General features: G+C 50.1%; 4 protein-coding genes and 1 long non-coding RNA gene across 18 annotated transcripts; 2 read left to right on the plus strand and 3 right to left on the minus strand.

Annotated features, from left to right (window-relative positions):
* Positions 1-70,419: 70,419 nt before the first annotated feature.
* LPIN1 (lipin 1) lies at positions 70,420-196,009 on the minus strand. Of its 5 annotated transcripts, none has more exons than XM_004745812.3 (22): positions 195,852-196,009; positions 164,232-164,288; positions 121,394-121,594; positions 120,459-120,554; positions 117,048-117,355; positions 114,928-115,053; positions 112,546-112,650; positions 109,186-109,315; positions 107,563-107,875; positions 106,554-106,647; positions 105,745-105,935; positions 103,660-103,753; positions 102,628-102,697; positions 100,046-100,138; positions 97,269-97,348; positions 91,985-92,111; positions 90,756-90,904; positions 90,186-90,272; positions 82,067-82,219; positions 76,083-76,197; positions 75,220-75,323; positions 70,420-72,136 (listed from the first exon to the last, which is right to left on the minus strand). In XM_004745812.3, the coding sequence occupies exons 1-22, from the start codon at positions 195,927-195,929 to the stop codon at positions 71,977-71,979; spliced, it is 2,931 nt and encodes a 976-aa protein (XP_004745869.2). In that variant the 5' UTR covers positions 195,930-196,009; the 3' UTR covers positions 70,420-71,976. The 5 variants fall into 5 exon arrangements, with proteins under 5 accessions (XP_004745869.2, XP_004745871.2, XP_004745870.2 ...); XM_004745814.3 differs by lacking the exons at positions 164,232-164,288; positions 195,852-196,009 and adding exons at positions 153,012-153,144; positions 153,563-153,848; XM_004745813.3 differs by lacking the exon at positions 112,546-112,650.
* An 8,064-nt stretch (positions 196,010-204,073) lies between these two features.
* NTSR2 (neurotensin receptor 2) lies at positions 204,074-212,634 on the plus strand. The gene is made up of 4 exons (XM_004745810.3): positions 204,074-204,709; positions 209,192-209,441; positions 211,007-211,097; positions 212,106-212,634. Exons 1-4 carry the CDS (start codon positions 204,086-204,088, stop codon positions 212,272-212,274), a joined length of 1,134 nt encoding a protein of 377 aa, XP_004745867.1. The 5' UTR covers positions 204,074-204,085; the 3' UTR covers positions 212,275-212,634.
* A 4,471-nt stretch (positions 212,635-217,105) lies between these two features.
* Positions 217,106-352,645, minus strand: GREB1 (growth regulating estrogen receptor binding 1). Of its 7 annotated transcripts, none has more exons than XM_004745806.3 (33): positions 352,299-352,645; positions 289,534-289,714; positions 284,682-284,801; positions 282,244-282,420; positions 274,574-274,756; positions 273,091-273,234; positions 271,941-272,069; positions 268,488-268,601; positions 267,909-268,052; positions 265,335-265,520; positions 261,546-261,896; positions 259,816-259,944; positions 259,068-259,196; positions 258,052-258,249; positions 257,179-257,359; positions 255,335-255,530; positions 253,469-253,605; positions 245,156-245,495; positions 244,018-244,133; positions 241,936-242,135; positions 240,514-240,615; positions 237,158-237,786; positions 234,353-234,455; positions 231,906-232,064; positions 230,829-230,971; positions 227,560-227,721; positions 225,630-225,834; positions 225,088-225,262; positions 222,888-223,106; positions 221,846-221,981; positions 220,693-220,893; positions 220,082-220,220; positions 217,106-218,924 (listed from the first exon to the last, which is right to left on the minus strand). In XM_004745806.3, the coding sequence occupies exons 2-33, from the start codon at positions 289,688-289,690 to the stop codon at positions 218,761-218,763; spliced, it is 5,868 nt and encodes a 1,955-aa protein (XP_004745863.1). In that variant the 5' UTR covers positions 289,691-289,714; positions 352,299-352,645; the 3' UTR covers positions 217,106-218,760. The 7 variants fall into 7 exon arrangements, with proteins under 7 accessions (XP_004745863.1, XP_044940801.1, XP_044940802.1 ...); XM_045084866.1 differs by lacking the exon at positions 352,299-352,645 and adding an exon at positions 351,146-352,063 and having other exon boundaries at positions 289,534-289,711; XM_045084867.1 differs by lacking the exon at positions 352,299-352,645 and adding an exon at positions 351,146-352,063 and having other exon boundaries at positions 261,546-261,893.
* Positions 352,646-364,781: 12,136 nt separating this feature from the next.
* On the plus strand, positions 364,782-384,439 carry E2F6 (E2F transcription factor 6). 3 transcript variants are annotated; one of them, XM_004745804.3, is made up of 7 exons: positions 364,782-365,190; positions 371,991-372,045; positions 375,746-375,962; positions 377,972-378,127; positions 379,602-379,716; positions 382,358-382,505; positions 383,208-384,439. In XM_004745804.3, exons 1-7 carry the CDS (start codon positions 365,083-365,085, stop codon positions 383,255-383,257), a joined length of 849 nt encoding a protein of 282 aa, XP_004745861.1. In that variant the 5' UTR covers positions 364,782-365,082; the 3' UTR covers positions 383,258-384,439. The 3 variants fall into 3 exon arrangements, with proteins under 3 accessions (XP_004745861.1, XP_012908378.1, XP_012908379.1); XM_013052924.2 differs by having other exon boundaries at positions 365,104-365,190; positions 375,822-375,962; XM_013052925.2 differs by lacking the exons at positions 371,991-372,045; positions 375,746-375,962 and having other exon boundaries at positions 365,115-365,190.
* A 96-nt stretch (positions 384,440-384,535) lies between these two features.
* LOC106005198 lies at positions 384,536-387,145 on the minus strand. 2 transcript variants are annotated; one of them, XR_006608061.1, is made up of 3 exons: positions 386,098-387,145; positions 385,676-385,907; positions 384,536-385,546 (listed from the first exon to the last, which is right to left on the minus strand). It is a non-coding gene; the product is annotated as an uncharacterized LOC106005198 (long non-coding RNA). The 2 variants fall into 2 exon arrangements; XR_006608062.1 differs by having other exon boundaries at positions 384,536-385,006; positions 385,317-385,907.
* Between the last annotated feature and the right edge of the window lie 67,829 nt (positions 387,146-454,974).

Genomic DNA, 454,974 nt, shown 5'->3' on the forward strand with positions numbered 1-454,974 from the left:
ACTAAGGAGAAGTAGATACGGGCCAAGAGCTTCAGATCCGAGAGCAGCAGAGACCCACCTTTCCCTTCCTCACCTGGGAAGGTGTACTCATCGGCACATCTGGCACTGAAGGATGGAACACTGCTTGCTCCGGAGAAGGAGCACAGAGACTCTCCAGTTCTCTTGCAGAGCCAGACAGCAGCAATAATGTGCTCCCTCTGGAGCATGGCAACTGGCCTTCAAGAGGGTCTTTCCTTCTATTCTAACCAGAGTTTGGGCAGCAGATCGATTTCAGTTTGGGATTTCAATTTTAAAACTCTTCCCTATATATTATCCATTTTTTTGTTGTTCTATCCAGGAATTGGAGGGCACTGGGGATTAAAAAAAAAAAATGATTAAAAGCAACCCAAATGTGATGATTATTTTTATGTGTCAACTTGGCTAGATTATTGTGTCCAGTTGTTTGGTCAAACATGAGTCTTGATGTTGTCGTAGAAAGTGTATTTTGGATGAGATTAACATTTAAGTCAGTAAACTTTGAGTAAAGCAGATCATCCTCCATAATGGGGGTGGGCCTTGTCCAAACAGTTGAAGACACTTAGAACAAACTGGGTACTCAAAGAAATTTGGCCTCCAAATAGCAACACAGAAATTCGGCTTGGTTTCCAGCCTCTAGACTTAAACCTGCAACATCACCTTGAGACTGAATCTCCAATCTGCTGGTTGACCTCCAGATTTGGGACTTGCCAGACCCCAAAACTGATACATGAATATCTCCTTAAAATCTTGACAGATCAGGGCACCTTGTTTGACAGGCTCAATCAGTTAAGTGTCTGCCTTCAGCTCAGGTCATGTTCCAAGGTCCTGGGATCAAGCCCAACATCAGGCTCCCTGCTCAATGGAAAGTGTGCTTCTCCCTCTCCCTCTGCCCCTCCCCACTGCTCATGCTCTCTCTCTCTCTCTCTCTCTCTCTTTCTAATAAATAAATAAAATCTTTTTTAAAAATCTTGACAAATAAGTGATAGATAATAGATAGATGTTAGAGAGATCGAAAGAATCTATATGCACCTATATCTCTAGATAGATTCTAATTGTTCTGTTCCCCTGGAGAAACCTAAGTAATGCACCTCTCTGTTGTCAAAAACCAAGCAGCTCAGTGGGGCAGAGGACTTGCCAGAAGCCCTAGAGGGTTCTCCATGCAGGTGCAAGCGGCAAGGGAGAATGGACATAGCCCCTGCAGGTGGGCTGTTCCTGTCTCTCCATGAGCTCCATGTCCATGATTACCTCATGCAATTACCTCATGTAAGGCCCCAGGTAGGTCTGAGGCCCAGCCCATGGGGCTAAAAAGCCCCCAGACTCCTCAACTCACCTCTGCAAGCAGTCAGGAAATGTTGGCTGGAACCTTTGCTCTCACAGTGAGTCTGGGTAGGAAAGACAGGGAGCCCACCCTGGGAGGAGAGAAGGTTCCAGACTGCTCCGGGAGATCTGACTTTGTGGGCTGTGCCCCAGGGTGTCGCAAAGCTGCTCAGAGGACCTGTGGCAGATTGAGTGAGGAGTGAGAGAGAAGATTCAGTGATAAGGCGTGCTCCAGGGCAAGGCTTCTCAAACATGAAGCATGCAAAGGTATGACTATCATACCTTGTTTTAAAAAAAAAAAAAAAAAAATGCAGACTCCAACGGTCCCATGGAAGGTTTTGCCCAGAAAGTGTAGGTTAGGGCCCAGAAAGGAACTTTCAACAACACACCCCAGGTGATTCTAGTACAGACACTGCATGGTTTACCAATGGGGACCATTTTGTTGGCAAGGCCGAAGTCTAGCTAACACACCCAGAAGGGATTGCCCATCCCCCTCCATCCCGGCCCGGCCCGTCCTATCCCACATTTCAGTCCAGGCAGCGGAAGGAGAGGGAGGCCCAGGCAGAGGGTGGTCCCAGGTCCTCCAGTCTCTGGCCCTCCCGCTTCCCCTCTCTTCCTGTCTCATGTGGGTAGGAGGAGCAGCCTACTGGACAGGGACAGAAGACCTCAACCCTGCTGCTCCTCTGGGGAAGGGAGGTGGCTTAACTTGAAACTCTGGGGAAGGAAAATCGAATTCCAGACACAGTAATAAGTCAAAGGTTAATCTGAGATAGAACCGCATTGAGCTGACATTCATTTCCACTTCTCAATTAGCAGAACTGTGATAAAGAAAATGTCATCAGTCAACCTGAGGGGCTGGGAAAAAGTGACTCTCAGGTTCAAGTTCCACCTTGTTCTTCAAGCACAGGGCTTGCAAATTACTCCCTCGATGCTGGAACCTTCTCAGAGGCAGCACCCATCCAGCTCTCTCCTTCCGCTCAAATTCCGGGCCTCACCCCTTCCTTCAAGCCTGTGTTAATGAGCGCCTCGCCTCGGAAGCACCTTTCTGGACCCTCCTGAGCCCCGCCCCTGCAGACTTGCTTACAGCCCACGGAGACTTCCTCTGCAAGAAGCATTACCCAGCCAGCTTAATTACTCCTTCCTTTCTCCTCAGTGACCTGACCGGAGGCGGAAACACCACCCCATATTTCTCCATCCGTCATTTTAACTACCCCGCAGTTGCTCGTAAGTGTCCTCTGTTCTGTTCATCACTGGAGTACCCGGGGCTTCCTGAATAGCACATAAACCCAACCGCACTTGGGAATGAAGGATGTTTAAGCATTCCACTTTATAACCTTTCTCTATAATAAGAATGCTAAAAATTACAAAGGGCAGAGCTGGAGGTTAGAACCAAAGAGGGAGAGAGCTTTGGGTGATTAGGGGATGGTTTTATGCACTGTAGCTTTAGAAAAGCTAATGAGAGCACAGGCCCGAGTGACAGGCATCAGGGAGGAGGGGAGACAGGAAAGACAGGGAGGGGAGAGGCAGCCAGGTCAGGGGTCCCCGAAACTCCGCCCTCGGGGGCAAGCAGGCACCACCAGGCCAGTGCTAAGGCTGACAAGTTGTGGTGTTTGGAACAGGAGGTGGAGATAGGTCGAGAGGAAATTAGTGTCTGGGGTTTCCTCCCATAGCTAAGCCAAGCTCAGTGAGTTAGTAAGTTATACATTCTTCCTTCCCTCGGTAGCCAAGTGACTCTGTGTCTGCGCAGTCACGAGGCAGGTGAGAGGTGGCCATGGCACAGCTGTCGGGAAGCAGGCCTGATGAGGTGGCTACTGGACCCCAATAATGTAGAGACACGCAGGCCTCTGCTAGGGTGCATGGCTGTCTCCCCATCCGAGCTGAGCCCCACCACCCCCAGGACGCACCCTCTGAAGTAGCCCTGCCCACACTGGCAGGAGTGCTGGCCATGTGACCTGCCCAATAGGGTACACAGTAAACATGCACGAGCTGAGAGACGTGAGGAGCTCCTGAGGGGTTGCTGCCTTGGAACACTGCAGCCGTGATGCGCACACCCGAGGCCGTCCTCCTGGAGAGGCCGCCCGGAGAGCAAAGGAGACGGCTTGGCTGCCAGCCCTCGCCAGCTGCCAGAAATGAGAGTGAGGTCACCTCGAATCATCTCTTACCGGTACAGCAGCCAATGACACGAGTGGCCCCAGACCAGACTAGCTCACCAAGGCCAAATTGCACATATGAGAAAATAAATTATTGTTATTCAAAGCTACTGGGTTTGTTATGCAGCAAGAGATAACTGTTACCTTTCCCTTCTCATTGGGAGGGCTTACAAGAGTTCAGAGAAATCATGCTTGATACAATCCAACAGTTATGCCTGATACAAAACTCATCATGAACCGCAATAAAGAACCTTCACAAGCTGAAGGGGTCTTCCAAACACTCATGACAAACGTAAAAATAATGATGAGATATTAGAGGCATTGCCATTAAAGTGGGAGCCAATACCTGCTCCCACGCAACATTGTAGAAGTCCTCCATAAAACATCAACATTGTAGTAGAAGTCCTCCATAATCCAACTGGGAAGAAAAAGCAAAGATGTAAGAATTGAAAAGGGGGGAAAAAAAAAAACCCTATTTACAGATAATGTGATTGTTTGCGGTTGGCTGAAAAATTCCTCCCCTAAGTTGCCCGTGTTCTAATCCCCAGAACCTGTGAATACAATCTTTTTTATGGTCAAAGGGACTCTATCAGTATCATTAATTAAAGTATTTTAAGAGGGGACGTTATCCTGAATTATCTAGGTGGACCCAGTGTATTCACAGGGCTCTTTCTAAGGGGAAAACATGTACAAAATAACAACTCTATGAAAGTGCTGAGAAAAATACGGCAAAAGATATATAAGACCCTTTATTAAGAAAATTATTTAAAAAATTAATGATATGAAAGAAGACCTTTATAAACAGAGAAACATGCCATGCTTATTATGAAGATCGTTATCATAAAGGAGGCATTTTTCCCCCAAATTGATCTATGCAATGAATGCATGAATCCCACTAAGATTTTTTATAGAACTCAATAAACTGATCTAAAATCCAAAAGATAGTGTGCAGGAAAAGGGTTAACTCAGCAGGCTTTCGTTGCTCAAATCCTTCACATTCCAAAGAAAGGCTTGTCTTCAGGTTAGCCAGCTCCTGGGAATTGTGCTCTATGTCCTTGGAATAGTCTGCCTTAGAAGATCGTATTTGCCTGCTTGAGGCCCTGGACCGTGCTCTATTACTCTGGCCAGAAAAGCTTGTCCTGACAGTCTGATTTATAGTGAATGCCTGTTTTTCTTCAGAGCAGGATGGGGGTGCTCAGAGAAGGGTCTGAAATCTCGGGCACTGAGGTGGGTCCTGCAGACTGCTGCATTGTCTAGGTAACTAACCTCCCCAAGGTTCAAATCCATTTCCCTGGTGGTGACAGCTCATGTGCATGGTTGCACCTTGATGCTGGGAGAACTAAAGTCTCCTTGCAACTCCACCGGGAGGAACACCTAGAAGCTTGTGCCTGATTTCTCTTTGGCTTTGCCCCAGGTAGCTTTCCCTTTGCTCCTTTTGATCGGAAGCCTTTTGCTGCAATAAATCGTGAGTCTACTATTCTGAGGATGGTAAAATGGCAAATTATCAAGTTTGAAGTCTTGGAGACCACTGACAGGAAGAGCAAAGCACTAGAATAGCTAAACCCATTGTGAAGAAAATCAAGGTAGGAGTAGTGCAAATCACCTTTACCAGCTTATGGCCAGTTACAAAAATCTGACAATTAAGGGAGGTAGCGTTGGAACAGGGGGACAAAGGGAACGGACAGGTCTGTGTCTAGGAACTTGACGGATGGAACACATATGGCAGGAAAGGCATGGACTATTCAACAAACAGTACTGATGATGATATAAAAGTAGGTCTGTAGCTCCCACCACACGGGCAAAGAAGGAGCAGGCATTCTAACGGGGGAGGGGAAGATGGTAAGCCATGAATGTGACAAACAAACGTAGAGTATGTTCAAAAGTGATCAAGTGTGTTATGGGGAATAAAGAACAAAAAAGCAGAGTAGAATTACAGGTGTCAGAAATGATTGCTATGGGCAGGTTGTGATTTTAATAGGGAGTCAGGACAGCCCTCCCTGAGGAAGTAATTGTCTTAGTCTGCTGGGCTGCCATCACAGAATACTATCTATCGACAGGGGGCAGGTGGGGGAGTGGGGGTGGGCTTCAACAACAGAAGTCCATTTTTCACAGTTCTGGAGTCCAGAAGTCTGAGATGAAGGCACCAACACGTTCACGTTCTCATGATGGCCCGCTGCCTGGTCTCTAGGCAGCACCTTGTATCCTCCTACGACGGAAGAGACCAGATCTCTCTGGAACCTCTTATCAATCCATTCATGAGGGCTCACCCTCATGACCTAAGCACATCCCAAAGGGTCCATCCCCTTGGAGGACCATCTTTGGGATGACTTTAACATATGAATTGGGGGGGCTGGAAAAAACATTCAGATGATAGCAGTAATATTTAAAGAGATGTAGGCATTGACCATGAGATCATGGGAAGAGAGCATTCTCCATAGAAGGATCAGCCACAGGTCACTCACGAGAACATCAAGGCTTGCAGAGGTGAGGCCACTAACATAATTGTGTTTAATCTAACAGCTCAGTACAGATTTGACCTCAGGTCTCTCTTACTCTAAAGTCTTCAGTCCTTTGGTTACACCATCTAAATAACGTATCCTTAAAATTAATGTCAGGCCTGGGGTGCCTGGGTGGCTCAGTCAGTTAAGCATCTGTCTTGGGCTCGGGTTGTGATCCCATGGTCCTGGGATTGAGCCCCATGTTGGGCTCGCTGCTCAGTGGGGAGCCTGCTTCTCCCTCTCCCTCTGCCCCTCCCCCACCTTCTCTCTCTTTTTCTTTTTTTTAAATGAATACATAAAATCTTTTTAAAAATATATTTTTTGAGATTAATATCAGGGTTTTCTTACCCAAAAGTCAAAATATTTTTCAAGGTATAATAGTAATCCTCAGACTTGACTCACAAACTCTCTCCCCCTTGTTTCCCACCAGCCATTCCTAACACGCTTGCACCAGCTTGTCAGACTCACCAGGGCCCCTCAGTCTTGTGCCACACACCATACATCGACCAACCTCCACATCGCTTCCATACCAGACCTTCAGTTACCAACGCACTATCCCTGCTGCTGAACTTCTACCCAGCCAAGGCCTTCTCAAGTAGCATGTTCTTTATGACACTTTTCCAGCTTCCCAGAGAAGGAATGGCTCCCTCCTCAATGCTCCCATAGAAATTCGGTAATATGGAAGCCACACCGTGTGGCTTGTGTTTATCTCTGTCCTCCAAACTCTAGACTCTGAAAGACCCAGTCAGTTTCTGACTCATCTTTCTTCCTAGCACTCACCATAGGATAAACGGTCTCAGTAGATGTTAAATCAATAAGTCCAAGTGGAAAATGAGTGAAATATTAATGACAGTGAAAACCAAAGCATCGTGATGTAAGTCAACTGTGATGTTCAACAGAAACGATGATTAAAGATAATAAAACCTAAGATGTACATTTGGTCATAAAATGATGTGCCACCCAATGAGTATATTCAAGATTTACTAAATACCACTACCACTAAAGGCAGACATCAAGAAGACCAGGCTAAAAATGACAGCCAGGCTGCATGCAAAGCTTACTAATTGGTTGTGTTTGTTGGAAGAATGTCTCCATGTAAATACATTTTTTTTTTTTTTTTCAGAAAGATACTTCACGGAACTGGTGAGCCACAAACATGCCTTGAAAGCTAAACTCTGGATTTTGGACGATTTCACTGAGTACAGATTTATATAAGCCTCCTACTCATGATGTCTTCATTCTTCTGCTTCTAGGAATGTGTATTTACCTAATAATTTTAAAGACTCTTCCTTCAAACCTAAACATTCTAAAACCACATTAATTCATGCACAGGAATTATGTACTTCATTACAGAAAAGAGAGGGAGAGAAATTAAAAGATAGTCCCCCCACTGCAGGGTTTGTAAATAAAATATTTGTTAATCAAATGAACAGGAGTAATGCTATTATAGGAAGAGCCAGAGAGCTTTCTGGAATCTTCCGTTTTCTTACTCAGCCCTTAGTGTACCCTATTTGTATTATGCATTATGGTAGCCATTAGCAACATGAGGCTAATGATCACTTATGCAACAAAGGAATTGGATTTTCAATTTTACTTGAATTTCCATTCCTTAAAAATCAAAATTTAAATAGGCATGTTTAAAGGGAGCCAGGTACTACCATGTTGGACACATAAATACAGAATTTTCCCATCACCTCAGAAAGTGCTACTGGATAGCATTATTTTTACTCTACTATAGATGGCCCAAATACAATAAATATGAGTCAGATTAACAATGACCTTTTATAATAATCAGGATATGGAAGCAGCCCAAGTGTCCATCGATTGATGAAGAGATAAAGATGTGGTGTATACACACACACACACACACACACACACACACACATGCAGAGGAATATTATTCAGCCTTTAAAAAGAATGAAATCTTGCCATTTGCAATGACATGTACGGAGCTACTTAAATACTCGATAAAATAAGTCAGTCAGAGGAAGACAAATACCATACGATTTACTATTCTGGAATTTAAGAAACAGAACAAAGGAGCAAAGAGGAGGAAGAGAGAGAGGCAAACCAAGGAACAGACTCTTAACTCTAGAGAACAACAAACTGGTGGTTCCCAGGGGGAGGTGGAGAGGATGGGTTAAATAGATGATGGGGACAACGGAACGCACTTTACGTGATGTATGGAAGTGTTGGATCACTACATCACTACATTGTACAGCTGAAACTAATACAATACTGATGTTAACTTGAATTAGGATAAAAACTTAAAAAAAAAAAAAAGAAGAAGAAGAAGAAGAAGAAGACCAGTTTATCCAAATACAAACTCTGACACTGGGGCACGTAAAGAGGTCCCTGCTTCCTAGGAGACAGATGTGTAAAGAGTAAAACAGAGAGGAGTCCCTAAGGCAGGTATGCACAAAATTATGTTAATGAGCAATTCACTATAATAGATCAAAAAAAAACTTCAGCAGTTTTTAGCACCCATTCATATAGTAAAGACAAATTTGAACAAAGGATGGAGAAAGAGCAGAGAATCATGGAACCGAAGGAACAGCCACTTGTGCAGACACAGAAAAGTGTCCCGAAAGGTCACGACATTGGGTGGACAGCTCACTGCTTGGGGAAGCTAGAATGTGCCAGCTTTGTGAGGAAAAGACAAGTGACTTCTCAGCGCGGAAGCACGAGCCCTTGGAGACCACGCGAGGGAGCTGGGAACAGTGTTTGGGGACAAGGGGGAATTAATTGTATACTGTTTCACGCAGAAAGGTGCCATGGCCGGATCTGTGTTCTGAAAAGGTCGTTCTGGCCGTGGAGAGGAAAATGCGCAGGAAGAAACTGGGTTAGAAATGTGGAGACCAAGGAGGAGACCAGGACATGGAGCAGAAGAAAGAGAACCAGGCTGAGCTGCGAGAGAGAGGAGGTGAGGCTGGAACGGAAGCGGGGAATGGAAGGGTTGTTTATTCAAAATGGATGAATATTTATTTTAAAAAGACTCTCTCTCTTTTTTTTTTTTTTTTGAAAATATAGCAAGTGTGAGACGTGTGATCATCCTGACATCCCGATAACATATGTTACAAGAGAAGGTGTTGCTGCAATTTTCATGATGGGCTCTCATGAAAGCTCGCAAAACCACGCCAAAGGCTGAGCGTGCAGCCATCCTGAGAAAACCCACCCCCACGGCTGAGATCGGGCCCCCCCCACAGGCCAACTGAGGTTTGGGTCCCTCAGGATGAGAGCAGGTACCAGCCATGGCCAGGGGAATGGGGCTTGGAACAAAGGCGGCTGGACAGGAAGAGGGAGGGACTGGCCCTCAGAGACCATGCACAAAGCCCTGGCCAGAGTCCAGCATGTGGAATCACGCAGACCAAACTCAAAGGCCCTTCTCAGCAGCTGACAAGCACTGGGCTTTGAGCAAGCCGCAGGACCATCTGCACCCTAATTTCCTCACCTGCAAAGTGGAAGCAAGACCACGGCCCTTGTAAATCTTCAGGAGTATGACTAGGGCTTAGTAAAGAGCTTGAATACATTAATTCCCTTGCCTTCTGCCAAACACACTCTCTCTAGGTAGCCAATCCCCCAAAGCCATAGCAGGAAGAGCTCAGATGTGGCATGCAGACTATAGTCTTTTCTACTTTTCTATTTCATTTTTCTTAATTTTTTAAAGATTTATTTATTTATTTTGCAGAGAGAGAGAGAGAGAGAGAGAGAGACTCTCCAGCAGGCTCCCTGCTGAGCGGAGAGCCGGCTGCAGGGCTTGATCCCAGGACCCTGAGATCATGACCTGAGCCAAAATCAAGAGGCGGTCACTCAAGCCACTGAGCCCCCCAGGTGCCCTAAACTCTGTCTCAGTTTCCTTTGCTTTCCCCCATCCTTGATAAAATCTAAGCACCCTCGTAGGCTTGGGAGGGGCTGCTGTGGGGACTGCAAAGCCTGGGCAAAGAAGGCTAATGGACCTGAGCTGTCCAGCACTGCAGGTGCCCCTGGGGATGACAAAGCCCCACTAAGGCCCTGAGCACAGGTGGTCCCGGGGAAGGGTGGGGGGGTGTGGCTGACCTAGAATGGGTGGCCCCAGGCATCCCAGGCTCAGGAGCCAAACTGGTCTCCCAGTCTCCCTTCCTCCTTAAGGCAGGGCAGAGAGCCAGGGAAAGAAACTGAGGCTGACGCTGATTCATCTCATAATACAGAGAAAACAGGCTGCAACATGGACCTTATGCTTGGCCAAAACCAAGAGGTCACATAAGAGAATAAACAGAAAATGGCATGAATTTTCTAGATCCATTGGTTTACATTATGGCTTTCTCATCTTTAGGAGGCAGCCCCTACCAGGGTCCCTCTCTCGTTACTATCTGGATAGTGACCATATGGAGAACAGTATCTCTAACAGCTTGTTGCCAAGAGCGAATTCTTAGATTTCTTCATTCCTCAAAGTACAAAGCAAGTCCTCGGGCCTGCATTTGCATTTCTGGTTTCCTGTCTGAAGACCCATTACTTCCTCAAGAAACTGACACTCTTCAGATGCCATCTGTCCCCTCCCAGTGGTGGAATACCCTTCTTTTACAGGTCCCTTCGGAATAGTCATGCCAGGATCTACTGTGACAACTCCAAGGGCAGTCAATACATAAGTAGCTAGAGTAACTGAGGGGCATCTTCTTGTTCTGGAAAAACTTGAAGAGCACAACTAAATGAAAGGGCATGTTGGAAGCCTCTCATACTTGTCATCTAAACCATCTCAACTGAACTTTTCTGAACTACATTCTCATCTTACGTGACTTACTAGGGTCCTGTGGGATTTTAACTAAGAAGAATAAAAATGCCTGTTGCTTTCCTTTTAAGAAATTTCTATGTGGGGGGTGCCTGGGTGGCTCAGTGGTTTAAAGCCTCTGCCTTCGCCTAGGGTCATGATCCCAGGGTCCTGGGATCGAGCCCCACATCGGGCTCTCTGCTCAGCGGGGAGCCTGCTTCCTCCTCTCTCTCTGCCTGCTTCTCTTCCTACTCTTTCTGTGTCAAATAAATAAAATCTTAAAAAAAAAAAAAAAGAAAGAAAGAAATTTCTACGTGGTACTTTTTCCTATAGCTAATTCTTACAAGGATCCTGTGTGATAGGTTGTTATGGAAATTGTATTGCCCCTAAAATTCCTATGTTGGGGCCCTAACCTCTAGTAATCAGAATGTGACAGCATTGGGAGGCAAGGTCTTTAAAGAGGGGATTAATTTAAAATGAAGCTTTTAGGGAGGGCCCTCTCCAATCTGACTGGTGTCTTTATAAGATTACCACACAGAGAGAGATAACAGGGATGAACGTGCATGGAGGGACAACTGTGTGAAGAGGCAGCAAGATGGCGGTCTTCTCAGGCCAAGGGGAGGCCTCAGACAAAACCAAACCTGCCAGCACCTTGATCTTGTCCCCTAGCTTCCGGAGTTGTGAGAAAAGAGATTTCTATTGTTTAAGCCATACAACAGCCCTAACAAACTAATACATAGGTAGATTATTAAAATCACAATTTTTCATCTGAGAAAATGGCCTGAGGTTACAGAGCTAATCTTAGCACTGGAATATGGATTTGCTATGGAAACTCATGCTTTAACACTACTATACATGGTTTCCCCTTTTGCAAAACACGTTTTGGGCATATTTCGTGAAATTACTATTTTTTTAGAGTGAGTTTGCATGAAGACATTATCTCTGAAGTGCATTCCAGTTTCATCTTCCATCTCCAAACAGTTACCTAACCCCCACTCAAAATCAGAGCTCTCTTCCAAACACAATAAACACCAACTACACCACAGACTCTACTGTGGCTCTAGCTATGGTTAACTAAATTTGTTTCCTATGACTAAAATAAAGAAACTGAGAAAGGAGAGAAGGCTCAATCTACTAAATGACGAATGATAACTTTTTCCACTTCATCCAGACAGAATCCAGGGGTCATTGTGTGGGAATGCATGGTAAGAGAAAGGGATTTTGGTAGAAAGAACATGAAGTTGGATCAGGTCAAATCAGGAGAGGGAACCTCTAAGCAGAGATTCTGGGTTTCATGTCGTAGCTTGGGGGTTCAAAGTTTGTTCAAAACATGGACCAGAGGTGACCCCCTCTAAGTAAGGTTGAAATACCAGAACTCCTTGTATCTTACAGAAGAAGACAGGCAAAAAGGCATAGGAAGATTGGAACGACTTTTCCACCCCAGGAAAAGTCCAGAGGACACATCTTCACCACAAGTGGGAGGGATTGTGAGGGGGCACCAGAAAGCTTGAAAATGCCTATGGTTGCTCTTCTCTGAAGGTCATGTACTGCAGTGGACAGTGCAGCCACTGAACTGGGACCATTAGATACAATGGGGATAATTGGATCCGAGGGTGGCAGGGGCCAAGTGGCAGAACTTCATTGCCAAAGGTAAGGCAGGTGTCATTATCTCCATGAACATCACAGTCAAAACAGTAATGGAAATAGTCTGCATTGCAGAACGCTACAATGTTAGCTAATCAATCATGACATTTTAAGAAGATGATTAGTTTGACCACCTACTAAATTCTTACTTGATCTGTAGACATGAGAGATTTCTGAACAGAAGACATGGGAGTTTGAGTGAACAGAAGACTCCCTTGAGTCATCAAAAAAGGATAATCCTAATCCTTTGATCTGTTCTCAGACTTGAGCCTGTTTATAGACCCCTTGACTGGAGAGGAGGCCAGTTCCCTTCAGGAAGGACCCTGCTACACTGACAAAAATGTAGACAGTCACTCTTCTACCCAGTCTTCCCGGAGTGATGATGTTGTTGCCATCAGTCCTGACCCAACCCCCAACATCTCTTGTGGGTCTGAGGCCAGAAATGCAAAATCCCCTGAGAACAGCCCATTATTACATGGTGACTTCATCTTACCCCTTCTCCACTCCAGGGTTGCCCATCGCTCTGTAGCAATCAGGGCCTGCTTGGAAACAAAGACCCACTGTTTGGGCCACACACACATCAGTCCTCATAGACCAGACCGAACCTATAGATGGCCTCTGAAGATGGGCCTATGGGGCATCGATTTGAAGTGTCATATAGCTGAAGCCAACAAGGACACGGAATGAGAGAGTCACACGTGAGATTTCCGGATTCACGGCTTTCATAGCTGCAGGCAGGTGTCAAGGTCTAAACACCATTCTGGTATGGAAGGTCACAGGGCACACCCTTAAATTCTACTTCTGTGATCCTCCTCCTAGGAAGGACCAGCCCTGCCGTGCCCTACCAGGACGGACCCCACAGGTTACCCCCAGTAGGTCCAAGTGATGGGGTGCCCAGTGGGGAGGCCCAGAGGTTCTGGTGGCAGAAGTAGGGTCCAGGTTGAGATGCTGGCATACCAGACAGCTTATGTAGGCAGACATTTGAACCCATGGGAGAAATGCAGAGACTCAGCCACTGGACATGAAGTACAAGAGGGCCTAAGTCCCAGACAATAAAGGCCAAGCTCTATCATTCACGTCTACTGGGCAAACATTTCCTGCGCGCTTCTCTACACCAGGGTCATCTGAGAACCCAGACAAACACTGGGTTGAGTCCTTGGTTCCCAGGGTCTCTCACCCTGTACGGGAGACAACTTACTAGAAAACAAAACTACTGAGTAAAACTTCACAAGGCCCCCTCAAACTTATCCCATCCCCAGTGTTGTGGGTTAGCAAATATTCTTTGAAAAAACATTAGGTGACCCAGCCAAGAAACAAAACAGAAACTACTAGAAGCCCACTTTGCAAGCGGCACAGCTGCATATCTGGAATCGTGGGCACAGCAGCCTTTCCCTGGGACCGGCAGGGATGAGGAGTGAGCCCGGAGGATGCAGCAGAGGGGGTTGCAGACTGTAGGGAAAGCCACGCCCCCAGCAGGTGGCCGGGAGCCTGACAAAGGGCCGGGTGGCTCGGGCCAACCATGCGGTTTCCTCTGTGCTCCCCCAGGTCTGCTTGGTGCCCTATAGGAGCAGGCCTCATCTGCAGGTGGACTCCGGGCCCCACGGAAGCCAGAAGATGGGACAGCAGCTTGGAGCCCCACAAACCCCAATTTGTATGCTGTGTTTGGAGTCCCAGGGCTGCCGGAAAGGCAATGAAGAAGGCCGCCGCCGTGCTCAGTAAAGCCCTTTCCTCCAGGGACAGACAGAAGTTTACACCACATGCCAGCACCTGCCCCCAGCACTCTTCTTTGGTGGCCTCCTAGAGAAGGGGACTGCCCGCCTGAGAGCAAGCAGCCTCCACGCAGGGCCTCTGGGTCCACGGTGCGTAGGCCAGACCCGCTGCCTTTCCCCAGCAGAGGGTGTGGAAGCCAGCTGGGACCAACCAGTGGCGGCGGCATTGACCTTGGCCTCTGAATTTGATTCTGCTTTACTCGTCCCCTCTTAGCCGGGTGGTCTAGAGTGGGGTGGTCTTGATTTCCTTTCCAAGACAATGGAGGTAAGCAGACTTTTCTCCAGGGTTTTCAGAGAATGAAGTGAGAGCACATGTCTAAAATGCTCAGTCCAGGGCTCATCAAATAGGAGCTCTCACGGTGACATACAGGAGCAGTGCGCATGGGGCGGGCTTTAAGCCCAGGTGTGTCCTGTCATTCAATCCTGCCACAGCTCCAGGAGATAGACGCGACCACTGTTCTTGTTTTGTATGTGTAGAAACTAAAGCCCAGAGAGGTTAAGTATAAGCTCTTGGATGCCCAAGGTCACTAGACTAGAAGGCAAGTCAAGCCAGAAACGGTACCCAGGCTACCCACTACCCAAGACTGGTCCTTGTGGCCACAGTCACTGGTGCCCACAGCTCACTGAGCAGCAGAAGTAGGGGTGGCCTTGCCATCTGGCTGAACTTGCAAGCTTGTTGTGAGAATCAGAAATAAAACGGGATGTTCCTAAAATAGTACCTGGCCTACTTTGTCGGTCTTCAATAAACAGTAATTAATGATTACCCATACTGTCACTATTCTTGCCAGTGTAAGGTGTATATATGTACTCCCTTGTACAGCTCCTGTGTCAGTGAGCTCTTGTCACAATGATGCTGGGTGACCAGTACCCACGAAACGTCAGCAACACGCAGCAACCAATGTTCAGTGTGTCGTCTGTGAGATGCGGCCTTTGGCTAAGCTCACATGTCCAGGGTTGACGGGCTCGCCGCTGATCCAGGATGGCCTCCGTGGGGACACCACTCTGCTCTGCTTGTCTTCCATCCCTTCGCTGACTCACGCAGGCCTGTTCGTGCGGCCAGGATGGAGCGCGAGAGCACCAAACCCAGCTGAGCAGGGACTTGTGAAGCCTCTGTTTCCATCCTGTTTACTAATTTCCCGTGGGCCAGCGCAGGTCATGTGGCTGAGCCAAAGCCAGTGGGAGGGTTCTCTTCAGTTACAGGAAAGGGATGTGGGTAGGGAAGGGTAAAACCATCTATCACCAGCCCCGGAGCTGCCCGCAGCGTCGTAGCCAGAACACTCCACCTTACTTTCCCAGTAAAACTCCCCCGGTGCCTTTCGTGTTGTGGTTCCTGAACTCCTGGTACGTGGTCTGCACCATTATGCTCCCTGAGGCCAGGTTGCTTTATCTCCAGATGCCAGACATCATGGTAGGCATTGAGAGCACACCTGTGAACAAGAAAACAAGGTCTCTGCTCTAATGGGATGAATGTCCCAAGGGAGGAAACATGCAATCAATCAATCAATCACCATATAAATAAACAAATAAATCATCATTTTCAGATAATGCAAAATTCCATGAAAAACAGGAACCAGAATTACTTGACAGAGAGAGCCTGAGAGTGGTCTCAGAGGACAGTGACCTTTGACATTCACGTCTGTATCCTCAGCCCAAAGCCCAAAGCCAAATACAGAACAGGCTTCAAAAAAGGTTAAAAGGAGGATGGACGAATGGACGGATGGATGATGGATGGACAGACAGAAGACACTGACACCTGCCTGGCACTTCTTGCCATTGCCTCTTCACCACCTTTACTCTCTGTAGCCCACTGGGTTCAGGAAAGATCCCAGAGAGGAGATCCCATTCACTCTCCACATCGGGAAAGCCAGATGGAAAGCCTGTGACTTTGATTGTCTTCTCCGCAGACACAGAGGCTGGAGCATCTCAGTTCTCCGTGGTTAGCAAAGGGACTGCCTTCCTTTTGAACTCCCGGCTCGATGTTGGAAAAGAGTCCACAGAGCTAATGCTGCCCGCTGACTCTTTGGAGAAGCCCAGAATCACTCCCCTCCCTTCTGTGTCTGCTCTGGTGTTGGGTTACACAAGGGACGTGGAAAAGCATTCACGTCCTCAGCCCTGCTCCCACCCCCACCAGATTGCCCCGAACCCCAGCAGCAGGTTCACCTGCCCTGATATCATGGCTTCTCACCCGAATTTACTGAATGATGGTGTATCTCTCGTGTGGGTGTGGGTGTGTGTGTGTGTGTGTGTGTGTATTCTTCCCAATAACTCACAGATGTTGGTTGCATTACTAACCTCACTGAGAAGTGACGGTAGAAAGGAAAGAGGACAGCTCTTCCGAGTCCAGCCAACGTGGATTTAAATCCACATCCCAACCACATCTTAGCCCTGTAACCAGGCACGCTGACAGAGTTGAGCGTGACAGGGACAATTTAAATCCTAGAAACCAGCAGACTCAGTGGCGTCTAAAGCGTTTGCAAACATGTTCCAGAAGAGTGCATCTATTGAAAGTTCAGATGTCAGTGGCTTATACTTTTCTTATTCAAAATACTTGCAGAATTGACTGACAAAGTCCACTGAAAATGGAACAAAGTAATAAAAATTACCTAATCACATCTGACCACAAATAAAAAATTATTTTAAGTGATAGCTTCTAGTATCACTTGAAATTATTTTAAGTGATACCACCTGACTAGGACGTGGTGGCTTATCAAATGAAGGCTCCCACCAGGCACTCAGCACGGTACAAGAGGAGGTGTCATCTGGAGGTCCTCTTGGCCCAGGTCTCTCTCCTACATGGTGAAATTCAAGGCAGACAAGAAGTCGGAGGGAGCAGGGGGAAGGTAGGGTCGTTGAGCCATTCTCTGGTACATTTGTACTATGGAAAGTTAGTTTTAATTTGTTCCATATGAATCATGAAAAGCATGAAACATGCAGGGGGTTATCATAATTCTTGATGAGATAAATACTGTGCTCATGCAATAAAAAAATGGAAAATATATATTTAGTCCAAAAACTTCATTTAAGGAAAAAAGTTAACATAAGGAAATGATTTCCTAAAGAGCCTTTCAGTCTGAGACGAAAGATGGACCCAGCCATCTTAAGGGTGCAGATCTGATTCATCAGCTGGGGGATGTCCCTTGACTAGGACAAGGGTTAAGCCCTGAGTCTTCCAAGCAGCAAGGGTAAATTTTGCAGAACCCAAACACAGGCTTGACTATGCTGTGCAACTTAAAGCTCGTACAAACCAAGTCCTGCTGTCCCAAATACCCTGCTTCAGAAGATCTGTACCACCGCGGGCAAGTCACTGAATATCTCTGAACTCCAGTTTCTCTATTACCTTACTCACTCCTCCCCATGGTAGGTGAGAAGAGCGAAGGGAACAATAGAGCAGGTTAGGTAAACCACCTAACTTATTTGCAGATGTTAGCCACAATTGCCTTTCTAGACTGAAAAGAAGTCACAGAATATTTCCAGGACCTATCATGAGCTCAGCCATGTGCTCGACGCTAAGAAAAGAAATGCAAGAGAAAGCAGAAGAGGTGGTCCCTGCCTCCAAGGAGCTCGTAAGCAAGTTTTCAGGCATGAAAAGGAAGCGAAGAGGGACTCCTGTAAGATACAAATAAGCAAACTAGTAGTTTATGGAAGAAGTTACGAATGGCGAGAAGATTCTGAGAGTCAGGCGTTTGTGTGCAGCTAGGGGAAAACACAGTGGGAGGGAAGGTAGGTACACCATGGGATAGGAGCAAGGCTAATGTGTCAGCTTGGCAAAGACACTGGGAGCTCATTTAAGGTTTGGTCATCCCCACATTGCTACATACTTCCCCAATGGGGCCATGGCCCAGCCAGGCCAAGAAGTCAGAAGGAAGACCTGGGGAAAGCCTGGCCTCCAGGCTGGCCATAAAGAGCCACCACTTGGGAGCCAGATGCCTCATCTGCCACCAATGGCCCTTGCCCACCATCACCTCCACGGGGGGAGCTTTGAGAGACGTCATGCAGAACTTGTAAGGAGTAAAGACCACCTCCAGAGAGGCCAGATGGCTTGACGTTGGAAACACAGACAAAATGGAGTAGGAAGGAGACAAGGAAGGTAAGTACAGAGTCCCTGACATGTGCCAGGCAGAGTGTCTTGCACCTGTCACATGTTAGCTCACTAAGTCTCTCACCCGGTGCTGAAATTAGTATTCCCATTTGACCAATAAGAAAACTGGCCCTTACAGCAGCTGAGAGTATTGCCTGAGATTCTGTACCTGATAAGTGGAGGAATGGTTTGAACCCAAGTTCTTCAGACACCAAAGCCCACAGTCTGCATCACCCAGCTGGAACAAAACCCGGCGTGGGGCAGACACAGCAGGCAGGGCCCCAGGGGCTTCCTGTTCTCTGTCTCCTCCCCTCGGCTGGAAGGGGGAGAGGCTCAGGCTGGAGACATCTGATGGGGTCATTGGAAAGGTCTTGGGGGCTAGGAGAAGGGGGGCCAGAGGGCAGGATTTTAAGGGTGACTCATAGCTCCCCCATGACAGGAAGGGCCAGAGCCTCAGTGGGGAAGGACAGGAACTAGGGACTCTGTCCAGGACCAAAGATGGGGCATCTGACAGAGTGTTGCCTGGAGGGCATGCCTGGACTTGCCTGGGCAGACAGAACACGTAAGGCAAGGGGCTGGTCTCAGGGGCCATCAAGGTGAAGCAAAGACAGGAGCCTGGGTCCAAAAGTTAGGGAAGGCATCACCTAGGAAGGTGTGCAGCCAAGAGCAGAAGTGGGGAGAGGACTGACGTCAGGAGCTGAAAAATGCAAGAACCGGCACACACAGACTCTCTTCCCAAACTTGGCCCATCATGGGTAGATCTGGGAGCGGCCAACACAGGCTAAACGGGTCCCATCTCCCTGCAAGATCGAAGTTAAGTCGTTCCCAACAGTATTTTTACATTGGCAAATAGAACGGAATTCAACAAACGCACGAATTTTTAGAATGTAACAAGGGATATCAAAGAAATGTTAACACTTGAGGTAACCACTGGAACTGTCCCCCCAAAACCTCCCAGCCATTAGGCTTTGCAAGTTTCTGAAAGGAAATCTAAGGAGGCAAAAAGATAAAGCCCTCAGGGGAGGGCTGAAGTTAGACACCGAAAGACCTAAAGGACGATGGGGGCGGGGGCGGGGCGCGAGCACAGGACAGGGACAGGAGGCCCAACAGGGGAGCCCTGGAACAGCCACTGAGGGACCGCTGACACAAAGGTGGAAAGGTACCAGCCAAGGTAAAAGAGGTCTCCTGCCCAAGACATTTCTAATGTCAAAAGAAATCAGCAAATCGAGGGTGTGTGTAAACTGCAAAAGACTCCAGGGCAGAAGGAATTATCATCTTTATTATGCAGCACCAACCGGGTCAACCCTGCCCATCTCCTGATTGGTCCTCGCCTCCCTAGCCACGCCTCCCTAGCCACGCCTCCCTCCTCTGTCCCTCCACCCGACTTCCCAGCCGACACCCCACCCCAAGCAGGGCCCCAGGTGCTCTATCCCTCATTTCCCTATCCGCAAGTTGCTGGTGTGAGCTTTGTCACCATTTGTTCTCTTTGGCCACTGGCGCTTGGACCCACAGTCCAGACGTGGGGTTCTTGCTGAATCACTTCTGTTGCTAGGCCACCCCTGGGGAAGATGGGTCCACAGCATAAGGGGACCAGCAGGGAAGGGAGCCCAGCAACACTCACAGGGTTACCCATTATGGGTTGAATTATGTCCTCCCCCAAAAAACAACTATTATATGTTGAAGTCCTAATCCCCATATTTTCCAAACATGATCATATTTGAAAGAGAGTCGTAATTAGTCAAGATGAGGTCACCCTGGAGTAGGGTGCCACTCCTGCAGTATGACTGGTGTCCTCAAAGAAAGGGGAAATGTGGAGCCTCAGCACACCAGAAGAAAATCACGTGAACATGAAAACAGAGCGGGGTGCTGCTTTCACAAGCCACGGAGGGCAAAGAATGCCAGCGAACCAGCAGAAGGGCCAGCACAGAACGGAAAGAACACAGCTGTTGACAGCCTAGTCTTGATTTCCAGCCTTCAGGGTGGTGAGGTGACAAGTTTCTGTCATTGAAACCCCCCAGTGTGTGGCCTTTGTCAGGGCCCAGCCTCTCACCCAGGACTAAAGAGGGCTTGTGAAAGCTGTGTGCCTGAGCTGAGTCTTAAGGAAAAAGAAGGTTCCGGATCGAGAAGGAGGAGCATGAATGTTGTCCTGGGTGAGGGGAAGAAGGTGAGCAGCGGCACGGAGACTTTTCCCAATTAACTGCCACTTGCTTCCCTAAGTACCTCGCTTCTCGACAGGAAGTGGGAGTTGGTGGTCTCCCACGGACCACAGATTGGCTTAGAGCTGGAAAGGGCCTCAGAGATGTAGACACATCTCTGGTTTTACAAATAGGAAAACCCAGGACAAGGAGGGCAGAAGCCTCTAGGGTTACCCAAGTCAGAGCCCAGCCAGAACTGGAAGCGGGCCTCCAGAAACCCGCTAGATACATTGATTTCTGCTTGGAACACTACTGATGGGACACGGGCTCTGTGCAAGAGCAGGCTTCTCCATAAAACAAGAAATACCATGGAAAACATTAGAAGGAAAAGAAAAATGAATTGGGGGAAATCAGAGGGGGAGACGAACTGGGAAACAAACTGAGAAACAAACTGAGGGTTTGGGAGGGGAGGAAGTGGGGGGGATGGGTGAGCCTGGTGGTGGGTACTGTGGAGGGCACGGATTGCATGGAGCACTGGGTGTGGTGCATAAACAGTGAATTTTGGAGCCCTGGAAAAACTAAAATTAAATTTAAAAAAAGAAAGAAAAAATAAATAATAGAATGATGATACAAAAAAATGTTTAAATAAATAAAACTCACTTAGCCATGGCTTTTGTTGGTATGATACAAAGTATCCTGTGCTCCAGGGTAAAGTTGGCCCACACAAGATGGGAACAGGAGAAACTATTACCCTGCATGGCTGGGGATTCTGTCACCTAAGGAAAGGAAACTGTCTGTGGGTGTTCTCACCTTCCTGAGGACCACTATGTCCTAGCCCGGACGAGGAGGAGACAGCCTTCGGAACTTCCAACGGCTCCCCTGGAGACTTGATTCCTCTCATTCCTCTGCTCAGATTCAGCCTCAGGGACCCACTCTTCCTTGAGATGGTTTGGACTCTTAACTGGATGTAAGGGGAAATTTGACTATAGAAATCTTTGACTATAGGTTGAGCAAGGAGGCTCTGAACCTTCCGTGGGTTCACCGGCCTCCCTCATCCGGAGGCAATGTTCTGGGCCAGGTGGGTCCGGCCATCTGGGGTGCCTCATCCAAACTGGAGGAGCTGGTTGGAAGCATTCCAAGTCCACCCGTGCTATTCTCACCCTACTGTCTCCTCTCATGGGCTGTGTGACCTCGGCCAAGCGCAGCCTCTCTGGGCCTCGGTTACACTGTGCAATGCAGCTTAGCTATGTCACCAGAAGGGAGGCAGAGTGCTGGCCCGAGGAACCTGACGTTTCTCCCCACTCTAAAATGCTAAGCTAATCTGTAAACGCAAACGTGAGCATAAAAATCAAAATGGGCTTGAGTTTGGGGCCCCCGCAGCTCCTCTGACTTCTCTCCTCTCCTCTTTGAGCTCCGCTTCTTCCTGTCCTTTACTTCAGAATTAACCCCTTCTCCATGAAGAGGGGAGGAGAAAACTAGTGTGGGTGTCCCTCCTGCTCTGTCCCCAACCTGGCTCTGGATTAACCCCCTATGCCCTGTACATCACCTCATTTAATTCTCAGAACCCTAGAAAGGACTGTAATTGAGCCATTTTATGTCCCTGAAAACGGAGGCTCATAGAGGTGAAGCAGCTTGAGACCAGGGTCCTGCTCTCCAAATATACCCATCCTCTCGCCATGTGACACTGCATCATAGTAGCAAGTTGTACTTTGGATTCTCAAATCTACCCCTTTCTGCCTCCCAAGGGCCAGGTTTCCAGGTCCCTCCCCTCTCTCCTGCACTGTATCAATCTTACCATCTCCCTACCTCTTGCCAGCCAGCCTCCCCCACTTCTGCAATGCCCCAGGTCCTCCCAGAAGTCCAATTCAATGGCTCTTCTTCCATCCAATGCATTCATACCATCAACAAGTGCCCTTGTCGGGACGCCTGGGGGGCTCAATGGGTTAAGCCTCTGCCTTTGGCTCAGGTTATGATCCCAGGGTCCTGGGATCAAGCCCTGCACTGGACTCTCTGCTCAGCAGGGAACCTGCTTCCCTCTCTCTCTCTGCCTACCTCTCTGCCTACTTGCAATCTCTCTCTCTGTCAAATAAATAAATAAAATCTTTAAAAAAAAAAAAAAAGTGTCCCTGTCTAGGCACACCAGAGGCATTCTTTCCTGACAATTTTTCCCTGTCCTGAGCACCCCTCCTGTGCTTCTTTTATTCTGTAGGATAAGGGGTTGGGGGAGAGGGTATGGACTTAGAGGTTCTGGGCCCATGCCCGATCAACTATTCCAAGTCTCACTGATTTTTTTTTTTCTCCTAAAGCTTTCTCTGATTCCTGTCTCTTCCCTTCCCTGAACCTTCCATATTTCCTCATAAACGACTGCCTTTTGGAAATACCACTGCCCAAGCTATCCACCAGACATGGGGGAAAAGTGTAATTATTCTGTGGACTCATCACAACATGCTTACAAGGGAAAATAAAAATCAGGTCATCTTGCTTTCTTAAGAATGCTGATCTGAATGCAAAATTCCAGTGCCACGAATCAAACTGTCTATTCAGATAGATGCTAGGAAAAAAAAGCTTAACCCTTCCCAATTCAGGATAAGTTCCCCTTGAGAAAAGAGGCCCCTCCCCAATGGTTGGGAACATTCACGATGTTTTACAGCAAAAAAGAAAACCAATATCTTTGAGTCAGAGAGGTATGGGGGAATGGGGGACACCAGAGCTCTAAATTTTGAATGTGATGTCGCACAATAGTGTCACATCTGGGCTAGAGAACATTCTCTATTCCGAAGTGCTAAGAATGAGATTCGGGTTCGGATTCTGACTGCTCCAGACTATAAGAATAACCTTTCTTCTCAAGTTCTCCTAAATGAAGTAAGATTAAAAACAACAACAGCAACACCTCAGCCAGGAATTTTATTTGAATGTGGAATTGGTCCTAGCCAGAATACGAAGAGTTAACAAAGAAGAGAGAGAGATGTAGCCGGAGGGTGCTAATCTTATATTGCCAGTAAAAGGACATCCAATGCACCATATACAGAAAAATCAAGTCCACATTCACAGAGGGAGCAACAGGTTCTAATGAAAACCCACAGGCATGACTATTATCTCTAATAATAGAGTTCTCACACAAGCAGAGGTCTGAGAGAGTTGTCTAAATCCTGAAAAGCCCAGATCATTTCTTCGGCCTCTGTTTTGTGATCTCTAAGATGCGGGTAATAATGACATCACGTGGCTGTTGGAAGAAGAAGTGCATCATTTTCCCATGCTTTTTCCAGGTGAGCTCAATAGGTCCTTCCAAATTTGTTCTTGTCGTGTACCTGATGGAGAACTGTTTATTGAGGGACCATCACACATTCATTGCTCTACAAGACAAAGGCAGTGGTGTGTGGGGTGCAACCCATGTGATATTTTGGCGTGCAACATTTCAAGAACAGCACCCCTCCTAACCTCTGACTAGAGCTGCCAGGACTTCTTTTTAATAGTGTGATCTAGAAAACGTCATGGTGTCTATGTTTCTACCTGACAGCAGAATCTGTTTGCAGCTGCTGCGCCAACAAGGAAATGAGTCTTGCTCCCAAAAGGCATTCACAACACCCCTACTTTCTCCACAGAGCAGTGGAGTTCAACACTGAGAGAGGAAGCTCCCCTGCCCCGAGACACAGTGGGAATGGTTGCCCTAAAGGAAAATGGAGCAGGTACATGCACGGAAGAGACAGACACGGGCTCCTGGGCGGGAAGATGGTCGCCAGGCCTCAGCAGCAGGTGTAGCATTCATGGACGATGGGCAGAGGGGTGGGTCCTCCCTCCCCTGGCCATACTGGTTACCGGTAATTCCTTATGGGAAAGTTCTCAGTCCTGGGGGCCCAAGCAATCATCAGTTTTGGGTACAGTCATCTGGGAAACATGCTTGAGTGCAGCCCAGCCCGACCTAGCAAGGATCTCTGGACGTAGTGCCCTGGCACTTCACAAACACTAAATGCCATTATCCAGTCTTCTGACTCCACCTCCAATTCCCCCATATCTTTCCGGCCTTCGTTCTCCCTACATTTGAACTTGAAGAGACCTCCAGGTCATGGACCCCTCCCTTTCCCCATACCCTCATGGTCTCTCTTCCTTCCCAGCACAGTCCAGGTTCGTCTAGGCTCTTCAGAGAAATAGAAGCAACAGGAGATACAGAGAAATTTATTATAAGGACATGTTTCCTGTGATTACAGATGTAGTTCCAAGATCTGCAGTCAGCAAACTGGAGACTCAGGAGAGCCAGTGGTGTAAGTTCAGCCCAAGGGCAGAAGAAGATCCCTGTCCCAGCTCAAGCCCTCAGGTAGGCAAAGCTCCCTCTTGCTCTCCTTTCTGTTCTATTCAGGTCTTTGACTGATTGGATGAGGCCCACCCACATCAGGGAGGGCCGTCTCCTTTATTCAGTCTTCCAATTCAAATGGCAATCTCATCCGGAGGCCCCCTGCAGACACATGCAGAAGAGGGTTTGACCAGATCTCTGGGCATCCCCTGGCTCAGTCAAGTTGACACATAAAATTAACCAGCACAGACTCCATGGTCAATCATTTGGACTTTAGTGAGGGCTTCTGTGATTCCTGCCCCATAAGATTCAACATCTTCTGCATTTCTGCACCCACGGAGCTCAGTGCTCTTGGGGGTTCCTGGACCTGGAACAACAGATGCTCCCCAGAGAGCATCCAGAAGGAACACAGCCTTTAGGACTTCTCATCTCCGTAACTTAAAGAGAATATATCTGTGTAGTTTTAAGCCCCTAAGGTTATAGTAATTTTATATAGCAGCCATAGGAAACAAACACACATCTTAAGAATAATCTCCCTCAATCTAAATGCCTCCTGAAGCCAGCAGCCAAAACTCTCCTTTCCTTCTTATCCAAAATCTTAAAATTAGTTGTCTGATCTCCTTAGGTTGACTTCTTCAACCTCCATCCAACCTACTGCTTCCCATGCCCTCCTTACTGACATGGATTTTATAACTAACTGGTTAGAATAACTTACTGCCAATGCCATGGGAACCCTCCAACCTGAGAATGTTCAGTGAGTTTACCTGAAGGATGGGTTTGACTGCTACCTCCATACTCACATCCTGAAATCAACAGCTCCATGCAAGACCTCTCCCCGTAGCTTCAAACCACATGTCCACAGGCAGCAGCACGTTTCCGCATAGGCACCCATTAAGAGCCTCAAACTCAAGTTGTTTGAAACAAAATTCATTGCCCCTGCCTACCCTCCCCCACCCTCTACACACACAAAAGCCTTGCACTACTCTATCTCAGATTGCACTGCAATATAGAACATATCACCAAGGTTAGAGACCCATGGTTCATCTCGATTACTTACCTCTCCTTTGGTCACATGTATCCCACCAATCTTGCTAGGCTCACACCCTAACTACCTCTTGAATCCACACGTTTTTTTCTCCATTCCAATGGCTGCAATTTTATTTGAGGTCTGCATTACTTCTCACCTGGAATCCTCTCTTCACCTACCACCTGCTTCTACGTGTACTGATCTGTTATTCCCACCGCAACCAGAGTAGGCAATCAGCAGTGGAAAATCGAATTTTATTCCCTGCTCACAACCTCTCAGCAGCTTCCTAGATGAGACAGAGCATGCTGCGTAGCTCGAGGCCTTCAATATTCTAATGTCTACCCCTCCTCTCCGACCCCGTTTAACTTCAGACGCTGCCTCAAGCTTCATGTGCCGTCCACACTGCGTGTACCTAGCTCTTCTCGCTCCCATGACTTTTGCTCCTGTTGATTCAGATCCTTCCAATCCTCTGCTTTGAGTTACTCGTCCTTTAAGATTCAATTCAAGCACCAACTCGTGAAGAAGTTTTCTAAACTCTCCCAGGTTGAACTAGGTTCCCCCTCCTCCTGGCTCCAAGAATGTGCCTGCCAGCCCTGGGCACTGTGCCCAGTGCATCAGTGTTTGCTGAGTGAATAAATGAATGCATAAGCAGGCCATTACAGTTAATAGGTATGCTAACAGAGGTGAGAAAGTTGCTTTAGGAGCACGGTGGAGGTGCCTCCCCCTCCTGGAGAGTCAGAGAAGACTCTGCGAGAAGGAAGTAACAGATACGAGTTGGGGAGCGAGGAAGAAGAAGGAGGGGAATTATGTGCTAGGCAGAAAATCAGAGCCAGGTGGTGGGTATTATGGAGGGCACGTATTGCATGGAGCACTGGGTGTGGTGCATAAACAATGAATTCTGTTACGTTGAAAATATATAAATAAGAAAAAATAGATCTTTATTTTTTTCCTGTTTTAAAAAAAAGAAAGTGAAATAAAGACCTTTCAAGATAATCAAAAAAAAAGCAAAGAAAAGCAGAGTCAGCTCCCTGGGCAGGTCACCTCTGTGGTCACACAGGGACCCCGCTTGCTTTAAGGCTCTCTACCAAATGAAATTCTTCACTTTTGAACATGGACACCTGTGTCTTCCCCTCACCCTGGGCCCACAACTTCAGTACCTCACCAAGCAGGTAAGACCGGCTTAACCAAAGGCATAGGAGCATGAGAGTTTGAAGGAGCTCCTCCGACACCTGCCCACAGTTCCAGTTCTGGCTGTGCCCCTCTAAGCTAAACACTTAACCACAGTGAGAGTGCATCTTGATCTATTTATAAATGTTTGGCATTTCGGCGGGAAACACCAAATCCACATTTTCAAGGCCTTTTCTGTTCAGCACTTCAACATGCATATCATGGGGAAAATCAAATCCATACGATTCAGATTCATTTACACTTTGCTCATCAGAATGGCCTCCTGCCCCTCTCCACAAGGGCTAGCTCATGCCCATGAAGCCATTTCAGCTCTCATGGAGTTTCTGGGTTTAAAAAAAAAGAGGATTTGAAAAATCTGAACCTGACTAAAGAAACGATTTAAACCTCAAAAGGCCCGATTACATTTTGCAACTCTACCTCTCCCAGATCAAGGGGGGGGGGGGAATCGGTTTAACTCAGTCCCCCAGGTCACCCTAATATCCCTGTGGCAGGCACAGCCCCCAAGGAGGGACACTTCCTACCAAGGAGGCAGCGCCTTGATGGTGCATTAAGAACTAGAAACTTGGAGGGAATTCTATCAATAACTGCTTGAGGAAAAATAAACCTCTTGCTCACACTGCTGCATTTAGAATCACAAATCTTTAGGACTGAAAGGGATAACTGAGATCATCCACAATAATAACAACCATCTGTGCAGCACTTTCCACTTGATAAATCACTCTCTTATCTAATCTCTGCAGCTATTTCATAAGAGAGGTACTATTATCATCACCCTCATCACTAGGAAATCGAGGCTCAGAAAGGTTGTGGATTCCCCAAGCTCACACAGCAAATACAATGGTGGGACTCAGACTCATTCCCTCTACACTCCCCCTGGGGCTTGTCGCCAACCCCACGGACCCCTTCTCAGGGTGAAACAAGGTCAGGATTGTCCACACTGGCCAGGCTGGCCAGCGCCCATCACATGCAGGGAGGGGGAACAGAGCCAGAACACCCACCTCCTGCCTGACATTCTTTCTGCTTCTCCGAGGGATGCTCCTCTCCCTTGATCGGAAGAAGTCAGGAAGGAAAGGAGCTTATCTCTTCTTGTGAGGTTCAAAGAAATGGCTTCATTGTTTCTGACACTGTAACACCCACCCTTTTGAAATAGTCACAAACAGAGCCACTCGCTTTAACATACGTTATCTTTCCCATTCTTGTAACAACCTGGTGAAGCAGATACTCTGTAACCCATCTTCCTCCAACAGGAAACGGAGAGTCAGGGAGAATAAATAATAGCATCCTATGACCTAAATGATGAAGAGCTAACAGTGCAGGAACTTAAATCCAAGTTTTCTGGCACCAACCGAAAGATCTTTCTGCAAAGCCGCACTGATGGCATTTGGCTCCCGCCCCACAAGGACAACCAGTGACAGAAGAAGGAGCTAATGGAGGGAAAAGGGAGGGAGGAAAGTTCTCTCCAAGGGCCTGCAAAGTGGAAAGATTACCATACAACCTGCCTGTTTGGCGAAGATCATTAAAAACTGTGGGAAAATTGTATGCGTAAAAAGCCAGACAGACAGAAAAGAAGAACACGGACTGGCTTAAGGTAAAGTGGAGTACATATGTTTATGTATGCAGAAGACATACTGTTTTACCTCTTCCAAATATATGCAAAGTAAGCTATAAATTAGTACTAATCAGTACCCGTGAGGTGAATTAATTAAAAAGTTATAATTCACAAGAGGCCTATGTTACTTGATAATGGATCACCAAAGCTTATGAATATGAGCATTAATTACTTGCACCAGATGTTGAAGGAATGCTTAATTTCTTGAGCTGTTGGTTGCAAGCATCCACTGATTTTATACAGCTTTGAAATGAAGCTAACATTATTGCGTTTACTAAATCATTATTTTAACAAACAGCCACCACTTACTAATGACTTAATATCCAATGTCTTGCTGTGCTAGGGATCTTATACTCATGATTTCACTGAACCCCCACGAAAACTATGTAAGATGAACATGATTATTATCATTTTATATGTGCTTAAAAAAAAAAAAAAAAAACAAACTCTGTGACCTAAGAAGACAAGGTCACACATTACATAAAGAGCCACACATATCCGCGCATATGAACTTGCATCTGCCAGATTCCACCCAGGCAATGGCATTTCCTTCAAATGAACCTCTGGCAATTCTGGTTTCCTAAACTCTAAATGAGAATTTATCCCATTTGTAAACCATTTGGTTTTGCCTGTTTTTCATCCGAAGCTTGGAAAGACTCTTGAATCTTAAATCTGCAGGTACATGAGTCCATTTGTTTCCATGCTATCTGTTCATTTCCTAATTTGTTTCTCAATTCCACTTTAACCAAAACCAAAATCAAATGCTTCTGCCTGGTGGGTTGCACACATACAGAGCCGAATTCCAGTCATCGCTATGAGGGCTGAGGAGCAGAATGAGCACAAATAAGTCACAGCCACAAAGTCCCAAAACCTCACTGTGTGTGTCTGCAGGAAAAAGGAAGCAGCAGAGAAATTAGAATTTAAAAAAAAAAAAAAATGGATTCCATGTGGTTTTAAATTTTTGAGATGTTTTACCTTTTAGTAGCATTTTTTTAATTTTCTACAAGAAACCATTTTTCCTGGGTAATAGGAAAATGCAGGATAATTACTAAAATTACCAATGACAGTTTGGCTGGGTATAGAATTTTTGAATCAGAGACTTCATAAATGTTGTTCCATTGACTGCCTTTACCCAACATTGTAGAAAGAAGTCGACAAGGGATCCTTGATTTTGTTTTCCACTGTACTTGGCCCTATCTGAAGTTTTTTAAAATTCTTTTGTTATCCATGAAATTCCATATTTTCACAGGCCATGTCAATATGTTTATCAGATTTACATAACTCTTCTTAATAAGATTCTCATGACAGGTTCACAAAAGACTCTACAAGTCTTTTGTGACTTTATTCCATATGATTCTGAATATTGTTTTCATCACCCTGTATCTCTATCATTTTTCTTTTCTCCATCAGAGTTTCACTCGTGATTTGGTGCCCCACCATTATTTCTGCTGGACTTGGAATTTCGACTCTGCTATTATGTGCATCCTGATGTTATTTTCTGGTGTCTGCTTTATCCCAATAATGGCAATGAAATTTTGGTCAAAATGCAATTAAATATCTTAGGAGACTCGATGTCCTAAAGTTTGTATGAACAAATCTATAAAACGAAGCGGGACATTATGGGGGAGGAAGTGAGGAACGGGAGAAATTAAAAGAGAGGAGAAAGTCAGCCAGTAAAAGATATTAAAATGAGTTTTTAAACTAAAATAATAAAAGCAGTGGTAGACCATTGTCGATCTAAGCAGGCAAATCAAGAGAACAGTATGATTTCATTTATTCAGAAGCATTTCAGCTAGGAGGGGAAAGGAATCTGGCAATGGTAGTGAAGCTCCCAGCTAAGCACTGAGGGGGAAAAAAAATACTATGCTACAACCTGGACCTACATTTCATAACTTCTGTTCTGGATGAATTAAAAATGTCAATTTTAAAAACAAAAATATTTAGATAAAATTAACAAATATTTATATAATCTTTATCTATAAGAAGGTCTTTTGAAGTATTTCACCAAATACATTTAAGATCATAATGTAAAATCTGACAAATCCTAGTCTATGAAACTCAATTAGAAAAATAAACACTGAAAGCATCAGAGAAAGATACCAATTGGAAATTCACCAAAAAACAAACAAACAAACAAACAAACAAAAAACAGAAATAGAAATATGTATGGCTAAAAACAAGAAAAACATTTAACCTCACTCTAATCAAAGCATTATAAATTGAAGGAAACTCTTCACATGTTCTCAGCTTTCATCTCTCGCTTCATAGTCTCTATTTGTATGCATTTGTGAGACATAAAGAGAAGATTTGATTAGGGGAGCCTGATGAGAACTCAAGGTGGCAGAACTTGCTGAAAATTGGTCAGAGAGAAGACAAACATGAGCTGGAATAACATAACTATCCTGCAATTTAAAAAAAGGCAACAGGTTGGACTAGGTTCACATGACAGAAAACTCACCATGGACCGGGGTAGTCAAAGAAGTCATTTAGGTAAACTGGACCCTTGAACCTGAGAAAAGACAACCAGTACGGTGGACTCAGATATACTCCAAACATGGCAACCTGCCTCAGGTGATCAAAATGGCTATGAATTCACAGAAGATAACCAACAGGAGGAAATTAATTCAGTCTAGATGGCAAGCAAATGTGCCTGTGAGTCATGCTTTAGAGTTCAAAAAAGCCAATTGATGTATTACTTTCACATAATCATCTCACCAGTCTTGGTATTAGGCAATGCAGAGACCATGCCCTCATTTTAAGAAGAGAAACCAAGGCTTAGGGAGATGTGCTCAGGTATGTGTAGCTGTACCACTAGATATTACCCAACAAGATACTTCAGCCCCTGCACAGAGGGTAGTGCTGCCTTCTTTATCAGCTTGGTTGCTACATGGAATAACAATGACCAGCTCTGTACTTCTACATCACATCTGTGTGGAGTTCAAGGAGTGGATCCTCATCCAAAGTTCTAGTGCTTGTACTAAGGAACACCAACTAGTGTTGGATATAAAACATTAGTAGACAAGAATGTTCTTAAAGAATCCAGATGCTCTTAAAGAATCCTTGTTGCTATACATCTGAATCCTTTTCTAGAAACATTACAAGGGAGTGTAAAAGTTGCTTGCCCGAGGGCATCATGGCTATAACCACATAAACTAGAATACAAACTAAACATCAGCTACTCTCTAAGTTCTTCTACCTCTGAATTTTATACCATAGACTGGGTAGGAGGTAGGCACACACTCAGAGAACAAAAAGGGCAAAAGGACTGGAAACCATTTGATGATTAGGAGTGGCCAAGGAAACCATGGACTAGAAATAAGAAGATACTGAGAGACAAGAGAAATGTCTGTGGTGTTGTCTTAGGAAAGAGTGACTCAGTTCCAATTGTGTGGCCACAAAGAGGAAAATTGAGACTGAAGATAGAAGGCCTGGAAGTTAGGGCTTTTTAAGGAGTAGAGCTGCCCAAAGATGAAACAAGCAGCGTCCATGAAGGGGAAAGAGAAGGAGAGGAGGAAAACAGCTCTTGAGCTCCTGTCTCGGTCCTTGACATGCGTGATCTCTAACCCCTACAACAATTGTAATACCCGGGCATTACCAACCCCCTCTTCCGGGATGGAAAACTGTTACTCAGAAAGAAGTCATCTGATCAATATCAGGGTCATGGAGTTACTGAATGCCCCATCAGGAGGATGTTAAAACAGAGGATGGAATACCAATTTAAATGGATTTATGCATCACATGTGACAGGTTGAAGAAAAAAAATCTTTATGATCCTTTCCAGCCAGGGAATCTCATGATTCTGTTGTGCTAATCACAATGAAGTACCATATACCTCAAAATACTGAATGGAAAGAAAAAGTCCCACTGATACTCATCTGCTGCCACCATCACCACCACCAAGACCACCACCATGATTACCACCACTATGATGACTACCAATAGGATCACAACCCCAAGATCACCACCACCACACCACCATGATGACCATTACTATTATCCTCATTATCAGTAGTGACATCTGTTGTGTGTGGAGGACTAGCATAAGCTATAATTACAGATGTTGCCATTAAACACAATGAGCACCAAGGTGAGGATTTTTGTCATCATTTCACAGATGAGAAAACTGAGCCAAATTGTTTACAAAAGGTCATCACGCAAGTAAATGACAGAACTCGGACTCAAGCCCAATTTTGTCTGGTTCCAAGGCTGGAGCCATCTTCAGAATGCCCCATTCTCTCCCTAATTCCTCTTGTGTGCCACATGCCGATATTGCACCTGAGCACAGAGCATACCAAGGAGAGGAGAAGGTGCTGGAGCAGTCCCTGCTCCTGTGGGGTTTGTTTGTTTTTTAATGTGTTCTCCTGCACAGAGCTACCACAAGCATCACTTCCGTGGTTACTGTCTCCTTGAGAACATAAAGACCTTCATGGCATGATAAGAAGCTGACAGGCTTCTAAGCTCACTGAGGCTCCAAAAGGCGGCTCCAGGATACAGTAACATGCCATCGGAAAGCCCTACCCACAGAACCTCAGGAGGCAAGATGCTACCTTGTGGAGTGTAGCTCATCTGAAAGATTCATCCCTCCCAATGCCACATTCCCCTCTCTGGGGATGCTGACTTGGCTTGCCTTCCTTGCAAGGTGCGAAGGCCATCCGTAACTTTCCCCACACTCAGCAATTTTTCCAACTCTCTGGCTCTTTCAGCTGAGGCTGCAATGTTAAATATGTAGTTTTGTAAATTAATTCTTTGAAGATTCACTCTTGTCAGCTAACTTTTCTCACTGCAATAAGCCAAGGAAGTCGCTTACCAGCAACTGAATTTTCCACTTTCATGTACTCCTGAGTCCTTTTAATTTAAGACAGTGTTCCAAAACCCCTATTCAGCAAAACTCACCAGTTATACACAGAAATCTCTAAAACATTCACTTAAAATTAATGGGAGAAGTTATCATCTCTTCGTGGCCTTAGATATTTTTAAAAAGTGTCTGGGTATATCATCAGGGGGAGAAAGGCAGCAGAAGATGAATAAGTCTTCAGTGAGCATTTGACTCAAAACAACCCCAACCTTTCAGTTTCATTCTCCTCTCCTCAGCTGTCATTTGCACCATGAATAGCCTGTGCCAAGCTCTAGAAAAGCTTCTAGAAAAGAAAACAGGTTGAGAATTCAGAAGAATTCGCAGGTGAATAGGGAAAAGACACATAATCCACTATAGGGAAGAGCAAGTTGTCCTCTGAGGTGCAATGTTATCCTGGGGCAGCTCTGGGCTAGGTTGAGCCTGAGCCCTGGGTTTTGGTTTTTCAGCATCCATAATTTACTCCATACATTTGGACAAGTTGCTCCCCCTCCAAACTTACTCATCTGTTAAAACAAAACAACAACAACAAAAAGTAGAACCAGATCCTACTAAGATTCCTTCTACCTCCAGCTTTCTAAGAGTTAAGAGCAAAGTGTTCCAGAAGAAAAACAAATGTTCTAGCAGAAATGAGGAGAGTGGTTCTCCCTGGCTTGATCTGGGAAAGTGCTGGAAAGGCTGCAGTCATGTGCTGGTCTGTGTGGAATGCCCAGGATGTGGGTGGATCTGGAGGTGAAGAATGTCTGAGAGACATTCTTGTCAACGGAAACAGATGATACCCCTACTGCTGCTGAAGACGGGTGGAGGGGGGAGTAGGGAGGGGGGAGAGATGAAGAAAAAAGAAGAGCAGAGCAAGATGACAACAATAATAATAATATCTGCGTAGCCCTTGGTACCTTGTAGACCAGTTCTATTTACACTGGCTCCCTTAGCTCTCAGAACTAAGCTAGGAGAGATTCAGAGATCAGCATTTTAGTCCACTTTTATGGACTCAGGGTTGACCCCATGTCTAGTGAGTGATAGAGGTGTGGTCAGCAGCTGACCTCACATCATACAACCATGATCACAAGCTCAGTATGCTGCCACCACGTGGTGTAGTATCCAAAGGTCCTCCACATACATGCATCCTGCAGTGTCCATAGCAAACAATCTCCAGACGCAATGAAGGTGAGCCCCACTGTGCTCTGTCTTGATCACCTCAGGATCACAGTGTGCAGTTCTGGGTCCCATAAGAAACTCATAAGAAAAATTGCCCAGTTGCAACATTTCAGAGGATGGTAAGAATTCTTAAAGCCAAGTAGTATTAGGGACAATTGAGATATCTTGGTTCACTCTCCTGGAAAAGGGAGGACCTAGCAGGAACCTAGCATTGTTTCAGAGTTTTCTTAAGGGCTATTTTTATCAACCAGACTCCCAACTAGAAACAGATGGCAGCATCAAATTAGGTTAATTAGAAGAAGGTTTGTTTATAGGGGAACAATTTGCAACAGTACAGATGTAGAGGAACCACAAGAATAAGGCTGGTCATGGAGGAGCTATCGTGCCTAGACACAGAGGGTATTGAGAGGAAGTAGTCATTGAAACCTGAAGTCATGCAGAGAGAAAGCATACCTAAAAGAAATGGTGATTGTCAGTTGGATAGCAAGACCAAAGCCAATCAAAAGTAACCTCACAAGTAGGAGTCTAGGGAATACAGACACTAAAATTCATTCTCTTCTCTCCTGCCAATTTCCTGCTAGACCACTATTATGGCCAAATCCAACCAGAAGTCTGAGCATACAGGACCCCATGGATGAAGTTCCAGGTCAGCCCCACAGGGTAAAGAGCAGAGTGGAGAAGGTGAAAGCAATGTCTGGAGGGACAAATGGAAGACATCAGACACAGCTGTCCCATGGAGGAATTAGACACGGTGTGAGACCTTTGGAGAATGGGTGGGGGACCAGGAAGAAGAATTAGGACCAAAGGTTTATTACAAGGAAATGAATTTTAGCTAAATTTTAACATAAGAAAGGAAGAAATTGACAGCCAAAGAGAGATGAACCAGGAAAGAGCATTTCCATAAAGACTATTGAGCTCCCAGCATTGAACTTCAAGTCAAGGTTAGAAGACCAGTGAGTCAGGAATGCTCTAGAGGACATTCAATGTTAGGTTGGATTCAATGACGTAAAGTTCCTTCTAACTACAATATTCCTACATTTTATGGGGGGAAAAAAAGGAATAAAAAGTAAAATAATAGAAGAGATTTTTTTTAATTAATCTAGGAATATTCCCCTCCTTTTCCTCCTCAATCTCCTCCCAAATTAAGTATCTGCATTCATCTCACCTGGCAGCTAATAGAAGATGCCTCTGAGTAAGTACGGTACCTAAGATCAAGTTCTGATTAGGCAAAATTCTGTAGACACTTGAGTTGTTGAGTTGTAGAAGTAGAACTAGAAGTAGACACTTCTACCTTGTTTATCATGGCACTAGGATGACCTTGACCAGGAAAGGGAACGTACTCTCTAGTCCAGACAACCTCAAACCACTTTCTTCATTTTCTCAAGGAATGTCACATTTGCTCACAAGAATCTGATCCATAATTCCCCACAGTGTCTCTAAAGTGGGGAGCAGATTATAATGAGGGACAGATAATTTGACAACTTTATTAACCTTTTTTTTTGTTTCTTGTTTTCCAAATAATAATATGCCCCCCCCTTAATTACCAAAAGAGTTTCGCTGTGATCACTATTGAGGTTATTAAAATGTAGATTTGCTGATGCTTCTACTTCCTGAATTTTGAAACCAATGCTTCAGAGAAGTTTAGCAATTGCATAATTACCCATAATGTACTCTGTATACCAGAGGCATCTTGTGGCTTTGTATTAAGTGAATAATAGCCATGTTGTTTTGAGTGAATAATAGTTTCGTTAACTCCACTGTTACTAACTAATTTACACTTAGTTAGAAAACCAAGAAGGTCACTTGGAAATGTACACATTGGAATCTGCCATATCTTGGTTACACAATATGCTTCTCATTATTTCACAATGTCTTGGAGAATGGAACTAATAAAGCTGATATTTCATGGTGTCGGGTGCAGACTCGCAGTTTGATATAATGTTTCAGCTCATGATTCCTTGTATGCAAAAAACAGATTAATCTATTCAACTGGAAAGAAAAACCACCCACGGTTCAGCCGCGCAGGTGAGGTGCGAAAGACTGGCTCACAACTATTTCCTCCTGGAATGACTGGAACCAATTGGCACAACTCCAAAACAAGCATGACAAAGCCATAGGTCGATAGATTCAATTCCTATTCTAAGAGAATAATGAATTAATTCAGTCATGTTCAGTAAGCCAAATGCTGCAGCCATTAGGGGAATCTCTCAGGAGCAATGTTTTTGATTTCTTTGTTCCTACACAGTCAATAGTAAGTGGAGGACTTGATCTTATGACGGGGTCGTGTCATAGCATGTTAGCGAGAAGCTGTTCACGCACGGGCATGCCCCATAAAGGAGGCAAAATGAACCCTGCATGCCTGGCAAAATCACCAAAAGGTGATTCTCAATGCCAGAACTTCAGCCAGTCACCAAGAAATCCTTGTCACCTCCAAAATCTCTCCTGCCCTCACCCCAATATGAGCTTGTTAAGTCCTCAGCTGAATGAGCAATGTCTACCTCTTCTCTGCATTTCTTGAGCAAAATCAGCCTTCACTCACACATTTATTCAGACATCATTCAGATACTCACGCTCTGCCTGACTGTGTGGGAGGCTTTCACAGACCAGAACTCATCTCATGCACATACTGACGCATGCTTCTCTGTCCATTCCCGGTCTTATCATATCTCTGCTCCCTTCCAGCAATGTTGGTCCACATGCTTGCTAACGCAGATGGGGAAAACAAACTCAGAGTGGATAATGTGTTTGCCCACATCACCTGCTGTCTTCGCCTGTTCGGGCTGCTATAACAAAAATACCAGAGGCTGGGTACCTTATAATCCACAAAAATGGACTTCTCACATTCCTGGAGGCTAGAAGTCCAAGGTCAAGTTGCCAGCAGATTCAAATTCTGACATGAATTCCCTTCTTGATTCTAAGACAATTGTCTTTTTGCTGTGTCCTCCCATGGAAGAGAGGAGGGAGCTTTCTGGAGGTCACTAATGCCATTCAGGAGGACTCCGCACTTATAACCTAACAATCTCCTTAAACCACCCCTCCATCTCCCAATACCATCACCTTGGGGATTAGGTTCCACCATATACATTTGGAGGTGGAGAGGGAGGATAACAACTCAGTCTATCACCCCTGGGAGGGAGTCACAGAACTGACTCACTAAGTTACAACGGATTCCAGGTCCATCAGAATGCAAATTTCATGGTTCTTCTACCGTACCACACTATGTCAGACACTGCCGTCTCCCCTAGACTGTAGCATTTTCCCTTTCCTCACAGGCTGTAACAGTATCGCAGGAAACATAACCTGGGCACCGTCCCTCACACCCACACATTCAAACAGCTCACTGAGAACTTACTGGGTGCCAGACACTGCTCAAAGTGCTTTACAGGTTGTTTCCACATCGTTCAATCTTTATGATCATAATGAGGAAAGTTACTAATATCATCCTCATTCAACAGATGAGCAAATGAGGCACCAAGGCGCTCACTAACTTTCCCAAGGTCATCCAGCTACAAAGTAGCAAAGCTGAAATTCAAATCCGAGTGTGTGGCTCCAGCCCATGCTTTTTAATCTCTACACTGCTCTGCTCTGAGAGTTCCTCCAAAAACACAGAAGCGTGTATTTATTGACAAAGCAACCATTTACTAAATGCCTCCTGTGTGCCAGCGCTGAGCAGGTCCTGGGCACCCAAGAGCTAATGAGACAGTGTAGTCCTCTCCGTGCTAGAATTTTAGCATAACGGGAGAGACAGATACGAAACAAGAGCTATGAAGGGAAACACTTACTACTGGCGATGCAGAGGTGGGAGACAAGATCCTTTTTAGACTGAGTTGTGAGAAAATGCTTCCTGGATCTAATGGGATGAGATTCAACACTGTGGAGAAATGAAAGTGATGCATGGGAATGAGACCCATTCTGCCTCCCCAGTTCACATTCTCAGGTCTGAGTTTGTGTCTCCACTTGGACGCTTATTAGCTTGTGGCTTTAATAAGTTACTTCTTTGAGTTACCATCTTCTCGTCTATAAAAAGGGAATAATAAGGACTTCATAGGTTGCCAGGATCGTTAGAAAGAATATAGAGAAAGCACCCAGTCGAGTTGTTACCACACTGTAGATACTGAATGAAGGTTTCTCCTTGCCTTTCCCTCTCATTAGCCTGGTTAGTCCAACCAGGGCTGGGGCCATGGTGCCCGTGGGAGCAGGTCACAGCTCAGTCACTCTCACGCCTGAATCTTCATGGCCAGGCGGACAAACTGTTCCCAAGAAGTGTCTGAAATAAAGCAAACCCGAGTGTCAGCAGGGACTACAGCCCTGGGCAGGCTGCGTGGGCAAAACGATGACATCTGCTTTTCAGTATGTGCCCTCAAGGGGTAGATCCATCAGACTAAGCTCAGCTCTGCCTCAATAACAGGAAGAAAGAGTCCCAAACGCTCAGAGACTTAAAACAATAAAGACTTTCGCAACTTGTCACCATGACCAGCTGAAAAAGTCCACTGTCCATCATCGTTGGTCAGGGACCCAGGCCGAGAGCAGCTCCAGCCCCGTTTCCAGCAGGGCTGAGACTGGCCAAAGCAAAATGGCCCTTGAGGCTTCTGCTCTAGACGTGACACACGTCACCTCTGCCCACCTTGTATCATCCAGGACCAGTCACATGGACACACCTAATTTCCAGCATCCAGGGAAGAGTGATGCTATGGAGTGCCCAGAAGAACAAGAGACAGTCCGTGGACCGCTCCAGTGACCCCCCACAATATGTCTGAAAAGACAGTGCTCATGCCAGGACAGAAGCGATGGTGGGGGTAGTGGGGGGGCTGTTCTTCCAGGACCAGAATCAGCACAGCTGACCAGCAGGTTCCGCTCCTCGCTGGGAAGCTTCTCAACATTCCCCAGAGCTTTCCAAGCACTTGCACTTAAGGAGCCCTACCGTCTGGGAAGACGGGGCTCACCCCCGGCACAGTTGAGACCACAGACCCCTCCCACTGAGATGCAGTTTCTTTCGCACCCGGGGTCTCATCTTATTAGTTCAGGTTGGGTTAGTTCAGGTTATTAGTTCAGGTTGCATCGCGCTCCAACACATAGTGTGGCACGTTTTCATGCAGAGTCGAGGCTTGGTGACCATGTGGGGCCCTTACCCTGTGTTTCTGCATCACCACTGACCTATCACCTGACCTCATCCTCCTGGAAAAGCTCAGTAACAGGTCCCTGACAACAGGGATATTGGAATATTTCACAAATTGCCCAAACCTCTAAATCATCATTATCCTACTTAGATCGTCTCTCTTTTTTTTTTTTAATAAAAATGCTGCCATTTCCTGAGAACCTGTTATGTGCCGGCCATTTTCTTATTACCTGATTCCATACATTATCTACATTATGTCATTCCCGCCTCAGAACTGTTCTCCGAGGAAGGCACAGCAGGACTGTGGTTTCCACTGGTAACAGGACATAGCCCCATTCTAAATGGCTCTGAATCTCCCATTTTTTCCCCTGCGACCACTCAGCTGCACTAAGAAATCCACCTTAGGTTTCCATAGACACAAAAGAGAAGCCACAACAGCACCTGCATTTCCTTCCATCCTTAGCGTGCGATCTTGGCTTGATCTCTTTCAGGGACAAACTGAAAATGGTGTCATTCGTCCAGAAACACTGCATGACCTCACAAGGTCGCTGTGACACTCCGGCTACAGGAGCCAAACAGGATGGCCCTGCTCATCAACCCGCTAAGCACTCCTGTGTCCCCTCACAGCCCCTGGATGACAATTCACACACGGGGAAGACAACCTCTTATGCAGTGCAGGTCGTTGGAGTTCCCAGGTGATGAGTCCCACTAGGATTATTTATAAAAGACCCTGCCTTCCGGTCAGAGGAGTGGGGGACTACGGTCAAGGGAGAGAAGCAAAGCAGTGGGCTGAAGCGCGGCGCCGTTTTCCTGATGGGCTTACAGGGCTTTTGCTGATCATCCTTGTGTCAGTTCAACAGGGACCCTGGGGGCAGTGCACAGGGGCTCAGCTGGAGGGGAAATCAGCACACAGATCAGCTCCACCTGTCAGGTCCAGTTCCATAGACAGACAGCCTTTCCGAACGCGGTGCTGCTAAGTGACAAAAGCCGCTGCATCTCACATTTTTTAAGAGATGGATGAGAAATGACATCGCAAACAGAGAAGCAAAGGCTGATGCAGAAAAAAGAAAGAAAAATAGATGGAACAATGAAAAATTGCAAACCCCTACATGTCAAGAAAAATTCCCCAAACAAAATTAAAAAGCAAATGACAGCCTAAAGGGGAACATATTCTTAACTTCGATGATACTGTGTCAATCACATTAATACAGGATGATTCACACTAATTGAGTTAAAAATGTACTTTTTTTTTTAAGGAAAAGGGCATTCACAGAACTCTAAATGGTCAGTGAGCATGTCTAAAGCATTTATCTGTAATGGGAATTAGGAATACAAATTAAAATAAGGTACCATTTTTCACCTAATTGATGTTTTTTCTCTTTTTAAGATAATACTGAGTGCTCTTCAGAGGGCCCTAATGCAGGGCTTTTCCCTGTGGAGTGTGCTATGTAAAATTCTAGGAAAGCAATTTAACAAAATGTATCAAAAGCCCTATGAACACGGTCGTCTTTGATCTAGTCATTCCCTTCTGGGAATCTGTCTTGGAAAAATCATCAAAAATGGGGATAAAGATTTATATTCCAGAATTTTCAATGTTATTTATAATAGCCAACACCAAAAACAAAAAATAAGAAAAAGAATTGGGAGCAAACCAAAGAGCAAAAAAAATAAAATAAAATAATAAGGCAGGGTAAGGTTAGATAAAACAGGACAAGGAGCAAAATAGAGTATTAAAAGAATTATATGATGACGTGGGGAAATATTCATAATACAGTGTCAGTTCAGAGGCAAGCTTTGTTACAACTCTCCTGAAGGAAAATATAAAAACATATCCATACACAGTCACATGCTTGCTCACTCATAAGCTCATAAGACAGGAGCAAATACACTAGAAAACGCTGACGATGATCTCTGAAAGGTGCATAATGGATTAATTTTTTTCTGTCTCTAGATTTTTCTGTATTTCTCCCATTTTCCCAACTAACATTATATAAAATATATATCATCATATATTATAGATTTATATGTAATCTGTTCATATATTTACTAATATATATTAATCATATATAATATATATTACATACATATGCATTTTTAAAATAAAAAAATAGTTTTTGAAAATAAAATATGACATCGCTTCTCGGCCTTTTGGCTAAGATCAAGTAAAAATAGAATATGACAGGTTGAAAATTTTGCCCCATGTTATTCCCTCCCTGCAGCCATGTGCTTGGTGGTATCTTAACAGTGATTCTGAGCTTAGCCACACAACTTGACCAGACGGATGTGAGCCGCTGTGTGGTGAAGAGAGCTTGTAAGGAGTTTAACCCTGAAACTTGTCTTAACTTACTGGTTTGGAATATGAGGATGACCATAGCATGAAAGAGCCGGAATTAGTCTGTTGTGTGATGAGAGAGACATGAACCAGGTGACCCCTCATCACCCGAGCCATGAGCCAGAAACAGAACTTTCCAGTCCACCAGTGGCTGATCACAGATGCATGAGCCCGACCAGACAGCATCCACAGAAAAACCACCTAGCTGAGCCCAGCCCAAATTGCCAACCTAGGGAATTATCAAATAAATAGTTGTCATTTTAAGCCACTAAGATTTGGGGTTGTTTATTACACAACAGAAAGTAAATGATAGAGGGGAAATGTACTCTAGTAGTAAAGTGGAAAAACCCTGGGCTGCTCCAAGGCGGGCATTATTTGTCCTCTCTGGAACTCTATTTTTTAAATCTATAACTTGGAAATAATACCACAGGCTTCACTGGGTAGTTGTACATGACATACAGTAAGGATAAATAAATATGCAATGAATCTGAATTACCATTAATTGTTAGGAACTGTTAGGAGGAAAGAAGGATTTAAAAACATGAAGAACAGGGCACCTGGGTGGCTCAGTTGGTTGAGCAACTGCCTTTGGCTCAGGTCATGATCCTAGAGTCCTGGGATCAAGTCCCGCATCGGGATCTCAGCTCAGGGGGAGTCTGCTTCTCCCTCTGACCCTCTCCCCTCTCATGCTCTCTCTCTCTCTTTCTCTTTCAAATAAATAATTTTTTTTAAATTTATTTTAAAAAAAAGAACAAGAACAAGAAGAACAGATGAATCAGGATATGTCCATCTCCACACCTTAGGAGTGGGTTAAAAATATTATTTTATTAATCAAAGGATTTCATTATGAGCAATGGATAAAGCCTTGGACTTGAATTTGGGAACACGAGTTTTAGATCCTACCTCTTGTGCTGACTTAGAGTACAGCATTGGATGTCTTTTATATTGATTAAGGCAATTAATTCCTAAGTGGTGGTCCCTCACATCCAAGCCCACTGCAGTGGAGCAAGGGAAGACCTGTGAACAGGGTTATTTCAGACGTAAACTTGGACTTTCCCAAACTGGTGTCCACCTGCTTCTCCTACCACCCACAGCCCACCCCAGCCCACATGCTTGGCATTCCAGCCAAATAAAATAGCTTAATATCCTCAAGAGAGACTACATGACTCTTGTACCTTGCTTGTGCTATTCTTCAGCTTAGACTAACTTTTCCTGTCATCAACTCCTGGTCAGCCTTTAAGACCTAACCCCAGAAAGACTCCTCTGAGCTCTTAGGCAAAAGAATCTCCTTTCCTTGTGTTCCTACAGCTGTTTCTCTTAGGCCAGGTTCTCTAGAAATAAGAACTAAGACGGGGATGTGATTTATTAAAGAGCTCTCAGGAGGACCCTTAAGGAAGCAAGGGAAGCAGGATAAGGCAATGGGAAAAGCTAAGTGAAGATGTGGGTTCCACAACTGAACCACAGAGTTGTCTGGTCTTCTGCACCCCATGGGAGTCAACCATTGGCTAGAAGGCATCCTCAGGGAGATAGCCTAACCTTCCAGACATTTCCAGGGCTGCACCCATGATCCAGGGCAATTCTCAAGAGGAAGGAGCAGCCGCAGCCAAGAACAATCAGCCGAAGAGATCTAGATGGGTACCTACCAGGTCTGCCTCAGTCCACTGGGCACCACTCAAAATGTCTTTGCTACTCACATTACGTCCCTTCCATTTAGGTACAGCTTCATCAGGATTCTGATGCGTTCTAATTCCTGGAGAAACTTACAAGAGAGAGACGGTTGCATTAGTGCCGAGGTCGTGGCCGAAGCTCATCCCTTGCCTCCCGCACCACCTACGCCGAGCTTCTCTGTCCGCTAGCACCTCTGCGCATCTGGGTGGATTTTCCTGAGGGAGGGGGCGACTCAGATCTTTGCCTGAGGGCGTCTGATGTCTGAGACCCTAATTACGACACCCTAATGGGAATAGGTAGCCATGGGACTTGCCCACTTAAGTATGGGAGTGCCTAGAACTGCCCAGAGGAACCCCTCAACGCCAAACGTATTTCTTCCCACTTTCATTATGAAGCAGCAGCCCCTTTTCTAGACTAGAGCCACTTGCCGTTACCAATATGACAACTCCTTTCCTTGCCTGAGGATTATGAGCATAAAGAGCCCAAATGACCAGCAGTGACTGTAGCTTTAAGTTTAGAGAGTTCTTACTGTGTTCCCTGGCGGTAACCTTTCCACGGTGGGAGCCAAGATCTCTAGACCCTCAGAGCCCAAAGTTGCAGAGCTGCTTAAATTCCTTAAGTGGGTCTCTAGGGGTGACAGTGAGCAGAACTACTCCTGCTTCCATCTCATGGCTCCTGGAACCACGTGCCCTATATATTCCACAGCTCAACTCGCTGCAGAGGCCACACTTCCCATGCCTCCTTGCCCAACGCCTCCCTGAGGGCAACGTCTGTGTTTATTGATCTCTGTACGTACAACAACTCACATTGCCCAATGAGCAGAAGAGAAAGCGAGCTTTCTCATACCATATACAGCATGCGTGTGAATGGTCTGACTCACGTTCCTCCAACAAAGCATCAGGAGTATGGTCCTAACTCCTAATACAGGGACAATGGGTCAGAATATTAAATTGGGACCATCCCAGGACACCCGAAAAGAAATTCGTTACCCAATTTGGAGGCAGTTCTGTAAAGAGCTAGCAAAGTTAAGAATATGGTTAGCAGTGTATGTGTGGTCTAGACGGAGGGAGATGCCAAAGGCCAGGGTTTCCAAGGGCCCTGACCTTGGAGAAAATCTGACTTGGAAGATGAGCTCCCTTTCCCTGCCAGCCAAGGCTCCCTGATGTGGGAATCGAGGCCGAAAGGGGTCACGGCAATGTCAGGTCTCTGTCCCCGGGCCACGTCTGTTCTGGCTCTGGGAGTGAGGGCAGGAAGGGTGGACAGACTAGTGACTATGGAAAGCTCCCTGGCCACAGCCAACCCTGAATATCCTGCCTTGGCCTTGGCCAAAAGGGGCCTGGAAAGGAAGCAGACTCAGAACAATTGGGAAAGGTCTAAAAACCACAGAAGCCTGATGAATAAAGCCAAGAGGCTGCCCAGTGATGCAATTCAACGGAGACAAAAAAAGAAAGAAAGGAAAATAAAAAAGAACGCTCCAATCCTACCCAGGAGCATTCATCATTCAGCGTGACCTTCCAGGAATCTGCTGACAGACACAAAGTGTTCTGTGTGACTTTCTGCCTGAGACCTGGAATGACTGAGGCTTGCAGAGGAGAGGGGAAGACAGGAAAGGGGGCGGGGGGCGCGGCGAGGCTGGCGGGGGAGGCCTCGGCGCCGGGACGGCGTGGTCGGGCGCCATCTGCTGGTAGTGTGGGGAACCACACCCTCCTCCCTAACAACATGAAACCGTGTTTCTGAGAGAAGATAGCAGAACTGGAGAGAAACAAAAAACATATTTCCACCTCTGATGAGCCAGATGCTTGCACATATCTTTCATCTCCTTTGAATTCTATGTTCCTTTTAGATGAGAATCGCTATGCTCGTTTTGCAGATGGCAAATTGAGGTTCAGGGGTTCGAGGACCTGTCGACGGTCCTTGAAAAACCATTCTTCCTTCTGAACCCAGGAGGGCTGCACAGTTCCTGCAGTGTCAATGCGCTGAGTGGATCACCAAGCAAGGCCTGAGTAACTCCTTTTTTTCATGTGTCTGTTAGGAACCCAACAGGCTAGGAAAAAAGGAGATGAAAAGCTGAGGAATGCACCTGGGTCTATAGATGTTGCTCGAGAAGGTGCCCAGGACCTTTCCTGTCTCCCTCACCATCCTCCAAGGTCACAATCCACCTCAAAGCCTGCGATGGGCTGCACTGTCTTCTCACCTCCTCCCCACACTGAGCTGTCCCAGAGAGGCCACAGAAGGAAGGATTGGGGAGATCGGGCTGTACAGGCAGGTGCCAGAATGCAGGGACTTGAACTGGCCCAAGGTGACAGGTGGCAGGCTAACTAGCAGGGTTCTGAAAACCCATTTGCTGTTGTGACAGCTTCGCTCCAGCCACCCCCTTGTTGCCTGTCCAGACTAGGACCCTTCTCCCTCTCAAATGTCTAGTGATATTCAAGTACGTCAAGTCTCTTCATGCTACTCACTCCTACCCCCCTCTCATCCAACCCCTTCTAATCACCATTACACACATTACACACACACACACACACACACACACAAACACTCACATACACACTTCCCCCAAGAAACAGAAACAGACCCACACATCCATACTCTCACACACAGACAAAAACTACACCAGTCATGGACTCCAGCACAGTAAACCTCAGTATCCCCAAACACACTGGGATCTGTCACAGCTTTGAAGCTCTGCAGTCCTCTAGTCCCCTGATTCTCTCTGGCTCGGATGAATGTCTTCCTCAGGCAAACTCCTGCCCAACCTTCAAAACCCGTCTCTGATATTGTTGCCTGGTGAAAACTTGCCCCAACCCCCTTCCCTATGTAGTCATTCCCTTCCCGGAATACTCAAAGATATGTTTTTCATATTTTACTACAACACATAAAACACTTTCTTCATCTGTGTCATGCCCTAGATAAAAGTAGTGTTTGTTGAATGAATAAATGAATGAATGAGCACACGCTTCTTATAAACCCTCTAAGAAAGACAAGAGGAGTCAAAGCTGACTTGAAAAGGAAACTGCATGCCATCAGCCACTACGATCCCAGACTTGGGCACAAGCACCTCTCAACATTTTGTTCTGGTCCAGAGCCTCTCAACAGGTATGACTGCATTTATGGGGGGAAGGGAAGTGGGATGCACCTAGCTTTGGGAGGAACAGCACATGGTTAACAAAGACAAAAATGACCCTCACAGGCAGCAGCAGGTCAGAAGGACAGAGACGCGGGAGCCCCAGCGTCCAGCACGGGTCCTGGACGAATCTGGTCCAACACCAGGCACTTCTTTCTTGCATTCAGGCTCTAATCTCTGTTGATATTTCCCTGGAAAAAGTGCCTTCCAGAGTGCCTAAGCTAGAGAAACAACATCTTACCTGTTTACTAAATGAATAGTTTAGAAATGATAAAAATGATCAAAACCAAAGGTAAATCCACGGCTTTGAGATCTTCATCCCTCTCCCAAGACCCAAAGTCCTACATTGCAATGATCCCTCCAGGAAAGAAGGACATCAACATTTAAGAGCATCTGCTGTGCCCTAGCCACTTGACCTGCACAGAAGCGGCTTCAAGGTAGAGTCACCAGGATCTTCTGGAGGACAGAGGTTCAGAGAAGCAGAGAAACTTCTCCAAGGGTGCCCAGCTTGTCGGTGGGGCAACAGGTCTCGGTTCCGAAGGGTTGATTTCGACACCCCCACCCGCCCCCACTGCACCAGACAGCCTCCTGCTGCACACTGGGAGCTGGAGATGAAGTCACAGAGACTGCTGCTTCCTTTTGGTGCTTGTCCTCTAATCGACTCCTCTGCAAGACTTTGCCCCACTTGGGAGTGATAGCAGCTGCACTAAGAGTTTGGGGAAAGCCTCCTGCTACCTGGATGGAAACTGCGGACAGGAAGCTTAAGCGCCTGATTTTCATTCGGCAAGCAGGTGTACAGCTTACCCATCGTGGGCCAGCTGTGGGCTGCTGATGGACGCAAGGCTTGCAGACCCAGAGCCGGAGCCCCAGCTGTCCCACCCACAGCACACGGTGGGACAGCCGAGCTCACCATGCCTAGTCTGGGGAGGTGGTTCCTCAGGCTTTGGGGATATAACACTAATTCTGGGTTACCAATCAGAACGCCACCACTTTTTACCAAGGCTTGGCAAAGGCAGAGAAGTGATACCCAGGATGTGAAATGAAGTTCCAGGCTAGCAAACCCCTGCTCGGCCTTCCTGCATTGTCACGGAGCACGACAGGAACACGGTCATGGAAGCCAAAACCTGCCTTCGTTTGGGAACACAGAGGCCAGGAAAAACGCTGAGGTCTGATTCCTCCAGCGAGAACAAAAGGGTGCATCAAAATGGCAGAGCCTTCCCTCTGGGAGAGCAAAATTCCCAGCAGGGGCAGAAATAATCACACCATTATTTCTCGTCTGTTCATTCTTAACAAAAATGCACTGTGCGATGACCAGGTCCCAGGCACTGTCGCAGGCCCCGGAGATGCTGTGGGGACAAAATGGACAAGATTGCGCCTCTGCTTGCAGCTTAGGTACCACAGGAGGAAGACAGGGACAAAGCCAGGGAGGGACTTCACAGGTGAGAGAAGATGACACGCGCATAGCAAAGAGACAACAGAGGGAGCAAGGGGACTGAGAAGGCCAGGCAGCGCCGTGTGAGGTCCCGGGACCCCTAGGGTGAACACTGTCCTTCCTGTCCCCTAAGGAGCTACTGAGAAAGGACAGAGGAAGGCAGGCTTCCCAGAGGGGGTGACCCGTGAGCCACGGAGCATGTGGCTCTGCCACTTCAACTCACACTCAAAGGCCCAGGGGCACCTGAGCCAACAGCTGTCCTTGGGGGTGTTGACAAGCCAAATGTCTTGGTCTGCTCAGCCTGCTGTAACAGAATACTGGAGACGGGGAGGTGTGAAATGACAGACAGTTATTTTCTCACAGTTCAGGAGGAGGCTCAAGTTCAGTATTAAGGGCCTCCCTCCTTGGCCTGGGAGGGCCACCTCTCTCCACCATAGGACTCTGGACCCGAAGGGGCAGACTTTCCACTTCCTCTCACACTCTGGGAAAAAAAAAAGTTTTCCAAAGCACATCCTTCCGGTCGCCCAAGCTGCAGGCCTCCCCTTGTATTGAAGAACGTTCCGTCTTTCTGCTGTGGGACCCGGGGTCTTCGTTGGCCATGGAGGCTGGCTTGGATCTGGAGATCACCAAGGATGAAAATAGTGTGGCTTCCCGTTAGGAAAATCTTATTCCCGCCGTAACAACAACAAGGGCTATCTCATGACCCCTTCTATGCACCAGGTAGAGTGCAAAGAACAGTCTCTTATCTTCTTTGAACTTCCAAGTAACTCTCACGAGCCCAGCTTTACGGATGAGGAGAGGTAAAATGACTTGCTTGAGATGACACATCTACTAAGTGGTAAGTGGCAGTGATTTGCACACTCGCGTGTGTCAGCAGCGTGGTGGGACCTCACGGCGCGGGGACCCGAAGTCAGACGGGGCAGCACAATCTCCTGGCCTGACTGCTCTCCTTCCCCGCTGAGATCACGAGGAATGCGGACAGCACGGCTCCCCGTCCTGGAAATCCCAGGCACCCAGGCCAGCCCTCTTCCCACCCGCGTTCTCGGGGTGCACACTTTACACGGATGGGGCACAGACGCTGTCCTCCAGCTGTATCATTCCGTCAGCAGCTTCTGAACTCCCCAGCCATTACCTTGTCCTTGTCCCCCTCTGCTGCTGCCCCAGCAGGTGACCGGTTGGTACCTCTCTGCCGGTGTCTGTCCCCACCGAGGACCATCTCTGCCTGCATCAACGTCAACCATCCAGCCGCGACTGCCTCCTGGGCCGTGGGCCTGACAAGGACCGCAGCATCTGAGAGCTCTCAACTTCCCTGTCCCCGAACGGTCTCCACTTCCTCACTCCCACGCCCGCTGCTCTAGCATTCTCAGTGCAGCACGTTTCTCGTGATAGTGAAGCCGCCAATCCTGCCTCTCCCCATTCCCACAGGCCACGTCCTCGGCCCTGTCCTTCTGCTCCACGCCACCCAGCTTTGCCTCCGTGGTCCTCAGTGTAGTGAGTCTGTGGCCCTCCTCATTGTTCTGTCCCAGATACGCCCCAACCCCTGGCACCTACAACCGATCATCTCCTTGAGGCCTACACCCAAGATCCTGAACGTGACTGCAGAAAATCCGTGCAACAACCCCCCGTCGTTATTCCAAGTTCATGACCACAAAACTCCAGTCATGTTCCCGCTGCTGCCCAGCAGTCCTTCCCGCTTCCTCTTCCCCCTCCCTGAGACACTGTGTGACTCCTTCTCTGCTCCCTCCCACTTCCCAGCAGAGGAAGTCTCCAGAAAGAAACCCTGCCATGGGCCCACTCCTCTCCCTGTTCCGTGAAGAAGGGCCCGGCTCGTACCCAAGGGGGATCTTTCATTTGTCGACTAAAAACTGGTGCATCTCAAGGACTTTGCTTCTCTGCAAGTTCCTCTCTCCTCCCCATCACGCCGTCCCCTTCTCCAGGGTCACTGCCTCCTGGGATCACGTGAGTCCGTCTGTGATCTGTGTTCAGCAAGGGCGAGGGGGAGCATCTGGACACGGGGCACACGGGTCTCAACTCTATCATTTTTGCAGCATTTCCGTTAACGTTGAATCCTTCAAAATAAAAAATAGAAATCACTGATGAAAACATGTAAAGACCTTGGTTGAGGGTTTCAGATGGGATCCCCTTTGCTTTTTGTTGTTTTTTTTTTTTAAGATTATTTATTTATTTATTTGACAGAGAGAGATCACAAGTAGGCAGAGAGGCAGGCAGAGAGAGAGAGAGAGGGAAGCAGGCTCCCTACTGAGCAGAGAGCCTGATGTGAGGCTCGATCCCAGGACCCTGGGATCATGACCTGAGCCCAAGGCAAAGGCTTTAACCCATTGAGCCACCCAGGCGCCCCGCTTTGCTATTTGTGAGAGACTCCAGTAAAGATTTAAACTGCTTTACAAAAAAAATCCTCCATGATGGCTGCCCGTCCATGGCCTCTTCCTGCCCCCTGAACGCCTTGAGAGGGTCTTCCGCACCCCTCGCTCCCACTGCGCCGCGTCCATTCCTCTGAAAATGCTTTGGCGGGGATTCTAGAGCCTCCCATGGACCAGGTCCAGTGGACCCACACACCCAGCCACCCACGAGGTCTCTTAAATTTAACATGTCCCAACCCGTGTTCCAGGGGCCCCAACCTTGGTCTTCCCTAACGGAGCTTACCTGCTACCCCCCTCTCGCTGGCGGAACCCCAACCACAGGGCACACCCTTCATTCCGCCCTGTCCTTTAAGACTCATGCAACTAAATAACCAAAAAGTCCCCCTGGATCTACCTCAAAAATATATCCTGCATCCACTTATTCTCACTGCCTTCACCTGCCGGCCCCACTCGGGCCGGCCGGCCTCCCTGTCGCGGACTTCAGCGACACCCGTCCTCCGGTCCCGCCGCCCGCCATCGCCTCCTTGTTACCTGTCCCTCCCCCACCATCTCCCGCTCCCGAAGGTGCCTGTGACAGCCCCTTCCTCCTCCTCACCACGGGAAGGCCCAGAGTGCTCTGCCGCCAGCCTTCTTGTCCCCGCTCCTGTCACACCCGCCGGCCTTCACTCCTCTGAACACACCGGCCCCTCCGGGCCCGGGTCTCTGCGCCTGCCCTTCCTTCCGTCTGGAAAGCCCCTTCCCCAGCTCAGGGCCCGGATGGATAGTTCTAGTCCTCAGTGCTCACCTGAAACACAGCCCCTCCCCGACTACCCAGCTGAAGCAGCCTCAGCCCCCACCGGCCCCTGTCGTAATCCCACCGCCACGGAGCTTCCCTCAGAGCCTCCTCTTGCTCCCGGGGCGACCGTCTCTCCTTGCAACTCTGCCGGCAACGTCAAGGGGCAGGGAATATGCTCCCAGCATGGCTGCAGCCTGGGCAGGGGAGGGAGCCGCAGGCCAGCAGAGACCTCGCGAGGACACATGAGTCAGGACCTACGCGCTCACACAGCCCCGCCCTCGACAGATAGACCTGCTCGACCCTGGAAAGGTTCCAGCCTCACAAGGCTCAGTCTGCTCAGAACAGGGTCTCAGGGGGACTGTGGTCCTGGCTACAGCTGCCGGGGCTCTGAGCGGCTCCAGAATCTATGCCCGGCCAGTCCCCGGCAAAGCATCCTCTTCCAGCATGTAGGGGAGACCCACCCAACCAAAGACCTGGGCCTGGACCATTGTCCCTGCTTCCTGGCCCCCAGCAAACAGGACGAGAATGTGCTTCACTGTTCAGGTTCCCTTTTCCCCCAGAATCCTGCAGATGCTCCTTATGACCTACAGGCATGGCACCCCCTGGCATCGAGCGCCACCTGCCCATTCGGGCCTCACGTCCCACCACCAGCCCGTAGCTCACCAGCCTCAGGACGCCCGGCAAGCCCTTTGCTCGCCCTTGTCCCCAACCTGGTTGCTCACTTTGCTTTTCCCCACGTCTCTAGAATTCAGCCCTTCTCCCGAGCTGGCCCTACACCTTTCAATCTATGTTTTCCTTGTGAGCCTCTTACATCAAGCGTCTTAGATCAATAGACATCAGTTTACCCCACTAGATGGTTGTAAGATCCTAACGCTAAGGCTAATGTGTGTTAATAGCGAATGGTTGGCTGTGTGTCAGCACATATAAAGGTCATGGCCCGGACGGGACAGCCGGGACAGATGCCACAGCAAGGAGCCACAGAATGGGGTGGAAGGTAGTTGGAGGGGTGGGGGGGAGGGGGCGGTGCACGGCGCAAAGAGAATAGATTTGGAGTCAGCTGGACCAGAGGTCAAAACCCACCTCTGACAGGGCGCCTGGGGGGCTCAGTCCTTAAGCATCTGCCTTTGGGTTAGGGCATGATCCCGGGGTCCTGGGATCGAGCCCCACATGGGGCTGGCTCCCTGCTCAGCACGAAGCCTGCTTCTCCCTCTCTCACTCCCCCTGCTTGTGCTCCCTCTCTCCCTGTGGCTCTCTCTGTCAAATAAATCAATAAAATCTTAAAAAAAAAAAAAAAAAGACACTTAATGAGGTGGGCTCAAGCCAGACTTCCTCCAGCTCTAAGCAAGATGCTGATCCTGTGTCCCAGGCTCATGGGACAGTGCACGAGGTCACACACGTAACAGACTTGGCACCCGCCAGGCATCGTTCACCCCTTCGCCTCCTCTGGCTGCCTCCCTAGGACTCTGCGGCAAGTGGACCGGCTCCCTCCTCTCCCTGAGACAACTCTTCTCCTTGCCCTTCCTCTAAAGACTCCTTGGGAAGCCACACACGGTTGTTCTAGAAGAGAAGATGCAGGTGGTGTCTCAGCCGCTACCTCCTGCTCCGGGCTCCGGTCTGCAGCTCTTGGGCTTCTGAGGGGCGCGGGCTGGAAAGATGCCCCCCCTTAGTCTGTTCGCCTCGTCTGCGTGTTGTTCGGAGGAGACAAGGCGTCTCACAGTTCCAGCTCTGCCCCTCACCCACCCTGAGGCTGAAGCCGCATGAGACTTCAAATCTCGGACACCAGGTGCAGCCCCAGCTCGGCCACACGGGCTGTGCAAGCCTAGCGTCGTAGGCACAACGTGACTTCCCAGGGTGGCATCCGTCCACTCACTAGCCGCGAACGGAGGGCTCGTGGCTCTGGTGTGAATGTGCTTTCTAACCCCCAGACCGCACCCTCATCATCACCATCCTGAAGTCAGGGATGACTGGATGTCAGGAATGGCAGGATTGGATGTTCTCCAATCATCTTGGGTCTGTGAAAATTAGAGTACTTGGCCAACGTTCCAGTCCTCGTCCTGTTGTATTACACCTTATGATGGTTTACTGATCCGCTGGGGTGTCTCTGCCACTTGACTGAGGGGTTCCTGTGGATGGAGACGGAGTCTTACCTCCGTCTTCCACTGTGGGAGCACAGCCCTTGGCACAGAGGAGATGCTCAAAATAAGTTTGTCGTTGGTCCATGACTCACTCACGAATGACTTCAGTTGAACTAAATCTCTCCCCCAAAATCTCTGGACCCATTTCTTCATGCAAGATGGAGACCATATTGCCTCCTGAGGCTAATGCAGTGAAGGTTCTGTCCATCAGCTTCTATCACATGTTCTGGAACTCTCCTTGGTTGGCTGCCCACCTCCTGCCCAAGGACCAGCGGATCTCATGCTCCTAGAGGGGCCTCTAGCCAAAACCCTCATTATGTGGGCTTGTAGAAATATCAGCGTCTCACTGAGGGTCTCATCATGTGACCTACCTAATGGTTCCCCTGCTCGGGAACATCCACGCTCTCAGAGAAAACTGATCACTTGGGTTCAGAGGCTGAGATAAGTAAAATCCTACAAATTGCTGATGGTGAAAACTCAGAGCCCACAAACCCTATAACGCCCACAGAACTAGGACTGAGAAGAGGCCGTGATGTTGTGCAACCACCCAGACACCGATGCGGTACCGTTCAAGCCCAGTTGCTTTCTAGCCCTGTGACTGAGGGTAAGTTAATTTACCTCCTTGGGCCTCGGTTTCTTCATCTACAAAATGGTGACAATGATACCTCTTTGAATCATTCCTGTGAGAAAGAGAATAATTAGGCAGATGAGCGTAGATAAGACACGTCGACAGAGTCAGTGGAGAAGCAGAATAATCAGAAACAGAATCCCAGCTTATCAGTGAGTATATTATTGGCTTCCCAGTGAGGACTCACCAAGTGAACCTAAATTTAGTATCTTGAGGAAGAAATAAAATAAATAAGCTTGGTATCTTGCCTCTAGCACTTACTGCTTGTGTGACTTGAGTCAGGCTATTTACCCCGTGGGCTCTGGATTTTTCATCTGGAGACTAGAAAGCGCGCCCACCCTGCGGTCCTGCAGTGAGCGTCGCACGGGGTCCCACACGGGACCCCATGGCATGGGCCATGTACAGAACGTCTCCTGTCCTTCGCTGCTCTGCCATCAGCCATCAGACGGGAGCTCGGGAGAGCAGGCGTCTGGTGGACTGTGCCTCTTGCTGCAGCTCCAGGGAGATAAGGAGCTGCCCACGATGGGTTCTGGGATCCCGCTGAGCCTCCAAGCTGTGTTTTAAAACAACCCACAAAGCTCCAGTTGCCTTCCGCTGCCGCCCGCCACACCTCCTGCCCGCTCGGCCCCGGGATAACCGCGTCCTGGCCGCGTCCCAGGTCGCCTCCCGAAAGCAGACCCTGCCTTGAGCGCACAGCAAGCCTGTGAGCGGGAGCGGGGAACGGCCCCCGCGGCCACAGATCGCCCCTCCTCGGGCTGCAGGCGCTCTTCCAGGGCGCGCTGGGCGCACAGCTGGGGCTGGACACGCGCCAGCCCAGGCCACACTCGCCCGATTGTGTCAGGAGCCCGCGCGGAAACAGTATCTGCTCTGAGCGGCACAAAGCGGCTGTGAGCCTCTCTCTCCAGGTGCTGCCCACGGGGAGTCTCGTCGGGGGCCTTTCGGGGACAACCGCGCACTGTGCTTCACGCACCCCCCCCCCCGCCGGGCTTCGGGACCTTCCCACGGCTCTCCTCTGGGCATCGGCTTCCAGACATTCGCTGATGGAATCCAAGTAACTGTGGTAATAGGCGATGTCTTGAAAGGAACGCGTATCAACACGTCTTTGAGCTCCAAGGCCAGTGCGTGCGCCCACTGTCCCGGCCATCGTCACCCTGGGCGTCACCTGTAACAGGTGCAATCTCTCCTTTCCACGGAGCCGAGACTCACAGACCAGGAGAGCCAGAAGGCCCTCGCGTGGCTGGTGCCGGGTCCTGCTCCCCACGGTCCCACACACGATCCCCCTTGACCTGTGGAGCAACCTACGGGTACCATCCCCATTTGAAAGCTGAAAGAGCAGAGGCTTGACAAGGAGCCTAGGAAACTTGCCCAAGAACACGGTTAATGAGCCAGGGAGCCTGGCCCCTGAGTGATTGCTTTCGACCACTGCTTATGTGCCCCGGGCCACACTCCCAGGATTCCAGCCATCTCCACCCATGTCCCAGGAAATCACCATCACCCGCGTCCCTGTTGGGCTGTCTCTTCAAGCTCCCCTGTGATCGGTCTACAAGTTCCTCAAAGCCGAGGATCTGCTCGTTGTGTGGTCACTGGCTGTGCGTGAAGGTAGCCCACGCCCGGGGTGACAAGCCTTCCAAATGTTGACTGGACAGAAGCGTGAAGAGATCTCTTGGGAACGAATCCACACGTCAGTTTGGAAAAAAACACAATGGAAGAAAATCTAATCTCTAATATGGACTGGACTATGGATCCAATCCATAGTCCGTGTCAGAAACTTCCCGTGTTACCGTGTTTTCATATACAAGACAGCCCAAGAAAGAAATATCACCCTTATTTTACAGATGGGGGAGCTGGGACTCCAAGAGGTAAACCACACACCCAATGCTGTTAACCTAGTATCCCCCCGGGTCACAGGAAAATGTTGAAAGTCTATAAAATGGGGGAAAAAAATGGATTGCTGAGTGTTCTTTCTAGAGCTTCTTGTCAGGGTATCTGCCCTCCTGAATAGCTTCACGTTATTCTACGGCTCTGTAATTTGTAGAAAACTGACAGTAATGCAACTAATTCTTGTCCACAGAAATGCAAATGGTTGTCGGTCCTTGGAGATACAGCTGATGACTGCCCTGCGGACACTGAACTGTTTTTGCATCTCCTTGAACACTCATTTCAGATTCCTGGCTGCCTATATGTCTGTGTTCTTCGAATTCCTCACCAAATCTGTTTCTACATTTTACTGGTTTCCTCATTAATTAATGAGCTAAATAAAATCCTTGGCATGTATTCATTATATATTTCCCTGAGAGTCATAATTTTACCTTATTTCAATTTTAGCACCAATTAAGATCCAAATCCAAGGCTGTTGGCTCTTTCCAATTAATTATACATAAATACACACACACACACACACACACCACTGCTGATCACAAGCTTTCATCATTAACTTCTCTGTCAAAGGCAAACTCAGCTCCATTAAAACATAAAAGTAACGCAAATTTAAATCAGTCTTTTTAAAATTGTATTTTTCAATATCGTCTAATGAGAACTGAGTCAGTGTGTCGGACTTGAATAACATGGCCAGCCATCCGTGACAGCCCTGGGTTCCAACTATAGCTTATCCTCTAGCCTTTTTTGTTTCAAATAGTTTCTGAGCTTGCCGGACCCCAGCTCCACCAGACCCAAGGGGCACGGGCCATGTGTTTTTTTTCCTAGACCACACTGTGGCCCAGAGCAATCCGGCACATACTCAGGGCTAAATAAGGCAGGGGGGATTGAGCTGCACTGACCTGAACTGGACCAGTCTTAGCTTCCTACATCTATCCACGAACGTTCGCAGATGGAATCCAAGTAACTGTGGTAATAGGCGATGTCTTGAAAGGAACACGTATCAACACGTCTTTGAGCTCCAAAGCCAGTGCGTGTGCCACTGTCCTGGCCATCGTCACCCTGGGGTGTCATTTCACTGGTTTCCTCATTTATTAATGCCTCCACACAACGCTGGGTCCGGGAGAACAGTGTTCCAGAGATACTATAGGGTTTTTTTTTCCCTATAGGGTGAAGGGAAGATTTTTAAGGCAGGAAGAGCAGTTGCGACAATCAGCAGACTCCCAGCTAATTGTCCCAGGGCACACCTCCCTCACACATACACACCCGTCATACACACACACATACACACACACATACACACATACACACACACACTAATGAGCTAGCTGGAACAAATTCTGGAGTCAGACAGCTCTCAACTCCAGTCCTAGCTACGCTCTTCAATCCTTCTCTGGGATTAAACATTATCATCTGTGATGGTTAATTTTATGCATCAATTTGGCTAGACGATGGTGCCCAGATGTTTGGTCAAAGACCAGTCCAGATGTGGCCATGAAGGTATTTTTAGATGGGATTAGCATCAAAATCAGTAGACTCTGAGCAAAGGGGTTGCCCCTCTTCATCTTGTGAGGGTCTGTACCTACTTAACTGACAACCTTAAAAGAAAGAGACTGAGGTCCCCTGAGGAAGAAAGTCTTCTGCGTGCAGACTGCCCTGGGACTGTAGCTTCGACACACAGCATCGACTCTGCCCTGGGTCTCCAGCCTTCCAGACCTGGATTCCCCTCAAGTGTAGTCCCCAATTCCTTTATCTCTCCTCCAGCCCCGAGCCCCCAGATAAAAGGTATTAAAGGATAATCCAGGGATGAATGGTGCAGAACTGGGCTTTCTGGGACACTGAGGGATAAGACATTGATTTTCATGGTCCCAGCAAGAGCCTATCTTACTTACCTGCGAGTGTCCCACAGACAAACACAGGGCCAAGGGAAACACTAAGGCATGGCCGTGCACCTTCTCTCTCTGCTCTGCAGCATCACCTCGCTTCCCAGATGTGTCCACTTCTTTGGCTGAACAAACAGATAGTTCAGTCAGACCCCAGAGTGCATATTTGCTGGGAATGAGAAGCTGTCAAGTCCATAATCCACCACAAGTGAGGTACAACTAAAAAAAATTAGAGATGACTTATTAATATTTGATACCTATGGGGGACATTTTGCCAGCCCTGGAAAGGTCTGTTCATGAGTATTGCTGCTGGAAAGCACTGGAATGTTTCAAGGCACCCACAACCCCACGCTCTTCCATGTGATCGGACGCAGACTAAAGCTAGTAGGGTGGCTGCTGTCACCAGACCCGGGATCTTTCAGTCACCGGACCCGACTCAGCCGCACGAGTACGTTCATGTGTGCTGCTGTCCTCCCAGTGGGACGTCACCCGCCTCGCGTTCTCCTGCTGCTCTGTGTACGTCACCAAAGGGTTTGAAATGAGAAAGATCAGGATATTCATTAAATTAATGCTGAGGTCACATTTCCCCTATTCTGAAATTCACCCCCCGTTCCATTCCACAGTGTAAATAAGTTGGGCCATATGGTCTCATACAGTCCCGGAAATATACAGTCAAATATATATTAAAATGTACACACACACACACACACACACACACACACCAGCACTTCAACTCATTTTTAAGCATTAACTTGCTTGGCTCTTATGCCTTCCTTGCTTGCGGACCTAAACCCCATAGTTTGTAGCAGGACTAACCTACTTCCCCTGAGATCCTGCAGACCGCTGGCCTTGAGGAACAAAGGACCAGAATTTCCAGAAGATAAGGTCCGACCACACTCGAAAACAGCCACCACTGACTGTGGAATCCTCAGTAAGAGAGAGCTGGGAGCCTTGATTCCTGGTACGGGGGAGGAGACTGGACGGTCTTGCCAGGATGCAGGGTGTTGGGCCACACGGGTATCCTTCACTGAGACATACCTGGTAGCCTTGATCATTGGCAGAGGGGAGGAATCTGGAAGCATCGCAAGACAAATGATATGCCACTGAGCACCGGCTTCTTGAGCACACAGCCTTCTCACCACTTCCTGGGCCTCCCCTTTAAAAGCCTCCTGCTGGGCGCCTGGGTGGCTCAGTGGATTAGGCCTCTGCCTTCGGCTCAGGTCATGATCTCAGGGCCCTGGGATCGAGTCCCACGTCAGGCTCTCTGCTCGGCAGGGAGCCTGCTTCCCTCTCTCTCTGCCTGCCTCTCTGCCTACTTGTGATCTCTGTCTGTCAAATAAATAAATAAAATCTTTAATAAAAATTTTTTTAAAAAAAGCCTCCTGCTTCACCCGGATGGGGACCTGGTCTTTGAGACATTAGTCTGCCCTCTTCTCAGTTTGCTGCCTTTCTGAATAAAGCAACCTTTCCTTTCCCACCCATGCTTGTCTGGCGTGTACTGGTTTTCGAGCAGCAAGCCGCTGAACCCGAGTTCAGAACCAATCATCTGTCTGGTAAAACACACACACACATGCACACACACACACACACGCACACACACACACACACACACTCTTCAGTATCCCAAACAGAGACAAGGTAAATTATCTCCCGTTTTAAAATTTCAACCTGGGAATTAAAGGCCAAAGAAATTGAAGTCAGAAATAATTCTTTCAAAGTTTTCATTTTTATTGTACACCTGAAATCAATAGAACACCAGAATTAGCCAGATGGGAGTTAAAATTTTTCAAAGTCTAAAAAATGTTTAAAACACACATTTCTCATTCTGCTCAGCGTTTGAGAGAGTTTCCTGATGACATTGATTTCAGATGGGTTCGTTCTGAAACCTGCATTACCGATCCCTTTCCGCGGAAGGCGTGTGACTCTTCGAGCACCTGCAGAGGGATGGAAATCCAATGGCTGTCTCTCATATGTCCTGTTTTCCCAAAGAGCCATTAAGAGCCTCCAGGTTATCTTAGCACCACCTCCACACCCACAAAAGTTAGAAAACCCTAGCAAATTCCAAGCCCTGGAGAATTACGATGGCGGCAACTGTCCCTCATAGAGGTCAGAGATCAGCCCAACAGTGTAACAGAGACTTTGAAAATTTCTGGGAGAAGGAAAATAAATGTTACATATCCTTGGTTCCAGACTATCTGACCAGTTGTTTGACATGTTTGTTTGTTTGTTTCTACAAACACAAACCCAGCAAGCCGACTTGACCTTCGAGGAGTTTCATGGTGATAGTTGCCAAGCGACTGCTCTTTTTTTTTTTTTTTTTTTTAAGATTTTATTTATTTATTTATTTGACAGAGAGAAATCACAAGTAGATGGAGAGGCAGGCAGAGAGAGAGAGAGGGAAGCAGGCTTCCGGCTGAGCAGAGAGCCCGATGCGGGACTCAATCCCAGGACCCTGAGATCATGACCTGAGCCGAAGGCAGCGGCTTAACCCACTGAGCCACCCAGGCGCCCCGCGACTGCTCTTTAGAAAGTGACATTGAAGACACCTCAGTCTTCCTGAAAACTTGAAAAATTTGATGTCTCCATATCTTATTAGAGGCTCTCTTCTGCCTCTTAAATTCTCTTCGTTTCTGTGTCCCCGGATGTTTCTAGCATCCTGATGCTGAACCAAGTATCAGGTCCACCTCCCCACCCTCCTGCCAGCAGAGCGCGGCGCGTTTATTTTTAGCTTCTCGTTTCCTGATAATTCCATTTGGGTTGTTGTTTTTTTTTTTTTTTCCCTCTGCATTACCCAAGAAGATGGAATGTCCCTTGTGAAACAACTCCTTCCCCTGGCTCACAGAGGTCTTTATCTTTTTATAGATAAAACCCACAGTCATGCTGCTGCGGTTGAGCCCACAGTCTGGGGCTTTCAGATCTATGATGATCAGAGTCCATGATGCAAGGACTTCCGAGCCAAGCTCTCGACCCCACCGGAGGGTGCGGGTTCAGAGACTCAAATTCAGCGGGGCTGGGGGACGGGGACTCAGGCCGTCAGCGATTTTAACCATCTCCCTCATGCTAACTGCAACGTACAACCGTGGTTGAGAAGCCCTGCTAGGGAGACCTAGAAGGTTCTCTGCTGCTCAGCCCCTCCCCAGCATTGACCACCGCCATATTCTGACAGGAGCGCACAGCTGCTGCCTCCCCCTCAGGGCCAGTGAGACTCGAGGCCCACAGACGGCGTCTGCTGGACTCTGTCTTCCCACCAAGAACGCCCTCTTCGTCTAAAAGTCACAGGGTTTATTCTCACAGACAGCCAGCAAAGTGAGCCAAAATGTATGCTTTACAGCCCCCTCCACTTCTCGGCTGTGGTGTGGACAAACATGGTGAACTGATGGGCAAGTGGGAGGTAGATGCTGGGAGTGAAACCACGGAAGAAGCTAGAAGAGGAAAGAAGGAGAGCCCAGCGAGGGAGAACATACATGGATCCGAGGCCACCTGAGGCTCCCCGCCGGCTTCTCCTCAGGGCTGAGAGGCCAAGCACAGGCTTGGGCCGAGAAGTGGGAGGGAAGAGAACAGAAGCCTGAGGGCCCCACACAGGCCTTCAGAGCTGGGCCGCTGGGGACCCGGAGAGGGTCCAACCCTTGCTCCAGCCAGAAATGAGACCTGTCCTGGGTCGGGGCCAGGGGGGCCCTCATGAAGCAGGTTCACCCTTCCTCTTCCTGTGAAAAAGGCAGCCAGGCCTCACAGTGGCGCAGGGCAAGGGCGGGAAGCCGCTGTGAGGAAGGAGCCATTCTGGAATTCTCTGGAATAGAGCTGCCCTGGCAGAACATGGGTCTGAATCTTCTCCTGTCCACCTCATTGGGGACAACGAAGCAGAACCAAGCCCCTCTCAGGACACATTTCTGTCATGGTACCTGCCCCACGTCCGCACACAGCTACTTGAGATGTCTGTCGGCTGCTGGCCACGAGCTCCTCAGATCCTCTAACACCTGCCATTTTATTGGTCACATAGTGGGTCTTCAAGGTGTTTTATCCCTTCAGACATGTTTTTCACTTTCAGGTACTAGTGCTCAGGAAGGTACGAGACCCCACTCGGGCGGCACAAGGCAGCGTGTGAGTACAGGGAGCAGTACTCCCGGAACCAGCTGGTGGATGGAAGGAAAGGGATTGTCCTTGGAGAGCGGGACTAGAGAAGACCACCCGTCCCTTGGAAAACTCTGCAGAGAGGAGAACGGGAGAAGCGAGCTCCCCTCTTAGCCACTGGCTAGGTCACGTCTCCTTCTCAGCTCCCTGACTGTCGTGCTTTGGTTCTTTTTCCAATATGTTTGTTGGCATCCTTTTGTAATTTTCATTCCACCTTTTTTGAGACAGAAATCGGGTATTCATAGAGCTCGAAAAGCTCACGAGTGTTTACAAGAAGTCACAGAACAAAATCCGGCCCCGCCCACAGCCCTCCTGCTCTCCAGGCCTGACCCTTTTGGCTCTTCATTTCTGGCATTGGCTTATATATTTCTAAGCGGTAAGAACGTGCCATCATATTTTTATTCATCAAATTTAGATACTATGTGCGACTTACAGTAGAAGACTTTACCATCCATGTGCCCTCTTTTCCCATCCCCCACACTCCTCGTCTGACTACATGATATTTTTCATTTCTGTAATTTTGACTTCTCCTGGGTCTCATAGTTGCTTTACTTTTTTTGTTTTGTTTTGTTTTGTTTTTTTAATCGCTCATGTTTGCCAAGTATTGCTAACTCCTCCCTCTCCCTAAAACCTGGTCTGGAAGAAGAAAGCTTCCCAGAAGCATCTTACATGTCGTCAAATACGTATCTCCCACTTTTCCTTCCTTTTCAAAACAGAAAAAAATAGCCCATAAAAGGTTCAAGTGCCACTTCTCCAGAAGCACACTGACCCTCACTGTCACGGGGGTCTGGGCGGCCGCCCCCACCCTGCGGCTGCCCTGCCGCCGCTGCCCTGCCCCCACATCCGTCTCCTGCGTGAATCTCTTCCTTCATCTGTTCTCTCGTCCTGTGTATCAGTTCGGCCTGCGAGCTGCTGCCACACATAAACCTCGGAATCTCAGAGGGGATCACCATGGAAACATATTTCTCACCCTACAACATCCATTTTCGTTTTTGGCAGGTTGGCTGCCACACAGTGATTCAGGGACCCAGGTGCCTTTGATCCTGTGGCTCTGCCCTAGAGACCTTCCCTTCCAGTTGATGGATAGAGAGGGGAATGGGAAAAAGGAACACCTATTTTTTTTTTTTAAACTGTTCCGGCTCAGAAGCAATCCTAGCCCCATGGCTGCTCAGACCCTGACTCCCAAGATGTAGTGGCCTGGCCCCACCCAGATGTGGGGCTGAGAAGCTGGGAAACTTAGCCCCTGGGGTCCCTAAGAGTCTCACTTTTCAGCAAAGGCTCCACATGAAAGCAGGACTCTGTGGAGGACAGTGGGCCACTTCTGCCACACTCCTAAGGCTCAGGGTCTCCAAACTCCCGGACCCAGCCCCATTTTCACAGGAAGCCCCAAACCAATTAACATTCCCACCAGGATGTTATACATCCAAAATCCAGCAAGCACACGAATGTCATTCCTTTGTATTGTTCTGCTGTTGTCATACATCAGTAGCAAACAAAGAACAGAATACAACTCCTCGAGTCCTGTGGCCGCCAAGCGCACTCCTCAGCCCACGCCGTGGTAGGACCAGTCGGAAGGTTTCGGGTGCCCCGGGAAATCTCGCTGCTCAGCTAGGAGAGGGTCCGCTTGGCAAGAGCTTTGTTACTTATGTTCCATCTCCCCCCACCTAAGCCTAGTGGGTCCTTGAAGGTATTTTTGAAAAGGTCAAGCTCTGCTTGGTGAGAGGAAAAGGGTCTGGTTTGCATTTGTTTCTGGTCAAAACAGGAAGTGTTTACCCCCATTTTATGAAACGTGTCAGCTTTTTTAAAAAGCAAATGCTCTGTGGTGCACACAGTGATTCAAGCCTAAGGAACACATGCAAGCGGCTTCAAGTCCCTGCACAGCCTGTTCCCTGTCCTTGTCCTCCTGTTGCCGTCGGCTCAGCCAGAGCAGCGGTCAGAACCTCCCTTGCATGTAGGGTCCCCGGAGCTGGCTCACGCGATGGGCACACAGCGTGATGACCACCCTGATCTTAGCCCGTCTCACCTCCATGGCTCCAGTGGCCGCTGTAGGACCGCCTGGTGGGGGCAGTGAGACCCCGCCTGTAACACTTGACATGACGCTGGTTGTGGGGACCGGCGTTCCAGCTCTGCCTTTTACTAGTCAGAGGTTGCGTGACAAATTACAGTCTCTCTGAACTTCTATTTTCTCCATAAAATGGAGTGATGGTTTAAAAAAAAAAAAGATCTGAAATAGCAAGGATCATGAAACTGAGAGTCGTACCCTAACTTATGCTTTCCAAAGCCCAGACACTCCACTATCATGTGCCATGACTTGCTGCGTGGCAACCCCAGAGAGCCAGCAGGAACGAGAACAATCTCCCACTCCACAGATGGAAAATGCGACACCCGGTAGGACCCCAGGAGAGACAGCAAACAGAATAGGGGACAGTCCAGATTGCTCCAGATCAACTTTGTGGGGATGTACAAGGCGCCAGACTCTGTGCCAGTTGCTTTGAAGAGAGATAGAAGAGTGTGTCCTAATATGGGGCGCAGGGTCGAAACGGGATGACACCGGGGCAAGTGGACGAACCCCATTCCCTGACCTGGCGGGGCCTGGCCTAACTCAGCAAGCTGAGATGAATCGAACAATACAACATTCGGCCACCATTGAGAGAGCTTCGCGTGAGTCAGCTTGAAAGAGAGTCTGGGGAGGGTGAGGCCAGGCCCAAGAGGTGCCTGAGACTTGCGGCGGAGACAGAAGACCGGCCAGCAGCTGGAGAATGGGCAGCACTCCGTCTGCCGGAATGACAAGCCTCAAAGGTGCATTTTGCCGGTGTAGCCCGCGGGCACGCCTGCCGAGAAGCTCTTACAGGACATGCTTCAAGGAGCATATGGACATGCATACCGACCCTTCATAAGGAACCCGCCCCCCGAAAGCCATGTCTCAGTCTCGAGCTTGGTCAAATGCTCCCGTGGACGTGGAGGACGTGCTCAGTTTCGACGTCTGCCCTTATCCTAGCTCATGTTTTCAGACAGTGGACGTTGACAGCCCTCATCTATTCCTTGTGTCTGAATTTCCGTTTTTATACATTAGCCACGGACTTGACGCTGTTGTAAGAAGATATCTACGGCCAGGTGCTGCCGCTGCCACCGAGGGAGAGAAAGCCAGGTCTCCTCTGAAGCCCAAGTCGAAGCCATTGTCCTCGCTTCCTCCTCCGTGGGGCTGGCAAGGGTACCTTGGAAGACCCCCGGTCTGGAGCCTTCTCAGGTTGGTGTTGCAAAGGTGAGGTGGTGGGAGTTCCAGTAGGATGGATGCAAACCAAGGTCGCACATGTCTCGAAGTATCAAGGTAAGATCCCTCGCCCCAACTTTTCTCCAGGTGCTGCGTGGATTGGACAGACCTCAGGGCATTGGAGGTGACTCAGCTGTCCTGCCACAGCTCCTGCGAGAGGAGGTACCTATTATGGGAGGAGAGGTGCCCCAGTCCCCAGAGAAAGCCACCTCCCAACCCAGGGTCCCCCCAACGCCATGCAAAGTCTCCCACCTGACCATCCCAACTCAGTCCCAAGGCAAACAAGACCAGAATTCCCAGTTTCAAAGCAGCTTTGTCTCCCTTGAAGCAGAGCTGCCCACTGGCCCCCAGAAGCAGACAGACGTGCGTTCAGACCACGGGACACTCTGCGTTATTAGAGCACGACCACACACATGGGGCTTTGCAAGCAGTCACCCAGAATCTCTGCTCAGCGGCCCCTCTCTCCTCCCCACGTAGGGGCAGCTCTAGTTGGGAGCCTCTGCCTCCGGGCCCAGAGTACAGGCCCGCCAGGCTCGAAAGCAGAGAGCAGGCTCTATTCCTTGCCGAGGTGCTCAGGCACAGCTGCTGTTCTAACACCAGGTAAAGACGGCTGGAGGATCCCCCCCCTCCTCCATGAGGCCGGAGAGGGGAGGTATTCTCCAGCTCTGGGGGTGGAAAGAGATATTTAAAACCCCTCTGGCTCCAGTCAACATCAGTAACTTCCATCGCTTTGGACAGCACAGCTGACCCCTGAGTGCCCCGTGACTCAGCTCACATTCCATCAGTCAGAACCTTGGACAGAAGGGTGACGAGCACCCCAAACTGCAACCCCCAAGGGTGCGGGTGCTTTAAGCACACAAGACGATGGCCGATAATGTCCACACGGAGGTCTCCTGGTGCTTCAGAGAGGGAAAATTAGGATGATGGAGTTGGGTAGTGTCGTGCCCAGCTCAACTCAAGAGTCCCCTTTCCAAGTCAGTGCCACGCATGTCCTATGAGACGGTTGACTGAGGGCCTCCCAACCCGGGTGCACAAATCAGCGACCGCTCATTCGCAGCCAGCGTCGATGGAAATATGTGGTCAGAACTTTCCTGTTGCTGCATTCTGCGGAAGGCAGCGCTAATGACGATTTGAAGGGTGACCTATCATGCCCAGAGATGGAAGAACCGAGTTGACAAATGCAATATAAAACACACATGCCTGTTGTAAACCCCAGTCCAACATCATTTCGCTAGCTCCCATTTCCCATCACGTCACGTCCATGTTCACTTGAGTTTTATTACTGTGAGAGTTTTAGCTACACTTAATTTGAAGCGCATTTTGGTTTTATTGCTGTATGAGGGCTATGGTTTTTCGTTGGTACATATTTACACAAGATTATATAAAAATAACTTAGTTCACTGCAACGTTTCGGAGACGACTATATTATTTGGAGGAAAAAAAAGGAATACTGAGTGGGGTTTGTCCACTTTGCTCCCCTTCTGGTCCTAAGAAACGCATCGGTTCACATACCATAAATGGACTTCTGTGCAAAGTCAGATGAGAATGATTTCACTGTAGAAACCGAGATCTCTGGTATCATCACCTTTTGTACCCGGCATGAAAGTGAGAACACAAACTTTTGTCCAGAACCAAGTTTCTCTCAATAAATCAGAGGTTAATAACCACATCGCTCAATCAGCAAGCACTGCTTATTTTTTAGGATATCTCTGAGTTATGAATCAAGACGACAAGGAACAAAAACAAAACCATCAAGCCACTCTGGAAGGAAAAAGATGAATTTCCCGAGTGAGTGTGTTGCTTGAAAACCGTATAAACCATTTCTTCTTAGCTTGGCTCTGTCATCCATCTCGGAAAAGGATGTTTTTACAATCAGAGCAGAAATATGACTGGCGCTCGGACATTTACATTTCTTTGTTGCAAAATGAATGTAACTTGTGCAGATTCCAGCAGCAGAGAAAGCAGCAGAAGTAGCGGTTACTTTCCAAAGTGAAACTTAAAACCACAATCTCCGGGCACACAAAAGGCAGAATGAGTCACCGGAAGAGGCCACTTGCTTGCAAAACTCATTAAAGGCAATGCAGGGCTGAATGGACTTCCTGCGCCAGTGAAAAGCTAGCTGGCATCAGGACAGCCCCTCCAGGCTCCCACAATTTGGGGGAGGAAGGGGGCCATCAGAAATCTGGGTACAGCCCAGGTCTGCCGTTCACACGCATCCAGCTGCCCGTCTCAGTGAGCGGGCGGAGTCCCCTCCTGGCCGCCGCCAGCCCACGAAGATGCCGATGCCAGGAAGGGGGCTGAGGCTGGCAGCCGTGCATCCAAGGGTTGCCACGGCACCGCCTGAGTCAATCAAGCTCCCATAGTGAGTTTCCAGAGGACTGCCTCCTGGAAAGGAGCAGCTCATTTTCTAGCCAGGCCAGGTTAGTCCAGGGCAGAAGCAGCCCCAAGGACCCGGGTGTGGGCCTCCACTGTGTCATCTGGAAACTGAGCGTGCACCAGAATCCTGGACCAGCCTAGGTAGTGGGACCCACGCTCCTGGTCTGGTTCAGTGGGGCTGGGGTCGCACCCAGGGACTTGCATTTCTAACGAGCTCCCAGTGCTGGACCTGCAGGCTCTGAGAATCACAGATCTAAGTGGTTCTTCAACCTGAACAACAATCACCCACAAACTGCTCCCTCCTCCGAGCTGGTGAGTGATGTCTGGCCTTGGGCTGTGCCAGTCGGAGGCACTCTGGCGCCCAAACAGTCCCCGTCGGGCACGCCTCCCCCTCCCCACCAGCCCTCCACACACCTGGCCAGTCTCCAAGACAAGCACAACAGGGAAGGGCCTTTGTCAAGCCCAGATGATGTTTTAAAGGCTGTGCCTCCAAACCAAAACTGATTGTGCCCCCAGGTGGCCACTTGAGGCCTGCTAGATTCCAGGGCCCACCTCAGTGGGGTCACATTCAGGGTTCCTGAGGGCATCAAGCATTCCCCACAGACCCACCCGTGCAGGGATGCTCCGCAGGTCTGGGATGCAGCACGAATGGGAAAAGTGGTCAGAAGCAGGAGGAAAGCAAGATGGGCGTTTTAAGCACTTCTGTTTGTTGCAGAGACGGATGCCTTCCCACCACCCCCAGGCCCGTGGAAGCAGGGCAGTCCTGCTCCCACCCACCCCCGCCCCATCCTCTGCCCCCTCTGAAGACAAAGTACAGACACACAAAGGGAGGGAGATGAGCGCTGGCTGATCGGACACAGCTCTCCTGAAGGGCTGGTTAGAACACTCCCGCTACAACCAGGAAATCCTGATTCCAAAGAAGTTCGGCTTTTCACTTGAACGAGGCCTGCCCAATTTCCTCCGCGACCGGGACTATGTTCCGGGGCTGCTCCAGGGCCGCACGGCCCTCCCTTTTCTAGGGATGGGCACTCTGAGGCCCGCTGTCCGTGTTCCCCAGGCTCCAACGAAGGGCTGCTGAGTCCGGCTAGCTGCGTCAGTTTCAAAGACCAAGACAGGAAGTATTTGAAATATTCAGGTGTTTACAGCTGAGACACTGGGGAAATCCAAGCTGCCGAACTGGTTTTCCTGCACGCGTGTGAGAGCCACTACAGCACCGGATGGAAACAGCATAGCCTCGTGCTGCCGCTGAGCCAAGGGTGGCCGAGAGCAGGAGCAGGTGAGGATCTCCAGGCCAGAGAGTCCGGCTCAGGCTGATTTTTACTTTACAGATAAGAGCGCCTGCAATCTGAAATCAGAGGAAATCTGCCATGGTCAGCGCCATAAGGGGAGCTTGTTTTGTTTTCAAGACACAGAAGCGTTAACTCTGAGACACCCCCTGTCCTGCCCCGCCTCTCCTTTGGAAACCCGGGAACGGCTCTGGCCTAGGCTCTCCCCTCCCTCTGGTGACTTCTGCCTTCCGACCACCCTAGAGCCTCCCCACCGGGCTCTGCATGGTGTGAAGTGCCTCCCGTGGCGTTACACTCAGGGATAAGGACCTTGGTTTCCTGAGCCTCTCCAGTGTCTCCTCCTGCAGCAGCACCTGAGCATCTCATTCAAGACCACGGACCAGAGCCTGCTGGGTGCCTCATGGGTCATGGGCCAAGCCCTGGGGGAACCTGCACGCACCACACTAGCTGAGCCCGCTCTGCTCTCGAGTCATTCCCACCGGGAGGAGGGGCCCCGGACACAGCCCCTTTGCCTACGGAGGAGCGACAGCACTGCACCAAAGGCATCAGGAAAAGACTGGCTCTTTCATTCCCGATATTGAACAGGTCCATAGCCTTAAGGATTTTTTTTTTTTTTTGAGTAGACAATAAAAAATGCTTGATTTCACACCCTAGAAAGCAACTTAGTAGCTCACCAAAACACTTTGAAATTCACACGCCTGATTTGCAGAGAAATCGCTCATCCGTCTCCTTTATTACAACAGCTTTGCCGCCGGCACGACACCGTGAGGCACCGCAGTGACTGGGGTCACCGTGCTGGCACATACAAACACAGATCAAGTATTGTAAATAAAATATATTTGAAGTGGTGATCTCAACCTAAAATGGAAAAGGGAGTTCCCCTCGAAAAGTCTAATCATCTGTCCACGTATCAGGTATGTAGTTCTCCCTAGTTACATGGGATGATCGTTGGATGATGTCCCGTGGAGGGGCTCGTCTCCACAGGGCAACTGGGAAATGTGGGGTCCAGACACAGCATGCCGGCGCACGACCACCCACGGGGCTACTGGGTAACAGGTGTGTAAAGGCGGATAAGCCAGCTGAAAGAGGCAGGAGTGCGGCCACGTACAAATCTCATTTTCGGAAGCCACAAGGCAGGTGTGAATGTTTCAGCCCCTCCAGGGGTCACGCTCTGGGGGTGACACACATCCGAGTGTGTCACCTCCTGGAAGGCAGGCTCTGTTTCTGAGTGCAGTGGCGTCGAGGCGTAAGGTACAGCAAAATTAGGAGGGCAGGGTTGCAAGCTCTCCCACGTCCACACAGAGAGTGACTGCAGCTGGTCGTCCTGATGGAGGGTATGCTAGGTGGCAGGACATGGGACACACGACCCCTCCTCAAAGCCGGAGCCTCCCCCATGCAGGGGACAAAGTACGCTGGCCCCTGCAGGCACGTGACCTCGTGCTCAGTTCACAACGCTTCAAGTTCACCCCGAAAATACCCTCAGGACAGAATTAACATAGCCTCTAAAGGTCACTAATGAACCAGGCCAGAGTAGTTAAGGCAGAACTATCTTTAATTACTTTTAATGCCTCCAAAAGGGAATCTGCACATGCACGTTCCAATTCTAGGCAAGTCTGTGGTCGACGACACAGGCGGACAGTTCTGTAAAGGCTCCCCTTGCTAACAGAGCCCACCAGCGACAATGAAGGCAACACCTCTGGATTTTCTTTCACAGAAAGAGTAAAATTTCATTCATCTGTTGCAGGTTCTGACTTTATGACAATGCAATTTAAATAGGAAAACATTTGCAATCACTGGGGTAAAACACTCTCTAAAAAAATAATACTTCACAAAGGAAAGCAAAATCTTTTACGAAAATAATTCTTTCACTTTTCAAACTGTTCTCTCCAGAGGCCAATTTTATAAACGAGGAAAGGAATCATCTTCCGCCAGCGTGAAGAATGCCACTCGAAGTATTACCCACTCGCCCTTAACTCAAGCGGGAAAAGCGAGGGAAAATAAAAAGTATTACCCATACACTCTGAAGGAAGGTCAGTGTTGCAAGATCTACAGAATAAGGCTCTTTGGATAGTCTAACGTCTCTATCCTTCTGATGTGTTCATGACAGCTACAATAACATACTATGGCTAAAATTCTCCTAACAATAACCCAATCAGAGTAAAATAATAAATAAGAGTATCTACAAAGCACATAACGTCTTGAAATGATTTTCGTAAAACCACCTCCTTTCTTTGGAGAGCTCCCAGCAGAGATCGACACCATCACCACAGGGCAGGAGCTCTGCTTGAATCCGCGTTTCCAGCTGCACCCGGCTGGAGAAGGGAGCCGGCGGAGTGTCGCGCTCCTTCCAAACACTGCCCTAGGAATGCTGACTATAATCTGAATTTAAGGCATTGCAAAGTTAGAGAGAGCCAGACAAAGCACATTCTAAATAAAATGCCTGCCACAGATGCATTAAGGCATAAATAGTCCAGCCTTGGCCACAAAAATGGGAGGGGAAGTATACCAACTGTCTAGGCTATCTCTCACCCAAGGAATTAAAGAACTTATGGGCTACCCATGAGACCTGCCGGCAGAGACTGCTGGGAGACACCCCCAGGCCGAGCCTGTACAGTGAGGGGGGGAGACCCCGCAGGGGCAGGTCTCGAGACCCGCAGCCTTCCCGCCACGCGGGCACAGGTGGCACACCCCGTGGGCAGGTGGAAACAGGCCCTCCTCGGCCATGTCCCGGGGGTGCCTCAGCAGAACGGTCATGGGCAGGGAACCCCCGGCAGCCACCTTGGCACAGGAACCCGGCAGGAACTGTGAGCGGGGACGCAGGGCAGCGCAGCGACTGGCTTGCAGCCGCCACCGAGGGATGCCTTCCCGCCCTCAACGCACCCGCGGCCTCTAAAGTGCACCACTCACACCCCACTTAGAAATGTCCACCCCGGGGCATGGAGCAGGGAGAGAAATGCCCCTCCGATTCCTTTGCTTTTAAGCAAATGACCGCACACCAGGCTACTGAGCTCCTGCTCCATGGCTCCCAAGGCCTATCCTTTAATCGGGGGCGCCGGTCTTCACATGACGTCACGAGGCTGCCGGCAACATCTTACGCTGAGGAGGAATGAATATCCTGGTTTTCAAAAGGGGGCGGTGGCTCTCTCCAGAAGGTAAAGTTACTGAAAGTGTCTGAGCAGGGGAAGTCCGAAGAGTGGCTTCTTTTCAGCAATGGGAAAACGTGGTCGACCACTTCGCAGAGTCTCACGTACCTGCAGGGAGAATGAACAGCATCAGGGCCTCAGAGGGACCCCCGTGCCCTGGCCACGCGGAACACCAGCCAGGTCCCCCTGTGCTGCGCCTGGAAGCTAGGAGAGACCCACAACCCTGGGAACAGACCACCCTGCTTAACCCGGTGGCAACTGTTCTGGAATAATTCCTCACTAATGAAGAGGAAGTCAGTGTGGGTGCCAAGTAGGACTCAGATAAGGCCCCCCGGGGCGAGGCGGGTGAAACCTGAGTTGGCATGGAAGACCAAAGAAGGGGGACAAGTGAGAAATGGGGGGCAGGAGGAAATCAGCGTGACAGTGGACAGCTGCCTGCCTCGGAGCTCATGCCCGAGCCTACAGGAAGAACCTCAGATAAAAGTGCGTGTTTGGTGCAATACAGACAGCTCTGCTGTGCAAGGAAATGACCCTGGGCCTTGGGTTAAGGAGACACAGACCTGACCTTCAGCTATGCCATTTACCAGCTGAGTGACCTTGGGCAAATGGCTTCATCCATTCTAAGCCACAGTCTCCTCAACTGTAAAGGAAAGGAAAACTGCCCCTGCGTCCACCAGAGTGAAATAAAATAACGTCTGCAACCATCAAATCACATATTCGGTGCTCAGTGAGTTTGTCGACGTCCATTATTAACATTAGCCCTCGCTAATTGTTAGCCTTTGGGAAGAAGCCTTAGCTCGCCTGAGGGACAAGAGACCGGGGATCCACTCCCACACTCAGGAGCTGTGTCACCCTGGGTGAGCATCTCGCCCTCTCGGGGCTTCGGGCCCTCCATCTTTATGGCATATGGAGTGGGACCAGAGGAGTGTTTCTCAACATTCTCTCCCTCCATTTTCTGTGTATTCCCAAGATGCTACGTCCTAGTCTCCTTGGCCTATACTACAAAAAGAAAGTTGCTGTATTGAACATGCATTTTCAGACCTCCGGGCGCCTCCAACCAGAAATTCTGACAAGCTCAGGCCTCTCCACATGTCCCCAGAGTCTCTGCTGACCGTCACAGGGTCCCTCTCCAGTTCCAATTTGCTAAAAACCAAAAAGGACTTTCGAAACAAACTCCAGGAATTAGCATGTTCTGAGGCATCAAATACCTTATTAACTAAGGATGAGAGTGTGTATTTAATAAAGGAGCCCCAAAGGGCTTATAAGGAACATCGTGCTTGCACAGAATGGGGAAAATCTCCCCTAACAAGTAAGAATTACGTCTTTCCTGAGGATTAAAACAAATTTTTAAAATGCCTCCTGGCTTGAAGACCTACTTGCTTGAGTTCTGTGGCTGTGGGAGGCAGCCCCTCCCCATGGGGAGCAGCTCATGGTGTGTCGTCAGGGTGTGTGACAGGCCCCCGATCCAAACTGCCCAGTGCTCTGGGAGCCAGCCGCGCCCCAGCCGCGCCCCAGCCGTGCCCCAGCCGTGCCCCTCTCGCACACAAGCCATGGCAAAGAGCACGGACAACCCCCCCGTCTGCCATGGGCCCCTACCCATCTGATGTCTCGGACACGGTGTCCCCGGATCCAAAAAGACAGTCCCAAGTTAGGTGCCAGAGACAGCATGTGCTCTCCAGGGGAGGGGTGCTCCCCCACCCCAGGAAGGGCCTCCTGTCCTTGGCCTGGCACGAGATCGCAAGGCGCCAAGTTCCTCCCACACAGAGATCGACCCAGGCCAAGGTGCCTGAACCTCAGAGTCTCAGAGAAGGGGATAACCCCACAGGCCTCCGGGGTAAACCTTCTTGGGGCTGCGACCCCGTCCTGCCACCTCTCTTGTGACAGACCTGTCACCGGGCTGTGGCCATTTCTGGGCAGTGCCTCATCAGTTCATGGGTTTTCTGACCCTGAAGAGTGATCTCTTGGACCTTCTCCAAATCAGGACACGCTTTCATGGGGGGGGGCGTTGGGCAACACTGGGGAATGCGGGAGAGAGGGCCCCCGATGCTGCTGGGGCCACTCCAGACGTGGCCGGGGGAAGGAATCTGTCCCTGCTCTTGTTCTGCCAGCCAGGAGGGAGCCCGGCACCGTCCCCTGTTCTGAAGGACGGGGGAGGCTCTTGGCTCCGTCCCCCTCTCTCTCCCGGTGTATCCTGAGAACTGCTTAGGAACAGGCATGACTGGGGGAAGGAGGCACGTGGGCAGGCCCCTGGCTCCCTCCAGCCTACAACTGGCCCCCATGGAGGCTAAAGTAAGCTTGAACGGGCGTAAGGATCACCCTGGGTGTGAAAATGTGCTCTAGAAGAAACCTAAATCTCTCCTCTACCTAAAACCACCGGAGGTGCCTGGAGAAGACTGTTCCCTGCGAAGCTGCTAGACCCAAACCCCTAGTTCAACTCCTGCCCACAAGGCGGGCTCCTGCAGTCCTCCCCGGGGTCACTCAGGGCCACGGGCTCTTTTCTAGGTCTGCGTAGACGGTGCAGCCCCTGAAGCAGGCACGGCAGGAGGACAGCCGTCTGCCCGGTGCCGCCCGCTGGGCAACACTCGCCCACACAAGGCCTGAGGAAATGCTCTCTCTACTCTCACGAGGGAGCACCCCGGAGCCAGCACACCCAAGTCAAGGAGAGTCTGCGCCGCCCAGGACGCGTCCTTTCAGACACGAGCCCACTCAGCCCACTGCCCCAGGGAGACTCCGGGGCTCCGACCGCAAGTATGAGAGGAATTCTGGCAATTTCTGGTGAGAGCAGTGTGGCAGGTCGGCGTGCGAAGACACAGAGTTTCCCGTCCGTAAATACAGCTTCACATGACACCTCGATTCGGTTCCATTTCCAATTCGCACGCTAGGCTTTCAACCCTCCCTTGGCCAATCGAAACCACTAGTTTTGAAATTCATGCGGTTCCCCTCAGTGGCAGAAGCTAACCACTCGTTTAAATTGTTGACCCAGAGGGGCTTCATTTAATGCAGATTGTCCAAAAATTAAGTTTTGGACAAACTGCCAGGAGTTGAACTGTATTTTCTTTGTAGGAATCCATGATGAAAATATAGGCAACAAAGGACAAAAAGGCAGAGTGTGAACTGTGAACATGCTTCCGAGATGGAGACTCTAACAACGTAAGGACACAGCGACCCCCCAGCACGCGCACGACACTCACGAGGAGATGTTGGTCTTTGCGTGTTCCTGTACGAGCTCTCCTTTGGGATTGACGGTAAATATTCTGTTCAAGGACACTCCTACTTGCTTATATGAATACACATCCTGTATGTGGAAAAGTAAAATTAGGGGGAAAAAAAGAGCATTATAAACACAAATACGGGATATTTCAAGTTTGATGCACTATTATAAAATTTTCATTAACCAGAACTCTACTTCCAAGTAGTGCAGAGAAAAAAGTGTCTCTGGATGTGAAATTATTAAATCAGTTTCCCCCTGGGGGCCTCCGCGCTCATCCTGCTAGAGCTGAGCTCATGAGTAAACAGGCTCCCAGGGCCCCCTGCGATCTGACAGCCCTGCAGGCTATGCTCTGACCCAGTTTCAAAAGGGGGATCTTCTTACTGGGAAGTTAGTACCAAACTATATTATCCAGAACGCTAAACTCTCCAGCAAGTCTGGGTGTACACCTAAAAATCTCCAAGCACTTCTATCACTAGACGCTACAACGCTCTGAAAACCTGCAATGCCCAGTTGCGCCATGGTGTGAAGGCCTGGCTTTGTGCTTCTCTGCCAGTAGCAATGGTCTAATCCTATTCTAGGTTCTTCTTGTTTGACTAAATTAGCAAGTGGTTTGGAATTTGAAGGTTCTAGCCCCACATTTCAAGCTTCAGACTGAAACCCACCAGCCAATCGTCAAAGAAAGCTAGAGACCAGACCGTGAGGTAACTGTGCATTTCCTCACGGCTAATTCCAGCAGGAGGAGAATCTGGCTCCCCATGGGGTCAAGACCCGCCCTGCAGATGGCTGCTGTCAGAAAGGGCGGTTATTTCCAGACCTCTTATATACCCCCAATTTACTACTTACAGCCGGTCGGTTTCCAAAAGCAGCATAAAAAGGTTCTGTATTTGGAAAAAACAGGTTTTTGATGTCTGTCAAACACTGGACTTTAAACTTCTCTGGCTTCTTCTCAATCACTTCTCTGTTCAAACAAACAAATAAATAATGGATCAGCTTGAGAGGAGAAACTTCCTTAACACCAAACTATTTTTAAATTCACGGAGGGTGAATCCGTACTTCCAAGTCCTCCCACAAAGAAAAACGCTAAAGACAACTGATTTTACTAAAGACCTCCACTGGTCATCCAAGGAAGAAAGAATTCCAGACACAGGAGAAGAGAGAACATCTCCAAACTCATTTTATGAGGCTGACATAGCCTCAGAAGCAAAACTGAAAGAAGAAAAGCATGAGCGGAGTGTGGGCCGATCTCACTCATGAATGTCAGTGCAAACTTCCTAAATAAATCAGCATGTGCAAACTGACTGCCGCAAAGCACCAAAATTTGATTCCAGGAATGCAAGAGCGATTCAATACTTTAAACCGACGAATGCAGTCCAACACATGAACAGATCAAAGGAGGAGAAAACATACCATATTAATAGACACAGACAGGTGGTTGATACCGTTCAACAACGAATCAAGGTGAAAAGTCTGAAACCCGGAATAGCAGGGCATACTCCGAACCCACAGCAAACGGCCTGGTAACAGTTAAGCAACAGCTGGCCATGACCACCATTTCAACCCAGCACCGTGTGGCAGGTCCTCGCTGGCTCGGGGACGGAAGGAAAGCATGGGTAATGAGGATTGGAAATGAAGGAAGGGAAACTGTCGCCAAAAAGGTAGATACAAAAAGGGAATTTACAGATGAATGTTCATCATTAAAAAGGAATCAATAAGACTGCTGGTTATAAAATCAGTGTACAAAAAAAAAAAAAAACTAGTGTACAAGAATCAGTTGCACTTTCATGCACCAGAAGCAACAAGCAGGCAAAAATGTAATTCTGTAAATAGTCATTTAAAATTTATAATGCCTAGGAATAAATCTATAGTGGAAGATGTGTCAGACTTTTATGGATAAAATCATAAACTTTGTTGAAATAGATTGGGGATGTCCTAAATGAAAGAAGACACCATATAAGTGAATTGGAAGACCCAATATTACGAGGAGATACTGACTCTCCCTAAACCGAACAATAGATCCATTATAATGTCAGGCAACCTCTTGGCAAGATCTTGTCTGTATGTTTTCAAAAAACTCAATCATCACAATTACACAGAAGAAAGAGCAAAGGCCAGAAACCAAATCACACCTTTACAGACACTTGATTTATGAGCACAATGACAGCTCAAAGCAGGAGGAAATAGGGCATTGTTTCAGTAATGATGCTGGGACACTGGAACATCCCTAGAAGAGAAACCCAAAAAAGGGAGACGATGGGCCTCTCCTCGATACGCAACAATCAGTTCCTGGTGGGTCACACACCTGCACCTGAATGTGGAAGGCAACACCATCAGATAAAATATAGGAGCCTCTCTCTCTGCTCACTGCCAGGGAAGCCCTTTTTAGTACCCAAACAGCACCAACTACAGGGGAAATGACACGTCCGAGCACATGAAATGACCAATTTATGTTCACCACAAGCCATAAACTGGGAAAGGCTCTTCGCGAAACTGGTGAGAAAGGCTACAGGTATATAATCCATCACACACACATAAATCACAAAGAAAACTGGGGAAACACTCGAGTAGGCACTTCACAGAAGATGAAGCCCAAACGGCCCGTAAACACAAGAGGAGAGACCGTTCACACCCACTGGACTGGCCCAGATGTAGATGGCTGGCAACGTGTTGACAAGAAAGCAGAGCACGGGGAGAGCCTGGACTCCGCTGTGGGGGCGGAAATGGGCTCAGCCACTTTGGAAAACAGTTCAGAATGAGCTAATAATGCTGAATCCAAACATCCTCCGTGGCCAGCAATTCCAATCCCAAGTGCGCACCTCGCAGCAACTCGTCCCGTGTCCCCCAGTGCAGACCCAGGAAGCGCTGCTTCGATGGTGAGATCCTGGAAATGACCCAAGTCTCCACCAGCAGCGGGTTGTCCTACACCAGGACACCACACACAAGTCAGAGCAGTGGGTGGCAGCTCCACTCGGCGTTCGTGGGGACATGACGCTGAGCGAGAACAGCAGGCTCCAGAAGAATGCGACGCGTCCCCACAGGCCACACGTGTGCGTGGTTGACGGTATCGGTTAGGCCCCCAAATACATGCACTAGAACTGTTCCAGAAAGCAGGGAACGATGAACACGAGATTTGGGGAGGGTGGCTACCGTCGCTGCTTGGTGGGGAGGGATGGGGCTACCAGGACTCCAGACGGATCCGCTGACCTTCGGCTTTAACCGGACGGTGGGCTCCGGGTGTGAGGGCCTATTCAGCCAGAGCGGCCCCACCCTGGTTGAACTGCCATTTTGTTGTAAAACGTAAATGGACTCTGCCCCACCCCCACCAAGGGGAACTTACTTAAAAACAAGTCCCGGAAACCAGTCCCACGTAACAAAGTCCAAGTACAAGGGTGGGTCGGGCCAGGTGGAGGTATCCAATCAGCGGGGGCGCATACTGTCTCCGAGCTACCAAGGAGTATGGGCCCCGTGCTTTGGGTCCATTTTGGGCGCCAATTCTGAACTAGGTGATAGGCTGGTTCAAATGTCTACTAGGGTAAATTGTAATTCAGTTGGTCACCCGTGTGTGACCTAGCAGGACTGTGCAGCTTTCTCTGTGTGTTACAATTTCATCGGCCACCTGTGTGTGGCCAGGCCCAACCACATGGCCTTTGCTCTATAAAAGTTAGTCTGGAAATCAGGGAGGGGTCGTCCTCTCTATAAGGGGCTGCTGCGGCCGGTCTGTTTGACGGTCAGTCTGATTCTTGATACTTGGTGCGAAATAAAGCTTTGCTTGACTTTCTCTTTGTATGAGTCTCGCTCCTTTAATCATGGACCCATTATTGGGGTACCCATTTTGGGGGGACGCAACAACTGGTGTTCACTACCTGATTCGCATTTACCCTTGCACGTAGCTAGAAATATTCTTCTGTACCTACTCAAAGTGTAATTTGGATGGTGGTGGTGGTGGTGGTGGTGGAGGCGGACGGCCAACCTGAGCATCATAAGACCCCAGGGCTGCTCCTGGCTCTGCACGGACTTCTGCGGACTGCAGAGCCTCCCCTAAACCAACACTGAAAGAGTCCTACATTCTGCATCTCGGGACCCCACTGCTGACGGGACGGTTATGATTTCAAACTTCAGTCCACTCAGGGGAAACCATCCAAATGCAGCTTCCGGCTCTGTCTCCCTCTCCCCCTTCTCTCTCACACACACTCTAGCACCTGCACCAGTGTGTGAGTGTGTGGCCAGCGGGGAGGAGGCTGTCACAGGCATCTATACCGGGTGAGCGGGCACAAGGCTGTCACAGGCATCTATACCGGGTGAGCAGGGCACAGTAAGAAGGCACCTGCGGCCCGGGCCACCGGCGCCCACCTCACGGGCAGGCGCGCCGGGAGGAAGCAGTGAGGACGGCCGACGGGCACTGAGGTGACCTGAATGTGCACACAGTCCCTGGTCCGAACTCACCCTTGAGGTAACTTTACTCCAGCAAACGACAGAGGGACATCTATGAGTCTCAGAGCGCCTCGGAAAACCCCAAAGGGGAAATGCGGTGACTTGTGAAACAGCTTCTTCCTTCCCAGAGCGAGAGGCCGGCCTCTGCTGCCGCCGAACCCCAGAACTTCACCTCTGCCCCGTAACCCAGTCTTGGGACGACATAGCAATGGCGAGTCCCCTGTCATCAGGGAGACGCCCCCACCTCACCATGAGACTGAGCCCCACGTGGCAGGAATGGGTGCCGCACCCGCGGAGGCCCGGTAACGAAAACTCAAAGCCAATGTCCACTTTAAAAGGGGAAGCTCCTGAAGCAACAGACGAGATTCTGTTCCCCAGAATCTGGGAAACAGATGCCCTCAACTTCTTTTCTCAGACATATTACCCAGAATCATGGCACCTCAGGGCTGAGATCATCTAATCCAGCCCCCGCATTCACCAGCTGAGGACAGCGACTCAGGAGAGGGAGGCACAGGCTCGTCACCCCACCAGCCTGTCGCCGAGCAGCATCAGAGCCGGGGGCTCCCCGCCCCCACCTGCCAACCGTGCTCTACACACCGGGTGTATGTGCCTCAGTCCAGCTGAGACCCAGGCGATCCTCAGAAGCGCACCCAGTTAAAGCACCTTGCTAGGGAAGGTCACTCTGGCTCGTGGCAGATGGGCCTATCAATTCTAGAAGCTCTGCAGGACGGCTGACCCACAGACGGCTCGGGCTAGAATGCGGGGCTAGAAGCCCCCGGCTGTTAGCCAAGGATGGTCAGGAGCCCCTCCAGCTCCCGAGAGGGGGCACACGCTGGGAGGTGTCCTTGTTTGGTTGAGTAAGTCCTCACAGTCCAAGGTCAGCCACTTTTGATCGATCATGGACAGTGGGACTTCGGTGAAAAAGATCACCTTAAATGTGTATTTAGTGCTAAATATCAAAGTACTAATGTCTGTGTTTTGCCTGACCTTGCAAATCGTCGGTCCTTAATATGTGATAATGAGTAGCTTCCTACAAACTGTCGACATAGGTCGGGGACCCCATTTCATTAACATCTGGATTCTACTGAGGCCTACGCTGGCAGGACGGTTCTCGGGACTTAAAATACACAAGGGATCCAGAGGTTTGCCTGGATTTCCTCTGCAGAATGTGCAAGTTTCAGTGTGAGAACTTTTACTACAAGGAAAAAAAACTACAAATCACACTAAGCAAAGCTGTGATGGAAAAGGTATCCGCAGAGCTCAAGAAAAAGACCCAAGAGGAACCAACATGGCACTCTGGGCCCATCTGGATTTTTCTGTTGTCGGCACAGTGAGCAGCAGGTCCTCAAACTGAGGAGAATCCCACCAGAGCATCTCACCGTGTCCTGAAGACAAAACTACCTGATACTTAGAACCAACCTTTGGCAGAACCAACTTCCTTTATGACCACAACAGATGATGTTTTGAGAGCAGCCTGGGAAGCTGCCCTGGGATCGAGGTACAGGGAAGCCCCCTGTTCTCCTCTCTCCCACCCCAGGAGGCCAGACTTAGTTTGGTGTGACTTCTCTGCCTGGGGCGGTGATAGGCGGAGAGAAGAGGTAATCAGACATTGGCTGGTGACTGTCAGGACCAGTAAACGAAACCGTGGCCAGCGCCTGGGCAGATCAGTTAACTGGTTCAGTTCATGAGCCAGTCAAAGGCTGCCTTTGGCTCAGGTCATGATCCCGGGGTCCTGGGATCGAGCCCCAGGTTGGGCTCCCTGCTCTGCGGGGAGTCTGCTTCTCCCTCTCCCTCTGCCCCTCCCCTCCACTCCCACTCTCACTCTCTCTCAAATAAATAAATAAAATCTTTAAAAACAACAACAAAATATGTGACCAGAACTCCCACTAAAAAGAACTCTTCTGGGAGACAAGGGCCGGGTAAGTGGTGGTGGCGGGTCGAGGGGCCACTTAAGTCAGCCCAGGTCCCCGATTACACGGAAGGCAAGTTGACTCTCAGAGTCGCTAGGACTCAGCCCGGCAGCCGCCCTCAGGGGGAGGACAGCAGGTGAACAGGCTTGAAGTGGAGAACACTGTTCCGGAAAAACGGGGACAGTTCAGCGTGACTGAGTTTTAAAAACCACAAAGGAGGGCAGGGGGCCGTCAGGAAGAGTCACGTGAGCCGAGCTAACGGATCTGGACCGGATCCCGAGCGCCGTGATGAGCTAATGGAGGGTGAGGCCGGGTGACTGAGCCAGAGCTGCATCTCGGGGGAACTTTGTGCACCCGCTGTGGGGCAGGCGTACGGGCTGCAGCAGAGCAGCTGGGAGGCTCTCCTCAGCAGCACTGCCGGGAAGAGGAGAGGGGCCTGGACTGGCCCGCAGCCCCGGGGCGCGAGGGGGCCCCCGCCGAGCGCCGTACCTGTGCAAGGCCGAAAAGAGACTGCTTGGGCTGAGCAGCAGGGGCCCCTGAGGCAGCACCGTGCCCCTCTCGTTGACCCAGTGCAGGTAGCCCCTCGTCATGTCCGCCATCCCGATGGCCCGCGCAGAACAGTAGAGAAACTTATAGCCGTTTCTGGAAAAGAGACAAAGCATTCATGGGTCATGGCATCGCCCCAGGGAACAGCTCTGCGTGCGCACAAACCCTAACCCGATGTGTCACAAAGAACGGCACTACCGCAAGCTTCCTTCCCCACCTGGAGGCCACATTCGAGAAAACACTCTTTTGCACTGAGAACAGAGCCTAAACGCATTTCACGGAGTGAAATGGAGCACTTTCAATTCCCTCACTTGGTTTAATCCTCACGGGAACTTCGTTCAGTAGGCATTTTCCCTTGTCTTTACTGCTAGGGAAACTGAGGCTATTCACCAACTGGCCGACTTACCCGTCCCGCTCCCTGCACAGGGCCCCACCGCCACCTGCCAGCACCGAGCCCCCGCCCTTACACACGCCGTCAGATTCTCCCCTCGGCTGCGTAGTTCCTACAAGCTCGTAAATACACACTCCACCCTCTCTCATCCGTCCTGAAAACAACCACTGCACCAAAGCCCCCCTTCTCAGGTTTTCCCTCTTTCCAGACCAAATCGCCCACTCCCTTCGCAGCAAACTCCTTCAAAGGGCTGTGTACCTGCACTGACTGTACGTCTCAGCCCATCCACCACCTCCAAGCAGACTTGTTCCCCTGCCCTGCTGGCCCTGCGGGTCCCTGCGATGCCACGGTTCTCATGTGGACAGACCTCCCGGTAGCACCTGGCATGGGGGACCAGTGTTCCTCTGGGACCCTCTGTCCTGGCTCCTGGGACCATCTCCTGGTCTGCTTCCCACACAAGCCCCCTGGCTCTGTCTCCACCCAGGCTCCATGGGCACAAGTCCCGGGGTTCTGGGGCCCTCTCCTCCTCAGCACCTAGCACCCCAGGGGATCGCACCCACTCCCCGAAGGCTCTCTACGCCCCATGCAGACTGAGGTGGTGTGTACGATATCCGTGATGCTGTGAAACAACACAGTAAATGTGGTCTTCATCCCCACATCCCAGCATGGAGCTTCTAAGCCCTTGGAATTTCCAGAGTAACCTGTCATTTACTGTTCGAAACAAGTCCCGCCCTCCAGCCCAAGTTTATGCTAATGAGGCAGTCCTTGGAAGGGGGGGGCTGGTTGCCATAGGAACCAATGAGCAACCGGAGGGTTGGAAGTTTCAGCCCCACCACCAGCCCCACCCACACAAATCTGGGGAGAGGGAGAGGGCTGGAGACCAAACTCAATCACCGATGGCCAAGGATTTGATCAGTCATGCCTACATAATGAACCTCCACAAAACCCCTAAATAATGAGATTCATGGTTTGAAGAAGTAGGTGAATGCGTCCACGTGCTGGGAGACACCCCAATCCCACGGAGGGGAGACCCTTCCAGGCCTTGCCTCGTGTATTGTACCTCTTCAACTGGCTGTTGCTTAGTACCCTCTAGAATAAACCGAAGAGTCTGCCTAAGTTCTTTGAGCCATTACAGCAAATTAATAAACCTAAGATAGGGGATTGTGGGGACTCCTGATTCAAAGCCAAGTAGGGGAAAAGTGGGGGTAAGCCAGGGACCCCCTACTTGCGGCTGGTGTCTGGGTTGGGAGCTGTCTTGTGGGCCTGAGCCCCTAACCTGGAGGATCCACCCCACTTCTGGGTAGTTGGGGTCAGACCTGAATTGAATTGTCAGACACCCAGTTGGTCTCTATAGGGAATTTCAGAATTGCTCCGTGTGACAGCCCCATGCATTGAGTGTCCACAGCATTGGGCATGAAAACCAGATCACAAGATGTTCTTCTATCAAACGCAACTTTACTACTTTATTAGGACTCCATTTCACTTCTCTAAACCACTGAAAGCTTAGTGTGCAACATGAGATGTGCTGTTAATATAAAATGCATACCACGTTTCAAAGGCTTCCTATAAAAACAGAAGATCTATCCCATTAAGAATTTCTATATTGATTACATGCTTAAATGCTAATAGCCTCCATATATTGGACTAAATAAAATACACTCAACATTTTTAAACTCTGTCTTCCACTCCAGGCCTCTCTCTTAAGCTCCAGGCCAACACGTGCAGCTGCAAACCCCCCATTACTCACAGGGCACACAACAGTACCTCCCACGTGACGCACCCACAGCCCAAACAAGCACAGGTGCTCCTGCCGCGACCTCCCCACTCAGCAGCGGCACTCTCTCGCCAGCCCAGGTGTGAGGCCAAACCTCAGGACTGCCCGGGTTTCTAATTCTCCTCACAACCACCACCCTCCCAGCCCCCCTACATCAGCGGGACCCCTCACCCCACCCCAACCAGGACCCCAAACCACCCCCCAAGTGCCCTGTCACCACCACAGCCCTCGTGCACACCTCTGGGGCAGGGCCTCCTGCCTCTATGCCCACAGCGACCCGGAACCCCAGACCAAGGCACTCAGGAAGGAAACTCAAAACCCACTCACATCATGCTCAAAACCCCTCTAGAATCTTATGTGCCTCAGATATAATCCAAATTCTTTGCCATGACCTATAAGGCCAGCGAGACCTGGTCCCTGCCCCTCTCTCCAACCCCATCTGCTCTGTCCCTCTGTCCCTCTGTCAGGTGCCCCATGCTCATTCCTGTGCTGGGCACCTGCGGGGGCTGTTCCTCCTGCCTGGAACACTGTTCCCCACACCTCAGGCCTGCTCCCTCCCTCCCCTCACATCCCCTCCCCAGAGGACCCTCCCCTTGCCCCTCCATTTAACCACCACCCTCTCGCGCCCGCACTCCGGGCACTGAAGACACCGAACCCTTGCTCTGCTTTATTTTTCCTAGTGGCACCCATCACTAATATTAGAGGACAATCCCTTGTTTGACAGTATTTCTCACGAATCCATAAGCCCCCTGAGGGCGGGGCTTATGTTTCATCCCTTGCTGTAACCCCAGAGCCAAATACAGTGCTCGGCAAGTCACAGACGCTTAGTAAATATTTGCTGCATGAACGAACACAGACTACCCACTTCCAACCCAGCACACGGCTCCACCAAGGACCGTCTTTGCTGGTCAAGGAACTCATCTCGACACTTGCTTAATGAATAATACACTCTCTAAAACCAGGAAACAGGAAAGGTTTAAGACGAAGAGAATCCAGAAATACCAGCTTGTTTGGAATACAGGGATGCATCTGAAAATCAAGCAACCTTTTTAATTAAACATCTTTGTATTTTAGCTGTCTAATTAATGCAATTTAAAAAAAAAACACTATTTCTGTATATAGCTCTTCACATCAAAGTTCCTAAAAGCTGCCACCTGCAGCGGCTTGAGATGATAATTTTATTCAAAACTTGATTTTCAAATACATTTCACGGTCTGATCAGGCCACTGCCTTGTTCTCACTGTACAAGTATCCTGCTTCAAAGGCCGTTACTAAACAGGGCTGGAAAATCAGCCTGAAGACATCCTCTGTGGGGGGCGGGGGGAGATGCCAGTTGGTGGCGGAGCCTTCGCCCCCATGACAGCCGTCTGTGATCCCACCAAATGCTCCAGTGGCACCAGTCACCAGAGCTTACTCTCCAGGGAGAAGCTTCGGGGTAAGACCCCACACTCAGAAGGGCAATGCACCCCCATCAACGCACCCCCAGGGGGCGCTCCCGCTGGCCTCGGGACAGGGCCCGCCCAGCCCTGCTCTTCAGGAACAGAAGAACACACGGGGAAACCTACCGGCGCTGGCGAAGGCAGAATACAACACGCACAGGGATCCCACTTACTCGCCTCAGATCTCAGCAACTGCAACAGGGCTTGGGGGAATACCAGAGCCAAAAGGAAAGAACATTCCACGTCCAGGCTTCGCACCAACGGTTTCTCCATCTGTCCCAGCCTCTGTATCTCCCTTAAAACACTTGGCCCAGGCCAATATTAAAATAGCTTGGAAAGATTATCTTTGAAGCTATCTGCCAAGATAAGCTTCTAGGCTGAAGTTTCCCCACTACTGACATCTTGGACTGGATACATAATTGTTGGGGGGCAGGACAGAAGCCCCAACAATGCCCACCGTGGGACATCTTAGCAGCACCCCCGGCCTCCCCCCAATAGGTGTCCGTGACACTCCCCAAGCGGGACAACCAGAAAGGTCTCCGAACATTGCCATGGGTCCCTGGGGGCCAAAATCGCCCTCAGTTGGGAGCACAGTCGTGGAGAAAAGGACCTCTGTAGCCGCACTTGCAGGCCTAGGGGAAGGGTAATTCCCCGCTCCCGGAAGGATGGAAGGCTCGGCGCCAGACTTAGACTTGTTGTGCTCAGCCTGACTCTGCGACCGAAGTCTGCTCAGACCTGGGACTCTTGCGGAGGCCCAGCTTGGAAAAGCTCGTCCCGCTAGAACGCACACCCCGGGGACCGCGAACCCGTGACCCGTGGCTCCGAGTTTTTGGCCTGGCAGAGGCCTTGGGGGTCAGCTGGCCTCATCTTCCCGTCTCGGAGGTGAGGAACCCCAAACCGGGAGTGGGGACAAGGACCGTGCATCCAGGGCAGGCCTTCTAAGGGCTGTCACTTTCAAGGCCCAGGCCCCCCAGGGCCCCCTCCAACATCGCATCCCTGCCGGCAGCAGTCGTGAGCGCCGTCACCTAAGAAGACCTCGAGGGGAGGAGAGCACAAGCACTGTGGGCAGGAGAGCGGAGACCCTACCGAGCCTGCTAATGAGGGGTCCGCCCTGGGCATCCTCTTCAGGCCATGGACCCCTCCACCTAGCACAGGTCGCTGAGTCATCGCACCGGCACAGATTTTTATTACACCGATACAAAAATATGCATCAGTTAAGGTGCCAAATCAGAGCAATTACTGTCCAGATTGAGCCCCAAAAATCCCATGGGTTCAATGATCTAGATATTTTGGGAAATAGTCCTTCACTTACCTTGTACTTATGGAACATATTGGAACCTGAAGGAGGGTTTTATATCTGCCACTGGTATGGGCTCTAGCTGTTTTGGTTTTTCTTTCTTTGAGAGAGTGCAGGTGAGGAGGTGGGGAGGGGCGGGGTGGGGGGAGAGAGACTCTGGAGCAGGCTCCACGCTCGGCCTGGAGCCGGACGTGGACTCGATCTCACAGCCCTGAGATCATGACCTGAGCTGAAACCAGGACTCAGACACCTAACCAACTGAGCCACCCGGACGCCCCCTCTCTTTTAATCAATAACCACGCAAGCTGTTTTCTACCCTCTGAACAAGGTAACAATCGGCCCTACAGATAATTTCTCACAGCTGACTGCGTTCAAAAAAGTAACTACATTTGGCAAAAAAAGTAAATAAATTTGCTCTGGTTCTCTGTTGTTTTCAGGCAAGAGACTATCTGCAAGACTGGGTTTTCCATCAGATAAATACAGCAGGGCCTAAAATTTAAGTACAGCCTAAATTCAGAAAAAGCAGCGTAAAGACAGAGTGATCAGTTGGCCAGTCCTGAAGTTAACAGCATCACGTCCCTAGTACTCGGGCATGCTAACCTCTCTCCACCTAGGCCTGCGGGCAATCAGTCCCAGGAGGACATAAGAATGACCTGGACTCATGAGAAGAGGGAGCCCACAGCGGGACCAGTCCTGAGTCCCTGCCCCTGACCCACAGCAGCGGCCCGGGGCCCTGGAGGAGGAAGCACGTGGGGCGCTGCCCGGATGGGGGGGTTCAGTCGAACCAACAGTCAGCCACAGGAGCGCCCCACCTGCACTGGCACCCCACGCCAGGCCAAGCCCCGGGTTTCCACAAAGAGCTCAATGAAGAGGGAACAGTGGCCTAGGGTTGCCAGTTCTGGCCTGGAAGGACGTGGTGAGGACTGTGACATCTTCACGGGGCCTCACAAGCTGAAAAATGTTAAGGCAAAAATCACCCTACGCCCGTTAATCAGAACCAAGGATGCTCAGCTGTTCTCTGGTAGGCTTCCCTACTTTACTTCCCAAAAAATCTCTTTTCTGGGGGGTGGGGGGAAATCAACTGTGCCTTTTTTCTTTTCTTTTCTTTTCTTTTTTAACGTACAGTAAGAGAAGGAGTAGATTTATGTTCCAAAGCCCAAAATGATTCAGGCTGTGAGCTTCTCAGTATCCTGACTCATGAGGGTTTCTTCCGACTAAAAATAGACGCAATGTTCAGTGTCGTGCCAGTCCAGAGCTCCCGGTGGATTAGTCCTCCTCCGCGAGGTCAGCCACGGTGAGGCTGTGGGAAGAGACCGGCACACGCGCCGTCCACGGGACCGCAGAGGGCAACCCGGCTCTACCGATCAGATCTTCGAAGGCCCTCGCCTTCAGTCCTACTTCTGGGAATCGGCCTTACAGAGGCCCCTCCCGACATGCGTGCGCCTTCTTATTTATTTATGGGCTCATCGTACATAATGAACCTCCATGTAAGTGCTTCACACATCAGTCTGGGAAACAGTGAAAAACACTGGAAACTCCCTCCTCCGGGCACCAACAGAGGACTAGTTAAAACAGCACAGCTCATCCACATTATACAACGGGGGCCGCACTGGAAAATGAGGTAAATCTTACACGGAAGGGACAGAAAGACGCATTACTAAAGAACGCAGGCGAGCATGTGTTGGGGGGCGTGGGGAGAGCAGAAATGGATTTTAAGGACACCGAGACAGAGCCAAACTGTGCACCGTGGCTCCACTCCGGGAAGTGGATTAGCTTGGCGGCAGGCTGGAGAGGAAGAAGAGAATGACCTTCCTACTCTCCCATTTCTCTCATTTTGCTTATTTCTCTTCATTTTTTAAAGAAGCATGTACTACTTTTGTAATTTTTTGAAGAAGAAATCTGAAAAAGTAAGGTCAAGCCAATGAGGGGGGCCCCCTAAGAGATCAGAGGCCCTCAGTCCCACCAGGATACGAGGCCCCATCCCAGCCACGCCATCCCCACTGCGGCGTAGGGCCCAGGTGGCCAGACGCGGTGGCTACTTCCCGACATCCTGAGCACCTGTCACTGGGCCGAGCACACAACAGGCGCTCAATAAATGCTGGGTGAGTGAATGAAGGAGGGGCAGGAAACTATGCTTCCTTCATCGGTGCTCGCAGAGTACGGGCAGCACTCTCAGTGCCCACTCCCAACCCCCACTGTCACCTCCATGGGCCGGGGGGTGAGCACATCAGCTTGGGAATCGTGGGCCCGGTTTTCCAGCCTGACACCCACTTAGTGTGTAATTCCTCACCTTCCTCAGCCAGGGAAAGGTGGGGTGTCCTGCATCGGCCTAGGGCACCTTCCAGCTCAAGCGGCTAGAGAAGAGAAAGCACTAGAGGGAGAGGTTTCACGGGTGAGGAGCCTTCAGTCCACAGAAAGATGGAGAAAGTGACAAGCCAGTGTGGGGAGGGAGGGTGCCGGACGGGCCCTACGCCAGAGCCAGACCAGAGTAAATGGAATGACTGTGGCACTGAGCAGACCAGGCCTGAAGGCACCCTGCCTCCCATTAGCCGCTGGGAATGCAGACCGACCACTTCTGAGGGAAAGAATGATATTAATTCTTATAGTAATGTGGAAAAGCTAGTAAGTGAAGTAACATGTGCCCAACAGAGGCCAGCAGTTTAAGATCCAGGCTCCCCCTGGGACATGCCAGGTATGGCCCCAGAGCGGCCGCTCTCCTACGCTTTGGCCACACAGCGGAGGACCCCCCCAGGCTCGTGGACAAGAGCAGCACCACAGCCAAAACCTGCCAGGAATCCACACTTTTTCAGCCCGAACAATGTGGCTGGGCCACTGTCAGCCATCTCACCTCACCTGAGGGGACAGTCCTCAGTATGGACTGAATCTCAAGACCTCCCCTAATGCCACCACCTTTCTTTGGCCAAGAACTTGGGAGCCTCCTATCACTTCCTTTCTTGTCTTCTGGCACCGAATTCATGCTTGGGAACTGGCAGGCTGAGCGCTCACTGTGTCCTCAGAATCCCCCCCACCCCCCCACTGACCCTGCTTGACAGAGGTGTTCCCCTCGTTGCAAGTCACGTTCAAGGTTGAGCTTCTGCGAGCAAGGTGTCGTGCGTGCACCAGCAGCGCGCGGGAGATGGGGACGGGCACTCGGTACTTACTGGCTCACTTTATGGTACAGCTTAGCGATGCCCTGGTGGGTCCAGTCCTTGCCCAGGGTGGGCAGAATGTGGCCAAGAGTATCAGATCTAAATGAAGACAGAAATGAGAAAAATACAATAAAAAAGGCAGGACAACAGAGAAGAAAGCCCATTCCAATTCACCAGACCAGAAACGCTTCATAAAATATGTCGGCAGGACTCACGACTTTCTCGCTGGAGAGAAAGCCAAAACCTGGAGTAACCAGAGGAGAACGCTCACAGAGGGGATATGTTAACCCCCAAAAGGGCACCTTCTCACTGACCATGCGTCAAGTCCACGACTTGCTAAATCAAAGAGAAAAGGCCATTTGCAAAGATGCTCTTGGGAATCACCCACACGAGCAACCTCGGGGGAGCGAGCGCCACACCCCAACTACAGCCGTTTAGGGCGAGGAGCGAAGTTTCCAAGGCTGCACCAGAAACGGAACTGCACGAGCCCCATGGCACCACAGAGAACAGAGATGCCAGCTCCGGGCCTGGGCTCCACAGGAAGGTGAACTCACCCACGGCCCCCAAGGCAGCCAGACCTACCTGGTGATGGTCCCGTCAATGTCCGAGATGATGACTTTGTCGTCCCAGTTCCACAGGTAGATGGTGCCCTCGCAGCGACACGTGCCTTGGTACTGGGTGGTCACGCTGAACACCACGTCATTGGGGCCATTCTTCAACTTCAAGCTTTTCTGAAAAACACGAGCCATGTGCCCACTTGAGGGAAGGCCCAGACTGAGGGCTATCTGGATTCCATCCCATGAGACACTAGATTAGGATTATTTCTTAAACTCACTACCCTAGGCCACTGTATAATTCTGCCTATAGGTAAGCATGGTTCTCGCCAGGATTTGGGCAGAACCCGGCTCTCCCCTTCAGCCCCCCCATAAGGCAAGCTCACCCGCTTCCTGCAGGGTTGACTGACAGGCTAGAAGGCTGACCACAGGAATTCACTTTAGAATGGGACACACTTCCTACTCTGTGAATAAATAAAAGGGCCGCAATGGGAGAGACAAAGCCAAGTGTGGAAATATGTTTCCCTGAATAACGCAGACCCAAGGAATTCGCAGCAGACACGGAAAGCAAAATTACCTTTCGGTGGTTTTGCATCTCACTGCTGGGACCCTCTCGTGCATGCCCGCTGGCTGCCAACTCAGGTCCCCCGGCATCGCTGGCCTGAGCACGTGCCACACAGCGGCACAGAGGCTGCCAGGCTGCAGGGGTGCACTGGTGGCATCAAGTGGGGGTCTGGGCCTGACCTTCTCCCATGAAACACCATCACAGCTGAGCCCCACCCCCCTTCTCAGGATTGAAACAAAAGAGGGAGGATATTTGCTCACTGACTGTCCAGGGAAAGAAGGGTCTGACACCCCCACAGAAGAGGACACTGTGACCATGACGGTCCCCTGCCACCTGAAATTCTCTAAACCCCAATGCAAGTGCTTGATTTCCCCCAATTTAGGAGATGCACCTGAGTTAACAAACATCTCTCCAAAAATGGGAAGAGCCTGGGAGCTTCGGGTCTATCAGTCCTTCAACATCTAAGGATAAACCAGCCTCCTTGGCCGCCCTCCTCTGACACCTGAGAACAGGAGGCTCCAGGGCTCCGACAGGGAAGCCAAAAGGGAAGCGAGACCATGGGGCCGGCCTGGCCAGGGGCTGAACTTGGGCCAGGGAGCGGGAGGGGCACCCAGACCACCAGGCCGCGGAGTCTGGGCGGCCCCGCCTCAGCCAGCGCCCGCGACGCGGCAAGGGGAGAACCAGACACGCACCAGCTGCTCGGAAGTGAGCCGGAGGGTCTTCCTGTAGCTGACGTTGGACAACAGAGGGAGGTGGCTTGCGCTTGATGGCTTGGCAGCTGCGTGCTCTTCATCACTGGAGGACGATTCGTGCTTTATTCTGGAACACACAGTGATGTAATCACCAATTAGGAAATGCATCTGGGTAGCCATTAAAAATGCATTAGGCCGGAATCAATGACGGAGGCAATCGGGTGTCTCCCGAGTACCGTCTCTCGGGTGGTCATTTACCATATGCCGCTACATTTATCAATGAAGGCTCACTAACCCCCATTCATCCGCCTCCTGCATTATTCATCTGGGGCTGCCGCTCCTCATTCACTTCCCTGTTCACCAGCCATCATCACCCTGTTTTAAACCAAGATGCTGCTTCTTGCTGAGAAACAGGGTTAGGCCCCCTCCTTCCCAGGAGGATGCTCGCAAACATTCTGTTCTATTCCAGGTCCAAAGCTGCAGGCCAAGAAAGGAGAAGTCCAGATTTCTACACACCCCGACTGATGGGCTCCATGCTTATACCTCTCCAAACGCACATCCCCGGACAACTAGGAAACTGCGGGACCCCCTGACAGGTGGAGACAAGGCAGGCAGGCATCAGTCCTCCTCCGGAAGCCCTGAACGGGCTGTCCCACCCGCAAGGGCTGCACACCTCATCCGCTCATGCAAACCCACGGGGCCAAGGCTCCAGACTCTTCTGGACTTCTCTGTTTGGTGCAAGACTGGGGATCGCAGGTGGGAAGCCGGCTCATTCTCTTTAAACGGCTCTTACAGGCCTACCAGTCATTAGTTGTCCCTCAGCCAAACCCAGCTTGAGCATAACCCCCAGCCGGCAGCGGTAGCCCTGCTTCCTGCGACTGTTACCGTCCCAACGTCTCAACACCATACGGAGTACTAACTGTTTGCTAAGGCTGCGTGGGAAGGGCCGAGTGGCCCCGAGCAGGCAGGTCCCATCCTCGGGCGCACACCTCCCCACGAGGCTTCCGGCTCCAGCACCCCTCCACGCAAGACTGACCCTCCTGGGAGCTGCACCTAATCTTTGTATCTGGACGAGCTCCGACTCTCAATGCTCAAGTCCTCTAGTCCTCCGACCTCCCGCTCACTCCCACCTCCCTGCCCCCTCCCGTGCAGCCCGTTGCTTACTCGCCCTGCGTGTTCATTCCGGAGCAGTCCCGGCAATCCAGGACCGTCCCAAACTAGGGAGACCTGAGGGAGGACACGAGGACACAGCACCCACGTCTCCGTTATTTCTGAGAGGAGACGGGCCTCTTTCCACACCCAGAATGAGCGGCCCTTCCCCAGGCGCCTGCTGCGCTGCCCCACAAGAGGGAGCCCGTGGGCTGCGGGCTGGAGGCCTGGAGCTCGGTCCCCGGATGCTCCTGGTGCTGTGCTGGCCGCGGTGGATACGGCAGACAGACCGGCCCCTGCTCTGCCCAGGCGCTTCGTCTAAACCATCACAACGCAGCAGGACATGAGCTCTAATGGGAAAGCAGACTTGGCTGTCACCAGATACGGTGACTGTGCTGAATGAGCCACAGGGACAGGTCGCTGACATGACGGCTGGCATCCTGCTCAGTCCGTGGCGGGGCCGGGCTGGGCTACGTGTGCATGGATCGAACCCGTGACACGACGTGGTTTCCAGATGCAGTGAAAACAGCACGGGGGCTGGGACCTGAGAAGCCCCGGCGGGCACCGCACAGGAACCAGCTTGGCGCCCACCCCAGCTGCTGCTCCTTGCGGCCCTGCTTTCCTCATCTCAAAACGGAGAGGAGCAAACCGCGTCACTCCCACCAGCACACTCAGGAAACAGCACCAGACAGGAAGGACAGGACTGGGAGACGGAGCCCCACTCACGGACAGCCTCACGACCAGAGGATTCCTCTCGGGGCCTCTCGCTCGTCTGTACAACGATGTGCTCCAAAGCCACAGTCCTTTCCAGTTCTGCCCCCGACCCCCCGGCTCCTGTGAACAACGCCGGCTCCTCTGAACCTGCAGCCCACAGATCCCCAGTCGCGGAGACACGGCCCTGGAGCTGACCTGGCCGGACCTGTGGGAAGCCAGGCGGGAAGCCAGAGACAGACCAGGCCGCAGGCCCCTCGCTGAACCGGGAGACAGCACAGCTCCACCCAAACGGCCTGGAGTGAGAGGAGAGGCCAATGGGAAGCAGAGCTCTGATGACACCAGACTGACGTGTGCCCCCGCTCGGAGGGTTCAGAAGCTGTTCATGTCCATCGGCTGCTTAAAAAAAAAATGTTTAAGAACCCACCAACTCTGTGCAGCACGCCAGGTTCGAGGGGAAACGGACGCGAACACTGCAACGGGAGTCGTACGCTGGCTGCTGGCAGAGCTGGCTCGGGGCGAGCTGGTGGCCTCTGGGGGCTCTGTCCCCCTCCTCCGCATGCAACAGCGCCCCCCAGCCCCGGCCCCCATGCTTGCAAGGGCTCCATGAGCTGGTGCCCACTTTCCGACACCGGCAAGAAGAAACCAACAGAACGAAAGGGCTCATCTCGCTCGAAAGTCTGTGTTCAGAGAGTAGCTGCGAACAACACCTCACTTCGCACTTGTCACAGTGCACATTCTTCAAACAGTATTTTAATGACTGTGTGGTGACAAGCATTTTGCTCAATTAGGAGACTGCGGAGACCACTCTGCCAATCACGTCTGTCAATCAGGAGAGCACTCCAACGCCTTCTCTCCGCCGGCTGCACGGATCAGACCGGGAGGCTCCGCGTCTGCGACACCAGCAAAAATTAAACGATTTCTATTTCTCCAAAGAACTCTGTGTTAATACCTTTCAAAATCTCAATTCCTTCTTGCAAAAGTCAATGCTTCATCTTCCAGGTTTAATCAAGAAGCGTAGTGACTAGCTCAGAACGGGGAACGGTCTTAGATGACTGCTAGCTAACAGGGAACAGCATCTGTGCCGATGTTCAGAGGAGTGGTAAGAAAATCGGCGCTGCTTCCATCGAACCTTGCCAGCCGATGCCACAGCTTGGGAGGGGCCGTCCCGGGGTCTTGCTGCTCGTTACCCGACCCCCCCAACCCCCAGCGACCTCCCTGGTCCTCCCCATGGCTGCTGGCAAAGGGAGAGGACCGACCAGTACCAGATGCCCTGGTGTGCCGCACTGTCACGTTCTGTGCCTTTTTTTTTTTTTTTAATTTATTTATTCTAGAAAGAGAGAGAGCGTGCACACACAGGGGGGCAAAAGGAAAGGGAGAGAGAGAATCTCCAGCAGACTTCCCGCTGAGCTCGGAGCCCGATGCAGGGCTCAATCCCAGGACTCTGAGATCCTGACCTGAGCCGAAATCAAGAGTCTTCTGCTTAACCAACTGAGCCACCCAGGCACCCCATGGTCTGTGCCTTTTCAACCTTGGACCAGGTCCACCGAGAGCCGCCTCCCGACGGCCCCCACCAGCCACCGCAGGCACACCTCCTGTGTGGCCCTGCTGGGTTTTGCATTCTGGTCTCTTTCTCGTGAAGCTGCCGTGAGAATTACAGCAGCTGCTCTCCACGGGGTGGGCATCTTTCTTAGCCCATTTCCCAGATGGAGGAGGAGTCACCGTGGGGCTTGTGGATTCACCAAAGGTCACACAGAAGGTAAGCCTCTGCTCTATGTCCTGCCCGTGCTGCCTCGCTCGTTTGGACATCGTGGCTAAGACAAAGATGGTTCTTGGAAAGAATTCCAGGAGAGCAGATGTTTCCAGTGCAGCTAAACTAAACCCCAGGGTTAAACGCTCAGGACGGTCGGGCTGAGGCCTCCGCCCGTGTCCCCTCTCACTGTGCTGTGTCTCTCCTGGGCTGCCTCCCCCGCTGCTCTGCACATGAGCGTCACACCTGCTCCTCCGTCGGATACAGAAACCAGTTCCCCAGAGCCAGGACTCTAAGCCAGATGTGTCTGACTCCCTGTCCCTGTGTCTGTGGCCTGCTGCTGTCCACTCGCGGGCGTGGACGACGACCGCACTGGCCGTCCGCTGGCCTCCAGCCGGGCTGCTGTGCACGTGCCCTCACAGGACAACACAGCCTGCACTCCTTCTAGAACACACCACTCTCTCCCTCCCGAGCACACGCGAAGTCACACTCAACATTCCAGGTCGGGAAGGTATCCAGAAAACCACACTTGATGGCCCCTTTCCAGAGAACAAGCAGGGGATGGAGGGCAAAAAACTGAAAAATCAACTCTGCTTCCCCCTCCAGGGCGGAAGGGCAGAGGGTCAGGTGGGAAGCGGCAGGGCGGGCCCGCCCCATGGGAAACAGCAAGGGTGTCCCCGCGGGGATTCTAGCCGAGAACTGGTGAGGCCTCTTAATCATCTTCAAAAGGTCCCGCACATTCTTCTATGCACAGAGCAATGAAGAAATCAGGTTTCTTCCTACTTCTACCTGTATGGGTTTCTAGTTCCACAAGGAACGATTGTGGATATAGAGCGATGGCCAGGAGGCTAAGGACGTGCCGCCTGAGCCTGCCTTCCCTACGGATCAATAATGTGCTGCGAAAACTTACCGATTCAGTCATAAACTCAACAATGCTTACGAAGTGCCCGCTGTGTGTGAGCCACTGGCTTAGCCTCTAGGATCCAAAAATGACTGAGATCTGCACTGTGCCTCCCCTTAGCTTGTTGGTATTTGCTGCTTGCTAAATAAGAAAGGCGATTCAGGCTTGCTGGAGTACAGGCGTAGTCCAGGGTGAGGCACTAGGTAAAAGGAGCCACATCGGCTCACTCAGCATCGACGTACAGTGTCAGCATCGGAACCAGTGTGTGATGGCTGTGCCCTCGGAGCAGCTACCCTCAAATCCCACACAAACAGACTGATCCGAAGACAAGACGTGATCAGTTATGAATCGTATCAATACTGAGAAAAGCCCTGATAAGCCCCAGTAAGTACTGAAACCATAGAGAAAGGCAATTTCCTCCAGAAAGGAACTTACTCCCATGCTGCTGTTAGCACTCATTTTGTCATTGCCACCGTCACTGTCATCATCACCACCGTGGCACTCTATGTCCAGGGCCATCACACACCAAGACCCTAGAAACGCTCTACTTTCATGACCTCCCAGAAGCCAGGCAGGTGTCGAAGGGAGCGACTGCATCCGTTCCATCACGGGAAACCATGTGAGGGAAAATGGCTCCAGGTCACTGGGTCAATACAGAGCCAGGGCCGCAAGCCAGGGCCGCCTGTCTCTGGAGAACCCTGTCAGCACCCGGTGGGCACATGCCCTGGGACACAGAAAGGAGCTGCCACAGCCCACGTGGACTGGCGCTGTACCTGGTGGCCATGCCGAGCGCCGACGCCTGCTCCCCGGTGCTGTGGCTCTTCCCAGCCAAGCCCTGCTCCGGCTTGCTCTCCTGGAGAAGAAGACAGGAGAGAGTCACAGGGTACCAAGGAGAGGGACCTGCATGACACCGCTGGGGTTTCAGGATGGGCTCTCCTAACGCCTGGGGCATGGCCCCAAATGCCGTCCCCAATGTTACACGCCCCAGGCACGGCAGGTCCCAGTTACTCCTTTGCTTGGAAGTGTTCAATTAAGCTGAGAAAATTTTTTTGACAGAAATGAGTCTGTTTTCCATAAGTGTTTGTGGCACCAAACCAAACTTCATAATCACTGGAGCTTATGCAAATGCTTTATCGAGGGCTGCCTGGATACCCGAATATTTTCAAAATATTTTCTTATAATTGCTGATAGAAATGCTCAAAAATATTTTCACACCATATTTTGCTTGGGAAAATGTAGATGCCTTCTCTCTTTTTCAACGCCACACACTCTTAATAGAAAATGCTCCTTCACTGTACTGGAAAGAGCTCTGGAAATCTACGAGATCTGGGCTCAGTTCTGCTTCTCCCACTTGGGAAGCTTGGGCATGCCCTGGAACCTTCCAGAGCCTTGTCTCCTCACCTGTAAAAGGCACAGGTGATAACATCCATCTCCTAACGCTGTTGGGAGGACCACAGAGAAGCTGCACCTGCACCTACACACAGAGCCTGGACCACAGCAGGCCAGGGAGGAGAAGACACCCACTGGCCCCACAGACTTCATGGGAAGTCATCAGACAGAATCAGCCAAGGACAAAGCGTGTACAGTTAAATCCCATTACTTGGGATCATTTGGTCAGGAGGTAGGTTAATGTTTTCAATGTTAATATAGAAAATGAGCAAAATAAATAATGTATCAGCATAACCATCTTAACCCAGGATAAGCACAAACTACCTACCTACTAACTACTAACTACCTACAATCTACTAACTACCGCTCTCAATAATTCTTTAATAGATGAGTTCAAATATATCTATCTATCTGAAATAAATGTATTTCAGTTTTTTTAAGAAATGTTTAATTTCATAACTGTTCCTTCATGCTGGTAATCCCCTTAATCCAGACTGGTGACAATGGGACTACTCTACAATACTGTAGCTGTCCTTGGGGTTTCTTTATACTCTATTCCAAAAGTAACAGCATTCCCTCAAATAGTCACCAAACCCCTCTTCTGTATCCAGTATGGGCCCCAGGGATATCCAGGGATCAGAGCCAGACATGGTCTCCATCTTCCTGGAGTTTAGGACGTGGAGGAGAAAGAGATGTTAATCAGTCACACTAATGTGTGTACAATTACAAACACTGACAAAAATGTATGAAGGCAAAGTTCACGGGCAGGACTATGAGAACAGAGAACAGCAGCCCAGACTAATCTGCTGAGAAAGAGTCTTTTGAGATGCTAGTTAATTAAGTGAAGGGGGTGGTGAAGGGGTCCTGGGAAGACCCCGCAGAGGAAAAGGCACATGCAAAAGTCCTGGGGTAGAGTGCATGTTTAGCCAGTGACGCTAAAACAGGGAGGGCAGGGGGACATGGACAAAAAGGGCTAAACACAAACATGGTGAAACGTGCTAAGGATACTGGTCTTAATTATGAGCGCCCTGGGAACCCAGAAGCTTTAAGGAAGGAATAACATAAATTGGACCCAGTATCCTAGTTGACCAATGTGACTACATCATAGTGGCTGAAGAAGAGAGGGCAAGAAGAGACAGTTGACCATGAAAAGCAATCCTGGGACAGACGGTACTAGCCGACATTTGGGGGAGTAGTACTGGACAGTGATGGGTACAACTGAGAGATATTTAAGATGGTAAACTGCTAGGATGTGGTGATGAACTGAATTCAGGAAATGAACAAAAAGGAAATGTCTAGCCTGTGGACATCCTTCCACATAGTCCTTCTGACTATGGTCCAACAAAGGAAGAATTCACAAGAAAACCATGAGTTCACTCTTGGAAATGACCCAGTTTCAGGTATCTTGAAGGATTCGCATGGAGACGACCCAGGGTTGGCTACTTGAGAAATGCATGTGAAGTACAAAAGAATGTCCGGTTTGGAAGTCAAACAGGGGTGTGAGTAGGGCTGCCTAGGGAAAGGCAGGCGGTCCAAGCAGAAGAAAAGACCCTAGGACAACCCTCAGTAACCCCGCTTGTGGGGGCAGAGCCAGGGTGAGGCCAGCCTCAGGAGCAAGAGTACCAGGAGGACACAGGGCCATGGAAGTCAAGCAAGAAAAGGGCTTCAAGAAGCGGATGGAGAGGCTGACAGGTCTGGCAAAGAGCACAGGCATCTACGGATGCCGACAGCAAAGTCCCACGTATTTAGAGACACCATCTAAGTGAAAGGACTGATGAGAATTAGTCTACCGCTCCAAGAATTACCTCATTACAGTTATACTTACAAGCAGCAAAAAGGCACTTGACTTAAAAAAGAAAATTAAACTATCAGATTGAATCCCTTCTTTTGACAGACGAAGAAATTCCAGAGGAGTGGCGACCTGGCCTCGGGCTCCCAGCCAGGTACCAGGGTCAGGAGGTGAAGCCACGCGTCCCCTCCCCCGTACCTTCCCTGCATTCTGGGAGGGCTGCCCCTGCCTCGTGGCAGAGCGGCCTATGAACACTCACTATGATGGTTTGTGTTTCCTTCTCTGATGTACAGGCATGAAAACACACTTCACTACACAAATGCCCAAATTGGCTGAGCCTAGTAGAAACGCCCTTTTGTCTTCCATGCTTACCTCTTTGATTGTGGTATTTCTTCCCCTCCATGAAAACCACCATCTTCCTCCCTTTCTGGGCATCTTATCCCTCATGATAGATTCCACAGTGGCCTGTTTTAAATGGATGGTAACATAAATAATGGAACCAAAAAAAGATAACTTAGCACATCCAAACCAAAAGACACACACATGCAAATTAAAGTAAGATTTTAAAAAAAAAAAAAAAATCAGAGAAAACACAACATACTATTTGTGGACTAAAAATTTTCGAGAAGCAAAACCTAATGGCGTCCAAAATTACATGAAGATAACTTAAGCATGAAGACTTAAGAAGATGTTAAAGGAATAAACAAACAACAAATAAAATACAACACGACAACAACAGAAAAAGAAAGCATTGACAATCATTAGTGATTAGTTAAGACCAAAGGTTTCCAAATTAAAGTGATTTACTGGTTAAGCTACTGTTATTCTCTCAGTATGATGATTATAAAATTAAAAAATGAAATGATTAATACAGAGTATAGGGTAAAACATTTTAAACAAAGAGTAAAATGCACAAGATCTCTTTAGTAAATGGAAAATGCCAAATTGAGACAAACTGAACCTTAGTAGATGCAATTTGGGTTAAAACCTCAAGTATTAAAAAGAAAACTCATACTCTCGCCCTAAAGAAATGAAAGTTTAATGAAGGAAGATTAAATATTAATTAATAATTTTCTAAGCACTGCCCAAGAAGAAAACCTCTATCTCGAGAATTCCAACACCAAGTGGACTCCCCGCCCACTCCCCCCCCCCACCGTCTCCTTCTAGTAACAAAAGCAATTTATGTCTTTCAACCAAACAGGATTCAGATAAAGTGAGAGATTAAAAAAAAAAAAAAAAATTCACATATTTCCCCCCATCGGTGTGCTTCTTTTTAGCATTTAAAAGTCTCTACTTGATACAAAAGAAACTGAATTCACGGAAAAGCAAACCATGAAAACACTATTCGCAAAGAGGATAACGCAGACAGGTGTGTATTACCCTATTCCTCCTAAACTCATCCATAAATGTAACAAAACCGCAATTAGAAAAAAAAAAAAAACTAGCAGGATTATTTCCATACCTAGACAAAGCGATTCTAAAGTTCATTTATAAAACAAAAACTGCCAAGAAAATTCAGACAGACGAATATTATCAAGTTGGTACAAGCCTTACTACATATTAAAATTGAAAAGCTATCATAATTAAAAGAATGCATTTTGGTACATGAGTAAACATATACATGGACAGAAGACAACATCCAGAAAGGAGACTAAATCCATAAAGAAATAATCATACACGCTGTAGCTCTAACTGCATATTGGGGCGGGGGGACGTTATCTAGCAAAAGGTACTGAGATAATGAGGAAGCTATGCCGGACCCGGTTACTTGCCTCCCTGGACACATCATCCCCTTCCTTTCTCGCCAGCACGTTGGAAACTGTTCAAGAATCGGGCGCCACAGGTTCTGACCTCGCTTGGTCTACCCCATTCCCGATCGATCGTCCACTGTTCTGCCAGCAAGTGGCTTGGAGGTGATCATGTGACCAAGTTGCGGCCAATGAAACGTGAGAAGCCAGTCCCTACCCTTCCTATAGGGGTAAGGCTGTTTGAGAGGAAGAAGTCGGGGACAGTGACCTTGAGATCATAAAGGGAAAGGCAAGACAGTCATGGAGAAGCTGACCCTGAAACTACCAACCTCAAAGATTCTTACGACGTCAGATGAAAAAGGCTGTTATTCAAGCTACTCATAGTCATTCTGTTTCCTACAGAGCTTCCTGATTCATAACCAGCTGGAAACAAACTGATTGAGCTCCTGATAGCTCACTCACTCACAAAATAAAATCGAGACAGATCAGACATTTAAGAAAGTGCTGGGGAGGGGTGCCTGGGTGATTCAGGGGGTTAAACATCCGACCCTTCATCTCCACTTAGGTCTTGATCTCAGGGCTGTGAGTTCAAGGCCCGCACTGGGCTCCACACTGGGCATGGAGCCTACATAAAAAAGGGAAAAAAGAAAGTACTAGGGGAAAAGCTGGCATATTTTCATAAGTTTCGGAAATGGGGAAGTAGGGCCATTCTAAGTATAATACGAGATCCAACAGCCTTAAAGGATGGACAAATTCTATACTTAAAACTAATTCTACATTAAAAACACCACAAACAGAGTCAAAGACCTACTGACAGCTTGTAAAAAGATTCAGAGTGAGTACCACAAAACCTCAGCTAAGGAGCCATGCGCCCATCTTCTGTGAGCTAAACCCCTGCAAGCTAAAGGGTATTTCTATTGCGTTGACGTCCTGAGCACAGCAGGTGTCAGGAAAGGAACCCGGAGGAGGCAGGATGCGATCCGGCGCTGCCCCAGTCGGGAAGTTTTGCCCTGATGAGCAGCAGGAAGGGGAAGGACATTCAGGGTGCAAGCGAGGCGGGTTCTAAACTCCTGACCTCAATGGTCATGAACATCAAAAGAAAACCATGTAATTAACTTTTGCTTCTAAAGTCGAAGTTAAATTCCAGCCGCCCAGCGTCGTCTACCCATGATAGTGCCACCTCTTCCAACTCGTGGTCAAGCTCACCTTTGGCAAAGGTTTCTGGAAGGCCTGCATTGCCAGGAGCAAAGGCGCTGCTGTCGTCCAGTTATAATATCTGACGTGGGAAAATGAAACAGATGTCAAAGACCGTGGCTCGGACTGAAAAATCTTCCTAGTGTCACCAGACACAGTCTAGGAAAGCTCTGGAACCCCAGCTGGGTCCGTAATGAGCCCAAGACTGTGGCCAACAGCCGGCCTTCCCCATTTGCCTCTCACCCTGCCAACGCCTCAGCAGCCACTCTTGGGGGCCAAGCGGAGACCAGTGGAGGCGGTGGGAGCCCGCGGCCAGCTGGAGGTGAGCCCGAGCTCCCCGGCTATCCAGCCACCGAGGTGCCGAGGGCATTTCCTGCCACACTTCGTGGAAATGGCATCTAGGTACCCCAAGTTGGGACCTAAACACCTGACTTCCTCTCGGGAAGAAAAGTTTGCTACAAAAACACCTGCACAGTCCCTGACCTCAGACACCAAAGCTTTCACGGGTAGCTAAGCAGTCTGTGCTACGAACGCCCGTGGACGATGTGGGCCTGAGGCTCAGAGGCCAAGGGCTGAGACTAGATACTTTCCGGTACAAAACCTAGTCCGGGGGCGCCAGGGTGGCATAGTCAGCTACACGCCCTACACGCTTGGTTTTGGCTCAACATGATCTAGGGTCATGAGCTCGAGCCCCACCTCGGGCTCTGCACTCAGCCACGAGTCTGCTTGTCTCTCCCCCTCCCTCTGTCCCCCTCTGCTCATGCTCGCTCTCTCGCTCTCTCTCTCTCTCTCTAAAATAAACAAATAAATCTTTTAAAAATCCAGTACGGGTGAGTATTAAAACCCACAAGATTGACACTTATACCAACCTACCAGCTATAGAACAACACAGTGCTTTGCCTACGGTGAAGAGGTAATAATAAATTTTAACAAAGACTTCACCTTACGTATTTCTAAGGTCTATTGTCTGGATCTTTGCTTTTGAAAAACTGAAATGCAAACCGTACTGTGAGACGGCCAAAATGACTTCCAAGAGGAACCTACTTATTCCCGATCTTCACCACGAGATTGGGGTCATCGATCAGAGACGGGTTGTCCACAAACTGTTGATACGACACGGCTTGCTCCAGAAATGCATCTGTGAAAGAGATCGCAGGAATAAGGAGAAAACAGAAGGAATATCTTGTTCAGAAAAACAGGCTTACGTTTCCCTTGCTAGTTCACAAGTGCCGTCTCGGAGCCGACACATTCCAGCTACGTAGACAATCCTTCAAATGCGTTTATAAAGGGGCCTGAGTTTGGGGGCAGCGTCTGTGCAGAAATGGGGGCGGCCAAGGGCGTCCGAGGCTGTGGGGCAAGTGTATGCCCCGGCAGCGAGGCGGGGAGCAGGCGTGTGGAAAATCCAGTTTCCCCACGCATCTCCAGAAGCAGGTGACTGGTAAGGAGGCTCGGAAACCAGGCCACCCAGTTTCAGTCACTTTTACCCGTGTAAGCCTATGCGGAGCAAGTACTTAATTCCCTCAAGCCTCAGCTTCCTCATCTGTAACATGCGGATCAAGAACCACGCCCGCTTCTTTGGCGGCTGTGAGGCTAGGAAGCCAATGTCCAGCCTAAAGCAAGAACTCGCTCGATGTCAGTGGGCGAGGTGCTGGTCACTGTCACATGGAGGAAGAGCGGAAGACAGCATGAGGCCTGACCTGCTGACCCAGCCCCACCACGTTCTGGGAGGAGGGAAGGCCTCAGCCCTGATTCTAGCTTCTGTGATGAGCTCTGGCCTCCACTCAATGTCCCCCACTCAGCTGGCCCTGGCTTGAGCCCTGATGTGGGCTCTGACCACCTCTCTGTCACTAATCTGTCCCCATTCCTTCCCCAGGGGGGAGGGGGGGTCCTATAGACCCTGAACAGAACCAACCCAGGAGATCCCAGACCTGTCCAGCAGGAAGAGACCCGTTGGTCAAGAGGCTGACCCAGCCTGGCCACGACAGGTACCTCTGGAACCCGAATTCATGCCGCTAGGTGCTCTCCTCAGGGGCTCCTGCTCACGGGCTTCTGGCCTCATCTGAGCAGACCCCTGGAAGGACACTCAGTGCGAGTGTACAGGAGAGCGGGTGCCATGGGACACCAGCCCCTCGCACCTCTTCAAGGTCCCACAGTGGCTGGTGCTAGAGATACGCACACGTGACGTGGCTATTACAGGGGAGGAGGTCTTCGAAAGACTTCTTGTGAGGGACTAAACCAGCTGGAGCACATTGAACTATGTATTTCAGTTCAGCTCCAGGGGGATGGATTAGCTAGTTCAGGTTCCAGAGCAAGGAGCCCCAGCCTTTGTGTGAGAACTTCACGGAGCCCTGCGGGACTCCGGGATAGAGGCAGGAGTCTAGGACGGCAGCTCGGGGCAGGAAGGGAAGGGGTGGTGAGGGGGTGAAGTGCACTGCCTCACCCCTTCCCCACTGGAAAAACAGACCATGGTGGGGGGAGGGGGCTGACGAAAAAGAGAGAACAGTGTGAGTGGAGGCAGTGGTAGAGGGGCAAGAGAGCGACACTCGGGGCCTCTGATGCCACTCGAAGGGTTCGTCAGTTGGTGACAGCTGATGCATCCGCTGGGGGTCTTAGGACCACCTCACCACCTAGCTGTCACGAGACACTGGGAAACCACGGTTCTGAATCTGATGGACACCATGAATTAATTCACCACGTACGCCAAGCCTATGAGCACCCCGGAGATCCAGCTGGCAAGCGCCCCTGAATGTGCTCAGATCCAGACGTCTCTCCCTCCCCAAGACCCCACAGCCTTTCTACACACTTCCAGTGCCCTGTGACTCCGTGACCCCGACATTGCCCCTGGGCTGCGGGCTCCCAGAGGGCACCACTGCAGGGCGGGCACAAGGCAGGGAGACATACACAGGTGCTCAGCAAACACGCCCGACGACAAGTGGCCCCGAAGCCGTGTGTGACCAACAGAAGCATAAGGCCCGTGAGCTACAGCGAATCATCTGTGCTCTGGGGAACCAGCCAAGTGAAAAGCCACTTTCAACAGAGAAGCCCGAGCTTCCAGACGATCTGGCCACTGGCCACGAGAGGGCGCTCGTGGCTCAAAGACCGGCGCCAGGGCCAGGCTCCGGGCAGTACCTTTGGTTATCTCCCGGTTGTCGCTGAGGCCCCCGCACAGGGAGATGGCGATGGACGGCAGGTCCCTCAGGCTGTCCGAGGTGCTCTCCACGCCGCTGTCGATGCCAGAGCTGCCCACGGACTGCGGGGACTGGTTGGCTGACCGGGCTCCGTTGTCGCTGGTGTGTTTGGCGAGCCCGGAAGGATCCCCGCTGGGAGGAGGAAGAGGAGAGGTGACATCGCGCTGGCCCGCGGAGTCACAAAGGAGGTCATCTCAGGACCGGGACAAAGACAGACAAGTGAAACCCACTACTTGGGGAGAGACAATTGTTTTAGCCTATTGTCCTCCCTGTGTCCCCTCCCGAGCCTACGTGAAAGGAACGGCAGAGAAAGCACACTGTCCTCAGAGGCCACAGATCTCTGCTACACCCTCCGAGGAGCCAGCCCTCCCTGCACATCACAAAACGGAACAGGGGTCTCAGAGGCCACGGGAGAATCTCTCCTCGGGACGGAGAGGGCTGTGCACCTGCCCCCTTTTAGCCACTGATTTGGGTGACGGGTCACCGCCTCGTGCCCCCTCACAACACGACCGCGGTGTCCCCACAGGAGCCAGCCTCGTGCCTTCATTCCTGTTCAGGAGGTGGGAAGCCAGCCACACAGAACTATCCACACGGGACTCCGGAGAAAGTCCGTTATTTACTGGTAGATTTTCACAGGAGAATCGGAGCTCCCTTTTCTTACTCACTTTCCAATCACATGTAAGGGTGGGGGGAACCAGACTCACACAGACAAACACAGAAAATGATACGAAGAATAAAAAGAAATTTTACTTTTTGGGAAAATACAGGGCAGCCACTTCAGGGTCCATATCTGTGAGGTCATCCAAGTAGACGCCGTCAGCCCCCAGATGCCTGCTTCGTTTGTCTGGAAGAGCAAAGGGGTCAGGTCAGAGCCCTGGTCCTCCACGGACTTCCGAGCAGCTCCAGAAAGCACTGAAGCATAATGCACGTTTGCTCCGAAGTGTGCGTGACCGAGTCACGCAACGCTGCTGAGCGACGCCCCCAGCTGTGAAGGGCCTGATGTGTCCTGAGCACTCGGTCTACTGAAGCCATCGCCACCATCATTCAGTGAGGAAGGCTTTCGTTAAACACGTCCTGGGATGCACAGTCCCAGGCCCGGGGGCCCACACGGTGCATCCACAGTCACTGCACACCACGACCGTGGACTTCCTGTTTCCTTCTGCCAGAGAATGACGTCACTGGTTGATAGAAATCTAGAAAAGCGCACCACGTGGTTAACCACGTGGTCAACAGGACAGGCTTGACGTCATCCCTCCTGCCGGGCGACGAGGCGTGTACTCAACCAGCAGTTCGGAGCAAGACTATTCTGAGCACAGAGGAAACAGGCAAAGCAGGCCAAATGGTTCTTGACCCCACAGAGCACGCACGTTCTAGTACGGGAGCTCCCAGCAAACACAGATATAAACAAGTGACCCTCGCAAACAGTGACCCGTGTCACGCAGAAATTAAAACCAGGCAAGGTGCTGACAGAAACTGAGGGGCAGGGGGTGAGGAGACCAGGACTAGCTCAACAATCGGCTTCCTCTGGAGCCCCAAGACTTCACCCCTCGGGATGCCAGCACCCCGATCTAGAGAGTGAAGGGGCTTGTGACACCACCCCAAGGGCTCCTTCTGTCTGACTGTATAACTAAATTCTGATAACATCTTCAGCGGAAAGCTGTCCCGGTCCAGCTTCCCCGTTGACATCCTCAGGCCTTCGGAGGGAAGGACTGGGAACGTGCAGAGCCCCCCATCTGCTGCGACCCGCCAGCCTTCCCACCTTTTTTCCTGGACGGAGAATCCATCTTGCTTGTTGTCGGGGCTACGCTGGCAGAGAGGGGTTTAGGTTCTTCGATCGTAGGCAGAGGCGGGGCTGCCGCCCCCAAGGCCTCAACGTCTTCTTCATTCGCAAACTGCATCTCCGTGGGAGGCTTGCCCAGCTCCGGAATGGGCAGCCCGGGAGGCCTGGCTATGGTTGGCGACTGGTCACTAAACGCATCCGAAGACTCACTCTGGATGGCCTGAAAGTGTATCTTATCACAGATTTTTCTACTGTTTAATGGGCTGCAGTCTTTCATCTTGTGCGGAGATGACTATGTCAAAGGGGCAGAGAGACAGACAGACAGAATGGTCAGGGCGTGGGCAAAGAGAAAAAAGGAGTTAACCGAAGAAAAACCATGAACCCATTAACATCTGCACAACCGTCTGCCCATTTGGCAGAGACAGTCAAGCCTCGGGCGTCACCTGGTGATTTCCCTTCCGCCAGAAGAATCTAAACAGCAGAACGCCAGTTCCAGAGCGAACAAACTTTCATATAAAACATGAACGGCCCTTGAGAAGGCTGTGGGATCGGGAAAGGGAAAGGGATCGGGAAAGGCCAAGAAACAAGAGAAGCTCAAGTCCTCAGTGTCCATGCACGGGACGGGCAGGACAGTCGCGGGACGGGCAGTTCGCAGCACAGCGACAATAAGGGAATTACAATTACACACAACAGCACGATGAATGTCGCCAAGCTAATCTCTGCTGTGAAAGGCAGGAGGGAGTTTGTCCTTCTGGGGGGGCAGGCTGAGCAGTAACTGCAAAAGTGGGGGCTTCCCAGTGGCTGAGTAAGCCCTGCTTCTCTCTGGACACATTCACGGCGTGAACATGTGCCAATCTGTGCACCTACGATGTGGGCTTTCCTCTGTGCACGGGCTCTATTTCAATAAAGTTTACCCCCAAAACTAAGTCAACAAGTGGGTGGTTCGCCTGAGTGAGAAATGAACATTTCTGATTCTACTTCTCCAAGGAGTGTCCTGTTACGGAAAAGATTTGTCCGGTCAAAAACAAGAATGCAATTTATGGGTTGGAGGGAAAGGGAAAGTGCCGGTTCCTGTACCCGAACTCACAGCTTCTCGCACAGCAAGAAAACGCTACAGCACCTCTGTGCTTGGAAGCCTTTTGCCAGAAGAAGTGATGCATTAGCACTTCCACGCCACTTCTCCAGTGACAAATGCCATGAGTTTGAAAAGATGGCTGCTTCAGTCGGCGCTACAGCACGCAGGCAGAGAAATCCGCGTTTTCCATGAAAGCTAAATATAACCCAGAAAAAGAAAGAACCCAAAGCTCTACCTGAACAGACATTCCCTCCAAAAAGTTGCCCATCTGGATTCTCCATAGGAATGCTTTCCATGTTTACTCATTCACTCATTCATATTACAACCCTCTACTGGGGATACAAGAAGTTGTAGCATCTTCTAGAAGCTTTACAATATTAAAAAAAAAAATTGTTATTGTAAAATATTCAAGATGCTTTTAATAGACTGGAATATGAAATGAAATTTCTTCAAAGAAAAGATCATGCGTTTCATGTTTTTGGAAACTATTTTCGATATTTGGCAGAAATGGGGGTGGGGGGGCTTACCTTTGCCGCTTGTGGTAATTCTCCCCAAAGCCAGAGCATTTCTAGGTTACTCTTCGGCATCGTCCTGTCGGTGGCCTTATTGACCAATTCTGAATCGCTTTTAGGTGTTGAAGGTCGAGAACCTGAAGGACTTAAGAAAAACACAAATCCATGATTAAACTGGGAAGGGAAACTTTTTTAGATGTTTTTGGTCCAGAATTCTATGGTTCAAACAGCCCAGAAAATGCACGCAAGCTTCATGACATTCCCCTCTGTGGCCACCAGGGGTCCACAGAACACAGAGCCAGGAGGAAGATGCTCCCCTTTTGGGGAACCTATCCCAACCTGCCCCCCAGTTCCAAGTAAAGATGAGAATAGACATTTAGAAAGGAAAAACTGAAGAAAAGAGAGAAAAGTGTGTTCTCCTCTCAAAACCATCTGTCTCTCTCCACCTCACCCTGAGCTCCCCACTCCTGTGGTCTCAACTTCCAAACTGCGTCTGTCGGCTCTCAGCTGCAAAGGGGGTCCTGCCCATCTCAGATACGTACCCATTATACTCAATTTTTAAAGGTTTATGAATCTGCACTGGCTTCGAAAACAGGGAAACTGTATCACGTGCTAATTTTGCCACAAATTCCAAATGCCAAGAATAAACTCAAACTTCCTAACACGCCAGGAGCCTCTGTGTTGAGATTTCATTAAATATCTTCCAGGAATAGTTCAAAATCCACCTGTTGGCTAAAGCTTGCTCTGTAACAACATATCATATGGCTTAATTCTCAGGCCAGTTTTTAAGTGGTTGTAACTTGTGTTCTTGTCTCTATAATGTTTCCTATTTCTCCTCTTGAGACCTGAACAAAGTTTTCCCTCTGTCCAGCCAGAGTGACCAGCCCAGAATCATCACCTTGTCTACAAACTTCTCACAGTATCCTAAACAACATCTGGATGAAAAAATATATCCATTTCACCTCTCCCTGCCTTCTCCTGCATCAATTCCCCCAGAGCAAGACAACGGTGTTACATGAAGCCGCCATGTTTTCCTTCTGCACCTTCTTCCACAGCCCTCACACTCTCCTGAGTCCCCTCCTGGCCTCACAAACCTGAGTTAGATGTCAACTCCCACAGAATACAGCTTCCTGTCAGGACAAGGAGCAGTCACAGATGGAACCTATCAAACCAACAGGGACCCTTAATGGCTAAACTGGTCCCATATCTCTTCAGTCTGACCATTTGAACCAAAGAGACTCACCGCTCTCTCTTTCTCTCTCTCTACCTTCCATTTCAAACCAAAAGGCTCAGAGGCTGGTTCATCACCCATGGTACCCACTGTCCACCAAACCACCCACGTGGTACGTGGCTATAGTGTGGCCCTCACGCTCTATTTCACCATGTGTGGAGGAGGACCCAGAGACAGGGTGTCGTGGGAGCGTATACGATGGGACATGTCTCCCAACACACGGGCACACCCCCCCTCTTCCGCCCCATAGGAAGTGGTCCCACAGGAGGAAGGCTGCGCACCCACACATCTAGGTGGTAAGGTGTCCATCACCTCCCAACCTCTCTTGCTCCTTCTAGTCCTGTAATTACACTTTTCTCCAAAGGGTCACTGCCTCCCTGGCACCAGCATGTCCATATTATATATTCGACATCAGCGCCAGGTCCGGAGGGGGCGTCATGGCCTCCAGTGTACCTACAACCGTGACCAGCATCCAGTCTGTCTCCAGAGTCATCACAGAAAAGGTCCACTGTGACTGGCTTCCTGTCCTCCGCAGCGCGGCATCCGAACCTCCAACCCCTCCAACAGCTCCTGCTGTTCTATTTCACCACATAAAACACGAGTGATGTTTTGTGGAACAAGGAATGGTTGTACCCCCTGCACTGAAGTCAGCAGAGCCCTTTAGACAGAGCTTGCTCTGGAGCCGGGGGGTCAGCGAACTTCGTCAAGTTTTGTGAGTCACGCAACCTTTGTCAGAGCGCACAATTCTGTCGCAGCTGCACAAAAGCGGCCCTTGACGATACGTGAGTAAGCCGCAGTCCCACAGAACCACAAGGACGGATGGGGGGCCACGGCTGGCCCACCGGCCGTCCTTAGCCAGCCCCTGCTCTAGAAGAAGGCAAATGCTGAACACGAGTGTCTTGTGGTGCCAACTCCAGAATTCCTGCTATTCCGACCCCTGGCCAACCCCACAAGCCCTAGGTCTCCACAGAGGTATTCAGGTTTGCAAACTCATCCACAGAGAAGCGAGCCCTGAGCTAGGAGCGCCACCTCCGGCGCCCGGCCGGCCACCACCATAAATGGCGGCAACACCAGCCTCCCTCAGAAGGATCCTGCACGCAAATACCCGCGCACGGTCTGTGGAATTCAGGCTGACAGAAGGGGAGTCGGGGAAAGGCTCCCAGTTCTGGGTGTGATTCACAAGGAAGATGGTGGGTCCAAGATTTCCCATTATCAAATCTTAGTCTTTTAAGGTCAAGGGTTGTTCAAAAAAATAAGCTTACAAGATCTGTGATTGGCTTTCGTAAATAATGCATTTATTAACCACGGAACAGTTTTGAGGATTTTGCCAGTCCCGCTTGGGCAAGTGAGTTCTAACTGTTCACAGCTTAGTTTTCCTCCTTTCAAAATGGCCTTTCCTCTGTACATGAAACTTTCCAAACGAAGCATATCCTGAGACTTGATTCTTTCATCAAAAAGGAAAACATTTCTCGTGTAGAAGTCAGTCAGAGCTTCATTTGTTAACATTTAGAAACCATATAACCATATAGGTCCACCACGCAGCTCGGAGTGTGGACACCATGGAAGGAATGGAGGCAAGAACCTCAGACCATGGCATCTGAGGAAAATACAAACCTATGATCCTAAACCTATGCTACTTTCCAAAATTCCATTCTAGAAATGCCTTGGAAATAGGATTCCATTATTCAGACAGTCTAATCAGCAACTTAAAGAGTTATAATAACTCCCCTTACACAAAAGATCTTATAAACTTGTATGTTGAACAACCCTTAGACACAAAGCAAAAATCATATTACCGATTTTTATTTCATTGTTCTGATTTGCAAAGCGGCAAATGGCGGCAACATAAAATTTGGAAGAACTATATGCTTAGCCATAATTTCCAGAGAATCCAATTTAGTCATGGAAAAAAATCTAATAATCTACAAATGCTTAATCAAAGGAAAAAAAAACCATCTCTATGTATTTTCTTCATAAGTAATTTGGTTAGTCAAGTAGATTTGTAAGAGTTAGATCAAAAGTTTCATTTACGCAGTCTATGCATTGTCTGCGTAAGTAATTTGGTCAATGGTAAACAGGCTTGTACGGGTTAGATCACAATTTTGATTATCGAAGACATCCAAGTGGGGAAAAAGCCCCTCTACCTTTCCGAAGCATGGAAGTGGGAAGACTGTGGAGGGCAAGAGCTAGAAAGGCCTCCCTCGGCTGCAACTGCCAGGCGGGGGGCAGTCCTTTGGCAATCTATCGGGCTACCGGACACCACGTGATACACATTAAGAGAAAGAAAAATCACAGGTCAATTCAATTAAACTTCATATAAATTATTTGACTCCTCTCCACAATAACATTTGCGAGAAAATGAACATACTTAGGCATCTGACAACAGCAGAAATGACTCTGTTGAAATCACTCAGAAATCAACATGAATTTTTTGAACACAAGAACAGGAAACTGCCAAAAGACTCATTTCACTTTCTATTTCATCCATATGGCCGTAAAAGATTGTTATTCTCTGGTCAGAATTTAGTGCTTAATCAAACTGCAGTCTCCAAAGAGTTGATCATTTCTGCTGCCAGTTGTCTCTTCAAAGAAAAGACGTACTTCCAAGTATGGAAATGTATCTATTTATCCTAATTTGTTGTTGCATATGACAGCAGTCAGACCTGCAGGATCTGACACGGCCGCTCTTCTGGATTCATAAGGCAAATCATGGAAGACGGGAGAACATACCCACGGTTGCTTTTTTAAACATTTATTTGAAACTCAAAATTAAGGTAGAGTGTCTGAACAGATTTTCCAACCTAACAGTGGTTTCTAACCATCCTACCTAATTTTCTTCCTAAAATGCCATCTTTTTCCCTCCTTAGGGTGCATTTCCACAGACCTCGGGAGATGATGAGAGAGGTTCCAGGAAGGTCTAATATCTGCACTGTCCATATGTCAGCCACCAGCTGCACGTGACTATCGAGCACATGAAGTGTGACACGTCCACACCAAGGTGGTCTTTCCATGTGAATTCACAATGATCTCAAAGACTTAGTATAAAAACGAGAATGTGAAAATCTCATTAAGAACTTCGTGGAAACGACTTGATGGTATTTTGGACATGCTGGGTCAAAGGAACTCAATCATCAAAGGTAACTTTCTCAGTTTCTTTTCACCCTCTAACGATGGCTGCTGGAAAAGTGTAAACATCCTGGGTAGCTAGCGTTCTGTTTCTACAGCACGGGCTAGGTCTGCAGACAGACCTCCACGAGGACACCCCACAGGCCTCTAGCCCCACTGGGGCAGACCGACACCGGCTGTCCTGGACCCAGGCTCGGGACTGATCTAGTTCTCTGGGACCCGGACTCCAGCACGTCCTGCTCACTGTGCTGTTCCACTGACGAGATCGCTCTGGTGGAACTGGAAAGAAGCAGGGCTGTTGGGAGGACTCTGGCTTTCAGCAGGGAGCCTTTGCAGCAGGGTTCCCACACTTCCACTACAAACCACAAGTACATCTACAACGTAAGGAATAAGAATGATCCAAGCCTGGGGCGCCTGGGCAGGCTCAGTGGGTTAAGCATCTGCCTTTGGCTCTGGTCATGATCCCAAGGTTCTGGGATCGAGCCCCACATCGGGCTCCAGCTCAGTGGGGAGTCTGCTTCCCCCTCTTGCTCTGCCCCTCCCTACTGCTCATTGTTCTTTCTCTCTCTCAAATAAATAAAATCTTAAAAAAAAAAAAAAAAAAAAAGAAGACGAAGAATCCAAGGATGTCCCTGTCACTAAGATCGGGGTTTCTCAAGTTCTTTCCATTGTTCGCTTACCCCCAGACAGCTGAGGCTTTTTCCCTGTCATGGTCCTCCGTCCACTGTGACCCTTTAATACCACAGATGGACTCCGTATTTGCTTACGTGTGAGGGCCCATGGGAGCCACAAGCCATTATAATACCTAAGAACTCTCTGCTGCCCAAGAGCCAATTTTTGCCCTAATGGGGGTGATACAGCCCCTGCTGAGGACACCCGGTTTAGATCTGCCCCCTCCCTGGTTCTTCTGAGAAGGGCTCACATATTCTCAGAGGTCTCACTGACTACCTGTCCCTGGGTCTTTGGGATGGCAATCCACAGCCTGAGCAGGTCTGATTCTCCAAGTTTCTACCCCAACTCTAGGGCATCGTCAGAGTTTTTTTCAGGGAAATATTCCTGGTTTCAGCAGAAGGGGTTAAGCACGGGGAGAAGGCGTCATTCTAACAGCTCAGAACCATCTTGGTGGCTCCAGAATCGTACTGGAGGGCTAAGTGTCAAGAAAGGCTCAACCACCTGTTTTCTCCTGCTGACAATCAGCACTAAGGAACTGGAGAGGCTTTTCTTTCAAGGTCACCTGCGGGGAGTGAAGAGCCAGATTTACAGCTTGATTATGACATCAGAAGTTTATGGTCTGCACGTGTCCTTTTTCAATCCGAATCTATACCTCTTACTCTAACCCGCATTTTTTCACTTTTTACTGATATTTCACTATTATTAGACACGTTCCCCCAGCAACTCACCTGGCGCTGGGTGACCACTCTCTATCAGAATTAGGGTACGATGCTGACTGAGGGTAAGTCATGATTGGGGAAGGGCTTTCCTTAGAAACATCTTCTTGGAATACAGGTATATCATTAGGAAGAGTTCTGGAGGGGAAAAAAAAAAAGAAGAAAAAGACTAAAGTCAAAGAATTATTAGTGATTATGTGCGACAGATTCATAATGAAGGCAAGTTTCCCTTTTACCTTGATTAGCTAAGTTCTTTGTCAATGAACACGATCTCTTTCTGACCCACCCAGGCATACTGGAGGCAGTAAGGAGGGAAAGCATGACACACAGGCACGCGTCAATGTGTTTGTGCTTTGGTTGGATTATAAAGCTCATTAAAACGACTGCATTCGGGGCGCCTGGGTGGCTCAGTGGGTTAAGCCTCTGCCTCGGCTCAAGTCATGATCTCAGGGTCCTGGGATCGAGCCCCACATCGGGCTCTCTGCTCAGCAGGGGGCCTGTTTCTCTCTGACTCTCTGCCTATTTGTAATCTCTATCAAATAAATAAATAAAATCTTTAAAAAAAAAAAAAAGACTCTATTCAAGTCTCTGGGCTGACAGACGTGTGTAAAGGTGACCCTGCTGGTCATGTTACACCGCGGCCCCGAAACGGACCCAGGAGGCTGAAAAGTCTTGCTGTCACAGGAGGCTGCCAAGTGAATGACCACACACAGACAATCCTTCACCTAGCAGAACAAATAAATGATATAAACCAAATGACTCTAATAATGACAAAACGACTGCAAAGCTACCTTGTTTCAGGTAGAGTGCACTAATAACAAAAATATAATTACCTCTTGCAGTCACACAGAGGCTGTCGGTCCGTACTTCTGATGTTCCCTGAAATATCCCTCACTAAGTTCTGGAACTAAAAGCCATGCAGGGACTACAACTATAATAAGCCCAACCACTAGTTTCTGAGCCTACAGCAGATTAGAGGCTATAGTGAGGAAACGTGTCACCGCCAGTTCGCCTGTATTTTTAGCCAGCGGGGAAAGAAGTCCTAACCTGAATAATGAAGCAGAACAGCAGTCCTGATGTTCCCGATCCCTTTCTCATGTTAACAAGATACAAAATGACTATCAAAAATTATACTGAATTTTAGGGGCGCCTGAGTGGCTCAGTCAGTGAAGTTTCCTACTCTTGATTTCGGCTCAAGTCGTGATCTCAGGGCCGTGAGATTGAGCCCTGCATCAGGCTCTGCGCTCAGCAGGAAGTCTGCCTGACAGTCTCTCTCTCCCTCAACAACACCCCCATTAAAAACAAAACAAAACAAAACAAAAAAAAACTGAATTACATAAAGATCTGAAATATCAAATATACTTTACAAATGAGTTTTGTCTTAAAATTGGCCATTTTCACTAAAATAGTAATACACAGAAACCGAATTTCACCACCCAGGTAAAAGCAAAGACGACCATGAAACCTCGAGCCTAGTCAGAACTGGAAAGGAAAAGTCTGCTTGGAGAGACAACTGGTCACGTTCTGCACATCCTTATAACCTGAAAGCTGTCACAGATTAGTCCCCAGCCACACATCATCCCAAAGGCCGGGACTTCAGTCAGGGCCCAAATAAGAGCAAGCAGGCTCTGAAACAGGGTTTCGTGCATGAAGTATTCGTTTGCTTGCTTCTCTGTCCCTCGGTTCCGTCCTAGATGCTGAGGCGGCCAGACGAGGACCGACCACCTTGTAGCTGTAAGCCAGCTCAGATGTTTCTGCCCCTTGAGGTTGGGGCCACAGAGTTCTAACACTCAGTCTAAGATGCATTCACATAAGAATAAGGAACACTGGGCACCTGGGGGGCTCAATCGGTAAGCCTTTACCTTCAGCTCAGGTCACATCCCAGGGTCCTGGGATCGACCCCCGGGGTCAGGCCCTGCTCAGCAGGGAGCCTGCTTCTCCCCCTCCCTCCCTTTCTGCCCCTCCCCCTGCTCACGCTTGCCCTCTCTCTCTCTCTCTAATAAATAAATAAAATCTTTTAAAAAGGGAAAAAAAGAATAAGGAATACTGGGGCGAAAAACAAGTTGTGAGAATCATCTCAGAGAACAAACGCGCCTGACCCCACACAGGCCCCAGCTTTCACGCACGTTTACCTGCTACTGTCCAGGGGGTCAGCCTGGTCATCCGAGCTCATCTCTATGGGAAACATGTCCTCGTCCTCAGACGTGTTCGTGTTGTCGTCTCTTTTCAGGGTGTCCAGCTGCGACTTTCTCCTCCGTTTCCTTCTCTTCTTCACTAAAGAGCTGCTCGAAGCGGCCTCACTGGGAGGCAAGGCCTGGGCGGACGTGCTGGGGTCCAGGCTTCTGATCCTGTCTACAGAGTTCCTCTTCAGCTGACTCTCCATGCGCGAGGCCCCCTCCGACAGGATGGGGGAGGTGGCCAGGTACGTGGGGATCACCTCCTGAAGGGCAGAAGAAAGACTTCAAAGAGCCTTATTAATTTGGGTTTAAGGGGCAAGGGGTGCCAAAGGCTGGCCAGTGTTCCTTCAGGAGAGCGAGCGCCCTCGGGGAGGGCTATGTGGGGCGGCGGGACCAGCGGTCATGGCCACCGCGGGCTGGAGGCAGCACCAGATCCGGATAGCCAACCACGAATCAGCAATGCACTCTACGGCATTTTGTATCGAGTCCCACATTTTTGTAATTATAGCAAAGCAAGGTAATGAGTGATTTCAGGGCACCCAAAGTGTTTGAAGTATCCACAGTAAAGAGAGAAAAATGAGCTTTGGATCATCACATTACCTGGGAACTGGGCTCAACTTTGCATTTCAGTGCAGGGGAAGGGGGTGAGTGTATATGGTGGCGTGTGTGGGTATGTGTATGTGCCTGCACATGTTTGCATGTAAAAGAGAGAATTGTATACATTTTTTAATATGCACTGAATTAAGATGATAGTAATTAAAAACAAAAATACAGCTGACACCCCCACCCCAAGTGCCTGCCTACACCAGAGCCATCCAGGTATTCGGCCGTTAGTCAATTCGATACCGACTCTCCTCTTAAAAACTAAAGGAAAAAATACATGGCAGGTCCATTTAAGTTGTTTAATAATGATTTACCATATAAGTTGTCTAATAAGGTATAATAATCATCTAAAAACTATAACAATCATTTTCTTATTATTATTACTATTTATATTAATAATTACAGCTCATAATTATAGGTAATAATTATTATTAATCATTTTTATTATTGGTTTATTTATTAGGAGACACTTGGTAACAAGAAGGAAAGAACATATACAAAGGAGAAGAGAGAAACAGAACCCCCCTGCTAACCCCTTACAGCAGGTTCGAGAACACTCGAGGTGCTACAGGTGTGCAGAGAACATCTGAGACCAAGCCTTGGGCTGGGAGGTGAGAGGTCATCTCGACCAGCTGCTCAATGGGCCAAACCCAGAAGAAAGGCCGACAGTGCCGACACGAGGTTAAAAGCAAAGAAAGGTCTCCACATGGGCAGGGAAGGGGCAAAGCTCCATAGGCAGAGGGGGCCTGGATCCTGGGGCACTCAGGTGATGAGGAACACAGGCTTCTCCAACTTGCAGCAGCCTTCCAGGGTAGCCAGGGCCATCCCTAAGGGGCAGAACATACCCAGCCCCGCCCCCCGAAGCCCCGCCGCGCCCCCAGGCACCCTTCAGGCCAGCAGAGCAGGCTCCAGCCCCTGCAGCTTCCATGGAAGCCTGGCCCAAAACGCTTCTTCAACTCCCACAGTGTAAAATCTGTCCAAGCTAAGGGACAACAGAAATTTGGAAGGCAAGCATCCATCTGAGATGGCAAGAATTAATAATTACAAATGAGTGACTCTCAGAGCCGGCCCTGCGGACAGGGACATAATTACAGAAGTCGGGGGCACAGGCCGAGGATGCTGGTCCTCCCGTTACATCACACCTTTGAGGAGACCAAAAAGAGGAGGAGCCTGGGACCATTTTATTCTGAAACTGAAACCATGTGCATTCTTTTGACCCTGTAGCTTTTTAGCTGTTCCTTTGGCATCACGCTATCTTCCTGTAAAAGAACTAGTCTAAGTGGATTTTCTTGAGGAATCCCAACACAGCATCCCTTCCACATTTTCTCGAAGAAGTTAAGAGTGAAAAAGCGATTTCTCTAAGAAGAAAACATCGGGATAAATCTTCATGACCTTGGATTTGGCAAAGGATTCTTCGGCAGAATGCCAAGGGCAGAAGCCACAAAAGGATTAAAAAAACTGGACTTCATCAAAATGTAAAAGTTTTATGTTTCAAGGAATATCATCAAGCAAGCAAAGACATCCATGACAAACTAATCATAAAAAGACAAAAACCCATCACAAAAAGATCTGAACAGATTTTTCTCCAAAGAACAAATACAAACGGCCAGCCAGCCTGTGAAGAGATGCTCGGCTCACCAGTCATCAGGGAGACGCACGGCAGCGCCCCGGTGAGACGTCCCTGCTCGCCCCGAGGACAGCTAGACCCGCGGTCCAGGGCAGGTGGCCATGAGAATGTGGACAAGCGCGAAGCCAATGCCCTGCTTGTGGGCACGTCAAATGGAGCGGCCGTTCCTCGAACATGGAACACACCGCTAGCATGTGACGGGGAGCTTCTGCTCCTGGGTGCGGACCCAAGAGAAACAAAGCCATTTGTCCACGCAAAAACTTGCGCAGGAACGCTCACAGCGGCATCCTTCCTGACAGCCAAAAGGTGGACACGACCCAGATGTCCACGAGCCCACAAAAGGGCAAACCAGTGTGGTGCGCGGACACCATGGGCGATGATGCAGCCCCACAGAGGGATGAAGCCCGGAGCCCGGCGACGGGACGGGCGAGCCCCGAAAGCTTCATGAGAAGGGAAGGGAGCCAGGCGCGATGACAACACACTTGGGACTGCGTTCGTGGGGAAGCTCGGAACAGGGAAACTGAGAGAAACAGAAAGTGAAGGAGAGGTTACTGAGGGCACAGGAAGGTGACGGGGCGGGGGCTTGGGGGATACAGGGAAGCGACAGCTATAGGGCACAGGGTTTCTTCTTGGGCCGATGAAAATGTCCTAAAATTGACCGTGCGACATCTCTTTGGAGAAACCTGAAAACCCCCAAACTGTACATTTGCAACAGAGAAAGCGTACAGTACACAAACTGTATCTTAGTAGAGCTGTTAAAATTGTTTTAAATTACAAAAAATGAAAGTGATGTGGTTACACACTACACAAAAATTAGAACGTTCAGCCCTCTGAGACCTGACATGCCAGAGTAACCTGGGTGTTTTGGACGACAGCTCGGCGTGATCCGGTTCCCGTCTCCTCGGAGACAGCAGGAGGAAGCAGGCCAGGACGGCGGGGTCTCGGACACGGCTCGCACCCACCCCGTGGGGCTCCCAGATCCCCGGTACAGGTCAGCAGCCACGCTTCTCTGCTGCGACGGTCTACAAGGCCCCGCAGCAGTGTCACTTCTCCACACAAACTTCCGCTGGGCCCTCTAGAGAAGCATCGCTCAAAACTCAAAACTAGGAAGTCCCAGTGGCCGCCGGTCTCCTTACCTGATCATTATCGGTCTCTTGAACAAAAAATGCTTCTCCGTTATCTCCCAATTTCATGTGCAAATCCACGGACTCCCCGTTGATTTCTATGTCAACCTGAAGGAAAAACACGCTTGACTCAAACAGGAAACCTCGAGGGGGTGCCCTGCCTTTGTACACATCTCCTTTACCCACAAACGCCCCAAACGATGGCACAGTTCCCCGTCTCAGTCAGGCAAGCCATCAGAAACGGCGTCTACCTGCCCCAGCGCCGACCCCGCGCAGAGGTGCCCCGTGCAGGACCGGCTCCTGGAACGTCTGCACCCAGGTCAGGACACGGGGGCCCCCGGCTCCTTTCCCCTGGAGAGGGTCACCCCGCATCCAGCAGCTATGTTGTGGAGCTACTCAGGCCACACGGACGTGCCATGTGTAGGCGTCATGGCCACGAGCCTCAGGTGACAGCCCAGCCAGGAGACCCCAGGCCAGCGAGGGACAGCATCTTTGGACAGGTCTTCTGGCCGAGGCTCCAGAGGGCAACGGGCAGAGACAAACAAGCCCTGCCGCCCTTGGTCTGAATGTCTGACTCACACAAATCACAAGCTTAATAACTAGCTGATTTTTGCCCCATGTCTTGGAATAATTTAACACAATTCGAGTTAGTACTTATCAATTCAGTGACCAGTCCTTCCCAGGGTGAAGCCACAGCTCCGGAGGCCTAAAGCTCTGTCCAAAGACAGAAACATGAGGGGCGTCTGAGGGGCTCAGTTAGCAAAGCATCTGACTTTGGCTCAGCGGGGAGCCTGCTTCCCCCTCTATCTCTGCCTGCTGCTCTGCCTACTGTGACCTCTCTCTCTGTGTCAGATAAATAAATAAAATCTTCAAAGGCAAAAACACGATGATTTTAGGTTTTAGAGAGAGAGCCTGGCCCCCCAGGCCACTGGGTCCTATGCTCTCACCACTTTCTCTCGGGAGCGCAGGACCCCCATCTTCCCAAAGCGCACGTGGAAGGGCGAGCACTGGAGGCTCCCGTTGGGCTGGCGGACGACGATGATATCGATGCATCCCGACAGGGTGGCAGGATTCAGCCCCTTGTAGAGTTCCTTCACGGTGACGAACACCTGGCCTGCCAGCTGCCCCACGTAATTCATGGTTTGAGTCTAGAAAGAGAGACAGACCCACCGTCGGTTAATTCCAGGAAGGCCGTCTGTCCGGAGCCAGTCCTGATGAACTTGCCGTCGTCACACTCGCTCGACGGCCACACCTCGTTCAGACCCTACTGTTCCATGGGATGGGCTCCACGACGTCCACCCCCACCACCCGTCTACTCCACCCCCGTCAGCCAGCCCACCAACCCCCACCCTGTCGACGCCAGGAAGCCTCATCCCGGAGGGCGCTGGGCTCTTCCCCTCCGCGGCCCCGGCCCCTGCTCAGCCGTGCCCTGCTCTGTCGTCGCGTGCAGGTTTTACAGCTAAATCTGAAGACTCATGAGAAAAGAGACACACTTTATACCTCTTGGGCTCTAGCCCCCACCATGCCAAATAGAGTCGGCATTCAAAAACAGTAACTGGAAAAAAAAATGGGTAGTTCCACTTGAGAAGGAGAAAAACTGAGTCTTATCTGGAACAATTTCCATCCTGGTCTCGGTCTGCCTAATCAGATTCTGCCCCACGGCGGCTCCAGGGGAAACACGGGCTCTGCTTCCATGTGTCTGTCCGGCTAACCGTGTGTCTGTCCGGCTGCGCAACCAAGGGCCAGTCAGCACACATCCGGCATCTACTCTCCACCCGGCCTGGTACTGGCCACGCCGAGATCAGTAAGACGGCATCCCTGGCCTCTGACGGGACTCGCAGGCTCGTGAAGGAGACAGAAGTAAAACACGGGGAAGTGAAGTCCACGTCCGTGGGGCTGCGTCTGTTCGAAGCCGTCAGGAGGGGCCACAGCCGAGGGAGGCGGACAGCACATGGAAGGGGCTGCAGCGGGCGAGGAGGGGGCAGACGCCCGCGGGGACGGTGCCCAGGAGCCCGGCTGGGGGCTGTGCCTGCCACGGACAAGCAGGGAAGGATGGAGTTCGCGCCACGTTGGGAGGCCCGGACGTTTCTAAGGAGCAACGTGAAGCCACTGCAGACTCGGGAACAACAAAATGATGATTTGACCCATGAGCTCAAAAATGCCTCGCGGCAAAAGCGTACAGACCGGCAAGAAGGGAAAGACAGCCGGAAGACTACGCGGTGCTGTTGGCGATGGTGCCGATGAGAGGACGCCAGCCCGCGAGGAGGCAGAAAGAGGGAGGTGGAGAGACAGCTGGAGAGATGCTTGGGGCCAGAGGACCCAGTGAGCTGGCGCCACGCTCTGGCCCCCACGACCGCCTCGGTGACCGTCCTTCCCTGCTCCACTGTCCACCCCGGAAGACCCCACTCTCTGGCTCCATGGTCTGGCCCTGTCACGTGCCGCAATGAGACTCGGACACCTCAGAGTGGCCCGCAGCCCAGAAGGGTCAACCCTGCAGGCTTCCTCTGCCACTCGCTCCTCCTTGCTCTGCCTCACTGGACCTCCTGCCCTGGGAGGAGCCTGTCCTCAGGGGACCTGTCTTCAAGGGACCAGTGCTCAGGCGACCTGCCTTGGGAGGTGCCTGTCCTCAGAAGTGTCTGCCCTCACTCGGGGTGACTGCCTCAGGGTGCGGCTCGCTTGGGGCTGCCTCCTCGCCAGCCCAGTTTAGCTGACCCCACAGGTTGGCCCAGGCAAAGCCGCTCCCCTCTCCTCTCGGTGCACTTAACACTTCGGTGGCCTCCTGAGGTCCACCGTCTGAGCATGAAAGGTCTGCACACTGTGACTTCCGGTCGCTGGATCCCAAGACCTCACCCTCTCTCCCAACCATCACGCCCTGATTCTTCAAGGTCACCAGCTACCCGACATGGGGACGCGAGGGACCCTGCTGACCCCACTCACCGCGGGTCCCTTACAACAATCCCAGCGGCCACCTCCTTGCTGTGCACACTGTCCCTGACCTATCGGCACAGTTTGGTTCTGTGCACTTTCTCGCTTGGATGTGTCTCTATTTCGCCGTGTGGTTTTCCTGTCACTTGGCGAAGCCAGGTTGTCCTTGAGGCCGACGATCAAGACTTGTCTTTGTCAGTTAAAAAACCGAAAACTACTTTTCATCAGCCTCACCTCAACCCCTGTGACATAAGCAGCAGTGAGTTAGCATCCCCACTTCACAAATAAGAAAACTGAGGCTTCCAGGTGGTTGGTCACGAGCCCTGCACACCATGCCCAAACATGAACCGCTGATTCAAGGCTAAATTAGAAGCGGCCAGAGCCCTAAAAGCAATGACAAAACCTACAAAGAACCCAAGAAAGCCCTCATGGCTCATTTTACAATCTTAAATGACCCTCCGTGGATTGGTGGACCCATCTCCCTGGGACGAGCGACAAGCAGACCCTCCGTGAACACCAGCACAGATGCGCCCGGGCCAGTCGCCCTTGGACAGACTTGCGCCCGGCGCTCTTTCTCCCACCACCAACGCAAGTCACAGGAAGGCAAGATCAGAAAATCACGCAACTTCCGCATCTGTGAGCAAGCTAACTAATTCAGGCAAACCGGGACAGGAGACAGTTCCGAAAAGAAGAACAACGCAAAAAAGGATTCCTATGACCCTGATATTCCTTTTTTGTGTTTGGGGTTTTTGTGATTTTTTTTTTTTTTGGAAAGCTTTATGCCCAATGTGGGGCTTGAACTCACGACCCCAACATCAAGCATGGTGTGTCCTACTGTCTGAGTCTGCCAGGCGCCAGGAACCCTGACACTTCTAACAGAGAATCATTTTACAAGAAAAAAAAAATTGTCACATCAATGTTCAACGTAGATCTTAACCTCCGGTGCTTACCGACAGGGGTCAGCCTCTAACCCTGCGGCAAAGCACGGCGGTAGGAACAATATTTTTGTAGATTCCTTCCTCGTGACCTTGTGCTCCTTGATTGTCACAACACTGTAGGTACGAGGCCTTTCACACCAGTGAACTAAAGGACAAGCAAAAGTGCAAGGGCACAGGCTGGGCCCGAAGCCACCTCTGTTTTGGTTCCACAGCCCCCCTCCTGCTTCGCGACCCTCAGCTGTGGGCCACACTGGTCCCTGAGTGACAGGTGACCGTCTCCTGCAGCGAGGCTCGAACCCGTGCCCACGCCCTTGCCGCTGCTCACGCAGCCCCGAGGACCCACTGGCCAGCATACTGTAGTCACAGCCAAAAGCAAGCTCGTGACTGGAGAGTGTGACCACGTGTCCGCGTCCCAGCCGCTCATCTGTAAGACGAGGACGTTAGCGTGATGACCCACAAGATCCAATTCCAGCTCCGACTGGCCCGAAATGAAGCCTGAAGGGGCATCTTTAATAATTCAAGCTAAATGGGGCTCTGCTCTCTTGTCCTCACAGCAAAGTGTCCCTCTCCCCATCAGTGATCAAATTCAAAGTTATTGCACAGAGTCAGAAGATTTCAAAGGGGCATGACTCTGGGTTGTTATTCTGAAAGCCTCGTTTGAAAGGAATAAGGCCAGAAATGGCAAGTGACAGGCAGCGCTCCCCCCCTTGCAGAGATGGACTCTGACTTCCCAGTTCCTGGTCCTGCGATCTTCCCTCCGTGCGTGCCACGGGGGCAGCCTGCCGTGGTTCTCCCACCACGAATAACTGAAAGTTGTTTTGATTATCTTTAGCTACTCCCTCTGTTGAGCAACTTAGAGGCAGGGCATCTGTTCCAAAATTCTTAACAAAGGATGACAGGGTCACAGCCCCACCTGGCACTATAGTCCCAGAAACTGTCCTCAGCACCAGCAGCGGCTGCTCTAACTGACCACCTGGACGGCACTCTCTCAAGCACAGGAAGAGGCAGGAAGGGTTGGCAGGGCTCGGAAGAAATTGGAACCCATATGCAGGGTTTTTAGCGGACTGTTGGTAGGAATGCAAAAATGGTGCGGCTCTATGTATGGAACAGTACAGAACACAGTTCTTCCGAAGATCAAAAATAGAATTACCATATGACCCAACCATTCCACTTCTAAATATATATCCAAGAAAAGCAAAAGCAGGGTCTCAAAAAGATATCTGCACACCCCTGATCACAGAAGCGTTCTCGCAACGGCCAAAAGGTAGAAACCACCCAAGTGCTCATCGATGGATGAACTGAGAAATAAAATGTAGTACAGACACACCACGGGCCAGGAGTCAGCCTTAAAGAGGAAGGAAATTCTGACATACATTACATATGCAACAGGGATAAACCCAGAGGATACCATGCTAAGACAAATAAGACAGTCACAAAAGAATTAATACCAGATGTAGGATTTTCCTATGTAAACCCCTAGAAACCAGGAGTGGATCTGAGATTACCAGGGACCGCGGGGAGGAAGGAAGGGGTTAATGGGTTAGAGCTTCACTGGGGAGAGGAAACAGAAGCTGGAGCCCGATGGTGGCAGGCCAGCAACAGCAGGAACTGCGCTCACACAAAGTGTACTGAAATGTGCACTTACAAATGAGTAAGACGGTAACCATTTATGTTACGTGTGTGTGACCACCGTTGGGGAGGGGGTGAGGGTGGACGCTGAACTAACCAGAACTGATTTCAGGAAGGCGACTACTGTTTGCTTGGGCCCAGGAGGCCTGAGACAGGCTTTCAGGGAAGGGGGCACCAGTTCAGCCCCGGCACCTGCTCTGCTGAGGGGTGCAGGCAAGTTGGGGGCAAGCATGGCTCGTCTTCATCTCCGCTCTTCAGGATGTTTTCTAAAGAAGCGCTGGGCAAAAGCTGGACGAATACAAGACGAGACCGGCTGGACACCAGCTCCCAGTTCACTGGCTCAGTTCCGTCGGGAGGAAAAGGCTCAAGGAAGAAGCTAATCGGATGTACCTAAAGAAGCCGGACAAGCCAGCCTCAGATGCACACTCCCTGCACCTGCCCCTTAATCCCACGACTGCCGTGTCTCCCGCGCTCACAGACACAGGATGCGCCGGGAGGGCAGCACTGGGAAGCAGAAAGCATCTTAACTGCCTGCAGAGTCACCAAAGTACGACCTGAAAAGAACGAAACAAAATGCTTCCACATCCAGGTGAACAGCTCTGAGGTCCCGCCTCTGCATTCACCCCGAACCAAATTACTTCCAGATTTGCTGATTTCAGTCTCCACATTGGGCAAGCAATGGCTGCTTCCCCGACAGGGCCTCATTTATCACATGAAACAGGATTCCTCTACTTATTCCAGCTTTTCAAGGACAGATGAGCCAAACCTCACAAACACCTCCTTCTGGCCAAACAAGGGTTCTCTAAAAGGTACTGTGGATTATCAGAGCAGTTCTGAAATTAGGAAACATGTAAACACATGTATCCGTATATACATATGTATATATATGTATACACACATATATACACACATATATATATACACAAACACATATATAATTAATATATTTATTTTAATTATTAATATGTTAGTATATCACTATTATAATTATATACCATATAATTATATACCATTATATATTATTATATTAATACTAATGTTAATATTAATATTAATTATCTATTGTATTATATTATAATTATTAGATATTATACATATATGTGAAATATTTATCAAATATTAAATATCATATAATTATTATGTATAATTTAATTGTATATTATATCATATGTACAACATATATAATGTATTGCTTGGGATGAATGTAATATATATATAATATATATAATGTATTTTATGATATATAATGTAATATATAGTGTGATATATAATTATAATTAATATATAACATAAATATAATGTATTTATATTATAATTGATATATGATTATATGCAGGGTTTTTAGTGTGGTATCTTCTGGCTTTCCAGAACACTCTTTGAGGCTAATTTTCTGAGGCTGTTCCATCTCACGGAAATACCCTCTTTTCAGAGAATCTTCCCTGAGTTGGAAACTCTACAGTTCTTATATTAGAAACAGGCAGATAAAACACTGAGGAACATAAAAATCCAAAACCATAGGTCCACCTGGGATTCTGCTCACAACATTAAAAATAAACAGTGTGTTCAACCTGAACTACATCGACTATTAAATTTGAAGATTTGAATTACTCCAGACGAAGGCTCTTAGCTGTCAGTTCAGAAACTGCTTCTTCTACTCATTTGATCCACAAGTGGATAAAAGTGATTCTAATTCCTCTGCAGTTCTCAGGAAATCCCAGGAAAGGGGCCACACAAACCTCCATGTTCCATTTGCACAGACTTCGTGAGGCACCAAAAACCTTCCCATGAGCAAGCTCGCGTGCTAAGATCTAAGCAACCCGTGCTGCACTCAAGTCCCCCGTTACTGCCCCCTCTCTGAGGAGGAACCGGGGTGCCAGGTCTGCATGACATTCAGAGTGGCGGGACCAGTAACAGGACGAGGGCAGGAGCCCAGGTGGAACCCCGAGACTCCCCCGTTCTCCACTGCATGGAGCCATCCCCCATCTCGGTGCATGACAAACTGGTAATGGGTGCCACCTCGTCAAAGAAAGTCAGCCTTTAGCACAACAGATGGCAATGACTTAGATCCGAATGTCAGAATGTTCAGCCCATGTGGACAGGGTGTCCAGTGCTACAGAGATGATCACAGACTGGAATTAGAGTCAGAATTGCAGACAGGACGTTCCAGAGCCAGTGGCCAAAGCACAGTCTAGGAGATCAAGCTTCCACGGGGAGTCGACTCATTAGAGGGAGTGAGCGCTCCATCGAGGGTGGTCTCATCGAGGAGTCTGAACCACCCTCCCGCCAAAAGGTTGTGGAGGGAATTCAAGAACCCGGTGGTGTTCTAAGTTCATGACCCTGTGACCTGGCCAGAGCAACATGAAATCAAGCCTTCATCCCAAGCAAGAAACCAAGGGTAGTGGGAGGAAGGGGTTTGTTTAGGGATTTTTGTCCCATCACAACAACAGTCCAGAGGTGGAGACCACAAGGTGTACCAGCCACCCTTCGAGCAGCCTGGCAATTCCGGGAATGAGGGAGGCAAGTGTTGCGATGTAAAATCTAGAAGAAATGAAGAACAGCATTTGTTCTCTCCCAGCCACGTCAAGTTCATGAGGGTAACACCCCAGATGAAATTCCCTACAGACACGGTTTAAGTAACAGGCTCGTCAGGCTTTTCTTGCCAAAAATCCAGGCCATGAAACACAAAGGGTAAGAGTCTGGAGCACAGCAACTGCACAAAACTTGGGGTCAGAAGGCCAGGATGAGACCGTCCTCCTCCCAACTTTGTGAGCGCTGTGCACGGGAGCAAGGAACGACGAACACTGTGCCTCTGATGGGACCTCACCAGCTGTCGGCGTGAGCGCGACACAAAACGATGCCCTAGGAAAGGTCTCTGTCCTTGGAACGCTGGGGGCAAACACTACCAGCGTCCTCACCTCCTCTAAGTGACTAGACCCGAGCAGACTCGGCCACTGGCTCTCGAGGCGGTATTTTCACAAGTACCTGGGGCGGGGGGCCAGGGCGGTTAATCAAAACTCAAGGATGAAAAGGTCAAAACGGCCTCCTTTGTGTCCGGAGACTCTTCTGGCTCTTTCATCCTCAGAATGACTCATCACTTCCTGGAACCAGCCCGCCTCCCGAGCACATGCATTCTGCCCCGCTCCCCGCTCTCACGGCAGGTGCTTAGGGAACACCTGGGGCATCTGGTTTTATGGTACATCTGGGGAGCTCCCAGCCCCATGTCAGCCTGGGGTGAGCACACCCCCAACTTTGTGTTCCTGTTATCAGCAGCAGGGACACACCCGGCTACACAGCAAGCTGCCCTCCAGGGCCAGCAGACTTTGACCAATTTCACCCTGGGGTCCCAGCCTTCCAGCTGCTTCGGTGAGAGGAGCGCATCTGAGAGGCTTCTAAACATGCAGACTTTTCCAGCAACACCAGGCAAAGATGATAGAGCAGCAAACCAGTGTGACACAAACCACTGCCTGTTCTCACCCACCACGGAAGGTGGGACAATGCCCTGGTGGGGACAGTAACAGAGTTTAAACTACTTAATTGTTTACCATAACGATGCAAAGGATAGAAGTTTCCCATCTTGCCGAGAAGGAAACCGAGCTCTAGACCTGACGTCACTTGCTCAGGGTCCCGGGGCAGGGAAGGGACAGAACAGCACCAGAATCCAGGTTTAGTCTGTATCCAGCATTGTGACGATCCTACAACCCTTCCGTATGACTGGACGGTCCAATCTATGTGCAGGGCGGCACATACAGGCTTCAAATTCCATATGCAGGAAAGTGTAATACCCAGGACATGCAAATATCTTTGCTGACGCCAACATCAGCCTCAAGAGGTACGTGTGAATAGCTTTCTTTCTTTTTCCTAAGCTAGTGTCTGGTTTGGAAATGGGTCTGCTTGCCCCGGAGATCCGCCTGTGCGTGCCAGTCGGTCCCAGAGTGACTGGCCAGCCTCGCCTCTGCCATCTCCAGATGGCACACAGGTAAAGAGGAGGCCTGAAAGGGGCTCATTCCTTCGCAGTTAAAGAAGAGAAAGGGCAGAGGCCCCTGGGGGGCTCAGGGGGTTGAGCATCTGCCTTCGGCTCAGGTCATGATCCCCCACACCTGGCTCCTTGCTAAGTGGGGAGCCTGATTCTCCCTCTCCCTGCTACGCCATCTGCTTGTACGCTCTGTCAAATATATAAAAATTCTTAAAAAAAAAAAAAAGAAGAAGAAGAAGAGGAGGAGAAAGGGCAGAGATTTTGCTAGTAAAGTCTGAATACTCGGGGATCAAATCACCCCGTCCTCTTTTTATCCCGATCTACAGTAAATACCGGAAGTTGTCTCTGAGGACAGGTGACAGACCACCGCGCCCCCCCCTTCCTGCCTCTGAGGACAGGTGACAGACCACCACCGCGCCCCCCCCCTCCTGCCTCTGAGGACAGGTGACAGACCACCACCACGCCCCCCCCTCCTGCCTCTGAGGACAGGTGACAGACCACCGCGCCCCCCTTCCTGCCTCTGAGGACAGGTGACAGACCACCACCGCGCCCCCCCCTCCTGCCTCTGAGGACAGGTGACAGACCACCGCGACCCCCTTCCTGCCTCTGAGGACAGGTGACAGACCACCGCGACCCCCTTCCTGCCTCTGAGGACAGGTGACAGACCACCGCCGCGCCCCCCCCCCCCCGCTTTCTGCCCCTATCATTCCCCCCTTCATGCAGCAAAGACTGCACAGACTCTCACCCTGCACCTGGCTGTGGGTATGGCCCCAGGGAGGGTGTGTTCCTGGCCTTGAGAAACAGGAAGTCTCCTATCTTAATTGGCTCAGTTATCAACAACTGAATATTGAGGTCCATTTATAACTTTCCCGAAAAGGGCAGAATTTGCCTTGGAGAGTGAGTACCCTGTCACTAGGAATATTTTAACCACTGGGCTTTTAGTCAGGACAGTTCTTCCTCAAAAATACAACAAAGGCTGCCTCCCCCGAAGTTCTCCCCACAGGTCCTTCAAGGCCCAGGAGGTCTCATCCTGCAGTCTCCGGTTGTCCTGAGGCCATCAGAGGACAGCTAAGTGATGGCCCCTGGTACCCTAACAGGCATGGAACACGCTGGGCTCAGAGAGATGAGGCGGGCCTCCACTCACCACCCCAACACTGTTCTCCCCAGATCACACTCTGTGTCTCCACGTCTAGGATGCACACCTGACCAAGTCTAAGTGAGAGCACAAACAGCACGCTGCTCCCAGGGCCGGCCAAGTTGCGTTCACCTGGGAGGTTATGAGGTAAGTGCTGGTATTCAGCCAAAGCATTGAAAAACAGAAACAACAAAAAGACAATTTCTAAGAAATCCCCTGAATGGCCTAATGACTAAGAAGACTTGCAAGAAAATTACACTGGTTTATAAAAAATGTGTCTTCCTTTTGTGATTCATATTAACAGCAAATAAGTCTTTCTTCAGAGCCTTGCAAACTGACTTATCCATTGGTAGAAGTGATCAGTTACACATAAATGACAAAAAAAAAAAGGAAGTATGACGCGGTTGCAGCAAGAGGCAGAGAGAAGAACACCCCCCCTGAGAATCAAGATACCTCGGTTTCCTCCCTGGCCTGCCACACCGGGGCGCGGGGGGAGCACACTTCCTTCCCTCTGGCTGGCTACCCCAACTAGCTCCCCAGTCCTCAACACGGTGCTAAGACAAGCTGCTTAAATGAAGGGTAGAGTCCTTGGGGAAAGCTTGAGATGCTTCTAGAAACTATGCAGGTCAGATTGATACTTCCTGCAGAAGTGATAGAGCAGAAAACCCAGCCGGCCCGAGCTTCCCCCAGCAAAGCCCTGGGTAAAGCAGGCGGAGAACACAGAATTTGCGCTCATCACGGCTCAGTTTCAGGACCGGGGAAAGGGCGAGCCAGCTCCCAGATGATGGTACAGGCGGAGGTGTGGAGAGTGTGTCCCTTGGGGAGGAAACTGTTACCTACCACTCAGGACAAAGAGCAAAGGCCTGGGAAGTTTCCTTCTCCTTCAAGCCCCCACCCCCACAATTAGGGGCAGGAACGCCCCATGCTGGAGCGAATCTGTATGATTCCTGGCACAAGGCAGATGCTCGAGCATCAGTTAGCGCAATCTTGAGTGGTTCCAGAAGCGAGGCACTGGAAGATGAGGGACTGGAGGTCTCATAACTTCTTGCCTAGTTATTACATCAGAAAAATCAGCTTTTCACCCAAAATCGACAGACACTCTGAACTTCACAAATTGCCAAGAAACTCTGCTTTCTTGGAAGTTCTGCCAAAATTCAAAACCCTGGCCACAGCACTCATGACCCGGCAGTGTCTGCTACCTCCACCCATCTCCACGCGATGGAAGTCCGTTTAAGACGGCCTCACACTGACCCAGTAGGAAAAAATGGGCAGAATACAGAGCGGGGTCGCAGAGAGAGAAGCCCATTCGGTCTGCGATACATGGGATACTCAACCCCATTCATCAGTTAAGATACACAAAGGAGGCCTCTCAGACAGTCTAAACTCAGAGCACCTTGTAAAAAACTGCAGGGCTGGTGACAGCAGGAGAAACCAAGTCATTTATTACCCCCTAATGGTGGGTAATAAACGGGATGAGCCCTGGGGTACACTCATTTTTGGCAAATACTTCGCCAGCATTCCTACTGCTATAAGATGCGTGTCCAAAACTGTAATTGTGCATTGACTGTAATAGGGAACACTAGAAACCATTTAAATGTCTATAGGACTGGTTAAATAAACCATGTTAACAGATCATCATAAACCTGATGAAAAAACCCAGGGAGAGGTAGTCCCACAAATACTAAATCGACAAAGATATCTATTGAGTGAAAGAGTATACAAATATTGATAAAATGAATCAATTTAAGCATTACTTTTACACACAGTCTGAGGTGCACAAATAAATAAATAAATAAATAAATAAATAATTTGGGACTGACTCACATACCAAACAAGGTCCACAGGCTGAGCCCTGGGGACCAGGTCGTGGAAACAAGACCTTTGCTTTCACCATTTTCATATCCATAGCGTTGGTTCTGGCTTTTGTTTTTTCCATGCGTACGTATTATTTGAACAGTAACTTCGAATGGCCTCAGAGAACTGGCTGAGGCATGGAAAACTCTGGCCCACTCAGTGGCCAGTGAAACTGCTGGGACAAGAAGGGGTGACAGGGGGATTCTGCGTTGGTCAGAAAGGTCAGAGGGTGGACCACTCAGCTCCTCCGGCGTTGGGATTTCACAACGCTCGGATCTTATAATCCCATGTGATGAGAGTTCTCGGGTCCCCGCCAAGGAGCACAGGAGGCCTGGACGGGAGTAGAGGACACCGAGATCGACACCGCAGGGCGGCCAGTGCGCCGGGCCAAACCCCTCCAGGTTGAGACCCCAGTCCTCTGGCTCTTAACTACTTAACCCACTCACGAACCGAGCACAGGGCCTGCCTCGGCATCCTCTCTGCACAGCTGCACGGGCCCTCCCTCCACGTGTGCATCGTGGTCACGAGGAATGTCCTCCTTCTGTGACTTACGCTTCCGTGTGACCCGCCCACTCCACCCCCGCAGCTCACGGAGGGCCGGTATCCCCTGATGTTTGAGAGCGCTGCCTACAGCTCAGGGGATGAGAATGCACACTCTCCTGGAGGCAGGGGGCTGGCGTTCCAATCCCAGCTCTGCCACCCACTAGCCTGTGACCACGCGTCAATGACTAACCTAAGCCTCAGTTTCATATCTGTAAAAGGGGTGAACACCGTCCGCCTCACAGGACTGGAGGTATGTAAAGTATTTTTCAAAGTACGTGCACCCAATGCAAGCCACGTGCCAATCCCATGCTCACAAACGGCTCCCAGACTCCAAATGAAGGCTCTGGCCTTAACAAATTTAAATTGCACCTTCCCAGAAAGAGAACAGCGGGGAATATCATAGGTTCAAATTAACGCAGAAATATTAGAAGGCTATGTTTCTATTACCATAGGGTGATAATACCTTTGTTCCAAAGGGCAAACCCCCAGATTGGGCAGCATTCTGAGATTAGGCAGAACTCCCCAGCAGGAAACTCTTTGGCAGAAGTGGTTGCCAAGGAGAACGTCTCGTTGGGCCATGGTGCCCTGTTATCCCATGACCTTTGCTGCTTGTATGTTGTCTTTTGCAAATCAAAGGGTATGACTAGTGAGACCCGTGAATGCAGAAAGATTTTGCCAGAAAGAGAAAGTACACGTATCCAAGGAGACAGAGGGACCTCTGGGAATAAGGCACATGGAGTAAATGTGCTCACGGTGTCCCAGAAGCCTCTAGAAAACAGGTGTATCTTGATCACAAGGTCCATAGCTCCTCGAGCAAGGTAGAGAACATCGCACTAGGAGCAAACAGATGGTTGACACAGAGCCCTGAATGTCCTAACAGCTGTAGCTTTGTTCTGGAAAGCCCTGGCATTCAGTACCAGCAAAAAATCTAAGTTGTTGAAGGACTCACACAGCTTGGTCGGAGGGTTAAAAGATGTGGCCATGCTCGCCAGCCTGAAAAGCTCCCTGCTGTCTCCAGCCTGAGCCCTGTCCATTCGCAAGGTTGTGCGGCTCGCCCTCCCCACACACCCATGTGCATTGACTGTAATAGGGAACACTAGAAACCATTTAAATGTCTATAGGACTGGTTAAATAAACCATGTTAACAGATCATCATAAACCTGACGAAAAAACCCAGGGAGAGGTAGTCCCACAAATACTAAATCGACAAAGATATCTATTGAGTGAAAGAGTATACAAATATTGATAAAATGAATCAATTTAAGCATTACTTTTACACACAGTCTGAGGTGCACAAATAAATAAATAAATAAATAAATAATTTGGGACTGACTCACACACCCGCCTGCCCTCCCTCCACGGGGGTGTGCAATCTCACATGCACACACACACGCACGCACATGCACATGCACACACACACACATGCACACACGCATATCATGGGCTAAAACGAGTTCCACAAAGCATTATCTGGTTTCTCCTTTTCTATTTCACTTTTTTAAAATGTCTGTAGGCCAACGAAACTGACCAGGAGGTCCCACAGTGCATGCACTGCGACAAATACTGACCTATGCCTAGACTCAGAACTCTGTGCAGAGCTGACCTCTTCCTCCTCGAGACACTCACTCTGCAGCTGATACTCCAGCCTGCCCACAGCCCAGCCCGGCCCGGCCTCTGCCTGCCGGCTCACTTCTTACTTCTCAGTTTGCTGAATAAAAGGTGGGGAGAGGGGAGGGCTAGGATGGAGGAAGAGGAAGAGGTGCACAGGGAAGTGGGGAGGACACAGGAAGGAGAGGGCAGGCCAGTGCAGGACATCAGGACAGCAGGGGCACCTTCAGCCAGCCGCCCCCCCCCACTTCCCCAAGCAGGAGCTGCCAGGAGCTAAAGCAGGTATTCGGCCCCTCACTCACAGCTTAGAAAGTTCCCATTTCCGAAATGACCAGCTAATGGGCCCCTGGAGCCTTCCATACACGAAGAATTAAGCTGGGCCCTGCCTAACTCTTTTCACAAATTCCATTCCAATTTTGAGTGGGCTTACCCCATAATAACCTGAGGTAGTATTCAATAAAATGTACAGTGTGACATCACCCTTCACAGGGGGCCCGCCCCAGTGCTGACAGCACGCCACTGATCTGTCTGGACCTCCTGTCTTCCGCCTCAGGACCTCAACAGCTCCAAATGCCCCCAACCCAGTCACACTAGGAAGCTGTCGTGCAAACAGGTCCCGGCATTAGCCTCCGTGTCCCACAAGGATTGCAGTCTTCTTAGTGTTTCTCTAAAATGCTCCAAAAGCCACTTCAATTGCTGCAATACCACCCCCCACCCATCCCCAACCCTCCCCTCCAAGAAGCTGCTGGCAACCCTCACCCACACCCATCTGAATGCTCCCCACATCAGTTTGTCTTGTGTACCTTAAACCCAGTGAGGGGACCCAGGAGAGGCCAACTCCCAATAGGAGACCTCTGGGGGGGGGGGTCCCCCACAGTGATGATCTGCAGCCCAGGGGCCAGCGTTGGCCAGAACTGCCTCAGCCCTACAAACAGTCCTCCTCACTGGTACCCCGTGTTCCTCCCGAAAATAATAACCTCCGCAGTGAGTCCCGGCCCCTCTATTCTGTCTCTTGTATATCTCAGTTCATTTTTACAGTAATCTCCTGAATAGGTATGGTTATCTCTACATCTCACGGATGAAGAAACCAAGGTTCAGAGAATTTAAATCTTTGGCCCAAGTCATACAGTGTAACTGCAAAGCGCTAGCCCCAGCACCCCACAGGCCCATGGTGGCCTCTTCGAACTATCTTTCCATCTCCTGGCTTCCCCTTCCCTCTAGGTCCAGGGCTCTGAGTTCAGCTCACTGGGAAAGGGCTGGGCCCATAGACCTCCCTCTGGTAGGGCCAGTCTGGCCATCCTCACCCCATCTGGGAAAAACTCTCCCCAGCCATTCCCGAGGTCCCCCAAGGACACAGAGATCCTTAAGGCCCTCCCATGAACCCTCAAGTTCTGTCCCACAGAACTAGACTCAGCAGGTAGGTTTGTGTCTTGCAGTGTGTTCTCTTCTAGAGTGAGGAGATTTTGATAAACGAGATCTGAGGGGGGGAGCACACTTGCACAGGAGCCTCCAGAAAGCTCAGGAAGAGCTAAGTTCACGTTCAAGACTCTGGCCAAGCCCAGCTCCACAACACTACACAGCCCTACCTACAAACAGGAAGAAAAGCTCCAAAATGCACATCCAGAAATAAACATGCCAAATAATAATACAAATGTTGACAAATAGGAAGAATTATCAAAACCCAGAACCATAAGTCAAACTCAGATCTCCCAACATGGGGGGAGGGAGGAGTGTGTGTTTATTTCTCAATTACTACCCATTCCTCAACCGCTTCCTTTAATTCATAAGACCTGAATTATAGAACAGATAAAAATCCACAATCATGCCATTCCTCAGATTTAAAAAAAAAAAAAAAAAAAAACCTTACAAACTCTTATCTTTTCCAAAATACTCCTACTATCCTGGGGATACTACTGAGTGCTAAAAAAACTCTCTGAGTTAATCTGCCGGTTCTTTAGTTCGAGTTTCCTGTTTGGTGGTCAAACGCTGGGTTGACATCTACTTTCTCCAGCGACTACGCTTCACATAAATTAGCCGCAGCGCTATGGCACTTGAGTTATTTCCAAACCACTACTTTTCATCCTACATTTTCCTGGCCCTCCCCAAAATAAAATTCTTCGCAAGGGCACGGGATGGCACTGACCAGGCCTAGCACCCACTCGGCCGCAGGAAAGATGCACGGAGGCCCGGCAGGGGAGAAAACAAGGGTAATCTGAGAACCGGATTCCAACCCTGGTCAACCTGCCGGCGTGTGACCTTGCTCACGTAGGTCAGCCTCCCTGGGCCTCAGTTTCCTCCACTGCAGGGCAAAAATCCTAAGCCTCGGGGCACATTTTCACAAAAGTTCCGGGCGCACCGCAGGAACTGCCCGCTGCACCGCCGGAACCCACCCGTGCCCGCTGGATGGAGCCCGTCCCGCCGTCCCAGGGACCCGCGGCAGCCCCCCGGGCTCCACCAGGCGGGTCAAGGTCAGCCCGGCGTGCGCCCCGAAAGGGAAGGCCCGAGGGATGCTGGCGACACGGCCCGGGGGAGCCGGAGCTGGGGCCTGCTTCTCCGCCTCCGTCGCCGCAGCACTTCCCCCGAGAGGGCCGCGGGGACCGAGCTCCGTCCTCCCGCGTCGGGTCAGCCCCGGCCCCGGTCCCGGCCCAGTCCCCGGCTCCGCTACCGCCCCGGCCCCACCGCGCGCCCCCAGCTCTTGGGGCTCCCCCCGCCCCGCCCGGCCTCGCCGAGGCTGCGGCCCCTGCCTGGTAGCGGCCGGGCTCCCCCCGCGGCTCGGCCTGGGGCTCGGCGAGCGGCGGGCGGCGCGGAAGCGTCCACTCACCGTGCGGCGCCGCGCGCGTGGCCGCCTTTGTATGCAAACACTGCGTCCGCCGCGCGCCCGCTGTCAGCGCCTACTGCGCCTACTGCCCCCGGCGGCGGGGGCGGGGAGGGGGCGGGGAGGGGGCGGGGAGAGGGCGGGGCGGAGGCGGGGCGAGCGGGGCCGCGCGAGGGCCTCCGCGAGGCGCGAGCCGCTCCGCGGCTTTCAAGGCCCTCCTGGCCGGTGGCAGCGGAGCCTCCACCCTAGGAAGGCTCCATCCAGTCCGCTTGCCCTTTCTTCACCGCCCACCTCAGCTTTCCTGTTGGGCCTGTCACCTTAGGCCACATTTCTGATTATCATACCCAAAGCTGAAGTCATTTATTTAATTCTCCAGGCTGAGCTGACAAGCTGCGGGAAGCCTCTGAATTCAGGGGACTGGCAACCTCGGCTGCAGGGCAGCGGGGCAAAGCGCTCCGAAACCCCCCAGGGCCTGGCGGGCTGCCACCGGGGGCCCTACTCTTCAAGAGCGGTGGGACCCAGGCAAGTCCCTTAACGTTACTGACCCAGGGCCTTGGTGTCTCTAACCATGTGGTGGCAGGCAGCCTTGTTAGCCAAATTGCAATTTACACCTACCTTTTCAACATTGGTTCACCTTCCCCTTTATTCAAGCTCCCAAGCACTCCTACTTCGTCCACTCATTAAGCAAATACTTGTCAGGCTCTGCTCTGAACACTAAGAACGAGAGGGGACCTGCTCCTTTGGAGCTTCCATTCTCCAGCAAGGAGACAGTCAAGGGACAAATAATGAAGGAAACAATATACGGCTACCTGGTGGAGATCGATGATCACAGGCAGTCACGTCTGAACGGAAATCCTAAATGACAAGAAACACTGGAGTCCTACAAAGATTGGGGGGCAGAGCTTTTTAGAGAGCAGAAACAGTAGGTGTAAAGGTCCTGAGGTGGTCCTCTGTGAGCGGCTGGAGACAGGCCCGCTAGAAGGGTAGCAGGGACCAGATTTGGGGGGATCTTGTAGCCAACTAAGAAGTTTAGATATTCCGAGAAGGATTTCAAGCCTGAGAATTATATGATCCAATTTACTTTTTTTTAAGATTTTATTTATTTGGCAGAGAGAGACACCACGAGAGAGGGAACACACACGGGGGAGTGAGAGAGGAAGAAGCAGGCTTCCTGCTAAGCAGTGAGCCCAATGCAGGGCTCGATCCCAGGAGCCTGGGATCATGACCTGAGCTGAAGGCGATGCTTAATGGACTGAGCCACCGAGGCGTCCCTAACTTTAATTTTTTCAAAACCAGTTCTCTTTTATGTGGAAAATGGAAGGGTCGTAGCGGGCCAGAGTGGAAAAGCACGCAGCACTACAGAAAACCAGAGGAGATGATACGGCTCTGATGGGAGAGGTGAGGCGGTTGTGAGACATGGAAAGACCTCGAATATATTTTGGAGGTAAAACCCATGGATTGGTGGATGTGTGGGTGGGTTGGATATGGTGAATCCAGGGTTAAATCCCCATATGGAGCTTGAACAACAGAGAGACAAGGGTGCTGGTGACTGAGCCAGAAGGAAGAAGAAGCAGGCTTGGAAGAAAACTCAGGAGTGCAGTTTGGGCCACTTTGAGATGCTTTTCAGCCATCCCAGAGGAGATGCCGGGAAGCATCTTTAGAGAAGCAGGCTTGGCTCTCTATAGAAGACAGGGGTCATTTTCCCCGGGCGCTTTGCCCAGGTGATGTGTCTCCTTCCAGCTGGCCATCGTTGGGTGTGTTCAAGCTGGTCTTGGGGTGACTGCCATGGAGGCAGCCTGTGCCCAGAAAAGCAGGTGACCCCTTCCCATTGGCACTTGGGAGGAGGGGGCTACCAATCAAATCATCAATAACGAGTGACATTCCTCCACAGGGATGCGTCTCTGAGACCACAGAGAAAAGGTTACCACTGCGGCCATCAGATTGCAGGGCCCCAGAAGGAAACATTCTTATGCTCCCCACTCTCCTAGGCAGTATTTGGCCTCGGAGTCAAGAAGCAAGGCTCCCCTAATGGAAAGGCTTTCTGGAAGGAAAGTCCAACTTCAGGCCACTTAAGTGAAGATTTTGCTTAAAATAGATCTTGAATTATTAAAATTTGTAGACTAGAGGTCTAAACACAGACGAAAATCCAGTCCGAAGCACTCATCTATGAATGATGAATGTGGGGCAGAATGGGGTTGAGGTTCACCCCAGGTCACCCCAAGTGAGGTCTGATGGCTGCCAAGCTTAGCCTGTCACCTCAGGGGAGGAGCTTCTCCTGCTCTCCCCATTCCTGCCACCATATCTACACAGGGCCAGATGCTGAAGGGGGCCATTTTTTTTAGACAAGTCTCCAGGAGAGAACATGCTCTAGATTACGTTTCGCTTTCTGATCCTGCCCTGTCTGGAGTCCCCCTGGGAGGGCCCTTTCTGTGCAGTCAGCTACTAGGCTGGTGACAAGGCTATGACTCAGCCAGGAGAGCTGAGGTGATCCCCTTGGCCAATCCCTGCACCTGCCGTCTTCAGCCCAACTCGGAAGATGAGAAGGGACCAGGGACCGCAGAGATAAGTAAACTTGCTCTAGTCTCCAGCAGGAGGAGGAAGGAAGGGCTGAGTGGAGCCGGGCAAAGCAGCACACACATCCTTGATTCTAAAGTCAGTTTCACAATCTAGAAAATGGGAGGCAGATCCACTGTGAGGATGGAAAAGTCCACCACGTAAAAGTCATGGCACAGTGGCTGACTTGAAAGATTTCTGAATTCTAAAACCCCCCCTACATTAGGAAGCGGCGACTCCCAGAAGGATGTGTCCTGTACTTAGCCCCACTGTGATCCGGAGAGAGACCACTGGGCTCACTGAGCTCCAGGACACAGCAGGCCACCGAGCCCCCTCCCAGGAGAGCCCAGAGATCCCCCCTGAGCCCCCCTCACCAAACAATGACAATTCTCCAACTGCCCCAACCATTCTGTGCATACAGTGAGGAGAGTTGTAAAAGCAGCCCTATTTGAACTGGAAACCTCCCCCTTTTTAGCAGGGATTATAACTGCAATATCCTGGGAACTCTGGACTTTTCCAGATGTATTACCCACACAATGGAAAGGGCTTTGCATGGGGTGGAGGAGGGGGGGACAGGAGGGGTGAATGCCCCTCTTCACGGGACTCCAGGACGCACTGTCAGTAGGGGTATGGATGGCTGGTCTCCTGACACCTCCGAGTAGGGGCATCCATGCTCAGCTCTGTAAATGTCCCAGGGAAAGGAAGGACACTAAAAAAAAAACCAGTGAATTTTCCCCCAGAGGGCTGCCCTTGATCTCTGGTAGGGGATGATTGATGACTTAGGCTCTCGGGAAGGGAGGGAATCTCCTCGGGATCCAGAGCCAGTCCTTCATTAGCATGGGCCCCTGGTGAAGTAGGTGACTTCAGCTCGGGGATCCCCGAAAATCAGGTGGGAACCTGGTGCCATCTCACCCCCTCAAAGGGTGGGGGACAGAGCAGCTCGGAAAGCAGCCAGAGACAGAGTGGGTCCCCTGGGTGCAGGTGAGTGGGCTGACCAAAGCAAGTTTCAGGGGAGGGGAGGAAGGTGTGGGAGACACTGGGCCCTACAAGGAGAGGAGGAGGAGGAGGTTGGGCCTGGGAAACAAACTGGGCAACCAAAGCACAGAGGCCCACCCCCAAACTGGAAAGAGGATGTCCATTAGGACTGAGGCATCCAAGAGAGCAAAAGAAGTCCCAGGGAGATAAAGGGGAGGGGCTGATGGTGGGCTACAGCTGGAGGACACGCCACCTAACTCCCCCTAACAGTTACGTGGAATAGACAGCCCCGAATATCCTCCCTGAGCACACGCCAAGCAGCAGAGGACAAGGACACACAGGAGCTGTGTCCACGATGCAGCCACGAGGCAAGGAAACCCCCAGGCTTGGGGCACAGGGGGGTCCTGCTCTGGGACAGTGACTGCTGGGCCCACACCAGCCTCCCTCTAGGACAGGAGCGCTGGGAGCTGCCCCCGGGAGCAGACCAGACTCAGCACATGACCGCAGTGAGTGCACGATCTGGGGTCGGAATCAGGACCAATCGCACCAACACACGTACAGAACTATCCCTCCCCCCACAGTACTCATGCCAGGACTGCCATGACCTGAAGGCCCCCGCCCCAAGGAGGAGGGGTCTGACGACCTTGGTGCCCAGCGCAGGCCCTCATCTAGGCTAATCTAGGACAGGTGTGGAGGAACGGAGCTGTGGGCGTGGGAACCTTCCATGCAGAGCAGTCTGGTGTGTGCAGGGGTGAAGGAAGGTGCTGGCTGGCCTCCGATGGGGTGAGGGAGACCACAGCAAGTCCATGACTGCCCCGGCAGAGCTCCCAGCCTCTGTCCCCTGGGATTAGGAGATGCTGGGACACCCTTTCTCCTCCGGAGAAGGTTCTTAAGGACCCAGGCAAGGTAAAAAAGAGATTTTTGCTGGGACCCGAACTTGGGTTCTTCTTCCCAGTGCACTCTGGGCCTGCAGGACCCAGGCCTCCGTTGTTAAAACAAAAGCCACCGGCCCAAGGTGAAGGAATCCCTTGCCCCCAGAGTAAGAAAACCATGAGGGAAACTCTTGCAATTTCAGGAGTGGAATTCACATAATATATTTTTTTTTTTTAAGATTTTTTTTTTTTTAATTGCCAGAGAGAGAGCACAGGGGAGAGAGAAAACGGGAGTACGAGCAGGGGGAGGAGCAGGCTCCCCGCTGAGCAAAGAACCTCATGTGGCACTTGATCCCAGGACCCTGGGATCATGACCCGAGCCAAAGACAGACTTCCAACTGACTGAGCCACCAGGTGTCCCCAGGAGTGGACTTCAAAGCTGATAAATCTGGCATTTTCTGGTCAGACCCAAAGAGGTGATCTATCACACAGACTTCTCCATCTCATAAAGCAAGATGAGGTAATCCACCCAGTAAGAACCCCTGTCCAAGGCACCTGGGTGGCTTAGTCATAAACAGCTGCCTTCAGCTCAGGTCATGATCCTAGGGTCCTGGGATGGAGCCCTGCCTCCGGCTCCCTGCTCAACGGGAAGCCTGCTTCTCCCTCTCCCACTCTCCCTGCTTGTGTTCCCTCTCTTGCTGTCTCTCTCTCTCTGTGTCAGATAAATAAAATAAAATAAAGAATTCCTATCCTTCTCCCTAGGGGAAGCTGACCTGGCCTGAAACAATCCTTTCTTCTCTTTTGCTAATTTCTTGCCCCACACTCCTTTCCATAAAAACTTTGTATTTTATACCACTCCTCTGAGCTCCCCTCTCGCCTTGCAGATGGGATGCTGCCTGATTCACATGACTTCATAAAGCCAAGTAGATTTTCATATTTCATGTTTCATAAACAAAATTGCATTATGTTTCTTTTTTTTTTTTTAACTCTGCAAAACAGCCCACACACCTTGGAGGATGTGTCCTACATTGTGAGCCCCAGATCGGTGTGTCTCAGTTTACTTTATAGGCTTGACCCTTCCCAGCTTGTCCCCAAGCTTTCGGTAAACAGTTGTCTCTGCCAGTCCCAGACTGATCATCACCCCATCTGGAATGGCCTGAGCATTTGCCAATCAGAATGGACACCGGGCACAGCGGAGCGGGACCAGCTGGATTATGGAGGTCAGGAGGGGAAGGGGGAGAACGCGTGAGGTGACAGGAGTGAAGCCACTTAGGGAACTTGGGACAATGACTAGTAATTCGTGTTTCTAAATTTCTAATATTTTAACCATTGCTGAGGCCATATTAGTGGACTCTAGCTGGATCTACCCCAAAAGAAAACATACTCAGAGTTAACTGAGAAATGCATGGTGAGGTTCCTGACCCCCGCCCCCCATTTATATGTTGAAGCCCCAATTTCCAAGGTGACGGCATTTGGAGATGGGGAGGTGGTTAGGCTTAGTTGAGGTCATGAAGATAGGGCTCTTCCAGCAACCTGGACGTCAGAGCTAAGCATAGGGATTCTACCTCTGACCTCAGTGGGGAAAGCTGACTCCAATAAAATCTGGTTCCTGCAAAGACACCAGGAGCCTACTACAGGGCTGTGGGCTCTGGGCCAGCCTGAAGGTTCTTGCTCAGCTACTAGGCTTTTTGGCCGATGGAACTTTGCTACCAGTTAAGATAAAAATCAATGTTTCCTTCGTAATGCGATCCTTTGTCAGCTCTAAAAAAAAAAAAAAAAAAAAAAAAAAAAAAAAAAATTCAGGAAGCAGAGGACTGGATCTGCCAACAAATTACAACACCTGTTAACGTGCAGAATTTAAATGCTGCGGGCTGCTTGCCTACAGCCATCCACGCTGGCACCTGCTTGCTGTCTTCAGCCTAAATACAACCTCTTTAATTGTTATTGACCTAGAACCTGGGCTGGTGGGGGGAAGTAACTCTACACTGTGAGGATTTCAACTCCTCTAGCTCATCATCTCTTGTTCTTACAATAAACAAAATCATTCCAGAACTGGACATTTCACCCACCCCTAATATTGTAAGTCGTGCTTCCCACCAAGATGTGCCACATACTAGAATCACTTGGGAAACTGTCACAACTCTCAGTGCCCAGGGGCACCTGGGCAGCTCAGTCAGGTGAGCATCCAGCTCTTGCTTTCGGCTCAGGTCCCGATCTCAGGATCCTGGGATGGAGCCATGAGTTGGCTCTGCTCAGCTGCTTGAGGGTTCGAGGATTCTCTCCCTCCTTTTCGCTCTACCCCTCCCCCGCTCATGCTCACTCTCCCTCGCTCTTTCTCTCTCTCTTAAACAACAACAACAAAACTCTCAATGCCCAGACTATAGTCCACATCCATCGATCAAGCCCAGTTTCTCAGGGTAAGGCCCAGCACCAGTGTGTTGCAAAACTCCCCGTCAGATTCCCGGGTCCAGTCACTTCCAAGAACCAGTGTTCCCAGAGTCCACTTCCCTTTAGCCTGTATCCTGGCCACTGTGGTCTCTCTCAAAGCCCATCTTCCCCTCTCCCAGCCCCCCATGCCAAGGGCCACCATATCACATATTTCTTCTAAGTGTCCATACAATGGAACCCATACAAGCCAGCTCAAGCAAAGAGTGTGTGTGTGTGTGTGTGTGTGTGTAGAGCATGATGTATTCATAGGAGTCAGGGATTCCGGACATGGGCCTTGATCTCTGGTGGTTTTCTCTGGTACTCAGTCCCTTCCCCCGGGGATAACTCCACCCCCTCTCAACCCCAGCCCGTTTCCTCGGTTCCCCCCGCTCCAGATTCTCGTCCTTCATTGGTCTGGCCACCCCACAGCCTGTCATGCGCCTCTCCCCTCCACACACCATTCCCTGCAGATCCTCTGTCTCCAACATTCCAAGAGAAAAGTCCCATCAACCCAGGTCACCCTCTCACCCAGTCACACACGGCCTTACGTCGCTGACATCCTAGGGACGGCCACCTTCAGGTCACGTGCCCTCGCTGGTTCAGAGCTCCGTGTTCTGCTCACAGCCCCTTTTCCTTCACCCAGTGCGCCCCAGACACAACGTTAAATGCTGGAGAAGACAGGCGCCATGAGCCAGGTACCGTGGCTTCCTCCTAGGCCTTCTTAAATCTGCCAGAAATCACAGTCCTGAAGTGAGCAAGTGATTTTTCAGAAGAGGAGTGCGGTGCTGTGGAAAAGCGAAGAAGCAGGGTCCACACAGAGGCCTAGGAGCCACCCAGAGAAAGGGTTCTCAGCCGGGCTTTTGATTTTCTTGCTAGTTATGGGATCAAAGGAAGGCACACTTGACCTCTGTGACCCTCAGTTTCCTTTTCTACTAGATTGGGGTACAAATGCCTGTCTTATGGGTTTGTTTAGAGGATACACGACCTAAAGCACTTGCCACAATGTCTGGTACAATATACACAGTCCACTCTGTGAGCCTGATACCGATCATGATAACTCTTATCATTCGTATGTACTACGAACCCTTGGGAGCCCACTAACAAACACAGTTATCGGGTGCGGGCCTTCAGGAGGGAGAAGACTTTTGACAGATGAACCGTGTTGCAGGCCGGGGCATCGCTGGTGGAAGGAACAGCACACGGAAGGCACAGTAAAGGCGCATGAAGGTCGGTGAGCTCGCAGGTCATGTGTCGCAACTGTGGGAGCAACTCCCCAATTTGCGTGCGAGAACAGACTTGTGTTTTCTCCTCTTTTCTCCGCTGTCCAGTGTGTGCTGGGCCCACGGGGAGGTCTCAGAGGACATGCTGAGTCACGGATGAATGGATCGGCCGGATTCAATTAGCACAGGAAGGAATCACCCGCTTAGGAGAATGAAAGTCAATTTCCTGGATTAAAACACATGTCCCCTGGACCCGGGAGAGCTAAATTGAATTTCCATTTCACCCAAGGCAGAACGTGAATATCTCACGTAAGGAAAATGACAGGCGCCTACAAGGAACACGGGGGATGGTAGAGCGGCGAGACCCGTCCCGCAGCCTCCGTGGGAGCGCGCCCTCAGCATCTTCCGTACCCCTCCTCCAGGGCTCAGCCTCCCCAAGTCTTTCGAGAGGCGCCGCCCAGCTGTGGCCCGTTTGCTCTTTTCTGGTGCAAGGATCAATCCAAATCGAGAAAAAACACAATCCTCCCAGTCCTCCCTGGTGCACTAAGGGAGAGAGATGACCTTCCCTCTCTTTTCTTAGAGCATTTACGACACCACACTTATTAGAAATCCCTTCTCTGCCCTTTGGAGATGTAAGTAAATCTTCTTAAAGACTGAATAAGCCTCAACTAGAAGCACCTGTACAACCCATGTACAGCTCCCCATGTTTGGGGACCGGAAACCATCTCTTTGAAAGGGAAACCCCTCACGGCTCCCTCCCAGGATTCCTCAGAAGGTGGGCACCATCTAACTTCGGCAGGTGCCATGCTCACTCCAGGGTGTGGAACTAGATCCTATCCTAAGGGATGCTAGAAGTTTCATTTTCTCTTTGGCTAGAGGCCTTCAACTGCAACACAGACGGCCACTCCACTCACAGATAAGCTAGGACGAAGTTTGCCGACAAATGGTGTTGTCCGGTCCCTCCTGCTTGAGGACAAGGAGTCGTTGAACTTGAAAACACTATGCAGTGTGGTGTGTCAGCCTGACTCTAGAAAGGGATGAAACTTCTTTCTGTCACTGAAGTCTCTTAGCCAGTACCCTGTATGCACCTCACGTCCTGGTCTGATGCTTATTCGGTAAACATTTTCTTTCTCTTCTCCTTTGGTGGAGAGGTTTTCTGGGGGAGAAGGAGATTTTCTTTTTCATGATGCATCCCCAACACTGGCCCAGCTGTCCTCAGGACATAGGCTTTTCCTGACCTTCTGTTCAGTGAGCCAAGCCAAAAGCTGACAGTATGGTGGTTGGGGGCGGGGCGGGGGGAGTGCTCATGTTAATTCAAGAGAGAAGCACTAGGAACCTGATTCTGGCTACAGGGCAAGTTGCTATTACTCCCTTCCATCCCTCATCCTGTGAATTCTCTCTCAAAGTCAGGTTATTTGGGACTCCAAAGGACCCATGGATAGAAAGCCCCAATCTATGAACTTAATGTGGAAAAATTAAATCTTCATTTCACTGACTGCTAATTCAGATTTAGGAGTATATCCTTCTGTTATGAATGCTGGAAACAAAATACAATAGTAGTAATGGGACCTGTGACCAACACCAACACCAGCCAAAAAAAAAAGCACAAGTATTTCCTTGCCCCCCTCAAAGTTGTGGCAGATACTGCAAAATATTATACATGTTCATTACTACATCAAAATTATGGCTGCTATTCGATCTGCTGCACAGGGACAAGAGAAAGGAGGAAGTCAGGCTTCTAAGGGCCAGGAACAGGCAGCTAGCCTCCCCGGGGCCTTCGTCAAATAACAGAAACTTCTACCCAAACCTCACATGGTCAGGCTGTCAAGAATAAGAACCAGGGGAAAACAAGAGCAGCACAGAGAGGAAAAATAACATGCAGAGGAACCCTCTCAGAGGTTCAGCGCCAGGGAAAGTTCTACAGATGAGAGTCAAGCAGACATTGCTCTGCTAAACCCACCCCCACCAAAAAAAACACAAGTGTATCAGCAGGAACTTGACAGGTCTGGTGCAAGGAAGGTAAACAGAGCAATAGCTCATGCCTCCACATGGCAGGCCTACCAGGAGGAAAAGCAGGTCCCCTTCTGGAGAGAAAAACAAGTTGTCTATGTTTCTACAGTTCTATCCAGATGTCCACTTTTCAAGGAAAAAAAATTGACGCAAATGAGAAGGCAAGAAGAAAAAGCACCACACTCCCAGGAGACAGACGGCAATCGTTGAGACCCAGAGTCAGGTAGACACGGATGTCGGAACTACCTGATAGGGACTTTTTTTTTTAACTAATTAATAGGTTGAAGTCTTTAATGCATAAGGTACACATTATGCAGGATCAGATGTGTAATTTCACAGGAGAGATGGGAACTGTAAGACTCCAATGAAGATGCTAGAAATGAAAAGTACCCTACTGAAGATGAAGAACACCTCCCGTGAGCTTATCAGTTGACTCCACATAGTGAGGAAAGAATCAGTGAAGCTGAAGTAAGTTAATTAGGGATTATCTAAACCAAAATGCAAAGAGAAAAAAAGAATGAGACAGGGAGAAAAAAAAAGAACAAGACATCTAAGAGCTTATCAAACAGTCTAAAATTTATGTAATGGATTCCCAGAAAGAGAAAAGAGGGAGAAAGCAGGGCAGAAGAAATATAAAAAAAATAATAATAATAATGGCCTAGAATTTTCCAAATCGCTGACAGACAGCAAACTGCAGATCCAAGAGTCTCAAAACACCAAGCAAACGAGCAGGATGAATACCAGCACTAACACACACATATAAACATGCACGTGCACACAGGCTTGTCACACTTGAACTACTGAGAATTAAGGCAAAGAGAAAATCTCAAAGACGGCCAGAGAAAAGACACATCACACAGAGGAACAAGAAAAGCGTGACAGCAGACTTCTCATCAGAAACCATGCAAGAGAGACAGAGTAACGTGTAGACTTTGCCGAGTCACATAATCTCTGTTGTAGCAAAATTCTGCCCTCATAGCACAAAAACAATTATGGACAACATGTAAACAAAGGGGCATGAGTTTGTCCAATAAAACATCATTTTTACAGCAGGGGGTGAACAAGATATGGCCCACGTGACACAGCGTATCAGCCCTGGTCTAACGCAAGCATCATAGCGATGTTCTGTGCGCTAATGTGAAAGTGAAAGCACAGAGGACGGGAGGGAACACTTAGGGAGGTGCTGTTGCAAGGTCTTTGCCCTACACATGCAGTGCTATTATTTTAAGGGAAAGTCCAGTTGGAGATGTGAATTGCAAGCATTTCAGAAATTTAAAAAAATTTTTTAAATACCAATAACAAGTCAATAAGGAGATAAAACAGAGTCACAAAAAATGTTCAATGAACATAAGTGAAGGCAGAAGAGGAGGAAAAAAAATAAACAAAGGACAGACGGCACAAAGAGAAAACAGCTGATCAGATGGTGGATTTAAATGCAGCCATATCAAAATCACATCAGGGGAGCCTGGGTGGCTCAGTGGGTTAAAGCCTCTACCTTCAGCTCAGGTCATGATCTCAGAGTCCTGGAATCGAGCCCGCATCAGGCTCTCTGCTCATCAGGGAGCCTACTTCCTCCTCTCTCCCTGCCTGCCTCTCTACTTGTGATCTCTATCTATCAAATAAATAAAATCTTTTTTAAAAAATCACATGAAATACACCAGTGAAAAGATAAGATTGTCAGACTGAATATAACAGCACGACCTAGCTATATACTGTCTACAAGAAATCTACTGGGCAAGGAACCTGGATGGTGGATATAGGACTGTACGCATTGGTCAGTACTCAGAGAACAGTACCGTGCAAAGAACACCATTCTAGGTAAGTTTCAAAAGTCAAACATGATGCAGGAGTGAAGACACAGTGCAGGTGGTGACAAATGAGTCTAACTGTATTGTAAACGAATCACAGAATCACACTGAAGAGGACGGAGAAGAAAACAACTGACCTAACTCTGGCAGCAAGTGTTTTGACTGGGTAGCATGAGGCTAACGTCACCACAGACCAAACACAAACCCTGTCCTCCAGCTGATACATGAATTTCTCACAGGGGCATGGATTAATAATATTGAAACTGCTTTATTGGGATACCAGAAATGAAAATATAAGTAAATAAATTGCAGATAATAGGAATGAGGTTTCTTGCTGTTGGAGAAAGATTTTACCTGAAAGTGGTGGTGGTGGGGGGGATGTTAGAATGTATCTTGTGGTCTGAACTGGAGTCAGATATGAGCTCATGATTGAGACAGATGGATGGGTGAGTAGATAGATGTAGATAGATAGATGAGAGATGATAGATGATAGATAGATAGATATGTGTGTCTTATGCATAGGTTACTATACGTACATATATGTTTATTTCTTTTCACTGAAGGAGTAGAAGCAGTTTCACTCCAGCAGCAGTGAACACAGACACACACGCACACCCAGGTCTTGGGTTTTATTATTTTTTTTAAGATTTTATTTATTTCTTTGGCAGACAGAGATCACAAGTAGGCAAAGAGGCAGACAGAGAGAGAGGAGGAAGCAGGTTCCCTGCTGAGCAGAGAGCCCGATGCGGGGCTCGATCCCAGGACCCTGGGATCATGACCTGAGCTGAAGGCAGAGGTTTTAACCCACTGAGCCACCCAGGCGCCCCTGGGTCTTGGATTTTAAATGTTATTTTCCAATAAAGGAAACTAGGGTTCACTGGAGAACTGACTCCAGGGCCTAAGCAAGGAAAGTACCAGATGAACTCAGAGGTACTGAGTGGTAGCAGAAAGTAAAGAAGTGCAGAAGAGTTAGAAGGAGGAGGAGGAGGTGGGGGGAAGAGAAGAAGAAAAAGGAGAAAAAAGAAGGAGGAAGAGGGGGAGGGGAGGAGGAGGGGGAGGGGAAAAGGAAGGAGGAGGAGAGAAAGGAAGGAAGGAAGGAAGGAAGGAAGGAAGGAAGGAAGGAAGGAAGGAAAATGGAGAAGCATGTTCAAAGAGTACAGGAGCTGAACTGAGATATCCCCCAAGGGCCAAAGTTGGAACTTGTCCAACAAAATAGCATTTTCAGATGACGACCCAAATAACTCAAAACAATTCATAAATCTATATGGCTATAAAGGATAACCTAATAAAGCAGTGAATAATGAAGATGCAACTCTTCCTTGAAGAAGTCCAATGAAGAAGTCGAGAAAGAATGAGGGAGGCGGAAGAATCAGCGTTACAATACCCGCAGGGATTATCACGGCAGGATCTACTGATGGAAGCTGAGGTCAGTGCACAAGGGCAAAAGCAGAAACAGACTATTTCCAAGGTTTCAAAACATTTAGTACTAACAAAGGGAAGTCAGAGTGGAAAGTCCTGGCAGACATGGTCTTAACCAGACCATTAAGGCTAACATCTTGGGGATGCACAGTGACACCTCCCACCCCCATAGGAAGCACCGGGGAGGCACACCAGCTCAGTTGCCTCTTTCTCAATACCGTAACAACTGCAGTGTGATCATGAAAAAACATTAGACAAACCCAAATCAAAGGACAGCTCTTCAACAGTGTTGAGATCGTGAAAGAAAGGGGACTGAGAAACAGTCACAGACTGGAGGGGACAAAGGAGACCTCAACTCAATGCCATTGAGAATCCTGGAACCGGAAAAGGACTTGGTAGAAAAACTGGTGGAATCTGTATAAATTTTCCAGCGAAGTTTTGAAACACTGGATCACTCGTTCAACATCGTCACCCACTTTTAGTATCAAGTGATTAATAAAGACCCAAAGGCCCAAGGAGTCTGGGAGAAAGAGCACAGTGAGTTCTAGATAGAAAAAGAGGATACAGTCTTTATTTAAGAAGTTGGGAGAGGAGCCTGTGTGGCTCAGGGGGTTAAAGCCTCTGCCTTTTAGCTCAGGTCATGATCCCAGGGTCCTGGGATCAAGCCCCGCATGGAGCTCTCTGCTCAGTGTGGAGCATGCTTCCTCCCCTCCCTCTCTGCCTGCCTCCCCGCCTACTTGTGATCTCTGTCAGATAAATAAATAAAATCTTTAAAAAAAAAAAAAAAAAAGGAAGTTGGGAGGGTGGTTCTGATCCGGATCTTGAAGGATTGTCAATGACAACCAACAGAAATGAGTACAGTAGAGATCTGGGGTCGGGTCTGGGGGTAGAGGTGGTGGAGCAGCAAGTTTGTAAAAAATTTGGCAGTGGTAAAGTCCAAAATGTGTTCAGTATTCACTGTGCAGGTTGCCAAAGGGAAAATACCCTTATGGGTTTGTTGAGTGGTTAGTAGGAAAGGCAGGCTGAGACTAACACATCATGGCCTCAAATGGCAACCTAAGAAGTTAGTGCTTTATCCTAAGGTCCCAGAGAGCCAACAAAAACTTTTATAAGTAAGGGTTGAAACATTATGAAATCTCCATTTTACAAAATTGAACTTGGCCATGATGGGCAGACCACATGGGGTGAGAAGCAGAAGACAATTAAGGTAGACAATTTGTATGATAGTCTACATATCCAGTTGGAGGGTTAAGCTGTAATTGGGAGCTGACTGTCATGGAGAATTGATAAAGGGGCAACACATTTCCAAATTCACCCATATCTAAGTCCATGTAAATGGAGAGCTCTGGCAATAATACCACCAGTCACCACGCAGGTTCAAGGTGAGGTGTAGCAGCAGCATCTCTGCAGGGCTGACTCCATGCTATGAAATGTGAGTCCCTATAACTCCCCCTCAGTTAAGTCCCCTTTGGTTGTGGGAAAACTGATTGCTTATTTGTTTCCCCAACTAACCATTAAAGAAGGGCCAGAGAGCCAGGAAGAAAAAAGTGCTTTGGGAACCACCATCACAGGTCTCCCTGCCAGGGGCCCTGGTGTGAGCCTCTGTCTATAGAGACTGGCTGCTTGGAGCGGTCTGACTCCCACCCCATCCCAATTCAGAAACAAAACAAGGGAAAAAAAGATGGTCTTAAAATCCCAATGAAATTGAACTTCCTTTAAATGTTTGCTAATTACTATTGCATGAGGTTCTACAGATACCTCTGCTCTGCGGAACAGAAGAAGGAAAGAGGAGGGAACTGGTAGGGGGTAGGGCGGGCAGGAGGGCAGGGGACCAGAGCGGGGAGCCAAGGGCGAATTTCACCTGCTTCACAAGGGTGCTGTGGGCTCCTTGGATCGTGGTTTGGGAATGGAAATTCCCGTCCCTCCTGCCTCTTGTCCTTCTAACGGGAATCAGACTCTGGAGATTCCGGTTGGGCACGAACTTGGAGAATTCCCTGAAAACATGCTCAATGTCAGTTGCTTGCGCACGCATCTAAATGGCATTTCTCTTGCATTTTCCATGTTAATGAGGCAAAATATTGGGAAAAGATCATTTGTATAAATTAGAATTTTGTAATATGACCATTTATGGCCAGGTTCAGCATTCTTAAAAGGACTCCACAAGAAGGCAATCAATGACACTTCATAGATGAAGAGGCTTGTATAAAAGCCCAGAGCAAACCAACTAACAGAAGATGGAATCAAAACTCCCAGAGCCTCGTCATAGGCTTTTGCGTCCCCAAATGTCAGCCATCGATTCCATTCTCCAGTGAGATCTGTGCCTGAGAAGCCAACATGGGGAGATTCTGACATATAACACGGGGGAAGCATTTGAAACCTCATTGCGCTCCACGCTCCCTGCCTGACATTTACCTCAGCCGCCGAAGGAAAGCCTGCTCTCCCCCACTTGGAGGGCATATTGTCGGAAACCCTTTCACCTTCCATTAACTTCAGAGGGGAGTCCCTCTTCACGGGAGCTTTGGCCTGCTGGTCGACCTTCCTCATTCTCCGGGTTGTCTGGTTCTTAGTTGGCTTGGCCACCACCTACTGACTGTCATGAGACTAGGCATGGCTGCTTCCTTCCTGGTCTTGCCCTTCTCTCTTTCTCTTGGTCTTGCCCCTCAGCACCCCCCCTCCCATTTTCTCTCCTTTCTCATCACCCTTTCCCCTGCAGGGGCTCTAGGAAAAGCTCATTGTTGGGTGGCAGCATTGTGACCACCCTCCTGGGCTTGTGATGTCAGCACATGATGGTGCCCAGAGAGAGAGAAAAAAAAAAAATGAATGAGGACTTAGTAAGGCTGCTGCACTGGGCTAATTTTGAGCCCAGCACTGGATTCAGAGCTGAGTCTGGTCCAGAGTGGGGCCAAGAGGAAGCTTAGAGTAGAGCATGACCAAATCCCTTCACAAAGTTGGATTTTGTCTTGTGGATTTCTGAATTCACAACAGGCTAACTGGAGGGGACTTTTAATTCAGAAAACTGCCTTCTAACAAACTGAAGAAATGTTGAGGGTGGAAACTGACTTACCCATTTTTTTACCAAGCCATGGAAATTTGGTGTTAGGTACTGTGTCTATTATTAAGAGATTTCTATAATCGATGTTATTACCCAAAAAGCATCAATTCCAAGAAATTTAAGGCTACATATGAACTCTTAAGTCATATGAAGCCTAAGTCACAGGGGGAAATGAATAGTTACAAGATACAATCACTAAATTGTTGTCCAGTCAACTAAAAATAGATTTAAACTGGTGATAAGAATAAAAGTTTATTCTACGGTCAGAATGGAATCATTTAAAATAAGACAGTTACTGGGGCGCCCGGGTGACTCAGTGGGTTAAGCCTCTGCTTTCAGCTCAGGTCATGATCCCAGGGTCCTGGAATCGAACCCCGCATCGGGCTCTCTGCTCGGCAGGGAGCCTGCTTCCTCCTCTCTCTCTGCCTGCTTCTGTGCCTACTTGGGATATCTCTCTCTCTCTCTGTCAAATAAATAAATAAAATATTTAAAAAAAAAAGACAGTTACTTCTGTACAAACATCTAAAGTCTTTGTTCAGGGGGCACCTGGGTAGCTCAATTGCTTGAGCATCCTACTCTTGATTTCGGCTCAGGTCATGACCGCAGGTCATGAGCGCGAACCCCACGTTGTGGGGGAAGGGGTCGACACCCAGTGGGGAGTCTGCTTGAGATTCTCTCCCCCTCCTTCTCTTTCCCTCCCTCCCTTGCCCCTGCTCATGCTCGTTTGCAGGCCCACACACACAATCCCTCTCTCAAATAATAAATAAATAAAATCTTCAAAAAAAAAAATAAATAAAGTATGCTCAGATGTGACCCTGGGAGCCCAAGAATGGAGTGGGCTTGTCCTCTCACAAGCAGTTTTGGGGCACGGTGAGAATGCTTACTACCAAATGCTATGCATCAGAGTAGAAGGTGAAATTTCAAAATACCCATTCACGAACCACGGGCCACCTCATTCTTTGGGCAAATCCAGAACTGGAGCCAGCCCTCGGTCTTCCAGACACACGAAACATCGATTCCCTTCCCACATCTTCGGATGGTGATTTTGAATCCCCATGGAAAAGGTACATTTGAAAAACAAGTTCTTATAAGGAAGAGAATTTTTTTTATCTTTCGTCTCTAGCTCATGCTGCCTTGGATAGATTCGTGGTCACTGCAGAGTCCTAAAAAGAATGCTCTAATGTCAAAAGGCTGGGTGGTAGGTTCCAGTAACTGCCTGGGATTTGTACATCGTTTTGTTGACTTGTCATTACTCAACACAGCACCGTACAGTAGAGCGTGCAAATGTAGCACATTCAGCTGTCCTGGGTGACAGTATGCAAACGGAAACAGCAGTACCTAGAAGATCTACAGATCCTTTCCACTAAATACTAGGCTTTTCTCCTTTTTATCATTTTATTTTATTTTACTAGTCTTTTCTCTAGTTTCTCCAGATCTTGTCAACCCTTCCTTATGAAAATTTGGAGGCTAAAAAATATTCACTTGCTTCTTAATTTGTGATTCTCCTCTTCAAAAGTGTACACCCGTGTGCGATAGGCTATGGAGACCAGAAGGGATGTTACTGAAGCCAGCATGTTCAACGGTCCCCGAAACTCCAGCTCCCGTAACAACAACCTGTCAACCTCCAGACAATGAGATCACATAGCTTTGCATTTTCCCAACCCTGTGATATCAGGCTGCATGGATATATGTCCTTTAGCCTAAAACAAAGGAAGTAATTTTTGCTAGTCTTCTCCACGGGTCAGATCACACCTGCAAAACCACATCAGTGTGACCATCAGACCTGAAGGCCATAAGGACGGCAGCAGGCCCATTTGCAAGAAGACGATCCAGCATGAAAGGAAAGGCTGAACCACTCTCCATGTGTTTAATAATAACCGAAGCCGTGTGACCTGCAGAAAAGCCTGGTGTAGGGAGTGGGACTGGAGGAATGCAGATAGAACGGAGCCCTAATATCAAGGGCTGACGTGGAAGAACATGATTACATTTGTCTGTAGATTCCGGAGACTTTGTGATCGTAATGAAAAAGACCTAGAGAGACAGGTCAGAACGATGCAGGCAACCCTTGCTGTCTGGAACCCAGGAGTTCCCAGCCGGACCCCCAGTCAGAAAGGGGCTGTTCAAGTTTTCCCAAACATAAGGCAACAAGTTGAACTAAAATTTCCACTGCTTCTCCCAGCCCTGACTCGACGAATTAGCACTCTCCTTCTCCCTGTCTTCCAGAAAGAACAGCTTTGTCTTTTATAAAACCAATGGGAGAATTCTAGGCTAGCAAAGAAATACAAAAACCCTAATTCCAGAGGATACAGACACCCCTCTGTTTCTAGCAGCATTATCGGCCATAGCCCAATTACAGAAGCAGCCAAGTGTCCACAGATAGACGAATGGATAAAGAAGATGTGGTATGTCTACATAATGGAATATTACTCATCCGTAAAAAAGAAGAAAATCCTACCATTTGCATCAACATGGATCTAGAGAGTATAAGGAAAAAAAGTGAGTCCAAGAAAGACAAATATCTTATGATTTCATGCATACATGGAATTTAAGAAACAAATGAGCAGATGAGCAAAAAAAACAAAAACAAAAAAAACCAGAGAGGGACGCACGAAGAAAAAACTCTTAACTACAGAGAACAGACTGATGGTTTCTAGAGGGGCGGCGGGTGGAGGGATGGGGGAGTAGGTGACGGGAATGAAGGCGGACACTTGTTGTGATGAGCACTAAGTAACGTGCAGATTTGCCGAGCACTATATTGTACACCTGAAACTAATATAACACTTTTCATTAACTACACTGGGATTAAAATTAAAAACTTAATAAGAAATAGAGTGAAAAAAAAAACACATACCTTAATGAAAAAAATAAAAGAATTCTGGCTCAGGCTTCCCTGTATCACACCAGAGCAACACAGAGAGGAGTGGCGGTCTGTGTGGAGACGGGCAAGCTGCGGTGGGAACGCCGCCCTCGGATTCTACTGGATTGGGCTTAGCTGTTCTCCCTCGCACACACACGCTCCCCTCAAAGATGACTGGGGTGTCTGGGAGCAGAGAAGGCCACGGAGGCTTCTGCCCCAAGAGGAAAGGAAAGACAAGAGAACTATGTCTAAAGGGGTCCCGAGAGGTCCTGGGTGGCTCAGTCAGTTAAATGTCTGACTCTAGATTTCCGCTCAGGTCATGATCTCCGTGTCATGAGACCAAGCCCCACATCAGGCTCCATGTGGGCGTGGAGCCTGTTCAAGAGTCTCTTTCTGTGGGACGTCTGGGTGGCTCAGATGGTTAAGCCTCTGCCTTCGGCTCAGGTCATGATCTCCAGGTCTGGGATCGAGCCCCATGTCAGGCTCTCTGCTCAGCGGGGAGTCTGCTTCTCCCTCGCCCTCTGCCTCTCCCCTTGCTTGTCCTCTCTCTCTTTCTCTGCATCTGTCTCAAATGAATAATAATTTAAAAGTCTGAAAAAATTATTTTAAAAAAAATTCTCTTTCTGCCCCTCTCCTCTCTCAAAAAACAAAATCTCCTGAGAATAAACTGGCCTCAGAAGAGTTCCAGATCTGCCCCTGAGCCAGATCCCAGATTCTGTCTGTAAGTATCCCAAGTCCCCAGAGGGAAATTCTTATCTTTTCCTCCCAGAACAGTGAGGATATTTAAAAAAAAAAAAAAATCTCATAGTTCTTTGTGGAATCCAGTGTGTCCTGGGCAGAGTGCGGCTCTGGGACAGTGACCTGGTTTCCCTTCTGTGCTCTGTCACTTACGAGACCCTGCATGTGCCACCTCAAGACCTCAATCTCCACATTGGAGAACAAGGAAGTGGGGACAGAAGTTCATGAGCTCTGACCTGTCTGTGATGCGACTTCATGGGTATACAGCAGCCCTGCCTGTCCATCCCCCCCAAACACACATAGGCTTCACTGTCCATCCAGCACCCATGGCACCGCTAGGCATCTCTAATCATGTCAAAGGATACTGAGATAGTTTCAAAAGAAGAAACTGATGCAAATTCACTTGAATTTTAAAACAGGTAACATCGTGCCCAATGCTTTCTCCTCCCCCTGCTCCCTCCCCTGGGAAAGTGTGAGTGAAGGTCTGGGCTCATGAACTGAATCAGAGGACATTCTGAGCTTCTTGAATTTCAGATAGGAGGGAGGGATGGAGGCCAGGGGTGGGGGTGGGCAGACGAGCATCCATCCCTGAGCCAACACCATTCAGTTTTATCCCCCTGCTTTGTAACATTGAACCCACAGCAGCATGATCTGACTCAGGCAATGCTCCACCTGGCCCTGGGGTGCTCGGGAGACCAGGAGACAGAGCGATCAGCTAGAGAGCTTCAGAATGAGGGCACATCACCCTAACACACATACGCATGTACCCTCACACACATACATATGCACGCACGTGCACACATATGCTCCTCCAGCACCAGCATCAAACATCTGATTACATATCAAGTGTCACCACTGCTCTGATTCCACTGTTTCTCATGGAGTCCAAGTTCAAGCCACATTGGACCATTTCCATTTCATTATGTTTGTCCTGTTCCCTTCTACCACAGGGCCTTTGGATGTGCTCCTCCCTGTCCTTGGAATCCTATCCCCTCTTTACCTGATTACCTTCCATTCATTCTTCAACTTTAGTTCAACCATCACCACCCTCCCCATCACTACTATATCAATTCTCCCTGCTAGACATTCTAACTATTCTATGTATCATTTATTTGAAGTGTTGGTTATAGTTCAAATTTTCCAGTTGTGTGTGCAATTATTGTAAAATCTCTCTTCAGGAGACAGAGTCTGCAGGAAGGAAAAGACCATTTCTGTTTAAGTATCTAGCACGGGGCCTGGCACATAGTAGTTGTGCAATACCTATTTTTTTTAAAGATTTTATTTATTTATTTGACAGAGAGAGATCACAAGTAGGCAAAGAGGCAGGCAGAGGGAGAGGGGGAAGCAGGCTCCCCGCTGAGCAGAGAGCCCGATGCGGGGGCCGATCCCAGGACCCTGGGATCATGACCCGAGCCGAAAACAGAGGCCCTAACCCACTGAGCCACCCAGGCGCCCCCGCAATACCTATTTTTAAATGAATGCTTAAATGTCATATCATGGATCATAATGCCTGGCTGCAAATATATATTCATCATAGTAAAAATGACAAAAAAAAAAAAACAGCTCTAACAAAAATAAATATCCTAATAAAAATAAAGTAAGTACACGGGTACTAATGTTAAAAATACCAGTGGCCTTATCAAGAATCAAGCAAGAGGGAAGTCACAAAGAATATACTCATGGAACAAGCCATTTCTGAGCGTTTACTGTGTGCAAGGTACGATGGTGGGGGGTAAACATCTTTTTTAAAAAGGGGGATGCCTGTGTGGCTCCAGCGCCTGTTGGAGGTTCTACTGGGCTGGTGGCCCCTCCCTGGGCCACAGTCGCCTTTCCAGGTGGTGCAGGGGACAGCTTGCTCTGTGTTAGTTCTGCAGGCCACCTTTCCCTTCGTTCCTGCCTTCCAAATCTGATTACATAGCTTTTCCACCGGAGAAGCCCCTCCTGTTTTCTGCACTGTTGTAAGTTTCTGAGTTCTGTTCCTTGAAATTGAATGCGACATCTGGAAGTAAAGGGAAAATAAATGCATGTTTGTCTGGGTAGCAGTGGACCTCGTGAGAGCCCCTGATGTCACAGCTCCAACGCAGGACATAAGAGCAAGTGGGAGGAGGGAAGTCTCGCAGAGAGGGGGGCGAATAGTGCACCTGCACACGGCTGAGCGTCTGGGGAGCCAGACACAGCCAAAGGTACTAAATGCAAGGAATCAATGACAAGAATTTGAAAGTGCTCAACAGAGAACCTTTTACCGGAGGCAGCATTCTATAGTGCTTATGGACAGTCTCTGGAGCTAACAGGTATGGGTTCAAATCCTAACCCCGGCCCTTATGGGCTGTATGACCTGCGCAAGCAGCTCAACCTCACAGCTGCCACATCCCCCAGGGACAGTAATAGAACCGACTTACAGAGCTGCCGGGAGGAGGAACATATATAACGCTTTTAGACAAGAACCCATCACATAAGGACCACATAAAGATTTGTTAAATAGGAAAACCAACGACTATATGAAAATCATGGCCATCCAGTTAGAAAAGACAGATTCCAATTAAAGCAAGTTCCTGTTTCAAAATATGTTTAAAACAGTTTGAGATATGTTTAAAATGGTTTGAACTTTTTAAAATAAATAACATTTATACAAATTTAAAATTTAGATTTATAATATAAATACATTTTAAGTACCTATTAAAATGTACTTTTTAGGGAATACATTAGATACATTTTTAAGTAAGTAAGGGCTTAAGCATAATGAATGTGAGGGTTTCCAAGTGGCAGACTAAGGGAAAAGCTTAAGGACAGTATGGGGAGGGGGTGCAGAGAATGGGAAGCGTCTGTTTCTCCCCATGACAAGGAAAAGCCCGCCGGGAAAAAACACACCTGCCCCAGGAAGAACACCGTGGAGGAAATGCTCCATATATAAGAAGGGCAGAGTCTGAGCACAGAACCAACTAAAACAGGGTGAGATTATACACAAATGCAGAGTATAAGAAAGGAGAATGCATTTGTCCTACTGCTCTGCGAAAACCAGCTACATTCTCCTCCAGCAGAGCAGAATTCCAGGATAATGTGCGAAGGGGACGGGAAAACGGATCAGAGGAAGGACCAGGAGACCGTGGCTACGTACCACGGCTAGTATTTCCCAGCCGATTTTCTAGAAGCCAGGCACATGGAGCGCTTTGATGAAATGTTTCAAAAATAAATTTAAATCTAAACAGAATCACTTCCCACCCACCCACCCTCCTGCCAGAACGAGCTCCTTCCAAGAAGGCTACATTTTAAATCCAGTCCTTTTGCAACTTAAAACCAGTGAGGAAAACAAACTTTTCAAGCCTAAAGCAACAAGTTTCAATCAACTAGAGCAGGACAACCCAGAATTCTGAGAATCGCTGCTTTTACAAGAAATGTTGCAATCCAAGCACTGGCTGGCCAAGAGGGAGGCTTTTCCACGCAAGTGCAGGTCATTAGGAGCACAGCAGGAAAGATGTGCCAGGCTCCACGTAAAACAGCTCAGCACATTCTCTCCCCTCCCAAAGCAACATGGGTTAAGGAGCTTGGGTGAATACTTCATTGCTTGAGTGTCCCTCCGGAATTCAGGGCTGTCTGTCTTGAATGAATCTGTGTGTGTGTGTGTGTGTGTGTGTGTGTGTGTGTACGCACGCATGTGTGGGAATGGAGGCAGGGGCGGTCTGGGCATGAGTTTTTCTTTGGGTTTCTGTTTCCCAGAGCTACAGCATCCAAACAGAGAGCTAGACCTTGTGGGGAAAGCTTTGCTCAGACGTCCCTGAAATCCATGAAAAATCGGTCACTGGCTTCTCTGTCCTAATGAACCACATGTAAGCCCATGATGAAACATGTCACAAAACATTGTCACTGTGCCATTTTGTACTCTGCTACTTCGTCTAATGACTGGTGAGCCCTGGAACGAAAAGCAAAACCATGACACACTCATCACCGACTCCTGGGTACCCAGCCCATCTGCATAGCAATGAGAACGGAGCCAGAGCTTCAGAGACAGGGCAGACGTAGAGAGCTTCCCCTTGGAGACGGCAGCCATACACAGTTCAGTATTTCCAGTTCAGACCTTGCCCCCGGCTCCAGGCCTTACATCCAACTACCTCCTGGACACCTCCAGACGGTCCTCAAACACTTCATCCTCAAGGAGGCCGACGTGAACTCCTGACTGGTCTCCCTGCCTCCAATCCCACCCCATGACAGATCTGAGGGGGCGTCACCTGCTTTAGGACTTTCCAGGCCACCCATCCCCATTACCATTACCACTAGAGTAAAGTCTAAGGTCCTCAGGAAGGTAGACGCAGCCCCCCCATCCGTGCCATCAGCGCCCCTGCTTCCTGCTCTCCTCCACTGTCATCTCCTGCTACTCACCTGGTCCTGCCACAAGCCTCAGGTGCCTGGACTCAGAGTGTTATTCTAGAACAGCTCCAGGCCTGGCTAACTTACAGCTCTTTCAAGACTCTGCACAAGACTCAGCTTTGTCTTGGAAGCCTTTTTTTATGAATTGCTTCTAAATTCTCCACCCATCCGAGCTGAGTTCCAAACCCCGCTTCTCTTCTGCATGATGCCTTGTGCCGGACGGCAAGCACCTTACGCTCACAATTCCATGAACCCCCATGTGCGCACGAGGCGCTGAAGCTCAGAGAAGCAAGCAAACGTGCTCGGTGACACACATACTCTTAAGTGGCAGGGCTCAGGGGCCCGGGCCAGGACGTGTCCTCCTAATCCAGTTCTCCTGCCTTAGACAGTCAAGACTTCCTGTCACTCCACCCTCGAGACAGAAACTTCCTACTTGGCATCTCCTGTCCATTGCTTCTGATCGTGTTTCTAGATGAGCCGTGCGAGGGGCAGAGTAGGGTGTGCGGGAGAAGCCCCGCTTATCCCCCCTCCTGGCCTCCCTTTCTTGTACACTGTAGCCACTGCACCATGCATGGCCAGAGGCTGGGGCTGGAAACCTGGTGGCCATGGGCTCCTACCCCCAGGCTACAGAATGGGGACTCGACCCTGGGAAGCAGCCTCACTGCCTCATGACCACCAGCCTGCAAGCCCACGGCCAGGAGGAGAGGCTCACTCACCGGGACTTCCCACCTCCACTCTCCTCCTTGGTGGGGGGCTCCCCTCGCTCCGGCCTTAACTGCCACTAACCGCCTGCTGGTCCAGATTCCTGGCCTCTGATTGGGCCCCGTCCCTGCCAATCCCCTCGGAAACAGACCTGCTCCTCACTGAGTCCCTGGGACAAGGCCTCCCTCAGCTGCCTTCCTCACTCATTCAACTGAAGCCTGTGGAATCATCTCCCGGGAGAACCTCTCCCTCTGGCCAGCACCACGCCCGGCCTCTCGAATCCCCGGCAAATCCTCTGTTCCGCATTCTTTTCCTGGCTCTCCAGGCTCGCCAGACTGGGAGCTCTTTGAGAGCAGAGACTATATGCCACCCTCACTCTGATCTCCAAGGCTTAGGACAGCCCACAGAGGGACAAATGAGTGTTCAGGCTTTCTCTCTTCCTCTCCAGATCATTCCAAAAGCCTTTCCTTGAGCCTCACCACCCCCTAACTTATCTCCATAAGTCCATCCTCCGCAGGAAAAGAGCTCAGGTTTAAGACCCACGGAGGTATACAGCTGGTCGTATGATGTTGCTGAAGCCTAAGGTACAGTTCCGGGGCAAGGTGAGGACACTACGAGACAGAAACTGGAGATGAAGCGTGGCCCCACTGCCCAAGTGCTGCAGCAGAATCTCCCCCACCCCACCCCCAGCCACGGAGGCTCCGAGGGCCATATCCAGGACGAGTCCAGAAGCCAGAATGGGCAAGGGGCGGAGGACGGCGCTGGCCCTCAATCTGCGGGACATGGAGTCTCAGGAGTTCCCAAAGGAAGGGTCCGTGGTCTGCAAAGCACTAAATACGGTCATAGGAAACATCAGCAGGGCCTGGCCCAAGGCTTGTGGACCACACTGGGCAGGGGGACTGACATAGGACAAAGGAACCAAAGTGCGTAGGAGGAGGAAGCAGAGTCTGCAGAAGGGATTTGAGAGCCGTGGGGGCTTTTGTTAGGTACATTCGACCACAGCCCTGTAAGGGCGGTCCACCAGGGGCAACCAGCAAATACTTGGGTACCAATATGAACCTTTTCCTGTGGACACGAGGGAGCCATGGAAAGCTTTTCAAATCTGGGAGGCAGCAAAATCATTTCTGTGCCTGGGGGAGTAAGGCTCCAGGGAGAAGGGGTTAGAAATTAGCCAAAATGTTCTTAGCTCATCCTGGGCTCCTCAAGCCTTAAGGAAGAGCCTCGAGCCAATTCAGCCAGCATGGGGGAGGGGCGGGGTCCTGGGTGGGAGATGGCTTATATCCACAGCAGAACCCAGGCTTCGTCAGAGCCCTTGCTCCCCCCCTGGAAATGTAAAGGTCAAGCGGTACGTTCACGGCAACATCACTCACATTAATGTTCGAAGGCCACACGTTTCTAATCCAGCCAGGGTCCCTCATCATTGGAATCTGAAAAAGAAAAACAGGAGAAATTAATGAATGGAAATGTTGTGGAAACAGACAGTCGTCAGGACAGCACACAACCTTGTGAAGAGAGGACACCCCAACTAGGCCGTACCCTCGAACACGGAGGACTGTGTGGTGCATATTTATAGCTCAAAGAAAAGAAATTAAATAAGAAGACGACGTGCTGAGTTTTCTCTGAGCGTGTTTATGGAGGGTGTGAGGCCTGGGTTACACGGGACACAATACGAAGTCATAAATCGGCCCTGCCCCCATCCCTGCCCACCTCCACTTCTCTCCTTCCCAAGGCACACGCTGCCAAAACCATGGGACTTGGAGTCAGAAGTCATGCCTTCTAGTGCGGCCTCAACAGCTTCTTAGCTGTGGCTGCACAAGGCTTGTTTTCTTAGCTGCAAAATGGGTGTAACAGCCACCCCAGAGATGACAGGCGCGGTGTGAGCATTGACGGAGTCCATTCGGGGAAGGGCAGAGCCCAGCATGCAGATGAGCCAGTCAGACTGCTGGTGTGGCCCCCACCCCGAGCCGGGGGGGACCGCGCCATTGCTTTTCCTACAGGTGCCCTAGGTCGAGCCCCCGGAATGCCAGTCACACGCTGGTGTAGCCAGGGACATGCTGAGTTTTTGTAGGTCTCAAATTCTCCCTAAGTTATACTCAAAAACATGTATGTTCCAGGTTCAGCCACGGCAGCCCAGAAGGGACAAACTTTGAAGCCCCCTGTGCCTGTTTCCCTCGTCCCGTCACCCCCTTGGCCTGTTGCCCTACCTGCTGCACATTGGACACGTGTGGCTTTTCCAGCCCATGCTGGTGATTAGTTAACTTGTTACTTTGTATCACCATTTACTGAGTTTCTCTCTCAGGGATCAGGTGCTCAGGGGGGTAGTGGGAAAGCATAGTTGGGGAAATGCAAAGTCTGCCCTTGAGTCACTCACAGCCGAGCGGGGTTGGGCAGGAAGACAGGTAGACAAGTCTGTCATTCCCCGGACGACCTCTGAGACATGCCCGAGGCCACCTGGGAGCACAGGAGGGAGCCAGCGGCTTTCCGGCAGGGAGTACAAGGCATTCTGTGCCGTCCACAGAAGGGGATGTCTAAGCTGCTTCTGAAGGATGAAGCTCTCAGGGAGAAGAGGAGGGAGAGGGACCTTTCCAAGCAGAAAAGAGAGTGTGTCCAAAGAAACAAAGGCATCACATGTGTATTTGGAGCACAGCACAGAGGGCCCCATGACCGTGACCGGAGAACAGTGGGAGGGACCATTGCGGCGGGCATTGTCAGGAGATGTGGGTAAAGTGGGGCCCCTTTTCTTCTTCAGAAAAATGCCCTCCTCAAACAAGATCTTTTAGGAGGCCTCATGTAAATAAACACAAGAGGAACTAACATCAGGGAAGAGGCCCCAGGTCTGGTGTTGGCTGCAGAACCCGAGCTTCCAGAGAACAGAGTCTGAGAACAGTCTCTGGGCACGGCGGGGGGTACAGAGGAGTGGGATGAAGGCACCCGTGTTTTATAAGATCATTCCGACGTCTGGTATTGGGGGCCGAGGAGTAAATTTAAAGGCTATTCCAGGAAAGAGTGGTCAGGAGGTGAGCCAAGGCGGGAAGAGGGGGCTGAAGAGGAAGGGGCGGCTGAGGGCGGCTCCTCGTGGTGGAACCGCCGGGGCGTGGTGAGGGACGGGGACGGGCTGGGTGGGGGAAGAGAGACATGTTGAGGGCGACTGGAGTCTGCGGCCCGGGCCACAGGGTAGATGATGCTATCATTAACCAAATGAGGAAAACCGGAAGGATAAATTCCAGGAGGACCGTTCTAGTATGCTGGACCCACGTCGGGATAAGCTGGATAGGGTTTCCTCCAACAGGCCCTGGAAAGGCAGCAGATGTGAGCCAAGGGATCCCACCCAAGTCTGAATTATTGTTGGGAAAGTGGCAGAGACCAGGTTGTTCATCTATGAACTGCTTGGTATGGCCATTAATTCAGTCCTGGTTCAACTGAATGATGCATTTAAAGCACTTCTTTTTTTTTTTTTTTTTTTAAGATTTTATTTATTTATTTGACAGAGAGAGATCACAGTAGACAGAGAGGCAGGCAGAGAGAGAGAGAGAGGGAAGTAGGCTCCCTGCTGAGCAGAGAGCCAGCAGGACTCGATTCCAGGACCCTGAGATCATGACCTGAGCCGAAGGCAGCGGCTCAACCCACTGAGCCACCCAGGTGCCCCTAAAGCACTTCTTAGAATCTAGTTACTACCCCCATTTCAGCTCCTGTGGAATATTAGCATGCTATAAAAAAAAAAATCATGTGGCTTGGATACAGATGTTCTAGACCATCCAACTCAAATTCCTCCCGGGGCACGAGCACGCACTGGGTACAATGGCTGTACTCATTTCACATTCACGAGGCAGGCTAGGAAGGCCAGCAGCGATTTAAATCCACAATGCTTACATTTGATCCCAATTAAAAATAAAGTTTCAAATCAAATGCCAAATGTATGTTCCTGCCAGGGGAACTCTGAACCCTCCAAATGTTTGGTTTGATTTCAGAGATTAAACAGAAAAACAAGAACACCAGAATGGTGAACTTGTGTATTGCAACAAGAATTTCTCTCGAAATCAAGAAGAAAATAATCCCACTCCACCCCACAACGATTTGTCCATTGTCATTCAAAATTCTTAACACAGAATTTGAAGCCCAGCCTCCAGAGCCCACACACCAAGCAGGGAGCAGTCATAGACGCTGGAAATAAACTTGGGTTTGAACCCCTGTTCTTCCCCTAAGAGCTGCGTGGTCTTCAGCATGGAATTCTACCTTTGTAAACCTCAGTATTCTCATCTATAAAGAGAGGAAAACAATAAAATGGTTACCCCAGAGCTGAAAAAAGAATCAAGAGATAATGCCATGTAATAAGGTTATCAGGGTAGAACCCTTGTGAAGGGGGTCAGTGCCTTCAAAGAAGAGACAGCAGAGAGATGTCTCTCCAATGTGTGAGCACACATCAGGAAGGTGGTGGTCTACAAGCCAAGAAATGGGCTCCCAACAAAACCCAATCCCACTGGCAACCCGATCTTGGACAACCAGCCTTCCAGAGCTCTAAGAAATAAATGTCTGTCGTGCAAGGCACACAGCCAGTTCTTGTTATAGTAGTCTGAGCCTATGGACAAAGATCCTGTTGTGTTTCGAACCATCCCGTGTCCATAGTTATGTACAACAAAAGAAGTCATCTACGTGACTCAAAGATTAAATAGGTAAAAAAAAAAAAAAAAAAAAAAAAAAAGATTAAATAGGTAGACAAATAGATGAAGAAAAATGGGAAAACGCTTGGGGAATGAACACAGTTAAGTGTGGACAGATGAACAGATGGAAAATAGGAAGACACTTTCCTGCTGTCTTTCACTTTATGCTGGGGTGTGTTGCTTGCTTGTGTGACCACACTGATGGATACAGAGTATTGAGCACTCGAAAGAGAACCATAAAGATTGGTCATGGCGTGGTTGGGGCCTCTGCTACTTAGAGTGGAATCACACGGGAAGTTTCCTCTTCTAAAGAGCCAACGTGGGGGTGCCCGGGTGGCTCAGTTGGTTGAATGTCCAACTCCTGATTTTGACTCAGGTCGTGATCTCAGGTCAGGAGACCGAGCCCCACGTCAGGCTCTGCACTCGGCACGGAGTCTGCTTCACATCCTCTCTCCCTCTCCTTCTAGCTCACTCTCTCTTTCTCTCTTAAATAAATAATTAAAATCCTTAAAAAAAAAAAAAAGAAAACAAGAAAGTACCGACATGGGGCTACCTCCCCCAGGGCTGCCAGGAGAGTCTACTCAGAAGTGTCCTTGGAAGTGACCTGCACGTATTCAGAGAAGCCACATCTTTGTGAAGAGCGAGATCCAGGTCCTAGCTCATGGCTTCACCCATAGCCCACCACTCGCCCGAGTTCACACACGTGGGACCCGGGCCCAAGTTCAACTTCAGCTCTATGTGGCTCCAGAGGTACTTGCACTGATGGACAAGCATTTGGACAGTAGGCTCCCACAAGCTCAGAGCGGAAAGGGAGAGAGGCTTCAGATAGAAATGCTTCTCGGTTACCAGGGGGAGAGTCCACAGCGATGGCTCCAGCTGCTCCCAGTTTACAGACGGAGCACGCTGAAGTTCATTTGCAAACTTGCTTTGGAGTAAAGAATAACATTTTCATCCTGAAATGGTTCTATCCAAGTGAGTTCACTTTTCCTGAAGGCAGAAGAATCCACAGCTCACCTTACAGCTAGAGTCATAAGGGGACCAAGTTCCGTGAAGAAAGCCTACTTTTATAGGAAAATTCATTCAAACTCCAACTGAAGTTTCCAGGAACACAGGGGCCCATCCAGGATACAACAGAAGGATGATTTCTCTGGGATCAGGCAATTCCGACTTTAGTTCTGTTTCTCACTTGCGGGGGGGGGGGGGGGGGAGGTCAGGTAGGCTTGGGTGAGATAATTCCCTTCTCTGGGTCTCAATTTTTCCAGCAGGCAGAAGATGAAGTTGCACTAAATGACTCCTTTTTTATCTCCAAAATCCTGTCGGTCTAAATGTGCATGTCCTCCTACATCATAATTCCAGTGACAAAATCTCCTTTTCTTGCTCAATACAACTTGAAGTAAAAGATGGTAAGGGTCAGTTTGTTCTGGTTGGGGGAGGATGAAGTGGAAGACACTACAGGTGGGGCCGAAATTAGACTAAGCCAAGCCCCAACCTGGGTCCCCCTGAACCCCGCTGAGTTCCCCAGATCCCCCAGAAATGCTAAGAGTGTCTGTAGCCAAGGGAATTGGATCTAAGCCCTGGATATTGGAGTAGATCACTTCATGTCTTCAAAATTCCTTTTCTTCAATGACAAAGTGAGGGAAAGAATACTTCCTCTACCTCCAGAGTAGCAAGGGCATGTCAAGTGCTTCCAAAGTCCCGGTCTCTGACCCACTCTCTGAGCTCATGGGATTATACTGTGCCTTCTTGGATCATCCAGGATAATCTCCCTATTTTAAGGTCAGTGTTGAGTAACCTTGATTCCATCTGCAACCTTAGTTCTTTTTCTCCATGTAAATAATAGATTCACGGTTCCAAGGCTTAGGACATGGATATCTTCAAGGGACCACTATTATTCTGCCAGGCACAGCCTCCTAATGGGGTCACCCACATCTCTGTTTGTAATCCAGCCGTTCGATCTCCATGCTACCACCATGGTCATCTTGTTGGCAATCTGATTGTGTCCCTTAAAGTAATTTAAGTAAATACCTAAAATGTATACAATGCTTCAAACCCTTCCTTAACTCAGTGAACAAATTTCCCACCCACCTGTCCAGTCTCATCTCCCACTTGCTCCTTGTGATCTCTCTGACCCAGTCACACTGGCCTTTTAATGCCTCCTATTCAACCCACTCCCTCCAGCCACAGGGCCTTTGCACATACCATTTCCTCTGCCTGAGACACATTTCAGCTGGTTAGCTACTACTCATTGCCAGACCATACAACAGCCAAGTGTCACCTCAGAGAGGATGTCCCTGGCCGCCTCAACTTGGTCACACCATAACTGCACCCCCTCACAGTGCCCTATCACTCCTCTGTAACATTTACCACAGTTAGCAAAGTTACGTTCCTTTGCTTAACTGTTCAGCTGACAACAGCTTCCTCCATAAGGGACAGTGCCTGTTGTCCTTATTGTTGTATCCCCAGCAGTGTCTGGCACATAGTAGCTATTCAATAAACACTTGCTGAATGGAAGAATAAAAGTATGATTTTCTCCATAGACACGTGAAGACTCTGGAACTCAGAAGTTCAAGGGACTTAGTCAGGGTCACAGAGCCGGCAAACAGGGGTATGTAAGCTGGGATGTGACCCAGCTTTGACTGACTTCAAAGCCATGACTCACTCTATCCACATTTCAGGCTACTGGTGTGGCCAGGGGCTATGCACAGCCTGATTTTTGTACTTTTCCTAAAGGAAAGAGGAAGGTGGTGTTGGTCCCAGCGGCTCTCCGGTGGCTTCATGTCTTCGACCACTAAGGGGAAGCTTTCCCCTGTTCCTGGCACGTCCTCCTGGCCACGTGTGTGAGAGCTGAGCCCCCCCAGACCTCACCACTGACCAGCAGTGGCTGCCCCGTCCCAGGCCTAGTGTCCTCCGGACATCTGACCCAGAAGTACACCTAGCTCCAAAGGGTGCTCAGCCCCGGGGGCCCCAATGGGGGAACCGCCTGGATTACAGGCCTGCAGTGGCAAGGACCCAGGACTACGGGATCCCAACTGCATGACCAAGACCCGTTTGGCCTCTTCCATTGGCCTCAGTATCCCTGTGTGTACCATGAGGGGCTGGAGTGGACAGAGTATGTCCCCTTCCTGCTCTGACGTTCTGTGTTCTCCTGGGCATCCAGGGTATGGTCTGTGACGCCAGACTTTGAGCACACCCCGTAAAGTGTCCTGGAAAACGCACCTGTCCATCTTCCTTCAGAGCTTCTCAGCACAGTATGTATTTATTTTCTTAAGAATATAAATCCTCCGGGAGCACCTGGGGGGCAGGTGCCGTGGGCTCAGCATCTGACGCTTGGTTTTGCCTCAGGTCGTGATCTCAGGGTGACGAGATGGAGCCCCACAGTGGCTCAACAGAGAGTCGGCTTGACGTTGTCTCCCTCTTCCTCTCCCCCGGCCCCTCCCCCCCACTCATGTGTGCACGCGCACACGCTCTCGCTCTCTCTCTCTCTCTCTGAAATAAATAAATCTTAAAAATAAAATAAAATTTAAAAACTCTTAACTAGTGACTCGGTTAAAATCCAGCTCTCCACGACCGGCTTCTTTGGGTCCCAGAGCTTGATGACATTTATGAGAAAGCCTTTCCCACGCAAACCAACCAACCCAGAGCCCATAATGCAACCACCCCAACCGCTCACCCCCTCGGTGGCCAGCCACCTGCCCCGATCACGGCAGGGCCAGCTTCCAGACCACCGGAAACAGCCCGAAGGCCCAGAGCCTGCAAAAATCACTCACGCTGGCCAGTCCTACGTCCACTCACGCGGCCTGCCCATTCCTTCCCTTGGAAACCACAGAAAGGCTCCTGCCTACATTTTTCTCCCTCCTCTCTCTGCTTCTTCACCCCCCTGGGGCTTCCACAGGTGGCCCTGTGTGCAGAGTGTCACCCTTCCTGCTCGAGGGCTCTGGGACTATCCTCAAATTCTCCCCTCATGCTTGTCACCTCTGTGTCTGTGCGTCTTACAATACCGGAGCCAAACAGCTCTTGGGTGCCCTGAAAACACTGGTCATCCTGATGCCGCAAGACCAGAGAATGAAACGCAGCAGAAACAGCCCCTGAGAACCTCAAGGCCTTGACGCCCCGGGGTCAGGGGGCTAGAGGTGAGGGAGGGGGATGTTACCCAAAATGGTTAAGGAACAGCTTTAGCAAAGCCGCTGACGAAAGCAGACAGCCACATCAGCCCCGGGTGCCCTGAGGAGTGATACGGGGACCACAATACAGACTCTCGAAGCTGACAGGCTTGAGCTCAAATCCTAGACCCTCACAAACGACAGGTGTGGCCCGGATTTTTTTTTTTTTTTTAAATCTAGTCATTTACCTTTTATGTCCTTCAGGTTTTTCAGCTGTAAAATGAAGATCAGAATGTACGGTAATTATGAGAGTGGAATATGGATGAAGTTAAACCACTGAGCACAGAAACCTTTATATGCTATGCATTCAATAAATGCCGTATTTTATTATTATTATCATTATTTTTATTACTACTACGACATCCAAGCACATGGTGTAACTAAAGGTATGATGCAGTTACTCGCTTTTTTTTTTTTAAGATTTTGTTTATTTTTTTGTCAGAAAGAGAGCGTGAGAGCACAAGCTGGGGAGAGGCAGGAAGAGGGAGAAGCAGGCTCCCCACCAAGCAGGGAGCCCGATGCGGGACTCGATCGCAGGACCCTGGGATCACGACCTGAGCCAAAGGCAGATGCTTAATGCACTGAGGCCCCCAGGCGCCCTGCAGCTACTTACTCATTCTTGCTAAGAGTCCACCATGTGCCACCTGGGCCAGGTGCTCTGGACAACCTTGAATGTAGAGAAACCAGTGAGCACTGGATTAGTCAATGAATTAAGCTCCCCCTCCACGCCGTGCCCTGTGCTTAGTCCTGAGCTCATCCCTGGAGCAATTACAAAGATGACCAAGACCTCGTCACCTGAGTCATTCACAGTCTGGCAGGAAAACAGGTGCAGCAACGCAGCTGAATAATCCGGCCTGATGGGTGCCATCGTGGAGGCAGAGACCAAGTGCGGGGGAAGCCCCAAGGGAGAAAAATCTCCCAGGGAAGGAGAGGGCGGTTCGGGGGAGTCCTCGCAGGAGGGCTGGGTGCTGACGACCAAGTAGGAGCTCTCAAGGCCAACGGGGGGGGGGGGGGGGCGGCAAGTGGAAACAAAGCCGCAGGCAGCACAGACAGACACACAGGTCCTGGGGTCGCTGTAAGCCAGTGAGGAGACGGGAGCACAGTGAGCGCCAAGAGCCGAGCTAGGAACAGAGACGACTCTGGGATTCAGGAAGAGGCGCTGAGGACGGCCACGGAGGGAGACAGCGTGTCCCTGAGCCTGAAGTGACCACGTGAGACCAGCCAAGCCCACAGAGGATCAGCCCAGATGCCCAGGAAGGTGCAGCAGCTCTGGGATCGGGGTGTCTGCCCCAAGGACCGACACCCCAGCCCGTGCCCACCTCGCGCTGAGAGCCACACCGGGCGCCCACCTGCATGTCTCTAGAAGCCTCACCAGCTCCCCGAGAGAGTTTCATCAGCATCAACCAGAAATGAAGAAGCTGAGGCTCCAACCAGCTTTCTCTGACCTATCCAAGGTCACATGCGGTGGCAGTGCCAAGGGGTGAATGGGCCCGCGTCTGTGCAGCCCCAAAGCCTCTGCTCTTCCTCCCTACCAAGTGCCTCCTGCTGTGGCCCATGAACGGGCGGCAGTGGGCCACACAATGGGAGAGAGCACACAATGGGCAGAGGTCAGGAGGAGAGCCTGGGAAGGCCACACGAGCAGGGGGAGACCCCCCCACCCAGGCACTGTGCTGCCTGACTGGTCAAGCCTAAAGGGGCTCCCCAATGGAGAGCTATGTTTCCACCCTTGGGCAGACGCTGGGGGCCACACTTGGGGGGAGAGTGAATTGAACCACAGGTGACTGTGACCTCAAGACACCGAGCCCCCAGCACTCAAGTCACCCCGATACATGGTGACCCTTAGAAGCTACACTTAGAGGGACTTCAACCTGTGCCAAGGTGACAGCGGCCACACCTTCAGCCTCCCCAGCGTGGAACAAGAAAACACACCTGTCGTGTGCCCAGAGCTCCCCTGTTCAATCCCCATCATTCTTCTCCCGTCTCTGTGGGTATCACGGTCCTGGTTTGTACTGGAGACACTGAGGTCCAAAAGGCTGAGAAATTTTTCCAAAGCCACACAGCTGACATGCTCTTTCCACCCCAAACCCTCACTCGGCTCCCAACGCCCACTCACCCCCACATCCTGGTCATGACGCCCGGCCACCTCCCGCAGGTGTGACCACTCACGTCCTCCTCAGCGTCCCGCAGCACCTGGCTCACACCTCCGCGCTGACACTCGTCCCACGGCCTGGCCGGCCTGGCCCCCGCCCCACTAGGGGATCCCCCAAGAGCGGCCACCAGCCTTATTCTTCCTGTTCTTCTGAGCCTGGCACACTGGGGCCACTCGGTGACCAGCGGCTGAATGACAGGTGCGTGAATGACGGAACCGGTGAGCAGCAAGCGGTTAGACTAACGACACTTTGGGCTTACAGACCTACAGAAACCTACAGTTTCTCAACGTGTCTGACAGGGACTACTGGAGGGTGTGAAGGTCTGGATTGCTTCCTCCCTGTGCTGCCGTCTTTCTCCTGAACACCCTGCAGGGACCTCAGAACCCCTTACGTCAGAAGGTGACTGAGGCTGCGGTGTGGTCCAGCCTTGACAGGACTTCCCCAAAGGCTCGGCAGCCACGCGGGCCACTAAGTCAAACCTTAATTCACACCAAGCTGAACTTGGTAGAATAACACACCTCTCAGGGCACCTGGGTGCCTCAGTGGGTTAAAGCCTCAGCTCAGGTCATGATCCCAGGGTCCTGGGATCGAGCCCCACATCGGGCTCTCTGCTCAGCGGGGAGCCTGCGTCCCCCTCTCTCTCTGCCTGCCTCTCTGCCTACTTGTGATCTCTCTCTGTCAAATAAATAAATAGAAATCTTTAAAAAAAAAAATAACACACCTCTCTCTTTTCAATGACATATAACGACTTAGTCTCAGGAAAAAAGTTTTCCTTAAAAAGGTGTTTATGGGGACGCGTTTTTTTAAAAAAAAAAAAAAAAGATACAGACAACACAATATTTCGCATGGACATGAGGATTCAGAGGAGCCTGGGCACCACCTAGTCCACGAATGTGACTCGGAGGAGGCTCAGAGCGTGAGGCGAGGGTGCGGACATGGGCCGTGGACCCGAGCAGTGGCCTCAGGCACGTAACTGACTCTCCAAATGTAGAGGGTTTATCTACAGGGTTTATCTACAGGATTTATCTACAGGATTTATAGTCTTCGTGACAAAGCTCTGCTTGCAAAATGTGCAAAGCCTTGACCGTGCCCCGAATACCAGCTTCAAGAGAGAAGGATCCTCATAAACAAGGTTTATTTCGTCTAGGAAGAGCCAGCAGCCATCTCACTGGAGAGCGCAGGGCGTCCCCGAACAGGAGGGGAAAGGAATTCTGCCCCTTCCCGACCTCGGAGGTGCGCGTCAGGCACGTGTGAGCAGAGCTTCGAGCACAGATATCGGATCGCCCCAGAGCTTCGAGCACAGATATCGGCCCCGACGTGGGGGCGGGGGGTCCGCTGCAGAAACAACAACCTAGAACATGAGGAAACGGCTGTCTCTGGAGACATCCGACCCACACGACGGCGCCCTCTCAGTTCCCGGAAGAGGACAGTGTCTGGGAACCAGTCCCAGCGCCCTGGATTCTGGGAGGGACTTTTAAATAAAGAACTGAGGAAGCCCCTGACCTTGAGTACATCCAGTCCCTTCTACGAAAGCGTCTGGTCTCCTGAGGGCTGCCATGAAGCTGGACCCTGGCCAAGTCGGAGATCAGGCCGCAAACAAGAGGCTGTGACCTCAGTGGAGTCAGGACCGGCAGGACACCGTGTGCCCCCACGCCCCATGGCTCGCCCCAATGCCCTGGACGGAGTTCAGCTGACCGGGCCACCTCCAGCCACGCTCACACAGAATCAGGACCATGGGGAGGGGCACGAGAGGGACAGGTTGTCTGTTGTTTGGAAGAAAATGATACCATGGTCAGTGCTGAACACAGTGACACCCTCTGACCACCACTGGCCTGCCTTCGGCCAGCCAGGACAGCAAGCAAAGCCAGGAGCCACAGGGTTGGCAAATCGCCCAGAGCGGAGGAAAGCATGACAAGCCAGGCCTGCCCTCTTGTCCCACTGCCTCGTGGCATGATGGGGTGCTTGCTCCTGGCCTGCGGAGGGGGGCCTCGGCGCCTCGGTATGCCGGCGCCCACAGCAGCAAGGCCGACCTAATGAGGTGGCAGTCGGGTTTTCAGCAACCATGGCAGCCAACCAAACCCTGCTCTGCTCACCCCACCCCTGAACAGTGGCCTTTCCTTGTCCCCAGGCCTCAGCAGGCAAGGAAGGAAACAGCAGGTCGCCAAGGTTCAGCAAACACAGCTCACCAGGACTGGGAAGGCAGATGAATTCCTGAGTCGTGATACACAGACCCCGGCAGGCCGTGGGCTTTCTGGCCAAAGCTGGAGGAAGCAGGAGCCAAAGCCTCTACTAGGCCAGAGTGGTCAGGGGGTGCTCCCGCCTGCTCCCCTGCGACAGCCACAGACCTCCGGGGGCTGCAGCTGCTCCAGCCTGGCTTGGAGCAGGGCTCATGTCTCTGGGCTGTGGCAAACACATGAGCGAGGCAAGCTTTCTGGAAGAGGCAGGAGGCCGGCCTCCGGTTTTAGCACTGCCCAAGTGAATGACAGCACTGCTTAAAAACAAAGAAGGGATAAGCCAGAGCACCACAAAAATGGACATCATCCTTCTTGTGGCCTCGGGGCCTCTGCAGATGTTCCCAAGAGACACTCCATTCTTAGGAGCAAACCCCTTCTCCGGGTCGGGAGCTGGAGATGCTGACCTGAAGAACCTCGGGAAAGGGAGCACGGCGTGGCAGGAGCACAGCCAGGGGAGCACAGCTGAGCTCAGTTGTGAAAGTGAATCTGGATTCTGGAGGCTGCCCTGGGACGGCACCCCCGTCGCCAGAGAGGGGGCCTCCGGGTGTCCAAGCTCAGACCAGCAGCTCCCAGAGGCCTGTGACCTGATGACAGGCCAAGAAGACGCACCCTCGGGCCGCTCGGGACTAATGGTGGTGTGGATAAAGCTAGAAGTCGGCCTTGGTCCTCCTTCTCCCTCCTTTGGCCTGGAAGCCTCTGGTCTGCTGGAGTCTGCATATCACGACTTAGCAGTTGAGCCTGTCTTCCCAGCACGAGGCATGGAGCGAAGCACTCTGTCCGTTGGTGGCTGCCGGTCCCTCAACACAGCACCGATTCTCCCACCGCTACGGAACCGGTGCCATCGACCACAAAGCCCTCTTGCTTTATTTCCCTGGTTGCATATGCCAGGCCTTCTCCTGACCTGATCCCCTGGCCTGCCTGTTTGCCTTTCCAGCAATCTCCTCTAGAGGGTCATCTGCTCGATTTCATTTCTTCAATTCCACTCTTCTCACTCCCTCTTGAACCCACGGAGTCGGGGCTCTACCCCCGCCCCTGCCACTCCACCAGCACGGTCCCCAGCAACGTCACCAACAGCATCCGTGTTGCTTGATCCAGTAGGAAATCCTCAGCCTACAATCTTGCTTCGGTCCATCAACAACACTGACTCGATTTCTCACTCCCTATTTCTGTATGTTTTTCACATGGTTTCCAGGACACGAAATGTGTGTGATTTCTCTCCGAATTCCAGAGTCATGTACCCCAAGGCCTACTTGACATCTCCATTTATGATATCTGGCGGGTGTCTCAAACTCAGTAAGTCCAAACCTCAGCTGACCCCCCACTCTTCTACCTGCAGGGTACCCCGCCCCCCCCACCCCATCGTGGTTGATGGTAACTCTATCCTTCCAGACGCTCAGGCCAAAAACCTTGGAGTAAACTTGCTCCTTCTCTCACACCAACGTCTAAATCCTCAGGAAATCCTGATGGCTCTCTCTTCAGGACGCGTCCAGCATCTGGCCACTGTTCACCCCCTGCCCTGGTTCTCACGTTAGGCTGACCCAGGCTGACTGGCTCACCAGCTCCCGTCGCCGTAAACCCTCTCCTCTCTCTCCGGGTGCACTGTAATTTACTTCTCGGTTTACTCCCAGCTGGACTCTCTGCTTCTCCTCTTATAACTTGCTCTCCATACCGCAGCCAAAGAGGTCAAAAAACACCACTGTTCGGCGCACCACCCTGCAAGAGCTCAAAGGATAAGCCAGAGTCTTCGGCGCGGCTGGCAGAGCCCTCTGTGCTGCCTCGCTCCCCAGCTTCATGCCCTCTGCCTCGCCTGGCGCCCCTTCCAGCCACACCGCTCTCCTTGCTAGTCCCCACATGCTCTCTCTTAGGGTCCCTGCCCTGGCTGGTTATCGCTCTACCCTGAACACTTTGCCTTCCAAACCAAACGCCCAGCTCCTCGACACCTTCCAATCTTGGCTCAGCTAGTACCTTCCCACCAAGGCCATCCTGACCACAGCCTGCCCTCCTACGTCGCCATCCCCGGGCCTCGTACCCGGCTTCATCGCTCTTTTAACCTCGAACACATTATGTAACTTACATATTTGTTATACTTCTTGTTGATGGACTGTCCAGAATGTGAACCCCAGGAGGCCGGGGCTTTATTTATTTATTTATTTTTTATTTGCTTTGTTTGGGTCAGATTGGTTCACTGATGCATCCCACGTTTCCAGGCAGCACTTGCCATACAATCGGCTCTCGATAAGTCCGGAGCGACCAGCTGAATGAATTACAGCGTCATGACTGCCTTGCACCTTGGTTTTAGGAGCCGTAATGTATGGGCAGGAACACGGAACGAGGAAGCCCCGTGGTGACACCGAGGGCAGCGGAAATCTGGAGAGGCTGAGAAAATGACCTAGCGCGTTTCAACTCTGATCATCTGTTTTTTGGTGAAGGCAGTAGGACAGATGCCGGTCTTCATTACAGTAATCCCCGTAACTTTTGTATATATAAAAGGGGCCTATTTTTTTTTTAATTAATCAATATTCAAAAGGTGAACCGTTCTTGTCATGTGCTCAGCCTCTGTCAGGTGTTGGGCTGGGCAGCAGATGGGGAGCACAGAGAGCCGTGGTTCTGTCTTCCGAGAGCCTGATATGTACGGTGTGAGCACACCGGAACCCCTAGAACAATCCACAGCAAGCATGGAACGCGGGAGGAAGCCAGTCCAGGCTTCGGGTCAGACGAGTGATGCACACGCTGGCTGGTGTGGATGCTCAGAGGACACGGGGATGGCTGTGGTCAGAGGGGCTGAAGGACCGTCACAACTCAACCCCAAGGGGAGAAGGACCTCAGGGGGAATGGGAGCTGTGATGGGGTACTCTCTCTGAATCCTCGCCTGAACCCCTCATTTAGGCTCATGTGAGGATAACAGAGCATCAGACTTCATAACGACACTTGACCATAATTTCTTCACCCGTTCATTAGGTGAATCTACAATCTATCAAGTCTTTTCTGCTTCAGGGTCGATAATTCTCTGTGCCAAAATGGCAAATTCATTCAATGCTAGGCATTGGGCACACAGAAATTTTAAAACTATATGGCCCTTGGCCTCAAAGAATTCACAATCTAATATGGGAGTCGGACATGATTTCCTCTAACAACCTTGAGAAGGAAATACAGCAAAGAGGAGGAAACAGACTCAGAGAGGGGCCAGGGATCAAACACCACCCCTGCCTCAGGGAGCTGGAGCTCCCATTCCGGGGATGGAACCCTCGCGAACAAGAGGCACAGATCTCATGACCTCTAACACTCTCAATCACCTCTGAGTCAGCCAGAGGCGCTTGTAAAGAATGTAGATTCTGGGGCACAGGGTGGCTCAGTCACAAAAGTGTCTGACTTTTGGTCTCAGCCCAGGTCATGATCTCAGGGTCATGGGATCGAGGATCGAGCCCATGTTGGGATCAAGCCCCAGAGTCTGCTTGAGATTCTCTCTCTCCCTCTGGCCCTATGCCTGCTTTCTCTCTCTCTCTCTCTCTCTCTCTCTCTCTCCTTCTCTCAGATAAATAAAACCTTTAAAAATAAAGAATGCAGATTCTGATTTGATAGTCTCGAGTGGGGTCTGAAAGTTTGCATCTGTGAATAGCTCCCAGGGGATGCTGATGTAGAATCTGGTCTGAGGACCTCACTTCGAAAAGCACAGGACTACAGAGTCAAAACAGCTCAGCCCGCTGACCAAATCATTCAGCAGAGAGCCTGGCTCACATCTGGATTATTCTAGAATCTCTAGATCAGTGCTTCCCCAACCTGACTGCACAGCAGATGAACAACGTGTTAAGCATGACCAAGGCTCAATTCCAGAAATGTTATGTCATAGGGATAGGATCTGGAATTCTGTAGTCGTGCTTGCTTGTTTGTTTGTTTGTTTTTAAACAAATTGCTCAGGGATTCTGGTGCACAGCCCTTTTGGAGGATGCCTACCCGGTCTCCCTGAGAAGCCCCAGGACAGGCTCCCTGCATTCTCCAGTTCTCTGACTCTCTAGCTCCACCTACTGTACCCATTTTGACTTCATCCACAGCTGGACGCTAGTCCGGAGAAAGCCTCTGGGGTTTGGGTCCAAGTGCATAAGAAAGGCTGGCCCCTGACCCAAAATAAGACTTCTCAAAATAGGATAAAATAATAAAATAAAGTAGAATAAAATTAAGTAAATCAAATTAAATATAAATAAGATTTCTCTCCCACGTTAGCTAGACTCGATGCCTTACATTTTTCAGGCTGCAGTATAATCCCAGGATCTCCAGGGGAGACCCAGAATCGTACTTGTCTGTATATCATGGAGCTTCATAAAGGGTACAGATTATAGACCAAATCAGTAGTCGTAGAATTTAAATGAAAACTTTGCGTTAAGTATTGTCCTTTCCCCTATTTTTATCAAAGAAAAACATCTGGAAGAGAGCAATTTTAACCAGCTGTCCCGTGGCTTTCCTCTGGGACACCAAGTATGCAGCACCTGGGGGGGCCTCCCTGTGGCTTCCCTTTTCCCACATTCCCACCCCCTCCTCCCCACCAAGGTCTACAGCGCCCAGGTGCTGAGCGGCTGTGCTCCAAGAGCTGTCCACTGAGCACTTTGCAAACATTACTACTCAGGATCTAAGCCTGCTTGCTGATCAGAATCGAATGGGGAGCTCACTAACATTACTTGGTCCCAGGCCCCACCCAATCTTAATGAGTCAGAATCCCTAGAGAAGGGACTGAGGAACTCTTCAGAACTCCCTGGGGATCAGGGCATTTGGGAAGCCCTGCACTGCCCTCCCAGCGGGCCACTCAGGTATAAGGGACTTACTGAATCAGGTCACACGGCCAGTAGGCGCCAGAGCAAAAGCAAAGAGAAGGAACTAGGACCCAACTTTCCAGTGGCATTTTCATAGGAAGTAAAAATATTCTAAATCCCAGTGGGCAGGGGGGAGTAGTAGCTGGTGACGTTTTGCTTTGAATATGCCAGTGTTTCTTTGGCATACACAGTGAGGCAATGTTCCCATTTAGGGCATGTTCACCGTGTGGACTTGACCTTGTGTGCTCCAAGTGAGTCACTCTCGAGTGTTGGGAAGCCAGGGACATAGACAACCTGAAAGACAGTGGCAGCCACCACCAGAATTCCCAGGGAACAATGCTGGTGAAGAAAATATTTTCCATAGGATAGTTAGGGTGGCACACACACACACACACACATTTGATTAAATCTTTCATGACACCCTAAAGGATAGGTTGGATAACATGGGTTGATTAATATCTTAATTACGTACAGCTCCTTACACTAACATTCCTAAGGATGTTGAAATCAGCTTGGATGGAGACCTTGGATGTCGTGCCCCTGGGTCTAGTCTTGCCCTTTCCTTCTTAAACACTGTATCGATGTTGGGTTGAGAGAGAAAGCTTGTCTGCGGCTTATAGTCAAGATAGTACGGTGAATTTGTACTCCGAATGACCAACTGCTCCAATCCAAACCCAAGTACATAAAAAGACTAAAGCAAAATCACACAGGGAGGCTCAAAAACACGGAAAGTGCTTCCAAAAATCATACCCAGATGAAAATGGAAAACTGCAGGTCCACGAGGGGCTGGTCCTGACACAGAAGGTGTGGCCAGCCCCTGCAAAGGGTCACGGGAGATGGGACACAGGCTCCACACTGAAGCCTGTCCTGGGACTCGGTCCCCGCTGCTGGCAAAAGAGATTTGTTCAACATCTTTTTTTCAACATCTGTAGCCCCCCTGCTTTGGGCCAAGGTTAAAAGGGCAGTGGGAGGATGATGACGTAACTTTTCAAACAGGAATAAAGTGAATGGCTGTCTAGCTCGGCCTCTGTCTAAAACATCCCCAGTAGCACCGTAAGAAAGGAGCTCTGCAGGGCTGCTATGAGGCGTGACTCTGGACTGTGCCCTCGGGGCTGGGGAGAAAACCAGTTAAGGGTGTGTCCAGGGCGCCAGACTAAGGATGTGTCTCTCAAATCCCCCAGCCCTGATGATGGAGAATAAGCAACGGGAGTGCGGCGGGTGTGAGAGGAAAGAAAACAACACATTTTAAAATGTAGTCATTCAAATTGAGACCCACACCAAATTCATTTCATTGAACAGTCTCACACTGACTTTCAATAAGCAGAAAACTTAAAGATTCCAGTTGAGGAATAGCTTGCATTGAAAAGAGAAATTATGAAACAGGAAGATATGAAAATTAAACTAAAGCCAGTAGCTAGGACCAGTTAGAAGTCTTGGAAATGAAAAATACAGTCATTGAAATTAAATTAAAAGAAGTGCCCGCGTGGTGTGGTTGGTTAAGCATCAGACTCTGGGTTTCCACTCAGGTCATGACCTCAGGTCCTGAGATGGAGCTCCGAGTTGGGGTCCACGTTCAGCCGGGAGTCAGCTCATGATTCTCTCTCTCCCTCTCTTCCTCCCCACAACTTACACTCTCTCTCTCAAAAATAAATCAAATTAATCTTTTTTTTAAAAAAAGGGGGGGAGTGCCTGGGTGGCTCAGTTGGCTGAGCGGCTGCCTTCAGCTCAGGTCATGATCCCAGCGTCCTGGGATCGAGTCCCACATCGGGCTCCTTGCTCAGCGGGGAGCCTGCTTCTCCCTCTGCCTCTGCTGCCACCCTGCCTGCCTGTGCTCGCTCTATCTCTCTGACAAATAAATTTTTAAAAATTAAAAAAAAAAGAACCAGTAAAAGAGGAAAATAAGGAATTAGAATATAGTAAGGAAGAACTCAACCAGCACCACACATCAAAGAGAAAAAGAAAGAAACAAAAGAGCAGGAAAGGGATGGAGGATACGGTGAGAAGCTACCGTTTGTGTCTAAGACGTGCTCCAGAAAACAGTTTGTGTCTAAGAAGTGCTCCGGAAAACAGAATAAGGAAATCACAGAGGAGAGGCTTTTGAAGAGATGTCCAACTTTCATTCAAAACTGATGAAAATATGAGGAAGTGGTGATGCAACATGGGGGCTTAAGTGGGTAGGAGAAGAATCAATGAAACAAGATGGGATTGGGAGGGAGACAAACCATAAGTGACTCTTAATCTCACAAAACAAACTGAGGGTTGCTGGGGGGAGGGGGGTTGGGGTTATGGACACTGGGGAGGGTATGTGCTATGGTGAGTGCTGTGAAGTGTGTAAACCTGGCGATTCACAGACCTGTACCCCTGGGGATAAAAATATATGTTTATAAAAAATAAAAAATTTTTAAAAAATGATGAAAAACCTGAGTGATGAGAGACACTAGACTCTGAGCACTGAGAAGGACAGATAAAAATAATTCTACACCCACTATAGTCACACGGCAGAACATAAAAGGCAAAGAAGAAACTTCTAAAAAGTCTCACAGAAGACTAGTATTTTTTAAAATACAGACGCAAAACAACTGTCAGTCCAGTCAGCCCAGAAGCCGTCAGTACAACGAAGTAAGCAGACGCGCAGACTGACGGCCACCGATGACCACAGAGGTGGAATTCCTCGGGTCTCCAAAGACAGAAGAGGACATTGGGCCTTGAAGGACAAGGAAAAACTCACTGGACAAAGAGCTGGGGGAGCCCAGCGTGATGGGAATTATGTCTTAGCCCCCAGCTCAATTACCAGCAGAACTTTTTTTTTTTTTAGATTTTATTTATTTGACTGACAGAGATCACAAGCAGGCAGAGAGGCAAGCGAGAGAGAGGAGGAAGCAGGCTCCCCGCTGAGCAGAGCCCGACCTGGGGCTCGATCCCAGGACCCTGAGATCATGACCTGAACCGAAGGCAGAGGCTTAACCCAATGAGCCACCCAGGTGCCCCTCCAGCAGAACTTCTGAGAAAAACAGAGATGCCTGGGCCCAGCCTGGTAGTTTTTTGGATTCTGGACTGTTTGGGAAGTCTGTGACTCTAATGTCTGAGCCCGGGGGCAACAAGACTCCTGTGGAGCCAACTCTTGCGTGTGAGGCTACATCAGATGACCCACCAGCAAGGCCTCCTCCAAACCAACATTCGAGGCTTTTCCTTCATCAAAAAGTTTCCAAGGGCGGGGCCCATGGAGAGCGCTGTCTTACTGCTGTTCCCCACCCCATCCGCCAACACGTTTAAGAGACCCCGGGCACCAGGAGTCGTTGGAAAGTGACCAGCCTTCGAGGGAGATGGTCCCTCTCTCACTCTCCAGATGGACATCAGGGCTAAGCAGAGACACGCAGAGCTGGGAAAACTGGTTCCCGGGATGGTCGGAGTTCATTCCTACAGATGCTCTCCCCAGAAACCTGGGAAGGCAGCCTTCCTGGTGGAGAGACAGGGGTCTTATTAGCAGGGAGCCCGTGCTGGAATTTCGGTTTCGCTGCTGGCTATCATGTCTCTAAGCTCCCCTGTGTGTAAACTGAGGCTAAGACTACTGACGCAGTTCTTAGGAGGGTTGATAAGACAAAAGGGACAATGCGTCAGGGGAGCTGAGCATCTGAAAGCACTCAGGTAACAACAACGTTGCTCCTGGACACTGACACTGCGAACGCACTTTCTTCTATCTATAAACCAGGAATATGTTTGCAAAATGCCGTTACACCGGAGAGCTGCTCAGGGTTCACCATGTAAGACTAACTGTTCTCTCTCTTTCCATCTGGTCACCTCTAACCCATTGGGAATTTCTAACTGGATAAAACCCAGAAACCTGATGCCGTCTTGCTTCACCATTAACGGTGAAGTGTCTATCAAACAGCTATTAATAAACTCAATTTCTGCTTAGGTCAAATCAAGGGAAGACACCCACTCGCCAAGTCCCTGTTGCCTTTATTTTGAGTGACTTTGAAATTCAAGTCACCATGTCTTTAGATGAAGAGGATTCACTTGGGAATTTCCGCAGAACTCTCCCACTGCTGGCAGAAAATGTTTGATATAGTAAGCCCTTTCTCATTTGACCCCCCACTTGCACGGGGCAGGGGAGGCCTGATCTTTGCCCAAGAGCCGGGCCTGAAACCCCAGTGTGACAGCGCCCTCTGGGGGTGGGGCGGGCTCTTTCCGGGCCACCAGCTGAGAGTAATTCAAGGCTCCCTCCAAACGGCTGCTCTTTGGGGGGTAACCCAGGAACAAGCAGGGCCTGAAGGATGCAGACGGCATGGGAATAGGGTCCTCCCAGCCACGGCCATACAGCGAGGCTCAACCCACCAATCTGAGGCGGGACACCACTACTCTGTGGCGCTCCAGAGAGAATTCTGGCCTGTGCTGGGTGCCTGCTGGCTCAGTCAGTTAAGCAACCGACTCTTGATCATTGTGAGTTTGAGCCTTGCACTGGAGTTAAAACAAAAAAATTGCAGCTTGTGATTCCAGAGGGTCAAGTGGGCCTCCAGGGCATGGAGCCCCGGGTGTGGGGGCAGGGCATGAAGAGAGAGAGGGAGGTTGGGGCTGAGCAGGAGGCAGTTGGCTGGGGAGAAGCCAGGGAGCCTAAGATGGGCACCCCCCCCCCCCGAGCTCACCATCTCTGCAGCCTCACCAGGTGCCACATGCTTGTTCCAAGTACAGGGAGCGGTCTGCGGACGTTCTCACTGCCCGCCGGCGTTCCCGCTGGGGGAGTGCAGGTGCTGGAAAGCATGGTCAAGCTGCTTCCCTGGGGCCACAGGTGGCCCCCGAGCCCCTCCGCGGAGTGAATGAGAAGGACCCCTCTGGATGAACAGATTTCACAAAGGTGTCCTTCCTGCCGACGGTGCCAGCCAGCCTCAGTTCCAGAGCCCCACGGGTTTGGGGAGCGAAGTGTAGGTTGGCTTTCGGCCCCCACGAGCCCCTCAGCCGGTGCTCCGGACAGCCCACAGGGCCTCCGGTTACCCTGCAGCAGCCCTGCCTCATCCTGGGTTTCCAAAACTGCCTGATGAATACAGCTCCACCTCCCAACCAAACGACAGTCGGAGAGGCTGCCTTCGAGCGGGCACCCCATGCCTGCGATTGCCCACGCAGCGGCTCGTGTGTCCTGCGGACAGCCCCGGGGGCATGGGGGGTGGTTGGCCCCAACATGAGAGCAGCCCTGCCCAGAGCCTCACGGTGAGCCTGACACCCAGACCCCCGGCCCGTTCAAATTCTCCGTGCTCTTCTCCTGCTGAATACGATTCTACCCTGTCTTCATTCCAGGAACGACGAATTCTTCAGAAGTTCAAAGGCAACCCCCTCCTGGCTGGGGCTGCTACAGGAGAGTCACTTCCTTCTGCATCCCCCCAAACCCCAGCTACAGACCCCCAAGAAGCAACATCAGCAGTCTCATCCCCGTAACGTCAAGTTCTCGTGTCAGTCTTGTCTAAATGATACTTTTTTTTAATAGTTAATTGTGTTCCAAACTTCTGCTTATGAACGGCTTATATTTCTTATCAAATCCAAAAAGGATCTCAAGCAGCTTAGAAAGAAAAACACACCAGGTAATAGAAGTGTTTGAAAACAGATCAAAAGCGGTGCAACAGAGCAGGATTTGGAAGGGAGGGAGGGAACAGAGAATTAGTCCTGAAATCTGGACTCGGCCTTAGCCAGCAGATGAGCCCTGAAGGAAACTCTGACCTACCCGCCCCCACCCTCTCCCCGCCCGGCCAAGGGGGAGGGATGAGAAACGGGCTCTCTGCTCCAGGAGCTGGATCCCTGCACCCCTGCAGACGCACCTCCCGGCCGCACACCCCGTGACACACGTATCCGTGGGGCCCCGCGTGGGGAGACAGTAACAGGAGGACAGCGTCGGAGCCCACGGGGCCTCGGGCATAGGCATCGTCTCCTTCGCCCGCAAGGGAGGGGTACGCTCTTCCCAGAGGGCATGCGCTCTGCTCAGGGCCTGGGCGGTGACCGTCCACCCCAATCCTGTGGCCTTTAAATCAGACCAGCTCACCCATAAAACACACCACACACCACTTGTCCTCCGGCCAATATCCACCAGCCTCAGGCATTCGGGAGTAAGCCATCCGGGCCAGACACCCTGGCACCAGTCTGCCTCTTTCCCAGAGTCGATCTGTCCTAGCGCTCCGGTCTTCAGCTCCCATCGGGGACTTACTCCAGAGCCATCTCTAGACTGCTCCTGGGGCCTACGTGAAGTGTGGTTCCTCCTTCTCCAAGTGCATCCCACCCACAATGGGCGGTGTGTCCCCAAAGGGCAGCCTGAAGGCTGTGGACAATCTCAGAGCTAAAATGGGACATCGGTGAAGACCAGACCAGGCCAAAACTCACCATCAGATGAGAACGCAGATGCGCTCACCTTGTCATTTCATTGTTTCACCTTCCTTCCACGAATGCCAACCACTTGCTGTGTGCCAGGGGTGGGCAGACCGGTCTTAACTCCGGTGAAAGTCAGTGCATGCAAGTTCCCAAAGGACGTTGATGGTTGGGAATGGAGGCCTCACTCCCAGCTGGGATTTCAAGGCAAAGCTGCATTTGGACAAGACCTTGACGGGTCAGCAGGCCACCAGTGGTGGCGATCCCTCCCCCAGGTTCTCTAGTAGCTGAGCATAAACTGTGAAAGAAGAAACGAGCTTGGATAAGCAGAGGTACAAGGAGAAAGCTTAAGGAACAAAAGGAGAAAAGAGAAGAGAAACAGAGGGAAACATCTGGAAAAAGCAGCAAGACCAAGTGTGTCCCCATTACAAGGGCAAAGAGAAGTTCAAAGAGAATTTATGTACTTTTCCTGCATGAAAGGTCAGCAAACTAGGATGTGGAGTCTTAGAAAACATGCCAAGGGCCCTCCGGGGGACTCAGTCTCCCCATCTGTGAAATGAGAGGCTGCATCAGGTCTGGGGTTCTTAACCTCTACCTCAGAGACTGAAGTTACATTTCTAGCCGAGGCCTTCCCTGGCTTCCACTCGAAACACTCCTCACCCCTCCCCTGCCACCACGGGGATTACCACAACAGCCTCTGAATTGGTCCCACCAGCCAAGGGTCAGCAGCCTAGTCCCCATCATGGGTGCAGTACGCAACCCCAAGTTCCTCACGACGGCCCTCCTGTCTCATTGGGTCAAGGCCAACGCACTGACCATGCGGCGGCAGGGAGCGCTAGTGGGGGGCTCTGACGTCACCTCCTTCTCTTCCCCTGTTCTCTCTGCTCCCACCACACTGCCTTTCCTGCAGTTTCAAAGCCTGGAAGCTTTGGCCCCAGGGCCTAGACACCTCCCATGTGCTCTACTCACTTCCTCGCCTGCTCCTAGGCTGTGCTCAAGTGTCACCTTCCCGGGGAGGTCTGCCCTGACCTCTCCCTTCAAGCCATGTCCTTCACCCATCTTGTCCCGCTCCCCCTGCTCAAGTCCCCCAGGCAGCCCCTTCTCCATCTGGCACACGGTCTACTTACCCATTTGCTCATTCTCTTCTCCGCTGCCTGCAATGTCAGCTCTAGGAGCGCGGGATACTTTTTGACTCAACCGCTGCTCCCCCTCCAGTGCCCAGAGGACACCTGCCACATAGCAGAAACTAGCAAGTATTCATCACCAGAAGGAACAAAGAAACGAAAAGACAAGAATCTTTTGCTCTTTTTGTTCCAGGGAGCGTAGTGGTAAATGTCAGTGGCAACGGACAAAAAGTTGTCAACTTCTTAATCTTAAGAAGGAAGGAAGGAGGGACACCTGGGTGGCTCAGTTGGCTGAAAGTCCGACTCTGGATCTCAGCTCAGGTCATGATCTTAGGGCCATGAGATCGAGCCCTGCATCGGGCTCCGCACTGGGCGTGGAGCCTGCTGGAGAGTTGCTCTCTCCCTCTCCCTCTGCACCACCCCCTGCTCTCTCTCTCTCTCTCCACAAAAACAAAAACGAAGAAAGAAAGGAAAGTGCATATACTTATAATCTTTTTCATAAAATAAAATATTTTAACGTCCCTCAAATGGGAAATGCATTCTCTCACGATTAAGAATAATCTTTTCCAGGGCAAGGTCACATCGCATACATGCCACCCAACACCGCTCCGCTCTTCCCCCACTCCCCTCCCCACCAGGATCCCTGAAGACTTTGGCGCCAGCCCCGGCCCACCCCAGCTCTGCCCCCGCACCCCAGCTCAGTGTCTCGGTGCCTCCTCCCTGAACAAAAAGACAAGATGGCCATGTGCCCCGACCGGCCCTCGCTCCCACAGACATGCCTGCTGACATCAGAGCATTCTTGGTTCTGGAAAAAGGCAGGAGCTCCAGCTCAGGAAGCCAGCTCACACCCAGGGCCACCCCTCCGGTCACCGAGGGCCTGCATGACAGCAGCCTGCGGCTCACAAACTCTACCATCCCCACGGGGTCATCAGTGCATATATGTTTTCTGCAGAGATCCTTCCAACACCTTTGTCATGCAGCTGCTGAGAGAAAACGACTATGGTGCACACCCCACCCCCTCTACCCACACAATAAGCTTGGCAAAGCAGGGTTGTCAGCCAAGGGTAAAAACGAAGAACCTTCTGTTCCCAGAGGTCCTTGCTCATGGCCGCTTAGGGGAGCCTGTGGTCCCTCCTCCCTCTCTGGCCAGGGCTGGAGCAGGTGGGGGCTCCGGGATGACCAGGGAGGCTGGGAGCAGCTTCGTCAAGGTCAGAAGCAGCTGCTGGAGCAGGTGCCGGGCGCCCTTGGAGGGGCCGCCCTGCCCGGGTCTTGCCCCCGTCCGCGGAGCCGGCCGTGTGCACCTGTGGCTCTCCAAATCATCCGGCAGCCCAGACGGCTTGTTCTCACCTTCTTTCTTCCCAGCCCCCTTTCTCACCCTGTGGCTCAGCTCCAGGCCCCCCTGCCACCGCAAGCCGGCCTCCTGGGATGCCTCGCTGGGGGGGGGCGGGGGGGAGTCCGCGCTCTGCACGCACCAGCCGTCCGTGTCCCCACCTCCCCGTGCGGAGCGCGCCCGCTCAGCCCCTTCTCCCGGGCTTTGGCCGCATCGTTTCACGTTTTAGACTATCAGAACACAAAAATCAATGTGATTTCCATCACAGGATACACACTAGTTCGTGCAGTTTTCAGCTTGCTGCCTCTCCTTTAAATTCGACCCCGTCTGCTTTCCTTCTATGGCGCGCACAGGGCCGGGAGCACGCACCGCAGACACCCCAGAGTTAAACTGCATCTGGAGGGGCTCCACGGTTTGCAAAGTTCTGTGACTCACGTAACTCATTCGAGCCTCACAGGACGAGGCAGGGAAACTGAGTCTCTCAGCGAAGTGACCTTCTTCAAGGTCACATACCCAGTCATTTGGAATGGCAGGGCTGCACCCCGGCTTCCACACTCTGAGTCTACGGCTCTTGAACATCTCAGCATATTGCTTCTCAATTGTGCCAACACATGGGCCAAAAAAAATACGTTTCTCGTTGGCAAAGAGTGGAGCCCTCGTTATATCCATACTTACAATTTAAATGCATTCAGTTATATATACTGTTGGTAAAACAGACAAGGAGGGAAATAAAAATAGTAATAATTTCAAGTGTGCGGGTCCTCTTGCTGTTTTCACTCCAGGAGGTAACTCCCCAGAAAGTTCTCGAACGGAAAGTACAGAGCTGCCGTTTTCCCAACTCTCTCACTTCGTCGGCGGGTCTCATGGAGTAAACAGCTCACCCCGCCTTGTGAGTATAACGCTCAAGGACAGAGATCACATTGTGCCAGAAAGCCCCAGTGCCAGGCCTTGCAGAAGGAACAGAAATCTGCTCCAAGGCCCCAGAAATCAGGTCCATGTCGCCTCTGAGGCAACACCAGTTCCATGCATACCGAACGCTTCACGGATTTTAACCCACTTAGTCTCGGGAAATCCATTTTGCAGATGAAGAAATGAGGCTATGGAAGGTCCGTCACCGGCCAGGAGGCTCGAGAGCTTGGCTGTGAACCCCAACAGGGAGTCAGTTTAACCTCCTCCCCCAACCATCATTGCTGACGTGCCCAGGAACGGTGGCTGACGTGGACCCGCATCCTAACAGACTAGGGCCACGCACAGTTTCTGCCTGTCGTACTGACCTGAGATCCTAATCTTTCCACGAAACACGTCACCACCATACAAAGCTCTCACCCAGCTCCAGCCCTGACCGGAGGGGTAGGGGAGGCAACTGGGATCCCAGAGTGACAGTGAGCAAGGACTTTCGGAAACAAGCTGGGTGTTAGGGGACTGCTCCAAAGCCAGGCACAGATGTGTCCTGAAAGGTACATGACAGGTAGGGTGATCATTCCATTCCAGATGCTTCTGAGAGCAAAAGGTGGTATGAGACATAATTATATCAGGACGATAGAGGCAGACCCGACTGACCCAGACCAACACGGCTCTGCACTCCGTGTTGTGGCGACACCAAGACGAAGACACCCTCGCAGCCCTCGGGAGCTCCCAGCTCAGCGGGAAAGAGGATACAGGTGAGTAAGGACTGAACAGAGCAGGCAGAGAGCACAAGGTGCTAGCTGCACTCGGATTTTAAAAGCGGTATCTGGGGCTTTCCCCCCTGCAAATCCAATTTCATAAAAGGAAAACAAATCAGTGTCCATCAGAAACACGGGGTGAATAAAATGCAGGTGCTACCTCACGCACCTCAACGGCTCCATGAAATTTTGCAAAGATGGTGGCATTGGAACGAGGTCTCCAAGGACGAGCGGGACAGCAGTGCGCCGAGAAAGCGTCTCTGGGCGAGATGCGGAGTGTACGCCGACAGCACTTTGCTGCAAGGAGTTACATCATAGAAAATACGATGATGAGGAATTCAGATTGGACCCAGTGATGGCTGGCTTTGTTTGGGCACCACCGAGGTTCTTTCTAACTTCTGAATCTTCACTAGTGAGAGTCCCATGGGCCACAGGCGGGGCTGACAGGTTGGTCGGTGGTTTCGCTGCTTGCAATGGCAGAGCAGAGCCTCCAGAGGGCACTCTGCACCCCCTACCGCTCCACCTGACGGTGGGGGGGGGGGGGGGGGGGGGGGGGGGGGGGGGGCGGGCCCTGAGCTGAGGAGCAAGGCCGCCAGGGCTCCGCTTCCCGGGAGGGAGGGCTAAGAGGATTGCTTCCTATGGTTTTTCTCTCTGCCTCTGTCCCCCACCGACACACACTGGACTGGGAGGGATCGGGCCCACCGAGGCTCTTGAGTGGGCTAACAGTGATTTCAGATCAGCTGGGGCTTTGGGGAGAGGTGGACCCTCTGCCTGAGTCTATCTTTCTATGCCCTCAGCACTGTCGGAGGCTGGGGCCCCAGAAGTCCCAGAAAAAAAAAGGGGCCCTGGGGGGTACTGTCTGGCCTCTGCCTGGACCTCCAGTCAGCGTTGTCAACAGAGTCCAAGCGGCAAACATGCTGTGGGCAGTTGACACCCAGATCCCAGCCCCAAGTCTATAGGCCCTGGAGGTGGCAGGATGGGTCTGGGTTCCTGACGGTCACCTCCCTGAACACCCAGCTCAGCCGACTGGCTCGGCACCTCGGGAGAAAGGGGCTCGATGAGCAGCCCTTGAGAACAGAGAACAGAGCCAAGAGAAGGAAGGGGAGGCCAGCTCTGGAGAAGCCTTGAATGCCGAGCTAAAACAGCTGGCTGAAGACCACAGTCTAAATTCTCCTCCACAGGAGGAGACCCAGGGGTCCAGTGTACTTTTGTGTACTTCCTCCTACGTTGCTTACTAAGACGAGTGATCCCAGCGTTGACGATCTGATGTCTCTTCAACGTGATATCCGCAGCCCAACCTGCAACTACTGGCCACCTGAGTTCAGGTTTCGTGTCATTACTTGTAATAGTTCTACCTACCACGTACCGACGAGTACTGTATTCTTAGGGCTCGTACACCCCATCATACAGAGGAGAAAATTACGGCTCCAGGAAATCAAAACTTGAAAGTGACAAAACTGGGGCTTGAGCCCAGACCCTATGGCTCCTGTACACACACACACACAGTTTCACATCGGGTCCCACATATTTGGCCACTGCTGCTTGCATTCACAGCCTGGGTGCCTGACCAAGATGAGAAGCCCCACGCATTCCCCCCGCTCAGAAGAATTAAACTCCCCCCGATGGCCGGAGGAACAAAACCTGCAGACTTAGTTTGAGCAGCATGCCCTGTCCTCTCAAAAGGCAGCCTTCTTTCACGCTGAGCCCTCAGTCTAGAAGGCTCCAATGCCCCTGGCCCTCCCACCCCACCCCCTGTGCTCTGTTTATTGAAACCCTACTCTCCTCCAAGGCTTGGCTCCGATGCCAGCTTCTGAGACGCCTTCCCTGGCCCTGCCAGTTGGAGTTGCTCCTGATCTGTGCTCTTGTGAACTTGGCAGCCGGCAGAGAGCAGGCCCACCCACTCACATTCTGCCTTGACCTCCTGCTGGTCGAGACCAGGTCGCCCCCATCCCCCTGGGCCCCGCAGAGCTCTGCATATGCTCGGCGCCTGGCGATGAAGCCCACAGCCCTGGGAATGCTTACGGCCAATGCCACAGGTGGATGGCGCCAAGTTAACAGGTGTCCCTGAGGACTCAGGGCTCTATCAGCTGCCCCTCCCCGGCCCCAGGAATGAAAGCACCCCACTATGGCTGGGGCACTTTTACCCTTCCCAGAAGCAGCCAGCCCAGCCTGGGCTCCCGGCCCTGGCAGCCGCAGCCCCGGCCTCTCCCGCCCCGCTCGGCCGGCTCTGCAGACTGCAGCCTCCGCCCCGCCTCCCGCACGGCCGCCAGTCCACCTGACTGTCTGCCTCAGCTTCCTGCTCTGCGTTCCAGTTCTGCTTTGCGGCAGCCTGACTTTGGACTTGGCCTTCCCTGCCGTCCAGAGGTTAGTCCGGGACTCCAGGTCCCCAGCAGCAGAAGGAGGCCAGGCCTCTCACTGGCGCCGCCGGCTGGGCTCCTGGCATCCCCGCGCTGCAACGGCCCTCGGCACAGCAGGTCCAGTTCTTCCAGACACTACAGAAACCTGGGCTTGGGGCCCCTGCAGCCCCTGCCTCTGGGGGCGGAGACCCTGTGGGAGCCAGGACAGCAGCTCCAGGGTCCCCCCGGCCTGTCACCGTCTCCTGCCAGAGAGGCCTCCCCAGCTCCCCACGTCGCAGGCAGAAAGTCACACAGCAGGCGCTAGGCAGCTCAGGGCTTTGACATCAAGCGCTCAGGGCAGGGTCGGGGCTAAGGGGGTACAGGATAAAAAAGGACAAGAAGTGGATTCGAAATTCTTTCTGTGGCTTAACTAGAATGAGCCTTAGGGAACTGAAGTGTGACCTCTGTTTTACAAAGTCCCCAGGCTCCATGAGCAGGGAATGACTGACATTTCACTATCTTATCTGCACCTTGCTAAATATTCTAGATCTCCTAATGAACATGCTTTTATAATCAGAAGATATAACTAATAACCAAAACATATAAGCAACAAACGGATACTGTCAGAGCGTCCTCAGATCACAATGTCTGTAGAGTGCCCGGGATGCAAGAAGAGCGCTGTGCTGGCCCCAGGGGACTGGCTTCCTGTCCCCACCTGCCAGCGGCCCCCGGGCTCCTGTGGGCAAGTCCCAGCCTCACAGCCGGTTTCCTCGACTGTCAGATGGGAATGACAGAGTCTGCATGGGCTGTACAAGAGATCTCACAGTAACAAGCCGGGGGGCGGGGGGGCGGAGACCAGGGGTCTCCATCATGGATGTGGGAGAGCATTATGGGGGAGCAGCGAAGCTCTCGCAGAAGACGGGGCTGCTCTGGGTGAGAGAGACGTTCCAGGAATGGCAACAAGACACGGCTGTCTTAATCTCCAACTACCCCCACACCTAGTCTATTTAATCCGAGTGTGGGAGCTTTTGGTCTACACAGCACTCCTTGAGAGTGGCCCCGGTCCTGTCCTCAGCCTGTCCATGGGGAGAGGGTCAGCAACCAGCCTCAGGTAACTCTTCTGTCGGCATCTGTCCACTCCTGGATGGAAAATACTCGCTCAAGGGGCCACTGGCAAATGGTGGCTGAGTCAGGAGCAGAAGCCGAGCCCCGTTTCCTGGTCGAGCACCCCCACTGCACTTCAGCCTGAGCACCCACAGTAAGTTCCCAGCAGGACTGTTGCCCCTGGAGGGGAAGGAACCACCCTGAGGATGTACGTGCCCAGAGTGACAGGGACAGGTGCTTCGGGGAACCAGCAGCCTCATGGATGCCACACCCATAACTCTATTTCCCTCGGAGGCAGAAAGCCCCAGCTCGCTCTGCTTCCAAGGCATGTGGAAACGTCCAGCACAACCCCAGCCTGTGCCGCTAAGGATAAGAAGCAGAGCGTCATGGCCAGATACCACTGGTTGGGGATGGGGAGGTTCACACATTATCCTCATGGCAACCAAATCCCCAGTCCTCTGGAAGAAACAGCAAGTCATGAATTCTAAGTGAAGACACAGCCCAGTGCCTCCTTCCACTTGGGGTTATCTGAGCACCACCTGCTCCTGCGTAGAGGCTTAAACTTCTGAACTGAAGCCCTGGCATCTAGTGTGAGCTCCAAGAGGGCAGGACGGCACCATCTCTGGCTTTGGAGGCCAGTGGAGGCCTACAGCACACACATAACACAGCTCCACGTCACCAAATGACTGCACAAGGGCAGGTCACATCAACACTCGGGGCCTCTCCTTGCCCACATGCACTCCAAAGACAGCATGAGTGTCCAGCTCTCTGCCTGGCAGGCAGGAAGGCCTCAAAACACCCTGCACCCCTGCCTTGATGATCGAAGCAATCACTGTTCATTTTCCATCCAAGGCAGAGAAAAAAAAAATCCTTTAAATTCTTGAGTAAATTCTAAAACCTCCTCTATAAATGTGGTCTCCACGTCACAGGAGCCCCTGGGGAACAGCTGGCCGCACCTCTTATTTGGAGAAATGTGATTGCCTCAATCCTAAGTGAGTGCCTCTGGGCACAGCCGGTCCCCACAGCCCCACCAGCACTCCCAGCGGGGGTTGCAGTGCCAGCATGCCAAGCCCTGGCACTTACCCACGACCAAGGTGAATCCGGGGAGCTCTTGCCCCGCGGGGGCTCCCAGGTAGACTCGCCACGATCCTGCTCCTCCATGGCCTGGCCTGCAGGATGCCGGCTGTCTCCTCACCCAGCTCCGGAGATCAGTGACCCAACGCAGCAGCTGATTTCAGCCTCTCTCAGGAGGCTGGGGGGGGGGGGGGGCACAGACGGAGCCCAGAGCAGGCGGCTTCCCTTTACAGCCAGGAGCAGGGCCAAGTCACAAGGTTCAGGAAAAGAGCAGAGTGTTGAATTGCAAATCCTCTCCCACCTGGGGACTGGCTAGCAAACCACCAGACACCTCCTGTTTCCTGGAGGATGCAGAGATTCCCAGCACACGCCAGTTTGTGTGAACTTGGTGGAACCGGGGTGGGAGCCATGACCCCTGCTGGAGGCCACCTGTGCGCCCTATCCATTCTCTCCTCCCTGGTTCCAGTTAGATGGATTAACTTCCCTAGGGCACGCAGCTCTGAAGGGCAGAGGTGGGTGGCGGGGGAGGGGGAGCTGAGGGCAGCAGGCGTGGGAGGGACCAGCTCCCGGGCGTCCGCCATGGGGGAAGCAGCCGGTTCACATTCCCCTCCACCCTGGTTCCCACCACCGCCCCAGGGATCCTTTCTCTAGGTTCCTCCAATCCCGCTTCTGTGAGTTGCCTGGACACACCTGGGGGAGTCAGAAAGCCTGGGTACCTGGAACCCTCCCCTAGAGGCCACCGCTGTCCCCTCTCTCCCACGCAGCAGCAGCAGGCACAGCAACAGCTCACCTGTTTCGAATACCCCCCAAGCGGAGTACTCCAACCGGGTTCTGCTGTACGTCCACACCCACCCTATAAGGTTACAGACGTCACAGGGGAACTTGAAGAATGGCCTTGGGTCACAAAGCAGGAAGTGGCAAAGCAGGGCCAGGCCGACTTCAAATACAGTCCTGGAAACCTCCCAGGAGCCCTGGATTCATGGGGATGGGCTGGGCTCACGTGAGCCCCGGGCTCCAAGGGACCTACCCGCCGCAGGGTGCGAGGGCGGGCTGTAATGGGGGCCGTTCCTGAGCAAGACAGGGGTGGAGGGTGCGCCGCAGAGACAGGTGCAGGGGCTCTGACCTACTTTGACCAGGACCCCGAGATCCCACCCAGAGGGAGAGGGTGGCCCCCAAGAGCACAGCGGGGTAAAAGAAGGGGCTTTAGAATAACGACAACTCAGGTTCCTTGACTCGGCTCTTACCAGAGAGGGCCTCCCCCTCCAGGCTCTGCTCGTGTCCTCGTGTCCCTGCAACGGGTGACGGGTGACCCTGACATTGAGGCCAACCACCTCCTGATGTCTCCCAGCCCTCAGGCTGATGTCTCCTAGCCCCGCTTCTGCAACCCCCGCCAGGCCGTGCCTTCTCTGCTTTCACGCTTCCCGGCTCCTTCTCCTTCCCTCGGGAGAGGACCTGACCCGACAGAGCCCACCGGGGCTGGTGGGGAGAGTGAGGTTCAGAACATAGGACAGGTGTGTCCTATCTAATGCCAGGGGTGAAAGCGCCCCTCCCTTTATGGGTTCTGGGGGCAGTGGCTTCCCTGGGGGCTGCCTCTGGGGAGCTGCAGGACAGGATTCAATCCCAGGCTTCCTGCATCCGGGGCCCCGTGGTCCTGGCCCCCCTGCTGCCCCTGGCCCTGCTCACCCGGAGAAGCACAGAGAGTGCTGCCAAGGGAGCAAAGTGCACAACTTCAGGGCCAGGATCCCCCCGCCCCACACCGACCCCCTCCCATAGTCTGAACGCCCAGAGTGTCTGTCGTTAGCTATAGGGGAGAAAATAGCACTTTGAGCCACTTCTCCTGAGCTGGGTCACCACCACTCTTACTATTTTTAATTCATGCTGTCGAGATATTTTAAGAACCTCATGACCAACAAAGGATAAGACTGTGAGTAATTATACCTGGTCATGTTTAGCATTTAGCCAGAAATCTGCGAAGGGACAGGACTGCACAGACAGGAGCTACTCTGAACACGGCAGGTCTGTGTCACAACGTTGGTTAGAAGGACGCAGCCCTGCGGACACTCCGGGAGGAAGGAGCCAGGGCGGGGTCCTGGGAGCTCCGAGCTCACGCCCTGGCTGCTGGCAGTGCTGCTCCGAGGCCGGAGTTCCGGCTGACATGTGACTTGTTGCAAAGTCAGGCTGTTAAGAGCCAGCACTGGTCTGGCCAGTTCACCTAGAAGCGGGGACGTGAGCGCTGACAGGGCGCCCAGAAGCCACGGGTGACGCATAGACCTCACAGCCTGAGTCACACAGACCTGGGCTCTGGCTCTCACCCTCCCCTGAGCAGCAGTTGTGTCTCAAGGCAATTCCCTCAGCCCCTAAGGGCCTTTGTTTCCTTATCTGGGAAACAGGGACAAAAATAGAGCCTCTCCTCTTTGGGTTGTTGTGGGGACACTTGAGGCCCTGTGCAGAGTGTTTGACACAATGCCTACCTGGGGTGGGTTGGACTCTCAAAAAGAAGCAGCAACTATCAATCCTCACAATAACTTTGATGTAGGCATTAATAGCCCCATTTTACAGATGAAGAAACGGAGCCTGTGTCTCTTGAGGACTCCTGTCAGCTCCTGACTCTCCATCAGTGCCGCAAGGGGCCATGGCCAGGACCAGCTGAATTTCCCCTGAGACACCTCCCCGGCCGTGTGCCCCCAGCGGTGAAGAATCCCCCGGCTGCCAGGCCAGAGTCGGCGAGGGCACTCACTGACCCCCCAAGAACACTGGATCTTCCCATTCCCGTTCTCCCTTAGCTCACGCCCTGCCCTCTTCCTGGAACACCCTTCCCATTCTCTCCTCCTTTTCAAATCTGTCTACTCTCTGGGCCCACGTCAGCCCTCCTTCCTCCAGGGAGCCCAGATCTGGGCACCCCATCATGAGTCTTCCATCCTTTGGCATTTAAGGGAAAGGATGAGGTCAAAGCGGACATTCCTGAGCCCCTTCCATGGGCCTCGTGTCTGCTCACACATGCCTTCTCTAATCTTCAAGGTTTGCTCTTTCCCAGAAGAGGAGACAAGCTCAGGGAGGGTCCCCTGGGCAGGAGGAAGTGGAGAAAGTCCCCTCCTCCAACACGCAGAGCGTGACAGGGAGGGGGCTTACCTGTGAGTCTGCCTCACGTCACCCCAGCCACGGTGGGGACCCCTCCGGACAGAACTTTCTCCTCTTGGCTCCTCTTCGACTACACTTTGGCAAGGACAAAGCCTGGGGAAAAAGTCACATCAGGTGGGTTTTTTTTTTTTTTTCATTAATAAACTTAATTTTTCTAGAGTAGTTTAGGTTGATCTGCAAATTTGATCTGAAAGTACAGAGAGTTCTCATATACTGTGTTCCCATATAGACACACCTTCTCCACGATCATTGTCCCGGCACCTGATCAGCACAATTCTTAGACCTGGTGAACTTACACGGACATCACTGTCACCCCAAGTCCACTGTTGACATGAGGGTTCATTACTGGTGTGGTGTGGTCTGTGGTTTCTACCTCTTCAGGAGCACACAGAGTGTTTCACTGCCCTAAAAATCCTCTGGACCCCACCTGTTCATCCCTCCTGCCCTCCGTGTCTTTCCCTGGTCTGAGAGCTCCTCTCTTTCTAGTGCTGACTGCTATTCCGTCGTCTGGAAGGACCACAGCCTGTTCATCCATTCCTCTATGGAAGAATGTCTGAGTTGCTCCCAAGTTTGGGCACTTCTGACTACAGCTGCTACCATCCTCGGTATGCACGTAAGGTTTGTGTGTAGGCATAAGTTTCCAACTCCTTTGGGTAAAGACCAAGGAGCATAATTTTTGGATTATATGGTAAGAGTATGTTCAGCTTTGTAAGAAACCGCCAAACTGTCTTCCAAAGTGGCTGCACCATTCTGCATCCCCCAGTAGTGCACGAACATTCCTGCTGCTCCCAGCCTCGTCAGCCTGGGGCACTGTCAGGGTTCCAGACGTTCGCCGTCCTATCAGAGATGTCGTGGTACCTCGTGGTGGTTGTAATTTGCATCTCTCTGATTCCTTAGGATGCGGAGCATCTTCTCCTATGTTTGCTTGTGTGTCTTCTTTGCTGAGGTGTCTGCAAAGGTCTTTGGCCCATTTTTTAACTGAGTTGTTGGTTTTCTTATAGTTGAGCTTGAAGGGTTCTGTGCATATTTTGGATAAGAGTCCTTTATCATATACATACGCTAGATCCATCAAGGTCCCAGGAGAAAACAGACAGGACGCTTGAGCTGAGTCCTTATGGAAGCCCGTCCAGGAGACTGTTGACAAGATATGGGCAGACCTGAGGAAGACCGCCAGGGGGCAGTGAGAAGACCAGCACCAGCCAGAGGAGGGGCCAAGGCCAGCCCGGGCTCGGGAAAGGAGAAGGGGGCGGGGCCTGAGCCCAGGTGTAGATTGCAGAGGATCACCCCCCAAATCATCCACATCCTAATCCCCAGAACCTGTGTCTATGTAACACCCTGGAGGTCACATTACATGGCAAAGAGAAATTAAGGTTGCTGGTTGGCTGGGCTTAAAATGGGGATGATTATCTCCAAACAATCACCTGAGTAGTCGCCCCAGACCGTCCTCTAGCTTTGCCACTGCAGAGCTTGGAACACACCTGTCACCACTGCCTGTCACCGAAATCTCTATGCTTGTTGTGTATATGAGGTGGGCCCAATATAATCACAGGGTCTTTAAAAGAAGAAGGGGGAGGCAGGAGAGAGGCAGAAACAGCAGCATAGGAGCGATCTGGCATGACCTTGCTGACTTGGAGAAGGAGGAGACCACAAGTCAATGGCGCCGGCAGCTTGCAGCAACCGGAAGGCAAGGACACAGGTTCCAGAAGGAACACACCCTACCCTGCCAACACCTTGATGGTAGCCCCACCAGACCTGTATTTCTGATCTACTGAACTGCGAGACACTTACTTTGCATCGTCTGAAGCCACCTGACGGCAGACATGGAAGGCGAGCACACAAAGTAGCTGGAGGAGAACCCTGCAGGGGTTTGGGTGGAGGGTGCCAAGGGTGGGGGCCAGTGCGTGGTAATCCGGGGGGAGGGGTGAATAGAACAATACTTTCATCTCTCTCCTTCCACTTTCTCATTGTCACCATGTGCTGAACCCAAGAGGAAGCCAGAGAACTCAGGGCAGAGCTGAGAAGAATGAAAAACAGATATGGGAATGCATAATGAAAGAGATGTGTGTGTGTGTGTGTGTGTGTGTGTGTGTGTGTGTGTGTGTACATGCCTGCCTAGCTCTCTCTCTTACCCACACACTCTGTGGTTGCTGTGAAGGTAAACTCTGTTTCTCCGAGTCAGAAAATCACACCGTGACTCAATCCTGGAGTGAGGGAAACAGGCATTAAGTCTTCTTTTTTAAGGTTCAAGTAGCAAATAATCTCTCCAGGTCATCAGTTGGCGCTAGGACCCAAAGCTGCATAGGGACTGGAAGTACTACAGCGAAGTACTACAAACTGAGAGGCTCCAATAACAGAAATTCAGTTGCTCACAGTTCTGGAGGCTGGAAGTGATGAAGGTGCCAACTGATTCGGCTCCTGCTGAGAACTCTCTCCCTGGCGAGCATCTCACCGTGTCCTCAGATGGCGGAGAGAGAGAGGGAGCTCTCTGGTACCATCGCTTGCAAGGACACTAATCCTATGGGAGCAGGGCCCCACCCTTCTGACCTCATTTAACCCTAAATACTTCCTTACTCCTAATACAGTCACACTGGGGCGTAGGCTTCAGCATATGAATTGGGGGTAGGGGGTCATAAAGTAGTACATAGCAGAAGCCCTTTTGATTGTATCTTGCTTATAACAGGCAAGAAATTCAGGAATCTGGGCACATAAAGCAAGCAAAGGGTCTTGGCCTCAGACACCCTAGGTTCTGGCCAGGAAGCCTCGTTAATACTTTACATGATTGACCTGACAGCCCAAAACATCGTCTCTCCATCTCTGGTGTCCCTGGGCTCAGAAGTGCTCACCTTCTGCATACCTGGTGGGTCTCTCTAGCACTGACTGGTTCTGAGTTACTGGCTGCATAGTTCGAGGTGAAATCATTTAGCCTGGCCTGGGGCCCAACGGGAGAGCCAAGATTTTGATTCTAACATTGGCACGGAGGATATCAGGGATCAGAGTCTTCCAAGACAGACCAAAACCAGTCTTAACACAAATGATGTTTTGTTTCTATTCCGAGGCTAAGTTAGGTTCATATGGGGATGGAAGAAGCAAGCTCTAGGCCCAGAGCATCCACACACGGATACACTCTCTGAGGAGAGTTTCAGGTTAGAAGGACCGCAAATGAGATATACAAACAGAGGGCACGTCGGTCACTCTGCTGTGGTTCCCTGGGTGAAGAGAAAAATTGTGAGCACTCTGACATGGCCACAAGGGGAACCCACGGGGGAGTCAACGGGGCTGATTCCTCCTCACTTCCACATTAACTGCATTTTGCAGGCTGCCTCTGACCTGACTGGAGGGTCTCAACCATCAAAGACACCGAGGAAACTCTCCTCTTTCTACATGACAGAGAACGCTTACCTAGAGCGGTCCTAAAATGGCGGCAATACCTCGTTCACCTCCTGGATAGCCCCACCAGTGCCACAAGTGAAAACCCAAGAACCGCTCCCTTTGTCTTTGAGCTTCTCTAACATGTAGGAGTCAAGGTTGGACTCCCATAGAGACAGCCCGGGGACCCCAGTCATGAAGACTCCTGTCTGCTCAGTGCTCTAACACACAGGAGTAAGAGGCTGATGGCTCACTGGAGACATACATAGTGAACGGCAGTGCTGAGGCTCCTAGACACCTCTCCTGATCCTAGACACCTGTCCTGATCCTAGACATCTCTCCTGATCCCAAACCCACTGTCCTCTCCACTGTTCCATTCTAGACCTTGGGAGACGGAGTACTTGGAGAAGTTCTCCGAAGGGAAGCAGGAACTCGTCTTTTTCCAAATCCTACAGGACTTACTGAGTTATACGAAACCCAGTAAAGAGTTAAAAATTTATTAATACACATCTCTTGCTTCAAAGAAAATTTGTCTAAAACTCATGAATGGAATCCTTGTTGTGGACTGAATCATGCCCCCCCCCCCAAAATCCACTTGTTGCCTCCTTAGCCCACAATGTGACTGTAAGATTATCTATCTGGATGGAAGATTAAACCGTCAGTGGAACATGGCGACTTTGCCGAAGACAAAAAAATCAGGAGACCTGGGTTTGGCTCTAGGAAGTACCAGGGGTCCTAAGTACAAGATAATTAAGGGCCTTTTAACTCTAAAGTTCTGGCATTTACAAGGGTTAAGGAGAGAGACCAATGAAAGGTTTTAAAGCATGTTAACACACTTTACTTCCTCACCCTGCTCCATGGGAACAATATCCTAAAACCCCAGGAAAGTCTGATACCCTAAGGACACATCTATCAGTGACCAGGGAATCCCTGGAGCATGTTCGTGGGGTGCTCAAACAGCCCTTCAGCGAGAAGAGTACCAGCTGCACAGCAGCCAAGTTCGGGCAAGGCCTTGGGCAGCTGTCTCTGGGATTCCACACACACAGCAGCACAGCAGGACCCAGTCAGGTGCAGGGGACCCGAGGGATGCCTCTTTAGGCTGAAGGTTTGGAGCTTTCTCACAGATTGGCTCATTTAATCTTTTTTTTTTTTTTTAAAGATTTTATTTATTTATTTGACAGAGAGAGATCACAAGTACGCAGAGAGGCAGGCAGAGAGAGAGAGAGAGAGAGGGAAGCAGGCTTCCTGCAGAGCAGAGAGCCCGATGCAGGACTCGATCCCAGGACCCTGAGATCATGACCCGAGCCGAAGGCAGCAGCCCAAACCACTGGGCCACCCAGGCGCCCCATGGCTCATTTAATCTTCACGGAGATTCTGCAGTGTAGGAGATTCTGCAGTGTAGATAATATTTTCTTCAATGCAGAAATGGATTGAGAAGTTAGAAAACTTGCCCAACTTCACACAGCTAGTAAGTCAGGCCCAACCCCTCTGTATCCCTCCCACCCAGCACCCAGTGCTCCCGGGGGGTTGAACTGAACCGAGAGAAATGTAAACGCAGCAACCGGGCTTACACTCTCTGTCCTGTCCCGCCAGGGAGTTTGCTCAGGGGCACCCTCCCGGGGGGCGGGTCCTCCCATTCTGGAGGTTCCAGGAGAGGAGGAGGCGCTCGCTCTGCTCCCTGGGCAGCTCGCCCAGTCTGCGCCCAGTGAGAGGGAGGGAGCGCCGGCCGCGGGAGCGGGATGGAGAGCAGCAGCCCGCGGCCCCCGAGGCCCAGCTCGGGTCCCGCGCTGAGCCTGGACGCCCGGCTGGGCGTGGACACGCGCCTCTGGGCCAAGGTGCTGTTCACCGCGCTCTACTCGCTCATCTTCGCCCTGGGCACGGCGGGCAATGCGCTGTCCGTGCACGTGGTGCTGAAGGGGCGCGCCGGGCCCCCGGGGCGCCTGCGCTACCACGTGCTCAGCCTGGCGCTCTCCGGGCTGCTGCTGCTGCTGGTCAGCGTGCCCATGGAGCTCTACAACTTCGTGTGGTTCCACTACCCCTGGGTGTTCGGCGACCTGGGCTGCCGCGCTTACTACTTCGTGCGCGAGCTGTGCGCCTACACCACCGTGCTGAGCGTAGCCGGCCTGAGCGCCGAGCGCTGCCTGGCTGTGTGCCAGCCCCTGCGCGCCCGCCGCCTGCTGTCCCCGCGTCGGACCCGCCGCCTGCTGTCGCTCATCTGGGCCGTCTCGCTCGGCCTCGCCCTGCCCATGGCAATCATCATGGGGCAGAAGTACGAGGTGGAGACGGCTGGCGGGGAGCCCGAGCCCGCCTCGCGCGTGTGCACCGTGCTGGTGAGCCGCGCCACGCTCCAGGTTTTCATTCAGGTAAGGGGGGGGGGAGGCTAACGGGCCTGTGTTTTCACTTCCAATATTCGCGACCGCCCCCCACCCCGGAAATTTGGGTCTCACTGCCCCATTTTAGGAAGGACCGGGACGGGGCTTGGCAAAGATGAGGCACTAAGAGAAGTTCAGATTTGAATTCAAAAAACTAACTCTGAAAGTCTGCGTTCTTCCCAGTGTTACAGGAGTAGTGACCAAACATCACTGGGCAAAATAATTGTGGGGGAGGGGCGACTGTAAAAATATAGATTTCATGACCCATTCCAGCTTTCTACCTTTTTTTTATCATCAAAACTAACCATCTTTATTCAGCCTCACTGCAGAAGAGATTTTTGTGGAGATACAAAAGACAGGCCTGAATGTTCAATATTAATGAAGGATTTCAGAAGAAATCCATGTATTAATTGCAGCCTTAACAAGAATTTGGAAAATTTTAAGTTAAACCTGATAGAAAACTTTCCAGTTGGCTTCAGAAGTTGCTGACTATGGTTACTCAGAAGCCGCAAGGTAGAATCCCTAATTTTTAAAAATCCACTTCATATATCAGACATGTTCGTGGGTTGTCAAATTCTTTACCCAAATCTGGACATGATGATAAAATAGACAAGAACAAAAGCAAACACACAGCAGGCAGAACAGTAATGACACTAAGGAAACTCGTCTTGCGGGGACTCCAGACAGCAGTCAGAAGGAGGGGACCCATTGAAATAGTGGGAGCTCACATCGGGCTCTCTGCTCCGTGGGGAGCCTGCTTCCTCCTCTCCCTCTCTGCTTGCCTCTCTGCCTACTTGTGATATCTGTCAAATAAGTAAATAAAATATTTTTAAAAATTTTTAAAAAGTGAAATAGTGGGAGCTGCTCCTCCTAGCACATCAGGTCAACTAGTCATGACCTGAGACCTCATGGGTCCAGTCCACACGTTGTTCCCCCATGCCAGCCCAAGCACATCACCGCCACAGAACCACATATCCAGAGCACCCATCGACCTCTATGCAGATTCTGAGCTGCAGCAGAATGTTCTAGCTGAACAGTCGGAGCCCCACAGCTCCTGCCTAAGGTCTGACTGTGCAGCTCCCTTCTGCACCCTGGTGTGGCCGTGGCAATGAACCAGCAACCACATGCTCAAAAGGCTTGGGAGCCAAGGCCCACCAGTCTTCACAGACTATGCTGGTAGCTTCCAGGCTGCACCTATTTTGGAGTCGGGCTTAGGGCAGGGAGAGAGCCTAGCAAGGTCTGTGCTGTGAATATGCAGCTTGCATAGTTTACTTTATGTGGTGCAAACTGACTAACACAATAGAAACTGAAATGCACCAGGGGCAAGTTTTTGACATGTGTAACGAATTCCTTCACAGTAACAGTAACAAACGTTGAAGAATATTTATATTCTTATATAATATTAATATTTATAAAATATTTTATTTGAAGAATATTTATATTCTTATATAATATTAATATTTATATTTATAAAATATTTTATTTGAAGAATATTTCTATTTTTATATAATATTAATATTTATAAAATATTTTTATTTAAAGAATATTTATATTCTTATATATTAATATTTATATTTATAAAATATTCTTTATAAATATTTATATTTATAAATAAATTTTTAAAATGTTTAACCTGAGACATACAGTCTATGTTAACACAACAAGGTAACCAAACTCAAATTAGGATTATTTCGGTGCACCTTCTTTTTCAGTGCCTTATCGCTCACGGTCCTTATCTGTGTGCTTTTTGAACACCAAAAAAAAAAAAAAAAAAATTGCTCATAGTTATTGAAAGTACAAAAAACTGTATAGTACTTCAAAGCTCCCAAAGATTAATTACTAACTGATGAATATACTTTTTACCTTTGATTTCTGTCTTGACTGGTATTAAAGTTACAATTTGATAATAAGCATGTTGCTGCTGCTAAAACCCCTGCTTGGTTTTGCAACAAACTAAAATGACTGTTACTCAGTGTTTTATTTATCTCTTCGTGCTGCTGATTTGTGGGCACACATAAGAAAAGAGCATGAGCGATAACTCCTTAAAAAGCTACAGCACCCAACCCAGATATTTTCTACCAATTTTAAAGTGTTATTAAGTGTTATTAAACGCTTTAAAATGTTATTAAAATGTTTCAGGGTCTGCCTTCAGCTCAGTCATGATCCCGGAGTCCTGAGATTGAGCCCCGCATTGGGCTCCCTACTCAGCGGAGAACCTGCTTCTCCCTCCCTCTCCCCCTGTTCCTTCTCTCACTCGCACACTCTCTCAAACAAATATTTTTTTTAACAGAAAAAAGTAAAAAGAACATAATGTTCAGTTTAGGGGTACCTGGCTGGCTCAGATGATTAAGGGTTGGACTGTCCATTTCAGCTCAGGTCGTGATCCTGGGGTTCTGGGTTCAAGCTTCCTGTGGGACCCTATACTCAGCTCAAAAATCTGCTTGAGGATTCTTTCTTTCCCACTCCCCTTCCGTCCCCATCAAAATAAATAAATAGATCTTTATTTTTTTTAAGATTTTTTTTTATTTATTTATCAGAGAGAGAGGGAGAGAGAGCGAGCACAGGCAGACAGAGTGGCAGGCAGAGGCAGAGGGAGAAGCAGGCTCCCAGCCCAGCAAGGAGCCCGATGTGGGACTCGGTCCCAGGATGCTGGAATCATGACCTGAGCCTAAGGCAGCTGCTTAACCAACTGAGCCACCCAGGCATCCCAATAAATAGATCTTTAAAAAATAATAATATCTTAAAGTTTTCAGTTTAAAACAAATTTTTCACACAGAACCAATGAGGAAAAACCCTACAACACATACACTTTGAATTTTTTTTTTTTAAGATTTTGTTCATTTATTTATTTGAGAGAGAGGGAGAGAGCACGAGCACGGGGAAGAACAGAGGGGAAAGAAACTCGGGCAGACTCTGCTCTCTGTGCAGAACCTGACATGGGACCCAATCCCACGACCCCAAGATCATGACCGGAGCTGAAATTGAGAATCAGACCTTCCACCAACTGAACCATCCAGGTGCCCCATAAACCTTGAATTTTAAAAATTAAACATAAAAAAAAAACAAGGTATTATATAATAAGCTTGTTTTCCATAAGTCAAAAAATATCAACTAGTAACTATGTTACAAGGCTTGTAACATAAAACATCTGTTCCCCTTACGGCCCCTTCACACTCTGGTTTCTATTCTCTTGTTGAGGGGCAGCTTCTGTTCCCCTTAGCTCTAGCTGCTCTTTGCCTACAGAGTTCTAAAGAACACGCCTGCTTGACTTTGCAGTTTTCTCATTTTATGCAGCGTCTTCTCACTGGAGAGAACGAGCATCCTGCTGTCTGTCACACGGCCACCCGCCCCTCCTCGTCCCGCATCCACACACACTTCTCACCGCTCCTCCAGGGCAATTACGGCAGGGTATAATAAGCGTCGTCTTACGCTCAGTACTTGCGTACTGGAGCTATGCTAACCGTTCTTCACAGATGAAACGTCACGTATTTCCATTATAGTTCCTTCCCCACGTCACGTTTGCTTCCCTGCCACCATCAATGGTCTTTTTTCAATTGGCTTAGTTTCCTGTGATCTATTTCTCGTGCATGTTTTACTCCTCTACTAGAAGTATAAATACTATCTCAGTACGTCCAGACCCATTCGGGCCACTGTCAGTCGCATCCTCCGGCCGCCCCTGGAGCCCCCGCTCCTGCTCCAATCTAGCTGGATGTGCAGCCGCATCTCCCCTCACTCTGCCCTTCTGCCACGGACCCTATTTTTGGATCCTGGGTATCTCTTTATTGGTTTACAACCTTATTTTGATGGAACACATGCTCTCGTAACCTCCTGTGACCTGAGAAAAGGTCCACAGAAGAAAAAAAAAAGTGCAATTCTGCATGTCTGAAAATGTTCCAGATTATGGCCAGGCAGAGAATTCCTCACAAGTTGTAAAGCATCACTCCACTGTTTTCCAGCTCCCACGGCTGCCTTAAAGAAGTCCAGTGCCATTCTGGTTTCCCACCTTTGTATGTCTTATCCTTCTGGAAGTTTTCAAGGTCTTCTTTACTCACAGCATGCTCAAAGTCCCAAGAACATGCCTTGATGTGGACTTATTTTCATCCTTGGGCCCTCAGGCAGCCTTTCAATCTGGAAGCTTATGTCCTTCACTCTTAGAAAAATTTTCTTCAATGTGGTTTATTTTTAAAAATTATTTCCTCCCCTTTGTTTTCTCTATTTGCTTTCTGGAACCCACTGTTACTTAGACCATGAGTGTCCTCAACTAATCCCAAATGTTCTTGTTGTCTCTCCTATTTTTATTGTACTTTCCCATCTTTCTGAGAAGCTTCTCAACCTTATCTTGTAGCCCTGCTGTCGTCCCCACCCTACCCCACTCCTGCTGCTGCAGATTCCTGGGCCCTGGGCACAGCCTGATGGCCAGAGCATCACAGAGCCTTGGGGCCACCACCATAAGCCATGGAATTACCTTTACAGGTGAATGTGCTGGTATCCTTCGTGCTCCCCTTGGCATTAACTGCCTTCCTGAATGGGGTCACTGTGAGCCACCTGGTGGCCCTCTGCTCCCAGGTGCCGTCCACGTCTACCCCAGCCAGCCCCACCCCCAGCCACATGGAGCTAACGAGTGAGGCGAGGAGGACGCTCCCCCCGGGGGGCCGGGCCAGCCTGGTGCGACACAAGGACTCCAGCCGTCTCCGCCGTCTCCAGCACAGCGTCCAGGTTCTCAGTTAAGTACTCAGTAACACTGTCCTGAGCGGAGGAGCAGGGGCCCCAGGGATGTCTCCCCTAACCCCTGTCCAAGTGACCTTGAGCAAGCTGCTACCTCTCTCCAGGCTCACTTTTTCTCTACACCTTAGGGAAACTGTATGATCGCCAACAGGCTTCCAGAAGGTTTGGTGGTATGTCTAAAGGCTAGAATGCAAATTCTGTACATGAAACCCCCATCTGCTCCAGGGAGTAACGCATAAAGACAAGCAGATTCCCAGTTGGTTTTCAGGGAGTCCAGCCTATGGATGAATATAAGAAGCAGCTATGTTCAGGGACAGTCTGGGAGTGGAAAACGCAGGCCAGCTGGGTCCCCGGGCTACTTCCCCACCAACTCCTTGCTTTCCTTGATACAACATTGATTGTTGGTTGGTTTTTCTAAGTCTCTAGGTCAACTTGGCCTCTAGGTCAGACATTAAGAGGCACAGGAAACAAGTCTTTCCCAACATCTGTAGTAATGCAGGTGCTCACTAAGGTCTGGAAAGACTGAATGAGGTCAGGGTCTGCTCTCTTCAATGTCCCCAGTGTTGTCCGCAAGACAGCAGTGCAAAAGCTAAGTGTCATGTGAGGTGACAAGAATAGAGGCAGCCCATGATGTGCCTGGACTTTCTTCCATAGACAACAGGTAGCACAGAGACTCAATGTCCAAGAATGCACGGAGGTTTGCTTTGGAGATAGGTTTTACTCTGCAGTCTCTGGAGTGTAGGCTATGCTTCTCCAGCTTCCGTGTGTGTGAGAACAGTGTGGAGTGTTATAAAACACAGGCTGCCGGGCCCCAATCCAGAGATTCTGATTCCGTAGCTCTGGGTGGGCCCGAGACTCTGCATTTCTACCAAGCTCCCAGTTGATGTCTATGTCCTGGTCCAGAAGACACACAGGACAACCAAATGGATTTACCAGTCATGGCAGGTGTAGAGGAGGGGATGGATGGGGTAGGAGGTTAGGAGCAAAGGGGTGAATTGGGAGACTGCTCTCACAGTCTGGTGGAGGGGAGACAGGAGCCCTTGGGTGGGACAGTAGAGGTGAGGAGGGAGCAATGGAGAGATGCAAGGAAAGAGCTTTTTAGTAGTTTGGATCTGGGGGTAATGGAATGATCAACAGACAATCTGGCTTATGGGTTGAACACTAGACGGATGGTGGAGTACCAGTCAATCCGCAAAAGGAACAGAAGAGGCTTATGACATTTAAGTTCAGTTGTCTCTGCAGTTAGACAATCAGGTGGGAACATCTAGTCCTGGTTTGAGAGTATATTCAGGAGGAGGTTATAGAGGTTATAGAAGTTTCCAGAATCATGTCAGTGTCCAGGTGGGGTTAAAGTGGGTATTCACCCAGACATCAGGGTGCCATCAGGTTTGGCTGCAGATCCAGATAAGGATGTGTCCGATAGCCACAAAGTTCCCTCCCAACCACTGGATTCCGGGAACAAGTTCCAGTGAAATGCTGTGGTCAGCTCGGCATCTTCCTGGAGATGGCGTAACTGGGAACGTTTGCTCTCTGTCGCTCTGTCCTTCACCACCTGTTCTGCAGGAGCCATTGTGGGTGTGTATGTCGTCTGCTGGATGCCGTACCACGTCCGCAGGCTCATGTACTGCTACGTTTCCGATGACGGGTGGACTGGGTAGGTGCAGCAAAGGGACCCAAGCGTGTAGGGAAGGGCCACTGGGCTGGGCCTGGGACTTTCTATGCTCTCCACAGGGATTCCCAGTTGCTGGATCTTTTGGAACTCTGGCCTCCACTCTAGCTGGTCCTGCCCAGTCTGTGCCCCCAAACCCTCTGAGCTGGGGGTGCGGAACAGGGCATTTTCTAGCAACTTCACTGAACTTATATGGTCATGTGAGGGAGAGGTCTTAATGGTGATCAAGGCTTTGGGCATCCTGACCACAGGATGGAGCGGCCCACAAGTGGGGGGAACGGGGGGAAGACCTTGCTACTGCTAAGGGAGGGCAGGAGGCCTCAGAGCCTCCCTGAGTCCATGAGCTAAAGGGCCCCTTAGACAGAGACAGACCATATATGTCTTTTGGGTCCCAACTGGAAAAGAGGAGAGAATCTACTGTCTTCCTTTGGGATATCTTCCTTTGGGATATCACTATGCCCCTGATCCTAAGTGGAAAGCAAACATCCAGGAAAAGAGAGATCCATGTAGCCTCCAAGGAAATGGCTGTGCCAACAGAAGCTGCATCCTCAAGAGCTTCTACCTCCCCTTACACACAGATGCACATGCAAAGCCCTTCCCACGGCTGAGAATCCTGGTAGCGAAGCGTGTGGCTTTTCAGAAAGGCGTTCACTTCTTAGGGAAGCCACATCTCCTGGACCTCACCCAACAGCAAGAGGCCCTCAGCATCTCCGTGGGCTCAGCAGTGGCCCCTGAGAGTCGGCACGTGCCCTTTTCACTGTGCAGGGGGCCAGGAGCTACATGGGGAACAGGAACTCAGAGGCCGGGTGGAGCGCACCTGCCAAGGGCAGCTGTTGACGGACCATTTATCGAATTCTGCCACACCTCCTGGTAGCAGAAAACGGGCCTTCCTCACCTGCCCTTCGGAGGAGAGACAGCTTCTCCGGAAGAAAGGGGTGGGCGCGGTGAGGAGGTGCAGGTCTTCTAACACGCCCTCCCGGGTTTCTCTTCCAGGGCACTCTACAGTTTCTATCACTATTTCTACCTGGTGACAAACACACTTTTCTACGTTAGCTCAGCGGTGACCCCTGTCCTGTACAATGTCGTGTCCTCCTCCTTCAGAAAACTCTTCCTGAAAGCCCTCGGCTCCCTGTGTCGAGAGAACCACCACATGGAACCGTGACCCCTCGGAGCCCCAGGGACCCTCTGAATGGACCCAGCTCTGGGCTCCGGGGATCCCCCAGACACGCCCACCCGGATGAAACAGAAGACTGAACGGAGCAAACAGTGACTGACAGCTCGGTCACCTAGCCCTCTGACGAGTGATGTTCTCACAAGTAACTCAGGCTCTGTAGTCAGATGCACTCACCTGGACCCCTGGCCCCACCACTTACCAGCTGTGTGTCTGCAGGCGAGTCGCTTCCACGCTGAGCCTTGGTCTTCCCATCTGTGTGATGGAGATGAACAGTACCCAGCTCTTAGAGTTGTTCGAAGATTAAAGTGCTTAGCATGGTGCCTAGTGCATAATAAATAATAAACGTTGGCTGGCATACGTTTGTCATTGTTGTGTTATTATTGCTGTTTCTTGCTCTCCTGGAAGTCAGCCACATTCTCCTGTAGCTACGTGCTCATCGGGCTAGGCTCAGATGTCCTAAGAATTTCCACCAATGACAGGATGGTGTTCCAGAAGCTTACCATACTGTCACATCCCATGAGCTGTAGTAACAACCTTCTCCAGTCTGCCCAGTAGGACTCCATGAGCTGTGGGAGGCCCTGGGGCCACCCACTCCCCTCCCCTGGCCTCTGGCTGGAGAGATTGCCTGATGCCAGGCATGCAGGGCCAGGAGCAGGGGGCGGGCATGGGCAGAGGACAGTTGTGTGACCGACCCAGAAGTGGCAGGGTGTCAAACTACTATTTATTATGGAGATCCTAGATACTCGCTCATGACCACTGCCATCTTCTACATGGGGAAAACAAAAGCAAAGAGAAGTTAGGGAAGGTCCTTCTCCCACTGCTTAGCAACTCAGGGACCAAAGCTTGGGCTCAGGAGCGAGCAGCAAGGTCCACCGGTGCCTCCTGCATCTTCCCAGAGTCTCATGGCCAAGAGCAACAGAAAAGAAAGGCTCCCCATGAAGGAACTGAGTGAATCATGATCAACCACTCAGTCCACCCAAATCCCACTTATCCGGCCACCATTAAATAATAAGAATAAATCTCATTCAGCAACAAAAACATTGGGGTTGTACTATTCAAAAAGAACACGATACAAAATTACATGAGGATGATATGTAGAAATCATCCAGATACAGAGAAAAGGTCTAGAATGAAGCCCTTAGTGAAAATGATGGGTTTGTTAAGGAGGCACGAGTGACCTTAGGACTGGGGTGGTTTCTGTTTCCTTCACATCAGGATCTGGGCCTAGTGACCCTTGGCAGGCAGCAGACAGATGTCTGGGGAAGGATGGGGAAACCTGGCTTGTTTCCTTCTCATCTGTTGGTATAGTATTGTTTGTATGACATCTAAATAACAAATTTCAAATAGAAATTAAGTTCCCCCTATCATCCCACGGGCAGCACCAGCAGTGGCCGCAGAGCCCGGACTGTGGGGCGGATCCTCCCTCTGTCACTTATCAGCCGTGTGACTTAAGTTCCTTCACCTGTTTGGGCCTCGTATCACATCTGTGAAATAGACATTGTAACAATTGTCCCCTGGGCTTTAAGAATTAAATGGCATCATAAATATGAAAAAAGCACCAAAGAGAGCTCGGTTAGTAGCGGCGGTCATTAATATAAAGGGGGATCTTGGTTACCGAATGCAAATTATCTTCCTAATTCTCTAAACCTCTTAAGGTCTATTTGTGTGGTTGCCTGGACCACTGGCCTCTTTAGTTAAGATCAAAAGACCCCAAAATTGTTCCTTTCATCAGCCTTAGTCCTACAGCCATGACTTCATCCAGGGCCAGAATTTTAGGAAGCTTCCACCAAACCTTGATAGATGAAGGGTGCGTTGTCCACTGTATGAGTTTCCTGGGGTTGCCATAAGAAAGCACCACAGAGTATGTGGCTTAAAACAACAGAAATCTATTTTCTCATAATTTTTAAAGCTACAAGTTCAAAATCAAGGTGTCAGCAGGGCCATGTTCCCCAAAGGCTAAAGAAAGCATCCTACTTTTTCTCTTCCAGCTTCTCGTGGTTCCCAGCAATCCTTGGCTTGTAGGTTCATCATTCCGATCTCTGTCTTGATGGTCACATGGCAAGCCTTCCTCTGCTACTCCCTCTCTTCTCAAGACACCAGCCATACTGGATTAGGAGCCCACTATTCCAGTATGACTTCATCTCAACTAATTACATGAGCAACAACCTTATTTCCAAATAAGATCACATTCTTAAGTATCCGGGGTTAGGACCTGGATATATTTTCGGGGATGTGATTCAACCCAAAACAGCAACCAAACCCACCCTTCTTAATAGGGTGGGTTGCCACCCTTGGGAAAGATCCTTTTATAGAGCAGGAACCAGAGTTAGAGTAGCCAGGGATCCCAAGAGAGAGAAATTAGTGCTCGTCAGAGTTAAAGAAAGAAAGGCAAAGGGAAACTGGGACAGTATATTCAGTGAATGACAAATGTAGTCATGGATTCTTGTTTCTTCTCTAGACATGAAGGGCTTGAAAACTCTGCACTGGCTTTCCAACTGTTTTGTTAATTAAAATGCTAATTCCTTCTGAGCTGGGAAGTCTGCCTAAGCAAGTAGACTGAAAAAGAAATGAAAGCCGTCGACATTGGACGTGCCCTTGTTTCATAGCCTTCACTGAAAGAGCTGTCTGCAGACTCTGAAGCCAGATCTGGGAAGTATAATGCAAATCTTGTTATTAAAAGGGTTTCTGAACATCAATGCTGGGATTGCCCAGACTCAGGATGATATACAATGTAATGTATTTGCTATATGCTGGCGTCCAGCATTATCTCCCACAGGTGACCCAATACATCTCTCCCAGTGAAAGAATTTTGGATCCGGACTTTAATCGTATAGAGAGCCTTTGGAGCCAATAGTGCCTTTCTAATATGTGACATTTGGTGGAAGTCAATTACTCAAGATGGAAAGCAGCAGAGATGTTAGTGGAACTATGCTTACGACTGTAACATGAATCTAGATTTGTTCTGTCTCTTGATAGATGTGTGATCTTAGACAAGTCATGCAAACTCGCCGAGCCACAGCTTTTCATCTGTAAGATGGTCCCAATGGTATCTACTTCAGAGTATAGTTGAGTTGATTAAAATAATAGGCAATCAGTCACCCAGTTAAATGCCTGGCACCTATTAGGTGCTCAAAAATGTTTGCTACTAACTGTTGCTCATTTCATAGCTAACACATTCTCCAGGGGGCCAAGTGACCTGGTAAAGGAATCAAGGCACGAAACCAAGTCTCTGAGTTTCACGTTCCGTGCTCTCTCTGCTGCCACATCTGTTGGGAGAACCCTGACATCCATGTGAACATTGTTCATACAGCCCAGTTTCTCTTCCTTTACTGTAAGAATTCTCAAATTGCTGTAAGTACTCAGGGAAAAAGAGTCACCATCTGTGTATTTATTACTCTTCTCTGGTTTGAGGGTGATTGCTATTTCTGGTCTTGCAAAAGTAAAGATTTCCATACCTTCCAATGCTCTGGAATAGTTTTAATTTCATTATGGCAAATACACCTAAATTTACCATTAGTGTAATTTAGCACATCCACAGTGTAATGCAAACATTGCCTCTGTCTAGTTACAGAATGTTTCCTGGAATTTCTATTCCACAAGAACTCTCTCCTCTTTGGAGGTTAATGACTTTAAATCAAACGTGTTACTGTGTCGGTTGACTCTCATTTCTATTGGTCTTCTACCTGCATTTCTGGAGAGATGTACTAGTCTCCAATCATGGCCATGCAACTATCCCATCATTACCCTATTATTTTCCTGTTCTGGCTTCCTAGATTTCACGGTAGTGCTGGCATATCTACAGAGTTTTGTGACCATTATCATCCCTCTGGATTTAACTTTGAAAAGTATCTCTTTGTCCATTAACTTTCTAAAATTTTGAAGCCCAGTCTGTTAGCTCTCTTAACCAGGTCTGAGAGCCTCAATCTGCTGTTAGGTGAATTTAATCCATTTATGTTTATTGTAAGAAGGGATCCATTTCAATGTGTTTCTGCCATCTTCTTCCTTTACCACGCTGCTTCTCTCTCCCTTCCCCAGCTTTTTCTTCCCTTACACCACATACACTGGGTTTTTTTGTTTGTTTGTTTTTGGTGCTGCTTTCCCTTTACTGTTTAGATGTTGGACATCCCGAGATTACTATTGTTTTAACATATATTTATATGTTCTTTTTCTGCTAACATGTTAATCACTCCTGCCCCATTAAATCCAGAATTTTAGTTCAATTTCACTCCTTGTCAGTTCCTCCATCACAAGCCACATCACAAGCCACTCCTACCCCCAGCTCTCATGTTGGAAGCACCTAAGACAGAAAAGAGTCCATCAGTGGACACAAGCACTACTGTTTGCTGGAACCCTGTGCCCTCCTCCTCGAGGCTCCACAGTCTGCTCCACACTCTGCCCTAGCAATGGCCACCTGCTTAGCCCAGGCTGGTGGCATCTCTAAGTGTTGCAGAAGAGCTGGAAGGAACTAGATAGCCCAGTTGCTCCACACTATCATCGCCCTGACAATTGCTCCAGGCCCCCTTTCCAGCTTCCTTAGCCACTATGAAGCACACAGCACAGTGACCCAACTGCCTGCACGCATTTCTCTGCATGGTCTGAGCCATGCTTTGCTTCATTCCTGTTCTGTACACCTAAATTTGTCTGCTTTCCTCTTTCAGGGATTCCTCCACATGTTAATATATGTTTGTTTTTATGGATTTATCATTTCCTTTCCAAAACTGTCTTTTCTGAGATTTTAAGCAGGGAGCCCCTGGAGATCACTGACCATACTATTCCCTCTCAAAATAATGCAATTAATACTCATCAAAGAAACCATAAGTGCACTCTATGTTTTATTTATAAGGCTGGAACAAAGAGGAACGTTTGGGACTTTTTTCAAGTTTAAATTAACTAATAAAATGGGAAGAATAGCACAGAAGCTGCTATTTACAAAAAACAAATATAACTAAAGAAGGTAAGTTTTTATTCCAAGACAGGAATAATGGCATATACAAAGTGATCATTTTATAAACATTGAACAAATCTTTTATACTCATGGGCTCTTTTTTCTTGGGGGGGGGGGGGAGGATTAACTCTTTGGCATCATCTTTTAAAATAATTTCTTCTTGGACTGTTATCCGTCAGAGTGCTTGAAAGAGTCTGACATGGATGTGTTGGAATGCATTCTGATGGCTCTTCTCTGAGTATCTTTAAATTCTTCCTTGAGTTAGAGACACTCCGAAAGCACCGTGGTGCCAGGGCAAGACAGACTCTGGTCCGGGAGGCAGAAGTCTACTTGCCCATCCCTCCGCTCCCCTCCTGAACTGTGATCTCGGCGAGGTGTAGACTCTCTGTATGTGAACCTTCTCGTCTTCCAAGTGGAGGATAATTGTCCCCATGTGGGCTGCTGGAAGGACTAAGCAGGACCCGAACTAGAAAAGCACATGGTCCAACGCCTGGCCTGTGGGTGGTGCTCTCACACGCTGGCTTGATACACATCCCATCAGACAGATGGACCGGGAGCATCATGGAACATTCCTGCTGTCTTCTCTGCTCTGTCCCCTTCCACTCTGATCGGGGCCAAGCACTCATAAGGGAAAACAAGCTATTTAAGGAACCAAAAACTCAGCTTCAATAAATTAGTCAAAAGTTTAGTTCTTACAAACTCTTTTCTATGTCACTTTGGTTGTGTTTGTTGTTTCAAAGCAAGCGATTTGGTCCTCTTTCCTTTGTAAGGCAAAGTCTGTCTCTTCAGGTCAACCTCAGCAACCCTAATTTTCTTTCTGAAATGCTTTTTTGTTGTAAAGAAAGCGTCTTTTCACTTTTGCCCTTTCTAAGAGGTAGGGTACTGACCTTCTACTATATTATTTTAATAGAATCTTATGTGCTCTGACGTCAAACCACTTGCTTTACTTTATCAGCGTCGATGCCTTTGGGCTAGCTTCTAGAAGAGCAAACTTGTAGGCAATGACATAATTTTTGGGAAATGATGTTAGTTTCTTCCTGTGTCCTGCCGTTGTACTTAAAATGTCCTTCTGGAATATTGCTTTGTAGTAGGTGATAAGGAAACCCACATAGCCCAAATCCTGCCCTTCGCCCAGGATACTGGCACCTCTACGAGAAAATCCAAGAGCGATCCTTTAGCACTAAGAGAAAAGTCAAGTCTGTCCGTGGAAGCACGTGGGTGACATGACAGCAGGCAACAATTCATTCATCATGAAACAGGTTTCAACAGAGCCCAGGGCCACGTGGCCTGGCCCGGAACCCGCGAGGCAGGGGTGTGCCCTCCCGCCTGCCGCCAACTCCTCCTCATTGCTCTCACTAAGACTCCGTGCGCCTCCGGGCCCGGGGTCCCTCACGTACAGCACGAGGGGGCGGCACACCAATCTTGGGGCCGCTCCTGGTCCAGCCCCCAGGGATCTCGGATTTCCTTTAGCCTCGAGCGCATGAGGTTCTGAAGGCTCCGGCCTTGCAGAAAACCCGCCTCTGTCACCCTCAAATGTGCCGCCCTGTCAGGAAGAAGAGCGGCCGGTCTTCCTGGGCGTTGGCCGTCTGGAACTCATCCCGCAGCCGGAACTGCCATTCGTCCTCCAGCTCGAGGCGGACCACCGTCTGCCGCAGCGAGTTCCGGTCCTGACAGATGACGCACAGGGTGGCACCTGCATGCACGGGCGAGGGCAGAGGCATTGAGGAAAACAGGTGAGTTTCTCCAAAGGCGAGCGACTGCCTGCATTTACTTGCAGTAAGGCAACGGGATGCTACTTGGGAGGGAAGGACCAGACGTCCAGGGGGCCTCCTGCGACTTTCGGAATGCTGCATTATCTTAGCAGCATGCACAGCGCAACGGTGAGTCGGGAGATCTGGCAGGTGAGACAACAGGGAGGCCAGAAGAAAGGTCCAGAAAGAAGTGGGGGAACAAAGGGAGCAGAACCGGAAGCAGACACACGGTGGGTCTAGTTGCAAACCAAGTGTTCCCAGCTCCAGCTCTGTGTGAACTGCCCCGTGCTAGGCCACCTCCCGGCGGGGCCCTACCTTCTCATCCCGCCCAAGCTGCCTGCACCCAGGCCCGGCGCAGCAGCCCCTCCCCACCCAGCCTGGGGGATTCTCCGTCCTCTCCACTCCTCGCCTCGTCAGCCCATCACCCGGGGTTGCTGTTGGTCCGCCTCCCTCCTACCCACGTGTCCTGTCCTCCTGTCACACAAAATGTTTCCCAAAGGCAGACGGTGTTAGAAACCTCTTACTATTGCCAAGCCTTATAGAGTGCTGGTGCTCAGGAAACACCTGCTCCAGAAGGTCAAAGTGAAGGCACCCAATGTTACATGAAGATCGGTGAGGGAGCCCAGCTGGCTAGAAGCCCGTTTTTTTATGCCCTCCAGGATGAATGTCTGTCACTCTCAGCCACTCTAGCACAACAACAGCTACAGAAGGAGGAAGGTCAGAGTGAAGGGCAAAGAGTAGGCAGCACCCCCAAGACGAGGAGGAAGAGCTCAGGCACCAGGAGGAGGGAACGGAGGGACCCAGGTGCTGATGTTAAGAACTTGGGCTGAAAAGGAACACGAAGTCGAAATTATCCCTTTGCCTAAGAGAAAGGGGATGTGTCTTGACTCTCCAGACAGGTACTAGGAAGCGAGAGCCGCCCTGGGATTGCATCAGCCTCCTTGGACTTTCCGGGATAACTGGGGCAGTCCTGTTTCCTCTCTGAACCTCAGTGTACCCCCTGGCCAATAAGGAAAGGGCCAGAAGTCACCTCCTCGGATGCACTGGGTGAGGAAAGGCATTCAAATCGAGATCCAGAGTAAAATGTATGAGCAGGTACCTTTCAGAAAATGAAACTTTTTCAAGAAGCTGGCTCCCACGAAAGAATCACAGAGGTATAGCAGGAGCCCACTAAACGCGAAGTCAGAGCAGCTGATGTTCCGAGAGTGGGGCCTAGAGCTCACATAGCACACAGAAATCTGAAAAAGAAGAAATCCAAGAGAAACCATCATTTTCCCCGAAATCCTCAACCACATGATGCTAGGCTAGGGCTTTCCATCTAGCAAATACTAACAACTAGATCAAGCTCAAGGCTGGGGCCGGGTGGGGCAGGGTGTTGCGGGGGAGGCGGGGGCAGTGCGGATAAGGATGATATTTAGTGCCATTTCCAAATCTAAATCCTAAAAATCAATTCCAGGAAGTTTGTCCTGATTCATCTACTCATTAATTCATCTGAGAGTCAGAAGTGATTTGGCCTCCGAGTCGGCTTTCATCCCTAACTTACGGCATCGGGCCAGAGCGTTCAAGCTCTCTCACCTGCACAGAGAGGCAAACACCTGAGGCAAAGGGGCCGAGTAGCCACTAAAAGTGCTAGTCCGGGACGGCGGCGCATCTGTTTAGGAATTCTGCTCGCTGGCTCGAGGGCTCAGCGGGGCCCCCTCTGAAAGTCACCTGAGATCCCAGGTTAAGGTAGCAGTCGACCGAGAGCACGGGGTGGCTGTGGTTCTTCAGGGAGAGCGGGAAGAAGCGGTGACTGTGGTGCTGTAGAAACTTCTCCAGCAGGAGCTGCGCGGGGGCCGCGAGGAACGTGTGTTTGCTGTCCGGGGCGCAGATGTACTGGGCGGGCACGATGGCCACGGGGTTGTCGGACACCTGCGTGGGGAGGCGAGGTGTCAGCCACTCCCAGCCATTACCCCCAGCCAGGCTTCTGCGGGGAGTGGCCCCGGCCCAAAAGACTCTGTCACATGGTAGGGCTGGCAGTGAAGAACCCAACCTTCAACCATAAAATTCTCTGTTCAGAAAAACTGGGGTTTTTCCCAAGTGAGATGTGTGAAATTAATGAATGAGATCGGGAAGAAGTGTGACATTGAGCATTCCATCAGAAAACTGGCTGTCTGGTCTAGAAAAATCAAGAGAACCCGTGGGCCTTAGGGACTCTCCCCCACAAATCCAAGAATGTGAATCTCCGGGAAGGGTCAGCCTCTCCTGCCCCCAGATCCTGTCCACCTCGCACCCACCCCCACGGCCCTTCCCGCTGACCCCTAACCTTCCTCTCCCACCGCCTCTTACTCCAGAGCCAACGCGATTCCCAAGCCGTAGCCAGAGATACTGTTGACCTAAATAAAGCTTATAGGTTCCTCCAGAGGACACCCAACAGCAGCTTCTCATTACTCCGAGGGAGAGTCTGGAATGTTCCCATGGCTGTTAAGGTTCCGCTGCTCCCTCCAGCCCATCTCTGCCTCTTTCCCTGCCTGGTACACTTCTTCCATACTCACCTCCTCCCTCCCACCTGCTCGGCTCCTCTACCCAGATCCTTCCCCAAACCTGGATATGAAGACGTTTCTCGACCCCCAGGTCTCCGCTTTAATGTCACTTTCTCAGGGACACTCATGCAGACTCCCACTTCCGCCCTTCGCACGGTTAGGTCTCTGTGACACGCATCACTCTAGTGGTGCTTGTCGCAAGGACACTTGGCTACCGAAGGCCCATCTGCCCGGGGTTGCAAGGCTGTACACTCCCGGGCCGCCCCGCAGACCCGGCTCCGCCCAGCTCCCAGTCTGCAGCCCACACAGCCCCCGGCAGCGGACTTGGCGGGCGCACTCACCTTGGACGTGATGTGGAAGGACCTGTGCCCGCCCACCGCGATCTGCTTCTTCATCACGCTAAAGCGGTTGAATCGGCAGAGCAGGAGGCCGGCGCTGTGCACGCGCAGGTTGAAGTCCACATCATCGCACATGAACCTGCACGGAAGCAGAGGATAGAACATAGGACTGGAGGCGGCCCCGCCCCACCCCCCAGCACGCCCCCACCAGCCATGTGGAGGGGGCGCCCCTGCTTTGGAGGCAGGGTAGGCTCCTTCCCACCTTACAGAGGCATGTGAATAAGGCAAAACAAACAAGGAGGGCAGGCCCAGCTGTAGGGTGTCTGTACCAGGCAGGCAGAGCACACCCGAGGTGAACACCACAGAAACACTCCCATGGGCGAACCCATCTACAGGTGCTGCGTGAGGGACCCCACAAACACCTTTTTATCTACTGATCAGAGTGAAAACTGCCCAGAATAAAAACAGGAGCCGCTTTCTACAGCAGGGAAAACAAGGTTCAGAGATGGAAGCCTGCGCCTCAATGCAAAGACATTAAGTGGCAGAACCCAGATTCCCAGCCGGGCAGCCTGGTTTCCAGATCGAGGCTCCTAGGAGGGCCATCTTGGCCGTGTGCCCACTGCCCGGCCTCCACAGAGGCCCGGTAACCACTGGCCAGTGGGTTATTCTTGAGTTGTGAGCACTTCTGTGGCTAGACCAGGAGAGAGTATCACATGGAAGTTACTTTTTAGCTTTAAAGCAATGTGTTGCAAGGAGACCAAAAGCCAGAGAAACAATGTGGCGCATACATCAGTCACGAAGTAATGCGGCGCATACATCAATCACTAAGTAATGTGGTGCATACAGCAGTCACTAAGTAAAACAGCACACAGGCGGGGGAAGCCAGCGGAATAATCTCATGCGAATCTCCCCTCCACGAAATCATATGATGTAAATTCTTTTTTAAAACCTGAGGACTGAAAGCAGGGTCGGAGCAATGCTACGGGCAGAGGGGGGCCCTGGGCCCGTGGGCGGTGCTGACTGCCCCTCCGCCGGCAGGACTCACCGATTCTGGTTGTACTGCACGTTCTGGGTCAGGTCCACGTTCAGGACGATGAAGTCGTGCACGTGGCAGCGGGAGAAGGGCTCGCGCACCTCGCCGCGCCCGGTCTTGCTGGACCACTTCCGCATGCCAATCAGGGCGTAGTGGGTGATGTTGGGGGACGCCTCGATGTGCTGCATCACATGCTTCAAAGACACATTTCGTTCCGACCAGGAAAATTCCCTGCTCGAAAGAGGAAGATTGACGTCCCTGGGCGGAGGCGCAACAGCAGCAAGACCCTCCGGCCCGGGGGCCGCCTTCCAACGGGAGCTCACGTGCCGGCGGGTAGGGTGGCCGTGGGTGGAACCCGCCACGACCCTCCCTGAGTGCCAGGCACCACGCTGGGCATGTCACTTGTCCTCACGGCCCTCTCATGCCACGGACACGTCACCCCCGTTTTACCAAGGAGGGAAAAAAGGCTCCGAGTAACTTGCCCGATGTGACTCAACAGGGCTTGGATTCAAACAGTGCTGTGGGTCTCCAAAGCCCTTCTTCCCGTCCGGTGCTAAAACACTTTGGCATTTCTGGTTTGCAGAGCTGAAGTTAAAGTGGCAGGGAAAGCAGGAAGCTTCCGGCCGTGAATTCCAGTGAGGGGATGGGAAGGAGGAAGATGGCATATAAGCCCCAGCCCCCAGCCCGGCTGCCCGCACCTGCTGTCTGTGAAGACGACAGGGACACCTGATGACCAAGGAGGGGGCTGAAAGCAGGGACTCCGGAGCGAGCAGCTGAGCGCAGGCCCGCAGCTCAACTCTGCTGGACCCCAGCTTCCTCCCCACTCCACGGGGCTTCAGTAAACCCCCAGGACCCTGGCCAGTCCCAGCAACCCAGGATGTTAACTGCTGCTTCAGAATGGACTTCAGGAAGGTAGAATAAGAGCCAGCTCTCTCCCAGTCTCAGCTCTTGGCCACGCTCTACCCTTTGGAAGAGCGTCTGGGCGAATACGGCAAGCAAAGCGGAATCACTGCTCCCATAAGTCACGGGCAGCTCTATCGTTCAGAAAATGTTTTTCTGGACAAACACTGATCAACGGTCATTATTTCTCCAGGATATCACTCACATAAAAGAAGTAAATGAACATCATGTCTCTTTAAAAAAAACAAAGAAAGGGCACCTGTGTGGCTCAGTTGGTTAAGGGTCTGTCTGCCTTCAGTTCAGGTCACGATCTCAGGGTCCTGGGATCGAGCCTCACATCTGGCTCCCAGCTCAGCGGGAAGCCTGCTTCTCCCTCTCCCTGCCCACCCCCAGCTCACGCATGCATGTGCTCTCTCTCTTTCAAATAAATAAAATCTTTTTTAAAATTTTAAATTAAAAACAACCCAAAAATAACCAGGCAACCCTAACCCGAAACACTCCTGAGGCAAGTCACAAAAGGAACGATTGCCCCAGTGACGCTGGCGTCTGTGTCCAGCGAGCCTCTTCCACCTGGTGCTGCTCTCACGGCCACCGGCAGGCCACTCGGCGTCTACGTGACCCTCACGACGGACCTCCAGCACAGGTCTTAGTGTTCCTTCAAAAGAAGAAGAAACGAGGACCCAGAAAGATTTCCGTTGTTACCCTAATGTGGCACAGCAAATGAAAACACACCTGGGCGATAGGAGTTAGGCTGGGGGCGGGGGGCCGGCGCTGGAAGACCACAGGAGGGAAATTCTGGGGCACTCGTGAGGCTCCATTTCTTCACACAGGAGTTGGTTAAGCGGAAGTTCAGTGTGTGAAGACTTCCGGATATGTTTCATGCTGCCTTTTTTTGTGGATGCTTCATTTTTTTCCCAAGATTTATTTGTTAGTTTGAGAGAGAGAGTGTGTGTACAAGCCTGAACGGGAGGAAGGAGCGAGGGAGAGGGAGAGAAGCCCTCACGACCCTGAGATCATGACCTGAGCTGAAATCAAAGAGCTGGAGGCTTAACCGACAGAGCCCCCCAGATGCCCCCATAGACATTCTGTACTAAACTATACATATTGTGATTTTCTGTATGGATTAGACATCAGTACAATTTTAACAAATTTAAAACTCAAAATAAAGCTGGGCTTGGAACAGGAGGCTGTCCTGTGCAGGGCCCTGTCCACCACACGCCAAGCCTTCTAAGATGAGGTGTCCCCTGTGGTCCTCAGACGGCGGCTGAGAATCCCCGGCTGAAAGGGGACAGGGTCGGAGCAGGTGGCTCACCTGCTTCTCTCCCCGCCGCAGTCGACGTCCACCACGTTCCACATCACGCAGGAGTCGTCGGAGATCACGATGAAAGGCCAGATGTCCTGCGGCTTGATCCCCAGCTCCTCCTGCCGGTTCCGCTCGAGCTCCAGGTTGTGGTAGGACAGCTCCTTGATCAGGAAATGGGCGGCACCTGAAAGGGCCCAAACCACTCCCACTCTCGGGTCTCTGCTCCGTGGACACCCGCCTGGGGGCAAAGCCCCTGTCAGAATTAGAGCAGCTCATCAAGGCCCACCCTGCGCGACCAGCCAGCTCCCGATGGTCGGGTCCTCACCTCCATCACCAACCCGCACACACACGGGTCAGCTTATCCTTGCTAATCACGGAGAATGTGAACTAAATCAATAACCAAGCATCAAAGAAGAATATTCCAGCAGATGAACACAGCTTTAAAAATCAAAAAGCTTGATGAAAAATGTTAAGCACGTTCATCTCTAGAATATTCTTCCAAGTCCCCAGTCTCAGAAATTTTAGCGAGTAGGGCAAGGTAAACAACCTACCGACTCCGGCGCTGTTGAAGATACTCGGGAGTACCAGCATGATGTGGTTGGGCCAGTATTTCTTGTAAATGGCCATTTCATACTCCTTGACAACCAGCACGTGCAAATGGCTGGCACCATCCATGGCGTGGAACAGGTTGAAGAGTCCGTGTTCGTGACGGCCGGTGGTTGGCGTGAATGTCGGACTTTTTATATATTCGTGACTCTGGAAAACGTAGGAATGACGAGGGGAAGTGTTTGTAAAAATGGTCACAGTCACTCCCCTCCCTCTGAAAGGTCACCCCGCAGCACCTTCCATCAGAAGATGGAGCCCACCCCACACTCACGCAATCCAGCTTAGCCCTGGGACCTTGTTTTTACCCACAAAACAGTGAAAATGATGGTTATGCCAGTTCCGAGGCTGGCCTCCAGAGGACGGACACATGCTCCCTCTCTCAGAACCCTCTCAGGGATGAGCCAGGGCTGCTGGCTGGAGGAGGACACACCACAGGGAGCAGAGCGGGGACGGGCCTCCCACGGCGACCACCCTTAATGCGCCAGCCCCCAGCCCACCCGGTGGCTAAGCGTAGACATGAGTGAGTGCATCCAAGCCAGCGTCCCCACACACCAGGACCAAGCCCCAGCTGCTGGCCCAGAAAATCAGAAGCGAAGTCAGTGCTTGTTTGGAAATGGTCTTCTTACACAACCCCAACTAGCATCTCCCGATGACCCAAATGCATGACCCTGCCCAATTAGCATCAGCTGTGTGCCGAGTCCATGCTATTCTGGATGTCTGCAAGTCCTTCAATGCCTTATCCATACAGCCTAGCTCCTGATCCACTTGGGGTGTGAATCTTTCACATAAATAGCTATGTTTTCTTCCACTTTGGCTGAGCTAGGTCTTGTACTTCTTCTGAGGTTCTCAGAGGACCTGCTTGCTGTACGGCTGTGCTGTAGCTCGCCCAGAAGTTCTGGTGGGCTCTGGCTGGAGAAGTGAGCCGGGTAACAGAGAAATCCTCCTCCGGGGCAAGAGCCTACCCCAGCCCGCGGGGTATGAGACACCCCATAATAAAGGTCCCACTGGTTCTTCACTAATGTTTTTAATGCTCGGTGAAAGCCTGTCGGGCCTGAAAGGCTGTTCAACCCTATCATCCCGGCCCCGTCACCCGGAGAAGGAAAAGCAGCGTTCCACAGCAGGCTGACGCCGGCTGGGGCTGGCGGGAGGGCAGCAAGCTGACCCTGCGGGGTCGCGCTCATCCGACAGAGCAGGTGTCCCTGGGAGCAGCGCCCCTAAGGAGGCCGGTCACAGAGACAGTGAATCAGGAAGAACAGCCTCTTGAAAAGAGAGAAAATGCATGTTTTATGGGTGATGTGATGCCCCATCTGGGATTTGCTTCCGAATACCAGAGGAAGGCAGAGGAGAAGGACAGACAGATCGAGGCTGGCTGTGAGACACCAGTCACTGTGTCCAGGTAACAGGCCCCGGGGACAGGGGGCCAGTCGCTGCATGATTCTACCGCCTCGGACAGTTTCAACTGTTCTGTTTAACGATAGTAGAGGCAAGATAGGGAAGGGACAAACATCTAGGGAGCACCTGTCCTCGTCCAGGCTCCGCGCAGGTGACTTCCCTCAGTCGTCCCAAACCAAGCTCACGGGAAGCTCCTGCAGGACTTACTACGGCCCAGGTTCATGGGTGAGGGAACAGGGGCTCAGCAATATTCAGAGCCGGGTTCCAATGACACAACACGAGAGCGGCAGAGCGAGGTTCAAAGTGCAGTCGGAGTGACCCAAAGCCCCAGCGCCCCCGGCCTCCTCCAAGTTCAGCCACCGTACCCATCCCCCCCTGCCCTGACTCATGAAGCGGCCATGGTCTCCAGGTCGCCAGCGCAATGGTCACTTGCAGCCACGAGGATGCCCATCCCCCCGCTCCGCCCCGCCCGGGAGCCAGTACCTTGTCGGTGACGAGCGGCAGCCTCATGCTCTCCAGCTGGCCCCCAGGCTGGCTGAAGACGAAGTGGTGCTCCTTGGACTTGGGGATGATGAAGTGCAGCCGGACCTCCGCCCCCAGCGCGGAGTAGGAGAAGGCGAAGGCGTGCAGCGTGGACTCATAGAGCTGAGGTGTGGCGGGAAAGGACAGAGCCTGTCAGCAGAGCCCGCCGCCACCGCTTGGAAGAACCCAGGCCCGTCCCGGGCATGACAACGCAAAGCTTGGTACCACCTGCCCCGCAGCTCGAGAAACCCGCCCGCAGACCGGCTCCGGTACGAAGTGTGGACCCCCAGGTCTTGCTCCTGGGCCGACACACGCGAGCGCACCCCCACTCGGCCGGATGCCTCCCCATCTTTAATTCGGATCATGCTTCACCCAGTGACACCCTTCTAGGCACCGACGCCTTCTGGACCCTGGATTTGACCCCGAGGTGCGCTAGGTTACCCCCAAAGGCTTTCACACCACACCTCACTTTTTAACTCTAATGAATGCATTTTTCCATCATAGGCATGACGCGTAACAACATAGTAATAAACCGTGTCACTAAGTGCTTATGCTTACACACTTCTGTCACACTCACTGTGTCTGCGCCCCCTTCCATCCCTTCGGTGCCGTCAGGGGCAATCCTATGAGGTGGTACCGTCCCCGTCCCCGTGTGGACATGGGGACTGACACTCAGAGGTCCTGGGCTTGCTCCCGTTCCCAGGCCTAGCCTCACGCCCCCTCACCCCTCATCTGCCTGCACCGCCCCCTGGTGTGACTCCTGCCCAGGCCACGGTGCTACATGGCTCTACCCAAGCCTCATTCCCTGACCCCTCTCGGCCTCCAGCGGACAGCCCCTCCCCAGACTGGCAGCTGGCATGTGCCCCGCACTCCTCTGAGAATCCCCAGGGCCCAGAGACGGCGGGCCAGGCAGGACACAGCGGCCTTACACGCCTACCGTGGCTCCACTAGAACCGCAGAGCCCTGTGGGAGCAGAGATGAGACAGAAATAGATTTTGACGTGGGGGATGCAGCTGAGGAAGGTTTATGAAAAAGAGCAGGGAGGTTTGAGAGAGAGGGAAAGAGCGGGGGGAACTGAGGCTGGAGAGGCCAGGAGGGAGCAGTCCCTCAGCAATTCTCACGTGGCCTGGTTCTAAGTCCGCTGTGACTGCAGCCCCCAGACCCGAGCACCCTTGGACACAGGGGCACAGTCCAGCTGGAGCCCAGGGTCTCCGGACCTCAGTTCTGTTAATTCTCTGCAGACACTAACTGATGTGACCATGACTAAAACCCGTGAGTCTCCTCCGGTTCTTTAAATTTCAAAATTAAGGGAACATTTCCACTTGTATTTTCTCTGCTTTGAAAGAAAAATTTCATCTCCAAGGAGGAAATGTTAGGACAGCTTATCTGGAGCAAATAGAATTACTATTTTTAATTCTTTAAAAAACTGCTCATCTGCATTCTCCAATTTTGTCTCCAGTAAAATTGAATAGTTTAAAAAAAAAATCAGTCTTGATGCTACTTCAGGGATAGCTGAAGGCTGGGCAGACTTGGGAGAATTAAAGCCACTGTCTGCTGTTTCCCTCTGCAAAAGGGACAGAGCTGGCAAGCCCATGCTCAGGCTGCTGCAGAACCTTCTGGAAGCAGTCAAGGGCCTGAGCTATCCTGCACACCCCTGTGGGCCTCGCAGGTGTCCTGGCTCCCACCACCTCCAGCTGCCCCAGCTACTCCTTCCTCCCCTTTCCCTTACCGAGGTCTGAAACGAAACACTACATCTAAAATCCTGCCTGCCCCTTCTTCAGGACCAGGCTCATAGGCCCTCCGTGAACTCACCCACGGATGCTAACAGACTATGCAAAATGCAGCGCTGCCCACATCAGGCCGCCCCTTGTAGATCTCCCTGGAGGGGTCCCAGGTCCACCCTCCGTGCAGCACCTGATGCCTTTCCTTAAAATGTTTTACTTCATTTTAACTTAGTTAACATATAGAATGTAGTATTCGTCTTGGGGGTAGAATTTAGTCATTTACCCGTTGCGCACAACACCCAGTGCTCATGACGTCACGTGACCGCCTTCATGCCCATCCCCCAGCTACCCCAGCCCCCCACCCACCCTCCGTTTGTTCCCTGGAGTTAAGAGTCTCTTATGGTTTGCCTCCCTCTCCGTTTTTATCTTATTTTTCTTTCCCTTCTCCTGCTGTGCTCCTCTGTTGTTTTCTTAAATTCCACAGATGAGTGAGATCATATGGTATTTGTCCTGACGGAACCTGATGCCTTCTGTGGCAGGCTCTCTGCCCACCCCCTTCCCAGGGTCCTCTCCTGGGACCACCCTCCCCTTGCACTTTAACGTCCAGTGATGCCTGACTAAAATCACTTCTAATTCCCCCAAAGACCTCATGTCTCCCCTCCCCTGCAGGCGGGTTCCCTTTCCTCCTGTCTGCCTAGGCCCCTTGGCAAATCCTTACCGATTCGTCAAAACTCTCTCCTCTGTCCCCCACCCAAGACGGTACCTTCATTTACAAAATGGAGATAATGTTGTTGCCTTGCAAGATTTTAGGGAGAATGAAGTAAGAAACCAGACAGGAGCGTTTCCTCTCCAGCACGTGTTGAGTGGATAACAGGGGTAGCTTAAACACGGACACATCCAGGTGACCAGCCAGGGCCCCGCATCGGCAGCCTTACCCATTTACCCCAGTGTCTAAAGTAAGCGTCACTCTCTATTACGTAAAAAGGTTAGAGGAAGTACCGACATATCAGAAGTGCCCAGCACGTTGCCTGGCACGCAGTAGGTGCTCGGTAAGTGCAAACGGCTCTCCTTCTCTGCATAATTTCTCTGCTTCCCCTTACTGCCTTTCCTGCCAGCTTTTCACTGTTCTCTGTTCACTGTTCTCTCCATGGGCATCTCTCCCATCCCTAGACTGTGTGTTTTGACTATGGGGACAGAGTTTATTCATCTCTGTGGCTGGTCCATCAGCACTCAGTCTGCTGCCCTGAACTCACTTTGGAAGTTGCTAGAACGTAAAGAAAATGCGGACATGCACAGTCACTAGCAAATGTGTAACCCCGGGAGAGGCGCTTCTGTGGCGTCAGCAGTCACTGCGCAGATCACTGCAGGGAACTGGAGATACACGTGGACCAAGAGGCAGAGGCTTCCAGAACCCTCCACATCCCGCTCTGGAATGACAACTGAAACTCGGCGGAACAGAGAACCGACGGTGTGTGCCCAAGGGAGCCAGGCGGGAGCACAGCCCACCTGGCAGCGGGGGTGGAAGCCCAGGTACTGGTGGCACTGCTCGCAGTGGTGGTACGTGTTGTACGCCGCGTACTTGGACAGCCTCATCCGCGCCGTCTGCCGCCGCGTGTGCAGCTCCTCGGGCTTCCGGGACACGCCCCCGTCTGCAGGAAACACCGGTCAGGGTCACCGAGCGGCCGCGGGCACAGCCGTTGCGCCCTCCGCTGCCCGCTCAGAATGCAGCGGACCGAGACTCCGTGCTGGGATCTGGGGGGACCGCGTCTGTCTGGGCCCGGGATGACTCGGCGGGAGGAGTCAACAAACCGTGGTCGCCGCGGGTCTTACTAATGGACCTACGGCTGTAAACACAGATTCAAGGATTCGCTCCCGGGCAACGCAAACGGACTGCCAGCTTCAGATGCAGATGCCACACTGCTGATGAACGGCTTCTGGTTTGCCGAACGACTTGGCGAGATGGAGATTTTAACCCCAAACCTGAGCTAGAGACTGGTCTATGGGAAGGACTGGTCGGTGAAAATGCTTCAGAGAGACAGAAGAGAGAATTCCTGGTGTGACACGGAGGCGGGTGAGTCTCCTCCTTCCCTTTCCACTCATCCAACTCTCCCAGTCTGTGCTAAAAACCATACTGGCCCACTAATATCCAATGTCTGCTGATGGTGACCCTAAAACCCTATGGGGTCCTAATACCGTGACAGTCGGTGGTCCCTGAAGGAGGAGGGGGAACAAGACACAGAGGCTAGAGAGGGAGGTATGTGCATTTCATTAGGACAACCCCCATTCATACATTAGCATCTGTGTCTTGTGTCCCCTGTAAACCAGAATCTCGAGGATGTCCTGACCATGACACACCCCCAGGAGCGCACCCATCGCTGTCTGCACATGCGGAGCCACCAGCCCACCTTCACGGGAAGAGCCCTTCCTTGTCCACTGAGGCAGTGACCTCGCTTCTCTCCCAGATGCTGCTGGTTAATTCCCACCCCCAGACAACTGAGCTCATCGCCAACACAGTTCAGCTCTTTCAGAGGCTCTCACTACATACTCCAGAAGAACATGGCGCGGGAGTTTTGTAAGGCTGACCTTCACTTTTTATGCTCCGGAGGTGGGAACAAATCAGACTGGCGTCTTCATACTTCGGGTCATGAATAATGTAGTCAAAAGGCAACTTCTTGAACAGCTCCAGGTCTGGCCAGGGGTCACTGAGCTGGAGGTAATGCCAATCTGATTCCTCTCGGAGATCTGTAAGATTGGTAGAAACACAGACAAGTGACTAACTAGGAAGTGAGGATGACTGATTTTTGAATGTGTGTAAGGATGATGCTTGCGGTAGAGCTGTCCTTGAGTCTCTGGGTTCCTGGGGGACGCTACTGTATCTCAAAGGCTCCTGGAACACCGCATTTTCAGGATTGCTGTAAGGAAGCAAGAAGTGCCTTTGGGTCTACCTTTTATCTGTGGTCTGTGCCATGTTTCCTGCATTTCTGGCTCCCATGCTGACTTCAGCCCCTCCCAATATACCTACTGCTCCTTTTGCACTTCCCCCCAGCACCATTCCCCACCCCCATATGTAGCACACTGGTTCCCACCGCCAATGGAACCTAACATAGCACCTGTTCTTGTCTTCTGTCTAAATGCTACAGAGCTAATATGGCCAACTCCTACCACTGTAGCTCCTCAGCATTCAAGGCCACTGGTTTCTCCTTTCTGAATGCCAACACCATTCATGGCCCAAATTCTATCTTATATTTTACATCATAACTGGGGTAATCTGTGATGCTCACTCAATGCTTCTTGGCTAAAAAAGAAAAAAAAATCTAGATGGTCCAACACAAATTATGTAATATATTGATTTTTATATCCATGCTATGTACACAGGGGCAGAGTACATGTCCACAAGAGAAGAAACAAAGAAGACGAGAGGCATGTTTCCTGCATGTGGAACAGACGCTCACTGCTTTATATGTAACTTAATCTTCACAAACCCCTTAAACAGCAATTATCCATGCTTCCCCAAAGAGAAAAACCAAGGCAATAAGAGAGTTTCTGAAGAAATGGGCTTTGAAGTTTAACAAATTGGGTTCAAATCCTGTCCTTATCATGGGGACAGCCAAGAAAGTGAGGACACAGACACTCAACAGGTCTGCTGATTTTCATCTGAAATTCAGTTCTAAACTGTGAGGGGGGATGTGTGAAAGCTCAGAGCTTGGATGAAGAGCTTCCCTCCTCTTTCCTTCAAAGGAAAGACTAAGGGATGGATGAGCTTCCTTGGTTCCAAATTTTCTCCAAGTCAAAACTCAAACACAGTCAGGAGCATCTAAAGAAGTGTGTTTGGGAATGGTGGGATTTTATGCTCTTTTAAGGCTGAATGATATTCCATTACTTGTATATACCACACTTTTCTTTATCCATCCATCTGCTGATAGACATTTACCCATCGACGGACAACATACGGTGGCTCTTGTGTTTTGCCTGTGGTGAATAACACTGCAGGGAGCATGGCAACTAGGAACATGTCCATTAGCTTCGTCGTAGTGGTGATTTCACAATGCATATGTGTATCGAATCATCATTTGTACACTTCAATGTATACAATAAAAATAAATAAAAAGAAGTGTGACTCAGGGTGCCTGGGTGGCTCAGTTGGTTAAGCGATTGCCTTCGGCTCAGGTCATGATCCCAGGGTCCTGGGATTGAGTCCCGCATCGGGCTCCCTGCTCCAAGGGGACTCTGCGTCTCCCTCCTTCTCTCCCCTCATGCTCTCTCTCATTCTCTCTCTTGCAAATAAATAAATAAAATCTTAAAAAAAAAAAAAAAAAGAAGTGCTCTTTTGACGTCAGGGCAACATACTGGTCCCCCTTTCTTTGCCTACAGAGAGGACGTCTCACGCAAATTTTAATTCCCAAGGCATCAGATCCATTTACCAGACCAAGTGGATGAGCTATTGGAGGAACGAGTGAGGAGGTGAGGTAGGGAGCAGAAGACAGCCGTCTTACCTTCCTCTGGGCAAATTCTGTTCCCTGAGTAAGGAGAAATGATATACTTCCATTCTGTCCTAAGATACAGACCTTTGCGCTCAGCTGCCTGAGTGGGACCCTCCCCGAAGGACAGCCCTGCCTTCTAGGGTCAGCCGCCTAATCCGGCTCAGCTCCAGCTCTGCCGTCTCCCAGCTGGGCGCCTGAGCGAGTTACTTACCAGCAAATAAGTAGTTATTCTCATTGGGATGTGCCGGAAGTTAAATGTAGCGATTTATGGAAAGGATCCAGCACAGGGCTGGACACGAAGAAGATACGCAGCAGACAGCGGTTATTTTTAGTGTGGTGATTTTATCTCCACAAAGGCGTCCCAGGTGCCGCTCTGATATTGAGCAAAATGACGGCAAACAAGGGAGAGAGAAAAGCAGCCCTCAAGGCCCCTGGGATGAGTGGGATCGCGGATCTGAGAATTCCATCTAGAGGGTAGAGGGCACACGGTCACCCGAGAAACGGACTGAAGAGGATTCCAAGCCCAAGGGTCACCCACGCAAAACTCACGGATGTTGATCTCTTCTTCATCATAAACATCCACTTCCGTCAGCCGAATGAGCATTCTGGACAAAATGCTGAGGAACTGCAGGTAGGCACCTGTCTTCCCAATCTGTGAAGACATTAAAACTGGAGCTGGTGCTCAGTACGCCCCGTCCACAAGCAGGCACTGGCTGGAGCACCGGACACACTTTGTGTCACCTGTCCCCGTCAAAGACCCCACCTCGTTAAAGCGGTAGCCGGGGGTGTGCAAAGCCATCTGAGGGGACATGGGTCCTAAAGAAGGACAGCAGGCCACAGAGAGACTCCCGTAGCAGCAGACCTGCCCGCTTATAAATCATGGCAGCGCGCTTCTGCTTCTAACCGGCCACACTTTCTAAGCTGTTTGAAATAGGACTTGAATCGGATATTGAAGAAAGGTTGCTTTGAAAGATGAACTGCCGATACAAAGCGTAATAATGTCACAAAAAGATCTTCGGTTGGGGAGCCAGTGAAGCGTCCAACTCTTGATTTCGGTTCAGGTCATGATCTCAGGGTCGTGAGATAGAGCTGTGAGATTGGGCTCCGCGCTGGGTGTGGAACCTACTTGAGATTTGCTCTCTCCCTCTCCTGCTGCCCCTACCCCATGCACTTGTACACGCTCTCAAAAAAAAAAAAAAAAAATCTTGCATAATTAGATTGCTATTTGTGTTAATTGATAGGTCTCTAATAAAAGAAAAAACTCTGTTGTGTTAAGACTTTAAAGTCTGGCATCTCATTTTTCTTCTCCTAAGGCCAGGAAAAGGAAATGAGTTTTCTCCTCCTGGTCTTCCTTCTTCTATCACAGAGTCCCTCACGCCATCTGCCCCACACCAGGCTAGGACACCAGGAGACCTCGTTCACTTTGGTCGCAGGTGGTTAAACAGGCGCCTGTGGGCTAACCTCCTACCCTGTTGCTCTGGGAATGCGCTTTCAAAGTTCTCAGCTCAGTGCCTGGCTCACAGTCCGTAGTCAACACATGTAGATGAACAGAAATAACTAACTTTAGGAAAAAATATAAAATACCACCAGGTGAACCTTCAGAGAAAAGTATTTGCCATACAAGTAACAGACAAAGGATTAACATCTGTAACCTGTAAAGAGTTCCTGCAAAGCAACAGGAAAAGGTCAAATGCCTACAGGAAAAATAAACAAGAGAAACACATTGGAAAAATCACTGTGAAAGTCATAGCAGTGATCCATAAATATATAAAAATATATTCAACCTTAACAAGACTATAATATACTATTTTTCACCTATCAAATGGGTGAAATTTTTTAAGATACCATCCAATAACATGACAGCAGGAAGAAACCAGGATCCCCTTTTTTCAAATTTACAGAAAGTTCATATATGCTCACCCATTAAAAAATTCAAGAAATACAGAGTGACGATGAAGAAGAAAGTTTACAAATTCCACTCCCTCCTCAGTGGCAATTCTGCCGGAGGTTTTTGGTATTTTCACACACAGAGATGTATACATACACACCGATGCTTACTTTCCTAATTGATATTACACCGTGTATGTATTACCCTGTAACTTGATTTTTTTCAATTTTGATTTCAACTTTTTAGTTTAAATCTTAGAGAAATTTTCATGTCAGCATCAAGAGATCGATCTCCAACTTTCAATGGCCGAACTTCAAGATACAGTTGTACCTGAAGTTCTTCAACCAACCTTGACCAATGGAACTTTGGCTGTTCCCAGTTTGTTTTACTATTGTAAATAATTTTAAAATGAGCAATCTTTTTTCCTTTTTTTTTTTAAGATTTTATTTATCTATTTGACAGGCAGAGATCACAAGCAGGCAGAGAGGCAGGCAGAGAGAGAGGGGGGAAGCAGGCTCCCCGCTGAGCAGAGAGCCCAATGCGGGGCTCGATCCCAGAACCCTGAGATCATGACCTAAGCTGAAGGCAGAGGCTTAATTGAGCCACCCAGGTGCCCCTAAAATGAGCATTCTTATACACATTTTTGCGGGTTTGTATTTCTTGGACCAGACTATAAAGAACAGGCTGAGTCTGGAGGCACCACATCCCGGCGCGGGACAGGACGGTGTCGACAGGGATGAAGAGAGCAGTAACTGACCCCATGTGCCCCCCACAGTCCGGCGGTCCTCCAGATGCCTTGGGGTTACTCTCTCGTTCAATGCTCCCGTCTCCGACTCAGGTGCCGCGCTTATCCTCATTCTCAGAGAGGACACTGGGGCACGAAGAAGGCTGGCTCCTGCCCAGGGTGCCAGGTATTGTCTGAGCCAGAATCCGAGCCCACTCCGGAGCCCAGCTCCCACCTCTGCACTGTCCTGACAAAGCACCTTCCAGGACCGGACACGGTCATCTTCACACACTCCCAGCACGTGGCAGAGGCTGCCATTCTGACAACGGCGACAGTCTTTCGTTGTTAGGAAAACACAGTGAGGTGAGAGGCTGGGACCGGGACGGGCCTCCTGCCTCCCAGTAACGTACCAAAACCTTCCAGTGCAGAACCCTGGGCAGGGGTGCGGGCGGGGTGGGGGGTTTCTAACTGGCACAGACTGGCCGTGGGAAGGAGAAGCACCCCCCGAGAAGCTCTCCGCCCCCACATCATGCAGGCAGGAACATGAGGCCCGAGCCTGGACGTCAGCTAGCCGTGGGCGGCAGCAGGTCCCGACCTCCGACCCCCCCCCCCCGCCCACTGCAGGGTCTGCCATGGGAACGGCAGGATGTGACCAAGGGGATGTTGTCAGCCCCAAACCTGCCCCACAGGCATGAACACGAGGACCCCCACGCAGCCCAGGGCCCCGCGGGGCAGCACCCACCTGAGGGGGCCCGCTGAGCAGCAGCCTGCGCGGGTGGAAGCCGTCCACGCGGCCCTCGGCGCGGTTGCCGTAGTCCATGTGGCTGGGCCGTGGCACCGTCCACTGCCGGTAGTAGAGGGACTGCTCCGTGGACGTCATCGTCTTGCTGAGCAGGGGGCGGAAGGAGCTGGCCCACATGACCGAGTGGGAGGGCAGGAGCGAGGCAGCCTTGGGCAGGCCGCTGCTGTCGGTGGCTGTGACCATGTCGTACACCAGCTTGGGCAGGAAGACGACGGGGGGCTGCCGGCAGGCCTTGGTCATGGAGCACTGGGAGGCCTGCGGGAGGAGCGTGCCGGCCGCGGGGGCCACAGACGAGGGCGAGGAGCCCGAGGAGGACAGCCGGGAGGACGACGGGGTGACCGACACCTGGACGCTCTTCTGGCCGGCTCTCGGGCCAGGGTCCGGCTGGGAGGCCAGCCCAGGGCTGTGCCTGCTGATGACCGACGGCGGCCCCCGACTCGCTTGGGGCCTCTGTCTCTCCCCGGGGGCCCTGGCCTCCTCCGAGGGGCCGCAGGGCTGTGGCGATCTGGCCCGCTCCCCCTGCGAGGGTGCCCCGGGCGGAGCCGAGGACTCGCCACACAGCGCCGAGCCTGGGGAGGGACACGCCTGTCAGTCACGCCCCAGGAAGGACCCTCGCCGAAGCACCCACCACTTCTGTTCCTGCGACACAAACTACCCGTTCCTCACAACCACCGGGAACTTTCACGAACAAAATCCCCCTCTGGGTCAACAGAAACTCTCTTGTCTTCTGACAGAGCCATGGCTCGCCGAAGAGAGAGCCAGTGTCACCCCACACCCACCCCAGCACCCGGCGCACGGCCTCAAAAGCCGCCCCGTTGCAACCCCTGACCCAATCTGCTCCACAAGCCCCTGCCTCGCGGGCTCGAGCCCCCGCCACACCCTGTGCAGTGCTCCCGGGAGCACCCCTCCCTGCTGTCCCTCCTGCGGCTCGTCTTGCCTCCGCACCAGCACAGCCACAGCTTCGAGCTCAAACTGCCGGTGAGACTCGCAGGACTCAGCAGCTTCAACCAAACGCTAGAATTCCCCAACTTTCCGAAGGATCGGGAGAGGAGGGGCAGCAGGCACAGCAGCCCCCCACAAAGGGCCATCCTGCTGCCCCTCCCCCAGTGCACCCCGCTGAGACCTGGCAGAGCGGGGGCCCCCACCGGGCAGCACCCGGCTGTCTTCATGCCACCCCAGCCTCACACCCCAGGCCTCGCGTACCGGCTCGCGCCAGCCCTGCAGACCACAGGCCCCACAGAAAGCAGGGCAGAGAGGATGCTGCACCGCAGCCTTCACTTTGTCCTTCCCCGGGAGACAGACCCAGGGAGGCCGACAGCCCCACACCACCCTCCGCAGAAAGGCCTTCCCGCCCCCCTGCCCCTGGCTCAGCCCGTACCCCACACACCACGCTGCTCAGGCAACCTCCCCTGTGGATCCGAGCTCCCCAGCAGGGGTCCCGCCACTCCCCAAAGGCCTGCGCGGCCAGCCTGCCCTTCTAGATGCTTCCGGAACCACGGGAGGAGGAAATACGGCACTGGCCGGCCCCCTCCGCTGAAGGCTCCAGCTGACACCTCGCCCTCGGGCAAGGCACCTGAAACAGTGACAGCAGAAGAGCAGATATGGGGAGGCTGTGAGGGACCCGGACCTGTGTCCTGGCCCAGGGCAAGGGGACAGATGGGCCTGAAGGACATCAAAGAGGCACAAGATCCCAAAAGCAGACCAAGGGAACCCCGGTGCCTTCATCCGCTTCTCTAGGTCGTGAGCGCCGGCCTGGCGAGACCCTGAGGACCGATGCCCACACAGATGTTTCTTTCTGTCAACCCCAGACCTCCACTGGTCTGTCCCCAGTTGAATTCAGGGGAACTGCCAGTCTATAAAGATGAGACCCAGGGACACCCAGGTCCCCACCCCAACTCATGTGGCTCTGGCCAAATCTCAATTCCCTGGGCCTCCGTCCCCTCATCTCTGAAATCTACAGTAGCCAACGCCATGAGAAATACCTCGTCAGAGACCCCTAAAGATCTCAGGCCCTTCTGAAGAGTCCCGGCTAAGAAAGTCACCTCAATGACCAGGGTACCTCCCCTGCCAGGTAAGTATGAAAGTCACCTCACTAACAGAAGAACTCCAGATGGAGAGAGCCTGGCTCGTAGCCTGGGCATTCTACTCCTGGAGACACTGCACAGAGCAGTGTGTCCCCACAACCTTCTAAAAAGCAATCCCATCAGGACTGGGGAAGAACAAAGCCCCATTCCCGGCTATCGGAATAGCAGAGTCACCCACCCAGCCATTCGCCAGCTCCACCCGGGGCCCTGGGTGCCCTACACTGTTTGGGGCAGAGGACACCAGAGGCTACAGCACTTGGCTTTCTGACTGACCCGAAACCCCCTGGTGCGCTCTGACCCCACAGCTGCGCCCTGACCCCAGCCAGGCGCCCGTCCGCCCGTCAGCACAGAGCTGCAGCCCACGTGACCGCGTCCTGGGCCCCGACCCCACACGCGCCTCCACCGCCGAAGCCCCCTCCCTCCTGACTATCTTCTCCTCCGAGACACACAGGCCAGCTGCTCCTGAAACCTGCAGGGGCCAAACCCGACCCCTAAATCTGCCCCCAACTGAGGCAAAACTACCTCTTCACCCACACGCCTGTCCCACTTCACGCGCGTGAGTGTGCGCATAGACCACAAGGAGGCCTCTGCGGCACATCACACACTGGCGAGGGACCATGGGCTCCCCGAAAGCGGGCTGTACCTCACCCGTCTTTCCACCCGGACTCAGATACAGAGTGGGTTCTCGGTAACGGTCACAACAGGAAGACAGGCAATACCGTCTCATGTGGCCAGTCCTGACTGCTCCCGGACGCCGAGCCTCCCTTAGGCAGAGACTGGGCATTTTCCCCACAGTTCCCTGCAGTCTGGGTCCAGGGCTCAGGGTACACCTGCTGCCTTCTGTTGCTTTTCCCCCAGGGAAATCTGGGTGCACTTCTCTCTGCCTTCAGACTCGACAAGAACACCTCACCCCAGCCCCCCTCCTCCCTCGGGGCAACTCATTCCCTAAACCAACAACTGCCTGGGAAGCAGCAAGGGGACACCGCCCAGCACAGGCCACTGAGGGGGACAGAGTCCACGATCTTCTCCCAGGAACTCGGAGTTCCTGCCCAAACTCCTTACGTCCCAGACCCGAATCCAGAAACACAATCACTCCCGAAGAAACTCTGGTTTTCAAAGATCCCCTTCTCTTCCCAGTTCTAGGGGAAAATAAAGATCTCTTCTCATTCTCTAATGTCCAAAAGAAACATGCAGAAGTGCACTGTGTCCCACCTGGAGACTTACTGGACGCTTTAGAGGACAGAGACGAAGACGCAGAATCGTGGGAGCGGGACCTCTCCCTCTTCACGGGGCTCCTCTTCTCCGAGGTGGAGCCTGTTTCAAGACACACGTGCTGAACATGACTCGTGATCATCATCTCATGTGTTCGCCCAGCACTTGAGTTTGCAGAGTGTGTTCACACCTAGCATCCACCCGTGCATCCAACCATCCATTCATGAATCCATCCATCCATCCATGGGTCCAACCATCTGTTCATGCATCCGTCCATCCATCTGCCGACCCAGCTACCATCTTGCAGGCACCCGCCTCTGACAGAGCCCCGAGGAGACAGAAGTGGGGAACGTAGGCCACTCAGGCGCTCCCGGCTGACGCAGACTCCTTCTCAGGACCCACAGGTACAGATGTAAGGAGCACAGAGACACCCCGGAGCCAGGCTCCCGCCCGGAACAGGAAAACAGGAGCAGGTGACTTCTTGGAAGGAGTGACCCGACCTGAGCCCTGAAGGGCTGGCAGGGGTTTCCAGGTAAAGCACAGAGGAGAGGGAGCTCAAAGTCACAGGAGACTGTGTGGCCCAGAGTAACAACAGCAGGGAACAGCCAGGGAACCCCGATGAGCTGAGTGAGACCCACGGCACAGGGGACAGTGTGAGAAGCATGAACAGAGAGACTAGAGAGGCAGGCTGTAAAATGCCAGGAATGCGCATTCATCCCATGGACAACAGGGAGACTGAGGCATCTTAATGTCAGGGTCACAATCATGTTTGTGCAAGGTCCTTACAGCCCCAGCAGAGTTCTGTCCAGGGGGTCTTCTAGCCTGTCTTACAGATGAGCAATCTGAAGCCAGTAAAGGAAGCAGGAGGTGTTCCAAGTCACACAGTTAGCGGGAAGACCCCGCATCACACCCCACAAATGCTTCCCATGTTTGTATGAACAGCTGTGTCTTTTCTCTTGCTGTGCTATTGACAAGTCTGAATCCAAGCCCTGCTCCGATGCATGGGCCCTATTAAAATAGAGTGTTGGATTTTCATGTCTTTGAATGAAACCGGCCTTTTATCATCAATCCCCATAATTGACCCATCCCGCTGACTCACACAGAGGAAAGCTCATCTGGGGCAGGAATGCCACCGCCAAGTCACACAGAGCAGGAAACAGAGTCCTGAGAAATCGTGATTTCCCTTCCTAGTCTCTAAGAATTCTGGAGCTCGGGAGAACACAGTTGGGATTTCCATTTTCTTGTACCTCCAGAAAGAGGGGCAGGAAGCAAAATCTGAATGCAACAAGGGACCTGCCATCTCCTGCAAAGACCTCTCCAGACCGCGCTCATCAGAGCTGCTGCCCACGAGACGAGCCCAGGGCCGCACAAGGGCAGGCTCCCCCCAAGATGTGAAGGCGAGGCAGACCCACCACCCCTCACCCTCTGTCACGGGCTCCTCATCCTCGTTGTCTGTGCTGCTCAGCTTTTCTGCGTCGCTCTCTAAGGGCTCGTGCCGGGCCCCCTTCTCCAAGGGAAGCTCGTTGTTCACAAAGTACGCAGCCAGGCCCAGCTCCTGCTCTAGCGCCGTCCTCACCAGGCACGAGGAGTTGATCAGACGCAGGTCACAGTATCTCAGAGACCTGGAGGAAACAGAGAGTATCTTTTGAGTGTCTTGTACAGTGAGGCCCCTCTCCCAGTGCTGGAGGGAACAGGGATCAGGACCAGCCCCTGCCACTCGTTAGGGCCTCGGACTTGTGCAAACGGAAACACAGATCACCAGATGGTGAGCCTTTGGCAACCAGGTCAGTTGAAAAGTAACTGTCTTGGGGGCACCTGCCATGGATTCAGCCCCGTCCTGTCATCGAAAGAGCATCTGCAGGCCAGAAGAAAAGCAGGACTGAACCCCAGCTCTGCTACTTTCTAGGGCCAGAATGTTTCTCAAGCAGGGGAACTTCCTACAGGCTCAGATTCTCATCTCAAAGATGAGAATTAATTAACAGCCATCTAAGTGCACTGTTTGAGGACTGTATGCAGTCGGTGGACATTTAATGAGTCAATCAGCATTTAAAATGTGCCAGGACAGTGCTAGATGCTAGGGAGGGATTGACAATCAAGTCACTGCCATATGAGAAAGGAGTCTGTCTGGGAAGACCCCAACAAGCAATGAGAGAGGCAGAGGAGTGGGCACGGAGGTCAGGCCAACGCGGGCTCGGGCTGTGGGGTGGAAACCCCAACACACCTGGAGAGAGGAAATGCGGTTCCAGTCACGCTCTACAACCTCAGGCAAATGGCCTTTCATTTGTTCATCTACAAAACGGGACAGTTTTGTATCCTTGCAAAGACTAAATTCTCTATGGAAAGTCGACACTGGGCCTGATACAGAGAAGGTGCTCAGTAAGTGCTTGCTCAAATTTAAGATGGCTTAAGGCATTGTCTTAGTTCTTAGGGAGTTGAGGGATGGAAGAAATAATCCGTGTGAAATGCAACAACCAAGGTTAAATGTTTTAGAGCCCCCTTTACCTGGCCTGCGAGGACGCGGCGTGCAGTAGCCCTCATGTATGTGCGGGGTGGCCCAGGGGAAGGAACCCCAGCTTTGGAGGTGGGCAGCCTGGAGTCCGTGGTTTTCCACCCACACTTAATCTCTAAGTCCCATTCCCTCACTGCTCAAAGGGGACAGTGAAATATGACCTCCCCCCAGGGCTAGAGTAGTGAGGGTAAAATGAACTACAGCACAATGAGAAGAATCTGGTACAGTGCCGGCACGAGACAGGAGCTCAGGAAGCGTCCCCTCGTACTGTTTTGTTCTACAGGGAAGAGTGTGTGGCTGCCTCCCCTCGCCACGGTATTAAGTAAACCTTTAGGAGCCAAACTGTTGCCACTCATTCAAGCAACTGCCTTACTGGAGACTCAGTGACCTTCTGTCCTGAGTGTCTACTTGTCCGTGTGATGGCCCAGAGACCCCGGGAGACACTGAGTGGGTTCACAGCTGACCCGGGTGGCTGTGGTCTCCAACGGAAGACAGCCTTTGAGACAGTCAGCTCTGTGTGTGGAAACCAGCCCCTCCTGAGGGGCATCCGCCACCTCCCCTTTTCCCAGAACGCCTCTTCCACCGGGAGGGCCCCGCTATCCCAGCAGCGACACCCTGGGAGAAATGAAGCTTTGACCCCCAAGATGATCAGATTCTTTCCTAAACAGAAGAGCCTTCCCCAATGCACACGGTGATCCTCGGGGGGAGAAACCAAGAGAGGCATCGACCCTACCCCAGCTGGAAGGCCTTCACCCACGGGCCCAGCAACAGCCACCCTCCCGCCCAGGGAGCCCAAAAGGGGCCTGTCTGCGAATGAGGGAATGGTGCCCAGACCTCAGACACGTTCCACCGCCACAGGCAGAAAACTGTCAGATAAACACACAACTCCGTGGTGACCGTGAACGTGAAGACTCCACCTGCCGTCGGGCACCGGCAGGCCGGCCTGACCGCCCCCCAGAGCCGCAGGCACGGGCAGCCACAGCCCCTCGGCTCACCTCGGTAAGGACTCCCCGTGCGGGTCCGTCCCGCTGAAGATGAGGATGCACGGCAGGCCCTCCAGCTCCAGGTAAGTCTGAGGCCGCCACTCCGCGGCCTCGATCTTCTGCCACATCTGCGGGAAGGGAAAGCAGTGAGGCGGGCGAGCCTCCTCCCGGCCGGACTGGCCCAGCTCTGACCGCTCTACAGCGTCCTCCTGACCGGAAGCGTTTCGTGAAAAGGACGGTTCTTCGCAGGACAAGAAAGCGTGTCGTCGGCTTCCCGGCCGTACTCCCAGCCGCACGGGATGGCCCGTGTCGGCCGTGACGGGCCATCTGCGGCCGCGTCCCCGGGACCAAGTGTGCGTTCGCAGTTGTGTCTACCGCTCGCACGGAGCTTCCTTAACCGGGCCTCTCCCTCGCAGCTGCTGCTCGACTCTTCCCTCGGGAATCTGTGTGACTCTCCCGCATTTTCCCTCCCTCTCTGCGGGCTCAGTGAGGAGCTCGGGGCCGGGCACTGCGCTAGTCTGGGGGCGCTGAGCTGTGGGGGTGGTCCCTGCCCTCCACCGCCTGGGGAAAGAGCCAGAGGACAGGCAGCACCACGCCAGCCCCTGCCTCCATGCAGAGGAGAACCAACGGGCAGGGAGGGGCAGCTTCCCGAGAGAGAAAAAGGCAGCAGCTGAGTTTACAGGCTAAACCGTTCGCTAAACCAAGGAGGAGGAGAAAAGCACTCCCAGGAAGAAGGAAAGGCACACGGCAGCCCAGAAGTCTGAAAGGGCAAGACGGGGGCACCTGGGTGGTTCAGTCGGTTAAGCCTCTGCCTTCGGCTCAGGTCATGATCTCAGGGTCCTGGGATCAAGTCCTGTGTCAGGTTCCCCACTCAGCGGGGGGTCTGCTTCTCCCTCTGTCCCTCCCCCAACTCTGGCTCACTGACTCTTTCTCCCCCTTTTTCTCAAATAAGTAAAATCTTAAAAAAAAAAAAAGAGCAAGACAAAGCATTGGGGGGCAACATTTATAAGTAATTCGGTCCAGTAGGCAGGGACAGGACAAGACAGGCAGCCAGAGGGGTGGCCCGCCATGGAGGGGGCATGACAGACAGGCTCACTGAGGTGTCTGCTGCCATTCTGTCACCCCTCCCGCCCCTCCCCACAGCGCCCACCTTGAGCTGCTTCACGAAGTGCTTCCCGACGGTGATGCCAGAGCTGGGGCTGCCCAGGATGATCTCGAAGTGCTCCTCTAGGGCCAGGCGCGCCCGCACATGGGCCAGTCGCTCGTAGGCCACGGCCGCCAGCGGCAAGCAGGGCACCCGCAGCAGGACCATGAGCCCTTGGCCGCAGGGGCACTGTTTGGGGGCGTTGATGAGGTTCTGGGTGATCTCCAGTGTCTCCACTGACGTGTAGTCCTTCATCTGTGAGAGGCCGCTCACGGCCATCATCGCGGCCGCGTAGTGCTGCACGAGAACAAAGGTCCTGATCACCGCGCTGTGCAGGCGGGGGAACCTGCAACAAACGGAGAGACGGGGCCGTGACCGGGCTGCCGGCCACCTCGGGGTCGCCCGGAGCGCTCCGGGAGGAGTAGCGGGGCCGGTGCCCAGCCAGCAGGGAACCCAGCACAGCCACCAATGCAGGCACGGTGGCTCCCAGGTTGCATGCAGCTTGTGTTTCCTTCCAAAGCTGGTCGATTCCAACCTGAAAGGGAAGGCTTCCTTAGAGGTCGAATCGAAAATTGCTCGGGCACTTCCAGCTAGGAAACAAGGGCACGGGTCCGCTATTTCTCTGCACTTTCCAGCCCTGGTGCACAGGAGCGGCTCAATAAATACTGTGCAATGAGCAAAGAGGCATGAAGGAAACAAATGATTGTTCCGTCTCTCATCAGCTTAATTTGCAATCTGCCCCCATTCCCACTGAAAATAGAACCACTAGGCTCAGCACGTAAGCGCGGCTGTCACCTTCCCCAGACTGAGGGCGGCCATCCTGAAGGCACACCTCGGCCTTCATTTCAAGGCCAATGAGTAACCAAAAAGGTACCTAAATGTGATTTGACATGAATTACAAATCAGGACACATTCAGTCAAACCGATCCCAGTTTGGGCTTCAGAAACTGTTACCATCTGTGTTTACACACAAAAGTGGCAACCCCACCATGACCACATGCCCTGTTAATGGTCTCGTGACCCGCACATCAGAAACAGACCCAGAGCCCCAGCAGAAAACCCCACCCCTGTAGGCCACCGTGTTTCTCAGTAGGAACAAGTCGACATCTGCTTTACCAATCAATGATGTTCTTGTGGGTTTATTTCACTGGAAAGCATCTCCTGACACAGTGGCTTTTTGGAGCAAAGATAGAGAAGTTTCTGGATCTACAAAGATCGGACCCTTAGCATGGCCATGCCACCCTGAGAGCTCTACCAGGGCAATCAGTCACCTTCCGCAGAGTTTCGGCGGTCTTCCCTCATCTACTACTCTCCTTGTCTTCATTCTTTGTCCTTAGCATTTCAACTATGCCGGGAGTTCTATACATTGGAGAGCTGGCTTGGCAAACTGAACACTACCACGTGCCTGCTCTCTCAGGAAGGCACGACTGATCTGCAGACTCTGGAACAGAGGGGAGTCAGCCCTCCAAGGACTGCCTTGCCCTACCCCTGGTACACTGGCCAAACAGTGCTTAAGAAGCAAAGCAGAGAGCAGGGTGGAAAACACATGGTCTCCCCTGTCCTACAGCACTGTCCCAGCTGTGGTGGCCCCACGTCACCCTGAGCAAGGTGGGATGAAGGGGGATGAAGAAGGGCAGGAGGCATTTGGGAGGAAGCATTCTTCTTCCCCAACTCTGATGTGGTGGGAAGCACCTGCATTCAACTCTGTTCAAAGGACAAGCAGAGTCAGAACAGGAACCATATTTATCCATCTGAAATGACCAAAAAACTGGACAAATATATGAAACAAGAGTGTTTCAAGACATTGGGCACCAGGAAGTGAAAGACAGTGATCCTCAGAAATGGGAACCAAATTGGGTGAGCTCCCAGCTTCTTCCTGGAAGAAGTTTCTGGAATGGCAAAGCATCATTGTTCTCCCTGACTTGAAGAACAGCATTGGAGTCCAGGGAAATCAAGGTATCAAGAGTTCACAGGGGAAGAACCAGAAAGGAGTAAGCCGCACAAATAGAGAACTCAGGAGAACTACAGAGGGTCCCCCAAGTCATCAGCTGAGGAGTGATCAGTGTATTAGATAAGGAAACTACTCAAGGCCAAGAAAGAAACCATCCAAGAGAATTAAAGGGAACAATGCCTCAAGTTCACACAGGTTTTAGAATAGTTCCTGTTCCCACTAACCGCATGGAAGACCTCAGAATTCATGGAGCATTATAGACTACTTAGAGGGTTTTGCCTTAGTAGGGACAGCCCTGGACTAAACTGGTCCTATCTAACAAAGCTCAAAGCTTAAAGTCAGACCTAAAAGGATTAAACCATCTCCAAGTAACTTAACTACATCCCTGAACATAGCTGAAGAACATTTATAGGAATACAAATATATCCAGCCCCAACAAGGTGAGATTTACAATGTCTGGAATCCTCTCAAAAATTACCAGATATTTAAAGATGATAATTACAACCCACAATAAGGAGGCAGAAAAATCAATCAATAGAAACTGACTCAGAAATGACACACATGATAGAATTAGTAGATAAGAACATTAAATCAATTATTGTAATTAAATTCTATCCATTTAAAAAACAAAAGATTGAGATTGTTAGAGATTAAAAGAAAAAAAAAAGACTCCAATTTGAGAGATCAAAACTAAAAACCCTCATAAAGAAGATGAAGCTGGGGGCGCCTGGGTGGCTCAGTGGGTTAAGCCGCTGCCTTCGGCTCAGGTCATGATCTCAGGGTCCTGGGATCGAGCCCCGCATCGGGGGTCTCTGCTCAGCAGGGAGCCTGCGTCCTCCTCTCTCTCTCTGCCTGCCTCTCTGCCTACTTGTGATTTCTCTCTGTCAAATAAATAAATAAAATCTTTAAAAAAAAAAAAAAAAAGAAGATGAAGCTGGACCCTGAATTCTCATGGGAGCTGCCATCTTGGTATTTGGACTTGCCCTGCCCAGCCAGTGATAATGCATTCAGGGATGGGTACCTGACCCAGGATAGGTCATCAGTCTTTTCTCGGAATTTTTCAAACTGTTTAAAAAAATCAGCCACCCTCTAGAAGCTGAAGACTGTAATTCAGCAGCAATGAGAGGTGATGTTTTCATGGAAGAAGCCACTGTGCACTGAGATACAATACAGACAACACAAAGAGAGATACCAAAAACAAGACAACACAGTCTCTACAGTGTTTAATACCTAATGTAAGTTCCTTCTGAAACCAGCTGCATCTCTGACATTCAGTGGTTCATTTATTCAACCTCTCCTTTTATTTCATGACTCAATACATGGCTCTCCTTTTCTTAAGGTAGTTCAAGTTGAGTTTCTGTCACTTGCAAAGAAGAGTTCTGATTAATAAACAAACACAAGTAACTGTTTAACATCCATCCATCAACGTGTATGTACATTCATGCATGTGCTACCTAAAATTCTTTTCTTCTTTTCTTAGAGGACACCTTCTCTCTTAGGAGAAAAGTTCCTTCTTGTTATACAAGACTCCTTTGCCTTTATTTAAAAAAAAAAAAAATACACACACACACACACACACATATACATAAAGAAACAATCGAGATGTGACTGACAGCAGGAAAAAAGATTAACAAATGTAAAAACACAGTAATAGAAACTATCTAAGATGAAACAAGGGGAAACAATAAACAATGACTACAGCACCAGACAGTTACGGAGCAAATTCAAGCAGCTTAATGTATGCTATTGGATTACTCTAAAAGACAGAAGGGGAATGTAGAAAAATATATTTGAAGAAATAATAACTGATTTTTTTCTCAAACCTAATAAAAATTCAATTAAGTACAAGAAACATGAAGAAAATTATTAACAAAGCATATCTTAAATTACTTAAAACCAGTAACAAATTTTTAAAAATTTTAAAGTGGCTTGGTCACTGGATGGAAGGACCTGGGAGGGGAGGGCACATTATAGAGAGAAACAAAGGTGAAGGCAACAGATTTTGTTTGAAACAATGCAAGTTGGAAGATAGTAGGGCAACATCTTCAATGCACTGAAAAAGAAAACTACCTAAATTTTATACCTAGGGAAATATCTTCTAAAAATTAGTAAAAATAAAGACACACAAAAGCATAAAGACTGCATCACCAGCAGACCTTCCTTAGAAATGTTGATTAAAAAGTCCTTGAGGGCGCCTGGGTGGCTCAGTGGGTTAAGCCGCTGCCTTCGGCTCAGGTCATGATCTCAGGGTCCTGGGATCCAGTCCCGCATCAGGCTCTCTGCTCAGCAGGGAGCCTGCTTCCTCCTCTCTCTCTCTGCCTGCCTCTCTGCCTACTTGTGATCTCTCTCTGTCAAATAAATAAATAAAATCTTAAAAAAAAAAATTTAAAAAAAAAGTCCTTGAGAAAGGATAACAGAACCAGATAAATCCACACAGAGAAATGAAAAGCACTGCAAATAGTAACTACGTGCATAAATACAAAAAATATTTTTAAAAAGTTATTATTTAAATATCTCTAAAAGATAATTGGCTATCTAAAGCAAAAGTAATCTATTGTGAAGTTTATAACATTTATTAGTAAAATGTCTGAACACAGATGTACAAAGCCTAGCAGGTAAGATATAGATACACTGCTGTAAGGTTCTTATCAATGAAGTGGTATAATATTACCTGAAAGGAGAAAGTAGCTTAAAAATATACACTGTAAAGTCTAATGCAACACCTAAAAGGACATAAGAATTACAGCTAATAAGCAAGTGGAGGAGGGAATGAAACCATAAATGCTCAGTTCATCCAAGAGACAGAAAAAGGGAGTCCATACCACAGATAAAACAAAGAGCAAAGCAGTAAGATGGTAGATTTAAGTACAACCGCATCAATAATTAAATGTAAATGGCCTAAACAACTCAACTAAATGTAAATGGTCTAAACACCTCAACTAAAAGTCACAGACTGCCAGATGCAATAAACAAGTAAGACCCAACGATAAGCTATCTACATGAAAACCTTAAATATAAAGACACAAGTTGGTTAAAAGTGAAAACATGGAAAACTATAAACTATGCTGACATTAACCAAAGGAAAGCTGGAGCAGCTATATAATATCAGCAAAAGTAGATTTTGGAACAAAGAATTATATCCTTTGGGTCCTTTCATAATGATAAAAGAGTCAATTCATCAGGAGACACTTTACCAAAAATGACATACAAGTGACAAACACATGAAAAGATGTGCAACATTATCAGTAAACTGGAGAAACGAATGAAGTTTTGACAAATACTGTGTAATTTCATTCATATAAAACACTAGAAAATGCATAGTCTACAGTGAGAAAGGGAAAGGAAGAAATAATCAGCAATGGGGAGAAGGAATCTCTTGTGTGTTAGCTTAATTGTGGTGAAGGGTTTGCCAGGGTTTACATATGTCAAAACTCACCAAATCAAACATTTCAAATATCTGCAGTTTAATGTAGGCCAGTCAGTCCTCGGGAAAGCTATTGTTTAAAAAAAAAAAAAAAGAAAGAAAAGAAAAAAAGAACTACCATGTGGGAGGCAGGAACTAGCCCAGCTCCAAACAGTAGGTACGTGTAGGACATGCCTGCCCCTAAGCCTTTGTGGTTGGCCCCATAGGAAGGAAGCGCCACAGAAAACATACTGGAATGAAAACAGGAGTCGTTAAATGTCTAAATCTCTTAAGGACCAATGAGTCTGTGGTCTTGCAAGCGGACTTCCCAGCCACAGGCTGGGGTCTGTGTGCAGCACAGGGCATATCAACAGGCTGGCCGTGCACATGGTGGCAAGAGGCAGTAACCAGTGTGTTCTTACCTTCAGTGCCTTCTGTCCAAGTTGCCTGTTTCAAAGAGATACCCAGACAGTGGATTCCTAGAAACGGCAGCAGGGCATGGTGGAAAGAACACCAAACCTGGCTATAATCCAGGGTGCCCCAAACAGGATGTGAGACCCTGAGAAAATCACTTCCCCTGTCTGGGTCTCAATTCCCACAATTATAAGATGGGGTGGGGTGGTTGGGTTAAATGATTCCTAGGCAGTCCTATGATTCTCCATAACTCAACATTCCAGAGTTTTCTATTCTCTTCTCATGTAGTGAAATTTAATCTCTGTGAAACACTTCCGGTTCAGCAGAGGGGGAGAGAGGAGAGAAAGGAAGAGGACGGTGGTGAGGATGACAGTGACGGTCGTGGTTACAGTAACGGTGCTGATGGTAATGGCAGCAATGACCACAGTGGTGAGGTGCATCATGATGGTAATGATGGTCCAGTGATGGTGACACTGGTGCTGACGGTGGGGACAGTGATGGTGATGTTCTCAGTAATAATGGTGGTGACAGCAGTGACAGTGATGATGGGACAGTGACAGTGACACTAGTACTGATGGTGGTGACAGTGAGGATGATGTTCTCAGTAATAACAATGGTGACAGCAGTGACAGTGATGATGATGACAGTGGTTGTCATAGTGGTAGTGATCATGATCATGGGATGTGACAGTAACAGCGGTGTTGATGGTGATGTTGACAATGGTGGTGATGGTGGTGACCATGATGGTAACAGTGGTGACGGTGGGGACAAAGCCATGACAGTGTTGGCTGCAGCTACCAAGAGCATGTAATGTGCCCCAGTCATGCTCTAATGCTCTGTATGTATTAATTCATTTAGTCCTCAGAACATCCCCATCTGGTAGGCATTCTTCTCCCCACAGAGGACGGAGAGGCATCCCTAAAGTCTCAGGGCTAGTAAGTGGCAGACCCAGGCCTCGAACCCTGGAAGTGTGACTCTGGAGCTGAAGCTCTCAGCACACAGCTGTTCCTGAGTCGGCCCATGTTCCTGCTTCATCCAACTCTCATAAGAAGCCACTAGAAAAGTAGAGTTGTTCACAGATGACGTTATGGAAGTTCAGAGAGGTTCTGTGATTTGCCAATGGTTAAAACTCATGTTTAAGCTAGAACATATGGTCCGCAGTCAGTCTGGCCTTCTAGCCATGAGCCCTCACCCCATATGGCTTAGGTTCTACTATTTTGGAGTCAAGTGACAAGGATCAGGTCTAGCCTCACTACAAACCCATGTGATCTAGGGCAGGTGACCCAACTTAAGTCCGTTCCCTCCTCTGCCACACAGGGATAACAGGACCTATTCCACTGTGAGGATATTTTCGGCAATAAACACAGAGCACTGGACCCGAAGTGACAGTTCACTGAGCACCCGACAGAAGGAGCCGTGTGAGGAGAGAGAGGCAGGACTCCTTCCTTCAACAGGTGTTCGAGCCCTCAGCTGCCCACGTGTGGGGGGGAGAGCAGATGACATCCCTCAGCATCCCACACCCAAAGGGACTTAGCTTCTCCAAGGACATTCTGGGGAACACGGATTCCATGACACACACCGGAGATGCCGCACATTCTAGCCTCCACGGGACTGAGAGCACGTGTGGCAAGGGAAGGCTCGGAGAACTCTTGTGGAAAGGAAAACCTTGAATGTCAGGTTTCTTGACCAAGGCACCCCTTGAGGCCTAAGAGCTATTTGCATCCTGCCCAAGCAGTACAGCTTGGAGCACAGCGTGAGGAGCCCACGTGTAACGCAATCCCTTTGTTGGCACAAGAGTGGGGCTCCACGAGGGAAGGTGGCAGACCCGGCTCGACACGGACAGTCCGGGGCAGAGCCGCTCATTCTGCTTTGCAGTAGCCAGTCTGTAAACCTTGGCCTGGCTTTATGGCCATCGCTTAACCTCCCAGGCCTCGGTTTCCTCATCTGAGAAATGGCAGCATTGACATCTGCCTCCGCGGTCCGCCGCGGCCCGGGTCAGAACGCAAGCTGTAGAGTCGGGCTGACTGTGGCTTCACAGCCGGTTCTATCAGTGGCCAGATGTGCGGCCCAGGGAAGTCGCTGGGGTCTCTCAGAGCCTCAGTTTACTTGCAAAATGGAGATAATAGCAGCAACTGGCCAGGAGAGACGGTGAGGCCCTTAGAACAGCAAACAGCATAAAATACACTCTCGACAGGTGATACACGCGGGACACGAAACACGAAGCCAACTAGGACTGTCACTCTCATGGCCTTCAAATCCTTCGTGTCTTACCTCCTCCCACTTTCTCTACTTGCCTGCATCGCAAACACAGCCCTCCACATTCCAACATGCTGCTGCCCATTCTCATCTCTAAAATATTCTAGAACAACAGCACGACAGGTATCAGTAGCCCCACAGGCAGGGCAAGAAATAAACCAGGTCCCTTTAGCAGAGGGACGACGTCACCCAGGAAAGGAGGGCGGTGGCCCCTTCTGGAATTCTTGGGCTGCACACTCTTCAGCACACGCGCGACTCCTGAGTGTTTTTGGAAACTCCCATCTGAGCCGTGTACCTTTTTCCTAATGCCGTGACCATGGCCTCGAAGGAGCTGTCATATCTGAGCAAAGGGAGGCTGTGTCCCGAGAGCGTGGACTCAATGAACTCTGACAGCCCAAAGTACTTCTTATTCTCAGGATATAAGTCGACCCCCTGAAACAGAGAAGAGCATCAGTCACACGAACACGGCATTGGCGGGGACGGAGAGAGTCACACGCTGGCCACCCAGATGGCTGGCACAGGCATCTTGATCTACATTGTGCTGACGGGGGCTGCCTCGATGGTTCAGCCAGTGAAACGTCCGACTCTGGACCTTGGCTCAGTCATGGTCTCAGGGTTATGAGATGGAGTCCGCATCGGGCTCCACGGTCATCTTGGAGCCCTTAAGACTCTCTCTCCCTTTTCCTCGGCCCCTCCCCAGTTCGTGGCATGTACACGCACATGCATGCTCTCTCTAATAAATAAAAAATCTTTTTTAAAAAATAAAAATGAATTGCGCTGAGTCTGCAGTCCCGCAGACGACTTCCCTCTGCAGACTCAGAGCACAGAGCACTCTCTGATTAAAAGAGGCTGCATCCAGGGTGCCTGAGTGGCTCAGTGGGTTAAGCCGCTGCCTTCGGCTCAGGTCATGATCTCAGGGTCCTGGGATCGAGTCCCGCATCGGGCTCTCTGCTCAGCAGGGAGCCTGCTTCCTTCTCTCTCTCTGCCTGCCTCTCAGTGTACTTGTAATTTCTCTCTGTCAAATAAATAAATAAAATCTTTAAAAAAAAAAAAAAAAAAAGAGGCCGCATCCATGTCAGTCAAGACTTTTCCCTTCGTCTGACCTAGTGTCTTTGCCAGGAACAACATTGGCCTTGTTTTTTAAACTCACAACGTTCTTGGGTGAAATGGCTTCTTTCCGACAATCTTAAAGCTAGTTCTAGGAACAGGCCAATCAGTTATCCTGTGTTTGGCCTGCTACTAAAACCTGCAGAAAGAAATGCATTTATCTAATCAATTTCACCCCATGGACATAACATTCCTCCCAGACTAACACCGGAGCTGCTCAAATGTCAGAGTTGGAGAGGTTAATAAAATTGCAAAGCCATGAACTTGCCCTCACGCACCAAGGTTCTGTGAGGGCCACAGCCAGCAGGACGGGGTCCCAGCCAGGCTCACCGCTCTCCGACTGCACGGCCCTTTAGGCAAGTAGCTCAAACCTCGTTTGCCTCATTTTCTCCTTCTATAAATGAGCAACCATCCTAGCCCCTGCATCTGGTAGGAGGTCATACAATAAGCCGCGCAGGACAGTGCTTCCCTAGCTCACCAAAGTGCCACAGAAACACTCGGTATCCCTACCACTGACTCCCAACGCTAACGGACTGACACCAAGTATCAGTATCTTTATAAGTTCCTCAGATGACTCTAGGATGCCCCAAAGAAGTCTAGAATTTGAGGTTTGCTTGTTACTTGAACCATTAACTAGAATCCAACCACCCAGAACTCTCCAATTATTCTCAGAATTCTCAGACGATCAGTTGGAGCATTCTGTTTTGGTGAGAAAAGGCAGGGAATAAAGCACAACCTCACCAGGTTTTACGGATGTGGGTTCCATTCGGAAGGAGATTTTAAGGCCTGCTGCTTAAGGATGTGGGCATAGGAAAAGCAGGAACCTTTCCAAGGCTTCTAGACTAAACATTACATGTCCTCAGATGGGGAAGCCAACTAATGTCCTTTGGCAAGGAAGAGTTTAAATCTAATTCTGGGTCAAATCAAAGATCCAAGAAACTGGGGACCCATGTGACCCCCAACTACACCAGTTAATCAAGACTTTTACTGAGCAGAATTTCTCCCGACTCAAGGGCCATCGGGACACCAGGCAAGGGAGCCCAGAGGCACTCACGTTGCTATAGGAGGCAGGCCAGTGGATCTCGTTGTAAGGGCTGATGAGGGTATGTTGTGTCTGCAGCGCGTAGGGGAAGGACGTCACGTGGAGCGTCACGATGTTGGGAGCCTCCTTCACCTCCCTGCAATTGAGCAGTCTGTCCACCAATCCCACGGCCGGGTCACTTTGGGCATAGAGATTATGAACAGTGCCACTGGGGGAGGAAAGGGGGGAGAAGACGCAGTCAGTGGGAAGATGAATCCTGCTTGGTAATTTTACAAGGATCAAGCGGTTGAATACACTTCTAACTAGCCCCGCCCACATTACATTTCTCTAACTAGCCCCGCCCACATTATATTTCTAACAAGCCCTGCCCCAAAGTGTGCAAGTGATCAAAGCTTCTGGCTCTGCCCATGATGAGAAAAATTTAAGAAAAAAAAAAAAATGACCGCACTGCAAGCACCTACCAGGGACTCCCCGGATACTCACTGCTTATTAAAAACTTAGCCGGGGGACCAGTATTTATGGAGGATTGCTTGGGGGACACACAATCCACCCAGTCCTCCAGAGCGGGAATTCTCACCCGCAAGTGCTCCCTCTGCCCCATCTGACTGTGTACTCGTCTCAAATTCTTTCCCCTAAATTCCTACCGGCCTGAAAGGATCCTCAGAGGATATAAAACGGTACATTCTATATTAAATTTAAAGGTTTGGGACCAGGAAGGGGAGGCATTTTGGGCAAGGGGCCCAGGAGAAAAGCACAGCTCAGCTCTTCCCTGTGGGCCATGGCCTCAGCCTTCTCTCCTGGGAACCCAGCAGAATAGAAAACTCTCGGGCTTTTGGGTGGCAGGAGGCTACTCTGAGAACCCACCCCCTGCCCAGTGAGTATGCACAAGCTAGCCTTTCTTAGAATTCAGGGCATTCAAATCCCTCCCAGCCTAAGCAGGGACCTTAAACCATATGCCCTGCCTACAGGTGATCTCTGAGTTCCTGCCCAGCCCTACACACCTGCATCCGTGCAAAATCAAAGCCTTTCTCGGCGATCTGACCTGGTATCTCCCTTCCCTCCTCACCCAGTCAGCGGCAGTGTCTAAATGCACAGTCCCCAGGCCAGTCTGCGGAGGTGACGGCCCTGGTAAATCAGAAATCTTGCCAGACTCAGAGCCTGACAGCATCTAAAATGTATCTAGGGCATCTGGGTGGCTCAGTGGGTTAAAGCCTCTGCCTTCGGCTCAGGTCATGATCTCAGGGTCCTGGGATCGAGCCCCACATCGGGCTCTCTGCTCAGCGGGGAGCCTGCTTCCTCCTCTCTCTCTGCCTGCCTCTCTGCCTACGTGTGATTTCTGTCAAATAAATAAATAAAATCTTTAAAAAATAATAAAATAAAATGCATCTGGATTTACGTTCACTTGAACTGAGTCCATCAAATGGCCCCTACAGAAGGGTGGCACCAGCTATGGCCCTCAGTGCTGAAGCCAATGGGCCCGCCATTAGGAAAGGACCTATTCCGGTCAGGGTCCCCTCCCCACACCAGGGGGCATCTTCTCACTGAGTCCAGGAAAGGGTACAGGAAAGGAGGCCCTAGGTCAAGGCCAGCTTGGCACTAATCCCCCCTGCCCCTACCCAACCCTGAGACCCTGAGCCTGTTTCCATGATGGTACCTGTCAGAGGCTCTACTGGATGTCTCCTGAGATAATCTCCCATTCTACGGTTCTGGAATACATCCATGACATCTGCTTACAGATGCCGAAACCCCAGCATCATTCATCTCGTCAAGGCTCGTACCCAGAGTCCCGAGTATCACCCACGTAGTAATTCAAGGAAGGAACCCGCCAAGCCTGGGTAGGCCAAACCCCCTCTCACCTCACGAGATCCCAGTGGGCATGGTCGTGGATGAGGACAAAGAGCGTATGTGGGTTCTGAAAGGAGTTTTGCAGAAAGGACTTAAATTTCGTCTGTGCTTCCGCATCAAGCTTCAAAACGTACTGTTCGACCCTCTGCTTGGTCATGTGCTCCTTTTCCAAGCCAAGCTCCAGCAAAACCCCTGTAATGTGTAAAAATAGATCCCAAGTAATCCATGGCAAGGACAACCCTTGCCCCGAGTTTCTCACTCACTCAACAGACCCCTGGTGAGCGCCTGCTGTCTGGCCGGCCCCGAGCCTACGGGCATGTGTGAGATATGGGGGTCGGGGCAAAGAGATGGCCCATTTCCTAGCGAGGTGTGTGCACAGCGGCCAGCCAAGGAGGACAGCCAAGCTGGCTTCAGGAAGCTGGTGATCCCAGGCTCGGTGTGACGGAAGGGAAGCGTCAGGTCCCACCTCCCTGCCATACCCCGCAAACCATCCCCCAACCTGAAGGCCGGGGAGCTGGAGGTTCCAGAACTCTAGAATAAATCCTCTGAGTTAAGACATTGACTCTTTGTGTATTTCATATCTCACCCCCTTGAAAGTACATGGAAAATACATGAAGTTGAAGCACGTTATAACACGCTGGTTGTGGACCTGAGTGGGACGGAGTGGGAACTCAAAGTCATGGTTCAAGCTTTAACAGATTATAAAATTTGGGGCAATTTGCTATCTCTGAGCATCTGTTTCATGATCTATAAAATGGGAGTATTAATCCTCGCCCCACCTACTTTAGAGGGAAAGACTGATGTTTAGATGCCAAATCTGAATTTAAGGGAACCAAAGCTTCTCCCATGCAGACGTCACAACTTGCCCCCGAGATGCCCCGTACCTGATTGCCAGACATGGAACAGGGTCTGCTGATAGGTGACTTCTGAAGGGGGAATACAAATCAGAAAGTCCACCTTCTCGAAGGATCCTAAGTCCAAATTTTGGGTGCTGGAATCCGCAATGGAACACACATGGGAGAGGAGCTTCTGGGCCACGGCCAGCTGGAAGGGCCGGATATGGTGGGGCTCCAAATTGTAACCTGGAACCAGAGCCCCCCAAAAGGTGAGATGCACCCAAGAGCAGAGAGCCCAAACCCTTGACATCTGTCAGGAAACTGTGCAGTAGGGCCCTGTCTAGTGTGCAGAGGGACCAAAGGGGAGTCACACCAACATTTATCGAGTACCTACTCTGAGCTGTGTACACTTCACGCTTTTTGGAATTTCATAATAAAAGGATGAACAGTGCTCAGGGAGCACAGAGGCAGTGACCTACTGTACCCGAAGAGGACAATGACAGCATCGCAGGGAAGCTGACCCTGAGACAGGACTTCGGAAGAGACTGTGAGTTGTCTGGAAGGGAGGGTGACCATCACAGCTCTCTGGGAACTCAGGATACATGAAATGTTACAGCGATGCACTGATAAGCTGGAAATTTACACCGAGAAATGTATCATCTCAGGAAAAGTATACAAGCACCCATTTCAGGCTTGGATGAGACTACTAGTATTTTCTTTTTGTTTTTTTTTTAAGATTTTATTTATTTATTTGGCAGACAGAGATCACAAGTAGGCAGAGAGGCAGGCAGAGAGAGAGGAGGAAGCAGGATCCCTGCTGAGCAGAGAGCCCAATGTGGGGCTCGATCCCAGGACCCTGAGATCATGACCCAAGACGAAGGCAGAGGCTTTGACCCACTGAGCCACCCAGGCGCCCCGAGACCACTAGTGTTTTAAGGACTAAAATAAAAATTATATATTAGTAAACTTTGATGCTAAGAAGATGCCTCTTAGCCACCCCCCCACACCCCGGGGTGCTGTCTCACCAGCCCAGACCCTGGCTGCTGGCTCCCAGCATCACTCACTTGTGCATGTTGGAGCTCCGCCAACATCCGAGGATGCGGATTTGGGGACAGAGGACGCAGCGAGTGAGGACGGAATATGGCCTTGATTTTCCTGATGGAATTTGTCCAGCAGAGTGTCGATGTCACCCTCTGCCCAAAACAGAACAGAAAAATGGGTTTTCCATCCCAGTGAAGCCCAGCAAACCTCCATGCCTCACTTGCGTACGAGGCACTGTCCTGGGCCTAGGGTAATGGAACTAGGGAAGACACAGCCCATCCGGTCGAGGAGCCCACAGCCCAGTACGGAAGGCAAACACATCAGAGAGAACCACACTGTGAGGTGGCAGGTGACGGGACAGAAGGAAGAGCCAGACGCTAAAGGCCAAGAGAAAGGGGTCCGGGCCCATCCTAGAGAAGGAAAGGCCAGCAGGAGCTCCTGGGAGGACATGGGTTGAGGAAACAGGCAAAGAAGGGAGCCGGGCAGAGAACTCCCAGCCTAGAACACACGGACTCCAGTGATTCGGAGGCAGAGGCGGGGAGCCACCGGGCACAGGGGAAGAGGCACAGGACCTAGGAGAACCCACAGCCAGCGGGGGGAGACAGCCAACCAGAGACCCCCCAGGAAAGGGTTGTAAAGGCTAACACAGAGAACGAAGGGGTCCCCCTGCCCACCCGAACCCAGGCCGGCCTCAGCAGGCTCTGGGGAACGGGCTCCGAGAGGCCTGTCCCTCCCACTTGGGAATTCACAGCTGTCTCCCTACAGACCTACCTGGACAGAGGGTGCTGAAAAAGGCCCCCAAGGAGTCCACTTTCCCCGTCACCAGCTCATAACTGACTTCTTTCTGGTACTCCGCGGGGGTGAGAAGGCTCTCAGAAAGAATTCGGGCCTGGTATTTTCCTGGAGAAACAACACCTTTCACTGGGCTCCCTCACTTAGAATTTGCACGCGAGCCCCTCGGTGGCAGAGTCTGCGCTCATCCTCTGTCTCTCTCCCCCGCACGCGAGCCCCTCGGTGGCAGAGTCTGCGCTCATCCTCTGTCTCTCTCCCCCGCACGCGAGCCCCTCGGTGGCAGAGTCTGCGCTCATCCTCTGTCTCTCTCCCCCGCATGCGAGCCCCTCGGTGGCAGAGTCTGCGCTCATCCTCTGTCTCTCTCCCCCGCACGCGAGCCCCTCGGTGGCAGAGTCTGTGCTCATCCTCTGTCTCTCTCTCCCCCGCACGCGAGCCCCTCGGTGGCAGAGTCTGCGCTCATCCTCTGTCTCTCTCCCCCGCACGCGAGCCCCTCGGTGGCAGAGTCTGTGCTCATCCTCTGTCTCTCTCCCCCGCACGCGAGCCCCTCGGTGGCAGAGTCTGTGCTCATCCTCTGTCTCTCTCCCCCGCACGCGAGCCCCTCGGTGGCAGAGTCTGCGCTCATCCTCTGTCTCTCTCCCCCGCACGCGAGCCCCTCGGTGGCAGAGTCTGCGCTCATCCTCTGTCTCTCTCCCCCGCACGCGAGCCCCTCGGTGGCAGAGTCTGCGCTCATCCTCTGTCTCTCTCCCCTGCATGCGAGCCCCTCGGTGGCAGAGTCTGTGCTCATCCTCTGTCTCTCTCCCCTGCATGCGAGCCCCTCGGTGGCAGAGTCTGCGCTCATCCTCTGTCTCTCTCTCCCGCATGCGAGCCCCTCGGTGGCAGAGTCTGCGCTCATCCTCTCTCTGTCTCCCCCTAACCCCTGGCAATGGCCCTGTCCCATCCTCTGCCCCGGCCTCCTGCTTCCCTACAGCGTGCTGCCACGTGGTCTTGGGGCCGGGGGTGGGGGGGACGCAGCTGTCCCCAGGGGCAACCTCGCCTGCCTCCTCTGTCTCTCACCAGCCCCTCTCTAACGTCCCCTCTGCAGAGAGGTTCTCCTGACCCTCCTAACAGCCTGCGTCCCGAACGGGATCCCCATCCCAGGGCCCTCCCACCAGAGCTGTCCGGCTCGGCGTTTGGCATCTGCTCCAGGAAAGCGGGGACCTTGTTGTCTTCGTGCCTGCGTCCCCAGCCCTTAGAACGGTGCCTGCGCATAGTTGGGCTTCAACAAGTAACTATATAAGTGACTCATTAATCTATGCAATACTATGTGAGTATTGTGTAACTGAAGAGTTAATTGACTCATTAATCTACACAATAAAAGATCGCTGTTCTGGCTTTTTTGTTGTTCCTGTTCTACACGACTGAGCTGAAGAACGGACCGCCAGAGTCAGGAGGCGACCGGTCACATCACCAGGTACACGGAGCCAGGTTTTCGACCCCGTCCATCCGGCCTCCAGAGCAGGCCAGGGTCTCTAGGGGGAGATGGGAACGCTCGCCTTCCCCGCAGAGGAGGAACGACTCCAAACCCCCATGCCAGCCCAGGCACGCGCCTCTCACCCCAGGAGGGCCCTAACCCTGGTCACGAACCAACGGCTGCCACAAAGCCGGCCGCGAGAGGCAAGGCGCGCAATGGGAGAGGACACAGCTGGTTTTCCCGCAGCCGCCAGGCTCACCAGTGACGGCGACGCAGGAGTCGATGGCGGGGCTGCGGCAGGCGCGGACGATCACCACGTAGTTGGTCTTGGCAAGCTTGCCCTCGATGAGCAGCCGGAACATCTCTGAGAGGCCCTCGGCCAGCGAGTAGGTGCACTCGATGACGTGTACGCTGTCGTTGCATGAGCTGGCGGCCAGGCCGGCCAGCCAGGGCAGCTGCGCCGAGGTCACCGGGGCCACGGCGCTGGGCACGGGCGGGCAGGGCTGCGGCGGCGCCTGCTGGTACTGCCGGATCTCCGTCAGGTGCGACTCACGCCACGAGCGCAGGAAGATCTGCTCCAGGTCCTCCATCAGGGGCACCTGGTCGGCTGCTGGCAACGACAGGATGGCGGGAGAGGCTTCAGCGTCCGCCCACAAGCACAGAGTGCGGCTCCGGGGCAACACGTGCAGGCGAGCCTGAGAGATAGCCGTGGGCATCGTTCGGGGTCCATCGTCTTATGGATGCTGGACTGCAAGCACCGGGCGGGCACATGAGCAGCCACCACTCCCCAGCCTCACCGAGCCACAATGCTTTCCACCCATTTCTCAGTATGGTTTTCAGCGACAGGTTTTAAATCGCTGTAAGGACTGAAGCCTCCAACTTCAGGGCTTGTCTCCTTTCCCCCACGGTCATGTGGAGCCAGGGGTCACACTGTCTGCAGTCTACACAGCCAGTGCTCTCGCTGGGCACATCAGGTCCCTACAAGGAAGGCACCGCCACTTACTCAGCAGGGGCTCCACTGTTGATCTTCCTAGTGCTTCCAAATAACCACTGAGATAAATAACCTCCTCGACACATGTCTTTATGGATAGAACCTACTTTCTAAATTCTCAGAACTGGGCTTCTGGAGCTAACTAATACATGTGATCAGGCTGTTTTCAGGGGTCCAACTGCACCAACCTGCCACAACACGAAGGGCAGACGAGGACCCTGCTTTTACTGCACCCTTAGTGCCACGGATACCATCGCTTGTGTTAATTTCACTAGAAAATATTACTCGATTTGTTCATTTGTGCCTCTCTGAGGCCTAGTGACACTGAATACTTCTAGCCTTTCTTTCCTACAGACATTTTTTGGTGTATTTGTCCAAATTTTAGAGTTGGGTGAGCTGGAGGGTAGAGCAGCCTGCCGGAGCTCAGAAGTCACACTCTCTCCCGGCTCCACCCAGCCCCAGCTCCGGCCAAGCGCTAGCTGTCCGAGGACACTGGCTCCTGACCGGAAAGATGGGGATCACACCACCCCCTCCACTGGCTGGGCCACGATTTTATGAGGTTAGCTGTTAGCCCTCCCATCTTTAAAACCTTCCCCTGAGCCCACACCCTCTTCTGGAATCACCGTCACGAAGCAAAGGTCTTGGGAGAGTGTCTACCCTCACCCGCCTATTTCTTCAGCTCCTGTCCCCAGGCCATGCAGCAGGCGGCTTCCGTCCCCACATTCCTCGGACTCACCACGGACGCTGCCGATCGCTTCCATACACCCAGACCCAATGGCTAACCGCGAGCCCTCACTCTGCTCTCAGCCTGACTCAGGGGACAAGTCCCTCTTGAAATGCTTTCATTGGACTCTGCGTCTGTTGACTGTTCCTTCAACACGTGCTGGGTGAGCACCAACGTTACCCTTCAGGTGCTCCCCGACACGCAGCCATGAATGAAGTCGACATTCCTGATCTCACAGCCCTGACACCCTCCCCAGGGGACATGCACCTGAAGTAAACAAATACACAGGCGTGTAATTCCCGGGAATGCTGGTGTTCCAAACGCAAGATAAAGAGGAGCCAGAACCCCAGGGGCCAGGGGACGGGCGCTGTCTTAGATACAGTGATGAGAAGGCCTCTCTAGATGACATGGGAACCAAAACCCAGAGGCCACAAAGCAGTAGCCGTGCAAACGTCCTGGGCAGGAGCGTTTCTCGGGGAAGGAACAGCAGGCACCTGGGGGCTGGGGTGCCCCAGGGCACAGCAGGGCTGGAGCAAAGCAAGCAGCTGCAGGAGGCAGGCCAGTCACGTGGCCCCTGGAACGGAGGTGGGTTGAGCGTGTGCTAGGAAGCCGTGGTAGGCTCCAGCAGGGAACCGGTATGAGCAGACTCACAACTGTAACAGACGTGCAGTGCAGAGCGGGGCAAGAGCAGTGCCCTGGCAAGGAAGGCACGGTGGGGAGGCTGGGCAAGGGTGGGTCGGGGACAATCCAGGGCTTACCAGTGCATGGGATGTGGGTCGTGAGAAAGAGCAAGACACACGCCCGTTTCCCCAGATTTCTCCCCATTTCAGGCAACATTCTCCAAGTTCTGCCCAAGCGTGTGCCTCCCTGGCTGCTCCATCCACTCGTCCTCCAGCTCTCTGACTGCTGGGGTGCCCGGGGGGTCATGCACCAGGGCCTTTCTCCCTGGGACTCTTGTCCAATCTCCCAGCTTCGGTACAGCTCATCACTGGGCCCCAATGTTCCCCAATCTGGCACCAGCAGCTGCACCTTCTCCCTGGGGCTCAAGCCCTGTCCGGCCACATCCTGGAATCAGCCCCTTGGAGGCCTCATGGGCCTCTCAAACTCGAAACAGCCAAGGCAGGACTTGCACCCACCCTGTGGCTCCAGCATCCACCTGGGGGCTCAGGGCAGAAGCCGGGCTGCCCGCCCCCTCCCCTCCCTCAGACAGCCAGCCTACCGCCCTTACCCCTTCAGAATAAACCCAGCCTCTCCCTCCTGTGACCCTCCGTGGTCAGAGCCACCTCCCACTTCAACTGGGACAACACGGCCCCTGCACAAGCCAGGCCCACATAGCAGCCACTGCCGGCTCCTGGAAGCAAAGGTCAGATCATATCCACGCGTTGCCTCAAACCATTCCAGAGCTGCTGCAGACCGAACTGTGCGTTCCTCCTCCCAGTTCGTCTGTGGATACCACAACCCTCACTGTGATGTCTTTGGAGGCAAAGCCTTTAAAGAGGGATTAATGTTAAGTGAGGTCACCGGTGAGGCCCTGGTCCAGCCGCTCTGGTGCCGGCATGAACAGACACAGCAGAGTCCTCTGTCCCTCTCCCCAAACGCGTGCGCTCAGGAAAGGCCCCGTGAGCACAGACAGGGGCTGTCTGCCAGCCAGGAAGGGAGGCCTCCCCAGAACCCGGCTGGCATCCTGGATGTTGGCCTTCCAGCCTCCAGAGCCCTGAGACAGAAACGTCTGTGGTCTAAGCCCCCGGGGCTGGCTCTGCTGTGGAGCAGGAAGTGGCCGCAGCTGACCAGTCCGAGCTGCTGCTCAGCCCTGTCTGAAGTGCAAAGTCCTGGCTGCACCCGGAGGCCCCGCCCCTCCGCGGGCACCCCCTCCCCCGCTGGGCTGTAACCAGCAGGCCTGGCCCGCAGCCCTCCGGCGTCTCCCTTCCTTGCCTCCCCCACCTCCTCACAGGGCAGCTTCTCCCCACTCGAGCATCATCTCAGAGGCCTTCCTCCGTGAGGCTGAATCACCGTGCCCCAACCCGCCCTGCCCCAGGGCCCCCTCTCCCCGATCACGCCTCCTCTCCCGGGTCTCTGTCCTGGTCCCTCTGTGCTTCTGGAATGGCAGCCGCAGGGTTTTTGGATTATCTCCAGTGGTTCTGACCCACTTCGAGCCACGCCCAGGCCGTCCAGCGGTGACCTGACTGCGGCGTCCTCACGTTTCCCGGGCTGCCATCCCACCGGCCCCGGGGCTTCACAGGGGCTCCGAGGGCCAGGCTAGGATCGAGGCTCCCGCACGTCCCCCCTCGCGGGGTGTTCTACCGGCGACTCCCAGGCCGCGGCGGGACACTCACCCAGCTGCACGAGGTAGTAGACGGTGAGCAGCAGCTGCATCTCCTCGGAGATGGGCTGGATGGCGGAGGCGCCGCACTGCTCGTAGGCCCGCGAGATGGACTGCGAGTTCTGGTAGCACGTGTACAGGAGGGGGCTCACGATGACGTCGTTCAGGTTCCCACAGAGGTAGGGGAAGTTCCCGTGGCCTGCGGAACAGGAAATCGCACCCGCTTGGCGGCCGCCTGCAGGCGCAGTGTGTGGCCCCCCACCCCGGTGCGGGGTCTCCCAATCCGGGGGTGGGGCGCCAGCGTGCAGGCCGGAGCCACTGGGGTAACTCTCGTGCCCCTTTCCGGGAAGACCTCGGACGTCTGGCCCTTGCTGACTGCCCTGGCAGCTCTGATCCCGGACCGGTGCTGTGGCAGGTGGTCAGTGCCTCGTCTCCCCCGCGAGTGAGCTACAGCCCGGGAACGCGCCCCGAGTGGAAGCGTCGCCTCAGCTGCCCCGCAGCTCCGACCACAGGATGCCCCGTGGAAGCACCACCTTCTGGCTCTCTCCCGCCAGCCTGCACTGTCCCCAACCGCCCCCCCCCCACCAACATGGGATGCTGATTCACGTTCTCCCAGGGCTCTCCAGCAAGCTGGAGAACAAGCTGGGTTAGGAAAATAAACCACGGTACAAACGAGGCTCCAGGTCCTAACGGAACTTGACCAACACTTTAGCACACGTTGTAGATTCACTCCAGTGACAACCCCCAGAGGCAGAAGAGCCTGGCTATGCTGGACTCTCCTCGGCACCATGCATCAGCTGGGGCACCCTGGGCAGGAAGTCCGACATTCCTAAGCTTCAGTCTTCACATCTGTACAATGCCGGGGGCGGGGGGGGGGGGAACACATGCAGTCCCCATGGGGGTGCTGAGATGATCGGCTGTGCTAGATGCCTGTGTGGCGTCCTGCACTCAGATGGTCCTCACTTATGCACAAAACATGCACTTACTGAACGCCTGCTGTATGCCATGTGCAGGCATCACGCTTGGCTCCAGGGAGAACCTGATGAGTGAGACGGTTCACGCCCTCAAGGAACTGCTTCTCAAACCTGTGATGCGGGAGGATCCCCTGAAAGGCAGCCTCAGACAGACTGCTGGGCCCTACTGCACAGCGTCCGGCTGAGGAATAGGGCCTGTGATGCTGGGATGTTCCTGGGAGTTCACGCCTCTAAGAGATCCTGGAGGGGGCTGGTCCTCTGGCTAGGGAGCACAGCTGGGGTACCACTGCTTACCAACATTGATTCAAACTGCGTGGAGTGTATAAGAAGGTAAGGCAGCCTCGCGGAGAAGGCACAGAAGTGGTCGGGACCTGCACTGTGGGGGCGGGAGGGGACAGCCAGGGAAGCAAGTACCTTAGGAAGAGCACACGGCTGGAGCAGAGCAGCCTCACGGGGAAGTGCCATGAACTTGAGGAACAAGAACGGCCTCCATCTGAGGTCGCTAGCCACAGGCAGGTCTGTGGGACCCTCACCCCAACTTTCCTGGGGCTTCCGGCTCGGGGGAGGAGCAGGTGCAGGTCCAACCCATATCCGCGTGCTCTGCCTTTCCATCACTGCGCTTTCGGGGCCTGCCGCAGTCCCGCGATAGCCATGTGCAGGACACAGGTAACGTGGCCACATGCTGACCTCTGCCTTGTCAGCTAATAGGCCCAATGGGATATCGGCTCTGTCCCATGCCTTGTTCAAAACCCAGACCTGCACCCTTCTTCCTAAATATCCCGTTCACTTTCGGTTTTTTAGGAAAAAGGAGTGCCTCTCTCAGTTCTTAACTGCCAGGAAGGCCTCTCTCCCGCTCCCCTACCCCCTCGCTCCTCTATTCCTACGAACACGATACCGAATGCAGCATTAATTTCATGAAGGATCTGAAGGCACGTGTGTATCTGTGCACGCATGTGCACACGTGTGTGTGCGCGTGTTGTTACAGGTCAGCGTGCGGGACCAGCGAAAACCATCCTCAGACAAGTCCCGCCCGAGCTTCCCATTTCAAGACCGCGTCAGTTGACCGAGCACCTCCCCCACGTGGCATACATCAGCCCACGGTCACAAAACAGATCGAATCTTGTTGTCTTTTATGCTTTCACGTGGCACCCGTCACCATCCTTGCCTAAAGTCAGATTCCAGAGCCAAAATATACCAGGGGCCCAGGGTGACACGAGGACCACCTGCCCCATCAGGGGTCCTCAAAGCAGGGGGCCGATGGCTCGGGCTGTCCGAGCGCTGGGCTTTGCACTGGGCCTGTTCCCAGGGCAGCTGCTCAGTGAGGCTGAACGAATGCACACGTGCATAAATGAACACAAGGACACGGCAGAACCACTTTGTTTCACCCAGGCTCCTTGTGGAAAATCGTGACCCGCTCCAGACCCGCCGGTGACCCGCTGGAGAACTCGGCATCTGAGCAGGGGCTACAGCAGTGACGGTCGGCTTCGTTCCTTCACCGGCCTGGACGGGGCCTCCGAGGTCTCTCGGGGGACACCCGTGCGTCAGCCCATGGCCTGCTCCGTGCGGACTCCCCCAGCCCCCCGCCCCCACTCCCGTCCCACTGTTGTACTTGCCTTTAAATATCACCGGCTTGGCCTTGCATATTTGCAGCAAGTTGTCAGGAACGGACACCAGTTCCCCAGAGGCCACAGCAGGAAACGTGACCGAAGCTGGTCCCACCAAGCCAACCTGGGGCACGCAGGACATGCCTGCACTCTCTGGAAATACGCCGAGGGTGTTAGGAAGACACATGGAACCGAGCCTCCCTCTCCAGCAGACCTGATGTCAGGCCGGCCTGCACACCTGCTACAGCTGATGCGAACCCCCACCTACAGGAATACCCCCGTCCTGGAATCACAGATCCCTGAGGTCAAAGTACCTTTAAGGTCACTTCACCCAACCTTCCCCCGCAAACAACACAGCCACATGACAGGAAAGCCCCTTTTAAATTTCTTTAGGGTCCAGGAGCTAAGTCACTGCTGTGCAAGGACCTTGGGCTCCGCTGTGCAGCTCCTCCATAGGAGACCCCTCAGTGATACCGAAGTCTGCCCCCGGGCCATCCTCCCCAGTGCACACACACTCACACAGTGCACACGTGCGCGCGCGCACCGCGGGCGCCGAGTCCTACTGTAGGCGAGGCTGCTGTCACTTACCGTACTTAGCTCTGTTCCCGCCACCCTGGGAGTAGCCAGTGTCTGCAGCGGAGGGGGATTCCGGAGACCACCCTTTGTGGCGCTTTTTGGGGGGCCCGGCGTTTGACAGGATACCTGGAAAACATGCAGAGTATAGATGAGGCTGCCACAAAGGACGAGCTTTAAAACATCCCCGATTTGGAGAACACGTGTCAGTTTTAAACCTCAGAGCTTCACGACGGTTCCCCACTGTCTACTGAAGCATGTGATGGGCATGAAGAAACGTCCTGTCCCTTTCAGTGAACATCTCATTCCAGACCAGCACAGGACGGAGAGGCTTATCTCTGAGCCTCGGAACCCCAGTCTTTAACACGGGATCATGAACCAAGCGCGGTGGTTTGAAAAGACTAAGGAGCATGCGCATAAAGCAGAGTCTGGCCCGCTGACTGGCAGCCCCCAAGATCCCATCTCCTTCCAGCTCCTCTTCTGACGCCACCGTCACAGCCTTACCGCTGGGGGGCAGCACTGCTCCACCTGCTCCCACCAGAGCCTTGGCCACCCAGGCCGACCGGAGGGCCGACCAGAGAAGTCCTGGGGAACGGCAGCCGGTACCCGCCGCTGTGCTGGTTTTCTAGACAACAGCAGCATGTGCGTGACTCGGGGTATGTTCCTGGGTTATTCAAAACATCAGGAACCGGTTACCCTGCTTTTTTGAGCAATCCAACACAAAATTTCCCCTACGTTGAGAGCTATGCATTCAACCATACATGTTAAAGTCACCCGGGACACCCTTAAAACTCTTGAGTGCCTGGATGTGAGCTCATCCCAAGTAAACCAAACCCAGCCCCGGGCAGAGCCCGGGCATCGTGAGGCCCCGAGCTCCGGGTGACTAAGTCACAAGCAGGACTGAGAACCATAGTTTAGAGCAACATTTCTGTACATTTGGTCTGAGAAGGAGCTGGACAGACGCAGCAGAGGCTTGTTACAACAGCCCGCTCCTGGGCCTGCCTTGACCTCTAGAACCGGATCTCTGGAAACAAGAGATTTATTCCCAGGCACGCTGGCTACGCCTAAGGGCACTGCGGTTCTAGAGCCACTTAAATGTCATAAAGTTATTCTCAGGTCCTCCCTCGACTGACCAAAAATGAATAAAGTGAATAAAAAGGTAAAATACAAGGTACTTTGTTCACACAGAGCTTTCAAGCAGATGGGCTCCTTCAACCCCCACGCCCCCAGCAGCGTGGGAGGCAGACAGGATAACGGCTGCTCCGTGTAGGCCACTGCTTCTACTGCCGGGACATCTGTCCTCGGGTGCCAACAGAGGCGCTCCTACAGATACAAAGACACCCGCGCCCCTAAAAACCACATTAAACTACCAAAGAGGGGTTCGGCCTCAACACTGAGGACGGAAGGTCTACAAATATTTTCCCCTTTGGGACGCAAGCTCTAGCCAACCCTAGTGTGATGTCCCAAAGTGATGTCACCAGGAGCTGTCCCTGTGCACCCAGCGTGGACCATTTCCCGCAGTGGCTCCTGATACTGGGGGAAGGGGTCACTACTTGGCACTCTGGGTGAGCAAGTCTTCATTACGCAGTCCACTCACTGCCGGACACAGAGCACCCCGACCCCCAGTGGGGGACCTCCAAGGAAGGATCCTGGGCGCCTGCTAACAGCCCCCAGCAGGGGGCAGTACCTCCCCACTGAGAACCACAGAGCGACAGCCCTCAAGCCCACATCCAACACTTCTCACAGTTTCAGAAACAGTTTCTTAAAACTGATTTCCTCTCTCCCCTGAGGGAGCCAGAAGGCCCAGGCAGGCCCTCCCGCATTTCGGCTGGGCTGTTAAAGCAACTCCATTCTGTCAGCATCCACGAAAGCTGGGCACCTGGGGCCCCAAGATGGGGAGGACACCGGCAATGCCCTTGGGAATGTCACTGCTTACAGGACACGGGTGGCCACAGAAGGGAGAGAGAGCCCTGGGGCGTGCCAGGGAGGGAGGGAGCCGTCCTGTAGGAGGGGTCACCTGAGCTATGCCCTGAAAGGTGCGTTAGCGGTGGGGTGGGGAGATGTTTCCAGATCCTGCTGTGTGGCCGGGTGTGGGGACAGGCATGGGGGCACTGAACCATCCCACACTGGAGTGCAGAAGCCACAGGGAATAATGGGATTGTACGGGCTGGCTGGGGGCAGGTTCCAGAAGGGGTCGAGCATTACTGGGGACCTGGGGGCTTTCTCCTTCCCACACGGCCCATTCTCCAGGGTAAAGGCTGGCTGTGCACCGCAAGCAGGACAGGCGTCACAGGTCAGGCCTGCTGTCGCCGTCCCAGAAGCCCGGTCCTTGGCCACCCTAAATTCAGCCCCTCGCTGAGAAGAACCAGTCAGAGGAAGAAAAGTGGGGGCCTGCCTGAGACTCCTCCTGCCAGAGGAGGGACAAGAGCTTGACCTCAGATTCCACGCTGGTTAGGACGGGGGAGTCTCAGGTCCAATTCAGAAAACACAATGGTCCTTCAACTAAGAGGGAGACTCCCGCCAGGGAAGTCCTCCACTGGCCGGGTAACGGAAGCGGAGAAGCCTGGGCAAGGCTGGGCTGCCTCTCTGGGCCTCACGTGCCTCCTCTACCAGAGTGTGGGGCTGGACAGTTGTTATGGGCTCTTCCAGTGAACAGTCTTGGATCCCAAAATCCACTTAGCTATGTGCATGGAGGAAGAGAGAAGAAAGCCTGGCTCCCTAAACAGCTCCCACAAGCACGGAGGGGCAAACACAGAGCCCAGGGTCAGTCTCCATGTCCCGTACTGCTTAACCCGTTTGTTCACTTCCTCGCCCTCTTCCATGCTTCCTCCCTTACCATCTCTCATGCTTCCCAAACTGTAAGCTGTAGCTCAGCTGTCACCTCCTCCAGGAAGCCCTCCTTGAGAAGACCAGCTCAGGGATGATGATGATGTGGGTGGCCTAATGGTGTCCACCTGTGAGCTGCCAGATGTGCCCTGAATTTCCACACAGCCCCTCAGCTGACCCTCTCGGCTGCCCTGAGAGCAGAATTCTCATCTCCAGATGAGGCACTTTGGTCAGAAGGCTTGTCCAAGATGCCCCAACTAATACGAGCCGCAGTTGAGTTTCGAATTCACAGTTATCTGAATTGGGAGCCCACGTTCCTCCCCTGCCACCATGCTGCCCAGAACTCTACAGCCCTCCTGATGTGTGAGCCCACAGGAGATGAGCCACCCGCTGCTTCCTGGCAGACGCCCATCACTCAAGTCGGTAGCCAGAGCTGCAGGTTCCCCCAAGTACCGGGGCCTGGGCACGGCCCCCCAGACTCTGGAGGCACCTGCTGGCCGGTCCCAACTCCCCGTCCATGCCACACCAACTCCAGGAGGTGCGGGGGCCCCAGCATGGTCGCCCGATGAATCCCCCAACAGCCCAGCCCAGAGGAAAGCAAGACACCACCAACCCCCGCCCCGGCAGGACCAGCAACACTACCAAGCGCAGAGGGCCGCGGCATGGCTGACAGGTCGTTCTTCACCAGCTGCTGGTGCTTCGGGGAGTCCTTGCCATTGAGAACAGCTGGACCCACAGCGGCCGCTAGCGAGGGGTGCTCGGAGGCTGGTCCTGGCAGCGGAGAAAGAGAAGAGGGAGCACACACTCAGATCACAGGATGCCCTGTGAGCCCAGGTGGCAGGAAATTACTCTTCTTCCATTTTTACAAAGTTATAAACGAGCTTCTGGCCGACAAGTGACTCTGCCCACTGAGAACACACAAACACAGATGCACACATACTCCTGTCCCAGGGAGCACGGCCTGCGTGAAAGGAGAACCAGGCAGACCTGGGGGCCAGTGGGAACCCTGAATCCCAGGGGAGCACACAAGGCTCTTCCGCCACCCTCCCCTTCCCCGCCCGGCTCAGGCTTGTAGCAGACACGCTTGGGAATCCCATCAGGCTTGCGGTTGCCCACTCCGGGCTGCTCGCGGGGCCTGGGGACAATCCTGGAGGACACTGGGGGTACTGGTCTCGTGAGCCCCACCACAACACCTACGTGCCTGCATCAGCCAGAATGGTCTGGAAGGCCCTCCAGAGTCGAGGGCAGCCCAGACCATTTCCAGTGGGTGCGGCGGCATGAGGAGGGGTCCAGAGCATGGTTCTGAAGCCAGCTCAGCCTCGACTTCCCGGGTGGTGCCCCGGAGAAACTCAAGCCCACATGCAGAGTGCTGTTAGGACTCAAGGAGGTGCCCGTGGGACTGCGGGCCACGAGCTGGTCTCACCTGCCCCTCCCAGGAACCCCAGCCCAGCACGGATGTGGTGTCATTCTAGAGCGAGCTCTAAGCTGCAAACTGGGGGTGCAGAGGGACCCCCATGCCCCACACCACCAACAAGGAGATCACATTTTGCTGCCAACAGGAAGGAAGACAGGACATCTTTCTAAATTAAAAACACAGCACGCTGTGCCGGAAACTACTACAAATTCACGATGAAACACAAAAGCGCTGCAGACAGCACAGGCAAAGCCTTCTAGTTATCTTGAAAAATGTGTGGCTGCCTCATGGAGCTGCCATGCCAGGGACATGCAGGGGACATGCCGGGGACATGCCAGCCCGCGGATGCAGCATGGCTGGCATTTCGCCACCACTCACCTGCCTGCTGGGCTCCCATCGGGATGCTCGGTGTCGCTCCAGGAACGGGTTCGCTGGAGAAGGCCGCCAGGGGCCCGGAGCTCTCCCCGGGCAGGAAGAGGGAACTGGAGCAAGTACTGGCTGAGGTCTGCCGGCTTCTGAACTCTAAGGGAGCAAGACGCACGCATCAAAACCAATTCTGCACCAATTCTGGAATGCTCTCCTAGACAAGAGAGCTAGACACCTAGATAACCAAAATGGTGCCAACGCCTTCCTGGCTTTGCTTCAGGGTAGCTGGAGGGAGGTGGGCTTGCCAGGGGAATCCGTCTGGGGGACAGCTCTGATGACCAGGAGTGGGAGGCATCATGAGCATTTGAGAAAAACAGAGGACACAGATGAGTCACCCAATCGCTTCCCTTCGAGTCCAAGGAAAGAAGAGACAGAGGGAGAGGAAGCGCCAACATCCTTCCCCACCCTCCATCCTAAAAGTCACCCTCTGTCAGAAAGATGGACCCCCAGCTGCACGGCCAGCCGGGGAGGTGCGTGGTCATAGCAAGTGATCACAGACTCTTATGGGTCCCACAGTGGAAGAACCACTGGCCCCCAGGACCTAGAAAATGACTGACACAAGAAATACCTATGGAGTGATGTGAGAAGAGGAGGGGGCAGGGGAGGAATGCCCAGAGCCAGCCCCTCCTGAAGCCCGCCTTCTCTTCACAGCAGCTGGCTGGGGGAGGCCAGACGACCAGAAGGGAGCCGACGCAGACAATGAGGGACAAAAGATTCTTGCTGAGACCCCTCCTGGGACATGTCCCTCCAGACCTGGGTGAGTGGGGGCATCTCAGGGACCACCTATGGCTGAAAACCCATCCCCCCACTTCCCTCCATAGATGACTTAGCCACGGGTGATACGGGGAGATAGGAAGGGGGGGGAAGCCCAGGAATGTCCTCAAGGACAGGACTCTGAGGCTGGACTTTCTATTCTGCTCACAGAGTTCGGGGCAGAAAAAGTGGGGCATTATTCAAGCCCTTATTCCCCTAACTCAGGGTCCCTCAGCCTTAGCACCACTGGTATTTTGGACTGGATAATTCTTTGTAGGAGGGTGGGGTGGCTGTTTTACGGAGTCTCTGGTCTACACTGGCTGGATGACAGCACTCTCCAGTCACGGGGATCATAAAGGTCTCCAAGCACTGCCAAATGTCCCATGGTGGACAAAATCAGCCCCGGTTGAGAACCTCTACCCCCAAACACCAGCTACAAACACAGGCACGGCACAGTGTGGCCCTCTGTCAGCTTTTCAATGTCCTGCACAATTCGGCAGGTACCGGACACGCCCCTAAGTCACGGCAGCGCGGCGACGGCACGGGGCTGGCCCCCGGCCCGCAGTCCTGCCTCCCGGAGACTGTGGAGCCTGTTCTCCTCTAAGCCCTGCTGCCTGGCCCCAGGGCCACTCGGAGGACCCCCACTCGCCCACCCAACCCCGCCCGAAGTCCAAGGGCTCACCTGAGCCTTTCCAGCAAATGAGAGGTCCTTTGGTGAGAGCCCCCTGTGCGTTGCGGACCAGGTAATACTTCAAGTGTTTCTGCTTCTTGGGCTGAGTGGTCAGCTTAAGATTTATGTGGTTAGAGAATTCTGTGAAGTAACAGAAGCCTTTCTTCCCACAGCCAACACAGTTCCCAGAGAAACCTGCGGGAGGAAGCGACCACGAAAGTCTCTAGCTTACCTTCAACACCCTCCTCAAATAATACAGACTTTATGGAAACTCTATGCACATTCTGTACCACCAACCAGAAGATTCCACAGGGCAAAGGTCCCTGGTACCTTATGCTGGGCCAGGGGTCAGGATGACCTTGACTCAAACAGAAGAGGGACCAAAAAGACTCAGTCACGAACATACCACACCACCCCCCTCCCCGCACCTCCCAGCAAACTCTGAAGACTGAACTGGCCCCAGGGGCAAGTGTTCACGCCTGTGACACAGAGCAAACTTTACACGAACTATCATGTTCGACTGTCTATACCGACCAAGTGCTTGTAACAGACTGTACGTCCCCATCTCCAATCACAGAATCGCAAAGTCCTCAGACCACCGACACTAGGATGCACGGAGGGACCTCCCGAGAGCCCAGCTTCCATCCCGCTCCCAGGAGTTGTTGAAAAGAAAGGAAAGCATCATGGTGCTTGGCCAGAAGAGCAGTGAGGAAATGCTGGGAGCTCGGCAGCCAGGGGAGCGGAGACCGTCTGTGAGAGTGTGGCTGTCACCGTGTCAGCGTCCCGAATGGGCCTTCCTGGGAAGGGGCAGAGGTTCCCACCAGCTGTGAGGCTCCAGAAAGGCTGCCCCATGACAAAACGACCCCCTATGAGCAGGTAGAATCCAGAGAGTATGCGTGGGAAGACTTCTACAAACCATCAAGTCCAACCAAACCACACTCACAACCGCTGGTTCGCAGAGGAGGAAGGGGCCGCTCTGCCTTTTCTGCCCGACAGCCGCTCGCCTCTACCCCCAGCATCTCAAGAAAGCCTTCCTTCAGACCTCGCCTCGCCCACTGGTGCGTCGGCTTCCCACGGTACGAGGTCCTTTGGGAGCAAAGCCCCTGAAGCTGAGATTGACTAATTTTGTCACAGTCTGTGGCTTCAAGCTTACAAAGGCCACTGTGACTTACTTAGCCCAGGAGAGCCACACGGCCACGTATGTAAGCCTGGCTTGTTTAAACACGGCCTTCCTGAGACTCTGCCAAAATAACATGTTCCTGATGGTTCAACGCATGTCCACAGAGAAACGAGACACTTATGTTATAGAAACTTACTGTGGACAGAAAGGGAACAAACGTGCCCAGAGAACCAGGGACGTTCCGGCCATCTGCTGTCCCCCAGACAGATCACTCGGCTCTATTGACATAACAACTGGTTGATCGGGACAGCAGAACCTTCTTTGGGGAAGGCTGAGAACAAGAAAGGTTACGTACGAGTCCCAGCCGGATGCAGACAGTGTGGCCCCATTCTGGCCTGAGAATAGAGTGTCGACCACAAACATGACATTCAAGGCCACCCCGAATCCTACCCAACCCCCACCTCCAGCTTCTGCTCCTGTTCCCCACTCTGCTATGCCGAATCCCCAACGGGACGCCCCGCCCACTCCCACCAGGCTCAGGCTCCTTCCTACGGAAGCCCCACCTGCCTGTGTCCCGCTGTCACTCAATGCCCATCTCAAATGTCCACCTCTTCAGACCTGTCCTTGATCCAAAGGGTTGAAGCTTACTGTTCTCAACCCTCGACTGCCCTTTATTCTGCTGAGAGGATCATGGTAACCTCTTCTTCCGTTTTTATTGAAATTTGCATCTTTTTTTCCCCATTAACTCTCCCCATGCTCCAAAGGACGGGCATCGTGGTGTGAGTGCACGTAGGTGTGGGCTGTGTGTGTCCGTGTAAGTTCCTGTGCACAGACTAGGGCCCGGCACGTGGCAGACAGTCAGTAAACACCAGGCGGGAAGCCGGGAGAAGCCAGGGAACTATCCCCATGAACGCTTTGGGATTTCTGCATATACTTTGAGATAATAATCTGACTTTTATTTATGGCTTTGTCTCCAACCTGGCTCACCCGCCATCAAAGAATAAGGCCCCAAAAAACCTTCCAAGCTCTCGGGAAGGGACTCTGGCCCCAAGTGTTGAAAACATGGGTGGACAAGAACCACTGCCAGGCCGCGCGATGCTAAGAGCCAAGGCCAAGGCCAACCGTGCCAAGGCCAACACTGCCGTCCAGAAGCAGCTACATGGATGTCAGGTCCTGGTCCCATGAGCAACATGGGCTGCGGGACCACGGCTCCCTTTCAGAAGCAGGACTGGGAAGCAAAGACCATCAGGAATGTCTCCCTGTGGTTCAGAAGGGGAAACCCCAGGTCTTCTGGGTCCAGCACATATTGAGGGAGCCGGCAGGCAAGCTGCTCTCCTGCTTTGGCCAGGAGAAGAGGCTGCCCTTCAGAGAGGTGATCTGGGACCACAGAAGGGGGCGACCAAGGACACCCCAGGACAGCTTCCCAGCCAGTCCCAGGAGACCAGGGAAATGGATGAAATCACCCCAACTGAACACATGAGGTAATTCTAACATTTCAGGAAATTGTCTGCAAGGCAATAAAAATGTTCACAAGGATGCATAAAATGAGCCATCCTCTTTGGAAATCTGCCTCAGGACTGGGGCATTGATAATAATCTCTTGCAAAGACAGAAAGCCCGGGATGCAGCCCGAGTGCTCCAACTCCGCGGCACAAACGCCCAGAGTTGAGAGACACGGTTCCTCCAATGCCTACGGCGCAGGGTCCCCTGCATAAAACCGAGTCTCCCAAGAGCACACACGGCAGCACGACCGCTGGTCCTACGGGCCCCTGTCTAGCCGTGTCCGTCTGCCCAGACAGCCCTGCTGCAGGTGCGCACAGAGCCAGGCTCTGCCGCCGGTGGGCAGCCCCCTGGCAAGGCAGGGCTCAACAGGGCCGTGCAGCCGAGGTCAGACCTGGAGAGGGGCTCCGCGCTCTATTTAAGGACGGAGCCATCCCAGGCAGGCACGTGCCACACTGGGGAGCCAGGGGGCCGCGCCCCTGTTCCCTGAAAATGAACGGCGACTCAGGACAAAACCAGCATCGTCTCTGGCTTCCTTCAGCAAACGAAGGGAAAACACCCAGCATCGAACACTGTGTCCGGCTGTGAACACAAGCCGTGAAGACCAATCCAAAGCCCCACGTGGATGGTGGATGGAGAAGAAAAAGGGGCCGAGTAAAACAGATGTTCACTGCGGCGTGGTGGGCGGTTTCCTCCTCTTCCGCTTCGCGCTTCACTTCTGTGGTTCCTGCCACGATCCTGCTTGTGGAGGTAAATACCGCCTCACGACCATGAGGAAAAAAACACGTCCGTGGACCCCAGCCTTGATATTTTGGCCAAATTCCAACTGAAGGACAGAAGGGATCTCCCTGAAAGGGGAACCTCCTACACTGTTGGTGGGAACACAGGCTGGTGCAGCCACTCTGGAAAACAGCATGGAGGTTCCTCAAAATGTTGAAAATAGAACTGCCCTATGACCCAGCAATTGCACTACTGGGTATTTACCCTAAAGATACAAACGTAGTGATCCGAAGGGGCACGTGCACCCGAATGTTTATAGCAGCAATGTCCACAATAGCCAAACTATGGAAAGAACCTAGATGTCCATCAACAGATGAATGGAACAAGAAGATGTGGTATATATACACAATGGAATACTATGCAGCCATCAGAAGAAATGAAATCTTGCCATTTGCGACAACATGGATGGAACTAGAGCGTATCATGCTTAGCGAAATAAGTCAATCAGAGAAAGACAACTATCATATGATCTCCCTGATATGAGGAAGTGGTGATGCAACATGGGGCTTAAGGGGGTAGGAGAAGAATCAATGAAACAAGGTGGGATTGGGAGGGAGACAAACCATAAGTGACTCTTAATCTCACAAAACAAACTGAGGGGTTGTGGGGGGAGGGGGTTTGGGAGAAGGGAGTGGGTTTATGGACATTGGGGAGGGTATGTGCTTTGGTGAGTGCTGTGAAGTGTGTAAACCTGGCGATTCACAGACCTGTACCCCTGGGGATAAAAATATATGTTTATAAAAAATAAAAAATTAAAAAAAAAAAGAAGGGATCTCCCTTCTACTTGTGTCTCTGAACATGGGCCTCTAGGCGCACCTCCCTTTGCTTCCTCCTGGGTGTGCCTCAGAAGAGGGACCCAGACCAGAGCGCCCACCAGGCAGTGGGCGAGAGGCACGCGGTCCCACAGGCCCACACCCGAGAGGCGGGAAAAGCCTTAAGATCTGAGTCAGGGTTCAGACGAGACAGAAACGAGATGGGGGTGATGGGCGTGGAAAGATGAAACAAACAGTGATGGTACATGAGCAGGCTGGGAACATACCCAACAAGACCCGGGGATTATCTAGAATCCTACAGGAAGGCTCAGAACTAGGTCCCCTGCCTCTAGTTCTTCCTTAGGAAGAGGCAGAGAGAAATCTCTTGTTCGTGTGACCTCTGAGAGACTGTTCTAAAATGCAAGTTAAAAACACAGCCATCCCCAAGTTTGAACATTTCCAAACACAGAAACTGTTCCAGGAACACCGAACGGAGGGGACCGTACATGGAGAGAGAATGAGTGACAGGTCAACCAATGCTGTGGGAAAATCTTGTTTGGATCTTGACTGTAAAACCAACCAACAAAAACTGTAAGACAAAATTTGAACACAGCGGATATTCGATGTTATAAAATGACTACTACATGTTTTAGATACAATAACGGTGTTAGGTTTTTAACAAAAAGCCCTTTCTTTTTAGAGATACACAGTGAAATGCACACAGAGGAAATGACACATCTGGGATTTGCCTCCAAATAATCGGGTAGGGACAGAGGAAGAGTTAGAAGTGAAATGCAACGGACCGTGTCTTAGTAACTGCTGCAGACACAAGACAGATACATAACACTATCACAGGCTTCCCCCTACTTCCACAGTTTGAAAATGCCTTCCTGGGGCACCTGGGTGGCTCTGTGGGTTAAGCATCCAACTCTTGGTTCCAGCTCAGGTCATGCCCTCAGGGTTATGGAAGCCCCGTGTTGGGCTCCCTGCTCAGCCTGGAGGGAGTGACTTCTGGGGTACCAGAGCCTTTCCCAGGCAGGGCCCAGGCAGCCCCCACTCCCAGTCTCCCCCCGTCCCTCCAGCACACCATCTTCCTCTTTGCACGTGGCCCCCCTCCTGCCCGAGAGCACCCCATCTTCTGGAATATGAGACTAGGGCCGGAGCACCCGGATTCAAATTCAAGACCTGCCACTTACTAGCTGGGTGACCCTGAGCAAGTCACCTAACCTCTCTGTGCCTTCGTTCCTTCATACATAAGCGCCAGGTAATAACATACCCACCTCCCGGGCTTATCGCATCCCTCTGAGCAATTTCGGGCGCAGGGTCAGGGCTCCGTGACGGGGCTGCTCCGAGTGCCTTGCTGCTGTCACTGTTCTCCGGCTGACATAACGCAGCTGGTTTTTCAGGGCCCAGCTCAACACCACACCCTCGGGGACACCCCGCCCGTCACCGGGGCTCAGTGCGCCCTTCCGCAGCTCCCCCATACAGCGTGCTGCACAGAGATGTAGTAAAAGATTGATATCTGCAGCTCTCTGAGCTGAGTCCCTGCTTGCCTGAGTTTTCGCCCCAAGAGGCAAGCTCCCAGGGAAGGACCCGTGAATTTGACTTTGGGGCCCCGGCACTGAACTCGAAGTCCACATCCCATCCGGGTACACATTCCATAAATGCTTAATGCTCTGCCTGCTGAGTGAACACAGGACTCAATTACACCTAAGGGGGAAAATGAACGTCGCAGCCCCATGTTTTCTTTTACCTGAGCTGTCAGCCCATTTCGCTGAATTATCGTCAACACCTGGAAACACGCACCGAGATTTTCATCTTCTCAGACAAAATCCCTTGGTTGATTCAAAGTCGCTAAAACAAGATTCCCTTCATTATAAACTGGGGGGTGGGGGGGTTATAAATTAGGAGTTAAAGCCATTGCTTCCCCCAAGATCCTGCAGAGCTTCCATTTTATAGATCACTAAAAAGCACGGAGCCCGGGCCGCCGGAGGGCTGGGGGGCCCCCTCGTCCTGCGCAACCATAGGGGTAATTGCAGGAAACCCAAACAGTGTTAAGTGTGCAAGCTGAGAGCATAAAGTTATTTTAAAAGAAGAAAGCATCGGTTATTACCAACCGCCCCTCGTTACCGACCTCCGATGGCTTTTTGGCGAGCAGTTAACAAAGACCCCACTTCCTCTGCCCTCGCCACCTGAGGAGCTGGAGCTGTCGGGGGAGGGGGGCGCTGGTGGTGAATGCACTGAGAGATTCCTGTCTCCACCTCTCAAGACCCAGAACCTCCTTGATTTACTGCCCTCGTCATTCCTTTACAGTCACAACGTGGGGGAATTCAGCCGCAGCCCCGGCCACCACCGGATCGAACGGCAAGTCACCCGCGCCGTCCTCCCGGCACATGGCCTCCGGAGTGGTCTCGAGGAGCACGCTAAATCTGAGACGGAAGGACTCCATGAGCTCCTTGGGAATTTTCCGGGATTGTTCTTGTCTTCACACGAGCTCGGTACAATATGAGCCGCTCTCTCCCTGGTCACTGTCCCAGAGCTGCCCCTGCAGCGTCACCTGCCTTGCTTCCTGGCATTACCCGCCCCCCCCCCACCCCCACCGTCACCTGGAGGCAGGAACCATGTCTTTGTTTTCTGCGGCTCCATCCTGCCCCCCTGGTCTCTCCTCCCCTCGGGCCCTTCCCATGGTGTCTCAGACATAAAACGTGCTATAAATACCCACGCACAAGCATGGACCTACTCAGCTTCAGGGGTGGGGTCAAGCAGGAAACGTACCCGTTCTACAGAGAAAACGGCTTCTGGGGCTGTGTCTGGCCCCCATCATTAAAGCCCTTCTGCCTGTCTGCTCCTCCTCCTAAGGAGACACCAGGCCCGGCGAAGGGGCCAGATTGCTGAACGGCCAAGAGCACGTGTGGGAATCACTCCGCACTTGACGGACAAGGTACGAATGTTCTGCAAGCAGGAACACACATTCGGCCCCGTTCTCCCTCTGCCTCTTGTCTGATGGCTTCTGAAACCGTCTCGGACAGGTCTCTACTCTACTCTTTATATTTTTTTTAAGATTTTATTTACTTATTTGACATAGAGTGAGAGAAAGCACAGGCAGGGAGAGTGGAAGAGGGAGAAGCAGCCTCCCTGAGCCCCATGCGGGACTCGATCCCGGGACCCTGAGATCATGACCTGAGCCGAAGGCAGTCGCTCAACCAGCTGAGCCCCTCAGGTGCCCCTTTATCCTATTCTTGACACGGGAAGGCACTTAGAAAAGGTCTGATGAACATACATCTAAAAAAGTTCATTCTCAAGGTCAGGTTCTCTATAGGAAGTTCATCACATTTAAAAATAAATCTCATTTTAAAAAATTATAAATAAGTAAATAAATAAGTAAATCTCATTAACCTTCCAGTTCCACAAGGGAAGACAGGGCCTGCTGAAGAAGAGGCCCCCACAGGAGGCCCCCACACCCCACCCCCGACCAAAGGCCTCCCGTGTCCCCACCCCCACAGGCAGGTGGAACCACAGAGAAGGACTTACCAAGAAGAGCGTTGTGTCCGTTATCATCAGGCAAGAACCTTTTGTCAACGGCACACACCAGGAGATGGTCCGGCAGGCTGGGGGACTTGGCCCCCACGAGGAGAAAGCCTGCGGGGATGTCGATGGGCTCACTGGAAAGGGAGACGAGACGCAGGTCCTTCCCCGCCTGGCAGAACCCTACGAGGAATGGACAGGACTCACATGCGCGCCAAGGGGCTTCCCCAGAACCAGGCTCCCCGTGGGCCCAGGGAGGACGTTCCAGGTCTTGTCAGGAGCAAACCTCACCTCTGCATGTGGCTGACTTTAATATTACTTCCAAGAGATAAAATTAGAACCACAGTTACTCGGGACACCTGACGCATGTTAATTCCTTTGAAGACGCGGTGTCCCCGTCATTCACGTACAAATGAAACTCCGCAGGAAAAACGGTGGACGAGCAAGGGTCAACTAAAATGTACACGTGATGGATCCCCAAGAAACTGTGAGTAATGTGGTATTTTCCACACCCTGCACTTTTCACATGTATGAGAAACAGGGAAATGTCACAACGAGGGAGCCAGAGCCGCCTGGTGCTGGCTGCCCCTGGGGAGGGGACCGGGACACAAGGCGAGTGATCATCAGCGAGCCTGGCACTCTAGACCCTTTTGAACATTTTGTATTTAGAGCTTTTAAATGTATTTCCCATTTGGAAAATAAGTGCCCTAAAATGTCTAGAAATAAAAGGGGAGAAACAGCTGAGATTTATTTGGATGGGCCTCTCCGAGGTCTTCCGGATGAGGGCACACTCGGCCCATCTCCTGCGTCTGCTCCATCCTTAGCTACCAACTGAAACAATGAGAGTTAATGGGATCCTGAAGGTCCCAAGGCTTTCCTGCCAGACTCTACAACGCGAACAGAGCCCTCCGGCATGCACCTGCTTCACAGGTGCTGGGTCTACAGCACGTGGGTCCAGAGTCTCCCATATGCCCCCGGGGAGGGTCATGAAGGGGCCTGGACGGGGGGTTGGCAGGCATGGAGACAGTGCTCACTGTGTGCCAGGCACTGGACCAGGAACAGCTCTGCAAAGCTCTCATGGGGAAGTGATTCTGCCCCCAGTTTGCAGAGATGGAAATCAAGGCTCAGAGAGGTTCCGGGATGTGCTCAGAGCTGCTGAGAGCTGGGCCAGGTCGGGGGCAAGTTCAGCAAAGTCCCTGAGGCTGAGGTGAAGCACCCTGCAGGCCTTCTCGCTACATGGCCTGGGCCCATCCTTCTGAAGAGCTGGAGGAAAAGTGGCGAAGGACAATCCGTGGTTTCCACGTTGACTTGGAAATTCTTTGAAAATCTCTGTAATGACCACTGCAGAGTTCACGGTTTCCTTCTTTAACTAGGTGACCTTTTAACATCTGGACACTAGAAGTCCTATGTCCTGAAGAGCCACGGCGCTGGTTTCTCTCTCCCTAAAAGAGCAGCCTCCTTGAGAGCTGACTGTCTCTCCTGCCACCATCCTGTGCAAGGCCAAGTCCAGGCCCACACACATGGCACCTGGGACCTCCACGCCCCGTGTGACCTCAGCACTACGCCGTGCCCGGCCAGACCTCAGACTCCTACCTACACACACTGCCAGCAGCTCCCCAGAGGGGCTATACTCTCCCCCTTCTGAGCCTTTGCACATGCTGTTCCTCTGTCTGAAACAGTTTCCCCCAACCTTCTCACAGACTCCTGCTAATCCTCCAAAACCCAGATGACGGGCCACGTCCTCCAGGAAGCCTTCCCTAAACTCTCTGCCTGTGGGAGGAACGTTTCCTGAGCTCCCAGGCACCCGTGCTTGCCCACCCCGCCCTGTCAGCACTTTCCACCTCGTGTGCAAAGTGTCTGCTTGCCTCCATAGCTCCATGAAGCTGGGAGCTCCTGTACCTGTTATCTCCGTATTTCCAGAGTGGGGAGGGGCCCAGTCAGGAGTGGCCTAACTAGTGACACCCCTCGACTGGCGTGGTGACCGGCAGATGAACGCACAGCACTCCGAGAGGCTGTCCCGCTAGTGAGTGGCAGAGCCCCAAGTTTCTCTGAGGGCAGAGCGCGAGCTCTTATCACCAGACCAGGGAGCCCCCGCCCCCGGCATTCCTGTGCCTCGGTTCCTCCACGGACTGATTCTACATGGCTCCTGAGAGAACACACGTCTCCCCTCCTCGATGGTAAAGCGGGACCGCGGAGGAAGATTATTCTCACAATCTCACTGTGATTATTCTCACAGGCAGACCCGAACTGGGAAAATATCCGAGTTTCCAAACCACCACTGAACGGACGGATCCAAATCCACTCGTAAACTCGAGCTGTCCACAGAGTGCCAAGGGGCAGTGAGCCGACAGCCCCCCGGGGGCGGGAGGGGGATGTAGCCAGGGACCAGGGGCACAGGGGACCCGGGGCGCACAGCCGCAGACTCTGCCAGCTGCCAGCCTCACCATCCATGGTACAGCAGCCTTCGGGCGGAGGGTGCATCTGGTAGGGATTTGGGGGACAGGTGGGCTCCAGCCCCGCTTCTCCCTCCTCTTCCTCGTCTTCATTGTCCACTTGGCTACCACCTGCAAGTGGCAAAGGGGAGGCAGGAGACAGTCAGAGGCAAGGGGCCAGCAAGTCTCAGCCATTTAATAATTAACCAGTCCCTACAGGCCTGCTGGGAGCCGGGCATCACCCCCCACCCCCTCTCCCCCCGCCTCCAACCCCGCCCGGCTCTGTTCCGAGGGGAAAGCTGAGGTTACAGGACTTTCCCAAGGTCACAGACTCGGGCTCCCAGCCTGGCCTCGTGACTTCAAATTCAGGTTCACGTCTCTTTCCATTCGGCAGAGCTGCACGCGTCTGCTCACGCACCAGGGTTCCACACACACATAACTTTTGAGAATCCCTCCAGAATCCTTCTGGGGGAGGGGCCACAGATTCAGGTATAGACCATTTTACAGAGAGGGACCCAATGGCTGTCCTGCATCCCTCGGGTGACAGCCGGCTCCCAGGGTCACCTGAGGCCCCCGCTGATGTTCGACTGTCCTGTGTGGCTTGGAATACAAAGCGTCGTGTGAGCGGTCTCTCTCCGGCATGCAAACTGTCCGTGTTCGTTTAGCCCCAGGGGAGGAATGGACGCATAGGGAGGACCAGAAATACAAACACACCCGAGTCTGGCACAGACACACAAAGCACCATTCCAGAACACGGCCAGGCGGGTTATGACTTGGGGAAACTTTTTTTTTAAGTGCCGTCGCATACTGGCAAACACGCAACTGGCCGGAAGAGCCAGGGATTGGTCTTGAAGTCCCCCCGCTCCCTGCTCATGAGCTCTGTCGCGGTGGTGAAACAGCTTCTGGTCATTCCCCGCAGCCTCTCGGCTCACAAAGAATGGGGCTCCTGCCCTCATGCACTCTGTGACCCCAGAGGCAGTGCCCAGGACACGCACGCCCAACTGATGGGGGCACAGCCCCTCGAGCCCCATTTGGCCAGCACTGCTCAAGAAGGGGGTTCAGCTGAATGAATTTCCCAGGCTACGGAAGTACCGTCCTAACTCCGTTTAACAGACATTTTTGGTCAAAAGTCTCTCTCAGCTTGTCCGGGTTTAACTGTCATTTAATAACTAGCATGCAAACTTCTTCGTGGAATAGGGTTATTACGAGCATCCTGGAAGGGGCTGGGCTGGAAGACCGTTTTTCTTCTTTTTTGTTTCTCTGCCTCCTGTTTTAGCGCTCTTTCTGTGTTCCCGTTTCTCCTGCCTCCTCTTCTCGGCTCTGCCCCTCCATCTATCCAGTGGGTTCGGTGGTTCTAGGCGAGTGATGAAATCATGTGCAGGGGAAAGAGAAGGGCTGGGAATCAGGGAACTCTCAATTCTCGAGCCTGCCGCTGCCTGTGTGGCCAGGAGAAAGTTACTTAACCTCTCTGTGCATCAGACCCTGCATCTTTGAAATGAGGTGGTTATACAGGGCCTCTGAGCTGCTCCCGTCGGCCATCAGCGTCACACAGCATCTTCCTGATGTGATTTAATTACTACGGTGGCCACCACTTTAAAGGTGCCCGTGGGACAAGAGGCAGAAGAAGCTGAACATCTGAAGCCAACTCAGGCCCGTGACCTTGGGTAGGTCAGAGCAGGAAGTGAAAAATCCCTGGTGTCCCTGTCTTTCTGAGCCTGGAGAACAGGGAGGTGGCAGGAAGACCATAAAAAGATTACCCAGGAAGCACACGCAGGGGGTGGGGATAGCTCCGAGCCTCCCTCAGATGCCTCCTTCCTGCCATTAAACGCAGGCCCCGTGGGCCATTAGCCTAAGGGGTGGAGTCCCGCCCAGACCCCAGGCGCCAGCAATGCTGCACAGGTCCCCGTGGGGGCTGGGACTGTCCTGTCCCCACCTGCAGAGTGGGCGGCACAGATCTGTTTGTGTTCTGTGCAACCGGCCACTCTCCTCTCCCAGCCAGGACTCCAGAGGCCCCGAGGGCAGGGCAGAGACCCCAACAGTCTGCGAGAGAAGGCTGGAGAACTCAGAGCCCCGCAGGAGGGCCTGTCTGCATGTTACTCTGCTAAAGCCCAAGGAAAGAACCCAGACTCCCCAAAAGAATGAAAAACGAGGGCCTTCAGCCTCAGAAAGTCAAGGAAAGAGCTCAGAATCCGGTGGATGAGAAAGCAGCCCTCAAAGGTCAAAGGTCCACCCCAGACTTCCCAGCGCCAGTGATGGGATCAGTCGGGCAGCGAGAGAGGCGACTTATCACAGACTTATCACAGCCGGGAGCGGAGCCCACCGGCCTGCTAGCCAAGGTCTCCGGTGCGAGGAGGGCATTACCACGACGTCACACCAGACCAGGCAGATCGGGAGCTGAGGACCTTAACACGAGAACACACAGGTGCCCGCAGATGCAGCCGCACTTCCCTCTGCCGAGCTGGATTTTCCCTTCTTTCCACCAGAAGAAACCATATGACATTTTGAGGGGGTGGGGTTACAAGAATTAACTGCATCTCGTTTAATTAACTAATACTTATCTCAAAACACTGGGGTGGTATTTGTTTTGTTTGGTCTTTCTCAAAAAAAAAAAAAAAAAGAAAGAAAGAAAAAAGAAAGAAAGTAAATCGCACATAAAAGCCTTTTCCCCTGGGAGGAGGTGTGGTAAATCCTCTAATCTCTAATCCGGAGAACAAAGCCCGAGGCCCCAGCTGAAAGGCACTCAGGAGCACAGAAGATGTTACAGACCCCGGGTGTTTAGGATGCCGGCACCCTGGCCATAAACACCACCTCTCATGTGATTGAGGAAGGACAACAGAAAGAGACCCTGGCTGGCAGACAGACAGACAAAACAAAGTGTGGCCAGGACAAGCCGTCCGCACCAAGTTTTATGACAGAGAATCCAGGGGCAGAGGTGTGCGTTCTGTTCATGGTGTCGTCCAGCCAACTGAGAAAGAGAGACTCCCCCGTCCCACCAGACCCCTTCTTTGTCTTTCCTGCACCTCGGGAGGATTTCTCTGTTTGCGGACGAACAGGAAAAGCTGGAGGTTCCGCTCTGGTTTTCGTACGGGGTGGGGAGTGTGGGGGTGCTGCACCGACAGCAGGCAGGGCGCCTACAGCACTCAACACGGGAGGCACGAGAAGGGGACGCCTCCAGCTGTCCCTGGAAAGTGCCAGCTGCCCAATGCCCTATCGGCAGGGGAGGGCATCCTAAGAAGTCAGTGTTCGAGACGCAGCCTCCCGGGGAGTCTGCAGAGAACTTAGGCGGAGGAAAAGCTGGGGGGGAACTTTCCAGGGCTTGCTCCTCTCTCCTACCCCCGAGGTGAGCAACCGCCCCCTGTCCCCTGCCGACTTAACCACCAGTCTGCCCCCTTTCCATCCCAGAGCCACCAAAGCTAAGAGTACAACTCCCTGACTCGGGCACTCCGTCGACACTGCAGCCTGCCAGCAAAGCCCTCTCCCAGGGTCCCAAATCGTGGGATTTAATCATCTTAGCAGGGGGAGGTGGAAAGCACTTTGTAGATTCCAAGGTGCCATTCACATGGACTAAGTCATCATGGTCACCGTCAGTAATTCATGATTAGCAACAAAGACTTTCAGTACCGAAAGTAGCTACGGATGACTGTTTAATGCATACGTTCTACAAACGTCTGTCGGCTAGCCAGAAGCACAGCCCGTATCCTCCACTCATTCGTCATCTCCCCCAGTGCTGCACTGATGCTTCCCCTGCTGGAAAACGTGCCTGCTTTCGATACCAGAGAATTCTTGGTTTTCCTAATCCATGCTTTTGGGCACAGCCCAGTTTCTCCCAGACCCTCCTCTAGCTCTTTTAGGTCCTTACTGTGGCTGTTTGCAAAATTAACGTAAGGACTTTTCAAAGACGGACACAAGGAACGCCTTCCTGCGAGAATAAGGAACTATCAGGTCCCACACAAGCAACTCTGCCTCATTTTCTCTTACGTGCGACTCTCGCAGCCAGCCAGCCCCACACCCTGCCAACACACACACACACATACACACACACACACACACACAGACTAACCCATACACATGGCGAACCCCCAGTATAGGACCAGGCATACTGCACGCCTTCTTAATTGATTCATTTTTCTTTTCAACAATGTTCCTTTTTCACCTTCAATATCTACGTGAAGTCTGCAGGGAACTTCTAGCGGAAGGCATACACTGCCCAAAAGAACTTAGGTAACGGTCACCGTCTCATCCCATGGACTGCTGTGGGTTACTTCTGGCATAAAAAACACGTGGCTATGAAAGAGACACACTAAAGCCTGAAAACAACCATTTTATCCTCTGGATAATTAAGCAAATCCCTAAAGTTGTCTCCACGCCTGAATATAACTGATTCATTTATTCCTGGCACACACTCAATTCATAAGGGTTTAGTCTTGGTGTTTCAAAGTTTCTAGAGGGCTCTCGTATCTGCAATCACAAAGAGAAACTACCCAGAGACTATTTTGCGAAGATAGGACCATGAATTCCTGGACAGAGAAGGAAAAAAATCACCAAGGGCCAAGGGGTGTTAAAATTTCTGACTTATCCAGGGAGAACATCAAACCTTCTATCAAAAGCATCAGAAACAACCCAGGCACGACAGTCCCAACACAGCCCTCTTCCTTCCCCCGTGAGCCAATGAATAACCACATTCTTTGCATCCTTTTGGCTGAAGCTCAGTCTTAGCCCAGGAAAAATGTAAGTGCATCTTTCCTTTTCTAATAATTCTTTTCTGCTAGACCCAATGTTTTCCACACAGAGGGGAGAAGGAGTTTCCAGTTCTGTTCTAACAGGAGCTGCATGGACGCAGGACCCACCCCGGCGCATCTCCTACCTTCCAGGGCAGAGAGCTGCTGCTCGGCTTCCAGATAGAGCTGGGAGAAGACGGGCCGGGGCACCAGGCTGCTGGACCGCAGGGACGCCTCGATGGAATTGTGTAAGACCTCTTCGAACCGCGTCGTCTTCAGCTGTCCGGCGTAAGAGTTTCCCATCTTCAGAAAGGGCGGCAGAGGCTGCTGTTTAAAATGACATTTCAGCGTCAGTTGGAAAGGCTGACCCTGCGCCCGGAGCCCAAAGGCAGAAGTGAGCCGGTCGCCAGGAGGGAAGGGCTCTGGATCCAAGCAGAGGGCGGCTGTCGGCGACAGCCCCTGCCTGGCAATTACAGGAAGTTATATAAGTAACAGCTATCTCTAATTTAGCACTCCGATAGCAGAGTCTGACACCTCTTCGCATTTTTCCCTAGAAACCGGTCATCCCTGGTTTCACAGACCCCTCCCCCCACCGCCCTCCCCCCGCCCGCCCCATCTTCCCCTCCACCCACCCCGTTTTTCCCTGAGATGGGATCCTGCCCTCAAGAGAGCTCAAATGATGGTTTATTTTCTGTGACTCCCAGAAGAACAGCCCCGTGCCACTTGACGCGTGCGACAGCGGCCGGCAATGCCACGATGCGCCCGTGACAGCGAGGCTCCAGACTGCAGGCTGACCAGACCCCCCCACCCCACGCCTTCTCAGAAGGTGGGCTCACAGATTGCCCATCCCTGCCTTTTTTGCTAAAAGACCAATTGTTAACATTCTTCCCCTAAAGTGTTTTGGAAGGTTATTACCATTTCCATTGTCCAAGTAATGTGGAGTTACATCTGGAAAATGTGGAAATCTAGAAATTACAGAAGACGGCGAACAAACAAAAGGAAAAAGCACGGATGTGCTCATCCCCCAAGATAACCACCGTGATGTCTTTGCTAGCAGTTTAAGATACCCTTCACATCCCAGACCATTTAGCCAGGTAAAGTACACAATTCAGTGGGTTTTAGTGTACTCAGTGTCGTGCGACCCTCACGCAATCAATTCTAGAACATCTCCATCACCCCAAAAAGAAACCTCGTATCCTTACGCTGTCACTGCATCTCCCAACCCACCCCCGCCACTGGCAACCGCTAATTTACTCTCTGCCTTTGTAGATTTGCGTCCTCTGGAAAGTTCCTATTAATGGAGTCCTATGGTCTATGGTCTTTTGGTGACCGGCTTCTTCCAGATAAGCACAACGTTTTCCAGGTCCTTCTGTGTCCTCGAGCACCAGCACCTCATCCCCACTGGGCTAGGATGATGCATTCTTTCCAGACTTAATTTTCTTCACAACTTGGGGATAGGAGAGAAACGGGAGACTGTATTCACACAGTTACGATCATTCTGTAAATGAAATTTTTGATTCTGCACTTTGCACTGCACACGAACATCTCACCCAGTCCTCTTACAAATGCTTTTACAATGACGGTCACGGCCGCATCATAGTCCGCTGAGCGGAAGGTGCGACCCCGGCTCAGACACGTCCCTCGGGTCGTCCGTGGTGAACTTCCCTGCTTGGCGCTCCCCAAGCAGCAGCACAGAAATTTATATTCCTTCCTACTGTTTTCTGTTTATTTTCTATTTCCTTAAAGTTAGCTTTGTGTTTCTGTCTCATACTGGCTTAATCTATTGTCCTTTTTCCAAACTTCTTAAAACGATTCCTTCCTTGTCATTCTTATTTCCCACTCCTTTAATAATAAAGCTATTTCAGGCTATTTATTTTCCTCTGGACGCCTCTTCCGCCGTGGCACACAGGCTTGGAATAAAGTGCTCTCCTTTCCGTTTCTTTTGAGATGGAAATCCTCCTTTTTGATTCTCTCCTTAATTGGCTAATTATTCAGGAATGGATTTTTAATTTCTAAATAGTCAAGACTGAGGGGCAGGAGATCAGCCTTCCTTTTTTTTTTTTTTTTTTTTAAGTATGCTCCACACCCAGCGTGGACCCCAAAGTGGGGCTCGAACTCACGACCCTGAGATCAAGATCTGAGCTGAGATCGAGGGTGAGACACTTAACCGACGGAGCCCGTCCAGATGCCCCAGTCTTACTTATTTCTAATTCTTATTGGGTTATAATCATGACTGTGGCCTTTAGAAACTCGACTTTTAAAATGTCATGGGTTTCTTTTTGATAGATACCAGATGGATTTTCACAAGTCGCCTACCGATGTTAAGAAAAGAGACATATCGGGACGCCTGGGTGGCTCAGTTGGTTAAGCAGCTGCCTTCGGCTCAGGTCATGATCCCGGCGTCCTGGGATCGAGTCCCACATCGGGCTCCTTGCTCCGCGGGGAGCCTGCTTCTCCCTCTGACTCTGCCTTCCACTCTGTCTGCCTGTGCTCGCTCTCTTTCTGACAAATAAAAAAATAAATAAATAAATCTTTAAAAAAGAAAAGAGACATATCAACTCTCTTCTAGGGAAGAAAGGCAAAAGAGCCCTCTATATTCTGATGTATTTCTCAACTCATCTACCACTGTTGACAGCCAAAGTAGCATCTGATGCAAAGAATTCCCGCAGACGCCAGCGCCAGCGTGACCACAGGCAGCAGTAGCTCCCACTTCCTTGCGGCGATCACGCGGTCACAGTGGCCATGAGCCCAGCATCACAAGCCAGCCGCCTCCTCACACGGCGCTCTGACTTCAGACTCGGGGAGCAAAGGCTCCCTTGCCTGGGTGGCAGAGCCATTTCAAGACGGGGCTGCTGTGCCCTGAGGGAGCTCTGGTTTCCCTCCGGAGCATAAAATGGGCAGAGTAGTCACGTTGTTTTTCTGCCTCTATTGTCAGGAAGGTCCAGCCTTTCCTCTTCCAACTACAAGTAAATGAGAACCATTACACACTTCCTGCTTGTAGCAATAATCCCTGGCCGTGGGGCCCCTCAGCCAGCCCCTGCTTCCAGCCTGGGGAAATGAGCCTCCGGAATTAGCCTGACACAGAGAAGGTGCTGTAGAAAGAGGTCAGCTGCCGGGAGCCCCCAAACAACCCAGGTCAGAAGAGCCCCTAGGGTCCTCGTGTCTGCCTTTTTCCTTGATCTGACACAAGAAAGCCTTGACCCCTTGATGCACAAATGAGGGGTCACTGGCCACATCTGGGGATGCTTGCGTTACTCTCAGTTCAGAGTGGTCTGTTTAAAGTTGCCACAAGTTAGTAACAGCACAAATGTCTGTTTCTGTCCATCTCTGTCTGAAGAGCTTAGGGCCCACAGAAAGGAGCTTGAGGTCCACCCCGTTTTACATGATGTCGCTACAGAATCATGCTCGACAACTGAGAGAAAATGACCGAGGCATCCGTAGCCTACCTTCCCAAGGTCCGGTTCTGCTCCCCTGACGGCTGACGGGCACCCTGAGCCCAGAGGGCTCCACCAGTTAGAGCAGACAGTGCCTAAGGTGGACGGAGCAGTAAGAGGAAGAAAGAACTCGAACGTTCATCGTCCAGCTACTGCGTGCCAGGCTGTGCGCGGGCTCCCCTGCCCACCACGTTCGGGGGTCATGTGAGCGCCATTGTGAAGGCCGTTCTGAAGATGACACATTCAAGTCTCGGAGAGGATAAGTAACCTGAAGAAACTCTTGTTCAAAGAAAAGAAAGAGAAGGGGGGGATGGGGAGAGGAGAAGGGGCAGGGCGGGCAAGAGGGAGCCCGGGGGAGGGAGAGGAGAAACACTAAAGGATCCAAGACACAGAAGAGTCTGCACACTCAAAGGACGGAAAATGGCACAACCCGAAGCAAACATCGAGGCTTTAATATCTATAAGCAAATACAGAGAAAAACTGCCCCACGCCCTACTCAGTGATGCCTCGGAAATCCTAACAAGGAAACACGGAGCTCTGGCCACAGGCAGAACCACCTGCCAGGGTAGAGGCTGGGCGAGGGGAGGGCAGCGCTGGGGCTCTGGGTGCCTGAGAATCCCGCCCTCGCCCCAGTCAGATGGGGAACAGGAGAGCCTCGCTCAGGGCCCAACCTGGAGGCTTCAGTGTCCTCCCTGAAGCCTCGTGGAAGGAAGGCCACCCCTGGGAAGGCCCAGGGCTGCTGTCCCCCGCTGCCCGGCTCGGAGTCCCCCAACCCCCCGCACAGGTCCCTGCTAGCCTCCCGCTACAGCTATTCAGGCCGACGAGCTGCGGGGGTTTCCTGCACACCCTGACGCAGAACCCCGCACGGCCCGCCTTCCAAGGCTGGGCCGCTGCCCCTCATGCCGGCGCCCCACGCTCTTCAACCCCAGAACCGGAACCACAACCCTCCCACGAGAGCCCGGCTGCGGGAGAAAGAGCCTGTGTGACCCTGAGCCAAGTGTCTGACTCACTGGGCCTCCGTGTTCTCATCCGTCACACGGGCACTCCTGCAGGGCGGACTGGTCACGATGGAGAGTGAAAGCGGCAGAGATTGAGGAAAGCGCCCAGCAGAGCACCCGGCGGTCAGCGCACGTCCATCATTTATGTCTGGCCAAGTCTGAATATTCACCTGAGAAGAATTTCAGATCATAAAGGATAAGTGACACAAAGTGCTACAATGTGGGGGCGCTGGGGGAACCACAGAGAACCTGGGCCAAGGCGCAGGAACTCAAAGTGGGCCAGAAAGGAAGAGACGAGTATCTGGGAAACATTTTGGAAGAACGTTTTTAAGAAAGGGATGGGAAGAGTACAAAGGAATGAAAGCTCATGAGGACAGACAGACAGACATGCCCTAGAAAAAGGAGAAGATTGTCTTTGGGGGTAGTAAATGGCTTATAGGTTGGCCTTGTGCTAGAGTAAAATCACAACGGAGGGTGAAAACCAGACACTGTTTGAGGAGGTAACAGCCCCGGAAGCTTCACAGCTAGGGGTTCCAGGGATAAAGGCGGTGTTCTGGGCAGGTCAGGCAGACAGAGGGGTTTGGGATCAAAACAGAGGGCCCAGTGGATGCGGTTTCAATGGGACCTCTGTATATCTGAGTGCCTTTAAGATGGAAGCACCAGGGTCCCTGGGTGGCTCAGTTGTTAAGCGGCTGCTTCAGCTCATCATGATCCCAGGGTCCTAGGATCGAGCCCCACATCGGGTTCCTTGCTCAGCGGGGAGCCTGCTTCTCTCTCTGACTCTGCCTGCCACTCTGCCTGCTTGTATGCTCTCTCCCTCTCTCTCTCTCTCACTCTGACAAATAAATAAATAAATAAAATCTTAAAATTAAAAGAAAAAAAAAAGAAAACTCTGTACCTAGGAATGCCCCAGGAGGGCTGGGCAGCCCCACAGGAGATCATCAGATAGGGGCCTACTTCACCAGATCAACCTCAAATATAGCTCTAGGTCAGTACCACCCCTCCGCTGGCTCGTCTGGCCCCAGAAGCACATGCGAACTTGACCAGACAAAGCAGACTGATCCCAGGTGAGTATGGAGTCACCGAGGCTGGCGATCTCAGTCAGCGCTCGACGGCTGGGACATCCAGCCCGAGCCATTCTCCTCCTGCAGCACGTGTGGGTCAAGCTGTGTCCTTCAAAGCACTCCGTTAGGGCAGCAGGCTCTCGGCTGGGTGAAGTTCAGTAAGTGTGGGGCAGGCGCTTCCAGGAAGGTCAGGGATGGTCACAAGCAGAGACAAAGGAGAGAGAGGAGGCTCCGGGGAGAGGGGACAGATGGAACACATGCATTCGCTCTATTCCCTCCCAAAGGGCCCTAGGAGGACACGGAGGACTACGTCAGTACACACGCGTGTGTGCACGCGCGCGCACACACACACACACACACACACGAGCGAGGAGACAAAATAACAGGAGACACAATGTGCCCACAATCTGGAAGATGCAATGCAGGAGAAGAGGTGACAGATTTTGAAAGAGTAGGAACTAAGGCATCCTCTAGGAAGCAAACTAACTCAAACCACGGCTGAAGCCAGAAAAGGCTGGAGAATTACAGACAACGTGGTGAAAAGTGGGGTTGAAGATAAAGACACAAAGGAGAAGAAAGGTAAGAAAATTCGATCGATCCATGTTCCAATCACAGTTCCAGGAAACGAGAACAAGGAGAAAGGAGGGAATTATATTCCCAAAGAAATAATCCAAAAGAATTTCCAGGACCAAAGGACTTAAGTTTCTGAACTTAAAAACACCCAAGGGCCCGGCATAATAAATAAGAACACCAAGGATCAAGAGAGAATCCCGAAGAAAGACCCAGAAAGGAAAAAAAAAAAAGGCACGTTCTCAAGATGAAACTAATCAGAAGGACTTTGGATTTCTCAACAGTGATTCCAGGAAACAATGAAATGATGCTCTCGGAAATTCTGAGGGAAAGTGATGTGCTACCTAGAATTCTATACCCAACTAAAATAATAATCCAAAGTATGAGTAGAATAAAACCATTATCAGAAATTCAAGATCTAAAAACAAAACAAAACAAAATCAAAACCGTCTCCCAACTCTTCTTTCTGCAGAAGCTCCTGGGGAACAGAAAATATTGACAAATCTGAAAACACGAGACCCAGGACAGGGGATCCAGCACAAGGAGAAAAAGGGGTTCTAGGGCGCCTGGGTGGCTCAGTGGGTTAAGCCGCTGCCTTCGGCTCAGGTCATGATCTCAGGGTCCTGGGATCGAGTCCCGCATCGGGCTCTCTGCTCGGCAGGGAGCCTGCTTCCTCCTCTCTCTGCCTGCCTCTCTGCCTACTTGTGATCTCTCTCTCTGTTAAATAAATAAATAAAATCTTTAAAAAAAAAAAATTTAAAAAAAAAAAAGAAAAAGGGGTTCTAAACAAGATAAGGACAACAGCTCAGAAAAGGATGTCTCCAAGAAGACAACGTAACAGATTGTATCATCTGATGTGTTGAACCATGCTGAAAGGAGTTTTATTACCAATTCTATCAGAATATCGGGATGAATTACTGGTATGTCCCTAAAAATTCAAGTAAACAAAAAAATAGAGACAATTAGTAGCTGCAGAAAAATAAGATGTAAGGAACTAGAAATTAAAGTTAATTATAGTTAATTTGTGCTAGAACTACCTCGGAAGGATGGGGAAATGGAGTGGAGTGTGCACGTGTATGTCTGGGTGTGTGCGCGCAAGCGTGTGTTTTGGGGACCAGGGAAGGAGACGGGAGAAAGCTAAATTCTCCTATGCCACAGTACAAGTGAAAAGATGATCTAGAAATTAACAATGCAGCATAGGTTATTTGCATATGAAGTTGCAAATTCCAGGAAAGAATTAAAAAACTTAAAAAGTTAAAAGTTGCCTCCTGGGTAGCTCGACTGGCAGTAGAAATAGGTATTTTTCATTTGAAAGCTTCTAATTATGACTATTTTAGACTGTGTTCATCATTACGCTTATTAAAAACTGAAGGTTATGTTTAAAAAGTAAATAAAATGCAGGTATAAACATGAAAGACAGACATGCCGAAGCACAGCAGAATGGCCCCGCCGGCGGACGGAGATTTAATCCCCGCGATGATCCGATCTGGCCATTGTTGCCATCCTTTCTGTATCGCTATTTTACAGACGACAAAACTGAAGCTCAGAAAGGTTGGGAGTCTAACGACACACAGCAGCTACCCGCTCTGGAACAGAAAGGCCACCTGCAAAGAGCAACTTCTGTGCAAGGCCACAGGGAGCCGTTTCAACACCTGAGACGCCCCGCTTAAGGGTTCCAAACCTGGATTACCGTTCTCTTCCGGCACCTGTTCCAGTAGTGACAAGACATTGCCCAATTTCACCGAAAGCTAAGGCATTCCTCTAAACTTCTCAAGGACAAAGCCAGGAAGTCGGCCTCCGGGGGACAAAGCTTGCACACCCATCGGCATCTCTGGGAGCCCATCACCCCCCGCCCTTACTCACAGAAGGTTCCACCTAGACTCACAGAACCACGTGACCGAGCTTGGTAGGTCCCTGTTATAGTTCCTACAGATCTCGGCATCAGACCCACGAGGAGCCCAGGAAAAGAAAACATCAACACTTCTGTTCACAGCTATTTCATTGAATAACTCCCATTAGCTTTGGGCATCGGTTTTAGAACGTAAATAATATATACGATATACGGCGGTCCACGTGCACAATTTGTAAACCAACAAACAAACGCATACATGGAGAGAGACCCCAGTCTGAGCGGAAGGGAGAGAAAAACCAGTACCAGTCTCGTCGCCACCCCGCAGGGAGCACCCTCTGGGACAAAAGGACTGTCCTCATTTTGCCGAGGACCACACAGACTCTGGGATTTAAAGCATGTGCTGTCCTCACATCTTTATTATTTCCTCTAGCAAGGCAAGTCCCAAGAACACATTAAAATCCAAATGCAGAGATCCGTGTCACCACTCTGGGCGGTCCCTTTCCTCCCATTTGTCATTTTAGATTCTCCCCATCGTGGCTCTAAAATCCACAGAGCACGGCTCTCATTTCACTTTAGTAAACTGAGGCAGGAGGAGATTAAGTGACTTGTCCAAAGTCCTACATTTTGCACAATTTTAGACAGCCCAATAACGGCCCGAAGGAGCAGAATCTTGGCTTTTAAGGATGCCTGTGACTTCAGAAAAGGGAGTAGTTTTTTTTCAGTTGCTGGGTTTTGCTCGTCATGTTCACGTGTCCAGCCAGGCTAAAACTTTTGCTTAGGAAAAAAGAAAAAAGTCAGCTTCGGCTCTTCCTGAAAGATCCTTTACCAAAGGGGAGGGGGTCCTAGGCTAAGAAAATAAAGTCTCTGTCAATGGAAAGCCCCATTTAAAAAGACACATTTCCAGCCAGACAACAGACCGAGAGCATTCTAAGAATGTTGCCTGAAGACAGGTCTGCAGGAGGCAGGAGGGGGGCAGCCTGACCACCCCTCCGAGAGGCAGCCCACAAAGCAAACAACCAGCTGCCGGCGGGCCGGGGGCCTGGACAGTGTCTGCCTCTCTGTCAGCCCGACTGGCCATTCCCTGGAGATTAAAGCAGGAAACCCAGACTCCAGCCCTTTCAAAGAAAAATATTCTAGCTCAGCCTCTCCTTGAAAAGCCACTTTGTCTTTTCTTTCTTTCTTTCTGAATAGAAGATTAAAAGTTTTGCCCAAGAGGCAGAAGAATCCGTTTATCCTAAAAGGCTCACAGACGTTTGCTGGGGAATCTGAAGACTTGTGTCCAGCTGACCTCTGGGCCCACAATTACTCTCCAGTTCCTTTCTGAGCACTTTTCACTTTGCTTTTATCAGTTAAGGAATGGGGCACCTCGGCCTAAACCCAGAGCCCAAATCTGACAACAGTTCCGGAGTTCACGGAAGGGGCTAGGAGGCCTTTCCCAAGATAACACCCAGCTCTGGGTACCCTTGGGACCTGCACATGCGTCATTCTGCTCATAAAAATAAAGCCACCACCTCCCCTGCCGCACGCTCGTCCAAGCCAGCTCTTTTCCCAAACGTGCAGGACACACAGGCTCAGCCCCTCTGCAGGGAGACGGAGGCCCACGACGAGCTGAGAATAAGCTCTTCAGTCCTTCGTCACGGTGTCCAGTTCGATCGAAACCAGCGGGGCCCTCAGAGGAGGCCTCACAACTCCCTTCCAGTTATAATCAGCCTCTTGGTCAAGTTCGACTTTACCAACTTCAAACAACTTTTCAAAGTTGGACCTTGCAAAGCATCAATGATCTGCCTGCTAGGTGGTAAAGAGGCTGTCCTTTAGAATAAGACCACCAGGGGCTTAATTCATCACCAGGCTTTTTCAAGCTGTGTGGCCTTGGACAAGTTACCTAACCTCTCTGAAGCACCCTCCCCTCATTTATCACATGAGGCTAAGATCCTTTTGGAGTTGTAGGAAGGGCCAAATAAACTAACATGCGGAGGGCGGCTGGCACACAGAGATTCATAAACTCTAGTTTCTTCTCTAAACGTGGAATTAACTGCTCGGAATTCCAGTTTCTAGATGCTAACCAGACTTAATTTCTACTCCGGCAGAAATCATAAAACTTTTGGCACCAACTGAAACGTGCTAACCCAAGTAGAGACATGATTTCTACGTTTCCTGTCCCCCTTCCTCTCAAAGCCTGGAGCTCCCTGACAGCAGGAACCCTTCTAGTCACCTCTTCATTTCCCCAGGACGCCACAGGCCTCCAGAAAATACCTCCTAAAAGGGAGGACGGGGAGGACCGTGGGAGGTTACAGGAGGACCATATGAAAACGGAGCTTGGTCCTGTCTGGAAGCATTCTGTCAACACTTCTGTTCACAGCTATTTCATTGAATAACTCCCATTAGCTTTGGGCATCGGTTTTAGAACGTAAATAATATATACGATATACGGCGGTCCACGTGCACAATTTGTAAACCAACAAACAAATGCATACATGGAGAGAGACCCCAGTCTGAGCGGAAGGGAGAGAAAACCAGTACCTGCCGGACTAATACCCCAGCTGGACCAAGGAAATGTGCCTGAGATTTTAACCGGGGGCCCCCCCGGGGGATGCCATTGCTGCCACAGTTCCAGAAAGCCTACCGGCTCCTGCCCCCCTGCCCCGGGATATCACCTGAACTGACCTCACTGTACTCGATTCCAAGAGCCGTCAGAAGGAAGCCCTCTCTTCTGAACATCAAAGTACAAGACGTGCACTTCTGTGCTTTCCCCATGAACACACTGCTGCTCCACGGGCCCTGTCTGTGCCTCTTCTTCCACTTAAGCCAAATGCGTGCTCAGGGAGAGCACGAAAAACCACTCAGCCGGGGTTTTCCCCACCTAGAACACAGTGTGCGTGCGCGTCTCCCACCTCCTCGGGGGTTTGAACTGCTGGAGACAGCAACCCAGTCCAGAGCAGTTTCTTACAGAGAGCAGATCTGGCAGAGAGATGGCCATTGTCTCTGCTAATCATCCCAGGCCCTTGGGGGGTCTCTGACCTCCACCCAAGCCACGCCAGGCCCGAAGAGAAGAGCCAGCTGAAGGCCTCCTAGGTCTCAGCCCCAGCCTGAGGCAGCTGGATCGGTCTTAAGCCACAAATCTACGACTTCTAGCCCATTCTAGGCCTCCTCTGGGAAAAAGTGAACTCTCCCCTTCCAGGATCATGGTTTAAGATGAATGTTTTAAAATGAAACGCTTAAATAGTTTAACTGAGACATAGGGCAGAAATAACTTCCTTCCCAGTTGGAGCTAAGGGAGGAGTGAACCAGGCCGTGTCCCTGCCCTGAAGACACACTTGTGTAGGAAGAGCTGGTAAACGCCTTGGCACAAAGTACAGGGTGGTGGTTGCCTTAGTGAGGACGCAGGCCAGGAGGTGGCTCAAGGGATATGGAAAAGTGTGGAAGTTTCCATCTCAGGTCAATCTCAGAGGGCCTTCTTGGAGAAAAGCTGAATCAGGAAGGATGAGCATTGGTTTGCTGCAGAGAAGAAAGGGCATCCTGGAAAGAAAGGGAGCAATGCACCCAGGGGGACGTCGTTGACTGGGGAAGGCAGGTCCTTCCAGACACTGGCACAGCTCTGGACAGAGGTGGGGAGCAGGGACAGCAGGGTGGCGAAGGGCCAGCTGGGGCCGCCTCCTGCCAACGTGTTCAGAATCGGCCCCGGACAACCAGGAAAGGACTCTGCACAGACCTGCGTACTTCAGAGGTCACGGAGGCTTCCTAGGGAAGGTCTACAGGACAACACCGTAAAATACCGCGGCCCCAGACCGGCCCCCCATGGACGATGAAGGATGGGGGAGGCGGGCCGACTTCCGTGAGGAAAACAGGAACCTGGTGAGCCCAGTGCCAGGACCCTCCAGCCTCACTCTGGCCGGCCTCCCTTGGCCTGGCACCACTTCTCTGTGTCTCACCCTTGACTGGACAGTGACTGTGACAGAGACGAATGCAGCCCCGCTCTGGAGTTCAAGTCCTCGAGCGAGGAAGCCCTTCCGCAGCGGCCTGCCCGGCTCCCCTCTCCGCTCCGCCACCTGCTTCCAATTCCGAATCACACCACAGCCCACCTGTAGGCCTTGGACACGCCGGCCTTGGCCTCCGAGTCCTTGCAGGTGACCGCCTCCCCCTTTGTATCCTGCAGCCCTTCCGCGGCCTCACGGGAAGGGACGAGACATGCCCCAGCCGGCCACAGCGACACAGCCCCCACCCCAGGGTCACACCAGGACGTCCCTAAACTCCAGCTCCAATCTGAGCTGCCACAAATCCCTTTCCTCCAAGCACCTTAAAGCAAAACTTAAGACTCCTTCAGCCACCACACAACCCTGGGGACATTACTGGTGAGTCTGAAGTTAAAAAAAAATAAAAAAATAAAAAAAAAAACACAAAAATCCCAAAACAACAGAAAAGAAGCCTGGCCCTCTCCAGCTGACGTTCTCAGCCCCATTCTGTCATTTCCACAGGTGCGCTGGGGCCGTCCCTCGTGAAGGATGGGGGTGTCGAATGGTCCGCCCTGAATATATGATATGGCCATAAAGGCATTCAGACACAGAATGGTCTCCTATAAAGTCTTTGACAGTCCTCCGGACAGGAAACGGCATTCTAATGTAGATTTCTCCGATTTTCCCTGGAGGAACTCATAAACTCCACAGGTGCTGTTTAAGGAAGAAAAGCGGGGCGAGGGCCTGACTTCTGTCTAATCCTCCCGCTCTCTAACGGAGGCTGTCCTGCCCGCTGCTGCCCGACAACCAAGACAGCTGTTCACATCTGCTCACGCTGCTGGAGCACTTCCTCGGTCCCTAAGCTCTCTCCCCTGGAAATCCAAAGCAGTGGGTGTGTCCCCTCCCGCTGCGGTGAGAACCGGAATGGGGGAGGAACACCTTCCCAACAGAGCCCAGGACGATTTTCAGGGAAGGTGAGACTCCTGGAAAACTCTTCAGAAACAACCCGGCAGGATCCACAAAGGTCGTAGAGCTCTCTGGCATATCATTCATAATTATACTCACTGCGGCTTTCCTGTCCCCTCGTACAGAACTAATCCTTCCCAACCCCTCTAGATACGACTGCAAACAGTAAAAATAAGGAGACTCGTCCACATTCCCCTGCACTTTCCTGAAAGCAAATGTTTTGCCATCATTCTCCCTTGCACAGACCAATGCTGTCTTTATAATAAGCTAAAAGCCAACACAAACCTTCCCAACCCCAAAAGGGGGTGCTCTACTCCCCAAGTCGCATGCACCGTACCTTACAAAAAGCTGGTCATTTCGGGCAGCCCATCAACAAACCAGCCAAAAGCAGGCTCAGCTCTGCAAAGCAAAGCGGGACACCTGCAGAGGCTGCTGCCTCCCGGGGGCTGTGCCTTTGATCACTGGAGAGCCCCTGGTGCCCCACGGGGCGGAATGCTCGGTCAGCTTGACATGCGGACTCCCCAGCCCCGGCCCAGAGGAGAAGAGGCGTCAAGCCAGCAAGGGAAAGGTTTCAAAGCCAATATCTGCTCCCGGGGCTACAACAACAACTAGGGGGAAAAAAAAAATTCAGCAGCGGACCTTCCAGGGGGAGCTCCATCTGCCCCGGGCACCACTGGGTCAGACGGCAAACGCCACGGTTCTCTGTCTTCTTTGCACTGAAGTGTTTGGCTGGGTCACAGTGCTCTCCGCGCAGGTACATACCAATCTGTCAGTCTGACCGCCCGCGGTCAAACCGAGTTTTTTTAAACATGAAAGTTTTGTACTTGGAGTAGAACCACGTACTCTTGCGCAGAGAACAAAGGGTCAGGAGAAGAGCATGGGCTTTGCTGCGGAAAGCCGGCTCTCCGGTGTGCTGCAGGTGCCGCCCTGACCCCGGGAAGCACGTGCCCCCCAATGTAATCTCCATGGACACCAGGAGCGCAGCCCAGCAGGGAAACCTCCCCCGAGAGCCACAGATGCACATTCTCGAACTTCTTTTATTTAAAGCATTTCCACTATGGAAATCAAGGAAAACACCAGCTTTTGGCCAGAGCTTTCTGCACAGTCTTGCTGTAACTGACTCTGAAGTCCAGGAACCCCAATCAAATCCTAATTAAAAAAGAAAAGGAGGGGCACCTAGGTGGCTCGGATGGCTAAAAGCATCTCATCTGCCTTTGGCTTAGATCATGATCCCAGGGTCCTGGGATGGAGCCCCAGGTCAGGCATGTGGGGGGGGGGGGAGTACAAGGGGCACAGCACGCCATGGAGGGGACAGAGGGGCCTGCTTCTCCCTCTGCCTCTGCTGTTTCCCCCACTTGAGCTCTCTCGCTCTGTCAAATAAACTCTTTAATAAAGAAAAAGAAGGGATGAGAGCTCGCTTTATTTGTGCTAAATACCTTTAATGTTTATTTCTAGCTTCTCATCAGGATCTTTTATTGGCCCCGCAAAGGTGACCTGCATGACCAGGGGTTTTCACGTCCTCGACCTTCTGTGACAAAGGCCAAAATGCCTGATTATTCTTGTTAACCCTCTAGTCAGCAAAGAGAGTTCTCAGTTGCTTCTAGGCCAGGTTCCCAAAAGTACCAGAGGCTCCAGGGTGGAAGGAAGAACCCCCATCACAGAGCTACTGCTTCCCCAGCTGAGCACTGTCTCCCTAGAAAAGGCTGGAGGAGACCCCACGCATCCCCCACCTTCCCAGCAAGGGCAGGGGCAGCGCCCCCTGGTGGTTAAGCCTGAGCGAGGCTCTGGGAGGCCCGGCAAACCCCTGGCACCATGGCTTTGTCCACCTGGGGAGGCCCTCAGGTTCAAGGAGGACCCACGGCTGGTGACCACACACAGGGTGCTGGCAGGGTCTGGAATGGCGGGAAATTGGACACTTCTGTAATGTCCAACAGGAAACAGGTGCTTATGCACTCCCAATATCCAGGTGCACAAAAGCTATGTGCATGAAGTTTTTAAATGATCTGGATGTACTTAGGATATAACATGCAGTAACAAAAAGATTTTAAATTGTTATAGAAATATATATAGAGAGAAATGTATATGCACACATTTTATGAATATATATTATGCTATATGTTATATAAATTTATATTTATATACTAGTAACATTGTATTATATTAATATATTAAACATTATATAACATATGTGTGATACTATATATTACATATAACAAAGTATACCATACAATATATAATATATGTATATTATATTTATGCTTATATATTGAAAAATGTCTATAGCGATTGCCTCTAAAAGAAAGAATTCAAGATTTTTGTAATGCTTCTTTAGGCTTTCCTATGATGTGCTAACTCTAAACTGTATTAAGTTGTCATCATCATGAGGAGAAAAGTAGCAAAGAAAAATGTGTCTTCATTAAGTCTGAATTCCAATGCCTTTGAATTGACTCTGCTTTTCCATTGCTGTCAAAATGGGCTTTTGACGTGAAAAGGCCCTGAGGTATGTAAGGAAGAGAGAGCTCAAAACACCGGCTCTGGAAGGATGTTTCTGGTATGAGTCTCCCTTCGAAGGGAACTGGGAAAATCCCATATATCTCAATGCCAGCATAGCTCCCTACCATAAAGCCCTTTCTCTATCCCCTCTCAATTGCTCTTCTCCCCCAGCCAAATGCCCTGCACAGAAGCTACAATGAGCAGAGATGAATTCTCTGCCACCAACACTGACAATTTGAGACTGATGTGTTGGCCAAATTTTTCTTTCTGACCACAAGGGCTCGACGCAACAATCTTCAAAAAGTAGAGGAGTCTCCACCTGTCCGACAAAGTGCCTTGGATCATGATGACACCGTTAGCAAATAAATAGGCCTTGGCTCTCACAAAAGGTTTCCCTGAGTTTCTCGTGTCACTTTAGATCTGCTTTACGATGGCCACCACTGCTGACACTAAGCTGTCAGCTTTTGGCAGCAGCGGCCATACCAACACCTCACGGTTTGTAAAGCAGATCTGCTGAACACTGATGGCTCAGTTTCGGCAGGCTCCCTGTCTTGTCATGCCTCCCCGTCCTTTGTGCATCCTGTGTGTTCTGTCTGCCTGGAAAGCCCTTGCCCCTCGTTTGTGATATGAACTCCTACTCATTCTTCAAAACCCAGTTCTGGCATCTCTTCTATTGTGTGGTGGCCCTGACCTCCCTGAACAGACCTGGGCCCTACACTTCTTCATTTAGGTTGAGCAAACTTCTAGAAGCCAGACTCGAGAGACAGGACTGTGGCTGATGCCAGTGAAAGATACTGCAGTGCACACCCAGGGGGAAGCTGAACGGTCTTACCAAAAATCAGAGAGTCAGTGCTCTGACATGTGTAAAGTGGAGAAGCAACACGAAAATAGGAAGCTTTTTTGAAATGCTGTGTCCAGAGCGCTTGGTCCCTCCACAGAATGCCAGCATGGAGGCCTTCACCCCCCAGCAAAACACCCCAGGTTCCTCTTGACATAAATGGAATCGACCGGGGAGACCTAGGCCCGCTGATACAGACAGCGTAGCATTTAGAAGCCTTGGGAACACTAGCTGCTTCTGTCCTGGGCACTCGGAAAGCAACACCCGCGAGGCCATAAGCTCCCCCTGAGGACACAAAGCTCCCAGTTGACCTTCTCTCTCGTTCTTACACAACCTGAAATCTGAGGGTCACAGCATCTGAAGGACTATGGTATGAAAAGAACATCCAGGAGAAGAAAAGACATTAAAACAATCAGAGAAAAACCACAGAGACAAAGAGAATTAAGATAAAACAAAAAGGGCTTTATTATCCTCTGAGAGACCAGAGGACCATGCTTTTTCAGCAGCCCGTTCAACAAGAGACTCGAAAATTACAGAGAAGGAGCCCTTCAAGGTGACTCAGACCGTCCCCTGGTTTTAGGGCTGAGGGACGGTCTGGGGCCATGCAGGTCATTGTTAACAAAAATATCATACACAGAGGGGCTTCAACAAAAAGCATATCTTTCGGGGCGCCTGGGTGGCTCAGTGGGTTAAGCCGCTGCCTTCGGCTCAGGTCATGATCTCAGGGTCCTGGGATCGAGTCCCGCATCGGGCTCTCTGCTCAGCAGGGAGCCTGCTTCCCTCTCTCTCTCTGCCTGCCTCTCTGACTACTTGTGATTTCTCTCTGTCAAATAATAAATAAAATCTTTAAAAAAAAAAAATAAAAAAAAAAAAAAAAAAAAAAAAAAAAAAAAAGCATATCTTTCTCACAGTTCTGGAGGCTGGAAGTCCAAGATCAAGGTGCCCACAGATTCGGAGACCATGAGGAGTGGCTCCCCAGTTCCATCTTCTCACTGTGTCCTCACACGGAGGAAGGGGCAAGGGAGCTCTCTGGGGTCTCTTGTAAGGGCACTGATCCTATGCATGAGCCCCCTGCCAGGACCTAATCAACTCCCAAAGCCCCAGCCCCGAACACCTTCACACTTGGGCTTAGCCCTCAACATGTGGATTTGGGGAGGATACGACCAATCAGCCCATAGCGGGACCCACGGCTAAGGAGTGGGCGGGCTGGGGATGTGAAAGCCGTACATTTCCATGGGAAAGTTTCAGACATTCTGCTACACTGTTCCGTATACAGTCAGTTCTGCTGTAACACTTGTTTCTACACCGCAAATTCATACTAACAGACTGATAAATCTATGAATTTTCTATGTGCTTAGGAGTGATTCCAACACCCAACGGCTACCTCTATCACCACATGCACGCTATGAGGCACGCCCGTCCACAGCTGGTGCTAGAACCTTCCACACCTCCCTCCTTCCCCTACTTCACAACAACTCACGAGCTGCAACCCCTCCACCACCCACTTCCACAGGCCAAGTTTCATTGCTCTTACCTCACACTTCACAGTCAAGTCCTACACTTAGAGCAATAGTTATGTACTCCCTAGCCATTCTGCATGTGTAAAACTGTGCTTTCCTTTCTAATAGGACTGTATCTTTTTCCCCCAGTGTGTCACTGATGAAGTTTCTGAGTGCGTACTGTAACCCCGATTTTCCCGTGACGTGTGTGGTTCTTACCACACAATTCTGCGGGATGCCAGGATTTTGAGGAACGCATGTCTCATTAGAGCAAAATCGGCCATGACGTATTACTGTTATTTCTGCACACAAACTACCTTCTAGAATTTCTCTGATCCCTGGACAAAGGCACACTGCATTCTATTAGAGAGCACTGTATTATATCGTATTAAAGAGCACGGAGTGCTGGTTCTGGTTTGGAATACGTGGTCCCTGCCAGTGAATCACATGCCAGCCCCAGCTAGTGGGTTATTTCTGGTGACCCCAAAACTTTCATCTTTTGCTTGGCCTTCTCCCCGCACGGACCGAGCCGGAATCTGTTCCTGAGATAAGGCCATTTGTTGGGTTTTATTAGCATGCAAGAAACCCGCGTACCATCCGTTTTGTTTTTCCTTCCACCAAATAGAAAACAAAATCCACGGATAAATAATGAAATCTCCATTCCTTGCTTTTGTTTATAAGAAAGTAGCCACGCCTCAGGGAAGCCGTTCCCACATGGCTGCTCACCCACCTGGTAACTATGTGGCCCTGGGCAGACGCCCTGACCCTCTGAGTTCTGGTTTCCTCCGTCATGAGCCCAAGATAACAAAGGGGTTTTGTGAGGATGAAATAAGATGATGGAATAAAGTATTTAGTACAGGGGCTGGCACCTTAGTGTTTTCTATTTATTTATTTATTATTTATTTAGAACTAGTCAGCTGATGTCCCTGCTAGTCACAAACTAGTCCCTCCTCTGTGTCACGTTAGCTGCCTACGCTGAAATCCCCTTCCCTCCCTGACCTCACCTCCAATTTGGAGCTTAAAAATTGCAAAAAGGAATAACGGAGAGGAACAAAGCCTCTGAACTTCTGGGACCGGCTCTTCAGGCTCATGGTGGCCGAGTTCTCTCCTTTTGCCTCTCCCTCCCATTAATTAGCTTGGAGCTGTCAGTCACTCGTTTACGGGACATCCGCGAGGCGCCTCGTATCCCCTACATTTTGGAGACACTCCGCTTACTCAGCAAAATGAGGATAATAATACCTATCATCATAAGGCTGTGGGAAGCCTTACATGACCCCAGGACTGGAAAGCACCTTTTCACTGCCAGGCATGTAGTAGGTGCTCAACAAAGAGTTGAGCTTTTATCAGGCATCTGGTGATGAAAATCATGACGGACAGCCGGACTGTCAGGGAGCTTCGACTCTGAGAAAGATGAAGACCCCCTTTCGTTGCACTAGCACGGGGGACCAGCAGCTCCCGGGCCGGCCGGGAAGGTCTGCAGCCCTCTCTCCTCCTATAGACCCAAACTTGCTGGAGCACGTGCCTCACTGGCTGAGGAGCAAGGACTCTGACTGTGCGCGCATCGGACTGAAAAGGCAGCAAGCTTGCTTAAGCGTGATTCATCACTGTCTGCTGCAGTAATTAGAAGTATTTTGGTTGGTTCTAGGTCAGAATGACCCAGTTACTGTACTGTTTCTTCACTGCAAAAGTCTGCGGTGAACCTTGTAACAACAACAACCAGAGGCTTAGGAAAAGATAACTGCTCTGTGGCTCTGGTTCAGAGCAAGGACATTGCCCACCCGCTCCTCAGAAGCAAGGTCTAATCACAGAAGCCACTCATGCTCGGCCTTGGATTTTACCAGACGGAAGTATAATCTTCGTGGATGCCCCCAACCCCCGAATCGGGAGCTCCTAGAACCTGTTTCCCCAGAACCCAGTATAAAATAAAAACCAAGAGAGTATTTATTGAAGAAGCGCTCCTATCGGCGCACTACAGGTGAACTTTGCAAAAGTAAGGAGAAAGAGAAGTCATGACCCAAAATGTGGGAGATTTGCTAAGCTCTCCAGGAATAAATGGACATTTTCTACTTGCTTCTTGCTAATGTTGACTCATTGGCAAGAAGAGTTTCTGTATATGCAACACAACATACTTAAGAATCCCAAAGGAGCATGAATAATAGAAGACGGAGAAAACACACATACAGATGGAAAGCTACCTCACTCCCATCCCTAGCACCTAAAACAACTGTAATTTGTTTAAATGCACAGAAAAGAGACTGGAAGGAAATATACAATTTTAACAGTGGATGTTTGGGGAAAGGGAATTATGGACAAATCTTCCTAATTTTCTGTATTTTTTTTCAAGATTTTTTTTTATTTTTGAGAGACAGAGAGAGATCATGAGCAATGGGGGTGGGGGTAGAGGGAGAAGCAGACCCCGCTGAGCGGGGACTGGACCCCAGGACCCTGGGATCATGACCTGAGCCAAAGGCAGACGCTTAACTGATTGAGCCACCCAGGGGCCCACTGTCTGCATTTTTTACATTTTTTACAAGTAGTCATGTGCAGTTTGTATAAGCAAGTTCGGGGGGCCCGCAGGGGGGTGGATACGAATCATAACATTCCATCAAGTGTGAGTCCACTTTGGGGCAGCACAATATGGGAAGGTGAAGGGGCGTGAGCGCTGGAGCCACACGGATGTACCATGGCCACCTGCACCAGGCAGGTCTGGAGCCGCTCGGAAAGGGGTGCCCTGGCTGGGTGTCTTCTTAGCAGCACCCTTCATCTCCAGCCCCTCATCTACTTCAGCATCTCAGGTGACAACCCCCCCGGAGTAAACGGGGCACCCTACTGGGGGCCAAATGGGAAGCAAACGTCCCCAGAGCTGTCCTCCAGGCCAGCCGTCCTCCTGAGTCCCTGCCCGAAGCTGCCCCTCACCGCAACACTAGCCCACCCACCTACGGGACACCTTCTCCTCTGGAACTGGACATGGGGGTCGTCAAGGTCCGGGCTGGGGTGGGTGAACTTGGACACAACTTCTCTGCCCCAAGAGAGACCTGGGATGCCGCCTCCACGAACACCAAACTCCCCATCTTTCTATAAACATCACCGCGTGTCTTCTGCTCCAGGCACAGCGGTCACAGCTGCCACACAACCCCAGGGGGCACCATTCACATTGTAGGCTGCATAAACAGCGCCCCCCAGAGCAAAGAGGCTACTGTACCAATTTAGGTTCCTACGAGAGTCTGGAGACCAAGAACCATGGAACATGGTTCTTCCCTGTCTTTATCCACCCTGGATACTGTCAGACATTCAAATTCTGGCTCGTCTAGTAGAAATGGTATCTCATTGTGGTTTTAATATGCATTTTCCTCTTGACTAGTGAAGTTAAGCGTCTCTCCATGTTTGTAAGCTTCTCTTGCCCCATTCTAAATTCTTAACTAGCCCTTCGATTTCTCTTACCAAACCAAGAAAGCTTCTGTGAGTATTAATATCTCATTTTTACCTTATACTTTTAGCCTCTGACCAGCAATATATTCTAGATTCTCCAGTTACTGTTGTGCATGGGTTTTTCCCTAATGGGGGTGAGGGGAACTCCTCCATCTTCACAGGTTTTACTACAGATTTGGCCATTTCATTACTTTAAATGCTTTATTTTTAGAATTTCTTCCCATTGTTTTCCAAAGAGAAAGATCTTCTGAGTCCTGGTGAATGGGAATTTTCAAAGTCATTATGGAAACCAAACATACAAACCAGAGAAAATAAAAATAATTAGTCTTCTGGTTATTTTTTGAAGGTAATAACTACACCACATTACAGTTCTCTACTTTTAGTGACCAAAGTTATGGCATGACTTTAGTGACCAAAGTCACACCTTTCTGGTAATATGCCATGAACTCCAGGAGGGCATTTGAGCCATGTTGAAAATTGCTCAAGACAGCTGAAAAAAAACGTCAAGGGTGAATTCTTCATCCAATCCGATTACTGAATGACTTCCAAACTAAAAAAAGTTATCTGGTCATTCTTTTAGAAAAGTTATCTATCACTGACGAAGAAAAAAGTAAAATTTGACAAATGTATATCATTTCATAAGAGTACTGGTATTAAGGATTTCTCCTAGAAAAGACAGAATGTGTACCACTTAATGCTCAAAGAATACAGCTTGGCAAAGGGCTTTATAAAACATAACCATAGATTTTACAGCTAAAAGAGAACTCAAAACTATCACCTGGTCCAACCCTCCATCTTACAATAAACTATTCTATCATTCTAAAGACAAAGAATAGGACATTTAATCCAAGTAAATAATTCTGCTACTTTCAACGAGGGTGTTCACATGTTATAAACTTTCGCTGTTTGTGAACAGATTTGAAAGAGAGGTCTGCCACTGACTCGCTTTGACATAAACGTGAATCTGGAGTGGATATAAAGTGATAGGAAGGTCCCCATCCTTGGCAAGTCCTCGGTCTTCTCTTCTACCACAACACTGACCCCAGGATTTTTCTGATCTTTTCTTCAGACACAGCAGCAAACACATGAATTCAGTGCCCCTTCCCAGTGTGGATAGAAAGACCAGGAGTGTCCAACCTAATCTCAGGTGTCCTGTTTCCCTGAGCAAGTTTCATTACTAAAGGAATGTGATCTTACAACCTCAGAAAGACTGATTCTGCAATCTCACACGTTTCTTCCATTCAGCAGCAGCTTGACTGTCAATGCAGCAGAGAAGCCACAAGAACAGTGAAAGGAAAGGGAAGTTAAGGAATTCAGTGAATCTGTATCAGCAGAACAACAGAGGTACAGACCTTGTGCAACTACTGGTAGACCTAGAACCGGGTGAAGAGCAAGGATAAGAAGAAACGGCCTCCCAGGCCACCCTGCCTCCATCTTTACAACACTCACCACACCAACAATTCACGCCTCAATGTCTGTCTTCCCACAAGACCATGAACTCTAGGAGGGCAAAGACCACATCTGTTTTGTTGATTACAGAGTCCTTAGTGTCCAGCCCACGCTGGCCATCTCCATTTACTTCCTGATTGAATGAATGAGCGCAGTCCCGCTACTTAGAGAGAGAAGACTGTCCAGGAGACACACGGTCCCATCTAATCCGCCAGGCGCCCAAGTTCACTCTCCGATCAAGTTTCACCACAGGATATGTTTAACCCTATTAGCTGGGTCCCTCTTAGGTTAATGGTAGCTTCACTATACTAGTATAATACTGACTTTTTTCCAACACTGTCGTGGAAAACGGTCATTCGGAAGTGACTTTCGGAATCTGCTAACATTAGGTCCACTGTGTTATACATCATTTACGTGTAAGCCCACAACAGGAATTATTTTGAGAATTTAATGCCAGGAGCAGAAAGTTCTTTCCCCTGAAGAACTGGTACGTTTCTCCCGTTCAGGTAATACGCCTACCAGCACTTACCACTTCACCATTTTGTGCTGACCACCAGATACACAGTGATCAGCGCACATAAAAAAATAGGCACTTACTAGTTTCAGGTAAAACAGAAAGCTATGTGGGAAAAACGAAAACTAATACTACATGTACTAATGTACTAATACCACGTGCATGGCTCAGCTGTCAAAATGGTTACATTGCCGTAATGACTGTACGTGGAGTCAAGTTATCGAAAATTACGAATGCGCCCGTTGGGGGGATGGAGACCCAAATGGGTGTGTCTGTATGTGGAGAAGAGGGCAAGTGTGAGAGAAAAATCCTTATCTTCCCTATCAAGAAGCTAATAAATATTACCCCAAATTCAAAAATCAAGAAGTAGTAAAATATGTTTTCTAGAAATGTCAAGATAATTACCAAAAGCAGTTGAAAGGATCGAAAGTTGTTGCCTCCCCAAAACAAAAGGGATGAAATAGTGGGTAACTGCAGACTGCAGACTAAGACTGCATTTCATATTGGACATACAACACCTTTATTTTGCCTTCGCTGAAATTCTTATCTTACTAATGAGAAAAGTAAGGCTCACAGTCATTAAGTAACCAAGATCACGCAGCTAGTGCTTACCGCAGATCGACTGGAATCTAAAGTTCCTGATCTTGCCACTATGTTACTAACCCTCTCTACTCTCCTATACTAAAGGAACTAATGACACAAAGGAAGAAAGCTTAGAGCCACATGGTCTCGTAAAATACCATAGAATGAATGTAAACGGAAAAAAGTGAGAAAGATGAAGAAGAGAGAAGAGTAATGTTTAAGACTAGTCATAAAACTAGGGCTATCTTAATCCACATAAACTCAAGTCCCTAATGGACTTTTTTTTTTTAATTTATTTATTCGACAGAGAGAGAGATCACAAGTAGGCAGAGAGGCAGGCAGAGAGAGAGAGAGGGAAGCAGGCTCCCCACCAAGCAGAGAGCCCGATGTAGGGCTCGATCCCAGGACCCTGGGATCATGACCTGAGCCGAAGGCAGAGGCTTTAACACTGAGCCACCCAGGCGCCCCTTCTTTTTTTTTTTTTTTTTTTAATAAGAATAAGCCTCCCATAAAACACTACCAAGTGCCTGCTGCCTCTACACAATGCTGGGACAAGCCTTCAGAAGCATCGCACCCCACACGGGAACTGTCACTGGGTCCCAGGGCAAGCTAAACTCGGAAGAGCGTTTAAGCCCGTGTACGTCAAGTTCACAACCAAGAATCGCCCAGGAGGACCTCAGAGAGCAGTGTGCAAAGGGTGCCATGAGTCAGAGAAGAGGGAAGATATGCCATAGATGGAGTCAGTGGTGGGGACATCCAGACTAGGGGTTCAGAACCGAGTCTTTAAATGGTGACCGGGTTTGGAGCCCGTCACATGACACACCGAGCTGACGATGAACAGAGCTGTCTGCCACGAACTACAGAAGTCCAGTGCCCATTCAGCCAGTGACAAGATGAGTGATGTGTTTTGGAAAGCACAGTATGAAAAGCAATGATAAGATGAGAGCAGACCAAGGCCAAATCTGTCCCAGACAACGAGGTCACGCTGACCTTCTAGGGAGAAGAGGATGTTCCGAGAGGACATGGTACCACAAGGCAAATGCAAAAATACCGCAGTGCTCTTTGCAATCGTGCAGAAGCAGCTATCTTAAGGATGCACTATCCACCCGATGGGGAGGGCACACGACCTGCCCCAGAGGACGCTCTGGCCAGGCACTTCACACGGCCCTTCTCCCCGCCCCACACAGTCCTATGAGCTCAGCAGGAGAGGAAACACGAGGACCCGAAAGGGGGTGTCTCACCTAAGGACATACTACTAGTGAGAGGCAGAGATAGGACTTGAATGCAAATCTATCACACGTGCAAGCCACTGACCCCCCCGCTTTTCCTCTTATCCAGTTCCAACTTCTGGATCCTGGACACCAGCCTGAAGAGACGAGTAAGAGCCCCCACACACACTCTGTTCTGCTCAACCCAGACCTCTGGCTACTGAGCCAGACCAGAGTGTCAGGTCACAATCACCTCCCACAGAGAGGTCTGACTGTCCCTCACACAGACCTTGGCTTTGTCCTCGGGAACCTTCCCTTCTGCCTGTCCGGCCACCCAAGCCTCCAGTGGATGCGACCCCAGCTGTCAGGCTGTGTACCCTGCCTCTAGGCCTAGTCTGGTCTGGCCTGGATTCGCCTCCCCCTCACGGACCTTGCAAAAGCTGTCTTCTTGTGTGGGGCTTCACTGAGCCTCACCAGTAATGCCCAAATTGTCTTCTGTAACTAATACTTCTCAAGAGGAAGGGGGAAAAAAGGGGTGAATTTCATATTTGAATTTCCTAAATGCCCACTGGTACATTTAAAAGCAAAGTTATTGGTCTGTGTGAGAGTGTTTCCTCGGAGGCACTAAATTATTATCCCTTTTCTGGGAATAAAGAGTCCTTCAGCGGAGCCTGAAGAAGCCCCAAGAAAAAACTTGCCCAAGTCTGTACTTAGAGAGCCTCCATTCTGAGCCACGCACGTTGAACCAATGGGTCAAAACGACAGTGACAATTCACAGAGACCCCAAAACCGTGAGGTACACAGGCTGTGAAGACAGCCGGCCATGGGCAGAGGCGCGGGGGCAGCCTCCTGTGATCGGTCATGCTCCCTGTGCAGGAAGGAGACCGACCAGACATTCCTGAAACAGCAGAGCTATGCCCAGGGCCTCCTGTGCTTCTGGTTTGACTTTGAATCAAAACTTTGGGACTTCTGCCTAAGACACTTGACATCTGCCCAAAGATGACCAAGGGCAAACTCTGCAGGTTTCTGAGTTGAGGACAGGATGCCTAGTTACTGTGTCCAAACAAAGACTCACATTATGAAGCCTACATCTGGGTGGAGGTTCTAATCATCACATTTTTTTTTTTAAGATTTTATTTATTTGTTTGACAGAGATCACAAGTAGGCAGAAAGGCAGGCAGAGAGAGAGGGGGAAGCAGGCTCCCTGCTGAGCAGAGAGTCCGACATGGGGCTCGATCCCAGGACCCTGAGATCATGACCCAAGCTGAAGGCAGAGGCTTAACCCACTGAGCCACCCAGGCGCCCCTGATCATCACATTTCCATGGAGTGCCTTGCAGCAGTGTGTCTGCAAAGTAAAGCGGCAGAGAAATCTTTACTCGCAGCACAAAGCGGCAAACAAGAAACAGCATGCATGACTTGCACTGGGTTTGTGGGTAGCTTCTTGGCGTGGTAACGTCGGTTCTGAGTAAGAGCGAGCTCCTGGATGACAGCTGAAGTAGAGGTATCTGGAGCCACCGCCGTTTCTTAGCCCTCAGCCTCTACAGGAGAAACATGCTGGGTTCAGAGCCAAGAGGCAAGCAGAAGGGAGTTTACTGCAGGGCAGCTTTGCAAGTCAAGGTCAACTGGCAAAGATGGATATCTGCATAGGGCTCCGTTGTTTTATCTTCCAAAACTGGAGGGACTGGTATATTGCAAACTTGTCTTCACCTTGGAACGTGAGTCCATTCCAAGAAGGGCCCAGTGTGAACTCATGCTAGATTGGCGAGTGCAGCACCTCGGCGACCTGCCCGGGGCTCCTGTGACGGCAGAGCAGCAAGAGAGACGATTGCCGCCCTCAGCAGGTTCTAGAGCCAAACCTCCCGCGGCTGAGACCCAGGTGTCCGCCTGCTGACTGTGTGACCTTGAAAACATTACTTACTCTCTCTGTACCGCAGTTTCCGCACCTGTAAAATGAAGACGATACCACCCTCCCCCCCACTCCAAGGATGGCCTCAGCCTGCTCCCTGGAATCTGGGAATGTCACCTTCCATGGCAAAGGGACTTCTGAGGGAAGTGATTAAAGTTACAGACTTGGAGATGGGGAGCTGATCCCAGATGTTGACTATTCCGCCCAGTTACGAGTCCTTAGAGGAGGGCAACCTCTGTCTTGTAGTCAGAAAGGAGACAGAGAAAAGAAGGGAGAGAGGAGGAGGAGGAAGACGCGGAGGAGGACAAGGGAGGGGGAGGGGGAGAGAGCTGGGGGGGTAGAAGGGGAACGAGGGATTCCAAGTGTCAGAAGGACTTGACCAGTTGTGGCTAGTTTTGAAGATGGAGGAAGGGAAGATGGAGAAAAGCAGGAAGACGATCAAAACTGGGACCAGCCCGGGCGCCTGGGTGGCTCAGTGGTTAAGCCGCTGCCTTCGGCTCAGGTCATGATCTCAGGGTCCTGGGATCGAGTCCCGCATCGGGCTCTCTGCTCAGCAGGGAGCCTGCTTCCCTCTCTCTCTCTCTGCCTGCCTCTCTGTCTACTGTGATCTCTCTCTGTCAAATAAATAAATAAAATCTTAAAAAAAAAAAAAAAAAAAAACTGGGACTAGCCCTCAGCAGACAGCCTCCACCTTAAATTATGCCAACAACTTAAGTGAGCAAAGAAACACAGATTCCTCCTGGAGAAGCCAGAAAGGAACAGGGTCCTGCTGACACCTTGATTCTGGTCCGCAGAGACCAAGACCTCCAGAATCGTAAGATACATCTGAGGTGGGCTCTTTTTTTTTCCCCCCTTTTAAAGCCACTGAATTCATGACATTTTGTTACAAGAGCAACAGGAAACTCATATCCTACCATGAAAAGCTGCTGTAGAGACGGGAAGAGTTTAATCCGCAAGACACTTAAAGCAGGACTTGCATGAAAGGACTCATCTTTTTAAAGAGGGAACAAGATACATATAGTTCATGTTTTCACGGAGCTTCAGTCTTGTAGGGGAGGATAAACAACAACTAAACAAGTGATTACATAAAATGTAGAAGGGCCAGGAGCGCCTGGATGGCTCAGTAGTTAAGCATCCAACTTGGTTTCGGCTCAGGTCGTGATCTGGGGGTCCTGAGATCCAGCTCCACAAGGGGCTCTGTACCCAACAAGGAATCTGCTTGGGATTCCCTCTCTCCCCTCTCTCTGCCCCTCCCCAGTGCTCATGCTTCCACTCTCCCTCTCTCTCTCTCTAATAAATAAATCTTAAAAAAAAAAAATTTTTTGAAAGGGTCCAAAGAGAGAAAACACAGGACCATCAGCCGCAGCTGGTCGGACTTCCCAACATCACAGAGACCTAATAAAGACCTTCAGACACGGTCAGTGCCCATGTCCAAATGCCTTCTGCTAATAAGACCACAGATGGTAAGATCGAAATAGCTTTACTATGACACGATAGGTGACTATATCCAACTACATTATCTCAAACTGTATTCAACTACTGGTCTGATTAAAAGGGAAAACAAATCATTAATGTCTTTCTGTCAAAACTTTCTGAACAAGATCTTCCAATAAGGTAAGACTTGGGAGGGGGTCCTTCATGTTAAAAAAAAAAAAAAAATCACCTTTTTTTATCTTATGCTTATATTTGTCCTGCATTTCATTCTATTCACCTGTTTAGACCCAGATAAGTTACCTCCATGCTACTCAAATTGCCAGCAAAATGTCATCAGAGTCTAATAATGTAAGTTGTTTGCACAGATTTTAGCCTTGGCTAAGTATACCACCTGCCCAAGGCCAGGAAGGCCTAACAGATCTGCATTAATCAAGGCCCCCACGCTCCCTAACCACAGCAGTGCCCCCCGGAATCAAGGCCCCCACGCCCCTAACCACAGCAGTGCCCCCCGGAATCAAGGCCCCCACGCCCCTAACCACAGCAGTGCCCCCCGGAATCAAGGCCCCCACGCCCCTAACCACAGCAGTGCCCCCCGGAATCAAGGCCCCCACGCCCCTAACCACAGCAGTGCCCCCCGGAATCAAGGCCCCCACGCCCCTAAAGCAGCAGTGCCCCCCGGAATCAAGGCCCCCACGCCCCTAACCACAGCAGTGCCTCCCGGAATCAAGGCCCCCACGCCCCTAACCACAGCAGTGCCCCCCGGAAGCGGAGACAAGACCTCATCCTATCTGATGCACCTGCAGTTCGAAAACTCAGTGTCTGAGACTCAGATGAGAAGCCCCAGGAGGAGGAACGATGACTTCTCCTACTGAAAAGAAAATACAGTCACACTACCTGGACGATCCAAACCTACCGAAAATGACCATGACTTTCTCCTGGACTAAAAATGCTTAATGTGTTAGTTTTCAGCTTTCAATGATTGTGAGGCGCTAAGTTCCCCCCAGAAAGGGTTCATACGTTCCTTGTGACCTTGACGCGAGACCCCTATCTGGAAAGAAGCCCCCTGTTTCCTCAGCAGGTTGTCCACCCCAGGCTGCGGGAGATGAGAGCTGGGTAGTGCCAGTCACTGAATATGCAGAGACCGTTTTGTTAGAGTGGCTGTTTCTTTTTTCCCCTCTGCCCTTTAAGAAGTAGTACTAAATCAACAAGCCCTCTTAGGAAAACTCCCTGGGTCTTTAGAAGTTACCAGCACCCTCTAATTACTCCTAAACGTTTCCCCACCGGTTGCAAAATGTAGCGGACACAAGGATTACATGAACACATTAAAACGATAGACCTGTAGGAAAGTCCCCTGGAACAATGCCTGTGGGACAGGAAGCCAACTTCGAATGGGTGAAGAAACACCAAGTTCCTTACTTTGTTTTCAGTAACCGAGGGAGCACGGTGGCTGTCACTGTCACCTCTTCTACAGCTGAAGGAACAGACTGACCCTACAGGACCACACAGGCTTCACTGGCCCTGCCCTGGCACAGCCATTCCACTATCCATTCACGGAAACAATTCACAAAACAGCAATGTCGAGGAACGTGAATGTCAAACAGCACATTTTCTTAAAGCCCGAAAGTTTCCAATAAAATGTTATGACAGATAGTTCCTATGCATTTTCAGGGAGTCATGACTTTTGGGGGAATTTCCAAAACAAGAAATGGGAAAATATTTGCCAACATAACAGGGAAGTCGTTGGAAAAGTTACTCACCTATCGAACAAAGCTGGTCATAAATTATATCAGAAAACAATTGTTAATGCATAGATTTTTGTTAATAGGATAATTTCTTGGAGAAAGAACAGACTTTTCAAATAGGCTGATACGCTGTCATTCCTTATAATTTCAAGGTAAAGGACTCCTTGCTGCTCCAAAGTACATGTCGCTTTGTGATACCCGTGAGCATAGCCTGGGCCCCCAGGAAGGCAGAGTGACCCCTATCAGGGCTGGTGGAAAGGCCATGAACACATTTATTTATTTAGGGGCTTGAGGGGAGACGGAACGGGCAGAGGGAGAAGGAAAGAGAGAATCCCAAGCGGGCTCCATGCCCAGCACAGAGCCAACTCGATCTCACAACCCCAAGATCAAGACCTGAGCCAAAATCAAGAGTCGGAGGCTTAACCAACTGAGCCACGCAAGCGCCCCAACCACGAACACGTTTATTAAGCAAGGATGCTGACTTCCACTTGTTATCTCCATCCTCCTCACCACCTGAGAAAAGTGGACCAGGGGGGGATTATTTTACAGGAGAGGAACCAAGATTCTGAAGTCTACCAGGCGCCCCCAAGAGTTCAATGGACACTAGAACCAGGAGTGCCTGAGCCCCAAGTCGAGCCCCACGAACAAGGCAGAGTGTCCTGAGGAAGCACCAGAGAGCGAGCTGGAAGGTGAGTGTCCGTTCACCAGACCGACAAGGACAGCAGGAAGGTGTGGCCACAGGAGCCAGGAAGGCTAGGAAGAGAACACACCAGGCACAGAAGGCTGTCCCCAGAGCCACCTGCTCTCCACTCTGAGGGCATGGGGCGGGCTGGGACAAGTGAAGAGCTGCACTGACTTCCTTACTATCCATACAGGCAAATTCCCCCAATCATGCTGACATCACTCCTAAGAAATCTGCTCCCAGGAAAATGGGCATTGGACCATATATCCTTCTGGTTTGGTTAAGACGGATGTGACTCTATTCAGAACTGAGATGTCAACACAAAATCTAAGCCGAAGCCAAGTGTCTCCTACCAGTGAATGGGTCACCCAGTTACCATGATTTCAACGACCTTTGGGCTGCCCCGATATGAAAAGGGGAGGAAATCATTTGGGGAGGTCCTTAAGTCAGCTGGGGAGGCAGGTTGAGGTCCCATGGACCTGAAGCAATATACGTAATTACAGTGCCCAAGTCTGTCCCAAGAACTAACTTCTCAGCAGGGTGACGTGAGCCACAGATCAGACGTAAGGTGTGTACCGCCTTGGCAGAAATCGAAGCCGCCCCCGCCCTGTGCTTCTGCCCGTGTCGCCCCACCTCCCACGTCACTGCCTGTCCAAGTACCTTTCAAGTCAAGAACATAACTGTTATGGGTTAAATATGTGCCCCCCAAAACTCATTGGTTAAAATCCTAACTCCTAGCAGCTCCGAATACTCCCTTTATTTGGAAATACAGTCATTGCTGACATAGGTAGTTGAGTTGGGCTCTGAATCTAATATGACTGGTGTGCTTATGGGGGCGGGGACTTAAACACAGACACATCCATGGGAGAACACCATGTAAACAGGGGAGCAACGCTATCGTGAGCCAACAACCCGCTGGAAGCCGGGAGAAGGGCCTGGAACAGATCCTTCTCTAGCGTGTCAGAGACAGCACGTCCTGCTGCCACTTTGACCTTGGACGCTGAGGCTCCAGAAGTGGGAAAGAATGCATTTCTGTGGTGTAAGCCACTCAGTGTATGGAACCCGGTGATGGTAGCCCAAGGAAACCAATGCAACACATCTTAGTCCACTACTCAACCATCTTGGTTCATTCAGGCTCCTTTAACAAAACACCATAGACAGTGTGGCTTGTAACAACAAATTTATTTCTCTGAGTTCTGAAGGCTGCAAGTCCGAGATCAGGTGCCAGTGTGGCTGGCCTCTGATGAGGACCACCTTCCAGTTTTGCAGACGGCCACCTTCTGTCTGGCACAAGGGACATGGGACCTCCCCAGGGTCTCCTTTATAAGGGCACACATCCCATTTATAGGGCTCTATCCTCATGCCCTTAGTACCTCCCGAGGAACCCACCTCCCAGTCACCATCACACCGAGGGCTGGGTTTCAAAATACGAATTTCATGGGGCGACACACCAACATTCAGTCTGCAGCAAGGACTTAAGCCTTATCTTCCCCAAGAGGACCTTTCCAGGCTCCCTCCAGAAAGAGGACTTTCCCTGCCCTGCCCTCTGTTACAGGGTTCCCCCTTTCAAACAAGAGATGGTGCACTCCCTGCAGAGTGGGGAGAAGGCCCTTGGATGCAATGACTCAAAATGAGAACCTGCACCAAATCCCTCTGTTGGGATGCCGAACCCAAGAGATGCAGAGGGGAGGAGACCAGGAAAAAGCAGGGACACGGTTTGCTGCCAGGTCAGAGTGGTGACAGAGCAGAGGACCAAGTCCCACAAGCTCCCACACCAAGGACCCAGGACAGCCTTAACCCAGACACGCTCGGTCTCAGCCTGGGCACAGCCAGCCGGTGACCACCGCTGACCCAGTCACACGCACCCCCTCCTGCCCCTCCCAGCAAGCTCCTTCATTTGCAGTGACTTCGGGGAATCTCTATTTCTTGACCAAATGAGGCAAAATTAGAATACGCAGTGTCCTAGGGCACTCAGAGGTACCTCCACCTCCATCGAGCCCCTGCGGCTGACTTACCAGGCAACGGGCGAACAGAGAGAAGATGCTATTCCTCAGCCCACTTCCACGTCTGGTGCCTGACCGGGAGCTCGGCACTGAACTGCGCTCAGCAAACACTGTTCAAAATTCTGCTGGAGGCAGTCACGATCCACCACGCTGCCCTCTGATGGCTCTAGAATGAGGAGGTGGCCTCCAGGGACTGCGGTAGCCCATGTTTCTATATCATGGGGGCTGGCGGGCACACCTGTCGGGGGCAACTGTCCAGGGAGGGAAAGGTACTCGGTCACGGTACTGCGTAGAGACCACATACTCATGAGCTGCCTAGGAAACAAGATGAGCACATTGGTGGGGGGGGGGGGTGGCGGGACACGAGCCCAGACAAATTCTTGCACGCTGAAACAGGAGGAACAGAGCAGGCACTATGAAATTCATCGAGCAGGGACAGCAACAAGAGTTAGAGAGGTCTGGAAGGCTGAACTGCAGCACCCTGACGCCCCCCACCCCCGTGGGTTCCTTCCCTTCCAATCAGTGAACACACCTTTGCGAGGCCTTCTTCCTAATCCTTCTGGCTCCCACACGCCATACCCAGCCACCTATTCCTAACGGCTAACCTCAATCCCGCTTCCAATCAAGCCTTCTCTCATTTCAAATCCTGAGCCCAACGGATACATGATCCATTCATTTATTCAAAAAGTTTGCGTGGGGCCGTCTCTGTATCAAGCACTGCAAGAGGCATGTTATCTTGGCTTAAAGAACCTCAGCTCTAGTGGAAGACACACTAAATCCAGCGCAATAGTGAGTAACACTCTAGGGGAAAGGCCCCAGCTCAGCGGGGAAGGAGGCGGTCAAGCAGGTGGCCTCAACGAGCCCGCGCCTGGCTTAGGGAGGCGAGCCAGACAGGGCAAGGCAGGAGCAGCACCTTTAGGCGGAGAGAGAACCCAGCCTCACCTCCGGAAGAGGAAGAGACAGGTGCCACGGGAAGGCGAAGTACGGTAGGCCAGGGGAGCAGGGAGGAAGGGGGCGAGCCTGGCATCGAGGTGGGCACTGCAGGACGCAAACCCATGCCTACCTCCACAGCCTGGCTCATCCGGGTAACCCCGGGCCACGGCACACACCAGAGAACCTCCCAGACACATCAGCAGAGAAGGAAATTGGAAAAATAAGCAGAGCCAGATGACTATGGAGTTTGGCTTGAGTTAGCAGGCCACGTCCGGAAAATCCCCGTGCTCTGTTCCTAGAGTTCCAGGTGGAAGGGCTTCCCAGGGCAGGGCTCCCAGCCTCCGAGCCCTCACCACACTACCCGGGTGACGGCAGCCACGGCTCTTCCCTCCAACAGGCAGAACTATCCAGAAAAAGCCCATTAGCACTGGCAACTCTGTCCCTTTTTTCCTCCTTTTTTCCAGCTTCCTAGGTAACATCAGGATGAAACTCTCCCTTGGATGGACCCCCCAAGATCTAGCCTGGGGCTGCGGGGAGCAGGGAGTATTAATTAGGCCGTTGGGCTAGTCAGTAACCACAGTCCTCAGCAGATCTGGGGTGAGGCTGTCGTCTCCGTCCAACTCGTCCACCTACTGGAGCTTCAACGAGGGGAAAGAGAGATGAGCCCCAGGGGAAGGCACAGCAGGGCTCGAAGCCCTCCTGGCACGACCCGAGTTGTGTTTTGAAAGGCACAGGAGGCTGCCGTGGTAGGAGTGTGTCCGACCGTGGGGACCTGTCAGGACCCCGTTCCAGCCGCCCTGGGAGGAGCAGTCACGGACAGTGAAAGGCGAGAACACACGCCCTCCCCTCCCCGACACCCCCCGAGCGGCTGCCGAGGGAAGCTACGGCTCCCAGCGATCACCTGACTGTGGACACAAGAAAGGACACCCAAGTTCAGGCGGCTAGAATCCAAGCCTGCAGGAGAAGCTGGGGAGACCAAAGATGGGCGTGCATTCTGGAGGAGATGCATCTGGGGAGCCCCCCAGCGGGCATGGGACTCCCCCCCGCCAGGCTGAAGATCCGGTGGGAGCCCTGTTCCTGTCACTCGTGTGAGACCCATTGTGTCTGGCAAGACGGGCCATCTCCACTTTTCCACTTTGAATGCCCAGGTGGCACATTTGCCAGGACAGTTTGGAAACACGGGAACGCTGAGCCCTACAGAGATTTCTTTGGGATGGTGTTCCGAAGCCTGCCCGACCGGCTGTCCTGCGTGGCCCAATCAGCCTCCCTGAGCACCTCGGCCCGGGGCCCTTGATCACAAAGGCCGGAGGAGGGGAACGAACGTCCGTTGGCCTCAGGAGTCTGGAGTGCTTCACAGAACGCTCGCAGGCTGAATCAAGACTAACGTCAGCGATTTGGCCTCTGTTCTCAGAGAAATGTGCTGTCACCTCCCGTTCCCAGGGGAGGGGCCGATGACTGATCGCTCTGCCCAGAGACCATCTGTTGTTCTGTCCTCCTAGGCAGCATTCCTCTCGGGGAGACGCAGGAGGGGCTGGCGAAGTGACCACCTTGAAACTGCCAGGTCAGCGCCCCCTGCCCTCCCTCCCTGTCCAGGCGCCTCCGGAGGGCTTCCCGCAGGAGGAGGAGCCAGATGGGGCCTGCAGAAACCTCCCAGAGGCCAAGACACAGGGGAAACAGGGTGGAGAGCAGCTGCCTCGTTCATATCTGCACCATTTACGATAAAGAAACAACCTGATATCTTCCTGGAGAGTCCCAGGCATCGGGATATCATTGTCTGCATCCAATCATCTTTTTTTTTGTACCTGCCACACTTCCTCTTAGCACGTCCAGACGCTGAGCTCTCTGGGAGCACCGTCTGCCTCTGACTCCAGCTCTGGTACCTCAGCACTGGCCATAATGTCCAGCACACGGCCTGTTACTCAGAGAACGCTGAAAACAAGACTAAGCACTGGACGGCCGGGCGGAAGGGGTGTGGACAGGTGGACGGGTGGGTAAGGGATGAAAGGCTGGGCAGGTGTAGGGCACATGGATGGATGGGTGGATGTTCTTGCTTTCTCAGATCAAGACTAAGGACTCTCAAGGAACCAGACTGATCAGGAAATGGGACGATCGTGTTAGGTTTCTGACAAGTCAGAATAGAATTCCAACCTAAGCCTACAGAAGTTCGGAAAAGAGAGAAAATTCTATGGGCTAAGAAGATTAGAGAAGACCTCCTAAAGGATGTAGGCCTTGAAGGGTAACTAAGAGGTTCCCTAAGAGCCCAGGACTGTGCTAGAGATTCAGGAAGTCTAATGATGGCAGAGATCTTCAATGTCGTTCCTGGATAAATTAATTACAACAGCCAAGATGTGTAAGACTTCCTTCCCTGAGAAACCCGTCTTTCGGTTCTCAGATTAGAATCCCACGGTGGGGCCTCACTCTTCCCGCACTGGGACTAAGGTAAAGACACCCACGTCTCTCTGTCAGGAGATGAGCTATGGGCCCCCCGCAGACGCCCCGCCCCCAGAACAGATGAAGCAATGTCCTTCCTTGGGAACAAAGAGAGTACATTTGATTAATCTGCAGAGGTTCCTGGAACCATGCCCTGCCTGCTTATGGTCCCATATATGAATAACAAACAGGAAAACAACCAGATCCAATAAGGCCTCCTGTTTTAAAACGTTCTCTTCAGCTCTGGAACCGAGAATCTGGCTTTATCGAACTCTCCTGTCCCAGGCAGACGGCGCGAGGAAGAATCCATAATCATCTTCCCACATAACCTCTCCCTCGGCTCCTTCACCGAAGGATCCTTCCCTGGAGCTGCTCCAGCCACAGAGGGAGGGTCACTTTGACCTGATCATCTTTGTCTATAAATCTTACATCGTACTCACTTAAGTCAAACATAAAACTAGCGAGGCTGCGTAAAATGTCTCCTGAGTTGCTGGGAAGAGTCATTTCTTTCATTGTTTTCTTGAGAGGATACTTCAGATCCAGTGCTGGGTCATCCAGCACCTGTGTGGTTTTTTTGTTGTTGTTGTTTTTTAAGATTTTACTTATTTATTTGACAGAGATCACAAGTAGACAGAGAGGCAGGGAGAGGGGGGTAGGAAGCAGGCTCCCCACTGAGCAGAGATTTCCCAATGCTGGGCTCCATCCCAGGACCCGAGAATCATGACCTGAGCCGAAGGCAGAGGCTAAACCCACTTATGAGGTTTGTTTTTTGTCTGTTTGTTTGTTTCTGATCACCTTTTGAGGTAAGAGGTCTGACCAATCAGCTTGCTCCATCCCAGCGGGGGCAAGCTCACTGTGCCTTCCACCAAAACTGGAGGGGCTCCTCAACCCACCACCCTCCAAGCTCAAGATTCATTTTCTTCCCAAGCCTTAGCAAAACATGCACCTCTCCCCTTGCCCAAATGTTTTCAAGAAAATCCTGCAGGGGTCACATCTTCCTAGTGCGTGACCAAACACTCAGGACATAGCACATAGTAAGTACTCAATAAATACTTGTTGAATGAATTAATTTTTATTTATAGGAAAAGAGTTGCCTCTTTGATTTTCTACTTCAGCTCCATAAAAATTATAATTCCTTTCTTCAAGTTCTACTAAATTAAATGATGATGATTCTAAGAAATGAGTCCTTCTCCAGAAGTCAGTGGTTGACAGGGCACCCCGAAAAAAGGGAGTGTGGCCTCGAGGCCTCTTAATGCAGCCAGAACACTATTTGTCAAGGTGGCACAAAGCACGGCGCGGTCAGCTACTTCAGGAAGAAAAACATGTGGGAAGAACAAATACAGAAAATACAAAAATTCAATTCTGATTCATAGAAATTTAGTCCTGGTGCCCTTCCCAAAACTTTTAAAAGATCAAAGAATTGTTTGATCTTTTAAACAGAGAGTGACCTGCGGCTGCCCCTTCTTCATAATCTGGTTCCCCAAGGCCATTCACAGGGAAAAGCTTCGTCCTCAAAGAGACTGTGGGAGGGAATGAGCCCCACACGCCGGGCCTGGGCCTCTCCAAGCCCGGCCTCCGGGAGCCGATGGAAAGCGATCCATCCACTGGACAGAGGTGGGCAAAAGGAGTGCCCAAAACAGCAATGCCTTCACTTGACTGAGCACTGTGAATATGCCAACCGTCCACACATTTATAAAAATACAACAACACTTCTCGGTCAGCTTTGAAGGATGCTAGGGATTAATGACCCATTATTCTGAAACATGATGGACAAAGAGCCAAGCCTTTCCCCTGCCTTTCCCATGGAATTTTAGAGTATCTTAAAGTATTTTATTTTAGAGTAGCCAAAGACTTATGAGGGAACGTCCTCCGTAAGATTCCAGTAAATACATGAAGAAGAAATTATGAATCAAGGTATCAGGCCCTCATGAAATCAGGATGTTGGCAGGGACCATTAGCTGTGGCTGCATCCAAAGCTGAAAGACTGTGGGGAATTTTTACATGGAAAGATCAGGCTCACAATCCCTGAACCCACTGGCTGATCCCAACACCACAGAGGGGATAACCAGATACAAGCCTCCCGCCGTGACACAATATAAGGTACAAAGAATCACTCGGATGTGTCTGGCCAAATACTGAACCTGAATCTGACCTTCAGCCTCTACATCAAGCTACAATTTACTGACTATACAGGGGAAAGGTACATATTCAACAACGGCCCACTGACGCCATCAGGAGAATCCAGAAAGTAGGGAGTTGCAAGAACCCAGTGACCTGGTGTTCTCAACAAATAAATGGCAGGGGGGGGGGAGGAACTACTATAAATCAAAAGGCCCCTAAGAGAGTTATCAATAAAAATGTAACGTACAGACCTTGTTTGGATCCTGATTCCAACAAACAAACCAACCGCGAAAACATATTAACGATACGTTGGGGAAACGGAATGCTCACTGGATAAGTCGGATTATAAGGAATTACTGTTATTTTTTTATTTAGATGCACTGGCTTCTTTAAAGAGAATATCTTTAGAGATACCCACAGAAGTACTTTGGTTTTTTTTTAAATTGAAGTATAGTTAACACACGATGTGACCTTAGTTTCAGGTGTAAAAGCTGACTCAACAGTTGATACGGCACACAATACTCACAAGTGCGGCCGCCGTCTGTCCCTATACAACACTACTATAATGCCACTGACTCCACTCCGTAGGCTGCGCCACCACAGAAGTATTTCTGAATGTTTCTGGGATTTGCTTTAAAATCACCCAGCAGTGAGGCACCTGGCTGGCTCAGTGTGGGCAGCAGGCGACTCTTGATCTTGGGGTTGTGAGTTCAAGCCCCATGCTGGGCGTAGAGAGTACTTAAAGAAAATAAAATCTGGGGGCACCAGGGTGACTCCATCGGTTAAGCGTCCAACTCTTGATTTCTGCTCAGACCATGATCTCAGGGTCCTGAGTTCGTGCCCCACGTTGGGCTCCACACTCAGCAGGGAGTCGGCTTGGGATTCTATCTGCTCCGTCCCCCTCTGCCCTCACCAACTCATGTACACTCATGATCTCTCAAAACAAATAAATAAATTTCACTCCTTTTTTTTTTAAAGACTCTATTTATATGATCGAGAGCACAAGGAGGCAGAGCCACAGACGGGGGCAGGCAGAGGGAGAGGAGAAGCAGGCCCCCTGCTGAGCAGGGACCACGCCGTCGGGCCCAAACCCAGGACACAAAGATCATGACCCAAGCTGAAGGCAGATGCCTACCCGGCTGAGCCACCCAGGTGCCCCAATAAATAAACCTCTTTAAGAAAAGGTTATTAAAAAAGAAAAAAATATATATTTCCAAAATAATAAATAAAATAAAATAATCCAGCAGAGGAAAAAAACCTGTATGTGGAGAGATGGGATAGATAAAACAGGATTTCCAGGCATTGCTAATTTCTCAGGATGGGCAATGCCTATCTGGAGGCTCATTATAATCTTCTATCTTTCATGTATATTTAAAGTTTTCCACAACAAAAGACTGGAAAAAGGGAAAAAGCAGATTTGGCCCTAGAGGTCGGGACTCAGTGGGGAGCGGGGTGGGAGATGGTCATTTCTGACAAGCCAGTGGTGAGGAAAGGAGTCTGGACTCTGCTTTCCGGTTGTGTGTGCTCCAGGAGACCCCAGAGAGGGCACTCTGGCAGGCAGCGGTCCTCGGGACTCTGCTCGGGCAATGGCAGCATATGGTGTGGATCTAGAAAAAACAGCATCTTCAGCAAGGTTGAAGCCAAACCCCTACGGTTTATATTGGCTTCAAAAGAATGTTTCCTTTTATTTTGTTTCATTCTAAATATAGGTTAAGACTACACTGTCCTAGAAAATGACTGTTTGTTCCTGGAAGGATTGTGTGTGTTCTTGTTCCTAAAAGCAGGAGAGGCGATCCAGAGACGTCCGGAAGGATGGGAAACAAACCTTCCCCGGCCTACACAAAGGACAGAGGGGAGGCCACACTCGGAAAGCCTGTGCTGCTACAGAGCCCGTGGGGGTGCGGCTACTCCCTGGAAAATGAACTCTGGGAAGTATTCCAGTGTCGTCCTCCTGAGTCCCGCATGCGTGGGGCTGGAGGGCAAGGCCAGCCCTAGTTGTAAGCACTAGGGTTTTTTTCTTGAGAGAATTAGAAATTCCAACTGCTAAGGATCTCTGGAGAAGGAAGATCTGGGGTTGGAAAGCAGACAAGAAGAACAGCCTGGCAGGGAGGATTTGGATCATGGTGGGCACAGACTTGGAAGAGCCGCTCATTCTCTCTCTAAGGAGAGAGCAGACTCCACCACTGGAGAAGTGAGCTAGAGACTGTCTAGGAGCCTCTGAAAACAATTCTATCTACCATGTGGTTTTGGGATTTCCAGGCTATGATTCCCTCCTGGGACCATTTCTTTAATACGTTATTGCAAAGGAACACAACCCAGGATTAGATGAATTAAAGGAAAGAATTGAGGAAAGACCAGGATCCTTACTTAGAATAACTCAGGAAAGCACGAAATAGCCTTTTCCTCATCCACTGCAAGGCCAGCAAGGTAGCAGCTGATCTCAGGACCCCAGCCTAGAGCAGGGGCAGAAGGGCGAGCTTGGTGTGGACCACCAGACCCGCAAAGGGAAGGAGGGACTCGGAGAAGCAGGTGGCTGTGCCCGTCCTGGTGGGAGCTCCATGCCTCTGGGACTCCTGTGTCAGTAATAATCATGCCCATCGCACAGAAAAGCAAGTTCTGGACAACTTCTCTGAAATAGTCACAAACTAAAAAGTAAAACGACACAGGCTCACTTTTACTGTTTCTTGATATCAAACATAAAGCATCTGACCTAGTGGCTAGACAGAGTAGACAGTCCCTGGAGAGCCACACTGCTGCTGTTGGTATTTTCACTGTCTTGTCCTTGCTAGTGCTACGAGCTCAGCGTGAGGAAATGTCCGTGCTTGTCTTATTACCCGCTGAGCAAAACTAGTACATACTGTTTTAACGCCTTGGTTAGATGAGTTATTCACTATTTTGTAATTCTGTATCAAAATCACCATATTTAATTCACGTAACTCGTAAGGTGATATAAATACTTTGTATTTACAAGGACCGCTACTGTAGGTGAAGCTCTGATCCCGAAAGTTCTGAAAACCAAGGTGTTAAGTTATAAACCCGCCGTGGGTCTGGAGCGTTGGGGATGACCCGCCACCCCCCCACCCGTGGGATGTCTGGCAAGGCCTGGCTACACACACCCCATACTCATGAGCCAGTTTTGTGACTTCCCCAGCCTTCCCCGACCTTGTCCACAAAACAGGACGAGGCAAGGCCGGATGTTGGTTTTTGGCTGGCAGCAGAAGCAGCCGGTGTAAAGAGCTCAGTGCTCTGCCTGGGGCCCAGCAAGAACCAGATGTGTCCATCTGCCCGTCTGAGCTCCAGAAGCTGCCCTCAGCTGACACCTTCACAATCACCGAGTCTACCCGCCTCATTTGTACGGAAAAATAGAAACGAGGCCCCAGAGGACTCCATCATCATCCATGCCATGATGCTAAACTGGAGATCCTTAAAAAAATGCAATTTTAGAAAAGATATCTGACTTCCAAATTTGTGCTCCTACAGTTCCTTCCATTCCAGAGGGAAAGTCCTCTCTTCTTCACATACCTCCTGCCACGTCCTCCCGCCACGTCCCTTCAAAGTGCTAGAACTCAAGAGGACCCTCCTCCGTGAAGCTCTCCGTGACATTTCCAGCCAAAGGCGCTCCTCAGCATTCCTGCATCCCCAGAACACCTTCAGGGCACCTTCCTGCCTTCTACCACCAGCCAACCTGCAAGCCCAGGCCTTATTCTCTTCTTTCCTGCCCGGCCTATGTCCCAGCACTTAAGCATGACAAACTTTTAACAAATGAAGGAAGGAGAGAAGGGGAAAGCTAGATCTCCTTTGGAGAAAACCACCCCCCATTCCTAGCCACTTGCAAAGGCATCCGGTCTTGAAAAAAATAATAAATACACCAGCTAGACCCCCAACGTTCTCCATTTGCCTCACTGGGTTTCCCATCATCCAATTAACAAGACACACTGATCCAGTGAGGATGGGCAGAAAGGACTGCCAGGGACACCGATCACGAGAAGAGAAGCTTTGATTTCTGGCCTGAGCGGTTACCTTCTCTGGACTACTGACTGTGCCTGGTGCCCGCAGGCCATCAGCACAGGCTCTGCGCCAGAGAAAGCTTCTGTGCAGTCTCTCTGCTCTGCTCAGCTGTGAGTTAACTACCTGCTTACGTGTCCAGCCCCCATCTCAAACCATGCTTCTCCATGATGGGAAGCCCCGCTGTCTACACTGTCTACACTCAAGTACCAGCTGATGCGCTGTGCTGGGAAATGCTCCTGCGAGGGCACAAAGAATGGGATCGCTCAGCTGGACCCCCATCGCCCAGGCTCATCCTTCATCTGCCAAGTGATGCCATTCCCTCCCCCCACAAAGGAGCCCGGAAGTGGGTGACTGAGTCCTGCCGAACCCCAGAGTCCCAGCCCTGCCAAACTAAGGAATCAAATAGGCAGGAAAATCCACAGCACACACACTCAGCTCCCATTTTCAGAAAATATTTTCTTATATGTATGTGATGCACATCGTACATGTTTGCATCCACAAGGGAAAAGTTTTATTTACTTTCTATGCCCCGTGCGCAACCCAGGCTCATGGAGGCAGTGGGGCCGTTGTGTGTGAGCACACGCACCTCTCCTGCTTGACCTTTTCAGGATTCAATAAATTTAATCTACCAAGGGATCCCAAAGGTGAGGACACAGGCAGACGTCTTCCAACTACGCACCCGTGTGACCGTCCTGAGCAGATGTGTGCACCCAAACATCAAGCCCCCGTAACTCAAGGAATCTCACAGAATCCCAGCCCGCCCTTTCTCGGTTACTGCACAGAAGCCCCCCCTCCCCAACCCCCACTCCCCACACAACAGAGGGAAGAAGCAGGGAGGAAAGGGGCATTCTCTCTTGCCCGAGGCGCTGGCAAACTGGATAGAGAGTCAGAAAGTCTGAATTTAGGGGGTGCTTAGGTGGCGCAGTGGGTTAAGCCTCCAACTCTTTGTCTCAGTTCAGGTCATGATCTTGGGGTTGGGGGATCGAGCCCCACATGGGGCTCCACACTCAACTGGGAATCTGCGTAAGGATTCTCTCTCCTCTCCCTCTGCCCTACCCCTGCTCATACTCGTGCTCTCGCTCTCCCCCTCTAAAATAAATAAATATAATCTTTTTTTTTTAATTCTGAATTTAGTTTCAGCATCGATGAATGTCAGACCTTCTGGTTTGGTTCCTCGACTCCTCAAAGATTCTAGAGTCGGGAGCCCTTGAGTTCAGGAAAGCAAAGGAAGAAGCAGGAGTTGGCATCTCTCCAGATATGCACAAACATGTGCAGAGTCAGGGAGTGCATACCAGACCCTTCCTACTCTGCCATCAAGGACTCAGGGCTTGCCTGTGCCAGGGTTTCTCCAAGTAATTTCCCCTCAGTTCTGTAGTGTGAACAGTAAGCTTCAAACGGAGGAGAAAGAAGACATCAGAGAAATCTGCAAGCACAGGGAAGCTCTCTTACAAGACTAGGACTCTGCCAGGCTTTCAAACAGGGATTGTGCAGATAAGCAAGAGAAGGGAGGTCACCCCATTAGCGGTCCCTGGTGCCTCAAATTCTTGCAATACTAGGAGTCTGTAGAGGTAAGGCATGCAGGAGATACCAGTCGTGGCTATGGCCTGAAACAGCTCACAACTGCCCCCAATCCATGCGGCTGAATCCCAACTGGAGGGACCCAGGAAGGCTACCTGCCAACCAGCTTCAAAAGCCAGAGGCTCGCCCGCCAACCCCTTCAGCTACAACTGCCTGGGCATTCCGCGTCCTAGCAGGAAGCTTCACAGAGGCATCAGGTTTTCGGAGGCAGCTTGGGAAGCACACAGGGTTGGGGGACAGCCCACTAACTGACCCCTGCACCCCACTCGCACCCCACCCTCAGGGGCAGCAGCTGCTTCCCATTGCTTTGAAGTTAAAGTCTCTCATCTTTAACAAACCCTGAAAAGTCCACTCGGGCCGGCCCCTGGCTGCACCCTCTGCCTTCCTGGCATCCGCCCTCCTGCAGACACCTGCCACGTCAGCAGCACCCTTGGACACTCAGTTTCCTGGGTCACGACAGACCGCCCCACAGCCTCACAGTTACCGCCAACCCTCTGCAAACTCATCCTAGTCTAGACTGGGTTTTTTGCTCTCTGCTCTCCTGGAACTTTCTACCCATATGAGTGCATTCCCCCTCGTCCATGCAGAGCTTCTTAGATTGTCTCTCTCCCCCACTCCCTGAACCCCCACACACACGGGGCCCATGTGTGTTTGGCTCACCAGCCTGTCCCGGTGCCCGACCCACCACAGGCGCTGAACAAAGGACCGGTTGCAGCAATCCGCAACCGCGGCAGCCTGGCTGGGAAACGGTGAGATCCTGCCACTCACGACAGTGTGGACGGACCTAGAAGGAGTTATGCTAAGTAAAGTAAGTCCGACAGGGCACCTGGGTGGCTCAGTGGGTTAAAGCCTCTGCCTTCAGCTCAGGTCATGATCCCAGGGTTCTGGGACTGAGTCCTCTCTGCTCAGTGGGGAGCCTGCTTCTCCCTCTCCCTCGGCTTCTCCCCCTGCTTGTGCTTGCTCTCTCTCTGTATCCAATAAATAAATAAAATCTTTAAAAGAAGTAAAAAAAAAAATAAATAAGTTAGACAAATGCCATATGGTTTTACTTCTATGTGGAATCTGAAAAACAAAACAAGGGGGTGGCTCAGTCAGTTGAACGTCTGCCTTCGGCCTGGGTCATGATCACAGGGTCCTGGGATCACACCCCACGTCGGGCGCCCTGCTTAGAGGGAAGCCTGCTTCTCCCTCTCCCACTCCCCCTGCTTCTCTTCCCTCTCTCACTATGTCTCTCTCTGTCAAATAAATAAATAAAATCTTTTTAAAAAATAAAGTAAAAAACAAATGGATAAATAAACGATCAAACAAAAAGCCGAATCAGACGTTTAAATACTGAGAACAAATGGATAGTTGCGGGAAGGCCAGGGGGACAAAATGAGTGAAGGGGAGCGGGAGACACGGGCTTCTAGTTAGGGAATGAGTAAGTCACCGGATGAAAGGTACAGCCTGGGGAAGCCAGTCCATGGTGTTGTAATAACATCACATGGGGGCCGGTGGTCACTACACTTGCGGCCAGCACAGCATTACAGAGTTGCTGAATCACTTTGTTGTACAACCTGAAACTAGTATAACACTGTGTGTCCCCTATATGCCAATACAATGTAAAAATAAAGAAAAATAAATAGTAACACCTTTCATGCCAGCCTGTCACTTTTTCATTGTAGAACTGTAAGTAACTTACTCGTCTCCCCGCACCCCTGCACTACCCCTGCAGGATCACCAACCCTACGCACTACTGTCTTCCCTAAGGACTTAGTTATTACAGCATACCTTACGACTGCTTTTCTTCCAGTGCCTGTTTATAAGTAACTAGGACCACTTTCATCATTTGTTACAATTTATCAATTTGTTATTATCAGAGTTCCTCAAGGACAAAGTCAATATTCTGGGGCTCTATTATCCATCATGGTCTTGATGCACACGTACCTTTCTCTAAACGTATTAAATATAACAGAAAGATGTGGAAATAGTTTCAATTAATTACTGTACAAATTATATCACATCAAAATTAAAAGCGGGAAAGGAAATATTATCATTCCATTAAAATATATAAAAATGTAAAGAGAATTTGAAGTCAAGTAAGTAGCAGTGGCTGCTGGACGGACTAACATTTCCTGGCTTGCGAGGGGGCTCTCTGATTGTTTCTGCCACATCGGGAACTACTGGGGAGAAGCAGCGGCTCCTGCCACTGGTTTTCAGCTCATTCCCCAAAGTCACCCAAAACACCACCACCTTTTTTAAAATTCTGTTCCCCCCCCACAACAAATTGACCACTAGAGTTTCTGAGGAAATCAATGAAAGAGTAAATGGTATCTTCCAGAAACTTTAAAGCCATTCAGGGTATCTAGACTGGGGAGGTCACCTCATAATCCAAGGCACATGAGAAACCCCTATCCACACCGGGTTGAGGCAGGGCCAGTACCACCTCTCAGGCCTCACAACCATCCTCTGGAAATACTTCTCTTTTCTTTTTCCTTTTTTTTTTTTTTTTAATTTTGTGTATTTATTTGAGAGAGAGAGAGAGAGAGTGTGTGTGTGTGTGTGTGTGTGTGTGTGCACGAGCAGAGAGGAGGGGCAGAGGGAGAAGCCGACTTCCCACAGAGTAGGGAGCCCGATGCGGGGCTCGACCCCAAGACTCTGAGATGATGACCTGAGCCAAAGGCAGGCGCTTAACTGACTGAGCCACCCAGGGGCCCTGAAAATCTTTTCTTTTCACCAGCTGGAGCTCCTGCTTTTCCTGCACCGGGAATGACGCTTGCCCCTCCCGCCCTGGAAGGGGAATAGCCCAGAGGCACCAACCGCAGGCTGGAGAGCAGACAAGCGTCGTGCGGACGCCCGGTGTGGACGCCCACTGCCAGCGCACCAGCTGCACGATCCCGATCCCGGCGGTGAGGCTTTCTCCGCCTCCCATGCAAAGGTACGAAGATAGTGAAACTTCCCCCGTGGGCTAGTTCGGATAATCAGGCACTTACTCAGCCGCCAACGGGCCTTCACTACGTGAAATTCTGTGGATACAGTAGTAACACAGGCGGCGATCCAGACAGCTCCTGGCACAAGGTTTGTGGCCAGCAAACATCTTCATATCGGTAAGTATTGCCTTGACTCAGGGAAAGGACTAAAGGAGCAACTTCAAGCGCTGAGCCAGGCTCCACTTCACACTGGCTCTGCTCACTTAAAAGGAAATGCAGGCTCTACCAAACTACAATCAGTTCAGCCCAGACAGACATGAAAAGGGCACCCTACAGGGGGCCTGGGTGGCTCAGTCGGTTCAGGGTCCATCTCCCGGTTTCAGCTCAGGTCACGAGCTGTGGGTCATGAGATCAAGCCCCGCGTCAGGCTCTGTGCTCTCTACGGACTCTGCTTGTCCGGCTCCCTCTGCCCCTCCCCCAGCACTCCACTCTGTCTCGCTCTCTCCCCCAAATAAATAAATAAATAAAATCTTTTTTATAAGGGGGGTGGGCTTTAAGAGTACGATTCCTGAAAATGAAAGGAGGAGGAGCTAGCAGGAAGCAGGCGCTCCCCGAGTGTTTGCGGTTGGGCACCGCCCAAAATCATCTTCCTAAAAAGCAGAACACAAAATAGAATCCAAAAACTCGTTCTCTCTGTAATGAACTGGGTGACAGTAACATAGAGATTCACGTGAAATGTCTAAAACACGTCACATCCCCTCATGGAAAGAATCCTGCCCCCACCCCCCAAGGCTCATCCCTGTGCCCCTGGGCTGCCCTGGGCTGCTCTGGGCTCCCCACCTCCCCCGCAGCAATTTACTCAGAAGAGCTCAGAACATAAATGAATAAATGCAGAGTCCACAGGGAACAGCACGGGGTGAAACAGCGCCCCTTCATGAAACACTGAGCAAGTTCACCGACCAATTCCAGGAGGCTGCGGCACCTGCTCAGGTCCAGTGCGGGCCTGGAGGAGGGAGCCCTGGTTCCTGCCCTCCAGGAGCTGGGCAGGCTGTGCCAGGGGGTAGCGGGGGCACAGGTAACATGTGACCATAACACAGTGCGGTCAGCACAAAATAGAGCTGCTGTCCCTGCAGGATCTGAGACTGTGAGATAGGACCTCCAGCCTGAGCTCTCCGTGGCAGCCAAGTCACATGACAGCCGAACAGGGGGAGGGACATGGCCTCCCCCACATTATTCTATTTTCTCACATCTCCACGCTAACACTGAAATCGAGCAGTAGCTTGCCAATATTCTCTTTATCTTTTCATCTTCTTTGTTTCTCAGCCAAAAGCTGGTCTTGGAAAATGTGCCAGGGACCAACCTGCGGTTCCCCATGCTCGGACTCCCTCCCAGGGAGGCGCCCGGGGAGGGGCAGAAGTCTGGCCGGTATCCATTCCCTGCCATGAAGATGTGAATCACGCTAGAGCCGCTCAACAAAACTCAGTAAATCTCAACTGTGCCCCCAAGAAACAATTTACTTGAATGATACCTCTGACATGTTCCCGTTAGCCAACCGGACAATTTTAGCTACAGTAAGAATTCTCTTACTAATCAAAAAAGGCAGCCATACGATCTTAATTTTTTAAAGCAACAATTCTATAACGAAATGTAATTATGTAAAAAGGGATTATGACAGAATACAGATACCAAAATTTGCGTAGTGGAATATTGATAGTAAAGACACCTTCAAGGTTCCTAGCACACCTACCGGAAATATCACGCATACAATGCGATGGCATTTTGGGTAAAACATGTATTATACATGTACATTTAAAAAAAAATAAGAACTGGGGCACCTGGGTTAAAGCCTCTGCCTTCAGCTCAGGTCATGATCCCGGTGTCCTGGGATCGAGCCTCTGCTCAGCAAGGAGCCTGTTTCCTCCTCTCTCTCTGCCTGCCTCTCTACCTGCTTGTGATCTCTATCAAATAAATAAATAAAATCTTAAAAAAAAAAAAAAAGAAGAACTTATTCTAGGTGGGGGAATTATAGCTTTTTGTTTTATATTTTTCTGTGTTTTATGAGTTTTTCTGCAGTGTCACACATCTAACATTTCAAATGTGAAGAAAATGTTTTCTAGTCTTTTCATCGGCAAAGTAAATAAATTTTCCTCAGAACAAAACAGAGAGGCCACTGGAGATGGTGAATGCAAATGTTATTGATCAGTTCTTGCCTGGAATTAATAGCATGATGGAAGCTTTGGTCTCCAGGGTTCCCTGTGGGGAGACCCCTTACACACTCGGGGCAAAGGACAGGGCCAGATAACAGTGTTTAGACATGTCTTTGATGTCCTCGGCCATCATCCTGGACAGCCGAACATTGGAAACAAAAGATCATTCTCGCACTCCTGACTGCAGCAGCCCACCTGCTCCCCCCTTCTGGTACGTGCCCCCAAGCCGGCCAAGGCACCACCACAGGCCTCATGGCGGATGTGGTCAGCGACATCAGAACTCTCCACATCCAGCTGATGAGAAAACAATTTCTTTCGTTACTTTTTTTCTCCCAAATCAGCTTTGTGTCTTAATGGCCCAGGTGGAGAATAGAGTTTATGAAAGAAACAAGCATTTATCACCATCATCTTCTTCTTCTTCCTTCCAAAATTAACAATTGTGCGCTTACAGGGATTATCCTAGGGCATGGGGATTACAGATAAATTTTGCTTAACTGTGTTATCTCCCTTTTCTCCATTGAACACATTTGTGTAACAGAAAGCATTTTATCTCTTTAAACATTCATTTATCTATTTCAGAGAAAGAGAGAGAGATGGAGCAAGTGGAAGTGGCAGAACAGAATCTCAAGTAGACTCTCCCCTGAGCAGGGAGCCCAGCGCAGGGCTCGATCCCACGACCCATGAGATCACAACCTTAGCCACAATCAAGGGTAGGATGTTCAATCTACTAAGCCGCCCAGGCGCCCCCCTTTTTTTTTTTTTAAAGACTTATTTATCTATTTTAGAGCAAGAGCGAGAGAGAGAGTAACAGAACACATCTTAAAATAAAACAATAATTTTTAAAATGTCAACTCGGACTTCCAAGGCTGCACTCGAGCCCTGTGTGTTCCATACACCGGTTTCCAAACGGCCAGCAGCTGCCAGAAGCCACGGAGGAGGCGGGGACACTGCACGGGAGCTGACAGCTGACATCAGTCAGAGATCAGGCAGGGCTGCAGCTCACAGAGGAGACAAAGTGGGAGCCTAACCAGGTCATGCCCATGCCTACCACAAGGTCAACTCCACCCCAAAGGTCAGTGTGCCCCAGACTGACCCACGACACCAGGGTCACCCACGCTTCCCTGGAGGGGAAGGCTGCCCAGCTGCACAGCAGCAGCAAAATTCACCAGGACATCAGCCCCCCCCAACCCACCCAGATTCCCCATACCAGGCCTCACACCCCTACCTAAGTGCCAGCAAGTCCTGACCTACAGTGACCCTGTGCTGTTATGATCTCTTTAAAGCCTTAAAGTATGTATCTGAGCACCTCAAATTTATTGTGCAAACTTTAGGCCCTTTTGTGACCCAATATATTTGACTCCGTAATAAAAAGCACCAATTCTTTTTTTTTCTTTTTCTTTTATGTTATGTTAGTCACCATACAGTATATCATTAGTTTTTGATGTCATGTTCCATGCTTCATTGTTTGCATGTAAGACCCAGTGTTCCATGCAATCCATGCCCTCCTTAATACCCAACACCAGGGGGCGCCTGGGTGGCTCAGTGGATTAAGCCGCTGCCTTCGGCTCGCGTCATGATCTCAGGGTCCTGGGATCGAGTCCGGCATCGGGCTCTCTGCTCAGCAGGGAGCCTGCTTCCCTCTCTCTCTCTCTCTCTCTCTGGCTGCCTGTCTGTCTACTTGGGATTTCTCTCTGTCAAATAAATAAATAAATCTTTAAAAAAAAAAAAATACCCAACACCAGGCTCACCCATTCCTCCGCACCCCCACCGAAACCCTCAGATTGTTTCCCGGAGCCCCTAGTCTCTCATGGCCCCTCTCCCCCTCTGATTTTCCCCCCTTCATTTTTCCCTTTCTTCTCCTAATGTCCTCCATGCTATTCCAAAAAACAACAATTCTTAAAATTTTAAAAGAAATCAATGCAAAAGCAGGTCGGTGCAGGACAGACAGCCTTTCCAACAAATGGTGCTGGAACGACTGGAAATCCACCTGCAAAGAAATGAACCTTGACCTAAACCTTTATACCATATACAACTCAAAATGGATCACAGACTTATATGTAAAACAAAATAGTGAACTTTAAGAGAAACACACACTCACAGTTGAACATCTTCATGATCTAGAGCGAGGCAAAGACTATTTAGGTTTGATGCCATAAGCACATCCTTAAAATGATACATCGATACCCGTGACCTCATCGAAATGGGCAAGTTCTACTCTGAGAAAGACCCCAAGAAGAAGATGAAAACACAAGCTACAGAACAGAAGGAGATATTTGCAAACCACATGCCCAACACAGTACCAATACCTGGGATTTTTTTTTTTTTTTGAGCTCTCAAAACTTAACAGTTAAACTATAAAGAGACATTTTGCCAAAAAAGAAGGACACATGGCAAATAAGCCATGAAAGGATGGTCAGCTTCACCGGCCACCAGGAAAATACAAATTAAAACCACAGTAAGATATAAGTAGACACCCATCAGGTTGGCAAAAACACAAAAGGGCGACATCGCCAAATGCTGAGTATGCAGAGAAACTGGGCCCTCACACAACAGTGGTGGGAGGTGATGCGATAAAGCCATCCTGGAGAACTGTTCTCCAGTTCCTTATCAAATTAAACGACAAACTACCATAAGATCCAGCAATTGGACCCTTGGATATTTATTCCCCAGAAACTAACACTTACGTTTACACAAAAACCTAAAATGTTCACACTAGCTTGATTCGTAACAGCCAAAAACTGGCAGCAATTCAGATATCCTGTAATGGGTTCATGGTTCAGCACACCGTGGTACATCCACAGCGTGGCACAGACTCAACAAGGAAACAGAATCAAGGACGGACACTCAAAACAACGGATGTCAGTCTCCAGGGGATGACGCGAAGTGGGGACGAGGAGGGAGCCCGTCTCAAGAGGTCACATCCTGCAGAATCCCGTGCGTGAAACATTTGTGACTCAACCGAGTTACAGAACTGGAGAACAGAACTGTGACTGCCAGGCCTCGGGGACTGAAGGACTGGAGTGGGGAAGGGGCAGCTGAGTCCCTGAAAGAGCAACATGAGGGCTCCGTGCAGCGACGGCACAATCGGAGTGATACCGTACCAGGGACAGCACAATCGGAGTGATACCGTACCAGGGATGGCACAATCGGAGTGATACCATACCAGGGACGCACAATCAGAGTGATACCGTACCAGGGACGGCACAATCGGAGTGATACCGTACCAGGGACAGCACAATCGGAGTGATACCGTACCAGGGACAGCACAATCGGAGTGATACCGTACCAGGGACGCACAATCAGAGTGATACCGTACCAGGGACGGCACAATCGGAGTGATACCGTACCAGGGATGGCACAATCGGAGTGATACCGTACCACGGCTTTGCAAGATGCTGCCGCTGGGAGAAACGGAGGGGAGAGTACATAGAAGCTCTGCCTTATCTCTTGCAACTACATGTGAGTCTATAATTATCTCAAAATAAAATGTTAATGAAAAATAACAACTGATCAGCATTTTTAAAAAAATATTCTTCTCGCCAGTGACTTGCATTAACACTCTGGCATCTGAGCAGCAGAGAATGCTTTGTCCAGATGCCCTGCTTTGGGAATTAGATATTCAAGTGCAGACACGGGGCTGGAGAAGATGCGGTGTTATCCCTTGCCTTGGTCTCCGCGTGAGAAGCCCCCTGGGAATTCGCAAGCTTTACACAGTATAAATGGGGATTGGAACGGAGCTTCCAAGGGCTGAGTCTGAACCTGTTCCTTTTCACCCATGCAAATGACCTCAGATAAATATAAGTGGAGGGGGTTAAAATCGCAACAAGGCATTTTTGTTCCCTTCCATGGTGATCAAATAATTGAAAGAAGGCCCTAGTGGTGACCCCAGCCTCAGTCTGAGAGGTTTTTGCAGCCCCGGCTCACCAGTGCGAGAGCGAGGCATGTGGAGACTTCCTGGGCAGAAACGGGGTTCCTGTTATTTTTTTTATTTTATTTTTTAAATATTTTATCTATTTATTAGAGAGACAGAGAGCATAAGCAGGCAAAGCAGCAGACAGAGGGAGAGGGAGAAGCAGGTTCTCCCCTGAGCTGGGAGCCGGAAGCAGGGCTCGATCCCAGGATCCTGGGATCATGACCTGAGCCAAAGGCAGCCACTTAACTGACTGAGCCAACCAGGCGCCCCAGAAACGGGGTTCCTGAGAACAATTTCCACAGCAACTGTACCATAGGAGGGCAAGGATGGACAGAGCTCTGCAGTCAGACCCAGAGCCAGAGACGCACAAAATTGAGTCGCACGGCCTTTGGGAGCTTTAACTTCTTTAACCTCTCAGAACTAAGCACCCCCGCGGGAGAGCACCTCGAAGGCCATCCCCCAAGACAGACTGCAGGTGTGTCCTCAGCATCTGGCTCACACACGGCATGCTGAATTCTTGTAACCACCCTGTGAGGCATTTATTACCAATGGCCCCATTCTACAGATGAAGAAACAAACCGAGAGAGGGTTCAGAGGCTTGCCCGAGTATAGATGGGCTCAAGTTTGACACTGGGTTTGCAGGACTCCAGACAACCAGCTCTTAACACTCCCCTGACGTTAAGCACCTAGCTCACCATCACTGACATAGAAGTAGGACCATTAACTAAAAGCAAGACCGACTAAGGAAGCCAGAAGTCGGCAGCTGCGTCCAGGATGGTCTCCAGATTTATAGATCAAAGATCCCTTCCGTTGACCTCTTGCCAAGGCAGTTCTAAAGCAGCTTCTAGAGCAGCGCTTCTCCACCTTTAGCACTGATAAGACTCATGTGGAGCGCTCCTGAAAACAAATTCCCGGCCCCCCCCAGCAGGGACTCTGAATTCAGAAAATCGGGGAGGGGGGTGACCGGAGAATTTACATTTACGATTTACATCTAACGATTTCCCAAGTGATGCTGATACAGCTGGTCCATGTCCCACAGCTCCAAAGCTTCATGGGTCCGTGGGAAGGGAGGGCAGGGAAAATGGCTTCAGGCTGGGGTACACTCAGACCCAGAGGCCCGTCTTCTCAGCCAGAATCTGTCCAGCCCCCACTACCACTTTGGAGCCAGACAAAAATGGGCTCTCCAATACATGCTGCCCATATAACCAGTCCACTGGCTTTTCTCACCTCTATTCCAACTTTACAATGGGAACACAACTCTCTTTACCAAGTAAGGATTAAAGGAGGTGAAATACGTCAAGTACTTAAGCTCAGGACAAAGTCAGTAACGATCTGTCTCATCCCTCACTTTTTCTCAGATTCAGGTTCCCCACCTCCCCAAAATACCAGCCCAAATTCTACTTTTTGCGTGTCTGGAGGCATTGGTAGGGAAAACAACAATACTTTCTATCTCTACAGTTTACAGACTGCCTCATGAGGGCAGGGCCCATGGCTTTTATACACTGTGTGTCCTGTCCCTCACCTACCACATACACCTACCGCAAAATCTGGCTTAGAGTGAGCATTCAATATGGGTTTATTAATCAAACAAACAGGTTGAATTTGCTGTCAAACTAGCATTTTGAGAAAAAAATTACACCTTCAGAGATGAGAGCTGACCGTAGTTCTCACTTTCTGCCCAACCAAGAACCTTTCCTCTCTGCTAAAGTCTAAGGGATGCTGTAGACAGTCAAGAATTAACAGGAGGAGGGGTTCCTGGGTGGCTCAGTGGTTTAAAGCCTCTGCCTTCGGCTCAGGTCATAATCTCCGGGCCCTGGGATTGAGCCCCGCATCAGACTCTCTGCTCAGCGGGGAGCCGGCTCCCCCTCTCTCTGCCTGCCTCTCTGCCTGCTTGTGATCTCTGTCTGTCAAATAAATAAACAAAATCTTAAAAAAAAAAAAAAATTAACAGGAGGAAGTCTGTGATTTGAAGGCAACGGTGAAATCAAGCCAGCATCGTAGACACAGTGGGGCAAAGCACGTCTCTCGGAGCTACGGAAGTCACCATTATTCTTTCACCATTATTAATTCTCCAGGCAAAACCAAGAATATAGCTTAGTAAAAGAGGGCCAGAGAAGTTTCTAGACGAACCCTTCATAATCGCCAGTGAGAAAACGCAGGTCCTCAGAAAGAAACAGGGGAGATGACAGAGGGGAAGGGGCAGAACATCCGTCCCGAGAGACACGTGTTACTCTGACCAGCCCCGGGGCCAGAAGGGGGAATCCGAAGGCAGACAAGTAAGTCCGTGCAGAAATTAACTTGAAACAGAGATGAAAATTTCATAGCATGGACACAGACTTTTTCTTAGGCTGAGATCTGGAGTGTCTGTGTATAGCTTTACAGTCAGATAGATGTGCGTTCAAATCCTGGTACAGCATCCACCTGTCATAGGAGCTTGAACAAGTCACTGAACATCTCTGGACTTGGGTTTTCGGGCACATAAAATGGGAACAGTAATGCCCACTCTTCACAGGGTAGTTGTGGGGGGCTGAACGACATACCCCTACATCCGGAACCTGGCCCAGAGTAGCCATGTAATTCTCAGTTCCCATCAACTTGGCCCCACTGGTAACCTTCCCACTGATAAGGGAAGAGGATTCACTCCCTCTGTTGGCCTTGAGTTCTGTGATTTAAGAATTACTTCCATGGATCCAACTAGATGCGTGCAATGTTACGCTGCTGTCACAAAGGAAGCAATTTATAACGCTTACAATGAAAACTCTGAAACTTCTACAATTCGATAAGACAACTGAGCCCACAGCCAACTCTGCGGGAACCATTCCATTATTCACTCGGTTTCACTAGTCAGTGGTATTGAATCCCACTGCACGGTGACAGGTAGCAGCTACCCACGGGTTGAGCACAGCATGACTTGTAGAGATGCGAAATGCCTAGGGTGTACATATGAAATTAATATCTTTAATAAAAGACAATTGTTACTGCTTTCAAGTAATCAAATGGTGTTGGGTTCTTAAATCTTACTAAAGATTTAAGAACCCAACACTGTTTGATGAGGCACGAGAACCAGCTGTCCCCTCTCTGTGCTCCAAGCCTTTCCCAGCAGGCGAGGAGTGCCCTTCTTCCTCAGCGTCCCCCAAGCCGGCACTGGGAGCCCCTGTGTGCTCTTACGAACCGCTCCTCGAACTACAGGATCCAACACTGGGTATGCTCGCCTCAGGGGTAATCTTTGCAGTGTGTTACCGACGAAACCTCGTGCCCCACGCCTCACCAAATTTATATGTCGAAGCCCTAACCCCTAACTCCCAGCCTTGCTGTATTTGGACACAGAACCAAAAGGAGGTAATTAAGGCTAAGAGGAGTGGGGGAGCACAGAACAGTGGAATGGAAGGTAGTTATGAATCAATGAAACCCTCTCACATGTGTCCGCTCCTTATTTCATTCCCTTGTACTATCCTTACACTTCTCCCCCCAGCCTAATACAGAACTAAGCGAACAAGAGATACTTTCACTCGACAAGTAAGAAACTAACCGGACTTTTGGCTCAAATTCTCCTACATTTGGAGTTGAGACCTCAAAGTGGAACCTGTAATTGTTCCCTGACTCTATCAGCATTTGGCTTGGCTCTCTATCCAGAGTTCTGTAAGGTCCTGTAGAACAAAGACTCATGCATCCATCAAATATTTACTGAGCACCTACTACGGGCCAGCCATTGTGCCAGGCGCTAAGGCACGACAGTGAGCAAAGCCAATTTGAATGGAACACCATTTGATTACTTGAAAGCAGTAACAATTGTCTTTCAAAAGGTAAGTGCACAGCACTTACCAAGGTGCCATGGGGAGATAAGATGCTAAACCAATATTTGTGTAATTACAAACGTGGTGAGTCACATTAAGTGGTTTGCAACCTTTTTTTTTTTTCTTTTTTTTTTTAAGTAGACTCCAGGCCCAATGTGGGGCTTGAACTCACAACTCTGATATCCAAAGTCACGTGCCCTACTGAATGAGCCAGCCAGGCACCCCTCAACTGTTTGCTTTGTTTTGTTTTGTTTTTAATGAAAATGGCCTATAGATAACCCATTTCAAAAACATTTGATCTCATAATTTCTCTCCCAAATCTTTTTCATCAAGAACATGTAACTACCAACCAGATTTCTTGAACAACAAAAGATCCCACAGTCCCTCCCCAGTTAACAGAGGTCTGCACAGTGGGAAGAAGCCTCTCCCTCGCACTGACTTCCAGGGCCAGATGATGGGTAAAGGCACAATTTCCAGCAGGTTTTTGTTTCTGTCTTTTGAAAAGGGTTCATAGACCCTGGGCCTACCTTCGCAGATTAGTGTTTCTAATGGCTGGTCATCAAAATCACCCAGAGGGCTTATTAAACCACAAACCACGGCCACCGCCCCCCAGGGTTCTGAGTTGGTCTAGGCAGGGGGTCTGAGAATCTGCATTTCGTACAAGTTCCATAGGGACACTGAAACTGCTGGGCCAGGGACCACAGTTTGAGAGTGACCGCACTAGACTGAAAGGCAGGCTTTAGCACGAACAAAGTTAAAGCTGGAAGGAAACTTACCTAGGTCAGGCTCCTCGGGTGACAGGGATAGGACATGAGCCCAGAGAGGAGAACCAAATCTCTCAAGGTCAAAACCGAACAAGTTAGGCCATTTCCCCTTCGGATCACTGGCCTTTCTGTGACACAGCCTCCTGGAGAAGCCACTTCTTCTGCCGAGCCTCCAAAGACATGCCCTTCTCAGTGGATAGGGAGGTAAACTCATTGTCAAAAACACAGAGGTAGGATATGCTATCACATCTTAGAACTCAGAGAGGTCCAGCAGGGTTGCAGTGGGCGGGTGGGGGAGGCGATTCAAAATTGACAAAACATTGACAATTGTCGAGGCTGGGTGATGATTACAAAGAAGTGTTTTACTGTCTTCCCACTTTTGTCCATGTTCAACATTTTCCATAACAAACTAGGTAACAGGAATCAGCTGGATCAAGACTGATCATTGCACATCTCTGAGAAGGCTTAGGGTTCTCATGCAGCCCCCGAAATATACTTGCCTCCCCCCAAAATATTTTGAACATCTGTGACATGCCAAGCCTTGCCTGAGCGCTAGAGGGATTCAGAGAAAATTAAGACATACACTTCTGTCCTCAAGAAGCCCATAATTTGGGCGCCTGGGTGGCTCAGTGGGTTAGGCCGCTGCCTTCAGCTCAGGTCGTGATCTCAGGGTCCTGGGATCGAGGACCGCATCGGGCTCTCTGCTCGGCAGGGAGCCTGCTTCCCCTCTCTATCTCTGTCTGCCTATTTGTGACCTCTCTGTCAAATAAATAAATGAAATCTTTAAAAAAAAAAAAAAAAAGCCCATAATTTGGTGGAGTAAATGAAATGCATATCATTATGTTACCGAGAGTAATAAATGGCAGAGACGATCGAGAATGAGCTAAGAGATTAAGTGAACCAAAGCAAGACTGTCTCCTTTCCCACTTTATATCCCAGAAGTTAAACTTTTTTTGTCTCTAAGAGCAGTCAAGTTTTAGAAATGTGTATTACCATCAATAGGTAAAGTTTAATCAAAATGAAAAGACATCAAAAGTAGAAATAATAAAAAGAGATCAAAAATCTGCTACAGAAATAGGGGCACCTGGGTGGCTCAGTGGGTGAAGCCTCTGCCTTCGGCTCAGGTCATGATCCCAGGGTCCTAGGATCGAGCCCTGAATTGGGCTCTCTGCTCAGCAGGGAGCCTGCCTCTCCCCCTCTCTCTCTGCCTGCCTCTCTGCCTACTTGTGCTCTGTGTCAAATAAATAAATAAAACCTTAAAAAAATATATGCTACAGAAACAGTATTATTACTGTTTTTTATACAACAGACTATAAAATTAGTTAAAAGGACAATAGGATAGAAATAAGTCACATTCATAACATTTAACTGAAAAATGAAGCAAAGTGACATTAATGTATGTATTATAGAACATGTAATTTTGAGCAATGTTTAGAAGCATATAAAATTTAGTGGTTTGGGTGTTTTGTTTTGTTTTGTTTTAAAGATTTTATTTATTTTATTTGACAGACAGAGATCACAAGTAGGCAGAGAGAGAGGAGGAAGCAGGCTCCCTGCTGAGCAGAGAGTCCGATGCGGGACTCAATTCCAGGACCCTGAGATCATGACCTGAGCCAAAGGCAGCGACTTAACCCACTGAGCCACCCAGGCGCCCCTGGGTTTTTTTTTTTAAGATTTTATTTATTTATTTGACAGGCAGAGATCACAGGTAGGCAGAGAGGCAGGTGGGGGGGTGGGGTGGGAAGCTGGCACACTGCTGATCAAAGAGCCCAATGTGGGGCTGGATCCTTGAGATCATGACCTGAGCTGAAGGCAGAGGCTTAACCCACTGAGCCACCCAGGTGACCCTAAAATTTAGTTTTAATACCAGAAAAAATACACTAAAGTGTTAATACTAACTGTATCTGCATCATAGATTTCTGGTGTTCTTTTGTTTCAACTCTTCTGTATGTTCTTAAATTATATGTTATAAATATGCATTATGTCCATCATAGCCTTCCATCTCCTGCTTTTTTAAAGTGCAATTAACTTTAATGTCCTACAATTTATCTGTATATCCAGAAACTGAAACAAAAAGCCAAGAGGGCCCATTAAGCAGGGTATGAGCTGAGAAGAGTAACTTCCTGGAATCTTTTTGAAGAGATTAGAGGTAAGGGCCCTCCAGAAAGACCAAATGAGGCTGCCCGCAGCCAGCTCTCATGGTCAGTTGCCCCCATGAAAGCCCAAGAGGCTTCCTTTACCAGTCTGGAACAGAACCCCTGAAGCATGGGGGCCAGGGATAGGTGCAATTATTAGAAGCAGGCTCCCTTTACTCTCTTGGTGCATACAGGGTCCTATACCACAGCTTTTGTTTTCATGTCCTGGTCCCTCTCAATTCTGACGACTGCCTAGCACGCCTCAAGGGCACTGGGGGGCTCAGGCACAGGGGGCTGGGGACTTCCCTCTCTCTTTAAACTATAGTCTGTCTTCTTCTCATTCTGATTTTTCAAACTTTTACTAGCTCTCCTTTGGAAAGTGCCTCTGAATGCTACGAAACTGATAGAACAATTCAAATGTGGAATCTACAAAATGAACACCATTTTCTTCAAAAGGGGATTTCTAATGTCAAACATGATGGTGGTACCAGAATGAACACTTACAACACCATGGGAGATCAGTAAGTTACTTACTAAATGAAAGAAAGAACAGTCACTTTCACATTTTGCACAGAACGCTTTAGACAGGCTCTAGGAGATCACAAACTTTCCTGGTAAAAAATCCCAAGACAAAATACACATATTTAAAGTGTTTAAAAACATTTAAACCACAAACAAACCATTTAAACCATCTGCAATAACAAGAAAGGCAGGATAGAATTTCAGCTGCAACCGAGCTTACTTCTTACTCCATAAAGAATACTTGTTCTAGAAAACAGCAGCGCCCCTTGTCCGCTGCTCTGGGGAATGGAAACTGTCACGGATCACATTGCAAATTTTAAACCAGCCAGATTCCAGCATGCAAAGACATGTAGAAACATTTCCTCACCTGTGTTTCATTTCCTCCCTTCACATTTTTTATTTGGTTTTTGTTTCCCAGAAACAAACTTTTCTAAGGACTGGTTCTAAGGAATTCTTCAAATCTACCCAGGGATTTAAGACATTCTTGACAAAAAGTTAGAGGTAGGGTCCTAATGTCTTTAAACTAATGGCCTTCAAAATTCCAGTTACATTTTCCATCAAAGGGCGGCAGACCAAGATGACATTAACACATTTCTTTAAGACAAAGCTCAGACCCTACCCAGACCTCCACCTCTCCCCAGGTCTTACCTCCAGTGTTTTCATGTCCTGGTCCCTCTCAATTCTGACGACTGCCTAGCATGCCTCAAGGGCACTGGGGGGCTCAGGCACAGGGGGCTAGGGACTTCCCTCTCTCTTTAAAGCATACTCTGTCTTCTTCTCATTCTGATTTTTCAAACTTTTACTAGCTCTCCTTTGGAAAGTGCCTCTGAATGCTACGAAACTGATAGAACAATTCAAATGTGGAATCTACAAAATGAACACCATTTTCTTCAAAAGGGGATTTCTAATGTCAAACATGATGGTGGTACCAGAACGAACACTTACAACACCATGGGAGATTAAAATTAAAATTGAAATGCTTTTACTGGGAATCAAAGTTTTTGTTCAAGTGAAATGTACACGTTGATCGCTTTAAAGCCTCCTAAAAACTGCCTTGGCGCCTGGAAGCAACACTCAGCTCTGTAAGAATTTAGTCAAGAAAAGCTTTAGTTTGCAAATTCAGGAGTCCCTCTTTTCTACTGGTCTTCATGACCAGGGATCAAAAGCGGGTTGACAGCAAAATGGCCCAGCATCCTTCCCAGTGAATGGCGGGTCGCCCTGGCCTCCACCCCAGCCTGCCGCCCCGGCGGCCACACACACACTCACACACACACACACACACACACACACTTACTTCTCGGACAGAAACCAGCCTTTGTTCCCAAGACGCAAAACTAGGCTCCAGTTTCTAAGCCCCCACCTCCCTTAGAGCCGGTCCCAGGCCGTTCTGGAAGGAAGCCCCATTTTCTCCGGTGTCCCTTGCTGGGGGGACGTGGCTGCCACCTCGGACTCCAGCTCTTCAAACACACAGACGAAGACACACACCCCCAAAATAATCACGACCGCGGGCACCGTCGTCTGTTAGAGCTCGCCCCTCCAGAGGGCTCCCCGCGTGCCAGGCGCCCAGGGCGCGCTCTCCAACTTTCCCGACCTCCCGCACACAGGCGCGCGCACGCACACGAGGCCGCGGCACCCAGGTCCCACGTGCCCTCGAGGCCGGACCCGGACCCTACCCCGCCTCCTTCGCTGGCGCCGGCCGGGGGAGCACCCACGCCCACTCGCGCCCTGCGCCCCGGGCCCCGCGCCCTGCGCCCCGGACCCCGCGCCCTGCGCCCCGGGCTCCGCGCCCGGCTCCGGAGCCCTGCGGCCCGGCGGCGGGGCCGCTCTCACCTCGGCCTTTGTCCTGCCGCCGACGCAGCCCCGCTCCCGAGCGCCCGCCGCCGTCGGAGGGCCAGCCCAGCCTCCCGGCCGCCGTCCCACCCACAGCTCCCGGGCTCCGGCCGGGCCGGGGGCGCTCGGCAAAGCCCGGATCGGCGGAGCGCGGCCGGCGCCGAAGACGCGACCCCTGACCCCGGCCGCACCCCCTGTAGTCCACTTCTCCGGGTCTTCGGGCCGACCGCGCGGAAGGGACGCGCGGTGGGCTCGGCCGCCCCGGGACCCGACTGGGGAAGGGTCGCGGCGAGGGCGGTGTCCGGCGAGGGGAGGGGGCGAGGCGGCCGGAGCGAAGTCCCGCGGCCTCCCCGCCGGGGTTCTCGCCCCGGTGGCACCCGGTCCTCTCGTCTCCCCGACCCGGTGCCCGGGTCCCGGCCCCCAGGCCGGGCCGGAGCTGAGCCCTGCGGAGGGTCCAAGTGGGCCGGGCGCCCCCCGCGCGTCTCCAGGGAATTCCCAGCCGAAGCTCCCAGCCACGGTGCGCCGCCTGCGCCCAGGAAATGTCGCCTTCTTCTCGGTTCTCCCCGAGGGATTCCACCCGCACCCCCCGGCAGCGGCCCGCGAGCCCCCTACCCTGACGTACCCCTCCTCCCCTGCACTCCGTGGGACCAAGTCCTGGAGCCTCTCCAGCCACAGCGGAGTCCGCGGGGCGGGGGGTCTGGAAAGAAGTGGGAAGAACCTTCGGAGAACAGAGGTCATTTTGTCACTTGGGACCCAGGCGCCGGGAGGAGACAAGAGGCAGCGAGAGAGGAGCCCAGACCTCCCAGTCACTCCACGCCCAGGACCCCGGGACACACACACACACCCGCGCCCGGCCGCCAGGCTGAGCCCTGCAGAGGGTCGCTGTCGCCCGGGCGCCCAGCGGGACCCGCCCCTCCCCCCGCCTCCCGTCACCCGCAGTGCCGCGGACCCGCTCAAACAGCGGCGACTGGAAGACCCCGGTCTCCGACAGACCTAGTGGGCAAGCGGCGACGAGGGGGCCGGCCTGGGGCCAGCAGAGAAGAGGAAGATTCTGGAACTCCAGGCTCCTGCGGGTGGGACCGGCCACCTTTGCCCTGGACCCCGTGTCCGGTGGGAAGAAGGAGTGAATGAAGGAAGGACTAAAAGAACGAACCTCAAAGAAGACTTTGCAGACCTCGCCGGCGCGTGGTGCAGCAGTAGCAGAGCAGTGAGCACGGGGAACTGGAGATGTCCTCCTGAAGCCAAAGCCGTCGCCCCCGTGATTTCAGGAACCTGCGAGTTGCAGAACCTGCTCTGTGCCCTCGCTGCCCCTCACCCGCACGCCCTGCTGGTGAGGTCTTGGGCCTAAGAGTCACTGTCCTCTGGGACTGGTGAGTGACAGTTCAGGGACCTGCTGAGGGAACAGCTCAGGCAAATGCCAACGCTCCCTGCGTCCAAAGTAGGAGAACTGCCTGGAAGAATCCTGGCAGATCTGTGCTAGGAAGACAGCACCATCATTTTCCTTCTTATTAGGAAAGATTTCAAATGCTCACTAGAGAGGTAACATCACCAACCCTCCCTGTGTGCCCAGGAGCCAGCCAGTCCTAGTATCTTGCCATACTTGCTTCAAATGTTCATGTTAAAAAGAACTATCACAGTACAGTCAAAGCCCCTGGACAGCCCTCCCAGATCCCAATTCTTCCCTCCACAACCCCCCATACTCGTCTAAAACATCCCAACCATGTTTTTGTACTATTACTGCTATGAATGCATTCATGAACTCTGTATAGTGTTTTTACTAGTTCTACAACTTTCTGTGTGTTAGATTCTGTTTTGTTCTGTAACCAGGTGGGTTGGCTTTATATTGTTTGTAAGAGCCCCCTAGTCCTGCACAAAGCCCTACTTTATTCATTTTTTAAATTAGTTTCAGAGGTAGAGGTCAGTGACTCATCACTCTTATAATACGCAGTGCTGATTACATCAGGGGCTGTCCTTCATGTCTATCATCCAGTGACCCCACCCCCCCCCACTACTTTATGTATTTTAACTGCTCAGTAGCATTCTAGGGGCACATGGGTGACTCATAAAGTGTCTGCCTTTGGCTCTGACTATGATCTCAGATGGAGCCTGTGTCTGGCTCCTTGCTCAACAGGGAGTCCGCTTCTCCCTCTCTTAGCTCATGCGCTCTCTCTGTCTCTCTCAAATAAATAAGTAAAATCTTTAAAAGGTATTCTGTGATATGACTCGCACAATTTATATACACATTCTTCTGTATAGATATTGGAGCTGATCCAATTTTTCATGATTATGAACAAGACGGTAGTGGACATTCTAGAAATCACATTCATATTTCTAGAGTATAGCCCATTTTCAACTCTCCAATAAAAACATGTACCGAATAGCTCTGTTGAATTAACATTAACCAACATTAACCAATTAACATTAACCGATAGGTCTGTTGAATTAACAAAACCAATTAGGTTTGCTGTAAGGTTTAGGGTAGTCATTTTTTTCCCCTTACATTTTGACAGCTTACATTTTATCAAGCAAATGAAATCCTGCAGAGTAGAGGAGGTATGCAAACTTTTTTCATAAAGGGCCAGAAGTAAATATTTTAGGCTTTACCAGCTGAGAGGCAAAATTTAGGCAATTCTTCTACATAAGTACTATAAATTATAACCTTTTAAAAATATTTTTTAAAAATTTACCTCAAGGACCATAAAAAAAATTTTAGGACCCAAACAAAAACAGTGAGTAGAGTTGGCCCATGGGCCACAGTTTGCCTACCTCTTGTTAAAATATAGTCATTCCAAAAATTAATTCCTTTCTTCAAAACCAACACTAAAAAGGGAGTCACTTTCAATAAAGACAAAAATATAATTTGGCTCACCAGAAGAATCAAAGTGAATGTGATAATACTGCTAGGGAAAAATTCCTAGAAAGTGGTCCCCCACCTTAGCTAATTAATACAATGACTTTGGAGAAACCATTTAATCCTATCCTTAAAACCTACAATAAATTTCAGAAAGGCACGGGCTCCTCCCAACAAAGAATTAATTAGACCAGAAATGAGATTCCGTGAAAAAACTGTGTGTTGTTCTCCTGCTTAATGAATCAAATGATTCTGTTCCTGGTTTATTGATTTAAACAGTAGCACGCAAATACAAATAATGAGATCTATTTTCCCCGAACTAAACCTGGCCCAGTTATTTTACATGTCTTTACTGAACTTGAACCAAAGACTGAAAAAAATAATTTCAAGATATTTTCTTAAATGGGGAGAATCAGCCTCGTTTAAAATGTCAGCAAGAATGGGACCAAAATAAAAATCTGTGGTGGCCAACGTGAGCCTTACAAAGGAGCTGTCAATCCTGAAGCACACTGTGTGAGCAGGGTTCTGGAGGAGACCACGGGGTCAGGAAGGCAATTAGACATGGCTTCTGGGCACATTTGTTTCTCTGACCAGCCTTCTCCTAAAGAATTACATGCATACACTTCTCGCACACTTACACACACACACGTGCATTCTTCTATCCTTCTCACACACTTCCCTGTTACATGTGTATGCACATGCTAACACATGTGTTCCCTACCCATATCTGCTTTCCTGAATGCATACAGCACACGTGGTTTGCACATACCTACATACACGTGTTTCTTCCCACAGACACCAAATATTTCTCTCCCTTTCACACACACGCACACGCCTTGTCACACAAACATTTCTCCTCTCGCAGAGTGTTTCCTGCACAGCCAGCTCGTCTCAGACCTCGTTCTAACAGACACACAGTTTCACACAGCTTTGCCCAGATACACGATCATTCTCTCACATATTTTCATATACGTGGATCTTTGCTTATCCCACCACGCGTGCAGATACACACACAGTCCCCTTCCTTTCCTGCTTTGGTACAAAGCGCTTCCATTTGTAATCACGTTCATCAGGGCTGCCTAAGGAAAATGCCGCGGAGTGGAACTCAATGAACCTTCGAGAAGCCCCCATCTGTGTATGTCAAGCAGTTTAGAATCATTTGATTTCAGCATGCCACTTACAATGGCTTAAGGGTACTTAAAGTCTATTCTCTTCCAGTAATAGTTCTATAATGGGGTTTGTGTTGACTATCACTTTCTGCACAGAAAATGTTTCTCTGGCATAGTAAATACTTAAATCCAGCTTGCTTCAATTCTCCCAAAATGTGAATGGGCAGGTGTATTGGTTTGTTCAGATTGCGGTAACAAATAGTACTACGGACGGGCTGGCTTAAACCACAGAAACCCATCACCTGACAGTGCTAGAGGCTGGAAGTCCACAGTCAAGGTGTCAGGAGAGCTGGTCCCTTCTGAAGGCTGTGAGGGACTCTTTTCCGGTGCACTGACTTTGATCTGTAGATGGCTGTCTTCGCCCTCTATGCATCTGTGCCCAAATCTCCTTTCTCCTAAGGACACCAGTCCTTGAACTAGGACCCACTTTAATGAACTTATTTTAGTTTAACTACCTTTGTAGAAACCTTATCTCCAAATAAGGTCACATTCTGAGGTACTGGGGGTTAGGACTTCAGCTTTTGAATTTTTTTTTTAACTCTGTTGTTTATTTATTTGAGAGAGAGAGACGGAGAAAGCACAAGCAGGGGGAAGGGGAGAGAGAGAGGGAAAAAACAGACTCCCCGCTGAGCAGGGGGCCCCATGCAGGCTTGATCCCAGGACCCTGAGATCATGACCCGAGCCGAAGTCAGACGCCTAATCCACTGAGCCACCCAGGTGCCCCTCAATTTGGGAATCGGGAGGGGGACACGGATAAGGAACACAATTCAGCCTGTAACAGCATGATTTGACTCTTTTCTACTGGTGGTTCAGACCAATGATACCAAATTCTTCCTTGATCAGTAGGACATCTGAAACCTGGATGTGGCAGTTGCTCACTTGAAACCTTACACTCGGATCCAAGGATCCAACTGCAGGACCTCTACTCCTCTCCACCTTCATTATAATGGGGATATTGACCTCCCCAAATTCAGAAGTCCTTGTGTTCTATGGACTCCGCAAGGTGAAACTGCTCCTCCTGGTGGTGAAGTCGATACACTTCAGCAACTGAAAAATGGCTTGAAATGCCACTGCTTCTTGGTTGGTGACGGTCAAGTAAATGATAGATAAACAAAGAAGAGAGTCCCAGGAGCAAAACAAAGTTGGGGCAACCGATATATTTCATGACTGTAGTGCATGGAAGGTGAACATTTAAGTAGAAAACATCTAACAGTAAGACATGAATAAACACAGTAAATTGTGCTTGTATAGAAATGCATCTGCCAGGTGTGCAGCCAGATTTAAAAACTACCTTCAGGGGCGCCTGGGTGGCTCAGTGGGTTAAGCCTCTGTCTTCAGCTCAAGTCATGATCTCAGGGTCCTGGGATCGAGTCCAGGCTCTCTGCTCAGCAGGGAGGCTGCTTCTCTCTCTCTGTCTGCCTCTCTGCCTACTTGTGACCTCTGTCTGTCAAATAAATAAATAAAATCTTTAACAAAGAAAAAAGGCCACCTTCAAAATCTCTAATGGCATTTACAGAACGGTACTACATAGAAAGGAAGGCAATGCCATGGATGTAAACATCATCACTGTAGATCGCGGTACCCATCACACTTAACTTCTTCATTCTCTTTTTCTCCAAAGAATACCTCTTGGGAGTTGATTCCTGCAGGAATGTAATGGGATAATGTACAGTATGTACATTACAAACATGTATAACAAACCTCGATTGTTGTAATGTATCCCCAAATTCATATGTATATCTCACTGACAGGTCAGAGGATTGGCAAACCTTTGCTAGCATCAGCAAAGAAAAATCTGACAGCTGGTAGCTTCTTGATGGATAGCTTCTTTCTATTCAGAAGAACAAGGATGCCTTTGTTGAGAAATGTATTAATCCAGAATGAACAAAGCTATTTCCTAAAGGCCAAGTGAAAATGCACTGGCTTTATCATATTTTTCACACCCTTAGCTCTTGCTAAGGGACCAGTCTGTAGGATGTTTTCCTGTGTTGAAAAAAATCAATAATACGATTATTATTTTGCAAACAAGAGGCAAGGGAAATAGCATAGATGAATCTGTGTGCCTAAAACTTGCTTGCAAGAATACATAAAAAAAAAAAACCCGGTATAATGACGGCCTCCAGAGATAGGACTTTGCTGCGAAAGGACAGGGTGGGAGGGAGATTTTTCACTGTTTACTCTTTTGTACCTTTGAGGTTTGAGCCATATCAAGGTAACTCTTCAAAAAACTGGTTTTTTTTTTTTAAGATTTATTTATTTTTGAGAGGGAGAGAGCACGAGCAGGAGGGGCAACGGGAGAGAAAATCTCAGGCAGACTCCTCTGAGTGCAGAGCCTGACCTGGGCCTCAATTCTCATGACCCTGAGATCACGACATGAGCCGAAACCAAGAGTTGGACTGTGGGACCCAATGCCCCCCAAAATTAATTTTTTAAAAATTTAATTTCCTTGGGGCGCCTGGGTGGCTCAGTGGGTTAAGCCACTGCCTTCGGCTCAGGTCATGATCTCAGGGTCCTGGGATCGAGTCCCACATCGGGCTTTCTGCTCAGCGGGAGCCTGCTTCCCTATCTCTCTCTCTCTCTCTCTCTGGCTGCCTCTCCGTCTACTTGTGATTTCTCTCTGTCAAATTAATAAATAAAATCTTTAAAAAAAAATTTAATTTCCTTTGGGGTGCCTGGGTGGCTCAGTGGGTTAAAGCCTCTGCCTTCAGCTCAGGTCATGATCCCAGGGTCCTGGGATTGAGCCCCACATCGGGCTCTTTGCTCAACGGGGAGCTTGCTTTCATTCCTCTCTCTCTACCTGCCCCTCTGCCTACTTGGAGCTCTGTCTTCCAAATAAATAAATAAAATCTTTAAAAAAAAATTCATGTCTTGGGCGCCTGGGTGGCTCAGTGGGTTAAGCCACTGCCTTCGGCTCAGGTCATGATCTCAGGGTCCTGGGATCGAGTCCCGCATCGGGCTCTCTGCTCAGCAGGGAGCCTGCTTCTCTCTCTCTCTCTGCCTGCCTCTCCATCTACTTGTGATTTCTCTCTGTCAAATAAATAAATAAAATCTTTAAAAAAAAAAATTCATGTCTTTAAAAAAAATTTAATTTTCCTCAGCCAAAATATCTCAAAAATTTAAAAATATTCTTTAATTGTTGGTATCATAAGTCTGAAACCAATATGATTAGTCTTTAACATTAGACAACTTCCTTCTCTTTTAGGGAAGGTAGGATTTATGTTTTTCATTATGTAAATGGTATATAACTACTTAACAAAAGATTCCAAACTAGTTAATTGTATTTCTTTTTTCTATATAATTAATTCAAATGGATATTTATAATACATATCTCTACATAAAGAAAATACAAGAGGAAAATTCAAAAAAATTCATCTGAATTATTACCAGTGAAACTTTGCTATCATAAGATCTTTTTATAAAAAGATTTTATTTATTTGTCTGAGAGAGGGAGAGAGAGAGAGCTCAAGCAGGGGAAACAGCAGGCAGAGGGAGAAGCAGGCTCCCCTTTGATCAGGGAGCCAATGTGGGACTTGGTTCAAGGACCCTGGGATCATGACCCGTGCTGAAGGCAGATGCTTAACCCACTGAGCCACTGAAGTGATCCCTCGTAAAGATGTTATTTTTTCCAAGTACTATTTGGATGTTTATAATGTTACAGTGCAATGTACCTATTGATGATGGAGAGTTATAGGACACCAGACCAGGTTTCAGGGCTCAACAGATAACATCGGGGGAAGAGGCTGGGTGCTAGCCTCATCTGGGGGCTCTGGGAAGGCTTTTGAGGAAATAATGTTTACAGTGGGGATGAGGAGTTTGCTAGAGGAAGCCCCAAAGGGATAAGATTTTAGGCAAAGAAGACAACGCGTGAGAGGACTTCCCAGTGAGTCCTGGAACAGAGCAAAGATCCCTGTGGCTGTAGCCAGAGAAGGTGGCGCCACGGATGGCCCCGATGGGGGCGGGAGCGCAGGTCCTGCCCTCCACATATGTGATGGGGGGGACACAGCCAGGCAGGCAAGCGACCAGTGTGTGTGTGGGGGGGGAATACTAAATACTAACCCTAAGCGTCATACAAGCAATACACTGACAGATTCAAGCGGAGGAGGGATGAGATCACATCTGTGCCTTAGAAAGATTTGGTCAGCAGTGTGAGGTCAACGGCCACCCCCCCCCAAAAGGCGGTTGTTTCATTTGACAGTGATGGTGGTAGAGTCCGTTGTAGGTGGAGAGATGAAAGATGGGGAAGTGAATTAGGAAGCCGTTATAGTGGCCGGAACAATGGTGATGAGGGGGGCAGCGGGGCGGGGGAATCAGGAGGGAAAAGCTGAAATTCCTGCCCCTTTGTTGCTTTCCATTGGGCTCACTGAGGCGAAAGGCAATAGATCATCTTTCTCACAGCTCCTTTTTGACAAGCCTTCATGGGGATTTGCCCTTGTGGGTGGATTGGACTGCAGGCTTACTGTTTTGTTTCCTTTCTGAAGCCGGAGGCAAATACTGCTGCTAAGTGGAGGGACCGAGTCCCCGGGGCTGGGCCGATGCGGACTTCCACGGGGCTAGCGTCCTCTTGGGAGCTCTCTGCAGAGCTTGGCAAATTCTGAACAAAACCTCGGGACAAAGAGTTAACGGCTCCTCTCTCTGTTCCATCTGATGTCATTTTAGAACCATTTTTAGCCCCTGGACAGGGAGCTTTGAGACTGGACTGGAAGAGTCCCTGTGGAATTGTGAAGTCCGTGTCAGGGTCCAAGATGAGCCTTGGTGTGCAGCACCCCAATACAACAGAGCTCCAGGCATGCTCGCCCCTGGCTTCCGAAGGTAGAGCCTGAGGGTCCTGAAAGTCAAGTCACTCACCGACGAGGGCTAGTTGAGGTGGTTGCAGGACCCACAAGGGCCGAGGTCTGCCGGCCCCTTCTTCCAGGCCACCTTGTCTTTCAGCATCTGGCCATCTCGTCTACACTCCTCACCTGCCAAGTGTGTCTCCTGCCAGGGCCTGTCGCCTTCCTAAGTAAGAGTGCACCGATCTGGAGAGGAAAAGGCCAGTTGCGGCCCAGCAGCCGTTTGACCGGAGGCAAGTCACTTAACCTCTCGGTTCTCAGTTTGCCCCCGCCCCACCCGCCGGTGAGAGGAGAGGGTTTTCCTTAAAGGATCCCGGGACCGCTTCCTGCTCGAAGGGTCTCCGACGGTCACACACAGAGAACTCACGGGGAACAGCACTCCCTTGCACATTTCTCCTCTGCCCTCTTACGCACCCTTCGTCCTCCGCCAGGAGAGAAACTGCGAGATGACCGTGGACAGCTGCGGAGGTCTCCAGTGTGACCCGCAGCCTCGTGGTGTTTCCTGGATCCTCTCCTCCAGCGCGTCTTACCCGCCCCTCCATCCTCTATAGTGTGGTTGGGACCGTCCTCTCTCCCAGGTCGGCAGTTCCGCCCTCTCCCCTCACTCCCAACGCAGGACCTTGACTTCGCCCACCCTGGACTCCCTCCGCTTCCTGCCAAAAATACCTTCCAAGCTTGTCTGCCTCTGTCCCTACACAGTCGTCCTGTCTGCGGGCGTGGGCTCCTTCGTCCTGTCCCCCCCCCCTCCCTCTGTGCTCTGTGCTGCACCCCGCCCCCACCCCGTGCCCTCAGGCCGGTCCCCATCACGGCTGGAGGCTTCAACCCTTCCCTTCCTCCCAGCTTCTCCTCATCGAGATTGAGAAATTTAAGTCTCTCCCACTTTAAAAAAAGAGAAAAAGAAGGAAGGAAGGAAACAACGGGGAAAAAATAAAAAATCGAAGAAAGAAAGAAAAAAGAACAAAGGAAGGAAGAGGGGGAACAGCCACTCTTCGAATCTCTAAAACATTCACCTTCAATCTCCCTGGCTACTCTCTCCCTCTTTTTTTTTTTTTTTTTTTTAATTTTCTTTATTTATTTGAGAGGGAGAGAGAATGAGCAGGAGGGCGACTGCAGAGGGAGAGGGAGGAGACTCCTCGCTGAGCAGGAAGCCCAACCTGGGGCTCTATCCTGGGATCCCAGGACCCCCCCCCCCCCCCGGGGTCCTGAATGGAGCCTAAGGCAGTCACTTAACTGAGCCACTCAGGCGCCCCTCCCTGGCTACTCTCTTAGTAGTGTTATTGTTTAGTTTAAAAACGAAAGCAACACACGCTTAATTTGCCAGCTTCCCCTAATGTTCTCTGGCTCCAAGTAAACCGTTGTGATGGTATTTGCCATCTTCCCCCTGATGTTCTCTGGCTCCTTCCCTGTGCCCTGTCCCCTCCCCACCTTGCTCTTCCTCTGGTGCTCCCTGAGCCAATCTCCTCTATTCCTGGACTTCAAGGACCCAGACCGCCACCCTTCAATCCAATCCTTCCCTTAAACCCAATCAACCCCAGGCTCTCTGTCCGTCCACCTCTGGAATCTGTCCTTTCCTCCATCTTTACTGACGGACCTGACCACTGGCAGAGTTTAGGCTATCACGAGCTGCCCTGTCGGTGATTACGACGGCCTCCGGTCCATCCCCTCCCCCCCCTTTGACTCCTGCTGTTTCTGTCTATGCTGGAGTGAGAGGTGTACGTAGCAAGTTGTAACATCTAACAAATAATTCGGTTACAATGGATTCGGTTACAATGGTGAGGTTTGGATTTGTTCTAAATCCTCAATCCTAAAGCAGGGGATTAGAAAATTGAAGTTTGCTTCCAGTGCCTGGGGCATCAGGCACTTGAAGAGGGGCTGGAGATCAGTTTCTTCATCTGCAAAATAAAAGACAGGGCTAGACCGGTGCCTTGCAGAGTATGCCCAAATCCTCAGTCTCTGATTCAGGGCCAAAAAATGTGCATTCTTAATAATCCCATGTGAGGGCGATGCTGAGGTCCACAACCACAAAATATCATGGCACTTGGCTGTGTGGGTGGCTCAGTCGGTTAAGTGGCCAACTATTGATTCTGGCTCAGGTCATGATCCAACCTCAAATGGAGCCCCAGGTCGGCTCCGTGCTAAGCATGGAGCCAGCTTAAGCTTCTCCCTCTCCCTCTGCCCCTCCCCTGGGCACATTCTCTTCCTCTCCCCCACAAAACAGAAACACACACACACACACACACACAAAATAGCACAGCACTAGACGATATCCATACATTTTAGTTTCTTCACCTGTGCTATCCAATAGGGTAACCACTGTTATGTGGCTATTTAATTTACTGTTTGAATTAAACATTCATTTGGAATTCAATTCCTCAGACACACTAGCTGTATTTGAAGAGCTCAAGGGTCACATGTGGCTAGTGGCTGCCATACTGGACAGCACAGAACATTTCCATTGTCACAGAAAGTCCCCTTGGACATGGCCATTTCCTCAGACTTATGGGGAAGAAATTTTACCGCAGAGGGAAAGTAAAGCATCCTTTGACAGGTAAGGTCTTGTGGCATTTCTAATGTACACATTTGCACTTGGCCTATGTTTCAGCCCTGATTTTAAAATCCAAAGATCCAGGATGCCTGGGTTGTTCAGTTGTTAACCATCTGCCTTCAGCTCAGGTCAGGATCCCACTGAGACTGGGACTGAGTCCCGTATGGGGCTCCTTGCTCAGCCGGGAGCCTGCTTCTCCCTCTGCCTACAGCTCTCCCTGCTTGTGCTCTCTTTCTCTCTCTTCCCCTCTCTGACAACTGAATACATAAAATCTTTAAAAATAAATAAATTAAATAAAATCTGAAGGTCCACCATTTTGCCCCAGGAAGCACACACAGCAACAGGACTGGAGATGGGAAATACAGAATTTCTGTGTGGAGAACTGTCTGGGCCCCACCGTGGGGCATGGTGGATGAAGCAAAGGATATGGAGTCTGAAGCCCTGCTGATCCCCACATGGCCTTAGGCAAGGCGCTTATCCTCTTCCAGGTTCTACATTCAATCCGCAAAATATTCTAGAAATATCTACCTCACTGGGAGCTATGTTAAAAAAAAAAAAAAAAGCATCTTTAAATACACCAAATTCAGTTCTTTCTTTTCTTCCTCCTCTGTGTTCCCATAGCATGTGATACACGTTTTAGTAGGGTTTCTGTGTTCTAATTATGTGTCTCCCCAGGCTGGAGGCTGTTGGAGCACAAGGTAAGGCCCTAGTGAACTGGCTTCCCCTTCAGCACCTCCTCTATGTCAGGTTCATGCTCATATGTGTGAACGATGAAGTCTCAGGCGGAAGCCGAGTTACAGGAATCGTGTCTGGAAGGCCGTGCCATTTTTCCAGCTCTCCACAGCTATGTTCACGCGGTCTTCAGCCTGGAGTGCCGGCCACACTCAATCTCACCCACACCCCTCCTTTGCTCACCCAACCCCATCCCTGGCTGGAGAAAATCTAGTCACTCTCCAGTAATCTTCTTAAGGAGTGGCATACCAGAGTAGCTTATCAGCTGTGGAGTCAAATCCTGTCTCTACCACACCCTACCCAGGACCCTGGGTAATTTTTGCAATCTTGTTAATCTTTATTTTCCTAATCTATAAATTGGACAGGAAAACACCTTTCGGTTTTGATATAAGATTTACATGCAAAAAAAAAATCTATGCAGAACCTTTAGTAGAATGCCAAACATGTAGCAAACAGTGGATTATATTTTTTTATTAAAAAAACATTCATTTCTGGTCTCTGGAGCTTGCCTTCCCAGGGACTCTGGTTGGTGAAGGCATATTTTAACAACTCTGGACAATTCTCCATTCTGCAACAAAATTCGGTCTTCTAGAGACTTAGCCCATATGTTATTCTCTATCTCAAGTCATTAATTTAGCAAACTTTTACTGAGCTCTTAATATTTGCCAGGTACTGTGCTAGATGCTGGAGCTACAAAGATTAGAGAATGCCTCTCACTGGAAAATTCATAGTATAGTGGGAGCCAACTTCCAGCAGAAGCCTCCCCTGCCACACCTCAGGCTGGGTGGAAACTCCTGGTCTAGCTACCACAGCGCTCAGTTTGCTGCCCTCTACCCTGAACTTACCGCATTGCATTGGGTTTTTATTTCAAACATGCCCTTGTCCCTGTTCTAAGTATTTAATAATTTAATTCTCACAACAACCTTATGAAATAAATACTGTTGTTATTCCCACTTAACAAATGAAGAAACTGAGGCACACCGTGATTAAGTAACTTGCTTAAGGTCTTGTAAACTTAATAAGGAGAGAGAGAAGCCAGGATCTGAAAACACACTTTCTGACTCCAGCTTTAAATGTTCCGTTTCCTCTATTGGGATTTGAGATTGAGTCTGTGCCAAATATCAAAGAATATCTCCTGTACCCACCACGATATCTAATACAACAGATAATCAATAATTTATTCATCAGATAAAAGAAAGAAGCCTATAAATAAACAATTGCACACCAGTTTGATTACCAATATTTACTAAGCATCAACACCGGGCAAATGCCTGCGGTGTGCGGAGGGAGCTCAAGGTTAATTAACAGTCGCAAGCTCAGAAGTTTCAGTGATCAGTGTTGACAATGGCGTTCCCCCGCCACCGAAGCCTCTTTTCTCTGGCTCTGTTCCCTTCTTCTGAAATTCCTGCTCCACCTCTTCCTCTCCTCTGCCATCCTCTCCGTGGATTTCGCGTCCGGGCTTTCCCGGGCTCCGGCCGCCTGGAGAGAGTTAGTGCGTGGGAGCGCTCCGGCAGCGGCACGCATGCGCACTGGGGGCGGCGCACTGCGCATGCGGGAAGATGGCGGGCCTGGCGTCCTGAGAGCCGTGGGTCACCCTGCACTCTTCCCGTCTGCGTTGTAGCTCCCGAGATCGTGGAGCGGTGCCGCATTCGTTCGCGGGCCGGGCTAGGCAGTGGCGCCTCGGAGCAAGCTGCGGGCCGGGTTCGTGCTCGGCCCCCGGGACCCGGCGCGTTGGGGGCGGTGCCCGGCCGGAGCGGGAGAAGGCGGAAGAGCTCGCGGGGTGCGAGGCGAGGGACGGCGGGCTGGGCAGCATGAGTCAGCAGCTGCCGGCGCGGAAACTGCCCAGTCTGCTGGTGGACCCGGCGGAGGAGACGGTGCGCCGTCGGTGCCGCGACCCCATCAATGTGGAGGGCCTGCTGGTAAGCCCCGGGGATGGCCTGTGCTGGGAGCGCCGGAGCCCTGGCGCGGCGCGTGGCGGGGCGGGGGCGGCTCTCCGGTCCGGCAGCCGCTTCACGTCCGCTGGGAAGCCGGACCCACCGCCCTCCGGGTCGTGGGTTTTCCCTGAGCCTGGTTCGCAGCGGGAGCACCCGGTCTCCCTGGCTCCCCAGCTGCCCGTCCTGTGCTCTGAGCGCTGTTGGAGAAAATTGCCCAATTTCGCGTTTTCTGCCTCTCCTGGACCCTCGCGTATCTCTGCAACTTATTTGTGTTTGTCTTCGCCCTCCTCTCCCATTCTCTTACTTGGCTGTAGCCATTTAAAACCCCGCACTACATTACCCCCCCTCCCCCATAGGCTGCCCCTTCGGCAAATCCAGGAAGGTCGCGCTCCCTCCCTGCGTAAGGTTAGTTTCCTCTCTTCTTGTTTTAGATTAGATGCAGTCTGTTCTTCGTGGTTCTCAGAGGCTTTGATGAGTCCATGATTTTCCATTTCTCCCTGTATTTTCTTTTCTACTGGTTTCTTCCATAATGAAACATGAAGTTAATATTGCCCCGTCACCATAGTGGCTCAGTGCTCAAAAATAATTTACGAGCATAATCTTATTTAATTCCTGTTAGCAGTCCTGAGAGATTATCATTCTTGTTCTCCAGCTGTCAAGATAGATTTGGAAGTGTTAAGTGGCTTGCCAGTGGTTAGATAGTACCTGGAAAAGCCTGGATTTAATCTCACCATGTCTGACCCCTGATGTTTAATTCTGGGCCGCTTTAACTGCATCCTAAATATTTCCTCACCTTAAAAGAGCCTTCCCTTAATTCTAGATATTCTGTCATCTGTATCTCTTCCCTCCAGACTTTTCCAGAAAGTTGTTTGCTTTCACTGTGTCCATTGTCATTACATTGCTGGGCTGGGGACCTCTGCTCTCCGCACAGCTCTTCTAACCAAGTTTGCCAACAGCCTTGTCAGTACCGTCAGATGTTTCACCCCTTATCTCTAGTTTCCACACGACTGACCACTTGATTTTGTTGGAAACTCACCTTTGAATGGCTGTTTTGGCCATATATACTCGTGGTGCTCCGTGTACTCATCTGGTCTCTTCTTGTACAAACTGCTCTTTATCTCCGCATTTCTTACGTGTTGGTGCTATTTCGGGTTTTCTTCTACTCTTTCTACACGAGCTTCATGTGGGATGTCATTCGCCACTCTTAGGACTTCTGATATTGTCTTTATCGGTACCGTCTGTGTTGGTAGTCTTAATCTTTGAGGCTTTGATAAAAGCCCTGAACTCTCAACTGTGGAAGAACCAGTTAATTTTGCACCTAACATCAGAAGATACACACATCCCTTGAAGTCTTAGATATTCTTATCTTCTTGGGCAGTTTCTGTTACTGTGTCATAACTCCTAGATCTATAAATCCAGCTCAGAGCTTTCCAACTGTCTGCTGACTTTTCTTAGATTTCAAACTCTTATCCATAATTAAACTCATTATCTTCTTGCCAAAGCCACAACAGCTTTGCTCTCTCTTATCTCTCTGAATGGCACCACACCCACCAGATTGCCTAAGCTCGTCGCTTGGGTATTATCCTTGCCTTCTTCCTTCTCCCAACTGACCCCCTCTGTCCTCCCGATCTCATGAAAATTAATCACCAATACTTGGCACTCCTCACCATCTTTTAGATTGTTGCAGTGTTTTCCTGCTTCTGGCCTTGCCCCCAGACTTCTAGATACTCTCCACATAGTAACTATCGTGGTCTTTTTAAAGCATGTTTCTGACCATGTCATTTGGCTTAAAGAATCCTTCGCAGTTTCCTAGTGCTTTCAGAACACAGTAGAAACTTCTTAATATAGTCAGGTTCCTGGATTTATCTTTTTTTGAACTGCTTATAGTTGCTAGATTTCCAAATTTCTGTATTCGTTTGGATCCCTTCATATTCACACTCCACCTTCCCCAAAAGCCCTTTCCTTGTTACCTCCCCTGGTTTTCAGGTCTGGGTGTGTAGGTTCCTTGTCTGAAGCCTTCCCTGACCCGTCAGGACTAGGTTAGGCACTCCTTCTGTGCTCCGAGAGCACCCTGTGCTTACTTACCCTGCCTGCAGCATGTGGCTCGTAGGTCCCTGAGTGCAGTGACTCTGTCCATTTCGCTGTTACATCCGCAGTGGTTTGGTGCCTCTCGCAAAAACATTTGGCACGTAGTTATTGGATGACTGAAGTAGGTACTTGTACATGTTTGGATGTGTGTTTATTTTCCTGCTTGTGAAAGGGTGATTTAAACTGCCCTCTCGGTGTTTTTTGATTGGCCAGTGACTGGATATTTAATGAAGTGTGTTGCTATGCAAAGATCAGTCCACTGTCTAGTCATGCATTTGCCTGAGTGATAGATGTTTCCCCAGGTAAATGGCTTGAAAACCGAATTTTAGAGAAGGGAGGAAGTAGTATTGGCTGGAGGTGGAACTTAGTCTGCACATTGAAAAATGAGGAAAATTTGAATGAGGAGAATGCAGACACCTTGGACAGGGGTCTATTTCCAAAGGGCTCTTAAAGGAATATGACTCCCCAAAATAGGCAGGCGGAACAAAGAGACATCTGCATAGAGAAATGTTTCACCAACTTAGAGGCAGTGCTTAAGGTTTTAGTCCCTAACACTGACCTAGTGCTCCTTTGTCCTTTAAGATCTCAAATTATAATTTATTCTGCAGTCTTCAGATGCGGGACTCGGAACAGTCGTAAAATTGCTTCCATTGTGCAGACTTGCTTGTCAGGAGCTGCTGGTTCCTGGAGAGCTGTGTGCATTGAGATCGTACTGATTTTCAGTCTGGTGGCCTCTGTCTTCTCCATGCACTCCCCAGCGGAAATGCAGACAGGCTAGGTATCAAGCCTGAACAAGTTGGGGCACAGAACCAGTTGGGTGATTGAAAGGGAAAGTTTTTCTTAGGTAGTCTACTCTTGAGGTTTCTCTACTACTGAGCTCTCCCTTGGCATCCCTCAAGGGATTTACCAGAGAGTAACCTCCCCGTGAGAATCCTCGAAAGGACTGAAGACCGTGACAGCTTCCCCAGTGGTGGGTGGTCAGCACTAGAAGCAGCATTCTGTGCTGGCACCCGGGCAGGTTAGTCCCATAGATATTGGAGGACTAGTATCCTCACGACGCTGAAAAGGTCAAAAATAAGTGTCCTGCACAGGCACCACTTTGAAAAGGCCCCCATTGGCCTAACCTGGGACAATCCGAGCCTCACAATAACAGATTTTATACTTGGAGAATAAAATAAGCATCCAGGCTCCTCGGATGGAGGTCTTCAAGTACAGCCCGTCCAGCTCCTCCAGATCTTTAGACACGTGACGCTAAAAAGACCATTATCTGACCCTCTCTCTCCCCGACCCCAGCACAGCCAGCACACACTAGTGCGACAGACCTGATACCTGCTCTAGACATTCCTGTTCCTAAAGGAGGAAATGGGAGTCACAGGGAGGTAATGGTCCGGAGTAGTTCTGAAAATCAGCTTGCTACGTGTTAGAAATTTCTTGGTTAGGTCTCAGGGAACAATTCTCTGTGCTGCCAGCTCTACCCTCTGGGCTGCTTGTTCCACTGTCTTCCTTTTTTGCTCATGAGAGGAAATCCCTATTCGTAGCTGAGTAATTTTATCAGCCTGCTTCCTGGCAGTAGAACTTTGGGTATTGAGTAACCTTTTTCAATTTAAACCGTGTCCCCTTTCATCCAAGCTGACAGTGTTTTCGCTGATACAGTTCTCCTGAAAACCAAAAACCGTGTGGACCTTCTGTGAATCCTGTTGTGGCTCACTCCGCAGACAAGCGTCCCACCTCTCTTCTGGCTGAACCCTTCTCCGCCTTAGGCTCCTGTTGGAGTGGCTGGTGGACAGGGCCCTGGGCCCTCTTTGAGGCCCTGGCTGAGACTTAGAGGATCTGTGGGGCTCATCTCCGTCAAGGCCTCTTGTGTGACTGCACAGCTCTCTGAGGCAGCATCTTTGATTCACCTGAGGTCTTCTCGGAGGCTGTGCCGTCACACCCTCACTGTCAGCTTCATTTTTTTTGAAAGAGAGGGGCAGGGAGAGGGGGAGCGGTAGAGGGCGAGAGAGAATCTCAAGCAGGCTCCACACCCAGCGAAGAGCCTGACTTGGGGCTCAGTCTCACGACCCTGAGATCATGACCTGAGCTGAAATCAAGAGCTGGACACCTAACCGACTGAGTCACGCACGCGCCCTTCACCATCATCTTTAGATTTCACCTTGGATTTGGTCTTTCTCAGCTGTCATTTCTTAACTTGAGCTTCTGGAGAAGCTGGGAATTTTTTTTTAAGATTTTATTTGAGAGTGAGCGAGCAGGGGGAGGAGCAGAGGGAGAAGCAGACTCCGTACTGAGTGGGGAGCCCACTGCGGGGCTCCATCCTGGGACTCTGGGTTCACGACCTGAGCTGAAGGCAGACGCTTATCCAAATGAGCCACCCAAGCGCCTCAAGGCTGGGAATTTTAAAGTCTTTCAATTCAGGTTCCTTTTTGTTTAAAAATCCCTTTCTTGAGTTCTCCCTCACACATTTTGCTGTAGGCTGCAGAGAGAAACCAGGTGCCGCAGTCAACTTGGTGTGGAAATCTCAGGTTACCTGACCCATGACTACTGTCAAGTTCCCGCATTAACTGCAGTCAGCCGTGTCGCTAAGGGTTCTCTCTGAGCATAGCAGACATCTGCTTTCTTCTGCTTTCTAGTAGCATGATCTTCTCTTCCTTTTGAACCTTCCCTGGAGTGCCCTCAAAGTCCAGGTTTTGCTGAGCGTTTCTTTAGAAACTGCTGAGTTGGGGGTGCCTGGGTGGCTCAGTGGGTTAAGGTGTCTGCCTTCAGCTCAGGTCATGGTCTCAGGGTCCTGGGATCAGGCCCCGCATTGGACTCTCTGCTCAGCAGGGAGCCTGCTTCTCCCTTCTCTCTCTGCCTGCCTCTCTGCCTACTTGTGATCTCTGTCTGTCAAATAAATAAAAAAATCTTTAAAAAAAAAAAAAAAGAAAGAAACTGCTGAGTTGGCACAGACTTCTTGGTAATTATTTGGTGGTCGTATAAGGGAACATCCTTGAGGCACACGCTGTGTTCCGTAGGGGTCTGCCATGTACCCTCAGGTGATTCCAAGGGAAAGAATTACACGCGTGTAGAGAAGTGATAGAGCAGATGTCCTAAAGCATTAGTACGTGGGCGATTTGGATGAAGGGTATGTAGCAATTCTTAGTGCTGCTTGTGTCCCTTTCGTGAACGCTGAGATTATTTCAAAATAAAAAGAAAGTGGATATGCCTGAGAGGAGTGTACGCAGTCAGTCTCCTTTCGAGAGGGACCTTGATGGCTCCTCACCTCGAGTGGGAGCTGCCTCTGTTCCATCTCCTGTTTGCACTTGCGGGTTCTTACCGGGGTCCGTACCAGAGTGGAGAGCCTTGTCGGCTTCCTCCAGGGGCGAGGTGCACTGCTCTGATCCAGTGGACCAAGTGCACGGATAGCATTTCAGTTACTTTTTTTTTCCTTCTCCCTAATAGCTCACTAACGTTTCTGTGAGGAAACATTTATTCTGATTTTTTTTTTTCAGATTTTATGTATTCATTTTAGAGGGAGAGAGTGAGTGCAGGCGGGGCAGTGGAGTGGCAGGAGGAGAGGGAGAAGCAGACTCCCCCGCTGAGCAGGGAGCCCGATGTGTACTAGATCCCAGGACTCTGAGACCATGACCTGCGCGAAGGCAGATGCCTAACGGACTGAAGCACCCAGGCACTCCCATTTATTCTGATTTTAAAGTCACTTCAAAAGGAGTCTTGTCTAATCCTTTCTGGGGCCTACTTGTTGAATGCCGTTTACCAAAGTTAGAGCAGCAGGAAAGGCTTGCCAGATGTCAGGCTGATCTAGCAAGAAGATGCATGTTGTAGTAGAGCACAGAAAATGATGCTTGATAATCTCTCGGGGATCTGTATTCATGGTGTACACAGGAGGGAATCTTCACCCTGTGTCCTGTGTCTTAAGTACTCACCATTTCAGAGTTCGGAGTTACTGCACAGTTGAAGTTATGTGCGACAAGATCCTATTTCAACTTCCCATGTTAACAAATACTTACCAAGTGCTTGAATGTACCAGGTGCTCTTCTGGTTCAAAATGCAAAATGATAATAGTCTCTTAGGGTTGCATAGGATTTTACCATCGACACAATTTCTTTTTAATCTTCATAGTAGCTTGGAAAATGAGCAATAAAATGATATCAACACACTGTGTTACAGATAAAGGCCAGGATCTCTCGGCATCTAGGAAGTCGGGTGGCTGGTAGTCCCAAACCCCCATCTTAAGCCAAGAACTATTTTGTATACAAAGGAGATGAATGTGTCATTACTATGGACACTTTGGAAATCTCCGGTATTGTTCACCCATAGGATTTATACATACTGGGATCTGCCCCAGAGGGGCCAGGATACTGTTGGGACTCTTCCAAGATAAAGAGATCATGTTTTCATAGTCAAAAGGTAAAAAAAAAAAAAATGGGGGGGTTGCCCATTGGACTCTGCTTTTCCATAGCTCTTGGTGTAGACAGCATGTAGTGTGGCTGCATTTATGGCAAAGTGTGTGGGAAAGCAAGCTGTCCTTGCACACATACAGTATGCAGGAAGGTCTGCCTTTCCCCCAACTGAATTATTACCCCAGGGTGGAAAAAAATACAAACCCTCATGTTATCCAGGAAATGCTTTTCATTTGCTTTTGCTCATTTTGCATTATTGTCTTTAAATTACTAATTTAAATTTCTGTATTTTCTTTTATCCAGCCATCAAAAATAAGGATTAATTTAGAAGATAATGTACAGTATGTCTCCATGAGAAGTAAGTTGATCCTGAATAGGTTTTAAGTTTTTTTAGTTTGAGCTTCATATGATTTAAATGATGTATTTTAAATGTACATAAATTTATGGAAAACTTAGGTAAACTTAAGTAAAAGTTGAGGTTGTGGGCTAAATAATGTACATGAACACTGGCTGATTCTTTGTTGCTTTTAGAAATCATTTTTAAAATGGAGTGGTCCATGTTTAAGGGTATTTTTCTCAGAATTCTGTGAGATCAGTTACTCGCTGCCATCAGCAGAATTGAAGGCGGTTGATAACAGGACAAACTGCCTTTGGTCCTCCAGACTTCCTTCCATTGCCTTTGCTCTCTCCCCTTCCTGCCGTGGACCGGGGTGCAGAGTCATCGAAAGGAGATGGAGTACCAACTGCTGTGGTTCCCATCCTTCTGGAAATTGTTACCGTAGGTAGACCCCTGACTTCCCCTTAATTTGGTCCTAACCACAAGGAATAGACCATGCCTAGATCCACATGTAGATCTTAATATCAGCCCTGGATTTCTTCTCAGCCCCTGCCGCAGGCTCATGCATAGCTGGTCCCCGGGTTTGGTCAGTTTTGTGTGGCACGTGTGTCCTCTGACCGTCTTCACCACCCCGCGGTATTGTCGGGCGCACACTGAGCTTGTACGGCGCGAGCTGTGTTAAGCTCTTGGCGTGGATTATCTCAACAGCCTTTAAAGTACAAATGTGGATTATTACTCATTTTTTTATAGATGAATAAACTGAGGCCTCAGTCAGGATTCACCCCCCAGCTCTCAGACCTGAGCCCCTCGTCTCAGCCTCTATCTGGGGCTGCTGCGTCCAGCATGGGTTCTCACGCCCTCTCCAGTGGACGCGATACACAGCCTCCGCAGTAACTTCTCTGCTTTCAGGCTCTGGCACCCTGCTGCCCGTGGGATTTCCTAACACAGTCCTGGGATTGGGATCTCACTCAACCCAGAATTCTTCTACTATGTTCTATTGCAAATAGAGAAAACCCTGACTCCTCCTTTATTTGGTTTTATTTATTTGCCTTAAATTTATGAGCCACCTCATATCCTTACACGAAACAGGGCAGTAGAGAATGGCTGGACAGAAAGGGCGCTTACAGGTCACTCCAGCTCCACCGGGTGGCCTGGCCTTCCAGCCGCTGCCCTCACCATCTCTGCCAGCTGCGGGGTCCCTGAACCCACCCGTTCTCACCCACGGCTCTGTCTCAGTAAGCCCCTGCCCTCTGTGAGGGGAGAAGCACTTGCTCTCCACCTTTCCGTCCCCGCCCACTCACCCCCTTCAGGAAGATTTCCTTACTCCCACTGCAGTCAGGGTCCAGCTCTGCTCAGGGAACTTGTATACCTCACTTGCCACTGACCTCAGGACAGTGTGATGGCGTTCCTTACTAGATGAGGGAACAGCTTTGTTTGAAAACCTTTTGAATCGTGGTTGTATTCTGTCAGCAACCGTCAGGTTACATGTTTTCAGTTAATAGCTTTCTCAAGTCACTTTCTAAAGTAACTAACATGGTGGGAATATACTTAAACCTGAGCTTAGAAGACCCTGTCGTGTTAGCAGTTAGGGTGATTAGATGTGTGCTTTTTCAAGTTAGAATTTCTCTGTTGTAGTCTGCCAAGTTTTTTTGTAGAATGGTGACTTTCTTCTAATTAAACATTTTAATTCCTGTTTATTCCTGTTTGATCATTAAGTGTAGGAGTGGGCTCCACAGAGAAGACATGTGCATTATAAAATACGTACTTGTGTTCTTGGAGTAGCCACCAGTGGGCTTTAAACTGAATGTGACATTGTAGAGTTTCTGGATATAGGAATTTCCCGATTGAAGACAAGATGAATATTTCTTTTGACACATACTCACAGTCGTATGCTTTGAAAGTAGAGAAGAGGAGAGATCATATAGCTCACACCGAAAGCACAGCTGGGTTATTTGTAAAATTATTTACTCCACACACCAAACCATAAGAACTTGTTTTTTAATATCAAGTTGAGAAAGGTGAAAGGAATACTACTACTCCATTCAGGCAGACACATGAACTGAGCCCCTCTCTCGTACACTGTGTAAAATTGATAGAAACCCCACCTGGATAGTAGGTTTAGCAGGACAGCCATTCCTCAAAATACCCTTTTACCTGTCAATTCAAAATCAAGGAACTTAACTGAAGGAAACAGAGATGCACACAAAAATTTAGCTACAGGGGGATTTCCTGAAATATCAGGCAAAATAGCAAAGTTGGAAACAGTCAAAATTTCCAGTATTGGGGTAAGTTTAGCCAGTATCCTTGCAGTTAAATATTATGCAGCCCTTAAGAATAATGTTGAAATACAATACACAGCCAAGTGAGGCTGTTCACAGTGTTGAATTAAAGCAGCCTGTTATTTTTGTTTTTAAAAGTTAGGTGTACATACTGGGTATTTACTCTAAAGGTACAAATTTGGTGATCCAAAGGGGCACGTGCTCCCGAATGTTTATTAGCAGTAATGTCCACAATAGCCAAACTATGGAAAGAACCTAGATGTCCATCCACAGATGAATGGATAAAGAAGATGTGGTATATATACACAATGGAATACTACACAGCCATCAAAAGAAATGAAATCTTGCCATTTGCGATGACGTGGATGGAACTAGAGGGTATTATGTTTAGCAAAATAAGTCTATCAGAGAAAAACAATTATATGATCTCCCTGTTATGAGGAGGTTGAGAGGCAATGTGGGGGCTTCGGGGGGTGGGAGAGGAATAAATGAAACAAGATGGGAACGGGAGGGAGACAAACCATAAGTGACTCTTAATCTCACAAAACAAACTGAGGGTTGCTGGGGGGAGGGGGGCAGGGAGAGGGGGTGGGGTTATGGACATGGGGGAGGGTATGTGCTATGGTAAGTGCTGTGAAGTGTGTAAGCCTGGTGATTCACAGACCTGTGCCCCTGGGGCTAATAATACATTATATGTTAATGAAAAAAATTAAAAATTATTTAAAGAACATTACATGTACATATTGACACTTACGTGTGTCTGTGTCCTGAGGGGACGGGGTGTGTACGAAAAACCAGAATCAGAATCATCATAGTGGATGAAGGGGGGAGGGAGATAAAGAGATTTTTTCCCCCTTCGTTTCCTTACCTTTTAATATAGGCTGGTGCATATTTTAAAAAATACAGAGATGCCACTTTCCTCAAGATGTGGTCTAATGTTTTAATAGAAGACTAATTTGAGCTCTTTCAGAAACTTCCAGCTGGGTTACACTGTGGTATGCGTAGGAACAATTTAAGTGTTAAGAAGAAAAAGACAAGTCTTTGCCTTCGCTTTATAAAGAATTTCTTAACTGGAAGGCCCAATAAGAAATTTCATCTTAAGAACCATTTCTAACCTATTCCTGAGAGTCGTACGGGTAGAAATGCAAACTGTTGACCCTCGGTTAGATAAGATGCCACGGGCTCCTACGGATTCCCACGCCCAGGGGAATTGGCTGCATATGTCAGATCCTCTAGCACGAAAGCCTTTGTTTACCTGAGATAGGCTGCTCCATTTTTATCCAGCGTGAGCAGTCGGTTCCATAAAAATTAGCTGGGATGTGTTCAGTGTGTGGAATTTCTGTAGGTGTCTGTGCCTACTGAGGAAATAGATTACTTTTCTTAATGAGCTGAGAAAGAAGTGCTATTGAGAATTTTATAAATTTGTTTGTTTTGTTTCCCAGAAGCTCTAAAAGTGAAGAGACCTCGTTTTGATGTATCTCTGGTTTATTTAACTCGAAAATTTATGGATCTTGTCAGATCTGCTCCTGGGGGTATTCTGGACTTAAACAAGGTTGCCACAAAACTGGGAGTGCGGAAACGAAGAGTGTATGACATCACCAATGTCTTAGATGGAATCGATCTGGTTGAAAAAAAGTCTAAGAACCATATTCGATGGATGTGAGTTGGTTTTGAACTTCTCCTGGCTTCCCCCGCTCCCCTTAAGTGACAACACCGTGCTTGAAACAGACTAGATACCAGCAGTGTTTTGACAGGACAAAACAAAGTAAGAGATGGCTTCTTGTTAGGAAAGGATTCTATGAGAATTTCTCACGTTATCCCACAAGATACATAGTTTTTTCCCTATTTAGGACTAAATGAAAGCTGTAGACCTCGAATAGCATCCAGATATTATGGAAAAGTTGAATGGAATAATGATTAATTTTAGGAGTTTTGCTTTTCGAGATCATAAGAAGGGGACGTCTGATTGTTAGGAGATTTTTTTTTTCCCCAGTGATGATTGATATCAGGAGAAAATTAGTTAAGGCTGTAAAACAGTGTAACGAACACTTAGAGGCTTCCCGCCCCAAGGGTTGTAATTCATTTTTCTGGGGCAAAGGCAGGAAGCTAATCTACATTCTTAATTACCCGAGATGATTATGAGTCAGGCTATGGATCACACACTCTTCTGAATGTAAGGAACAATCAGTAGACAGTGTCTAAAAGGCCATTGCTAGGGGTGTCTCGGGGGCTCAGTCACTTAAGTGTCCACCTCTTGATTTTGGCTCAGGTCACGATCTCAGGGTGGTGAGCTCGAGCGTGGAAGCCTCCTTAAGGTTCTGTCTCCCCCTCCCCACTCGTGCATGTGCTTTTGCTCATTCGCGCTCTCTTAAAAAAAAAAAAAAAGTTGCCAAAGACTTCATGTTTGATTAGGGAGGACTGTGGAAAAAAGATCTTCTGATACAGATGAAGTTACTCTACAGGTGTGTGTGTGCATGTGTGTGTAAGAAGTTAGCTGTTTGTGTTTACAATAGGCAAATCTTGTGGATCAGTAAGAAATAGTTGGCAGCATATACGTACATATAAATACATTTCATTATAGGCAAATGAAAAATCTACCAACAAAGATCATGAAATGGCTCTAAATAATGAACTTTGCTGGTAGAGGAAAGTGGTTCCTAAAGGAAGTTAATTTTTTCAATAGTACAGAAATGCAGATTGAATTCTAATTTGAACATGTTTGCTAAATAACATTAACACTTTCAAGGTTAACATCAAACTGCATTCTGAATCAGTAATTGGAACAGATTTGAGAACTAGTAAACCAAAGGTAAAGTGGTCACAGCATTTTTCCTCTTTATTTTCCATAAAAAAGAAAAAAAAATATCAGTGGTTTGGTTCATATCATACCAATATGACATGGTAGGTAGTAATAACTTAAAAAAAAAAAAGTCTTTTAAAAGTAATGGATATAATCATTACATTCACGTAGAACCAAGTAGAATATGCACATGAGGGGGAAAATACTCAGAATTTTAGCAAAACTATCATTTTAGTCTGTATTCCTCCTTTTTCGTAGGGGACTAAAAGATTATAAGTTACTAAAAGTCCTGCTGTAGATTGTAGAGCTGAGGCTTAACAGTGTTATTGACTCTTGTTCTGTGCTCAGTGAAGTCTATCAGCTTTGCTTACTACCCCTAATTTCCATAGAGTTACAATGGTTTGTTGGGTTTTTTTTCATTCCCTGTGTAAGAGACTAGAAATGGAGGCGCCTGGGTGGCCCAGCGGGTTAAAGCCCCTGCCTTCAGCTCAGGTCATGCATGACCCCAGGGTCCTGGGATCGAACCCCGCATCGGGCTCTCTGCTCAGCAGGGAGCCTGCTTCCTCCTCTCTGCCTGCCTCTCCACCTGCTTGTGCTGTCTGCCAAATAAATCTTTCTTTAAAAAAAAAAAAAAGATGACTAGAAATGGGAACAAAAACCAGTTTATGTATAGGAAGAAAAATGGTTGTCTAGAGTAGAAGGAGGTCATGGGTGACATAAGTACCTCGCTTTGTCAGTTCATAAAATACCTGGTATCACCATTTGGAGGAGTTCCAGTAATCTGATTTGTATTCTCTGTAATCTCCTAGATGTTACTGACGGTGAGGTTTTTTTTGTTTGTTTGTTTTTTAATACCTTTCTTTTAAAGAGGATCTGATCTTAGCAACTTTGGAGCTGTGCCCCAACAGAAGAAGCTGCAGGAGGAACTTTCTGACTTGTCAGCAATGGAAGATGCTTTGGATGAGTTAATCAAGGATTGCGCTCAGCAGCTGTTTGAGCTAACAGACGACAAAGAAAATGAACGATATCCTTTAACTCTGTCTTTTTTTTAACGTTTTATTTAAATTCAATTTAATTAACATAAGCTGTGTCATTAGTTTCAGAGGTAGAATTCAGTGGTTCCTTAGTTACATACAATACCCAGCACTCATATCGTGTCTCCTTAATGCCTGTCCCCCAGCTTCCCCATCACCCCCAACCCCGCCTCCACCAGCCCTGTTTGTTAACTGTTGTTTTGTTTTTTTTTTTAATTTCTCCTTCCAAAGCAGGTTATTTTAAATAGTAGGGTCAACTTGGGGATTTAAGTAATATATTCAAATATTCAAAATACAAAATCAGACCATTAGAAGTTTTAAAAGCCAGTAAAGGTTTCATCGTGTAGCCTCAGATGTGCACAAGTAATTGCCTTTTGCTTCTTTATTTGCTGTTGGTTCAGGTTAAATGCTGCCTCGTGACCATGTACCAACATCCATGTTTGCATTTAAAATAAAAATGGCGCACTCTTGTTTGTTTTCTTAGTCAGAATGCTGTAAAGATAGTAAAATCTCTCTTGGCGTTTGTGAAATGCAGGTTTTCCCTAATTTGTGACGTAGAGTTTTTATTTCGGCAGTGGAATGAGGTTGTCACTGAAATGGCACTTGCGCTGCCGCTCTGGCCCACCGAGCCTCCTGGAGCCGGCTGCACCTCTGGGCCCCGCAGGGGAGACCTGTCTTTGGTGGCGATCTTCTGGGTCTCCTGGGTCTCCCGGGCCCATCTGCTGCTCCGCTCTCGCTGCCTCTGTGAGCCAACACGGATCCCAGCGGTTCATGCTTCAGACTTAAACTCCTCTATTTCCGTAGTCTGGTTACTGGAAGGAAAGTAAATGCTATTCCTCTACCCAAAAATCTGTGAGCAAGAAGTATCGGGAAAACCCAGTAAATGATGTAATTGGTAAAATTTCAGGCAACACTGAAAAACAAAATGAAAAAATTCACCTACTGAGATGGAAAAGCATTTGGCATGTGAGAAACCCCACGAGGACATGATGGCCATGAAACACTGATTCTCCAAGTTGTATTCACTCTTTTACAGAATTTTTTTCCTCCTCATATTATAGGAGGTTGTCATCAAAACTGAATATTTTGTCCCCAAAGGTCCTCATAATATGATCTAGCAGTGAGTGGGGAGTGGGGGCAGGGAGTAAACACCGACACTGGAGTGGTTTCGTGTGCATTATTACTATTTTTCCCCAGATACTGTTATAATCACGACACTGGAGTTTAAAGGGCTGCTTCAAGTTACAAGTATTGTAAAACACTTTGTAAAATCTTAGGAATTGTTGATGAAATAGCAATAATTATATATGAATTAATTTTTTACCAATTGCTTTCCTTGATTGTGAGCTTGTATCCCATAGAAACTACAGGGATTCTAATGTTACACTTGTATGCATGTATTATAAGAGAGAAATTATCTCCTCAGTAAGTAGCATTCTGCTTAGACCCTTGACTGATGTTTACACTAGCGTATGTGACGTATCAAGATATCCACAGCATCCAGGCCTTCCACGAACAGATTGTTATTGCCGTGAAAGCTCCGGCAGAAACCAGATTGGATGTTCCAGCTCCCAGGGAAGTAGGTATCCCTGCATTTCTAAGAGGATTTTTTTAAAAGTGGGAGGCAGGTCAGTGGCTTAGGCTATGCTCTGTCACGGTCGTAGTAACTCCATCACTTGGTGTTGGTTGCCTACCTGATACCGCTTCAGGCACTTGACACAGTTTAACTTGTTTCAAATACAGAGCAAATGGACTAGTCCTTATCCTCTTAAAGGGGAGGAGTTGGAAGCTCAGAGAAAAATAGCTTTCTCGTGATCACACAGTAAGTGAAGCACCAGAATTCAAACCCAGAGAGCGTGGCTTCAGAGTTTGTGTTTAACTGTCATACCGTACATGTGCATGCTCGATGGCACCCCAGTGCCTGTGTCAACCTGTAGTAGACAATGGCACACTGTAATGCCTCTTAGAGGACTCCCCAAGAATTGGCCTCATTGTTGAAGTTCCGGAAGTGCAGTGTGCTGGCAGCGAGGGCCCTGGGGAATTGACCCCAACCACGCCCATCAGAGACTAAGGAATAAACTAGAACATTAACCGGTACATTCAAAATAAAAAGTAAAATTACTGTGCGAATGAAAATACTCCTACCAGCTGCCAGCACACTCCTTCCCTTGCAGGAAAGTTTGTATTGAAAGAGAATTGTCCTCAGAAGGTTGCTTGGTGAGGATGGAACCAGAACCAAGGAAAGTGGCCATTCATGGGACAGATCATGAAGTGGTGACAGCCTGATAGACCCCTCGGTGTCCTCTGCATTGCCGTAGGGACCCCCTGCCCCAGAGTGAGGAGTACTCTCCACTCTCCTCTCTCCCCAGCACACCACTGTCCAAGTGAGCTCCCATGTTGGTAATTCATAGGGCGTTACAGATCAGTTAAGGGACAGCTTTTAATCCAGTCACACTCAAGTTCTGACTTCTGGGTGATGTTTCCTCGTTATTTTATGTAGATTTGGATATATTCCACGTTTCCTAAGTAACTGTTAACACTTGATAGAAGTCGTTTGAGAGATGTTTAAACTTTTTTTTATAACGAACCACTAATCTTCCAACACATCCATACTTTGGGACGCCAGTGGCGGCCCCTGCTGCGGTGACTGATGAGGTTCTGGGTTCCCCCTGTGCTGTGAGCCGCTTCAGGCCGTCGTTGCTAAATTCTGCTGAGTTTGTGGATCACGCCCAAGACAGTTCAGTTCAGAGGCCAGTGAACGTGGGCCCTTGGGCAGCTGTTCTCAGCCATAAGTAAGTGGGAGTGGTAGACAGGCACACGGTGTTCGGGGCGTCCTGCCCCCACCGAGGTCCAGGGTGAGATCTGGGAAGCTTGAGCCAGGGTGGCTGGACTGGCCTCAGGTCAAATCTGACTGGCTAGATTTTTAGGCATAGTCTCACCGGCACATAGCCACATGTCCTTCTGTTTAGACATTGTGTCTGGCTGCTTTTCTCTCTCTAATGGCAAACTTACGTGGTGGTGACAGGGTTGTATGGCCCACAAAGCCAAAAATGTCTACTATCTCACCCTTTACGGGAAAGGCTGGTCAGCTCTGATTTGGTGGAATAGGAAGTCCTCAGTTGGCTGCCAGGTCTGAGTGCCGCAAGAGTTTGTTCTGTGTGGAGATAAGTCTTGGCTTGTGTAACCTGTGCCATTCGAGCCAGACCTGGCCTGGCAGTCCAGAACCTGAGCAGGGATGCGCCTTCTCTGGCCTGCATGTCTGGGCCTGGGAAGCTGCAGAGAAGGTGACGTGAGGTTTTGAGACCTGATAAGCTGCGTCTCCTGGAGCCCTGTTGTGAGACCCCAGTGAGAAGTGGCGAGCAGGAGGGGGCGCACGGCGTCTGTACCTCGCCCGGCCTTGCCGCGTGGAAGGGCAGAGAACAGACTGTGATACTTGAACCCTCTTCTAGTCAGAGAAACAAAGGAATCATTTATAACTAGAACTGTTCCTTGAGAATTTAGCATTCCTTGGTCCATTCCCAGGTTTCAGCGCACGCGCACACACACAGAGAATTCAGCATAATTCTCAGTATAAGCACCCTACTTCCTGATATCTTACAGAAAATAAGTATTTTAATTCCGAGTAAATTTAAAGCTTCAAAGCCAAAAGATGTGAATAATAATTAATAGTTGTTTATATGCGGTTCTTCTGAGTATTTTGTATGTTGCTGACGTGTGTTTTGTCTGGATCCTATCATCTGGCTTTTTCTGTGGACAGAGACCTGCCCGTCTTTTACTGTGCTACCTCTTCAGTGTTTCGAAGAGCTAAACACACCCTTAACCATATGAGAGACTACAGGAGCTTTTAGACTTCTTGGTCATGCGAACACCGATTTTGGACTCTCAAGTACAGCCTCCGAGAAGGCCTCAAGTCACTGAGTGTAGAAAGGCAGGCCCTCCAGTGTGGAGGTGTTCACATCAGGGCTCCGAGGTCCTGGCTGGGTAACCCAGGAGCCAGGGCCGTGCCATGAGTTGGCCGGCAGCTCAGTGGCCGAAGCTGGAGTAATGAAAGCCAAGTACATGATTCTCTCAAGTACATTAAATTTTCAGACATAGCGCTTGAATTGAAACTTTGGAAGTTCTGGAAAGTCATTGTCAATCTAGTAAGACAATGTCATTAATGAATTTTCGCATTCATCCTGTGTGTCTTTTTTTAAGCTATTTTATGTGTCTTTTGCCAGGACTCAATCACAGTCCATATAAGGAGCACCAGAGGCCCCATCGACGTGTATTTATGTGAGGTGGAGCAGAGCCACTTGGGCAGTAAAGCATCCGAAGGGGCAGGCGCCTCTTCCTCTGCAGACAGGCCTCCGGAGCGCCCCGACAGAGGTATTGTACCCATCTGGTCATCAGGGACGTTCAAGAGTCTACTGGATTTTTGAGATACAGATAGATACAGGCTCTGTGGCCTTACAGCTATTTTTATACTTTCTAGCCACAAAATTGAATTTAAGAATGACTAGGTCATTCTTTTTTTTTTTTTTTTTAAAGATTTTATTTTATTTATTTGACAGAGAGAAATCAAATCACAAGTAGACGGAGAGGCAGGCAGAGAGAGAGAGAGAGGGAAGCAGGCTCCCTGCCGAGCAGAGAGCCCGATGCGGGACTCGATCCCAGGACCCTGAGATCATGACCTGAGCCGAAGGCAGCGGCTTAACCACTGAGCCACCCAGGCACCCTGACTAGGTCATTCTTAACTACAGTTTAGACTTTTTCTAAGAACTTAATAGTTAAATTCCATGTAGTTTTGATCTCAGAAATGAAGAATTACAGTGGGTGCCGAGATGGCGCCCCTGGTGTGGTGTCCGGGTGGAGAAGGCCGCCTGCGTCCTCCAGCAGGTGCTGTCAGGGCGCGCCCGAGTCCGTGTCTCCTCTCGAGACTTCCCAGCAGACTCTGCCCTCAGCATCTTGGTACGGCTCTTGACCAGGGTCTTCAGCCTTTCTTTGAAGCGCTCGAATCCCACATTCTGTACCTGTCGACTTCTCAAACCCTCACTCAGGAGAATCTCCTTCGTGTTTGTTGTTTTGCAGAAGAAAATCCTCCACAGCAAAGTGAGGAATTGCTGGAAGTGAGCATCTGAGAGCATTCTGGAATTCGTGGGCTGAGTCCTTGGGGAGCGTCCTGTGGGGGTGAATTCTGCATCAGATTTGATCCTCAGCAATAAATCATCCATGAAATTCTCTGGTCCTGACAGCAGCATCAAGGCCAGTAGTGGCTTTGAGAAGCCCACTACTTTGATTACTGGATAATTATGGTTTCTGCATTTGAAGAAAACTCTTTTTATAATTATTCACTGTGTTTTGTCCGTGAAATGGACATCTTGCCTACTGAAATCACCTCACTATGGAGAGAATCACAAGAGACAGACGGTCAGGACTGGAGCGGACAGTGCTTCGCAGACTCTGCCCTTTCCTTTGTGGATCATGTGTCATTGTCACAAAAGAAATTGCCTTACACGGGTTCACGTCTGCAGTTAGCTGTTAAACGTTGGGCCGGTGTGTGCAGGCCTCTGAATGTGCTGCCTTTGTATATATCTGTATAGTGTTTAGATTACTTATGTAATATGTCTAAGTCAAACTTTTCACCCTTGTACAGCCAAAATAATGTATATATGGAAAGTAACAGACAAATTCTCTAATTTCTGTGGTATCTATAACTTATTAGAATCCTCTGAATGGGGGTTAGAGGAAAGTTTTTTCCAAATTTCTACATGTAGAAGTATCATAAATACGCTATACATTTAAAGTTCATGGATTTAATTAAAGTATTTCAATATGGTTCCCAGTGCTGACATTGAAATCTGATACTTCTTGATTTCAAGCTCCCTACAGGGTTTCTGTGTCTGAGCAGACTAGCACCATGCCCTAAAGCTTTAGGGACAAGTATGGAAATACTGTCAGGGAATGGCTTAATTCATTGCAAGACATGAATTTAATCATGATGAAAATTGGAAACTATTTTAACCTTTTTGCAAGCAGATTTTGTAATATGTTTCTGTATACAGCCTTGCTTTTCAATCAAAGGGGTTTGCTTTTTATGAGTTAGTTGTACCCTGCCCTCTCTCCAGCTCTGATCCCACATTTCCAGTACCTAGCGCTCTCTACCTCATGGGTAAGTCACGTACCACTCTGTGCCTCAGTTTACTCAGTAGTTCACCGTTAGACTGTGAGCTCCTTGAGGGACTTTGTCTTAATCATTGTTATACCCAGCGCCTTGCCCCAAGCCTGGCACATCAGAAGTACTCAATAAATATTTGAACAAATCCTCGAGTGCATGAGTGAGTGAATTGTAAAACCGGACTCACGATACTTGGCTTGTCTACCATCTAGGATTCTCGTCAGCATCATTCTGATTCAGGTTTTGAGCTTCTCTTGTTTTCCGAGAGAGATTTGAAGCAACTTCAAACGAAAGCCATGTTAAAAAAGATTCTTAAAAGAAATCAAAAATCACAATCCTGAAAAATACTGCTAAGTGTCTGGGATTTGTTTCCTCCGCGGCCCGCGGGGGCGGTTGCAGATGTCCGCTCGCACGTGACGGCCGAGCCCGGACGAGGAGGTGAGCCCGGCTAACGGGCGGGTAAGCCGGAGAAGACGCGAGGCCCGTGACCGTTAGGCTTCTGGGAAAATACAGGTGGGAAAGCCTTCCCCGAACAGGAATAACGGGCTGGGAGAGAAGAAGGCAGTGCGCCCAAACCAGCAAAGGCCACGTTCCCAAAAGTGCCTGCGTCGCTTCTGGGCAGCAGCTGGTTCCTCCCCTGTGTCATGTGACGACGGTTCTACGGATCGTTCTGAAGGTGGAGGAGATCACGGGAGCGAAGGTCCTTCATCACCTGGAGACACATCCTATAAATCATCCTGTCAGTGAACTCTCTCTTCGGGTGTTTGGTCTCTCACTGTCACGACCACTAAAGCAAGCGCGCTCCCATCTGGCTCGGTGGCCCTTGCTCCCAGCCCCACGCTCAGCTCGGCGGCCCGTCTGCCTGTGTGCCCGGCTCTGCTCAACTTGCTGCCACCCAGCCCTGGTCCGAAGCCTGGGCGTCCCCTCTGTCCTTCAGGCCAACATCCCAACTCTCCGACCCTGGGCCGGCCCTGCCCTAGCTTCCAAGCTTTTTAACTTGCCCAGCGAGCCCCAACCCATACCAAAAAGGCCCGCTTGCCGAGCCCGAGCCGCACAGCGCACGTGGTGGTCCCTGTGCCTCTGCTCCAACCCTTCAGCCTGGAATTGTCCTCCTCTTGTCTTCTTTCCGGACCTGACTGAAAGCCCTCCTTCCGCTTCCCTGCCGTCGTGGCATGGGGTGGCCGCTGTCCTCCGTGGCCGTTCGGGTTTTCCGCCAGGCTTGCGTGCTCTCGGGTGGAGGGCTCCAACGCGTCTGCCAAGAGAAGTGACCTGATTTCATTCCACCCAACACCCAAGAATTTAAAAACAAACCCTGATTTTGCAAAAACACAGACCAACAAACTGAATTTTCACCGGAAGAAAAAAGAAGTAACAATTTTACCAATTTTGCATTTTGTTCAAATTTCGGTACATCCGCCCAACTCTCCCTTGTCCCAGGAGACGAACGTCCTTGTGGTGTGGCGCACTGTTTTTGAGATCAGGACTTGAAATGTGAGGCCAGTATGCGCCCTTTTGGACCTGGGCTTTGGTCCCAGGGACACGCGTGGGCTGCTGTCGCGTTCAATGCTGGAGGTCGCACAAGTAAACGGTCGCACCGCTGAAGGCTTGAGGACCTGAACACAGGACCAGCACTTCTCTTGGGAACGTGAATGGTAAGTCATGTCTCAAAACCTCAGAAATCTGCTATTTGATTATCTCCCCAAATTAAAAACGGAAACCAGAATAAAGGCACTTAGGTCATTAAAAGTGAGTCCCATGTCACAATGTGCGTTGACTATTGAATGCCACCCCCCGTTGGCATACCTGCTCCTGCGGACCCTGCGGCCAACGATGAGGTGGTGCCCTCTGGCTCTGTCACTTGGCTCTGACCACTGGGACAGAGCCGGCAGCTCGTTCGCCCAAGGCCCTGTTGTCCTCATGGGTGGACGGGGCTGTTTGGGTGGACTTCGGAGGACAGGGATGCTCAGAGAAAGGGGGTTCCGCAGAGAGAAGGTAGAAAACAGAGTGAACAAGGAGAGAAGGTAAGGCTTCTCAGGGGAAGGGCATGGGCGTGAGGAACTTGAAATCGAAGTAGGACTCTTGGCTTCTGCTCTCCCATCACACCTCTCAGAGGAAAAGCGGTGGCTTCTCTGGCAGCGAGTCTGGAAAACGGAGCTGGGCCTGAAGGGCTCAGTCCCTCCCGGGTTTGCGCTCTTCCTGTCTGTGGAGGTGGGCGCCTGGTCTCCCCCTCGGGGAGCCCTGCGGGAGCTAGAGCAGTGGTTCTAAATGGGGAGGGAGGGACTGAACGGGGAGACAGTTGGCAGCGTCTGGGAAGCTTTTTTTGGTCTATAAAGTTTATCTTGGGGGCACCCGGGTGGTTCAGTCATTCAAGAGTGAATGACTCTTGATTTGGTCTCAGGTCATGATTTCACGGTTGTGGAATCAAACCCCGTGTCCGGCCCCGAGCTCCATGGAGAGTCTGCTTGGGGGTCTCCCCTCTGCTTCTGCCCACCCCCCGACTCATGCGCACGCTCTCCCTTTCTCTCTCTCAAATAAATCTTGAATAATTTTAAAAATTAAGAAAAAAATGAAGTTCATCTTTCTGAAAGGTTCCAAAGCTAGTGTGCACGGAACATAGAAAATTTAGGAAATTAGATAAACTGCAGTTTATTCCCATTATTTCACCTGGTGGTTAGTTTGTTGAAGTTCTGTATTGGTTTGAGAGTGATCGGTGGTGATGACACACTACCCAGAACCATGAGTCATGAGATACCTGAGCTGTAAAAGGATACCACGGTCCTGAAAAGACTAGTGTGTATTTTTTTTTTTTAAGATTTTTTATTTATTGGGGCTCCTGAGCGGCTCAGTGGGTTAAAGTTTCTGCCTTTGGCTTGGGTTGTGATCCCAGGATCCTGGGGTTGAGCCCCGCGTCAGGCCCTGTGCTTGATGGGGCGCCTGCTTCCTCTTCTCTCTCTCTGCCTGCCTCTCTGCCTACTTGTGATCTCTGTCAAATAAATAAATAAATAAAAATTTTAAACGATTTTATTAATAATTTTATTATTATTTATTATAAATAAATAAAATTTAAAAAGAGATTTTATTAATAATTTGATCATTTATTAAAATAAAAATTTTAAAGATCTTATTAATTTATTATTATTATAAATAAATAAATAATTTTTTAAAAAAAGATTTTACTTATTTATTTGACAGACAGAGATCACAAGAAGGCAGAGAGGCAGGCAGACAGAGAGGAGGAAGCAGGCTCCCTGCCAAGCAGAGAGCCCGACTCGGGGCTCGACCCCAGGATTCTGGGATCATGACCTGAGCCGAAGACAGAGACTCTAACCCACTGAGCTGCCCAGGTGCCCCAGCAATGTGTATCTTTTAGAAATGAGCCAAATGTGAATACACGTAACCACTCCCATCAAGCGCTGTGAACAGAAGACAGCTGCTTATAGTCAACACAACTAACTCACCATTGTGGCTGCTGGTGTCCCGGAGCCCCACTCGGGGTTACCCAATGACTGCCATCTAGTGGAGAATCAACCATTGCTCAGATTTCTTCACTTGCTTTCAATTAAGCAGATGCCGCTAGAGAATGGCTTTGACTTCACAAAGAATTTTTCAGGTCCCATTCTGGTTGAGAAAGTGAACACGATACTGATTTTTATGCATTAACATTTAAATAGAATAGCTTGGAAGGAAGAAATTTACAGCTGCGAACTTAAGAAATTGGCATGATATCTGAGCTACGTCCATTTTTCTGTCCTTGTTAGAAGAGAGTCTGCAGAGATCTTGCTTGTCCTGCTGCTCCTCAGAATATCACATTGGGGGCACCTGGGTGGCTCAGTGGGTTAAAGCCTCTGCCTTTGGCTCAGGTCATGATCCCAGGCTCCTGGGATCGAGCCCCACATCTGGCTCTCTGCTCAGCAGGGAAGCGGTTTCCTCCTCTCTCTCTGCCTGTTCCTCTGCCTACTTGTGATCTGTGTCTGTCAAATAAATAAATAAAATCTTAAAAAAAAAAAAACATCATATTGGACCTGTTGATCAAGGAAGCAGCACACAGCTCACGTGTAAGACATATGTGTGCCAAAGGTAGTAGACAGACCAGCTCTTGATACCAAGTACCGTCCGTCAGTCAAGGTCCTGTAAGAAAACCAGGATGGGTTTGATTGTCAGCTACAACAGAGATGAGTTAGTACAAGAAGGCTGAAGTAAGAAAAGGGGTACACTGAGGTAGCAAATATCTGACGGCAGTCAGAACGAGGAAGAAAGTCATGCCCCCTACCCCCCCAGCCCTGGCTCTCCATGCACTTACCATTGCTTCTTCTCGGAGCCCAGCCAGCCAGCAGGGGATACAGGAAACGGAGTTTGCAGAGCCCAGCCCCAGCACAACGGAACAGAATGGGAGGGCGGGCCTGGATCTGGGAGAATAAACACCCGGCGGACCCGGAGCCGCCCGGCTGTGCCCTCTGCCAACTCCAGCGCAGGCCAGCGCTCCGGTTGGCTTCTCTGTAGCTTCCCTGCCAGCATCTCTGTAGCTCACAGAGGCTGTGCTGCTGCGTTGGCATCCGATTCCGAGACGATCCGAAGTCCAAGCGGGCGCTCGTGCAGGAGATGTTTCCGAGATGTGCACTCGGTGGGTGTGTTTTGTGGTGTGCTTTGACCTGTGTGAGTCCGAGCCGAGCCCACAGCGGGCTCATCTCCCTCCCCTTCACCATCCTTTCCTGTGATCAGGACCACGGTTTGCAGCAGTGACGTCTGGCTCCCTTACCTGCCCTTTGCGCCTCTCGCCGGGGTCCAGGCTGCGGTGGGAGGGCTCCTCCCTAGCTCTGTCTCCAGACAGCCCGGCGCTGTGCGGAGGGGAGGAAGCCCTGGCAGCCCGTTTACAACCTGGGAGCGGTGTCTACAAAGGTGGCCGCTCCCGCCGTTCACCCGGCCCTGGGAATTTGGGGCGGACGGGGCAGCCCACTGGTCCATAAGCTGCCCACGGGTCCGACACAGATCCCCCAGGCTCGTGAAAGGAGAGGGTGTATGGTTGGGGCCGGGAGTCTGAAGCGTTTTGGTCACGAAGCAGAGGCGCTGTGTAGGGGGAAAGAAAAGAAAAACCATTTGCTCTACGTCAGGTTGGCAACCGAGTTCCTCTGCACATTTCTTCTAGAATTTATTCTAGGTGTTCACAGAGGCAGCTGCTGTATGGAAAAATAAGGAAAATAAAACGGATGGTGAAAAATTATTTTCAGATTGAACCAGACTTGCAGGGAGCCTCTTAATATTTTTAAGTACTTACAGTATTTTTGATGTACAAGGCCTGGCACATAGCACATTGCTATAGAGGTATTTGATTTGTTAAAAAAAAAAAAAAATCTAATGGAAATGAGGCTGACCTGAATTCTCTTTTACCTGAGGCTGTAATTGAATGGATATTTATGCTTGAATCTTAGAGGGTCTCCTTCCCTGGTAGGAGCCTGCAGCTTCTTTCAAGGTGCTGAGCTGACCTGTGTGCTCAGGCAGGTGACGAGCGGAGCCGTCCGCAGCCTTCCATGCACACTGTTGCTGCGGTGAACGCTCTGGCCAAAAGCCAAATGAGTTTCAGCTCCCAGAGAAGTGGATGGTGATTCACGGGCTTTATGTAGCGCTTAAGGAAAAAAAACTGCAGTACAGCTGCTGTTAATTTCCGACTGCAGCCTGTAGCAGGTGCCTCTGTCTTGGAGACTGCGTGTCAGAAGAGCCTAACCAGCTGTCCTTATCTGCGAGTCAGTCCTGTTAAGCCCATCTTATAACTAACGTTATATGCAAGAGGTCCCTAGGTTGGTTCCAGTTTTGTGAATCATTAGTACACCTTACTGTGACCATTCTGTCCCCAAGGGCATATCTTTCTCTGTGCACTGAGTCTCCTGTGGCTGTACCCACAGTCCTGCCAGGGAGGGACACCAGCTACTCTGCGTTAAGGCTTCTGAACATGCCCAAACCTTTCTCCATCCCATTCAGAGTGTGGGCTCACGGGCTTCCCAGCCGGCCGACTCAGGAGCAGGCCAAACATTTGGGGGAAGTGCACCGCTTCCGTTACCGCGATCCGCAAGACCCAGGAGGACCTTGTTGGATGCTAAGGCTCCTGTTGATGGCCTACAGAAATCTCCAGGGGAAAAAAGTGCACCTTCTAGGGAAGGAGAACCAGGCAAAGCAAACCTAGACCGGCCGTCCGTCAAGAAGATGAGCTGAACACAGATTCTTAGGTCTGAGTGGAGAGCCGGGATGTGGAATGACAGATAAGGATTTGAGACTGTCACTCTCGTCTTACGGCTGACCTTGAGTAACTGTGTTGAGAAATGGCAGAGGTGTGAGGCATACATGACAGTGGTCCCAAAGGTGTGGGAAGGTCCAGTGACCTGGCCACAAAGCCACAAGGGCAGGAGTTGAGACTGTGTGGTCACTCCCAACTGCCAGACTCCTGCCTGGGGCTTACCACGTCATCATCTTGATAATACCCAAAGCAGGCCTTCCCAAAAGGCTTTTTCTGGTCCTGGAATGGAGAGTAAGACAGAAAATATGCAAAAGAGTGGTCTAGTTTCATGAAGAAAAGGATGAAAGTGGACTTTCCATGAAGAATGGATGGTGCATTGCTTCTCGGCCTTTTGGCTAAGATCAAGTGAAGAATGGATGGTGCAGCTCATGGCTTGTTGTGATCCTCAGAAAATGTCCCTCTCTCAGTAATGTAAGAAGTCACACTTCACATTTTTAAAATAATTACAGGGGCGCCCGGGTAGCTGAGTCAGTTAAGCATGACTCTTGATCTACGCTCAGGTCTTGATCTCTCAGGGTCATGAGTTCAAGCCCTGCATTGGGCTCCACACCCAGTATGGAGCTCACTTAAATAAAAAGTAAATAAATGAAATAAAATATTGCAAAGAAATAAGTGTCTGACAAACACAAAGCACATACTCATCCTGGTTATCTTGTTCAGGCTGTTTAAGATTAATAAATTCACTAATTACATGGAAATTAAAGCAATGTGAGCTACACTTAGGTGATCTCTTCCTTTTAGAGCAGAAAAGGAAGACATTCTTCGTTAGCGTAATCTGTTCAGATATCACATTAGGATAAAAGTAAGATTTGAATCATTTTAGTATTTTGGTCTTAGCAGGCCTCGTATTTCTTACAAAGTTACAAATTTCTGTGAGAGAGACTGAATTTCCAATTCATAGAGGACAGAATGCTTTTTATAAAATAGGACTTTTATTTAGGTTTTAAACCTTACTGTGTAAACCTTTACTATCCAGGAGCCACTAGCTGTATGTGGCTAGTTAAATCTAAATAGTAATTAATTAATTATCTAATTAGTTAATTTTTAAGTAGGCTCTGTGCCCAGCATGGAGCCCAGCATGGGGCTTAAACTTACAATTCTGAGATCAAGACCTGAGCTGAGATCAAGAGTCAGATAATTAGCAGGGTGAGCCACTCAGGTGCCCCTAAATGTAATTAATTTAAAATTAAATAAAATGCAGAATTCAGTTCCTGAGTCTCACTTGGAAAATTTGAAGTGTTCAGTGGCCAGAATTGGGAGTTAGCTCTGACCCTGGACAGCGCAGAGAACATTTTTGTCTCCAGGAAAGATTTATGAAACAAAATTCTATAAACGCCTATTATAGCAACCCCCCAACATATAATATAATGTTAGTACATTATATTATATGTAATATGTAATATGATGTTAATACATTATAACTTCACCAATTACATTTCATTATGTAAAATATTTAATCAAGAGATGTCCCATTGTCAAAGATTAATCACAGGGATTCTACTCGGAAGTTAAGCTATTAGGGGTGTGTGGCTCAGTTGGTAGAGTATGTGACTGTCTCACGGTTGTGAGTTCGAGCCCCAGGCTGGGTGTAGAGATTGCTAAAAAAAAAAATCTTTTAAAAAAAGTTATTAAAGTAGTTAAACTGGTTTATCTAGCAACGTGCTTATCAATAAAGCATTTTAGCCATGATTTTTGTACTAATGGCAAATACAGAACATAAAAATGAAATATAAACTCAGAAACCAGCTGGCTGCTTAACTGAAGGGTGTTTGATTAGCAGCATCGAGCCAGTCTCGGGTGCCCAAGATTGGACACGTCTCTCAGAAAACAGGTGTGATGATCTTTTCACTAAAATGGTATTGGTTTTTGTTTTTTTTTCTAATCTCATTTTTCCTCAAAAAAAGGGGGAGGAAAAATAAATTATATAATTCTTATATGTTATGAGGTGAGAGAGTATAAATTAGAACTTTGAAGTAACAGGTCTTTGCCTCTTCCTGTGAGTAAAACAAACGTGGTTAATAATTCTGTGTCTCTGTAGTATCTTCTTTCCCCCGCCCCCCCAGGACTGTGCCATAGTCCGTGTAAAGAATCCATACTTTGAACTGATTTCCCATTTGGGAAAATATTTTCACATTGGCGATTTCTTAGCCTGTGGTTGACAAAATGTGGTTGGAAAAAATCAGATCTGAAAGGAACATTGAAATATTGCTTAGTTCATAGCCTTTGCAAAAACGTTTCATTGAACACACGGTTACTTATTCAAATCATATAGGCTGGGGAATGCGAGAGGAGGTCAGGGCGCTGACTTGCTATTTAAATTGGCGAGTACTTGTCAGCTTTCTGGAGAAGCTGAACATCATGTCCAGTACTTTGCAGAATTGTTTGGGATCCTCTAATGATAAGTTCAGTAGAAGATGTCAACCAAGCCAACTTGGCTGTGCGTAGGCAGGCTCTCGGGCTATATTTAACTTCAAAAATGTATTTACAGTCCTTCCAAAGAATCATCCTGCTCGTTTGCACTACTGGATTTATTTCAGCACCAAAGGAAAATTGGACTGTAGGTAAATACTCTATTTGGATAACGGATCGTAGCAATTCCAGGCCACACCCAGATCTGGCATACATTTAGGAATCATATTACATTTCATGACTTTTATAACCACTATCTACTCCTAGTAATTACGTTTATTGATCCCTTATCATGTGCCAGTCCCTAGAGTACAAGATATAAATAGCTCAGTCCCCACATTATCTTATCAGGTGGGGATGATTTCCTCATTTTGGAAGTGAGAGAGTCAAGGTTCCAGCAGGCAAGTGACATGTCCACCCCAGGCTCCACAGCTAGTTAGCGCCCTGGTCAGGGTTTGGACCCAAGACAGTAGGATTCAGTCCCAGACTTCCTTTAGAAACAAAGATGAACCCTTCTCAGACTGCATGATTTGAGGTTCTAGAATTCTTTGGGCTCATGCCGTAGCTACCAGAACATGCGTTAACTTTTGGACAACTCTTCAGAAGTTGCGGCAAATACTAGCTAGTAAGCTGGGACAGCCATGCTGTCACGTTCCTTTCTTCTACCACTGACCGTTCTTCCCACGACCAGTCCGCACGGGTATGGACGCACCTAGCGTCAGGACCCTAGGTGAAGAGAAGCAACACGGGCTAAATCACTAGGGCTGGTTTCTGGGTTTGGGTTTCTAATTCACAAATAAGGCTGGTTTTTTTTTTTTTTTTAAAGATTTTATTTATTTGAGAGAGAGAGAGAAAGGGAAAGCACAGAGGGAAAGGGAGAAACAGACTCCCCACTGAGCAGAGAGCTGTATGTGGGGCTCCATCCCAGGACCCTAGGATCATGACATGAGCCGAAGGCAGACGCTTAACTGACTGAGTCACCCAGGTGCCCCACAAATAAGGCTATTTGAGCTGAGCAGTGAGCCCTGAAACTAGTTGAAAGTTTGTATTATATATCCCACTAGATTGTTATTTTATATATATATATTAAGTGTATATATCTACACACACTGGGAGATCTATAAAACAGATATAACTCTTTCAATCCTGATTTCAAAATCCTGGAATATGTCTCTTTATATTCAATTAAGGAACTCTTTTTTTTTTTAAAGACCTATTTATTTGGGGTGAGGGCAGAGGGAGAGAATCTGAGGCAGGCGCCCCACTGAGCACAGAGCCCCGCATCGGGCTCGATCCCACCACCCCAGATCACGACCCCAGCGGAAACCAAGAGGCCGCTTCACCATCTGAACCACCCGGGCACCCCGTGGAACTTGATTTGAGATATTTTTAAGCAAACTCTTAAACAACCTGTCTAAAACAACCTGTCACAGCAAATTCAGAAACTAATGCCTTTGAAATATGGCATTTTTACTTATCAAACAGCACTTCCCATATTTTATGAAAATATACAATACAGTGTTTTTTTTAAAAAGAGTTAAGGAAATTGGGGCAAAGGGCAAATGAGGGTAGAAAAGAATAAAATGAAGCCAGCGGACGAGGTAAGGACACAGAGTGCATATGCCGTGAGGTGTGTGTCATTTATGGCATCTCGATTTAAAAATAAAACTGCACAGCCTACTTCCCTAAAAATGTGGCTTCTGGATCAGGAATCTCCATCTATTCTTTTCAGCGTTGGAACTTGTATTTTTCTTCATACTTGGTTCTTTCTACCGTGCCTGGGGAAATAACACCACTTGATTTTTGTCCATGTTTTTTTTTCTTCCTAATCGGCAGCTGTCTCTAGCGGCCGGGGACAATGAAAAATCACTGGTACTTTTTTAAACAAGTGATCACAAGGCGCACTTGAGGATTCATCTGTCAGGGTCGCTGGGACGTCTGATGCGGGCAAGCTCATGTTTCCAATTTGGGACTCGGAGCAAGCACTCAGCCCTGAGCGTTCTCGTCCGGCTTGACGTCAGCGCTGAGAGCCGCGGTATCTTTAGGAGCTCGCTGTGTAGGTGACGCCAGCTGGATGAGTCGTCCCCGTGGAAAACAGCTCACTTGGCATAGGTTTGGGAAGCTACAATTTGGCAGTGGTACCAGGATCTTTCTTCTAGAATTTGCTGTTACCGCTGCACAGGGGAGACAGATCAGAAAGGGGAAATTTCATTTTCCCACCATCTCATCCTTTGCCGCAAAGATTATGTAGATCGTGATCTCAGGGTCCTGGGATGGAGCCCAGCTCAGTGGGGAGTTGGCGTCACCTGCTCCATCTGCCCACACCTCCCCCCCCACACCGCACTTGTGCTCTCTCCCTCTAAAAACAAGTAAACACATCTTTAAAAAAGATAATAACTAAAACATGAAGTGTACATTGTTTTCATTTTGGGCCACTGGAAAAATGAAAAGAAATCATCCAATACACTGGGCAGAATGATGGGGGAGAGGGACCTAAAATTCTAAAATTGATGAAACTGAGTTTTTATTTTTCCTTTCAAAGACTTTTTTTTTAAAAAAAGGACCATATTTTAAATTTCTTCAAAAGATTTTATTTATTTATTTGGCAGAGAGAGAGAGTGTGCGTGAGCACAGGCAGGGGGAGGGGCAGAAGGAAAGGGAGAAGCAGACTCTCTGCTGAGCAGGGAGCCCGATTTGGGGCTCCATCCCAGGACCCTGGGATCATGACCTGCACCTAAGGCAGATGCTTAACCAATGGTGCCACCCAGGCGTCTCTTCCCCGACTTCCTATGTTAGAGCAGTTTGAGATTTACAGCGAAAATGACACCCAAAGTACAAACTGCCCTACCCTGCCTCTCCTTCTGCACAGCTGCCCCTTTAGCAGCATCTTAGGTCAGCCTGGGAGCTGTTACAGCTGAAGAACCACAGTGATACATTGTTGTGAACTGAAGCTCTAAGTCTACACCAGGATTCACTCTCTGTTGCAGTGTTCCGTGAGCTGGACAAACGCCTTATGTCTTTTTTTTTTTTTTTAAAGATTTTATTTATTTATTTGTTTGTTTGACACAGAAAGAGAGAGATCACAAGTAGGCAGAGAGGCAGGCAGAGAGAGAGATGAGGAAGCAGGCTCCCCGCTGAGCAGAGAGCCCGATGCGGGGCTTGATCCCAGGATCCTGAGATCATGACCCAAGCAGTAGGCAGAGGCTTAACCCACTGAGCCACCCAGGCACCACAAGTCTATGACCTATTTTGAGTTAATTTTTGTGGAAGATGTAAGGTCTGTGTCTATATTCTTGTTTTACATGTGGAAGGTCAGCTGTTCTGGTTCTATTTGTTGAAAAGTTGGTCGAACATTTTATGATGGTCAGGAAGAAAAAAAAAATGATTCTAGTACTGGAATGTGGCAGTATCATTGGCCACTCCAGGGACAGCGGCCCGTCTCCCGAAGGCCTACCTGGCTCTTCCCCTTCCTCACATCTCCAGTCTCGTGTTTGCAGCAGCTGCCCCGAGACAGTGTACTGACCGAGTCCTGCCACAGTCCCCGAGACAGTTTACTGACCGAATCCTGCCACAGTCCCCGAGACAGTGTACTGACCGAGTCCTGCCACAGTCCCCGAGACAGTTACTCACCGAATCCTGCCACAGTGATGCCGTGTAACAATTCCCTCCCTGCCCCCTCCTCAAGTTTGATGGTTTAAAATGTTAATAACGGGGCACCTGGGTGGCTCAGTAGGTTAAGCCTCTGCCTTCGGCCCAGGTCATGACCTCAGGGTCCTGGGATCGAGCCCCGCATGGGGCTCTCTGCTCAGTGGAGAGCCTGCTTCCCCCCTTCTCTCTGCTGCTGCTCTGCCTGCTTATGATCTCTCTCTCTCTGGCAAATAAATGAATAAAATCTTAAAAAGAAATAAAACGTTAATAACTTGTCCTCAAGCTCACAGGTCTGTGGATTGGTTGGACAGTTTCAGGTGGGGGACCAGGCTGGAGGACTGGTGACTGATCCTTGGGACAAGTCGAAACAGATGATGACTTGTAGGGCCTAGGCTGGTCCTTTCCGCTCAAACCCTGTTGGCCAAAGCAAGTCACTTGGCCAAGCCCAACATCAGTGGTGAAGGCAAGTATATTTTTCCATAAAGATCAAGGAAACGGGTGTGAATATTCGTTGGACAGTTTGTAAAGGAATCACATAGTAATTTGAACAGGTGAGGTTTAATAGACAGTTATTCACTATAACAGGAGGTTGAAGTTATAAAGGACTGGCTGAAAAGAAGTAAAGAAAACTCTAAAAACAGGGCAAGAGCAGTTGTAAGGACCAGCTGTTCCACCTAGGACCGGGATAGAGAGCTCAAGGTAGATCCCAACTGCCCCCAGGGCCAAGTTCAGATTCTTCTAGAGAGGCTGGGCCAGCGATGGCTAGCTGGATCGCTCAGAAGCCACCGGGGCCTGTGTCTCAAAGCGCCCTCCTCAGACCTGTTGTACCAGAACCACCCACGGGCTCGTTACAATGCAGAGTCCTAGGTGCCAACGGGAACTAACTGAATTAGAATGGGGGAAGGAAGGGATCTACAGCTTTAACTTCTACCCCAGGCACACGTACCCTAGTGTTTTTATAGCAGCCATGTCCGCAATAACCAAACTAGGGAAAGAGCCTAGATGTCCATCCACAGATGAATGGATAAAGAAGATGTGGTATATATACACAATGGACTACTCTGCAGCCATCAAAGGAAATGAAATCTAGCCATTTGCAACAATGTGGATGGAACTAGAGGGTATTATGCAAAGCGAAATAAGTCAATGAAAGACAATTATCGTCTGATCTCACTGATATGTGGAATTTCTTGAGAAACAAGGCAGAGGATCATGCGGGGAGAGAGGAAAAAATGAAATGGGATGAAACCAGAGAGGGAGACAAACCATAAGAGACTCTTAATCTCAGGGAACAAACTGCTGGAGGGAGGGGGCTGGGTGATGGCCACCGGGGACGGCATGTGCTATGGTGAGTGCTGTGAGTTGTGTAAGACTGATGAATCACAGACCTGTGCCCCGGAGACATGTAATACAGTATATGTTAATAATAAATACATACACACGTACATACATACATACTTCTACCCCAGGGGCACCTGAATAGCACAGTCAGTTAAGTGTCTGCCTTCAGCCTGGGTCCTGGATGGAGCCCCGCATTGGGCTCCCTTCTTGGTGGGGAGGCTGCTTCTCCTTCTGCCTGCTGCTCCCCCTACTTGTGCTTGTGCTCTCGCCATCAAATAAATAAATAAAGTCTTTAAACTTATACCCCAGCCAGCTTTCTGTGCACTAGCTTGCGGTCCAGGAGCTCTTTGGGGATAGAGGCCCGTTTGCTCCACTGTTGTGTCCTTGTCTCTTAGCTCCGTAGCTGCCACTTGCTGGTGTCACTTCAGCCAGGTTGTTCCTGGCTTGGTTCCTGGCTTGGCTGGTTGGATGGGAGAGAAGATTCACACCCAGCCAGTGGCACCTGGCCATGAGCCACATCCCCAGCCGTACTTCCATGATGTTCGGTTGGTAGGCGTGTCCCTTCCCTACTGTTGGGAAAACCCAAAGGTAATGTATCCCCACTAGGATGGCAGATGCCGTTTTCCAAAGACGGCAGCCACAGTGCCTTCCATTGTCCCTGTGTTCCTTCAACGTGGCCTTGCCACCCTTCCATCAAGAGGCAGGGTCGATGCCCCCTACCCTCGACTCCAAGAAGGCTTGAGACTTGCCTATAACCAACAGAATGTGCAAAAGTGACAATGCATGACTTCTGAGGTTCATTTAAAAAGGCACTGCAGTGTCTTCCTTTGCTTTCTGGGCCACTCGGTGTTGGAGCCACGAGTCTCCGTGTAAGAAGGCGCCACACTGGGAGGAAGCCCAAGCGTGTGGAAAGACCACACGACACTCTTGGAATCAATTGCTCCAGCTGAGTTTCCCCCAATGGCCAATCAACCACCAAACCCGCCCATGAAATGTCTCTAGAGCTTCCAGCCCCAGCTGCCGAGTCCCTTCCAGCCATGAAATCTGCCCAGACTTCACTGGGCCACAGTCCCTCTGGCTTGTCTAAGCATCGGACCCCAGAATCCGTGAGAGTAGTGGGACCGTCCTTTTCATCTTTATTTGAGAGGGGGAGGGGGGGTAGATGATTCGTTCTGTGGCTATACTAACTGCAGCGGTGCAAGGCTCTTCTGGACCCGAATCCCCCGCCTCCTCCCGTACATCCTGTGTGGGGAAATGTGTGAGCTTGGACTTGACTCATCCCTTTACTCGTGAGACGGCTGTGACCGTCTTGCCGAGGATCCCCGTAAGAAAGCAGTCCTTCGAAGCGGGGCTCACTGCCTCATGGTTCTCTCTGAAGGGCTTCAAAAACATGCCGGCTGATGTGTCACGGGCCTCACTCTTTAGCAATATAAGCGAAGCTTTAAATAAAGTAACATAAAAAACTAAACCAAGGTCATTTAAAATCACATTCCGATCCAAAAACAAAAGCACCTAAAGAATCCATTGTGTCATAGCCGAGAACTTGGCCAAGTAGTCTGTCCGGGCCTCTTGGTTTGGACCGTTGGACGGAGTGATGGAAGAGGAAAGAGTTGGGGATTCGTAGAACCTGGATTTGAGATGGGTTCATCCCCCCTCTTGTCTGTGTGGTCGGAACAGGTGGCTTCACCTCTCAGCCCCTCTGGCCCCCTGGATTCCTCCATCTCTGAAACAGGATTAGATAATGACTTTCCCAACCCCGAGGGCTGTTGGGGGGGCGGGGTAAGAAGGGTGGGGATGCTTGATAAATCCTGGAGGCAAGATACTTTGCAGCTAAGGGCTACTTCTGAAAAAATGAGTGACAAAATAAACTGAAAAATGCCCCGGGCGAATTAGGCCAGTATCAAAAAGAGGAAAGCAAAACAAGTCCTCTGTGGACAAGTTCTTTCCTGATTTGCAGTGCTCACAGCCGACCTGGTGCTGTCTGCAGGTCACGGCGATGCGGGGGATGGTACTCACCCCTGCCCTTCCCCCCAGATCCGGCTTACCCCCCACCCCGTGTATGCTGTGTTGCCTTGAGCAAGTTCATCTTCTGCTGCTGAAGTGTTTCCTTCCCCAACGCCCCTACTTTCGAAACAGGCAGCAGTATGATTGCTTTGCAAAGACGCCATTTCCAGTTCCAATTCTTTTATTTTTTTTTTTAAGATTATTTATTTATTTATTTGACAGACAGAGGTCACAAGTAGGCAGAGAGGCAGGCAGAGAAAGAGGGGGAAGCAGGCTCCCCGCTGAGCAGAGAGCCCGACTCAGGGCTTGATCCCAGGACCCTGAGACCATGGCTTGAGCCGAAAGCAGAGGCTTAACCCACTGAGCCACCCAGGTGCCATCCGGTTCCAATTCTTAAGATAACTGCCAGTCTTCTTTGGGTCTTACACCTCGCTTTGTTCTTAAGTCCCAATGACAGCAGGCTCAGCCCACTGCTGCCGCCCTGTGAGTTTAAATGCTAATGTTCTATTTTGTACTTGCCAAGCAGAAAAGACCCTGAAAGGCCAGCCAGCCCATGAGGAAACCGAGACCCGGGAAAGGAGCAGATCAACAAGGCAATATCACGACATCTCACGGAGCAGAGCTCCTCTTTCCATAAATACTGCCCCCAGGTTATTCCTGCGTCACGCGCGCTCCAGACTCCCAGATCCAGCTGCTTGCTCCCCGTCTCCAGATGGTGACTAATAAGTTTCTGCAACTTCACTTGTCCAAGCAGAACTCCCGATTCTACCCACCCACTCAGACTCCTTCCTCCCCGAGTCTGCCCAGCCTCAGTTAATTGCCCAGTTCCCCGGGGGCCAAACCGCCCAGGAGTCCTACTGATGTCTTTCTTTTTCCCACTTCCTCCATTCAGTTCACCGGCAAGTCCCGGAGCTCAACTCTCAGAACATACACAGAACTGGTCTACTTCTGACCCTTTGATGACGCCCACCAAGCCACCATCACCTCTCGCTTGGGGTTCTGCAACAGGCACCCGACTAGATTCTGTCTCCACATGTGTGGTCCTTGAGTTTTTTCTCCACACAATGAAAGCTGATCACCTCATTCCCCTCCCACAGAGCTCCAGTGGCTGCTTATCTCATCATAAAAGCCAAACTCCCCGCCATATTCTAGAAGATCTTCCATAGCGGACCCTGCTTACTTCTTGGATCTCATCTCCTGTCACTGTCTCCTTAAAGTCTCTCTGTTCTAGGCACAAGGGCCTTCCTGCTGTTCCTGGACCACACAAGCTCATTTCTGCCCCAGGGCTCTTGCACTTGCTTTTGTTGTCCTGACACGCTCTTCACCGACATGTTGGTGTGGACTTTCGTCCCACTCTCCAACTTTCTTTTTGATTCTCCAACTTTCTGATTGAACCGACCTTGACCAACTGTCTCAGAACGAGTATACCCTATCAGTCATTCTAGACCTTTAGCCTGCTTTATTTCCCTTTATAGCACCACCTCCCCATGAAATCATATTATACATTTGTTCATGTACCTGTGTATTATGTGTCTCCCCCACCCCCCGCCCGGTACTTAAGCCCCCTGAACAGAGGACCTTAATCTCTCTTAGTCCTTCCTTTATCCAAGGTGCTCAAAACAAGATCTTTCACACATCAGTCCCATATCACAAGGCCTACCACAGTATCCCTTGAGTGAATGACTGAAAGAATGAATGAATTAAAAAACTAGCATGTAAAATTTGGGACAGTCCAAAACTTTTTGAGAAACAATGTGTGGACTTCACACACCGCAAGGGTGTGTTCTCACAGAGGGAATTGGCTTACAAAGGAGAGAGAGAATAGAGTATTAAGAAATTCATGTTGTGCAAGGAACCCACTACCAGGGCCCCAGAATTCCTGTTTGCCTCTGTGTTTTCCTGCGGCATGTTATGTACGTGTAAGACCAGACCTAGGTGCTTTCCCAGAACGTGAATCTCCCAGCAGGAAGGTGAGTCCGTCATCAGCAGCTGTCCCTGAGACCTGAGACCTGAGGCCTGAGACCTGAGAAGCCATTTTCATGGTGGACCTCCAGGAGTTTCCTGGCTGGAAAGACTCAGACCTGTAGGGGGCGCTGATGGCACGTGTCCATTCTGGAAAGCCTTGAAAAACTGGGGTCCAGAAATTTAACCATTCCTTCAAGTGGAATGAATTAAAGAGGTCACTGAATTTTAGAAACATTCAAGATGTTCTCCTGTTCCTGCCAGAATCGGAGAAATTGAGAGATTCTTTAGACTCAAAATGTCAAGTGGTCAGATTTGGTTCACGCAGCCCTGTAGAACGCAGGATTTTATCTCAACCCTGGCACGACTTCCTCTTCATGTATAGATTTAGATGTCCCCACAAAATGGCCAAGGTGATGGCTCTAAATGATGGTTAAAAATTGCCCCCCCCCAAAAAAAAAGGAAAAAAAAAAAAACCACTATCGAAAATTCTGCCTGGAAAAAGCCCAAAAAAACAGTTCTCATCATCACACAGAAACTCCTGTGGGTTTATGGAGAAAACCCCAGAACTTTGCTTCATGCAACTGGAGAGCAAAACAATGTGACCTTTCTGTTGGGAGATATAAAGTTACTGAACAAAATGGAAGTCATGCTATTAATAGTTTATTTATGACTGTATCACTAGGTCAGAAGTAATTCTCAAATCTAGCATCTAATTTCACAATGGCAACCCGGCTTTCATTAAGCTGGTCCCTCTTGCAGACTGAAAAGACTCTGCCTCTTCTCAGACTCCAGTCCCCTTGGTCCAAGCCCTGAAAGTGGAAATAAGTCACATTCCCCATCTGACCCATTCTACTCTGGAAGAAAGGGGCAGAGGCTCATCTTGCTCTCTGCTGTGTTGGGACTTGGAAAGGGTGTTCCCTCTCTCCTGCGTCAAAGGGCAGGAGGAGGTTTTTGCTCAAGAGCGATGAGATTGTGCAGTCCTCCAAAGGCAAGGCTGTACACTGGGGCTTCATCATTTCCTTTGCAATTTTGTGATTTCCTAGACTTTCCACTCAGGATCTTAAAAACCAAAGACACACTCGGTAGAAAAATGCATTGAAAAATTGTTCATCCCTCGGCCCCACGACACATATAATGTCACTGTCCCTGACATGTCCTCAGTTCCAGCAAGCTGTAGCCACAGACTAAGGACATACCTCAAAGGCAATGACTCAGCACGCCCACCTGCCCAAATTGCAGAAACTCCAAGCTCCTTGCCTTGACTTCTCCTTCAAGTTCCCTATTTCCCTAGTATTTTCTTACGTAATTTACAACTCTGAGAGGATGCATCTTGCCAGTAATGCCAAAAACAAAAGCACAGTCCTTAGAATAGCCAGGCCCAGGTGGTGGTTCCTAGTGGCCTGATGGTCTCCCCCTGCCTGTGAACATGCTCAGTCCGGCCCGGGCCATATTCCCGCAGCCCGGATCCGCGGCTGGGTTCTCTGTGCTGGGCCCATCCCGCATTGCAGAGTCTTCAATGTGGATCCCGAGCTGTCATCAAAAACGTCTTTGGGGCGATAAACCGTAAAAGACCCTTAATCATAGGAAGCAAACTGAGGGTTGTTGGTGGGGGGAATGCGGGAACCCGGGGAAGGTCGTTAAGGAAAACACACGATGCGATGAGCGCTGGGTGTTACATAAGACCCATGAATCACCGACCTCTACCTCTGAAACTAATAATACACTATATGTTAATTAATTGAATTTAAATTAAAAAAAAAAAAAAGAAAATGTCTTTGGAATGTTACACTGACTGCCGTGTGGAGACAAAGCTATTTATAGGCCGAAGACTATCTGTCAGATACCAAGGCAATAATGCGCAACCGGAATCCCTAAATCGCTCTGAATGTAGCTGAGATTTTTCTAAGCTAACCTTGCTTAGCTTAGGAAGGTAATTTTTTCTCAGGCTCTCGAACAACCACCTATCGTAAGCTGATAGATTTCATATCCTAAGACTGATTTCCAAGAAAATTGTTTTGATTCCAGTCATAGGTCATTCAATGGAGAGGGAAAAAATCAAACTAGGAGTTTAACCAAAGAGGAAATGCAGGTGTATCATCTCGATACACTGGTCAGTTCTGAAGGTCGTCATCACGTTCAGGTTAGGAAGGTCATGTGTCATCTGGGTGCTGGGAGACCCTGCCCACAGCAATTCACAGACATCTCCAGGGTTGGGATGTGCTTAAGTAAAATTTGACCGGACACAGAAGAAGTTGAGATATGCTTAAATAAAATGTTAACTCTATAATTAAAAAGTTGCATGTAATTAACTGTACGGAGAAATGTTGGCCATTAAGTTTTCTTGTGGACATGAGCATAGATTGGTTCGGACCCCACAAAGCTGTGATGAACTTGACAGTGCGCGGGACCTGGCTGGCTCAGTCAGTTGAGTGTCCTACGCCTGATTTCAGCTCAGGTCACGATCTCGGGGTCATGAGATTGAGCCCCTCGTTGTGGGGCTCCGTGCTCAGCGGGGAGTCTGCGTGTGATTCTCGATTTCTCTCTCCCTCTCCTTCTGCCCCTCCCCCCTTGTGCTTGCTTGTACGTGCTCCCTCCCTCTCTCTCGCTCATAAATAATTAAAAAAAAAAATCCACAGCACATTTTACAACATCCAACCCACGAGAATGGAAGAACCTTACCTCCCAGGCCCTTCCTTACAGGGACCCTCAGGTGATGACCCCGAAGATCACTGCCAACTGGCCCCGACTCGTCCCTGCTGCGGGGAGCCTTCCCAGCCTCTCCTGACAGTCCCCAGTGCCCATCCTGGTGCCCCCATGTCCACAGCAAGCCAATGAGTTCCAACCTTAACTGCTGAAACAGCGGGCCAGATGTGAAGAATTCGCTTGGACAAAGGCATCACCGCGAAGTTCTTTTTAAAAGCCACTGGACTAGGTTATCTTTAATGTCACTTTGGTTCAAAGGTTTTCTGATTCGCCAACTCCATGCTGCTTTGTGTTCGAATTGAAATATCATTATTTCCTTTACTTACCTTCAAGGACCTGAATCAGAGGGAAAAAGACTCAACCAAGAAAAGGGAGAGAGAGCCTAGCTCTTATCCAGTTCTTCCTCACTGAGCTTAAAAATAAAAAAAAGTTTGAGCTCTGTCCGAGGCCTTTTACATCAGAATCTCTGGAGGAAAGCCAGATGCAGGCAGGTTTTTTAAAAGCCCTCCAGGTGATTCTAATATGAATCCGTGCTAAGTACCACTGATTTAGTGGAAAAAAAAACATTCGGTGGGACTCAGGGACCCTGAGATTCCAGACTCTGCTGTGTCACTCTCCTGGGCAAGACACTTAGTTCTTTGGGTCCAATTTCCCTTTCTGCAAAATAAAGGGTATGAGCTGGAGACTTGTCCTTTCAGATCTGACACTTATGCTAAGGGCGAGTCTCTGTGGCTGCGTGCGTGGACATTTCCGCGTCATGCTGATTTGACTGCACTCCAGACTACGACTACCAAAGTAGATCACAACCCAAAAAAGTGACCTCTTTATTGCCAAGTGTATTGACCTTTCCCAGACCTCATTCTTCTCTGCAGCTTTGATGCGGTGGCCCCAGCTTCTGGATCCCTCCTCCCTAAAGGATAAAGGATCTAGGACAGTGCATTCACTAGAAGGAATGGGCCAGGTTGTTTTGTTGTTGTTTAAGATTTTATTTATTTGGGGTGAGGGGAGAAGCAGAGGGAGAGGGACAAGCAGACTCTGTGCTAAGCGTGGAGCCCAACACAGAGCCCAGCTCCAACCCACGACCCTGAGATCATGGCCTGAACCAAAATCAGCAGTCAGACCCTTCACTGACGGACTGACTGGGCACCCAGGCGCCCCAGGAACGAGCCAAGTTTTAAGTGAAGGATCAAAGGACCCGTAGCCAGAGGTGGCGAACAGAAATGGTCAGGGGCGGAGGAGTGATCGGAGAGCAGTGTCTGGGATAACAGGCGGTGGGAGGCAAGTGTCGGGGAGATTCCCAACATCCCCCAGCTTTCCAACCGTGTCGCCGCATGTAGTGCCAGCAGACAAAATGGGCATGTTTGGGCCGCGAATGTGAGACATTTAGCATTTTGGATCTGCCGAGTTTGAGGCACCCAAGTTTACATAACTGCATCCTGAAGGACATGACCCTGGAGGACCTCTGAGATTCTTTCGGACTTTTCGCTCATGTCAAAAGCAAAGTGCATGAGGCTCTATGCTGCTGTCTGCGGACAGTGGAAAATTAGGGGTGTGCTTGGGGAGGGGCCTCTCAGGCTTGTGGAATGTCCCCTGTCACTCTCCTCTGGCTCTTACCAATTCCTTCACACTCGTCCGTTCTTTTTTTCTTCATCCCTTCTCCGTCAGTTCTCAGAACACTGGATCCGGAACTTTTCCTCGGCATTTGTTTCCTACATTGTATTTTGTCACCAGGGGATATTAATGAATGAATGGAACGAGGAAGTACGAGGAAGGCGACTGGGGACAAGCACCCTCAGCGGAGAGAGGTCTGGCAGTGAGGAAGTAATCAGATCACCTCGCCTCTGCAGGAAAACAGAAAAAAATACAAAGCAGACATAAAACTCAACGAAAACAACAGTCTTGGCCTAGTCAGTGTAGGGGCTGTTAGAATGGCTGACTTCTTTGCGCGTCATCGATAATGCTAAGGATATGCTCGTGTTGTATTTGTCAAGTGTCCTCCGAAAAGCTTTTATGTATCAGGTCCATGCACGACCCCATTTAACCCCCAGGATGTGAGAATCATTATTTCCTTATGTATTTCCTTATGCATGAGGAAAATGGCTGAGAGGGTAGGTCACTTCTGTGGGATCGCAGAGCTGGCAGTGGGATTCAAAGCTGAGGCAGCCCGATCGAGGGCCCAGACAGTCCACTATGCTTTCCAGCTGCTGATAGCATCGCTGTACAGGGCAGAAAGAGAAATGACGCTCCTACCAGGGACCCCGAGTCATCCTCTCAATGCCTTGTCTGAGAAGCTGCCAAGATGTGCAGTACCACTTGGAAAGGGTCCTCTCCAAACAGTGAAAACTCAAATGTTTTCATTCTCAACAGCTTCATCTTCAATTACCTGGAAAAGTCACTCATATGGAGATCTTAGCCCCTATCAGTTCAACACATGAGGAACTGCAGTCATTTTCCTGACATCAAACCATCAGAAATGCACACAGAACGGCCGTCACGAACGCACAGGAGGACGACAATATACTCTGGTTTGTTTCCGAAGCCCGAAGAAATCAGGTCCCAGCTGGCTCAGCCTCTTGAGCCATAAAACCCCATTAGCCTGTTGGCTTCAGAGAACAATCTATAACGACTGTCTCCGAAGTCCCTCTCCTGGGTCCCTGTCAGAAGCTGAGTTGCTGATTTTTCTGCATTTAGAAACTGAGTGACGCCCCCTCAAAAGTCTCTCCTGTTCAGTGCCCCCCACTACTGTCGGGCTGGACACTTTGCCCAGAAGCAAAATGTCCTGAGAGCATCAGATCATCTCCCAGGGACTTGCTGCTCCCAGCACGATGCCACTAAAAGTGCCTGACGGTAAAAACTGCAAATTCAGAAAGGGAGCTCGGGGTTTCACACATACTGCTCAGCGGCTTTCCCTTTCTCTCCCTTGACTTGACCATCAAGATAATTCACTCAACAAGGTAATGCTCTCCACTTTCCTGCTGTCTTTTACTTCCGCGCTGAGCCAAGAAAGTAGTAAGAGAGGTTACAAACACGAGTTTGGAATTAGGGAGAGTGTCCTTGCTGCTTGGCACTGTCGCTGCCCCTCTGAGCAAGTGGCTTTGCTTACTTGAGCCGCAGCTGTGCAGTGGGGAAGTTTAAGGCCTTCCTGCCCAGCCCCTCCTTTGTTATTATTTTCCGCACCCGCTCTTGTCCTGTACAACCTTGCCCTGTCTGAAGCCGACAGGAGTACCTACGCTCGAAGAGGAAGCTTTCAGTGCCGTCATCTTACAACGTGAGTTCTCAACAAATTCTTCTAATTATTAAGGGGGCACACCTGGGCGGGCTCACAGGTGGCCTGAGGGTCCAGCAATGTGCACCATTGGCCCCAGCACAGCCATCAGGACGGGGACCCGTGGTTTAAGTGGCATAAATCATGGAGCATGAGTTGGCTTCGGGTTTTGGTCAGTGAGGTGGGTTGAGTGACGTCCCCACCCCCAGCCCCGTTTGTGCAGCTGGACCCTCAGAATGAGACCTTATTTGGAAATAGGGTCTTTAAAGATGGAATGAGTTAATATCTCAAGATGAAATGATCCTGGATTTCGGGTGGGCTCTAAATCCAGTGACTGGTGCCCTTGGAAGAAGAAGAAGAGGACAGAGAGATGGCGGGCAGACGGCCGTGTGAAGACAGAAGCAGAGACTGGAGTGAAACTGCCACAACAGGTGACATCAGGGCCACCGGAAGCTGGAGGAGGCAAGAAGGATCCTCCCCTAGAGCCTTCTGAGGGGGGATGACGCTGGTGACATCTTGATTTTGGACTTCCAGCTTCTAGACTATGAGAGACTTAAACAGTTGTTGTTTTAAGCTTCCCAGTTTGTGGTAATTTGTTACGACAGCCCTAGGAAACGAATATGCTCTTTGATTTTTCACTGGAACATTCTCTGTTTTGTCTCACATTTGCTGTAAGCTTGACCCAGGCTGGTACCTGGGAAGTGGCTTGAGAAAGCAGGGAACGACCTCCTGTCGCACTCACGCAAGCATTGCCTACAACAGTAAGAGGAAATTCCTTAGTGTGTCCTTCACGGCTCCTGGTGAGCTGAGCCAGCCCAGTTTTCCAGGGTCAGCTTAGCTGGAACAGGGCCCTCCAGCCACATGCAGCCTTTTAGCCGCTGGGACCACCCGTCCTGTCCTCTCCCACCTCACTGGTCCCAGTCCTACTCATCTTCCAAGTTTTAGGTTATATGCCTCCTCCTCCTCCATGAAGCATTTCCGGATTTATCCTATCTGAGTTAAGGATCTTTTGACTTGAAGTTCAAAACCACCCAACTCACACTGACGTTAACAGTGGGAGGAATTTATTGCCTCCTGTGACTGAAAAATCAAGAATAAAAACGGTGTTAGGTAAACAATATTCTGGTGATTCAGGGACTAGTTTATTTTTGTCTCTCCATTCGCCTCCTGCAGTCAACCCCGTCTGAAGGCTGACTCACCTCCAGGTACAGAACAGCTTCCCGCAGCACCTGGGGCGTCTTCCTTCAAATCCAACACAAAGAGGAGGGTCTTTGATGTCACCTTCCCAGCCAGAGGCTTGACCTCCAGTCTGGTCCAGTTTAGAGAGCTTGGCCGCTCCCAGCCAGTCACTGTGCCCAGGGGTATGGACGGCTCTGATTGGCCGCACCAGGTCACGTGTTCCCCATCAGCCATGCTTGCCCCAAACCCTACATCTCCACAAAGGGAGCCCAAGGAGTGGATGCTGGAGACGTCAACCCCTGATTGCCTTCACTCCCTCTTCCGTGTGCCCAGCATCCGTCCACGGCTCTGCGAGCCCCCATCATCCTTTGAATGTATTTGATTCCACTACCTGTACGTCCCCAGAACATTCCTTGGGACCAGAGACTGTGCCGTCCTCCTGTGCAGGTCTCAAGTGCGCCGCTCACATGGTTGGAGCACAGTCAGGTTTTCTGGAGGCCAATTATGTTTTTGAAAGGGAAATAAAGCAAAAGTTGTTTTCATACTTTCGAATTCCCAAAGGATCTCGTTTCGTTGTTTTCTGCACATTGATTAATCCCTTCTCCAGTAAGTAAGGCTAATCGCAGGCCGTGCCAAAGGTTCTCACGTGCTGTAATCTGATACATTTAGAACATTTTAGTCATCTAGAAACGAAGAAGTCGAATGTCCACGGCATTTTTGGTGTGTGAATGTGTGGAGAGTTATAAATAGACATGGAAAAACACTTGGGCTGGGTGAACTCCGTTGGCGGGGGCCCTGGGCTTGGACCCCCAAATATAGCCCGCTAACAACTTGCCACGGGCTCTTTTTTTTTTTCCTTTTTCCACACAGTTCATCATTTCAAACATTCTGAGCAGCCATCCTGAATATTTGTTCAAGAGGACATTTTTTCCACTTTGTCTTTTAGCCAAATGTGTGGCTTTTTCTTTAAAAAGAGATGAGAACCTCCGGCACAGATAACTATATACCCGGCACTTGGCGGTAGTACAGCTCTCTATAGGCGATTCTGTCGCAGGTCTGTGGGATTGGTTTAAATCTGGAAGCCTCCGGAAGGTCTGAGTCTCACACTCCTGCCCCCACAGCTGCTTCTGAGGAGAAGGCCCACTCCTCACAGACATTGTTTTCCACTAAATAGAGCCAGAGAAAGGGACGCTCAGTGAGGAGGCTCTTGACAGACACGAGCTCCGGGAAGCCTTGGCTTCTGTGACGGCAACAACATGTAGACACGTGCGCTGAGCTGCCCCCAAACCCCGCCTCTTCCCAGTGTTGTCCTACGGCTGTGCCACCTCCGTTTCTCTCCCTTCCTGTCCCTCTCCCACGCCACCCCCTCCCGCTTTCCAAGCCCAGCCTCACTGCCGGATTTGACACATCTGATTACAGTTGACCCAGGCATTTCCCACGGTAACGTTGGTCCACGTCCAACAGGATCACAGCGTGGAGATCAGAGCCGACGTTCCCATGGGCGCCATGTAATTAATGAGGTTTCGATTCCCAGGCTAGACCCTAGAAGCCCATGCAACCGGCATGGGCCAGTGATGTCTTGGGGGAGAGTTTGGGGTCGAAGCAGACCTGATGGGATCTTCATTTAGCGCCTTGTCCTTGACCCCGCCCTCTCCTTTGTGTCTGAGATGCAAATGGCGTGCCGCCTGGAGGTGACCGGCCATCAGGACACCATATCTATATATTTCTTGAAACAAGCAGAGGGGGAGGGGCAGAGGGCAAGGAAGATGCAGACTCCCCGCTGAGCAGGAAGCCTGAGGCCCAGCTCTACCCCAGACTCCGAAGGCAGACCCTTCACCGACGGGGCCGCCCAGACGGCCCGAGCACACCTCCTCGAGTAGCCGCCGCCTTCCAGGGCCACCCGTCCCTAGATCTCTTTACAAGTAGAAAAGGGAAAAAGAAAAAAAATAAGCCTCTTTGAATAATCCACTCTCGGCGGGTTTCTCCTTAATGCAGCAGAACACAGTCCTAAACTGCCTCATGATACTTGTCTCTAGAGCTCCAGAGGTAGTGAGTGACTTCGGATTTTAAACAACGTGGGTCTGAGATCTCTTGATCACACAGAGGCTACTCTTGGCCTTGCTGATTGATCCTGGTGTCCTGCCGGTTGGAGGGGTCGGGGCTTCGTAGAAAGGACCGTGAAAACACCGATGGAGAAGAGCCTGGAGGGCAGGGCGGGAGACGCCAAGGAACATACCCTTGTTTTGAAATGGATGCAGGACACGGAAAGCGTCCCCTCTGCGGTCCTTGCCCCCAGCTCTGGGGCACTCACAGCCCACCTGGCCGTGAAGACGCCATTGGCAACTCTCTTTCTGACGGAAGGAGCGCCAAGCAGTCTCCGTTCCACCCATGGGAGGGCCCCTGGTGCCCCTGTGGCTTCAGCGGAGGGGAGTGGGGGCTGGACTAGCTCCCAGCAAACCCAGCCGGAGGATGCGAGGGCGGGAGAGGGAGTTCAGAGTGGGACGGCACAGCCCGGGGCCCACTGCGGTCATTCGTCTACACCCGGTTCCAGCGGCTCTGAGAGAGGTGCTCTGTGTCTGGTCACAAAGTGTCACCTTTCTGCAGCACAGGACTTCACAACAAAGGAAGCAGCTTTGCAAGCTCCCAAGACGGGGTCACTGCTTTGGTGCTGCAGGGAAGAGACGGGAATCTTACCACTACTATCACTTTCTTTTATTAGTTTTTTGGTAGATTTATTTTTATTAGTTTTTTTGTAGATTTTTTTGTAGATTTATTTTCATTTATTTGTGAGAGAGAGAGAGGTGGGAGGGGCAGAGGGAGAGACTCTCAAGCAGACTCCCGGCTGAGCGTGGAGCCTGACTCGGGGCTCAATCCCATGACCCTGAGATCAACCCGAGCCAAAACCAAGACTCAGATGCTCAACCGACTGGGCAGCCCAGGTGACCCCCTATTATCACTTTTAATCATTCTATTAATATTTATTGTCTTACTTTTTCGCTGAGTATTTTCACCTATACTCTGATTTCTCACAATACCCTTTGGAAGGAGGAAAGGCTGGTGGGGCATGATCCTCTCATTTCCCGGAGGAAGGGACCCAGGCTCGGGGAGGACTGCGGACGCCCTTGGATCGTACGGGAACCCCACACCCGATTCTCAACGGACAGTGCTTCTGGCAGGAGCTGCGGCATCCGGGGGCCGGGCAGGAAACAGGTGGCACTCTTCACAGAGGTGGTTCACAGGAGCCTGAGGAAGGAACTATTTACAAAGGTGTGAGCAGGGTCGAGGGAAAGCAGGGTGGAGAGTGAAGCATCCCAGGGCCAGGAAGGGCAGGGAAGCCCTTGCCACGCACAGGCCTGCAGGGGCGAAGAGAGGGAGCACTGACTGGAACCTTGGTGAGAACCGTGTCGCCCCCCCCCCCCACCGGGGGAAAGGGCCCCCCGGGGGGAGCGCTTGCCAAAGCCGGGGAATGAATACCAACCCCCCCCCGCCCCGTTCTTTCCTCCTACCCCTCCCATTTCCTGCTGGTCAGTGCCTCCCGTGGGCCAAACCCAACTGGAAGCCAGAGGGCAAATACGCCCCATGTTGGTTTCCAGCCCATGAGGTCAGCTTCCCACAGCCCGGAGCCTGTGCAGAAGGGCACAGCGAATCTGGGGGATGGGCGGGGCAGGGCGGGGGGGGGGTGCGGGAAACGTCCTGCCATGACCTGCTGTGCACAGATTATAAGGCAGAAACTACCAGGAGACGTCTATGACGGTCTCAGGTCATCCTTGCTCTGGTCCTGTGTGGGGTATGAAACCCCAGGTTGCCAACTCATGTGCATAAAAGTCAAAACTCTGTCTCTCGAATTCATTGTCTGTGTGGAGCTTCCGATCTGATGGGTGGCAGAAACCTGATCTCCGGCCATTTGTGGTGTCTCCAACCAGTTTGGGAGCCCAGCACAGACGGACCCCCAAGACACCTCCCCCGGGGGTTTCATGTCCATCCATGTGACTCCCGGTCAAGGGTTGCTGCCCTCCCTGCTTCCCCAAGGACATGTCTCAAGGCACCCTTGTTCCCATCTGGTCTCTTGTCATTCAAGTGTCTGTCCCAACTATAAGATCTCTCTAGGTCCTATTCTCGTTCACCCCTTCTGGAAAGCTCTGAAACATTTGGCTGTTGTCCTATGGTTCTGTTGGTAGTGGGGGCTCCCTCGGGGCTATCTCCGCCCCGCTTTCTGTATTCTCTACCTCTCTTGCATGGGGAAATCCTCTGAGATTTGCCCCCTCAGGGCTCATCTCTAGAAGCAAGGCTAAGGTCCTCTTTGGAACCGAATCCCCAAATGGATCTGGAGTTTCGGTTGTGCCCTTTTCCCCTGCGGTCTGGTCTAGGATCCTTTACTTGGAATCCCATGGCAATATCTACCCAACACTCTTGCTTCTCCTTTCCTCTCTTCGGCTGACCCCTCCTCCCTTTGGCCGACCCCTCCTCCTCTGCCACAGGCTCCAGGTTGGGGAACGTTTAAGCAACAAATACTTTGAGGTGTTGGGAAACAGCACTGTGCATCCAGGTATGTTTCTGTTTCCAAATATACAAGGATAAACTTTATCCTTTAAATTGTCCAAGGATTAGGATTTTGAAGCTCAAAAGCCTAGATTTCTGCCACCCCAAGGACTTTTCTCTTAAAAAAATATATATATATATATATATTTTTAAATCTCTTGCAAGGCCTTAAAAACTCAAAACCAAGAACTGTCATCTTGGTTGTCTGACATCACCTATGGCACCTCTTCCCTGGGGCAGGAAGCCTTGGTGGCCATCTTTAAAAAGAAGAACTTCAAGTTACCAGAACTTCCCAGAATGGAAATGATTGTAGTTAAGGCAGGGATGGATTTACCATGAAGTTAATGAGGTTTATTCTTCAGGGTCCCTTACTTTCAAGGACCCCCTCCAAGACTTTGGTAGGGACTCAAACAATAGTTTCATGGATTCATGTATTTTTATAAAATATGTGAATTACAAGATTTTTAAAACTTCTGTCAGTTAAGACCACTGTCTTCTGCTCAGAGTTCCTTTCCACCACATTCTGTCCACTTTGGGTGGTTCTCTAGTGGCTGTGGGTGTTCAGGAACTTCAGTCAAGGAGAAGTCAAGCCACATCCGCACAGTGATATCCTTAGTCCAGGGCAAGAGCCGTGTAACCCGGTACTTTGGGGGGTGCCACTGGCTTCATTCCTACCATAAAGGTAAGGAATCTACAAGGCCAAAGAGACAAGTATACCCGGAGCTTCAGCCTCTTCTACATCCCACTCCAGGTGTGGCAACCATGGCGGTCACCTTCGGGAAGTTCCTTCAGGAAGAGCATGCTGGTCCACTGTGGGGGGTCTAGTTACTGAGATCCCCCCCACCATTGGGAATTCAGAATCTGCCTGTGTTTGAGCCCAAACCATGCTGCTCCCAGGCAGTCTTCAGCTAATGAGGAAGTGTGCCATGACCCTAGCGGCTGGACGTGGCCGCCCAGTGGGGGCCTCTTCTAATGGGCCATCCTCACCTCACAGCTTCTGATCAGGTTGGAGAAGACTTCAGGAGGCGTTTCAGTCCACATCTCTACCTGCCTATGCCCCCTTCCCTGTGTCTTCCTGCAGGTTTCAGATTTGCACTGGGGGGGTGGAGTCTTTCCCTGCTCATTCCTGCTTCCTCCCCTTGTAGTTTCAACAGGCATTACCCCCAATAAGCCACCATACTCCCAACTCCGCCCCAACTTATCCGAGGACCAACCTGACATGTTTGGGATACTGGATCCTGGGAGTGGCCCAGGAAAGTAGGCAAGAAGATGTGGTCTGGGGACCTGATCAGTGATCCATGCAGCAGGTGGGGGGGCAGTTTCCATCTGAGGAGTTATGTACACAGAGCACAGAGGGTCCCTACAGCAAGGGGGCAAGCCAATAGCTATAATTTTCTCCAATGTTGACTTGGGAGAATGTTCTGATGATGGGAAAACCCAAGCTGCCATGCTTCAGGCTTAGAAACAGCAGCGGGACGTGCAGGTAGAGGGGTCCAGAACCTGTGTATATGAACACCACAGGACCCAGGGGTTGCCTTAGGCTGCATTGACCTTCTACAGAGAGAGGATGAAAACCAAGTGCAATTAACAAACAATGGAAATCTAAAGATGAAGGTCAGGAGGACACTTTGGTAGCTCCAAAAAGGCCACATCACCTGCAGTGGGTGAGGAGGAAATTCTAAAAATGAAACAAAAGGTGGAGTTTCTGAGTGGCACTAATGGTGGAAGCCTCAGCTGCAGCGGGGTTGTTACCGCCCTGACGCAGGCGATGGGGTCATGGGGGCTCGTGACCCTTAGTCTTAGTTCCTGGGACTCCTTTGAGCCCTCTGAATCACTTCTTTTATTGTGATATTGGGATCTAAAATTAAAAACATATTATTTGGTGGGCACCTGGGTGGCTCAGTCAGCTGAGTGGTCGACTCTTGGGTTCATCTCAGGTCATGATTTCTGGGTCATAGGATCGAGCCCTGTGTAGGACTCTGCACTCAGTGCAAGGCCACTTAAGATTCTCTCTCTCCCTTTCCCTCTGCCCCACCCCCTTAAAATAAATACATAAAAAGGAAATATATATATATATGTATATAAAATTTGGTTTCTGTCCCATTTCTGGCATAGAGCTTCTTGGAATTTCCTAAGTGATGAGAGCACTAAAGGTGTCTTTGGTTATGGCGACCCAGGCATCCTGGCAGAACATTCTAGAACTAAAATCCACATGGGGAAATGAATGTGTTCTGGCTGCAAAAGTATGGGTTTGTGGAGGAGAATTGAGTCAGAATAAGTCCATGGAAAATACTCCCAGTCGTGAAAATTCTTCACCATCTTGCAATGTAAAATTGCAAAGAGAGAATTTGTTTCCTTTTGACGTCTTCTCAAACTGTCAATCATAAGAAACAAACTTTGATCCACCATGCTGGGGAATAGACTTGATAGTCCTCTGCAAAAAATACTGTTACAAAATCGTGGTCATACGGAGAGGTTGTCAAAGTATATACAGCCCTACCCCCTGCAAAACAATGAAGAAAAAAGTATCATAAAATCATATAAGTTAATCAGTAAAATACATTACTTTTCTAGTTTTTTGTGAGAGGTTGTCAAAGTATACACAGCCCTACCCCCTGAACAATGAAGAAAAAAGTATCATAAAATCATATAAGTTAATCAGTAAAATACATTACTTTTCTAGTTTTTTGTGATGTTTATAGTATTTGTTCAATTTTTTAAATTGTTATTTAATGTGATTTCTTTCTCCTAAGTAACTGTTCCCTTTCATATTTAATTTTGTACTTGTAAGTTTCCATTCTTCTTAAAAACGTTTCTCCAAACTGAATAAGCCTCAGCCCCCACAAAACCTGAATCCCCTCCTGACGGATGTGATTATCGGGAGCCCGTGCGTTATTTCATCATTGTGGTAAAGTGGACAAGATTACCCTGTTCTTACAGAAAAGAAAAATGAAGGCCCAGAGATGAACTTGCTTACTCATTCTGGCCCTGAATGCTTTTTCCTCTAGGATCTGGTATCTTTCTGCTTCTTCTTGCTTCTTGGCTCTCAGTCTGTGGATCCTCCTACTGCTTCTCCCACCCAAGTCCTAGTAGGGAGAGGCAGAAGGGGACTGAGTGGGAAGAAGAGGCCTCCTAGATGAGCCTGTGCTGGAGGGCCCCGGGCTGTCCAGCAGCTGGCGGTGGCCCTGGGCAGGGACACGGGGAGGGGGCGGGATGGCAGGGCACTGCCAGCCTCTGGGTCCCGGGCCAGGACCCTGCAGCGCAGTGAATTGCTGGTGTGGCTTAAGCCTGATGTCACAGACAGACACAGGGAGGGGCCGGCAAAGGATTGCATGTGTGTGCTGCTTCATTGCCTGAAACCACCCAGCCCGGCACAGAGAGGGCTGCTGTGCTGAGCCACACTCGAACCCAGGATCAGGACAGCCACTGAAGGCCACGGAAGGCACCTGAGTGTTCACTCCTCCTTGGACAGTACTTTAGCTAATCAGGCTGTGAAGAATTACAAAAGCATTGCCTCTTAGAGCAGAAAGAACCTACGTATCCCTGAATCCAGCGACCCTCAGGTCCACCCTGGAGCAGGAGAGAATTAGTAAGGATGATGTAGTGACTTGCCCCAAAAGCTGAATTTAAACCCTGAATGGATGCAATTTAAATTTGATGGCTTAGGGGCACCTGGGTGGCTCAGTGGGTTAAGCTGCTGCCTTCGGCTCTGGTCATGATCTCAGGGTCCTGGGATCAAGCCCCGCATCGGGCTCTCTGCTCTGCAGGGAGCGTGCTTCCTCCTCTCTCTCTCTCTGCCTGCCTCTCTGCCTCCTCGTGATCTCTGTCTGTCAAATAAATAAAATAAAATCTTTAAAATAAATAAATAAATAAATAAAATAAATTCGATGGCTTAGATGGGGGCCTATCATTTAAAAACAAACTAACTAAAAACCCCTTGCATTTGTTACAATATCCCTTAGGAAACAATGGCGTTGGTGCTAATATTTGCTAGTGTGTGTGATGCGCAGCCGTGTGCTGGGCGTTGGGCTGAAGGCTTTGTACTTTGTCTCCTTTCATTGACACAAGAACCTGACAAGGCGAATGCTCTGATTAATCCAAGTTTACCTCCAAGGAAACTAGGACATTGAGATCCAGGAGGCAGATGTCCCACCTGGACGCGCCGACTCAGGACCTGAGCTCTGGCTGCTGACTTGCCTGCGCGCTCTGTCACCCCGCCCTCCCGCCTCTGGCGATCAGGTGGAGTTCGGTGGTTAGGTGAACCTGAGAGTCAGGCAAACTTGCTGGAACCTGATGCCTTCTTAAAGAACCTGCACTGGTCTAGAAACCTGGAACCCCAGGAGCCGCGAGATAGCCCATCCGGGCCATTGGGCAGACACCAGGGAGGACGGATTGGGCGACGCAGCATCACGGGGCGGGCTGGGAACACAGTTAGATCAAGGGCGGATTTTCAGCATTTGTGAGACATGAGCATTGGGGGATTTCCTTTGATCTGGACAATGGCTGACTAAAGGAAAGGCAGCTTCTAGAAATAAATTCAGAAAACAATTCTTCTAACCTGTGTCTCCCCAGGGACATCCTGGCTTTGCCATTGTATTTCGGGGTAGCTCCAGGAATGTGTCCACATTCCTCAACGGAGCGGGAATTTCCAGACCTTGGGCTCCTACTAGATGCTGCGTCTCTGGCCACAAAGGAGAAGTCTGGAGGCACGTTCTCTCGTCTCCCCCTGCGGTACCTCTTCCCACTCCAGGAGCGCCTTTCCCGTTTGGCTGTCTCCATGGTGAAGGTGAGAGAAAGAGAGAGTTCAGATGGTTTCCCTGGCAACAGCAAGGGAGGGCTTGTTGCCTTGGTGATGGTGAGGCACGTGACACAGAGAGTCTCAGAGAATCTGACCCCCAACCCCAGCTCCCACCCTGCGCAGGTCCTGCCCTGGGCTTCCCAGTTTAGCAACTCGCCGGGCAATGATGACGGTCTTATAGGTGATGGTCTCTATCCAGGCCACCAGAGGAGTCCTCTCTGGGTGCAGACACACTTGGTTTGGGCACATTAGTTCACCTATGGGTTCTCAGCTGCCTCATCTGTAAAATGGGGCTAATATTAGGATCAACCTCCCATAGCCATAAGGAAAAGTAAACTTACTTTCCACAAGGAAAGTAAACATACATGCCAGCCAATTTTACCCATTATTATTACACGGCAACTATTTTTTTTTAGTATTTATTTATTCTGGAGAGAGAGAGAGAGAGTGAGCGAGCATAAGGGCAGAGAGAGGGGCTGAGGGAGAGGGAGAAAATCCCAAGGGGGCTCCATGCTGAGTGCAGAGCCCCATGAGGGGCTTGATCCCACGACCCTGAGTTCGTGAACTGGGCTGAAATCAAGAGTGAGACACCCAACCAAGGGACCTTTATTACATAGTAACTATTATCACACACTAATAACCACTGTTTCTAAAATGCATAGAGGGGGGACGTGGGATTTTATTTATTTTATTTGACAGAGAGAGAGATCACAAGTAGGCAGAGAGGCAGGCAGAGACAGAGGGGGAAGCAGGCTCCCTGCTGAGCAGAGGGCCCGATGCGGGGCTCGATCCCAGGACACTGAGATCATGACCTGAGCCGAAGGCAGCGGCTTAATCCACTGAGCCACCCAGGCGCCCCAAGGACGTGGGATTTAATAAAACCATTTTAGAGAAGGAAGCTGGAGCCCAGGGCCAGTGAGCGACTGCCTGAGTTCCAGCAGACTGAAGCTCTGCTAGAGTGGGAAGCCAGAAATCTGGACTCGAAATCCAGTGCTGTTTCTACCAGCCCCTCCCCTCTTGCACAGTAGACAACGCCGACCACTGGCTGGGCCTGCCCTTGTCTCCCACCTCCATCAGTGATGCCGGAAGCAAAGCGTCTAGTCCCTCCCCTCCCCCATGTCTCCCATGGTTTGCACGGTAAGCCTGTACCGAGTCAACAAGAGCATCCGGATGGTTGTCAGAACAATTAATAAGCACAAGATGGGAATAGTGAATTAATTTAGCCAAGTCTTCCCGTCCAATAAATTACTGAAATCATTCCAGCCGCAAGTCTGATGGAATGCGTCACTGTTTCATTGAATGGTTTTGGCATCGCGTAGCCTCTAATGGCATTCCTGAATCATACAACTTGTGAATTATTTAAGGTTTTACTTGTGTGATCTATTAGTTACTTAGAAAGCAATGCATCATGCTGGGAAGACTACAGGCTTCAGAACTAACCAGACTTGAAATCAAATCCTGAATCCCACTATACACTAGCAATGGGACTTCAGATGAGTTCATTCACCTCCCTGAGCGTCAGTTTTCTGATCTGTAAAACAGGCATATACTAATAATGCCTCCTGGCAAACTTGTTGTGAAGGTTAGAGATAATTTATAGGAAACACCTGGCACCATACAAGTCACTTAGCAACTGATTGCCTTTCTCATTGAACACAGGCGGTCTTGTCACATTTCACAGCGTGTTCGATCTCTGCCCCTCATGTCAGTACTCCTTTGGGGGTGCACCAGGAAGGAAAGGCAGCGCATTACATGGTTCTGCACCTGCTACAGCGTGGGAGAGCTCTGGAAAGGTTTGCTGAGGTCAGCAGAGGCTTTTGGTTGCTTTGCTTGCAGTGCTGGGGAGTGGGGGTCCTGGAAAGTTCTAGCCCGCAGCCAGCCTTCTCCATTCAGGTCAGATGGCACGGGGAGCTGCCTAGTTAAAATCTTTCACAGTGTGCTCTCCAAGGCTGGCTGGCGGCTGTTGGTCACATGGCTAGGGCTGGGTCCCGGAAGCAGGTTTGGACCGCATGGTCCCCCCTGGCAGGCGTCCATGCCTAATTGCATCAGAAGTTAATATCGGTTCAAAGCCCACCAATAAAATCGTATTTCCCAGGAATTTTGGATTGGGTCCAAGAAAGAGTTTAGTTTCTTGATATTGTTAATATGCTTTCATAGGACACCGGGTGGGTGTCTGCCTTAGGCTCAGGTCATGATCTCAGAGTCCTGGGAGCACGTTCTGTGTCACATCAGGCTCCGTGGGGTTCTGCTTCTCTCTCTCTCCCTCTGCCCCGCTTGCTCTCACTCGCTCTCTGTCTTAAATAAATAAATAAAATCTTTAAAAAAATGCTTTTATAGAAAGCCTGGAATGAACGATTAGCCATTTGCCACCGTGAGGCGCTTGACCTTGGAAAAGGCGTACACGCATGTGCACACACATGAGGAAGCACGCGTGCAAATGCACATACGTGTGCACACGGGCATGGGCACACGCACATGCTCACACACACACCACTGGGCGGGTGCAGAATTCGGGCATGGAGGTCCCAGATCACAGACCTGATCACTTTCTGGGTCCTGGGAGCATTTCTGACCTCCGGTTTGGTGGAACACCTTAAAATAAAATCCCCTTATGGCTCTGTTGTTATTGTTATAGGTCAAGTTTATTTCTGTTACTTAAAACCCAAGAATTCTGACGAATTCACCCCTTACAGCAGGGAGCACAGTGTGGAGTGCAGGGAAAATGCTCTGATGTCCTTGAAGAAATTCAGTTCACAAAGGTTCTGTGCCTCAGCCTTTTATGGATAATAAAGTAACTCCCACCGGCAGAGCAAAAAGGTCCTGACTTTTTTGTATCTCTGATCCTCCTCAGTACCCGCCTCCATCCAATAGTAACTAAAGACCCCGCAGAGACAGGCGCTCATCCCTTTTTAGGAGTCTCAGCGACTGCATTTACTCGCTGACTTTCACAGATGCCCAATAAGCTCCCTTCCTTTTGGGGACAGGAAGGACTTGGAAAGTTCGTGACCAGGTGCTGTCTGTGCGGTTCAATTTTCTGACTAAATTAGTTCCTATGGAGCTAAATGCTTCCCTGTGTGCTGGGAGCCAGCTGGTGACAGCCACCACAGTCAACGAGAAGGTCCCCAGGAACTTGGGTTTGACCCCAGAACCAGCCATCCCCTGGCCCCTGGGACTGTGAATTCGGAAGCTCCCAAGAGGCGGCTCAAGATGGCGGCGAACCCAAATGCCAGACAGGCCAAAGGTTGTGTGGTTGTGTAGTTCAGAGAAGAGCCCTTCGGGTACAGGCTGCTCTGCCAGTCTCTGGAAGACGGGGGAGGTGGGTGCTGGTACAGGGTGGGCCTCCCAGGAAGCAGACTCTGAGAAGAGTTTAGGGACAGAATGTTTGCCGCAGAGTGTCACTGGAGCCATCCCCAGAGGAGGGGAGAGGAAGGAAACAGGACAGGGCAGAGGGAGAAGGGAGGCCCAATGATAGACCCCACAGGAAACACAGGAACCACAATGACCTTCACAGTTGTCTCCCTTTGGCCTGAGCTGACCCAGCCTCTCCACCTTTCCCAGCGGATGCAACAACCACAGGATGGGTATGACCTTGGGCACCCAGCCCTCTGCGGCTGAGACCAACTCTGAAGAACCTGACAGCTGAGCTTGTCTGATGACAGCATTCCCAGCAGCCAGAGAAGCAAGTCCTCCAGTGAAAGGGGGGTCTGGTGTCCTATCCCAGTGTCCACCAAAGGTATGTCCCCAGCAGAAGGCGGGTTAGAAACCTGAGCCTGTAAGCCAGCAGCTGGAACAAAGCAGCAGTATCTTCCTGCATGACGGGCATCAGCCCACAGAGGAATAGGAGCTCAGGGTTTCACGGAGACCTAGCTTTTTTTTTTTTTTTTTTAAAGGTTTTATTTATTTATTGACAGACAGAGATCACAAGTAGACGGAGAGGCAGGCAGAGAGAGAGGAGGAAGCAGGCTCTCTGCAGAGCAGAGAGCCCGACGTGGGGCTCGATCCCAGGACCCTGAGATCACGACCTGAGCCGAAGGCAGAGGCTTTAACCCATTGAGCCACCCAGGCACCCCTGGGTAGGCAGTTATTATCAGTGGTCCCAACTCACACACACACAGACACACATACATTCATAAGACGAACAGAGTCTTAGAATAGACAGATTTTCACAGATAACCATCTGTAAAACCAGCAGGGGCTCAGGTAAAAACAAAACCAAACCAAAAACCCCAAAACTCATTACGAGGATGAGAGCAGAACCATCCGTGTCTCAGATAATTAGGAGAACTGAAATCACATTTGCCACTCCCGTTTGCAGAGAGTAGGAGACAGAGGAATATTTTTATAAACAGCACAGTTGGAGGGTCCCAGGCCTAGTATCCTTCTTTAACCTCAAATTTTTTATTGTGGTAAAATCCATATACCATGAAATTTACCATAAAATAACCATTTGTGAGGATACAGCTCTGTGGTGTTAAACACTGTCATAAGGTTGTACAACTGTCACCAACCTCCATCTCCTGAACTTTCGTCTTGTAAAACCAAAGCTCTCCACCCATTAGACAATAAACTCTCTGTTTTCCTCTTCCCCAACCCCTGACAACTGCTGTCTAACACCCTTATTAGCTGAGGAAACAGCTCAGGGAGGGCCAGCCCCTTGTCACAGACAAACAGGCCCTCTGTGGCTGGTTGAGGACCCAAGCAAGGTCCTGGAGGTCCTGGTCCATTGCATTGTTCTGACCTTTCTCTTAATCGTGGGGCCAGAAGTGCAGGGTGTGGTTGGACCCACAGGCAACAACTCACCATCCTACATTCCTTCTGGGTTTGCAGGCAGTGAAGAGTGATAGGGATGAGGAACAAGAAGCAAAAAGCAGAACAGACACGATCTTAGTTTCCTAGAGCTGCCATGACCAAGGACCACAGGCTCGGGGTCTTACACCACAGAAACAGGTTCTCTCGTGGTTCTGGAGGCTGGAAGTCCAAAATCAAGATGTTGGCAGGACTGCCTCCTTCCTAGAACTGCAGTGGGGGAGAGTCTGTTCCAGGCCTTTCTCCTGGGCTCATAGATGGCCATCCTTGTGTTCACATAGTGTCCTCCCTGTGTCTGTGTCTGAGTGTGTGTGTCCAAATATTCTCCTTTTAGAAGAACACCGGGTGTATTGATAAGCGGCTGACCTTGACCCCCTTTACCCCCAGGCTGACCTCATCTTCATGAATTTCATCTGCAGTGACCGTATTTCCGACTACGGTCACATTCCGCGGTAGTGAGGGGTAGGATTTCAGCAGATGAATTTGATGGTGGGGGCGAACCATTGAGCTTAGAGCAGAGGTCCTCTCCCTTATTCATTGGTCCAGAGAGACAGAGGGACCCATGCACAAGCTTGTGAACTCGGGCCGTCTCGTGTATATTTGGCAACGTGACACGTGGCCTCATGAGTCAACAAGAAGAGGGCAGTCGAGTCAATAAGCAGCCCAAATAGCTTGGCAATTCCACTCCAAGGCCTGCCCACTGAGCTCCAGTCAGTAGATGCCACAAGCTTTGGGTGAGGATCGTCCCTGCAGCCTGGCTTACAGCACCAGAAGGTCGTCCACAGGAGAGCGAGTGTGTAGATGGTGTCATGGGCTGAACTGTGTCCCCCAAATTCATATGCTGACGTCCTAACACCCAGGACCTCAGAACGTGACTGTATTTGGAGATAGTCTCTGAGGAGGTGGTGAAAGTGGGATGAGGTCCTGGGGTGGGTCCTGGTATCTGTAGAAGGAGAGATTTGGACAAAGACAAACACAGGAAGAAGACCATTGACTGATGTCCTTATAAGAAGGGGTGATTGGACAGAGAGACACCAGGGATGGGCATGCGCAGGGACAAGAGGACTTGGGGAGAAAGACAATCACCTACACACCAAGGAGAGAGCCTTCGATGGACGCCAACCCTGCCGACATCCGATCTCAAAAGTTCGGCCTCCAGACCTGTGAGAGACCACGATTGCGTTGTTCAAGCCGCCCAGGCTGTGGTGCTTTGCTGCCGCTGCTTTAGCAAATGAATGCAGCAACCTAAGTTTAAAGACACGGAGGGGCGCCTGGGTAGCACAGTCGGTTGTGTCCAGCTGTGGCTCTCTGCTCCAGTCTTGGTCTTAGAGTGGTGAGTTCAAGCCCCAAATAGGGCTCCCTGCTGGGCATCAGTCCTACTTAAAAAACAAACAAACAAACAAACAAACATGTATAGAAGTGGGGTGCCTGGCTGGCTCAGTCGGTAGAACGTGTAGTTCTTCATCTCCGGGTCATGAGTTCCGGCCCTGTGTTGGGCATAGAGATCCATTTAAATAAATTATTTGAAAAATTACCAAATTAATTGAAAAACTCCTACACGTATAGGAGTAATAAGTATCAAATTCAGGACAGGGAGTACCTCTATGAGGAAGGAAGTGGGCTGAGACCAAGGAGGGATACTCAGAAGGCTTGGTCTATGTTATTAAAATACTGCAGAATATTACTTTATTATTATTATTATTTAGAGAGAGAGAGAAAGAGGACACATGTGAGAGCGTGAATGGGGGAGGGAGGGGCAAAGGGAGAGAGAGACTATTAAGCAGGTTCCATGCCTACCATGGACCCCGACTTGGGGCTTGATCTCATGACCCTGAGATCAAGACTGAGATGCTCAACTGACTGAGCCACCCAAGAGATCCAAGCAGTGTTTTACTTCAAAGCTGTGTGTGATTGGTACCTGGATGTTTTTTACATTATACCCTCTATTTTTTATTTAAACCCAGAATAGGTGAGCCTGAGCGCTGGCTTAGTATTCTCGCATTCCAGGGCAGCCTACCACACAGTGCCTTCAGCCGTAACTCACCGTGTGACCCTAGACTAGTTATTTCTCATCATTGGCCTCAGTTTCTCTAACTGTAAAGACAGAAGAACAAACTAATTCAGTACTTTCCAATAAGTGTTCCCCAGGACACGAATTCGGTGAGACTTTGAATATATACTACTTTACATCCGGAAAGGGTTACCTGGTCATATAATTTTTAGATCTGCTGGATTACCAAAGATATAATCACATGTTTTCACTACAGAAATTTCAAGGGCTTTTTCACCATGAAAAGCCAGCACTAGGTTATGGCATGGGCACAGCAGAGCACTCTTTTCAGAGAAGAGCTATCAACTCCTTTCCCTGTTCACTCAAATAAAAGCTCATGTCCCTGATGGTTCTAAAGAAGCATCAGTTGCTTTTTGCATGGGGAGCTTTGTGTAAATAAACACAGGTTTAAAGTTTAGAGGCTTAGGTTCTCTCTCTCCTCTCCCTCTATCTGTCGCCCTCAAATACATAAATAAAATCTTAGAAAGAAAGGAGGAGGGAGGAAGGAAAGAAGGAAGGAAGGAAGAAGAAGGAGGAGGAGGAGGAGGAGGAAGGGAGGGAGGGAGGGAGGGAGGAAGGAAGGAAGAAAAGAAAGAGACACAGAGTAAATATCTAGCTTGGTTACTACCCATTGCCCGAGTCAAGAAATGGTGCATTGCCAGAACCCAAGATGGCCTTCATGGCCTCTTTCCCAGTCATGACGTCCTTCCTCTTCCCCAAAGATAAACACTTATTCTGTCATTCATTCCCTCTTAGTTATGCCTATGTGCCTATGTTTGTAAACCTTGCATCAATAGAATCCAAAGTATGTGGGGTTTTGTGTCTGCTGTCTTCTGCCACACATGGTGTTTATAAGAATCCATTTGCTGTTGATTAGCTGTGGCCCTTCTCTTTTCCTAGCTGCATAGTATTTCACTAACTAGCATTCCATCACTCTTTTTTTAGCAAATGGGGTAGACAGACTAATGACCCCCAAAGATGCTGCTCTGGAGAACAGTTTGGCTTTACCAACCAAAATTGAAGACAGGCATTCCCAACATCTTACAATTTTACCCCATAAACATCTGTCCACCAGGAATGTGTGCCCATCAGGAGACCTATGGAGGACATTGCAGCATTCTATGGCTGTTGGAATTTGGGGTTGCTTCCAGTTTGGAAGTACTTATGGATAATGCTGCCATCAATGTCCTGCATAGTCTCTTAATGGGCACACATTTCTGGTGGATAGATGCTTATGGGATAAAATTGTAGGATGTTGGGAATGCCTGTCTTCAATTTTGGTTCGGTGAAGCCAAACTGTTCCCCAGAGCAGCATCTTTGGAAGTCATTAGTCTGTCTACCCCATCTGCTAACAAAGCAAACAAACAATAAGATTTTTAAAAAATCAAAATGTCATTTTTTATCTTTCAGGTTGACATGTTTAAATAATAGTAATGGTACCCACTGCTGGTGAAAACTATGAATTGTTGGGCTCTTACACTACTCTTCAGTAAATTAGTATAATCTCCTTGCAGATGTTAGAAAGATCTTATAAAAGTTCATTCCTTTTAACCCCCTGATTCCACTTCTAGGATGTTAGAATAGTCACCCACTGGCGAAGTATAAAGCCATTTAAAATCATACCTTTGAAAGATATTTAATGGCTAACACTTATTACAAGATATATATTAGGTGCCATTTACCTAAGTATGTAAAACAGCAGTTCTATATAATGTCTGCAAGAAAACATCCCAGAGTTAAATAACACACCCATGTATGATAATATGAAAACTTTAAAGGCTCCAACAAGCTCTAGAAGAAGAAAAAGATAATTATTTAGCCCAACATTGCCCAGATTGGACTATACTTCTCTCTCTTCATGCTACACTTATTACGTTCCTGCAAAACTACTATTGTACATAATGCGCAGAACAAAAATATTGTTAAATAAAAAATCTTGAGAGAGAAAAAAAAGATCTAGAGAATGACCCTTGGGTCACATTCGGATGTCTGCGTATAGATACACCACAGGTACATGAATGACTAGAGGCACAGATCTCTTTCTGAATTGCTGTTATTGGCATTTTCTTTGTTTCATGCTTTCCTACATTTTAAATTTGTCTACAATGAACACTAGATCATTAAATAAACGTATTTAAGTGTATGCATTTGTGTCTGTATACATGTTTGTTTCCTTAAAAAAAAAAAAAAAGCCAGCCATCCACGGGCCTGAAATGGAGACACCAGGTCCTTGCAGTAGAGCCACGCAGGCTCTGTTATGCTTCTAAGGTAGGGGTGAAGTATTGTCATGAGGTTCTTCCTGTCCTTGTCCTTCAAGCGCAGGAACATCAAAGGCAGACAAGGCTTCCTTGAGTGACGATGTTCCTGGTGACCTCTGCCTTTATGGAAATGCCCTACAAGCATCATCTGTTTCTTTTTTATTTTTTAATTATTTTTAAGATTTTATGTCCTTTTAGGTAACTTGTGCACCCAGTGTGGGGCCCAAACTCGCAACCGTGAGATCGAGCGTGGCACGCTCCGCCAGCTGAGCCAGACCGGCGCCCCGAGCATCATCTGTTTGAACAACGTCTGTGGGTCTTGTGTAATACTGTGCTGGAAGCTGAAACCCGGGGTCTCTTTACAGGGACACTCAGAAGAAGTTTTGGCAAGAGCTGTATTCCAGGAAAGTGTCCGGCTCTTGCAAATCAATTTGTATGCATTCTTCTGTCAGAAAAACTAAACTGTGCAACCCAAAATGTTCCTCCCTTCATTTTGGCTGCCAGGAGATTTTTAGACTCAAACTCAGGACCCCTTTAGGGTAATAAGGTTTTCAGATTGCTGGGCCCCAAAATGTCAGAACCAGAAGACACCCCCCCCCCCAACAAGAACACATGGTCTCATGCACACATACAAGGAAACTGAGGCTTCTAGTCTACCCTGGGCTTTTCTCCTGTGACCAGTCACCCTGTTTCCTTCCTTGATATAGCTTATTTCCAACTGTGTCCTTCTGCATCATTAATATTGGAAAGCAGCTTTGAATCCAGCTGAGAAGTGTAAGTTTAACATGGGTCAGAGCTCAACAGAGCAGGAGCACAAAAGTGGCTTCCAGTGCCCCAGGATGTAGCTGAGCCTCAGCAGGAAGGGAACTGAGGGAACTTCCACTAACTAAGGAGATAGAGTCCAGGGGGCGGACTGGACACATTTAGGGAGATGAGCCCTGATTTAAGTAGGGGCTTGGGCATCAGCGGGGAGGATCTGGCCTTGCCTCTTCATCCTTGGAATCCAGCCCATGGTTTGGCTCGGGGAGATGGTGTGACAGAGAGTAAGGTATATTTCAACCGCTTTTGTTGCTAGGGTTTTCATTTGGTGTCAACCCTGGATCTTGTAAGCCGTTGTCTAGTCTTCGAACCCTTGGTCCCCAAATGCTGGTGCAGGAGCTGGGATCGGAGGGTGGAAACATGGTTTTCTGTTGGGTTGGTTGTGGGTTTGTCCAAAGCACAGTGGGAAGAATGAGGATGATGGAGTTTTTAAAGAAACTAGGGGCGCCTTGGTGGCTCAGTGGGTTAAAGCCTCTGCCTTTGGCTCCCGTCATGATCCCAAGGTCCTGGAATCGAGCCCCGCATCAGGCCTTCTGCTCAGCGGGGAGCCTGCTTCCCTTCCTCTCTCTCTGCCTGCCTCTCTGCCTACTTGTGATCTCTCTCTCTCTGTCAAATAGATAAATAAAATCTTAAAAAAAATGTTTTAAAGAAACTAAACTCATTCACTTTTTTGGTTTTAAAAATACCCTTTATTTGGGATTCCTGGGGGCCTCTGTCGGTTACGCGTCCGGCTCTACCCTTATCCTCTGAAATGATGGTGCTGGGAATGGTTTCACTGCTCTTTCAGGGCAAAATAAGATGTTGTCAATCTCAGGTAAGACCCTCTAATTTCTTTCTTAAAAATTATTTTCGATGATATGAGAAACCCACAAGTGGGGCACCTGGGTGGCCCAGTCTGACTCTTGATTTCAGCTCAGGTCATGATCTCAGGCTGACCCCATGTCAGGCTCTGCACTGCTCTTGGAGCCTGCTTAAGATTCTCTCTCTTCCTCTCCCTCTGCCCTGCTCTAGCCCTCCCTCTCTCTCTAAAACAACAACAAAACCCCCACAAGCCTGTGTACCTGAGTTCTCCTGGCCTCTGACATTTCCACTGCCAGCATGTGCCTGGAGAGGGAAGCCAGGTGCCCCTGGAGGCCTTCGTATCCAAAGGAGCAGGTGAACCACTTCTGGAGTGTGGCCCCAAGGCCCTTTGCATGTGACTCGGCTTGTTGCTACTTCACCTCACACTGACCATTCCACCCCCTAGAACTCTCGCTACCTGGGATTACTGGCCATTCCTCAAACACTTAAAACAACCTTTGAGACGTGTTCTTCCTGCCCACAGTCTCATTCTTCCTTCTGTCTCTGAGGCCCAGCCTGCCCCCTTGGCAAGATGATATGAGCAATATATGTTTGCAAACTCGTGTTCAGGCACCCCACCACGTCTGGGGAGCTTAACCTCCAGGTTTTCCTCACAGGGAGCCTTTCCAAAAGCTTCTGGTGGACGCTCTCCTCCTCCAGCCCATGGCATCTTGTATTCACATTGTACACGGATGTGGTAGGGTCCCACGTGTCCTTAAAGCTCTGCGTGCTTGAGGGCAGGAACCAGCTCTTACTGGTGTTGGTATTTCCTGGGGCCTCACAGTCGATCCCGATTTCACGGTATGGAACAAAGGAATGAGTGAGGCATGAGTGAACGACTCAGTGGCCCAGCTCCAGAAGCAGGCACAGGGCAATATGTGGGACCAGCAGCCTACCTTCCTGAACCTTCTGCCCCTCACTGGCCCCTCAGAGCAGCGGAAGGTGGCACTTGTGGGTGACAGGGGACCGGCTCTGAGAACGGCCCAGGGCCACGTCTTTCTCTGCCTGCACAAGGAGGCCAGTGACGATGATCACAGATGAAAGGCCTGATCGGAGTCGAGCACCTTCTGTGTATCATCTCATCTTGGCATCTAAGGTGCGGTGACCAATCCCTGGAAACGTCCCTTCACCGCAGCCGACGGTGTCACCAGATGCTGCTACGGACAGCTACTTCAGACGCCACACGGCTAGTGAAACCGAAGGGAGGAAGAGTGGCTTAGTTTAGCCTGTATTTATTTTTGTGACTAGGACAGTGAAGGCAATAAAGATATTACAGAGAGTTCAGAAAGTTTCAGAAAGGGAAATATTTGTGCTTTATCACTCGACCCAGAAACTCCGGAGAGTGCTAATCTTTGGTGGATTCTGTCTGCTTAATGGGCAACTAGTAATGAAAATGAGGGGGGCGGGGAGCATCTCAGCACATGACGCATCAGAAGCGGCCTCTGAGATGGTGCCGACGCCTGCGCCAGCCCTCTCAGGGTGGCTTTGAACGCCGAGCCCAGTAAAGTGGGTCATCAGCGTTTGGAACCCAGCAGCAGACGAGGGGAACATAGAGTCCTCCGGGGAAGTTGGCGGCCATACACACCCCCCAAATCAGAAACGTGAGCTTGGCTTTCAACAGACCAAGGTTTTATGCTTTCCCAAATGTTCTCGTTTTCCTGAATGTTCTTTCTCTAACAACACTAAACTTGGGCAATAGTCGTACATTTAATGAATATTACTGAGACTCTTGCCAGAGGAGTTTGGGGACAGAAGTCGATCTGGGGGGAGGGTGGGGGTGGTCAGAGACGGCCTTGGATGAGGTGGCCCCCGAACTGGAACCTGAAGGCCAGGAAATCCCCACGATATGTGCCAGCCCTTGGTGTCTAGGGTCTCAATGACTAGACCTTCATTCTTCCAAAGGTTTTTTTTTAATATTCTTTTTTTTAAAGATTTTATTTATTTATTTGTCAGAGAGAGGAGCGAGAGCAAGCACAGGCAGACAGAATGGCAGGCAGAGGCAGAGGGAGAAGCAGGCTCCCTGCCGAGCAAGGAGCCCCAATGTGGGACTCGATCCCAGGACCCTGGGATCGTGACCTGAGCTGAAGGCAACTGCTCAACCAACTGAGCCGCCCAGGTATCCCTTTAATATTCTTTTAAAGTAAATATTCTGCAACATTTAGCTAGCTGTCACTGGCCTTTCAAAGAAATGCAAGATTTATGTACTTCTCCCCAGATGACCTGGTTGTCTAAGGAAGCTATGTGGAGATTAGAGGCAAGACAAGGGGCTAGGGATGGGGGAGTCTGAGAGCCAGGGAGGCATTTCTGACGGCAGCTGTCGGGGCTGCTGTTCATGCCCATTCCCCGCTTCAGGCTCTCAAGTGCTCCTTTGCAACTCCGTTCCCACCCCCTCCACCCCCACACCATGCGCACTTCATAACCGATCTGAAGAGAAACTGTGAGACCCCAGAGAGGGATGAAGGCCTTCTGCATGGAAGCCACGGGGCTTTGGAAAATATTGGACCTCATTTGATTGAGGTTTACTATTTCACTTTCTCTATTTTACTATTTCACTTTCTGTACCGTTAAAAAAATCATTATTTCCTTTTTTTTTTTTTTTTAAGATTCATTTATTTATTTGACGATCACAAGTAGGCAGAGAGGCAGGCAGAGAGAGAGAGAGAGAAAGGGAAGCAGGCTCCCTGCTGAGTGGAGGCCCTGATGCGGGGCTGGGTCCCAGGACCCTGGGATCATGACCTGAGCCGAAGGCAGAGGCCCCAACCTACTAAGCCACCCAGGAACCCCCCAAAAAATCATTATTTCATTGGGATATAATTCACATACCATAAAATGTACCCTTCTAGAGTGTATAGCTCAGCCGTCTTTAGTGCAGTCAGACTCATGAAACTGCTACCTTGGACGAATCCCAGAGTATTTCCACGACGCGGGCAAGAAATTTCGTATCTGTTAGTAGTGCCTACTCATTGCCTGTCCCCTGGGCCATCTTGTCAAAGGAAACAGTTGATTTCTCCACAGATCAGAATCAGGAGAGCCCTCTGTTTTATAAAGATGTACAGAGCCCTAAGGGGACAGGCACTTGGCTGGGGTCCTTTGAGAAGCTAGTGGCAGATGGGCCAGCTCTGCAGGGACAGGAAGGCGGGGATCCCGAGGAGCTTTCTGAAGGAACTACGGGAACTGGCTAAAATGAGACTCTGATTTTGTAGGTCTAGGACAGGGGGTGATTCTCCATTTCTACCAAGCTCCCAGCAGATACTGTTATGGTTCCCCCTTTGAGAAGGTGAGGGGGGAGGGTGGGTGCCAACTGCTGAGCAACCCTGCCGGGCTTTCTGTGGAAGGCCACCAGAGAGGAAGCGGAGTGGAATGGGAAGTCCTTGGATCTGAGTCGGTCAGACCTGGACCTAGGTCTGGCACCCCACTGGTTGTGACTTGGGCAAGGTTCTTCTGATCACGGGGGCAAAATGCCACCCAGACTAGTTTGAGCAAGAAAGGTGACATTATGGGAAGCGTAACAGGGACTACTTAAGAGTCTAATGCCAGTTCTCAGACTGCCGTGCTGACTCGATGAGGCCAGCAACTTCCTCTTTTATGCCCGGATGACCCTACGCGCCAGCAGTACGGGAAGACGGAGGCTGGAGGGACCGGAGAGTCCAGGCTCGTGACCTTAACCTGGACTGAGAAGCTGGCTGCTCGGAGGTACCGGGATGCTCTGAGCAGTCCGGAGGGAAGCCGCCCAGCCAGGTGGTCTCGGACTCGCTGGCCTTCTCTGACACTCACTTTCCCTGGGACATCTTCGATTACCTCATAGAGATCCCATCTCCAAATAGCAGGAAGAAGGAGCTTTCCGTTTGCGGAAATTTCCCAGGTCACCCTACAACCTGCGCCCGCCCCTCCCGGAGCTCTGCAAACCTGGAGGGGCTGGCCTTGCCGACTCCGAGCCCGCCTGCAAAAGTGAGGACCTGCCCCGTAGTGACCTTTTGTTTCTGTCTCTCCAGATAACAGCTGGTAGATATTTCCATTAAAAAAAATTTTTTTTTTTAAATTCTAATAGATCATCGTGTTGCATAAGTGTAAGCCGAGATAGAACATCCTGTTACGAAAAGATAGGGGGATATGTCAGAAAACCAAAGGGCCTCGAGAATGGTTGGAACTACAAACAGGGAAGCTGTCTTGCTGGGGCCCTGGGGGTCATCGTGTGACAGTCTCTTCGTCCGCTCTGTGGCCGCCGAGGTCCCATAGCTCTTGTTTGCATGTGGCAAGCTGCCCTGAGCCCGGCATTGCTAGGCCCAACAGGGGCTAAGAAGCATTTCTGAATCTAGAATATCCGACTGGCCTTGCTTGGGGCATTTGCCCATCTCTAGCGGAATTAACTAAAGTTCCTGTGACACAAGGTCACACCGCTTGAGCCTGGCAGGGGGCAGGGTCTGTTCTCAAACTACAGGGAGGGTGATGGGAGGCAGGCACCCCAAAGCTTATCTAGAACAGTCTGAGAGCTGATAGGGAACGGATGTACCAGAGCTGGTGCTCTCTTTTAAAATATAGATGGCAACACGGACCCCTCTGAGAAAGCGAGCTGCGTGAAGGAGCGTCGTCTTCACTCTGAGCGGCTGTCGGGAGGCTGGTGACCGTTCTTACTGGGGAAGTGGCCCTCACCAGCCTGATGCTGACCTTGCAAAGTGGACTGTGGGCTCCTAGTGCCCTAAGGTAAAGGGAGGAGAGGAGGGGGTCTTGTAGCAGGGGGAGGCACCCCTGGCTGGAGGAGGCAGCCCCCAGCCCCAAGTCAAGTTCAAGGTTCTGCCAACCCCATCCCCACTCCCTTGGAGAGGGGCCAGGTAATTCACAGGTTGTCTCTGAAACACTTACGTCTCAAATACTCAGCAATGAGATGTGCTCCGCAGAAGCCCAGACCAGTATAAATAGGCCTCTTTATTGCTCTGCCTTCACGCTAAGGAGAAAGAACAGCAGAACTGGGGAAGAAGGACATTCCAGAAATGCCACAGAGAGACCTCAAAAGAGCCCTATGCTGTGTCTGCTGAAGGAAGCGCTTCATGAGAAAGGAGCGACAGGAAGTGCCCGTGGGCTTGATGAGGACAGCGGTACCTCCCCCCACCCCATGGAGGGCCCTGGGAGCAAGGGCAGGGGGCTGCAGCCCCATCCCAGGCCAGCTTGCTGCCCCCTGTGTCATGTTCTCTCATCTACAATGGCAGAATTTGGCCATCGTGTGTCATTCTGAGAGGATTCCCAAGATATCTGATTGTCCCAAGATCCTTGTTGGGGGAGGGGGGATGGCCTGTACTCATTTTTACACAGAACCATTCTCAAACAACGAGAGTGGCTATTTGATTAGAGCAAGCATAAAGTAATGCCTCTTTTTTTTCTTTTTTAAAGATTTTATTTCTTTATTCGAGAAAAGACAGTGAGAGAGAGCGTGAGAGAGGAGAAGGTCAGAGGGAGAAGCAGACTCCCCGTGGAGCTGGGATCCCAATGTGGGGCTCGATCCTGGGACCCCAGGATCATGACCTGAGCCATAGGCAGTCGCTTAACCAACTGAGCTACCCACGCACCCTAAAGTTGTGTTTCTAACTGTACACTTATTTACACTGTAGAAAACGCAGTACTTTCTCAGTCCTCCAGCCCTGGTGTCCTCTAGGGACAACTCCAAGTTGTAGTAAAGAAAAGAGAAGTCCCCTACCTCCCTTGAGTGGGTCTCACCCTTGAGTGGGTGGCTGTCAGGTCCTCCCCCGTGACTGGCATCTCCGCATGATCTCTTCTCGTTTGAGAAAGTAAACATGAAGCTTCTGCAGAGAATTTTTTTCCCCAATATGGACAAATGAAATGCGCGCGTGCACACACACACACACACACACACACAAACACTACACAGTCCTGACACTCACTGTGTCTTAACGAGTCAAGGCTTTTTCAGCTTGTTTCTCACTGAGTGGGCATGATTTGGGTACAGAGTTTAGGTTGGGCACAGCTGTTCCAGGGCCACTGCTTTGCTTCTTTTCAATCACAGAAAGCAAGGTCAGAAGTCTGGGGTTACTGTGATGGGGTCAAAGAACAGGACCACAGCTTGTGTGGCCTGCTGTTGCCTCTTTCTGGAATGGGACGTCTGAGTCAACGACCTGAATTGGACACAGGTGTTCTCGGCAGCCCAGACGGCTGAGCGATGTTGCTGAAGGCCCGTCCTGCTGGCTCTCCTGTTGAGGGTCCAAGAGAGGAGAACTCAACAGGGTTAGGACTGGGAGGAGAAGAAAACAGGTGCTCCTGAGATTGGATGTCCGAAGTGGTGTTTCTTGGGAGCATCTTTCCTGGGGGTTACAGACACTCAGCCGCCAGCCAGGACAGGGACACAACTTCACCCATGACAGGTCTGGTGACAGCTGGGTTTCTCCTCTTATCCTGGCACTTTGGGCTAATGAAGGAGGAAGTTGAGCCTTTTCATTGGCTGCCTCCTGGTAGAACCTGGGCCAAGACACTCCAGGCAGCGGCAGATCAGATTACATTCCAAAGGTTAACCGCATTAGGACAAGACTGGCCGTCCGTCCAGAGGACACTTAGAGTCCAGCAGTGGTTGGAAACACCCTCATTCCTGTGCCATCTCTCTGCCGTTCCAGGCCTTAAAACACAGCCATCAAAGAGGCCGATGCCTCCATGGCCGAGCTCAGTGTCGGACAGAAGACAACACTGCAGCAGGTGTTTGCCCTTGAACAGGAAAGAGGAACAGAGTCCAAGCACACACCTCTCCACCCATGTCCTCTCCCCAGGGTCCACTCCTAGCCAGCAGCACAGCTATGCCATCATGGAAGGAGGGCTGGAGTGGCATCGGGAGACCCATGTCTGGGCCACTGCTCCTCTGCATGACCCCGGGCATGTCACTTCTCCTCCCACAGTCTTTTTCATCTGTGAGTAGCATGGCTAGAGCTCTGCCTGTCTGGCTTGCAGACCTACACACGGTGGTCGGTGGAAGAATGATGGGTGTGGATGTACTTTGTGGCTGGACCTCAGTAAAGGGATGATTTCCAAGTATCCATCCCTGGTTCAGAGCAGAATTCAGCCCAACTTGAAGTCAAAACAGAAGAACAAGTCAGAAAGCCCGAGGTCAGGGACTCATGGAGGTGTAGACCAGGAGGGGCCCACAGGAGCAGAGACAGCGGCCGGGGACACAAGTGAGCCTCCAGCACCTTGTTCCTGGTGGGGCCCCGGGGCTTGGAGCTCAGCCCAAGGTGGACGGCTCCGAACCTGAGGACACGGACACAGGCCTCACTGGCTCCTGTTGGCTCACCACAACCCAGACGAAAAGGGAACAAAGTAGCGGACGAACAGAAGTTCCTGTTTCCCATTTCATTAAAACTGTGAGAGTCCTTTTCACTCCCAGAATCCCTGTCAATCCCTCGGGCTGTGTCCAGGGCCCAGCCCTTGGTCCTCAGCCAGCTTGCAAGAGTCCATTTCAGTTCGGAGGTTGAAATCTGCCAGACATTGACGTTTTGGCCCAATGGCCTCAGAGCACCATTGTCCAGAAGCCATCGAGTCTGCATTTCGTGCAACAGTGCTCTCCTTCGGAAGGTGCAGCCTCTATTTTCGTGGAGGGAGGCTAAAGCTCCTGGGGATCTTCAAGCCAGAAATGGCCTGAGTTCTGCCAGAGAGCTTCTGCCCCGGGAGGGCAGGGGTGAGGCTGCAGACACTGGCCCTTGTTCGTCCACCTTGTTCAAAGGTTGGAAATCAGTTCTTTATTCACAACAGGGAAAACTGCTTAACGGGCCTTCTTTCTGCTTTTCAAATGAGATAGACAAGCTGATTCCAATTTTAAAAATCTATAAAGCAGGACACACTCCTTACAGGAGCACAGCCTTGAGCTTCGGCATTCCTGGCTCCCTGAGGAAGTGGACTGAAATGCAAGGCGGAAACGGGAGGTAAACGGTCATGTCTATTTTCGATTCCCAGCGAGGTCCTCTTTCCTTTGGATTTTGTATAAACAAAGAAAGGATGGTTGTTGGTATGGCTATTTCACATAACGCCTGTCTTTAAAGTAAAATGTAGCTGATCTAAACGGAGGTCTAACAAATGACTAAACGTTTCCAAAATGTAACTCCTCAGCTAATAAGGAAAATAGCGGCAGATACCAATTTATTGAGCAATAACCGCGTATCAGGCCCTTTCATAGCAATTAACATGCATTAGAAATAATGACTGGCTGTACCCACTTCACCCAGAAATTCCATTCCTGAAAATCTATTGCAAAGAAATAAAAACATCTGTGCAGCAAAGGCGGGTGTGTGTGTCTGTGTGTGTGTGTGTGTCTCTGTGTGTGTGTGTGTTGCAGCATTGTTCACTGTTGCAAAACCAGAAACGGGGTGAATATCGAAATAAGGGAACAGATGAATAAAGAGTGTTATTTCCAAATCATGAAATGTGATGCCACCATTAAACTCAGAGTTTTCCTGGATGACCGGAATGGATTCCCAGAACGTGTTGTTGAGTAAGGAAAGTAAAATGCATAAAACTGTGTGTAAGAGGATCTCTTCTTCACAATGGATGCTCACATATATTCACGGAACTGTGTACATTGATAGGCTTTTGGTACTGTAGCATCATGGAAGAAAATACCAATGGTATATGTTTTAGGATGTCCTGCGGCTGTGTAGGATCTGCAGTTGGGCTTGGGCTTGGCAAGAAGCCTTGATATGAAGAGAGCAGTCTGGAGTGGGGGGAGAAGGAGTGAAACCAAGGAAAGGGGGAAAAAGGATTTCACCTTGAGGAAATCCAATCCTTGAGGAAATCGTGTTTATGTATTTATGTAAAATCAATTGCCAGTTAAAAGTAATAAAAATATTAGAAGCATAAAAATAGCATTGAATTTTTCTCAACCTTATAAAACATTATTTTTCCCATTAGAGACAAGGGAACAGGTGATCTGGTCTTCTAAAGGCCATTCCATTCCATTCCTGAATTCAGTTCCCAAAATGATGATGCATTGTGATTGTGAAAAAAAACTCAATGCTAAAGTAGAGTAAAAAGTATAAAAATCACTGAGACCCAGAGACACTGCTGCTAAAATGCAGGAAAACAGCCCTGCAGACATCTCTGTGCACACACACCTGCTTAGCGTACCTTGGCAAATGCGCTGACCGATGCCCTCTGGAAGAGATCTTCTGGAGGACAGAGGTCACGTAAACACCTCTCATTCACCATCTACTTCTGGTGGGCTTGCTGCCTCCAGGTAGTCCAGGCCACTTGATCCCCCTGTAGGGGCTCCTGGAATTAAGATCCAAATACGAAGGAAGGGTGACTTTATTTTGTCACCAAGCTGGCGAAGGGGGAGATGTCAGTTTCACGGACAGTGATACACGCGTTCAAACTGCGAATCTTATCATGTCACTCCCCTGCTTAAAATCTACCAGTGCTTCCTGTGGGGTGAAGCCCGAAGTCTTTACATAGACCTTGGATCTGGAGCGCTCAGCCACATCCCTCCGGGGGACCCAGCCGCAGCCACACTGACATCTGCGGGTCTCCAGGCCTTGGCACTTGCTTCTGCTTCTGTTTGGAGCACTTCCTGTTCTAGTCTTCTCGATAAGTCTTGTTCACCCTTCTGGGTTCAGCTTGAAATATCACCTCCCCCGAGAAGTCTTCCTTTGCCCATCTGTCCTCCTGGATGAGATGAAGCCCTCCTGCCCAGGGCTTGGACAGTCACATGGTTCACTGCTCTCTACTGATGTGCTCTTCTCAGACAGGGATTCGGAGAAAGTTATTAGTGCATCCCCAGTGTTTTGTAGGTCCTTGGCACATGGATATGTGTCAAATGCCTACATAGTGAAGATACGTAGTTTACACAAAGGGATCGTGTCCGTACTCTTATTTGCATTCAGTGATGCTGTAAGCAATGAGCACAGCATTTAATCACCTCACAATCTAACCCTTCTCAGCTCTATTCTATCTGCTTTCTATCTCCTGATTATGTTTTCCTTTTCATCGATGGTGCCTAACTCACAACAGGTATACCATAAGCATCTATTAAGCTCCCAAGTGATATGTCCCAAGGTCTTCTTTCCCTGCATGATGGTGTGCCTTTCTCCCACCCCTGCCCTGGCTAACTCCCACCAACCCTCCAAGGTCATGTCTCTTTACGAAGAGGTTTCCATCTCCCCCAGGCAGAGTGAGTCTGGCCTCACTGCTCTGGTCTTACGCACCTTGCTCCTGTCTCCTCCTGGCTTCTCCTGTGTGCATCTATGATGTGTTCACAGAGCTGGTTCTCTGACTCAGCTTGAATCATCTAGGGCACTGGCACGGTGCCTTCTTCCATTTGTTGTCTCCAGCATCTAAGTATGGTCTCTGCCACACAATTGATGTTCTGCACGAATTTGTTGGAAGAAATGAGTGAATAGATGCAAGAGAAAATAAATGGAGGGAGGAAGTTTACAGTTTTGCTCATAGAGAACTACCTGGGAGTCTGCAAAATCAATTGGAACCCATCCCAGTGAACTGTGGCGGACCTCTGGACCCTGTCATTTGTGATCAGAATCAGAGGAATCATCCCAGCACGCTGCAACGAGGCAGAATCCTTCTTTGTATAGTGACGAAACTGACCTCCTAGATGGGAAGCAAATTACATAATAATGAAATCGCTCAAGATATCAAGATGGATACCCATGCGTTGCAAGGGCCATAAGCCATCAGGGTCTGATGTCACCTCTGTTTCAGGTGACATGTAAAGCACTTGTCATTTCTTAACTAGATAAAAATGATTCATGATAATTGTGTAGCATCTCATTGTTTACAAAGTCCTGCACAAAACAACAGCAGCCGCAAACTTCTGAGCTCGGGATTTGTGGTTACGTGACCTGCTGGGATCATTGAGCTCTTCAGCAATGGATCCAGGACTAGCACTCAAGCTTTCTAGCTCTACGCCTAGTGCACTTTCTGGGATACAGTATCTGCCTCCAGCATCACAATAAATGGTGGTTAAATATTGATTCTAGGCTCCCTCTTGGGAATTGCTAGCATTTCTAATCGATATCATCATCTCCTCCTTCTAAGAATTTCCTGAAGGAGACATAGACTAGACTTGTCAAACCTTAGCTGATGAGATCTAAGGGAAGGGACAGGAAGAACCAGAAGGGTGTGCGTGTATGTGTGTGTGTGTGAAGCACGTTCAATGACTCTGTATTTGGAATACTTTAGGACACTCAAAATCGTGCGTATGAACAAAAGAAGCGAACCGCCAATGCGTAGTGTCTGCGCGGAGTATGATCTTTAAGGGTATTTACCCATGATTTGCTGTGTCTTATGTTTAAAACATTCTTTTTTTTTTTTTTTTTTAAAGATTTTATTTATTTATTTGACAGAGAGAAATCACAAGTAGGCAGAGAGGCAGGCAGAGAGAGAGATAGAGAGGAGGAAGCAGGCTCCCTGCTGAGCAGAGAGCCCGATGCGGGACTCGATCCCAGGACCCTGAGATCATGACCTGAGCCGAAGGCAGCGGCTTAACCACTGAGCCACCCAGGCGCCCTGTTTAAAACATTCTTATATGGGTTTTCTGCAGCCAGCCAGTATTTCCATAGATTCACTTAAAAAAATTTTTTTTAATGTGTTTTCCAAAGAACTAAGTCTACGGATTCGTACTTTTCAATAAAGAATGAATGCCTCTTGGTGCCAGATGCATGGTTTCCCCACGATAGAGCCGTGAGCAGAGTAGTCAGACAAACCCCTCAACTCATGGAGTTTATATTCCTTCGGGAGAGGAGAGAAGGATCACTAAGTTCTATAGTGTATTAGATGATAACTGGCATGAAGAAAAATATGGAAAGAGAAAGAGCAAAGGGATGCCAGGGGTTGGGGGGAGCAGTTTAAATCAAAGGTGTTCAGGAAGGCGACATTGCACAAGCCCTGGGAGTACGAGGCAGGGACTGTGATGCTACCTTGGGGGAAGGCTTAGCCTTTGGAATGCATATGCAGAATTTAAGAAATAAATTCATCCCCTCTCCCCAAAAAATAAAAATAAAAATAAACTTTTCCCCAGTAGCTTCACTACACTTTGCTGCCTTGTGAGGAGGGCGTGGCAGGCGCGGTGATGGTTTCCTGGACATCCAGGCGCCTCTGTGGCTGCCTCTGCTGCGACAGTGCAGTGATGTCCGCGGAGGCTGAGACCCTGGAAGTTCAGGGAGCTCTCTGCCCCTCCTCCTGATGGCCCCAGATGGGTCCTCCTTTCCTACTGAATCTGCCACTGGTCAGCTACCACAGGCTGCTGACTCAGGCAGTGTCCCTGTCACCAGCCGCTGTGTCTCGTGCATCCCTGGTTTGTGAGGTCTGGGTCCAGGAGAAAACAAGCCAAGCAAAAGCCTGGACTTCACTGCCCCATACTCTGGGGCATCTGCTCTGCCCCCTCAGAGAAGACCTGTCTTGCCTGTGTGCTCGCTCCCGATTGCTTCATGACTGTCTGAATACCAAATAACCGAACCCCTGAATTTGGGAACTATTGTGAATGAATGCCTCATTTTCTTGGCTTTCAGGTTTCAGACTCATTCTCTGATTTCAACAGATCATCTCAACAGAGGCACGTTCATGTGTAAGTCCCACTACGAGGACCGAGACAGACTCGGATGGAACGGCTGTGGGGAGAAGATTTCCAGAACGTGCTCCGAGAGCTCCAAGATGAGGAGAGGGGAGCCCAGAAACAGAGGGCAGGGGCTGCCTGTATTCTTCGGACCAGTACACCTCCTGCACACAACGCACTCCTGGCAAGAGGGACTAGGATGGCCATTACATGTAGCTGTCGGGGGAAGTAGATGAAAAGCACTTCCTTTTTAAAGACTTATTCTTTAATTAATCAATTTATTTATTTATTTATTTATCTGAGAGAGAGAGAGCATGTGAGGAGGGGGAGGGGCAGAGGGAGAGGCAGAGAATCTCAAGTACACTCCCCACTGATCACAGAGCCTGTCACAGGGCTCCATCCCAGGATCCTGAGATCATGACCTGAGTTGAAACCAAGAGTCAGATGCTTGGGGCGCCTGGGTGGCTCAGTCATGGGCCATCTGCCTTTGGCTAGTGTTGTGATTCTGGGGTCCTGGGATCGAGCCCTGCATCAGGCTCCCTGCTCAGCGGGGAGCCTGCTTCTCCCTCTCCCACTCCCCCTGCTTGTGTTCCCTCTCTTGCTGTGTCTCTCTCTGTCAAATAAATAAATAAAACCTTAACCAAAAAGCAACTCATATACTTAACACACTGAGCCACCCAGGTGCCCAGAATGGAAGGTAGTTTAGCAGAAGTTCATGAAAAGTGCTGGGGAACATGTTAATAAATAATAAATTCTTAGTAAGGAATTTAGGGAGGGTCTGCAGAAGTTTGAGTGAAGTTTTGTGACATAAATAGGCTCTTCATAGGTATATAAAAGGGAAGCTTTGGCAGACCAGAGGGAATAAGGTGAACAAAGTCCTGGGATGGGGGAGAAATGCATAGTTAATTGACAAAAAAGTGAGAGTATAAGCAGTTTTCCATCATTTTTGACCTGAAATCTAGGACCCTTTCGGTAATATTCTTGCCTAGGATCTTGCCTTTTTTCTTTTCTTCCTCCAAGTTTACATTTTTCTTCCTCCAAGTTTGCAATGTAGACTTCCTCCACATTGGCACGCACAAAAATCATCAACTGTCAACTCATAATTACACGGCTTTGGCCTTAAGGGCATACAGAGGAGAAGCGGGGAGGGGCCAGGGAGTTACATGGGCCAGACCGAGATGAGCCTGACCTGAACATGAGAAAGTCTGGATTTGCACCCACAAGGCAGCGTTTCCCAAAGCAGACTGGAGTCGCAGGGCTGAGGGCCATCGCTTAGAGTTGCTAAAGAAAAGTCCTTTGGTCAAATACATTTTAGAAATATGCTGGGCTTGATAAGCCTGCACAGGTCTCTTTTCTCTGGAATCTTAACTCAAGTGACACGTCTTGCAGGATGGGAGTTGCTTGGGGACATGCTCCCATAACTCAACAAGGAGGTGTCATGCACATTTTTGAGCTGGAGAACACCAGTCACACTTTGCAATGACCACTGTGCGAGTCCCGCGGGGTGTGGACAAGTGGTCAGGGGGTCACCCCAGGAAGCACCCACTAGGGGTGAGGAGTCTTGTCCCTGGCAGGACAGTGAGGCTGGCTCATATGTAGATGACCCCCTCTCAGAGGCCCAGCTTGACTGCAGGCTGGTGCTGACACTGCTTTTCATGTCTGGCCAAAGCCACACAGAGGCCAGAACTAAGCAGCTGCCCCAGGTCTCCAGCCCCTGCGCTCAGAGAGGCTATGCCCCCGACAGAAGTCAGGCAGGCTGAAACCAAAGTCTCGTAAGTTGTCTTGGGCCCTCCGAGGAATGCTGTTTTCAACAGAGTTGAAAGAGAGAGCAGTGGCATGGGAGCTGTAGGCCCCACCCGGGCAGGAGAGGCTTCTAGAGCCCACCGTCGAGTCGGCCTCCTCCATGTAACCTATGGGGAAACTGAGGCCAGAGATGAAGGGACATGCCTAAACTCACACGGCTAGCCATGTTGTCAGATCACACTACGGGGTTCTTAACTCCACAAAAGTTCTGCATTATTATTCTTCATCTTCATTTTTATCATTTTTTCAAGTGTTTTGACTTACGGTCCAGGATCCTGCAGGGCGATATTCTTGCTCAAGTCCCATTAAAATTTCTTGTTTCTGAATTTATATTTTTGCAACAGTTTTATTTTTTATTATATTTAAAGTTTTATTTATTTATTTGACACAGAGAGAGAGAGAAAGGGAGCACAAGCAGGGGGAATGGCAGGCAGAGAAGCAGGCTCCCAGCTGAGCAAGGAGCCGGATGTGGGACTTGGTCCCATGACTCTAGGATCATGACCTGAGCCAAAGGCAAGCACTTAGCTGACCTTGCCACCCAGGCATGTGTGCAGCAGTTTTTAAAAATCACTTTCTTTTGATTATCTTGCTTTTGACTCGCCTTCGAACAAACATTTTAAAATGCAAGGAGAGGGGTGCCTGGGTGGCTTAGTTGGTTAAGCATCTGCCTTCAGCTCAGGTCGTGATCCTGAGGTCCTGGGATGGAGCCCGGCATTAGGCTCCCTGCTCAGCAGGAAGCCTGCTTCTCCCTCTCCCACTCCCTCTGCTTGTGTTCCCTCTCTTGCTATGTTTCTCTCTCTGTCAAATAAATAAATAAAATCTTAAAAAAATAAAATAAATTGCAAGGAGGCTCATGACAGGAAGGGGTCCCTTGCCAAGGTTTGACCAGTGCCCAAAGAACCCTTGCCAAATGGTTTCCTCACCGAATAAATTTTCCTTCATCCTTAGTTTGACAAGTGACCTTCAGAGAAAGGACTCACAAAAGAGAGAAGGTAGCTGCCATCAGGAGAGGAAGATGGGGACCCTGATGGCATCTGAGAGGGTTGAGCAGAGGAAACTCGAATAATCCTAGTTCTCCTTTGGCTTCTGGGGCCTCGAGGAAGTCAGATTCCTTCCTTTTTGGAGTGTTAGTTCCTCAGCCTGATGCTCAAGGCCCCTTTGAGTTCCCACAGGCAACTTCTGTTCTGGCTAGATGTTTCTTCCTGGTCATCTGCACTGACCAGCCTTTCCCCGCTTATAACCCTCAATTCTCTGCTCACTGGAGTGTCCGCTGTTCTGGTCCTTACTGTGCTCTTCAAGTCTCTGTTTCTGCCCTGAGCATGTCCCCAACTTCTCCAATTCAAGATGTTTCTCTGGAATGCTTACCACTTGATAGGCTCTCCAAGTGAGATGGCTCCTTGGGGGTTATTAATGCTAATTTTTTGTTTTAGAGGAATGGAAATAGAGGCACAGAATGGGAAAATAATTCATCTGAGATCACACAATTAACAGAAGGAAAAACCGGGACTCAGTTTTCCTGAATTTTGACCCATGACCGTTTTTTGATATCAAGATAGTTTATGCTATGTATTACATTCACTTACCGCTTAATAAGAATTATGCACCCACTTGTATTTTCATTCCTAATGCATTAACATCTTGTCACTAACCCTGTAAGTATTTCTTCCATCTGTCCACCCACCCAGCCAGCCACCTGTCCATTCATTCATTTATTCAACTAGCAGTGTTTTTCAGGACCCACGGTCAAGCATGGTGCTAGATACTAAGTATTATTATTTCCATTTCATAATGGAAGAACTTGACACTCCAAGAAGTTCCACGACTTCCTCTAATTTACTGAATAAGTTGGGTCTCAGTAGGGAGCAGAATTGATCCACGTGGTTTCCACGAGGGAGCTCTTTCCAGACATGTAGACAGGACTGACGGAAGACAAGGGATATTGAGGCACCAGACATCAGTGGCAGAGAAGTGAGGGCCTCAAGGGGAGGGGAGGACCCGGTGCTCCCGGAGCCCGGTGAGAACCGGCTGCAGCGAGGAGAGGACTGTGGGTGTTGGGTACCGAGCTGCTGTGAGAGGATGGGCCAGGGTGGAGGTCCCAATCTCTTTCTTTCCAGGGACCCACCCCCTTGGTCTGCACCCAGCCAGAAAACAGACGGCAAGGGAGCCCAGGGGAGGGTGGCTCACGGAGGTCAGCCCCTGGGGCACAGAGCACGGTAGACAATGACTTTGGAACCAGCAGAAGTACCCGGTCTAATGCCCCGATGCAGGGGGTGGGGGGAGCTGGGACGTCAGCTCTGCCTTCGGACTGCAAATCCTGCATTTGCAAATCATTCTGACGTGAGGACACAGGGTTCATGAGGAGCTCGAGGAGCTGCGGTGGGAAAAGCCTCGAGAGCAGGTCCCAAGAGCCCGCTCACGCCTTTCGCGGCACGGGGAGGAGTGCCGGTGCCCCAGTCACGGTCCTGCTGTTGGGGAAGCAGAGTGTGCATCATAGCTGAGGGCTGGGGCCTCAAAGGATCCGGGAATCTGCGCCACTTCCGACAGCAGAGCGGTGAGGCCCGCGTCTGGCTTCCAGAACATCTCCGCTCGGCTGAGCCCTTCCTCACACTCTGCTCTCCGCTCCGGCCGCGAAGTCTCAGACGGCTTCCGAGGCTGGTGGCTCACACCTTCCCTGTGTCGTGGTGGCAGAGTGAGAGCTATGGAGGTTTGGACGGCTTTATCTTACAGGTTCTGCTGGGCGACGGCAAACAAGGGTTGCGTGTGGACAGCCCGGCCCTGTTCAAACACTGTCAGTAAGAATGTCAACAAGAAGTGGAAAGATGTCAAGACTGTGCTCATTAGCATTCAGCCTCTGGGGGTTGCCACGAGATACTTCTTTCTCTTTCTTTCTTCTGTCGCCCAAACCGCACCTACAAAAGGGCACAAGGATCACAAACGACGATCCTACCGCTGGCTTCTCTTTTTCTATCTTTCTTTCTTTCTTTCTTTTTTTTTTTCTAACTCATCCATTTTGATCTACGTTAAAGTAAACTTACAGCATTTAGATGCAATTGTCGATCTTTGTTACCTCACTGATGAGTCCTAGTGAAACCTGGAGGTCATGCCTGACAGCTCCTTCCACTCCTCTTCGATGCCCAGGACAGGAGCCGGGACCTACGGCAGGACTTGAGAGAAAAGACTCCGACTGTGCCCCCGGAGTCCGGTTGCTGTGGTCCCCTCACACGCACGTCCTTGTTTTTTGTTTTTTGTTTAAGATTTTATTTATTTGGTGGCGCCTGGGTGGCTCAGTGGGTTAAGCCGCTGCCTTCGGCTCAGGTCATGATCTCAGGGTCCTGGGATCGAGCCCCACATCAGGCTCTCTGCTCCACAGGGAGTCTGCTTCCTCCTCTCTCTCTGCCTGCCTCTCTGCCTACTTGTGATCTCTCTCTCTGTGAAATAGATAAATAAAATCTTAAAAAAAAAAAGATTTTATTTATTTATTTGACAGACAGAGATCACAAGTAGGCAGAGGCAGGCAGAGAGAGAGAGGAGTAAGCAGACTCCCTGTGGAGCAGGGAGTTGATGTGGGGCTTGATCCCAGGAACCTGGGATCATGACCCGAGCCAAAGGCAGAGGCTTTAACCCACTGAGCCACCCAGGCGCCCCTGCATGTCCTTGTTTTAACACTGAAATCAATTCTGCAGCTGTTTTACAGATAGAGTAGTGGAGTTCAGCTAGGTTAAGTGAGTCGCCGGAGGTCACACAGCCCCTAATCAGTGGCACTGAAGTCCCTGTCTCATGTGTCCAACTCTTATGTCCCCCACTGGGTTTTGCAGCTTTTTTCTTTATTTTTCTTCTTTTTTCTTTTTCTCAGATGCAGGAGAAAAATGGGTCCTCTCACCAGTGGTGATCAGAACAAGGATCTGACAGACTGCTTCCAGATTCTCCTACTTCCAAGAATGACTACAGAAAGTACCTAGAGAGATGGCCACAAAGACTCCCGCAGTCATGAGGGGCTGGGGACAGGTAGGCTAAAACCTGACCAGGCTGAACTGCGGTGTTGCGGAAGAACAAGTGTTTTCTGTCTACTAGTTGCGGCCCCACTGTTTCCACATACACAAGTGGCCTAACTATAAGCCTGTCTATTATGAAATGCCCTGATTTGTTAAAAAAAAAAAAAAAAAAGTTTTCCCTTGAGCTCAGCCAGGCCTGCCTGCTTCTCCCCGGCCCCTAGGTTTTCCCAGTTTATGCATTCTTTTAGACCTCTTTGGGATTATTCCTTTCTCATGAACCTTTCCTGATCCCTGTCTGGATGAGGCCTCCTGTTCTAATTCTCTTGGCATCTTATAATTTTCCTTTGTAGCTCTTATCACATCTCTAATGACTTATTTTATGATTATTTATGTCATAGTTGTCCCCTCCATCATCTCAGAAGCCTAAAAAGGGTCCACAGAGATTGTTTCTCTGTGCTGTGTGACCGGTACATAAATACCTTTGTTAAAACTCCAAATAGATAGTCAGATGAATAAATGAATCAGTGACAGAAACGCCTGGGATCCTTTTGGCTTTTGAGGAGTGCAAAGGAACCGGCTTCTGCGGACCACCTCTTCAACAGGTCGGATGCTGAATGAGCTTTCTCTTAACCTGTTCTCATGAAAGCCTAAGCGAGGCGCACACAGGGAGGAGAGGACGGAGCTGGGTGCCGTGAGGTTTCTGTGGCTCTGCTCAGCACGCTCTCGCACAGTCTGCTGCCCTGGCCTCACGGCCTGTCCAAAGATGCGGACCAGCCTGCACTCCGGACCCCACCGCCCTGACTCCCAGCGGCCACCTCCTCGGCCTTCACTTCACCAAGGCCCGACCTCCTCCAAGGACCCAAGCAGCAACTGGGCTATTACAAGAGCAGCCTTAGCAATCAAAGGGCCATTCTAAGGGCCAGGAAGTTGAAAGTGGTTTCTCATTTCACAATAAGCCGGGTTTTTGCGGAAACTGAGTGTTAGCCCTATATTCTAATGACTGATCACTTCACAGTTTTCTTCTTTGTATGCTTTGTAGGCTTTTAATTACTCACGATCATAAACCACCTAATTACAAACGGTGGCCTGTGGATTGCGAAAATGTCTCCCCACCTGGCCTCCTTCCACTTTGCTTCATCGTAGGGCAGCTGAGTCCCAGGTGCCAGCCCCATTGTGTCTGTAATTAGTGATCAGTTCCCCAGTGTCCACCACAGGAGGTGACAGAATGGGCGGATGGTGGCCTCTGCCAGGACCTTCGGTTACAGCGAGTCCTGGAGGACAGCTCTGGCTTAGTGACATTACCCAGCATGTTAGGACAGACTCTAGGCCTTTCCTGCTCTGGCGTCAATGTATCTTCTCTGCTGTCCTTCTAACCATGCAGGTGCCTACGCTCTAGTCATTATTTTCCCTTTTAGTTATTTCCTAGTTTCCCCACCTGTCCTTGTTTTGCTTGGAAGACTGCTCTCTCTCCCTGTTTCTGAACTGCACTGAATTTTAAGGCCCCAGATCACATGCTCCCTCCTTTTCCTGATCCCCTGCTAGAAGATACCCCTTGCTCCAGGATCTCTTGTTCTCCTGGCATATTATTTGTGAATGTCTTCAGGCAGTTATCTTTCTGGAATTACAATTATTTGTGGGGTTTTGGGGTATATACATTGATCCAACCATCTGGTCATTAAACAATTCAATTACCTATTCAATTACCATTTCTTCATTGCAAAGTCTGAGTAGGAAGAATCCATACCCAGCTCCTCTGTGACCTGCTGAAGAACCAGCACAATGCTGAAGTTGAATTTAGAAGGAAAGCATAACATAGGGGACTGGACTGGAAGATGTGTGACTTCCGAGGTGGTTGGTGCTTGGCGGACTGGAAGGGAAAGGACAGGGAGGTGGAAGGGCACCAGCAAAGCTCAGAGGTGGGGAGGATATGGTTTCTTCTGGGAACAGTGTGCCCTGTATGGGTTCACATTTGCTGGACCAAAGTGTTTTGAAGAATGGAATGGTAGGAAAGGACACTTTACATGGTGGATGGCAAATGATGGGAAGTCACTAATTTACTCTAGACACACAATAGACCCATTTTGGGGGACGTTAAGACCACCACGAGAAAAATAAAGGCATCGTCTTCTTCGAGTAGGTGAGGCAAACACCTTGCTAAGTATTTTATTAAAAGCTACAAGGGATCCAGAGCTCAGGAAGAGTCAGGCCCTTCATTCAAAAACAGAAAGAGGATGGTTAGAAGCTTGGTGGATGAAAAAGAAGGGCTGACATTCCACATGGATAGAAATTTGCTCAACCAAAGAGCGAAGAAGAGAAGAGCCAAGGATGTTCAGTTTGGGCAAAAGGAAGGAGTGGCAGTGGAAGAAACTCTTCGAAATGGAGGTTGTGGACACCCTGTAGAAAGCCCCAGCTTCCAGGCTGAGGATTTCCTGCATAACCACAGAAAAATCCCATGTGATTTTTGAGCAGGGAAATCCATAAAGCATACCTGAGGCCATTTCTAGCTCACTCATGGGAAAACGAAGATTGTCACATAAGACATCAAGGTCTCTTGCCAAACTGGCAGGACCAGGATTGAAGCTGAGCTTTCCAGGGAGCAGGTGAGCTTTCCATTTCTTGGGACGACTCTTCTCAAACATATACACGTAGATATTTTGGAGTGACTTACCATTTACCTCCAAGTATGCTTTTGAGCCATGACCAGTTTTATTCTCCTCTATCTTCCACAGTATACTGGTGAATAATTTGTCTTGGACGCATCCAGTATCTTTCATCTGGAGATCTTAAGGAGACTTAATGACAACCAAGCTTCATTATTTCTGTTTTGTGTATGAGGAAACTGACTCATAGAGGATACAGCAATTTTCTCATTCATGCTGTGAGTTATTACCAGAACCATGAATGAAACTTCGGATGAAACCTTATTTCATAAACCATTAAAGCCTGTATCCTTTATAGGAGTGGAGTTTACTATAATAATGACACCTTTGTGTTGAGAGTTCATTCCTTTATTCTGTGATTAAATCTTGGCTTATGTGGGGCAGAAGCACCTCACTACAATGACAGCTTGAGTTATTCTGCAATGCAAAGCAAGAAGGGAAATGTTGTTGTGTGTTTTGGTGATGCCCAGACCATTCAGAGCTTATGGTTTTCATCCATCCCTCCATTAATTAATTTATTCATTCCATTATCATATATCTGAGTCCCTATTATATCATCTAGAAAATGGACAGAGTAATATTACCATTAGCAAAAGGCTGTTTTGAGAAGTAAGATAATTTCTATAATGCACATTGTCTAGCACATTGTAAGCCCTTACTTGCAATAATTATTTTCTTCAAACAAATAATTCCAAGTACCCCATGGGAACACAAAAAAATGGTTCTTTTATAGCCCTATTTATGGGTGGAGAGGGCAAGGTTGCTTCTGAAGGGTAGATTAATTCTTGGGGAAAAAGCAGATCCCTCAGATTAAAAACTGGAACAGAGCAGATGGGTCTCAGGTAGACCAGAGAGGGGTTCTCCGAGTTTGGACTATGAAGTATCAGGAGAGCTAGGAAGGTACTGCTGGGTAGTGGATGTTAAACTGACACGAACCACTTAGAAATGGGCTGGGGATGAAGAGACAGAGAAAAGAAACATAGACAAAATTCAGATAAAATGGGGTGGAGTTCCCAAGTCCCTTACATCTACCTAAGTTATGATAGAATCAAAGCCTTATACACTGATAGGCCAGCCTGTTTAAATTCCCTACATTCTGTTTATTTCCCTGTTACTCTTCTTTCATATCGAACACAATTTTTGTCCAAGTTCCTACCTATTGCATCAGTGCTCAGGATACCCCGGAGACAGTGTTTAGAAGGAAGCAGCCAAACTTGGATGGAGCCATAGAGCAGCAGGAACCCCTCTGAGAAGTGCACATACAGGGAGAGCCTCTTTCTGTGGCTCCGTGGGGATGAGATGAGTTTGATGTTATCAGGAAACTAATTTCAGAGAAGTCTTTGCAGTTTCAGTCTTATGTGTGCCCTAAAAACTGGGTTTTAAATCTCTCCCAATTCAGACACCAAATGTAGAAACTGTTAAGAAAAATGTTGATAGATTTCATTTCATAAAAGGTAAAAAATTCATGTGACAAAAAACACCAAAACCAAAACCAAAACTGAATGACAAGCAACAGATTGGAAGAAAATATTTGCCAACTGTAACACGTTTTAACATTATATTATAATAAGGAATTTCCATAATGTACAAAGATCTCCTCTAAATCAGTAAGGAAGGGGCGCCTGGGTGGCTCAGTGGGGTAAGCCTCGGCCTTCAGCTCAAGTCATGATCTCAGGGTCCTGGGATCGAGCCCTACATTGGGCTCTCTGCTCAGCAGGGAGCCTGCTTTCCCTCCCTCTCTGCCTGCCTCTCTACCTCCTTGTGATCTCTCTCTCTCTCTGTGTCAAAAAAAAAAAAAAAAAAAAAATCAGTAAGGAAGGCAAATCCAATGGACAAAAGGTATAAACAGGTAAATTCAGAAGAAATAGAAGCACAAAATATTCATCTTCAGTAGTAACGACAGGACTACAAATGAAAAGAAGCTGTCATTTTGTTTGCCCATCAGATTGGCAAAAATTAAAAAAGCTTATAGTAGTGAATTCTGGCAAATGTAAAGGGATATTCAGAGTTTCTTCTGTTAGTGAGAATGTAAACTGGTGTAGTCTTTTTAAAGGAGTGTGACAGTATCTCTCACTACTTAAGGTATGCCTACCCATCAATACAACAATTTCAGGTCTAGGAACCTATGCTATCAAAGTATGTCTACATGAGGGCAAGAATACAAGGATATCAACTGTAACAATGTTTGAGACACTGAAAAAAATACTACTAACATCTAGCATTTATTAGGGCCAGCACTCTTCTAAGCACTTTGTAACAGATGATATAAGGAAGCCGAAACTACAGCTAGGGTGTAGAAACAGTGGGATTTTAGCCCAGTTTGTCTTCAGAGTCTGCTATTAACTCTAATGCTAAGAGATAGAAAATAAAGGTCTGGTACATCTGTACCATGAAATACAGTATAGCAGTTCAAAAGAATTAGGTTTACAGACATCGAGACCAAAGACATATTATTAAGGGGAAAAAAGTCAACTTCCAAAAGACTATAAGGTCAGATGTATGGGAAGAAAGATACATTTGTGTGTATATAAAAATACATGCATATGAGAAAGGTAAAGGCCTTGACTGGCAAGAGAACTCGCGTGGTGGCGTGTAGGGAGACTTGAGAGATTAATTTTTTAAATTTTTATTTTATTTTATTTATTTATTGGACAGACAGAGATCACAAGCAGGCAGAGAGGCAGTTAGAGAGAGAGGTGGGGGAAGCAGGCTCCCTGCTGAGCAGATCCCAGGACCCTGAGATCATGACCTGAGCCAAAGGCAGAGGCTTAACCCACTGAACCACCAGGCACCCCAGAGAGAGATTAATTTTTTGAGGCATGTTTTATATACCTGTGGTTTCTTTTAACTTTTACAAGAATGCATTTGTGCGTTACTTTGATAAAAAAAACAATTGTTGGGTAGAACAAAAAAATAAATAATAAAACAAAAACGGTTTAACTCATATCAAGAGATCAGTTTTTTTCCTATGTAGACAATAGTGCCCATTTTGGTTAACAATCTTCTACAGTATGGCCTTTCCTAGTATATGCAGAAGATGCCTTTTCTCTGTATCTTGCTGATGACTACCTGTTCTTTTCAAATAAGGTGTTTATGTCCAGTATTTAGGACCATGGCTCCCTGTTAGTCCACCACGCTCCATAAAAATATACAGCCAGTTATTGAAAAATTAATTTGGAATCTGAGAATCACCTGGTCATCCTTTTGCTTTGCATATTTTAGTATCTTCAGGGAAAAGGATCTATAATCATGTATTATCTCTTATTTTGCCCCAGTGCAACAGCAGAAGTCTCTGGCTCACTTTGTTTTCCTGGTGTGATTGTAGAAGTATGAATGAGTCACTCAACATACAGATTTAAAGGGCTTACCTTAGGACCAGCAGTCAGTGTTATTATCTGAGAGGAAAAGGCTATATTGGATCGTTCAGGGCCTCTTCCTGCCTAGTCCGAGGGTGGGTGGCTTTAACACAAAGCAAAAGATGCTGCTGCTGAACATTTACTGATTAACTTGCTACTCTTACAAGGTTGCAGCTTTGGAACTCAGCTGCAGATCTCTGTGAGCTTATCTCGGACATGCTAGTGGGAAGAGTTCTTGAGATTGTTATTACTTAATGGAGAGTAGATTAGAGCTTTTTTACAGTGGTCCAGCTAAGTAGTTTCTCAATTCTTGAAATTTTAATGTTCTCTTAAGCACCTTTATAGAAAAAAAAAAAAAATTCTTCCCTTGAAAACAACCGTATTCTCTTGTTCTTGCAGCTGCTCATTTTACATAGTTTTTAGTAGATACAAACTATTTTCTATCTGTTGTTCATGTAACCCTACTTCCAATACATCTTTTCAGGTACTTGCCAAAATTTCAGGCATTTGACATAAATCCAACATACATATCTGCCGGGCTTCTGTTAAGGTGACAGAGTTTGCTTGGATTATCCCTCAACCGTTGGGACAGCTGGGCCCCTTCCCAGGTTTTGGTCCTTATGAACATTCTGAACAGCCCTGCTATAAACATCTTTATGCAAGTCCTCCGCCCCCCTTTCCACCCTGGATTATTTCCTTAGACATGGACTTCCTTAAATGGATTTACTGGGTCAAAGGGGCTCAGTGAACAACTTTATAGCTCTTGGCACATATTTTTCAGATTGCGCCCTGGGTGGATCTGACCAATGGCACGGGCCGCGAGAGGGTAGGAATGCGGAGCAGCAGCCCCTCTAACCGCTCTTCTTCCGTCCCCCAAAAGGCAAGGACCCGGAGAAGGCCTGCGGAGGGAAGCCTTTTTCCATCGCCCTCTTAGCCTCTTCCTGACTAGTGTTTATGCCCCGGCGGGGAGAAGACAGCTGCGGACCAGCACGGAGGCTTTCGGCTTCCAGGACTTCTGCCCTGGGGCTGAAGCAACTCTTCCCGGCCCTCCTCACCCGGACCAGGGGTCCAGTTTCCGATTCCCACGGCACACTGCCCCAGCTTCTCCACTAAAACCTTCCCGGCCCAGGCCGGCCCCTCGCCGGCGCAGAGCCCAGCAGGCGAGGGCAGCGACTGGCGGTCGCTATTATTTTGGCGCGGGTGATGCAAGGCCCGCATAGCTGCGCGCTGAGTCAGCGGGGGCGGGTCGACCCCCCCCCCCCGCTCCACCTCCCGACCCCCCGGGGGCGGCGGCGGCGGCGGGACCGGGCAGTGGGGGTGGGGGGCCGGCCCCCGAGTCCGCGGCGTCGTCCTCCCGGGCAGGGTCAGGCGGGAGCCGGGCCGCGAAAGACCCCAGCCCCGGGCGCGCT

This window comes from Mustela putorius, unplaced genomic scaffold (genome assembly GCF_011764305.1).
Source record: "Mustela putorius furo isolate JIRA1106 unplaced genomic scaffold, ASM1176430v1.1 tig00000813_pilon_pilon_pilon, whole genome shotgun sequence".
Classification (NCBI taxonomy): Eukaryota; Metazoa; Chordata; class Mammalia; order Carnivora; family Mustelidae; genus Mustela; species Mustela putorius.

What these genes read in the sequence shown, in the direction of transcription:
- E2F6 (XM_004745804.3), top strand. Translation starts at nt 365,083, where the DNA reads ATGAGTCAGCAGCTGCCGGCGCGGAAACTGCCCAGTCTGCTGGTGGAC. An exon ending in TCAATGTGGAGGGCCTGCTG is followed by an intron (nt 365,191 to 371,990) that starts GTAAGCCCCGGG and finishes TCTTTTATCCAG; the next exon opens with CCATCAAAAATAAGGATTAA. An exon ending in ATGTTCCAGCTCCCAGGGAA is followed by an intron (nt 379,717 to 382,357) that starts GTAGGTATCCCT and finishes GTCTTTTGCCAG; the next exon opens with GACTCAATCACAGTCCATAT.
- NTSR2 (XM_004745810.3), top strand. Translation starts at nt 204,086, where the DNA reads ATGGAGAGCAGCAGCCCGCGGCCCCCGAGGCCCAGCTCGGGTCCCGCG. An exon ending in CGCTCCAGGTTTTCATTCAG is followed by an intron (nt 204,710 to 209,191) that starts GTAAGGGGGGGG and finishes TTACCTTTACAG; the next exon opens with GTGAATGTGCTGGTATCCTT. An exon ending in GCACAGCGTCCAGGTTCTCA is followed by an intron (nt 209,442 to 211,006) that starts GTTAAGTACTCA and finishes CCTGTTCTGCAG; the next exon opens with GAGCCATTGTGGGTGTGTAT.
- LPIN1 (XM_004745812.3), bottom strand. Translation starts at nt 195,929, where the DNA reads ATGGAGGAGCAGGATCGTGGCGAGTCTACCTGGGAGCCCCCGCGGGGC. An exon ending in CGGATTCACCTTGGTCGTGG is followed by an intron (nt 164,289 to 195,851) that starts GTAAGTGCCAGG and finishes TTTCTTTTTCAG; the next exon opens with ATTCCAATGATGAGGGACCC. An exon ending in CAACCGGGAGATAACCAAAG is followed by an intron (nt 103,754 to 105,744) that starts GTACTGCCCGGA and finishes TCTCTTTCACAG; the next exon opens with ATGCATTTCTGGAGCAAGCC.
- GREB1 (XM_045084865.1), bottom strand. Translation starts at nt 351,883, where the DNA reads ATGACCTCTGTTCTCCGAAGGTTCTTCCCACTTCTTTCCAGACCCCCC. An exon ending in CTACTACCTCGTGCAGCTGG is followed by an intron (nt 261,897 to 265,334) that starts GTGAGTGTCCCG and finishes TGTCGTTGCCAG; the next exon opens with CAGCCGACCAGGTGCCCCTG. An exon ending in AAAGTTTCATTTTCTGAAAG is followed by an intron (nt 218,925 to 220,081) that starts GTACCTGCTCAT and finishes CCGTGCATGCAG; the next exon opens with GTGCCACCCTGTGCGTCATC.